This window comes from Bactrocera neohumeralis, chromosome 5, assembly GCF_024586455.1.
Source record: "Bactrocera neohumeralis isolate Rockhampton chromosome 5, APGP_CSIRO_Bneo_wtdbg2-racon-allhic-juicebox.fasta_v2, whole genome shotgun sequence".
NCBI classification, from domain to species: Eukaryota; Metazoa; Arthropoda; class Insecta; order Diptera; family Tephritidae; genus Bactrocera; species Bactrocera neohumeralis.
This window is the reverse complement of record NC_065922.1, coordinates 62333603-62822047: the sequence shown is the minus strand read 5'-3', so window position 1 is coordinate 62822047 and position 488445 is coordinate 62333603. Positions and strand designations below refer to the sequence as shown.

At 36.7% G+C, this 488445-nt stretch overlaps 20 protein-coding genes across 30 annotated transcripts; 2 read left to right on the top strand and 18 right to left on the bottom strand.

Moving 5' to 3' along the window:
- Positions 1–29744: 29744 nt before the first annotated feature.
- On the bottom strand, positions 29745–38928 carry LOC126759478 (general odorant-binding protein 19d-like). 3 transcript variants are annotated; one of them, XM_050474312.1, is made up of 5 exons: positions 38816–38928; positions 38628–38753; positions 38471–38562; positions 34735–34868; positions 29745–29928 (listed from the first exon to the last, which is right to left on the bottom strand). In XM_050474312.1, the coding sequence occupies exons 1-5, from the start codon at positions 38862–38864 to the stop codon at positions 29856–29858; spliced, it is 474 nt and encodes a 157-aa protein (XP_050330269.1). In that variant the 5' UTR covers positions 38865–38928; the 3' UTR covers positions 29745–29855. The 3 variants fall into 3 exon arrangements, with proteins under 3 accessions (XP_050330269.1, XP_050330268.1, XP_050330267.1); XM_050474311.1 differs by lacking the exon at positions 34735–34868 and adding an exon at positions 29978–30111; XM_050474310.1 differs by lacking the exon at positions 29745–29928 and adding an exon at positions 34512–34685.
- A 2437-nt stretch (positions 38929–41365) lies between these two features.
- Positions 41366–50672, bottom strand: LOC126759337 (uncharacterized). The gene is made up of 10 exons (XM_050474071.1): positions 50521–50672; positions 49131–49200; positions 48984–49072; positions 48786–48922; positions 48646–48721; positions 43039–43143; positions 42066–42129; positions 41917–42005; positions 41687–41823; positions 41366–41616 (listed from the first exon to the last, which is right to left on the bottom strand). Exons 1-10 carry the CDS (start codon positions 50575–50577, stop codon positions 41538–41540), a joined length of 903 nt encoding a protein of 300 aa, XP_050330028.1. The 5' UTR covers positions 50578–50672; the 3' UTR covers positions 41366–41537.
- A 12460-nt stretch (positions 50673–63132) lies between these two features.
- Positions 63133–66652, bottom strand: LOC126759458 (serine/threonine-protein phosphatase 4 catalytic subunit). Its single transcript, XM_050474282.1, has 3 exons — positions 66332–66652; positions 64894–65951; positions 63133–64318 (listed from the first exon to the last, which is right to left on the bottom strand). The coding sequence occupies exons 2-3, from the start codon at positions 65685–65687 to the stop codon at positions 64189–64191; spliced, it is 924 nt and encodes a 307-aa protein (XP_050330239.1). The 5' UTR covers positions 65688–65951; positions 66332–66652; the 3' UTR covers positions 63133–64188.
- A 1996-nt stretch (positions 66653–68648) lies between these two features.
- LOC126759436 (flotillin-2) lies at positions 68649–486652 on the top strand. Of its 9 annotated transcripts, none has more exons than XM_050474237.1 (8): positions 68649–68805; positions 69614–69691; positions 431348–431535; positions 432070–432102; positions 440736–440874; positions 481179–481746; positions 481811–481994; positions 482826–486652. In XM_050474237.1, the coding sequence occupies exons 2-8, from the start codon at positions 69643–69645 to the stop codon at positions 483003–483005; spliced, it is 1341 nt and encodes a 446-aa protein (XP_050330194.1). In that variant the 5' UTR covers positions 68649–68805; positions 69614–69642; the 3' UTR covers positions 483006–486652. The 9 variants fall into 9 exon arrangements, with proteins under 9 accessions (XP_050330194.1, XP_050330193.1, XP_050330196.1 ...); XM_050474236.1 differs by having other exon boundaries at positions 69471–69691; XM_050474239.1 differs by lacking the exon at positions 432070–432102 and having other exon boundaries at positions 69471–69691; positions 440766–440874.
- Positions 82077–84659, bottom strand: LOC126758055 (glucose dehydrogenase [FAD, quinone]-like). The gene is made up of 2 exons (XM_050472050.1): positions 84533–84659; positions 82077–84471 (listed from the first exon to the last, which is right to left on the bottom strand). Exons 1-2 carry the CDS (start codon positions 84657–84659, stop codon positions 82727–82729), a joined length of 1872 nt encoding a protein of 623 aa, XP_050328007.1. The 3' UTR covers positions 82077–82726.
- On the bottom strand, positions 90111–92269 carry LOC126759417 (glucose dehydrogenase [FAD, quinone]). The gene is made up of 2 exons (XM_050474205.1): positions 92018–92269; positions 90111–91955 (listed from the first exon to the last, which is right to left on the bottom strand). Exons 1-2 carry the CDS (start codon positions 92169–92171, stop codon positions 90235–90237), a joined length of 1875 nt encoding a protein of 624 aa, XP_050330162.1. The 5' UTR covers positions 92172–92269; the 3' UTR covers positions 90111–90234.
- Positions 119407–122848, bottom strand: LOC126759419 (glucose dehydrogenase [FAD, quinone]). The gene has a single exon (XM_050474207.1). It carries the CDS (start codon positions 121604–121606, stop codon positions 119744–119746), a length of 1863 nt encoding a protein of 620 aa, XP_050330164.1. The 5' UTR covers positions 121607–122848; the 3' UTR covers positions 119407–119743.
- On the bottom strand, positions 121780–124881 carry LOC126759422 (glucose dehydrogenase [FAD, quinone]-like). Its single transcript, XM_050474211.1, has 2 exons — positions 122835–124881; positions 121780–122769 (listed from the first exon to the last, which is right to left on the bottom strand). Exon 1 carries the CDS (start codon positions 124688–124690, stop codon positions 122849–122851), a length of 1842 nt encoding a protein of 613 aa, XP_050330168.1. The 5' UTR covers positions 124691–124881; the 3' UTR covers positions 121780–122769; positions 122835–122848.
- Positions 146061–186327, bottom strand: LOC126759413 (glucose dehydrogenase [FAD, quinone]). Its single transcript, XM_050474202.1, has 2 exons — positions 185951–186327; positions 146061–148421 (listed from the first exon to the last, which is right to left on the bottom strand). The coding sequence occupies exon 2, from the start codon at positions 148229–148231 to the stop codon at positions 146339–146341; it is 1893 nt and encodes a 630-aa protein (XP_050330159.1). The 5' UTR covers positions 148232–148421; positions 185951–186327; the 3' UTR covers positions 146061–146338.
- LOC126759421 (glucose dehydrogenase [FAD, quinone]-like) lies at positions 172648–174570 on the top strand. Its single transcript, XM_050474210.1, has 2 exons — positions 172648–172944; positions 173002–174570. The coding sequence occupies exons 1-2, from the start codon at positions 172648–172650 to the stop codon at positions 174568–174570; spliced, it is 1866 nt and encodes a 621-aa protein (XP_050330167.1).
- LOC126759496 (glucose dehydrogenase [FAD, quinone]) lies at positions 226591–228800 on the bottom strand. The gene is made up of 2 exons (XM_050474332.1): positions 228679–228800; positions 226591–228605 (listed from the first exon to the last, which is right to left on the bottom strand). The coding sequence occupies exons 1-2, from the start codon at positions 228793–228795 to the stop codon at positions 226881–226883; spliced, it is 1842 nt and encodes a 613-aa protein (XP_050330289.1). The 5' UTR covers positions 228796–228800; the 3' UTR covers positions 226591–226880.
- LOC126759463 (uncharacterized) lies at positions 228809–229673 on the bottom strand. The gene has a single exon (XM_050474289.1). It carries the CDS (start codon positions 229670–229672, stop codon positions 228809–228811), a length of 864 nt encoding a protein of 287 aa, XP_050330246.1. The 5' UTR covers position 229673.
- On the bottom strand, positions 284663–318326 carry LOC126758054 (glucose dehydrogenase [FAD, quinone]). Its single transcript, XM_050472049.1, has 3 exons — positions 317881–318326; positions 286102–286352; positions 284663–286035 (listed from the first exon to the last, which is right to left on the bottom strand). Exons 1-3 carry the CDS (start codon positions 318324–318326, stop codon positions 284663–284665), a joined length of 2070 nt encoding a protein of 689 aa, XP_050328006.1.
- LOC126759418 (glucose dehydrogenase [FAD, quinone]) lies at positions 344634–351786 on the bottom strand. The gene is made up of 4 exons (XM_050474206.1): positions 351578–351786; positions 346451–346584; positions 345699–346377; positions 344634–345631 (listed from the first exon to the last, which is right to left on the bottom strand). Exons 1-4 carry the CDS (start codon positions 351729–351731, stop codon positions 344736–344738), a joined length of 1863 nt encoding a protein of 620 aa, XP_050330163.1. The 5' UTR covers positions 351732–351786; the 3' UTR covers positions 344634–344735.
- On the bottom strand, positions 367613–369604 carry LOC126759420 (glucose dehydrogenase [FAD, quinone]-like). The gene is made up of 2 exons (XM_050474209.1): positions 369308–369604; positions 367613–369246 (listed from the first exon to the last, which is right to left on the bottom strand). Exons 1-2 carry the CDS (start codon positions 369602–369604, stop codon positions 367678–367680), a joined length of 1866 nt encoding a protein of 621 aa, XP_050330166.1. The 3' UTR covers positions 367613–367677.
- Positions 383554–384565, bottom strand: LOC126759489 (uncharacterized). The gene is made up of 2 exons (XM_050474324.1): positions 384277–384565; positions 383554–384208 (listed from the first exon to the last, which is right to left on the bottom strand). Exons 1-2 carry the CDS (start codon positions 384563–384565, stop codon positions 384102–384104), a joined length of 396 nt encoding a protein of 131 aa, XP_050330281.1. The 3' UTR covers positions 383554–384101.
- LOC126759412 (glucose dehydrogenase [FAD, quinone]) lies at positions 390888–393189 on the bottom strand. Its single transcript, XM_050474201.1, has 3 exons — positions 392339–393189; positions 391439–392281; positions 390888–391371 (listed from the first exon to the last, which is right to left on the bottom strand). Exons 1-3 carry the CDS (start codon positions 393014–393016, stop codon positions 390991–390993), a joined length of 1902 nt encoding a protein of 633 aa, XP_050330158.1. The 5' UTR covers positions 393017–393189; the 3' UTR covers positions 390888–390990.
- On the bottom strand, positions 397201–401183 carry LOC126759410 (glucose dehydrogenase [FAD, quinone]-like). Its single transcript, XM_050474194.1, has 3 exons — positions 401125–401183; positions 400669–401054; positions 397201–398893 (listed from the first exon to the last, which is right to left on the bottom strand). The coding sequence occupies exons 1-3, from the start codon at positions 401171–401173 to the stop codon at positions 397328–397330; spliced, it is 2001 nt and encodes a 666-aa protein (XP_050330151.1). The 5' UTR covers positions 401174–401183; the 3' UTR covers positions 397201–397327.
- Positions 408166–425355, bottom strand: LOC126759415 (glucose dehydrogenase [FAD, quinone]). Its single transcript, XM_050474204.1, has 3 exons — positions 425006–425355; positions 409884–410332; positions 408166–409820 (listed from the first exon to the last, which is right to left on the bottom strand). Exons 2-3 carry the CDS (start codon positions 410260–410262, stop codon positions 408322–408324), a joined length of 1878 nt encoding a protein of 625 aa, XP_050330161.1. The 5' UTR covers positions 410263–410332; positions 425006–425355; the 3' UTR covers positions 408166–408321.
- Positions 478528–479658, bottom strand: LOC126759487 (uncharacterized). The gene is made up of 2 exons (XM_050474322.1): positions 478980–479658; positions 478528–478920 (listed from the first exon to the last, which is right to left on the bottom strand). Exons 1-2 carry the CDS (start codon positions 479011–479013, stop codon positions 478568–478570), a joined length of 387 nt encoding a protein of 128 aa, XP_050330279.1. The 5' UTR covers positions 479014–479658; the 3' UTR covers positions 478528–478567.
- Positions 486653–488445: the final 1793 nt, after the last annotated feature.

Here is a 488445-nt window from a genome sequence, read left to right as displayed (position 1 = left end):
CAAATTGCAGAGATGGAGCCCGACTCACTGAAATTACTTGATTAAATGATGCACATATTTAGTTAATTCTGGAGTGAGGGCATCACAACAAAAAGATTCAGCGATGTAACATTTAAGTTCGTCGAGATGACAAGAAAGCCAGGACCCTTATTTTGATGTTCGAAATACTGGAAAAGTCGTTATTTACGGAATTATGATGAATTACTCGCTTGTATCGGTAAATATTTCTCTCAAATATACAATCTGCCCTTTTTTGAAAGAAAAGCTTGTTGACGTTGTTGGGTTCAAGTTGATAGTCATCGAAATCATCTAACAGTAGGCTCAGAAAACGTGCGGGGTCCGACCAAAAGGAAAGCGGGGTTAGATGAGTGCGGTTCGCTGGACATGCGAAGAGGTGGTTAGAGTCCTGCAAGGACTCATTGCATCCTGTGCTTATATTTTGTATGTCAGGGTCGATTCTGGATAAGTAGCAATTTTACCTGACCGGAACGAAGTAGCGCAAAGGTTTCTCTAGATTCACGGGACAACTCGAGCTGTTCGTCTGCAATGGGTGGTTGTTTGACTCCGAGTACGCCATTCACTAGGAGGGTGGCGGTTTATGTCTCCATCATCAATGGCGGTCAATGCATTTATATAGTTTGCTGCGTCCATAGTCTGGTCTGCGTAATGTTCGATATCGAGGACATACTCAAAAATAGATTTATTGATGCTCTTAGAATGTGTCTTCTCTTCAAGCAGATGACTGCAGGGATGTTTTCGCAGAGATTGCCTGGATATAAGTGCATTGTCTTCCTTAACCGAAAGCATGGAAGATGTTCGACAAGAGACATCCAGCTTCATCCTGTAATGACGGACTGCAGCATTCTGATACGTCTGAAGCTTTTCATCTGAGTTTCGTTGCATCCAGCCAAACCTTAGCGATACTGCTTAGTTGACGCCCGACCGGCCGATTGCCTTGTTCTTTCTCCAGCAGCCAGGTAGCGACTTGAGGATTCTATTGCGGTTCTGTACTTTGGCAATAATCGTGGTGTAGTAAGGAGTGAATGAGCACAGTCAGTCAAGTGTAACGCCTAAAATCTTAGGGTTGTTGACAGCCGAAATTTTAACGCCAGCGACTGTGATGTTAAGATCCATTCTGTACTCCTTGCAGAAAGAGCGGAGGGATAGCTGAGATAGAGAAAATCTTCAATAACAGCTCCCTTATAGTGCTTAATCAGTTTCACAGAATTATTCCTGAATAATAACTCATTCACTCATTTCAATTAAGAACTTACAAATATTATAAGTAAGCTAAAGCGGCTATTGCAGGTCTCATATGTAAAGCTTCCTTCTAATTTTAACCGACCTAAAAAAGTAAAAAATTTAATATTTCTCATCCACCACAAAGCTATTAGAAAAAACTTATTCAGCTTTTTTCTTCCGGAAATTTTATTCACCGATATCTCCTTTCAATAAATAGTCTAAAAGACAATCCAGTGCTATCTACTCTCTGCACTCGATGTCCGTATAAAGCCAAACACTCGCATTGAAAATGAAAGTGTTCGCAATACTTGAACTTGGATTGCGGGCGCTACACAATGTCGTTGCAGCATCTTCACAACCATTTCTTCCTACACAAAGAGATGGTATCACACGGGTTCAATTGAACAAGTTTTACTCAATACAAGCCGCCGCTGCTGCTTGTGGAGCTGAGGAGGATCCACAAACTGGAATGGCGTTTGGTTTTCTGTCTTTTTAGTGTGATATTCAACTTCATTTTATTGCAAAGTCAAAGATTTTTTAATGACATTGTTGTTGTTGTGGTCGTTGGAGTGCTTATCTTTTTGTAAATACTTTTTTTTACTGTTACTGAAACGAACATTTTACCTTGGAACCGTTGCTTCCGTGTCTTCATTTTCATTATGTAATATTTCAATTGGGCAAGTTGCAACGCATCATAAGCGTTAACGGCAAAAGCGAGAAGGGGCATGTGAATTCGCTGTGTAATCTAGCAACCGGTTCAGATGAAGAGGAAGCCTTTGGCTCGGTTGGTAGTAAAAAATGAAGAAGTTGTAATTTTTATTAGCAAGCAGCTGTTGCGCAGACATTGCGACTTGGATGCGAGTACGCGCGAATATATATATACAAACTTAGCATCGCCGATGGCCATGCATGCCTGATGCGCAGCGTGTTTGACGTCGACACGAAGTGTAACGCGTAGTTGGGCTGTGCCAAATTTACGACTTTCATTATGGTATTTGTCTTTCGGTTGTGTAAAATATAACGCGTCGCAAAGCATTTCATTCACGTTGCATGTGCCACTGATTACGTAGCGACGCATTGCTAGACATGAGGCATTTTCCACGACTCCCACACACCGGTAGCGGCATTGTTGTCAACGGGAATGCACTTAATACGAGTACTTAAATATATAGGGCGCAGAATTATCACACATTCAACATTAAGCCGATCACTTCTCATAAAAAAAAAATTGCTAAAAATCTGGTAAATCTGTAATATCTACTCGAGTGGGGTATAATTTCACAAAATCTTGCTAACACGAGTAAAATCTGAGAAATTATCAAAAATTTAAAATTTCATATCTACACTGCCGAAATATCAAGAAATAGTTTCATACAGTTTTTGGTATTTTATTGGCAATCTAACTATCTCGAATGGCTTCGTAACCAACTTAATATCAGTTTTCAGTACTAACTTCCGATCAGTTTGTCGGTATTCTTATTACAGGGTCACTCTAGAGCTCCGAAAACGACCTAAATATCACAGGTAAACAGTTAATATCACCGAGATCATAGAAACCACTACCAAAATATTGTGTAAGTGTTCATGTTAAGGTGAGTCCCGTCCAATTTTTAAAGACAGCTAAACCTACATTTAATTTACACTAAGCCTACAAGTTATCTATCAGTTAAATCACCGGATAATTACGCAACAGCGCTACCATATACATAGTTATAATAATACCCAACGATTACCCTCCTCCCGCCGAACCGACGCGAGGGGCGCAATCCGCGAGCGAGCGGAATTAGCCGAGTCACAAAAGGCAAGAGAGTTTTAAGCGTTGCGATCTTAAGCTGCTCAGCTACAGAAACAAAAATTTCAACAGCCGAAATTAAGAATTAGATTAAAGTTTATAATTTTTAAATGTTACTTGTTAAGAGTAGATAAAATAATTTTTTTAATGGTAAAGAGTGAGTCTGTTAGATCAAATGTGCTGGAATGAAAATTGAAATCATGACATATACGGCGGAATAGTTCGTTTAACTCAAAATTTGTTCGAGAAAATTTTAAAAGTAAGGGTCTAAACGGCCTGGTAGGGCGAGCGGGAACGTTAAAATTAATATCAGATAAGAGAGATGGGCTATAAACAGACTGACCCATTCATGAGTTTTACAAGAAATATTATCGTAGGGAGATGACGACTAGCGAGTGTCGGGAGATTTATAAGTTTTAAACGGTTAATATAAGGGGGAAGATTTAAACTGGAATCCCAATGCAAATGATTTAAGGCAAAAAGTAAAAATTGTTTTTGAACGGACTCTAACTTATCCGAATGAACTTGGTAACTAGGGTTCCAAACCACAGAAGCATACTCCAATATAGGCCTCACTAGAGATGTAAAAAGAATTTTTGTGGTAAGCGGATCTCTAAATTCTTTAGACCAACGTTTAACAAAACTAAGAGCGCCTTTAGCTTTGAGTTTGGGGTCCATAGTTACTCCCAGATCAACAAAACTGCATACTTGCTCCAACCTAAAGTTTTGTATTGCGTATGAGGTAGGGTCTACAGCTCTACGTGAAAAGCACATCGTTTTAAATTTTTTAAGGTTCAATGGCATGTCATTTCTATCACACCAAGAAACTAGGTTGTTTAAGTCTGTTTGCAACTGACATCTTTCGCTGTTTGAAGTATATGTTTTAAAAAGTTTTACATCGTCAGCATATAATAAAACTTTTGAAAACTAAGCAACAGATGATATGTCGTTAATAAATAACAAGAACAGAATTGGACCAAGATGGCTACCTTGAGGAACGCCTGAAGGAACATTGATTATGTCAAAAAAGGTAAAATATGATTAAATATGACTTGTTGAATTCTATTACTAAGATAAGAAGCAACCCATTTTAGAAATATTGGTTGAAAACCAAGAAGATCAAGTTTATTCAAAAGAATTGAATGGTTTACTTTATCAAAAGCTTTACTAAAATCTGTATATATAACATCAGTATTCTTATTCTCCCTAAAGCCCGCTAATACATGTGATACAAATTCAAGCAAATTAGTTATGGTATATTTCCCTTTACGAAAACCGTGCTGAGAACAAGAAATTAGTGGAGAGATCCGGAAGGTTATGTCGTCTGTTATAATTGCTTCAAAATATTTAGGTATTGCAGACAACTTTGCTATTCCCCTATAGTTTTCAATAGATGACCTAAATCCACTCTTATGCAAAGGAATTATAAATGACTTTTTCCATATGGATGGAAATAAGCCTTGCATAAGAGATGAGTTAAATAGTTTTGTTAGGGGTTGGTATATATATTTGGCACATTTCTTAAGAAAGCATGAGGGAATCATATCTGGGCCATAATTGAATGATTGTTCTAACATATTTAACTGATTTAAGACGTCTGTTTCGGAAATGGTAGGTGCATTAATGACAGAAATCGGACATAACTTGTGCTGATGCGGAACATTTTGTGGAGATTTTGGAGAGTAATTGGACCTAAAGAATTCAGCGAACATATTAGAAATGGTGTGATTGTCACTGGACATACTAGACTTATATTTCATAGCGGACGGAAAATTAGAAATCCTGCGTTGGAGTTGACGAAACCATAAAACAATTTTGGATTACGTATAATGTTATTTTTTACTTTATTTATATAATTACTATAACATATTTTGTTAAGTTCAGCAAATTGTCGACGCAATTTAGAATATTTTGAATAGTTAGCAACTAAACCAGTTTTTTTAAAAAATTTAAAAGCACGAGATTTTCTATTTTTTAATTTACATAATTCTTTCGAAAACCATAAATTAGAACCAATTTTTTGAGTAACAACACACTTCGGAACATATTTTTCAAATAAGTTTAAAATAGTTTCATTAAAGTGGGAAGCACTAAATTCAATATTGCCACTGTAATCTGGCAAAGTTACTTTAGAAAGTTCGTAATTTATCTTCTTAAAATTAGCTTTCGCAAAGTTGAACCGAAAACAAAGGTCTTGTGTATTATTATAAGCAAAGTTGGCTATGATTTCGATGTTAATTTCCAAAGCAGGATGATACGTGTCCTCTGGCCGAACTAAAGGATCACATCGGACAACAGAGAACATTGAAGCGTTATCGACGTTAACTAGATCTAAGAGCTTACCAAATTCGTTTGAAATTAAATTAATTTGGTTAAGACCCAACTCCGACATTTCATCTAAGAACTCGTTAAAACATGAACGAGTACTAATAGGGATGGTGTGATCATCAATAGATTTCCATGATACGCACGGTAAGTTGAAATCTCCCAAAACAATCATGGAATCAGTATCATTAACCATTGAGAAAACATTACTTATTAATGAAGCATGCTGCATATATACAGATATGTCAGAGTGAGGCGGTATATAAGACAATATTAAGTAGATATGGCCACTATTAGCGCAAATACGAATGCACTTAAATTCAATGAAGTCTGCATACGGAACATCGACTTCTTCAGATGGAATTGAAGAATGAACAGCAAACAAGACGCCACCTCCTTTTCTGTTCAGCCGGTCATATCTAAAGATTTCGAATTCGCTAAATTATGCTAAAGTTGATATGAGATTCTTACAATGGAATGGTTTTTTCATAGCCGTGACTTGATGCGGCGCGAATTACTCGTTATAAATGAAGGAGCAAGTAAGAAAGTAGTAATGCTAGATGTTTATTTTTTTTAGTAACTGAACGATATGTTGACAATATTCATTCATTTGGTATTTATCTGATGAGCTCTTTTGTACAGCGATATTAACCAATAAACAGCTCAGGACAATATTTCACTAGGTTTCTTTAGTTTAACTCAAGGAAGCCTATAGCGCTTTAGTAAATATAATGGTTTTGGTTTTCATGTCGTACCATCTTCGTACCTCTATATGGTCCGAATAAAAAAATCCGACTCTGTCAACAAGGCTTATTTATGCTTGCTTGTATATGCAAGTATTTAAAGTTACAAGTTTTCATGTCAGCTTGAACACGAATGGTGGTAGCGAAGCAAACACCAAATGCAAATTAAAATCAATTATGATCTTCGTCTGCTTGGGCTTGCACTGTGTATATTGGTAACGCAAAACTTATGTAGATAAATTCATATAATGCGCGGTTCAGATAATCTTTAGACACGTATACATACATACTATATATACTTAGCGTATGTCAGTAAGAGATGTAAGCGAAAATTATACACTTATATATCGAGAAAGTTAACAGACTACGTATGTATGTATGTATATATCGAAAAATCTTTCATTAAGATATATTTAATTTAATTAAGTTTTAAGGATTAAAAACGGTTTATTTCGATTTCCGGCAAGACCACGAGTCGTAATGGCGAAGAAAATATCTGCAACTTTGGTTATACGAGGGCTGCTATATATATTCTGGCCTAGGGCAACACTAAGTGTTGCCAGATGCAATCTGACATTTCCATTGGAAAGTTTGACATTTTTTAGCATAACATCACTCAGAACGTTTTGTCATTTAATCGTGAATTGTTTTATTTACAGGGAATTAAAAAATTCATCTCGGCCGAAAAATGGAATTAACTCGTGAACATTTTCGTGCGATCATTTTTCACAACTTTCGACGTGGATTATCACGACAAGAGTGCATCGATGAACTAAAATCTTTGTATGGCTATGAAGCACCATCCTATAGCACTGTGAAAAACTGGTACAACGAATTCAATCGTGGCCGACGCGCGCTCAAAGACGAATTCCGTGAAGGTCGTCCAAAAACAGCCGTTGTGCCAGAAAACATCGATGCCGTACGTGAACTGATAATGCAAGACCGTCATGTAACATACCTTCAGATAGAGGCATGCCTATGCATTTCTCCCACCAGCATACATTCGATATTGCATGAACACCTGGCCGTAAAAATGGTTTGTTCTCGTTGGATCCCGCACAATTTGACAATCGCTCAAAAAAAGGCTCGTGTGGATTGGTGTAAAGAAATGCTGAAAAAATACGATCGCGGTGCTTCAAAAGACGTTTATAAGATCGTCACAGGTGATGAATCATGGATCTATGCATATGAGCCCGAAACAAAACAGCAATCGACAAAAAAAAATAAAAATAAAAAAAAACCATTTTCGTTGATAAATATGCCTATTTACATTATTAGGCCAGAAATATATATAGCAACCTACGTAACACCTTTTTTTTACATAACCTCAAATGTTATGTGAAAATTCAAACATACAAGTTTTTGGGTTTTTTTTGTTTATCTAGTACAAAAAAAAATTCTTTCACGCAATTTAATGTAAGCCTACCTTCTTATGAACGGTGGACTGTATTTATTTTTATTTAATATATTAAAGAGGAAACATTATTTCGACTTAAAATCGAAAAACCCCTAAACTTTGAATAAAAAGTTCTCACGTCAAAATGTAAAACTTTTTTAAGAAGTTAACAGGCTTTATATTTTTTTAAATCGTTACTTTCTCATATATAAAAATATAAAAGATATATAAGTTATTACATTTGCAAAAAACCGAACAATAAAACTCCCAAAAAACCATAGGCAACTGTTTCTGTATAATTTATTAAGAGATGGTGGTAATAGACAACAAAGAGTGAGCTAGCTGGCTCAGTTGCTTATGTTAGTAATGTGCCCAAAAAATAAGGTGACATTGTATTTATTTTGAAAATTCTTTATTTATTCTTCCAAACCAATTTCATCCCCTTCAAAGTAATCGCCTCCCGATGCAATGCATTTATGCTAACGGATTTTCCAATCTTCGAAACACTGGTTGTAGTCACTTTCCGGGATGGCCTTCAGTTCCGTCTTCGCTGCGGCTTGAATCTCCTCTATCGTATAAAAACGGTGTCCCAAGAGCGGTCTTTTGAGCTTGGTGAACAGCCAGAAGTCGCACGGCGCCAGATCAGGTGAATACGGTGGTTGCGAAACGATTATGGGTCGAGTTTTTGCCGAAATGATCACGAATTACGAGGGCAGTATGGGATGGTGCATTATCGTGGTGTAAAAACCAAGAATTGTCTTTCCACAATTCCGGCCTTTTTAGGCGGATAGCGTTACGCAAACGACGCATAACGTTCAAATAATATTCCTTGTTGACTGTTTGACCGGTTGGAAGGAATTCATAATGCACAACAACACGATAATCGAAAAAACAGTCAACATGACCTTGATTTTTGAGCGACTTTGGCGCGATTTTTTTGGTCTCGGCTCTCTTTTGGCATAATATTCGCTCGATTGATCGGTAGTTTCGGGGTCGTAAGCATAGATCCAAGTCTCATCGCCAGTTATAATGCGTTTCATGACACCCTGGTAGTCGGAAAGCATCGTTTCACACACTTCAACGCGACGCCTTTTTTCCAAAAATTCAATGTTTTCGGTACCAGTCGAGATTTGACGCGCTTGAGGCCCAAAACATCCTTCAAAATGGTATTGGCTGAGCCTTTCGATATGCCAACTTCATCAGCAAGGTCTCTAATTGTTAATCGATGGTTTTTCAACACCAAATCTTTGATTTGTTGAACGTGAGCTTCGTCGGTTGAGGTTGATGGTCGCCCTGGACGCTCTTCGTCTTCGACACGTTCACGGCCGGCTTGGAACTCACTACACCACTTGTAAACATTTTTTTTAGACATAGCCTCATCACCAAAGGCTTTCTGCACCATCCTCAACGTATCCGCAGCAGAAAATTGATTCCGTAAACAAAATTTAATGCAAATTCTTTGCTCAACGAATTTCTTCATCGCAAAAAACGAAAAACTGACTTTTAGCAGCTCACAAACGACACGTATCTCAAACACTAATGAATACATATTTTGACATGAAATTTGACATAAATGTGACTGACAGTACTACCAACCTAAAAAAAAATAATTCTCCAAATCCTTCGACGCGCGCAGTTTAAATTCAAATGTCACCTTATTTTTTGGGCACAGTAGTATATATATAAATAATCAGAATAACGAGAAAAGTTGAAATCCGGGTGACTGTCTCTCTGTCCGTCCATCCGCGCAATGAAAGTTGCAGGTGTATATTTGTGCCTAAAATAGATACAATTGGACTAAAACTTTACTTGGTCCGCATATAACTAATATCAGGATTTTCGAATATCCGGCTGACTATGTGAGTACCTTAATAAAGCCCAGGGACAATTTTTTTAGTGTGTGGCATGATCACGGTTAATAGATAAAATTGGGTCGATATTACACCAATTTCCATATACTACATATAAGGATTTTCGTTTTTCTAACAAACTGTATGCGCGAATATGCCAGTCTTGTATGGTTGACGTTTGACATCTTAATGTATTTCCCTGGCTTTGATTATTGCAAGTTGCGAGAGTATAAAATATACTATTGCATCCAAACTTAGCGCTTTCTTACTTATTTTATTTAAAAAAATAAAGATGAGTATTTCATATATTTTTTGTTTTTGTGATAACCATAAAATTTTATTCAAACTGTTTTTAATGGGTAAACAAAAATGTAAAAACTACCTATGCGCTCCCAAAGCACGTGCTTTTAAACCTAAACATAGACTTAAATACTTATGTATATACGAGTATAAACATGCAAACATGCTCAAATATTTATGCATTCGATCCTCTCTCCTCACGATTCGAAAATTAGTTAACATTTACGATTTATTAAAAAATGATGTAACCGTATTAACATAGGAGTGCCGTTGCGTATAAATTTACACATTTTTGTGATAAAGAAATAGCAAGAAGCTACATACATACATATGTATGGTATATAACATTATTGATGTATATTAGTACACATGTATTAGATATCTGAATAATTTATATTAAAGAAATTTAAATTTTCTTTTACGCAAGTTTTTAAAATCGCATATTTATAAATGGACATATGTATATGGACTATTGGCACATCCGGACACGCGTTGCTGTGGCTATGGTATACAAAAAAAACTTTTATAATTAATAGACTATTCAATGCACTAAACATTTTATTAACAATATCGGCGAAAACGTTATTGCGGCTTAAGAATCCAAGGAAATGTATGTAATTGGGGTATAATTTTGAAAATATACAATTGACACAATTTGTATTAGAGCCGGTATCCAAAATAGACGGTAAACGTGGCACTGCTCACATTTAGGTAATAACCCAAAACTCGGCACCTGCTCAACTAATTTCAACCAATTAGGCACCTAATATTAACCTGACATGCATACATTATGACCGAAATACGACAAAAAACAGCGTGGACCCCACGTTTCTATTTAGACCTTTTATTTCTGGTATTTGGATCGGTCAATCCATAAGATTTATTATCGAAATTCGAAAAAAGTCCATTTCTGGCAATAGTATGTCTGCATACTAAAATAGCATTGAATTCGTATCAAAATTTCTCTTAGCTCCTATACATCATACAACGATTTACGAACTTCCAGCTGACTTTGCCCGCATATATCAATCAATATGTGACTTGTCTTAATGAAAAGCATAGAGCATTTTCTTTTAATAATGGTGCATCTTTGTGCCTAATAAAAGCGGTTGAAAGCTTCTCCTAACCGCCATAAACCTAATATCAGGATTTCAAAATATCCGGTTAACCGTTCCTAGGTATTGGTGATGGTATATGAGATAGAAAAAATATCGGTCAATTTGTAAGATATATTAGCAAAATTAACTGAGGGTATAACATTGGATGAACTATAGTTTAATGCCGAAAATATGTGAAAGTGGTCTTTGAATTACTTCAACGCCCATATTCTACCCATAATGATTTTCGTTATACGAGTACCATCAGATTTTGTGTCCTATACGTCGATCAGTTATATTACAAGTATATATTTTTGAAACTTATTGGAAATATATATAATATTTTGGAGGATGGAGTCATGTGTAGAAGTTCACGCAAGTGAGGAAAGTTCTCTGATCGCCATTCACTTGGGAGTGGCCAGAAACGATTCTTTTACTTATGACTCAAGCAGCTCACGACTTTCGGTCTTTGACCAAGTATCCTCTGGGTAGCCTAAGAACATCCGTTTGAAGGCGAGCTAACGTGAGAAGGCGAAACATCACCTACACAGGGTTGTGCGCTGGGTTTGGGACCCGCCACGTAAAAAAACACCCCCAATGAAAGGAAGCAACAAGTCTCGGATGAGAGACCCCCTTTTAATGACGACCATGGCAAACGAAATAAGGACTACGATTTAAGGGCATGCACCTGGAATGTCCGGTCCCTTAATTGGGAAGGTGCCGCTGCCCAGCTGGTTGATGCCTTCGTGAAAATAAAGGCTGACATCACCGCCGTCCAAGAAATGCGATGGACGGAACAAGGATAGAGACGAGTAGGTCCTTGTGGCATTTACTACAGTGGCCATATAAAGGAGCGCAAGTTTGGTGTGGGATTCGTGCTGGGAGAGAGACTCTGTCGCCGAATACTATCATTCACTCCGGTGAATGAACGTCTAGCCACAATCCGCATCAAAGTGAGGTTCTTCAACATATCGCTTATTGGCGCCCACGCCCCGACGGAATAGAAGGACGATGTGACCAAAGATGCCTTCTATGAGCTCTTGGAGCGCACCTATGAGAGCTGTCAAAATCGTGCTTGGCGACTTTAACGCCAGGGTGGGCAAAGAAAGTATCTTTGGCATTCCGGTTGGTAAATCCAGCCTCCACGACGAAACATCCCCAAATGGGTTGAGGCTGATCGACTTTGCCGGGGCCCGAAATATGGTTATCTGTAGTACTTGATTCCAGCACAAGAAAATACATCAATCTCCGGATCGAAAAGCCACCAACCAGATCGATCATGTTGTGCGCACGCTCCGAGATCCTAACATCGACTTGGACCACTATCTTGTTGCAGCCAAGATTCGCACCCGCCTCTACACGTCAACAAACACAAGGAAGGTTCAACGTCGAGAAGCTGCAACAGACAGCAGAACGATTTTCTACTCGGCTTGCACTCCTGCTCTCTAAGAGCACTCGTCAACAACTCGGCATAAGGAAACTGTGGGACGGCATTTCAAACTTCTTACGTACAGCTGCAACCGAAACCATTGGATTTCGGAAAATGCAAAAGAACAGCTGGTACGACGAGGAGTGCCGTGTCACAGCGGAGAGAAAACAGACTGCCTACCTCGCAACGTTACGATGGACCACAACACGTGCGGGATGGGATAGATACCGAGAGTTGAAGAGGGAAGCGAAACGCATTTGCAGACAGAAAATGAAAGAGGCCGAAATGCGTGATTATAAAGAGCTTGATAAGCTGGCCGACAGGTGTAATGCTCGAAAATCGGAACATACTCTTGTAGAACCCCTAAAGGTGATCAAGGTACCGATGCTCAGAGCATACAAATTATGGCGGGAACACTTCTCCAGCTGCTGAATGGCAGTGAACGGAGAAGCGAACCCGATTCGCCAATCGATTACGATGAAGCAGACGTTCCATTACTCGACCATTAAGAAGCTCGAATAGCCGCCTGAAGAGCAACAAAGCGGCGAGGGCCGATGGACTGCCGGCCGAGCTATTCAAACACGGCGGCGAAGAACTGATAAGGAGCATGCATCAGCTTCTTTGTAAAATATGGTCGGACGAAAGCATGACCAACGATTGGAATTTAAGTGTGCTACGCCCAATCCATAAAAAAGGTGACCCCACAATCTGCGCCAACTACCGTGGGATAAGCCTCCTCAACATCGCATATAAGGTTCTATCGAGCGTATTGTGTGAAAGATTAAAGCCCACCGTCAACAAACTGATTGGACCTTATCAGTGTGGCTTTAGACCTGGAAAATCAACAACCTACCAGATATTCACCATACGCCAAATCTTGGAAAAGACCTGTGAAAGAAGGATCGACACACACCACCTCTTCGTCGATTTCAAAGCTGCTTTCGACAGCACGAAAAGGAACTGCCTTTATGCCGCAATGTCTGAATTTGGTATCCCCGCAAAACTATTAAGGCTGTGTAAACTGACGTTGAGCAACACGAAAAGCTCTGTCAGGATCGGGAAGGACCTCTCCGAGCCGTTCGATACCAAATGAGGTTTCAGACAAGGCGACTCCCTATCGTGCGACTTCTTCAACCTGCTGCTGGAGAAAATACTTCGAGCTGCAGAACTTAATCGAGCAGGTACAATCTTTTATAAGAGTGTACAGTTGCTGGCGTATGCCGATGATATTGATATCATCGGCCTCAACACCCGCGCCGTTAGTTCGGCTTTCTCCAGACTGGACAAGGAAGCAATGCAAATGGGTCTGGCAGTGAACGGGGGCAAGACGAAATATCCAATTGGCGCCACGTAGCAAAAAGAAGAAACGACTGGCGCGGTTGTTAACTCGGCTATAATCGCGTAAGCGGTGTCTACGCCAATAAAGAAGAAGAGATTGGAAATATACTCTCGAGTATACTTGAGCAATATCAAAAATGCATATGTGCAAACAGCCCAGAGCTTTTCTGTCCCCAATATAGCATTTATAGTGGATTTCGATTATCCACCTCTCTTTAAACCGTTTAGATTGGTCAAGGTGTGTAAAATTTAATAATAATTGTGTTTAATGGTGTGGTTTAATGCTTAAAATGAATAGCATTGGTTCAGAACCTAGATTTCGTTCCAAAGTCTGCCACAAAATTCTTAAAAATTTGAACTACAAGATGCGTTCCAAAGTAAACAGGACTTAAAACAAAAACAGAAAAAAATGGCTTTTTCGGCAAAATCAATTTATTTTATTCAAAATATTCTACTTCTGCTTCAATACAGCTTTTTGCACGGTCCAAAAGCATGTCGAACGAGTGTTTTAGCTCGTTGGCCAGTATGCCGGTGCAAGCCTTTTGAATGGCCTCTACGTCTGCATAACGCTTTCTTTTCATGGGCAAATGCATTTTTCCGAAAAGGAAGAAGTCGCACGGTGCCATATCAGGTGAATACGGGGAGTGGTTAATGGTTAAAATGTGATTTTTGGTCAAATAATCGGTCACAAGCGTCGATCGATGAGAGCAATTTTTGGTCGTCAGTCATTTCAGTAAATGTTTTACCAATTTTAAAACAAAATTTAATGTTGGGTCTTTGTTCGAAGCTCATTTTCGCACCGATAACACAAACATACTGACACTTAAAACGCAATAACTTCACTTCCAATCAATGAAATGTCATGAAATTCTCACTGGACAATCGACAGAGATAGCAGTCGACATATAGATGGCGCCGCCAGGGAGCGTTAGATTCAAAAAGTCCCGTTTTATTTGGAAAACACCTTGTAGTTGTCTTCGATCAGATTTTTTCCACAGGCAAGTTCTGCTGGTAAAAATTTTCGCTTGCAATCAGCTACGCATTTAAATTAAATGTACCACTTTTGCCAATTACCTTAAATTACATATTTTCTATAAATGGTAATAATCGGTTCTTCAGATTTTATAAGAAATAACAAAGGGCTAACCCTAAATTCTGTCAATTTATATTTGTACATTCGCTTCGAAAAATTGCCAGTAATGACCAGTACATATTTAATAGATATTTCCTGACAAAGATTTCAAGTGGGCTGGACACACCACTGAATTGCGTAAAATAATTTGCCGTGCGAAAAGAAACCTGTCCGCGTGACTATTGACTGTGGCCGTGGCAAATGAAAATTTGGCGGACAAAATCGCATGGCTCTGATGCTTTACTTGTGTATGTATAAGTAACAAAGGCTAATGCAGCTAACAAAATAAAAGCACTGCCTACCTCACCACTGACTGAGTTACCAGCGTTCGCCGCTTATGGCGTCACCGTTGAGGCCGGTGCAACATCTGCAACGGCGCAGCAATGCAACTGGGCGTCAAAACCTGTTGGTGTAGCTTGTTACATAATTGCCAATAATAGTGAAGCTGTAACAGACACTATGGTGGCTGGAATCATACACTTTATATCACACACAAATACATACATGCTTACAAAAATACATAAATACAATACGTAGGTATAAGATTTGGTCTTCTCTCATGTATATCGCTTTTTACAGTACTCTTTTATGGATAATAACTTTGTAGAGCAACTTCACACGACCGTTATGTTATGTTTTTGATTTTTGGCGCGCAAAGTGTCGAACATGAATACATACATAACATACAAATCGACTACCAAAGTGAATGTTACAAGTGCAACCAATGTTGCAGTTAATATGTATGTGTGTAAATATGTACTGTAAACCCAGAAGATGCAGCATGGCATGAGCAACAACAAGCACTTTTCAACAGTTTCCATTTAATTGCTTATAATTTTTATGTCGAGCAACATTATTTTGACATTTTAATAAATATTTACAATTTTAGTTTACAAGTGTTCAGTATGAAGTGAAAGTTTTATGTGAGTTTACACCTGAGCATACAATTTATGTAGTGCTATAATAATTTTTGAACATTCACCAAATGCATTTTTTAATACTTCGATAGGAATACATAAATTGGTATGTTCATCTACTTTTGTACTTTAAATACAGTTACACTACAATGACTGAAAAGTATTCGGCCTGACCGAGAGATCGTCACAAGCAAATAATATCGACACTAATCTTAGACTAGTAGGTACGGTTATGTTAGGTTATACTGGTCAACAGTCACACCATACAAGGACCTATATTAATTAAGGGGGTATTCTGGTTTAGAAGCCTGAATTTTAGGTATTTTTTTTGACGCGATAAAAAAAAATCAAAAATTATTTTGACTATCCAGTTTTTTACATGCTTTTTATTGATATTCTAAGAATAAAAAACATAAATAATATAAAAAAAAATTAAATTTAAAAAAACTGCAGGTCCGCGAAGTAGAGACTAATGAAACAATGGCTCGTCTTGGTGTGCAGGTTATAAATCATTTCCGTGACCTAAAATTAAAATTTATGCGAAATCCGTGAAGAGGAAAAGTGTAGTTATCGCACTACGAAACGTTTTTGAAAAAAAAATTTTACAAAATGGTGGAAGTTAGAAAAAAAGGTTCCGTATTTTGCCTGTTTTTTGTGGTTCGAAATTTTTTGAAAAAAAAAATCCTTCGAAAGCTGTTCGTAGTGCGATACTATAATGTATAAGAAAGCTCTGTGTAAAATTTCATGCGAATCGGTTGAGTAGAACTTGAGATATCATGCACACCGTTTCTAGAGAAGTAGTTATGAGAAAAACGAGTTTAAAGTTTGAGAACTAGTCGCGTGCAGTCGGAGTCGGAGTCACAAAATGAGCTGTAACTCGGAAAATAATTTGAATTTAAAAAAATCCTCTTAGGAACATTTTCTTGAAGGGTTATGCTATAAAAATATGCAAAAAAAATCGATTTTTTTGTAATTTCTAAATCAGAATACCCCCTTATAGCTGAAGAACTCGTCATACTGGACTTCAACGCTTTTTACGAACTTTAAGAGCGCCTTGGTATCAAATTTTGATACTTCATCTAGTTGCATGAACTAGATATATAAGACGAGTTATAGATAGGGCTGAACAAAAGCGTATGAGATCAGAAAGCTCTTATAACTATCACTTTAATTGAGCGAATCTAGGCCATGACGTAGACACGAGAGTAAAGAGCTAATGCCAAAAATAAAAACGCTAAATTTTCTTTTCTTTTTTTAGAAGTTGTTCGAACTTTTCTCATATTTTGGTTATTGCCGTCATTAGAACCAGCGATACTCCAACCACTGGGACCAACCAGATGGGTCAACTGAAGCATACATTTTCTGGCGGTCCGCAAAGTAAGTATCCGTGACAGAGATCATCTGAAGAATGCGATTGATAAGTCAACAATTTGTAGTCTATCTCAATCGATGTGGCGCCGTTTATTCTCCGTTTCGATGTCGAATGGGTTCATAGTAGATACCTGTGACTGTTTTGGCTTTCTCAAGGTACCCTGAAAACGCCTCGTTCTTTTCTGAGCAGGTCTGACAATGAAATACACAAATACACATTTGGTGTGTCCCAGTGAATCCATGTTCCGACGAATGCAGAAACGCCTTCGGATTGCGGTTAAACAGAGTCACATACTGCTATGAAGTGATCTCATGGTTGCGCTTGTTATCCAGAATGAGCGAACGCCGCACCAATCATGCTGACAGCTTTCCCATGCAAAGTGTATTTTTATACCCTGAAAAGGGTTTATTAAGGTTTCCACGAAGTTTGCAATACCCAGAAGAAAACGTCGGAGACCCTATAACATATATAAATAAATTATCAGCATGATGAGCTGAGTGGATTTAGCCATGACCGTCTGTTTGTTAACGCGTTTACTTGTTTTTTTTTTTATTTTATAAGGTCATAGTTTTGTTACGAAAATGCTTTTTATTTAAAACTAAAAGAGTCAGATATAGGGTTATATATACCAAAGTGATCAGGGTGACGAGTAGAGTTGAAATCCANATGTCTGTCNGTCCGTCCGTGCAAGCTGTAACTNGTGTAAAAATTGAATGATGAAACTTGGTACACGTATTTCTTGGCTCCATAAGAAAGTTAAGTTTGAAGATGGGCAAAATCGGCCCAATGCCCACAAAATGGCGAAAACCGAAAACCTATAAAGTGTCATAACTAAGCCATAAATAAAGATATTAAAGTGAAATTTGGCACAAGGGATTGCATTAGGGAGGGGCATATTTTGACGTAATATTTTTGGAAAAGTGGGCGTGGCCCCGCCCCCTACTAAGTTTTTTGTACATATCTCGGAAACTACTACAGCTATGTAAACCAAACTCTACACAGTCGTTTCCTTCAGGCATTTCCATATACAGTTCAAAAATGGAAGAAATCGGATAATAACCACGCCCACCTCCCATACAAAGGTTATGTTCAAAATCACTAAAAGTGCGTTAACCGACTAACAAAAAACGTCAGAAACACTAAATTTTACGGAAGAAGTGGCAGAAGGAAGCTGCCACCAGGATTTTTTTTAAAAATTGAAAATGGGTGTGGCGTCGCCCACTTATGGACCAAAAACCATATCTCAGGAACTACTAATCTAATTAATTTTACAGCAAAATAAAAAATATGTAAATGACGGATAATGAAATCTCGATTATCACTTTATCATGCGAGAGTATAAAATGTTCGGTGACACCCGAACTTAGCCATTCCTTACTTGTTATTTTATAAGGTCATACTTATTTACGAAAATGCTTTTTATTTATTATTAATAAATGAAGTTGCATTTTTTTTGGTTTTATTTCTGTGGACAACCAAAAAGTCTGTCAAACTTAAAGCCACTAATAACGATTAAATTGGATACTACGTGAGACATAATTTATGTCGGTTAAATAACTTAAAGATAAATATATAACCCACTCAACGATGAATCGTTTCGTATCAAAACACTGGAATAGCAACGTTTTACAATGAAAATGTTGCTTTACATTATCTGACGACTTTAATAAACAAAGTTGCCGCATTTCGATTCTGCGAATTAAACGTTCTATGGACGTGTAGTCTCAGAAAAGTATGGAATTGACACATTTTGGCAAACCCTGACCTCTTTGAGTGGAGTGGAGTTATTTGAATATGAATAGATAGAGATATATCTAATTGGGAATCGCTAATACTTCGAAACCTCTATAACTTTATATATTTTGTTGAAATTCCCATGACCTCGTTCCTCGGAGATAGGAAAAGCAGCGAAGCAAGACGGATGTGTATGATATACTATATACACCTATATTTACTTATAAATATTATACCCTGAACAGGGTTTATTAAAGTTACTCTGATGTTTGTAACACCCAAAAGTTAACGCCGCAGACCCTATAAAGTATATATACGGGAACTAGTCCCTCAGTTTTCAGATATGGACCTCAAATTTGCACATGTTTTTCTCTCACCAAGAAGCTGTTCATTTGTCAGATCCACCTTCATCGGATAACGTAGTAAATAGCTGCCGTACGAAATGACCGATCGAACTCAAGCTCTTGTATGAAAAGTCTCTTATTTGACAAAGTATCTTCACGAAATTTAGCATTGATTATTATCTCAGAAATCGCTACAATCTCCGAACATATTGTTCAGAAGGCACTATAGCATACAGATGCCGTAATAAAATATCTTTTTATACCGTTTTATGCTATAAAAAATACACTTTTAAAGGTATTATAGCTTCGGTGCAACTGAAACTAACGTTTTTTCTTGTTTCTTAGAAAAACTACACGTGCGAGTCAAGTATTTGCAAAACATATTTTATTACATATTTACTTGCATTTGTAGTTCAGTAATGAAATTACAATAAATGCAAATTAACTGCAACAATCAATCACCGCCACTTTGTCTCATTTTGAAATTATGTTTATGTCAATTTATTGCATGTCTATGTGATTGTAATTAATTTGCTCACGTTTATAAAACAAATGTACGTATGAGTACACTTAGAAGTAATAAAATTTATATTATTGTGTAATTATTTCCATAGAAATTTTATGGCGAATATATACTGGTGCATATGTAGATATGTTCATAGAAATACAGGTAATTTACCTTTGTGATGAAAGTGTTTATTGTTTACCAGAAATGAAGCAACGTTTACGATTATAAAGCTACAGTGGGACAGATGACGAGTTCGACATAGTAAAATTTTAATTGAGACTATAAAAGTAAATTTGTTTATGATTTTTTTTATCTCCAGCAAAAAGCGATAAGAAATGATTTTGAATACTACGTATTGGATATTAAGGTGGAGGAAAAAATAAAATATTTCCTTAGAATAACTTGTAATTTTTTAAATGTTTTCATGTAATAAGACGATTAGGACTTGAAATACAACATGCGACTTCGTATAGAGTATCAGACGTGACAATCGATTATAAAGATATAGATACGCTGCATCCTCCTTTTCAGTAAGTAGTAACTGACTGTCAAAAAATTATTGTAAACGAATTTCCATTATAATAATATATTTAGGATGGAGTCATGTGTAGAAGTTCATGCAAGTGAGGAAAGTTCTCTGATCGCCATTCACTTGGGAGTGGCCAGAAACGATTCTTTTACATATGGCTCAAGCAGCTCACGACTTCCGATCTTTGACCAAGTATCCTCTGGGTAGCCTAAGAACATCCGTTTGAAGGCGAGCTAAAGTGAGAAGGCGAATCATCCCCTACATAGGGTTGTGCGCTGGGTTTGGGATCCGCCACGTAAAAAACACCCCAATGAAAGGAAACAACAATCCTCGATGAGTGACCCCAAACTCTACAAGTCACTCATAATTCCGGTCCTGCTATATGGTGCAGAGGCTTGGACGATGACAAAAACTGATGAGTTGACGTTGCGAGTTTTCGAGAGAAAAGTTCTGCGGAAGATTTATGGTCCTTTGCGCGTTGGCCACGGCGAATATCGCATTCGATGGAACGATGAGCTGTGTGAAATATATGACGACATTGACATAGTTCAGCGAATTAAAAGACAGCGGCTACGCTGGTTAGGTCATGTTGTCCGGATGGACGAAAACACTCCAGCTCTGAAAGTATTCGAGGCCGTACCCGCCGGGGGAAGCAAAGGAAGAGAAAGACCTCCACTCCGTTGAAAGGACCAGGTTGGAATCTCCAATTACTGGCGCCACGTAGCGAAAAGAAGAAACGACTGGCGCGCTGTTGTTAACTCGGCTATAATCGCGTAAGCGGTGTCTACGTCAATTAAGAAAAAGAAGATATGTGGGAAAAGGAAGTATTGGTCCGATTCAACCCATTTTTGACATACAGACTTACCATTATAAGAGAAGGATTATGCTTTAATTGCAGTTATATATATCACACATTGACCGACATTTTCGATCAAAAGTCAACTATAGGGTACCGGGGTCTAAATATTCGGTACCTAGGGGCTTGAACAGTTTTTATTGGATTTAAACAATTTTGATCTTAAGGTGGCACACACTAATTCGTGGAAAGTTTTATTCCTTTATATTAATTGCTTATTGACTTGTGTACTGGAAACTAAACGAATCAAGTGGAATTTAAAATTGTGCTATAGGGAAGTAGTACTAAATTTTGTCCAACCACGGACGTACAGACAGACAGATAGTCAACCAGATTTCACCTTTTCTCGTCATGCTGATCATTTATATATACATATATAATGGGTGATGTCAAAAAAAGTCTATGCCCAATCCATAAAAAAAGCGGTATTTTTATTGCCTCCTCAACATCGCATTTTTTTTTGTGTGAAATTGACCGTCAATGACTGATTTTTGGTGACTTCAAATGAAAATCAAAAACCGACCAGATATTCACCATGCGCCAAATCTTGGAAAAGACCCGTGAAAGGAGAATCGACACACACCACCTCTTCGTCGATTTCAAAGCTGCTTTCGACAGCACGAAAAGGAACTGCCTTTATGCCGCGATGTCTGCATTTGGCGCATCTTACGGCTGTGTAAACTGACGTTGAACAACCGAAAAGAACGAAAACGTTCGATACCAAACGAGGTTTCATCAAGGCGACTTCGTGCGCTGGTGGAAATGGCAGAACTAAACAGAGAAGGTCATCTTTTATAGTGTAAGCTGCTGGCGTATGCCGACGATATTTTCATCGGCCTCAACACCCGCGCCGTTAGTTCTGCTTTCTCTAGGCTGGACAAGGATGCATTTTAGTGCAAAACGAAATATCTTTATCAAACAAACAGTCGTCGCACTAGCTACAGTAAAATATGTTGTAGATTTTCTCTATTTATTTTAACACCACTAATAATGTGTTTGCAACGCAGGTTTAACTTGCCAACAGGAACTTCGGACTGAGTAGGCAATTGAAAAGTAAAGTCCCCCTCTCGACGAACAAAAACAAATCAATCATAAATCCCATCCTGTTAGTGCGCTTGACGATGACAGCAAGAGAGTTTCGAGTTTTCGAGAGAAAAGTTCTGCGAAAGATTTATAGTCCTTTGCGCATTGGCCACGGCGAATATCGCATTCGATGGAACGATGAGCTGTACGAGATATACGACGACATTGACATAGTTCAGGGAATTAAAAGACAGCGGCTACGCTGGCGCGAAAGTATTCGACGCAAACAAGCGAACTCCGTTGGAAGGACCAAGTGGAGAAGGACCTTTTTTGAATACCAATATACGCAGCGAAAAGAAGTATACTGGCGCGCTGTTGTTAACTCATAATCGCGTAAGCGGTGTCTACGCCAATTAAGAAGAAGAAGAAGAAGATACGTACAACCGCTAGGTGAACAAAACTATAATACTCTGTAGTAACTGGTGCAAAAGTACAAAAAGCTTAAAACAGGCGTTAGGCTATAAATTAATTTAAAAAAATGTTTGTGCCTTGAAGATTAGCAAGAAATATCAAATTCATTTAAAAGTCTATAGTTTCCGATATTTAAACATTACTAAAGATTTATGTGTTATATTAAGCTTTCGATAATCTGTATTCTCTTTGCTAAAGATAAAAAGTTAGATGATTCGATAAAGAAGTTCTTTATTAGAAAAGAAATCTTAAAATAATTCAAATAGATTTTGCAAATTTTGTAGAAGTCAAAAGTAAATGAAAGCATCTGAGATTTGTAAGTGCTGAAAGAGATATCAAGCTAACTTCTTCATTTAAAAGGCACAAACAAGAAAATATTATTCTTGTTCGTGTTGTGAGAAACATTTTCATAGCATAAATAATATTGAGCTTTGCCATTGTCTGTCTACAAACAACCACTTTTAAAGGAACAGGAATTGAGCTCAAGACCCACAAAAGCATTTAAGCTCAGCCATCTTCAACACCATAGCGCTCGTCAAATTTTAGAAATGATCCCTTCAAAATAAGATATTTCATTGGCCATATTCTTTGGCATGCAAACGACCCACTGTACGCTTAGCAATTTTATTGAAACGGGAACGTTTACTAAATCATACTAACAGTTAAATAAATTTCATTATATTCACATTAAATGTCCATCACTAGAAATTTATTTCAAATACTGCTATTGACCGACAAATATACATTTGTACACACCTACTTTTACACATTTGCTATTAACTTATAGCCAAGGGAAGAACCGCTTGTTATTTCCAATACTCGTTTTAAATGCGTATTACGAAACGTTTAAGAAGTATGGTAAATAGTTTGCTAATCGTTTTGATATTCATTGCACAAATCAAGAATATTCCTAGCTAGAACCTAGCCAAGTGTATAAAAAGCACTCATAAACGTTAGGTCAACCATTGCACTTGCAACTCTTGCAATATGAATTTCCAACTGCTCATCGGCTTCGTGCTGGCTTTACTCGCTGTGGCTTTTGGTAAATATATTTCATATATCGTTTAATACTTGATAATTCTTAAAAAATATTTATCTGCAGCCAATCCCAATCCTTTGCCAAATCCTGAACCTTATCCAGGAGGAGGTGGCGGTGGCGGCGGCGGCGGCGGCGGAGGTGGAGGTGGTGGCGGTGGTGGCAAGTGAGCAGCACAGCTCTCCACAAACTGTTAAGGATCTAAGCAAACTGTAAACCTGTATACGATAAATAAAAGTGAATTAAACGGTGAAACGTGAGTTCACTAGAATGAGAATCCTTAATTTGCTCTTATTGAAGAAGTTTAGTTTCGGTTAGGAAACTAAATATATAAAGGGTGATCCATTTCCAGGTTCCCTACTTTAAAAAAAAAAACACAGAAACTTCAAATTTAATGAGGAATGTTTATTATCATTCGAAATAACTTTATTTGGCATTTATTTTTTGAAGATTATCTCTTTGAAATGTTGGCCGCGGATACGTCCATCCGTTGAGTCCAATTTTCGATAACCGTTCGAGCATTTCGATTGGTAACTGGCGAATAATACGAGTGATGTTTTGTTCCAGAGGCCTGAATCGAAGCGGGGCTGTTCGCATAGACTTTAGACTTTACATATTCCCACAGGAAAAACTCTAACAGTGTGTTATCATACGACCTTGGTGGCCAATCTGCTCACCGAAGTGTTTACTCCATAAATTACTCGATTGATGTGATGTGTGGGATGTGGCGCTGACTTGTTGACAACAAATGTTGCCGAGATCACGAACTTTAATTTCAGTTATTAAATAGTCGGCGTCATCATTAACGATTACGTTCTCAAACGGCATCATTTTTGAAGAAATATGGAACACACCAAACCGTTCTTTTTTCTGGATGAAATGACAGCTCTTGATTCTCTTCGGATTGCTCTTCGTCACAAATGCGGCAATCTTGTTTGTTTACATACCCATTGAGTCGAAAACGGACCTCATCGCTGAACAAAATTTAGTTCGAAAACGTCGGATCTTCTTGGAACTTTTCAAGATCCCATAGAACGAAGCGGCTTCAGTTCTTACACATGCCGTATTTCGTACGCTTTCACTTTAAGATCAAAGTCCTTCCATACGTCAGTCCGAGTTGCTGCAAATGGCGCCGAATCGACTCTCCACGGTCTTCGTGTATATTCTCAGCTGCGGCTGCTATATTTTCTTCACTGCTTTAAACAAATGGTTTTTTCGGCAAAAATCAATTTATTTTAGTCAAAATAGTCTTACTCTGCTTCAATACAGCTTTTTGCACGGTCCAAAAGCATGTCGAACGAGTGTTTTAGCCAGTGCCAGTATGCCGGTGCAAGCCTTTTGAATGGCCTCTACGTCTGCATAATGCTTTCCTTTCATGGGCACGTCCTTCGAATGTTGGATTCTGAGAAATGTCATCAGTCAATTTGGGCGGAAGAAATTGTGCCCACACCTTTCGTAAGCCTAAATGTTCGGTCAAAATGCGATAACTCGATGCTTTGGAGATGTTCAATTTTATTTCCATGAATTTCAATGATGATTTCGGCTGATTTTTCATGAATTCACGCACGGTTTCGATGGAATTTCCGGTGATCACGGATTTTGATTGGCACACATGTTGATCGTCATTTACATATGTACGTATGTCCTCACGACCACTTTGAAAACGATGAAACCACTCATGCACTCTGCTACGGGGTAAGCAATCATCGTCATAAACTTGTTTCATCATAAAAGTTTTAGCAATTTTAAAACAAAATTTAATGTAGGCTCTTTGTTCGAAGCTCATTTTCGCACCGATAACACAAACATACTGACACTTAAAACGTAATAACTTCACTTCCAATCAATGAAATGTCATGATATTCTCGCTGGACAATCGATAAAGATAGCAGATTCTAACGCACCAGTCGACTAGCGCGCCACCAGAGGACACTAGATTAAAAAGTCCTGTTTACTTTGGAAAACACCTTGTAAATGCGACGTTAAAATTTGGTCCTTTCATTCTGAATTATTCTTGCTTTACAGGTTGAATTTAACATAATAAATATCAAGCGTACATCAATGTGAATACCGACACCGATTTTTGAATACAACTACCGATATTTGTTATTTTTTCGACTATAAAAGAAGGAAAACCTCATGCGACATCTGACTATTACATCGTTTACCATTTGAGATTAAACAATTCTTTAGCGTTCTTCTGTATTTGAGCGCAATACAAGTTCCAAATATGCGAATGGCTTGATCCCCACACTTTAGATTATCTGCTATTGCAGATTCTTTATCAAGAATACGCTTTGAGAAAATCAAACATGCTTTTCATATAAATTATAATACTCAACAGCCTGAACGTGGATCAAGTAATTACGACAAACTTTATAAAATACGTCTATTACTGAATACAATAAAGGAGAAAAACAACAAAATAGACCAGGAAGAACATCAAAGCATTGATGAACAAATGATTAAATATAAAGGGCACAACATTCTAAAACAATACCTTCCAATGAAGCCAATACATGAGGTTTTAAAATGTTTACAAGTGTCAGAAATCGTATACGACATTACTCTTTATATATGAGAAGGAACTTGTTCCTCTCTTCAACTGGCAATTTCATCAGGCATTGTATTATACTTATTTTTTGAAGCTGTAGAAAAAAAAAGAAGCACTCAAACATACCTAGATCAGCTATTGTTGAGTCTTATAACAAGCTCATGGGAGGCGTAGACCTGGCTGATATGTTGTCAGAGCCATATAAAATCAACCACCGCTCAAAAAATTGGTTTATGAGAATCGTATACCGGTGCCTTAACATAGCAGTAGTAAATAGTTGGATGCTGTTAAGATAGAAATACAAAGCCATTGACATTGTTAGATTTCCATCTGAGTATTGAAAACGAGTTCCAACACTCGTCTAATATTACACAAATCAATCAGCGGAAAAGAGATCGTCCATCAGCAATTGCTTCGACAATTCAGACAGCGTCTCCAGCATCATCTTCAATGCCAGACGTTTCATATACGTCATCATCAAAGCGATCGTACATTTCTGAACCGCCAAAATCCATGCACTTCGATCGAAAGGATCATTGGTTAGAATGGGGAGGAAAAGGAAGGTGCAGACTTTGTCAAACCGCTATTCCGAAATCCAAATGCTCAAAATGTAAGGTACACTTATGTAACAACCCCCAAAAAACTGTTTTGTTTCATATCTCTTCTTCTTCTTTACTGGCGTAGAAACCGCTTACGCGGTTATTGTCGAGTTAACAACAGCCTCCTTTTCATTGGGGGCGTTTTTTACGTGGCGAGTTCCAAATCCAACGCATCACCCTGTGGAGGGGAAGTTTCATATCTCAATCAGTTTGTTGACGGTGGGCTTCAATCTTTCACACAATACGCTGGATAGAACCTTATGTGCGATGTTGAGGAGACTAATCTCACGGTAGTTGGCGCAGATTGTGGGGTCACCTTTCTTATGGATTGGGCATAGCACACTTAAACTCCAATCGTTGGGCATGCTTTCGTCCGACCATATTTTACAAAGAAGCTGTTGCATGCTCCTTAACCGTGTTTGAATAGCTCGGCCGGCAATCCGTCGGCCCCTGCCGCTTTGTTGTTCTTCAGGCGGGCAATTGCTATTCGAACTTCTTCATGGTCGGGTAATGGAACGTCTGCTCCATCGTCATCGATTGGGAATCGGGTTCTCCTTCTGCTTGTGTTGTGCGTTCACTGCCATTCAGCAGGCTGGAGAAGTGTTCCCTCCATAATTTAAGTATGCTCTGGGCATCAGTGACTAGATCACCTTTGGGGGTTCTACAAGAGTATGCTCCGGTCTTGAAACCTTCTGTAAGCCGCCGTATTTTTTCGTAGAATTTTCGAGCATTACCCCTGTCGGCCAGCTTATCAAGCTCTTCGTACTCACGCATTTCGGCCTCTTCTTCTGTCTACAAATGCGTCTCGCTTCCCTCTTCAACTCTCGGTATCTATCCCATCCCGCACGTGTAGTGGTCGATCGTAACGTTGCGAGGTAGGCAGTCTGTTATCTCTCCGCTGCGATACGGCACTCCTCGTCGTACCAGCTGTTCTTTTGCACTTTCCGAAAACCAATGGTTTCGGTTGCAGCTGTACGTAAGGAGTTTGAAATGCTGTCCCACAGTTCCCTTATACCGAGTTGTTGACGAGTGCTCTCAGAGAGCAGGAGTGCAAGCCGAGTAGAAAATCGTTCGGCTGTCTGTTGTGATTGCAGCTTCTCGACGTCGAACCTTCCTTGTGTTTGGTGGCGTACATTTTTTGCTGCACAGAGGCGGGTGCGAGTCTTAGCTGCAACAAGATAGTGGTCCGAGTCGATGTTTAGACCTCGGAACGCACGCACATCTAAAACACTGGAGACGTGTCTTCCGTCTATCACAACATGGTCGATCTGGTTGGTAGTTTTTCGATCCGGACACAGCCAGGTAGCTTGATGAATCTTTTTATGCTGGAATCTAGTACTACAGATAACCATATTTCGGGCCCCGGCGAAGTCGATCAGCCTGGCGTTAAAGTCGCCAAGCACGATTTTGACATCGTGGCGGGGACAGCTCACATAAGTGTGCTCCAAGCACTCATAAAAGACATCTTTGGTCACATCGTCCTTCTCTTTCGTCGGGGCGTGGGCGCAAATCAGCGATATGTTGAAGAACCTCGCTTTGATGCGGATTGTGGCTAGACGTTCATTCACCGGAGTGAATGATAGTACTCGGCGACGGAGTCTCTCTCCCACCACGAATCCCACACCAAACTTGCGCTCCTTTATATGGTCACTGTAGTAAATGCCATAAGGACCTACTCGTCTCTGTCCTTGTACCGTCCATCGCATTTCTTGGACGGCGGTGATGTCAGCCTTTATTTTCCCGTGGACATCAACCAGCTGGGCAGCGGCACCTTCCCAATTCAGGGACCGGACATTCCAGGTGCATGCCCTAATATCATTGTCCTTATTTCGTTTGCCATGGTCGTCATCAAAAGGGGGGTTTCTCATCCGAGGCTGTTGGTAGTTTTTCATTGGGGTGAGCTTTTTACGTGGCGGGTCCCAAACCCAACGCACAACCCTATGGGGATGTTTCGCCTTCTCACTTTAGGTTGCCTTCGAACGGATGTTCTTAGGCTACCCAGAGGATACTTGGTCAAAGACCGGAAGTCGTGAGCTGCTTGAGTCATATGTAAAAGAATCGTTTCTGGCCACTCCCAAGTGAATGGCGATCAGAGAACTTTCCTCACTTGCGTGAACTTCTACACATGACTCCATCCTCCATGCCCATGTATATAAACGAAAAATCTTCTCAACTTTTGAGAAAACAATCTGAAATTTTGCAAACATTTTTTTTCTCACCAAGAAGCTGCTCATTTATGAAAATCACCAATTTCGGTTAACTTTTACATATGCACTTCTGGTGATACATTTTGAGGTATCTTCCCGAAATTTGGCCTTATTATTATACAAAACATTGTGTAAAGTGTAAAGATCTTTTACACCCTTTTATACTACAAGTAATACATCTGTGAAGGGTATTATACCGTAGTTAACGTTTTTTTTTTTATTTTTTAATAAGATTGTTTAAAAAATTAACGACATTTTTAAAACTGAACAAACTGTGCACTTAATTGCGTATCGATGACTAAAATTATTAAATTTTACAAACAGAAGTAAACATATTTTCTACAAAGTACATATATAGTAGACGTACATATGTATGTATTTATATATGTGGGTAAGTGCAAAAGCAGATCTTTTTAGGCACATGCATTGCAATATTTGTATGTAGTTGGTCAGCAACCTTTCAGACATGCAATGAAATGAAGGCGCATGCGTGAAAGCAGCCAAAGGTCAACCGCTTTTAACTGTGCAATCTTGTCGTACACTTCGAACAACTAGTGTTTTCCTCCTCACTAAACAATTACAATAAGTAGTCCAATCAAAACAGCTGGAGCGCGCGGATGCGTTTCTTGACAAGCACACATACAAATGTATTGTGATATTGCGCAGTGTATAAAAAATGCCATTGTGCATTTTCAAACTGACAATTCGTAAGTGATGTTTGGCGCCAACATGGAATCGCTAGAGCTGCTGCAGGCCATTTTGGAGTATAGCGCATGTGTATCGCTGCTGCTGGACGTAGTTGAAGAGCAGCGCTTGGAGGACTATTTAAAATTTATTAAGTATTTTATAGTGTGATGTAGAGTTTAAGCGCAAACCAAAGTTAATTAAGTAAAATAAAATTTTTGATCTACTGAAATTATGCGAAAAATTTTGAATAAATAAAATTCGAAGTGCAAGCATCGAAATATACAAGAAATGCGATTTATTTACACCTTTGAAAATTTCTTTAATATTTATAATTATATTGTACACATATTTAAAAGGCATCTTCAATTGTTGTTTTAAATATCGGTTATACCATCTGCTTGCAACTCTCGGAGCATACAGCTGGTTGCCACGAAAGCGCGCTCACAACTAAAATAAAAATATAAACTTAAAATTTTACAAAATTTACGTTTCATACTTATCTGTTTGCTTATCCGTTTCTCGCGAACATTTATGTAATACATCCAGTAGTGAGTCCTTTTTAATTTGAGGATGTATTATTTCAAATATTTGCAAAATGTTTTCCTCATCGATTGAGTTATCCATACTTAACTGAAGGTAATGTAAATAATAGAGGTATAAGTACATTTAAATGAAGTGTAGTGAAACATAGAGGTCTATAAAATCAAGGGGCGGAGACTTAACTAAAGATAATCCTTTAATATTTTTACTATTTTGTTCCTATAGCTACTTCGAATATCAAAGATTCAAATATTGAGTTCCAAATCGACTAACAGGAAAGAGAAATACTATTATGTATGAGCAAAAATTAGTAAGACTTTGTTCATAATTTTAAAATTATTACTTTATTCTTCAAAATCTATGTCGTTCCACACAAAGTAATCTACCTTGGCCCCAATACCCGTGTGGCAACGTTTTTTCCAATCCTCGAAACAGTTGTTAAAGTCAATTTCCGGAATAACCTTCAATGCGCGTAGTGATTCACATTTAAAGGTCTTCAATTTACTCAAAACAATTTCCCCGGAGCGTTCGTTTGAGTTTTCTGAATAGCCAGAAGTCACTCGTAGCTAAATCCGGCTAATGCGGGGGTTGCGACACGATATTGCCTGAAAATGTGGCGAAAAACTCCCGAAGAATCAATGCAGTATGCGACGGTGCATTATCGCGGCGCAAAAACTAAGAGTTGTAAACTTATAATTTCGGCCTCGTTTTACGAATAGATTCGCGCAAACGACGCATAACACTCAAATAATATTCATTGACATTGACATTGGCATTGACATTGCGGGTCGGAAGGAATTCGAAGTGCACCACTTCTCCATAACCAAAGAAAACCGTCATCATAACCAAATTTTCGACCTGCTTTTACATGGTTTTTTCGCTTTCGGCTCACCTTTGCCACGATATTAGGCCGATGGAGCGTCTGTTTCAGGGTCATAAACATAGATCCAAGACTCATCGCCAGTTATAATTCGTTTCATGACATCCTAGTGGTTGGAAAGCATTGTTTTGCAGACGTTAACGCGACGCTGTTTTTCGAAAAAATTAGTGTTTTTGGAATCAATCGTGCTTTCACTGGTTTTAGGTCCAAATGATCTTTCGAAATGGATCTTTCCAATATTCAAACAATGTCAGTAAAATCTGCGACTTCTAATCGTTAATTCTCAAGCACCAATTCCTATTTTTTAATGACGTGTTGTTCATCAGTTGAAGTTGATGGCCGTTTTCGACCCTCTTTGAATGATTTCTACCAAACAACAAGGCTTGCTCGCGAACAACAATTATCACCGAAGACATTCAGCACGCTTCGGCACCAGACATTTGATTCCGCACACAAAATTTAATGGAACTTCTTCGCTAAATAATTTCACTCATCGGAAAAATCGGCGAAAGCACTTTATGTACTTCAGAAAGATACTATACGCTAATGATTATTTTGATATGATATTTGTACGAAGTCTCAAAAAAAAGTTGCTAAATATTATTAAAGAAAAAAAACCATTAACGTCGACTGCACCGAAACTACATATAATACTATTTATAGTGGGCCGATCTGAGTAAAATGTACGGAAATTATAGCGATGCCTCAGATAGTAATCTGAGCCAAATTTTGTGACGATAGAAAAAATACAAAAGTTTTCATACAAGAGCTTGAAATCAGTCGTTCACTTTGTATGAAAGCTATATGATACAGTTGTCCGCTCTGAACTATTTCATCGATGATTGTAACGATGCCAATAATCCTTGTCGAATTTCGTGAGGATATGTCGGGAAATAAAAAAAAATTTTGCATGCAAGGTCTTGAGTTCGATCGATCAGTTTGCATGAGCTATATGCTATAGTTGTCTGATTTTGGAGGTTCCAATAAATGACCAGCTTTTTGGAGAGGAAATTACATATATACAATTTCATTTTTGTAGACACCGCTTACGCGATTATAGCCGAGTTAACAACAGCGCGCCAGTCGTTTCTTCTTTTCGCTACGTGGCGCCAATTGGATATTCCAAGCGAATCCAGGTCCTTCTCCATATGATCTTGGAGTGGAGGTCTTCCTCTTCTTCTTCTTCCCCCGGCGGGTACTGCGTCGAATACTTTCAGAGCTGGACTGTTTTCGTCCATCCGGACAACATGACCTAGCCCGCGTAGCCGCTGTCTTTTAATTCGCTGAACTATGTCAATGTCGTCGTATATCTCGTACAGCTCATCGTTCCATCGAATGCGATATTCGCCGTGGCCAATGCGCAAAGAACCATAAATCTTTCGCAGAACCTTTCTCTCGGAAACTCGTAACGTCGACACAGCGGTCATCGTCCAAGCCTCTGCACCATATAGCAGAAGGGGAATTATTGAATAGAGTTTGGTTTTTCTCTCTGGAGAGAACACTTTTCAATTGCCTACTCAGTCCGAAGTAGCACCTGTTGGCAAGAGCAATCCTGCGTTGGATTTCCAGGCTGACATTGTTGGTGTTAATACTGGTTCCTAAATAGACGAAATTATCTACAACTTCAAAGATGACTGTCAACAGTGACGTGAGAGCCAAGTCGTCTGCGAACTGTTTGTTTGATGATTGTATGGAGAAAGCAGTTCTAACGGCGCGGGTGGTGAGGCCGATGATATCAATATCATAGGCATACGCCAGCAGCTGTTCACTCTTATAAAAGATTGTATCTGCTCGATTAAGTTCTACAGCACGAGTAATTTTCTCCAGCAGCAGATTAAAAGAAGTCGCTACGCTGGCTAGGTCATCGTTGTCGAACGGCCGGATGGATCCTGACGGACTCTCTCAACGTCAGACACAGCCGTATTAGTTTTGCAGGGATACCAAATTCAGACATCGCGGCATAAAGGCAGCTCCTTTTCGTGCTGTCGAAAGCAGCGATATGTTGAAGAACCTCGCTTTGATGCGGATGTAGACGTTCATTCACCGGAGTGAATGATAGTACTCGGCGACGTAGTCTCTCTCACACCACGAATCCCACACCAACCTTGCGCTCCTTTATATGGCCACCGTAGTAAATGCCACAAGGACCTACTCGTCTCTGTTCTTGTACCGTCCATCGCATTTCTTGGACGGCGATGATGTCAGCCTTTATTTTCGCGTGGACATCAACCAGCTGGGCAGCGGCACCGCCAATTAGGGACCGGACAAGTGCATGCCCTAATATCATTGTCCTTATTTCGTTATAGCCAAGGTCATCATTTTTTGATCACACTATTTTTTATACCCTGAACACGGGTACCCTATGGGGATGTTTGCCTTCTACGAGGCTTCGACGGAAGGCTACCCAAACGGTCAAAGACCGTCGTGAGCTGCCATATGTAAAAAATATACATACATACATATGAATGGCGATTAGAACTTTCCTTACTTGTGTAAAGTCTACACATGACTCCATCCTCCATGCCCATGTATATACACGAAAAATCCCCTCAATTTTTGAGATAACAATCTGAAATTTTGCAAACATTTTTTTTCTCACCAAGAAGCTGCTCATTTGTAAAAATCACCAATTTCGGTTAACTTTTACATATGCACTTCCGGTGCTACCTTTTGAGGTATCTTCCCGACATTTGGCTTGATTATTATACAAGACATTGTGTAAAGTGTAAAGATCTTTTATGCTATAAGTAATACATCTGTGAAGGGTGTTATACCGTAGTTAGTGTTTTTTTTTTTTATTTTTTAATAAGATTGTTTAAAAAATTAACGACATTTTTAAAACTGAAGAAACTGTGCACTTAATTGCGTATCGATGACTAAAATTATTAAATTTTACAAACTCCGTTAAACGGAGTTGACGTAATTTGCACAGTACTATTTGACCTCACATGATAAATAACAGCATAATAAAAAACGAACCAGAAGTAAACATATTTTCTACAAAGTACATATATAGTAGACGTACATATGTATGTATTTATATATGTGGGTAAGTGCAAAAGCAGATCTTTTAAGGCACATGCATTGCAATATTTGTATGTAGTTGGTCAGCAACCTTTCAGACATGCAATGAAATGAAGGCGCATGCGTGAAAGCAGCCAAAGGTCAACCGCTTTTAACTGTGCAATCTTGTCGTACACTTCGAACAACTAGTGTTTTCCTCCTCACTAAACAATTACAATAAGTAGTCCAATCAAAACAGCTGGAGCGCGCGGATGCGTTTCTTGACAAGCACACATATGTATTGTGATATTGCGCAATGTATAAACAATGCCATTGTGCATTTTCAAACTGACAATTCGTAAGTGATGTTTGGCGCCAACATGGAATCGCTAGAGCTGCTGCAGGCCATTTTGGAGTATAGCACATGTGTATCGCTGCTGCTGGACGTAGTTGAAGAGCAGCGCTTGGAGGACTATTTAAAATTTATTAAGTATTTTATAGTGTGATGTAGAGTTTAAGCGCAAACCAAAGTTAATTAAGTAAAATAAAATTTTTGATCCACTGAAATTATGCGAAAAATTTTGAATAAATAAAATTCGAAGTGCAAGCATCGAAATATACAAGAAATGCGATTTATTTACACCATTGAAAATTTCTTGAATATTTATAATTATATTGTATATTTAAAAGGCATCTTCAATTGTTGTTTTAAATATCGGTTATACCATCTGCTTGCAACTCTCGGAGAATACAGCTGGTTGCCACGAAAGCGCGCTCACAACTAAAATAAAAATATAAACGCAAAATTTTACAAAATTTACGATTCATACTTATCTGTTTGCTTATCCGTTTCTCGCGAACATTTATGTAATACATCCAGTAGTGAGTCCTTTTTAATTTGAGGATGTATTATTTCAAATATTTGCAAAATGTTTTCCTCATCGATTGAGTTATCCATACTTAACTGAAGGTAATGTAAATAATAGAGGTATAAGTATATTTAAATGAAGTGTAGTGAAACATAGAGGTCTATAAAATCAAGAGGTGTAGACTTAACTAAAGATAAACCATTAATATTTTTACTATTTTGTTTCTATAGCTACTTCGAATATCAAAGATTCAAATATTGAGTTCCAAATCGACCAACAGGAAAGAGAAATACTACTATGAGCACAAATTAGTAAGACTTTGTTCATAATTTTAAAATTATTACTTTATTCTTCAAAATCTATGTCGTCCCACTCAAAGTAATCTACCTTGTCCCCAATACCCGTGTGGCAACGTTTTTTCCAATCCTCGAAACAGTTGTTAAAGTCAATTTCCGGAATAACCTTCAATGCGCGTAGTGATTCACATTTAAAGGTCTTCAATTTACTCAAAACGATTTCCCCGGAGCGTTCGTTTGAGTTTGCTGAATAGCCAGAAGTCACTCGTAGCTAAATCCGGCTAATGCGGGGGTTGCGACACGATATTGCCTGAAAATGTGGCGAAAAACTCCCGAAGAATCAATGCAGTATGCGACGGTGCATTATCGCGGCGCAAAAACTAAGAGTTGTAAACTTACTTATAATTTCGGCCTCGTTTTACGAATAGATTCGCGCAAACGACGCATAACACTCAAATAATATTCATTGACATTGACATTGGCATTGACATTGCGGGTCGGAAGGAAGTGCACCACTTCTCCATAACCAAAGAAAACCGTCATCATAACCAAATTTTCGACCTGCTTTGACATGGTTTTTTCGCTTTCGGCTCAACTTTGCCATGATATTAGGCCGATAGAGCGTCTGTTTCCGAGTCATAAACATAAATGCAAGACTCATCGCCAGTAATAATTCGTTTCATGACATCCTAGTGGTTGGAAAGCATTGTTTTACAGACGTTAACGCGACGCTGTTTTTCGAAAAAATTTAGTGATTTTGGAATCAATCGTGCTTTCACTTGTTTTAGGTCGAAATGATCTTTGGAAATGGATCTTTCCGATATTCAAACTATGTCAATAAAATCTCCGACTTTTAGTAGTCAAGTCAATTCTCAAGCACCAATTCCTATTTTTTATTGACGTGTTGTTCATCAGTTGAAGTTGATGGCCGTTTTTGACCCTCTTTGAATGATTTGTACCAATCAACAAGACTTGCTCGCGAACAACAATTATCACCGAAGACATTCAGCACGCTTCGGCACCAGACATTTGATTTCGCACACAAAATTTAATGGAACTTCTTCGCTAAATAATTTCACTCATCGGAAAAATCGGCGAAAGCACTAATGATTATTTTGATATGATATTTGTACGAAATTTCAAAAAAAAATGTAGCTAAATATTATTAAAGAAAAAAACCATTAACGTCGACTGCACCGAAACTATAATACTATTCACAGTCGGCCGATCTGAATAAAATGTACGGGGATTATAGCGATGCCTCAGATAGTAATCTGAACCAAATTTTGTGACGATAGAAGAAATACAAAAGTTTTCATACAAGGACTTGAAATCAGTCGTTCACTTTGTATGAAAGCTATATGATACAGTTGTCCGCTCTGAACTATTTCTTCGATGATTCTGACCTCAAGAGAGTGGTAAGAGGCAATCGCAGAATTTAGGCTGATTTTAAGGCAAACATATTATAAAAATGGTATTGAAAACAATTTCCAATCTGCAAAACGGCTCAACAAAGCAGAAATTTATTGTAATTTCCCTAATTACAAAGGAAAATATTTAAATCGTTTGCCAGAAGTTTTCTTTAACAATAAACTTATATTTCGATAATCTAGGTGGAATTTAGTGAAGATATGTCGGGAATTAAAAAAGTTTTGCATGCAAGGTCTTGAGTTCGATCAATCAGTTTCAGCAGGCGGTTCCGATAAATGACCAGCTTTTTGGTGAGGAAATTACATGTATACAATTTCATATCGATATCTCAAAAACTGAAGGTCTAGTTTGTTTATATACAGACAGATACACGGAAATCGTGCTCATTCGACTATCACACTGCTTTATATACGTATGTACTTGATAGGGTCTCCGATGTTTCCTTTTAGAATTTACAAGCATCAACACTCATTCGTTATACTCGTATCTTAAAAAAGCATTCCTCATACGTACTATTCAACTTAAGTCTTAAACAGTTTTTTTTATGAAGAATTTTTTACATTAACTTTTCTAATATGCGACTGCAGTATCGTTTGATCTCTATTTTGAAAAACACAAAAAAATATTTTGTTCTAATAGCGAGCTTCTGTTGGCAACTCACCAATGGGGAAAAGTCTTCCAATTTAATCCATTACTAACTCCGAGTCGATTAATAAGGTCAAAACTACAAACCTATCTTATCTGAGTTTGTAGTTTAGACAGATAAGATGAGAGCAGACATCACAAATACTCGTAAAAGGAGAAGTTGGACGAAGTATCTAGCTGATATACAAGGTCTTTCGCAAAAGAAACAGGACTCTTAAAAAAAAACAACAAAAAATTAATATTTTTCAAAAGTTATATTTTTTTATTCAAAGTAGTTTCCTTGTGCTTCGATACAGCGTTTAGTCCGGTCAATTAGCATTTCAAATGAGTGTTCAAGGTCATTTTTCGGAATGCTCTTGAGAATATCGGTCGTTGCCTTTAGGATAGCTGAAATGTCCTGAAACCAGTGTCCTTTCATGGGCAAATGAAGTTTTCCAAATAGGTAAAAATCACAGGGTGCCAGATCAGGTAAGTAGGGTGAGTGATTAATGGTTAATATGGAGTTTTTGTCAAAAAATCAGTGACAAGCGTCGACCGATGACACGGCGCATTATCGTGCAACAGGCGCCAGGACCCTGTCTCACGGTATTGTGGTCGAGCACGACGAATGCGTGACAAAGGACGCTTCATAACACCAAGGTAAAACACAGCATTAATCGTTTGGCCAGGTGGGACGAACTCTCGGTGTACAACACCCTCGAAATCGTAAAAACAACTCAGCATTGTCTTTATTTTTGACTTCTGAAGACAACCGACTTCTGATCGTCACAGAGGTCCTCACGACCTTCTTGGAATGGCTTAAACCACTCATGTACATTACTACGGGATAGGCACTGATCACCATAAACTTTTTTCATCATTTGAAATGTTTCAGTAAACGTTTTACCAAGTTTAAAACAAAATTTAATATTTGCTCTTTGCATTTTACGACCGATGACCAAAAGCTGCTGTCACTTTTTGATCGATAACATCGATTGTAGTTATCCAATTCTCTTAAAATTTTTACGAAATGTCAACAAGAGATCAAACTTTTTATTTCATATACCCACCAATAGGTGGCGCCACCAGAAACAGTTGTATTTAAAAAGTTCTGTTTCTTTTGCGACAAACCTTGTATAAGAGCCAATAAACCTTTCTGATTTCAGTTTAAAGAAACAAAAATATTGTTTTCTTCTCCAACCAGAATTTCTACTCAAAAGGTGAATTTTTCCACCATACTTTCTAAATTAACAATGATTTACTCCAGAAACCCGATTTTTTTACTGAACCTAGTCTAAGCGGTCTTCTACAACTAATAAAAAAAATTAAAAAATTGTTATACCCACCAAGCCATTTTTGCGCATAATACAGTATCGTAAACACTTCGCATTGTGAGATAAATTAGTGCGAGAACCCTTCACTATTTCATCAAAACTCTCTGTAAGATATTACAGAAAAATTCAACAACACGCTTGTCTATATTTTAAAGTATGGTTAAGTTACCATCGGTTATCTGCACTTTGACACTCTGAGCCGAATCCTCGTAGCAATCTTCAATCGCAGCCTCGGCCATAACACGAAGTGAACTATAATGTGGCGGTTCAGATTCAGCAGCAGCTATTGTTATTGCTATAAGTTCGTCGAAAATTAACTTCAAGAAACAAACTACTATTATGGTAATCAAAACCCACTGAATACTGAAGACACTGCTAAAATCGGTAGCACAATAAGAATTTCCATTATGTCTTCTAAATCCAACGAAGTGTTATAAACCAGAACTAAAATTCAACTGAAAAGCGAATATTATTTCATTTCAATGCAAAGTTATTCTGAAATATCACTTCTCCGCAAAGAATTTACATTTCATAGACTACGAATGGATGAGAACATATCTCACGCTGAATGAATATAATATATTACTCAAGTGAAGTTAGAAGCATTCCCACAATAAATTTTTGTGATTTGGCCCATTGAATTTAGTAAACATAGACGTATAGTATACCTTAGCAATGTTCGCATAAAAAACAATTCAATATTGATTGAGATATTTAAGTATAGAGACTACTGTGATATATTTGATTTGATACTACTAAAAGAGAACTTGGACACGAAGAATGGGTGAAATTGGACAAAAACTTACACCACTTTACAGATCTCAGGGTCTCCTATTTTACAATTTTTATGGATGTTTTAAGCAATCTAAATAAAATTGTTTATTATGGATACGCCGGTTGTAATTAAGGATTTGGCAACCCTAATGTAGTGGCAACTTTATCATAAAGTTTGACATTTTTGCTATTACACTTACTAAGAACGTTTTGACAAACGACTCCTACTTATGTTATTTACAGTAACTTTAAATATTCATTTTGTATCATTTACAAGTTTCAACGCGGATTAACTTAGTAACAGTGCATGGATGAACTTAATTCAACTTTTGACGATGAAGTTTTATCAAGAACTAGCGTTCATTGACTGTAAGCTGAATTTAATCGAGGTGCTATATGATTCCAAGACGTATTTCGTGAAGGTCGTCCAAAATCAGTTGTTGTTCCGTAAACTACCATATTGATGCAATGCGCAAACTGATATTGCAAGATCGTCATGTGACAAATCATGAGATTGAGACACCTACGGGCATGAACATTTGACTGTAAACAATTTAGTTCACGTTGGACCCCACCCAATTTCTCAAATCGGTCGAGAGAAATGTTAACAAAGTACGATAGCGTTGCTTCGAAAACCGTCTATATCATCCTAACAGGTGATGAATTGTGGACTTACGCGTATGAGCTCAAAAGTAAACAGCAGTCAACTGTATTGGTGTTTTCAGATGAGTCGAATCCAACAAAAGTTGTTCTTGCATATGACACTTCGAAACAAATAATTGCATGTTTTTTGAAAAAAACCAGACATATCGCAACCCTACCAATAGAACAACGCCGAACAGTGAATTCTGAGTGGTATACAACCATTTGTTTGCTAGTTTTCTTTCAATAAATCAGAAAAACTAACTGCCGAAGACGGCTTACTCTTCACCACGAAATGTTCGCTATTTCTACAGGGTTGTTTGTTAAACAATCTTTTCATAAGCAAACATACTAATACATACATACATGTATGTATAATATTTAATAATGTACTCTATTACAAAATATATTCGTGAGAAATAAAGGCTTTGTAGTCGAAAGTATTGAACTCGTGATAAAATCTCTGTGAAAGGAATTCAAGTATACTAATCAAGTGAAACTTAGGAACGTAACGGTACTTAATAAAAATACACTTGTATACAGTTTAATAACACAATTTTCGTTTAATTATCCCGACTGGTTGCGAGTTTTTAGTTTTCATTGGTAGTGTTCTTTACGTGGCGAAAATCCCATCGCACAACCTTCCTTCGGTGGAAGCAGAGGAAGAGGAAGACCTCAACTCCGTTGGAAAGACCAGGTGGAGAAGGACCTGGCTTCGCTTGGAATCGCCAATTGGCGCCACGTTGCGAAAGCAAGAAACGACTGGCGCGCTGTTGTTAACTCGGCTATAATCGCGTAAGCTGTTTCTACGCCAGTAAAGAAAAAGAAGGTTGCGAGTTTAAAAAATTTTTTCTCTTATAAGTATTTTCATTGGTATATAGTAGTCGTCTAATACATATAGTCAGTTTGAAATTGTATGGTCGACCCTATGATAGGTTCTTATATTCCATTGCGTGACATACAAATCTGGAAGTAATATTTATATAAGTATTTAATTATTGCTCTTTTAGTTTTCGTATTCCACAATTTCGTAGGAATTTTTCGATGCAGTTTTAGTTTTGAAACACGGTCGGGAGATCGTTGAAGACGTACCTCGCTGTGGACGACATTCGACCTCTTCAAATGATGAAAATCGTCAGAGAAGTGTTATAGAGATGACAAGAGAGCGAGGCTCGCGAGTCCGTTTGAATGATTTTGGTGCATATTTTGGGTATGAAATGCGTTTTTGCTCGACTCGTCCCGATAAAGCTGAAGAGTACACGTATAGCTCTCCTTGGACATGTTTGATCGTGCGAACTCCGATCCCACATTCATGGAGAGGATTAAAATTGCCGATGAGGCATGAGTTTATGAGTATTGACATATTTAGTACCAATGAAAAAGCTGAGAAAGCAGCTACACCATAAAAACTTGATATTTTTCTTAGGCGGTATCTGAAACAGATCAATTCTTGCTTCTAATCTAAAATTGGCATTATAGTACAACTCGCACTTCAAGCATTCTAGTATAATTATTTATTTACTAAAGCGTTACATATTTTTTACAATTTTAAAACAGAGAGTACAGAGAAACAGCTGAACTTAAAATATGGTTTATGAATAATAATTTTTAAGCCAAAATCGTCATCACGTATATCCAAGCTTGTCGTTCAATTGTAGCAAATTTAAACACGCCCCATTACAAAGCCAATTTCCTTTGCTTTGGCATGCATGCAGGAGCGATATTCCTCAGCTGCTTCACAACTGCAAATGTAAGATACCAATTCATTATTTACTATACAAATCTTCAAAATTATATGCATTAACCACTTACTGATCCTCGTTTACGTCAATGTCAGCACATGCGTCTAGAACTTCCACGCCCAAGGCATGTTGCTCCTCATTGCCGTTGGCGATAACTTCCAAAACCTCCATGGCTTTTTCTCTATCAAACTTACCATCACCATTCATCTTATGGAAATTGTAGCAAAAATCAATAATGATAATAATCAATGAAATGTATGTCATGATTTGTTGCATGTAATCAAAAAGAACTCAACTCACCACACCGAATCTTTTCATGACGCATGCACCCAGACATTTTTCCGTCATAGTCTCAGCTGCTTCGAACTTCAAAACCGACTCAACCTCATCTGTAATTTGTTTCGCAATAATAATTAAATCTTTTCGTTTAAACAGCGGATCTCATTTACCATCTGTTGCACCAACTTCTTCCTTACACTCATTTGCAACTGCTTTCGCCTCTTCGTAATTGCACTGTTTTGGAAGAAAAATGAATTATTCTTATATGCAAAGAAAATATAGCCATCTGCAAGCATTATTTGTTAAGAATTTTTCACATAATTTCCACTGGTGTCTAGTTAATAGCTTAATACGGGGACAGCTAAAGAATTTATACGAAGGGTTGATAAAAGATTAAGGAAAAGTGTCAACAGCAACCATCTTCACTTCGCTTTGTTTTGTGAAATCTATTTCACTTTTAATAATTTGAGCTTTACTGTTAGATCAAATGTCTTGAAACATTTATAGAGGGCTCCATTTTCCGTATGAAGAGATAGTTCTCTGACACGATGCAGCGGAAAGTGACGCTTGAAGCTTTCTGACTGATGCCTTTTTGATTCACTAACCTGAAGATTAGTAGACAGGGTACCTTGACAAACACCACAGAGAACTGATAACTCAGTCTAAGAATGCCGAGAAAGTGAACAGCACACACCAAAATAAAGTTCTCGACAGCGAGAGTAAAACAAGTGACTTAGACAAGCTTCACCGTGTTTGATGGTATTTAGCTGTATTTATTGAGCAAACTTTCTTCGTAATACGTTCTTATTGGTATATAATTGATTTTCCAAATGTTTTGGGTTTCGAATTTTTAGCAAAGTTCCTTTACTTTCGATCTGTTCTCTGAAATGTAGGACATTTTCTCTTTTCTGATATGTAGCACTGGCACTCACTCGTGTTTAATTATGTGTCTTATTGAACTTCTTTTGGAATATCCGCTTGAAAAAATGTCAAATATTATCTTTATTATCCCAGAAAGAATTTATAATGGGACAGTGGTATATGTAATAAAGACCTCTTTTCGCCGTTATGTTTTGAAAAACTCTCTTATGTGCTCTTCATTTTAAAATTTTGCCCAGTCTTTCAACTACACCTTTAATATACCTTAGCGTTTGATATAAGCGCTACACAAACAATCAAGCAAATATTAAGGAGCTTCATTTTTTTAATTAACCAAACGTTATTTTTAAAATAAGAAACTTCGACCGTTCAATCTGGGTGTCAACAATTCTAATATTGTCTTCTTCAGAGCGTTTGCTGTGCTTTTATATGCTATAAGTCATGTGAGGATCTTAGCAAAAAACTAAAAACTTATAAAAACTAATCAAAGTTGCGTGCAAACTAAAATTATTTTTACACATGTGAATAAATATGTTTTTGAGCAATTAAAATGACATTTGCCTTGCGAATTGGTTGCTCCAATCATTAACGTTTAACGAGTTGTGGGCAGCAAATCATTCAAGATTTTCACACAATAAAATAGCGATCAATTAAAGAAAGACAATTGACAATGCGAGTGCGATCGATTAAAGTTTTAAGGCTGGGAAATTATGGATCAAATGGATGTTTGTAATTACTGACAGCTGATAGATGTGAGTCAGCGTGGCCCTCATGGAATCTTAGTTTTTTAAAAAACATGAAACGAAATCGAAACCGATTGAAGTCAACTTATTAGATCTACTGGCAAATGAATGAAAATATCTCAAATACTATAGACGAACTCAAGGCAAACATTCACGTCGAAGTCAACAAAATTGTTTAGTATTATAAGCTTGTCTTGCTGAAGTACATAAAGTGCATTCGGCGATTTTCACGATGAGTGAAATTATTCAACAAAGAAGTTCCATTAAATTTTGTGTGCGAAATCAAATTCGTGGTGATGAAACATTCCGAAAGTTAAAAAAAAACCTTCGTTGAAAATTGTTTGTCGCGAACAAGTGTTTTTGATTGGTACAAATTATTCAAAGAGGGTCGAGAACACGTTGACGACGAACCACGTCCAGGACGACCATCATCATGAAGTGATAATCAACATGTAAATAAAATAAAGGAATCGGTGCTTAGAAATCGACGTTTAACAGTCAGAGACATCGTTGAAATATCAGAAAGATCACTGAAAACCATTTTGAAAGATCGTTTGGGCATAAGAAAAGTGAAAGCACAATTGATTCCAAAATCACCAAATTTTTTCGAAAATCAGCGTCGCGTTAACATCTGTTTAACAATGCTTTCCGACTATGATGAGTATTATTACTGACGATGAGCATTGGATCTATTCTTACGGCCCGGAAACAGATGATCAATCTTCCGAATATCGTTGCAAAGATGAGCTGAAGTCGAAAAAACCACCTCAAAACAGGTCAAAAATCAAGGTTATGTTGACATTTTTCTTGGGTTATCGAGGTGTAGTGCACTCCGAATTCCTTCCAACCGACCCAACTGTCAACAAGGAATACTATTTCAGTGCTATGCGCCGTTTGCGCGAATCTATTTGCAAAAAGAGGCCGCAATTATGGGTGGACAATTCTTGGGTTTTGCGCCGCGATAATTCACCGTCGCATACTGCATTGATTCTTTGTGAGTTTTACACCAAATTTTCAACCAATATCGTGCCGCAAGCACCGTATTCGCCTAATTTAGCTAGATGTGACTTCAGGTTATACAGAAAACTCAACGATTTCGAGAAAACCGTTTTCCGTCAATTGAAGACATTAAACGTGAATCGCTACGCACATTGAAGGCTATTCCGGAAATTGACTGTAACAACCGTTTCGAGGATGGGAAAAGCAATCGGGGCAATTACTTTAAGGGGGCGACTTAGATGTTCAAAAATAAATTAAGAATTTTAAAATTATGAAAAAAGTTTTATTATTATTTGCTCATAGTAGCATGTAAATTTGGCAGAAAAAGTCTGCGTACTAGTGCTATCCGCCCGCATAATAACGAGAAGTAAAAGTGTCGGAAAATTATAAGTTTGCTTGTGCAAGAAATAAGCTCTTCTGAAAGGAAAATAATGGTTAAATTTTAAGAACATTGAAAAACATGCTGTAAAATCGATAAAATTCTTGGAATAACAAATTTTTATAAAAAAACGGATGGCTCCTCTCTGAACTACCCATCGTCAAGAAACCGTCGACCGATAGTTGATATTATATTCTTATACAAGGTCTGTCGCAAAAGAAACAGGGCTGTTAAAAAAACAACAAAAAATTAATATTTTTCAAAAGTTATAATTTTTTATCCAAAGTAGTTTCCTTGTGCTTCGATACAGAGTTTAGCCCGGTCAAATAGCATTTCAAATGAGTGTTTAAGGTCATTTTTCGGAATACTCTCGAGAATATCGGTCGTCGCCTTTTGGATAGCTGAAATGTCCTGAAACCAGTGTCCTTTCATGGGCAAATGAAGTTTTCCAAATAGGTAAAAATCACAGGGTGCCAGTTCAGGTGAGTAGGGTGAGTGATTAATGGTTAATATGGAGTTTTTTGTCAAAAAATCAGTGACAAGCGTCGACCGATGACAGACACCAGGACCCTGCCTCACGGTATTGTGGTCGAGCACGATGAATGCGTGACAAAAGACGCTTCATAACACCAAGGTAAAACACAGCATTAATCGTTTGGCCAGGTGGGATGAACTCTCGGTGTACAATACCCTCGGAATCGTAAAAACAAATCAGCCCACTTATTTTTGACTTCTGAAACGAAGATCGTCACAGAGGTCTTCACGACCCTTAGAAATAAACCACTCCACATTACTACGGGATAACTGATCACCATAAACTTTTTTCATCATTTGAAATGTTTCAGTAAACGTTTTCCCAAGTTTAAAACAAAATTTAATATTTTCTTTTTGCATTTAACGACAAATGTCAACAAGAGATCAAACTTTTTATTTTTTTTATTTTATAGGTGGTGCCACCAGAAACAGTTATATTTAAAAAGTTCTGTTTCTTTTGCGACAGACCTTGTATATGTTAGAGCGTTTTAATCGCATAGAGGATGTTTAATTGTCCCTTCCTCTTCCACCTCCTGAGAGCTTCTCCAATAGTCGTTATGTATATGTCATTCCCAGTCTCATGGCAAGTCAACCAATTAGACAGTGACCGATTATTACTCCTACTTGAGTTCTTATATCATTTACCTACATACCTGGAAAGGGTAACAAAAAATTACAAACATCTCAGTCGCCCAATCCAGGACGGTCAAAATATTAGCACAAAGGCGCACAAATTAAGGAATTCATCTCTCTTGTCAATATGCAAAATCGTAATGCTTTCACGAAAGAGCATTCAAACAAACTCTGAGAGTTTAGTTTTTCTGATGAGCACAAGTGGAAGAATTGGTACTGGAAAGTGACTACTAAGGTCAACGTCCGGTGTGTTTAATGTGGGTACCTGTTGACGACAGCCTTACCCCACGGCGCTCAAAAGCACAGCGGATCAAATGATCAGCGCCCTGAGAATGCTAAGCATTTTCAGTACCAATTGGCAGTGTGGAATGGACACACTAACCACCTTGGTAGGGTTCGAGGCCTATCTAAAACCTCTTTCGTGCTTTGGGGTGGCGACCCGGTTGCAATGCAACTCCACATCGAACTGAAAAAGTCAGTTCTTCCCGCATTTGGGTTTTAACCACAACCACCATGATACTCCCCGAGGGGCCAGTCCGCATGAGCAGGTTCGAGTTACCTCTAAGGGCTCCTGCTCTCCGTGGTACCAGAATTAAGTCTCCGGTCAGACCTCGTAGCCAGGGGTTGGACCCCATACATACATCACATACACACACCAATCATACATAATCTAACCCTAATTCCCAGCTAACCGCCTTCGTCGCTTAAAGAATTCACGCGCAAACGACCCTAACTGTTCGGTATTCCGACTAGTGGAGATCACACCACTAACATAACATCAACGGAAATCCAATCATTCTGCAGCAATGAGCCACTCAAACGCCTTTTTAACCTGAATGCAACAGCACGCTGTATGACAATCAGGTCAAGAGAGGTGCACCTAATAAAACCTGCATCGCATCCGTTGAGACGGTGCGACATACAGGCAAACAAGCAAGCATCATACAACGCTGTATTGAGAGGAGTTTTTTGTGACCCCAAGACAGTCGTGGCTACCAGCCACCATACAGGGGCTCCATAACATAACCAGTAGCTTTAGTTACTCTACAATGTTTCCAAGCAGCTTCGAACACCACCATAATTTATCATCAAAGAAGTGCTGCACGCAGAGTGGTTTCGAATCGCTTCGATAGAAAACTCTAAACTGGTCTATTCCATGCAAAATCCAAAACAGATGTTTTAAAATGTAGGGTATATGCTACTTCCCATTAATTTTTAAGAAGTAAACCTTTATTCGATTTATATACCTTGTGCACAGACTTTTTGTAATGGAATTTCAAGTTGTTCGTTTTATAAAATAAACAAACATCTCTCGCATTTTATAAAAAAAAAATATATAAAAGCTTTTTTTTCAACAAGTATTTTACCTTGTAAACAGACTTTTCCTACCTAGTATAAATTACAAATATAATATTGCGGTTTGTTATTTCAAAGGTTTGCAAAGTTTACAAGTCGACAAGAAAGATGGCGCTAATAGAGCTTTTCAAACACTAAGACCCAAAGGAAGTGTGGAATAGTTCTTTATTTCATTACGATCCATACAATCTCGGATAAAAGTCCCACTATGTATAAAGCCGCTTGATCATTACCCGGCGTACCAAAATAAAAATATTCAACTCGAATGTTAAGTCTACACTTCTTATAGCCTAATCACAGTCACCCGAAACGCTATCGACTGGAATTCACAAGGCAGCCGACGAAAATATCGATTCGTACTAACATGGAGAAGGAATTCGGTCATCCAAATATACTCAAAAAAGTTGGAGTCAAATCAAGAGGCACAAGACCGAAATGGAAGGGTCTCCTCAAACTTACTTCGTTCTTGTGGCTGTTCTAATTATGATTGGTAGCGGCAAAAGACTTTTTCTCAAAAGGAATTGACTAAAGCAGGGCTACTCACGATATAGCTCATTTGACTCCCTGCAAAATCAATCGGCTCTGTTTGGCTGCGAAAAAAAAACATTTTACACAAACACACTATTTTTAAGAACAACACACAAAATGATCAGAGGAAGCAAATTAACTTGCGCTGGCGCCGTTTTACTATCGGTAGCTCGTTGAAAGTTTTTTTGAGAACTATGTATATATTGTAATATTTGTTGTCGTTTGCCTCCGGTAATAAATCTTGTGGACACACCTAGGCTAATATACCTTAGTTCATTGACACCAACACACACATTGACACGAAATTCATCAACTAATCTTTCCGAAATAACCAATCCGTTTCCGAATTCAGATATCTGATTTTAAACGCAAATTTTTGTTTGAAAAATATGTCATAAGGAAGAGCTCGGCTCCGACTTGTCTACCAGATATAGATAAAGTACTCGTACATATTTTTAATTTCCCGGCTTAGCCTCGTTATTTCAAGAAAATATTTCTAAAAAGGTTCATCAATTATAGTAGACGAAAGCTCTCTTCAAACTCACCACAAATTAATATTTACTTTTTCATTTGCATTTATATATTTATTCTTGTATTTACATATATCATATTCATTTTTTGTTTTCTCAACAAAAGCTACTCATTTTCTGTAATGTACGTATTTAAAGTACCTATCAGCTGGTCAGCAACAAATTAGACTTTAGGTAAAATCTTAATGCCTTTGGACTTCGCACTCTCGATAACGCATTGACGAAAAGCTTCAGCGTACTCACATCTGCAAATTGAGGCAACAATAAAATGCTTAAGTGGTCAAAAAGATTAATGGCATTGTCACATACTCATCGCTACTTTCCGGCGTGCTCTTGCATTCGTTATAAGTCTCCATGCTCAGCTTCTCAAAATCTGCATCGCCACCAGATACCTGCTTTATGTAAGCTATAGCTGCAGCTTCGACCACTTTGTTATTTTCATCCAACTATTCAAATACCAATATTTGATTTTTAAAGTTTCGAAAAATCTTCAAATTGCATACTCACAATGCCGATTTGTTTCATAGTGCAAGCATTAAGACACTTTCCTTTGTCATTAGCGGCGGGCTCATATTTGAACAATCGTGCTACATCGTCTGCAAGATTAATTTAAAATTAAAATATTTTATTTATTTTCATTGCTATGATGCCTACCATCACTTGCACCAACTTGCCCTTTACATTCTTCAGCGATTTTCTTAACTTTCTCCCCAAATTCATCTGCCTAAATTTTAAAAAGAATATTAATCATTTCCTAAAATTCATTGTCCAGAGATTTCAAATAAATAATTATAAGACCACAATTCGTAATACCATATATAGTAGCTCTGAGTGCTTACACTATAAGGTTTCGTTTGCCCCGTTACTTGAATTAGTACTAACCGTTGCGGTAACAGTCTAATTATGTTCCAAAAATTGTACTGATAGTTAATACGATGATAAATTAAAACTGTATTCTAACAAGTGATGAGTCTTAAAAACTACCTCAGAAAGTTTTAAGCGGAAGCTTTCAAGTCAGGAATACTCTTTAGCTTTAGGATTGTTTCTGGTGACGACCCAAGGTAGTCATTTTTTTCGTAGGTATTCACGAACTAAAGAGAGGCTACTTCTGTCCACAATGAGCTATTTCTGTTTTGGCATATTTATACTAAAAGAACACATTCCAACACCAAAAATATTTCTTTCCAAACTATCCGTATGTAGATATTTTGTCCGAAATTAGTTCTGATCGGAAAAACTGTAAAACAACGATTATCAAAGCTTTAATTCAGTGATTACAAATAAAATTGACGCAAAGAAATGCCCAGAGATCTGAGCTTTGCTTATTAAGCTTATAGAGTTTCAACAACCACATATGTATATGACGCATCTTATGATGTTTATTTGAAATCCGAAATAGTACTTATTATTTATGGGATTGGATCTAGGAAATTTGGTACAAATATTTGTTATTATAGAGGAAAAAGTAGCTGATAGATGTCCAAATTCAGTTCAAATAAGAGCCTTACTATGAGCCTCTTTGCCCACTAGATGTCTTATGATCAATCGGCATGAAATCTTGCGCATGAACCATGGTGACTCAGCGTTGGCCAAGCTCCCGCGAGGCTCAACTATCCAGTAGTAGAGCACACGAGGAGAGTGGAGCATCTACCTGTTCTCAACCTACTCATAGCAGAATCCGGTATGGCCTGATACACATACTAGTCTTAACACAAAGTGACTTGATGGTGTTATTGGTAACGAGGTTTGGCATTCCTTAACCAGCCTTGAACACAAGGTTAGTGAGCTCAAAGCCACTAACGCCGACCAGCTATACGAGTGGATAGTCACTTCACTTCTCTAAAGGAGGCTGCGCAGTAGCTGATAGATGCACGTCGATGTCGAAATTCAGTTCAAATTTCAAACTACAGAGCTGGACCTTTTTATAACCACTCGCGCTACTTTCAGGTTTTATTCCCACGCACTAATCTTAAAAATCAACACATAATTATCAAACATTTTTTTTGTCTTTTTTTTCTTTTTAATATGATCCCCTTTTCTGTACCTCACTAAAGGAGATAACTAAGCTGCAGATAGCCAGGAAGACTACGAAATACTTCATTTTAAACAATTTACACTTGAACTTTTACGAACGCGCAGGTAAAACCACTAGATTGGAACACGAAATGCCCTCTAAATTTATCTCACAGCGTCGTTGTACTTTTATATCAGCAGAAAACTTCGCATATCTTGCCGATAGCCCTCATATAGATTTTAGCTGTTTAATGCATTCAACTATTGATAAATGAATTTTAATGAGGGGATAATCGCGTTGAAAATAAAACATGGAATAGAATATACTATATAGTACATCAGTACAATTAAATACTTACACATTGTTTGGCATGTAAAAAGCTCACGAAGTGTAATGATTAAATTTTATACCCGTTAATTGTTCAAACTATTAAAACCTGATTATAGTTTTGCTTTGATTAAATTAAGTGTTCCGGTGTTATAAATATTTCTGAAATTCATCGCCAGTTTTTATGATAGTTTAATAATGAAGCTCGTAACGTTTTGCTTTTCTCTTTCTGTGAACCTCCTAGTTCTAATTAATAAACAATATAATTCTAATTAAATAAGTGAGCATCGAAATAATTTCATAGTAGTTAAAATTATTACTATAGCTGGAATCCAAACCTATGGGAGAGAAATTTTGTATTACAAAAAATTTTTTTACATACATATGTATATGTACATAGATACGAGAGATAAGAGTATTGAAAACGAAATGTGTCAAATCGATGGAAAATATTTACGGGAGTACAACTCTCTCGGGAAGAGCTTTTGGAGACTCGAAAAAATCCAAAAAGTGATATTATTTAAAAAGCGAAAAGTAAAGGTGAGTCTGACCATCAGCAAGGAGTTCAGTTTGGTAGAAACATTCGTTGTTATTTAAGGGGTTACATGGGTTTCCTCGGGCAAAATACGGCTTTTTTCAATAATTTTTTTTACATATAAAAAATGAAATATTTTAATGAATTTTTTTTTTATTTAAAAGACTCATATTTAATAAACAGTTTGTAAAATTAAAAAAAAAAATATCAAAAAGGCAGTCATTACCACGCCATTTCCGGCAGTCCCTCGGAAAAAAGGTGCATCCGCGTTGTCAGCAGAACTTCTTTCAGGATCATCTGAAATAAAAATAAAAAATACGTGTTTTAGTAAAGACAATAAACTAGGTATTGGACGAAGGGAAAAAAAGGAAAATTGGATTTTTGGCAGACAGAAAATTTCTCGACATTTTTTTTTTTAAATACATAGTTATAATTAAAAAAAAAAATCCTTCGTTCAAGACCTTGTAAATGATATCTCGAAGACCTGTATAAAATTTCATCAAGATCGGTTGAGTAGTTCGCGAGAAATCTTGACAACCGACTTCAAAAACACAGTTTCGAGAAAAATGCGTTTAAAGGCGGCGCACTTAGCCTAGCTAGCCTCTAGCGCACAAGTTCTGAAGACTGTATCTCCGAAACTATTACTCGGATCAACTTGAAATTTTAGGACAATATTCTGGAGATGTTATAGAATTTAATAAGACAAAAAAAATTTCGATTTTTTGAAACTGTGAAACCCATGTAACCCCTCAAATTAATTAACTGGGAGTAAATGATGGTTAGAAAAAGATTATATTCTAATAATTAAGGAGAACTTTTAAAAAGATTCAATATATTAAAAGAAGAACATCATGAGGTATCTTATGTAAATACAAAAAAGAATAAATATCTAATTATAATTATAAATCAAAAATGTAATTTATAAAAATTTTAAATTCTATAAGAAATTCGAAAAAGAACGATTTCGATTTCACATTAAGAAACAAATATTTTTTCTGTAGTGACTTAACCCCGATTTTTTTCTATCCAGGGTAGTATATAAAAGTGCTAATGACCTACTGGAAATCTGTTATGTATTTTATATCTATACTAGAGGACCCGTCCACGTTTTAGTGTGGCTGATACATAGGTAGGTGGTACTACTAATACCATCTATATGATATCTATTAGTTAGATTATGTCTATTATGGCATCAGTCTTTTGGGACGCACGTGGTATATTATTCATCGAATGATTACTGAGCCAGTTTTAATCCATTTCACTGTGTGTTTGGAGACACTTCTATTCTACTATTCCAAATATTTAGCAATTGTATTATTTTTTAGGAAGGATCAGTTTGAAATTGTACGCATATACTTCATCGTTCCCGTTTAAATATTGCACTGCTCTGTGCAATGCTTCGAAATGACTTCTGTATATCTCAAATTATAATAGACCTTTTTATCAACACTCCAATTATTGCGCTATATTTTTATGCTAGACATTGCATTTGGTTTGTTATATGCAAATGCTAATTGGTAATGACTTTAAGCTATTCCTGTAAAAAAGTTAGGTTAGGTCCGATGGCTGTGCAGTTCTTTGTGAAGCCATAAAAATTGAACTCCGGTATCCGATTTTATAAGTGCTGAAAGGTTATTGCGGACAATACAAATTTGCTTAAGGGATACACCCCCTAGTCTAGAAATTTGAAAAAATCGAAAAATTTTTTTTCCTCATAATTCGATAGTTTCGATATTCATTTCGATATTAAAATATCTTCCTAAAAGGATTTTTCAAAACTCAAATTATTTTCAAAGTTATAGCCATTTTAGTGACGTGGCAACTAGACCGGTTGAGCGAATATATTCGCGAATATATGTATGTATGTATATGCGAATATATATATCGTATAACGTAAAACTTTAAACGCGTTTTTCTCAAAACTCCTTTTTTTGATGTGGTAGCCACAATATCTCAAGTTCTAATCAGTCGATTTATTTGAAATTTGGCATGAATAATCCTTAAATATATCTCTATCACTAGAAGCAACAAAAAATAAAAATTTGAAATTTATAATATTTAAAAAAAAATCGACAAAATTGAAAAATTAGTGAAAAAATCAACCTTTTTTTTGAGTAGCCGCCATTTTATGAAAAAAATTTTTTTAGTTTTGCTGCTTCATGACATTGCGACATTCGTACTCATTAAGAATCTGTAATTGTTTTATTTTTCAGATGACGACAAGGGTAGAAATCATGGCGATGAGGACACGGCCTCTTTTTCCCCCTTTTCTTCAAGGACGCATAACCCCTTAAGGGCTTACTTTCTATTCCTATCAGCTCGGTGGGATATCTGAAAGTGTGAGCTCGGGGAACAACCAAGAAGGAAGTGTGAGATGTTTCCACCTCGTCTCGGAGGTTTAGTGAGCTCAAGGACAGTAACGTCGCTTAGATATCAAAGTGGTTAGTCACTTCTCTTAAGGAGGCTGCAATCCGGAGCAGTAAATCTACGGCTACCTTAATGGCAGCAGCCTGTGCTGGGTCGGTAGATAAATACCAGATGCATTATAAAGATTTAACGTTAAACGCCTATGTAACAAAAATGAATGTACAGACTTTCAACTCGACAATTACTTACTGTAATTACCCCAGCCCTTAGTGACCCAATTCTAATCCCACATACTATGTTTATAAACAATTAATAATTAATTATTTTTTAATTGGAACAGGAATTATATAATTTAATTATATTCAATATTAATATGCTTCATGTTATATTTACGAGGGGATATTTGTAAGTTCATGCAACACAAGGTAGGCACATTGTATACCTTTAGAAAGTGTCATACCGAGCAATCAGCACCAAGTAATTCCAGTCGAGTCATCTCAACCATTTTAGAAAACATATCATCTATTTATAACCAACATTAGTAAATGGTACTTTCTCTTTAAACCTCTTGAAATCGTACTTAAAGTTGGCTCACATTTGAAGCGATCCGATTGAGACACCTCCAAAACATGGTTTTTGAATGTTACAACAGCATTTTCTGGCGACGAAAATCGTTGACCACGCATTATTTTCTTGATGTGTGGGAATAAAAAGAAGTCATTGGGTGCCAAGTCAGGGCTGTACGGCGGATGACCCATCAATTCGACGTTTCGGCCGGTCAAAAAGGCGCTGGTTTGAGCCGATGTGTGAGAGCTCGCATTGTCATGGTGCACAATGATTCGTCTTCTCTTGTTCGTTTTTCGAATTTCTCTGAAGACTTCAGGCAAACAAATGGTGGTGTACCACTCAGAATTGACCATCCTACGTCGCTCAAGCGGAACAGTCACCACAAGACCAGTTTTGCCGAAGAAACAGAAGACCATTTGCTTCGAAGTGCTGCTTCCACGAACAACTTTCGTTGGAGTTGGCTCGTCTTGGAAGACCCACACGGTCGATTGCTGTTTTGTTTCGGGCTCATACGCATAGATCCATGATTCGTCACCTGTGACGATCTTATAAACGTCTTTTGAAGCACCGCGATCGTATTTTTCAGCATTTTTTACACCAATCCACGATTTTTTTTTGAGCGATTGTCAAATTGTGCGGGATCGAACGATAACAAATCTTTTTTACGGCCAGGTGTTCATGCAATATCGAATGTATGCTGGTGGGAGAAATGCATAGGCATGCCTCTATCTGAAGGTATGTTACATGACGGGCTTGCATTATCAGTTCACGTACGGCATCGATGTTTTCTGGCACAACGGCTGTTTTTGGACGACCTTCACGGAATTCGTCTTTGAGCGAGCGTCGGCCACGATTGAATTCGTTGTACCAGTTTTTCACAGTGCTATAGGATGGTGCTTCATAGTCATACAAAGATTTTAGTTCATCGATGCACTCTTGTCGTGATAATCCACGTCGAAAGTTGTGAAAATGATCGCACGAAAATGTTGACGAGTTAATTCAATTTTTTGGCCGAGATGAATTTTTTAATTCCCTGTAAATAAAACAATTCACGATTAAATGACAAAATGTTCTGAGTGATGTTATGCTAAAATGTGTCAAACTCTCCAATGGAAATGTCAGATTGCACCTGGCAACACTTAGTGTTGCCTAGGCCAGAAATATATATAGCAGCCTCCGTATATTAAGTATAGCAAGTTGTTCTATTTATAAAAAAAATACGAAGATGGAGACATGATACACGAACTTAATCATTTTTCTGACAAATGTGCTACAATAGAAGTTACAGGTTGAAATTTTCTTTTTCCATTTCTATCATTCAAAGTAGCCGGTGTATATGATGAGAGAGAAGAGTACAAGGCAGAGATTGTTAATGCCGACAACTACAAGACGCCACTAACTGCCTGACCAGAGTAGTATGATATCTTGAACTTGAAAACTTGCATCTACAACTAAACTGTTGTAGAAAAAGTGACACACTTATGATTAATTTTAAATATTGCTAATTACTTGAATATATTTTATTTAGATACATGTGCATAAATCTACCTACAATAATCGAATTGCATTAGCAACAAAGCTTTGAGTATCTTTATAAAATAACAAAACAAGAAAAAACTTCGGCTGCATCGAAGCTATAATTCCCTACAAGTTCAAGTTTTCCTTGTAAGAACTTGATTTTGATCAACCAGTTTGTCTGACACCCATATGCTAGAGCTGCCCGATCTGAACCATTTCTTCGGACATTGTAACGTTCCCACGAATAATAGACCCCATGCCAAATTTTGTAAAGACACATTAGGGATATTCTCTTGCTCTTGCAAGGTTGCAGATTGCAAAAATACTGTACCGAAATATACAAGAGCACGAGAGCACCCATTGCAGAATTTAGTGATATATGAACGGCTGATTCGGTCAATTTATTGTGAATGACTACTGTGATTTGGCGCACCTTCTGAATTCATTTTTAACAAAAAAACTGTAACAAATTTTTATAATTTAAATAGAAATAATAAAATCCATTTAAAACTTATCTTCCTCAACAATTTAACGACGTAATATGTCTTTATGTAAAATGGCAAAAAAAAGGAGCAACAATATATGACATTGCACGTAAAATGCATACTTAGGTTTTGGTCTGACATATTTTACAGCCATTTTCTGCGTGTGTTTGTTGTTGTGCCGGTGCACCAAGAGGAAATACATACATATATGCAATTCTTGCACCGTGCAAGGGTTTTGCAAGAGCAAGAGAATACCCCTATTGTCAATTAAAAACGTTTTCTATATGTTATGCTGTTCCGATATCGACGGTTTAACAAGCGAACAGCTTTTTTAGCGATAAAAGGACGTGTGAAAAAGTATCAATCGTCAAAATCGGTGCGAATCGGCTGTCTTGGCGATTGTACTTGTCGATTGTACTACACCTAGTTTCTCGAGCTGAAATCTCAGCGGTAAACCTCTAATAATATTGAGATTCCTTCGATTTTAAGTTGAAACTTTTTGTACACCATCCATATAGGCCGAAAGTAACTTTTGGTGTTCCATTAACTGAAATGACGATTTGAACGGAGTCGGATCATAGGGTGAGAGGTGCTAGATGAGAGCAACTCATTGGGCATGCAAAGAGGTAGTTGGATTCATGCGGAGACTCATTGTACGCAGGTCATATATTTTTTATGCCGACGTCAATTCTGGATAAGTAGGAGTTTAACCAGCTACAAAATCCAGAACAAAGTAGCGCAAGGGTCACTCTAGTTTTTCGGTGCAACTCAAGTCATGTTATGGTTGGTGGTTTAAGTCCAAGTATCACGCTTCCTGAGCCAGCCGTTAGGTGATTTCGTTGGCAACCAACTTGAACCTTACCACCTAAGCGGGTATTAGCTAACAGCAAATTGCGAGTTACCAAGGCGACCAATTTCCGTCAAAGTGATGAAAGTAATAGATGTGGAGGATGCCTGTTCCAAGGAACCAATATATTGATAACATTGTCAGCATCCTTAGTGGGAGACTCTTCTGCCGAGGATATCATATCTGAGGAAGGGGTATTAGACGAGTCGCCATGCAAAGATGTGGTTAAGGTCATGCGAAAGAATTGTTTGATTTGTCGAAATTAAGCTTGTACAAATACAAATTTAATCTGCAGCAATCCACACCAATTATGATAAAACTAGTTTATGACAGTTGAATTAATTAATTAAATTAGAACGACTCCGATCCAAGCCTCTGGAGACAGCTGAAGCTCTTGATCTGCATTTGATGATGATCCAGTTTAGTTTTAAATAAATTTCGCGTCTTTATTATTCTTCTGGCTTTATAATTCTTCTTGCTGAAGAAAGTAACTTTCACCAGAGGATAAATCTATTATATTCATCTACGAACGACCAGAGTTCAGTTCATGCAAAAATTCGCATCAATCGCCGTGGCAAAACTTAACCCTTTGTTGCATAGCCCTTTCAGACCTTCAATACAATAAGACAATTGCATATGTAAGACCCTTATGATTATGCCAATTTTAACGGTTCTCAACGATCTGGATTTTTTGTATCGTTTTTGTCAATTTAAAGTTCTGAAGTGTTCAAACTGTTGTCAAGAATGGAAAAAAAATTGAAATAAATTTTATGCAGTATTTTTAGTTTTGATGTTTTGCAAAAATGTGTATTGAAAAATATTAAATAAACTATATATTGTGAATTAAAAATTATAATTAAATATAAGTGTTTTGAACAAGTTTGAAAAAAGGAACACAATTGTGCGCTTCAAAATTGACTCGCATTTTCATTTGCACAATTGTGTCATTCCAGGTTCATTTCAATTTGAATTTGATGAGGACGTGCTTCAACTTCTCCAAATATTGAAAATTCCGATGCTGACTTTAAAATGATTTCAAATGATGATATGAACCACAAACTATGAGAGAAAATGGGCGGTTATCCGAGTCAGATTGCTTGGGATGAAGATCATTTTCAAAACGCCGCGTTTTTTCACGAATAAGTATCACTTATCTCAGCATGGATGTTCGTCAATGCTACTGTTGCGATATTAAAAATCTATATTGACTCCATATCATAATGGGTTGCCTAGCTTACCCCAGAGTCCGGATTTATTGGTCGGAAGGCTTCGGATTAGCAAAATAATAAAAACGCGATGACCAGATAATTCTTTACATTTAGAACAATCCATTTTGTTGATACTTACAGTTTCCGACAAAGAAACTGTTTAGATTTGGTTATAGATGCGTTAGATTCGATGCCAAGCACTAGCAACAGAAATTACGGAATATCTCGATTGATGAGCAAATGACATTTACAGGAAGGGCGTCCAGCGACGTTAAAATTAAACCGAGACCTGTAGGTCTTAAGAACCTTGTTGTTTGCGACTTCCAGAAGGGCTCGTCGTCGATTTAAAATATTCCAAAAGGAACTTTTTTGAACTGGCTTGGGCCTTGGCCTCTATTGTCATCAAATTGACAAAACATTTGCCGAAAGGGAGTTTTCTTATTTTGATAGGCACTTTACCAATTCCGTTTGGCTGAACTCGCATAAAGGCTACTTAGCTTTAAACCGATTGCCTGCGGAGGATGGATTTCCCATTAGACCGTAAATATGAATAGAGGAGACAGATAACAGTTTTTGCTTGAAAGGTAATGTATTGCGTTAAATGGCGCGATACAATTTTATTTTATAGTATCCACAGAATGAAAAGACCCAGTTGATGGTACAAAGGTGGTTAAAATAAAGTTAACACATTAATACCATGCCCTCAAATCGTGAAGCGTTACAACGCTAAAATGGGCGGAATCGGTCAATGGAACACTACAGAATTTTTATAAAAACGAAGAAATGGACTGTAAAAACAACTTTTCATTTGATTGACATAGCAGTATGCAATGCATGGAGAGAGTACAGAGCCCATGCACTAAAGACGGGCACGAAAAAGAATATTAAAGACCTATTTAATTTTAAATAGCTCGGCGAAATTATAAATTCATTGAAAGGCCTCATCCACCTGTTCCATTGCACATCAACAGCAGAGCCAGCTGCAAAAGAAAAGACCCTGATCCTCCGATTGATGTACGTACTGATCGGTATGATCACTGGCCAGAGCAATGGATGTGACAAACCACGGATATGCGTGAAAGAATGTACAAGCAGAACTAGAATAAAATGCTCCAAATACGATGTATTTCTCTGCCTAAGCAAAAATAAAAACTGTTTTCAGGAGTACCACACAAAAAAAATGATCGCTTTAAATCAATGTACTTGAATATTATTTTAAATATGAATTTTTGGAATTTTTCTTCGGATATTTTTTTTTTTTCTTATTTTTATTGCATTCCGGATGGAAGCGGCGTTAAAATCCGTAAACTTTAATTTCTCAGGTCTGAAAGGGATAGAATTGCATATGTACGAGAAGTTAACATTGCATAAACTTCTCGTCGATCTGGCAGCTACATCGTTTTTCAATTTATAGTTATATTTTCGCCAAAAGAAAATTGTACGTTATCACTATTCTCCTTTGGTAGAATTTCGCAAATATTGTTGAGCTTTTTGAGTATAAGGTAGTAAAGAGTAAATCTTTTGCTAAATTTTTTATTTTTGTGAATTATTGTGAATGTTTAATTATATATAATCCTTTCTCATTAGTTTAGAGAGTTTTTTTTGCCCAAATAACAAATTCGGTCTTCATCTGAACTAATTTTGCAAGGGTTATAATGTAGCATTGCATAAGTGCAATATCATGCATTTAAGAATAAATCGCAGAAATTTTTAAAGTTTGTTTTTGAGAAACGAAAATTAGTTGGTGAAATTTTAATTTGAATGAAAAAACGAAGAGTCCTATGTGAAATGTACAGGAACCAAAAAAAAAAAAAAATAGCGTTCCTTAGAGTTAAGCTACATGCCTGGATTTGAGGGAGGATTTTTGTTTGCAATCACTAACATTTGAGGGGTAAGAGTTGAAAAAAAAAATCAAAAAAAAAAAGCAAAAAAAAATTTTTAAGCACCCTAATACTTACGTATGGTAAGGGCGAAAAATGTGAAATTAATTTATGTTTCAACAAAGCATGAAATTGTTTCGAAAAATTACATATGTCAACTATTTGATCACACCTGGGTATCAGAAAAAGGTTTTTGCTTGCAACTTTTTTATTTGTAATGGCAATCCATTTTTATTTTATGTATATACAAAACAATTAAAAGAAATAAATTAAAATTAACACATTTGTTTTTCAAAAACTTGCTAGATTTTATAGAATTTTAAAAAATGTCTCCGCTGCACATTTCATCAATTGGTTGACATAAACGATTTTTTACTTAACATTTAATATGACCCCTTTTTGCTTTGATTACTGCCTTAATTCGTTTGGGCATGGACTCGACCACCTTCCTACAGAAATCTCCGTTAATATTTTGCCAGGAATTTTTAGCCTTCTGTCATAAATCGTCAAGATTCTGACACTCTCCTTGGGCATTAGAAATCGCACGCTTGACCTTAACCCAAGCATGTTCGATTGGGTTGAGGTCTGGCGATTGAGGGGGCCAGTCGAGTACTTCAAAACCGTTGTTTTGTAGCCAAGCTTTAGCTACACAGAAGTGTTTTCGGATCATTATCCTACTGGAAGATGCCATCCGACAGATTCTTGCCCCACACTTCCAGACTCTTGCACAAACCTTGTTGAAGGATATTGACATTATGGTTGGCATCCATTCGTCCGGCAACTCTAACGTACTCTCCTACCCCCTCCATCCTCATACACCCCCACATTATTACATTACCGCCTCCAAACTTGACCGTTGATTGAACAATACGGCTAGTCAAAGGTTCTCGGGGTTTCCTCCAAAACCATTGACGCCCATCTTTTCCCAGACGGTTTATTTTTGTCTCGTCGGACCATATGACTTGCATCCAGTCATTTTGGGTGTAGGTTTTAAATTTTTTCGCAAATTGGAGTCTCAATTTACGGTGTCGTTTTGTCAAGAGTGTTTTTTTTTATTTTGACACGTCCGTGGAATCCGTTTTTCCGCAATTTCTTCCTTATAGCTTCACTTGTTACATTTACTCCATTCCTATGGGAGAGATCACGTCTGATTTGGCCCGCATTCTTATGCACACCAAACTTTATCTGCCTAACAGTGCGCCTTTCCAGGGTGGTATTCAAAATTGGCTTTCGTCCAGGAGTGGTTTTTACGCATAAAGGGCTCATTGATTGTCTTATTTTTGAAATCACGCCTACAGAAACACCAAGGAGTCTTGCAATTTCTCTGTGTTGTGTTTAAATGAATAAGCCTTTTGATTTCGTTCATTTTTGTTGCACTCAGTTTTTTCATCTATAGTCAAGCCAAACTTTAGAAAATAACAAAGAAAAACAGTAAAAACGATTCCACAACTATTAATTAAAGAATCAAAAGAAATACTGAAATCTCAGAGCAATATTACGGCGATCAAAACCCTTTTACTTCACAAAGTCAACTAATTGATCACAGGCCTTTGTCTAACTGTCCTTGCATAGGCCTACTTAGTGAACTTATTCCTTATATTCAAAAGTTTACTGTATGTCCATTTTTATTCAATAAAATAAAGAGCATATCCGTTCAGTAAGTTACTTGTAAATTTATTAGATTTGCTGGATTTTTATTTTTTTTTTGTGTCGGAGGGGGAATCTTCCAAAAGATACTCCCTTAGACAGGCAGCATGCACGATTCATATTGCCCGCTAAAGATACACCTCTTTCGGGATCACGCCCAATTAGCATTATCTAACTTTACTGGACTTGCGTGGCAGTGCGCCTACGTACTAAATCCTTAACTCCGGCTGCGTTAGCTTGTATTTGGCCCTGCGGGACCACCGTTAGGTATTACTTCGTCTCAAGCTTCTTCGCTGTCGTTCTCTTATCCTGAGTTCATGGATCGCTATTGCGGCCCACTCTTTCAGGCGTCATCCTTTGATTTATTATTCCTTCGATGGTAGTTCTCTCCATTACGTATCTCGAACAGAAGATATGCTGGGCGTTTTCGTTGGCACTGCTGCAGAATGAACATTTTGTGTCATCGTCGTGGCCGAATCTGTACAGGTATTCCCTGAAACAGCCTTGGCCTGTCAAGAATTGCGTCAGATAAAAGTCTGTCTCCCACTGTTGTCTCTCAATCCAAGCTGATATGTTTTTAATGAGTCTGTGCGTCCATCTTCCCTTTTCTGCCGCGTTCCATTGCCTTTGCCACTCTTCGAGGCTAACCTGTCTCTCCTTTTTTCGCTCGTCAGCTGTTAGACGCCTATTCATAGCTTTAGATTTTAGGTAAGCTCTACGTAACTCTGAGGCCATTAGGTCCGGAGGCATAAGACCAAATATGATACTGGATACCGCTTCATGTGAGACCGTTCTGAATGCGCAGGCCACTCTGATGGCGCATAGCCTGGTCACTGCCTTTGCCTTATTGGCATTTGTTTTTTGGCGCAGTGCTTTTCCCCATATAGGGGCCGCATACATCAGTGTTGACTGACTTACTTTAGCTAGTAGGGCTCTCCTACTTTGACTAGGGCCACCAGTGTAAGCCATTATTGTTGACATTAGATTTGCTGCATGATATTGCATATATGCAATATTACGTATGTAAGTCTGTTGCTAGAAACACGGCAACCATGAAATTTTAAATTTTTATAACATTAAGAATGATTAAAAAAATTTTATTCTCACGAAAATTAAATCAAGTAACGAATATAAAAGTACGATCGCGATCCTTAATATGAGCTTGTTTGCATATCGCTTACACGACGCCAAAATGTCAACCAAATACAGTACTTGACAATTATGTAAATAGAAACAATATTTTTTATTTTAGTCCTTATGCTTATTTAAATTTATTTCATATAATTTTACGGCTTGCGTTTACTTTAGTTCATCGTGTTCACAATATAATAATCAACACTATAATTACAATCCTCGAGTCTTGATACATTTAATTGAAAAATATTGTGTTATTTACGGAACGTCGCCAGTTAGCATCATAAGAGTGTCACGCCACTGACAGGGCCGCAAGTTGTTTTCTGATAAATCACAAACTACACTGCGTCATTTGTAAGACTCATATAACAAAATTGTAAAATATTTCCTGCATTTATAGTTCTTTGTAATTTTGGTTTTGTTTTTGTGTGTTTTATTTGTACAAAACTACAATTTTTACACCAGATTTCACTTCTTTTATTTTTGGCGTCTCTGGCGCTGAATGGAAAAAACGCCTTTTCAGTAAAAAGTGAGACAAATTACGAGCTGTGGCAGTTACATATGACTAAATTTAGCTTCATCTCCTTGCACTACTCATGTGACGTAATTTCTCGATATTGTTCTTTCAATTTACAATACATTCAAGGTTTTACTTTCTATACGTTTTAATTCTTATTTAAAAAATGATATCGGTATATGAAATTACTATTATTATGGTACGACTTTCAGCAATACATATTTCAATATCATGGAACTTTGTATAAATTGCGCACAATTTGTTTATGTATGTATATACTACTGAGTAATCGGAAACATACACCGCTTTAACTAACCGTGGGCGCCAACGTTATTTTCGATTTGTTTGAAAACTTCGATACTCAAGCATAACACGGGCAGTAGGTTGAATTTGTTGTTTAAATGAATGCTCCAAAGGTAAGTGTGTGTTGACAAATAAAAGAGGATTTTTGTTCTAACATAGGAAGTACGCTCAAATAACTTAAAGTAAAATAGGCTAAGAGAAGTAAAAATACTAACAAAATGTTGCTAGTTGTTTTCTAAACAGGTCCGGAAATTTGATATTCCCTCCAGTGCAATATCGTATAAACGTTTCTCTGCATTAGTTAGTCCGCAAAATGTCAATTTGAGTTGATGTCCAGTAATTTGATCAGATTGCCAGTGCTTTTTAGAGGAAATAATCGGCTTGCGGTTTTTTAGATGGTATACCCCTGCTTTCTTGAGGCGCGGCTTCGAAAATGACGAAGTCTCGATGCAGGTACTCATTTAATTCCAAAATTGCTGCCACATTTCCACATCTGCAACATTAAATGTATAATTAACAAATGACTTAACACAATTTCACTTATCGTAGCTATAACAAGTTATGGTGTTAGGGGTTGTCAGAATTTTCGAAATATCGCTGTTTTTTCAAATGATCAACTATATTTTTTAAACTGTTTACCACTATAACAAGGTAATTTCAATGAAATTTATAAATCTTTTTTAACAAGAAAAATTAGTGGCTGATCGAAGAATTTTTTTAATATCGATCATTTTAAAACAAAAATAAAAAAATTGCTGAGGGCGCCATTTTGTTAATTAAAAAAAATAGATCAGGCACCAGATTGTTTAATAGCAAAATTAATTTTATTTTATCGGATTGATTTTAGATGAGTTACCAAAGAATAATTATGGTCACCGCAACTAGTTTAGGTTGGAACTGGTTGGTTGAAAATTTGATTTTTGTTTTCAAATTGGTAAAGTCATGTCAAAACCTATAATGGTGTGTTGTTATTACTTTTATAAAATACATCTGACAAAAGAAATGTTATTTAAAATTGTCATTTTTTTCCTGCCCCTGACAACACCTAACCCCTTGTATCTGACTTACCTATAACAGTAGTTCGGCGCCGACCAAACCGTTAGTACAGTCTCATTAAAATGCCATTTGAATCCTTCCATGACCAATTGATGGGCGCGGCAGATCATATCAATGTCGTTGGTGCGGTTAAATTGCGACACAACATCTGAACCAAATAAATAGCCAGCTCCTCGTGGTGACACGCCCCAACCCGTCTGATCTTCAGGGTCACTCCATAATAAATCACACATGGGTCCATCATGAGGTACCTCTTGCTTGCGATCAATCGTTCTTATTTGATCTAAATACTGTATTGAAGGCGACAGGCCACCATGCACGCAGAATATCTTTCCGTCAATGATAGCCGAAAGACTGAGATAGTCAAAGATTTCGGTACAATAGCGCCAAACAGCCGTCGATCCATATTTACGCAAACATTCGTCGTAGAATCCGTAAACTTGTGTGATTTGGCGTGATTCGTGGTTGCCACGTATCAATGTGATGCGATCTGGATAACGTACTTTAAGCGCTAATAACAGCAGAAATGTTTCGACACTATAGTAACCCCGGTCGACGAAATCTCCCATGAATAGATAATTCTTTTCGGGTACATCACCACCAACTTTAAATAATTCTTTAAGATCATAAAACTGTCCGTGAATATCACCACACACTGTGACTGGCGAATCAACACGCTGCACATTTCCCTCTTCAACGAGTATTTCGCGGGCCTTGGCACATAGTGCCTTTACTTCATTTTCTCTGATTATTTCACAGCGTTTCAGCTGCTCAATCTGGCGATCCAAATCGCTATAATCGGTCATACTGTTGCTGCTCGATGCTGAATATGAGAAATGTGTTGCTGTTGCAGGAGAGGAACTGGAACTACGGTTGTTGTTGTTACGACTGCTCAAGGCGGCTGAGGAGTCTGTCAAGTGTTGCGGAGTTTTGATGGTGATCTTGTGGCGTTTTTGTTGTAGCAAGTTCGAAAAATTGGAAGTGGTTAGGTATTGGTTGCGTTGGTTCTCAAAGTTGGGCAGTAATCATGTGTTCCAAAAGATATGCAGCTGCTCTTGGTTAAGCAACTTCTGTTAGAAACAATATTGTTAGTCATACACTAGGCACATAGAGACGTTAAGTGAAAGTTAAATGCATGTGTAACTAGAGTAAATAGTATAGAGAATGAATTTAAAACTGAATTCTTCACTTAATAATTTAACTAATTTTACGAATTACCAACTGCATTTAAGAAACATTAATGTAATGAACATTACCAAAAAATTTAAGAATACTTAGTTGTACGTCTCGTTGTTGCAATAACTTTTATTATAAAACCTAACAAACTTGTTATTAGCACAATTACAATGCACTAAACATTTAAACCACTTGGAGGTACTTACACCGACCTCGATAGCAGCATAAGTCCGTGAGCCCATTTGTGTTTTCTTAATTTACATTTACTACTTACCTCTTTTTGGTATATTTTGCAGCGGTTGTCTCACGTTTTATACCGATTTTCCTTGGTGGAACAAGATTAGTTGCACACAATCCTACAACCTCCACCCGAAACGGAAACAATGCAGCAAAATTTGACTGCTGCTCTTTAATGTTTTTTATACTTTTTATTATTTATTTATTACTTTATTATTGTAATTGTAATTAGAATGTGTTTAATATCAGTCCACAATCATGAAAATCACCGCGCTTGTTGGCTTCTTTCGCCAAACAAATGCTGCCAGATAATTCGTAGCTATAACAAGTTATGTGAATATTACAACTCTTTTTTGTTATATTAATATAACTACAAGTGTATACAAATGTTCGCTAATGAACAAATTTAATACCACGCAAATGCACCGCTAAAATTTACTGTTTTTGTTGAATTAGTGAGATATTGAGTCATAAAAGTATTAATAAAAGGAGATACGGTAACATTTAATTATTTCCTACCTTTGTTTTCGCATTTTTCGATATCGAATATCATACTATGATTTTAATGTTGCCAGACATATTTGGAAGAATAATTAGTGTGTAGCCAGTTAGTTAAGTAGCAAAACACCAACATTTATTGTTGGTGAATAATAAAATAAAAAGCTTCCATAACGCGGTAGCGACTTTCCTACAGATTATAAATCTTTTTAAAATTTTTGTTTTAGATCAAAATTGCGGCGGCAATCGTGGACATCGTAAAGGACCTTTTTTTAAGTGTCATTTCAACAATTTATTTAACTATTATACACCCAATATATAAACATAGAAAATCACTTTGTATTCGTCATGAATTTATTTATTTATGAAAAAACCGAACCAATTAATTAATTTAAACATGAAAAAAGAAATTGCGAAAATGAGTGATTTTTCGGAGGTTCACACTGAGACGATCCCTTAAACCTTTTGAAAATGTTTATTGCGTCAAAATATATTACTTAAATTGTATTTTATAGATACTCAGAATATTATTTGCATTTTGTTTTCTGAAACAACACAGACAGAAATTTATAGACGCATCAAAAAGCAAAATGGTTTTTTGGCTGTTACATACACAATTTTCCTTCACATTCTTTTAGACTTTTGCTTGGAGAGAAAATTTCGATGTATTCTTTTTTTTTACTTAAAGCGAAGCAAAATGTTGAGTAATGGCTAATCCAAGTAGAGCTTCTTCTTCGCTTCGTGTTAGAAGCTTGCTGTGACATAAAAGTTCGATTTAAGTTTTTGTTTTAGTAGGTTACCTACGAAGCAAAATACATCAAAGCGTAGCGAAATGTTGGGGAACTCTCATCTTTTTATGCTTTGGCAAGAAGTGGTCGCTGTTTTAGTAGGGAGAGTCACGGAAAGCAGGGAGTCATTTTGTCATAGCCTATGTTTTCTCCGTTTCGTTGTTAAAATATGAACTGTCACGAAAAACGAGGAAAATTTGATGTAAACTAGTCATTAGAATGAAAGAGTAATACCAAAATGTTAAGAAACCTGCTGATGGGACTGTTCGATTTCAGTTTGTCTGTTAACTGCTAAGAAAGATGTATTTTTTCATAAAGACTTACCAAGTTTTGTCGCCACAAGAGAAAACGGAGGAAATGTATGATTTCCAATAACTGAATTAACTAATTCGATCTGTGCTCTTTGACTACCAGTATTTTATCTAATCTAATTTTTAATTTTTAATTTATAAATCAGTTGTAGCAAGAAATCTATGATGTCGGCAAGAACATTAGAGACTTTTCATTCTTTTTATGCGGATTTATTTTAACTTTAATAATAGGTCACACAATTTTGTTCGGGAAATTGTTTTGTGGAAAGCTCTTACGCATCTACTTCCGTAGATAACCACGGCTAAGTGATTACGTGAGTGCATAGGACTCACTGATTACAAAGAACTGACTATAAATAAATGTATTGTATAAATTCTCAACTTAACCTAAGATTTCAGTCTAGATAATTTCTCACGTTATATTTCAAAGATTGATAGTAGACATTCAAATTCATTGTTCTTTTAAATTCGGGCAACCCACAAACAACTCGTTTCTAGTGGAATATAACAAATTTGTAATTCCATAAAAAACTTTGCATTATATGTAAATCAACGGGAAAATTAATGTCAAATAAATTTTTATTGAATTCAGTTTTCATATTAATTTTTTAAATACGCTTGCATTCTTCAAAAAGCAGAGAACTTCTAATAAAACTAGTGTGTAAAGTTGGCAGCCTGTTGTGTGGATTGTGTTCGATGACGTCATGGACGGAGCGGTTATTTTTCTCAGGCGCGCCATCCACAAACGCGCCTGTGTGAGTAGCAGTTGGTAGCAGTCGAGTGTTGAGATAGTACGGTCGTGTTTTACGTATATTTGTGTGCTGAGAGTGTCAATTGTTGGTTAAAAAGCAAAAGTAAAAAAAAAGTATCAAAATAGTTAAGAAAAAAGTGAACTTGTGAAAATAGCTGAAAAAGTAAGTGTTACCGGTTTATAAACTGAATGTGATAAGAAAATCGTGGGCGCTAGCAGAGCATCAAAAGAAAGAAGAATAAAAACAAAACAAACGCAAAGTGGTTGAAATTTCCGAATTCCAATTAGAATTTTTAAGGAAAATGTTTTTTCTCATTTCTTTCGCAAAATGAGTACTTTTATTTCTAATTTTACACAGATCAAATGAGCAAATGACTTTGATAATTAGTAGATACATATATAAAGCGTTAATTTGCAATTCTTAATTGAAATTTTGTGTGGCCATCAGTTAATATGTTCCAATTAATACATATTGCAAATGGCATGGCGTTTCAATGCATAGGATGACGTAGTTCTATATCATCGAACACCCAACACCCCACGTATTTGTTGTTCTTGTGTAGCGCTGCTGCCTGCGAAATATACATATGTATGTGTTTAATTTTTTAAGTGCCTCTGAGAATTTTTTATTAAATCAACTTAATGCGGTATTCTAAAGCGATATCTTGATATTGCATGTGTTAGTGCATTTTGACAAAAATACTTTTTTCTGTGTGCTTTTGTGCCAAAACAAATCAAATATAAATACGTATTAGTATGTAGATATTTTTATTATCCAGAATACATATTTTTTATTTTTACATTTCTTTTTTATAATTTTATGTTTAGGTTTCCCTTTTGTCCCACCGTATATAATCATTGTGAAATAGTGTCAGTGAATTAATAGAAAAGTATTTTTGTGCAATTTAATTAAAAAATTAAAGCGATCTTCAACTTAAAATACAATATAATTTCAATCTACCAACACCTAGAGAGAATCAATAATAAGGAATAAGCTAAGATGGGTAACATTCATACGACTGGACCAAATGAGGCGTTAATTGTTTCAGGTGAGTGCAGCAACATTCATATCATAATTCAACAAAGTATATAATAACACGAACTTACATATTGCGTTGCCTTTGGTGAATTGTTCTGAGATGATACCGGCTTTTTCGCTAGGATTACGTGTACAAAAGTTGCTTCTGTCTTAACGAAATGTACATATGTATGTAAATAATTATAACGTATATGCAATTAAAAAATAAAAAACGTGCCAGCAAACGGAAATGTGAAGCGCCGTCAGTCTGACAATACATGCACATATGTATAACAAAACGGATGGAGCCGGCTTTACTATACATACATACATATGTATATACATATGTATCTATGTATGTATGCATACATATGCACATGTATAATACTATGGTGCAGGTTCAATAATATTAATGCAAAAAAAATCAATAAAATGGCGCAAAACTTTTGTATTCATTTCTCATTTGCTGCTTACTTTATAACTTCAACCGTTTGGTCAATTCTAACACATTGTTACATATTAGGACGAATAAGAATTTAAAACAAATATTTATTTTATTTAATGTGTGTTAATTTAGTAGCAATAGTGAAGTGAAGTTTTACAAAACCACATTGCTAATGCGATAGTATCCGACTTTTGTGGTGAACCACAATTAATTCCTCGAATTAACGTTCGTCAGCATTTAAGATAAACACAACCCCGTTTTATTTGATATTTTTAGTTCCTAGGAATGTTTTGTAAACTGACGTTGGTTGCATGAGTTTTTATACTCTTGTAACATGTTGCTACAGATTATATTAGTTTTGTTCAACTAACAGTTGTACGTATCACTTAAAACCAATCGTTAGATATAGGGTTTTATATGCATACATACATATGTGTGTATATAAATAATCAGCATTATTCTTGTAATTTGCAAGAGTCTAAAAGTTCAATGGCACCCGAACTCACTTGTTGTTAATCCTTAAAAGCCTGATAACTCCGATTCATTCAAAATTTTGATTGTCGGTTTTTCTTAAAAATCATTATTTTAGATTTTTCAAAGGATTTTTATTGGTTGCACCTTTGGGGAACCACTAGGTGCTCATTTTAAGTACATAAGTATTTTTACAAAAATCCATATTTTATTGAAATTTTATTAAAATTATTATTCAACTGATAAAAAATACATTAGTTTGTATGGAATCCAGAAAACAAGTTTGCTGTGACGATTAACAGAGAGATATACATATGTATGTATCACATTCTGACTTTGCTCATATACATACATATGTATGTACATACATATGTTTGTGACATTATATGCGATAAAGTGTATAATTATTTCTTAGTTGAAACTTAGCCGGGGATTTTTCTATGAATTCTATGAATAATAAAAACTGTAAACAACTATAGTGAAACCTGCAAAATTTGACCCAATGGGGGGTCGCAGTTTAACAAATGCTAAGAACCCGCTAGCAAAACATACACATTCATATCTGTTTGTGCACAAGTTTTATAGCGTTTGACTATGATTTGTTAACCACTTAACGCCGCTTATCTTATCAGAGTACTAATTTATGTACAATGGTTGCGCGTTCTCTGTACGGTTATATCAATAAAACTATAAATAATCTATTGTATACTCAACAGCGTAATCCAGATCAGATTTCATTTGCACAAGGCTTAATTGCCACTTGTAATTTATTTCATGCTTATAATATTTATGATTTTTACTAATCAAGAAGTCAAGTCAACTCAATGCACTTGCATGCATACCATATGTTTTAAATACATATCTACGCAATTTTAGAGGCATGTGTGATTCATGCTTTGGTTTAAGGAAATATCTCGAAGTGATTTACTTAACGGCTGCAATTACATAAATATATACTATGAACCATATAAACGTAATTATATATATCTTCTTCTTCTTTATTGGCGTAGACATTACTTACGCGTTTGTAGCCGAGTTTATAACAGCGTGCCAATCGTTCTTCCTCTTCGCTGTTTGGCGCCAATTGGAGATTCCGTTTTTTTAGTTAAAATCATAACTTAGAACTTGGACAACGGAAAACAACTGGGAATTGAATTTTTGACAGACATTTCTACAAAAAAAAATTAAATTTTCGCGATATTTTTTTTTCAAATAGTTGTAATCGAAAAAAATCCTTCGTCGAAGTCTTTAAGAATTGTCTCTCAAAGAACTTTGTAAAATTTCATGAAGATCGATTGAGAAGTTCTCGAGAAATCTTGCTAACCGTATTCAAAAACACAATTTCGAGAAAAATGCATTTAAAGACTGAGCACTTAGCCTATCTAGTTTCGAGCGCACAAGTTGAGTTGGGGCTGATGAGACTGGGAGTCATGCTGCCTAGTGGAACTTTTTGGGATTTAAGACCTTGAAAGGCTCCATCTGTTGCATCTGTTACACCCAACAGGATGGTTATTGGATAGAGCCTTTTCATCCATCAATCAAGATGATATAGATCCGGCCGGCTGGTAGTAGGTTTGGTGAAGAAAATATTTATTTTTCGATTACCGATTCAAACCGAGTTAGATCTTTGAATTAACTGCCTTTGGCCGGATAAAATCCTGGTAAATTCCGGAAACCTAGAACTGGTTGCTGTGGGAATTGCTCAGCGGGGTCGTTTTCAATTGTGAGTAAACTGTTAATTTTAGGCACTCTTCCTTTCAATTACAGCTGAGAACCCATTGCTTCTTCTAGCAAAACGTGTTAGTACTAAATAATACTTCAATATTTTTAAAGCATTTCGTAAAGAATTTGTCAGAAAGTAAAAACGTAACTTAGAATCCGACTCTGTCAAAGACAAATTTAGCACTTTGCAACAGTTTGATACCAGGTCTATAAATACCACAAACTCGGAATGTAGTAGTTTTTGTGACAAACGTATCCTTTTTTACTTGGGAATAAATGTGTTCAGAATATACTCCAAAGAAAGTTTGGCTTGCAAAAGTCTCCTTTCGATTTTTTTAAGGTTATGTTTATTGCTACACTAAGTAATTACTATTTATTCGTAAATTCTTTCAATATTTTCAACAAAGTTATCAAAACACATTTCCATAAATAAATACCTAACGGTGCTTGTCAAAAGCAATGCCCTCTATTATAGTCTTCGGAAACTTACCTCCACATGTTAAAAGCAGAAAAGTGGCGAATAGGCTCAATGCCGCACGAATTTGCCAAGGTACAGCCATGAAATACTACAATAACAGCTACAAAGTTAGAAGGGTCATACGATTTTGTACATACAATAAGGACTCACAACAACACCACTCTATATAACAGTGCATTCACCTAAAACACGCCGGTGGCTGCAACTAACTAGCACACGACAACAGGGGTTGAAAAACTTTTGAAGTCAAGGAACGAAAGCGGAGGGTTCCTTCGCAGATAATGCAGCAAAAAATCACGCAGCCACAATAAGACAAAGACACAGAACAAGTGAGTGCGTTGCTTTCGAATATGATTTGCTATTTTGTAAACAAAAATACCCGATATTGTAAGGCGAAATATGAGTAACTTTCTCTGCAGGCCTATGGCGCCACAAACGTTGCTCGTCGTGGTTGTGCTTGCAGTGGGGTGGTTTGCTAATTTATTTTGTGGGTTGTCTGGCCTCCATGCGTTCGATGGCTAATGCAGATAATGCTCATCATGTCTGCTCATTATCAATATGCCTACTGTCTGGTGAGAAATATGAACTAAGTGGTATCCTCAACGTGGCTGTGTCGTAGATCAATATTACAATGCAAGGGTTGCGGAAGCTGCTTTGGTGAATTGCAAAGTCCTGTCTTTTTTAAGGAATATGATATCAATAACATGAGCTAATAATATTTATGAATGGAGTGAGGCTTCGAGTTGATGCTTTTGTGAAATTTAATACTCACGACAACTCCACTGTCAACTAACCGTTGACATCATTTATATTTTTGACAATTTTACCATTCATCTCCATGCAATATGTACAGACATATATGTATATATATATGTATACATATGTACATATGTTTAATTATATCTAAATTTGAAGTCATAATCATCGCTGCAGATATGATTGAAATACAAATTGTAAGGTATAGAGTCTGGAGCAAAACAAATGCAGATTGTAATCTGGTAATGCCGCAAATATTTTTAAAGTGCATTTAAGAAAACTAAAGCCCAGAGCATACTAAAATTATTGAGGGAACACTTACTTATAACATCAGGAGACGGTGATCCCGATCATGAAGTAGTTCGAATAGCAGTTAACCTTTTGAAGATGAACAAAGCGGCGGACATCGAGGGATTGCCGGCCGAGCAATTCAAATACGGCGGCGAAGAACTGATAAGGATCATGCATCAGCTTCTTTGTAGAATATGGTCGGACGAAAGCATGCGCGACGATTAAAATTTAAGTGTGCTCTGTTCAATCCACATAACGTCCCAGCAATCTGCGCCAACTACCGTGGGATAGGCCTCCTCAACACTAGGTTCTATAGAGGGTATTGTGTGAAATATTGACTTTCACCGTAAACAAACTGATTGGACTTTATCAGTGTGGCTTTAGGCCTAGAAAATTAACAATTAACAAAATATATACACCATGCGCCAAATCTTGGAAAAGTCGGATGAAAATACGATCGACACACACCACTTCTATGTCGATTTAAAAGCTGCTTTTTACAGCATAAAAAGGAGCTGCCTTTATGCCACTATATCTGAACTTGGTATCCCCGCAAAACTAATACGTCTGTGTAAACTGACGTTGACAATACCAAGAGCTTCGTCAGAACCTCTCCGAACCGTTCGATACCAACGAGGTTTCAGACAAGGCAACTCTATTGTGCGACTTCTTCAATCTACTGCTGGAGAAAATAATTCGAGCTGCAATGCTTAATATAGTCGCTACAATCTTCTATAAGAGTGTACAGCTGCTGACATACGCCGATGATATTGATATCATTGGCCTCAACATCCGTGCCGTTAGTTCTGCTCTCTTCAGACTGAGTAAGGAAACGAAGCAAATGGGTCTGGTAGTGAACGAGAGCAAGACGAAATATCTCCTGTTGTCGCACTCGCCACTTGACTCCCACGTCACTGTTGATCGACATTACAAGTTTTCGAGAGAAATGTTTTGCGGAATATTTATGGTTCTTTGTGCGTTGGCCACGGCGAATATCGTATATGATGGAACGATGAGCTTTATGAGATATACGAGGACATTGAAATAGTTCAGCGAATTAAAAGACAGACAGCACCTGCTCTGAAAGTATTCGACGCAGTAACCACCGGGGGAAGCAGAGGAATAGGAAGACCTCCACTCCGTTGGAAAGACCAACTTCGTTTGGAATCTAGAATTGGCGCCAAGCGAAGAACGACTTGCGCTGTTGTAAAATCGGCTGATCTTGCAAAGGGGTGGTTAGAGTAATCCGGGGACTTATTGCCCGCTTGACGTATGTTTGTTTTGCGCTTCAAATAGATGACTGCAGGGATTCGCAGCATACTTGGAGCGGAGTGCATTATGTTCCTTGACCGGAAGCATGCATGTAAGTGTTCAATAGGTGACATCCAGGCGACCATATCTGGGCAGCGTAGGTTTTGATCGGCCGATTGTTTTGCATGTTGCCAACAACGTTTCTTTGTCCTGTCCCGAAGAGCTGGCGGCTAAAGAATATGAGGATTTTGTTGTTGCTCTGTACTTTGCCAGCAATGGCGCGCACGTGAGAAGTGAAGGAGCACAGGCTGCCGAGTGTAACACCTAAAATCAGTCAACGCCATCGACTGTAATATTTAAATTTGTGGTTTTAGAGGAGAGAGTATCAAGCCCTTGGAACTATACGGATGATTAGAAAAGACTTTTCGAAGAAAGTTCATGGTTTCACCTCTTTGACGTAAATATAGACCAAACTGTGGGGCTGTGAGGTGATGGAAGTCTGCTAGACTTGGGAAATGATTGAACGACCTCGGGAGTAACAAGTTTTATTTTGTTTTCATAAGAACTATTACGGATGATCTACCTTTATATATTGGTCCAAACGGTTGATTTAGCACCGAAAAAAACTGTGGATCGAGAGTGTGGGAATTCTGCTAGTTCTAAAATGTTTACATTTCTTGAAAAGGGCCTTGCCTATTCCCTTAATAGGTTTAACAAACATATCTCCCAAACCATTTAAGCTATATGACGCAAATTTGCACAGGGAAAATCCTTCAAACAGCTCTTACGGCAGTCGGAATGAAATCGGAAGATAACCCGCCCACTCCTCGTATAACGGTTTTTGTTGAAAAACTACTTTAAAAGCAATACATCAGTAACTACACAAAAGAGCCTTATAGGAGCCGGTGTAAAATTGGACAATGGGCGTGGCTCCACCACTTTTAAGGAAGTCACATATCTCCGGACCTATCCGAGTATACAGAGTGACAACTTGCAAAATCGGAGTACAGCCACGCCCTCTTCCCCATATAACAGAAATTGACATGCCATTCGATTCCTTCACTTTTAAGTATAAAAGTTAAGCACTAAAGAATATATCACTCTTAAATTTTGAACAAATAGTGCCTTTCAGATATGCCACTTTAGGTCTAAAAATTGTCAAAATCGGACTATAACTTTTCAAGTTCCCCCTATACCTAACAGAAAGATTTTCGAAACTCCGGTTGACTTTGTACTGCATATTTCACCAATGCTTGAGTTATCTTAATAAAATTGAGTAGGCGTGTTTTTAAAATAACGATGTATCTTGTGTCTAAAATGGATAAAATCCGGTGAAAACTTACACTAGTCCCATACAACTAATATCAGTATTTTCAAATCTCCGATTGACTATACTCTTTATATAGTGCGGATGAAATGAAATTCAGACCTCATCTCTTTCTGTAATAAATGATAATGGCAAAAATAGATAAAGGTGGTTCAATGCTACCTCTTATCTCTCATATGCCTAATATAAGATTTTCAAACTTCGGATTAGATTTATGCCATATATATATCGGTCAATAATAATTATCCAAAACCCAATATACTTCCTTTAATGATTTTCGTTATTATAACAAACACTCTGCTGAATATGTCGATCAGTATATGAGTTAAATATTTATACCTGAGCAATGTTCGTTAGAGGAATCAAGCCTCTCTGCCCCCATATATCATATTTAATATTTTCTGACTTTAGGATTTTTAATGAAACTGAATGGACAAGTATCCTTGAAAATTATGTGGTTTACCACTAAATATGAATAGAATTGGTCTTAACCTCATATCCTTAATATAAAAAAACTTCAATTTTCTGGTTGAGGATATCCATATCAACGTTATGTTAAATTTAGCCTCTTCGTTGAGTTTATATCACACAACTCTCAATAAAATTAAGTTACTACAAGACTAAATTAATGAGATTCCGAATTTGATTGAATCAATTTATGATTTCACGAAGTTGAATTCTTTCGCAACATTTTTTATTATAAAGTTTTGCCCACATAGTAGGTTTTTCTCCAGCTTTGATCCTTGCAGATTGCAAGATCATAAAATCTTCTGCTACACCCGAATATAACCGGAAGGCTTGTTACTGCTTTACTTATAATTATTATTTCCTAATTTGCTGATTAGACCCTTGTGTATTTTTATACCCTGAACAGGGTATATTAAGTTTGTCACGAAGTTTGTAACACTCAGAAAGAAGGATCGGAGACCCTATAAAGTATATATATAAATGATCAGTCGAGCTGAGTCGATTTAGCCATGTCCGTCTGTCTGCCTGTATATATACGAACTAGTCCCTCAGTTTTTAAGATATCGTTTTGAAATTTTGCAAACGTCATTTTCTCTTCAAGAAGCTGCTCATTTGTCGGAACTGCCGATATCGGACCATTATAACATATAGCTGCCATACAAATTGAACGATCGGAATCAAGTTCTTGTATGGAAAACTTTCACATTTGACAAGATATATTCACGAAATTTGGTATAGATTATTTTTTAAGGCAACAATGTAATCTCCGAAGAAATTGTTCAGATCGGATTACTATAGCATATAGCTGCCATACAAACCGAACGATCGGAATCAAGGGCTTGTATGGAAAACGTTCGCATTTGACGTGGTATCTTCACGAAATTTGGCATGGATTACTGTTTAAGGTAATAATATAATCTCCAAAAAAATTGTTCAGAACGAATAACTATAGCATATAGCTTCCATACAAACTACACACATAGTTACTAAAAGAAATGCATCTTTGAAGGGCATATTAGCTTCGGTGCAGCCGAAGTTAACGTTTTTTCTTGTTTGTCGTCATTTTCATTTATAAGTCTGTCGCATTTTTTAAATAAATATCAAAGGTTTTGTATGGTGCAAGTATTTGCGACGTAATTAAATGTTTTGTCAAAACCGCCTCGGGCATTTATCCCTCTACAAAATCTTATACCTTTTAAACGCAGCCTTTTCATTCAGCAAACAAAAAAAAAAAACTATTATTCTCTGTAGCAAGATATTGCAAGGGTATACAAAATTGAGCTCAACTGAATTGAAAGTTTCTGATACGAGTACGCGCTGCTAGCTAATCCCTTGACAACAGCGCAAATCATCAATTCACTTTACAGCGCTGTTAAGCTTAGCATTTTCTAATATAACATTTATTATCGTTGTTACATAATGCTCTTAACATTGATACGCTGTGCATCTGCTTATAGTTATTTTATAATTGAGGTAAGTCGAATTTGTAGACGACCTTTGCGTAATCTTCGCACTTAAATAAACATAAATGTAAGCGTTGAATATTATTGTGCAAATTTAGAGCAGTTGTATGTATATTGCTTGGCTCCGTTTAGAGTTTTGATGTCTTTTTATCATTTGCTCTGATGTTTCTACTTGACTATTTACCATTAATGTAAATGAGTACATTTTTATTCACAAAGCCATTGTTTTAACCGCTCTAGTGTAATGCACTCTTAGACGATTATTAAACACAATAAGAAAATATTAAATATAATGAGATATCTAGGTAAACGATGATAATAAGAGGCTTGTTTTTTGTTTTTTTTTTTACAAGTGTGATCACTCACCTACACTACTACCTTATCGAAAACGAAGTATTGACAAGCCAAAAAGAGTGCTATGGTGAATTGACTTTTGAAAAACACTTGACAATATTCCAACCATCGCAGCCTACTTCGCCTAACACAAAAACAAAACAAATGGAGAGAAGCGAACGTTACTATAATCCAAAAATTTGTTCATCCTTAATTTTCTGAATTTTTTCGCTTAAAAACTACTTAGGCATTTTAAAGATAACATACAACATTATTTATATGGTCGAAAAAATTAAAATTGCTGTCCATTAAATTGTAAAAACTTTTGAATTTCCTTCAGAGTGAATTTTGCGGTCGCTAGGCTCTATTATAACGGCGGTTTGTCTATATTAAACACTCTGAATATCCCTATAACCCTCCACGCAAATTAGATTGAGGCTAAAATGAGATTAAAGGTTCTTTTTAAGATAGAATAATTCGAATTATTCGCCATAGACAGAAACAGGTATTTACTTGCTACAAGATCCGCAGTGTGACGTGGATCTATAAGAATCTCCCAGTCAAGCTCTTGTAGCTTCTGGTGAGTCACGACTGTGTATGCCCTGGCATTTTCTTGATGACACACAATTCTTCCCCTGTTCTGTTCTTATCCAAAGATAGCCGCTTCTAAGCGATTACTTACTTCAGACAGTACAATCAAGACTTGGTCTCCTCTTCTTGGTTATCCGCGCGTTCATGATATGCCAAAGGTTTTCTATGGAGTTTATATCAGGACTGTTCCCAGGCCAGTCCAGTGATAAACACCCAATTCTGCTAAGAAAAATTTTATCTGAAAAAAATTAAAATGTATATTATCCATGTCTTTGTTGAAATGAAATGTTTATAAGGTTATAAAATATAAAAAAATGTTACTTACCGATTTGGCTCGATAACATAACGCAGAATCATCCTGAAAATGTATGTTGTCCATATACTAGGAAATGCGCTCTTCCATTTAAGGGGGTATTCTGGTCTAGAAGCATGAATTTCAGGTAATTTTTAAAGTGTCGTAAAAAAAGGCAATTAATATTTTTACTATCCATTTTTTATTAGTTATTTATTAATTTTAGAAGAGTACAGAAAAAAATTAAAAACTAAAAAAAAGTAAAAAATTTCTTAAATTATGAGCTGGCGAAGTGGGGTGATTTCAACCCTCCTAGTTATCTGAAACCAAAAAAAAAATATTATTAATCTAGAATAATGTCGCAATGGCCGGAACTACGGAAAAGTGGGAAAAATTTTTTTTCACAAAATGGCGACTGCTTGAAAAAAAAAGTTTTTTTGGATCACTTTTTCTGACTATTTCGAATTTAAAAAAAAAATAAAAATAAAACTTTGGGAATGGGGCTAGTTCCAACCATAAACCTATAAAGAAGACTCTATAAAAATTTCAAGTAAATCGGTCCAGTAGAACCTGAGAAATCGTAGGTATCGTTCCGAAAAAGTCAGTTTTGAGAAAAACGCGTTTAAAGTTTCGCGTAAAGTCTTTTGTTCGATTAGTTCCGGCCGAACCAGTTTGGATGCCGGGTCAGAAAAATGCCTATATCTCCGAAAATAATTTGAATTTAGAAAAATCCTCTTGTACACATATTCTTGAATAGTTAAACTTTGAAAATATAAAAAAATGTCTATTTTTTTAAATTTCTGGACTAGAATACCATCTTAAGGGACCAGATTTTCCTGTAAGATCTGTTGGTATTTAATGGCGTTAACATTTACATGAATCAAGGTCAACTTTCCAACACCATGATAGGAAAAACATCCATTGATACACTCACTATTGAAACGTTCACCAACTATTCTGCCAACGTATGACATTCATTTTGGAATCATATGAAAATATGACTTTTTGTGTAGTTTCGCCCATTGAAGACGTTTTTGTCGCATTTTTACCGTTAATAGTGGCTTTTTGCCAGGTCAACAGGCAGTTAGTTCGGCTTCTTGGAGGCGACGTCGTATTGTTCGCGTACTGATTTCGGTTCCGTTTAATTCTTGAACTTCGCTTCTGATGCTTTTAGCTGTTTTACATCTGTTCTAATTTTGCAACAATTTGCACGCAGGGCTCATTGCACTACATCCACCATTAGCATAAAACGTAACAAAATGGATAATTTGCCAAAAAAGCGGTCGCCAGGACGAAAATGTCTTCTGTTTCAATCACTGAAACGCAAAATAATTAGGCGAATCGGGCAGGTGCATGTGATAATGCGGTAGAAATCAATAAACAGCTTCGAAAAAATGATCAGCTTAACGTTTGTGATGAAACAATTCGAAACGTCTTACGGGAAAATGACTTGAAGGGTCGTTCCAAGGTTAAGAAACCTCTTTCAACAAGCGCCCTAAAAAATTGAGGCTAAGTTTCGCAGCAAAGCACACAAATTTCGCAATCGAGGATTGAAAGAAAGTGATCTGGTGCGGAAAGGTGAACCACTATCGTTGAGACACGTAAGTCCAACACTTAAATGTTGTGGCGGTTCGTTGATGCTATGTGGTTGTTTGAATTGGAATAGGGTCGGAAAATATCACAGAATTCTAGGCGGAATGACCGCATCCATTTATATTCATATTTTGGATAAAAACCTCTTAGGAAGCTTGAGTCAATGGTAAACAAATTAAAGTTCTCGATTGGTCCACGCAGTCACCGGACCTCAACCCAATAGAACACCTTTGGACAGAACTCAAAACGCCCTTGGCAAGTAGTGATTCAGTTCTCCGAAACCTTGACGACCTTTGCCAATAAGTGACAGCGCACTGGAACAAAATCACAATAGAAGCCTGCTAGAAACTAATAAGCAGCATGCCTACCAGAATAAGAGCCGTTCTGCAAGCAAAGGGCGCCTATACGAAATATTGAGGTCAAACTCAAATTAATGATCGAATGGCTTTATCTTTGTGTTGTTTCACTTTTTGTTTGTTTCACTTTTTAAGGGGTCAGTAGGGTAATTTTTTTCAATTTTTTTTCTGCATTTTCTGTTTTCTTATACACTTAGAATTAATGTAGAAACCCACTTTACCATTGAACGGTTTTGAAAAAGTTCCAAAAATAATTATTGAGGGTATGTCAATTTTTCAACGTTTATGTTCATCTTTGTATGTATTTTTCAATACCTCGAAAATTTGTTTATACACTCCACGATATACCTCATGATATGTGAAAAGAGTTCTATTGTAAAATAAAAATTTCTATGAAAAAAAAATGTCAAAAAAACATGCCAGATTACCCTACTGACCCCTTAAATGAAATGCATATGCTTTGGTTTTTGAAAATTTTAACCTCCCCTTTTGTTAATAAAAAATATTTCGATTTGATTTCGGTTTTATTTTATCCTTTATCCTTGAATACATAGCATAGTTGCCTTACAAACTGACTGATCACAGTTCTTGTAAAGATTATTCGTGAAGGGTGTTATAGCTTTAGTGTAACCGAAGTTAACACTTTTTCTCGTTTATTTTTTGATGATGATATTCTTCAAAAAACAAAAAAAAAACGGTATGTACTCATAGACATACATATATTCGGTGTAATTAAAATGTTCTTAAATCTAGATACTACTCGAAACTTCTCTTAACAACAACTTAACATAGAATAATTTTAATGAACGTTTTTTGGTGAACTTAAGTTTTGTTCTCTCTGGATTTTGCAAAAACAAAATCTAATTACATTTCTTGCTTTGTACAAATTAATGAGCTAATTTAATTTTAATACATTATTTTTCATTACGAACCATTGTGGGTTCCTTTCACAATCTTCATTTGTCGACATTTGTCGGTTACTCACTCTTTGCAATTTTTTCCTTTTATGCGTGAATTTATTATTCTAAACATGAAAAAAAAACAGCAATTATTTGTCATAATAAAATTCTTACCGAACAGGTTATTTTCCATTCAACACCTCAAGTTGCTTTAAATATTAATTAAAACATACAAATGACTTTTAACACTTTATCTTCATCTTTCATTTCGTGCACCTTTATAAACTCATATTTGTCAAATCCCCAAACTGTTTTGCGCATTTGAACATCTCAGTTTTGCAACCAGAAATTAGCTTCCCACTCAGCGCGTATTAAATCTGCCGCCTTCTCGCCAATCATAAACGCCGGCGCATTCGTATGTGCCGTTGGCGGGAAGGGTATGATGCTCGTGTCCACGATGCGTAATTTTCGTATGCCATGCACCTTTAACTGCGGATCCACAACTGTAGTATCATCCGTTGGTGAACCCATGCGGCAGGTGGCCACCTGATGATGCAGCGTATATGACAAAGTGCGTATAGAACAACGCCAATAGTCGTCACTGCCAAAAAGGTAATTTTCACAACCGGGCACCGGTTTGTCATACAAACGCGCGCCAATACGCTTCATAGCCGGTGTTTCGCCTATGCGTATGGCGGCCTTGATACCTTCCAAAAGATGTTCGATATCTTCTTCGTTGGAAAAGTACTTCGGATCGATGATTGGCCACCTTAGGGGATCGCGATTGTGTAACCACAACCGTCCCACTGAACGCGGATGAAAGTCCATGATGAGCACGGTAAAATGTTCTTGGCGTGCGAGTTGTAGTGGCAAATAGAGTTGATCGTAAAGATCTTGACGTATGTTGCCGCCTTCCTTAAGTCCTGTACCATCGTCGGAAGCCATGCCACCTAATACTGTGATCAGCTCCACATCAGGCCAATCGGATGGTCTTTGTGAACTGGGTATTTTAACGAAAGCCAGACATTCCACACCGCCAATGCTTGAGAGACGCGTGTTTCGATCGCCGAATAAGAAGAAACGTTTGATATCGCTTAATGTAATGCTGGTCGGATATGTCGTTTGTCCGGTCGTGTTGGTAAGAAACACAGGACCTATGTGCGACATGTGATCATACATGCGCTTGCCTACAGGCAGTTCTTGTATCACGGGAATGCCAATAGCGTTTAGATTATCCGCAGGTCCTATGCCGGACAACATCAGAAGTTGCGGCGAGTTAAAGGCGCCCGCGGACAATATAACTTCCTTGTGCGCTTTGAAAATGTACTGTTTTTTCTGATGCAGAAACTCCACGCCATACGCCACCTTCGTCTGTGGATCCACGAGCACACGCAAAACCTGAGCGAAAGTAAAAATACTCAAATTCCGACGCACACGTCGCACTGGTCTGATGAAAGCACGATATGCGCTGTGTCGCCGTCCATTCTGTGTTGTCGCCTGCACATATGACACGCCCACTTGCGATTCGCCATTATAATCGGTGTATGGATGTCCGGCTTGTTGTGCACCACGCACAAAGGCGTGCGAAAACTGTGTGCGATAACCGACATCTTCAACATTCAATGGGCCCGAATGATTGTGGTAGGGCGACCATTCCAAGCCGGACAACTGTGCATTCTCCGATTTGAGAAAATACGGTAACACCTCGTCATATGACCAGCCTTTACTGCCTGCAGCTGCCCAGCCGTCATAATCGCGTCTGTTACCGCGATTATAGATCATATAATTGATGGAACTTGTGCCGCCCAAAATCTTGCCACGTGGCAATGCACACTCGTTGTTGTTCATGCCGAAGCAAGCGAGTTTCTGTGGAACCGATTTGTAGCCCCAATTTGAGTGTGTGCCTTGCAGAAAACCTGCCGTTATGGGAATACGATGTGCAATGTTCTCGACGCCGCCTGCCTCAAGTAAAACCACCGACCAGTTCGGATTCTCCGAGAGCCTGTTGGCTAGCGTGCAGCCAGCGGCGCCACCACCCACTATTATAAAGTCGTAAGCGGCATTGTGTTGGGGTGCTGTCAAATGAAAAAGGCGCAGTTTAATAAAACATGCATGAAAGCGTTGAAGACAACTTACTTGGCGTATTGAATTGTTCAATGACATTCGCGAGTCCCAATTGAAAAATGTTATCTAAAATCGTGTTGGCAGCCGTTGAGTTCAAGCACAGGGCAACAAAAGTCAGCGCTAAGCTTACAAATTCCATTGAAAATTACAAATCCAATTTTCTATTTTTTCTTTTATTTTTATATTATCAAAGTTTTGCGTTAATTGTGTAACGCTTGCTGTATAAACACGCTCGTCTGGCGCTTATTAACGTATGGGGTCAGCATTGCGAATCATCTTAATTTATAAGTTCATCAAGGAATCTGTCGCGCATGAGGTTAGCGTACGCAAACTTATTTGAATTAGCTTATAATGTTAGAATGTAATAAACAATGCTGCTAAACCAGTCAGCGCTGTTAACTAACATATGTACATAGGTTAATCCCGAACAGTACCTAATGCAGCGGCTCTTTTGACTGTTAACAGTTTGTTTACATTACACCGATCAGCTGTTCGGAGCGTGAGGAGGTGAGCGTAAAATAAAGACAGCGGGAGAGCGAGAGTGGGCAACCCGAAGACCATACAGCAAAGCAAATGTGTTAAAGTCTCGTGAGACCGGCTAAATTGCACTTGTTTACTATAACACAAATATGTAACAGCTGCAGACCTTGCCTACTCGCCTAGCTAGTACAAGTTTGTTGATCAACAATACGCCCAGTCTGCCGGCCAGTCTGTTTGTTTTGTTTACACCGTCAAGAAAACCTGTTCAAACACTTGCGCATTTAAATATTTTCTTCACACATCTTCATTTTTATTTACTTTTTGAGTATTTGTTTCCAGACATATATCGTTTTGCTTACAACTATTCATTAGCCCACTTTTCTCACTCATTTTTGGGTTGTTAAATATATAACGGTATATTTAATACTTTTCCAAACAACCGTTAGATACTTTTCTTAATACTCGTTGCGTTGAGCAGTATTCTATTCGATCTGATGCCATCGTTGATCAATCTTTTTTCGATTGATTTTGGTTTGATCTGTTTATGTGTACATAACTATGTATTAATCGGCCGAACTTAGACTGGCTGAGCAGATGGACTCTTCAAGCAAATGTCCTTTACCCGGTTATGAGTGGTAGCGCTGAATGGAATATTACTTAAATTCGATGGAGAAGTAGTGAAAGCAGTAGCATGTGCAGACGACGACATAGTATTGATGGTATCAGAAATCCACAAACCGTAAGATTATGGAAGGAGCCCAACGAAAGTTACACAAGTGACCGCGAATAACGAACTAGGTGCTAACCCTAGTAAGACGGAACTCATGATGTTCACGAATAAAACTAAAATACCTCAACTTCAACGTCCTAAACTTGGTGATACTAAAAGCTTTATATTGCGCATTACACGTACAAGATAATACTCAATTGGCACTAGGGCCTAAACCGAATATAGTCCACTATATATGGGCGTTATTATACCAATTCTTACGTGTGGAACATTTTTAGTGGTTAGGATTAAAGATACAATATGATATCAGAAAATTAAATGGAATACTGAGGACAGCCTGTGCAATGATAACCGAAGCTACAAAGCATCCACGTTTCATAGGGAAAGTGGCAGCATTTTCTGCTCTAAGAATTAAGGAAACAGTTGGTTGAAATGGGGAGAGTTATGGGCCTAGTGGTATTCTGAATCAGTTCAAAACAAAACTAATAAATCAGACTATCTCTTCTCAAGGTTAGATGTTACTTTCAGGTAAGAAGATCACCTAGAGGTAGATACTATCTCAATCTACATCGACGGGTCGGGCGTATACTGGGAAATCCTTGATATCCCTTGCTCGATCCGTCACCAAATTCTGCTATCATCTTCTAGACATGTGGTATAGAGGGTCTGTTTAGTTCCACTGATTAACTACGGGAGGCTTCAGATAGCTACCATATACGCGGCGGCACTGCTATGCCTGTTGTCGCCAAAGGTTAAGTAAAAAGTTGTCAAAAAATGTAGGAATGCCCTAAGCTCACTGGCTGATCAACTCCATTTGTTCATAATTTGGGCTCTAGGGCACAGGAACATTTTCGGCAACGAAAAAACAGACGAGTTGCCCAAGTCAAGAGTCTCTCTAGATGAATCCGACAGAAACATAATACCGTGTCCGCTAGGAACGATCAAAAGGGAGCTCAGTACATAATTTGATCAAATACCTATTTTGTTCTGAGGAAATCCGTAACCAAATGCGAGTTAGCGAAGCAGATATGATCAAAATATGACAAGGCAATAATTAAGGACTTATTAAATGGGTTCCGTGCAATACCTAGATAGGGGTGATGGAAGCCACTTGTCCAAGAGTAGGATTTTAAATTTTGTTATTGCCCTAACACTTGTTTCGAGCAATCTTCATGTCTAATCCTTCGTTGACAGCTGTGTAGGTGCTATTGGTAAAATATTGGAATTTTCACCGAAAAAGTATATTGGTGAAACCATACTTACATCCATAATGCTACAACACCAATAATGAGAGTAACTGTTAAATATGCGTTTTATTTTAATTGATTCAAAGTATTGGGTGAATGTTTTTCGTGTCTTTTGCCGGAAACTCTTCCATAACTTTAGTTTCAAGCATCGAAATCACGATACAATTACTGTAAATATAGTAACAGCGGATTTACCATCCGTTTGCGCGAGAAAAGCTTTAAGCTGCCTCTCCAAGGTAAAGCTGGTCACTTCGTCATTACAATTCCGAAAATGTTGCCAGTGACTCGGTTAACGACTCCATAATAATCTTTTAGTTGAACGCTTCATCACGAAAGAGGACCCTCAGCCAAACAACTAGTAAATATGTTCCCACAAAGTTATGTAAATCATGATGATACTATAATTTGTGATTGAATTCTTAATAGTCACGAATAATCCTTTGAAAGAAAAATCTGAATAGTTTTTATTCTAAAGACTTGATAGTTTTTAACTTAGATATTTACAATAACATAGTATACAGTAAAACACATAGACCTGGGACCTATCCAAATAAATTTAGAAAGGAAAGATAATTTCAGCTGTAATTTATTTGAGCAGCGCTCTGACATAGCTTGAATGAACGAATCAAAGACGACAAAATTGAGCTTTATTTTTATATAATATATTTTGTTGCTTTGATGTTTTATTTTTTATGAGAACTGTCCATCTAGTCCAAAAGGTCAAAGAATCAAGACCTTTAATTGCTTAGCAGTTTTCAAGCTAGTTAATGCAAATATTCCGCACTCATTAATGATCTTTCAAATGTTGACCGCGGCTACGTCTCAGATGGATCATCCGTTGAGCCCAATTTTCGATGACTCGTTCGAGCATTTCAACTAGTAACTGGCGAATGACACGCCCGATGTGAAATCCCCACAGAAGTCTAACGATATGATATCACACGATCTGGGTGGCCAGTCGACCAGCCTAAAACGTGTAATTATCTGCTCACCGAAGTGTTCTCTTAATAAATCCATTGATTGCTTATGATTCCACCGGCCCACAAACCACAACAAACTGTTATTTTTTCTGAATAAATTGGCAGCTCTTCAATCTCTTCAGGTTGCTCTGTGTCATTTTGGCTTGTTTACATACCTATTGAGCCAGAAATGGGCCTCATCGCTGAACAAAATTTGGCTCGAAATCGTCGGATCTTTTTTGAACTTCTCAAGAGCCCATCGAGCGAAGTGATGTCGCTTGGGAAGTCGAGCGGCTTCAGTTCTTGCACAAGCTGTATTTTGTACGCTTGCAATTTAAGATATCGACGTAAAATGCGTCAATGCTGCGAACGTCGCCGAATCGCCTCTCCACGGTCTTCGTGAACATTCTCAGCTACGGCTGCTATATTTTCTTCACTGTATGTTGGACGTGACCTAATCGATCGAGTATTATCCAATAATGAATGCTGGGTCTCAAGATGTGTGATGGTGTTGCGAATAGTAAATGCCCAGTAGGCCGATTATGTTGACCATAACATAATATTACGTGAATTTTCGTAATACAGTTGAACGATTTGTAAACATTGTTCAGGCGTAAGTCTCTCCATGATGAAAAGCCAAACAATACTGAACAAAAATAACATGACAGCTTCACAACTCACGCGTGATCTGTCAAAAAAGGCCATTGAAAAAAGTACCTCTACTTGAAACACCCTTTATGTTAACATTCTGAAATTCATACGTTATAGACCATGGTATTTTAAAGCAAAAAAAAATCAGAATGGGATGAAATTGCTTGGAAAATAAAGATAAAATATTAATAATCAAAGTAAAATATTTTACGGGCGATCTGAGATCCAGAAGAGGAGGGGAAGGAGTGGTTTATTTTTTAAGGGTAAAAACGGTATTTTCTATTTACAACTTATTCATATAACCTCAAAATATATGTAAATAATTAAAAGAACCAAGTTTTTTGTTTTATTTTTTCTTGCGCACAATATTTTTTCACGAACATATAGAACTTTCGTGTAAAAAATATATACAAAGTATATGTATGTACATTAGGGTGTTTTGTTTTTTTGAACTTTTAATTTTTTTTCAGTACCGTCACGAAATTTCCTTGGAAATACCCTAAAAAAAAATCCCTGAAAATTTTAGCCCTTAATATTAACATTAAGAACTGGACCAAGACCTGTAAAAATTTTCCATAGAAAATACACTAAAAACGTGAGTTTTGATCTTTAAATTCCTACAGATCAGAGGTATTTTATGGCATCGCTTTGACTTTAGACGCATATTTCTCAGAATTGTTCACTCTACAAAAGTGCCCAGTGCAACAAAGTCGTAACTCACACCGGCGAGGTAGTAACGGGCTCTAAACCCGATTTTTCCAAGAATTTCTCATTTTTTTGTATATATCTCGAAAATGACAGGAGCTATAGAAAAAATGTACATGACAAATTTGTTGGAAATTTTATTTGCTATAAAAAAGGTTCGAGGTCAAAAATCGCTATCCTTAATACTTTTCGAGATATTCAGCTTTTTAAGTAAGGCTGTATGCAATTTTCATAGATTTTTTAATACATACCATCTATAAAAATTTTTTTTAGGGTATTTCCAAGAAAATTTCGTGACGGGACTGAAAAAAATTAATAGTTAAAAAAAAACACCCTAATGCATATTACTATGGGAAATTCTCAAAATGCTCCTCAAGCATAGGAAATTAAATTTAATATTCCTTGCAATATATCTTTCTATTATTCCATCCATATAACTAATTGATTATTTCAATAATCTCTTATCAATTATACATCAACATAAATATACTATCACACTGTGTTCATTCAACTCTTTTGAGATTCTTTAGACGTTACAAATTCGATACAATTCTGACGTCAACCAACAAGCATCTTTGTCAAAATTGATCTAAATTGACCCTATATTTTTCTTCATATCCCCAGATAGGCACCTCATTAATTGTCACTTTAAAATAACTTCGGCTGAAGACAAATTAACAAATTTATGCGCACATGACCGTTAGCTGATGACGCCCAAAGGCACGATGCATAATTTCGAACTCGAATACCGGTTTTCATATATTTTATTCGCTATTAATATTTACATATCTAATTCACTAGAACACGTTTCGCTTTGTGCTTGTCCCCGCAAATTGGGTGACACTTAACCTAAATCTTATAAGAAGACTTCACGTCAATTAAAATTACAAATTATTATATGAGTTTATTAGCTAAGGCTCACTTTTACTTCTTCTCCGATATTCACTGCCAGTCGCCGCGTATCATATCGGCTGCTTTCTCTCCGATCATATACGACGCCGCGTTGGTGTGCGCCGTGGGCGGGAAAGGTATGATGCTGGTATCGACGACACGCAAATGCTTTATGCCGTGCACTTTCAACTCGGCATTGACAACAGTGCTGGGATCACTTTCGGGTCCCATTCTACATGTGGCCACTTGGTGATGCAGTGTGTAGGAGAGCGTGCGTATGGAACAGCGCCAGTAGTCGTCAGTGCCAAAGTTATGCTGTTCGCAGCCGGGTAACGGTATATCGTGTATGCGTGTGCCCAATGCTTGCATCGCTGGTGTTTGCGTAATGCGTATGGCCTCCTTAATACCCTCCAACATGAACTGTACATCATCCGCATTGCGGAAGTATTTAGGGTTTATGCGTGGCCACTCGAAAGGATTACGGTTGTGTAACCACATACGACCCACAGATTTCGGATGGAACTGCATGATAAGAAAACTGAAATGATCCTGTCCTGAGACTTGTAGTGGACGATAAACTTTGTCGTAGAGTTCGTCTTTGAAGTTTGCGCCCTGTTTGAGGGCAGTGCCTTGATCGGCGGCTAAGCTACCGGCTACTGTGATGATCTCCATATCAGGCATATCTACGGGTTCCTTAGAGCTGGGCACCTTGAAAAATGTGAGCGCCTCTACGCCGCCAATGGAAGATAGCATAGTGGTGGGATTGCCGAGCAGAAATGACTTTACCACGGTGGAATTGAGATGCGCTATGTTGAGCAGTTGTCTATCTGTATTGACCGTAAACGTGGGTCCAAAGTGACACATGTGATCATAGAGTAATTTACCCACCGGTAGTTCCTTCACTATGGGTACACCGATAGCTTTCAGATTGTCTGCGGGTCCTACGCCGGATAACATCAAAAGTTGTGGTGAGTTGAAGGCGCCTGCTGAGAGTATGACCTCTTTGCGTGCGCGCACCTTATAGTACTTATTGCGGTACATGAGTTCTACACCGGTCGCACGTTTTGTAACGGGATCTATTAACACACGCGTGACGCGCGTCATTGTCACAATATGTAGATTTTTTCTTTGATAACGTATCGGCTCAATGTAAGCGCGATATGCGCTATGACGTCTACCGCGCAGCGTATTGGCTTGCACATAGGACGCCCCTATTTGCGACTCACCATTGTAGTCTGTGCGTGGATGTCCAGCTTGCTGCGCGCCCTTCAAATAAGCATGCACTGCTGGTGTGCGATACTGCACATCCTCCACGCTCAGCGGTCCGGTATGATTGTGATATTGTGAGTCCTCCAAACCAGCCAGGTTTGCGGCTTCCGATTTAAGAAAGTACGGCAAGACTTCCGCATATGACCAACCTTTATTGCCTGCAGCAGCCCAACGATCAAAGTCGCGTTTATTGCCGCGATTGTAGATCATATAGTTGATGGAGCTGGTGCCGCCCAACACCTTGCCGCGCGGCAAGAAGCACTCATTGTTATTCATGCCAAAGCAGGCGCGTTTCTGCGGTGTCGACTTGTAGCCCCAATTGGAATGTGTGCCCTGCAGATACGCAGCGAGCACGGGCATCTGATGAAACATGCCCTCTACACCGCCCGCCTCGATCAAGTAAACCGTCCAGTTAGGATTTTCGGACAGACGATTGGCGAGCACACAACCAGCTGGCCCGGCGCCAACTATAATGAAGTCGTAGCTGGCATTTTGACGCGGCGCTGTGTGGAAAGAATTAATACATAAACAATTCTGCATTCTAGTTTAAGGCTAGGCGTCATACCGTCATTATAGAGCGTAGATAAAATTAGATTTTCCAAGCCGATGCCAAGCACTTGCTGTAAATGCTGTGTCTGCGAAGACTGCGCGCAACTCGATGCAACCAGCGCTGCCGCTAAAATTAAAAGCCTCAACAACCAATTGCAGAGCTCGTTCATTTTGCAATCTGTAAGTGCTAAATATTGTTACGCCGCACACGCGTTCTCAACCGTTAAAGTCTAAACTCTATTTGTGGCAAATTTGACACACGCGCTTCGAATTTTGAGTTATATTTTGACTTAAGTTTTACTCACTAAATATATGTACAACTTGTAACGTTTAAAAACTATTTGAGGCAAATCTGACACGCGCGCTTTGAATTTCGACTTAAATTTTCTATCCGTTCCTTAGCTTTATTATTACTTTATATATTCTCCAGTTCCGCATCCGCGTTCTGTTACGTCCAGCCAACTTGCCGTCTATGTTCGGACTGCGTGCGCCGCGTTACAACTGAGGCTTTTGAGATTCTTTCTTTTGCTCCGTTGTATTTGTAGCTTTATGCTTTGCTATTGTTTCCGTGCCATTTCTTCTGCATCTCTCTACAGTTCAATGCGTTTGCTTTGTAGTTCAACGCCCTAAACGCGAAATTCTTAATGTTGGCAACGAACGCGCACGCTCCCGTACTCCTCGAACGCACTTTTGGTAATAAAACCACCGTTGCTTGGTTCAAGTCGCGCTGGCCTTTCGCTTACATACGGCCAAGATCGTACACTGCATGCTGCGGTACGCACATGTACGCGTGTTTGTTGCCCTTAAGCAAACAAGTTATATTTTATATTTACATGCACACACAGGCAAACAAACATAATTAAAAAATCCAAAAGTCTTAACCATTCCATTTAATTTTTTGTGTTAATTCATGCCAACGTTATTTATTTACCGGTATAGTGGCAGCACAACACTACATACCGCATTTTTGTTGGCCTGTCCATCTAGCTGCTGATTGCCCACCTGTCCATCGTGGTCCAACGACGCGCCTTCCAAACCGGTTGTGCGATTTCTCATGGCTCGTAAACATGTGACAACCATCGATAGTTCATTTGATTACTTCTGTTTCTTCCACCCCCCGCTCGACTTGCAATGCTGCACTTGTTTGCTGGCGTTGTTTGTATGTAAAGCCAGTTGGTGCAGCTTTTGTTGTTTTTGACGCCGACCTACCATTTGTCCATGAAGTGATCTTGAATTTAAGAGTAATTTGCCGCCGCATTGTACTCGCACGAATGCGCATTGCAATTACGACAAGAAAAAACGTTAACTCCGGCTGCATCGAAACATCACAATATAAGAAGTTTCCATACAAGAACTTGAGTTTGATAGTTCAATTTGTGTGGCAGCATGAGTTTCGTGACACACTTAATATACCCTGTTCAGGGTATTAAAATGTATGTGTTTTAGTGTGTGGTGACAGTCAATGGTTTCGTTTGACAAACGCTTTATCAGGTCTTTTAGGAGCGTCTTATTGCTGACAATCTGACAGTCATCGCCGTAATTAATTTGCTGTATTATCAAATGATTGACAACATTGTGTGAACACTTCGAAGGTTAAACGCATGGGCTAAAAACAAAGGACTAGGAGTTAACCCGAACAAAACAGAACTGATGCTATTCATAAGCAGAATCAAAATACCTCATTTTCAACTTCCGGTACTAAACGGTACAACACTCACTCTATCCCCCACAGCAAAATACTTGGAGGTGGAGATTGACACCAAACTGTCCTGGAAGATAAATATAGAAAAAAGAATAAACAAAGCATACATGGCCTACTATACTTGTAAGAGAATTGTCAACAAGAATTGGGGCCTCAAACCAAGTATAATCATGTGGATGTATACAGCTGTCATAAGACCTATACTTACATATGGAGCTCTGGTATGGTGGCCAGCGCTAAACAAACAATACATCATAAAAAATTAAATGTAAGACAAACAATACATCCGACTGATAATGTGATCCTGCATCAATTACCAATGGACATTTTTATTCACAAAACAGCAGCTATTGCGGCGATAAGAATAAAAGAATTGGGAGGTTGGAATCAGCAAAACTACGGACATAGTGTAATCCTAAACAAGCTCACCATTAATAAATCAGACTACATTCTCCAAAAGCTGGATTTCAATAGACACTTCCAGGTGAGGATACCATCTAGACGAGAATGGAGAAGAGATTCAATAGGAGAGTCTGTACCGATGGGTCCAAAATGGACTGCGAAGTAGGCACGGTAGGTAGGTATTCTCCGCTGATCTAGGCATATCCCTCTCTATACGTCTACCGAACACGGCTAGCATCTTCCAAGCAGAAGTACTAGGCATAGAAAAAGCCTGCGAAGCTCTATTAGAAAACCACGGGAATATAAATAAAGCAACTATATTTACGGATAGCCAGGCGGTGCTCCTGGCCTTGTCTTCACCCATGACAAATTCCAGCGTAGTTAACAACTGTAAGAGAGCACTAAGCTCAATAAAAGACAAACTCCAACTAAACTTGATCTGAGTTCCCGGCCACAGGAACATTTTCGGTAACGAAAAAGCAGACGAGTTGGCAAAGGCAGGAGCTTTCCTCAACGAATCCGAGGCGGAGCTAATACCAAGCCCGCTAGGATCGATCAAAGGAGAGATCAATAGACAATTTCAACAAGTTGCAAATAACAGGTGGAAAAACATTACAAAATGCGTCATAACTAAACAATTATGGCCAACATATGACAGGAAAAGAATCAACGACTTACTAAATAGGTCAAGAAAAAGTATTCACAGAGTAACCACAACAGGGCACTGGCCATATGGGGAACACTCATCCAAAATGGGTATGCCCTACAATGACATCTGCCGTGGCTGCGGAGTAGCAGGGAACAAGGAAACAATCTTCCATTTTCTCTGCGAATGCCAGTTTTAGCACAGATCCGACACAAAACACTTGGAATCCATCAAGCACCAAACCTTGGATGGATTTCCACTAAAAGCATATCGGACATATGTAAGTACTTTCATCGAAACCTCAAAATGGTTTGAGAGAGGAAGTGAAACATAATAGCAGATACAGGAGGTTCTACGAGCAGTGTATCAAAATGACACATCAAGTGCTAATTGAGCCCGATAGGGCTGCACTCCTACCTACCATGTACATATCTAAACATAATTGGGACAAAAAAGCACCCGGAAATTGTAATTAAGTTCCCGGGTAAATGATATTTCAAACAAATGTATTTTTCTAAGTTGGTAGGGCTATTCTTAAATACTGCGTCAAATATGAGCACGATCTGTCAGCCAGTTTGTTTACAGCAGCTGCTTAAGTCGGCACAAAATATCGAAATCTTAAATTTTGTATTTGTAACCATATTTCGTGTGTGGAATCGTTGCGAGTGTTGGAAAAGGCTTACAGCGATTCAGTTTTATAAACTACACAAGCGTGCGAGTGGTACCTAGCCTTCAAAGACGAGAGATCGTTGAAAACATACCTCGTTCTGGACTACCTTCGACCTCTTCAACTAATGAAAATATTAAAAAGGTGTAATAGAGCGATGACAAGAGAGCTCGACATCTCTAGCGGATCCGTTCGAATGATTTTGGTGGATATTTTGGGTATGAAACGCGTTCTTGCTCGACTCGTCCCGATAAAGCTGAACTTTTTTCGAAAAGATTATCGTAAACAGGTCTCCTTGCAGATGCTTGATTGTGCGTATTCCGATCAAACATTCTTGGAGAGCATCACTGCCGATGAAACATGGGTTTATGAATTTTACATTCGAACAAGTCAACAATTATCGGAATGGAGGGAAAAAGCAAGCCGAAACCAAAAAAACCATGCCAAAGCCGCTCAAAAACCAAGGTGATGCTCATTGTTTTTTTCTATATTCGTGGTTTAGAGCATCATGGATTTGTTCCGGTCGATAAGGAGTTCAATTTTGCTGTATTGAGGGCTTTGCGTTGGAACATCTGTCGAAACCGGCCGGAATTGTCGAAGAACTATTATGGATTTTACATGATGATAATGCACCATCGCATCAAGCCACGATTGTGGCCGAATTTAAAGCCAAAAACGCAATGAATACAAACGATCAAGCACCGTATTCACCAGATTGGGCTCCGTGGGATTACTTTGAAGGCGACAAAATAAATATTGATGAGTAATTAAATAGTTTGCGTTTTACAACTAGTGCTTTTTTGTCACAATGTATTCGTATCAAAAATAATCGGAAAATACCCAGTATTCGTGTACATTTTTCAAAATATGTCTGGAATCAATAGTCAGAAAAAGTAAAATATTTAAAAATGTAAAGGGTGCTTTTTAACATAGAAATAAAATTTCGAATATATTAGCTTTTTAGTAATCATTTATTGGTTGAATCGATTTTCGTGTCTATAACTTCTGCGACTGCGCTTAATAAAAATACCGATCCAAATTTGTACACCTTTCTCCCATAGTCGCTTATTTCTCGATAATGGTCAGTCATAGCTGCTTTATCATCTGAGATCAATGAATTAATGTATGCAGCTCCTTAAAAAATAATATGTAGGAGCCAAATGAAATGAATAACCCCATTACTTGATATGACTCGGTCGCTAAAAGGGCATGATATGAAATGATGGCCTAAAGCAGAACTGTAATGTTATGCGCTGAATGCTTGGAACTCATAAAAACTAGTTTTGGTGTCTTATTAACATATTAAACTTATAATTTTAATTTTGACTTTTAAAAAAATGTTTAATGGGTTTAATCTCGGCTCTTTGCAAGGCAATTTTTCAAAGTGCGTATTATTATATATTTTTACGAACGTGTCAAAGTCTGAGAGAAAAGTTGGACATATAAGTTTATTATTGGGAACAGTCCATCATCTTTAGTTTCAGGTTCTCTATTTCTTCCCGACCATTGTAAGCTTTTTCATTAAATATCTGAGATTACGGTACTTAGGTTACCTTTCATATTTCGGGATTTGGTAGCCCTAGTATTGCGATCTGGCAACTCACAATTTTATCTTAAAGCTTGGCCTTTTTGATGGCTCCATCAATCGAGGTCGTAGCCCAAGACGGATTTCGTGGAGGTCGTCCAAAAGCAGTTGTGGTTCCAGGAAAATATCCGGAACATATAAAAATTTGTTCACTTAGTAACCCACACAATTTGTCAATCGCTCAAAAAAGGCTCATGTTGATTAGTTGGGAGAAATATTAAAAGAATACCATAGCGGTGCTTCCAAATACATCTATGAAATCGTGAGAGTTGATGAAACGTGGATTTACGCGTATGAGATCGAATGTAAAGGTCAGTCCACTGCATGTGTATTTCAAGATGAGCCGAATCCGAAAAGGAAAACCAACCCCGAAGATGGATTCTTCTTCACCACAAAATGCATCATTTAGTGTATTTACTACCCATTAGTGTTATGCCACCATGCAGAGTCATAGCAGTAAGTTTCATCTTTCCCTGGTTGGAGTGATTCTCACTGATCACTGATCAATAGTTGACGATAAAATTAAAAATGTGATCACAGTTGTGCAAGTTGCCTGAAAAAGGTGATATTATCATATCACTAGTTCAGAACTGTCTAATTTAGCGGGATCAGAAATAAAACACCTATGAAAATTAGTGATATGCGCTTTGGCTACTCTTAACTATAGGAGTATTTCGAATTGAACTCTGCTGAATGATCTATTCTATGGAAGAAAAGCAAACCCCTAACAACTAACCACTTTACAACTAATTTCGAAACTATTTTAAAATACTTCTCTTGTATAAGAATATATTTTGGAGAAAGGTTTACTGGTTTAAAAAAAAAATTATTTACGGGCAAAGGAATTTGAGGGAAATTTTAGTGATTCTTTGGTATTTCTCTAAGCAATTTCTTACAAAACGTTATCTCCTATTATATGCATATGTACGTATATATAAAAATTACATATATAACGTTTTGTTCGAGGTAAAATTCTAAACCACTGAACCGATTTTAGTAAAATTTAGCACGCTGTATTGAGTTTGATCCAACTTAAAAGATTATATCTAAATTGTGTTAAAAATAGAAAAACAAATCATAAATAAAAATATATATTTCTAAACAGAATATTCGTAGTTAAAACATTAATAATGTTGAGTAGATTGCCCAAAGAAACATTTTTCAATTCGTAAACGATATATGACTACATGACAACACTTCCAGTATTTCTCGAAAATTGCAATCGCACAAAATTTAGGGGAACACGCAAATAACTTTTAATTCATCTTATCGTTGATAAACCAAATTTATTTAATATTTTTTAATTTCTTTTGCAGGTACGTTTCCACTGTAAATTTCTTGAACTTAAACAATGAGGTGAGAAAATATTGCTAACTTGTGTGACCTTAACTCTTATCAAAATTAAGTAGATTACTTAAGAAAACTAAATACATATGAAAATTAAATACTGCAATATCGTATTAAACACGTCAGCACCTACTGTATACAATTATTTATAGATATTTATATATTACTTTTTGATAAACACATACATTTTGTATGAAGCATCTCAGAATTGCGAGGCAAATCAGAGAACGAAACTAAAAATGGAAGATGTTAAGGTTGAGAAAAATTTATGCAGATATTTCTCATCATAATATTTTATTGAAACATGTTTTTAACCTACATATATATTAAAACATGAAGAAAAAAGAAGAATGAAAAAATATCAAAAACATTAGAAATCTATCGCTACAATTAACGGTTAGCTATAGAATAAAATAGCACAAAATATAATTTATTTGAGGTTTATATCGCCACTTAAGGTTTATTGCACCTATAATCTAAAATCAGGTGCCCAGCTGTACAAAATCGTTTTCGAGATTTTCTTTTATTTAAAAAAATCGTTAAGATGGAACCCTGGTCCGTTGAGGTACCTAAAACTCCTATATAATTGATCATGAAACCCTCAACATTTGACAAAGCGCTTTGAGTCTATTTTTTGTTGAGACAGCAAATGTCAGTTTCGGCTATGTTCTGGTTCGCCTAAGGTAAGACTAAGGAGATGTTTCAATTTCAGGCTTGCTTGGATGGCTTGGGTCGTCGACCAACGCCTGATAAGCACACGCGAGATCCATTGATCCAAGGCTAGAACGCAACATTGCAATGAAGATCAGACTCGTTCCCATTCTGTTTAGCGACTTAGCGCTAGTATTGCAGTTCTGCTCTTGGTATGAAATAACACCTCCCTGGAAGAGGTAGCACTTCATAGAAGTACGTCTCCTCCCAGTTTATTGCAGTGGCTTCTGGCCGAAACAATCAGTAGGGTATAGCTTGATGATGAACTTATATTGGATTAAGTATACTCAAGTGCTGGATTACACAAACATAATTTCAATATATGGTATAGAAATTATGAAACCTATAGACTTATCGATATGTCATGCTCATAGAAGCTCTTGAGTTTCAGAAAAAATCACACTTCAAAAAAATCGAGTAAATCAGGTCGTGCTTATTCCTTCTACGTAGGTTGCCTTTTACATTGCGGGATACGAGAAAATAAAAACGAATTTTAAAAATCGAAAATCGCTTTTTGTATTTTAAAATATTCTCAATTAAGATTTATTTATATATTTTTGTGTTTGATTGCGTTATCGCTGAAATATGCGTTCTGAACGCATCAACCGCCTCTTCAGGTGTCGAAAAACGTTGACCTCTTAATTTATTTTTTACGGACGGAAAGAAGTCAATCGGGGCCAAATCAGGATTATATGGAGGATAACTAATCAAATAGATGATTTGAGTACTCAAAAATGCGGATGTTTCAGCCGCTGCGTGAGAAGTTTACATTGCCTTGGTGAAGAGTGTTAAGTCTTCGGCAGTTGGCTTTTCTGATTTCTGGAAAGACAACTGGCAAACAGATGGCTTCAGAATTTTCTGTGCTGCTTTTCTCTAGTGGTATGGTTTTAATATATCCAGTTGTTCTAAAAAAGAGGCAACTATTTGCTTTGAAATGCTTCGTGCGCCAACAACTTTTGTCAGATTCGGCTCATCTTGAAACACCCATACAGTCGACTGATCTTTACTTTCGGGCTCATAAAAGTAAATCCACATCTTATCATCTCTGACGATTTCACTGACGTCTTTGGAAGCACCGCTATCGTATTATTTTAGCATTTCTACCGACCAATCGACACAAGCCGTTTTTTGATTGACAAATTGTGTGGGATCCAACCTGAATAACTTTTGTTATGGTCAAACATCAATAGTTTCCGAAACAACTTATTTTGGATAACCTTCCTGAAAGTCGTCTTAGAGTGATCTACGACTTCGATTGAATTCACCATACCATTGTTAAACACTGGTCCTTGAAGGAGCTTCATCGTCAAAAATTAAGTTCTTTTATGCACTGTTCATTAGTTAATTCATGTCGAAAGTTGAAAAATAATCGCGCAAAAATGTTCGAAATTTAATTCCATTTTTTGGTCGAGCAGAATATTTTAAGTTACTATAAACAACACAACTAGCGCTCGTATGTCAAAACGTTCTGAGTATGCATACCAGCAAATTTGTCCAACTTTTCGATAAACTTATGAGTTTCCAGATTGAAACACTAATGTTGCCAAATCCCGAAGTGTGAAAGCAACCTGCGTATGTTTCAAAAATGTTTAAACAATACTTTATTATTATTATTTTTTTTTATAAAAAATTATTAATTTGTGTTTACGTTTTTATTTTGTTTGTATATTTATTTTTTTCGAATACTGTTTTTATTTATTATTAAAAAAAATTAATTAATTTGTTTTTATTTGTTTTTAAATTTAAATTAAAAAAAAAAAAACGTTTTATATGTTTGCATGAGCAGTGAAGGCTTCATTAACCGCTGTCACAGGCTTTTACCCGTTAACGAATCAATTCAACGCCGGTCTGTAATTACCGGTTAACGCCTTTTCGCCTAAATCTATGCCTCACCTTATAATTTTTACAGTTTTAATTCGTTTCACTTGTTTGTGCCAAAAAGAGGTGGAATTATAAATTATAGACTTCAGAAACAACATAAATATGTATGCTTATATATATATAAAAATGCAGCGCTGCATATTGGTGGTGCTGCAATGTTACTTTTGTATATGTAAATGTAAAGACTAAATAGAAAACATGTTACTGTACCACCACCGTGTTGAGCAACGAAATCAGAACATATTTGGAAATAAACCAGTATTCCGGTTTTAGTAAACCAACCCCTTGTACTGCCTATATTGCTTAGCGACACTGGACTTTAGGGTGAACATATTATATAATCCACTTTCTTCACTCTTTCTCATTTTTATTTTTTGTTTTGGTTCGTATTTTCCTCTACATATCTACTATTGTACAGGTTATTCAAATAGCCGCCGTCGTCATCGCCGTTGTTCCCATGACGCCAGCCACCACTTTCACTCGACATTAATCGCATGAAATTTATCCCCTTAGGTAATGCAATTCACGTAATCGCCTCACCACCCCACTCGGCGCACTGTGGTTGTGTTGCATTTTTCTGGCATTTGCACTTTGGTCACGGGAAAGCCATACGGGCATCCGCACGACTCGTTTGTTTGTTCACTCGTCTGCAAAAACAAAGTGAATTTTGTGGTGAAATTTTTATGTATTTTAAGGGTGCTTTTCTCGTGCATTACTTTTTTATTTTTGTGTTGAAAGCGGGCGCGAGTTGAAATGTTGCATATTAATTTTGTTGAAAGCTGCTTTTTATCTGTCCACTTGCGCGATAACATTCCAATTTTTCATTTTCATTTGCTTGAGTTTATGTCTATTTGATGAAAGTTAATTCAAAATTTGATGACAGAGTGAAAATCGATTTTTTCAGTGACCACAACAATACAAAAATATGTATATGTATATGTAAATATACATATGACCAAAGGTCATGGTGCAATTACACATTAATCTCAAAATAAATAAATCAATTAATTTTTGCCCATGTATAAACACTTCCGAAGCCGCGAAGCGAATAGAGATTTTGTGAAATAGTTAGCATAATTTTGGGCGCACGCATTTATGAATGCTTATAAAATTTATATATATATACATATATACATACTTAGGAATTAGGGTGACTCATATTTTTTTTAATTTCCATCGTGATTCAATTTTAAACCGTAATACCATGTTCAGACCGACACTTAATCACACGATTTCGGCTGTTGAGTGGTTTATCCCACTAATCTTATAAATTAATCAAGATTTCGCCATACAAAAATGACAGTTCAAAATCACTTCATCGGAGTGATTTGAAACTGATCCACGCTAAATCTCTCTGCGCGACTCTGATTTTGCGCCATCTACTTGGCAGCATTGGAAATCTATTACATTATCACAGCTGATTTAGACACTACAAAAAGGAAAAAATGTAAATAAACAAATTTTTATTAGAGCAATGAATCTAATTTCTGCTGAAAATCGACTTCCCAAATGAAGAAATGCGTCCATTATATCCATTATATGGAATATATTTAAAAGAATACGGCTTTTATTACAAAATACTATATGACAATGTTTTCTTTTGATAAATATTGAGCGATATAAATTCTTGAATGTCAAAAACAGCTGTTTTTAATCTTTTCAACGGCAGTAAGAACACTGTTGGGTTTTGAAATGCTTAAATGTAATCTAATCTTTTAAAACACATGGTATAAGGGCTTACTCCACTTTAAAGAATCGTAAAATTACAACTGTCAAGCGTCTAACGAAAAATTGTTTTTTTGTTTTATGAAACATTTTTTGAATTGATAACAACAATGTTTGGACAGGTTTGACCTTCGCCCAATTAGCCACTCAATTTTTGAAAATTTTAGAATAAGTTCAATTCTTTTCATCATAATGTACACTTTCCGGGGAATTTAGCCTCTAGCGGAATGCCAAGATATTTGGCTATATTGGCATACGGAATTATTCACATGAACTGGCTTGCCAGTGTTTAATTTTCTTTCTTAGTACAATAGACTATGGAGTTGACTGCATATTGCAGATTTTGATGATAAAGAAGGCTTTATTGTATACAGAAAGAGTCAAAAATACTTCCCTGTGGCACCTGTTTCAATTTCATTCAGTTTAGAGAATCCATTTTACGTGGGAAAATGTTGAGGTGATATATGTTTCTAGGACAGACAAGACAATCCTCACTAGACATACATAAATTTAGTTTTTGCATAAGGCAACTTGTCGACGGCCTGCGCAATGTCAAGGGAGCTATCTATTTGCTGTTATTCCATGAATTTGCTCCATTGTTTTGAATGTTTCAGAAACTGAACTATGGCGATAGAATTAATTTTTCATCAAAGATAGGTTTTAGCCTTTTTAGAACTTCGCTGGGTTTGCCAAAGCTGTGTCAGTCTCAGTTTGGCAAAAGCCGGAGGAGAAAGTGCCAAGATGATTCCATTTCGCCTGCTTCCCTATTGCACTGGCCAAGAGCCTTCGACAAAATATTTAGCTGCACCGCTTATGAACATATTGAACAGTGTCCAGCCAGAACACCTAAATAGCGGCGAGGATCTCTCACTTTCACTTTGGGCTAGAAGAATTCTCATAGTCGCTCAAGTTCTTGTTGTTGAACAGCGTTTACTGGATCTTCAGCGCTCAAATGCAAGAGGACATCGGAACATCCTAAAAAGTATATATGTATACGAGTATAAATAATCAGCGTGGCCGTCTGTATATACGCGTTGTTTTCTTTCCAATGAGTTGCTCATTGTTGGAACACTATATAAGTAGAATATATTGTGACAAAAAAGCACCCAGAAATCGTAGTTATATATTTTGCTAAGTTGGTAGGACTGTCTTTAATTACTAAGCCAAATATGAGCGCGATCTGTCAATCAGTTTGGGTATAGCAGCTGCTTAAGTCGGTACACCTCAGTAGTGCGTTGCGATTGTTACAACGGATAAAAATATCAAACAAAAAATTTATCTCAAATTTAATATTTCTAACCAAATTTGGTGCACGGAAGCATTGCGAATGTTAGAAAAGGCTTGCGACGATTCAGTTTTATCAAAAATACCTACAAATGGCACACAGATGGCCGAGAGATCGTTGCAGACATGCCTTGTTCTGGACGACTTTCGACCTCTTCAACTGATGAAAATATTAAAAAAGTGAAGGATGTGGTGCTTGAAAATCTAAGGCAAGTGTTAGAGAGATGGCAAGAGAGCTCGACATCTCTCGCGAGTCCGTTCGACTAATTTTGGTTAATATTTTAGGTATAAAACGCGTTCTAGCGCGATTCGTCCAAATAAAGATCAATTTTTTTTCAAAAAGGGTATCCTAAACGGGTCTCTTTGGACATGCTGCTTAGTCTCTTTGGACATGCTTCCGATCCTACATTCATGGAGAGTATTATAATTGCCTATGAGACATGGGTCTAAGAGTTTGACATTCAACCAAGTCAACAATCATCGGAATGGAGGGGAAAAAAAACAAAAAAAAAAAAAAACACGCCAAAGCCGCTTAAAAATCAAGGTGACCATACAAAATTATCCACCAGAATTAAGTTTTTGTATGTAAGGCTTTTTTATTTGACAAAATATTTTGACGAAATTTGCTTCTGTTAAGTCGAATGTGTTTTGTTCCGTTTTTTTACATTTTTTTATTTTTGTGCCTTAGTATATTCTTGAGTATGCATTGTTTACCAAAAAAAGAAAATTACCACCACGCCTTTTTCAAGCTTTTTATATATAAAATTGAAAAAATATCGAGTTTTGTTCTAGTTGGATGCGGATAGAAATTGGTGTTGGAGAGAAAAATATAAAGATTGAACTTCTAATTTTTTATGAAAGCTTAAAGCATAAAGTGGTTACCGACAACTAAAGAATTTCTTAATGCTCTGTAGCACCTTCTTGTAGTTTTTTACACTCTGATTGTAAATAAAATTAAAATACTCTTAACAGAATACCCTAATGCGCACTTGCATGGTTGGTTTCAAATACGCACATAAGTACATTCCTAATATACATACATATACAATAAAAAAAATTATTATGAATGATGAAACTCAAAGTTTTGTAGGAAATTTACTGCTCTATAAAAATGGTCTCTTATGATTTTTCGATTAAGTTAAGCGTTTACGAGATATTCATCGTCAAACATCAATGCATATTAAGGTGGATCAAAAAAAAAAATTTTTTTTTCGTTTGGTACTCTGAAAAATAGGTTCCTAGACACCTCTAAGAAAGCCTATAAGTTTCATCATTCATAATAATTTTTTTTCATTGAGTTATAAAATTCATAAGAAAAAAAAAATTTTCCCAAAAATAATCAAACTTTAACTGTTAATATCTTTTAAACGTTTGGGTTTACGAAAAAATCATAATAGACCTTTTTGTAGAGCATTCAATTTGCTACAAAATCTGGAGAGGCTTTCTTAGAGGTGTCTAGGAACCTGTTTTTCCGAGTACCAAACGAAAAAGAAATTTTTATACTCTCGCAACAATGTTGCTAAGGAGAGTATTATAGTTTTGTTCACATAACGGTTGTTTGTAAGTCCTTAAACTAAAAGAGTCAGATATAGGGTTATATATACCAAAGTGATCAGGGTGACGAGTAGAGTTGAAATCCGGATGTCTGTCTGTCCGTCCGTCCGTCCGTGCAAGCTGTAACTTGAGTAAAAAAATTGAGATATCATGATGAAACTTGGTACGCGTATTCCTTGGCTCCATAAGAAAGTTAAGTTCGAAGATGGGCAAAATCGGCCTACTGCCACGCCCACAAAATGGCCGAAACCGAAAACCTATAAAGTGTCATAACTAAGCCATAAATAAAGATATTAAAGTGGAATTTGGCACAAAGGATCGCATTAGGGAGGGGCATTTTTGGACGCATTTTTTTTGGAAAAGTGGGCGTGGCCCCGCCCCCTACTAAGTTTTTTGTACATATCTCGGAAACTACTATGGCTATGTCAACCAAACTCTACACAGTCGTTTTCTTCAGGCATTTCCATATACAGTTCAAAAATGGAAGAAATCGGATAATAACCACGCCCACTTCCCATACAAAGGTTATGTTGAAAATCACTAAAAGTGCGTTAACCGACTAACAAAAAACGTCATAAACACTAAATTTTACGGAAGAAATTGCAGAAGGAAGCTGCACCCAGGCTTTTTTTAAAAATTGAAAATGGGCGTGGCCTCGCCCACTTATGGGCCAAAAACCATATCTCAGGAACTACTCCACCGATTTCAATTAAATTCGGTATATAATATTTTCTTAACACCCTGATGACATGTACGAAATATGGGTGAAATCGGTTCACAAGCACGCCTTCTTCCAATATAACGCTATTTTGAATTCCATCTGATGCCTTTTCTGTATAATATATACATTAGGAACCAATGATGATAGCGGAATAAAACTTTACAAAAATACGGCATTTGAAAAATATGTAAATGACGTATAATGAAATCTCGATTATCACTTTATCATGCGAGAGTATAAAATGTTCGGTGACACCCGAACTTAGCCCTTCCTTACTTGTTTTTTTTGAATCACCCTAATATACAAATATGTGTTTGTAAGTTGTGTGCAACATTTATTTGAAGCCATCAAGTACAACTCCATTTCTATGAACTTCTACTAACTCCTTGTTTCTTTCTTCATAATATACTCTTTCCCTCCATCCATTTAAGGCTTGCACTTTTTGTACACATTTTGTTTTCCATCGCCTGCCACTTTAGAATGCACTGCATCAACTCTCCCACCTAGGCAACTCTCGAAATGCAGCGCACACAAACATGCGAACATACTGCATATATATAAACACACAAACTGTATATATATACATATATACATATACATAGAGATGTATGTGCAATTGTAAGCGATTCCTTAAGCGTTTCCTTTGTTTATTGAAATTTGTCGTACGCCTCGCTGTGGTTTTTAATTAACGATTTCCCATTTTCGACAAAAGTACCACTTGAACAAATGAATGTGTGGCTTCCTTTTTGCGCCAAATGAAGTCCTGTTTTGTTTGCATTAATTTCACAACTTGTTGGGCGTTGAATTCGTTGCGCATTGTTGGCTTGAAATGTATGTAAATGGCACGACATTTAAATGCTCACCGGGGAGTTGCATTGACAAATGACATTTGCGGCAAGGAGTATGGAGTAGCAGTTTAGTATGCCTATGCGTATGCATGTATGTATATGCATATGAGCATATATATGTATAAGGAGTTGGGATTCAATGCATTGAAAAGGCCTCTGAGCTGTCTGTAATAATATTCATTGATTATCATGTCACAATTTTGTAAATGTGATTCTTTTGAACATTCATAACAATAATATTAAGTAATGAAATTTTTTTACAAATATGGAAATATAGTAATTAACTTTTTTTGCACAACTTCAAATAAACATAAGAAGCTAGAATAGCCTTCACAAATGAAAAAGTTTCCATACAAGAAGTTTATTGAGATCTTTCAGTTTGTATGACAGCTAAATGATATAGTAGTGCGATCTGAAAATGTAGTCCTCAGTTATTGTAGCGCTGCTTTGGACAATATCTATGCAAAATATCGCGAAGATGTCTTGTCAAGTAAAAAAGTTTTCCTTACCAGAAGTTGTGTTGGTCGTTCAGTTTCCATGCTAGGCATATGCTATAGTGGTCCGATCTGGAAAATTTCTTCAGATAATGTAGCATATCTCAAAAACTGAAGGACTAGTTTGCGGCAAGCATAGACATGGCTTAATCAACTCAGTTCATCATACAATATATTTACAAGGTCTGTCGCAAAAGAAACAGGACTGTTAAAAAAAAAAAAAAAAAATTTATATTTTTCAAAAGTTATATTTTTTTATTCAAAGTAGTTTCCTTGTGCTTCGATACAGCGTTTAGCCCGGTCAATTAGCATTTCAAATGAGTGTTTAAGGTCATTTTTCGGAATGCTCTTGAGAATATCGGTCGTCGCCTTTTGGATAGCTGAAATGTCCTGAAACCAGTGTCCTTTTCATGGGCAAATGAAGTTTTCCAAATAGATAAAAATCACAGGGTGCCAGTTCAGGTGAGTAGGGTTAGTGATTAATGGTTAATATGGAGCTTTTTGTCAAAAAATCAGTGACAAGCGTCGACCGATGATACGGCGCATTATCGTGCAACAGGCGCCAGGACCCTGTCTCACGGTATTGTGGTCGAGCACGACGAATGCGTGACAAAAGACGCTTCATAACACCAAGGAGAAACACAGCATTAATCGTTTGGCCAGGTGGGACGAACTCTCGGTGTACAATACCCTCGGAATCGTAAAAACAAATCAGCATTGTCTTTATTTTTGACTTCTGAAGACGACCGACTTCTGATCGTCACAGAGGTCCTCACGACCTTCTTAGAATCGCTTAAACCACTCATGCACATTACTACGGGATAGGCACTGATCACCATAAACTTTTTTTATCATTTGAAATGTTTCAGTAAACGTTTTCCCAAGTTTGAAACAAAATTTAATATTTTCTCTTTGCATTTTACGACCGATGACCAAAAGCTGCTGTCACTTTTTGATCGATAACATCGATTGTAGTTATCCAATTGTCTTAAAATTTTTACGAAATGTCAACAAGAGATCAAACTTTTTATTTCATATACCCATCAATAGGTGGCGCCACCAGAAAGAGTTATATTTAAAAAGTTCTGTTTCTTTTGCGACAGACCTTTTATAACAAAAATTTAAAAAAGATAATTAATCTGCTGGAAAGTCGCTATCGCGCTATAGAAGGTTTTTTTTTCTATTTAAATTTGATAAAATAGCGGCAGTTTGAACAAAAAGTACCGAATCTGGCCCTGTGTTTCGACAGTTTTTCGTAAAAACATATGGGAAGATTTCAAAAAAAAGCTTCCATAGCGCCATAAAGAATGAAGTTAAAAATATTATCTGTTATTTGAACTAGATATCTTCAAAACTCTTACTTTGGAAGTGGAAACCGTTTTGAAGAACGATATTCTGAGTTGCAGTGTTCCCCAATCTGCTCCCATTCTACAAGAAACGCCATATCGACCGTAATAATTCGAATTTTGATTTCAAAATTTGAAAGAATGTTTATTACAGTAAATGTATACTATCCGATAATGCAACAAAAAAATATCGATTTTCGAAAATTTCACACTGAGACGATCCCTTAATACTGAAACTGTTCGTAGGTGTTTGGTGCAGAACAAATTATTGCCACAAGTCCACGAAAAGTACCGCTACTCAAAAAGAAACACGTGAGAGACCGCATACAATTTGCAAAAAAGCATGGCTCCTGGCCCGTGGCTAAATGACGAAACATATTGTGGTCAGACGAATCCAAAATTGAGTTATTTAGTAGTACAGGTTCCAGGCGAACTTTGTCCGGCGTCCCCCTAACTCAGAATATAATCCCCGTTTTACAACAAAACCCGCTAAACATAGCGGCGCCAAAATTATGGTATGAAATTTTTTTTCACATAGAGGTCCAATTCACTTAATTGAAGGCGTATGTCAAAATATTAGATGAGCTAATGTTACCATATGCTTCATGGAATATGCCACTGATATGGGTATATCAATGGGATAATGACCCTAAACATACCAGCAAGTGCGCAAAATAATCGTTAAGATTATGCGATGGCCTGCTCAGTCACCTGATCTCAACCCCCTAGAAAACATGTGAATCGATATCAAGAAAAGAGTAGCTGAAGAGAAACCAACCGATTCGCGAGATTAATGGCAGGTAGTGAAAGAGGCTTGGAAAGGAACAGCAATAAAACGTTCCATGTCTGGAACATACATATGTGTTGATGCTGTGTTAAAAAGCCGATGTTATTATACGGAATATTAATTATTTTATTATTCTGTGAAATTTTGGAATATAATTTTTATAAGTTAAAATTTTAGAACGGTATCGCATTACTTAAATACTCCCATTTTTATGTGGAAAAATTAAAAAAAAACATTTTTTTAATGAAAAATAAAATATTCGTTTTTCTCATGTGATCACTCCTATTTTTCTATTTATATTTTATTATAATAGGTTGTCAAAAAAGCCTTGCGGTATTTTCGCTAGTTGGCGCTGAAAGCGCGTAGTACTAGTTTTATTCGTCGCATCGGGTCATGCTATACCTTTTTGGAAAGCTCATTTCACGCGCTAACACGTGTTTGATTGATTGTCGTTTCTTTTAAGTCGTTCGTGAGTTATAGCGTCGCAAACATGGAGCAAAATAAAGAGAAAAGACGGCATATTTTACAGTACTACTACGATAAAGGCAGAAATGCATCTCAAGCCGCCAATAAAATTTGTGCAGTTTATGGACCCGATACAGTTTCCATTTCCACCGCACAACGATGGTTTCAACGTTTTCATTCTGGTGTAGAGGCGGTCGAAGATGCGTCACGCTCCGGAAGGCCTGTCGTCGAAAATTGCGATAAAATCGCTGAATTGGTCGAAAGAGACCGGCATAGTAGCAGCCGTAGCATCGGTCAAGAGCTGGGCATGAGTCATCAAAAATTCATTTCAATTTCAATAAAAAACAAAAATTCAATAAAAATACCGCAAGACTTTTTTGACAACCCATTATTATATTTTATGGAGTCTTCGACGTTTCCTTCTGGGTGTTACAAACTTTGGAGCAAACTTAATATGCCCTGCTCAGGGTTTGTTTATAGTTTGAGTGTCAACGTACATATGCATATACAACGTAGTTATAATAAATTTAACAAACCGTTGCATAGTTTTAGGCTTAAAATAATATTGAATTGCGTATAACAGTTTAACTTACATTTTCAAAGGTATATCTAACACTTTTTAGGTATAACATTTAAAGCACTTAATCACGTTATAGGTGTATTTGTATGCACAAACCCGTTATATAACGGTTTCGGTTTTTCAAAAGACCCTAACAATTGTATAAATGATTAAATTTTAACTATTTAAGAATATGTGGACAAGAGGATTTTTCAAATTCAAATCCAAACTGGTTCGGCCGGAACTAATCGAACAAAAGACGCGAAACTTTAAACGCGTTTTTCTCAAAATTTCTCAGGTTCTACTGGACCGATTTACTTGAAATTTTTATAAAGTCTTCTTTATAGGCTTGTCTATGGTTGGAACTAGCCCCATCCCCAAATTTTTATTTTTATTATTTTAAAAAAATTCGAAATAGTCAGAAAAAGTGATCCAAAAAAACTTTTTTTCAGGCAGTTGCCATTTTGTGAAAAAAAAATTTTCTCACTTTTCCGTAGTTCCGGCCATTGCGACATTATTCTAGATTAATAATCTTTTTTTTTTGGTTTCAGATAACTAGGAGGGTTGAAATCATGGTTATGGTCACGTGGAAATTTTTAGAGACCCCCCACTTCGTCAGCTCATAATTTTTGAAATTTTTTACTTTTTTTAGTTTTTAATTTTTTTCTGTACTCTTCTAAAATTAACAAATAACTAATAAAAAAAATGGATACTAAAAATATTAATTGCCTTTTTTTACGACACTTTAAAAATTACCTGAAATTCATGCTTCTAGACCAGAATACCCCCTTAAAAATAGTGGAAAATATTTTTTGTAGAGAGTTGAATTTAAAAAAGCTGGTAAGAAAACGATTTATTACTTCAAGGAGACTTAATAAAGCTTACACAACAAAATATTTTTGAAAAGTATTGCCACCTGCTAAAATTTTGTATTCACTTACTCCATTCAAATGCATAAAATAAATGTAAAATTGTAAGATGGGCATGAAATACACAAATAAAAAATAATGTGGCAGATTTTAAGGGTTTCCACCTGTTTACTCAAATTAAAAAATTCTAAAATAAAATACCGTAGGTATATATCACATTGTATGCATATAACAGATTTTGCTTTAGAGTTTTTAAAAATTAAAATTTGAAAATTCTAAAATTAAATTCCACAAGTACATATCTATATAGTATAGTACATGTATGAGACATTTTTTATTTAATACTTTCAATAGTTTTTGTAATTTGAATTCTTAATGTAATATCTTTAATGGTATTCAGTGTTTACGTCACACCCGCAGAAGCACAATTTTTATAGCGCTCAATATTTACTAATGAAGTAAGCAAAATTTATAGTAATCGATAACAAAGAAACTATCTTAGTAAAGCTCAAAAGTCAGTGAAGGAAAATTTAAATTCGGTAATCTTCGTTGCATGAGTCACTTCTTCCGATTGTAATAAATAATTCCGACAAGCATTCTTTGTAGAACAAGTGAATCAATAAATCTGCCAGACAACCGCGGCTGACACCAACTGGTTATTGCTAAACATAAGGGCCACTTGTTAGTCAAAGCAGTCTGATAGTTGTGCTATTTAATATTGACAGATATTGGGCCTTGCTTCTGCAACCTTCTTCCTATAAGTGATGAGTTTCTCTTGAAATATTTTTTTATGCTCTTAAAAAAGTCTTAATTTTATATTTGTTTTATTTATGGATTATGGATTTATATTTATGGATCTTGAAAAGCCTTTGTGTTTCGAACTCGTTGCTCGCCTAATAACGAACAAATACCAAAACTAGTTGAACTACAGCTTCTTTAAACAAGAAAGAAGTATGCGTTGATCGTTTATGTATATCTTTGCGCAATCGCTGAGCTTTTTTACACTTCCTTATAAATTGTTCAGAGTGTAGCTGCCAAATTAACTTAACAGTTCTTTAATACGAATCAGAAATTCATTTCCGCATGCGTAAATTGTTTGAAAAAACTTGTCCGATTGGCTTGAAATCATAATTACATACCACAAACAACAACAATAACAAGAACAAAAAAACAGTTTGTGATAATTTAACCAGGAGCAGATCACAACAACAGAATACGCCGTGAAAATGAGAAGAAAAGTAAAAAATAAACAAAACAATGTAAATATTTTTGACCAAAAAAGGGCGAAGCGGCGAAAAACCGAAAAGTAAAATGAAATGAAGCAATTAAATGGCAATAACACGAACGCTCGAATAATATTATTTCAAAGTCAATGTCATACGGTAAAGGAAAAAATTGTTTACCGCACACCTACACACGGCTGACCTGCACACACCGTACATACCAAGTTAAGCACTTAATTTATGCATCGTCTGCATGCAGTTGTGTGCCCGTATTGTTTGTGCAACAGATCGTGTCGAAGTGCCGGCGAAACTATTTCTTCAACTCAACTTGGACCTGCTTTTTTGTTTGTGCTGCACTACGCTCGCACGCTGTCGCATTAATATTCTATATACATACATATAACATCTTAAAGAGAGTTTTTTTTTAAATATATTTACAATAAATTTCCGCTTTTCGCTAATACGTGTGCTCAACAGCAAGTGTCAATTGACAATTTAATCATCTTTGAAATCATCAATTAATGTTAATATGTTAATTGATTTTCAACAGTTTGACAACCAGCGTAGTATAGAAACGTGTTTGAACAATGATAACAAAATGCAAGTCATTTGCCGGTATAGACGATGAGAAAGAAAAAGTCTAAAAAACAAGAAAAAAACGTTAACTTCGGTTGTACCGAAGCTAAATACCCTTCACAGGTGCATTTCTGTTAGTAACTATGCGTTCAGTTTGTATGGAAGCTATATGCTATATTGAGCCGATCTGCACAATTTCTTCCGATATTACATTTTTGCTTTAGAAAATAATCTATACCAAATTTCATGAATATATCTTGTCAAATGTGAAAGTTTTCCATACACGAACTTGATTCCGATCGTTCAGTTTTGGCAGCTATATGTTATAGTGCTCCGATATCGGCAATTCCGACAAATGAGCAGCTTCTTGAAGAGAAAATGACGTTTGCAAAATTTCAAAATGATTTCTTAAAATCTGAGGGACTAGTTCGTATATATACAGACAGACGGACAGACATGGCTAAATCGACTCAGCTCGACATACTGATCATTTATATATCGGGTGATTTTTTAAGAGCTTGATAACTTTTTTTTAAAAAAAACGCATAAAATTTGCAAAATCTCATCGGTTCTTTATTTGAAACGTTAGATTGGTTCATGACATTTACTTTTTGAAGATAATTTCATTTAAATGTTGACCGCGGCTGCGTCTTAGGTGGTCCATTCGGAAAGTCCAATTTTGGGCAACTTTTTCGAGCATTTCGGCCGGAATATTTTATCGACAAATTTTGTTCAGCGATGAGGCTCATTTCTGGTTGAATGGCTACGTAAATAAGCAAAATTGCCGCATTTTGGGTGAAGAGCAACCAGAAGCCGTTCAAGAACTGCCCATGCATCCCGAAAAATGCACTGTTTGGTGTGGTTTGTACGCTGGTGGAATCATTGGACCGTATTTTTTCAAACTGTTGGACGCAACGTTACGGTGAATGGCGATCGCTATCGTTCGATGCTAACAAACTTTTTGTTGCCAAAAATGGAAGAACTGAACTTGGTTGACATGTGGTTTCAACAAGATGGCGCTACATGCCACACAGCTCGCGATTCTATGGCCATTTTGAGGGAAAACTTCGGAGAACAATTCATCTCAAGAAATGGACCCGTAAGTTGGCCACCAAGATCATGCGATTTAACGCCTTTAGACTATTTTTTGTGGGGCTACGTCAAGTCTAAAGTCTACAGAAATAAGCCAGCATTTCCGAAGAAATTCGGGCTATTCCGGCCGAAATGCTCGAAAAAGTTGCCCAAAATTGGACTTTCCGAATGGACCACCTAAGACGCAGCCGCGGTCAACATTTAAATGAAATTATCTTCAAAAAGTAAATGTCATGAACCAATCTAACGTTTCAAATAAAGAACCGATGAGATTTTGCAAATTTTATGCGTTTTTTTTTTTAAAAAAGTTATCAAGCTCTTAAAAAATCACCCGATATATACTTTATAGGGTCTCCGACGCTTCCTTCTGGGTGTTACAAACTTATAACAACATATAAACAATATTTCTGGCCTAATAATGTAAATAGGCATATTTATCAACGAAAACGGTTTTTTTTTTTGTTTTTTTTTGTCGATTGCGGATAGATCCATGATTCGTCACCTGTGACGATCTTATAAACGTCTTTTGAAGCACCGCGATCGTATTTTTTCAGCATTTCTTTACACCAATCCACACGAGCCTTTTTTTGAGCGATTGTCAAATTGTGCGGGATCCAACGAGAACAAACCTTTTTAACGGCCAGGTGTTCATGCAATATCGAATGTATGCTGGTGGGAGAAATGCATAGGCATGCCTCTATCTGAAAGTATGTTACATGACGGTCTTGCATTATCAGTTCACATACGGCATCGATGTTTTCTGGCACAACGGTTGTTTTTGGACGACCTTCACGGAATTCGTCTTTGAGCGAGCGTCGGCCACGATTGAATTCGTTGTACCAGTTTTTCACAGTGCTATAGGATGGTGCTTCATAGCCATACAAAGATTTTAGTTCATCGATGCACTCTTGTCGTGATAATCCACGTCGAAAGTTGTGAAAAATGATCGCACGAAAATTTTCACGAGTTAATTCCATTTTTTGGCCGAGATGAATTTTTTAATTCCCTGTAAATAAAACAATTCACGATTAAATGACAAAACGTTCTGAGTGATGTTATGCTAAAAAATGTCAAACTTTCCAATGGAAATGTCAGATTGCACCTGGCAATACTTAGTGTTGCCCTAGGCCAGAATATATATAGCAGCCCTCGTAATAAGGAACTATTTTTCTAATGAAGATCATCAACATTTATTAAGTAATATTTGTATGCGTCTTTGATATGGCAACACCATTTTTTATTTAACAGTTACCATTTAGAAAATATGATAACTCAAATAACATCGTCATTATGTTAAATAATTGATAATTGGCGTAGAGCGATTATAGCCGAGTTAACAACAGCGCGCCAGTCGTTTATCTAATTGGATAAAGCGAACAGGTCCTTCTCCATTTTGATATCTATAATAATGAGTTAGTATCTATAAATATTGTATATGGCTTTTTATTTATATTTTTTCACACAATTTTAGAAAAATACTAATTTTGTAACAACTTTTTTAACCACTCTTTTAACTCTTTTAATAAGTAGTTATATTAACTTAATTAGATCTGTAGAATGAATAATTGTATCAATTATGAATTTATTAAAAAAAAATGGGTCGAGCAAAACATTGTTCAGAGGAGGAAAGATTGTGCGTTCAAAATTTTCAAGAAATGGGTCACGCGTAAAGGCAAATTGCAAACATATAGAATATGTCTCTAAAATTTGTATTTGATGCCTTAAAATTTCCGAAAAATGATTGAAAAACAGGCCGATCCCAAAAAAATTGCTGCGAAAGTCGATCGAAATATTGCAATATTGTCGATGCGCGGTCGGTTTAAGGCCTCTGCAGCCAATCAATAAGAATTATGTGCAACAATTTCTTCAAGAACAGTAAGAAGATAACTTGTGGAGAAAAATTGCTTTTGCAACTTGGTTCCGAAAGGTGACAATGCTGAGAAAACGGCATAGATGCAATCGTATTCAATTGGTAAACGACATATTAATTAGGGCTGAACTGAAACTGAAAATTCAAAAAAAAAAAAAAAAATGGTTCTACATCTCATGGTCTGAATTCAAAATTAATATGATAGGAAATGATAGTTGGGTGTGAGTCCGCAACCAAAAAAACAAAGCAATGTGCATCCGCTACACGACCAGGTTCTTCAAACCCCATGGCGACAATATAATGGTTTAGCATTGTTTCTCATATTGTGTTTCGGGACCTATTTTTTGGAAGCAAGAAAACAAGAAATATATGGCGGATACGTTAAAGTTTTAGATAAGGTCATACTCCCAAATGCTGAATGGAATTCGCCTTGCATTTTGGCAATTCCAACAAGCGAGCGATCCGAAATATGCTTCGGGTTTTGCAAAAAATGGTTTTCAGATCATGGTGTTAGGGTTATGGCTTGGCCAGAGCAATTAGCAGAACTGAATCCAATCAAAAACTTATAGGAAAATTGGTAAGGAAAATATTGCGTTAAACCGAAAATTAAGACAGAATTCTGCGAGAAGGTACAAAGGTCTGGTATTCTGTTCCACAGAACACTTTCGGTAGTTTAATTAGGTCTATGCCTAGAAGATGTGCATCTGTATTAGACGATAAAGAATACATAGTTCCCTTAAAAAAATATTTTTTTGTTTAATATAAACAAATTTGATTCTATTTTTTTTGTCCTTCGAATATTTGAAATATATTTTTTACCTTTCTTTTTGTAATATTTATGAATCGTTTTTTTCCAATATTTTTACTGCTATCAATAACACTTGATATGAAGTAAATACTGAAAATATAACTTAGTTGAATTTAAACCAAATTCATATTTTTTTTAGATCGGAAAATTAGTACCATGGATGATTCTATTTTATTGCCCGTAACTGTATACAATATTTTACTATAATTGATTTATAAATCAAGAAAGCAATATGTTTGTACAAAAAAGACTACCCGAAATACATTCCCATTTTTGTGAGTGAGTCGATTATTTTCTTCCTCACAACGAAATATTCAAAACAAGTGAGCATTGTGTTATCGGTGGCAGGGTTACCATAAACACTGTGTAGTTACGAATTAGTAATGTATAATCACCAGTTTTAAAATGCCAAGCTTTTGTGGGCTTTCCATTTATGATGCTTCACTTATTCTCTAAATCTGCCCTGTAATATCGGAACAAAGGTTACATTTTTTTGACAAGTTTATAAGTTCTTAGCAACTCAGAAAACTCTTATAGCGAGATGAAGCTCTCTAGGCAAGCGAAAAGCATTTTCATAGGGGAAGTGATACAAAATATGTTTTATGTGGTTCAAAAAACTCGAGGTTATTTAACATTTTGAAATTTATTTTTCTTCTTTCGAGTTTAGCATAAACTCTACTCTTAAACATATATTTTTTAAATTTGCATAAACACCACGTTTTTGGGCTTTATGCGCTTACAATTCCATTTGGAGAGGAAAAAATTTCAAACAGAATTTGTTCAAAAAGAAATATGACTGAGTCCTTAAAAACTTTCAAAATAGGCTCCTTCTGTGTCGTTGCAGCGCTGCCAGCGCGATTTTCAAGCATTGAAGGCGTCACGGAAGGCATTCTCCGGAATAACCTTGAGAGCCGAGGTGCATGCTGCTTGGGTCCCCTCTGTCGTCTCAAAAAAAAAAAGGAAGATTGCCTCTTTGTCTCGGGATCATACTCAAAGATCCATGACTCGTCACCTGTGATTACGTTATTCAAAAATTGGGGTCACTTTCACACATGTTCAAATTTTCTTGGCATACTTCCACTCGCCGCAATTTCTGGTCGTCAGTGAGCAATTTTGGGACCATTTTCGCGCACACCTTGCGCATGTTCAAATGCTCCGTCACAATATCCACAGAGTTTGATAAATTTAATATCTGGGCAATTAAACGAATACTTAGTCGACGATCTGAGTTCAAAACTTTGCGCACACGAGTCACATTGTCGGTGTTTGTTGAAGTCGCAGGTCTCCCAGCACGGTCTTCATCAGCGACCTCTTCCCGGGTCTCCAAAAAAGCCTAGTGCCACCGAAACACACCACTTTTTGCTAAAGCAACATTTGGGTTGATCATATCAAACGTCTTTGTCGTAGATTTGCCGAGTTTCACGCATAAATAAGTCGCGTACCTCTGCTCTAACGAACGCTGTATTTTCGGCTTGCATTTCGAAAATGTTTGACCCTCCAGGTGCTCAGAGACAACTGACCAGGCGCTCGTTCGTTAAACAGTCGTTGACCGCTCGCTCCTATTACTTTTCGGACAAACCCTGTAAACTACTAAATTAAACTCTTGAAATTCCATAAAACCCAAACATAATTAAAAAAATTGTTCGTGGCTCCTCGGCGCTAATTTGTAGCTAAATAAATTCCAAGCACTAAAATCACCCTGTATATATTGCCAAAAACTTGCGTATTTTTTTAATAAAATTCCACAAATATTTCATTTCTTAATTATTTATTTATGTTTTTTTGTAGTAATTTCCTTTGTACTGCAATTAATTTTGATACACTTGAAGTCGTTTTTATTGCCATCTACTACGTGACTCAGTACGTTTTTACGCATGCTCACTCACCCTATGCCTTTTTTTAAGTTTGACATTTTATGCGAACACCCTCGAAAAAACCCGTTCAGCAAAAATTGCGCATAAATTTACTACACAATTTCATAATCTTCAAATAAATTTTGGCGAGAAGCCGCAAAGCGAAAAGTGACAAAAATTCGTGGTCAATCGGCGAAACGCCGAAGTTGAATGAAAACCAATTTGCAGACGCGAAAACAAGTGAATGACCGAAATCTGATTTTCAAATCGAATTCGCTTCGAAAACTGACTCACAAAGCCGACGAATAGCAGCGTCGTTAATAATAATAGCACACGCCGAAGGCAACGGACAGACAGCAGTCAATGACAATGTTACAAACACAATCGACACATGCTTACAAACATATTTATTTACACTTTAAAACTTAAGTATTAATTTTCAGTGCACTGATTTTCCTATTTCACTAAAAGTAACTGTAAATATTTAGACTTAGAATGCTTCATTGATGCTCTACAGTAAACTAAATGTTTAAATTTGGAATTAACCTACTTGGCAACACATTTTCGCATACTTAAGACTAAAAACTTAATTAAACTTATTTATACTTAATGCTGGCTTAGACTTAGTACCACCCTGTCTTACAAGCTACTGTTGTCCCCTTTCTAAAGCTTGGCATATAAATACAGTTTATGTTCTACTTAAAAATACTTCAACAATCGCGCCGCGTCATTGCTTGAAGCCGTGATCCTCTTTGATCATATCCGCCGCCTTCTCGGCTATCATGAAGACCGGCCCGTTCGGATGTCCGGACATGATCTCTGGCATGATGCTCGCATCGGCCACACGTAGATTCTTAATGCCATAGACGCGCAGACGGGGATCCACCACAGCCGCCGGATCGGTTGCCGGACCCATTTTTGCTGTGCCTGAGTAGTGGTAGATGGTGAAAGTGAAATGGCGCACGTGACATTCCCAGTAGTCGCGTGTACCGAATTCGATACCCTTACATGTGGGTATTCTGCGATTCCATACTTTGGCGTTGATCTTCTTGAAGCCCGGATAGTTGATCAGACTGATCGCCTTCTGCACGCCACGCACAGAGATATCGACATCATAGGGATGCGCGTAGTAGTTTGAGTAGATAAGTGGATATTTCTGCGGATCGGTGCTTTTGAGCATGATGCGTCCCCGGCTCTTAGGACGCAATATCATGGGGAATATCATGAATGCATTGAGTTCTTTGTCTTCGATTTCCGCAAACATGGAATCGTAGATGATTTTTTTGAGACCAAAGGCACGCGATATGGCCGGATTGGAGGACATTGAGCCGCCTACCAAGAACAGTTCAATATCTGGCCAACCATCCTTCAGTTGTGGGTGGTCCAAGTCCCAGAAAGCCATAGCCTCACAGCCGCCGGGTGAACCGTAGGGACCCTCCTGACGATTAAAGCGATTCACCAGTGTCGGATCGGCGAAATCTTCAAAATGTAACGATGTTGCATTCGTGGTGAACGTTACCGCAGGCGCTGTGTGATCTTGCAGATTAAAGCCTACAGCCAAGTCCACAATCGGCTTAATGCCTACCTCACGCAAATGCTGCGCAGGTCCAACACCGGAGAGCATGAGCAGTTGCGGTGTGTTTATGGCGCCAGCACTAACGATCACCTCACGGCGCGCGAGTATTTTGTGCTCGCGTCCGTCGGTGCGCACCATTATGCCGTAAGCGGTTTTTGTAGTTGGATCGATGAGCACTTTTGTGACCAAAGCAAATTTCTTCACGTGCAAATTACGGCGTTTACCCTTGAGCGGATACAAATAGGCACGATTCGAACTCCAACGGGTTGAGTTGCGCGTGGTCGTATGCAAGTAATTGACACCATTTTGAATGTGTCCATTGTAATCGCGATGTTGCAAACCATCTTGCTGCACCGCCTCCAAAAAGGCTTCGGCAATCTTTGAACGCCAATTCACATATGACACTTTAACTGGACCGTTGCGTCCCACCAAATCCTCATCAGCATCTGGCACATTGGAGCCTTCATATTTCTTGAAATATGGCAACACATCACGCCAACCCCAGCCAACATTACCCAACTCTGCCCAGCGATCGTAGTCGCGTCGATTACCGCGCGTATACATCATATAGTTAAGCACAGACGAGCCGCCCATAACCTTGCCGCGCGGCCAATTGCAACGATTGTTGTTCATAGCTAAGCAAGCGTGATCCGAAGGTTGCGTGCGATACTTCCAATTCATTTCGCCCAGTTGCAAAAAATGTGCCACTATGGGCACATCCATTATAAGACTCTCTGGGCCGCCAGCTTCGAGCAGCAGCACCTTCCATTTTGGATTCTCTGACAAGCGCGCCGCTATTGCACAACCCGCTGTACCCGCGCCGACAACAATAAAATCATATTCCTTCTCCATTTGCAGGTTATTGTCGTAGTTTTCCAAATTTGCGTCTATCTGGCCGCGACGCAGAAAGTCAAAGGTCTCTAGTATTACATTGCGCTCCTGCGCCCAAGTAAAGGCGCACAGCAGGCATACTAGCACAGTTAGTAGCAAGCGTGGTTGCAGTAAGAAAAACATTTTCGCGCACACAATTTTATATTATTCAGATTTTATAGACAAATTTGAAAATCGCACATATTTTTGTATTGCGCTCCGAAAATTCGCTACACTTTTACGTCTGCGCGCATACAAAAGTCTCAAAGTTCTACAGTTCTTACTTCAATATTATTTTCCAATATTTTTTTTCTTAGTTTCAATGTTTTTATTTGCACTTTGCACTGATTTATATGTATTTTTCTAGGCAAATATAAGTGATTTCGTATGCCTTTTCAACAGTTTCTTAACGCTGCCACCGCGTTCTAGCCACTTGCTTATGTTTGGTGTTGTTAGAACCGCGCGCCCGTTGTCTGCCCCGTCTGCAGTTTAGCGTGTTCTCGGTAGCACGCGTCTTAACGCCGAGGAAACGTAACTTGGAATGCTTGCCGCTCGGCTGTTGTATGTGGTTTTAATGATCGTAGTGAATAGACGACGATAGTGCCTACTCTTCGGCAGTCAGCTTCTTCATCGATATGCTTGATAAGCACAAAAAGCAAAACTAAATAGTTCAATGCAAATAAGCGCCAACATCGAACAGGTTGTCCAACAGCTTCAACCTGAGCGTCGACGGCTAACACGTTAGCGCTGGCTTCGTCGTTGGTAATGACGCAAAGGTTTTTGTAGTGAATTAAGCTGCGCCAGCAGCGACAACGTTGTTGAACTTGCAAACTCATGCGCTTGTCGCTCCCTACGCTCGGCGCGCCGTAGCCACTGACATTGTGCACACATGCGCGCGCTTTGTGTATGTGCGCTGGTGTGTGCTTCTTCTGGTCTATGGAAAGTGTAGTGCAAATAGTCGATGATTTTCTAAGCGCTGTTGCGTGTAAAGCATGGCAAATTTTGTTCTTTTGCGTTTTCGCTTTCATGCCGTTGTGCCGTTGCTACCTGACGATGGACACGTTAAGCGCAACGCGCCATACACCGTGCGCTGTGGCGTTGCGCGGCAGTCGCCTATTTTAATTGGTTACTGAACTTGCGTTGCGCTTTTTTGACCTCGACAACAGAAATAATATGCGAGTGACAATGCTGAAGTGCTGAATTACTCTGAACACAATAGCGCGCTGGCTTAAACAATTAACGTTGCGATAACAGATCTTATAACTTAAAGTAAATTAATTTCCCTAACAACAGCACCTCTTAAATACCTGAGAAAAATTTGCTAATTACTCGTTAACTATGACCAAAGTTGTTTGCTTTTAATAGCACTTACAACGCCTCATGTCCTCAAATGTAGTTGTAGTCCTGCTTAATCATATCGGCTGCTTTCTCTGCTATCATGAACACAGGTCCATTGGGATGTCCCGCTATAATTTCCGGCATTATGCTGGCATCCACCACACGCAATTGGTTGACGCCATAGACGCGCAATCTTGGATCAACCACAGCCGTTGGATCCGTGACCGGTCCCATTTTCGCTGTGCCGGAGTAGTGATAGATGGTGAAAGTGAAATGTCGCACGTAGCACTCCCAGTAGGCGCGCGATTTATATGGCACTTTAGCACAACCGGGCATAACGCGCTCTAACATGCGCGCATTAATCGCCTTAAATGCAGGTTTTTCGATCAAACTAATTGTCTTTAGCACACCGCGCACTGCTATATCCAAATCGTCGGGATGCGCAAAGTAGTTTGCATACAAAAGCGGGTATTTGAAGGGATCATTGCTCTTAAGCAAGACTCGTCCACGGCTTTTGGGACGCAGTATCATGGGAAATATCATGAAACCGTCGCTCTTCACATTACCGAACATGGTGTTATAGATGTCCGGTTGTAAGCCAAAAGCGCGCAGCGTCGCCGGGTTCTCATCGAAAGAGCCGGCTAATTGAAACATTTCCAAATCCGGCCAACCATCCTCTAGCCACGGCTGCCCCAAATCCCAGAACGCGATCGCTTCAACAGCGCCGGGTAAGCCGAATACTCCCTTGCCATCTATGTATTTCATTATATTGCTAGTTTCGAAGTAATCTGTAGTTCTGATGGAGCTAACGTTAGCGGTGAACGAGACTGCTGGCGCAATATGATCCTGTAGATTGTAGCCGACGGCCAAATCTGCAATTGGCTTGATGCCTACGTCGCGCAAATGCTTCGCAGGTCCAATACCGGAGAGCATTAGCAGCTGTGGTGTGTTGATAGCGCCTGCACTTAGTATTACCTCGCGTCTTGCGCGCACCTGGTAGGATTGACCGCCAGTGCTTAGTATCACACCGTACGCGGTCTTTGTACGCGGTTCTATCAACACTTTAGTAACTAACGTATTCTTTTTCACATGCAAATTGGAACGTTTGCCTTTATGCGGATAAAGGTAGGCGCGATTAGAACTCCAGCGCATACCATTATGTATGGTGGCCTGTAAATAGGACACGCCGGTTTGTATGCGCCCATTGTAGTCACGGTACTTCAAGCCGTCTTCCTGTGCGGCTTGCACAAAAGCCGCTGAGATCTGCGAACGCCAGCCCGGGTAGCCGATTTTCACAGGTCCTTGACGCCCCACATAGTCACGTTCAGCGTTGGGTATTTCGGAGCCTTCGTATTTTCGAAAATATGGCAATACTTCGCGGTAGCTCCAACCCTCATTGCCCAGCGCTGCCCAGCGATCATAGTCGCGGCGATTGCCACGTGTGTACATCATGTAGTTGAGCACGGACGAGCCGCCCATAACTTTGCCGCGCGGCCAATTACAACGGCGATTGTTCATGGCCAGGCAATACTTATCCGACGGCTGCGTGCGATAGCCCCAATTTATTTCTGTGAGCTGTAGGAAATGCGCCAGAATTGGTATATCCATAGCCATATTTTCGGGGCCGCCAGCTTCGATCAGCAGCACCTTCCAAGCGGGATTTTCGGCCAAACGCGCCGCTAACGTACAACCCGCTGTGCCCGCACCGACGACGATAAAATCATACTCATTCAAGAGTTGTACATTATCATCCACATGTTCAATATTCAGATCATTTTGACCACGTCGCAAAAATTCGAATAAAGTTGTTATGATATTACCACGTTGCGCATGCGAGACGCGACTGAAAGTTGTGAGTAAAAGAACAATTAAAACTAGTCGCGTCCACATCGTAGCCTGCTTTTATTTTTCTATTGTTTGTGAAATTTATTAAATTCATTAAGCGCAATTTATATGGGTCACACAGCACCGTATATGCCATACACCGATTTTGATCATTCGTGTATGCAGCGCATACGCGTCTTGAAATGTTCTGTAAACCGTGTGTGGATCCGCCACTGTTCCGCGAAGTTCTGTGCCATCTAACCGGCCGGTGATTCCATATAAAGATTCTAATGTTATTAAGTTGATTAGAGTATCTGAGCAGAATCGAAAGCGCTTCAAAATACAGATGTACAATATTGTTGTAGGCATTTACCTATGTAAATATGCGGGTATGTATTGTCATGCTCATCGGGGAGAGCTCGTTTACTAGCGCTCTATCTTGTTACGGTTCATTGAACGTAATATTTATTCTCTTAACTTCCAGCGAATGTTTAATTGTGAAACATATAGCTTTTAAAATCTACATTTAGTAAAGGATTAGCTGGCACAGTGTTTTGAGATTGATAAATTCACACATAAGAAATAAATATTTTCTTAATGAAAATTGAAAAAAATAAAAATACGTTGACCTTTTTTGTATTATTTTAATTTAATTCCGAAAATAGTTGTATAGACATGGCGGCTCTTCGACTTTTCTCATTCTGTGGAGGTACTTTTTAAAGTATCCGTGACCGGTTAACAGCAGCGATGTGTAAAAGTCGAATTCTCCGAATTTACGGCTTGTCCATAAGCTTAGGTCTTTTATTACTCTGGCCGCCCATCTGCTGCGACGCTCTTTCTACCATCTTCGTTGCCATGTTGTTATTGTATCTTTCTATATTTGGTCTATTACGATCTTTTTATTTTCGGCTGCTTTCTTTACTCCCCCAGCTTTTTCCGTTCGAATGCCAGAAGGTCAATTTGGATATTACTGCCTATAACTAATATTGTTGATGGCACTCTGAGGCTTGCTGTGCGGTGCACTCTGGCCACTAACTGACGCCGGTTTTCCTTTTTTAGCACCTCTGCCCAGATCTCAGCTCCGTATAATGGGACGTAGATTGTCGTCCAGATTAACAGCTCTTTCTCTCCATGGTTGGAACCCCCTATGTTGGCTATGATTCTGCTAAATTGGGAGGTGGTTTTCGCTGCCTTTCCTGCGGCGTGCTGGATTTGTATCTAGAAGCTTAGTCTGGTGTCCAGTCTTACGCCTAGGTAGTCTACTACTTTATGTGTCCTAATAATATCCGTAGTAGGTTGCATACATATTATGAGCGGTATGTGCTGGAGGTTTTGCGAGTCGAGCCATGCTGATTTCCATATCATGAGCTAATTAAGCTTTCTTCGCGCTTGTTGATGTTCATACTAGTTTAAAAATTGACGAAATTATCTACGACTTGGAACTTATGACTGTCAACATTGACGTGGGAGCCACGTCGCGAGTGCGATGACTGTTTGTTTGATGATAGGAAATATTTCGTCTTGCCCTCGTTCACTACCAAGCACCTGAACCTGAAGCAAGCAGAACTAAAAGACAGCTGTTACGAGGGCTGCTATATATATTTCTGGCCTAATAATGAAAATAGGAATATTTATCAACGAAAATGGTTTTATTGTTTTTGAAAATATTCTCCAACAAGATTTATACACTTTTACATGCGCTCAAACCAATTTTCGAAGCACTTTTTCCACTCCGATTGAGACACCTCCAAAACATGGTTTTTGAATGCTTCAACAGCATCTTCTGGCGACGAAAATCGTTGACCACGCATTATTTTCTTGATGTGTGGGAATAAAAAGAAGTCATTGGGTGCCAAGTCAGGGGTGTACGGCGGATGACCCATCAATTCGACGTTTTGGCCGGTCAAAAAGGCGGTGGTTTGAGCCGATGTGTGAGAGCTCGCATTGTCATGGTGCACAATGATTCGTCTTCTCTTGTTCGTTTTTCGAATTTCTCCGAAGACTTCAGGCAAACAAATGGTGGTATACCACTCAGAATTGACCGTCCTACGTTGCTCAAGTGGAACAGTCGCCACATAACCAGTTTTGCCGAAGAAACAGGCCACCATTTGCTTCGAAGTGCTTCTTCCACGAACAACTTTTGTTGGATTTGGCTCGTCTTGGAAGACCCACACGGTCGATTGCTGTTTTGTTTCGGGCTCATACGCATAGATCCATGATTCGTCACCTGTGACGATCTTATAAACGTCTTTTGAAGCACCGCGATCGTATTTTTTCAGCATTTCTTTACACCAATCCACACAAGCCTTTTTTTGAGCGATTGTCAAATTGTGCGGGATCCAACGAGAACAAACCTTTTTTACGGCCAGGTGTTACATGACGGTCTTATCAGTTCACGTACGGCATCGATGTTTTCTGGCACAACGGCTGTTTTTGGACGACCTTCACGGAATTCGTCTTTGAGCGAGCGTCGGCCACGATTGAATTCGTTGTACCAGTTTTTCGCAGTGCTATAGGATGGTGCTTCATAGCCGTACAAAGATTTTAGTTCATCGATGCACTTGTCGTGATAATCCACGTCGAAAGTTGTGAAAAATGATCGCACGAAAATGTTCACGAGTTAATTCCATTTTTTGGCCGAGATAAATTTTTTAATTCCCTGTAAATAAAACAATTCACGATTAAATGACAAAACGTTCTGAGTGATGTTATGCTAAAATGTGTCAAACTCTCCAATGGAAATGTCAGATTGCACCTGGCAACACTTAGTGTTGCCTAGGCCAGAAATATACATATATAGCAGCCTCCGTATGGCCAATGATATCGATGTCGTCGGCGTACGCCAGCAGTTGTACACTCTTTTAGAAGATTATACCTTCTCTATTCAGATCTGCAGCTTTTCTTTTCTTCAGGAGTAGATTGAAAAAGTCGCACGATAGAAGATTACCTTGTTTGAAACCTCGTTTGCTATCGAACGGTTCAGGCAGGTGCTTGCCGATCCTGACGGAGCTTTTGGTACTGCTCAACGTCAGTTTACACAGCTGTATTAGTTTTGCGGGGATACGTCATAGTGGCAAAAAGAAAGCGCCTTTTCGTGCTGTTAAAAGCAGCTTTAAAAAAAAGGTAGTGTGTATCGATTTTTTTCACGTGTATTTTCCAAGATTTAGCGCGCGCATAGTGAATATCTGGTCAGTTGTTGACTTTTTCTACCTACTACCAAATCATAAAAAAAATGCTTCGATGAAGAGCTGTAACAAAAAGTCGTGAGGCCGGGAGAAAGAGAAATAGCAATTTATCAAAAATTATCACAATGTTCTATTAAAAATATAGCAAGTGTGTATTTTTCACAAAAACAAGCCAACAAAAAATATTATTAAAAATATATAGAATATATAAACTCAGAGTAAAAAACCCACACAGCCCCAAGTTTTCTTATCTTTCATTGTTAAAAGCATCTTTTAAGTATATTTTTTATAATATTTTCTTTTGTTTTTTTTATAATATTTTTCTTTATAATGTCCGCCTTTTATTATTATTTTTTTATTATATGTAAACCAATCATGTTATAATGCATAACTTTTCTGCAAGTTACGAGCTTTTGTTTTACAATTTTTTTGTTCAAATATTATGCCACTCTTAACCACTGTGCAGCAAGAAGAAAGTACTTACCTTTACCCCTGTTTGCTGTTTCAACACATTTATGTTACACTCTTTTTCTCTCGTTTACATGCTCTCAGCAAAAGCAAAAACACAAAATAATAACAATACCAACAACGAACGTTAGCTTTGTTTTGCTACTTTTGATTTCACGAGTGTCAATGTCATGGTCAGCACTCAGATCACCGCTAACGCTGCGGCAGCTGCCAGTTACTGCTTGTTGTTGCGGACGCTAGTGCGAGACGTGTTTTAGCAGCTTAAAAAGCATCCGCTTATTCGCTTAATTTGTATGCACAGCTTGATTAAAAATGTCTTATGTATTTGTGTGCTCGAGTGTTCGTAAATGTCAGCTTTCATTCTAAATCTAGTTTGATTTTTATATAAAAATTCTTACATTAAGGAGTGTTAAACCTGTCTATGCATAATTCGCGCAAAAGTTCTTACTGTTCGGACTTCTTAATGTGTTGGCCTTGAGCCTGGTGATTTTTCTTTGAGGAATCATTAACCATGTTGAGTGAATTCTTATATTTATCCAGATAGATTTATTTATGCATACATATTATCTTATTCACTTATTCCTTTTATCGCAATGTACATATCTGCCGTTGAGCACATTTGTCTGTCACATGTAGGATCTCATCGATCTTGCGACCAACCTAAAAACCATTTGGCCGTTCGCAATTTACCATTAACATTATCATAAAAGATAATTACTACGCAACGGACAGTCTACTGGCGACAAATTACGCAAATGGCTTCGCAAATATACATATAAGTAGGCATGCATACAGGGTGGGCCACTGTTACGTGAGTTTACAATCGGGACAGCGCTTGAGAGCGCTCATTAAGCATTACAAAAACGTGGACTGAAATTCATTTCATGTGCCATTTGTATGTTCGTGTTTAATTAGCGTTAGATGCGCCATTTTGGTACACTATCGTTAGTCCTTTAAGGGTTTCAATAGGTTCACAGGTTTCAAAAAATCGAATTTTTTATTGCCTTAATTAATTTCTAACACAACTCTAGAAAATTGTCCAAATTCAAGTTGATCCGTGTAATAGTTTCGACGATACAGCCTTGAGCACTTGCGGCTAGATCGGCTAAGTGCGCCCTCTTTAAATGCGTATTTCTCGAAACTGTGTTTTTGAAGTCGGTTGGCAAGATTTCTCGAGAACTACTCAATCGATCTTCATGAAAGTTTACACAGGTCTTTGAGATACAATTCTTAAAGAGTTGAACAAAGGATTTTTTTCTATTACAACTACAACTATTTGAAAAAAATGTCGCGAAATTTTCATTTTTTTTAATGTCTGCCAAAGATCCAATTTTCAGTTTTTTCCTACGTTCAAGTTCTAACTTAAGGTTTTAACTAAAACCCGTTTTTTCACTTTAGATGATCATGTAAGGTGTTATCCTGCGGACGCGGGCGAATCTTTTTTCCGACGGGTCACCGGAAATGACGTCGCAATGGCCGAGTTTAAAATATGTTTTTCCAAAAATTTCAGAATTTTTTGTTAATAGTGTATGTTTGTAACAATAAAAAATTGTAATAAAATATTTGATTTTTTATATGAGAAAAAATTGTTGAAAAAAGGCTATTTTTTACCTGAGGCAAACCATGTAACCCCTTAAATCTTTATATCGTTGTGTTCAAACCATTTGTGGCCGTCAATGAGACTATTTATCTTTATACATATATCCGTTATGCTTTTTGCATATAGACATTCAGGGTTTGGAACCTTGGAAGACCTGAATTCCAAGTTTTCTTAGTCGAGTTTGTGATAGAGCTGGGTAATCGAAAAAAGTGTAAAACTATTGCAAATATTGGTATAGGGTATTCCCATTTTTAACACATGTTCTTCAAATGACCAATGTCCCGTTATGGTAGCTGTAAGTCTGTAAATACTTTTCCTGAATTGGATAAGCCATTAATTTTTGTCTTGCCTTATTTTGGCCATAACTGCTTTGATATCTTGTATTTGGTTATAGATTTCCATTTGTTCTGAGCTATTGTATTGTTGAAATTGTGTATTGAGCTCGCTCTTGATTGTTCGTAGTAGGACGGCATTATCTCTGCCTCGGATACGTCTAAATAAGTTGTTCGTGTACACTTTAGACTGCGCTAACGCCTCAGTGTTTTCGTTGCCGAAAATGTTCCTATGAAAGGGAACCGAAATTATGGACAACTGGAGTTGATCTGCTGGTGAGCTTAAGCCTTTCCTACATTTTTTGACTACGTTAGAATCCTTTTTTGGCGATGAGTTGTTTAGTAGAACTCCACAGATCTTCTCTACGTCTAGCACATCCGCTTGGAAGATGACTCTCACCTCGGTATGTAAACATTGAAAGGAAAACCACCTTTCTTTAGGCTAAATTTTGACTATTTTTAGTATATGTGACCTGGTCTACGGAAAGGGGGCTTAGGTGTCAAAAAAAGGAGAACAATTAATGAGACTGACGAAACGAGTTGCTTATTTTTAACAGCTGTTTCCCAGAAAGCTAGTGTTCGCACGTTAGCTCCCTTTTCGTAGACCAGGTCACATATAACAGCAATCAAGTTGCTGGCTTTTTTGCCCTCATGAAAATTTTTACTGGTCTACTTTATTGAACAACTCGGGTAGTAAGCGATGATTTCGGCATAATTTTTCGCCTTGAGTTTATCAAGCACTCAAGCTGGTATATGGATTTTCAAATGATTTCACAAAAAGAAATCAGGAGATGGAGATCTGGAGATTTGAATGACCTGCAAGTGCCAGATCTATCAGGCGATAAATTATTTTTGTTGCAAAGAAAGGAGTTTGATTCGAATGCGGAATGGTTGGTGTCCAGAATCGTCCATACCATCTTACGCAACCACAATGAGCCAGTATCCATAGATATTAATTTCCACTCATTATTTCTTTTTGTTTTTGGATCATCAAATAGGCTTTCAGGGATTTCAAATCGATTTTCTGCCCAAAGCAAAAAATAGCCCAATGGTACAAAAAAATTATTAGCAAAAATCAGCAAGTAAAGGCTCACTAATTTGCTGCGATGCCTCTAAGTGATGCAATTCAAGATTAGAGTCGTCGACTCTGCCCAATTCAGCCGCTTTGTATAAGAAAAATATCTTCATGCTAGATAAATGAACATAAAAGCTGGGCACCCTGTACGTAGCTGGTAAATAAGGAAGATGGCATAAAGTAGAATATAAGGCACACGAATTCAGAGAACACGCCCAAATATCAATTATAACAGCTTAATTAAAGTTGAACCTGTGACATGACACAACAAAAATGCGTACAAACAACTAATGGAAATGAGAACGAAGCTCCAAATTAGATACATAAATTTGGTATAAAGTACATATACCTACATCTATATAAGTTTTATATTAATAAATGAGCTAAATTTACAACTTCTAAGAAATATGAGAAGTATTTTTATAGGCTTGATATTTGACTTTTGTTCTGGCTTAGCAAAATTAGAAGCTGATAATAAATAATATGTGGGGAAATCTACATATTCACTGACGTATCAAAGGGTGAAACAGGAAGAGGTGCGTGGTTTTTCTGTAAAATTAAGTTCTGCTAAGTCTGCAAATCCAAACGGAAAGCTTTCTGTTTATTTTACGAAATGTTGTTAATATGAAGCGGTATTTCCAGAAGCATACCCTCAGTTTCTTCCTCTTTTCGGGCTTCATTCATCGCATCAGATGCTGAGAAAGTTTCGCGGTTTCCACATTTCACATTTTCCCTAATTTTTTAACCGATTGCTGAAACACAATACGAAATCTAGCGAATATGAATGATGCTTAAACTTCAACTAAACCTTGCGGTGAATTTTCTAATTGTTTTGCTGCATGTCATTTGCGCGTCTTAATTACATAGGCCAGGCGTATAGCCCATGCAGTCCGACTGTTGGGCGAACGAAATAGTTGTTCGTGACCAACTTGCAGAATTTTGCAATTACAATAATCCGTCATACATGTGCATACAAATGTCAAAACAATGGCGAATTCTCAGTAGTCATTCTGTGATTTGACTAGCGGATGAAGCTTACAGGGTGCTCGCATATGTGTGCGTCAGCACCCACATAAATACAAATGCCCGTATGCAATTAAGTTTAATGCCACACAAAATTTCCTGCCCCCACTGGCTTGTGGTAGCACAGTGTGCACAATAATTATACATTTGCCGTTTCATTTACAATGACTTAGAGTAAACGACTATGTACGGACACTAATGTGCCACATGCATGCATGGAATTATTGATTAACTCAACGTTGAATGACAAGGAAATTTCGAAATAAAGCAGTCAAATACATAGTTTTTGCGTTCTGCTTCAGCACAGCTAGAATTAATATGCAAATTTCAGAACTATAAAGCAATATAGAAGACAGAATATCGTATAAAATATGCTTAAATATTTATCTTATTTGCTCATAATGTCAAAATGAAGTTTCGCATACAAATAAATATGTTGAGTGATGAAATATTTCCCATACTCCCTTAAAGTTTGAGTTTAGTGTATTGACATTCCATATTTGAGAAGCCTATGTAACTCAAATCTTTTCGAACTTAAAAGCATTACGAAAAAATTACACAAAATTAGTAATTTTTCTTTCCATAAAAGTCCCTACTAATATTATATTAGGTTGTCAAAAAAGTCTTGCGGTATTTTCGCTAGTTGGCGCTGAAAGCGCGTAGTTCTAGTTTTATTCATCGCATCGGGTCATGCTATACATTTTGGAAAGCTCATTTCACGCGCTAACACGTGTTTGGTTGATTGTCGTTTCTTTTAAGTCGTTCGTGAGTTATAGCGTCGCGAACATGGAGCAAAATAAAGAGAAAATATGGCATATTTTACAGTACTACTACGATAAAGGCAAAAATGCATCTCAAGCCGCCAATAAAATTTGTGCAGTTTATGGACCCGATACAGTTTCCATTTCCACCGCACAACCATGGTTTCAACGTTTTCGTTCTGGTGTAGAGGTGGTCGAAGATGCGCCACGCTCCGGAAGGCCTGTCGTCGAAAATTGCGATAAAATCGCTGAATTGGTCGAAAGAGACCGGCATAGAAGCAGCCGTAGCATCGGTCAAGAGCTGGGCATAAGTCATCAAAAATTCATTTCAATTTCAAAAAAAAAAAATTCAATAAAAATACCGCAAGACTTTTTTGACAATCCATTATTAGGGGCTCGGAACTTGCCTCAAAATGACACAATCTAATACATATGTACATATATACATTAGAGCTGGTCGAGCCCGGTTTTCGACCTATTTTCTCTTGGGCAAAGTTGTTCAAAATTATCCGCAGAATAAAGAAGAAGACGTAGTTTCCTAAACACGTGATTTTTAATTTTTTTGGCGCCTTGCAAATTCACCAGCTCTAATATATGTACATATACAAATAGTTTTCATATGCAAATGAGTTCAGCTGACAAATATGCAAATCCCAACTACAAAATTGATGTTTTATGAGGGTTTTTATTGGATCATAACTGTGTTGTCCATATTTTCCAAGCTTCATAAGTACGTAATTTTTGTTTTTGTTCTTGTTCCAATATAACTGTCATCAACAGCAATACATATGGCTGACACTCTCGCAATCAAACCCAGTAATCTTGAGTACCAGCTAATGGTAGTCATACAAGTGTAAATGTAAGACTATTAAGCCAGACGATTTTTAAGGAGTCCATTTATGAATGACTCCCCAACATTCCAACCGAAGTTGATGAACAAAGTGGACGTCCAAAAGAAGTTGTTATGGACGAAAATATTTAAAAGTTCAAAGTTTCAAGGTTTCAAGGTTTGGAGTTCTTTATTGGGTTTGTGATAGAGCTGGGAATTCACAGAAAGTGTTAAACTATTTCTTTATTCACTTCAAGTTTGCATCTGTGGGAAATATTGTGATAGGCTATTCCCAATATTCTCGTTATGGTAGCTGTAAGTATAATTTTGCCTGATGTCAATACTGTCCGCAGTTGATGAGGTGATGGAAGTTCTCTCTGACCGTGAGCGTAGAGAAGACTCCACCCTGCGAAATCCCTATTTAATTTTTCTTAACTCAATGTTCTGCCTTCGAAATGGTACAGATGATTGCCGACCGCTCAGATAGGTCATAGTCCACCCCTTCAGGGCTGGAGGGAGCGTGGATTATTCGATGTCCTCTAGTAGCTTGTATGATTGACTACGTCAAAGGCTTGGCCAAATCCAATGGTGCGTGTATCGTCCTCTCGCAGGGTGTTTTCTGATTTAGACCACGAACTATTTGGGTGTTTATGCCGTAAGTGTTGTGCACTTTTCGGAAGTCTGCTAGACTCAGGTGTTTAATGAACGTCGTTAGTAACAAGGCCTCAAGTGTCTCCAGTATTGGGGAAAGAAGAGTTATCGGACTATAAGACTCTCCATGGTTGCCAAATTTCCCAGGTTTCAGGAGCGGGACCACTCATCCGATTGGGTGTGTTAGCATTAACATATTGATTCCGTCTGTGGCAATGGTTTTGGATAAGAATGGCATCACTCAACTTCCTTATCGGTGAAAGTAAGTGGCTCGTAGTCTCTTGACATCTTGCACAGCACAGTTAAATTGAAGGGTGCAAATGTGAACCGTCGGCTAAAATAGCTCACGCACTTCTTTGCCTGCTTTTAGTTTTCAATATTTCAAAAAATTGTACTCTTACTTTTCAAAAAAATAAAATAACTTTTCAATTAGAGCGAATAGAATATAAACTGTTCCCTTTATTACTTCAACGCGTGTTTTCTCATAAAATATTTAAATACTAGCTTTTTACACGCGGCTTCGCCCGCAGTGGAGCCATTAAATAAGTATGAGAGATAAAGGGTAAGGGTATAATAATAGAAATGAGTCAATATGATAACTAAATTTTATTGCTTGGCTGAGATCAGCAATTTTTAAAAATTACTACAGACAATGAAGTTTCAACACCTTAAAATATGCCTCTTACCTTTCGTACCTGAAGAGGCGTTTCAGCTGCTCTCAAAACTCTTTGTCGCTCTGCTTGTTGTTGTCTTCTCAGCTCTGCGTGAGCCGAAGTTTCTAGATTTCGTGCAACTTTTGCGGCACGGGCCTGCGATGAATTTTTGATTTGAATTTGGCGATTTTTTGACAAATAATTTTTTTATCTTTCGTAAATTTTTTTTTTTAATATAAAAAACCCTATATTACTTGTAATACCTTCAAGAGTATACGTACAAAGTTTCATGATGATCGGTTAAGTAGTTTTTGCGTGAAAGCGTAACAAACAAACTTACATTCGCATTTAATGGGTTGTCAAAAAAGTCTTGCGGTATTTTCGCTAGTTGGCGCTGAAAGCGCGTGGTTCTAGTTTTTCCCAAATTTGCATATTCCAAACAATAAACATTTTTTTCTCATTTTTGTAAAACTGAAATTTGATAAAAAATTATTTTGGTAGTAAATTGCAAGCTCTATAAAAAAATCTTATTAAAAAAAATTTTTTGTTTTAAGTTTTCAGTCTGTTTTTATTCAAAAAATAAAAGTTGTTTAAAATGACATATGGATAATTATAATTTGGCGTTCTTCGTCAACGGCTTGGGTGATTTCTACAAGTGGCTTAGCATTACAACGATATTTTCTTGAATTCTTAGTCACGGCAGGCAGCATTGGTTGTATGCGTCAGCGCGCAATAGTCAAGGCAACAACTAACGGTGCCAAAAGCTGACATTAAAACTTGAAAATTAAGAATTTTTCGCTGGCTGCGAACGCCTGCGCGTCGTAAATTTGTCGTTCTGCAGGCAGGCAACGACCCAAAGCTCCAAATGTACGGTACATTAAGTTTTCGGTTAGTTGTTATTGAAAGTGTAAAACAATAAAAAAACATTAGCGAACCGCTTGTGCATTAAGAACATGCGCGTTGCTGAAAATTCGCAAAGAATTTTGTTGTGCAGATATTTTTGCCGACTGACTGCTATGTTGTTGGCTTTGACCGAGTTTTTAGCAATTTTCTGGTTGCAACGCTGACAGCGACAGCGCTAACAGTACGCGCCCCTGCTTGTAGTTTTTGTGCTTCGGTGTCTGCTTCTGGCTACCTGCATGCTGCTCGTGGTTTATTGGATTTTTTGTTGATTTTACCTTGCCTTAGCATGCCAACTTAACGTTTGGCTAAATTGTGACTATTTTTTTTTGGCATAAAGTTATTGACTCAGGTTGCAGGTACGAGCCGGTCGATTTTCGTGGTCGCTGAAATGAGTTTTATTATTAAATTAAAATTTTTGTGAGAATTTCATTCGCAAAGTCAACCTCTGCATCGATTGGCTAAATATAGGTGGTCCAAATCAATGAACTCCCGCAGAGCTTAACTTATCGAATCAAGATTTTTGAATGCTTTGTTCTTTTATCTTAATTGGAAGTATTACAAATTTTTTGGTAATTAGTGTTTAACAAACCGCGAGTCATTCTTATCTTACTAGCGTTTTCTTAGTATTGACGACTTTGAGCTTAAACACAATAATCATAAGAGTGTTTAACACCAAGCGTGCCGAATTGTGTATGCGCCTAAATACAGTAAATTTAGTTGTAGACAGATAATCAGGGTCGGTTTAGAACGGAAACTTGTTCTCAGTTGAAATATTAAAAAAAAATCAATAACCGTGGCAGTTGGGTTGCTGCACTCAGAAAAAAATAAAGAATAGAATTTCAAAATTTTGTCTTTTATTATATATTTTTTCGTAAACATGTTTTTTTTGAGAATTATCAAAATATTTTCTAATATCTGTTTTTACGAATTTTTTGATTTTTTTCTTGATTGCATTAAATATTTCATAAAGTTGTGTTTTTTGTGAGTTTTCAATTTTTTTAAATAGTATCCGTTTTTTGAAAATTTGTAAAATTTTATTTTAACTGCATTAAATATTTTTTAAAAATATCCATTTTTCAAGGATTTTCAAAATATTGTGTACTATTGGTTTTTTTTCAATTTTGAATTTTTTGATTTGACGGTATTAAGTATTGTTTTTAAAACATCTTTTTTTGAAGAATTTTCAAAATATGTCGAAATATTTGTTTTTTGATAAGTTTGAAATTGACGGTTTTAAATATTTGTTTTTGGGAAGTTTTATCCTTTTTTGAGAGTTTGAAAAATATATTGTAATATCTGTTATTTGAAAATTTTGAATCTGACTCTGCTATAAATTTTTTAAAAACACTGGTTTTTTGGAAATTTTTAAAAACATTCGTTTTTTGAAGAATTTTCATAATATTTTGTAATATTTGTTTATTGAAAATTTAATTTTTTTGTTTTGACGGTATTAAACATTGTTTTTAAAACATCCGTTTTTTTGAGAATTTCAACAATATATTGTACATAATATCCGTTATTTGAAAATTTTGAATTTGACTGTGTTAAATATTTTTTAAAAATACCGGTATATTTGAAATTTTCAATATTTTTTATAATATTTGTTGTTGAAAATTTTAAAATAAATACTTTATAAAATTGTTTTTTTTTTGAATTTTTAAAATATTTTGTAATATCCGTTTTTCGAAAATTTTGAATTGTTTACTTTCACACATTTGTTACTTTCACTGTATTAAAAACACCCGGGTTTTGAGAATTTTGGAGATATTTTGTAATATCTATTTTTGAATATTTTAAATTTTTTATGTTGAATATAAAATGATTTATAAAATAGTTTTTTTCTGAATTTTCAAAATTTGTTTACAGGGGTCTGTTTTATGAAATATTTATTTAATACCAGTTATTGTATGTTATTAGAATTTGCGCAGGGGTTTATAACACGTCTAGTATAGTCATGTTATTGGCAATATTAACCTTGTTATTTGGGTCATAATTATTTAAACGGATCATCTCACTTCGTACTTGACTACAAACCGTTTTAGGTTAAAATTTGTCCATTATGCTGCATTTGGTTTCATTTTAATGCCCTTCCGCAATTCTAGGAAGTTGTACAAAGCTTAATTAAAACTTGTAACACCAATGAAGTACCTTTTACTTAAATACTCTTTTAAGATTTGCTGTATCGCCAGTTTTTCATTACGTTCAAAATTTATTCGATAATGTTTATACTTAAATTGCGAGCCACTATCGTTTTGCTAGCGTTTTCTCAATATTTACGGCATTAAGCTGAAAATACAATAATTCTATAAGCAACTAACACCAAGCGAGTCTAATTTGGTGTCAGCCAGAATGCGTTTTAGTTGAAAACGCGTAATCAAGGCCAGTTTAGAACCAAAAACCTGTTCTCACAGTTAAAAGTGAATTGAAAATAATCAAAATTTGGTTGGAGTTGTAGCTGCCGAAAGTACAAATTGTTGATTGCATAACTTCAATCTTTTTTCATATTAAATTTTTGTTTTTAAAACTTTTGTAATTTTGCTATCATCATGACTTTCAATTTTGATTTTTTTAATCTATTTTTGAAATCGTTGACCAATTCTTTACGCTTTTGACAAATTGTTAATTTTATCGAGTTACTCTAAGCCTAAATTGTATTGTCTTAAATTCTCGTTTTATTTTCCTGAGCTTTGTTTTTGACTACAAAATAGCTTCAGATCGCAGATCGGACTACTAGTACTTATATGAAAAATTATTTTATTTGAAGAGATATTTTCACCAAATTTTGTTCAAATAAAGGCAAAAATATCTGAATTTTTTTTCAGATGGGGTGGAAATATATATACATATATATGCACTAATATGTCCCAAAAATAAGGTGACATTTGCATTTAAACTGCGCGCGTCGAGAATTTGGAGAATTGTTATTTTTTTAGGTTGGTAGTACTGTCAGTCACATTTATGTCAAATTTCATGTCAAAATATTCATTAGTGTTTGAGATACGTGTCGTTTTGTGAGCTGCTAAAAGTGAGTTTTTCGTTTTTTGCGATGTCGAAATTTGTTGAGCAAAGAATTTGCATTAAATTTTGTTTACGGAATCAATTTTCTGCTGCGGATACGTTGAGGATGGTGCAGAAAGCCTTTGGTGATGAGGCTATGTTTAAAAAAAATGTTTACAAGTGGTATAGTGAGTTCCAAGCCGGCCGTGAACGTGTCGAAGACGAAGAGCGTCCTGGGCGACCATCAACCCCAACCGACGAAGCTCACGTTCAACAAATCAAAGATTTGGTGTTAAAAAACCGTCGATTAACAATTAGAGACCTTGCTGATGAAGTTGGCATATCGAAAGGCTCAGCCAATACCATTTTGAAGGATGTTTTGAGCCTCAAGCGCGTCAAATCTCGACTGGTACCGAAAACATTGAATTTTTTGGAAAAAAAGGCGTCGCGTTGAAGTGTGTGAAACGATGCTTTCCGACAACCAGGGTGTCATGAAACGCATTTTAACTGGCGATGAGACTTGGATCTATGCTTACGACCCCGAAACAACCGATCAATCGAGCGAATATCGTGCCAAAAGAGAGCCGAGACCAAAAAAATCGCGCCAAAGTCGCTCAAAAATCAAGGTCATGTTGACTGTTTTCTTCGATTATCGTGGTGTTGTGCATTATGAATTCCTTCCAACCGGTCAAACAGTCAACAAGGAATATTATTTGAACGTTATGCGTCGTTTGCGTAACGCTATCCGCCTAAAAAGGCCGGAATTGTGGAAAGACAATTCTTGGTTTTTACACCACGATAATGCACCATCCCATACTGCCCTCGTAATTCGTGATCATTTTGCCAAAAACTCAACCCATATCGTTCCGCAACCACCGTATTCACCTGATCTGGCGCCGTGCGACTTCTGGCTGTTCACCAAGCTCAAAAGACCGCTCCGGGGACACCGTTTTTATACGATAGAGAAGATTCAAGCCGCAGCGAAGACGGAACTGAAGGCCATCCCGGAAAGTGACTACAACCAGTGTTTCGAAGATTGGAAAATCCGTTGGCATAAGTGCATTGCATCGGGAGGGGATTACTTTGAAGGGGATGAAATTGATTTGGAAGAATAAATAAAGAATTTTCAAAATAAATACAATGTCACCTTATATATATTCACAGCAGATATGTATATGATCGGTGTGACCAGCTGTCACGCTGCGAACTAGTTCCTTAGTTTCCAGGTTATCGCTCTCAAATATCGGGCATGTCTTTTTTTTACCCAAGAAACTGCTCATTTGTCAGAACCGCGGATGCCGAACCACTTTAGCATATACATAGCTGCCATATAAAACGAACGATCAGAATTATTTTATTTGAAAATATATTTTTTTTAAATTTGGCAAGATTTATTGTCCTGGCAAATTTTACAGATCGGATGTATGGCAAAATTTTTTATTTGACCAGATCTCTTCACGAAACTTGTGAGGAAAATATTTGAAGAACTCTAGTACTTATATAAAAAATTATTTTATTTGAAGAGATATTTTCACCAAATTTTGTTCAAATAAAGGCAAAAATATCTGGAGTTTTTTCAGATGGGGCCGAAATATAATTTTATATATTGAATATAGATCTATATACGAAACTTATGAGGAAAATATTTGAAGAAATTTGGCAGATCGGACTACTAGTACTTATATGAAAAATTATTTTATTTGAAGAGATATTTTCACCAAATTTTGTTCAAATAAAGGCAAAAATATCTGAATTTTTTTTCAGATGGGGCCGAAATATATATACTATATACATACTATGTGTATATATATATACCTATATATATGTATGTATATATAATTGTTGCTTAATACAATATAAATATATACAAGTATATGCTTTTATGCTACAAAATCATTTGTCGACGTTATTATGGCTTCGGTTTATCCGAAGTTAAGGTGTTTTCTTGTTTTTGTAATTTTCGTAAGCGGTATGCTCGGAATGCAATGACATTTCAAGTGTTTTATAATATTTAAAGTATTCATTACAAGATTTCTGCTTAATACAAATGGCAAAAAAAAAAAATCAAATAAAAAAGTAAAAAATGCAAGACGGTTCATTCACTTTAAATGCGTTGGCTTAACTTTGCGAACGAAAAATAAACAACTTCTTCAGTGGCCATTGAACGTATAACAAACTAAGTTGGGCAGCGAAGAAGGAAGTAAACAAAAATTAAAATAGAAACATTTTTTTTTTTTTAAATGACGGTAATTTTATATGATTTTTTTATTTAATTATTTTTTGTACTTTTTTTAATATAACTTTTAACTTCTTAGTTCAAATGCCGCTATTCTTCTGCATTCCGCGCAAGAAAAATGCAAGCAAACAAAACACTCACATACCAGGAAGTAGCTACCTACTCACAAATGTATGTGTTCAGTAGATGCTTAAGTGTGTTTGTTGTTTTTATCGGGCTTAAGTATCTAGCTGATTGCTGTAAATGGTGATTATAAGAATTTGTATCTATTTTTATGAATTTTTTTGTTGTCATTTATGAAAAATGAGTGTGACTTCAATAGAGTGATTATCTAGACAAACATTTCCTGTCTCAAGTGGCGTCTTACAATTCTCTATATGTAGATTTTGATTTCTTTTATAATATTTTATTTTATTTTGCTTTGCCTTTTTGCTTTAAAAGTGTTAAATACAAATGACTTGCTGAAGGCGGGTGTACTTAATGAACTGCCATTGTGGCTATTGTGGATTTCCCACCGAATCAAGCAACCGCATTAAATTCTATAAAACTGCTGAGCATTCAAGCGGCGATAAATTAAAATAATTACAAAACACTGCCTTGTTGCCAATTGTATTGTTGTATGTATTTAGGCTTATCTTTTTGACAACTCAAATCAAAGTCTGTTGTAAACAATTAAGATGTAAGTTTAAATCATAAGAATTCCAAATGCCGTAATTGTCATTCGTTGCAAATTTAAATACATGAATTACAAATAATCATAACGTGCTCGTAATGTCATGATGAAGTCATGAACTCTGCCTGATTACTTACTATGTGCTTTGTTATTCAGATAAGTAAGAGAATGAGATAAATACAAGCTAGGGGAGCTAAGAGAGGTGGAGAGTGAGAGTTTTGTAAACCATACAAAATAAACTTTGCCATTTACTCACGCTGCCAATCAAGTTATTCACTTCTTCCAAGAAAAAGTCGATGCACGATTGGTATCAACAAAAACACACTCAATTGCACACATTTATTTTAGTATTTGGATGGTATTTGGTGGAATTATTTTAAAATTTGAGTGCATACCAACAATCTAAGGACCACTCTCCGCCAACAGATAAACATTATGTCTGAATGCTTCTTCTTTATTTGCGTGGACACTGCTTACGCGGTTATAGCCGAGTTTACAACAGCGCGCCAATCGATTTTCCTTTTCTCTGTTTGGTGCCAATTGGAGATTCCAAGTGTAACCATGTCCTACTCCACCTGGTTTTTCCAATGGAGTGGAATAAAGCCTCTTCCTCCGATCGCCTGGCAGGTACTGCGTCGAATACTTTCAGAGCTGGAGTGTTTTTATACATTCGGACCCATCAGATGTTGTCATCGTCCAAGCCTCAGCACCATATAGCAGGACGGGAATAATGAGTGACTTTGTTCGTCGAATTTTACACCCTTATAGATGAAGGGTTAAGAAGCTCGAATTATTTTCTCAAGCAGTAGATTGAAGAAGTCACACGATAGCGAGTCGCCTCAGCTTACACAGTCGTATTTGTTTTGCGTGAATGCCAAATTCAGACATCACGGCATAAAGGCTTTGAAATCGATGAAGAGGTGGTGTGTGTCGGTCATCTTTTTACTGGTCTTTTCCAATGCTGAATATCTGGTCAGTTGTTGATTTTCCAGACTTAAAGCCGCACTGATAAGGTCCAATCAGTATATTGACGGTGGGCTTAAATCTTTCACACAATACGTACACCTTACCCTGTATAGAATTTATAACAGTCATTTCTATAATTCTCAACGAGAATTACAATTTTTTATAAATAAACGATCTTCCTTTGAAGCATCAGTCTTAAGCATAGCTAATTTTTCTAGTGAATATCCAGCAGAAAATATATTTTGATTTAATAGCTTTCAGACCTTTAATCATAGCTTTTTAAGTTAAAATAACCCTTGGCCATTTTCATACCAATTATTTAGTTATAACATATTTTAGAACACTATAGTATGCAACGCTACAAAATTAAGGTTAGATTAGGCTAAGATGTTGATCCTAACAGGAATCTCACTTGAACAGCTTAGGACACTGCTCAAAAACACCCATATAATAGAACATGAGATCCTTACAAATCGACAAATTTGTTGACACGGCTAATTTCCGTTTCGGTTATGTCTTCTGGTTCGCCGAAGGCTAGACTGCAGAGATGTTTCAATTTCAGGCAGAACAATGGAGTAGGAATTGCTTGGATGTTTCTACTTCACATTACTTCATACAACTTTGACAACCTACGTCCGACGAGACCAAACTTAGTCAATAAAAATGCATAATATTTCTGATTATAATATATTTTCTATCGTTTGTAAAATTAGATATTTGTTGACAAAATTATGAAAATATTGTATACTTTTTTCTTTTTCTATCGAACAGTTTTCCTATATTCCTATTTAAGAACCTGGTTCGTGTATTGAATAACTTCAATTGTAATAATTCTGTTATTCCTTCGTAACTACCAAAGCAATTTACGGGTGTCTTATATTATTTGCGATCGGAAATCGTAAAATACTTTTTCTCGAAGATAAAACATGTTTCCTAATATTCACGAAACTTTTCGCATTGAGGTAATTTCTTTCAATATATTTTATTGCATAAGCAAAAAGCAGGTATACAAATGTTATACTGCGCTAATTTATCAATAATTTTTTTTAGATCTCTCAGTTTAGCATGTCTGATTTTCAATATTTTACAAAAAGCTCACTTTAGTTTTCTTGACATAGTTGCTTATTGTTGCATAGTGTAATAATTGTAACTATTTGCAAACGAAATTGTTTATTGAGTAATTATTATAATTGCTTGAGCAACAGTTTAATATTACATTATACGATTCTTGAATTTAATAAATACTCGAACCATCAAATTGGGCGTAACATGCGTGAATTCACGGTCGCCCTTCAGATGTTCACCTCGATTTGTTTTAGTGAGAGTGGACTTTAGAGTTGTCAGAATTTATTAATCTTCGATTTGGATCAGCAAACAGCGAAAAGCTGCGAGTTTAATTTTTTACTTTGAAATCATCAAATACGCAGAATCTACCGCTTGAAAATGTAACAACTGATTTTCTTCACTCATATCATTTGCCTTTCGCCAACGCTGTGCTCCGACATAAACATTGACAATATACTGCTCATCATCATATTCACCATTATTTTCGTTACGACTTGTTAATTTTTCTCAATGTCTCAACCCTAACCGAACTAATCGCTTGACAGTCTTTCAGAAAATCTGAAATAATGATAGCATATTTCGACAAAGATTCAGAGAACATTCGATGGCTCCCTGACTTAAGCAAGTATTATTCATATCTGCTCTAAATTCACTGTTTATTTTCTCAAGATATGTGCCAATCGATCGATTTTGTTTGTTTAGATAGGTCGAAACTTTTTGACTAAGTTTATTTAAAAGCGGGGCTCCTTGCAGGGAGGCGCTGGAAATCTTCACACGAAGAATTTCGCAGTCCTCTCTTTTTGGGGAAGAACTATTTTATTTTCGAGCTCTCGAATCTGGAACTCCTGAAGAAGAGCGTTTGCTGCGAATTCCAGGACCAATAACGAAATCTACCTCTTCTTTGACGGATAAAAAGTTGAAATAGGAACAGGAGCGGGCTTCTGGTGACTTCAAACTACAAAATCATTACCACTCAGCCTTTCAAACCGAAGTTATTGGCATAACCGAAGGTGCCAAGTAGACTGCTGCCTTAACCAGCAAGTAAAAATTATACTCTTAGTAGGTAACTCCGTTAATATCATCTGGGTATTCAGCCATGTAGGAATAGAAGGAAGTAGGCTGCCTTTTCGGCCAAGTTGGCCCGCTCGGGTGTAACTAGCAATACAATTCCCTTAAGCTGTTCTAAACCATTCAACTTCTTCAAGCAATTAACCCTAGAATAACACATCAGGTATTGGAACACTAGCAACAGGCTAGGCATTAGGCATACCACAAAGTTACTTTGGGGTAATGTTGATGGTGGACAGCCCAAAAAACTTCCACTTCTTTAGATAAAGGGAACTCGGTAATATTGTAGGGGTTGTCACAGAGCACCTACGCTAAAAAACACACCTTCAGAAAATGGAAGGTTGAATGCGGGGGAATCAGAGTCCCTGCTGATGGAACATTAACTTTGCGAATACCGAGCTTTCAACCGGATGAGACGGGATCTAACTTACGAGACATTGGGATGATGGGGTGAAAAAAATCACGCTCTTTTTAATCAATCATTAGTGCAAGACTCACGTCGATCTTTCAACCTCTAACGACGATGCGGGTAATGTGAATATTACGAACACGATTAATGGTCTTCATATCCTAACGATTTGAGTGATTATTGTCTATTGAGCCGTTCAGTCGGTTCATACATCACCCTTAGTGTTACAGCATCAGCTGTGTCCTGATATAACCTCTATTAAAATAAATAAATTTTCCAAATAAAACAAATTTCCAAAAAGCATAACGTATTTTGTTTATTCAGTTTAACAATTATGTTTAATTTGTATGTAAAATTATGATTTTAAATAACTTAAAACGATATTTACATTATCATTATAATATAATTTGTATTGCGAATGGTGATGACGTAGTCGATAAATGTTTGCGAATAACATGAGTGCAGCAATAAATTACATGTAATGATGCACTATTAAATAAAGATAAATTATCATATAGTAATGATAAATGTGTGAAATGTAGGAAGAGCTTAGACAGCAAAAACTCTTAAAATAAAGATATATGACTCGAATGGAATTAGCAGTTCCTATGGAACTTAATTAAAGAACGTCTACAGTTAATTTATTTTGTATATGAGATGGTGTTTTGAAACACCATCCGCTCGATGGCACCGCTTACGGTATAAAGCTCACGTACGCCCCTGATTTATGATTGCCCACATGCACTGACGGCATAACAGCCAAAAGTTCCCAAAAAAGTTTCCCTTACTATTCACTTAACCATAGCTATGTCATAGTTGGCTAACTCTTTGGCGCAGCTGCGCGATATTCCGGATTTTTTAACCAATCCTCCTTGATGAGGTCAGCACCTTTCTCGCCTATCATAATGACCGGCGCATTGGTATTGCCGCTACTGATTGTCGGCATAATACTGGCATCGATTACACGCAGTCCACGCACGCCGTAAACACGTAACCGTGGATCGACCACCGCTTCCGGATCCCAAGCCGGTCCCATTTTGGCAGTGCCGCAAGGATGATAAATCGTCATAGAGATCGTACGCGCTTGGCACTCCAAGTACTCGTCCGAGTATATTTTGTATTTCTTGCAATTTGGCATTGGTCGTTGGTGTACGCGCGAACCAAACTGTTTAAAGACTTTGGCGTTTGCTACACGTAGCGCAATCTTTGCTCCTTCCACCAGAGTTTTGACATCGAAAGGATCATCGAAATAGTTAGCGTTAATAAGCGGATAGTGGAAAGGATTTGAGGAACTCAGACGCACCCAACCACGTGAGCGTGGACGCAACAGTAATGGCATGATCGTCCAGGTGTCTTTGTTGGCAATCGGTTTAAAAACTTCCTGGTAGAGTGACTCTTTAAGACCCAATACTTGTTTCACGCGTGCGCCATTGTCCGAATTAATGGAGGCCGGTGCCATATGAAATTGTATATCAGGCCAATCGATAGAGTTGTTCGAGTAAGGTGTGTGCACAAAGGCCAATCCCTCAACACCACCGAGCGTTGTCATTGGTCCACGTTCTCGCAGCACATACTGCATGGTGAGTGCCGTGGGATTGAAGCGATCTTGTATTATAGCAACAGGTTTGTCAACCAAAAACGAAAGACCACCCATACCAACGTGATCCTGCAGATTCTCGCCAACCGGCAAGTCCTGCAACACGCGTATGCCATGTTTCTCCAGATGCGCCTTTGGTCCAATGCCCGATAGCATCATTATCTGTGGTGTATTGATGGCACCAGCCGACAAAATGATCTCACGTCTGGCGCGTATGCGAAATACCTTGCCGTTCTTAACAAACTCCACAGTATGAGCGCGCATAGTGCTTGGCTCTATGATTACTTTGGTGACATGCGAGTTCATGGTGAGATGAAAATTCTTACGCAATCTAATTGGACGTAAGAAAGCCTTTGCCGTGCTGCAGCGCGAGCCACGACGAATAGTGCCCTGTGCAATCATAAAACCAGCCTGCTTCTCACCATTGATGTCACGATTCTCATAACCAATCTCGCGTCCCGCTTCCACGAAAGCGGCAACCAATGGTGAGTGCCAAGGTGATTCCTGCACCGTCATTAGACCACCGCGTCCATGATAAGGGTTGTTAGCTAGGTAGGGGTTACGATTATCTTCCGATTTCTTGAAGTAATGCAGCACATTACCATACCCCCAACCGGTGTTACCTAGCGATTCCCAATGATCATAGTCATGTCGATTACCACGCACATACAGCATATAGTTGAGCACACTCGAGCCGCCGAGCACCTTACCGCGCGGCCAATTGCACTGATTATTTTTCATGCCAAGGCAGGCTTTGTTCGATGGCTGTGTCTTATACTGCCAGTCAAGTTTGCTCAGCTGCAGGTAAGCGGCCAATGAGGGCACATCCGATATCTCATTTTCATCTGGACCCGCTTCGATGAGTAGCACCTTCCATTTACGCATTTCCGTGAGTCGATTGGCCACAACCGCTCCGGCCGAACCAGCGCCCACCACAATGAAATCATACTCGGGATACAGATTCAGTTGATCGATGGGTCGCGCCTCTGGATCGACGCTATCGTAACGGTAGTACGTAATGGCGGCGAGCAGTAACGGTATAAGCCAAAGGCCGGTGGTGACTACGCCGAACGTAGATTTTATCACAGTCGTTATGAAAAGTAGATTGAGTACCATTGTCTTTGGATATCGAATGCTGTGCAGTACTTTGATTTCGATGAGTTGATTTTATTGCTTTATTTGTTTTTGGCGTGTTGAGTAGTACTTTGAATAACTGTTATCACGCTATGAATCTTTGCAGCAACTTTTTCCGCTTGCTCATTGTAAAAGGTGCTGTGATGCCGACGATACGAAGTCCGACGGCGTTCTGTAAATACAAAAAAAAAAAAACAACAAATAAAGTTTTTATGCTTAAACAAATATAAAAAGCTCGTGAAATAATTATGCAAAACTTTAATGAATTATTTTGATTTATTAAATATTTACAATTATGGTTGTTTAAATAAATTAGCGGCATATTTATACGACTTTATTTGATATTTAGAAAATAGTTTGTAATTATTTTTATTTGCTTTCTTTCAGGTGAGCGAACATTAACTATTAAAAAGTGACTGCTCAGTGAGTTCGATATATAACTGTAAGTTTTATAAATCATTCAAATGAAAGTGGCTTGAATTTAATAATATTATTTAATAAGCATAATTAACGATAGTATTGTATATATTTTTAATGAGCACTGAGGCTGCACTGAAATTATAATACCCTTAACAGCTGCATTTTTATAGCATAAAGGTATAAAAATAGTTTTCTTGATTTTGATCGATCAGTTTAAATAACAGTTGTCTGAACAATTTATTCGGCGATAATAGCGATACCTTGAATAATAATCTATGCCGAATTTCGTGAAGATATCTCGTCAAACAAAAAAGAGTTCCATATAATCTTGATTCTGATCGTTCAGTTTGTATAACAGCTACATCTAATATATAAAATTCTCGTGTCACGGTGTACGTTATTGAACTCCTCTGAAACCGCTCGACCGATTTTCGTGAATCTTAGCGTGCATATCGGCTAGGATGGAGAATCGGGCAACATCTATTTTTCATCCTCCTAAATGTTAAGGGAAATTGGAAAATTCCCAAATAGTAACATCTTTCCATACAAATTTTTTTTTCAATTTTTGTTTGTTTTGTTTTTCAATATTTTTATTTGTCAAATATTTGAATCATTCAATTTCGGTCGCATGCTTTTTTTATTCCGGCTATTCAAAAGAAAAATTATTGATTAATTATTCAGTGAAAACGTTATGTTTCACATGAAGTGATCAATTACAGATTGAAATTTCTTACGAAGCCACGAAGAGGTCGCGCTAATATCGGTCGGCGTTCCTTTTGCCATCAACGTATGGCAGCCCAAGACACATGAACGACTACTCCCAGGATGCGATGACATACATGTGGAATTATGGAACGCGGTCAAACAGCAAGCGATCGTCAAGATGTCGCAGCACGACTTTTCAAACAACATCAGCGATGTTTGATGGACTTTATCTTGAAGCAACATATGGTACATATACATATGTATATGGTGCTGTTAGATGCTGGATGTATTCTGTTGAGTAGCAAAAAAAAGTTAGCCGCACGCACGCATTCTTCTTTGGATGGTGGATGGTGGTTACACCAGATCAAACTGATGAACTCATTTCTGCGGAACTTCCTGATGCAGAGAAAGATACAGTATTATACCAAATGGTGAAAACCAATATGGTTCATGGACCTTGCGGACACCACAATCCCACTTCGGGTTGTATGTCTGACAATAAATGCACGAAACACTATCCAAATGCTTTTCTTTCGGAAACTCAAACTTGAAATGATTGATATCCACTGTATAGGCGTCGCTCACCAGACGACAATGGCAAACCATTCAGCATTCAAGTTAGAAGAATGAATATTGAAGTTGACAACACATGGATCGTATCATATTCGCCATTATTGTGTAATTCACATTAAAAACTCATATCAATGTTGAGTATTGCAGTTTGGTGTAATCGATAAAATACCTTTCTAATTACGTAATCAAAGGAAGCAACATGGCGGTTATTGGTCTTGAACGATACGGTCGATACGTGAACTGCAATAAAGCGCTTTGTAGGATATTTACTTTTGCAATTCAAGAACGTTTTCCGACTGTTGTGCGTCTCGCAGTTAATTTGGAGAGTGTATTTCAACCCAGAGAATACAGTACAGCCAGTGGAAACACAGCCACCAACAAAATTAACATTAACGAGTTTTTTCTCAACTTTCGTCAGTGATCCGTTTGCGAGAAAATTGCTCTATTTGGAAATACCTTGACATTACACCTGGAATGCATCGTCAAAGAAATAGTTGCGCAGAAAGCAATTCCAACCAGTAGATTAACATCCAGGTGTGTTCTCAACTAATGCATTCGGACAAATTTACACAATCCACCCGATAAACGACGATTGTTTCTACCTTCGGTTGCTATTGATTAATGTACGCGGTTCAACTTTATTTGAGTCATTGAGTATTGTGAATGGTACGGTCTGTGCAAGTTTTGGAGAAGTAAGACAGCAATTACAATTGCTGGAACACATTAATCACTGGAATGAAAATGAAGTACGCACACTATTCGCTATAAACATTTAGACAAATCAGCCTTCAAATCCGCGTCTAAAAATTGGAAATGGATCAATTCCGGTGGTTCGATATCAATTCCATCTGTCGTTTATCAATTCACGAAAGATGAACTCATCACGAATGTTCGGACATTGGCCAAATTATTGTAACTATGATTCTTTAAGTGCACGCGCAATGTTAGCTGCCTGAAATACCGATGTTGTTCACTTAATCTAGAAGATTCAAAGTCATATTCCGGGAGACTTGCGGTCATACAAATCGATCGATTGTCTTGACAATGAAGACGACGCCGTGAATTATCCAGTGGAATTTTATCCAGTGCCACCGCATCATTTCTAGTTGGATCTGTCGTTATGTCTGCGCTATTGGAATTTCTAAACTCTTTGAGTTCTATCGATTTGCCCTTTCAGGACGCATTCCATTTCCAGTGAAAATTGCATTTGAGATGGACACAAGGATAGTCGCTAGAAGTGTGTGGCATAAATTTGGAAATGTTTTTCACAAGGCCGGACATACGTGGCGTGCTCACGAGTTGGAAAACCATCTTCTCAGTACATTTACGCACCGAAACAGAAACAAAAAAATATTGTTTGTCAAGCTTCGTTACATTGAAAAAATTTGGAAAAATCGAAAATAAATGATTTTCAAACAACATAAATTCCACTTTCTTTTCATTTCAAAACACATAATTTCAGGCAGGACAACGGCTGCCGGGTCAGCTAGTATACATATATGTATGTCATAGTGGTGATATCGGCCTAACATTTTATATCAGAAATGCTATCAAAAAGTGTTAGATCGCTATATGTAGGTTGCCTTTTATATTTCTGGTTTCAAGAACAAAAACAAATTTTAATAATCGAAAATCGCTTTATTGTTTTTCATAATATTCTTTATTACACTCTTGAATGCGTTTGCACCAATTTTCGAAGCTCTTTTGCCACTCCAAAACATGTCTCTTCAATGCATCAACCGCTTCTTCAGGTGCTGAAACACGTTGACCTACAGTGTATTTTTTACGAACGAGAATAAAAAGAAGACATTCGGTGCCAAGTCAGGACTATACGGAGGATGACTCATCAAATCGGTGTTTAAGTGCTCAAACATGCAGTTGTGTTTCAGTCGATGTCGAGCTATCATTGTCATGGTGAAGAGTGGTCAGTCATCGGCGGTTAGTTTTCCTGATTTCTTTAAAAAAAGTTTCATATCACTCAGAATTTAGTCTTCTGAGCTATTCCAGTGGTGTGGTTGGGACATGTCCAGTTTTTCCACAAAAGCAGGCAACCATTTACTTGGTAATGCTTCGTCTTCGAACAACTTTTATTGAAATCGGCTAATCTTAAAATACCCCTACAGTCGACTGCTGTTTACTTTCGTGCTCATACGCGTAAATCCAAGTTCCATCACCTGTCACGACGTTATAGACGTGTTTCGAAGCACCGCTATTGTATATCGTTAACATTTCTCTCGAACAATCGACAAGAGCCTTTTTGTTTTGAACGATTAACAAAGTGTGTGGAATCCAACGTGAACAAACGTTTTTTTTACGGCCAAATGTTCAACCAATAATGAATATACGCTTGTCTGAACAATGCCCATATTTGCCTCAATCTCACGATGTGACCTACATGACTATCCCGCAATACCAGTTTGCACACAGCATCAATAGTTTTCGGAATAACAACTGATTTTGGACGACCTTCCCAAGTGAGTGGAGTGGAGTGATCGACGACGTTACTAAAAGAAATGCACCTGTGAAGGGTATATTAGCTTCGGTGCAGCCGAAGTTAACGTTTTTCGTTTCCAACGGGTTTCAATCGATTGCTTTTTACATACTTTGACTGGCAGCACACTGTGCTCCGAACTAAAACGTGACAATTTGGAGAAAATGTTAGTGGCGGCTTTCTAAGCAAAAGCTAAATATTACCAGATTTTATGAGCACTTCAGGGATTTTTTGAAGTAAAAAATATGATGAATACATATTACAATCATCTCCAATCACGCTGAAATGACTGACGTAGACTTGAACCTGATCACTCAAATCTGATGACAATCAAGAAGAAGCCGAAAATAATCACGTTTTTGCGGTGTAAGCGATAATAAGTAGTTTATATTGCAATTCATATCATAAATCAATAAGACATCAACAGATTTGATGAGCACTTTAGGAATTTTTTAAGACGATGAAAGTAATCAATACATCATCGCTAGCTTCTCCCAAGCTCTAGGCACGTGCTGGTGATTAATATTTTGATTGATTTCGAAGAATTGTTGCGCCGAATATACAATTAATTGCAATTAATTTTGTTTTTACTGCCGCGAATTATACAGTTATTTTGCTCGACTGCATTGCTCAGAGAGCATTATCAATTGCAACAAATTAAAGACTACATAGTGTACTAGATAATTGGACGGCAGGTTACTGTCCGCGTAAGTGCCTAGTTTGAGGCTTAATTACTAGAAAATAGTAAGTAAAATATTAATAATGTTATTAGCTTGGCTTAAATGCTGTTTATGTAACCAAGAAGTGATATCACAAGCTTTAATGGCACAATTGGTTGAAAGCGTCAAAGTCTAGAAAATGTAATGCGTTATAATTAAAAAATAATAATAAAGGGTAATCCATTTCGAGGTTTCTTACTTTGTTAAAGAAAAAAAAATTAATAGGAATTTCTTGAAGATTATTTCTTTCAAATGCGGCTCAGATGGTCCATCCGTTGAATCCAATTTTCTATGACTCGTTTGAGCATTTCGACTGGTAACTGGTGAATGGCACGCTTGATGTTTTGCTTCGAGACCTGAATCGAAGCAGGATTGTCCGCATAGACTTTATGCCCACAAGAAAAAGTTTAACGGTGTAATATCGCACGATCTTGGTGGCCAATCAACCGGCCCAAAACGTGAAAGCATCTGCTTGCTGAAGTGTTCTCTCAATAAATCCATTTATTGATACAATGTGTAGGAAGTGGTGCCGCCTTGTTGAAACCAAATGTCGCCGAGATCACGAGCTTCAATTACAGGCATCAAATAGTCGGTTATCATAACGCGATAATGGTCGCCATTGATGGTTACGTTCTCACCGGCATCATTTTTGAAGAAATATAGAGCGATGATTCCACTGGCCCACAAACCACACCAAACCATTGTTTTTTCTGAATGAAAGGCTGCTCTTGGTCCCAAATACGGCAATTTTTTTGTTTACATACCCATTGAGCCAGAAATAAGCCTCATTGCTGAACAAAATTTGGTCCGAAAAGGTTGGATATTCTTGGAACTTTTTAAGAGCCCATAGAGCGAAGCGATATCGCTTGAGAAGGTCGAAGCTGTGTTTTGTACGCTTCAATTTAAGATCACTACATAAAATGCGCCAAGTTGCTCCATACGTTAGTCCGAATTGCTGCGAACGGCGCCGAATCGACTCTCCACGGTCTTCGTGTACACTCTCAGCTACGGCTGCTATATTTTCATCACTGGGTGCTGGCGGTGGTCTATTCGGTGGAATATTATCCAATAATAAATGCTGGGTCGCAAGATGGGTGAAGTTGTTGTGCATAGCATGCTCAGTAGGCCGATTTTGTTGACCATAAGTTGAGCGAAGTTCACGAAACACATTCTTTACAGAACGAGAATTTTCGTAAAGTTGAACGATTTGTAAACATTGTTCAGGAGTAAGTCTTTCCATGATAAAACGCCTAACAAATGATTTGTTAATAACAGTCTATTGAAGAAAGAACTTCTACTTGGATCACCCGTTATTATTAAATCAAAAATAGCTGTATCTTAACTACATTGAAATATCGTTTATTTGTTGAAAAGTGATAAGGCATTTTATAAACCCTGCACAGAGTATATTACCATAAGTTTGTCTCGTTGTGTAAAGGCCAGTGGGCAACGTCGGAGACCCTATATAATATTTACAGTTACGGACAATAAGATAGAATCAAAGGTGTTGCTTTGAAACAATGGCATAATTTTTTTGAAATTTTTCATTTACGTAGTAACTCGTTTGCACAATAACATATGCAATCATACGCACTTTTAGAACAGAGGAAAGGATAATATTGTCGAGTTTTACAGTTAACTGTAATTTAAAAAGTGTAAATAGCGTGCCTCGTGCTTAGTGACAAAATAATAGAAACAATAGCGAAATGGTTTCATAAACGAAAAATATTGAATTTAAAACGCGTAAAAAGTAGTTATATTAACTTAATTAGAACTGTGGAATGAATAATTGTATCAGTTATAAATTTATTAAAAAAAAGGGTCGAGCACATTGTTCAGAGGAGGAAAGATTGTGCGTCCGAAATTTGCAAGGAATTGGTCACGCGTAAAGGCAAATTGCAAACATATGAAATATGTCGTAAATATTTGTGTTTGATGCCTTAAAATTTCCGAAAAAAGGTTGAAAAAATAGGCAGACTACAAAAAAATGACTGCGCAAGTCGTTCGAAAGCCGTTTAAGGCCTCTGCAGCCATTCAATAAGAATTTTGTTCAAAAAACAGTAAGAAGACGACTTTTGAAGAAAAATTGTTTTGGCACATGGTCCCGAAAGGTGCCAATGCTGAGAAAACGGCATAGATGCAACCATATTCAGTTGGTAAAACGACACATTAATTAGGGCGGAGCTGAAAATTAAAAAAAAAATGGTTTCGACATTTTATGGTCTGAATGCAAAATTAATATGATAGGAAATGATAGTGGCACGTAAGCCGACGTCCAAAAAAAAAAAGAAATGTGCGTCCGTTACATGACCAAGTCCTTCAAACCCTGTGGGGGCAATACTCGTATAATGGATTAGGATTGTTTCTCATATTGTAATGCGGGACCTATTTTTTGGATACAAGAAAACATAGACCGCCATATATACGTTAAAGTTTTAGATAAGGTCATACTTCCATATGCTAAATACAATTCGCCTTGCATTTTGGCAATTCCAACAAGAGAGCGACCCGAAACATACTTCGGGTCTTGTAAAAAATGGGTTTCAGAGCATGGTGCTAGCGTTATGGCTTACCCAGAGTAATCGGCAGATCTAAATCTCATCAAAAACTTTTTAAACTTTTTGTTAAAGAAAGTATTGCAGCCCTTAAATCGAAAAATAAGGCAGAATTCTGAAAGAAAGTACAAAGGTCTGGTATTCCGTTCCACAGAACACTTTCGATAGCCTAATTAGGTTTATGCCTAGAAGATGTGCATCGGTATTAGGCGATTAAGAATATTCTAAAATGGACTAACAATTTTTCTATTAGTTCCCTTAAAAAAATATTTTTTTTTAATGTAAAAGATTTTGATTCTATTTTTTTGTCCTTCAAATTTTTGAAATATATTATTTACCTTTGTTTTTGTAATATTTATTATGAATTGTTTTTATACTCTCGCAACAAAGTTGCTTTATATATACCAAAGTGATCAGGGTGACGAGTAGAGTTGAAATCCGGATGTCTGTCTGTCCGTCCGTCCGTGCAAGCTGTAACTTGAGTGAAAATTGAGATATCATGATGAAACTTAAGTTCGAAGATGGGTAAAATCGGCCCACTGCCACGCCCACAAAATAAAAAATCGAAAACCGAAAACCTATAAAGTGTCATAACTAAGCCATAAATAAAGATATTAAAGTGAAATTTGGCACAAAGGATCGCATTAGGGAGGGGCATATTTGGACGCAATTGTTTTGGAAAAGTGGGCGCGGCCCCGCCCCCTACTAAGTTTTTTGTACATATCTCGGAAACTACTATACCTATGTCAACCAAACTCTATAGAGTCGTTTCCTTTAGGCATTTCCATATACAGTTCAAAAATGGAAGAAATCGGATAATAACCACGCCCACCTCCCATACAAAGTTTATGTTGAAAATCACTAAAAGTGCGTTAACTGACTAACAAAAAACGTCAGAAACACTAAATTTTACGGAAGAAATGGCAGAAGAAAGCTGCACCCAGGCTTTTTTTTAAATTGAAAATGGGCGTGGCGTCGCCCACTTATGAACCAAAAACCATATCTCAGGAACTACTCTACCGATTTCAATGAAATTCGGTATATAATATTTTCTTAACACCCTGATGACGTGTACGAAATATGGGTGAAATCGGTTCACAACCACGCCTTCTTCCAATATAAAGCTATTTTGAATTCCATCTGATGCCTTCTCAGTATAATATATACATTAGGAAATGAGAATACTAATTAATTTACAGCAAAATAAAAAAAATATGTAAATGACGGATAATGAAATCTCGATTATCACTTTACCATGCGAGAGTATAAAATGTTCAGTGACACCCGAACTTAGCCCTTCCTTACTTGTTTTCCAATATTTTTACTGCTACCAATAGCACTTGATATGAAGTACATAATAAAAATATAACTTAGTTGAACTTAAATCAAATTCATAATTTTTTTTAGAACGGAAAATTAGTACCATGGATGATTATATTTTATTTTCCGTATCTGTACATATAGTACATATATAAATAAGCCTGATCATCGATTTGGTCATGTACGGCTGTCCGTCTCTCTGAATATACGTAAACCAGTCCCTCAGTTGAATTTGAGATATCGCTCTGCAATTTTGCATACGTCTTTTTCCTCCGAAGAAACTGCTGCATTTACTGGAACCGCCGATATCGGACCAATGTAGCATAAAGCGGCCATACAAACTGAGCCATCAAAATTATGTTCTTATATTGAAATTCGGCATAGATTATTTTTCAAGGCAACTATACAATCTCTGAGTGGTTGGAAGTTTTTACTATCATTTTCAGTTTTAGCAACCAAAAATTAGAAGACAATTAGTTTACGGTTATTAAATAACAAACAAAAAAAAAACGATTTCTAGTGCAATATGCCAGTGTTTAGTTCTATAAACTGTTTGATTCTTTAATAATAACTATGTAAAAAGCATAAAAAGCGCAAAAAACAACGGTATATCATTGTTTACCTGGAAATAAACAAAAAGTGCATTTTTGGCGCTGTAAGACACTCTTTTGTTATATAAATACTTTTAACCAATATAAATCAAATTATATGAACTGTATTGTCAGAGCAGTATGTCACTGCGTCTTCAATGTATGCATGCTAAACACTATTCTGTTTTTACTGTTATTATTATTATTATTTTTTTTTTTTTTGCTTTTGTTGGCATTCGCTTTACACATGTTGCATGTCAAATGCCGTGCTAACAATAACTCTTTGATATTTAAAGCGACTTTTTGAAGACAACTCACTCATTGTTAGCCACGCATGCGCACTAAATTTAAATAAAATCAATTTAGCACATAATCGGAAGCGTTCGCCAATACCAAGTTCGTGGCTTGAGTCTTTTGTTTTTCAACAACGCGATTTTTAATTTATTTTCATGATTTTTTGCTTTACATTGCTGATAGTCATTGACCCAGTTACTGCCTAAAGAAGCTACACTTGACAAATAGGAAATCAAATACATAAATGAAAACCAAATCGAGAATATAAAGCCGTTAAGTAATAAAAAGTTGGAAAATGTATACATATGTATGTATGTATATATATAATATGTATGTTCTTGCATCTTTTGTTGGTTTTCTTTGCTTCTGTGTAGTCAACAATTACTTGACAATTCTGTTAAGCCCCAAGCTGCCACACTGTTTACTCAATGTAAATTTACATAGCGCAATTAGTGTTGTCTACTAATTATTTTGAGCATATTTCTTTGACTTTCGAGCGACAAGTCACACATATGTACATTCTTCTTCTTCTTAATTGGCGTAGAAACCGCTTAAGCGATTATAGCCGAGTTAACAACAGCGGCTGGTTGTAGCTCTTCACTGGGGGTGTTTTTTACGTGGCGGGTCCCAAACCCAGCGCACAACCCTTGTAGGGAATGTTTCGCCTTCTCACTTTAGCTCGCCTTCGAACGGATGTTCTTAGGCTACCCAGAGGATACTTGGTCAAAGACCGGAAGTAGTGAGCTGCTTGAGCCATGTTTAAAAGAATCGTTTCTGGCTACTCCCAAGTGAATGGCGATCAGAGAACTTTCCTCACTTGCGTGAACTTCTACACATGACTCCATCCTCCCATATGTACATTAGAGTGATTAAAAAAAAATTTTTTTTTTTTCGTTTCGTACTCGGAAAAATAGGTTCCTAGACACCTCTAAGAAAGCCTCCCCAAAAACCTTATTCATAATGATTTTTTTCATTGAGTTATAAAATTCATAAGAAATAAAAATTTTCCCAAAAATAATCAAACTTCAACCGTTAATATCTTTTAAACGTTTGGGTTTACGAAAAAATCATTATAGACCTTTTTGGTAGACCATTCAATTTCCTACAAAATCTAAGGAACAAGATATTTTTTCAAGTAGTTGGAAGCGAGATATAAATTTTTCTAACTGGTAATAAGAAAATATAGAAAACTGTATGTAGGAGGACCTTCCCGTTACATTTAAAAACTCATGTTTGTAGAGGCTTTCTTAGAGGTGTCTAGGAACCTATTTTTCCGAGTACGAAACGAAAAAACATTTTTTTTTTGAATTACTCTAATGTACATACATATATATGTACATAAATAAATAATTACTAATAATTTACTAAGATTTACTAGCCGTGCAAAGGAAATATATTTGCAGCAGCACACAGTTGCAGTCACGTAGCCGCCGTCAGTTTTCGCGGTGATTTGTGTAGAATTGCTTTTGAAATTTATTTCTTTTATTTGCTTTCGACTTTTTGTTGATATTAAATTAAGTTTGCTCATCGCTGGTCTGAAACGTTTTACTTGTTCGCGCTTGGTTATTGTTTGTGTGCGCCGCTTTGAAAACAGTTATTAGCGGTGACCAATCGAATTCGTTTCAATAACTGTATTTGACTAGTTTAATGCTTTTCTATATTCTGCATGCGTTCATAATTGCACACATACATACATACATAAGCGGTTATTTCAAGGAATTTCGCGTTAGAAATATCTAGAAAGACAATTTCGAGTATTTTGCTTATGTTTTAATTTTTGCCTTTGCTGAAAGTTAAATATTTTGTGTAAAAACGCAAACAAATTAGTAAAATTATAAGAACGCCATCGTTGGCCATGGTTGGCAAAGTAAGTAAGTACTTCGGAGTGTTCGCGCACCAACTGGATACGGTAGAGGGCATTCCTAGCTAACGAACGAGCAGCTGGTGAGTTGTCTCCGAGCATCTGAAGAGTCAGGATAAACATTTCGTGTTTCTGTGAGTGGTCCAAGCCGAAAATGCAGCGTTCGTTAGAGCAGAGGTACGCGATTAAATTCTGAGTGTTGTCTTTTTGAAGGGCCGCGAAGATGTCGCTGATAAAGACCGGAAAAATGAGCAAATCCAAAGTGAAAACGATGCTAATTTTTACTGCCTGCCTTTGACATCAAAGGCATCATTCACCATGAATTTGTTCCTCCTGGACAAACCGTCAATACCAAGTTTTGCGTGGAAGTCCTCAAAAGACTCAAACGAAGGGTTGATCGGGTCCGGCAAGAGATGGCAGCCGATTGGAAGTTGCACCACGACAACGCCCCGGCTGCTTCCGCAACGCCCTACAGCCCAGATGTGCCCTCCCCGGACCTTTTTTGTTGTTTCCTTGCCTGAAAAAGCCGATGAAAGGGGATCCAAGTAGCATGCACCTCGGCTCTCAAGCCTATTTCGGAGAATGCCTTCCGTGACGCCTGCAATGCTTGAAAATCGCGCTGGGAGCGCTGCATCGACGCAGAAGAAGCCTATTTTGAAAGTTTTTAAAGAATTGTAACGATTGGTTGAATAAATTTTTTTAAATCGACACAGTCCTATTAGTTTGCGGACAAACCCTGTATGTAATATTAAAGTGATATCTGAGTATAAAACAAGAAAAAACGTTAATTTCTGTTGCAGCAAAGCTAGAAAATCCTTCACAAATATAGATAATTTCACAAAACAACTTGCTTTCGATCGTTCAGTTTGTATGGCAGCTATGTGACATAGTAGTCCGTTCAGACAAATTTCTTCGGATATTCCAGCGCTCGCTTGAGCAATAATCCATGCCAAGTTTGGTGAAGTTATCTCGTCAAATAAAAAAGTTTTCCTTACAAGGGCTGGATTTTAATCTATTTATGTATGGCATCTATATGATATGAAGGTCCGATCTGAACAAGATCTTAGCAGGTAATACCATGCCAAATTTCGTGAAGATATAAATCTTAAAACATGCTTTTAAAAATCGTTACAATAAATAATAAAACAAGAAAAGAACCGTAATTAGAATCTTAAAGTACGAAATAAAGATGCCAAATGTTATTTCAAATATCTTGTGAAGATACATATAAGTTGTCACTCAATTAAATTTGAAAAATTATTATAACATGTTTTATAAAAATCGTTACATGTTGAACCCTTCTATCCCTATAAATAATAAAACAAGTATAATATATGCAGACATTTGACATTTCAAAAATCCTTTTGAATTTCTGCCTTTTCTTTTGATGAATTTTTGTCTAATCTTCTCTCACATTGTGCTTTCCAGCTTTCATTGAACTCACTTGATCGCGTTGCATCAGCACATTTTAATTTAATATTTTAATTTATTCTTAATGAAATGGTAATCATTGTTAATCATTTAAGTTATTCATAATTAAATAATAATTAGGTAATTAGTTGAGTGCTTAGCTCTTTCTCTCATTTCGCTGCTCTTCTATCATTTATTGTCATTTAAATGCTAATCATTGTCAATTATTACACCTTTATATGGTTCAAATTCGCTTTTCTTCTTGACAGTGTTGCATGGATCTGAGTCGATTTAGCAATGTTCATCTGATCCAGACTGTCTTTATATAAGCGAATTAGTCCCTCAGTTTTTGAGATATTTCCCTGAAATGTTGCACACGTTCTTTTCTCCCCAAAAAGTTACTCATTTGTCTGAACCGCCGAAATCGGAGGACTATAGTATATAGCTGTTATATTAACTGAACGATCGGCATCAAATGCTTGTATGGAAAACTTTTTCATGAAACGAGATATCTTAACCAGATTTAGCTTGGGTTATTGTGCAAGGCAACGCTGCAATCTCCATGGAAGTGGTTCAGTTTGAATAACCATAGCATATAGGTTAGGGTGATTAAAAAAAAAATTTTTTTTTTTCGTTTGGTACTCGGAAAAATAGGTTCCTAGACAACTCTAATAAAGCTTCTCCAAGCATGAGTTCTTAATTGTAACGGGAAGGTCCTCCTACATACAGTTTTCTATTTTTTCTTATTATCAGATAGAAAAATTTATATCTCGCTTCCAACTACTTGAAAAAATATCTTGTTCCTTAGATTTTGTAGGAAATTGAATGCTTTACAAAAAAGGTTTACTATGATTTTTTCGTAAACCCAAACGTTTAAAAGATATTAACAGTTAAAGTTTGATTATTTTTGGGAAATTTTTTTATTTTTTATGCATTTTATAACTCAATGAAAAAAATAATTTTAATGATGAAACTAGGTTTTTGGAGAGGCTTTCTTAGGGGGGCCTAGGAACCTATTTTTCCGAGTACCAAATGAAAAAAAAATTTTTTTTTTTTTTGAATTACCCTAATATTTGTGTTATACAAACTTACCGATCAAAATTAAGTTTTGTAAGGAATCTTTTATATTTATGAAGGGTATTTAAGGACTTCGGTGCAACCGATGTTAATGTTTTTTTTTTGTTTTTAATTTTGTTAGATATTTCTGTGACAAATGTTGCTTTATTGTTTAAGGAAAAACAATTATTACAAAAATAGTTGATAAACTGTTGATCTTAAGAAGACTTTTTTCCAGTTTGAAATATTTAAGCTGTGATTATTTTAATCGAGATAGTATTTTGAAAAAACAAGGTTTAGGGGTTTTCAATAAGATATGATTTAAAAAACACTCATTAATTGTTAAGGAATCCAAATGTTTTTTTATTTAATGCGAAAAACAATCGATACAATTAAGTTCTGAGTATAATATTATTCAAATGACCTCCACGACTTCTTTTGCGGGAGCGAATTCGATGAACCCAATTTTCGATTTTTTTTTCACTAAATCAAGTCGTATGTCATGAGTAGCGCGTACAACATTTACTTTTAAAGCTTGAAGAGTGTCTGGTATATTGCTAAAGACCAATGACTGCAAATAATCACACAAGCAGCAGTCTAATGGTGTTAAAACACAATTTCTTAGAGGTCATTCACAATATCTTGAAATAATCGAAACTGCAAACTTTTCTCGCAATAATTCGGTTGCTATACGTGCTGTGTTGCACGTAGCAGCATATGTTGTCAAGATCAACCTCTTCCAATTGCTACCATAAAAAGTTGGTTATCATCGATCTATACCGCTCTCCATTGACTTGCCTGAACGGCAGCAATATTTTCAATACTTCGAGCTGTTCTTTGTTTTAATGGCACTTATCGTACGTTTTTACATTTGTCTCATTGTTGTTGGATTACTTAGAAAAGTAAGTTAACGCAATTGCAATTCTCAACGCTTTGTTTTAAGTTCGTTATAACTTATAACTCTATGAGACTATATGAAACCCCTAAGAGTTGAGCATTGTAGTAGCGTAAACGCATTTTCTATGTAATCCAACAATAAATTTTTTAAACAAGTGTAAAAATTAATGAATTTATGATTTTACGATGCGTTATGACAATTTGTGAGTCCCCTATATGTATGTAATGGAATTTTCAGCAATTCGACGAATTGCCAGTAGAGCTGGACTGACGACCATAAAACGGCAAAAGCGCACGAAATGTTGCAATTGGAGAATGATTATTTTGGTAATAAAATTAAATAATTTGTAAACGTTGTTCAAGCGTACTCGTATATCTTTGAAATTAGAAACATTACTAAATACAAATGGCTTAAGCAACATTCAGCAATCATATCACCTTCATTGGAAAATCTGGCATAAAGAATATATGATTCCAAAATTACTAAAACCGAGAGTAAACAAAGAATATTAAATTTATTTTTGTAAATAAGCGACGCCCATGTATTCTTATGAACCCAACGTAATTATATGAAAATAAAAGCAACGAAAACATCTGCTCAAAATTTCTATTTCTCTGTCGTATGACTAGTTCTATAACATGTATTTTATGCATATATTAAAACTTATATAAATCTGATATTTGTGGCGTAGCTTTGTCTAATATCGTACTAAACGTTCTAAAACATGAAGAATGAATTCTATTGTATTTAAGCTCACCTTGAACTTGTGCTCATTTATTAAGTCGAAATATTTTTGCGTAAGAATCAAGTTTTCTGTTTCGATTAGCCAAGCGAAAAATTTCCAATATCTTTTATACCCCACACACCCCTTAAGTATGTGTTTATAAATGGCTTGTTTGGCAACAATGAATTGCTTAAAATTCACGCGTCTCAAGTTCAAATTAGTTGTATTAAGAGGCTGATTTATAAAAGTGTATTAGCCAGCGTTGGTTTGTGTGTTGATGTCGCTTAAGAATTAGCAGTCAAAACGAAAGAAAACAAATTTAGTGGTAAAAGGCCATATTATTCGGCTGCAGAAGTCGCCATTCGTGACAGCGTGATACTCGTATCGACAAATTAGCATTTTCATAGCTCTCGGTTAGTTGTGGTCGTGTGTGTGTATGTTGTGCTAAGCGGTGTTAACTTCCGTTTCCGTATAGCTGAAATCACTTGGCAAGGTCAATTGTGTTTATTTCTTCTTTTTACTGTTTAGTTAAAAAAAGTGTCAAAAATGCGTTGTGGTATTTGGCTATGATTTTTGTTATTTTTAATTTTAATTTTTTTACAGTTGTGTACGGTTATTTTCATTGCATAATTTGTTTTTAATATATTTCATAAATAATTAAATTAGCTTTTTTTTAAATTATTTATTTAATTAAATTATTAAAACTAATTATTAAATTATTTATTTAATTAAATTAGTTTTTCTGTAAATATTGTAATTTAGTGAGCTTGGAGTGTTACTACCATTCTGTGGGTCGCGGTTCAAATCCCCGAGCGAAGAAAACGAAATAAAAATGACATTGCACACCAGACGTTTTCTTGGTCAAAACTGAACTTGCAGGGTTGGTTATTTTGTGTAAATATATTATTTTCAAAAATAAAATAAAAAATAAAAATTTTTAAATTTATTTAAAATAATTAATTTGGTGCCATTTATTTCTGTTATTTATAATTTAAGGTTAAAATAATTGTTTTTATTAGTATACCGTTACTTAATTATATACTTCTGTTTTTAGGGTTAAATTCGTAATATTTTGATAGATACATATATATATACATATATATGGTATATATGTACATATATGTATATGCATATACATATAAGGTATATATGTACATATATTGAAATATATAATATTCACAATTTTCAAACCTAAAAATTCAATGCTGTATACATATACATATCGACACTTTGTATCTGCTCGCCTTAACTACATATGTATAATATCATTTATACTCATTATTTGCCTAACTTGAATGAAAATAACAAAAAATAAAAACAAAATTAAAAAAAAAATAAAAAAAAAAATAAAAAAAAATTTAAAAAAAAATTTAAAAAAAAAAAAAAAAAAAAAAAAAAAAAAAAAAAAAAAAATTCTTTAAAAAGTCTGTTTATAATTTGGTTTGCCTTTTTTGTTTTAATATATAATATCATTTATATGTTGCTCGAGAGTATAATTGTTTTTCTTTATCTAACTATGAATTAAAATATGGAGTTATATATATATATGTATGTAAAGGAGCAGGATGACAAGACGAGCTGAAATTCGAGTGACTGTCTGTCCGTCTGTGCAAGATGTAACTTGAGTAAAAATTGAGATATCCTGATGAAAGTTGGTACACATGTTCCTTGTTGCCCCGTCCACAAAACGTCATTGAAGGAAAACATATAAAATGCCATAAGATATAGGTAATTTGATATAGAGGATCCCAGTAGCACGCAGTACCTGTGGACTAAAAAGTTTGTAAAAGTGGGCGGTGCCCCGCCCTCTAACGGTACTGTTAAAAGCTATAAAAAGTGCTATAAATCAATAAAGAAAGAAAATCTCAAAATCTGCTCGACCGATTTCAACCAAATTCGTTACATGTCATTATTTTACGATTCTTATATCATATCAAAGTCAAGTTCGAGTATGAAAATGGGCGAAATCGGACTACAGCCACATATTTATCAGTCACTTTCGTTAAAGTAAGCTACCTTACGACCAAAAATTGTCCAAATCCAAGCTCCTAGGTACCGAATATGCTGACCCCAGTATCTACATATAGTTGACTTTTGACCGAAAATCTCGGTCCATGCATGGAATATGCAATTGCAATTCAGAAAGAATCTTTCCGTCTTGATAATCTCTGTGTATCAAAAATGGATTGAGTCGGGTCTATACTTCCCCGATCCCCCAAATGCCCAATATAAAGATTTTCGAACTTGCGGGTGACTATGCTGCATACATCGTTCAACATGTGAGTTATCTCAATGAAAATGAGAGAGCGTATTTTACTCATAACAGTGTATTTTAGTGCCGAAAATTAATAAAATTGAGCAAAAACTTGATCTAGCCCGTCATATAACTAATATCAGAATTTTCGAACATCCAGGCGACTTTACTCCATATGATTGGTGATTGTATGTGGGTGAGGTGTGAAACCCAGGGAACATTGTTTTAGTATGCGGCATGTTAATAGTATGTAGTGTTGCCAAAAATGGGTAAAATCGGTTTGATACTACCCAACTCTCATATACTATATGTACTACATATGAAGGTTTTAGGTTTTCTAACAAACCTTATGCCGAATATGTCGGTCAGTGTATGAGTTATGTAGATATATTTATACACACATATATTTATGTGCTTAGATTCCCATCCTCTAGTTTCCGTTTTGCACCTTAAGCAAGAGTAAAATGATCCTTTGCACTCGAACTTAGCCCTTCCCTACTTGCTTTACCCAAACATTCGAGCTTACAGTTACCACTCATGCAGTGTACACACCATTTTGATTTTGATATTATAATTTATAGCATTGCCAAAAATTAATTTTATTAGCAAAATCTGCATACTGGTTAATTTGTTTATAACAAAGTCAAGTTCAAGTATATTGTTTTACTGTGCCTACATACATAGACACTCATCAATGACAGCAAGAAATATTGGCTTGCTAATCGCTGCTGTTATTTCAAATTTATAAATTTAAATTGAAATTTATTTGCTTCACGGCGTAGCCGAGAGTATTTCTGCGTGACTCTTCTACAAAAAGTTCTGAGAGGTGTCATATATTCGCCAAGAGCCAGATCTTAAGATTACAATGTTAAATTAATCAAAGGGTCCGAAAATCGCTAATATTCAACTAGTTTTTCATATAATGGGAAATGACAAAAAAATCTCGAAATTTTTTTAATAAAGAAAAATTCTTATAAAAATTAAAGTGAAATATCAGTTGAAATTATTAAATATTAAATTAATAATTAAATATTTTATGATTTTTTAGCTAAAGCTAGTTAAGTCTTTGAAAATATTTTTTGTTTATTTTTTTAAGAAAAATATTTCAATTTTACTTAAGACGTATATAAAAAAATGTTTGAAAAAAGTCACCGAGCAACTTTTAATTTCATAGTTAGTCGCTAATAAAATTATTTGTAAAGGCTAAAAATGTTGTAACATTTTCGGAATTGTGGAAAAGTTTGCATATAATAATAAATAATTAACGAAAAACCAATTTGCAGTTTTTTATAGTCTTCTTAAATACGCATTTGTTGTTTATATGCATAATAATGTAACTAATGCAAATATTTTAAGCTCACTGCGATTTCTATTGACAAAATGCGCGTGAATAGACTAATTGAACTCATGTGCCTGAAAATATGCAATGTTTTTACCATCAATGAGGTAATTTTGTAAGCTTATGTATGTGTGGCATAGTTATAGGGGTTTAGTTGTTTTTGTATGGCTGTGGTGGATAAGTGTATATTCAACACTCAAGCAGTAAATATCAGCTTCTTGGGGAAATTGAATATTTTTTAAATTTTTAACATACAAGTAGATCGATGTAGTTTTAATAATGGGTTGTCAAAAAAGTCTTGCGGTATTTTTATTGATTTTTTTTTTATTGAAATTGAAATGAATTTTTGATGACTCATGCCCAGCTCTTGACCGATGCTACGGCTGCTACTATGCCGGTCTCTTTCGACCAATTCAGCGATTTTATCGCGATTTTCGACAACAGGCCTTCCGGAGCGTGGCGCATCTTCGACCACCTCTACACCAGAACGAAAACGTTGAAACCATGGTTGTGCGGTGGAAATGGAAACTGTATCGGGTCCATAAACTGCACAAATTTTATTGGCGGCTTGAGATGCATTTTTGCCTTTATCGTAGTAGTACTGTAAAATATGCCGTATTTTCTCTTTATTTTGCTCCATGTTTGCGCTATAACTCACGAACGACTTAAAAGAAACGACAATCAATCAAACACGTGTTAGCGCGTGAAATGAGCTTTCCAAAAAGGTATAGTATGAGCCGATGCGACGAATAAAACTAGAACTAGGCGCTACGCAACTAGCGAAAATACCGCAAGACTTTTTTGACAACCTAATATTTGCAACAGGCATCAAATGAAGGTATTAACTTCACAGACATTATTTCAATGCAGAATTATTAAAATAAAAAATTAGTAATTCACATACTAATAATATATTTACATAGGTATTTAACTAACAAATTATAAAGTAATATATCTTTTTTCCAGAAATAGAGAGAAAAAGTTTTGTTTTACTTCAAAATAAGGGTTCTTAAGCAAAGGTAGTCAAATGAAAGTCTAAACTTTGGTTTGGTTTAAAAACAAATTTAGTAATAGTACTCTCACTCTCTCTTTGTTCTGAATTACTGCACGAAAACGTTGTGGCATGCCTCGAACCAAATTTTCTAATATTTTCATTGGAATACTATGCCATTGACGCTTCATCTCTAAGAAAAATTATTGCAAGTTTGTAAAGCTGCAAATGACTGAGCTGGCCAGTTCAACTTTTCGATTAAGCTTTCTTCAAAAAAAGCGAATAGCCAAGCGAGATGTGCGTTTGGAGTCGTTATCTTGTTGGAAGATAAACGACCGGAAGTTAATTTTTTCCGCACTTATTGTCAAATATTCGCTAAGAATATCAACATATAAAGCACCCGACATTCGTCCATCGATTTTAACAAAACTACCTACACCAAATTTTGAGAAACAGTCCCAGCCATGAGAGAACCTCCTCCATACTTCACTGATGGTTGTATGCATTGTGGTTTTAAACGATAAGAAAGTTGACACTACATTTGCTTAAGTTTTTTTGAACTTCTTAGCTCTAATTTGGATGCATCGAACCAAATTACTTTGTCCCAAAATGCGGTTGGCATATTTAGATATTGTTTCGCAAACTCTATTATTTTTTCTCCTTTTGCTATGGAAATTAGCACAATGGCAATACTAATTTCTGTAGTAAATAAAATCCCATTTCTCAAAACAAGGTGGGGAGTTTACATACGAATTTTTATTACCCATAGTTCCGTTTAACGAACTCACGACTCAAGTTTTAGTGTTCAGGACTTCTTACAGGTTAAATTCCGGTTATAATAATAGAAAAATCCAAATCGCATCAGAATGGGAACGAGCAGATGTTTCCCTTTTTTTGCATTCGAGCGGTGGGGCTATGGGCGACTTCCATAACGTTGATCAGCAATCAGCACTTGTGGGTTTGCGAAAGCCGTCTGGCCCAGAGTGGAATATAAAAGGTCCATGGGATTACCAGCTCTTTGCTAGGTCCATATGGCCGTAAAGAGCGGATACTTTCTTATTGGCAGCCACGCGGAAAGGCTGCAGATTTTAGAGAACGTAACTTTTCAAAGTTGCAGGGAGGATGATGAGGTGGAAATATCGAGACATTTTCATCTCCATTGTACTGATTTCACCAGTTGCTTCAACTTATCTGGGTTGCTATACTTTCTATGAACCCGACGAATAGAAAGACATCGATTAATGCTTTTTTTACATTATATTATCACAAATCCCGCCATCGCGATTTTAATAAATTATAACCACCCAATTTAACCTTAATTTGCGATATTGAAGCATTTTTAAAAATTTTGGATAAAAAACAAGTTCGTTTGTAACTGAAGTTTTAGGGTTTGCATAAAAGACCATGAAGAGCTTTTTAACCAGACAAAGAGATTTACGTTAAAAGCGGTGGTCTGATAAACAGCATGACCTGGCGACCTCGCTTCAGATCATCTGCCCATAATTATCTCGATCGAGAAGCCTCTTGATTTTGCTTCTGTGAACAACCGCACATTCATTAACTTCAGCAAAGCTAATTGGGTCGGCTTCACAGAATTTGCTGAGAGCACCTTCAACGCTCTACCTATTCCTACGGACGTATGCGTTGGCGAGCGTCAATTCCGCAAGGTGTTCGCAGCAGCTACCGCTCGCTTCATCCCGGCTGGAAGAATAACGGAAATCCGCCCCAATTTCCCAGCCGAAGCAGCCGTTTTAGCTGACGAGCGCGACACCTTACGCCATGCCGATCCCGGGGATCCCCGAATAAGGGATCTCAATTTGGAGATTCGGCGTATGGTAAACCATCATAAGCGGACGAAATGCATAGAGCACCTGAAGTCCTGTAACCTCTCCACCGGTGTGAGTAAGCTTTGGGCTACTGTCAAAGCTTTGTCGAACCCGAAGAGACATGACGACCGAGTTGAAGTTCAATTTAATGGTCATGCCTCTTCGGACCCGAAGAAGTGCGAGCTATTTTAGCCGGCACATGCACCCTTCGACAAAGCTAAACGATGTGTTAACCGACGGCTGCACAAAATGCCAAACGATGGCGCGCCACATACTTTTACCGATGAGGAGGTTCAGGGTGTCATCAACAAGGCGAAATCCTCCAAATCCATTGGCCCTGATGGAATCAACATGCTAATGCTAAAGCATCTAGGCTCGACAGGAGTAAAATATCTCACCAAGGTCCTCAACCTGTCGCTGACCGCCCTTCAAATACAAGATGTGTGGAAAGTCGGAAGAGTGGTCCCACTACTGAAACCTGGGAAACCCGCCAACAAAGGGGAATCTTATCGACCGATAATTCTCCTCTCCCGTAAAGACACTTGAGGCCTTGTTACTCCCGACCTTTCACCACCTGAGCCTAGCCAGCCACCAGCATGGATTCGAAAAGTGCACAGCACCACCACTGCACTTAGCGTCATAAACAGTCAGATAGTTCGTGGCCTCAACCAGAAACCACCCTGCGAAAGAACGTTCCTCGTAGCGTTGGACCTGTCAAAACCTTTTGACATGGTCAACCACACAACGCTACCACAGCACATTGAAAAAACTATCTGAACGGTCGTCAGTCATCCGTACTATTTCGAGGTGAAACATCTAAACTGAGAAGAATTAAACAACCACCAGAGGGGGTTTCCATAACCTCGTACGCTGATGACTGCACGATATTGGCGTCGGGCAATGGAATCGATGGCATGTGTTCGAAGGTAAACAGCTACCTCTCCGACCTTTCTCGTTTCCTCACTGCACGGAACCTCACACTTTCCCCCACCAAATCCCCAGCGACCATATTTACGAGTTAGACGAAGGAATACAAACTTCAGCTTAATATTCGGTGGCGTCAAGAATCCGACTGTCAATAATCCTAAGATTTTAGATCTAAACAGTCTATGCTCCTTCTCTCCCCATACGACCGCGATTATCGCCAAGGTACAGAACCGCAATAAAATCCTCAAATCGAGCCGGCAGCACATGGGGAAAAGACAAAGAAACGTTGTTGGCAACATACAAGGCAATCGGCCGGCCCCTACGACACACCCATATGGTCGCCTGGATGCATGGCATGTAGATGAGGAAACAGACCTGTCAGAACACTGCACGCCGGACCACGATGGGATGCCTTTTGATATCTCCCATAGAACACCTCCACAGTGAGACGCATGATATGCACCCAGTTTGCATGCCCTACGAACCCTACTCATCTAACACCTTCCTCCCTCTGGTCCGACCCCGTCGAAACAGCACGTTTCTTGGACCTACCGTTAGATGACGTCGACGACAACACAAGTGACCCTTACCATGCTAACGGGGATTAGATATTCCGTTAAAACAACAACAACAACATTTACGTTAAAATAGTATTAATATTACATGGGATAAATAATGAAATATCATATTGGTGCAATCATTTTACTAGTCTTGAGACAGCAGTTATAGCTCCGATTGCAGCTGTCAACCATAAAAAAATTATCCACATTCCCAAAAGAAATTACAGTAGCTTTTATTATCGAGATAAACTGTAAAAATATTGAAGCATTAACAATTCTTCTTATTTTATTTTTGGCATTTAAGTGTATTTATTGCTAATAATTACTTGCATCAAAATAATTACATCCAAAGATCTGAACCCAATTGGAGATAAATGGTTTTAATGAATGTGCGCTACTTTTTTCAACTGCAATTCAACAAGCGTTGTCGTAGTGTAAAGTTTTGTGCAAAAAATATTAAAAATAAAATTAATTAATGTAAGTATGCAGGCTTTGACACAAATTTCATTAAAGCAATAACTTGAAAAACGGCAAATAAAAGCTTGCGCATGCGTATGTTATATAAAGCGAAACCCATGTGATGCGCTCCGCCAGTTTCCAAGCTAAATTGCCACGGGATAAAACGAAAATATCTAAAAAGTATTTGGATATAAGCGTAGGAAAATCATTTACGGATACAATTTTCACGCTTTGGCGCATTTAAACTGAATCATTTAAAGCCCTTGCACTGCGAGAAGAAGTTAGAAGTCTGAATGTGAGTGGGAAGATACGATTGATAACTTAATTAATAACGCTGCGACAGGTGCCGAAAATGTGCTATTTATAAATAAATAGCAAATACGAATTACTTTGCATATCAAGCGTCTGAGTAACACCAGCTCCGCAATGTCGCTGCCGCTGTTGGCAGCTCAGTGCGCCGCACAGAGCATTGGTCCCTTCAATACTATGGTCAGCGCGTTAATACAAGCGCTGCTCGCGGCCCAATGCGCTATCTCGCCGCCCGAGTTGTGGCCACCCGACTACGCTAATGTGTTGCTGGGCCGCACGGAGCCAGATGAGTATGATTTTGTGGTGGTTGGCGCAGGTTCGGCGGGTTCCGTAATAGCTAGTCGGTTGAGCGAGAATCCAGCGTGGAAAGTGTTGGTGTTGGAGGCCGGCGGCGACCCGCCGCAGGAATCTGAGGTGCGCATATAGAAAAATTAGAATAGAATAGCTCTCTTATTGACCACATTTTCATAGGTGCCCGGCATTTTTTTTTCATTAAAGCGTACAAATGCGACTTGGAATTATTTAACGGAGTATAGCGACAAGGCCTGCTGGGGTTTGGTTGATCGGCGCTGTTATTGGCCGCGCGGTAAAATGATTGGTGGTTCTGGTGGTGTTAATGGTATGCTTTATGTGCGTGGGCATCGCGGTGATTACGACAGCTGGGCTCGGGCCGGTAATACAGGTTGGGGTTGGAACGATGTGCTGCCGTATTTTGAACGTTCCGTGCAACCAGTGGGCAATAATACGCATCCACGGGGTTATGTAACACTCAATGCATTTCCAGTTAACGATCCGGATATAGAACAAATGATCTATGCAGGCACCGCAGAACTGGGCATACCACGTGTACACTTATTCACCGACGGCAGTGAGACCGGGTATTCCAACTTACCGGGTACGATAATGAATGGGCGTCGCATGAGTCCTGGCAAGGGACATCTGGCGAGTGTTGCTAAGCGCCCAAACTTGCGAGTGATTAAAAATGCACACGTGACCAAACTGAATTTCGACAAGAGTGGTAAAAATGTGCGCTCTGTTAGCTTCACTGTGCGAAATGAGAGAAAAATGAGCGTGAATGTTGGTAAGGAGCTGGTTTTGTCGGCGGGTGCAATTGAATCGCCAAAACTTTTAATGCTGTCTGGCGTTGGACCGGCAGCGCACTTGAAGACAATGCAGATACCACTCGTGCATGATTTGCCAATCGGTGATAATCTGTACGATCACGCACAGGTTGTGACTTTCTTAAAACTGAACGAAGGTGTAGCATATAAACTTACGCCTCAAGATAGCTTCGATAGCATTTATAATTACCTCATACATCGTAGCGGGCCACTAACATCACACGGTGCAGGTTCGCTCACCGGCTTCATCAATACGCTTAAGAACAGCCCTTATCCCGACGTAGAATTTCATCATTTCATTGTGCGTCGTGGTGATTTCGCTGCCCTAGAAATATTTCTCCACGGTCTTAGCATTAACGATTACTTTAAGGCACAAATACGCAGCGCTATTGAGGTTTCCGATATTTTGGGCATGTTTAATATACTCTCAACACCAAAATCCAGCGGAAATTTACGGCTGCGCAGCGCGGATTATAAGGATTCTCCAATATTAACACACAACTACTTCAATGATGCGGAAGATGTGGCCACGTTACTGCGCGCCATACGCTTCCAAGAGCAACTATTGAAGACCGCAGCCTATAGAGCAATGAATGCTAGCCTAGTACTGCCCACAATCGCTGAGTGCGACGCTTTTGGATTGCAGAGCGATGCCTATTGGCGTTGTTACATAAAATATTTCTCTGCCACCACCTATCATCTGTCGGGCACGGTGAAAATGGCGCCCGCAACCGATGGCACCAGCTGTGTGGATCCACGTTTAAGTCTACGCGGTGTGAACAATTTGCGTGTGGTCGATGCTAGCATAATGCCCAAAGTGCCCAGCGCAAATACAAATGCGGCTACGATTATGATTGCCGAAAAGGCAGCTGATTTCATACGGCAAGACTGGCGAGATGCGTGGCAGCCCGTCTACTAATCCCACATTATTATTTAAGCGACAGGCAAGCTGTGATCATACCATGCAAACGTTGCGAAAAAGGGAATAACGACCGTAGATAAATAACTTATATAATCTTTAATACCAGGACTATTAAATGACGAAATGAAAGTTAAGTTCTGGAAAAAGATACTTTGATTCATTTAAGTGAAACGTAGTTAAACATTACTTAGTCTAAAATACATATACTAGAAGAAAAGGGGTTTGAAAATTTTAGAAAAAGGCTGTAGATAGTTAGATAGTTTGGGAGGATATGCACCGCGACCATCGGTCTATTGTGCCCACTGATTCTTTCACATTGTTTCGTTCAGTCCTAAAGCTTAGAAAATTTAGGAGGTATGAAGTGTTGATGACAGACAGTCACTCGGAACTCAACTCGTTTCTTCATCCTGTTCATTTATCTTTATATATATAAATCTTCTGACCGTGTGTTTGTAATTGAACTGCTCCTAAACGGCTGGACCGATTTCGATGAAATTTTTTGTGTGTGTTCAAGGAGATTCGAGAATGGTTTAGACTCACAATTTGGTCCACTGGAAAATGTTTTTTAAATTAATTTTTCATTTGTAATTAATTGCTAATTTTGGAATGTTTGACCGATAGATTGCGCTACCATCGCAGTATCCAATATTCAAACCTTAAATTGGCGTAAACGTGCAATAAACAAAACGATGCCAAAGTAAAAGGCGACATCTGTAGACCAGTTTTCATAACGTGGACAGAGTTGTTCGTTCTTAAGTAATAAATTGGGTGTTTCAATACATCTATGGGTAGCTATAACATTTTTTTCATACCTGCTAACTATTTGAGGGGGTATCTTGACAGGCAATTTAAAATTGCAAAAGATCTGGCATAAAAAAATAGCGGCATAACTGAAGTGTTGATAAAAAGTTCTATTAAAATTTGAGATATACAGAAATCTTTTCGAAGCATTGCAAGACTGATGCCATAACCTTGCCAGCCGATTTTTTTGTTTTTCCACCGTTTCTTAATATGCAGTGCACCAGGCTGACAATCGATTGGACTCGATTGATTTCACTGATGCACAGCCCAAATTCAATAGTATTTTTACCCCAAAAACCAATTCTTTCTTAACGCACGAAATGCTTTTTGATTCATTTTTGTTGCTTCACCAAAAATGCGATTATTTCTTAACTAATACTTATAATCTAACTAATAGAAATCATATAGATGGTATTAGTAGTACTACCTATGTATCAGCCACAGTAAAACGTGGGCGGGTCCTCTAGTACTACTATAAGCAAAAAGTGGTAAGACTTTGTTCAGAATTTTATAATTCTTAATTTATTCTTCAACATCTATGGGCACAACAAAATCAAAGTAATGCCCTTGGCCGCAATAAACATGTGCTAAAGGTTTTTTCCAATCCTAGGAACAGTTGTTAAAGTCGATTTCCGAAATAGCTTTCAATACGCTTAGAAATCCACATTTAACGGCTTCTATGGACTCAAAATAGTTTCGCTGGAGGGGTCGTTTGAGCTTGGTGAATAGCAGAAGTCACACGGAGCTAAATCAAGTGAATACGATGGTTGCGATATTGGTTGAAAATTTGCGGAAAACCCACCATTATCGTGGTGCAAAAACCGAGAGTTGTGGGATCATAACTCCGGCCACCTTTTACGAAGAGCTTCGCTCAAATGACGCATAATACTCAAATATTATTTCTTGTTGACGTTAACGCCACACTGTAACTAACCAAAAACTTGGATATTTAAATTTTCGCATAAATTTCGAGGTTATGCGGTAAAGGAGTTAATTTTGATTATCTACAGCTTTGCCATAGGACACGTGGTTGTGCCAGAAATCAATCTAAATCTATACTGTGCCCAAAAATAAGGTGACATTGTATTTATTTTGAAAATTCTTTATTTATTCTTCCAAATCAATTTCATCCCCTTCAAAGTAATCCCCTCCCGATGCAATGCACTTATGCCAACGGATTTTCCAATCTTCGAAACACTGGTTGTAGTCACTTTCCGGAATGGCCTTCAGTTCCGTCTTCGCTGCGGCTTGAATCTCCTCTATCGTATAAAAACGGTGTCCCCGGAGCGGTCTTTTGAGCTTGGTGAACAGCCAGAAGTCGCACGGCGTCAGATCAGGTGAATACGGTGGTTGCGGAATGATATGGGTTGAGTTTTTGGCGAAATGATCACGAATTACGAGGGCAGTATGGGATGGTGCATTATCGTGGTGTAAAAACCAAGAATTGTCTTTCCACAATTCCGGCTTTTTTAGGCGTATAGCGTTACGCAAACGACGCATAACGTTCAAATATATTTAATAATAATAATATTCTTTGTTGACTGTTTGACCGGTTGGAAGGAATTCATAATGCACAACACCACGATAATCGAAGAAAACAGTCAACATGACCTTGATTTTTGAACGACTTTGGCGCGATTTTTTTGGTCTCGGCTCTCTTTTAGCACGATATTCGCTCGATTGATCGGTTGTTTCGGGGTCGTAAGCATAGATCCAAGTCTCATCGCCAGTTATAATGCGTTTCATGACACCCTGGTAGTCGAAAAGCATCGTTTCACACACTTCAACGCGACGCCTTTTTTCCAAAAAATTCAATGTTTTCGGTACCAGTCGAGATTTGACGCGCTTGAGGCCCAAAACATCCTTCAAAATGGTATTTGCTGAGCCTTTTGATTTGCCAGCTTCATCAGTAAGGTCACTAATTGTTAATCGACGGTTTTTTAACACCAAATCTTTGATTTGTTGAACGTGAGCTTCGTCGGTTGAGGTTGATGGTCGCCCTGGACGCTCTTCGTCTTCGACATCACCAAAGGCTTTCTGCACCATCCTCAACGTATCCGCAGCAGAAAATTGATTCCATAAACAAAATTTAATGCAAATTCTTTGCTCAACAAATTTCGACATCGCAAAAAACGAAAAACTCACTTTTAGCAGCACACAAAACGACACGTATCTCAAACACTAATGAATATTTTGACATGAAATTTGACATAAATGTGACTGACAGTACTACCAACCTAAAAAAAAATAATTCTCCAAATCCTTCGACGCGCGCAGTTTAAATTCAAATGTCACCTTATTTTTTGGGCACAGTATATACATATGTATATCAGCTAAGCTTATATCAAAGGTGTTGTGAACAAAAAAATTAACAGAAAAAGACCAGTGAAGCTTTTGAAAATGGCCAAAAGTGAAAGAAATTCATAGCAGGTTAAGACCCATTGAAAACGAAAAATAAAATGAAAAATTATTTACCGGCGAGTTGAGGTCTGGAAGAAGAAGGATGGAGGCGTGGCTAAAAACGCTGTATATATGTATATGTATATGTATCTATATATACATATATACATATTATTTGTATATATCGCATATGATGTTTGTGTTGCTGCTTCATATGTTTTGTAAGATTAGCTGGTATTTTTTGTAAGTAAGGTAAAAGGTATTGCTATACGGTGGTCGTTTCGTTTTTATTTCATTACATAACCTTTTTTCATTTAGTTTCAAGTTTACATTTTTGTTGTAATTATAGTAAAACCAAATAAATTTTGATTCGTTTGTTATTTTTCTTCAATTTTTTTTGTCTTAATTTTTATTTATTTTTTCTATGTTCTTAATTTTTATTTATTTTTATTATATTAATATTTGTATTTTTTTTTATGTATAAAAATAAAAAATTTTCCCAAAAATAAACAAACTTTAACTGTTAATATCTTTTAAACGTTTGGGTTTACGAAAAAATCATAATAGACCTTTTTTGTAGAGCATTCAATTTTCTACAAAATCTAAGGAACAAGATATTTTTTCAAGTAGTTGGAAGCGAGATATACATTTTTCTATCTGATAATAAGAAAAAATAGAAAACTGTTTGTAAGAGGATTGCTTCCCGTTACAATTAAAACCTTTTTTCATTTAGTTTCAGAGTTTACATTTTTGTTGTGATTATAGTAAAACCAAATAAATTTTGATTCATTTGTAATTTTCTTCAATTTTTTTTGTCTGCATTTTTATTTATTTTTTCTATATTCTTAAAAAAATTATTATTAATATTTGTATTTATTTTATTTTATATATATACATATATCTATATTTTTTTATTTTTATATTATATTCATTATTATTTTGTTTTTATTTTTATTTCACATTTTATATTTCATGTATTATATTATTTTTAAATAAATATCTGCTTAAATACTCCATTAAGTGGCATTTCGTTGTGTACATTCATGTAAACCACATGCCCCTAAACACTTGTAGCAATGAACCGGCTTTTTGACACACTTCCACTTATGAGTGCCACATTGACAATTAAAACAACAACAACTGTCATTGTAATGCATTGCGTGTCAATAACTTTGAGCAGTTTAGTGCTTCTTGTGTTTTCCCAGCGCTTTTTTGTGCTGCGCTCTTTCCCTCACTTTATTCCTCTCACTCTTTCCCTACCTGCCTCCATTCACTTTACCAAAATTCATCTCATTTTCGCTTTACACCAGTTTCTCTGCCTTACGTCTTCTACATCTTCCTTTTTTGTTTATAATTATGTTGGCTTATTGCCAAATTCCCGTTCGACCAATGCATTCCATTTCACTTTGCGAGCCAAGCCAAAATTGCCCTTTATTTAAATGGTTTATTTTAACGACTAACGGTTCATTTGGCTAAAATTTCGTAAATGTTTTTGTGATAACCGTTAACGTAATGTATTGAGCAATGCATTCCACTATTTTTAGGAGACAAAAGTTATGTTGAGCGACCTGTGAGCGCTGCTTTGTAGTTGGTGACAGCTGTCAAGCGTTCCAAAACGTGCCTCTGCCCCCCGCAACGCTAAGTAGCGCACAGTTATGTCATCAACAATCGACAGTGAAATGATTTTTATTTGTGCTTTTATTAGTATTCGTGCGTATGCGAGTATGCGTGTGTGTATGTGCGTATGCTTCACATATCTTTCTTCGCTGTTGTTTTGGTCAGTCTGTCAAGGTCGTTTTGGCCGTTCATTGGCGTGATGCGTATTTATTGTCATGTGTGTGGAGGTGTGTTCATTTGCGCATGTGTCACTGAATATGTAAATGTGTGTGTGACGCGTTTCGCGTGTCGCAAACACATTTCCATGTCCGTAAAGCTGGTGGTGTTCGATTACACTTGTAACTAGCCCATAAAGGCAAATGAAATGCAAATAAAATGAGAAATATAATTAAAATAAAATTGAGAGCATGTAAATGTAGTACCACACACCTTATTTTATTTGTCTCCTACTTGTTTCACGCTATTAATTAATTAGAAATATTAGATAAAAATTTAAATACGATTGCATATACATACATACATAAGCATTTCTATTGTGTAAATAGTTACTAATTAACTACTTTGGGACTAGTATTTACCACAAAACCAAATAGTCAGCCAACTGTCATTTTTCCATACCAGCAACTGATGTGTTTTACGTCTACAAGTGCTAGGCAATGTCAATAACGAGCTTTCGTTCTGACGTCTAGTCTCGTACTAGTTTCAAATTGATACATAGCTGTCTAGTTCAATTCACATATTAAAGAACATATTCAATTAGAATTTTGTTTCTTTCATGTCCTTAATGCAGTAATATTGGTTAGCCGATGTAAGAATGATCTACTGCTAAGCTAACTTTCAAAACATCAAACTGTTGTTTTCTATGCAGCTCGATTTTAGCCAAGAATTTCTAGTTACGAACTGGTACTTTTTCGACTAGTTAAACTTTAGTCAGCAATTTCTAGTGAAGAACTCATGCTTTTTGCTGATTGGTTCGCATGTGTACCCATAGAAGCACATATACCAAGCAAGGATTGACAGCACGGAAGCGTTCCTCGCAAAACAAGTACATAATCATTCAGTTGCATCCCTGAAAACTTGGACCAATGCATCGCAGTGGCTACTCCTGATTGCTGTTTCTCCGCTCGCATAGTGCAAAATCGATAAGCTAGCAATAGAGGGAATCCTTACTCCGCTCACATCGGAGTGGGAACGAGTTGGAGCTCCGTTGTCATCTTGCGTTCTAGCACTATGACTTTGTACATACATTGCGTGTGCTTAGCAGGCATTTGTCGACGACCAGCTTTTGCATGACTGCAAGATCCTTCTGGCATAAAGCAGAACGCATTGGTTCTACTGAACTACTCGGCCTTAGCAAAGGTCATCTTAACGCAATCGTATGGGTTTTGTAGGCAAGAAATAGTAAAACTTTTTAATTAAATTACAATCGAAAACTCATTCCTCGAAATATTTTTTTATGTTGGTATTACTGACAGTGACCTCTGCGTCAAATGTCAAAATCATCATTAGTATCTAGTGTACGCTTGTCTTTCTGAAGTATTTACAGGGAATTCTGCGATTTTTATAGTGAGTGAAATTATTCAATAAAGAAGTTCCATTAAAGTTTGTGTGAGTAATCAAAGTTGTGAAGCCGAAACGCTCAGATTGTAGGAAAAGGCCTTCGGTCAGAATTTTTTATTGCGAGTAAGTATTTTTGATTGGTAGAAATCATCCAAAGAGGGTCGAGAATGTGTTGACCATGAACAATGTCCAGGATGACCACATACAGCAATTGATGATCAACACGTCAATGAAATAAAGGAATTGGTGCTTGAGAATCGACGATTAACACTCAGAAATCTTACTGGGATCGTTGTAATATCGTAAGAATCTGTGAAAACTATTTCGAAAGAACATTTGGGCATATTCTTCGAAGAACAGCATCATGTTAAAGTCTGTGAAACAATGCTTTGACTATCAAGATGTTATAAAACTTATTATTATTGGCGAAGAGTCTTTGGTCTAAGCTTACGATCCAAAAACAGACGATAAATTGGCGGAATATCGTGAGCCGACGCCGAAAAACAACGCCAAACCAGGTAAAAATCAAAGTTATGTCGACAGTTTTCTTCGATTATCGAGGTGTGGTGTACTCCAAACTTCTTCTGACCAGTCAACAAGAAATACTATTTGAGCGTTGTGCGTCGTTTGGGCGAAAGTATTCAGAAAAAGAGGCCGGAATAATGGGCTGACAACCGTTGGTGTTTGCACCACGATTCTTCGTGAATTTTTCGCCAAATTTTCAAGCAATATTGTGCCGCAACCACCGTATTCGCCTGGTTTAGCTCCGTGCGACTTTCGGCTATACAGCTATATTGCTCCGGAGAAACCGTTTTGAGTCAATTGAAGGCATTAAACGTGAATCGCTACGCGCATTGAAGGCTATTCCAGTTCCAGTTCGCACCACTATATCATACAATTTCATACAAAATGCACGATCAAAAGCAAGTTCTTTTGAATAAAATTGTTTATTTCTGAAGGGTTGCACCGAAGTTAATGCTTCTTTTTGTTTCCCAATAAACTATAAACAAAGCATTATTATAATAAATAATTTGTGGTTATTAACCAGAAAATGACTCCTACTAAAAAGCAATATAAAGTCAAGTTCTAAGGAATTTATTTAATTTTTACAAATTACGGTTAATTAATTATTCGAAACAACCACTCTAGCGTTTCGAGTTTTAACGTTGAAAATTATTTTTTAAGGAAAAACCGAAATCACTGACTTCATATGGCACATTTTTGTTGTTCTTTGTCAAAATATGTTGCCATTTGGATATATTTAATTAAACAAAAACATATATGGCATATAATTGTCTATCATTATATGAAGATTTTATAAGTACATAATACAATCACATATATGTATGTATATCAGTTAAAATTACGCTCTACCAATGTGTTGAACAAAAACCATTTTTGTGGCAATTGAACAATCACAGATGCACAGCAAACAAATGTTTACTTTACACATGTGTGCTGTCCATTAAATGCGTAGGAAAGTAAATACATATGTATGTATACGTGTATACAGGTGATATACCACACATTCACTCAAATGTGCTTTGGTTGAACTAAGTGCCACCGACTGTCATGGCTTTTAACATTCAACTTGAACCCTCAATTGCCGAAGTCAATGGAAGGTAATCGGCAGCGCAGCAATTTTCTTGCGTCAGCACGTCATTGACATTTACCATACACTGGGTCACATGTACGACATGCAAAGGCATTTGCTGTGAGGCGATTTAAGTACAACAGCTGTTTTATTGCTCTAATTTAATTGTCATTGACTTGATTCATTATACCCAGAATAGGGTATATTGAGTTTGCCACAAAGTGTGTAACACCTGAAAGTAAACGTCGGAGACCTTATAAAGTATATACATACATATCTTTATATATATAAATCTTCTGACCGTGTGTTTGTAATTGAACTGCTCCTAAACGGCTGGACCGATTTTGATAAAATTTTTTGTGTGTGTTCAAGGAGATTCGAGAATGGTTTAGATTCACAATTTGGTCCACTGGAAAATGTTTTTTAAATTAATTTTTCATTTGTAATTAATTGCTAATTTTGGAATGTTTGACCGATAGATTGCGCTACCATCGCAGTATCCAATATGCAAACCTTAAATTGGCGTAAACATGCAATAAACGATGCCAAAGTAAAAGGCGACATCTGTAGACAAGTTTTCATAACGTGGACAGAGTTGTTCGTTCTTAAGTAATAAATTGGGTGATTCAATACATCTATGGGTAGCTATAACATTTTTTTCATACCTGCTAACTATTGGAGGGGGTATCTTGACAGGCAATTTAAAATTTCAAAAGATCTCGCATAAAAAAATAGCGGCATAACTGAAGTGTTGATAAAAAGGTCTATTAAAATTTGAGATATACAGAAATCTTTTCGAAGCATTGCAAGACTGATGCCATAACTTTGCCAGCCGATTTTTTTTGTCTTTCCACCGTTTCTTAATATGCAGTCCACCAGGCTGACAATCGATTGGACTCGATTGATTTCACTGATGCACAGCCCAAATTCAATAGTATTTTTACCCCAAAAACCAATTCTTTCTTAACGCACGAAATGCTTTTTGACTCATTTTTGTTGCCTCACCAAAAATGCGATTATTCCTTAACTAATATCAGCCAAAGTAAAACATGGGCGGGTCCTCTAGTATACATAGTATGTATAAGATCGGTGTGACGAGACTAGTCGATTTAGCTATATCCGTCTGTCTGTCCGTCTTTATGTATATACGCGAACTAGTTCCTGAGTTTTTGAGATAAGTTTTCTGAAATTTTGCACACGTCTTTTTCTAATCAAGAAGCTGTTCAAGTTCTTGTATGGAAAACTCTTTTATGTGACAAGGTATATTCACGAAATTCGGCATGGATTTTTTAGTTACAATGTATGTTTTTTGTTGTACAATGTATGTTCACGAAACTAATCCTGAATTTTTGTCTACGGCTGTGTTATAATATCTGTATTCACATCAGACCACCATATATGTAGCTTTCACACAAACTGAACGTTGAAAATCAAGTCCTTGTATAGAAAACTTTTTTATTTGACAAGGAAGATACGATTTTTGGCATGGATAATAGCCCAAACCAACGCTTTAATCTCCAAACAACCGATCAAAGTCATGAAAAATATCACACACTTTTGTGCTTTAATCTCGTGCAAGCTTTTCTCTTTTAGCCGTATTAAATGATATTTTAGAATATGTTTATTATGTATTTTTTGCAAAGAAACGAGGTAAATTTTTTTAGAAAATTTAACTGCAGCCATTTTTTTCTAACTTGCACAATCAAATATGTTTGATTTTTTTATAAAAAAAAAAAAACGCATAAAATTTGCAAAATTCATCGGTTCTAGGGGATTATTTGAAACTTTAAGAATTGACTTTTTGATTTAAATGTTGAAAGCTGTCACTTTTCAAAATCGGAAAGTCACCTTATTTTTTGGGCAATTTTACCTAATCCTGAAGTGGACATACTTTTTCTCTTTTACAAACTTTCTTTGAAAATGATATTTGTTTGGTGTTTTGTTTGGAATCATTGGACCGAAGAAAGATGCTTTTGCAATGGATTTAACAAACTTTTTGTTGCTTTAAATGGAAGAACAACTTGGTTGATCAAAGAATATGTTTATTGGCCATTTTATGCTTCGGAGAAAATTGCTCAAGAAATGGACCCGTAAGTGGCCATGATTTAAAGACTATTTTTTGTCTTTTAGTAAATTAAATGATATTTAAATATGTTTATTATGTATTTTTGCAAAAGGTACGAATGGACCACCTAAAATTTTTTAAAATTATTCAAAAATAAACTGCTCTATTTTTTTGCACAGTGGATTTTCTAACTTGCGCACCACTTTGCAATCAAATAAAACCATTCAAATTGCTGATTTTCTATGCACACAACACAAAGAAAAGCAAGTAGAAAGAAAAACTAGAAGAAAATTACCAAAATTTTTTTTGTTGGTGGAAAAAAGTAAAAAAAATCTCTCTTTCTCTTATCTCTTTCTCTCATTATTGTTCCATTTTTTTTGCGGTTTTGGATTTTTTTTCTAAAAGCACATTATTAGTTACGTTTGTTTGCATTCGCTGAAATTACAAATACATAATTTCCTTTCATTTTCACTTTACGACTGTTGGGTGATTAAGTTTTTCGCCGCTTGCTTTTGGCGCCATTCATTCGATGGCGTGTAATTTCAACAATCTATGCAAATTGGCGCAAATAAAGCGATATTACATGACAAATATGGCTATTATGCCGAACGATAGATCGCTGGAGCTGTGCTGGTCGAGGCATGTTTGTCGGTTAAGCCCGATTCAATGCAGGAATGTTTTGTTATAACTTAGTTGAGTATATACATATGTAAATATGCCTATTTGTGGTTGCATGTGTGTGAAATTGATTGCAAAATAGTTTGTTATTAAAGCAGAAAAATTACAAAAGCAAAATCTAGGCTTTGCTTGGATTTTTCGTGCTCCCATATTTACGTTTTAAGCGCTCAATAGTTGCGCTGAAAATGATACAAATATGCTAAGAAATGCAAAATAAAAGGAAATAATAATAGCACTAATCGATTTGTCTACAAAAAAATCTTAAAATTTGCACAACCATTACAAAATCTGTAAATTTTTTGTATTATTTGTCTTGTGGCAAGTTAATGTTGCACCCAAATATTGTCATTGCTGTGGGCTAACGCAGGCATGTCGAAAAGCCAAAACTAAAATTAACTACAGCAACAAAAAATGCCGCTTGCCACAACACCTAGGCATGCGAAATTTCGCGTGTCTATGGGAAAAATTACAAAATTGCACATTCATGGGAGTTTACCAGCATTTCTTACTTTTAATATATTTTGTTTAAATAATTTTTTTTTTTTTTCAAAACACAAGCCTAATTTTACCATGCAACGGCACACATACACATACACATAAATATTACCATAGATGACTTAGTTTGCGTTTATGTTAAGCCTAAATTAGCGCTGGTGACTTACCGATCGCGTTCGCAGTTGTTTTTGTTGATGTTGCTACAGTTGTCGCCGCTACTTCTTTGTTGTTTGTTTCGTTTAACACATTTATTGTTTATTTTCTTTTCGTTATTATCGCCGCACAGTGTACTTGCCAAGTTTTACAAGCAGAAAGAGGCAAATACAAGTAAGTCGCACAGCAAAACTCGTCCTGTCAAGCGCGTGTGTGTTTTTTTTTTGTTGTACAAACGAGTTCAACACCGAAGATGGCCGTTGAGCGAGAATTGTTGTATTGGTTTATGTAGGTCACACTTGCATATTTTTGCAGAATTTGCTTATGTTGTTGTTGTTTTTTGATTTATTTTCAGTTTTTAATATTTGCACTGTATTTTTTGTTATTATAAAAGCTGTGGAATTTCACTTTTGCAATATTTTGTTGCTTAAAGAACAGAATCATGTTGAAATATTTAAGAAAAAATAGCAAAAAAATAAACAAAATTGAAGGATGCTTAAGCACTTTCTTTTTTGAAAAATATTACTTTGCAAAACTTTTTACTTTTATAGCGCTAAATAACAGCTGTAAAATAAATTTTGCTATAATTATTATTATATTATTTATTATTATGACTTTACTATCATTATATTATTAATATTTATTCTCTGCATGGGGTATATTAAGGAATCGTCTCAGTGTGAAATTTTAGAGCAACACTATAGGAAACATTCTCTCAACGCGCTTTTTTCAGAATGGTGTTTTTTTAAAACGGTTTCCCTTTTCAAAGGAAGAGTTTGAAGATATCTAGTTCCAATTTGGAGAGAACATATTTAACGCCATTCGCTATCGCGCTTTGGAAACTTTTATTGTTTTTTTTTCCTCTTATTTTTTCTACGAAAAACTGTCGGAAAAAGGGGTCAAATTCGATACTTTTTCTTCACATCACCGCCATTTTGTCAAATTTCAAAAAAAAAAAAAAAAAAGAAACGAACAAAAAAAGCAAAAAGAGCTTCGATAGCGTGATACCGACTTTCCTACGGATTAATAATCTTTTGGAAATGTTTGTTTTGTTTGAAATTGCGGCCGAAATCGTGAACATCGTACAGGACCTTAAAGGAGCATAAAAAAAATCATTTTGTATTCCTAATGAATGTATTTATTTATAAAAAAATCGGACTGATTAGTTAATTTCGATGATTTTGCGGAGGGTTACACTGACACGTTCCCTTTAGTTTGCCACGAAGTTTGTACAGCCACACGGAAACGACGGCGACCCTTTAAAATATGCATATAAATGACCAGCGTGATGAGCTGCTGGATTTAGCCATGTCCATCTGTCTGTATATACGCGAACTAGTCCCTCGGTTTTGAAATATCAGCCTGAAATTTACCACACATCCTTTTCTCAGCAAGAAGAAACTGCTCATTTGTCGGAACCGTAGATATCAGACTACTATAGCATATAGCTGCCATAAAAACTGAACGATCGAAATAAAATGCTTGTATGGAAAATTTGACATGGATTATTGTCTAGAGCAATGTTGCAATCTCTATAAAAATTGTTCATTTCGGATCACTTTAAAGTTGTCATACACTCTGATTGATCGGAATCAGGTGCTTGTATGAAAGACTCTTTCATTTAAGGAGATATCTTTACGAAATTTGTCATGAACTTTTGACCAAAGCAACGGAGCAATCTCCGAAGAAATTGATCTCTTCGGATCACTATAGCATATAGTCGTCTTACAAACTGAACAATCGTAATCTGCTACTTGTATAGAAACTTTTACATTTGACGAGATATCTTCACGAAATTTGGCATGGGTTATTCTCTAAGGCTGTGGTAAAATCAACGAAGAAATTGTTTAGATCGGGTCAATGTGGCTTATAGCTTTCATACAAATTGAACGATCCGAATCATATCCCCATTTGGAAAACTCTTTTATTTGATGAGACATATTCACAAAATTTTACATAAATTATTGCCCAAGACAGTGGTACAATCTGCGTAGATCGGATCACCATAATTTTAATTTTAATTTTAATAATGAATAATTAATTTTTTTTAATCTTATTTTATCTTATTTTTATTTTTCTCTTTCATTGATTTTTTTGCTGTTAGTTGTTAAAATCATAATACTTTTATAATATCTTATTAAATTAATTTTTAATGGTTGATGGTTTTAATTTCATAATTATTTAATACATAGTTTATTTTTAAAATAATTGTTTTTTCTTTTTTATAATCAAGTTAATTTTAATTTTAATGTTTTTTTGTTTATTTAATAAATTATGTATATTTAGTTGGTTCACTTAGGTTTTACTTTGATAAACAATTTTTTTTTATAAATAATAATATGGTATTGAAATTTTTTAATTTAATTTTTTTATTTAAGTTTGTATTAACATTAGATAATTATATTTTTTTTGCTCATTTTTTGTATTTGTGTATATCTTTTATATTTTTTTTATTTACTTAATTTTAACGTGTTATTTATTAATTATAAAATTTATTTTTAAGGTTTTTAATATGTTTTGCATGCATTGTATGTATGTATGTATCTGAATTTTCGTCCACGTTCCACATTAATTTAAACGCTTTTTTTATTTTTAATTGTTTTTGTTTGCTCGTTGTAATTTTTAGTTTGATATTATTTTACAATGTTAATTAGTTTTTTTAATAATACGCCTATATTTATTAATATTATTATTTTACATATTTTCAAAATAAAAAATATTACAATTTATATTACAATAGTAACAAAATATTAGGTTGTCAAAAAAGTCTTGCGGTATTTTCGCTAGTTGGCGCTGAAAGCGAGTAGTTCTAGTTTTATTCATGGCATCGGGTCATGCTATACCTTTTTGGAAAGCTCATTTCACGCGCTGTGTTTGGTTGATTGTCGTTTCTTTTAAGTCGTTCGTGAGTTAAAGCGTCGCAAACATGGAGCAAAATAAAGAGAAAATACGGCATATAAAGGCAAAAATGCATCTCAAACCGCCAATAAAATTTGTGCAGTTTATGGACTCGATACAGTTTCCATTTCCACCGCACAACGATGGACAAGAACGTTTTCGTTCTGGTGTAGAGGTGGTCGAAGATGCGCCACGCTCCGAAAGGCCGTCGTCGAAAATTGCGATAAAATCGCTGAATTGGTCGAAAGAGACCGGCATAGTAGCAGCCGTAGCATCGGTCAAGAGCTGGGCATGAGTCATCAAAAATTCATTTCAATTTCAATAAAAAAAAAAAATCAATAAAAATACCGCAAGACTTTTTTGACAACCCATTAAATTTAATTTAATTTTTTACATATTATTATTTCTTTAGAGCTAAACTTTTATATACACGGAAATTATTTATTTTTATATAGTTTTTTTTATTTTGTGTATGTTAATTACTGCATATTATCATGAAATATAATACATTCTTTGTGTACATTTTATAATAAATTTGACTTTTTACTTTTATATTTCAAAATTTTTATATTATATATTCAAGAATCTAAGCTAAAAATTTTAGTAACTAAATTATGAAAGGTTAATGCCTTAGTAAAAGGTCATTTACATTCACTTCACTTCCAAAAACAAAAAAGTATTAAACACAGCTGTTTTTAGCGCACAAATTCCAATTAAGTACATACTTCAAAATCAGTTTATATATTAGTCAAACACTGCATCACATGCACAAATTTAAATTGTTAAACAACACAACTATAATTCTCCCACAAATCCTTAGCACTTACAGAAACTGTTACACAAATTGGCTGATGTTCACCGCTAAATCCGTTTTCGCTTGCGTAGCGTCGTCCGCGTTCAGACCAGCAACGCGCGCCTGTTCGTTACGAACTGTCTGCAGCGCGCAGCTTTAACGTTCCAACTTAGACTTAGACAGCTAAAGCCGCGCGTGTCGACAACAAACAGCTGATCGCGCATGCGCACCAGCGAACCTTCGCCTAAACAAAAGGTGTGCAATGGCAGACAGCAGCAAATGCATGCCGCTAAGCAACAGCGGTGTTTGTTCGATGGCGGCTCCCGCCGAAATTGCGCGTTGCCAACTTGTTTGAAGCATTGCATGCATAAAAGTGAATATGTGCTTATGTACATGTGTGTATGTTTGCAATATGTGTGTAGTGGTATACTGCTTGTTTGGCTTTTGGCATAGATAGTTTACAAAACACTACTGCTGCTTTGGCTTCGCTTCGCATGGCACACTGCTGCGGGAAAAAGCCGAAAGTGTGGAGAAAAATTGGAAAAATAGTGATTTGCGTTCAAAGTCTGCAAAATACTATTTGCTGGCGGAGTTGCGTGGAATTTGGCGACGGCATTTTTGCTTTGCGTTTCATGCACGCTGCCTCAGTCGTTGTTGTTGTTTTGAAATATTGCTTCATTTTTTTCAGTTGATCATTGACGACACGAAAATCGCGATCATATCGTTCGCTCTATACACACATATTCATATTGCATGCTTACAAACATTGTAAGTTGCTTTGTGTGATCCTATTGAGCAACTCGTTTCACTACATTCCGAACTAAATTCATTTCACGTGTTAGTAAATTATTATTTTTGCTGTGCTTTATTTACATACATACATTCCTGATGTACTTGGGTAATTATTGTTTTCGTTTGGATAAGTTTGAGCATTCTTTGAATAGTTTACGAAATAATAACTGTCTTCGATTCGCCATTTCTCTACTCGCTTCTGCTCTCTCGTCAATAAATAAAGCAATAGCAGAGTTATGGAGTTGAATTCGTGCAAGGGAGTATGCAGATACATCATTAAAGTGGTATAGCCGCTATCTTCAATGTAATCGAGTTTTTTTTTTTTTTTGAGTCTACACTTCTGAGATCGCTTTAAGGGGGTATTCTGGTCTAGAAGCATGAATTTCAGGTAATTTTTAAAGTGTCGTAAAAAAAGGCAATTAATATTTTTACCATCCATTTTTTTATTATTTATTTGTTAATATTAGAAGAGTACCGAAAAAAAATTAAAAACTGAAAAAAGTAAAAAAAATTTCAAAAATTATGAGCTGACGAAGTGGGGGGTCTCTAAAAATTTCCACGATGGAGGGCGTGGTTGTGAACCAATTTCACCCATATTTCGTACATGTTATCAGGATGTTAAGAAAATATTATATACCGAATTTCATTGAAATCGGTCAAGTAGTTCCTGGGATATGGTTTTTGGTCCACAAGTGGGCGACGCCACGCGCATTTTCAATTAAAAAAAAAAGCCTGGGTGTAGCTTCCTCCTGCCATTTCTTCCGTAAAATTTAGTGTTTCTGACGTTTTTTGTTAGTCGGTTAACGCACTTTTAGTGATTTTCAACATAACCTTTGTATGGGAGGTGGACGTGGTTATTATCCGATTTCTTCCATTTTAGAACTGTATATGGAAATGCCTGAAGAAAACGACTCTGTAGAGTTTGGTTGACATAACTATAGTAGTTTCCGAGATATGTACAAAAAACTTAGTAGGGGGCGGGGCCACACCCACTTTTCCAAAAAAATTACGTCCAAATATGCCCCTCTCTAACGCGATCCTTGGTGCCAAATTTCACTTTAATATCTTTATTTATGGCTTAGTTATGACACTTTATAGGTTTTCGGTTTCCGCCATTTTGTGGGCGTGGCAGTGGGCCGATTTTGCCCATCTTAGAACTTAACCTTCTTATGGAGCCAAGAAATACGTGTACCAAGTTTCATCATGATCTCTCAATTTTTACTCAAGTTACAGCACGGACGGACGGACGGACGGACGGACAGACAGACATCCGGATTTCAACTCTACTCGTCACCCTGATCACTTTGGTATATATAACCCTATATCTAACTCTTTTAGTTTTAGGACTTACAAACAACCGTTATGTGAACAAAACTATAATACTCTCCTTAGCAACTTTGTTGTGAGAGTATAAAAAAGATTATTCATCTAGAATAATGTCGCAATGGCCGGAACTACGGAAAAGTGGGAAAAAATTTTTTTTCACAAAATGGCGACTGCCTGAAAAAAAGTTTTTTTGGATTACTTTTTCTGACTGTTTCGAATTTTTTAAAAATAACAAAAATAAAAATTTGGGGATGTGGCTAGTTCCAACCATAGACAAGCCTATAAAGAAGACTCTATAAAAATTTCAAGTAAATCGGTCCAGTAGAACCTGAGAAATCGTGGGTATCGTTCCGAAAAAGTCAGTTTTGAGAAAAACGCGCTTAAAGTTTCGCGTAAAGTCTTTTGTTCGATTAGTTCCGGCCGAACCAGTTTGGGGGGTCAGAAAAATGCCTATATCTCCGAAAATAATTTGAATTTTGAAAAATCCTCTTGTACACATATTCTTGAATAGTTAAACTTTGAAAATATAAAAAAAATTTCGATTTTTTTAAATTTCTAGTCCTAGGGGGTATCCCTTAAGTCCCGGTATCGCTGGGTATGGATATACTTTCATTGGGACAGTTGCGTTGGAGACTTATTTCTATAGCAAATACTTCTGCTTGGAAAATTAGCGGAAAATGTCCCTTAAGTAAGTGTGGTACGCGGTCCTGTGACACCTTCACCAATGATTTCAGACGTTTTCGAACTTTCAGCCTCTTCACTTATTAGTTCTATCTCTTAGTGGTAGGTCAAACTTGGAGATACTCTATTCAGTCTTACCGCCCAGCGTAACTCTAAACTTCTTTGTGTGTGATCTTCTTGTGAAGTTTGGTATTTTACCACTTAGAAGAAGAGCCAGTGGTGTTTCATCACTTAAGGTCTTCATTTGTTGGACCTAAATTACTTTCCCGCTGCCATGTGAAGCATTGTATTATGCTGTTTGGTTGATTTCTTCTTGTCCGCCTGATAATCCTTGGCTTGCAGTTCCAAGAATAACCGGCCAGGCGAGTGTTTATCTTGTTTGCTTATGTGGAGAAAACAACAACACTGCTAATAAAATATAGTTACAATATTTTGACAGGTCCCAGAACAATATTAAGTAGAGTTGCCAATCCTATAAAAATTAACGTAGTATCCTCAGCTGAACAGCTGATTAAATGTTGAGCTCAATTGAGAACCAAAATACATATGAACAACATTATAAATCTTTTGCTACTTCAAAATTATAAAAAATCTCACGCTGAGCACTTTTACTGACATTCTACTCATAACAAAGAAGCAATGACACTAATTAGAGAGTAAAGTCTCCATTCATAACTCGGCGAGTTTCTTTGTTCACAATAAAACGGCAAGTCCAACAGGCAACTCGCATAGTCAACTGACAGATGTTTTTACGTAGCGTTAATATGTAATTAGCAAAATTAGCACTTGTAATAATTTTAAAATACGAACGTCGGCCACATTAAATTACCCACAAATACCAGCTGCAGCTGCGCGTCGTCGCTTTTCCAAAGAAAAATTGTTGAAGTTTTTTTATGTACTTTTCTTGGCATGAAAAACCCGCGCAACTGCAACGACCGACCTTTGATTACGTCACAGATTGTAGCTGTCGGCTACGAATAAACAGCATAACAAAGTCTGTAGTGTTTTGTCTCGCTATGTCGGTTATGTTTATGTACCGTTAGCTGTGCTAACGTAGCCAGATCGCCATAACCGCGAGTGACTACGATCAACTGCGAAATTTGTTTTATTCAAGTAAGTACTTTGGCATTTTTGAGATATTTTAAAGGAAATAAGACCGTCGCATAAACACAAGCAATCCACTTTGCCGTTTTTTGATTATTTTTAAAATTTTTGACATCGCAAATAATCAAGAGTCATCGTAGCCGAGGCACTTCCCTTAATTTCATAGAAAATAACATAGGAATACATAACGTATGTCAATATGGTATATACTCGTAACTACATATACATATATTCTCAAAATTAGCGAATCTCCCAGCTAGTCTTGCAAACGCAAACTCATCGAACGAAACCTATCCAATTTGACCCACTTTGGTCTCAAACAATGTTCGCTTTGTATGCGCATTAATTTACGAGCGTGTGGCTTTTCGCAACTTCGATTACTTTTCACGTACATACATATGTAAGTGAGTAGCACGGTTTTATGGCTTATAAATGCGTACGTGAATATGTTCAAGTAGTTGGGTGCAAACGCATCAAGTGCTGACTTTACTGGCGGCAAATTACTCAACGCATCCAAGAGATTGTTGTTGCTTGTTGAACTATCTAAGAGTAAATGAGCGTTTATTGACTTTAAATTTTAGTGCTTATAAAATTACATAACTACATAATTTGAAACCATACAGGAATGAAATTTTTTTTATTCTTGCAAATCGTTGAGACAGTCGAAATCGTCTTTTCCGGTAAAAGCTTTCAAGAGCGAATCGGTTTTTGTCTCACAAAATACATATATAGTGCACTAAAATCAAAGAAAATTGTCAACATAACCTTAATTTTTGATCGACTGTTCCGTGATATTTTCGGTCATGTTTCATCTTTTACAGGATATTCGCTGGATTGGTTGGTGGTTTCAGAGTTATACTGTGCCCAAAAAGTAAGGTGGCATTGTATTTATTTATTCTACCAAATCAATTTCATCCCCTTTAAAGTAATCCCCTCCCGATGCAATGCACTTATGCCAACGGATTTTCCAATCTTCGAAACACTGGTTGTAGTCACTTTCCGGGATGGCCTACAGTTCCGTCTTCGCTGCGGCTTGAATCTCCTCTATCGTATAAAAACGGTGTCCCCGGAGCGGTCTTTTGAGCTTGGTGAACAGCCAGAAGTCGCACGGCACCAGATCAGGTGAATACGGTGGTTGCGGAACGATATGCGTTGAGTTTTTGGCGAAATGATAACGAATTACGAGGGCAGTATGGGATGGTGCATTATCGTGGTGTAAAAACCAAGAATTGTCTTTCCACAATTCCGGCCTTTTTAGGCGGATAGCGTTACGCAAACGACGCATAACGTTCAAATAATATTCCTTGTTGACTGTTTGACCGATTGGAAGGAATTCATAATGCACAACACCACGATAATCGAAGAAAACAGTCAACATGACCTTAATTTGTTTGGTCTCGGCTCTCTTTTGGCACGTTATTCGCTCGATTGATCGGTTGTTTCGGGGTCGTAAGCATAGATCCAAGTCTCATCGCCAGTTATAATGCGTTTCATGACACCCTGGTAGTCGGAAAGCATCGTTTCACACACTTCAACGCGACGCCTTTTTTCAAAAAATTCAATGTTTTCGGTACCAGTCGAGATTTGACGCGTTTGAGGCTCAAAACATCCTTCAAAATGGTTTTGGCTGAGCCTTTCGATATGCCAACTTCATCAGCAAGGTGTCTAATTGTTAATCGACGGTTTTTCAACACCAAAACTTTGATTTGTTGAACGTGAGCTTCGTCGGTTGAGGTTGATGGTCGCCCTGGACGCTCTTCGTCTTCGACACGTTCACGGCCGGCTTGGAACTCACTATACCACTTGTAAACATTTTTTTTAGACATAGCCTCATCACCAAAGGCTTTCTGCACCATCCTCAACGTATCCGCAGCAGAAAATTGATTCCGTAAACAAAATTTAATGCAAATTTTTTGCTCAACAAATTTCGACATCGCAAAAAACGAAAAACTCACTTTTAGCAGCTCACAAAACGACGTATCTCAAACACTAATGAATATTTTGACATGAAATTTGACATAAATGTGACTGACAGTACTACCAACCTGAAAAAAAATAATTTCACCTTATTTTTTGGGCACAATGGTATGCGTAAGTTGAAGTGTCGTCTCCACAGTGTTTCACACATATCCACCCTTTTTTCCCAAATATTATTTTGGCACCGATCGAGACTTGACGCGTTTTAAACACAAAATATTCTTCAAAATGGTTTGGACTGAGCCCAGTGATATACCAATACTAACAGCGAGGTCTCCAATTTTGAATCGAAGGCTTTCAATCTTTAAATCTTTGATTTTTTGGACGTGGTCATCGTCCGTAGACGTTGATAGTCGTCCATAGAATGATTCGTCTTTAACCCTTTCTCGGCCCGTTTTAAACTCCTTGTATAATATTTAGTTATATATTTTTTCCATCACCAAAGGCCTTTCGCAACATTTTCAAAACTTACCTACCTTCCTGATCTCCTGGAGTTTTAATGACAGCTTGATCATACTTTTTGATCACAGTCAAATGGCCAAACTCTCGAGCCAAAACAATTAATAATATTAGTCCAGTAGGAGCGTATTTCTTACCGTAATTATATCTCTAGCTCATAAGTGATCTTCTAAATATTTTTTTCTTTTCCACTCTGTTTGTAATAATTTTCTGTACTCAGAACATCGACAAACATTTTCTTCTGAGATGCATCTCCACAAATCAGCCTTTCAGAAATTTGCTCTATACAAGACGTTCTTACTGCAAATCCAATCTTAATGACGCAGACTTCATTAATCCAACCAAGGTATACACTGAGAGTATCAATCAACTTCGTATGTATTCAGTATTTCAAATGGATGTTAGTTGGACTTGGTATTACGACTGATTCCTAGTCGGGAGATCATACTTAATAATTAGAAACCAGTATTTTGGACGCAAAAATATCGGCTACTAAACTCGACTGAACGATCATTTTCAAAACAGTATCAAGGTATTTTTGAGTATTTTTGAGACTATGAAGAGTGCGGTCGAGAACTCTATAATAATCTTAGAGGTAAATGTGTACCTATCGGTACACAAAGAATCCCGTTCCAATGACAGACGCGTAACCAGAAAGAACCCGGAATTTTATCAGACCCAAAACTGCAAAGCATAAGAGTTATATTAAAGGATGATTTTCCGATTATCCAAGAATGACATCCAAACCCCGCATGAGAACTTCGGTAGACATTTTTTCGCAGTTTCGGTGTTTTCCAAAATCTATTTATCTTGTGTACAAGAAATGCATAATCTTCATATGTTTTTACTCCTGGCTTTACGACATTGCACACAATGTAATTTCGTTGACATAACGGTAGACAACAACAACAACAAATATGCCTTGTATTAAGTACATAAACAAAGTGAAGAGAAGATCGTAAGAAAATCAAAGAAGAAAAATCAACAAAAGATGTTAAAACAAACAAAGAAGCCTGTGCGCACAGCGGGGTTGCGTACCTGTGCTGTCTACAGCATAAAGCCGGCAATAAAGTGCAACAGTCATAACATAAAGATGTAAATGGAAATTGAAAGTAAAAGTCACACACATACTTGTATTTACATAAATACACATGCTCATGAAGCATGCAAAATTAAGGCAAAAATCGCAAATATAGACTTGCTTTATTCGGTGGCAAAGAAGACCCAGCAGAGCTAACTCGAGTTACTCCATTGAAAATGCATACGTTATTAATTGTAATATGTGTATAACTGTGTTTTTATTTCATTAAATTATATGCTTCTGAGTTAGCTCTGTGTGAACAATAAAACCAGGTAGGTGGAGGGGTTAGTTGCTTGTATTTATACCCTGTACAGTGGGGTGATTCAAAAAAAAAATTTTTTTTTCGTTTGGTGCTCGGAAAAATAGGTTCCTAGAAACCTCAAGACACCTAGACACCTCTAAGAAAGCCTCTCCAAGCATGAGTTCTTAATTGTAACGGGAAGGTCCTCCTACATACAGTTACAGTTATGATTTTTTCGTAAACCCAACCGCTTAAAAGATATTAACAGTTAAAGTTTGATTATTTTTGGGAAAATTTTTTATTTCTTATGAATTTTATAACTCAATGAAAAAAAATTATTATGAATGATGAAACTCATAGTTTTGTAGGAAATTTACTGCTCTATAAAAATGGTCTCGTATGATTTTTCGATTAAGTTAAGCGTTTATGAGATATTCATCGTCAAACATCAATGCATATTAAGGTGGATCAAAAAAAATTTTTTTTTTTTTTCGTTTGCTACTCTGAAAAATAGGTTCCTAGACACCTCTAAGAAAGCCTAAATTTTGTATGCGGAATCATATTTCTGGTGCCGAAACGTTGAGAATGTTGGAAAAGGCCTTCGGTGATAATTGTTTGTCGGGAACAAATGTTTTTGATTGGTACAAATTATTCAAAGAAGGTCGCGAACGCGTTGACGACGAACGACGTCCAGGACGGCCATCGGCATCAACCGATGATCAACAGGTCAATAAGATAAAGGAATTGGTGCTTGAGAATCAACGATTAACAGTCAAAGATTTTACTGGCATCGTTAGAATATCGGAAGGATCAGTTAAAACCACTCCGAAAGATGATTTGGGCGTAAGAAAAGTGAAAGCACGATTGGTTCCAAAATCACAAATTTTTTTGTAAAAACAGCGTCACGAAAACGTTTGTGAAACAATGCTTTCCGACTACCAGGATGTGTCTTGGAACTATGCTTACGACCCGGAAACAGATATTCAATTATCCGAGTATCGTGAGCCGAAAAAACACGCCAAAACTGATCAAGGTTATGTTGACAGTTTTTTTCGATTATCGAGGTATGGTGCACTCCGAATACCTGCCGACTGACCAAACTGTCAACAAGGAACACTATTTGAGTGTTATGTGTCATTTGCGCAAAGCGATTCGTAAAAAGGTGCCGAAATTATGGGCTGAAAGCTATTGGTTTCTGCACCGTCGCATACTGCAATGATTTTCATCAAGACATTCGGAGAAACCATTTTTGAGTAAATTGAAAACTTTAACGTGGGCAACCACCTTGCATTGAATGCTGTTCTTCCGTTGACTTTAACTGTTTCAGAGGATCAGGAAAAACGTGGTACAAATTGTATTGAAAACCTTAACTTGAGGATTACTTTGAGGGGACGACATAGATTTTGAAAATTTATTCTTTCCCAAATTAAGAATTTTAAAATTATGAATGAAGTCTTGCTATTTTTTACTCATAGTTGTATAATGATGAGCTTGATTTAGCAATCTCGGTCTGTATGTCCGCATATACGGGAACTAGTCCATCACCTTTTCTCTTCACCGTCGATATCGGATTACTATAGCTTTTAACTTCTTATTTGACGAGATATCTTCGTGAAATTATCCACGGATTACTGTTAAAAGCAAGGCTGCAATCAACAAAACAAATGGGTCCGGCAGTGAACGAGGGCAAGACGAAATATCTCCTGTCATCAAACAAACAGTCGTCGCGCTCGCGACTTGGCTCTCACGTCACTGTTGAGAGTCATAACTTTGAAGTCGCAGATAATTTCGTCTATCTTGGAACCAGCGTAAACACCACCAACAATGTCAGCCTAGAAATCCAACGCAGGATAACTCTTGCCAACAGGTGCTACTTCGGACTGAGTAGGCAATTGAGAAGCAAAGTCCTCTCTCGATAAACAAAAACCAAACTCTATAAGTCACTCATAATTCCCGTCCTGCTGTATGGTGCAGAGTCTTGGACGATGTCAACAACGGATGAGTCGACGTTGCGAGTTTTCGAGAGAAAAGTTCTGCGAAAGATTTATGGTCCTTCGCGCGTTGGCCACGACGAATATCGCATTCGATGGAACGATGAGCTGTACGAGATATATGACGACATTGACATAGTTCAGCGAATTAAAAGACAGCGGCTACGCTGGCTAGGTCATGTTGTCCGGATGGACGAAAACACTCCAGCTCTGAAAGTATTCGACGCAGTACCCGCCGGGGGAAGCAGAGGAAGAGGAAGACCTCCACTCCGTTGGAAGGACCAGGTGGAGAAGGACCTGGCTTCGCTTGGAATATCCAATTGGCGCCACGTAGCGAAAAGAAGAAACGACTGGCGCGCTGTTGTTAACTCGGCTATAATCGCGTAAGCGGTGTCTACGCCAATTAAGAAGAAGAAGAAGTACTTCGAGGTAAATGAAACGAAATAATGTTTTTTCTTCTTTTTTAATATATTTTTATAATATAAATTATGCTTTCACTTAAGTTACTTTAATTAATGGCGTTAGTTTTTTATGTAAATATGAATATATTTAACGACTTCGCATCTCGGGCGGTCATTTAAAACCTAGCTCCGCCCTTGCTATTCGAAGTGCGCCGAAAATTGCTGCGTTCATGATTTTTACTTCGTTAATTTCTTTCAATAATTAAACGAAATGACATTTCAACTGTTTTCATCTTCAACACTTGTCACACTCAATTTAAAAGAAATGGCAGCTGAAAAAGCACGTGCAATTATTATTATTATTTCTTTACTTTTTATACATTATTTTTTTGTGGCTGATTAAGTTGCGCTGATGAAGCACTTAAATGATTGAACCTAATAGAAAGAAACATAAAAAGACGATCCGATAACTATTTAACTTTCAAAAGAAAAATAAAAACAACGTTAATTTCTCAACATGGAGTCCCTTTAGCTAGGTGGTACTTGTTTGAGCAGTTTTCCAATTTTCGAAATACGTTTTCTGGACGTCTACAAAGTAAAACGTGTTCGTTTTCTCTCTCTTCTTTCGATGTAGATCACTTCTTATGAATCCCAAAAAACTAAGCTTAGAATCCCTTTCCAACAGAATGGCCGGTTATCGCTCTGTTTGGAGCGTATTCGCCAGATTAATTCCTCTGCTGCGACAATTTCATAGTTAATTGTGTGATCCATGTTTTTTCATCTTGCGCTTAAACAGAGTTAAACACCAATGCGGAAAGGTTACTCTTACAGTACGGAATGAACCGGCGGGGCACCCATGCGCCGACAGTTTTCTGACGCCTGCTATTTAAAGCAGAATATGATCCACCAAGTCTTTTGGGATGTGCGCTTCTATAATAGCCATTTTCGGAGCCGTTAAACGTGTCACGTTAAAAGCCGACGTGACTTGTAACGCGTTAAAAAAAGTTTTGACATTCGCAACTGTTGATAAGTCGTTGATAATTTCGTCTATCTTGATCCAGTATCAACACCAAAAATAATGTTAGCATCGAAATCCAACGCAGAATAACTCTTGCCAACAGGTAAATTCCTCTCTCGACGAACAAAGTCCAAACTCTATAAGTCTCTCATTATTCTGCTTTTGCTATAGTTCTACAACTTTGCTTCCGCCGTTTTTTTTTTTTTTTTGTAAATTTAAGGCTTTATTGTATAAAAACGGTTACAAAAATGTTATTCAAAATATTTGGCCGTCGCTAGCTACTACTTTTGACCATCTTTCTGGCAGCATGCGTATTCCGTGACAAAAGAACTCCTCATCTTTCGAGTCGATCCAAGTATCAATCCAATTTTTGACTTCTTCATAAGAACTGAAGTGCTCGTTAGCTAGACCGTGTGCCATCGATCGGAACAAGTGGTAGTCAGATGGCGCAACGTCTGGAGAATACGGCGGTTGGGGTAAGATCTCCCATTTCAGCGTCTCCAAATATTTTTTGACCACCTTTGCGACGTGAGGCCGAGCATTGTCATGCTGGAGAATGACTTTATCGTGTCTTTCTTCGTACTGTAGCCGTTTTTCTTTTAGTGCTCGGCTCAAACGCATCAATTGCGTTCGGTATCGATCTCCTGTGATGGTTTCACTTGGCTTTAGCAGCTCATAATATATCACCCCCAGCTGGTCCCACCAAATGCAGAGCATGACCTTGGCGCCGTAAATGTTCGGTTTTGCCGTCGACGTGGTGGCATGTCCAGACTTTCCCTATGACTTCCTTCGCTTAGGATTATCGTAGTGGACCCATTTTTCGCCGCCAGTTACAATGCGATGAAAAATCCCTTTCGGTCGTGCCTTTGAAGCAGCTGTTCACATGCAAAGAAGCGCCGTTCGACATCTCTTGGCTTCAAGTCGTAAGTAACCCAGTTTCCTTGTTTCTGAATCATCCCCATGGCTTTGAGGCGTTTTGATACGGCTTGCTGTGTCACTTGCAACGATTCGGCCAATTCCTCTTGGGTTTGAAACGCATCTTGGTCGAGTAATGCTTCCAATTCAGCATCTTCGAAAATCTTCTCCCTTCCACCACCATGCCGGTCTTCGACTTCATAATCACCATTCTTAAAACGTTGAAACCATTCGCGACATGTTCTTTCACTTAGGACAGCCTCACCGTACGTATCCGAAAGCATTCGATGAGCCTCAGCCGCACTTTTCTTGGAATTAAAAAGAAAAGCAAAATTTCCCGCAAATGTCGAAGAATTCGGCTCAAAAAGTGACATTTTCAGTTGACAATAAGTTTAATGAGTTTGCAAATATTTTGTTGGGTTAATGTTGACACAAATGTCCAAGATCGATATAAAACGATTTAATCGACCAGTGCTTGACCCTAGAGACATCTATTGGAAAACGGCGGAAGCAAAGTTGTAGACCAATATATGGTGCAGAGGCAAGCAACGTGACCGAATCTGATGATTCGGCTTTACTAGTAATAGAAATATTCTGCGAAAGATTTATGGTCCTTTGCTCATTGGTAACGGCGAATACTGCAGTCGATGGAACGATTATACAATTGGCGCCAAACAGCGAAAAGAAAGAACGACTGGCGGGCTCGGCTTTAACCTCGTAAGCGGTGTCTACGCCAATAAAGAGGAGGATGTGTTAATAAAGCATTTTAAATAAAATGTCTTATTTTAATTCGATTTTCGGTATTAGAAGTCGAGAGTCTTAAAGTTTAGAAAATTATATATAAAAATAGTGAAATTAGCACTTTAAAACAAAAGAAACGAGAAATGTAGTCTTAATAAAAAGAAGGACTGGTATGGAAAGCTTTCAGGGTTTCCAACGATACCTGTGAGGTATTACTGTTACCTTATATCGTATAATATTTATGTTCTCCCTAGAAAGTTATAAACCCTGAACCCTTAAGGGGGTATTCTGTCTAGAAGCATGAATTTCAGGTAATTTTTAAAGTGTCGTAAAAAAAAGGCAATTAATATTTTTACTATCCATTTTTATTAGTTATTTGTTAATTTTAGAAGAGTACTGAAAAAAAGTAAAAAATTTCAAAAATTATGAGCTGACGAAGTGGGGGTCTCTAAAAATTTCCACTATACCATACCCATGATTTCAACCCTCCTAGTTATCTGAAACGAGAAAAAAAAATTATTAATCTAGAATAATGTCGAAATGGCCGGAACTACGGAAAAGTGGAAAATTTTTTTTTTCACAAAATGGCGACTGCCTGAAAAAAAGTTTTTTTGGATCACTTTTTCCAACTATTTCGAATTTTTTTGAAAATAATAAAAATAAAAATTTGGGGATGGGGCTAGTTCCAACCATAGACAAACCTATAAAGAAGACTCTATAAAAATTTCAAGTAAATCGGTCCAATAGAACCTTAGAAATCGTGGGTATCGTGCCGAAAAAGTCAGTTTTGAGAAAAACGCGTTTAAAGTTGCGCGTAAAGTCTTTTGTTCGATTAGTTCGGGCCGAACCAGTTTGGATGCCGGGTCAGAAAAATGCCTATATCTCCGAAAATAATTTGAGTTTTGAAAAATCCTCTTGTGTACATATTCTTGAATAGTTAAACTTTGAAAATATAAAAAAATAATTACGATTTTTTAATATTTCTAAACCAGAATACCTACCCCCTTAAGTTTTGCCACGAAATTTGTAACACTCAGGAAAAGGCTGTAAAATATATACATAAATGATCAGCGTGCCTAACTATATCAGTTGAGTTAGCAATGTCTGTCTGAATGCCTGTCCGTCTATATATACGCATAATACTCCCTCAGCTTTTGAGATATCGTTCTGAAATTGTGCAACCGTGCGTTTTTCCCCAAGAAACCGCTCCCGATATCGATTGATGAACGATCTAATTAAAGTTTTTATATGGATAACTATTTTATTCTACAAGATAGCTTCATAAAACTAACAAGATTATTGCCAATCTATAAATTATATTACGAGGCCTGCTATATATATTCTGGCCTAGGGCAACACTAAGTGTTGCCAGGTGCAATCTGCAATTTCCATTGGAAAGTTTGACATGTTTTAGCATAACATCACTCAGAACGTTTTGTCATTTAATCGTGAATTGTTTTAATTACAGGGAATTAAAAAATTCATCTCGGCCAAAAAATGGAATTAACTCGTGAACATTTTCGTGCGATCATTTTTCACAACTTTCGACGTGGATTATCACGACAAGAGTGCATCGATGAACTAAAATCTTTGTATGGCTATGAAGCACCATCCTATAGCACTGTGAAATACTGGTACAACGAATTCAATCGTGGCCGACGCTCGCTCAAAGACGAATTCCGTGAAGGTCGTCCAAAAACAGCCGTTGTGCCAGAAAACATCGATGCCGTACGTGAACTGATAATGCAAGACCGTCATGTAACATACCTTCAGATAGAGGTTTGCCTATGCATTTCTCCCACCAGCAGATATTCGATATTGCATGAACACCTGGCCGTAAAAAAGGTTTGTTCTCGTTGGATCCCGCACAATTTGACAATCGCTCAAAAAAAGGCTCGTGTAGATTGCTGTAAAGAAATGCTGAAAAAATACGATCGCGGTGCTTCAAAAGACGTTTATAAGATCGTCACAGGTGACGAATCATGGATCTATGCGTATGAGCCCGAAACAAAACAGCAATCGAAAAAAAAAAAAAAAAAAAAACAAAAAAAAAACATTTTCGTTGATAAATATGCCTATTTACATTATTAGGCCAGAAATATATATAGCAACCTACGTATTTGCGTGATTTGCATGAAATCTCTGAAAAGTAAATAGTTTATTGAAAGTAATGGTCAAACCAGAGTTCTCATATTCACACACTTTTATCATCTGATTGTAAATTTGCGTATGTTATAGTTAAAGCATAGTTAAAATGTCCATTACACCTAAGATTACACACCTTAAGCTGGCTTAACTACCCTCATTTGACATTTAGCACCTAAAGCGACCGCAACAACATTTGCTGTAACCCTTTTTATGCCGCTTCTTTATTGCCAACTGCCGCTAATGTAATTCACAGCGCTCAACAAGAAGCAAAGAGAAGAGCGTACACACGCGCACCTGACTTTTAAAGTAGTTTTGTTATGAAATCGAATTATATTACCAAAGGCCGCCGCTTGCAGCTTGCGTTTGCCATTGCAGTTACTGTATGACGAGTCGCCTCTTCTAATTCCCGTATACACATGTGTGTGCATGTTTGTGCATGCAGGTAAACATTTAAAACTGAATTTGAACGCATCTTACACACTCGACATCACGTCGGCGCACTTAACAAATCCCACAAACAATGCGCAACCTGTCCGGCATTTGTCAGCCACTATATTTGGTTTGTTTGTTTGTAAATCAGTGTTTTTTTATTTATTTCATTTCATTATGTTTTCATCGTTTATTTACTTTTTAGCTGTCTGTTTGCTTTTTCGCTTTTCGTTGGTTGTTGGTCAGTAACATTTGGCATTTCGCCCATTTTGGGCCACCGTGTCGCCGGCCATTAACTGCTGCTTAACACAAATGCTCGCACCTACAACAACACACATATGCTTATATGCTTGTGTTTTTGGTTATGGTGAATATGTGTCAAGGTTGTGTTAATAAAACCAAAGTGATTATGGCTAACTGCGCTTCAGGTGCCGATTTGTTATCGAATTTCGTAAGCGTTTTCCTAATGTGTCCGTCCATAATGGTTTTACGCTCGTGAAAATGCAATTAGCGCTGGGTCCGAGTGCCTGCAAGAATTCGAAGATCAATGTTATGAAAATATATTGCTTGTATGTTTACGAATTTCAAGGGGACACTAAACAAGTAAAAGCGGTCGATTATTTTATTTACTTCTAATTTTCATCATTGGTCATTTCAAGGTCGATTTCTCTTGCTTTCCGGTCTTTGTGGAGATTTTGTGTGACTTAAATTTACTTGTATATGTAATAATTGTTAATAATATAAAGATCCTTGCCTTCAATTTAAGTGCCCACCTAATATAATGTATATGTATATTTCTTCTTGAAGTTTCCAAAAGGTAAGTAGGTTATAGAAAGCCCGAACTTTTTGATTTGAAATCATTCATAAATAAAATTGTGTTTTATAGTAACTTAAGATATTCTTCTCGACCAAAAAATGGAATTAAAACTCTTACATTTTCGCGTTCCGGAAACTATTGATGCTATTGCAATGGTATTGCAAGATCCTCTGACCTATCGTGAGATTGAGGCAACTATGGTCATTAGTCGGCCTAGCAGCATACGTTCAATATGGCATGAACATTTGACTAAAAAATTTTGTTCATGTTGGATCCCACACAATTTGTCAATCGCTCAAAAAAGGCTAAATAGCGGTGCTTCGAAACACGCCTACGACATCATGACAGGTTTTTTTTTTATATATCATTTTTTTTTTTTGTCGATTGCTTTTTTGTTTCGTGCTCATACGCATAGATCCTGTGACGATCTAATAAACGTCTTTTGAAGCACCGCGATCGATCGACGCGCAGTTCTTTACACCAATCCACACGAGCCTTTTTTTGAGCGATTGTCAAATTGTGTGAGATCCAAAGAGAAAAAAACCTTTTTACGGCCAGGTGTTCATGCAATATCGAATGTATGCTGGTGGGAGAAATGTATGCTGGTGGGAGAAATGCATGCCTCTATCTGAAGGTATGTTACATGACGGTCTTGCATTATCAGTTCACGTACGGCATCGATGTTTTCTGGCACAACGGCTGTTTTTGGACGACCTTCACGGAATTCGTCTTTGAGCGAGCGTCGGCCACGATTGAATTCGTTGTACCAGTTTTTCACAGTGCTATGGGATGGTGCTTCATAGCCATACAAAGATTTTAGTTCATCGATGCACTCTTGTCGTGATAATCCACGTCGAAAGTTGTGAAAAATGATCGCACGAAAATGTTCACGAGTTAATTCCATTTTTTGGCCGAGATGCATTTTTTAATTCCCTGTAAATAAAACAATTCACTATTAAATGACAAAACGTTCTGAGTGATGTTATGCTAAAAAATGTCAAACTTTCCAATGGAAATGTCAGATTGCACCTGGAAACACTTAGTGTTGCCCTAGGCTAGAATATATATAGCAGAACTCGTATGAGCCCGTAAGTAAACAGCAATCTACTGTATGGGTGTTTGAAGATGAGCCAAATCCAACAAAAGTTGTTCACGCACGAAGCCCAAGTTTTTACATATTGTATGCTCTTGCTCCGCGGAAGAGCAAAGTACTAGAAGTAGGCTCTTCCTTTTATTTCGATCTTGTGCTAGTTTTTTGATATGAATCCAACTTTTTTGCGTCTTACATTATTCGATGTCCAAGTTTCTTCTTCCTTGTGGATTCTGGGCGAGAATGGTGCGGTGATCTCATCTCAGAACATGCCCCTGGTTTTTTTTTTAATTTCGACCCACAGGCGTGTTTGGTATTTTCGTGAGCACAACTTCGTGTTAGAGACGGAGCTAGTAGTAAATGCGGTAAATGGTGCGAAGGCATCGGTTAGTGAAATCTTAAAGCTTTTCGATGTCAGATGCTACGAGGTTCCATGGTTTGCAGTCGTATAGAAGTTTGGACTTATGTAACATTGGGGTTGAACATTTTTATTTGAGTACGCCGCGTAATAATCGAGTAGCTCCACAACTGAAAGTTTGCTTGAGCTTTTTTATACGATTGGTGAATTGAAATAGAACTTTGGAATATTTTTTGGGGTTGAATTAGATTTGTATTTCTACCGTTACAACTTAATTTACTAGACATAAGAATAACTAAGTTTTTCATATACAGTAAAAAACTTTTTGAGAAATATATTTGATCTGGAAAAAGTTTTTCTATCTCAACTGAACTAAGACTTCGAGAGAATTTGAGTTTCTAACGCCGGCATGTGTCGCCACCAGACAGTGACCAGTTTGTATTCCGATCATGTTCCTACAGTTTCTTCTATCGACAATGCATGGGTTTCCCCAACGTTGATCACGCAATCTCGTCTACTATTTCATTGCCCTCGATGCTTTGTAGCCTGGCGCCCAGTAGAAGTGAAGTTAATTGCTTAACTGCTTCATAATTTGAATAAAAAAAACCAAAAAGGTCCATCGATCGTGAAAAATGCTTCGTATATTACATATGTATAAAAATACGAGTATACATTTTCACAAATAAGTACCTATTATTATACATATTACCTATTATGCATACATATATGTATGTCTCTAGGGTCAAGCACTGGTCGATCAAATCGTTTTATATCGATCTTGGACATTTGTGTCAACATTAACCCAACAAAGTATTTGTAGAGATCTGTTAGCATCCCAAACTTATTGCCAACTGAAAATGTCACTTTTTGAGCCGAATTCTCGACATTTGCAGGAAATTTTGCTTTTCTTTTAAATTCCAAGAAAAGTGCGGCTGAGGCTCATCGAATGCTTTCGGATACGTACGGTGCGGCTGTCCTAAGTGAAAGAACATGTCGCGAATGGTTTCAACGTGTTAAGAATGGTGATTATGAAGTCGAAGACCGGCATGGTGGTCGAAGGGAGAAGATTTTAGAAGATGCTGAATTGGAAGCATTACTCGATCAAGATGCGTTTCAAACCCAATAGGAATTGGCCGAATCGTTGCAAGTGACACAGCAAGCCGTTAAAGCCATTGGGATGATTCAGAAACAAGAAAACTGGGTTCCTTACGACTTGAAACCAAGAGATGTCGAACGGCGTTTCTTTGCATGTGAACAGCTGCTTCAAAGGCACAACCGAAAGGGATTTTTACAGCGCATTGTGACTGGCGGCGAAAAATGGGTCCACTACGATAATTAAGCCCATCATGGGGAACTTAACTCTGCATTTGGTGGAGCCAGCTGGGGGTGATATATTATGAGCTGCTAAACCAAGTTTCATCAGGAGATGATATGAACGCAATTTTGATGAGTTTGAGCCGAGCACTAAAAGAAAAACGGCCACAGTACGAAGAAAGATACGATAAAGTCATTCTCCAGCATGAAAATGCTATGCCTCACGTCGCAAAGGTGGTCAAAAAATATTTGGAGACGCTGAAATATATAACCCTATATCTGACGTTGTGCCATCTGACTTTTGTTTTAGGACTTACAAACAACCAGTTTATGAAGAACAAAAACTGGATTGATACTTGGATCCTCGAAAGATAGCAACTTTGTTGCGACGGAATACGTATGCTGCCAAAAAGTTGGTCAAAAGTAGCCAGCGACGCCAATATTTTGAAAAATTTTTGTAACCGTCTTTATACAATATAAGAATATACATTTTCAAAAAAAAAAATTATATACATACACATATATCTATATATGTACATATCTAACTACACACACACACATGCGGATGTAACGGTACCCCAGTTATCAACTCCAATTATTGCGAAAACCAACAACTCTAATTAGATTTGATTCATCAAAGCAATACAAATCTTTTCACTGTGCCGATAAATCATAAAAATATAGCAGTGTAATGACATAACAAAAATTTGCAAGTCGTATTTTATCGTTGTTTAACCCGAGCATAACAAAATAAGTAAGCTCATGAAAAAGAGAGTAAAAAAGCATAGTGAAGGTTGGATAATATAGGAAATGTGATTTGTGTTATGATCGGTTTTCGAATGATAAAATTACCACGAAGTAGGGAACATACGAGTAAGAAAGCATAAAAAAGGAAAAATAGCGTATAGTATGGTATGTAGCTCAATATAGTTAGGAACGAACTGCCAAGTGTGTTTATGTAGAAAATTGAACTTTTAGATAAGGTAAGCCTACTTGAACCAGGACTTTGCGGCACTTAAAATTACTCAACACATCTGAACTTGGTTGTTATCCTAATTAATAAAATAGCAATAAGTATTGAATATGACAAGTAAGTAAACGATACTGAATCACTATAATTTCATTTCTTTTATGGATATATCCTGCTGTAATCCAATAAATAACTGGTATATTAAAAAGTCAAGTGGAGGAACGAAAGAATTCTTGAACTGAAAAACTATTTCGCAAAAAATTACCAACGATTTCCATTGCGAACAGGAAAAACTAAACTAGACTAGAGTTTGCAAAACAATATCTAAATATGCCAACCACATTTTGGGATGGAGTAATTTGGTCCGATGAATCAAAATTCGAGCTAAGGAGTTCAAAAAAAAAAAACGTAAACAATACATTCATGATTGAAGCATGCAGGAGCTCTTCTCATGGTTTGGGGCTGTTTCTCAAAGTTTGGTATAGGTAGTTTTGTTAAAATCGATGGACGAATGACGGGTGCTTCACATGTTGAGATTCTTACCGAATATTTGTATCTTCTAATAAGAGAACAACACCAAAGGCACATCTCGCCTGGCTACTCGCTGTTTTGAAAAAACCTTAAACGAAAAACTGAACTGGCCAGCTCGAGACACCGGCCTTAAATCCAACTGAGCATTTGTAATCAATTTTGGACTCCTATATACAAAAAAGCGTCCATAAAGACTTGCAATCATTTTTCTTAGATATGAAGCGCCATTGGGATAATATTCCAATGAAAATATTAGAAAATTTATTTCGAAGCATTCCCAAATGTCTTTGTAAAGTAGTTCAAAATAAAAGTGGGAATACTAAGTACTAACTTTGCTTTTAACCTAGACATTGGGCATGGGTCAATGCATATCAAGATCTTTTAAGAAATATTTTGTTTCTGTGAAGGGTATTATATATTCAGATTCTCCATGGCTCCCAGTAGTTCTCTCTGGTTTCGGTTGTTTTTCAATTGCTTTTAGTGGTTCTCTTTGGCTCTCACTTTTTCACCGTGGCTCTCCCTGATTCTCAGTTACCACCTATCTCTCCCTAGGGCCTAGACCTCATTAATTCTCCCTGGTTCTCTTTGTCTCTCCCTGGTTTTCATTGGCTGCCACTGGTTCTCGTTGGTCTTCAATGGTCCTCTTCAGCTCTCAGTCGTTCTCTTTGGCTCTTCTTGGTTTTTACTAGCACTACCTGGTTGCCATTGTTTCTCTCTACTTCTTCTCGATTAAAATCCAGATAAATATCACGATATAAAAAACACCTGTTTAAGCTGATGGCTTAACCGCTAGTGCTATATATATTAATTGTAATTAAATTACCTTTTTCAATTAAAAAAAAAAAAAAAACACCCGTGAAAACTATAATAGTTTCGGTTCTGCCGAAATTTCGGGTTTCTTTTTATATTATATTAATTGTTGCGTTATTTATTCTATTGAGTCATTTACTAAGTACATTCCTTTTTTTAGTGCACGATTTTGGTATTGACAAATTTATCATTTCAGCAAGCTCTCGAGTTGTTATTTGATGATTTGCGTCGACCAACGACTTTATTTTATTCGCATTTTCTTCGAGCGGCCATCCTCAAGATCGAAATTTTGTCATTAGCGTTCGGTCAACACCCATACCCATACCTATCACATAATTTTCGTCTTGCCTGGACATTTGAACGTTTTGATGGTAAAATATGCCGAAAATGCTTTGTTCCAATTTCGATAGGGCACAAAACAAAAACAATTCCGAAAAATTTGAGAAAACTGTCAACGAACAAGCCTTACTAAGTCAACTTTTATATAATATTATGTTTTATATTATATATTAATGTAAAGGCGTTAAGTGTGAAGTTGGCTACGAAATATTGGGTAGGCGATAAAGTATTTTCGTATTTTGTCTATAGATGTCGTCGCCGTCGTATATCCCCAGTGCTACCAATCAGTGAGTAGCATATAGTGTTGGAAAGGTGAGATTTTAAGCTTCATTTAATCAAAAATTAAATACGGGGAAGTTGAAAAAATGGTTTGAATCGGACCAATACTTCCCTCAGTACCCATATATCTATATAAAGTTAATCGAACTTCCGGGTCACTTTGTACCGCATATATCGGCCAATATGTGAGTTATCTCAATGAAAATGAGCTAGCGTATATTACTCATAACAGTGTATATTTGTGTGTAAAATAGATAAATTTGAGCGAAAACTTGACTTACCCGCGCTATAACTAATATCAGGATTTTCAAACATCTGACTGACTTTACTCTATACGGTTAATTTTTTAGTATGTGATATGTTAGCAGTATGTGGTATTGGGAAAAATAGATAAAATTTGGTCGATGCTATCCCAACTTCCGTATACTAATTTTCGTTTTTCTAACAAGCCTTATGTGTCTGTCAATATAGGAGTTATATATAGTATAGGTATACATTTTAGTATATAAAATGGCTTAAATTTCGATCCTCAGGTTGACGTTTTACACCATAAAATACCTTATTTTCCTTGATTTGATTCCTGACTTCCGTGATCAAATGTTTGAACTTAGTAATAGACCAGTTAGCCTCAAATCAGGTGATATTACTTTAAACATAATTTTTACTCTTAACCTCTTGCGGCATATTATGAATAACGATGAATTTGCGTCGTTAAGCTGGTCTAATAATATTGCAATTATGTCTGCCAATCATTTAAATAGAATTTGAAGCAATGTTGCCACTTTTCATTAACAAAAGCTGCGAATATTTTTACTTTTTAAATTTGTTGTTTTTTTTTTAAGAGTATTCTATTTCTTTATAAATGCTATTATAGGTAAAGCGCAAAATATTAAAAAACTCTGATCCATTCGTTTTGAAATGCAAACGTAAGCACATATTAAACGAAAAAAAAACTTAAAGGCTATTATAGTTTAGTTTTTTAATATTTTGGTTAGGACTAATGGACATCCATTGTCTTTTGAATTACATACATATTTGGAAAAAATTAGTTAAGCGATAATAATCAAAATTTGTACAGATATGAAAAGTCAATATAACTTTTAAAACAACGTTTAATACCCAATTTTTATTTATTTTTTATTTTGTATGATTTGAAATACAAAGTATTTTCCAGATGTTTCGCATCAATATTTAAAAAAAAATGTATTCACTAAAATCCTTTGAACAAATTATTACATACTATTTTTTTAAAAAAGATTGCAACTGTCCGTTATTTATTTTAACCATTAACTGCCAATAGCTTTCTAGGCCTGTAGGCAAACTAAATTTCAACTTGCACCATATTTTCCAACATCACATACATTTTACCCATTTATTGGTCAAGATTACAAGTTGTCGCCATTGGCACGCGTTTCTATTTCAGTAATCGGGTTCTGCATTATTTTCAACACCACATTACAAGCCATAAATAAAAAATCAAATATATTTACAGCCGAAAAGCGCTGAGCAAACATTACTTTAGTCAAACAACTGTCGCAAATCAAATTGCTTGATGTAATGTGTAAGTTGGTTTATTGATTAACGACGGACATACTGCACTCGATGACTCGAGTGTAAGCCAGAGCTAAAAAATCCAACAAATGAAATGAATAAGAGAGAGGGGAAAGATTGTTAATAATAACCCAGTGAAGAATATTGGTAATATGTACGGCTGAAGAAAAAATATAACTATTTTACAACAAAAATAATAAAAAATAGAGAAATCCAATAAAAATTGCTCAAACTAGACTACTAAAATAATTATATGATGGAAAGGGTAATTCTTTTACGAATGCTTAGGGTATTTTTTAGGAATAATTGTTGTTGTTTTTAGCGATAAAACTTTATTTTGACTTCGTTACTATTAATAGGTTGTCAAAAAAGTCTTGCGGTATTTTTATTGTTTTTTTTTTTTTTTTTTGAAATTGAAATGAATTTTTGATGACTCATGCCCAGCTCTTGACCGATGCTACGGCTGCTACTATGCCGGTCTCTTTCGACCAATTCAGCGATTTTATCGCAATTTTCGACAACAGGCCTTCCGGAGCGTGGCGCATCTTCGACCACCTCTACACCAGAACGAAAACGTTGAAACCATCGTTGTGCGGTGGAAATGGAAACTGTATCAGGTCCATAAACTGCACAAATTTTATTGGCGGCTTGAGATGCATTTTTGCCTTTATCGTAGTAGTATTGTAAAATATGTCGTATTTTCTCTTTATTTTGCTCCATGTTTGCGACGCTATAACTCACGACCGACAATCAATCAAACACGTGTTAGCGCGTGAAATGAGCTTTCCAAAAAGGTAAAGCATGACCCGATGCGACAAATAAAACTAGAACTACGCGCTTTCAGCGCCAACTAGCGAAAATACCTCAAGACTTTTTTGATAACCTAATATTTTTATGAGCAAAAATCATCGCAACCATTTCACCCCCTAGTGTATTACTTTAAACCGTACCAAATGCCACACAACATGCCAACTTACAAGGGTTACTGCTGATTATACACAAATTATTGAATTTATACTTCTATGAATTTCTTTACTTGGAAATAATAGATTTGATTCAAACTTCAAATACATTATAACAAAGAAATTATTTTATCTAAAATTCAATTAAATCTCCTATAAATGTTGTTTGATCTTATATTTGAGTAACCGGACCATGTTGGACTTCAACTGAAGGCCATTAATTGCAATAAAAATAGCTCTTTTCATTGTGTCCTACTTGCTTGAAGTTCTTTGCCGGAATGAGCGTAAAAAAGCGCCATCTCGCGCAACCTCTCTAATCGAATTCAATGATTGCGGCATTTCATTATGGAGTTACGTGTAGACAGAGACATGAAAAATGACAATTTTAAAGATTTTTTTTGCCAATAAAATATATTAGTAGTAAGCATAAATGGTGTATTAGTATTAATAACATTAGGATAAATATAAAATATTCTATTTTATGTGAGGTTGATTTCTTCTTTGGTCTATTTTGATTAAGGGAATCTCGGTTTGGATATTTAAGCTACGGGAACAGTATTACCTGTTAAGGGGAGGCGTATTTGGTAAAGAAGTTAGCTCCCGTGTATTTTTTGTGAGAAAATTTTGCCTTTTTGAGCCATATAATCAACTTTTCCGTTAAAAAGTTTCAAGTTTTTTGATCCGATGCTAATGGCGTTAAGCTTCGTACCACGTTGAGGTGAAATTTCGGCTATTTTTATACCCAGAACAGGTATATATATACTACTGTGCCCACTAAGGTGACATTTGAATTTAAACTGCGCGCGTCGAAGGATTTGGAGAATTATTTTTTTTAGGCTGGTAGTACTGTCAGTCACATTTATGTCGAATTTCATGTCAAAATATTCATTAGTGCTTGAGATACGTGTCGTTTTGTGAGCTGCTAAAAGTGAGTTTTTCGTTTTTTTGCGATGTCGAAATTCGTTGAGCAAAGAATTTGCATTAAATTTTGTTTACGGAATCAATTTTCTGCTGCGGATACGTTGAGGATGGTGCAGAAAGCCTTTGGTGATGAGGCTATGTTTAAAAAAAATGTTTAGAAGTGGTATAGTGAGTTCCAAGCCGGCCGTGAACGTGTCGAAGACGAAGAGCGTCCAGGGCGACCATCAACCTCAACCGACGAAGCTCACGTTCAACAAATCAAAGATTTGGTGTTGAAAAACCTTCGATTAACAATTAGAGACCTTGCTGATGAAGTTGGCATATCGAAAGGCTCAGCCAATACCATTTTGAAGGATGTTTTGGGCCTCAAGCGCGTCAAATCTCGACTGGTACCGAAAACATTGAATTTTTTGGAAAAAAGGCGTCGTGTTGAAGTGTGTGAAACGATGCTTTCCGACTACTAGGGTGTCAGGAAACGCATTATAACTGGCGATGAGACTTGGATCTATGCTTACGACCCCGAAACAACCGATCAATCGAGTGAATATCGTGCCAAAAGAGAGCCGAGACCAAAAAAATCGCGCCAAAGTCGCTCAAAAATCAAGGTCATGTTGACTGTTTTCTTCGATTATCGTGGTGTTGTGCATTATGAATACCTTCCAACCGGTCAAACAGTCAACAAGGAATATTATTTGAACGTTATGCGTCGTTTGCGTAACGCTATCCGCCTAAAAAGGCCGGAATTGTGGAAAGACATTAATTAATGCACCATCCCATACTGCCCTCGTAATTCGTGATCATTTCGCCAAAAACTCAACCCATATCGTTCCGCAACCACCGTATTCACCTGATCTGGCGCCGTGCGACTTCTGGCTGTTCACCAAGCTCAAAAGACCGCTCCGGGGCACCGTTTTTATACGATAGAGGAGATTCAAGCCGCAGCGAAGACGGAACTGAAGGCCATCCCGGAAAGTGACTACAACCAGTGTTTCGAAGATTGGAAAATCCGTTGGCATAAGTGCATTGCATCGGGTGGGGATTACTTTGAAGCGGATGAAATTGATTTGGAAGAATAAAAAAAGAATTTTCAAAACCTTATTTTTGGGCACAGTAGTATATAAATTTGCCACGAAGTTTGTAATACCCAAAAGGAAACGTCGGAGACCCCACAAAGTATATATACATATACCATAAATGATCAGCAAGACGAGCTAAGTCGACCTGTCTGTCTGTTCATCAGTTTGTATATAAGCGTACTAGTTCCTCAGTTTGTGAGATATCGATCTGAAATTTAACACAAGTTATTTCCTTCCCAAGAAACTGCGCATTTGTCGGAACCGCCGAAATACCACTATAGCATCTCATGCAAACTGATCGTCAAAATCGTGCTCTTGTATGGGAAACTTATTTATTATTTGTCGAAATATCTGCAAGAAATTTGGCATGAATTATTGTCCAAAGCAATGGTACAAACTCCAAACAAATTGTTTACATCAGAACAATTCAAAACCCAGTCTATATATGGAATATGCTTTTATTTGACGAAAAATCGTCTCGAAAGTTGGCACGGATTATTTTCTAAAGCAATGCAAAAGTTTCCGTAGAAACTGTTCAGTTCGGTCCACCATAGCATATAGCTACCATACAAACTTTTTTCTGTTTTACACTAATAAAATAAGATCTATAGTATACTTCTTTTATTTGTTAGATATTTTTCAATAATTTTATAACAATAAAATATTAATAAACATATAAAATGAAACCAATATCCATTCGGTAACCCACGTATTTTACCAAATGTTAGAGTTATACATATATATGTATGTATGTATGTATGTAAATAAATATGTACTTTCGCAAGTCCATGCGTGTGTGTGGTGGTGCTGCATTGAACCGGCTTTTCGCCGAGACAATACTTATGGATGCGTTGAAGTCAGCACCCGCAATCGGCTATCTGGGTCACAGAGCATACTTATACGAATTGGCGCGTTATTTTCGTCATGTCATTACATACTTACATGCATAGACACTTGGTTATTCAGCAGCTTTTCGTTGGCAGCCGCTATGGCTTCGTACCCCCCCATCGGCCGGTATTACGAATAATTTTGGTTTCGTTGGCTTTTGGTTATCTGCTGTCAATGTGGTATGTGAGCGTATGCACGTACGTAAATCTTCCATGCTACACATATACTATCTATGTGTGCGTGTGTGTTGCTGTTGTTGCAATCATTTGCTTAGCAGCTCACTGATTGCGCGACAATATGCATGATTATTGTTTGCATTGCGTATTGTTATAGTTGTTGGGTTTATTGTTGTTGTTGTTGTCATTACGCCGTTGTATCGCTTACATTGTGGAGTTAACGGCGATGCTGTGTTCATACACAGTTATTTGGTAGACGACAGATGTTGTCTTTTAATGACCCAAATTCCCAGGCAGCGGGATGTGCAGACAACAGGTAAAGCGACTTGTTCAGCAACAATGGCGTATGATGATATACTTATGTATGTAAGTGTATGTGGATTTCCTTTGTTTTGATTCTCAACATATTGACAACGCTTTACTTTGGTGCTTTCTGTTCCGTGATCTTCTTTTTCATCTTTTATACACAGTTCCCTGCACATTTCGATTACGTCAAATTCGCACACTTGTGTAGATACATATGTAAATAGACATGTGTGTGTATGTACTTATTAACATATACCGCTCTTTACAGTTTTTCCCAATTTTTTCCTGTCTCTTCATTAAAACTCAGCTAGTGCTCCGGCAGTTATTGATGTAACAATAAATCGTAAACATAAAAATATCATGTATCGTTCTGAAAAATAGTATAAAATTACATAAGCAAAGTGTAAATATAAAAATGAAAGCTTTTACTAAAAACTAAGCTTTTACTAAAAACCATATAAAATCATTGTGCTAAAAGTTACTAAAGATAACTGTAGTTAACATTTTATGCTACCTTAATTTAACTAAATTTTTAAAGCATAAAGCCAACTTTAATGCAAAGTTTTTCAGTGAAAAATAGTTGAAGGCTCCATTATTTCATTTTTCAAAAAGCGTTCAATGAAAATATTTTTCGAGAAGCTTTTAATATAAAAGATGGGCTCAATTTGTGAAATGCCCAAAAAATAAAGTGACATTGTATTTATTTTGAAAATTCTTTATTTATTATTCCAAATCAATTTCGTCCCCTTCAAAGTAATCCCCTCCCGATGCAATGCACTTATGCCAACGGATTTTCCAATCTTCGAAACACTGGTTGTAGTCACTTTCCGGGATGGCCTTCAGTTCCGTCTTCGCTGCGGCTTGAATCTCCTCTATCGTACAAAAACGGTGTCCCCGGAGCGGTCTTTTGAGCTTGGTGAACAGCCAGAAGTCGCACGGCGCCAGATCAGGTGAATACGGTGGTTGCGGAACGATATGGGTTGAGTTTTTGGCGAAATGATCACGAATTACGAGGGCAGTATGGGATGGTGCATTATCGTGGTATAAAAACCAAGAATTGTCTTTCCACAATTCCGGCCTTTTTAGGCGGATAGCGTTACGCAAACGACGCATAACGTTCAAATAATATCCCTTGTTGACTGTTTGACCGGTTGCAAGGAATTCATAATGCACAACACCACGATAATCGAAGAAAACAGTCAACATGACCTTGATTTTTGAGCGACTTTGGCGCGATTTTTTTGGTCTCGGCTCTCTTTTGGCACGATATTCGCTCGATTGATCGGTTGTTTCGGGGTCGTAAACATAGATCCAAGTCTCATCGCCAGTTATAATGCGTTTCATGACACCCTGGTAGTCGGAAAGCATCGTTTCACACACTTCAACACGACGCCTTTTTTCCAAAAAATTCAATGTTTTCGGTACCAGTCGAGATTTGACGCGCTTGAGGTCCAAAACATCCTTCAAAATGGTATTGGCTGAGCCTTTCGATATACCAACTTCATCAGCAAGGTCTCTAATTGTTAATCGACGGTTTTTCAACACCAAATCTTTGATTTGTTGAACGTGAGCTTCGTCGGTTGAGGTTGATGGTCGCCCTGGACGCTCTTCGTCTTCGACACGTTCGCGGCCGGCTTGGAACTCACTATACCACTTGTAAACATTTTTTTTAGACATAGCCTCATCACCAAAGGCTTTCTGCACCATCCTCAACGTATCCGCAGCAGAAAATTGATTCCGTAAACAAAATTCAATGCAAATTCTTTGCTCAACGAATTTCAGCATCGCAAAAAACGAAAAACTCACTTTTAGCAGCTCACAAAACGACACGTATCTCAAACACTAATGAATATTTTGACATGAAATTTGACATAAATGTGACTGATAGTACTACCAACCTAAAAAAAAATAATTCTTCAAATCCTTCGACGCGCGCAGTTCAAATTCAAATGTCACCTTATTTTTTGGGCACAGTAGTAAAGCTTTCACTAAAAGGGGTCGAATACCCCACTGTGCATGTTTTCAAAAACATTTCAATAAAAGCTCGAATCGATTTTGTGGAAAGCTACAATGCAAACATTTCACTAAGACATTGCTGAGAGCTCTATTTTTCAAGAAGTTATCAATGGAAAAGTACTAGATTTTATGGAAAGCTTCAATACAAGCTTTCAGTAAAAAGTCTAAAGTTTCATTATTTTTTAATAATCCTAAATTTTCAAGCTTCAAACGATTTTATGAAAAGCTTCAATGCAAAGCTTTTACTCAAATGGTTGAAAGCACAAAGTAATTTTTAAAATAAATATTTAATGCAAATGTAAAATGTAATGTATTTTGAAATCTATAGTGTGCAATTTTTCAAAAAGCTTTCATTGTAAAAAATTGAATCGATTTTATGAAAAGCTTCAATGCAAAGCTTTTACTAAAAATTAGCTGAAAGCGCCAAGTAATTTTCCAGGAAGCTTTCAATGTAAAATCTATGTAAAAAAATCAAGATAAACATCTTTTTCACCGTCAACGTTGAGCGAAATCCACCTCGAAGTGCCAATCAAATGGCTAAAGAACTGAAAATATCCGACCGCAGCATCCGACGCATATTGAAAAATGAACTCAAGGTCAAGCCATACAAGTTCCAAAAGTAAGACTTGAGAGAGCGAAGCAGCTGCTTCGCTTGGCCGAAAGCGGTCAAATTCCGAACATTGTATTTTCTGACGAAAAAATTTTTCCAATTGAGCAATTCGTAAACTCTCAAAACGATAGGGTTTACTTGACCGACCGTTCATACGAGAATCTAAGTCATCGGTTGGCCACCAGGAGGCAGCACCCGCCACAAATAATGGTTTGGGCTGCTGTCACCGCAGATGGGCGCTCTCCAATTGTTTTCATCGAGCCTGGCGTCAAAGTAAATGCGACATATTATCGGGAAAGTGTTCTGGAGGCTGCTTTGAAGCCGTGGGCAAACAAACATTTCGGTCGCAAACCATGGACGTTTCAATAAGACTCAGCACCGTCTCACAAAGCGCGAGTGAACCAAGAATGGCTGAAAAACAACGTTCAGAACTTCATTACGACCACACAATGGCTCTAGAATTCACCAGATGCGAATCCAATGGATTATTCTCTCTGGGCCATTTTGGAGAGCAAGGTCCGTAGTAAAAAATACACCAGTCTCGAGATGCTGAAGAAAGCCATTGTTCGTGAGTGGGCCAAAATACCGGCAAGTCACATTCGGGCAGCTTGCGATTCGTTTTTTGACCGTCTCAAGGCCATAGTTAAGGCAAAAGGTGCTCATATCGAGCAAAAGTTAATTGGTCCTGAATTTATGATTATTTTCACACATTTTGTACTTTAAAATAAATAAAAATAATTTTCCAAACCGAATTTATGGCTTTTTTAATTGGTTATACTTCGAGTGTCGGACCCTGTAGCTTCGGAGCAGCTGAAGTTTTTTTTTTTTTTTAATTTCACGGTTTTGTGTCTGAATACGATAGATCCAGTGTTTTGGCATGATGAATTATATATTTCGAACAGCACCAAAGCTAATCACTTTTTCCTCAAAGGGTTTACATTGTTACTACCAAATTTAAAATAAAAATTAATTATTTTACGGCTCGACCTATTTGACCACCTATCCATTAGTTTATTGTTTATGCATCTATTTCCTTTTACTGCCTCATTCTCCGCTCCTCGATACCACCATTACTTCCACAGACCTTCACCGTAAATTTAACAATTACCACTAACTATGCGCCCACCTACAATTGTTGGCGGCCGTAAATTGATAAATTCGGCCACTTCAATTTAGCGCAAATTTTCTGCTTAGTCCCTTGATGGGTGACTGAGTGTGCTGCACCATTTGAACCGGTAATAATATCATTAAATTCAATGCTTGATTGATTCGTGATTCATTAACTGGCGCGCAACCAATTATCCGGCAACGCTTTTAACTGCTTCAAAAGATGCCTGCGATCAGCTGTTCGCGCGCCGTTGCTTAACGGTCATTCAACGACTGCTATGACGTCTTCGCAGTTGCACTACTTCGTCTGTGGGCAGTGATCGGCCACGTTCAGCGCTGCAACGCGAGGTACTAAAGATGTTTGACTGATTTGCGCGTACGCTGGACTTAGTCCATAAGCGGCAGAAAATAGCTTGACTCTTGACTTCTACTTACATAAAATTGTTGACTGGCTGCAAAATGGGAGCCCAGCGAAATTTTGCGGAAGTGCATTACACGCGGTAGTTGGTAAAGTAGAGGAGGAGCACATTAAAATTAAATGCATCAAGTAAATTTTATGAGCACTTGTTTTTTGTTGTAAATATATTTATTTCTATAGATAAATGTTTTCTTGTTTAAATAAAATTTCTCTTTTCTTTGTATTTACAGGTAAGACTTCGAATCGCAACTTTTAAGAAATTCCGCCATCTTTGATGCCTTAATCGACGCGCCACTTAAAATTCGAACTACAACAAAATGTGTGAATTCCAGCCCCTTCCCTAGTTATTCAACGCTGCGAAAAAATTGTGAATATGTCATAACTTGACAGCGCGTACAACTGTCACATATGGGCGAGTCAAGGTGAATACGCTCGCAAAAGCGGGAGTAACGTGAGCAACACCTAATCGTTGACACCGTCGCCACACACGAATATTGTAGAGAATGAGGCGCGCTGCCGTCACGCTGCGAACACTAAAGCGTCTTAGCTAATTACCGTTATAGACTTATGACATGTGCTGAAAAGAAAACATTAAATGTCATATTCACTCTTCACTCATTGTTAGGCTAATGCACTCATCAACACTCATCACTGGAGCTTTAGGCATGTCCAAAGCTGCTCCTAATTGAATAAGCTATAAATTTGTATGTCACAAAGCTGCGATGTATGGTGGGTAAGAGGGTATTGCCATATTATTTACGTGCTTACGACAACGTTCGCCACTTAGTCAGTCGTGGGTTTGCGACCGTCGCTAAAATGCTGGGTGTCGCATTGCTGAAGGTGTGCATGACAGCAATGGCTGTAAGTAAGTCATACAACTTTGTTATTCAACACTTTCACTACACTTCCCTGAGAAAATACGCTGATGAAAGATGCAAATTTGAATTTTTAAAGTGTTTTTTATTCATTAGTACTATAAAGATATTAGTATTGTAGTATATGTTTTAAAAGTAAGGCTAGAAGTAGTTAGCAAAAGTAGGTAAAAAAGAAAAAAAGTACGGAGTTTAAAAATTTCAAAATTAGACTCCTAAGTGTATGTATATTATAACTACAGCACTGTCTTTTGCTAGCTTCTTTTAGTCATTGCCTACTTTTAGGCGTTATTGTTAGTTCATATATACACATTAAACCTTTAATATAAGAAATTAATTTGAAAAGAAGGCATAAAAACGCAAATTGTTACACTATTATAAAGATCAAAACAATATTTTTGTCATATTTTTCTGAAAATTGCATTATAGCATTTAATATAATTTTTTTCTGTAACTCTAAAACGTAGTCAATATTCAGATTTGCAGAAATTACATCACCTCTATTAGTTGAGAATATTATATTCTGTTTACGCTAATAAAGTTGTCAGTGTAATTCCAAGAACTTAATTTTTTATATCTTCAACGGACTGTATTAAGTTTGAGCTGCCATACAAACTGGCCGATCAAACTCAAGTCCTTGTATGGAAAACTTTTTTATTTGAAAAATTGTTGTCACAAAATTATACATGTATTATTATCCAAGGCATCGCTGCAATCTACGAAAAAATGTTTCAGATCGGACAACTATAGCATGTAGCTGACATACAAAGTGAACGCTCGGAATCAAGTCCTTGTAAGAAATATTTTGTATTTGTGAAGGATATTGTATTTTAACTTCGGTGTGGCCGATTGTATTGTTATATAGATTTTTTAATAAAAAAAAACAATAAGTTCAGATTAACACGTTAACATTAAATGTTTTAAAATTAAACTCACTAACTCGCTCACTAAAAGTTTACTTTTATAGATTAATAGCTTCGTTGGCTGCATGATCATGATGCTGCACATCAACATCCTCCAATTCAGGCACGAAAAACTCCTTAATCATGGCTCTATATAGTTCTCATTCAACCAAAAAGTGAGCTTCTTCGTTGAACAAAACTTCCTTGTGAAAATCGGAGTTAGTGGCCATGTTGTTTTGGGCCCATTCACCGAACATTCAACGCGTTTTCGCCGAGTAAGTCTTTTTATTATGAAAAGTAAGTCAAACTGAGTGCAAATTAAGTAACAGCTGTCAAAAAGCCTCCGAAAATCAACTGCCTGATTGTAAACCTTACTTACGTGTAAAAAAGACAATATATTACTTCCAAATTCAATATTTCTAAAGTCAATCACATATCAATGATCATAACGGGGGAGGCTGAAAAGTCCGTAGGCTAACATGGATATTTTTTTTGATAAAATATGATTTTATTATTCAATATACATTAGAGTGATAAAAAAAAAATTTTTTTTTCGTTTGGTACTCGGAAAAATAGGTTCCTAGACACCTCTCAGAAAGCCTCTCCAAACATGAGTTCTTAATTGTAACGGGAAGGTCCTCCTACATACAGTTTTCTATTTTTTCTTATTATCAGATAGAAAAATTTATATCTCGCTTCCAACTACTTGAAAAAATATATTGTTCCTTAGATTTTGTAGGAAATTTAATGCTCTACAAAAAAGGTCTATAATGATTTTTTCGTAAACCCAAACGTTTAAAAGATATTAACAGTTAAAGTTTGATTATTTTTGGGAAAATTTTTTATTTCTTATGAATTTTATAACTCAATGAAAAAAAATTATTATGAATATCGTGACACGTTCTTGTTGAAGCAATATTTTTTTCTTTTTCAATTAATGCCGTTTCTCGCGATTTCTTCCTTCTAATGCTCCAATTACCATATGTAATTGTGGGTGTTGATAGTTCTTCCTGTTTCAAGGTAGTGAATAAAAATTAAGCCATGCGCATCCCAAAATACAGTCGGCATAAACTTGCCCTCCGACTGTTGCATTTTTCCACGCTTTGGAGTGGGTTCGTCGTGTGCAGTCCACTCGGATGACTGTCGGTTAGACTTCGGAGTGAAATGATAGCGCCATGTTTCATCTATTGTCACATGTCGACGCAAAAATTCAGGATTATTATGCTTGAACAGCTCCAAACATTTCCCCGAATCATGAACCCGTCGTTGTTTTTATTCAAAAGTCAGCTCGCGCGGCACCCACTTTGCATGGAGCTTTCTCATAGCCAAATATTCGTGTATGGTATAGTGTACACGTTCAGTTGATATGTTTAGAGTGCCTGCTATCTCGAACAACTTTACTTTACGGTCATCCGAAAATATTATATTTTGGATCTTTTTTTACGTTTTTGTCGGTAACAGCCTTTTTAGGGCGTCCACTGCTTTCATCGTCTTCGATGCTCATTTCGCCTCATTCAAACTTAGCAAAGCACTTTTCAGCGGTGGACTTTCCTGCAGCAGAGTCCAAATATTATTGATCAATCCGAACCCAGACAACAACAGTAATTTTCCCTTAAAAAGCAGTGTTTTATTAACACATGAAATTTGTTTTAATCCATTTTTTTAAACCAACACAAGTTGCTTAACTCCAAATGCTAAATCTCATGAACTATAGTTCGTCAACTGTCAAATTTGTACTCGTATCTTTTAAAGGTTGAGGCTGACTAAAAATCATATGGATTTAATATTACACGGCACTCGTAGTGTAACCAATTAAAAAGCCTTAAATGCGGTTTGGAAAATTATTTTTATTTATTTTAAAGTACAAAATGTGTGAAAATAATCATAAATTAAGGACCAATTCAGTTTTGCTCGGTATTACTACCTTTTGCCTTAACTATGGCCTTGAGACGGTCAAAAAACGAATCGCAAGCTGCCCGAATGTGACTTGCCGGTATTTTGGCCCACTCACGGACAATGGCTTTCTTCAGCATCTCGAGACTGGTGTTTTTTTTACTTCGGACCTTGCTCTCCAAAATGGCCCAGAGAGAATAATCCATTGGATTCGCATCTGGTGAATTCGAGAGCCATTGTGTGGTCGTAATGAAGTTCGGAACGTTGCTTTTCAGCCATTCTTGGTTCACTCGTGCTTTACGACCGAAATGTTTGTTTGCCCACGGCTTCAAAGCAGCCTTCAGAACACTTTCCCGATAATATGTCGCATTTACTTTGACGCCAGGCTCAATGAAAACAATTGGAGAGCGCCCATCTGCGGTGACAGCGGCCCAAACCATTATTTGTGGCGGGTGCTGCCTCCTGGTGGCCAACCGATGACTTAGATTCTCGTATGAAGTCAAGTCAGTCAAGTCTTGTCAAGTAAACCGTATCGTTTTGAGAGTTTACGAATTGCCCAATTGGAAAACTTTTTTCCTCAGAAAACACAATGTTCGGAATTTGACCGCTTTCCGCCAAGCGAAGCAACTGCTTCGCTCTCTCAAGTCTTACTTGTTGCTGCTTCGGTGTGAGATCATGGGCCTTTGGAACTTGTAAGACTTGACCTTGAGCTCATTTTTCAATATGCGTCGGATGCTGCGGTCGGATATTTTCAGTTCTTTAGCCATTTGATTGGCACTTCGTCGTGGATTTCGCTCAAGTCGCTTCTTCACTGTCCGAACCATCTCATGTGACGTTGTGATTTGTAGTATATATCAGCCTACCAACTTTTCAGCCCATCTGTTAGTTGGTCTTTAATAATTAGACGTATGTGTTATCGTTCATGATTATCGGCAATGTGGCTAAAATTTAGAAGTGACATCTACAAAAACTCCATATAACTTTTAAGAACTATATAGTGTTTCTTCTTAAAACAGACTTCAATGTTGTGACAATGTAATTCTCTCATAAATAGTTTGATAGCCTGCGTTTGGATAAACTTCTAACAAGCTAAAGCGACTCTTCGACTAAGAAAAGATTATTTTTTCACTCCAAAAGGTCGGAAATGTATATATCAATATTTCGGCCGTATGAGTTATCTTTCACATTTCAATAACAACCAAAACAAGGTGGTTGTTGAGAGAAATTCGTTTTTTTCATTAGAAACTCTCTCACTTTTTTTTTTCTTCATTCCACTCATGTGGAACAAAACGCGCACATGCCCTGCTTAACCCAAACCTTCAGTTAAAATTCTTCAAATAATGGTTTTTCAAGTATTTACTTGTATATCTTATAATGATAATTTTATTTGTAAACTAAATAAATAAATATACAGCTATATTACACAAGTTGTTTTTTATATCTTACGCGCCTAAGCCTTAACAATATGGACGAGCCTAAGTAGGCAGCGATGAATTTACAACGAGCAGATCAATGATTATAAACAAGCAAAATTAAACGACAACAAATGATTTCACAAATTAAAATAGAAATTACAAAAATCACAATTTTTCTGTCGAAGCAAACGAATAAGTAAGTAAAACCAAAAATGTTAGAAAAATTGACTAGTCACATAGTTTGCAAAAGCATTAACGAAACACAAAATGGGACAACGAAAGGGTTAATTTGTAAAAAGCACTCATGGCTACATTCATGCTGAGTGGCTTAGCCATACTGCCGTGTCGGCCGCACACCCCAATCCTCCTTTATGAGGTCAGCCGCTTTTTCACCAATCATAATGACCGGCGCATTGGGATTGCCATTCATGATGGTTGGCATGATGCTGGCGTCCGCTACACGGATACCGGACACGCCATAAACACGCAAGCGTGGGTCTACGACAGCGGTGACATCCCAGCTGGGACCCATTTTACACGTACCCGCCGGATGGTATATGGTGAAAGTGAACTGTTTAATGGCACAGCCCCAGTAGGCGTCGGACATGAACTCATAGTGGCGACAGCCCGGTAATGGTATGTTGTGTGGTCGTGAACCGAAACGTTGAAAGGCTTGTGTGTTCGAGACATTTATGGCCAGTTTAATGCCTTCGACAAGCACATCAATGTCTTCCTGGTGAGCAAAATAGTTGGGTATCAGTTTGGGCTGCTGCAGCGGGTTGCGTGAGTTGAGGCGCACCCAGCCGGTGCTCTTTGGACGCAGTAGCAGCGGCAAGATAGACCAGGTCTCAGAGCTGTGTAGTGGTTTGTAGACGGTGTTATAGAAACCATCACGTAGATTTAAAATTTTTCGTATTTGTTCACCGCCGTCTGAATTTATGGAGCTGGGTAGAAAATGAAATTGTATGTCTGGCCAGTCAACTGACGGATCTTGGTATTTTGAATTGAGAAAGGCAACACCTTCCACACCGGAGAATGTCATGGGACCGCGCTCCCTCAAAATGTACTCCATAGCGACTGGTATAGTTTGAAAGCGTGAGCGTGTGACCGTGAGTGGCGCATCTACGACAAAGGTTAGGCCACCCAAACCGACATGATCTTGCAAGTTATCACCCACAGGTAAATCGGATATTACATTTATGCCATGTTCCTGCAGATGATCGGCCGGTCCGATGCCTGATAACATCAGCAGTTGTGGTGAGTTCAAAGCGCCGGCGGATAATATCACCTCACGTCGTACAAAAACTACGTTCTTTTGGCCTTTCTTTAAAAACTCTACACCAATGGCACGCTTGTTTTTATCGATGAGCACTTTGGTGGCGTGTGCGTGTAGCAGCACATCGAGATTCTTACGCAAACGCACGGGCCTTATAAAGGCCTTGCCAGTGCTGCAACGCGAACCTCTGCGTATGGTGCTCTGTGTCAGCATGAAACCGGTCTGCTGCTCTCCATTTATATCTCGCACCTCATAACCCATTTCCATGCCGGCTTGCAGAAAGGCGATGGAGAGCGGTGTGCGCCAAGGTGACTCTTGCACGGTTAGATAACCGCCAGTTTCGTGATATGCGGTTTTGGCTAGATAGGGATTGCGCACATCTTCGGATTTTAGAAAGTATTTAAGCACATTTTCATAGCCCCAACCGGGATTACCGAGTGCTTCCCAGTGATTGTAGTCATTTCTGGAACCGCGCACATAAACCATAGCGTTAAGCACACTGGAACCACCAAGCACTTTGCCACGCGGCCAAAAGCAGCGGTCGCCTTTCATCGCTTGGCAGTATTGACGCGTAGGCGAAGGTGTTGTCGTGTACTTCCAGTCTAAATCGGTGAGCTGTAGATAGCCAGCAAGCGCAGGTACATCTGATATCTCGGTCTCATCACCGCCAGCTTCCAACAATAAAACCGTCCAGTTACGTACTTCCGATAGGCGATTGGCTATGACTGCGCCAGCCGAACCGCCGCCAACAACTATGAAGTCATATTGGCGACGCGTCTATTGAGAGTGAGAAAGTGAAATATTATATGTTAGAATAGATTTCGGGGTACGTGAATGGGCGCTTACTCACCATTTGCGGCTCCTGCACTTTGTTCTCCGGATCGATACTTTGATAGCGATAGTAGTTCATGCCGATCGCTAACAGGGGAATCATTCCAAGCAAAGATGTCATTGTGCCAAACGCCATTTTTCAGTAATTGTCAAATCCACGGATTCTCCTTACACTTCTCACGCAGCTTCAAGTTGTTGCTGCTGATACTAAATCCTGTGCTCTGTGGTGCACTGGTTGACAGCGCGCTATCGCCCAAAATCTTCGGTTTGTAATTGCGTATGCCGCCCGGTTTAGCAGATTTGAAATGAGCGCGCGCCTTCTCGTCTTCCTCCAAAATATCTAGATAAGATTTTATATACAAATGCCTACAGAGATAGTTTTTCTTTTGATCGAGTGAGCTGCGCGATTGGTTGGATGAAGATGCCACAGAAGTGGAGCAGCCACAGGCGCTTGTGGAGCACAGCGAAGAAGAGGATGTAGCTGATGAAGACAAGAAGGAAGAGGCGCAATGGCAGGAGGCGTAGTAGATGCCACTATCGGTGCTCGAAGAACTTTTGCGCTTATATTGTGATGGTTTGCGCACGATGTTGTTATACGTTGGTTCACTGGATTTCGAATTTTGATATGTAGATGAGCTGCTATTGGTCGACGCGGAATTGCTGGTGCTAGTACTCTGATCGGTGGTACTGCTGATGAGACTGAGCTTCTTCGACGCTCGGAATTTCTCATAAGTTTGCTTATTCAGATTGTATTTCTGTCTTAGGCGATAGTGCTCGTCGTCGGTTGAGCTGGAAGAGGTCGTCGAGATGCTCGAGGAAGGTGCGTAGACGCTTTGGAATTCTTGTGAGTGTCTAGTGTATTTGCCGTTGGACGTTGTGAAATTAGTAGAAGGTTTGGGATTTTTTGTTGCGTCTTGTATCGGGTGTGGTTGAAGAGTTTGTGGTGCTTGTTGGTGTGTTTTGTGTCGACTAATAATGCTGCATTTCTTTTGCTGAGATATCTCCTGTCCCATATTTTATTTAGGTGGAATATAGGGAGCTACAATGAAAATAAAATAAATTTTGTTTAAACATATCGTAAAGTATGTAGATAAGGATTATTTCGTTTCGCATAAATAACTTTGAAATATGTTTTTTTTATATGGTGGCAACCTAAAATTTCATTAAGGTTTTAATTCTGGAACCCTCGTTTAGTCAACTAATAAAGTGCTTGTTTCTCCATTTCAAACTGGATGCCCCACATTTTACATTCAGTTCACCAGAGATTGACAAGTTTTAGCTGTTAATCTCTATTTAGCTGACCATGCCAGTTAGTCTTTCTTCTATGAATTCTTAGACAGAGAAGACATTTAAGCTTTTAGTTATTTAAGATCTGATAGCTCTTTTTGATCTCCTAAATTTTCAGTCCATTCCTTAAAAAATTATATTCTTATATCTACTTATCGATAGATTTTTGAAATACAGGTTCTATGAATTCTTCTCAAGGTCATCGACTTTGTTAACGGTGTTTCAGGTGGTCTTGAGTTAAAAACTTTTTGGAGTCTAAGGGCGTAACCTTGACAGAAAGATATCGCGAAGGCCAAATATTGAGGAGAGGTAAGGAAGTCCTTCTGGATATACGGTAAAGATCGGGGACGAAACTGTAATCAAACCAATACTGCTCTACGGTGTGTTCGTTTGGTTGAAGGCGCTCGAAAAAGCTAAACTTGCTATAAAGCTTGAACGGCAGGTGTATTGCTGAGAAGTGTACCTCAGGAATGCTGGGTATATGAAGGGGTCCGAACAAGAACACGTTGAAATTACCTCCTTCTTCATTTCCATTCCTAAAAACTTGGATTACTTCGCCACAAAAGCCACTCGTCAAATTTTTTTTTTAGGCTGCCGCACTACTGTAGTGTTTTTCTGGCAGAAGTGACTGCTATTAAGGTAGCCGTCCACTTGCTGCTCAGAAAAACAGCAAAGTGGCAATCTTAGCGTTGAACTCGAAAGCGGTGTACTCAAAGTTAGTCAAGGAATGTCTATCCTTACTAGATAAAGCATTACGCCACTTCATTATCAGACCCATTGGAGTGCCTAATCATAGCGGAATCCTGGAAATTACAGAGCCGATGAGGTAGGAAGTGGTGGAACGAGTTAGATCTCCGTTGTCTTTTTGCGTTCTAGAACTGGATCACCTCTCGTGTGCTTAGCAAGCTTTTTTCGATGACTAGTCTCTGCACTACTGCAAGATCCTTCTGACTTAGAGTATAACGTAGGAGATATACTGAGCTACTTGTCCTTAGCAAAGGTCATCTGGCTGTAAACGTAGGAGTTCTTTCTGTAAGGATAAAATTCTAGTAGGAATCAAATTGCCGATTGATGAATTGTATGAAAGAAGGTGATGTGGAAACATCCAGGCACTTTCTCCTTCTTGCTTTTGCCACTGAGGCTGGAGGCGTTTCAGTCATACCTTCGGCGAACCAGGAAAGATAGCATGGAGATTTCAAAAACATGCAACTAATTGTATTAAACTATCAAATAAATATTTGGTTAATTTACTTTAGAAACAGTTTGGCAAAGACGTCCCCTATTGAGTAATCTCAATTGACGGAGTTGACGCATATTGAATAACTTATTTCTTATATCTACGGAAATCAACCGTATAGGGTCCGAAATTCCTCAACCCTTATTGGTTTAATTTGGCAGTCGTGTAGAGAAATGCTGAGAAAGGATTCTTGAATGAAAAATTTAAGAAAAAATATTGGGTGTACCAGATTAATTCGAAATAAACTTTAAATAGTTGACAAAAATACTTCGCTTCAAGTACAAAGATTTTCGAAATGACCCATAACGGTTGTTCGAAACACCACTTACCTAAATATATAGATTTTTATAGATTAAAAACTACATCCATATTTTCCAAAACTAGCCACATTTGACTATTACCTATTTTAGACCTAAAGAGTATGAGCACTAGAAGGACATACAAAGGTTGCTATATATATTTCTAGCCTAATAATGTAAGTAGGCATATTTATCAACGAAAATGGTTTTTTTTATTTATTTTCATTTATTTTATTTTATTTTATATTTTTCATTTATTTTATTTATTTTTTTTTTTTTTTTTGTCGATTGCTGTTTTGTTGCGGGCTCATACGCATAGATCCATGATTCGTCACCTGTGACGATCTTATAAACGTCTTTTGAAGCACCGCGATCGTATTTTTTCAGCATTTCTTTACACCAATCCACACGAGCCTTTTTTTGAGCGATTGTCAAATTGTGCGGGATCCAACGAGAACAAACCTTTTTTTACGTTTTTTACGGCCAGGTGTTCATGCAATATCGAATGTATGCTGGTGGGAGAAATGCATAGGCATTATCAGTTCACGTACGGCATCGATGTTTCCTGACACAACGGCTGTTTTTGGACGACCTTCACGGAATTCGTCTTTGAGCGAACGTCGGCCACGATTGAATTCGTTGTACCAGTTTTTCAGAGTGCCATAGGATGGTGCTTCATAGCCATACAAAGATTTTAGTTCATCGATGCACCCTTGTCGTGATAATCCACGTCGAAAGTTGTGAAAAATGATCGCACGAAAATGTTCACGAGTTAATTCCATTTTTTGGCCGAGATGAATTTTTTAATTCCCTGTAAATAAAACAATTCACGAATAAATGACAAAACGTTCTGAGTGATGTTATGCTAAAAAATGTCAAACTTTCCAATGGAAATGTCAGATTGCACCTGGCAACACTTAGTGTTGCCCTAGGCTGTGCTCAAAATAATAGGAGTGCCCTTGAGAAAAATATTTAACCCAAAAAAATTATCATGTTAAAACATGAACGTCAAGCACTTTTCAAGAAATATTTCTAACGGTATTCCGCGAGTAAAACACAAAGCATAAACTTCAGCTGTTTACATTATTTCCAATGTTATGAGTTCAAATCTGTGTCGGTCACTGAATTGCGCTGTTCACAAAAATAGGAGTGTGAGCTACCAAGTGGTATAAAACATTTTTATTTAAACAAAATCTGTAAAAAAAACTAAAAAGTAAGTAGAAAAAAATAAAAACGATGGGATTTTTAAAGGATAAGTCATTTATTTTAATTAATGGGTGGAGGAAAACATCCCAGCGACAAAAATCGTGAAATCATTAAAAATCTTATAAAAAAACGGGAAAACTTATAAAGAAATTAAAGAAATACTCGGGTGCTCTGATCAAATGATATCAAATTCCCTGTCCTATAAAAATAAAGCCGAAACACGTGGACGAAAACGCAAAACTACTAAAGAAATCGATCGACGCATACTCCAGTCGTCTAAGAAAGATCCCAAAGCGTCGCCTAGAGAAATAAAAAAGCGCCTAGATCTTGATGTTAGTGACGTAACAGTTCGTAGACGTTTATTGGAATATAATTTAGTTGCGCGGAGTCCACGAAAAGTTCCATAGTTGACAAAGAAACATAATTAGAGCACGGCTCCAATTCGCCAAGGAACATGGCAACTGGCAACCGGAGAAATGGAGAAATATTTTGTGGACAGAGGAGTGTAAGGTAGTTTTATTTGGTGGCACAGGGTCTAGGCAGTATATCCGTCGTCCACCCAATACAGAATATAAACCGCAATACACTCTTGTGACCGTCAAACATGGTGGTGCATAGTGCGAAAGTTCCTCGTAGAACGACGTGGCACCAATCCATCAGATAAAAGAAACCATGGATCAGTACGTGTATGTGGCTGTATTGAAAAAATTATGCTGCCATAGGCCGAATGGAATATACCATTAAAGTGGTTATTTCAGCAAGATAACGACCCGAAACATACAAGTAAATTTGCAAAGGAATAGCTTCGGGTCAATAAAGTAGAGGTTATGTCGTGGCCTGCTCAGTCGCCTGACCTTAATTCCAAAAAAAAAACTTATGGGTAGATATTAAAAAAGTTGTTGCTGACCGTAGACCATCAAATGCAAGGGAATTATGGAGCACAGTCCACGAGGCATGGCAGCAAATCCCGATGAAAAGGTGTCGTGATCTGATCGATCCCATGTTCCGCAGATCTGCAGCAGTAATAAAAAAATGGCGGTTACTCTACTAAATATTAACTAAACTAACTTATATACTAGTGATAATTTCCATTCTTTTAATTTTTTTTTAGTTTTATTGCAGTTTTTGACGCACTCCTATTATTTTGAACACCGAATTTTTGAGGTTTTAATTTAAATAATTTATTTTTTTTCATTTATTGTGCATTACTAAAAATTTAAAGGTGCATAATAAGACTGCATAAAATGAACAATTCGTGGATAAAAGCTAAATTAATAAAACTCATGTTTTTGTTGAAAAACATAACTTTGTATTTTATGTTGTGATGTGCTCCTATTATTTTGAACACAACTGTATATGGCAGCCCTCGTACTGTTTAATGTTGCAAAAATGCACCTGCGAAGGGTATTATAGCTTCAGTGCAGCCGAAGTTAACGTTTTTTCATGTTTTGCTTATTTAAGAACCTTTCCAATTGAAAAAATTTCCAAAAGACAGTTTTTCTTTTCTTTTGCTTTGTTTCATTATTCGATTTTTGTGAAAATAAGTAATACAGTGTTTCTTAAAAATGTAGAATATATGGAATTTGTACAGTGTATGTGTACTGACAACAGTAGCCATACGCAATGCAAAGTCTTGTTATAGTAGCCAGAGCAAGTAGACCAGCAACTATATACTAGCAGCCTACAAAATAGCAGTGTAATATTAGGCTTACATATATTATAGAAATGCAGCACTCACTGCATAATAGTCAAAACGTAACTGTATGTTACTCATTAACAGCTTATGTAATCTGAGGAAAATCGTTTAACATATTAAGCCACTTGTGCTTTCTGCAACATTTGCAACAAATACAGATAAGTAGTTGTATCTATATTTCCGCAAATTCTCTATTTACATATCTGATTCGAATTTTTGTTAAATGCCAATCTTATTTTAATTGCGTGCAACAAGCCAACAAAAACAAAATTACCGCCAGCGCTGAAACAAAGACAAAAGTGCCGACTTCCCTAGACACCCGCTGAATACTCAATAAAAAATACAACAGATGCACGCCAACACGTTCGCGAAACTCCTGTGGAGTTTTCTTTTTATTTTTATTTTTATAATTTTATAATTTGTTTTTTTTTGTTTTGGTTTTTTACCCAACACCACAACAACATCGCATGCGTGAAATCAATTTGAATTTCATTAAAGCGCGCGAACGAGCGGCAAACTGGGCCTCTTATGCAATAGGCTAGGCAGCGAAATTATTGAAGACACCACGTTTCCTCATTAGAAACTCATAAACCAGAAATGGGCCAAGCAAGGTATATTTTTTTTCTCTTCGCTCATATGTATGTATGTGTTTGTGAGCAACTGCTGCGAGTTGACGTTGGTGGTTATTTGTCAACAGCGCGCAGCAGCAGCAGCAGCGAGTGTTGAATGAAATATAACAAAACTAGCATCATTTCACTAAGCTTATGTTAATTTCGGCAATCAGCGTTTTGCACTGCCTTTCAAGTAAACAATCAGTAGTTGTAAAATCATAAAAAAATGGTTAAAGAGGATCAACAACAGCAACAAAGAAAAATACAATAAACACAGCAATAATTGTCATTTGGTTGCTTGCGGCAATAGCCACACTAACGGTGCTAACAGCAGCGTTATCGATTGCCTCATTTGCACGCGTTATGAGCGCGCAGGCCACCGCCAACGTCAACTTCGCGCAGCGCTTGGTAAACAAAAGACTTAAGCAACGAACTTGTTGTAAACTGGCGTGCGCTGTGTGCGTGGTCTCATTTAGCGCGCTTTATTTTTTCTTTTCTACATGCACGCGCCCCAGCTGAAATTTCATTTTCATTGAGAAATATATTTGTCTTATTTTTATGCTCTCGCAACATTTTGCAACAGAGAGTATAATAGTTTTGTGCATCTAACGATGGTTTCTAACGCTTAAAAGTATTCGATATTGATATGGTTAGATATATATAAATGATCAGGATGACAATACAATTTGTATTCTGAGAAGCTATATATCCGTCCGTCTGTTTGTGCGATAACTTGTGTGAAAATTAAATTTACACACGAGTTGGTAGGAGTTACATAGGAGCCATTGTAAAGTTGAGAGCAATTTCGAAAAAAATTTTGCACAAATAGTGGCTTTTTCGAAACTGCTAACTTGTTAAGTCCCCCAGACACCGATTATGTGGAACCCTATACTTATAGCTGACCGTTTTCCAAACAATTAGTTCAATTCTGTGAGATTTATTATTGAAATGCGAAGAGAGCGTTTTCGTTTTTTGGGTAAAATCGGATCCATTCTTCCCTTACCCCCAGTATACCTAATAAAAAAAAGTCTTGCGGTATTTTTATTGAATTTTTTATTTTTTTATTGAAATTGAAATGAATTTTTGATGACTCATGCCCAACTCTTGCCCGATGCTACGGCGATTTTATCGCAATTTTCGACGACAGGCCTTCCGGAGCGTGGCGCATCTTCGACCACCTCTACACCAGAACGAAAACGTTGAAACCATCGTTGTGCGGTGGAAATGGAAACTGTATCGGGTCCATAAACTGCACAAATTTTATTGGTGGCTTGAGATGCATTTTTGCCTTTATCGTAGTAGTACTGTAAAATATGCCGTATTTTCTCTTTATTTTGCTCCATGTTTGCGACGCTATAACTCACGAACGACTTAAAAGAAACGACAATCAATCAAACACGTGTTAGCGCGTGAAATGAGCTTTCCAAAAAGGTATAGCATGACCCGATGCGACGAATAAAACTAGAACTACGGGCTTTCAGCGCCAACTAGCGAAAATACCGCAAGACTTTTTTGACAACCTATTAAAAAGAATTTCCGTTTGACTAATTATCGCATATATCGGTCAATAAGTAAGCATAGAAAACTTAAGAGAACTAACCGCATTAAAGATGTCGATCAGTGTACGAGTTATTTTTATAAAATAACCTCAATTTTGTATTATCGCCTGTATAAATGCGAACTACTCCCTAAGTTTTTTAGTTATCGATCTGAAATTTTGAACATGTTCATCTCTCCCCAAAAAGCTGCTCATTTGTAAGAACCTTCGATATTGAACGACTATAGGATATAGCTGCCATATAAACTGATCAACCACAAGTCCATGTATGGAAAACTTTTTTATTCAACGAAATATCTTCACGAAATTTGGCATATATTATTTTCAAAACAATTTTTGGCGAAATTGTTCAGATTGAACCACTATAGCATATAGTTGCCATACAAACTGACCTTTCAAAATCAAACTCTTTTATGAAAACTTTTGTATTTGTAACCAAACTTAATTTTTTTTTTCAGACCCGTACATAGCGCTTCCTTACCTGTTTAATATTATTTTTATAATTTCATAATTTTTTTACTTTTACTCATAAGAGATAAAATTTTATTTATGTACTGGATATTTATTTTGAACACTTTTTTATTTCAACATGCCGCTTGGGTACCGTTATTTTTATGTTTGTCAATTATTTTCTGTTTTATTGCGAAATTTCGCTGAGGGAGCACGTCTTTCAAGTTCACTGCCACAGCGTGTCCGTTCGTTTGTCCAGCTCGTTGACTGCTGGTTGTGCTCGAATTTCCTGTAGCCGTGTCTCCAAGCTGAGCGCACATGTTTACATACCTACTATGCGCATGTGTGCTATGCGCCTGCGCATGCGGAAGAGCGCGCTGTCAACAGCTCACTGCAATACCAAGATTACCAGCTAAATAATTTTACGTGTTGCATTTTCGCTTTTCGTTTTTCTTTCTCTTAAGCTTTGCAGTTTTCCACTATTTATTGCCGGTGTTGGGAAAATACGAATTAAATATTTATTTATATTGGCTGCTAACTCTTACTCTCGATCTTTACAACATTACAGCACGACAACTGTGTTGTAGCAAGTTACAAAATCGCATTGAAATTTCCTTTGTAAGGTGAAACATGCGAACGACATCTTTTGACGCAATCGCATCCGTAAATGGCTGGACGGACGCTCTTTTAGGCAAACTAAGTCACTTGCCCCAAACTGATTCAGCGTCAATGCGTTGCTTTAGTTTTCAATAGCATTATTGCATATCGAATTGCTATCGCTTAAGTGGAGTAGTCTTTGGTTGAGCGAAGCGCGTATTCATCTATTGAGCAGCTTTATTTTGTGCGCCATCAAACGCGGACTTGTCAAGTCTTTATACTCGTATGTGCATTCCAGTATTTTCTGATAATTTTGCAGTAGAGTTGAGTTGCCTTTTAAAAAGTTTGGAATTTAACACTATATATTTTCAATGTTTGCATAAGCCTGTTGAGAATTGCAAAAGTACCACATATGGAGTAAACACTTCTTGGCGAATAATCAATAAATATATCTGAGAAAAAAATGTTATAAGACCACAATACAGCTGAGACAGCAGTGAACGCCATAAATCAGCTGCTACCGATGAAAACTCCAAAAAAGATAAGACAAAAAGATTTTGGATGACCGTAAAGTGAAGCTGTTCGAGATAGCTGAGACTCTAAAGATATCAAAAGAACTTTTGGATATATTGTGAATGAATATTTTGGCGTGGGAAAGCTCTGTGCAGGGTGCTGAGCGAGTTCACGATCCCTTAAGGGGGTATTCTGGTCTAGAAATTTAAAAGAATCGATTTTTTTTTATATTTTCAAAGTTTAACTATTCAAGAATATGTGTACAAGAGGATTTTTCAAAATTCAAATTATTTTCGGAGATGTGGACATTTTTCTGACCCGGCATACAAACTGGTTCGGCCGGAACTAATCGAACAAAAGACTTTACGCGAAACTTTAAACGCGTTTTTCTCAAAACTGACTTTTTCGGAACGATACCCACGATTTCTCAGGTTCTACTGGACCGATTTACTTGAAATTTTTATAGAGTCTTCTTTATAGGCTTGTCTATGGTTGGAACTAGCCACATCCCCAAATTTTTATTTTTATTATTTTTTAAAAATTCGAAACAGTCAGAAAAAGTGACCCAAAAAAACTTTTTTTTTCAGGCAGTCGCCATTTTGTGAAAAAATTGTTTCCCACTTTTCCGTAGTTCCGGCCATTGCGACATTATTCTAGATTAATAACAATTTTTTTTTTGGTTTCAGATAACTAGAAGGGTTGAAATCATGGGTATGGTCACGTGGAAATTTTTAGAGACCCCCACTTCGTCAGCTCATAATTTTTGAAATTTTTTACTTTTTTTAGTTTTTAATTTTTTGCTGTACTCTTCTAAAATTAACAAATAACTAAAAAATCATCATTTTATACCGGAGTGCAATCGACAGTTTGTACTTTGAGGCTAAAGACAAATTATATAATAAAACTAGTATTGAAAATTGTGTCATCGCTATAATCTTTGTATCGTTCTCGAGGGTAACTATTGGGTAGTTGAAAAAATCTTTTCGGAGTTTGGCAATAGTTGTCGTTGCAGACGTATATCTCATCTCAGTGCTACCAATCACATTGTGTCATAGAGTGTTGGAAACGTTAAGCTTTACTTGACAAAAACAAAAATAATTCGGCGAAGTTGAAAAAAGTTACAGCTGTTCAAAAATGAGTAAAAATAATGAAGAAATTCGCTATATTTTGAAATTTTTGTATAAAAAAGGTAAGAATGCCACGCAAGTCACCAATGAAATTTGTGAAGTTTACGGAGACGATGCTGTATCAGTGCGTGTAGCACAACAATGGTTCGCTCGCTTCCGTTCTGGAAATTTCGATTTACACTGATGAAAGTTTTACACTGATGAAATAATGTTTCTAGCGGAAAAATGGCCAAAAGTGGTCGCCCAAAATGGTACATATTTGTTTATTTATTTATTAGCATAATTGTAAAAAAATAAAATGAAGTTTGATTAGAAATACGAAAAGACTTTTTCGACTACCGAATATATTGAATAATAAAAACAAATTTTATATTAAAAAATTTCTATGCTAGCCTTCGAAGTTATCAGTCCACCTGTTATGGACTACTATGAACTTGTTATTTATTCGTTTTTGAAGACTATATTAAGGGGTTATATACAGTTAGGATTTTCAAAAAATCGATTTTTTTGCGTTTTCTTAATATATATATATCTGAGTATACACACACAAAATTTCAAGTCGATCCGACGAATATTTTCGAAGTTATAGACACATTAGTGGAGGCGCGCCGACTACATATAAAGTGCTTTCAAAACTTTAAACTCGTTTTTCTCGAAACGGTGTTTTCAAAGTCGGTGAGCAAGATTTCTCAGAAACGGCTGAACCGATCGGTCTGAAATTTTTACACAAGCTTCTTAACTATATTTTTTAGTAAATATCGAAGGATTTCCCCATCCGATGAAAATTTCTTATTTTTATAAACAATTAAAGACCCGAATTTTGGTCGAAAATCGAACCTTTTGCTTTCAGTAGCCGCCATTTTGTCAAAAAACTTTTTCTTGCTAATTCCTTCGATCAATCACTAGATTATTTATTATGTTAATGAAATTTATTTGGTCTTTGCATTTTAGATAATCCAGTCCAGAGATATCGTGCTCACCGCAAGAGGCCTTTTTTTGCGGACTTCTGCAAAATTGGCAATATCAACGTTTCCGATAATTATTTTTGGCAATAAAAAATATGTGAATATAGTTTAAGGTTGTCATAATATACCTGCCAAGTTTCAAATCAATAAACCAAATAGTTTGCTTAGAAAAAATTCTTGAAAAATGCCTTTTTTTCGACCTCCTAACTGTATATAACCCCTTAATGCAAAAGCATTATCTGCTTTTTTGCCAGCCTAAAAATAATTTGAGGTAATTCTCAAACGTAATAGTCATTATTCTGTCATTCACCAGTGCTCTGCTTAACATAAAAATTGGTTTCTTTCCTTGGTCTAAAAAGTATTTTAAGATTTTTATGCTGTTAGACCAGTGCAAACTCCTTTGAAAATGGTAAAGAAGTTCATAGTAGGGTAAAACCTATTAGAAACAAGAGATCAGATAACAAAAATTAAAGGTAAAATAAATTACGGGCGATCTGAGGTCGCGAATAGGCAGTGGAGGGACGTGGTAGATCTTCTAATTTCCGGCAAATCTACGAGTCCTATAGAAAAAAGTTATATAGCAAAGTTGTAGTTAATGAAAAGATCTATAACTGCAGTTTCAGTAATATTTTCATGTGACCAAAAAATTTATATGAAAAAATGTGTCTACTGGTAATTATCTCGAAAGTATTCGAAAGAATATTTTTCCGAAGGCTTTTGCCGGTGTTGGAAGACAAACAGCTTATTCCGAATCATCAGTTAAGCTTTAGCAAATATCATGACACAATGGAACAATGTAACAGAACACTTTATAACTGATGTAACGGAACATAATAAACAAAACTCTACTGTGTTCCTTGCAAACCTTCCAGTGATCAACTGTGACTCCACAATGTCGACAGCCTATGCTGATGATACTGCACTGCTAGCAATAAATGGCATCTCTACCACTGCTTCCAGCAAGCTGCAGCTGCAATTAAATTCTCTAGAACTATGGCTCACCAAATGGTATACTGGCATCAACACCGAAAAGCCCCTACAAGTAGTATATACCCTCAAGCGCAAAAATTGTGCTCAAGTGGCTTTATATGGTCAGTTGTTACCAGTAAACACATGCGCAAAATATTTGGCATCACAATTGGTAAAAGGCGTTCTTGGAAAGATCATGTAAAGTTGTAAAGAACGCAACTAAGATTAAAGTTGGCGCAGCTATATTGGCGCCTTAGGCCAAGAACCCGCCTAAGTCTGAAGCATAAGACTCAGAAGTTTAATAACTTGAAAGCATTATGGATCTAAGGATTGTTTTTCCTATATACTAAAGTTTTAAGAATATAAAAAAACAAAAAAAAACTGGAGATCACAAAATTTATCAAAATAATGATTAAATATTTTTTCGCATTTTCTGCGAAAATTTAGATTATTATCCCAGGCAACAATGCAAACTCCAAAAAAATTGTTCATATCGCACCACTATGGCAAACTGAACGAAATCAAAAAAAAACTGTGAAGCTTCGTTTAACGTTTTTTCTTGTTTTATGTTGAAAAACAACTTGTCAACAACTAAGTATTTTTAATTTTTGTATTAAGCCATTTAGATAGTAGACTCGAGTTGATAATCAGTTTGCTTTCAATATTTTATGGTTGCCACTAATGCTTTCAGTAAATTTTTTTCACTGCACCGACGAAATCTGCAACTTTAATTGCGCACACAATTAACAGTTATCGCCACAAAACCAAATATTTCACTTCACAAATAAGAAAATCGCATAAACTTCAAGTGAATTCGCTTTTTATTAATATGAATTTAACGCACAGTTGAAAATTATAAGCGAGCATTAAGCGCATAAACAAGACACACACTCGAACTTCTTATCAAACAGTTATAAATCTTATTTTTAATTGAATTATTTTCAATGCATTTGATTATTATTTTTTATTACCCGAAATATTTTCGAAAAACTTGTGTACAATTTGTGTGAATTGCAATTTGCGCAAGCTTCAAACGCTTCGGGTTACGTATACGACCTGCACGCCAAAACGTCTCAATTGAAACTGAGCGCCGCTAACACCAACGATTGCCGCTGCAGTAGCAACAGCAAGTAAGCGGGTATTTAGCTGGCAAAGCCGCAGACAATGCGGCTGAAAAATGACCCAACGATTTGGACGTCGCAGCAGCTGACGTGCAAAGCTACGCCGCGTCGAAGAACCGATGTCTTCACATGAAAGCGCTGCAGGCAAGCAGCAGCAGCAACTGTCTATATCTTTGACAGGTTTTTTGCTTTTATTTCGCTGCTTTTATTTTATTTGCTACTTTGTTTGATCGCCGCGTGTGGCAGGCGCATTCGTTTAACGCCAAGTCGGCGACGACGCAGCGCATGCGCGGCCACCATATCGGCGCATAGTGTGTGATAATTGCTGCCACATACCATTTTTGCGTCTGTAGAGTCGTGTAGGCAATGTTGCCGCAACTTTGGCTGCCCACTCGTGACTTTTAGCCATGTTGTTGTGCGCCGCGGCACCTAGCGTTCGGCTACATACTCGTATATTTGTACTGAATTAATTACTTTGCTTGAGCTAAATTGTTATTTTTGCAATAAAATATATATTTGTTTAACGCATTGCAAATATCAAACGGAATCGAGGTTTTTTGCCACTCAACATCGTTGTTAAAGTTTCATTTCTAAGACAGCTCTTTAAGGTTACTCTTTTGTGTATAATATCGTTTGATTTTTAGACTGTTAAATTGCAACACTTCCGCTGTTGAGCAGGTGTTCGAGATTTGCGAATTTTGTAATCAAAATACAAGCCAAGCGTTGAGGTTAGGAAGCTGTGTTGTGAACTTGCTTAACATAAATTATGTCAGCATAAATCAGATTAATGCCGGAAAGTGAACCGAAGTGATGATATATAGCTAACGATTAACTTTACAGCCGCGTAGGTCACTTTAGCTGAGGAAGCTAAGTAACACTTAAGGGGGTATTCTGGTCTAGAAGCATGAATTTCAGGTAATTTTTAAAGTGTCGTAAAAAAAGGCAATTAATATTTTTACTATCCATTTTTTATTAGTTATTTCTTAATTTTAGAAGAGTGCAGAAAAAAATTAAAAACTAAAAAAAGTAAAAAATTTCAAAAATTATGAGCTGACGAAGTGGGGGGTCTTTAAAAATTTCCACGTGACCATACCCATGATTTCAACCCTCCTAGTTATCTGAAACCAAAAAAAAAAACAGATTATTAATCTAGAATAATGTCGCAGTGGCCGGAACTACGGAAAAGTGGGAAACAATTTTTTCACAAAATGGCGACTGCCTGAAAAAAAAAGTTTTTTTTGGATCACTTTTTCTGATTATTTCGAATTTTTTAAAAATAATAAAAATAAAATTTGGGGATGGGGCTAGTTCCAACCATAGACAAGCCTATAAAGAAGACTCTATAAAAATTTCAAGTAAATCGGTCCTGTAGAACCTGAGAAATCGTGGGTATCGTTCCGAAAAAGTCAGTTTTGAGAAAAACGCGTTTAAAGTTTCGCGTAAAGTCTTTTGTTCGATTAGTTCCGGCCGAACCAGTTTGAATGCCGGGTCAGAAAAATGCCTATATCTCCGAAAATAATTTGAATTTTGAAAAATTCTCTTGTACACATATTCTTGAATAGTCAAACTTTGAAAATGGAAAAAAATCGATTTTTTTAAATTTCTAGACCAGAATACCCCCTTAATAAAGATCGCCTTCGATACAGACACCGAGTTCTCTAAAGACAGTTGTGAATGCATTTCTACCAAAGATCTACCAAAATCTACTCTTAAAGTCCAGAAACCGTTCAGATACCACTAAAAAGTGCAAATATGGTTGATAAAGTCTTAGGTTCGGATTGAGTACGAGTTGCCTGCACTCATACTTGCCTTAGATCTTGGAAGATATTTGGTTCTTATCTAAGCAGTTATCTGCCAGATCACTAGTAAAACAATACTGACTTCGGATGAACATTTTTTGCCAGACGGATACTTGACATTTATCAAAACAGTTGTCTATCAGATAAACAAAGCTGACTTCGGACGGACATTTGTTATTTTAACTGTACCGTCATCAGAATGGATCCGAGTTCTTAAACCGCCGAAGACTTTCACTTAGATATGTTGTGCTAGATATGTTTTCAGCAACTACAATAGTTAAACCTAAATATTTTAAAGAATGAACCTATCTGAGCGAGAACTTTTTCTGAGTCATTTGGAACGTAGTTTCCTTTCTTAAAATGTATATAAATATATAAAAGAATTGGCTCGTCCAAGTGAAAAACCCAGCTGTCTTCCTTAAGGACAATATACAAGGTCTGTCGCAAAAGAAACAGGACTGTTAAAAAAAACAACAAAAAATTAATATTTTTCAAAAGTTATATTTTTTTATTCAAAGTAGTTTCCTTGTGCTTCGATACAGCGTTTAGCCAGGTCAATTAGCATTTCAAATGAGTGTTCAAGGTCATTTTTCGGAATACTCTTGAGAATATCGGTCGTCGCCTTTTGGATAGCTGAAATGTCCTGAAACCAGTGTCCTTTCATGGGCAAATGAAGTTTTCCAAATAGGTAAAAATCACAGGGTGCCATATGAGATGAGTAGGGTGAGTGATTAATGGTTAAAATGGAGTTTTTTGTCAAAAAATCAGTGACAAGCGTCGACCGATGACACGGCGCATTATCGTGCAACAGGCGCCAGGACCCTGCCTCACGGTATTGTGGTCGAGCACGACGAATGCGTGACAAAAGACGCTTCATAACACTAAGGTAAAACACAGCATTAATCGTTTGGCCAGGCGGAACGAACTCTCGGTGTACAATACCAACGGAATCGTAAAAATAAATCAGCATTGTCTTTATTTTTGACTTCTGAAGACGACCGACTTCTGATCGTTACAGAGGTCCTCACGACTTCTTGGAATCGCTTAAACCACTCATGCACATTACTACGGGATAGGCACTGATCACCATAAACTTTTTTCATCATTTGAAATGTTTCAGTAAACGTTTTCCCAAGTTTAAACAAAATTTAATATTTGCTCTTTACTCAAAACGTATTTTGCGGCCGATGACCAAAAGCTGCTGTCACTTTTTGATCGATAACATTGATTGTAGTTATCCAATTGTCTTAAAGTTTTTACGAAATGTCAACAAGAGATCAAACTTTTTATTTCATATACCCATCAATAGGTGGCGCCACCAGAAACAGTTATATTTAAAAAGTTCTGTTTCTTTTGCGACAGACCTTGTATGTATGTATAGTAAAAACCTATCTTCTGTTTACATTCGATCAGCGATAATGTATTAAATTTTCCCTTCTTTTAAGTCAGTATAAGTTTAGCAAGGCTCGATCTACTTTTCTTTAACACTTTTGATATCCTTTATTTACACTTTTTATAGACCTCAACCGCGGTGACCTTCAATGCTTTTAGAAAACTTCTTTATATGCATCCATCAAGCACAAATCAAAGTTGATAATAATTTTACAAAAGTTTTATAGAAGCGGTGCCAGAAAGCTCTTGTATAGAAGTCTACTAGGCTAATGTGTGTTTCTGGCCAAGCTCAGCTTTCGAGCTTATTAATTCTTTAAATTTTATACTCTTGTATGTGCTCTATATGTACTTCTCAACAAACGCTGAAAGTAAAATTAAATTCATTAGGTAAATTATATTTGCTTCAAATTGATCAAAATTTTTCGAAAATACAAAAAGTGTATATAAGACGATATCCAGTTTTACGAGCTGTAAAGCCGTGATGCTTAAAATTTCTTCGCACGAAACATCTCTATGGGTATTGAGAAGAGCAAAGTCATTCAATTAGTCTTCATTAGTCGCATTCCGCAAGTAAGTTTTCAGTCTGCAAAGATTCGCTAGAGTTGCAACGTTCTGCAGCTTTCGATGCACAGTTGCGTAGACATTTTTGTCACAAATATTTAGGAGTTCATAGAATGTTTTTGGCTCTTTCGCAACTAGTATCCTCGAGCAGATGATGATAAGTTGTTAAATGGTCTAGGACTGAAGGTCGTTCTTAGCATGACGTTTTGCGGACGAACGTGAAGGAAAGCAAGGAAGGTAAAAGGACTATTACCATAGTCGTCATCTTATCATCAGAATGACAATACTTCAAATACGAACAATGATCCCACTGTCATACAACTTTGGCTTTGACTTTGCGTCAGTTGCGGTTGCACTTATGTAAGCTAATTCATTAGATAGTATGCAGAAATGCAATGCGAGACACGCTTTTTGATACTTACGTGTACACGAGTATATAGCTTGTTTGTCAAAGCCCCTCAAATCCTACTTTGTATACGCCTTTGGCTGGGTTGAAAAATGCCACTCTAGAAAAGTTTATAGCCCTCAAAAATCCCAAAATCAGCTAAGTTGTATACTTCGCTGTTAATTTTATATCCTCAAGTTAGCCAGGAAGTTTATAAGACCCAGGGAAAACGTCAGAGACCCTAAAAAATATACACCATATACTATATAAATGATTAGGATGACGAGCTGAGTCGATTCAGCCATATCTATCTGCCTGTCCGTCTCTCTGTATATACGCAAACTGTACTCTAGTTTTTTGAGATATCAATCTAAAATTTTGCACACGCTCTTTTGCCGGTACAGCCAATATCAAAATTAATTTCCTTTATTAAAAAATTTTTTATTTGACATGATACTCGTATACTCACGAAATTTGACATGTACAGCTACCATACAAACTGAACGATCAAAATCAAGTTAATGTATTGAAACTTCTTTATTTGCGAAGGGTATTCTAACTTCTGTGCAACCGATGTCAAGGTTTTATTGGTATTATTTTATTCATTGATATTTTTTCTCTTAATCTTTATACATTATATAAATCTTCTGATCGTGTGTTTGTAATTGAACTGCTCCTAAACGGTTGTACCAATTTTGATGAAATTTTTTGTGTGTGTTTAAGGAGATTCGAGGATGGTTTAGATTCACAATTCGGTCCACTGGAAAATGTTTTTTTTTAAATTAATTTTTCATTTGTAATTAATTGCTAATTTTGGAATGTTTGACCGATAGATTGCGCTACCATCGTAGTATCCAATATTCAAACCTTAAATTGGCGTAAACGTGCAATAAACAAAACGATGCCAAAGTAAAAGGCGACATCTGTAGACAAGTTTTCATAATGTGGACAGAGTTGTTCGTTCTTAAGTAATAAATTGGGTGATTCAATACATCTATGGGTAGCTATATCTATATAAAAAAAAGATAGTTTATAACTTTTTATAACTCAAGAACGGCTAAACCGACTTTTTCGTCTTTCCACGCCTGAGAACCGGTTAATCATGTGCAGTCCACTAGAATGACATCGATTGGATTTCAGTGGCAAATGATGGAGTTATGTTTCTATTGTCACACACCGACGCAAAAATTTGGTTTTATTACGATTAAAGAGCACTCAAACACTTCTCAGACTCAGTTATTCGTTGTTTTTGTTGGATTATGAACTTGCGAGGCACCCACTTTGCACAGAGCTTTCGCCTCTTTAAGCTTAGCAAATTTCTTTTCATCGGTGGATTTCCCTGAGCCCAAATTCAACAGTATTTTCCCCCAAAAAGCAATGTTTTATTAACACTCGAAATGCCTTATGATCCATTTTTTTAAAAACTAACACAAGTTGCTTCATAAAAATGCTATATCTCATTAACTAATAGTTATAATCCAATAGAAATCATATAGATGGTAGTAGTAGTATCACCTATGTATCAGCCACAGTGAAGCGTGGACGGGTCCTCTAGTTCATTTATATTTCTTTATTTGCATGACAAAACGCCAAGCTGCCACCGGTTTGTTGAACTTCAACACCCTGAATACTATAAAATGAATGAAATGTCTATTGAAATTCACCTCCCCGCTTTGTGACAACTTACGCGCAGTTATGTCGTAAACATTTTGACGTTTCATCTCTAACAGCTATCCAGCTGTTTTTATAGTGATTCGTCGACATAAAATTTACTTAACGGTTTATTGTATATGCATTTCCAACAGCGTTTATGGCTGCACAGTTTTATTACTCGTTTGCATTTGTATGCAACAACAATTGCAATTATTTACAAAATCCACATTCATCTTATTCCCACGCCACTCATTTAATGAATTTTAAACTCATATTTTAATTTATGTTGTTTGTACTATTTGTATACATAGGTATATTAGTGGTAAATATAATGTCATGAAATTTTTATTGCATGCTATTTATGTGCCATGAGATTTCTATGTACTCATGTGATGGGAATTTAGTGGGAATTCATGCGAGATAATCCGAAAGTAAAGGAATTGAAAGTATTTCAGAAATATTTAAGCAAATATTTTTTTATATTTTATTTTAGCTCAAATTATTTGCTAGTAATAGTTACATGTTTTTAGTTTAAAAGACCCAGTAAAGGATCTTCGACGCAAAAACAAACCCTTAACCAGACCTCGTTATAAAGACAAGCAATGCATTTGCTTATTTTCACACATTACTTTCTTTAATGCATACTTGAGATGACTTTACCCTCTGAAGATTTAAAATCTCTTGGCAAATCTCATCTGGCTATAAGGTTACACTGATATGCCGAAATACAAGTACTTTTTTTCCATCATTTGCACTTTTAAAGATGGCGGTTGGAACTAGTCATCGTTGGTATTTGGGTCTGAAGGTCTTTTTCAACTAAATTCATGTCTTATATGCTCATATTTATATTAAATTTTATGAAGCGAACATTCCGGTATTTTCGACACAGTTTTCCATTTTAGCGAAACATAAATTAGAACATATGCGGTACTGCTTGGTTAAGTTGTTCTTCTCCTTTTTTATTGGTGTAGACACCGCTTACGCGGTTATAGCCGAGTTAACAACAGCGCCCGCCAGTCGTTTCATCTTTTCGCAGTTTGGCTCCAATTCGAGATACCAAGTGCAGCCAGGTCCTTTTTCACCTGATCTCTCAATTGGAGTGCAGGTCTTCCTCTTCCTCTGTCTCCACCGGCAGGTACTGAATCGAAAACCTTCAAAGCTGGAGTGTTTTCTTCCATCCGAACAATATGACCTAGCCAGCGCAGCCGCTGTCTCGCCCAACTGTGTCAATGTCGCCGTATACATATCTCCTACAGCTCATCATTCCCTCGACTGAGCTAATCGCCGTTGCCAATGCGCAAAGGACCATAAATCTTCCTCAAAACTTTTCTCTCGAATACACGTAACGCCGACTCATTAGATGTTGTCATCGTCCATGTCTCTGCATCGCGAGTGCCATAACTGTTTTTTTGAATTCAGAAATCTTGTGTCATCCTTGTTCACAACCAGACCCATACGCCTCGCTTCCTTATCGAGACTGGAGAAAGCAGAACTTATGGCGCAGTTGTTGAGGGCAATGATATCAATATCATCGGCGCATTGTATTTCTCCAGCAATAGATTGAAGAAGTCACACAATAAAGAGTCTCCTTGTCTGAAAACTCGCTTGGAATCGAACGGCTCATAGAGGTGCTTCTCGATCTCGGAGCTTTAGATTTATGTCAAAGCAATTTTTGAGTTTTTCTTCCATAAATTTGTAGTTTTATATTTATTAATGGTGTTTTTAAGTTTATTGTTATTAGAAAGAAGATTAGAATAAAACTGTATTAACACATTTTTCTAAAAAGTTTTTGTACTCTCACATCGAAGAAAACAAGGGGTGTATGTAGAATTTTGTCCGCCACTGTATTTATACCCTCGGAGACCCTAAAAATATATATTTATATATATAAATGATCAGCATGACGAGCTGAGATGATTTAGCCATGTCCGTCTGCAAGCTAATTCCTCAGTTTTTCTACCTAAGAAGGTATACATACTTGTATAACCACTAAAACATACAGCTGCCATACACACTGAACCATCGGAACCAACTGCTTGTATAGAAAACAATCTTCGCGAAATTTTGTATAAATTATTATCCATTAACATCTTGACCTTGTATGGAAAACTTTTTCATTTGACTGGTTATCTTCACGATTTTATTATCGATAAATATCTCCGAAGGAGGATGGAGTCATGTGTAGAAGTTCACGCAAGTGAGGAAAGTTCTCTGATCGCCATTCACTTGGGAGTGGCCAGAAACGATTCTTTTACACATGGCTCAAGCAGCTCACAACTTCCGGTCTTTGACCAAGTATCCTCTGGGTAGCCTAAGAACATCCGTTCGAAGGCGAGCTAATGTGAGAAGGCGGAACATCCCCTGCTTAGGGTTGTGCGCTGGGTTTGGGACCCGCCACGTAAAAAACACCCCCAATGAGAAGAAAGCGACAGCCTCGGAAGAGAACCCCCCTTTTGATGACGACCATGGCAAACGAAATAAGGACTACGAGATAAGGGCATGCACCTGGAATGTCCGGACCCTTAATTGGGAAGGTGCCGCTGCCCAGCTGGTTGATGTCCTCGCGAAAATAAAGGCTGACATCACCGCCGTCCAAGAAATGCGATGGACGGGACAAGGACAGAGAAGAGTAGGTCCTTGTGACATTTACTACAGTGGCCATATAAAGGAGCGCAAGTTTGGTGTTGGATTCGTGGTGGGAGAGAGACTCCGTCGCCGAGTACTATCATTCACTCCGGTGAATGAACGTCTAGCCACAATCCGCATCAAAGCGAGATTCTTCAACATATCGCTGATTTGCGCCCACGCCCCGACGGAAGAGAAGGACGATGTGACCAAAGATGCCTTCTATGAGCGCTTGGAGCGCGCTTATGAGAGCTGCCCCCGCCACGATGTCAAAATCGTGCTTGGCGACTTTAACGCCAGGGTGGGCAAAGAAGGTATATTTGGCACTACGGTCGGTAAATTCAGCCTCCACGACGAAACATCCCCAAATGGGTTGAGGCTGATCGACTTCGCCGGGGCCCGAAATATGGTTATCTGTGGTACTAGATTCCAGCACAAGAAGATACATCAAGCTACCTGGCAGTCTCCGGATCGAAAAGCCACCAACCAGATCGATCATGTTGTGATAGACGGAAGACACGTCTCCAGTGTTCTAGACGTGCGTACGCTCCGAGGTCCTAACATCGACTCGGATCACTATCTTGTTGCAGCCAAGATACGCACCCGCCTCTGTGCAGCAAAAAACGCACGTCAACAAACACAAGGAAGGTTCGACGTCGAGAAGCTGCAATCACAACAGACAGCCGAACGATTTTCTACTCGGCTTGCACTCCTGCTCTCTGAGAGCACTCGTCAACAACTCGGTATAAGGGAACTGTGGGACGGCATTTCAAATTCCTTACGTACAGCTGCAACCGAAACCATTGGTTTTCGGAAAGTGCAAAAGAACAGCTGGTACGACGAGGAGTGCGGTGTCGCAGCGGAGAGAAAACAGGCTGCCTACCTCGCAACGTTACGATCGACCACTACACGTTCGGGATGGGATAGATACCGAGAGTTGAAGGGGGAAGCGAGACGCATTTGTAGACAGAAGAAGAAAGAGGCCGAAATGCGTGAGTACGAAGAGCTTGATAAGCTGGCCGACAGGGGTAATGCTCGAAAATTCTACGAAAAAATGCGGCGGCTTACAGAAGGTTTCAAGACCGGAGCATACTCTTGTAGAACCCCCAAAGGTGATCTAGTCACCGATGCCCAGAGCATACTTAAATTATGGAGGGAACACTTCTCCAGCCTGCTGAATGGCAGTGAACGCACAACACCAGGAGAAGAAGAACCCGATTCCCCAATCGATGACGATGGAGCAGACGTTCCATTACCCGACCATGAAGAAGTTCGAATAGCAATTGCCCGCCTCAAAAACAACAAAGCGGCAGGGGCCGACGGACTACCGGCCGAGCTATTCAAACACGGCGGCGAAGAACTAATAGGGTGCATGCATCAGCTTCTTTGTAAAATATGGTCGGACGAAAGCATGCCCAACGATTAGAATTTAAGTGTGCTATGCCCAATCCATAAAAAAGGAAGGAAGGACAATCTGCGCCAACTACCGTGGGATTAGCCTCCTGAACATCGCATATAAGGTTCTATCGAACGTATTGTGTGAAAGATTAAAGCCCACCGTCAACAAACTGATTGGACCTTATCAGTGTGGCTTCAGACCTGGAAAATCAACAACCGACCAGATATTCACCATGCGCCAAATCTTGGAAAAGACCCGTGAAAGGAGAATCGACACACACCACCTCTTTGTCGATTTCAAAGCTGCTTTCGACAGCACGAAAAGGAGCTGCCTTTATGCCGCGATGTCTGAATTTGGTATCCCCGCAAAACTAATACGGCTGTGTAAGTTGACGCTGAGCAACACGAAAAGCTCCGTCAGGGTCGGGAAGGACCTCTCCGAGCCGTTCGATACCAAACGAGGTTTCAGACAAGGCGACTCCCTATCGTGTGACTTCTTCAACCTGCTTCTGGAGAAAATAGTTCGAGCTGCAGAACTAAACAGAGAAGGTACCATCTTCTATAAGAGTGTACAGCTGCTGGCGTATGCCGACGATATTGATATCATCGGCCTCAACACCCGCGCCGTTAGTTCTGCTTTCTCCAGGCTGGACAAGGAAGCACAGAAAATGGGTCTGGCAGTGAACGAGGGCAAAACGTAGCGAAAAGAAGAAACGACTGGCGCGCTGTTGTTAACTCGGCTATAATCGCGTAAGCGGTGTCTACGCCAATTAAGAAGAAGAAGAAGAAATATCTCCGAAGAAATTGTTCAGATCGGACCAATGGAGCATATAAGTAGCTATAGCTGCCACACAAAGTGACCGCTCATCGATACTTGTATGGAATATTTTGTATTTGTGAGGGGCATTTTATATCTTCGGTACAATCGAAGTTAACCTCTTATCTTTATATTTTTCTCAATGCCAAAAAATATGGCAACTCTAATTCAAATACTCTTTGTGTGCTTTTGCTCCGCCGCTCTCTTTCGGTTTTGAAGCCATACAACACTTGACATTATTTCGTTGACAACCTATGTTTGCCAGCCATTGTTATTATATTTAGCATACATTTATCTTTGTTGTTGGTATTTCATTATGCAACATCAAAATTCACCCAGACAATAATTGATGTCATAAAAGTAATAGACACTTCAATACATTTATTAATATTTTTCTGCCGAAAGCGAAGTATTTAGTGGAGATGAACTGTGTTTATTTATGTATGTGTGGCCGGCACGCCGTCAGACCCGACCTCTTGGGCGGTTATGCCGAGGCCATTATAATTTAACGTTTGCGTGGTCATAAAGAAATTTTATAGCAGAAAATAATGTTTTTATGAAAGTGTGATGCACGCGCAATTTACACTTTGCCGCACAAATAAGGTGCGATTTGAATACAAACAGGTAAATATGATTTGCGTCGAGTAGGCAATGCCGATAAAATATCTTAGAAAGCGAGACAAGCATTGTGTGTGGTGAATAATGCAGTAAATATTTGGAATGTTTGGTGTGTTGCGGCGCTAGAATGGTAATTAAATTTTGTATATATACAATTCCATTGTTTTTTTGAAAGTATATATCCTTTTGAAATTTTGCAAACGTCATTTTCTTTTCAAGAAGCTGCTCATTTGTCGGAACGGCCGATATCAGACCACTATAACATATACATAGCTGCCATATAAACTGAACGATCGGAATCAAGTTCTTGTATGGAAAACTTTCACATTTGACAATGCATCTTCACCAAATTTGGTTTAGATTATTTTCTAAGGCAACAATGTAATCTCCGAAAAAATTGTTGAGATCGGTTAACTATAGCATATAGCTGCCATACACACTGAACGATCGGAAAAAAGTTCTTGTATGGAAAACTTTTGCATTTGACAAGATATATTCACGAAATTTGGTATAGATTATTTTCTGAGGCAACAATGTAATCTCCGAAAAAATTGTTCAGATCGGTTAACTATAGCATATAGCTGCCATACAAATTGAACGATCGGAAAAAAGTTCTTGTATGGAAAACTTTTGCATTTGACAAGATATATTCACGAAATTTGGTATAGATTATTTTCTAAGGCAACAATGTAATCTCCGAAAAAATTGTTCAGATCGGTTAACTATAGCATATAGCTGCCATACAAACTGAACGATCGGAAAAAAGTTCTTGTACGGAAAACTTTTGCATTTGACAAGATATATTCACGAAATTTGGTACAGATTATTTTCTAAAGCAACAATGTAATCTCCGAAGAAATTGTTTAGATCGGTTAACTATAGCATATAGCTACCATACAAACTGAACGAACACATAGTTACTAAAAGAAATGCACCTGTGAAGGGTATATTAGCTTCGGTTCAGCCGAAGTTAACGTTTTTTCTTGTTTTTAATATATTTTTCACTTTTAGTCTTGATCAGGCTTGCAATGCAAAAAATATATGAAATATCAATTGGTAATTGGGCGCGCTTTCACCCACCCAAATCACGAACGACTCTTATGGCTTAGCTTTAATTGCCTGCACTTACTTCCCGTTAGCTGCATTTTGCATACAAAGCAACGGCTAAAGCAATGATTCACTCGACTGCCTGCAAGCATTGTCAAAACAGTGCGTAAACGAGTGCACTCCTTTGAGCAAAACTATGGGGTTGCCAGAGTTGCGTTAAATACGCTAAAGCTACTTAGTAAGTTATTTGCATTTAAATTAGCTGTTTAGTTACGTCAAATTATATCATTAAATGCACTCGCATTGTGCTTAAACGTGTTTGTGCAGTTACGCATGCGCGGCATTGCTCATAGATTGCATGTGTTTTGTATTGTTTTGCTAATAATTTCGCGCGAATTTCAACATTGTTCGGATATGCAATTGCACTTCCTCTGCATTTGTTGCTTAAATATATATATATATTCGTATAATTGTGTCTATATACTTACATTTATGTATATATGTAAGTGTGTCTTTGCGTACAGCTGGGAGAGGCGCTTGCAGTGCCGCAATGATAGTTTTGCACACCAACCGTCACACAATTGAATTTACATGCTGTAATACCAAAACAGATACGAGATATACCGTTACGCAAGTGCATTGAACTTGTCTCTGAAGACAAAGCGGAAGGAACAATGCGGTTGCTCGTGTTTTTTTCCTATGCAGATACGTCATATTGTGCTGGAGATTTCGGAAGAAAGATAGTATCTTCTTCAAACTCATATATATGTATGTTAGCTTTTGTTTCGCTTGCAGAATGAAGACTTTTTGATAATTTCTTGAGCGACAACAATTTTTAAATGATTTTTATAAATATCAGTTTATAATAAGGTAAAATTCCATCATTTTAATTCTCAATAAAGGATTTTAGTCAAGATTTATGGTATATTCAGTATTACTTAAATGGATTAGTATGGGCAAAATCGCAGAAAAATATTGTAGGAGCAAGCCCAAAATCCAAAAAGGTTTAAAATATTACAAGACAAATAGTGGAGTAGAAAGTGCGTCAAGTTCAGACCGCCCAACGGCAACTACTGCTTTGAGAGATACTAAAATAGTCAGAGAAATGAAGAAATACCCCACTGTTGTAGCACGATTTAATCAACATATCCTACAGATCAATGTTTCTAAGCGCACAATTCAACGGAGAATCGCAGTACACAAAAAAATTATAAAGTTTTTCATCAGCAAAAAGTGAAATGGCCAAAAAGTATTATCAAATGCCGCCAAGTTTTTGAAAAAGAGTAAGTAATATGAAGGGCAGAGAAAAAGTTTAGCGAAAGGATTATGAGAGACTGCAAAGTAGGTGCAGCCAAATTACCATACATAAACTGGTAGACAGTTGGTTGGTTGTAATTAACACTAAAAGTGGCAAAACTAAATAGAGAAGATGTACTTGGAAGGTAACCTTATAATATATAGCTTATACTACACCTCATTATGTGATCAGAAGAGAGGACTCAACTCAAAAACCAATCATACTTGAGAAAATAGTTTTCACATTTGGAAAAGAAACATGAAAAAATGTCTGAAAGCATAAATCATTGAACAAGATTTCGAAACAACGGAATTCTGAAATAAATCGGTTGCAGTCTGCTAATGTTAGTAATTTAATCTTGATCCAGTAAATATCCTCTTCTTCTTTAATTTAACTAATCACTTTGAATTCATATTTAAATACCATGTCAAAGGTTTTTTGCAGTCATTCAGTGCAGTCATATATCAAAAAATAAGGTGGCATTTGAATTTAAATTGCGCGCGTCGAAGGATTTGGAGAATTATTTTTTTTTAGGTTGGTAGTACTGTCAGTCACATTTATGTCAAATTCATGTCAAAATATTCATTAGTGTTTGAGATACGTGTCGTTTTGTGAGCTGCTAAAAGTGAGTTTTTCGTTTTTTGCGATGTCGAAAATTGTTGAGCAAAAAATTTGCATTCAATTTTGTTTACTGAATCAATTTTCTGCTGCGGATACGTTGAGGATGGTGCAGAAAGCCGGTTATGATGATCGTGTATGTCGAAAAAATGTTTACAAGTTTAAAGTAGTTCAAGCCGGCCGTGATGTCGATGACGAAAGCGTCCAGGGCGACCATCAATCTCAACCGCCGAAGCTCACGTTCAACAAATCAAAGATTTTTGGTGTTGAATCCGTCGATTAACAATTAGGATCGAATTGCTGATGAAAAATATCGAAAGCTCAGCCAATACCAAATAAGGATGTTTAAAAACAAGCGCGTCAAATCATCGACTGGTACCGAAAACGTAATTTTGGAAAAAAGGCGTCGCGTTGAAGTGCGTGAAACGATGCTTTTTTAGACTAAAGGGTGTCATGAAACGCATTATAACTGGCGAAGACTTGGAATTTGCTTCCGAGCGAAACAACCGATCAATGGGCGAATATCGTGAGAGAAAGACAGTTCCGAGACCAAAAAAATCGCCCCAAAGTCGCTCACAAATCAAGGTCATGTTGACTATTTTCTTCGATTATCGTGGTGCAAGCAGCTGAATTCCTTCCAACCGGTCAAACAGTCAATCCCATTGAGCATATTTGAACGTTATGCGTCGTTTGGTAAAAAAATTCGCCTAAAACAGCAAATAATTGGAAAGACAATTCTTGGTTTTTACACCATGATAATGCACCATCCCACTCGTGATCATTTCGCCAAAACCTCAACCCATATCGTTCCGCAACCACCGTTTTCACCTGATCTGGCGCCGTGCGAAGTATGCTCAAAAGACCGTTTGCGGGGATACCGTTTTTATACGATAGAGGAGATTCAAGCCGCAGCGAAGACGGAACAAAATATTCCGGAAACATGACTACAACCAGTCTTTTCTGGAAAATCGTTGGCATAAGTGCATTTATATTTTTGCCAATACTTTTTTGATATGAATATAACTCTTTTTCATTATTTTCTTAATAATTTCCTACTTGTATGAATATTTTATTTTTAATTTTTGTATATATGTATTAAAAAAACATTATTTAAACAAATATGTTTGTTTTTTGTTTGGTATGTTCAGTTAATTAAAAGTTATATTGAAGCAAAGTGGAAAAACTGAGGTGTGCCAAAACTTTTTTGATTCACTGTATATAAAAACCGACACTGTTGGGATTTATGAGACAGGGGTACGTATTTAAACCCACTACCGACGAGGGTTACAGTTTAATCCAATTAGGATGTCAGGATAATCATTTTGTCAAGCCGTATTCAAAGTGGTATTGTTACATTTCTACTTATGTTAGCCCAATGTGAGCGGCGTAAGGATGCTCTCTTTTGCTAGCTCATTAGTTTTGCAGTTTCTAGTGATTCCGTTATGACCAGTCATCCAAAAGAACTTGACGGAAAGCTCCTTTCAGAGGACACCCCCTCCGACCTTTTATACTAGCTTCGACCCATTCGTGAACAAGCTCATTGTGCCTCTTATCTCTTGACTTCTCCCCGTCCACATATCACTCATCTGTATGTGAGCTGAGAAACAGCCACCAGGAATATCCTCTGCGACGCAGTGGTACAAGTTTTCAGCAATGCAATTGAAGAAGGAGGGCATTTCAACATGCCGCTGTTAGGGCACCTTCATATACTAAGCTTCTCTGAACTAATCTAACAACAAAAATGACTTGAGGTGTGAATTAACATTCAAATATAAAATTAACAAAAAACTATTTACTTATTATTTAGTACACGCTCCGCTATTATTATTACGGTCCGTGATTTGACTGCGAAGCCTGGAAAAGATTGCCAATTTGTGAGAGATTTTGCTCGAACATTCTCACGATGGTTAAATCTGATGTAATCGGAACGGACACTGATCTATATCAGCCCAAAAACTTTGCTCATTGTTTCCTGATTTGGCAAAGTTAAGCTAGATGTACTAGTCATATGTTAGATTAGTCCAGTCCTCATTTTAGAGACCACACCAACTTACCTTCTTAATTCGAGCTAAAAGTATTGAGCAGCACCTCCGTCCATAGCTTTTGATTTTGCGCCAAAACAAGGTATTCACGTATGTATACAAACAAATATTTCAATATCACCACCTGCTTTGTCGCGCCGTTAAACGGTTTTTCCTTCCGTGTTGCGGTAACTCGCCGTTAAATTGAAACCGTTTAATGGTTGACAATTTCTATTTTTGGGATGCGCGCTTGTTAGGCCTACCACGATTTGGTCACGCACGCGACGCGCAAGCGACGTAACGCCGAATATTTTAGTATTTAAATTTGAGAGATTTCGCGAACACGCAAATTACTGTTAAATAAAGGGGTTTCGAAAGGAAGTAAAATGTTGCACGTGATATTCAAAAGTGATTTTGAGTTAAATTTACGAAATTTTTTTTTCGAATTATGTTGCCGAAACTTAAAAAGTTTCCGTTAGTTTGTTTTTTATGTTTACTTTGTGCGCAGAGCACTGTATTTTGTTGCTGTTGTTACTTTTTATGATCACTCGCACTACGCCTCTCTTTACGCTTATTCTCAATTAAAATTTTACGCTGTTTTTAAACTCAACATATATTCACTATATATCTTGTTTTTCTCGTTGTTTCTTATACTTATTTCGATTTATTTAGCACACGACACTTCTCTGTCTGCCTACAACGCCACCCGCGCGTGTTTACTTCTCGGCTGCACTTTGGCCAATGATCGGTAATTTCAAAACTCTTCTTTGGCTGCATTTCCTAAGCACTGCAGAGTCATCGTTACGGCCATCATCGACTCGTCCAACACGTAGCCAACAACCGACGCACTGGCGAAAGCTTTTCGCCTTCACTCACATACTTCAGCAGACGCTCCCACTCTCACTCTCACTTTCAATCCGTGTTTATGTTTTGCTTTGGCTCTTGCTGCTTTACATTGGCAATCATGAACTGGCCGGTGTTGGCTCACGTCTGCCAAGTACATACATACATACGTGTACTGGTATTCCGGTTTCTTCGTGTAGCTTTCGTGGTCAAAATGGAAAGGCCGATTTGGAATTTTCATTTTGAATTTGTATTTTTCGTTCAGGCACCAAATCAAGTTTAAAGTAAAACGAAATCCATACTTACGAAGTCGCATAGCTGGAATAGTTTTTTATTGATGTTTTGTTAGGGCAAAGCGATATGCGGAACTGAGGACAAGAGCAAATCAAAAATTGTGTGAGTTTTTTGGTTTCGGCAATTTTTAAATGGTCACTTAACTGTGTTTAATAAGCGTCTAAATGCTCGTGAACGCACTTCAACACCTGAATTATCAATTAGACCCTATCTAATTGTAGACCAAGTGCATAATAATTAATAAACCAGTGAAAAATAGAAAAAAAATATCTACAAATGCATCATAAGTAATAAAATTTTAATTTTATATTATAAAATAACAAACATTTTTCATAAAACTTAAACCGTTTTTAATCATGGTGTCTTTAAAACCATTTATGCGATTTCAACCTGGTTGGATCTCAAAAATTAGTGTATCAAATTTTTCTAACGATGTTGCTTTATCCTCAAAATCAATTCGAGTTTCATCTCAGCAGCACTGAGCGACCTGTTGATTGACTGTTAGAAGTAGTATTGTCCCTTATACCAAGTAGATAATAAAGAAGCTTAGATTGCTTTGACCACTAATCTAAAATTTCTACTCCTTTCCACAGTTCTTACTACTTTACATGAGACTAGTATTTCGTTGTAAAAATAATAAATTCTGTGAACCGACCTTTAAAAATGGATTTCAGCAGTTGGTGCCTTTGCAGGCTATACTTTCCTACAAAAGTATCGCTGCACTAAACATTTCTGATCAACTAGCAATTTTCTTTGATATCGTTTAACCTAAAAATAATTTAAAACGATAATATACATATACGAGTATGTAAAGTGCCGAACATGTGACACCTGCTCGAGACCCGATCACAAACGAACAGACCCTACAAAATACATATGTATATATAAATAGTCAGCATGACGAGCTGAGTCAATTTAGCTATTTCTGTCTGTATGTCTATAACGAACTAGTTCCTCAATTTTTGAGAATTAAACTGACATTTTGCACACATCCTTTTCTCTCCAAGAAGGTGTTGTTGGAGTCCCTGAAATCGAACCATATAGATAGAAATCAATGTTTTTTTTATTTGAGGAGATGCTACTGTGCCCAAAAAAGGTGACATTGTATTTATTTTGAAAATTCTTTATTTATTCTTCCAAATCAATTTCATCACCTTCAAAGTAATCCCCTCCCGATGCAATGCACCTATGCCAACGGATTTTCCAATCTTCGAAACACTGGTTGTAGTCACTTTCTGGGATGGCCTTCAGTTCCGTCTTCGCTGCGGCTTGAATCTCCTCTATCGTATAAAAACGGTGTCCCCGGAGCGGTCTTTTGAGCTTGGTGAACAGCCAGAAGTCGCACGGCGCCAGATCAGGTGAATACGGTGGTTGCGGAACGATATGGGTTGAGTTTTTGGCGAAATTATCACGAATTACGAGGGCAGTATGGGATGGTGCAATATCGTGGTGTAAAAACCAAGCATTGTCTTTCCACAATTCCGGCCTTTTTAGGCGGATAGCGTTACGCAAACGACGCATAACGTTCAAATAATATTCCTTGTTGACTGTTTGACCGGTTGGAAGGAATTCATAATGCACAACACCACGATAATCGAAGAAAACAGTCAACATGACCTTGATTTTTGAGCGACTTTGGCGCGATTTTTTTGGTCTCGGCTCTCTTTTGGCACGATATTCGCTCGATTGATCGGTTGTTTCGGGGTCGTAAGCATAGATCCAAGTCTCATCGCCAGTTATAATGCGTTTCATGACACCCTGGTTGTCGGAAAGCATCGTTTCACACACTTCAACGCGACGCCTTTTTTCCAAAAAATTCAATGTTTTCGGTACCAGTCGAGATTTGATGCGCTTGAGGCCCAAAACATCCTTCAAAATGGTATTGGCTGAGCCTTTTGATATGCCAACTTCATCAGCAAGGTCTCTAATTGTTAATCGACGGTTTTTCAACACCAAATCTTTGATTTGTTGAACGTGAGCTTCGTCGGTTGAGGTTGATGGTCGCCCTGGACGCTCTTCGTGTTCGACACGTTCACGGCCGGCTTGGAACTCACTATACCACTTGTAAACATTTTTTTGGACATAGCCTCATCATCAAAGGCTTTCTGCACCATCCTCAACGTATCCGCAGCAGAAAATTGATTCCGTAAACAAAATTTAATGCAAATTCTTTGCTCAACAAATTTCGACATCGCAAAAAACGAAAAACTCACTTCTAGCAGCTCCCAAAACGACACGTATCTCAAACACTAATGAATATTTTGACATGAAATTTGACATAAATGTGACTGACAGTACTACCAACCTAAAAACAAAAATAATTCTCCAAATCCTTCGACGCGCGCAGTTTAAATTCAAATGTCACCTTATTTTTTGGGCACAGTAGTATCTTCACAAAATTTGGCAAGGATTGATGTTCAAGGCAAGTGTAAAATGTCTGAAGAAACTTTCCGGTTCAGACCGCTATTTCATATGGCTTTTATAGAATGATTTTTTATTTGTGAATAGCATTCTATCTACGGTACAACCGAAGTTAACGTTTTTTCCTTGTTTTACTTATAAAATGGAAACGCTCTAGGTTCAAATTATATTTTCATCATTTGCAGCTACCAGAGCTATGTTTCAAAAATTTAAAATTCATTTTGTTTTGTTTTGCTTAAATGTACTGTGTGTGCATTTTCAGTTTTATTTCAATTTCGTTCACAATTGGTTTGAACACATATCTTTAAGTATAAGTTCAGATAAAGGGTGCTCTATTAAAAGGAAATACATTTTTTTACATAGCTATATTTTTATGTATTTTCGCTTAGAACAGCAATAGTTTTAGTGTGATATTCTTTCTCCAGTTACAACTAGTATAAAAATAGTTGCTTGGTCAATTTCGCACTATCCAAATGCTGGCTAATCGAAGGCAGCTATTTTGTCGTACTCGCACATTTACTGGATCACCCTGTGTGCTTCTGCAAATGCGTGCCTTTGCGGTTAACAAATATTATTTCACTTTCGTTGGCTAATCCACCTGCCCAGCTTCACAGCTAAGTCAAACAACACCAGTAACGAGTGGGCTAAATAAATACACTCAGCGCTGCGTGTGAAGAAACCGAACAAAACAGAAGCAGCAAAGCTGTAGTGTAAATTAATGACTCGATTTTTATTATTTTCATTTCTCACTCTCGTCTACATTATTATATTGCTTACCATTTACCATTGATTCCACTTTAAATTACTACCAGCTTACTCTAAAAATTTGCGAATTACTCAATTGCACCGATCCTAGTGACGACAGAAGTAACGAGCGCTAACGATTTCTTCATTTGTGGTGCTGGAGGGGCACTCTGCATCGGCTGAGAAGAGACTACGTGACTTTGTGGGCCATCGAATAAATAGATTTAAGTTAATGTTAATTTTCACTTGTTTAGGCACCGTTATTTAGCATAGTTGATCGTGAAAAACTTTTAATTTAGTTTATATATGAGTTGGCAAAGGTTACAATTCTTATCATTAGTCTCTCCTATTTAAATGGATTATATTAGGTTTCTCAATTTTTTTTGTTCTAGTTATACTAGAGAGAACTATAATTTTGCTCTCTTAACTATTATTACATATAAGTGCCAGATGGCAAATGGCCGCACTTAAACCATCATTAGGCCCATTGTGCACCCGGAGGCAACCAAATGAAGCCCTATCCAGCAACTCAGTGGATTTGGTAAAAAACCTTTTCCAACCTCTCACTTAATATCTCTTCAGTTGGAGCATTGAGAGCCATGTAACATATCTCGTCTCATCCTGCTGCAGGCTGGGCATTCTCATAAAAAATGTTCCAGCCTCTCATCATCCTTCGCGCATGCTCTGCATTCTACCGAATCCCCATTTCCAATTTTGTGAAGGTGGGAACTGAAAGGTAGGTGCCCTGTGGTAACTTCTACAATATTACTTTTTTGCCAATCAACACTACCCAAAGTAACTTTGTGTTATGCCCTGTGTTACTAGTGTTCCAAGGCCTGATTTGTTCTTCTGGAGTCCATTGCTTACAACAACCCTTGAAGGAGCTGAATAGTCTGGGCCAGCTTAGGGAATTGTGTTTTCACCTGCAGACCAGCTCGTCTACTTTTTCATTTCCTTATGACTGTGTAACCAGATGATATTTACCGAGCTACTTACTGAGAGTCTAGTTATTGCTTACGCAATGAGACATAGTATTAGCTCTACGGATAGCTTTAATTGGCGCTTGTGTATTCACTGGAAGGCTTATGAACTTGCTGGTTGGAACAGAAGCCCACTGGGTACCTGTTATGCGAACAATTTCGGCCAGAATGACTGAACTTTAGTCAGTTAGTTTGAAGAGAGCAGTGGCCCTTTTGCAGGAGTTACAGATTCATAGGGCTTTGGAACTCCTGCCCTAAATGTGTTTTGTCCAACTTAGTTTTTTTATCTAGATAATTGGGGATATTTGACGGGATTCGAGAGTACAATAGTTCTGCCACTATTAAGCACCAAATAACAAAAGAAAAGCTCATATATGTATAATCAATTAATTATTACAAATTATGACGTACTTTTAAAAATTTGAGAAGTGATTGATATTTCAGAAATATAACAATATCAGCCATTCCACCACAAGTTTCTTCCAAAATTTACCGAAGGCGCTCTATATCAACCCTGTGCGCGGCTTATAACACAGAATTATATTGACTTCTATTTTCTACAAATTAATTCTTCCCACATATATGGGCCTACATATGTATATCAAATATATTTAATCAATAAAACGAATTTACATCATCTGGTACATAATAATTTAAGTGGATGAAACAAACTACTTAATATTTAAACAGTTCGGTGTACTCAGAGACATGAAAAAATACAAATTTAAATATTTTTTTATTAAAGTAAAATCTTAGATTCTTGATTCATACGACTTGACTTGACAGATTTGAAAAAATATATATTATTGGTCTACAACTTTGCTTCCGCCGTTTTCCAATGGATGTCTCTAGGGTCAAGCACTGGTCGATTAAATCGTTTTATATCGATCTTGGACATTTGTGTCAACACTAACCCAACAAAATATTTGTAGAGATCTGTTTGCATCCAAAATTTATTCTCAACTGAAAATGTCACTTTTTGAGCCGGATTCTCGACATTTGCGGGAAATTTTTCTTTTCATTTTTAATTCCAAGAAAAGTGCGGCTGAGGCTCATCGAATGCTTTCGGATACGTACGGTGAGGCTGTCCTAAGTGAAAGAACATGTCGCGAATGGTTTCAACGTTTCAAGAATGGTGATTATGAAGTCGAAGACCGGCATAGTGGTGGAAGGGAGAAGATTTTCGAAGATGCTGAATTGGAAGCATTACTCGACCAAGATGCGTTTCAAACCCAAGAGGAATTGACCGAATCGTTGCAAGTGACACAGCAAGCCGTATCAAAACGCCTCAAAGCCATGGGGATGATTCAGAAACAAGAAAACTGGGTTCCTTACGACTTGAAACCAAGAGATGTCGAACGGCGCTTCTTTGCATGTGAACAGCTGCTTCAAAGGCACAACCGAAAGCGATTTTTACATCGCATTGTAACTGTGACGAAAAATTGGTCCGCTACGATAATCCTAAGCGAAGAAAGTCATGGGGAAAGCCTGGACATGGCTCCACGTCGACGGCAAAACCGAAGATTCACGGCGCCAAGGTCATGCTCTGCATTTGGTGGGACCAGCTGGGGGTGATATATTATGAGCTGCTAAAGCCAAGTGAAACCATCACAGGAGATCGATACCGAACGCAATTGATGCGTTTGAGCCGAGCACTAAAAGAAAAACGGCCACAGTACGAGGAAAGATACGATAAAGTCATTCTCTAGCATGACAATGCTCGGCCTCACGTCGCAAAGGTGCTCAAAAAATATTTGGAGACGCTGAAATGGGAGATCTTACCCCACCCGCCGCATTCTCCAGACGTTGCACCATCTGACTACCACTTGTTCCGATCGATGGCACACGGTCTAGCTGTGCTCGTTAGCAGTTCTTATGAAGAAGTCAAAAATTGGATTGATACTTGTATCAACTCGAAAGATGAGGAGTTCTTTTGCCACGGAATACGCATGCTGCCAAAAAGTTGGTCAAAAGTAGTAGCTAGCCACGGCCAATATTTTGAATAACATTTTTGTAACCGTTTTTATACAATAAAGCCTTAAATTTACAAAAAAAAAAGCGGCGGAAGCAAAGTTGTAATAATTTTGAAAGTAATGACTGTTTGTCTTGAGTCAGTTCCAAACGAAACTCCAATGCCAAAAAAATGTTTGTATTTTAATTCAGACTACACCTAACCCCCTTAGCAGCAGCTTCGATAAAGTGATTTTTGCAATATGTTTTTTGGTGAAAAGCTCCAGCTTTTGACGCTTCGTTTTTATTAGCTAATGTGTGTTACAATGCATTTCAGTTTATATTGAGTTCAACATAGTTTATTTTCAAAATTCAAACATATCTTTGCTTACACTGAATATACTTGTATTTAATGTTAGTGGTAATGGCCGAACACAAGTCAACAAAATAATCGCCAAAATAAAAATGTTGACATTTATGTGGTAAAAACATCAAATTCGAGCGTTAATCAGATTGTACGAACAACGCTAATTAGTGTTATATTTTAATAATGAATTTGGCGTAACTAATTTAAGCAAGTTTTTCACACATTTCACTAAATCACAAAGAAGCCAGTTTGTTACAGCGCCCAGGACTATAAATGATATCGGTGTTAAAAGTGGAAATTTACACTTGTTGCATGCATCAAACGTCTCTCGGTGCAACCTCCAAAACTCAGCGCAGACGCCCACTTGGCAACAAATTTGCATACGAGCCGTTATTTACTGGCTTTTCCACCCAATAAATAAATGATAAAAAGCATTATCCGTTGTCTGGCGGCGCTTCGACCGGCTGGCGTTTAAAAGTGCATTATGTTACTGATTTATCAACTTATTTTCATTTTTCATTCATATATTTGTATATATTTGCGTATGCTATTACTCTTGTTGCAGTGAACCATAACAAATCACGCAAATGAGACAAGTTTACTGTGTTACCGACATGATTTACAATATTAGTTTGTTAAGTCAGCTGATCGTTTTTTTTTTTTTTTGATACAACATCTACTAAACTTTGGATATTCTATTTCAACGATCATCAGATAATAAAATTTCATGATTGAAATAAGTTGCTTTGCAAAAGACGAAAATTGGCCTATGGGTCAAACCACGTCAAAAGGTCCATGAAAATTTTGAAAAATCTTCGATTTTGAAAATTAGCAATTCATTGGGAAGGGGACTCGACGCATACCCCGTGATATAAATATTTCGTAAAACTTCTTTTTTTTTGTTAAAGTTATTGAAGGTTGAAATTTAGAGCATGATGTATGCGCACTGCGCAACGATCGGTGATTTTTCGAAATTTTCGTGGACCACTTGACGTGGTTTGACCCCTATGCGTGTCTCTTGAGCTTACCAGACTAATTAATATAGCTTTATTTGTTGGCATCACATTGAACTTTTATTTTTTAACCGTCAAATCAGCGCATATCTACCACTTTAGGACATTAGGCACGTAAAGGAGGTTTTACAAAACTTTGATGGAATAAAAATGTATAACAATGCCCTTAGGTTAGGTTAGATGGCTGATCAGAGATCGCACGTGGACTAATGTAGTCCTTTGTGAAGCCATTGAAAAAAGAACTCCCGTGTTCGGACTTAAAGTGGCCCGTCAAGAGTCCCATCACTAATGAGAGGCTAGCCTTGCTGAGGGCAAAGAGATCACTAGATCTCCTGCGATCTATCTTGGGCCAAAAGGCTTTTGCGACCGCGCAGGTACTCGTACTAATGCTGGCCCAGCGCTGACCAAGCAGCCGCGAGGCCCTGCTATCCAGTAGTAGAACACAAGAGGATGCAGATGCACCGATACAACAATGCCCTTAAACCAAATGATTATTGAAAGAAAATTTTCAGCAAAAGTTAGGTGGAAGCTAATGGATTTTTTCTCTTAGTCCATTATAACCCTCGTATGATAAATACTGAAATCTTACTTTTTTATTCTTAATATTAGCCATCTTCGATTCGCCAAGCGTAGGAGAGTAACACCTGTAGTGCAACCATGTGTTAGCATGTCCTCTGACGTATGCACTACTATGCTTTCTTGGTAGAGAAATTCATCTTTCCGTATCAAAAACCTCTTGCTTTATGGTAACGGATGCCACGCACAATTTAATTCACTCAAAGTGAATTTGTGGTTTTGAGATTTCTGATCAGTATACGTTGATAAAATGCTATTCAATAATTTACTTCGGAAGAACTTTTGAAGATTATTAAAAAAAAGTATTCACTTAGCATCGCGGTCAACTCTTTAAATTGCCGTAAAAAATTGGAATTTGCGCCTAGAGACGAGGCAATAGTTGGCATGTTTCTTGGCTGTCGGCTCAGCTTCAGCTCTTTTGGGCTGAAATTCATAAGTTTCTTGAAATATGAAAAAGGGTTATAGCTTCAGATGGTACATGTTTTTCTTAATTAAACGTTAAAATTTTGAAAGAAAAACCACACGAATATTAAGAGTGATCCATCGAGGTTGACTACTTCCAAAAAAAACCACAGAAACTTCAAATGTAATGGGTAATTTTTATTATCATTCAAGAGAACATTCTTTGGCATTTATTTTTTGAAAATTATCTCTTTCAATTGTTGGCAGAGCCTTCGTGTCAGATGGTCCATCCGTTGATGCCAATTTGCGATGAGTCGTTCGAGCATTTCAACAGAACATGAATTTTCATAAACGTTGTTCAGGCGTAATTCTTTCCATAATAAAATGGCAAACAATACTAAACAAAAATGACATGACAGCTTGACACGACTCACGCGTGATTTGTCAAAATAAGGCTATTGACAAAAGTACAACTACTTGGATCACCCATTTTGTAGTTATATACCAATAACTATACGAGCAAACTCATTTATATGACATTTTTTGTATTATGATAGTAAGGGACGTGCGAATTATTCCTTTTAAGCCGATAGGTGGCACATTATGCTGATGTGTCGCCATTGTGAAACGAATGACCGATTTAATTTATTTATTTTTGGTGTTTAATATTGTTTATTATTATAGTGTGTGGGGACATAGAGTGGATGAAGGAGGATGGAGTCATGTGTAGTGATGATATTGATATCATCGGCCTCAACTCCCGTGCGTTAGTTCTGCTTTCTCCAGACTGGACAAGGAAGCAAAGCAAATGGGTCTGGCAGTGAACGAGGGCAAGACGAAATATCTCCTGTCATCAAACAAACAGTCGTCGCACTCGCGACACTGTTGACAGTCATAACTTTGAAGTTGTAGGTAGTTTCGTATATTTGGGAACCAGTCAGCCTGGAAATACAACGCAAGATAACGCTTGCCAACAAGTGCTACTTCGGACTGAGTAGGCAATTGAGAAGCAAAGTCCTCTCTCGACGAACAAAAGCCAAACTCTATAAGTCACTCAAAATTCCCGTCCTGCTATATGGTGCAGAGGCTTGGACGATGTTAACAACTGATGAGTTGACGTTGCGAGTTTTCGAGAGAAAAGTTCTGCGAAAGATGTATGGTCCTTTGCGTTTTGGCCACGGCGAATATCGCATTCGATGGAACGATGAGCTGTATGAGATATACAACGGCACTGACATAGTTCAGCGAATTAAAAGACAGCGGCTACGCTGGCTAAGTCATGTTGTCCGAATGGACGAAAACACTCCAGCTCTGAAAGGAAGAAGGGTACATAGAATATCTTTATAACTGACAGGTTGCACTGCTATGCTTTATAGTGTCAGGTATTGTCAGAGACATGAGAAGCAAACTAATTTTAAATAATTTTTATTTGGCAGTAAATTTTTTTATTTTTTAAAGTAAAAAAATCGAAATCGAACCCTTTGCTAATTGTCGCATAAAAAGAAAAGTATATGTCAGTTTTACTTCAATTTGCAGAGAATTTCTAAGGTATTATACTAAAAAAAATGCAAAAAGTTGATTTTTAAATTTTCTGATTTTAAGGTAGGGTTCAAAAAAATGGATTTTTTTTTTAGTTTGAAAGTACAATATCTTGAGAATATACTGTGAAAATTTCAGACAGAAATTCGAAACATTTCGGGAGTTATAACGAGTTTCCTAGACCGCCTCGGAGTCCTCTCTCTCGGAGTTGTTGAACTTTGAACGCGTTTTTCTCAAAACATTGTTTTTCTGGTCTTTTTTCCTACTGGACCGACTAAAATTTTAACAGGCTGTTCAACACATTTATAGTTCTCGTCGGTACTAACGATAATTTTTTTCACCCCTAACTTTTTATTTTACAACCCTTTCTTTGCTAAAATAAAAGCACTTTTTTTTCAAAGTCCGCCATTTTGTTATTTACCCTTGAAATTTAACTTTAGTAGTTCCGACCAAAATGACATGTCTATAGATTAAGAACAATCAAGAATATTTGATTTCAGATAACATCAAGAGCCAAAATCACCTGGGCCACCCACGTGCACTTTTTTTGAGGTTCCAACTTCGAGTGACAATAATAATAGTAATAAAGTATTAAATTTTTTCAAATAATTTTTTTTTTTATATTTTCAATATGCAAATAAAAACACTCTAAATATTCAAGATAATTCATTCTTATTTTCCTATAAAAAACCACCCTCCAAAGAAGTCATGAAAATAGGCATAAGTTACCAGACTACTACCTTAACCCTCTATGGCAATTTAGAATACTTGTATGTTTTAGTGTTGAACACCCTTATATCCTACATAATATTTGAACACAAAAAATATTACAGTTAAAATACAAATTACATTTACTAAAGCTTTTCTAACACAAGCTTATTAAACAGAAAAGTATACAATTATCCACCAAACAATTTAGCTTTAGTTTTAACCTTGAAAATATACTCAGTAAATGAAATATTAGTAATTTTCTTAATGTATGTGTTAATTAACTTGTGTTTATACGAAAAGACGCCTATTTCTTGCCAACGCCAAATTTTGAAATTCCAAAGCGCTTTTAACCATTTAAAGCACAGACAAATTGTGGCTACCGTGCACAGCACAAACTCACACAAACGCTCTGAAAATCGCGTTAAAAGTCGAAAACGAAAACATAAAATGCATTTAAAAATCGTAAAATTGACATTTGCGATTTTAATAACAATAATTTTGTGGGATACATCACTACCATTGCGACCGGTTTGACATAAACTAGTGTTTTTCTTATTGTTGTATGAAGACAAAACTATCAACGTCATTTCCGTCGTCTGGCAAATTGGAAAACTGCACTCGAACTCGTTACTCGTATGAATGGCTCACGTGTTATGTAAATTTGTTAGCTTCCAAAGCAGAGTTGCCAACGATTAATTTATTTGTACTTCTCAATGCCTTTAAGGTAAAAAGTTAGCCCAGCAACGTGCAAAAAGCTTAACTTTGGTGAATTATTGTAGAAGTATTGTTTATATTTATTAATATTTAAATTGTATTGTCGATTAACGATCCAATCTTCGGGATCATCTTTGCAGGCCCCTAAGGTGATTCTTGGACATCGTCCTTTTGAAACAAAATGAAAAACGACAACTTTTTTTTCAAATTATTTTATTCATTGGATCTGCTTTTTCTTAACGCCTGACAATAAGTTATAAAATCTGACATCTATTTAAAAACTAGACAGGCTCAGAATTATTGTTAAATAAAATGTTAAATATATTAAAAACAATTCAAGAAATATATTTTGTCGGTTAATGGTTGCCAGGTGCAATCGACATTTCTTCGAAAGTTTGGCATTTTCATAACATCACTCAGAACATTTTGTCATTTAATCGGTTTTATTTACAGGGAATAAAAATTCTTGGCCAAAAAATCGTTCTGAACATTTTGCGATCAAAATCACGACAAGAGTGCAAGACTGGTACAAAATTTGGCCGACTATTTTTTAAAAGACGAAACGACAACTTAATGAAAAGACCGTCTAACATTAGATGCCTATGCATTTACCAGCATACATTACTTGTAAAGAAATGTGTAAAGAAATCCTGAAAAATACGATCGCGGTTGGTTCAATTTCAAATCGAACGAATCATTCAATAAATAATAAAACATTAAAAAAATTATAAAAGAAATCATGTTTCATAGGCCAGAAAAATATATTCAAGATATATATATTATATGAAACATATATTAGTTGTTCTTCGGATAAGAGAGTATGCGGATACCTCATTAAAGTGGTACAGCATCCATCTCCAATGTTACCAAGTTTTCTTATGAATATTTTAGATCAGTTTTACTATTGTGATCAATGCACCAATTCTCAAAAGAAAATACAATTTGTTTCCTGTATTTCTAAAAATTAAGACTTCAAATTAATTCATAGAAAATAAAAGTAAAATGGCATCCCTGGTCTACGCATATGATAACAACATGTCATGTGCCAGCTGTTCGTATTGGTAGTTATCAATCATTTTTGCTTGCTCGTGACTTTGACACCGATATAACTGGTTGCAGCGACGATTGAAATTGTATACACTTGAGGTACTGCCATTAAAATTAAATAATCCTTGTATGACGTGACGAAGCCGTGCTTAATTGCGATAATAGGTGAAATTATGATAAGTTTAAACAGTTTAAAATCACATTCGATTTGCGAAGAACTCTTAATATGAAAACTATTTCAACAATTTAAACAAAAATTTAAAAAATTATTATTTTTAATTCGCTTTGATTCTTAGACCAAATTAAAAAAAATAAACTTGTGGTTTGTTGTGAATTCTATTTATTCCAAATAAAATGGCTTCATAATAAATTGTAATTCAATGTACCACGACTATTGATTCTGCAAAGGAGAAGTTAGGTAAGGAATTCTCAAACTTTCCCAAATTTTCCTTGCTCAGGGACCACTTTAACATTAGTACTAGGCCACAATAATCAATTTTAAACTTCAATTAAGAACTCAGTACCAAATTACGTAGAAAGAAAAAATAGTATTTTAGCATAAACTTCTGTAATTTTTCATTAATTTAATTTTTAAGCTTTAGTCCTTTTCAAGAATTCGCCTATTCTAGAATTAATATTGTTACTCAAAGCTACACGAAAATCATCACTGACTTTAAAATGATTCCTGGCCTTGTTTTTAAGAGGTTATATACACTTAGAAGGTCGAAAAAAGCTAATTTTTCTGAGAAAACTTTCAAATTTATTGATCCAAAAATTTGTACAAATATTTTATATTTGGAAAGGAACTACAGCTGATCTCCCAGAGCTACTCTCAAAAAACACCACTACTGACCACTATATCTCTGAAATAAAAAACAAACAGATTTCGTTAAAATAATGTTAAATCCAGTAATTAATTGAAGGAATAGCAAAATAATTTTTTTTTGACAAAATGGCGGTTCCGAAAAAAATATCGATTTTTGATCAAAATTTCGGACTTATATTGTTTAATCTTAATGTATATTAGGTTGTCAAATATTTCCCTTCCGCCTTTTTGTTTTCTGAATTTCGCGGCTATGTATAAAGCGTTACAGAGCTCTAGCAATACTACATATCTTTTGAAAGGTCTTGACATAACCTACAAAACGACGCTATACATAATTAGTTTGGATATTGCGTTCAACCGTTATAGACGTGTAAACACGGAGTTCACTAACGCCGAAATTCGCGCTATTTTAAAGTTTTCCTTCGTTAAAGGCAAATCCGCTAGAGAAACGTTCCGTGAGGTTAATGTTGTTTTGGAGGATGGCACTCTATCACTTCGAACTGTGGAGGAATGGTTTCGACGATTTAGAGCGGGTGAAAACGACACCATGGATAAGCCACCCGGCGGAAGACCTGTGACGACGAATACCGATCAAATCATGGAAAACATCGAGTTAGACCGTCATGTGGCATCTCGTGACATCGCACAGAAGATGGAAGTTAGTCACCAAACCATTTTAAACCATCTGCAGAAGGCTGGATACACAAAAAAGCTTGATGTTTGGGTGTCGCATGATTTGACGCAAAAAACTTCTGGACCAAATCAACGCCTGCGATATGCTGCTGAAACGGAACGAACTCGACCCATTTTTGAAGCGGATGGTGACTGGCGACGAAAAATGGATCACATACGACAATATCAAGCGAAAACGGTCGTGGTCGAAGGCCGGTAAATCGTCCCAAACAGTGGCCAAGCCGGGATTGACGGCCAGGAAGGTTTTGCTGTATGTTTGGCGGGATTGGAAGGGAATCATCCACTATGAGCTGCTCCCATATGGCCAGAGGGTTAATTCTACCATCTACTGCGAACAACTGGGCCGCTTGAAGCAGGCGATCGACCAGAAGCGTCCAGAATTGGCCAACAGGAAGGGAGTAGTGTTCCACCAGGACAACGCCAGACCACACACTTCGTTGATGACTCGTCAGAAGCTACGGGAGCTCTGATGGGAGGTTTTATCGCATCCACCATATAGCTCGGATATAGCGCCAAGTGATTACCACCTGTTGCTGTCCATGGCGAACGCCCTTGTTGGTGTAAAGTTGAACTCAAAAGAGGCTTGTGAAAAGCGGCTGTCCCAGTTCTTCGCAAATAAGGAGGGGGACTTCTACGAGGGGGATATTCTGAAGTTGCGGTCTATTTGGAAACAGATTAATGAACGAAACGGCGCATATTTGAACTAAATCCGATCACTGTAACACTTTTTATAGAGCATTGAATAAAGAGCAAAAAGGTGGAAGGGAGATATTTGACAACCTAATATATATTATTATTAAAGCGTTTACTCGAATTTTAGAATAAGAAAAGGCTTTCTTTACACCAAAGTGAAATCGATTCAAAAACATCCTTGCTGTTTCCGTCATATTGTACCTCAATGAGTTCTTCCTGTAACAATTCAAGCATTCCACTCTGGCGAGGCACCCAGACTGTCCCAGATCCAGACTCTCAGTGATAACTGCGCAAAGAAGATGTTACTAGGGGTAGGCTCAGCGATGCGGTGATCCAATTTATCAGGCATGCAATCGTGGTGCCATCCATAGGGTTGTACGTAGTAACACCACTAATGAGAGCGACTGGTTGAACTCGTTCTAGCTGTTTAGAGAATGTGGCTTTACAGAGCGCTATCCACCCTACAAAAACAACATAGAATAATATTCGTTAAGCCAAATTACAACTTTTGGTCAGAGACTCCAGCACTTCCCAATAGTTCTTCTACAACAATATAAGGCAAGAATGATAGGACTAAAATTACTACAGTTCTACCCAGTTACGGTTAAAGAAAATAGTTGAAAGGAGCAGAGTTTCTTGATTACAGTTATTATGGAAGTTTGTCAGTACAGTTAGTTTTTGACGTATTGATTTGAATTTTATCTATATAGTCCAGGCATTTTTAAGTAAGAATCTTGGAATTCGATTTGACCCATTTTATGTCTGTAAATACTTGTATATTATAAAGTTGTCTCAAAAACCTACATATGGTAGCGTATACCTTACTATAATGACTAGACTAATAATATATTAGATCTTATGAAATTCATTATGTGGAGGTTCAACTTTCAGAATATTTTAGAGTTGCATAAAGAAATCTGCCAAAACCAAAATATTTTTGACGGTTACGGGGGAATGCAGCACTGAAAAGGAAAGTTTTTTTTGAAAAATAATTTCAAATTGCGTTCTCTATGTAAGCTGATTAGTTTATTCAATACGCTGACCAGCTGAGACCACCGCGCATGCGTGCGGTTTGGCTTTATTCGACTAGCGCCTTATGGAACTTGTAAAACCTCAATTAAATGCAATGCAGCTAAAATTATGAATAATTGTTAGATAGATGTTTGTAATTCGGGCATAATTACAAAATATTATATCAATGCCGCTACGCGTACAACACGAATTGCACCGACACCCGCAACACACGGCTACAAACACGAGCTGCCTAGGCGGTCGCGTGTTTGCCATTTTGTTAACAACCGATTTGCAATTCATTACTTGGGTCTTGAAAGCCTTGCTGCAGCTACAAGAGGCGTGATTTTGGAAATCTCTTTGATATTTATGCAATTTAAGGTAGCGCATGCGCAATAAATATGGCAAGCAGCCGCATGTGAGTATGTGTGTGTTTGGAATTCGGCATGTAGCAGAGTGTGAAGTGCGCAGTCACACACATACGCATAATTACAGACTTCGTAGCTAATTAAGTGAGCGAGTGCGCGCCCGCGTTTATCATTTTAGGCGTCAGTGGCGATTGCTGACCGAAGCGCGTGGCAATGCAACGCACCGAAGCATTCCATTATTGCCAATTAATTATGTATAGTATGTATATAGTCGGACTCGTGCATACAACCATAAATTTCATTGCAAGGAAGAACCTATGCAGGAGTGGATGGCTGAAGATCGGTGTTTCAGAAAACATATTTTACCGCACTTTTAATGTTTATGCTCATGTAAGTGCGTGTTATTAACGAAACTTTTACAAATATACCACAATTAATATTTTCAAATAATTTACAAGCTACTGTAAACGCACTTCCTCAACGTATTAATATTCGCAATAGCAATAAGGATGGCAGAGCGGTATCAGGTAACCCAGATGAACATGTTGTTAGCATAAACTCTAACATAGTAGTAGCAGTTATCGGGTCCAGTCGTCCAAATCATTCAGTTCACAACTGGCGCGTTATGGTTTTGCTATCCAAATGATCTCACATAAGAATCAAATGAAGCTAATTTGCTATGATGGGGATTAAGGCCAGGTTCCTCCAAACAATTTTGAAAAAATCGATTTTTTTTTCATAAATTGCTTCTGTATACTCGTTGAAATAGTATAGAATTAGTCCCGGAGCTCAGCAAGACCGAGAAGCGGTATAAAAGAGTGAGGAGCGCTGCGGGAAATCCGGCCGCTCGAACGCCTTCGGTAGCGGCAGCTACTGCGTGCCTTTGGTTTGAGCTGACTTTTCTCCGAACAACGTTTTTTCGCATGAATGACACTCTCATTTCAAAACTATGGCACTTATCGATATGAACCAAACGGCATTTTACTCTTTGGATGTCTGGCTATGGCCTCAAGCAGAACCAGAAATATTCATTATTATTTAAAATGTTATAAACAACTGAAAGTGAAAAAAGGGTTAAAAAAAATTCAAAAGTCCGCCATTTTGTTTTTTTTTCATTGAAAATGTTTCATTCTGCTTGAAGCCATAGCTAATTCGATACAGAACACGAAACCGTTTTGCTTTTTGCTTTCAGATAATTCTTTTCCAAGAAATGATGTCATCCATCTACGAATCGGATGAGTGAGTTTCAGACCGCCATTCTGAAAAAAAAAAAAAAAAAATTTCAAGTAACTTCATACGTAGGTTGTTATATATATTTCTGGCCTAATATTGTAAATAGGCATATTTATCAACGAAAATGTTTTTTTATTTTTTTATTTTTTTTAATTTTTTTTTAATTTTTTTTTTTTTTTTTTTTTTTAATTTTTTTTTTTTTTTTTTTTTTTTTTTTTTTTTTTTTTTTATTTTTTTTTATTTTTATTTTTTTTTATTTTTTTTATTTTTTTTTTGTCGATTGCTGTTTTGTTTCGGGCTCATACGCATTGATCCCTGATTCGTCACCTGTGACGATCTTAGAAACGTCTTTTGAAGCACCGCGATCGTATTTTTTCAGCATTTCTTTACATCAATCCACACGAGCCTTTTTTTGAGCGATTGTCAAATTGTGCGGGATCCAACGAGAACAAACCTTTTTTACGGCCAGGTGCTCATGCAATATCGAATATATGCTGGTGGGTGAAATGCATAGGCATGCCTCTATCTGAAGGTATGTTACATGACGGTCTTGCATTATCAGTTCACGTACGGCATCGATGTTTTCTGGCACAACGGCTGTTTTTGGACGACCTTCACGGAATTCGTCTTTGAGCGAGCGTCGGCCACGATTGAATTCGTTGTACCAGTTTTTCAGAGTGCCATAGGATGGTGCTTCAAAGCCATACAAAGATTTTTAGTTCATCGATGCACTCTTGTCGTGATAATCCACGTCGAAAGTTGTGAAAAATGATCGCACGAAAATGTTCACGAGTTAATTCCATTTTTTGGCCGAGATGCATTTTTTAATTCCCTGTAAATAAAACAATTCACGATTAAATGACAAAACGTTCTGAGTGATGTTATGCTAAAACATGTCAAACTTTCCAATGGAAATGTCAGATTGCACCTGGCAACACTTAGTGTTGCCCTAGGCCAGAATATATATAGCAGCCCTCGTATATGTACTTTAATATGTAAAAAAAAATTGATTACTCAACATTTTTGTAATAAAAATAAAATGTATTGAAAAAAATTCCGTTTTTTAGAGGAACCTGGCCTTAATAGCGCAGCAACCGAGACGAACCCACGTATTTTTAGTATTTGTCGTGAACTGAACGAAGTGATGTACAAAAAAGTCTAACCCTCCGCTGATGACTCAAGAGTTTTTAGCACATGTTTCTTCATTTGTATTACACCACCTTTGTCGGTAACTTGACAGATATGACGAGGTCATATAAAGCAGTTACTGTAATAGCATTGACAGACGGCAGCGTTAAACCAGATTAATTGCATTTTTCGGGATTAATTCAGGAGTTACCACAGCTAACTCCGTTGCTGAATCCAAAAATAACTCTCAAAATTTTAGGGAGTTTGTGAAATTTTCGTTGGCAACATTGTTAAAAATGGCCAATTTTCATCTATTGTGAATGAAATACAAGCAACCCTTACAGCTGTTTATCAAATTCTCAATATAATATCAATAAAACTTCTATGTTATGATGCAGTTTTAAAAATAATGTGTTGATATTTTTTTGTAATAAAAAATGGTTTGGTAAAAATTGGTCGGCTAACAACCGTAATGTTTATCTTCTATCAATTTTTAGTGAAAATATTATAAAAAGGACAATGAGCTGTTTTCAGAGTTTCAAACTCGCATAGCTGCCGTCTGTCACCTACAAATTTGGATCTGATTAAGTGCGCAGTTAATCCGGATTAACGCTGCCGTCCGTCAAGGCTATAAGCAATGATTTCACCACAAAATATTAGCATTCAATTATATTTTGTTCAGAACAATGTACTGCTTGTTTTTGGTCGCTACTGTACCACTTACATATATATATTTCCGTTCTTTGACTTAAAGCTATTTATTTCAATCGATACTAATTTAATTTTTATTTATTTCCTTTACAGGTAAGCTTCACGCAAAACGCATTGAATACTTGTGGAGGTACTCGAGTAATTTGTTTCAATTATCAAACAAATGTAAGCAGATATTCACAATTACAAGAAAATTCAAAATTTGTTCGTATCGGCTCATATTTCTAGTCCAATAGCAAACCTAATTTGTGGCAATATGCTTAGCGAAGACATGCTCCAGCAAACATATTTACCTTCATCTTGTTTATCTTTCACCAAAGTGAGTTGAAATCGCAATTCCCCACAACAATGTATCAAACGGTGTTGGTAGTGGTTGCTGTACGCGCTAGAAGCCTTAACAGGGTGTTACAAATGTCTAATAAATGAGGAAAAACAAAGACAGAGTGTTTCCATAAGAACTAAAATTCAAAGTTAAAAAACATTTTGTAATGCGTGGAATGGTGAAATTTATTTTCTAATGATATATATGTACATACATATGTATATCTATGAAGTACCTAATTGAGTTCAATCGGTTGCTAACTAAATTCGTTTAATTTGATCACTCACAATCAAAGTAAATGTTTCAAACCGAATCGACACTACGCAATTTATTTTGTGCTTAAAGCATTTTTAAACAAAAAAATATTGTTTTATAATAGCCTTATTGTCATGCTTTATTTTTCGTTTAACGTTTAACTTTATTAAAAATGTATTTTTATGAATAGGTGGGAACACTCCTAAAATACTTACATTCTTAAAGGTGTTTATTATCTTATATATGTATATGTGTTTGACTTGTAGAATCAAACTGTTTGATTTGTATGATCAAACGTTAAAACTTAAATAAGATTCTTTAGATCCTTACCACTGGCGGGGGGAATGCAAAGACTTTTTTCAAGCTAAAAAAATCTTTCATTCTTGGCTTTTGGATTCAGTACTGCATCTTCCGCTGTCATACCTCCATCGTCAGCGACTTTAGTTGTCATGTCTTCATTTGGCTCTTCATCAGGCGGGTCAAGATCCATTGTTACATCTGTAACAAGATAACCAGCCCCCCTACTTCCTCCGAAGTGAGGACTCTCCCGGGCAATAAAACGCCTCTTAAAGTCTTCTCTTTCCGTAGGTGGTAAAATCCCTTGTTTAAAGTCATTATCCAAAATTTTAGCTCTCCAAGATTCCTTTTGTTCTTCTATTTTCTTCGTTTCTGCCAGGATGCATGCTTTTTGATCGTATTTAGTTGTCGACTTGTTGTCAGCTACCATTAAGTCGTGCTCTTCCGTTGTGTCTTCAATGCAATGCTTCTCAAAACGTATATCTTCTACGCGCAGCTTACCAAAGGTAATGTCTTCTACGCGTAGCTCATCTTTTCTATTTTTTAAATTGCTTTTTTGTTTCTTTAGCACTTTCAAAATGTGAGTGACATCCCAAGATAGATCTTCTATCTCAACATTAAAATATAAATTGTTGTAATAGATTGTCAATTCGTGCATATTTCTTTCCATATTGCTCCATAAATTCTTGAGATGGTTTTCGTAAAATTCGATTTCAGTTTGGTCTCCAGTATTTATATTTATTTTTGCCGCTGCAATTGTAGATCGAATTCTTTTTGGTCCTTTTTTCAATTGCCAGCTCTATGAGGTCTATCATTTTATCAGTTGGGCTATTGCTTCTAGCCTTTATGACCATCTCTTTGGAAGCTATTTCCTGTTTGAGCTCCTGAATTTGCTTCCTATTATCTTCAGCTCTCCTCCATATGTATAATCTAGATTTATTTCCTCAAATCTAATATCTTCTACGCGCAGCTTCTTCTCAAAAGTGATCCCTTCTTTGTAACATGTTCGCAGTGTTCGAAATTTTAACAATTTTTTTTTAATAAACTCTCTTCTTTAAAAAAGTCGTTGGAGGTAATTGTTTTGGTCGCCTGGTTGACCTTGCTGTGCCTCGATTCACAGCCGCTGAATATTTTTTTAAATTAAATAACAGTATTCACACAACGTTTAGTTTCGTACTAAAAGGGCTGATGTGATCATATAAATATGCGGGAATATGGACCCGCCTTACAATTTCTTTATTAATTTGCTTGTGTAAATAATAGGGCTTTTGTATTGCCTATATACATAAATATATAATAGGAATTTTACATACATATATTGCCTGTATTTTATCCATACATGTCTTACAATTTTGGCTCGAGCTACATATTCGGCTCGAAGGATCAAATGTTTCTCACTCGACATAACACTTATTTATTCCCCCCACCAGTGGTAAGGAATGACAAATCTTTGTTGAGTTTTAAACAATATGTATATATATAACGTTTTTTTTTATATCTTGGACAGGTTTTATTAAGTTTGCTATGAAGACAGATAAAATCCGCTTTACATTTGTTATCAAGTCTTCTGCCTCATTTTTGAAGTAATTGCGTCACTCTCTTGTGAAATATTCACTACAGTCACTGAAATTCCACTCTTTATTGCTAGCCATATTCGTATTTCTTCCGATTTCTGAAATGAACTAAAATCCTTCTTCTTCTTCCTAATTGGCGTAGACACAGCTTACGCGATTATATACGTGGCGCCAATTGGATATTCCAAGCGAAGCCAGGTCCTTCTCTACCTGGTCTTTCCAACGTAGTGGATGTATTCCTTTTCTTCTGCTTCCCCCGGCGGGTACTGCGCCGAATACTTTCAGAGCTGGAGTGTTTTCATCCATCAGGACAACATGACTTAGCCAGCGTAGCCGCTGTCGTTTAATTCGCTGAACTATGTCAATGTCGTCGTATATCTCGTACTATCGAATGCGATATTCGCCGTGACCAACTTGCAAAGGACCATAAATCTTTCGCAGAACCTTTTTCTTGAAAACATGCACCGTCGACTCATCAGTTGTTATCATCGTCCAAGCCTCTGCACCATATAGCAGGACGGGAATTATGAGCGACTTATAGAGTTTGGCTTTTTGTTCGTCGAGAGAGGACTTTACTTTTCAATTGCCTACTCAGTCGGAAGTAGTATCAATATCATCGGCTTACGCGAGCACTAAAATCATTCTATATTAAGAATTTCTGACAGTGCCTCTATCCTTAGCAAGTTTACACCAGTTGTACCAGGCCACTATGAACTTGATCCTTCCATTGGATGCGTGGGCGCCCTAGCACCTGTAGTCCATCCATGGGTTTCGAATCGAATAATATTTTTGCTGAAGTGTCAACATATGTACATGTTGAATTCTTATGCGCTTAATTATATGCATGTCGCTGTCGAGCTCATCCAGTTCGTGATTCCATCTTTTTCGATATTCCTCGCTCACGCGGACAGCTTCGAAAAACTTGTGAAGAACAGGTCTTTCTCATCTCGATACGTCATTATCATGTTTCTACGCTGATCAATAGGACTGGGATAATGAAAGACCTACTTCTCAATTGCCAATCGTTGCCAAAGTAACTCCTTTTAGCAAGAGTTATGCTACGCTTGACCTTCAGGCTTAAATTATTAGTGTAATTTTTCTTCTTCCTTCTTGTGCCAACGTCATTTTGCGGAATGAGTTTCGCGGGGATACCAAACTGAGAAGTGGCGTCGTATAGGCAGCTCCTGCCAGTGCTGTCGAAAGCGGCTTTGAAATCGTATCGATCTATTTGTGGAGGTACTCTCCAGCATTTGACGCATTGTGAAGTTTGTATAAGGATTTACGTAAAATCAGTTTATTTACAGTGGGCTGAAGGGGCTATACCAGTGTAACGCATGAACAATTAGGTGATTTTCGTGAATTTTTTTAAAGAAAGTGCTAGATTGAATGTGTCGAACTTCCTTGGACGTAACAAGGTATATTTTCGGCTATATTTTAAGATTTTTTTTTGCAAAAATATTGAAAAATAACGAAGTTATCTGACGTCTTCGATGGTCCCAAAAAAAAAAGTGCCCCAACTGCTGACATGATTCCGTCCGAATAATTTTAAAATATCAAAAATTAACAATATGGCGTAATTTTGAAAAAAAAAACGTTTTTTTTAGGTAGAAATGGTCGTTTTTTTAATGCCAAATGTATTCAACAATACTTAGTTTTAATTTGAAGTCCATCGGTTAATTTTTCGTTGAGTTATGATGTCAGCAATTTTGAAAAATGTCGTTTCGAGAAAAACGCGTTTAAAGTTTCACTTATACTATATATGTTTGTACCTGTGAACGGTCGCTCTTTAGAACGCTGGCATCTAAAAACTATTCAAGATACGACCTTGCCGATTTCGCAGGATATTTTTGGAAATATACAAGGTCTGTCGCAAAAGAAACAGAACTTTTTAAATATAACTGTTTCTGGTGGCGCCACCTATTGGTGGGTATATGAAATAAAAAGTTTGATCTCTTGTTGACATTTCGTAAAAATTTTAAGACAATTGGATAACTACAATCGATGTTATCGATCAAAAAGTGACAGCAGCTTTTGGTCATCGGTCGTAAAATGCAAAGAGCAAATATTAAATTTTTTTTTAAACTTGGGAAAACGTTTACTGAAACATTTCAAATGATGAAAAAAGTTTATGGTGATCAGTGCCTATCCCGTAGTAATGTGCATGAGTGGTTTAAGCGATTCCAAGAAGGTCGTGAGGACCTCCGTGACGATCAGAAGTCGGTCGTCTTCAGAAGTCAAAAATAAAGACAATGCTGATTTGTTTTTACGATTCCGAGGGTATTGTATGCCGAGAGTTCGTCCCATCTGGCCAAACGATTAATGCTGTGTTTTACCTTGGTGTTATGAAGCGTCTTTTGTCACGCATTCGTCGTGCTCGACCACAATACCGTGAGGCAGGGTCCTGGCGCCTGTTGCACGATAATGCGCCGTGTCATCGGTCGACGCTTGTCACTGATTTTTTGATAAAAAACTCCATATTAACCATTAATCACTCACCCTACTCACCTGATCTGGCACCCTGTGATTTTTACCTATTTGGAAAACTTCATTTGTCCATGAAAGGACACTGGTTTCAGGACATTTCAGCTATCCAAAAGGCGACGACCGATATTCTCAAGAGCATTCCGAAAAATGACCTTAAACACTCATTTGAAATGCTAATTGACCGGGCTAAACGCTGTATCGAAGCACAAGGAAACTACTTTGAATAAAAAAAAATATAACTTTTGAAAAATATTAATTTTTTGTTGCTTTTTTTAACAGTCCTGTTTCTTTTGCGACAGACCTTGTAAGCTATTGAAAAAGCAGAAAAACCATTTTTGAAAATGTGACACTAGTAACGTGACCCCTTAAGTCTTTCACACAATACTGTCGAAGGAGATTTTTACGCAAAGGCTGATCCCGCCATAAATAGCGCAGACCGCGGGATCTTCCTGCTTGGGAAGAGTGCTTACTTCTTACCTATACGACTTCTATATTATTCCAGAACGAAACAACGTTTGACAAATTTTAATTTATTTATTTATTAAATAACAAATCGTCAGTTATTAAATCAGAATTTAAGAGTTACCTAAAACTATCGGAACCGTGACTCGATATGTACAATGCAAAACATGGCTTATGAGATAATCTTTGTAAGTCCTCTGGCGTAATCTATACATAACAGTTAATACATATAAATTATACTTTAAGACTTGGCAGCACTGCGATGAAGCTGAAAGGAGTGTCTACTAAAAATTAATTTAAAAATACAGATATACTTTATAAATATAAATTATATTAATTAAAATTAATTAAAAAGTAACACTTATTAACTAACTGCTTGAAGTGCAACTTATGACCGTGAGCGGTATTTTGAGAGGCTTGATATGTATGATTTAATAGCTGTTAATGTCAAATGCTATTTCCTCTCTTTGCTAAACCGCTAGGAGCCCGTTGATTCGTCCTTTAACGTATTCTCCGCGACCTCCGTTACATTGCAAATGGGCTCCAAATCAGATCGCGCACGCTTCGTACGCCACTGCGTGCTGCTAAGCCACAGCTCCTTAATCATATCTGCGCCCTTCTCGGCGATCATAACCACCGGCGCATGTATGTTGCCGTTAGTGATGGTGGGCATAATGCTGGCATCAATTACACGCAGTCCCGGCACACCGTACACGCGCAATTGCGGATCGACCACCGCCCACGGATCGCTAGGTGGACCCATTTTAGCGGTGCCTGACATATGGTAGATAGTCATGGTGTATTGGCGTATGGCGCAGTCCCAATATTCGTCGGTAAACTGCGGCAAGTGCTTGCAGTTCGGCAAGGGTTTGCTCCAGAAGCGTGCGCCAAAACGTTTCAGAGCTTGGGTTTCGCCCATGGCTACCGCTGTTTTGACGCCTTCGCGCAGCACATTCACATCGTCCGGATGTGTGAGGTAGTTGTGATAGAGTAAAGGGTAGCGAAGCGGATTTTTGGATGCGAGTTTAATAAAGCCACGACTTTTGGGCCGCAACATCATGGGAAAGATGCCGAAAACATCACGGTCGTTCACTTCGCTGTATACCTCTTGGTAGAACTCGTCTGATAAACCATGCGCAGTTTTTACTTGCGAACCGCCATCCGACATGACCGATGCTGAGGTCATCATAAAGCTCATGTCAGGCCAGTCGTCGCTGGCATTGGCATATTTGGTATTAATGAAAGCTACTGCCTCCAAACCCACGCTAGATGTGAGCGGTCCATCCTCCGTGATGGCGTAACGCAACGCGGTATTAATGTTAACCATACGCTTCATCACAATGGAAATGGGGTAGTCGATAAGGAATGCAATGCCGCCGACAGCTATGTGATCCTGCAAATTCTGACCGACACCGGGTAGATGCTGCACCAGTGGTATGCCCACGCGTTGCAGTTCATCCGCTGGTCCGATACCCGACAGCATCATCAAATGAGGTGAGCTTATCGCGCCAGCCGAGAGTATAACCTCGCGTGTAGCATAGACTGTCTGTAGGCTTCCATCGCGTATGAACTGCACGCCGATGGCACGTTTGGTTTCTGGGTGCGTCAGCACCTTCGTAACGTGGGCATACATCGCCACGTCGAGGTTCTTGCGCAAACGCGCAGGGCGTAGAAAACTCTTAGAGGTGGAGGCACGCGAACCGCGTCGCATGTTGAACTGATAGAATGCGAAACCCGTTTGCTGCTCACCATTCACGTCCACAATATCATAGCCCATTTCCTCGCCGGCCTGTAGAAAGGCAGGCCCCAATGGCGTGTTGTAAGGTGAGTCTTGCACAGTCCAAAGACCACCTTGAAATTGAAAAAAAAAGTGTTAATATGAGCGCTGATATTATAGATTTTATGATTTTGACATGCCTGTGCCGTGGTAACGTTTATTGCGCGCCAAGTATGGATTACGTTGATCTTCCGATTTGCGGAAGTACGGCAATATATCTTCGTAGCTCCAACCGGGATTGCCAAACGATGCCCACTGATCGAAATCGCGCCGGTTTCCACGTATGTATAGCATAGTGTTGAGTACGGAACTGCCGCCAATGACTTTGCCACGCGTCCAACAGCAGCGGCGATCCTTCATCGCCTGACAGGCTGTATTCTGTGGTTGGGTGCTGGAAAAAGAAATAGAGGGCTTATTACTGATTGTAAAACCTTCAAAGACATTTTGAGTTAAGAACATACAGAGTGTGTAATGTCACACTTAAACTATTGAATTTTAAGTTTTTGTGCTGTGAAACGTGCAGGTGGCAACTCTGTAAAACATATATTTTTTTAATAAAGCTTGTCAAAATACCCTTATCTTTCATTTTTGATTGATTTTTCAAACTCATCAAAAAAGGCTAAAGTCGGAGAACGATTCAAAAAATGAGTGTCTGAGACGGACCGTGGTGTACAATCGACTAGCTGGTAAATCCAAGCAGAGTATCGTTAGGGGGTTCTACATCATGATCGTGCAAACGATAATCATATATGATGCGGTGGTTTCGGACTCAAAAGCCTCGCAGACTTCGGCAGGACTCCAAATATCGTAGCTGCAACAACTGGAATGCATCTGCATGTCGGATGCACTGCGCACTTGTCCGACGGCAGCACTTGAAGTCATGCTTGAGCTCATATCACTTCACCTAGTAGTCGGTCAGTTAGCCAAACATACTACAAATGACAACAGAAGGGCGTGGCAGATGTGAGTTAATCCCGTCCCAGCGGATAAAAGAGTTAAGTGGTGTAATACCATTGGCTCTTCTCCCAAGAGACAGCATTACCAAAAGGGTAAACTTCTCCAAGAAGTTCAAGGTTACCCTTAGCAGCAAGACAGAATGAAATGATCCACTTTAGAGCTACTGCTAGTACAATCAAGTGATACACAGACGGCTTGAAAACGTAGGAGGGAATTGGTGCAAGAGTCGCAGGACCACGCACCAAACTCTCCATACCTATGGGAAGCTTTCCGAGCATTTTTCAGGCAGAAGTTTTTGCCATAAGTCGGTGCATAGAGATAAACCTCCAACGCAACTCTCGCAACGAACTTGTAACCATACTTAGCTATAGTCAAGCGGCACTTAAAGCAATATCTGTCTATGACATCAAATCGCTACTGTTGCAAAAGTGTAAAGAACGGCTGACTAACCTAGCGGAACGTAACCAAGTGCACCTCATCTGAATCCCCGGTCACAAAGGTATAGCCAGGAATGAACTGGCTGATGAGCTCTCTCGCTCCGCACCATCCACTAACATGATTGGACCTGAACCCTTCATCGCGGTGGATCCCCATACCATAAAAAAGCTGCTCCGCAAGGAAGTAAAAGTAGGCAGAGTGAGGTATTAGCAATAACTCCAAGGCATGCGCCATGCCAAGTTGCTAATGGGGGGTTACAATCTCAACAGGTTTATATACTTTCAAATATTACAAACATTGTTAATGTTCCTTGATTTTTCTTTTAATTAATTAAAGACGAAAAAAATAGTAGTGGCTACGAAATTATTACCTGGATTAGCTATTGCAGTCATTCGGTTATTTTAATAGAATATTTCGTCAAACAATAAACACTTTCTAACAAATTAGAGAACTTCAATTTTTCTGGCTGCTAAGATTTCTTTCTCTGCTACTGTATACTTCTTCTTCTCCTTACTTACATAAACTCAAAGAATTATAATAAATGAAATCTTAATTTCTTCACAGTAGACACCTGTACCTGTACTGTGTCAAATATTCACTTATAAACAATTCATATTTTAAAACAGGTGGCAAGTCTGCAAAATAATATCTTTGTAATAAAGCTTAATGAAATATTTTGTGGGGGTGTATTTTTTAAATTAATTTTTTTTTTCAAATTAATTTTTTTTTCAAATTTATTTTTTTTTTCAAATTTATTTATTTTTTTCTTTTTTAAATTTTCACATTTTTTAGTTGTCACTGTTTTTTGTCGATGTCTATTTTGTTAATTTTATACATTTTTTTAATTATTTAATTATACATATATAATTAATTAAAAATAAATGACAACTCTAAGTATCTAAAAGCTACAAATATTGTCGAATCAAAATATAAACGCTCAACAAATTGCCCAAAAATCGTTTTAAAATTGCAGTCAATGAATACGTAATGACTCAATTTTCTCATGACCTTGGTAAATAACTGTAATCAGCACTTAATAGGTGCTCATTAAATGCATTAGTGTTTGTCTAAAGTAGTTAGTCGAGTTAACTGTCATTCAAAATACCTCCGAAGGCGCCGAAACGTCTATTTAAATCGTTTAACTGCTGTCTGCCTAAGCACCTATGAAATTGTGATCATCTCAAATTGTTAACGAAAATTTTTCAATGAAACTTGTGTTTGGGAAATGTGAAGAAATAATAGTAAAAAGGTTCGTGTTAGACCGACAACTTCGATAGCATTGTGCGTGCAACAAAATAGGAAGAAATTAAGTATAATAAAATGAACTTAAATGAAAGCTAACGGTCAGTATGCGAAGCGTTTCATGTACTTGTTGTTATTTTTTAGTTTTGAACGCATTAACGCAAAGTTTTTTGAAATGTTTCAAAAATTTTCGCCACTTGCTTGCGTGCAGTTAATAGCGACAGCTTTAGCAGTTATATTTTGATAAACTCTTTTCGTCTTTTTATTGTACATATTTTAGTTTACTATATTTTTTTTTCTTTTTTTTTTGAGTTGTGAATTTTTGTCCGAAACATGGCTCTAAAGCCAATATAGAATCAATTGAGGATCTTCTTAGGTTGATTTTGCCTCAATAAAGTATTATAGTTACCTAACACTTGTATTTGATTACGCACCTTTTGAGAGAATCAGAGGTATATTGTCAAGTTCTGTAGTGGCTGCTCATCTGAAATTTCTTAATCACGTATTTGGGTTGCACTATAGTGAGCATCGCCATTGAGACCTAAAAATACCCACTGTAAAAGGGGCTATTCAAGAAGTTATCTCTCTCGGTTGGAGACTTACTTCCGTACTTACGATCCAACTGTTGGACTTTAAATCTTTACGATTCAATTGATCTCACCTTCAATTTTGTGAAATATTTTTCCTTGAACTTTCCCATCATTATTTATAAATATTAATTTAGTTATTGCCATTTTCAAATAAAACAGTTTTTAACTGAAACTGAATATTAATCAACATACCAACGATATACTTACGTTGAATTCGTTAACTTTACTCTTCAACTTCAGCATGTGATATTTTCCTCAAATAGTACGAAATTTCGTAAGTTCACAATGCTCATAGAAAATATGACTAGCAGCAAAGAATCGAGATAGATATCTTTATATATATAAATCTTCTGACCGTGTGTTTGTAATTGAACTGCTCCTAAACGGCTTAACCGATTTTGATGAAATTTTTTGTGTGTGTTCAAGGAGATTCGAGAATGGTTTAGATTTACAATTTGGTCCACTGGAAAATGTTTTTTTTAAATTAATTTTTCATTTGTAATCAATTGCTAATTTTGGAATGTTTGACTGATAGATTGCGCTACCATCGCAGTATCCAATATTCAAACCTTAAATTGGCGTAAACGTGCAATAAACAAAACGATGCCAAAGTAAAAGGCGACATCTGTAGACAAGTTTTCATAATGTGGACAGAGTTGTTCGTTCTTAAGTAATAAATTGGGTGATTCAATACATCTATGGGTAGCTATAACATTTTTTTCATACCTGCTAACTATTGGAGAGGGGTATCTTGACAGGCAATTTAAAATCGCAAAAGATCTGGCATAAAAAAATAGCGGCATAACTGAAGTGTTGATAAAAAGTTCTATTAAAATTTGAGATATACAGAAATCTTTTCGAAGCATTGCAAGACTGATGCCATAACCTTGCCAGCCGATTTTTTTGTCTTTCCACCGTTTCTTAATATGCAGTCCACCAGGCTGACAATCGATTGGACTCGATTGATTTCACTGATGCACAGCCCAAATTCAATAGTATTTTTACCCCAAAAACCAATTCTTTCTTAACGCACGAAATGTTTTTTGATTCATTTTTGTTGCTTCACCAAAAATGCGATTATTCCTTAACTAATACTTATAATCTAACTAATAGAAATCATATAGATGGTATTAGTAGTACAACCTATGTATCAGCCACAGTAAAACGTGGGCGGGTCCTCTAGTTTTTTAATAAAAAGTTTGGTCAACACCTGCAGATTTTTAGCCGGCTTTGACCCTTGCTAATTGCAAGAGTATTAAGTGTTCAGTTACACGCGAACTTAGTCCTACCCTTGTCCTCCTTGTTGTTGCATAGTGTTATTGAATATGTGTTAAATGGTATAGTTTGTACCTCTGTGTTTTTTGTGAACTGCTTCAAAATTTGTTATATAATTAAGTCATTATCTAACAAACTATTATGTTCTTAGAAAAATCTAATCAAATCTTCTAACAATTGACCTACTTTCAATATTTTAAATGTTTTTGATGCAATTTAAAATTTAAAAAAGTGCAGCACCGACAATCTGGCAACTAGAATTTAAGATTTTAAATAAATGGATATCCACATATGTATGTATATGTTAGCCTATAATTAAACCGCATATTTCCGACAACTTACATTTAATATAATAATAGCTTTGATTTATTTATTTGGTGTCGATTATAACCGCTGGTACAAAAAATGCTGTCGCAACGAACCGGATATCAATAATGATACATATTTATGTGTCACAAATACTTATGCACACACATGTACATAAGTATATAAATATTTACGCAGTTGTAATGATGTTCATTGTGAAATGTTGAGACTTGCCGGGAACAACAAGCATGAAAATCTTGCGTTTTAATCGCCAACAACATTTAACGGTGCAGGCAGCGTTATCAATTTTGTTTTTAACAACTGAAGTGAACTGATTGTAGACTCACTGCATTATAATGAAAATATTATTTACACAATAGTTTATTTATGCCTTTTTTCGTAAGTTTAAAATCAATTAAGATAAAAAAAATACAACAATGCATAAACATACATGTATCTTTGCTTGTATTACACATGCTTCGGAGAAAACCCAACGCAGCATTCCCGTTTGCCGCGAAATTACATAATTGCTGTGCTCAGGCGGCTGCACAACAACAGCACGCTTACGACTGCGCGTCTGACTTGCCCATCAGCAGCGCTGTGTGGTTTTCGTTATTGTTGCCATTAACATTGAAAACTACTCAGCGGCACACTAGAGAGCCGGTAGCGCACGGACAGTCATTTTCGTACGCCGTTTTGGTATTTTGTGCGGCCCACATGCAGCGAGTTCGTTTCTTAAGTCTTTTGTGTACTCATTTCGTACAGTAGGGTTTTCTGCTGTGCTGTGGCGCTGGAAACGTGCTCGCCAATAGGTAGCTAAATTTACCCGTCTACTGCCAATCACTGAGAGGCAAATGCATTGAAAATAGTTGCTTTGGCTTTCTTTTGACACTTCTTTAATGTCCAGAGGGCAAATGATGAATGTGTCTATAACCTATTTTGGTGCGCTAGAATGACGATTGTTGACTTTGTTGAGTATGTCAGCCAGTCAAGCTTAAAGTTTTGTTTTGTTATTATATCGTTCAAGATAATTAAGTGTTGCCCACTTTTTGTTGCTACTACTTCCATATTGTCTTACAACATGCCATTCAAGTTAATAACACATTAAAGCTTTGAAATGTTGTCATTATGTAATATTTCTCTGAGTAATCCGCCTTTAACCAAGGTCGTTTTGAGCGGAGACTAAACACGTTAATTTGAGGCATGAAATGTGAAGAGAAAATGAATTGACATTTTTGCTTTGAATATATTAATATCGACAGATAATTAATTCATTATTTAAAAGTCGGAAGAATTTTCTAAAATTATTTTTTTCGAATCAAAGAATAATTTAAAGAAAAACAAATCGTTAACTTCAGTTGCATCGAAGCTGGAATACCCTTCATAAATGAAGAAGTTTCTATACCAGTTGTAGCGGAATAAAATGAGCGTTAAGATACAAGTGTAGGGAACATTTGTTGTGAACGAGCCTTCAACAAACTTATTCAATAACCTTACAGTCATTCAACAAACAACATCATATTTTTTCATTGTGTTGAAAGTGTCAAATTTTGTACCGAAAAGTGATGATTTGCGGAAAGCATTAATTTCTTGTTTGAAGAAAAGTGTTGTATACTCGCATCGAATGCTTGTCGAGGTATATGGTGGACATGCACTATCAAAAGCAACATGCAAAATATGGTTTCAACGGTTCAACGGAAATAATGGTTTTGAAGTGAGAAATGTGGAACTGGAAAGACCAACAAAGCGTTTGAATACGTCGAACTGCAAGCAATACTGGCTGAAGATGATACTTTGCAAATGGCAGCTATGTTAAATGTTGTACAACAAACAATTTCCGACTGTTTGTGAAAGCTATGAAAAAGATCGAAAAATGGGTACCACAGGAATTCAATAAAATACAAATGGAAAACCGAAGCATCACTTGTGAAATTTTGCTTGAAAGAAATAGTACGCAAATCAGTTTTGCATCGAGTTGTGACTGACGCTGAAAAATAGAATTATTTTAAGAATCCCAAATGAAGAAAATCATGGGTTAATGCCGGACAACCATCAACATCGACTGCAAAATCAGATCGATTCGGTAAGAAGGCAATGCTCTCTGTTTGGTTGGATCAGAAGGGTGTGGCTTATTATAAGCGTCTAAAACCTGGTGAAACTCTAAATACTAATCGATACAGGCAACAAATGATCAATTTGGACGATGCATGGATCGACCATAATAGACCAGAAGACACGGCAAAAATAATTTCGTTACACGACTGTGCACTTGCACAAAAATCAAAATTGGTTCAGGATACAATCAAAGTACCTGGCTGGGAGCTGCTACCCCACCCGCAGTATTCACAAGACTTGTCTCCTTCCGATTACCATTTTCAGAAATCGAAAATTGGCTGTCTGATTGGTTTGTTTCAAAAGACTAACATTTCTATTGGCATGGGATCCACAAATTGCCAGCAAGGTGGTCAAAACTTATAGAAAACAATGGTGAAAATAAAATAAAATAATTTACTTTCTCATCCAAAATTAGTATTTCATTTTCACAAAAAAAACGCTCATTTGCATATCGGTACACCTGGAGCAAGTACTTGATTTTAATTATACATTTTGTGTGTCAGCTATTTGTCAGTCTGTTCTGAAAAAATTTTAGCATTGCTTTGAAAAATAAATATGCTATCTTATCGTGAAGATATCTTGACAAACATAAAAGTTTTCATACAAGAACTCAATTTTGATCGTTCAGTTTGCGTGCAACTATATGCTATAGTAGTCCGATATTGAAAATTTCTTCAAACTAAAAAACTTTTTCCTACAAGCAGTTAGTTTTGATCTCCCATTTTGTATGGTAGCTATATGCTATAATAGTTCTATATCGGTTGTTTCGACAAATGAGTAAATTCTTGAGAAGAAAACGACGTCTGCAAAATTTCATAGCGGTATCGCAAAAACTGCTGGACTAGTTTGTGTATATATAAACATACGAAGTTAATGAGATATAGCATTTTTATGAAGCAACTTGTGTTTGTTTATAAAAAATGGATCATAAAGCATTTCGTTTGTTAATAAAACATAGCTTTTTGGCGGAAAATACTGTTGAATTTGGACTCAGGGAAATCTACCGATGAAAACATATTTGCTTAGTTTAAAAATGCGAAAGCTCTGTGCAATGTGGGTGCCTCGCAAGTTCATAATCCTACAAAAAAACGTATTAACTGATTCTGAGAAATGTTTGAGTGCTTTTTAATCGTAATAAAATCGAATTTTTGCGTCGGTGTGTGACAATAGAAACATAGCTCCATCATTTCCCACTGAAGTCCACTCGACAGTCATTCTAGTGGACTGCAGATGATGAACCGGTTCTCAGGCGTGGAAAGACAAAAAAGTCGGCTGGAAAGGTTATGACATCAATCGTTTGGGATGCACGTGCTATAAAACATACTGATATCGACTGATTACTGTATCCTATGTCCTTACCCTGGTTCTAAGCTACCTCCCCACCAATATTCAGTCAAATCAATTCAGCCGTTCTTGAGTTATAAATGGTGTAACTAACACAACTTTCTTTTTATATATATAGATTTTTAAACTCTCGAACGTTTTCTTCAGGGTGTTACAGATTTCGTGGCAAACCTAAAATTCCTTGTTCAGGGTATAAAATATTTTAGCCAGCGTAATAATTTTAATGATATATGTATATATTTTAGTATGTCCATATCTTTATATATATAAATCTTCTGACCGTGTGTTTGTAATTGAACTGCTCCTAAACGGCTGGACCGATTTTGATGAAATTTTTTGTGTGTGTTCAAGGAGATTCGAGAATGGTTTAGATTCACAATTTGGTCCACTGGAAAATGTTTTTTTAAATTAATTTTTCATTTGTAATTAATTGCTAATTTTGGAATGTTTGACCGATAGATTGCGCTACCATCGCAGTATCCAATATTCAAACCTTAAATTGGCGTAAACATGCAATAAACAAAACGATGCCAAAGTAAAAGGCGACATCTATAGACAAGTTTTCATAACGTGGACAGAGTTGTTCGTTCTTAAGTAATAAATTGGGTGATTCAATACATCTATGGGTAGCTATAACATTTTTTTCATACCTGCTAACTATTGGAGGGGTATCTTGACAGGCAATTTAAAATTGCAAAAGATCTGGCATAAAAAATAGCGGCATAACTGAAGCGTTGATAAAAAGGTCTATTAAAATTTGAGATATACAGAAATCTTTTCGAAGCATTGCAAGACTGATGCCATAACCTTGCCAGCCGACTTTTTTTTTGTCTTTCCACCGTTTCTTAATATGCAGTCCACCAGGCTGACAATCGATTGGACTCGATTGATTTCACTGATGCACAGCCCAAATTCAATAGTATTTTTACCCTAAAAACCAATTCTTTCTTAACGCACGAAATGCTTTTTGATTCATTTTTGTTGCTTCACCAAAAATGCGATTATTCCTTAACTAATACTTATAATCTGACTAATAGAAATCATATAGATGGTATTAGTAGTACTACCTATGTATCAGCCACAGTAAAACGTGGGCGGGTCCTCTAGTGTATATATAAATATATAGCGCTCAAAGAACCATATTCGTAAAAACGGCTGCAACCAAATATTACAACAAATACAATATTTCATTGCCTCGTAAAAATTCTTAACAACAGTAATTTTTTTATAATAAAATCAGCATGCGCTATCTTTGATTTCGCCATGTAAAAGTTGATAAAATTAACATTTACTAAGCGATTGGGTTTAGGCTTGTTTTCAAAGGCCCAATTCAATGTTTGCAGAATTACACATTAACTAAAAAGATGTCGCACAAAATATATATTTTCTCTAGTACAATTATTTCTTGTTTATTTTATTTTCAATATTTAGTTCATTTGTCTTTTTTGACAAATATTTCCACATTATAAATATCAGATTGTGTTGTGTTACAACTGATAGTCACGCACAGTTCCAGCGGCGACTGTTTCCATGGCTTATTTCCTAGCCATAATTACAAATTTGTCAACAAACTCTTACGAATTTGGGAAATGTGTAACATTTCGCTTTGGTAAAATAACTCATACATGTTAAAATCAAAATGGAAAAGTCGGTGTGACGAGCAAATGATATTACATTTGCGTAACACCCTGTAGGAAATGCACCAGTCTGAAGCTAGTTGCGCCCTGTTTCACCAAGCGTGCATTGCCAGCAAAATGAAGACTTCTATATATCTTCTACACATTAAAAGGGAGTTTTATGTTTGCATATTTATACTTAAGAAAACACTAAATTTTTTGTTCGAGAAAAATCTTATAAATGCTACGGTTAGCGATTCCATTGAGAAAATATAAAATATATGTTATTCATTTCAAATTGCTCTAATTTCATGCTCAAATTGATTAATTAAGACTTAAATTGAGTGCAACTAACATTTAAAAAAAGTCTATATTTGTCAGATGCAAAAATACATTTTACATTTCATCAGAGTCCATAACTTAGAGATAACTGTAGAACAGTAAAAATATCTTATTAAATTCTGCCATATGCTCTGACATCTGACATAATTGAATACTATTTTACAACTGAAGAAAACACTAGTCAGAAAAGACTCGACGTAAAGTCCTCAAGACAATATGGTACTAGTAGTATTCCAAATAAGTTTCCACTAGACTGTAGAGAGTTAGACTTTATTTTCTTAAAGTTAAGCTTCAAAAAATGTTTTCAAGTGGCTTTTTCTTCTCCCTAGAAAGGAATGGGAAAGAGTTAAGAAAGGACAACTGGCCAATATTGGACTAACTCTTCTTTTAAAAGTCGACTATGCATATTCCGTTCGGAATTATTAAATGAGTATTGAAATGTTTTCCGCAACAACAAGGATAACAGCAATTTTATATACCGCTGAGATTTGTTCCAAGTATGGTAAAACGAAAATACTGCAACTACTAAATAAATTAACGGAACTATACATATGTATAAAACCCTTTGCCATCATATATAAGTAACTCTTTGACGAGAATGAATAAAAAAAATTAATTTATTTTGCTTTCTTTGGAATGCCTAACCCAACACGACAATAAATAAAAGTATTCAACTTGAAACAAAAACGAGTTCACACGACATGCGCCTTGCCGTACTTCAGTCTCCACAATCGAAGAGTCGTTAGCCGTCCGATTATTATATTATATTTGATTAATCCATAAGAGCCTATGTTCGAAGACGCACACGGAATAATGTTCTTCGAAAAACAACTGGTTTTGGACGAAAATCCCGAAATTTGTTTTAGAGTGATCTACAACCTCACACACATAAGAGGCAACCTAAGTAACATTCTATTTTACGATAAACCTGCAATGGGTTCCAGACCATAGCGATTTTCCTGCTAACTGGGAAGTAGATGAACGAGCCATTCTAAAATTACTCTGCGTAAGAGAGGGAAGTTATATTGTCACTGGTTACTTGTACCTGTATATATTTAATCATCAAACATATGGACCGCACATGCTGACTATTCAAAAGGAATGACATAAGAACTCTAGTGAGCGCGCTAACAAGACCTGTCTAATTACCAGATATCCCAGCAGACTATTAATCCGATACAATGACAATTGTAAAAGCTGTCAAAAGGTAGCAGAAAACAGACTATAAAATATCTTTATTTGTGTTTTTTAACGGTGTTTGCTCAGACAAAACTTTTGTATTAATGAACTTCATCAAGAGCACAGTGTGGTTCAGAGAGGCAAAGTAGAGTGAAGGGATTTCAGTCCCGCTGGTTTCACAATGAACCTATCAGAGACCTAGGTGCGTCAGCAGACATCTGCTCTACCTAACTGTACCTTAGTGAAAGTGTGAATTTCTGGCAACAGTTTTATTGCACTTTCGAAAATGAACTATTTATCATTTTGTCAACTCAGTGTATGCACTTTTGTATGAAATATTAGCATTGGAAAAAATAACGGTAAATATAACATAAAAATGTAAAATGTTGCAAGTGCTTGCTTATTACCTGAATATTATGACACTTTTAGGTATACTTCATATTTATATTTGCGCTTAATAGTTGTATGTGGCAATAGACCCACTATGTAATAAGTCAGCAGGTGAAAAGTGTGAAATGTCACACTAAACTCATTAGTTTTTATTTTTATTTTGCAAATGAATTATTGTAATAAATTATTTCAAATTCAGGAGGACAAATGGTACATACATACATACATATGTACATATATTTAACTAATAAATTAAAACAAGTTTCTGCAATTAAATTTTGTTGTTTTCGTTGCCCCAGAGAGCAATGCGATTTGTCTTTTGTTGGAGCATAACATTTATCATCCACGCTCTCATTATGTCCGGCTTCATGATGGCGCCTAACGATATTTTATTCCCTGAACAGGGTATAATAAGTTTGCTACAATGTTTGTAACACCAAAAAGTAAACATCGGAGACATTTAAATTGTTATGCGCTGCAAAAGAAACATAACTTTTTAAATATAACTGCTTCTTGTGGCGCCACCTATTGGTTTTGATCTCTTGTTGACATTTCGTAAAAATTTTAAGACAATTGGATAACTACAATCGATGTTATCGATCAAAAAGTGACAGCGGCTTTTGGTCATCGGTCGTAAAATGCATTTTGAACAAAGAGCAAATATTAAATTTTGTTTTAAACTTGGGAAAACGTTTACTGAAACATTTCAAATGATGAAAAAAGTTTATGGTGATCAGTGCCTATCCCGTAGTAATGTGCCTGAGTGGTTTAAGCGATTGCAAGAAAGTCGTGAGGACCTATCGTGACGATCGGAAGTCGGTCGTCTTCAGTAGTCAAAAATAAAGACAATGCTGACGTTTTGTTTTTTTACGATTATACTTGAGTAGTGCAGTAGTGTATGGAGTTATAGTATTAGATATACACATATATAAGAAGAATAATGTTAAAAAACAACCATATTTTTGTGATCACTCAGTAGCGAATTATACGAGAAGAGCTTATGAAAATTCAATACGTGTTTATCATAAGGATTTATCAAGTTTAAAATTTTATTTTGTTGATTTTTGTACCTTATTACACGTCATTAACCAAACCTACGAACAGAAGCAGAATTTTCCGTTCAATGGTTTATCAATGTGGTTTGTTTTGTATCCATTTATATATATGTATATATATATATAAATCTTCTGACCGTGTGTTTGTAGTGGAACTGCTCCAAAACGGCTGGACCGATTTTGATGAAATTTTTTGTGTGTGTTCAAGGAGATTCGAGAATGGTTTGGATCACAATTTGGTCCACTGGAAAATGTTTTTATAAAGTAATTTTTCATTTTTAATCAATTGTTAATTTTGGAATGTTTGACCGATAGATTGCGCTACCATCGCAGTATCCAATATTCAAACCTTAAGTTGGCGTAAACGTGCAATAAACAAAACGATGCCAAAGTAAAAGGCGACATCTGTAGACAAGTTTTCATAACGTGGACAGAGTTGTTCGTTCTTAAGTAATAAATTGGGTGATTCAATACATCTATGGGTAGCTATAACCTTTTTTTCATACCTGCTAACTATTGGACGGGGTATCTTGGCAGGCAATTTAAAATTGCAAAAGATCTGGCATAAAAAATAGCGGCATAACTGAAGTGTTGATAAAAAGGTCTATTAAAATTTGAGATATACAGAAATCTTTTCGAAGCATTGCAAGACTGATGCCATAACCTTGCCAGCCGATTTTTTTGTCTTTCCACGCTGGAGAACCGTTTCTTAATATGCGTCCACCAGGCTGACAATCACATTTCACTGATGCACAGCCCAAATTCAATAGTATTTTTACCCCAAAAACCAATTCTTTCTTAACGCACAAAAAGCTTTTTGATTCATTTTTGTTAATTCATCAAAAATGCGATTATTCCTTAACTAATACTTTTAATCTAACTAATAGAAATCATATAGATGGTATTAGTAGTACTACTTATGTATCAGCCACATTAAACATGGGCGGGTCCTCTAGTATATATTTATACTATATATATATATCATTTCCGTTATGAGGGCCCAGAGATCACTTGATTGATATTGCATATTATGTCCCGGTTTTTGTACTGAAACTATCCTTTTTTGACAGAGAGCAGCTGCTCAACATAAATAATGTAATTTCTTATTGTTAATTTCCATGCTGGTAATTTTAAGAAATGTCAATATCTTCGTATTTGACTACTGTGAATTTCTTTATGTGGCAGTATATGGAAAGTTAAGTCAGCAAGTCACTGACCAACAATAAACTTAAGATAAGTATTTAGTCATAACATTCCATTCGGGATTTAGTTGTTTGTACACTTGAAATTACCATTTGTGTGTCAAGTTCATGGCAAACCGTATGCTTGCCTTGTCAAACATATGTTTAGGAAGGAAGGATCTATGTAGAACTCCTAGTTTAAACTTTCAGACCTTGGAAGTGTGATGTCAAAAGTTTTCCACGGGCCGCCTGCTAAGGATAATCTGCTTGAGAGATGGGTTTTGGTTGATCGTATAAGTCAATTGTAGGGTTTGATGAGTTTGGTAGCCAAATTTCAGGAACTAGTCAGCGAAAAATATATTGTCATATATTTAACTATCTCGTGACTCAAATGTTTTATAATATACTAATGACTATTTTTTAAACAAAAATGCATGCGGTGGAGGAAATGTAGCTTTTTGCCTATACCTAGGTGAAAGTAAGCAGATATTTGGCAGCAAGTTGTGTCATCAGATTCCTTGACCTTATCTACTTATGCTTATGTATTGATGGAAGCTTAATTTGATTAATTTAGTTTTCTGTAAATCCGAACATCTGAGAGAATTACTTTAGTCAGGTATTTATCATTTGTTTCGCTGGATAACAACTTGAGGGTTGAAAAAAGCTTGCTTACTTCGGAAAGCTAATTTTTTTTTAACCGATACACTCATACATATCTATGCACTACTGTGGTGGAAAAGTAAGGTGAATGGATTATCGTGATGTGGTGTCTTATTATTTAGGATATGGGATTTACATGAAGCTATTCGTCTGAAACGGGATTATGGGTAAAGAAGTCTTGGGTTTTTGCGATATTTTTGCCGAAAACTCCATCGGAACTCCGCCGTATTCGGCTGATCTGGCTCAGTGCGACTTCTGGCTATTCAGCAAAATCATAAGGCCAATGCGGAAATGCTATTATGACACGGTTGATTATTTAAAAGCCCAAACGAAGAAGGTCTTGATGGCTATGCCGGAAGAAGCCTATTCCGACTGCGCCAAAAACTGGAAAAAGCGTGAAAAAAGTGCCTCTTATCAGACGGGGATGAAATTGATTGGGAGGCATAACGAACTTACGTTTTATTAACAAATTCCACCGATCTCTTGAGCACAGTCGTATGTAGCAATTGAGTTAAAAAAAAGGTATTAATAATAAATAATTTCGCAAGAGAGTCTGCTTATAGTGAGTGTGTTGGCCAATATTTTAACTATAATTACATCACAAGGAGGCAATGCACTAACGAGGAGAGGTCACAATTTACTGTTAACAATAACCTCAGAGTTGTTAAACAGGAATTGTGAAAGGCAGGAAGTACAGAAAAGACATAAAATATTAGCAAACCGTTAAAGTTGCGCCCAAATCATGAACTTTTTGGAGAAAAAACTGAAGGGAAATTGTATTATGCTTTAGAAACAGCAGCTTTTATAACGGAAATAAGTACCGTCAGTAAAGTTTATTATAAAATTCGGCAATAAGATGTTAAATGACAATAAAACAAAGAGTAACCAGCGCCACACCACACTTGGACAGACACAAGTGCCTGGCAAGTGAGCGGCAGAGTTATAGAGTAGGCCTAAGCAACAGCGGGGCCATTTAAAACATTGAAAGCAGCGAAAGTTCCTTTGTTTACTTTTGGCAAGTTGGCGTTAAAAATAAGAAATTCAAAATAAGTATGAAATTAAATATATATATGTGTATATAAGATCGCGGAAACAAATATATTTGAGTAGCTTGCCCATTGGCGGGACCCTCAACCGCTTCAAGTGTAGAAATGACCATATTTTCATTAATTTACGGCATATAATTTATAGGTGCTGCTTTTAACCATGCCTTGTTGTTTTTGTGCCGCTGTGTTTGTTGTTGACACGACATGTGATGGTAAGCACTGTTTGTGCTCCCAAGTGCTTGCGCAGCGAAATGACAAGTGATGTTAAATATTTGTCTAAACAAAAGAGGTGACCGCCGCGAATAGAAACTTCAAATAAGACGCAAAATATTACGAAAAATTTCGAACCACACTCATGCTTAGATGCATGTACGTGTAAGTTAACGGTAATTAAGCAGGTTTGGAGTAATGAGCATACGTAAGTTTTCAATTGTTTCTGGGGGGAATAACGCAAGGTAAATAGATAAATGCGCGCTTAAAATCCATGATATACGAAGCTGAATATTTTTATACCCTTAATAGGGTTTGTTAAATTTGTCATGATGTTTTTAACCGCAAACAAGAAAAAACGTTAACTTCGGCTGCACAGAACCTAATATATCCTTTGTATGGAAGCTATATGCTATAATAATCAAATCTGAACAATTTTTTCGGAGATTATATTGTTACCTGAAGTGGTAATCTCTGTCAAATTTCGTGAAGATACCACGTCACATGCGAAAGTTTCCATACAAGCCCTTGAGTCCGATCGTTCGGTTTGTATGACAGCTATATGCTACAGTGAGCCGATCTGAACAATTTCTTCCGATATTACATTATTTCTATGAACAATTACTCCTACCAAATTTCGTGAAGATATGTCGTCAAATGAGATCAAAAGCATTTGATTTCGACCATTGTTTTATGGAAGCTATTTTGATGTTTGTGAAATTACATTGGCTTTGAAATAACATATACCAAATTTCGTGAATATATCATGTCAAATGTGAAAGTTTTCCATACAAGCCCTTGATTACAATCGTTCAGTTTGTATGGCAGCTATATGTTATAGTTGTCCGATATCGGCAGTTCCGACAAATGAGCAGCTTTTTGAAGAGAAAATGACGTCTGCGAAATTTCAAAACGATATCTTAAAAACTGAGGGACTAGTTCGTATATATACAGACAGACGGACAGACGGATGGACAGACAGACAGACGAACATGGCTAAATCGAATCAGCTCAACACGTTGATCATTTATATATATATGTACTTTATAGGGTCACCGCCGATTCCTTCTGGGTGTTACAAACTTCGTGACAAACTTAATATACAGGGGTATTCAGGGTATAAAAACATCGGGTACTCTATAAAATATATACTTACATAAATGATCAGCATGAGGAGCTGAGTCCATTTAGCCGTATATTCGCAAACTAGTCCCTTAGTGCTTGAGATATATCAACCTGAAATTTTGCACACGCTCTTTTTTCACCAAGAAGCTGCTGATTGGTCGGAACCGGCAAATCGGATCACAATAACAAATAGCTGCCATACAAACTGACCGACCAAAATCAAGTTCTTGTTTGGAATATTTTGTGTTTGTGAAGGACATATATGTAGCTTCGGTACCGCCTTGCTTTTTATGTTACTGCTAGCAATTTCGAATATTTTTGATGTTCAGTGGGTTGCCATATTCTCCTAAGGCTAAATTTCGAAATAGAAATTGAAAATTTTCACTTGTGCCTTAGGGGGTTATTTACAGTTAGAAGGACAATGAAAAAAGAATTTGCCACATTTTTTCTGAGAAAATTTTCATATGTGTGACCTGGTCTACGAAAAGGGAGCTAACGTGCGAAAACTAGTTTTCTGGGAAAAGCTGTTAAAAATAATCGTCAGTTTCTCGTTATCTCATTAATTGTTCTCCTTTTTTTTGACACCTAAGCCCCCTTTCTGTAGACCAGGTCACATACATATATTGATCCAAAAATTTTACACATATCGTAGTTTTTAACTGTATTTCAAGACTTAGGTTTGGTAAAAATATTTATTTGGAAATGATCCACAGCTGAACTCCGGGAGCTTCTCTCAAAAAAGACATTTTGCGGTGACCACTATATCTCTGAACTGGATCCTATGAATTTCGTTAAAGTAATGATAAATCCAGTAATTAATCAAAGGAACAAGCAAAATAAAATTGTTTGACAAAATGGCGTTTTTTCCAAAAAAATCCATTTTGACCAATTTTCAGCCTGAAATTGTTTATAAAAAAAATATCGATCGGTGAGAAAAAATCTTCGATTAATTACGTTAAGAAGCTCGTGTTAAAATTTGAGACTAATCGGTTTAGCCGTTTTCGAGTAATGTTAGTCAGCAACTTTGAAAACACCATTTCAAGAAAAACGCGTTTAAGCACTCTCAAACGTCTTTTTTGCATGCAACTTCGAAATTTTCACCGGAACGATATAAAATTTTCTGTGTCTATTCTTAAGTATATGTACATTAAGAAAAAAAAATCGATTTTTGGAAAATTCTAACTACATATATATAACCCCTTAAGCGTTAGGTCAGCCTTTTCGAAGCCAGGAAACCCTTAATGTTGGGTCGTATATCATCAAAGCACCTTCAGCCTTTCATTAATATGCTTAGTTAGTTTTTCTAATTCACTGTGTTATTTACAGTATTTCAGCCTTAAGGGGGGAACCTGGTTTAGAGGCTTCAAAAAATCGTTTTTTTGAAAATTTTTTTGGGAAGGAAAGAAATAAGTGATTAAAGCAAAACTTCTAGGATTTATAGTTATATATTTAAACATCATTCACAAATTTTTTTGGATATGAAATCTTTGATATTCCGCCTTTGGGAAGCAATTGCCCGATGCATCTCGCATGTGCATTTGTCGGACGGCGGCCAGGATGCAGGTCGCAATTTCTATCGGAAACAAAAAATTCAAAGAGATTCATATTTTTTAATAATTTATCTTCTAGTTAAACTAAAAAAAATCGAAAAAAAGTGTAAAATTTTAGAAATTTTTTAAAAATTGAAAAAAGTGGTTTTTGACCAAAAAAATTTTACTTTATGTTGTTTAAAAATATGTTCAAACTTGACCAATGCCATACGACGTTTAGTTTTTTCGATCCTGCCCGCCAATTAAGAAAAATCGTAAAAATGAATTTTTGAAGCTTCTAAATCAGGCTGCCCCCTTAATCGCGGAATCCATCTGTTTCCAAACAACTTTGACATTTTGCATTCGGTAAGATTTTCTACCAATTATCGATTGGTCCATATGTGGTTAAAACTTAAAAGTAAAGAGTAACGAGCCCTGCCAGGTGATATAAATTCGAGACATGTAATAATCCGAAGCGAAAGACATAAAAGTAAAATCCCTTGATAATCCATAAGAACGATTTGCTTGTTGAAACCTCCTTTAAAAAACAGTGTTCTTCAGACCTGACGAGATTAAAATACACTTAATCAAGAAAAGAAGAATTTCCAGACAAAATTAAACTGTATTTTCGAAAGGGTCATATATTTTGTTGACAAACTATACTGTGCCGGCAAAATACGAATATGTGTGGGTTGGCAAGGTGGGCTATTGCGCATGGCAATTCGAAATTCGTGTTTATATATTATATATTATATCGTGTCGATTTTCTTTCTATAAAATCGCATATGCTGACAATTTTCTACGAATCATTCTAAATAACTTTGTTTAAACCGGTTTTGAGCCAGCGATTTTTAAAGCGAAGTTTAGTCTTTAGGAATTATAAAAATGTTTTCATAATTTTCGTCAAAAATTGCAAACATCAATATTCTAAATGGCTTCTGAGGCACATAAATAGCACAATCTGAAAAGGGTTTACAAAAAGGTACAAGACTTTATAAAAATTGTTTAAAAATAACATAAAATTGCTCACTTCGTTAGTATTTTGTACTATATCCATCTGTCACATGTTCGCTGCATGGTCTCCACCAGGTTTTGATATCGTTCCTTTGGGATTGAGTACCAAGTCTTCTCAATTCCAGCCCATAAATTATCAAAATTTTTGAATGTTTTATTTGCTATTTTGGTCTTATCATCATAATATATATTTTCTATTGGATTCAGATCCGGGCTTTGCGCAGACCAATCCAATATTCTAATTTCTTTCAATGGCCAGCCAATGCTTTACCACCTTTGCGGTCTGCTTCGGATCATTGTCTTGCTTAAATGTCCAGTTTATGTGCATGAATACAAATACAGTTCGTTCTATATTATTTTCCAGTATATCCAAATACTGAAAACGGTCCATTTTACCATTTATTCGAACAATTAGCCCTACGCAATGACATAAAAACGCACCCCAGACCATCATACTTCTGCCGGGCTTAAAGGTTTTTGACCTTGTGGTCAACATACAAATTCTTTTCCATCTGAACCCATCCTATTTATCTTGGTTTCGTCGCTCCAATGCACGTTACTCCAAAATTGTGCTGGTTTGTCTCTGTAGACCTTTGCCAATTCCAGTCGAATTTTGATGTTTCATTTTGGCAAAAGTGGTTTCTTTCTGCTTATTCGTCCAAAAAGTTGAGCTTCATTGAGTTGTCTTCCTACAAGCTTTCTGGACACGTTCAGATTACATTCGCCTAAATTTCGATCATAATTTCTCTGGCTGACTTAAAAGGATCGGCTTTGCTCTTCCGTGCTATGGTTTTCTCAAGAGTAATATTGGTTTTACGTGGTCTTTGGTTTAATGGCATATTTTTTTGACACAAGAAGAAGATCATTATACATACCATTTTTCGAGAGCAATGCATTATTTCAGCAATTTCGGCTGGAGCTTATCGTTTTTTGCTCATATCCCACATAAACCCTCTCTTTTTCGGCGTGCAATGTTTTCCCCTTTCCCATTTTAATGAAATATCGATGAAATAATTGTTGTATGCAATTTTCATAGCTTTTTTCATACATACCATCTATAAAAATTCTTTAAAGCCTTACTTAAAAAGCCGAATATCTCGAGAAGTATTAATGATAGCGATTTTGACCTCGAACATTTTTTATAGCAAATAAAATTTCCTACAAATTTGTCACGTACGTTTTTTCTATAGCTCTTGTCATTTACGAGATATATACAAAAAAATGTGAATTTCTTGGAAAAATCGAGTTTAGAGCCCCGTATTACCTCGCCGGTGTGAGTTACGACTTTGTTGCACTGGGCACTTTTGTAGAGTGAACAATTCTGAGAAATATGCGTCTAAAGTCAAAGTGATGCCATAAAATACCTCTGATCTGTAGGAATTTAAAGATAAAAAATCACGATTGTAGTGTATTTTCTATGGAAAATTTTTATAGGCCTTGGTCCAGTTCTTCATATCAATACATATTAATGGCTAACATTTTCAGGGACTGAAAAAATTTTCAACTAAAAAAAATAGTATATTTGCAAAATAACGTAACAACATTTTCGAAAATTTTTGTAACGGGACTGAAAAAAAATATATTAGCGCTCTGGAAATGTTGGACATATGTAATATTATGTATGCAATTTGAAGTAGTGATTCGTAATCAATAAGATACTCAATTCCAATTTTTTTGATGATACGTTATTTTGCATTTCAGGTGACGATATATAGTATATATCTTCAAAGCAGCCAAAAGTCACTTTCACCTTTATTTTTCACTTGCTTTAAGAGCATTTACATTTATTTTGTGCAACAAATCGATTCAACAAAAATATTTCGATATATTGTATAAGCTTATAAAACAGAAAAACCTAATATTATATATGTATATGGACCGATTTTAGCGCGAAAAATTTCTAAAAATCGCGCGCAAATGATATTAAATAAAAACTACTACTCTCGATATGTTTTCATCCTCAAAACTGCGCGGTTGAAACATGCGGTCAGCCACCACAAATGCAAAAACAAACATGTATTTATGACTGCAAACAGGCCACCACACGCTTGCAACACATCCACCGCAACTGGGAAAAGTCAACTTAACCGTCAAACTGCTGGCATACTGTTTGATTGGCAAATATGTCAATTGTTGCTGTAACAACAACACACTTGTTTGGAAATAAAAGTATATAAAATACTACATACTACATACACACATACTAATATACGTTTGTGCATCGAAAGTGTATATCAAAGCGGCTTTTCATCGCAGTCGCTTGCTTCAGCTTTATAAACAGGTGACCCAGTTTTCTCTTTCAGCTAAATTACGGTCGATTGATTAAAGTTGCTTGTGGGTTTGGTATTATATATATTTATTAAATTATATTGAAATAAATATTTTAGTAAAATAATATTTTTTTTATATTATTAAATAATTTATAAAAGGATAATTGTAGCTTTTCCATATTTTTGGGAAATATTTTTTTTTTTAAATAAATAATTTCCAAAAGGATAATTGTAGTTTTTCCATATTTTTTGGAAATATTTTTTTTTTATTCTTATGTGTCTGCTTTAAATTAATAATTATAATTTTTTATATTTTATTTTATAAATAATTTTTTTTATTTAATATGAATATTTTGTATTAATTACTTTATTTTTATTATCAATTTAAAAATTTATTTGATTTATTGTTGATATTTTGAATTATTATTATTTAATTACTTTCTATTGAAATTAATTTTATTAACTATGTTTTTTTATTTAATTTGCATATTTTTTATTAATATTTTTTTGTTAATTTAAATTTATTTTCAGTATTTTTATAATAACTTAAATTATAATTTATTTTTTTATGTTTTTATAGTATTTTTAAAAATTCAATATATTTTTTTGATTTATTGTTGATATTTTTAATTTTTATATTATTATTGTGTTCTTATTGAAATTTAATCAGTTTTTTTTATTAATTTTTTATAATATATTTCTTTTTTACTTTGAATTTAGAATTTTTTTATTTTTCAAGTGTATTATTTTACAAATTTTTGTGCTTTTTTATAATATTATTATTTATTTTCAGTATTTTTGTATTATTTTTTTTATAATTATTATTTATTTTGTAATTTAATTAAAGTATATTTTTAGTAGTATTTTAATACTTTCAATTTAGATTCAATATATATTTTTTTTAGAATTTTCAGTTTTTGAATTTCATTTAGATTTTTATCATTATTATTGTGTTTTTACTTTCAATTTATTTTCAGTTTTTTTATCATTGATTTTTTATTTTAATATAAATCTCTTTTATTACTTTGAATTTAATTTAATTTTTTTATAATATAAACAAGTGTATTATTTTCGGCAAATTTTTGTGCTTTATTTATAATTCTTCTATTATTATTATATCTTCAGTATTATAATTGTATTGCTTTGCATCCTTATGCTAATGACCTAATACCCGGGTGCCCACCACGATGTATTCTAGTGAATAACATCAAAACAAAATAATATTTCATTTTAAGCTGCAGAATCGGAAATTAAACTTCGGCTATCTTCCGATAAGCAACCCGGTGCCCTGATCTCACAGTAGTAAGCATAGAAACTGAACTGAAAATGGCTTAAAAAATACTACAATTAACTTTTGTTATATATTATATACTGTTAATTATAACATTTAAGGGGGGAGCCTGCTTTAGAGGCTTCAAAAAATCAATTTTTTTGAGAATTTTTTTGGGAGGGAAATAAATAAGTGATTCAAGCGAAATTTCTAGGGCTTATAGTTATATATATTTAAACATCATTTACAAATTTTTGGGATACGAAATTTTTAATATTCTGCCTTTGAGAAGCAATTGCCCGATGCATCTTGCATGTGCCTATGTCGAACGACGAGCAGGCTGCAGGTCGCAATTTTTATTGAAAACAAAAAATTCAAAGAGATTCATATTTTTTAATAATTTATCTTCTAGTTAAACTAAAAAAAAATTCCAAAAAAAAGTGTAAAATTTTAGAATTTTTTTAAAAATTGAAAAAAAAAGTGGTTTTTGACCAAAAAAATTTACTTTATGTTGTTTAAAAATATGTTCAAACTTGACTTTTCTTAGTTTTTTTTAGTTTAAATAGACGATAATTTAATGCCAAAAAACTTTGCCCCAATTCCATACGACATTTAGTTTTTTTTCTATCCTGCCCGCCAATTAAGCAAAATCCTAAAAATGAAAAACCGAGAAATCGCGCGTCAAAGTTTTCACTTTCTGCCCAATCGCTCATATATCTGCTAGACGCTCGGTCACTATTTTCCTTCTAGCTTCGAAAATATTTCGAATTCCCATCTAAAACTTTGAGGACATATTCTTAGATTATTTTTAAAGAGATTTAAGCAAAAACAAAAAAATCGATTTTTTGAAGCTTCTAAAGCAGGCTCCTCAAGGCATTGTGCAGTATTCACGTATCGCAAGATCCTTTGACTTTTTTCCTTCCAGCTTTGAACCACTGAACTAGACGCGGCGCAAAAGTTCTACTGGATGGCCCAAAATATTCTCTACGGCAATCTTCGTAAAAGCAAGTTTCTTCACGCAATTTATGCAAAAATTTACGACAGTCTTTAGTTTTTCTGATTATTATTTTTATAATACAAGTATATTAGATATGATGCTGGTGAATAAATGACTAGCATATTGAAGAACATTGCCATTGGCCATCTCGAAGACGTTGACGTTTGTATCTTCGAACCATTTGATCCTTAGTATGAACGCCAGTTTCATATTTCTTTTATTTTATTTTAATTTTCCTGTAGAGCTTGTTTTTAAATCGTAATCTATTCTCATTTACAGATATCATTATGCGTTACATATTTATTTAATTTTTTGTTTTTTTATTTTTTTTTTTTTTTTTTTTTTTTTTTTTTTTTTTTTTTTTTTTTTTTTTTTTTTTTTTTTTTTTTTTTTTTTTTTTTGTTTTTTTATTTTTTTTATTTCTTTTTTTTTTGTTTATATATGTCGTTAACTCATTCCTTCTTTATTTTGTTTTTCTTTTATGTATGTTTTTATTATTTGCATTTATTTCTTACTGAAATAAGTTTATATCATATTGCTTTTTTTTGTTTTTTTTGTGTTCGGTTTCATAATGTCGATTTGCCTCTTCGCACTTCATTGTATTTACACCACCCCTCACCTTCATTCCTCACTGTCATGGTTTTACCTAGGCATTTATTGACATTGTCGTCATTGATGCGTCACGATCAACCGAGCTCTGTTGTAATTAACAGTAATGGCATGACAATCTACATGTTTGCTTACGCTTTGTCTATATACAATTGCTTCTTATTTGACGAGATAAGCAAAGAAGTGCAATCAATAGTGGAAACCGAAGACTTAAGCAGCGAACTTCAAGTGTGGATTTATGAAAAACTAAAGCTCAAGAGACCGCAACAGAAATATGTAAACAATGATTTGCTGCTAGTAATAACGAAGTGGCTTTCGAGTAATTAACACTTGATTCGGCTCTCGTAATCCAAAATCACCTTGAGTTTTCAACGCATTTCACACATGAATGCAATTAGATCGGCAACATATAATAACGGCAATCGCAGTAACCAAATTGTGGTGAATTTTACGAAATTTTTCAATATAAACCAACAATCAAGCAACAATGCATTGCAACAACAACGTTTTCGTATCACAATGTTTTGCCTCAAGATAAACAAGTGGTTTGAACGATAACAGTAATGCGGTAAGCCAAGAGTTTAAGAAACTTCCCAACCACAAAGTAGCAGTTGGATGTTATGAACACAACAAAAACAACCATAGCATAATTTCTACACATGAAGCAACAAAGCGGTAGCCATTCAAAAGCCGGTTGAACAAGATCTCTTCTGCAATCATATGAATGATTACGAAAAAACACACGCCTCAACAAAAGAGCGCGCTAATTATAGGAGAGCGAGAGAATGCGCACATTGTAGTAAATACTTACTCACATTTTGTATGTGTAATACAAAAACTAAACAAAAAACCTTTGCGGAATGCCCAGAGTTTTTTTTTGGCTATGTCACGCATGCGCATGCGTTCAGCTTGGCGCCGGTGAGCGGAAATTACCAATTTGCTAATCATAAATTATAATAAGTGTCATAAATGCAAATAAACGTAATAAAATGAGAAATTAAGCAAATAAAGTTTATCCTACAAAAATATGTTACAAAGAAATTAATAGAAAATTACAAAAAAATTTAGACGTATTCCATATAAATATAATCATAATAGACGCATAGAAATAAACTAAATTATTAAGTATTAAAAACAAAAAAAATTTAATAAATTAATAGAAAAGTAATTTTATAAAAATAAAAAATTAATAATAAATTTAAGCCAAAAAATTGTAATGACAAAAATAAAAAATAAATTAATAATAAAAGCAATATATTAATTATAAAAAAAAATTGTAAATGACAAAAATATTTTGAACATTTAAAATTAAAAAAAAAAAAAATAATAATAAATAGATAATTAGGGTAGTCGAAAAAGTCTTTTCGTATTTTGTCAGTAAATTGTCAATAGATTGCGGTCGTATATCACCAGTGCTGCCAAACACATTGTGTCATATCATATAGCGTTAGAAAGGTAAGGCTTTGAGCTTCATTAAACCAAATACATGAAATTCGGGGAAGTTGAAAAAAAGTTACAACTGTTCAAAAATGAGTGAAAATAATGAAGAAGAAGAATGCCACCAATGAAATTTGTGAAGTTTACGGAGGCGATGCTGTATCAGTTCATTTAGCCAACAATGGTTCGCTCGCTTCCGTTCTGAAAATTTCGATGTGAAAGCTCTGGTCGACCTATCGTTGAAAAAGTCCATGAAATTATGGAAAATATTGACCAGACCGTCACATAAGCAGCCATGACATCGCTAAGGAACTTAACATTCATCATCAAACGGCTTTGAACCATTTATAAAAGGCTGGCTGCAAAAGAAGCTCGATGTCTGGGTAACACATGAATTGTCTGTTAAGTAATGAATCGAATTAACATCTGCGATTATTTGCTGAAACGAATTGAAATCGAACCATTTCTGAAGCGAATGGTAATAGGAGACGAAAAGTGGATGTAATGTGCCAAAAGGATCATAGTCCAAGCGTGATGCAGCTCAAAAAATGATCGTACAGCCAGGATTGACGCCTCGAAAGGTTATGCTGAGTGTTTGGTGGGGTTGGAGAGGAATCATCCACTATGAGTTGCTCTAGCCTGGTCGAACGATTGATTCTACATTTTACAACTGATGAGATTGAAGCAAGCAATTGAAAAAATGGTCAGAAATGATCAACAGAAAGGGCTTCGTCTTCCATCAGGACAACGCTGTCTGATGCATCCACCTTATAGCCCTGACCTTGCACCATCGGACTACCATTTGTTTCGGTCAATGCAGAACTCCCATAATGAAGTAAGGTTGGCTTCAAGAGAAGCCTGTGTAAATTACTTGTCGCAGTTTTTCGCCCAGAAACCAGAAAAGTTTTACACTGATGGAATAATGTCTCTAGTGAAGAAATGGCGTAAAGTGGTCGACTAAAATGGTACATATTTGGCTTATTAAAGTTCGTTATCAATATCAAAAAAAATGAAGTTTGATTAGAAATACGAAAAGACTACCATAATTTAACAAATTAAGATAAAATAATACTCTAACAGCAAATTGTAAAAAAAAAATTAAATGGAAATATCAAAATAATAATTAATGGAAATACATATACGTAAGTATGTGTGTATGTGCAACAGCTGCCAACAAATAATATGTCATTATTAATAGGTCAAGAGCGAAACAATAATGCTAGGCAACCAAAATAACTCTGGAGACCAGTTTGGTGGGAAAAATAAAAAAAAATCACGTAAAAAAAGATAAGGAAAGTTGTAAATAGAAATATTTGTGGGTCACTATAAATCAAGTCCGCATTTGCCTTGCATATAATACCCACAGTGGGCTCAAGCCTTATAACAAACACTATTTTGAATAATTTGAGTTAAACCAAATCTTTATATATATAAATCATCTGACCGTGTGTTTGTAATTGAACTGCTTCTAAACGGCTTAACCGATTTTGATGAAATTTTTTGTGTGTGTTCAAGGAGATTCGAGAATGGTTTAGATTTACAATTTGGTTCACTGGAAAATGTTTTTTTAAATTAATTTTTCATTTGTAATTAATTGCTAATTTTGGAATGTTTGACCGATAGATTGCGCTACCATCGCAGTATCCAATATGCAAACCTTAAATTGGCGTAAACGTGCAATAAACAAAACGATGCCAAAGTAAAAGGCGACATCTGTAGACAAGTTTTCAAAACGTGGACAGAGTTATTCGTTCTTAAGTAATAAATTGGGTGATTCAATACATCTATGGGTAGCCATAACATTTTTTTTCATACCTGCTAACTATTGGAGGGGGTATCTTGACAGGCAATTTAACATTGCAAAAGATCTGGCATAAAAAATAGCGGCATAACTGAAGTGTTGATAAAAAGGTCTATTAAAATTTGAGATATACAGAAATCTTTTCGAAGCATTGCAAGACTGATGCCATAACCTTGCCAGCCGACTTTTTTTTTGTCTTTCCACCGTTTCTTAATATGTAGTCCACCAGACTGACAATCGATTGGACTCGATTGATTTCACTGATGCACAGCCCAAATTCAATAGTATTTTTACCCCAAAAACCAATTCTTTCTTAACGCACGAAATGCTTTCTGATTCATTTTTGTTGCTTCACCAAAAATGCGATTATTCCTTAACTAATACTTATAATCTGACTAATAGAAATCATATAGATGGTATTGGTAGTACTACCTATGTATCAGTCACGTGCGCGGGTCCTCTAGTGTCTTGTAATAATTTTCAACAAATTTAAAATTTTTGTTGTTGTTATTTGTATTTATATTGTTATTGTCATTTGTGATTTCTGACTTATTGTAGGCATTTGGGTGGAATTAGCATATATATTAATCGAAAACAGGCGTATTTTACTGTGTTAAGATTAGTTTCTCAAGTTTTTGCGTCATGAGTAGTTCAAGAAGACGTTGTTTAAATAAACCAGATCATTTTTACTACATATGCGGGAAATATGTGTTTAAAAATTGTAGAAAAGTTATATCAGAGTTGTTGAAAAATACCTATTTTGAGTATTTTGGGGTGCTCTTGGATAAAAATAAGAATTCTTGAGCTCCCAATTGTGTTTGTAAATCTTGTGTGGAATATTAAAGATTATGGAAAAGTGGTAAAAGAAGTGCTTCTAAATTTGGAACAACAATTATTTGGCGAGAACCGCGAAATCATCTCGTAGACTGTTATTTTTGTACTGTGAACATAAACGGTTTAAACACTAAAAATCGAGCTAAATGGCAGTACCCAAGTACTAGTTGTGTGCAACGTCCAGTGCAGCGTTCATCTAACTCTTCTGAGCCTAAAAATACAACTGAACCGTTAGAGCAAGACATTGAAGGACCACGCTCATCACAAAATGATGCTGTTTTTGAAGGTATGTCTAATGAGCCAAAACGCTTTTCCCAAAATGAGTTGAATGATCTTGTAAGAGATTTAAATCTTTCTAAACAAGCTTCAGAATTGTTAGCATCAAGACTAAAAGAAAAAAAATTTGCTATCCTCAGATACTAAAATAAGTTTCTATCGTGAAAGAGATGCAGAATTACGGCGTTATTTTTCTGTAGAAAACGGCATTACCTTTTGTTCAGATATCAAAAACTTGTTGATAAAAATGGGCTTGAAGCGATACGAACCAAACGACTGGCGTTTATTCATTGACAGCTCAAAACGTAGCCTTAAATGTATTCTATTACATAATGGAAACAAATCCGCTGGGATACCTATTGCCCACAGTACAAAGTTAAAGGAGGAATATTGTAACATTTCGCTAGTCTTGAACAAAGTAAAATACAATGACCATGATTGGCAAATTTGTGTCGATTTAAAAATGGTCAACAAAGTGGTTATACCAAGTTTCCCTGTTTTATATGTCTTTGGGACAGTAGAGTTAAACAAGAGCATTGGGTGAGAAAAAACTGGCCCTTGAGAGAAAAAATGGAGCCTGGAAAACACAATATAGTCCACAATTCATTAGTAGCTCGTAACAAAATTATGCTTCCACCATCACTACATATAAAACTGGGCATCATAAAACAGTTTATAAAATCACTAGATAAAGATGGGAACTGCTTTTCTTTCATTTGACAATAATTTCCTCAGCTCACTATGGAAAAGATTAAAGCCGGAATTTTTGATGGCCCCCAAATTAGACAACTTACGACACATACTCAATTTAGAAATTCTATGACTGAGTCAGAACTAAAGGCTTGGACAGCATTCGTATCTGTGATGCAGAATTTTCTCGGAAATAAAAAATCTGAAAATTATATTGAACTTGTAGAAGACCTTCTGCTACAAATAAAAAATATGGGATGCAATATGAGTATAAAACTCCACTTCTTCCATAGTCACCTAGAGAGGTTTCCGGAAAATTTAGGAGATATGTGCGAAGAGCAGGAGAGCGTATGCATCAAGACTTAAGCGTCATGGAAGAGCGCCATCAGGGTTTCTGGGATACAAATATGATGTCTGACTATTGTTGGTCTCTAATGCGTCATTTTCCAAAGTCTACACATCGGAGCAGAGCTTTAAAACGAAGTTTTTTAGAATTTAATGATTAATTATTTTTCTTAATAAATACATGTTTTTTCTGTGTAATACCTACATGGCTGAAACTCTGAAACTAGAGCTGATAAAAATATTTAAATTATATTTTTGGAATTAGCATATTATATGTAGTCAGCAACAGCTAAAATTTCTTCGGCAACAAATGTACTGTAAACTAGTGTAACTTAGGCCAATGTTCCACAGTAATGTGAAGAAAGTTTGGCAAGGCATTATTAAATTTTTATCTAATTCTAAGTAACTCGCTCTGTACAATCTACAATTAGCGCTCTTCCTTTACTAAACTAAATCTTAAACATATTTTTTTTAACAAATATAATCTTCAAGTCATTGTGAGTTTACATATTTTGTTGACCAACTTTCGTTTTGTTTTGTCATCTTCACACTGATCTTTTATTTTATAATGCTGATTGGTTTTTATGGTAAAGTGCTCAATTTGTGCTGCATAAAAATTAATATAAATAACAACAAAAACAACATCATCATTTGCCGCGTTAGTGTCACTTTAGACGCCTGCTGTCTTTTTTCTATCTTTCTTTATCTCGTCTGGCTTTGCGCTCGTGTACGAAGCGTCAGCGAGAAATGTGCCGTTTGCGCAGCTTAACTTTTTATGTCTGCTAGATAGCGAGAGTGAAAATAAAAAAAAAATCCAACTCAGGCGTAATATTTTCTCTGCTTGCTTTTACTTTCAATTCAATTATCATAAGGAAAAAATAGCTGATTGCTTTTAAATGGCATTTCGTGCGAGATGATAATTTCAAAATATTACGTTGTTCAATTTGTTGAATATAAGTATAAAATATTTTTTTAATCAGTTAAGAAATATGATACAAAACTTTTATTATATGCTAATTAATGAAACAATTTTTTTAATACTTTGCAACGCGTTTGTCGTAAATTTTCTTCAAAAATATGCCTAATGCGTTTACAGATTTACGTTAAAAATTGACTGAAATTATTTCTACTGAATTTGATACGATATGATATAATTGATATATTTTCCGGAATAAAAACGGCTTTGTTATTTTTCAAGTACTTGAATTGGATCGGCCAGTTTGTATGGCAGCTACATATATACCAAAGTGGTTCGATCTGAACAAATTTCTTGGATATTGGAGCAATGCCTTAAATAATAATTTACGCCGAATCTCGTGAAGAAACGTCGTAAAAAAAGTGTTCCATACAAGGACTTGAGATCGGTCAGTTTGTGTGGCAACTACATGCTACAGTTGTCCGATCTGAACAACATTGCTGAGTATTATAGCATTGCCTTAGAGCTCGTAAACTAAGAAATGTTTCCATATCTTTGTATGATCGGTCAGTTTGTATGGCAGTCAGATGCTATAGTTGCCCGATCTGTTGTGATTCTATGTAGAAGGCTCATCAGTTTTGTTTTAAGAATACGCTATTCATAATAAACCAAATGTTTAACTAGAAACTAGTTGGTATACAAATTCTAACCAACACAACACACCATCTTATTAGGAAAAATCATCTTTATAAGTGGTTTAAATTATACTTTACACTTGATACAGGTTTCTTCACACTTAATTTTTTCTTTTCATTCTCGACCGTTTATTTAATTTCTAACTACTCTTGACTAACACTTACCGATATTTCCAGTCCAGTTTGCTTTTATGCAAGTACAAAGACAGCAGCGGCACATCCGAGATCTCTGTTTCCTGACCGCCCGCTTCGAGCAGCAAAATGCGCCAATGCGGCACTTCGGAGAGCCGCGAAGCTAACACACAACCTGCCGAACCGCCACCCACAATGATGAAATCATAGGCCAATGAGACCGCAGGCACATTGAACGGACGATTTTCCGGATCGAAAAGATCGTAATTGTAGTAGGCAATGGCGGCTATCAAAAACGGCAGAATGGCCAGTTTACTGACACCAATAATGGTGGTGGCGATTTTGATAGCACCTGCAATAGCTATACCCAACTTGGAGGCGCCCACTGCAGCGGCGCCAGCAGTGACGGCGGCTTTTGAGCCCGCGCTTGCCTTGAATATGGCACCGGCAGCGGCGCCAAGACCAAGACCAAGCACCATTTTCTATATTTTGCGTTCAGGGATTATGGCTAAATATTTTACTATAATTATCACAAAATCTTGTTGTTGTAGTTGTTGTGATTTAGGGGGTTTTAAAAGCAGATATACACGTTCTGCGCCTTGTAGCGTCACTCATGCACTTACACGCTTTTGGCTTCTTAGCAATATGCACACTTTCTTTGCATTTTTTACTTTCAATTTATTTTCACTGCATATATGTGCATTGTTTTTGTTGTGACGCGCGGTAAGTGATATTGGAATTTACTTTGTACACAAGCTTAAAACATTTTCGTCACGTTGGCGCGTTTAAGGCATTTCTCCTGCGCAAGCCACTTCGTTTGTTACGGTTGTGTTGGCGCAAGCGCCCACTACAATTTAACCGTTAATTTGTTAACAACAATCGAAATGCTTTGAGTCGTGCAATGCGCAGCCACAAATGTCCCGTGTCGCACGTCCAATTCAATTCTTCACTTCACTTACACAAACAACACTTTTTTTCTTTTTCTGCGCATAGAAATTTCTTCTTAAATCTACCGTTGCACCGTTAAACACGTCTGCAGTGGCGCACTGCCGTTTTGCTTCTGTGTCGTCGAATCTCTTGTGCCTGGTGCACAAGTGTCGGTCATGCATGGTAACTCACTGCGCGGGCTTAAATGCCTAACAAACATATTGCCTGGCTTATTAACTTGGCTTAGCGCTCAGCGCTCCGGTATGCTTGTAGTGTCTGTGCGCGTGCGCAATGCGCTCACTCTCGCATTGGCTCCCAGCCGGTTTGGCGTTGCAACGAAACGGTTCAAGTGCGCAAAACCGTTTGGCGCTCATTTATTGCTACGTTGCTGTGTTGATTAACTTAAGGGTTGATACTCAAGGGTGTGCAATAAATAGTGACAAATTATATTTCTTTGTATGCGCAACTCAATTGTATGTTTGATTTAATTCTATTTTTGTAATAATGACCATTAACGAGTTGTTTGTTAAGACAGGGGCGGATCCAGAAATAGTTTTTGAGAGGAGAAATAAACATTTACTTGAAACATGAAGATTATTATATTAAATATAGTAGTCTTCATACAGTTTAGTATCATAGTGGAGTAATTTCTAATCGAATAATCGAAAATATCAAATCCTAGTAAATTGAAAAAAAAAATAAAAAAACACATTTTAAATCGTAGACGTGCGGTTGACATACTTTTTGTCTTTTGACTTTTGCTTCGGTCCCTAATGACACTGCCAGTGATCAAGTTCACTTTTTTCTTTGCATCTATCTATCAAGATTTTCCATTTCTTTGGTTTTCGAAGCACATACTTTTTCTGCAAGCAGCAAACTCAGTTAATCCAGCCAATACTTCTCTAGAAAAGCGCGCCTTCAAATCTTTGCCGATTGTATCCAAAAGAGGAATGTACACTGAGACCATGTATCGATTCTTTCTGAAGAATCGCGCTAAGTGACAGAGTTAGAGATAGAATATCACTTAGAAAAAATCCCAAATATAAATTGAAATTTGCACGGCTGCGAGTAACGTTGTTTCCCTATTTTTTCAGTTACTAATTTTTCTTTGTTGGAAAACTTAGTGGATAAACCGCGGAGAATGTATCAATCGAACCTATCACAGATGGAGCTGAATGCAGCATCTAACGGGTTTTTTTAATGGGAACGCTACAAAATTAGAACAATAGGGACAGCAAACGACGCCATATTTTCCCCGCTCTTTTGAAATTTCTCTTCTATAAGGTTTGCCATTTTACCATGGAAAATATATGATCCAACAACGAGTTGAAAGTATTAAAATTTGCTACCGAAATTCGGAGTTAATGGCCTCAACTTTAAGAGCGCTATGTCCAAATTATAGTCATCATAATCATCCTGTCAGATCAACAATTGAACGTCTAGTGGAAAAACTTGAATCCGCAGGCACAGTACAAAATGTTCACGTGCCAGTGAGACAAAAAAATGCCCGTAGTATCGAGAACATTGCTGCAGCTAGCGCATCCATTAATGAACACCGAATCAGTCTTTCACACGTCGTAGTGTTGGGGACGTTGTTGTATTCTGCAAGATCAAATTGACGCAAGAACCCTGCTCAAATTCTGACAAACTTGAAAATTAGCAAATCCTGGGAAATATGGCTATTTTACCTTCCATTATACTGAACCGGGTTACTGTGGGAAGTTCATGACCCTGGTTTTAGCGCGAATCCAGATCCTCAGCCAAATGATCTGACAAGGAGGGTTATCTGTTCCTGACACCCTCTTGTGAGACCAATCCGTTCACAGGCTCGTTGCTCAAGGTGATGTCAAGCACCTCTCTCCTGCTTATTGTAATGAATGTGGGTTCACACCACACATTCTCTATATCATATATTATTTGTACTCTAAAAGAGACTCACCTCGTGCCTTGCAGTACGTACTGTCCCATTCCATGTGATGGGCGTTCGCATCACATCCAATGATTAGGGGCAGCATGTGTTTCCTGCAGTACCTTACCAGTTTATCCACAACCTGCTCCTGGGAAATATGCTGATAAAATCTACGACGAAGCTATAGTTTGATGCCTTAAATAGTCTCTGGCTTTGCCACCAGATCCTCAGGAACTCCGGAAATGATAAAAGAAGTCAATATTGTTCCAAATGTTATACATTAAAACCTTTTCATAAGGAGATGCCCTCCGCAAGATACCACGGAGCGAAAGCCTGAAAATCATCGTTTGGTTTTGTATTCATTGTGTTTTTGACCTTGGTGGTGCTCAACATATTCATCAGCGGACTCGTGAGCAGCCGATTTCATCTCTCTAACACTTGCGAGACGATTTTCAAAGCATTTGAGGGCACTTTTTTAAGAATTTCATGTGTTGAAGGTTCCAAAACGAATGCATTTTAATCATCCTCTCTGGTCTAACTTCCTAAAACAACGCCCGCTACTAGCTCTCTGGCGAAGAGCGTCAAGGAAGCTAAACTTCCGCTTAACTCTTTGACCCCCCTTATCTGCAGCTGCGCTGATTACTTTTCCCTTATCGTTTTCCGTGGTCGTTGTCCTTGGTTGTTGCCTTATTGGTTTGTTTGTGTTGGTTTTTGAGTTTTTGTTGTCACACATCATTCCTTCTTTACGACCCTTGGCTCAAGTTTTTTTCGAAATTTTTATGGTCTTTACTTGATTCTTGCAAGGGAACAGCGCTCGAATTATCTAGCTGAAAATAAAAATATTAAACGTGTAAAAGCCTCTTGAATCTCGAAAACGGTAAGTTTCCACATCACTTGTCAAAATTTTTTTTATTCGGCACCGGTACGTGGGAAGACAATGTGTGTAATTTAAAAATGAATGCACCTGCTAAAAACCTCCTGGCTGTTTAAAGTGAAAAAATCATCCAAAAGACGGATTCTTTTATCAGTAACTGGATTAGGAGTGAACTAAGCTCGCATCTTGGTCGTCGCACACTACAATTTTTAGCAGCTTCCTATGTCGTAAAAGGCCTCCTTGAAAGAAAAAATCATTTTCAGAAACCATCGCTTTGACGGTTGGAAGATGCCGAAAATGGGTGACGTTAAAGAAAAAACACCTTTGCTTAGGCCCTACCAAATGGTGAAAGTGATCAGCACACATAAAGATTTGCCTGATTTATAAAGAAAATTGCACATCAAAATTTTGAGTAAATCGAGTTTAACATCATAAAGAGCCTTAACTAGTCACAGCCTTTACCCCGCTTACGCTAAAAAATTAAAAAAAACGACGAAACATTGAAAATCCTTTGACAAATTTACTATTAATATAGGAAAAAAAAGGTTAAAATTGGAACTGGAAAAAGAAAATAAGTTAGAAATAGAAAAACTTAAATCGGCAAGTGAGGAGCGAATTAAAATAAATGTACAACTTTTTTAAACCTTTATATAGTACTGTTAAATAAAACCGCTTGTTAATATTATATGTGTCTTTTATTTTAGATATATTAGTTGCAAACACGATTTTAAGCATTCAAATCTTGTATTAGCGATAGCAAGGTGAGCCGTTTTGATTCACCCTCGTTAGTAGGTAAAGTTTAGTAGTTTGATTCATCAGTTTCCTTTAATGACTATACATGTTTTCGGGAAAAATATGCTTCTGGGTCTTTAGTATGTTTCTCAGCTAATTTTATTTCCGTGACGTCAACATGGCCAACACTTGTGGAAGCTCATGGAGTGTTTCAGCCACTAAAACTCTGCGCTCTGCTGCATCTGGCCAGTACATAAACTTATCTTTTAGCTTCAGAATTGCACAAAATGCTCTATTGGTTATGACCTACTTACATATGTTATCAAGAAATATAAGATCAAGCATAGCTGCACAATTTAATGGAAAACTCACATTTATTACTCCTCCGTCGCTAACTCCAAACAAACTTGCGATTTTTGAAATTGTTGTTCCTTCCCCACTTGAACCCAGTCTATAAAGTATAATTAAATCTTGCATTTGTACGGGAAATTGCTTGCACGAATGCGGGCCAATGAACACTTCATCATATTTTAGAAGGCGCATTCCAAAGTAAACAGGACTTCAAAAAACGACAGAACAAATGGTTTTTTCGGCAAAATCAATTTATTTTATTCAAAATAGTCGCCTTCTGCTTCAATACAGCTTTTTGCACGGTCCAAAAGCATGTCGAACGAGTGTTTTAGCTCGTTGGCCGGTATGCCGGTGCAAGCCTTTTGAATGGCCTCTACGTCTGCATAACGCTGTCCTTTCATGGGCAAATGCATTTTTCCGAAAAGCAAGAAGTCGCACGGTGCCATATCAGGTGAATACGGGGAGTGGTTAATGGATAAAATGTGATTTTTGGTCAAATAATTGTCCTTCGAATTTTGATTCTGAGCAATTTTTGGTCGTAAGTCAATTTGTGCGGAACAAACCGTGCACACACCTTTCGTAAGCCCAAATGTTCGGTCAAAATGCGATAAATCGATGTTTTGCAGATGTTTAATTCTATTTTGGTGAATTTCAATGATGATTTCGGCTGATTTTTGATGAATTCACGCACAGTTCTGGTGGAATTGCCGGTGATCACGGATTTTGATTGGCGCACATGTTGATCGTCATTTATGTCTTCACGACCACTTTGAAAACGTTGAAACCACTCGTGCACTCTGCTACGGTATAGGCAATCATCGCCATAAACTTGTTTCATCAGTTGAAACGTTTCGGTGAAAGTTTTACCAAATTTAAAACAAAATTTAATGTTGGCTCTTTGTTCGAAGCTCATTTTCGCACCGATAACACAAACATACTGACACTTAAAATGCAATAACTTCACTTCCAATCAATGAAATGTCATGAAATTCTCACTGGACAATCGATAGAGATAGCAGATTCTAACACACCAGTCGACATATATGTAGATGGCGCCACCAGGGGCGTGTTTACTTTGGAACGCACCTTGTATTAGTTTAATAATAACATCAAACGTATTTCGACCCGCATAATTTGTCTAAACCTGTTTTCATCCAAATGCGGCAAAACGTTTATTAAAAATTTATTCGATTTTGGAACAGAATGATGAACAAAAGGGTACCCATATCTAAAATATTTAGAAGCTTCAATGGCAAGAGCAAAGTCTTCCTTAATTTCGTCTTTTTTTGTATTGGTCATCTCTAATAAGGTGATATGATTTTAGTATTGAACACTCAAAGCAAAAGTTATTATATTATCGTCATTTTTTCCAAATAGCTCCAACATTAATAAATCATTTAAAAGGACTTTTTCCCAAAATTTGAGAAATTTCACTTTTTAGCTTACTCTCTAGATCTATGATTTTGACAACTAAACAGCTGATAAAAAGCATTTCGTGTAACGCAGTGCGTAAATGTATAAATATATGAGTTTGGTAAACTTATTCGCTTAAGATAGTAGTCTGGTAACTTGGCTTCAAAAAATCGAAAATTTTTTTTACTTAATTTGAAAGTACAATGTCTTAATAATATACGAAGTGACCATAAAAAATTTCAGACAGAAATTCGAAAACTTCAACATCGGGAGTTATCGAGCCTTTCCTGGAGCGGACGGAGTCCTCTCTATAAAGTTTGGTTTTGAACGTTAAACGCGTTTTTCTTAAAAGCATTGTTTTTCTGGTCGGCCCGGGTCCTAACTTTCTTTCTACTGAACCGATCTACACATTTATAGTTCTCGTCGGAACTAACGAGAATTTTTTTCACCCCTAACTTTTTATTTTACATCCCTTTCTCTGCTAAAATAAAAAGGACTTTTTTTCAAAGTCCGCCATTTTGTTATTTACCCTTGAAATTTAACTTCATTAGTTCCGACCAGAATGACGTGTCTATAGATTAAGAATAATCAAAAATATTTGATTTCAGATAACAAGAAGAGCCAAAATCACCCGGGCCGCCCACGTGCATTTTTTTTCGAGGTTTTAACTGGCGAGTGACAATAATAATAGGGGGATGTATTCACTTTTTTCAAACGGATGTTTTTTTTTATATTTTCAATACGAGTCATAAATAAAAACACTCTAAATATTCAAGATAATTTATTTTTATTTTCCAATAAAAAACACACTCCAAAGAAGCCATGAAAATAGGCATAAGTTACCAGACTACTACCTTAAACGAATACCATTAATGTCTGACGCCTGCATTAAAGCTCAAACGCTCATATATGGATCATATCCATAACATTCCTTATGATGTGATAATGGCGGTTTACGTCGTGTCTTCATTTGATAACCTTTATGAATTGTTTTCTTTCACACTCTCTTCACTTTTTCGTCGTTAAACAATTTTCACACATTCCACTTTCCAGATTTATTTCAATAACAATTCAAATGCTCAACTTTACTATGCAAAAACAAGATTTATTTGCCCAATTGCATATGTAGCAAATCTTTGTATTACATCCCATGCAAATAGTCACGTAAGCTAGTACAAAACTACAGTAACACAGTAAAAAATTAAATAACAAGTAAGATTTGCCCTCAAATGGCCCATTAGGTCAGGCGAATTGTGTAAACTATTTATGAGTGCTTCATACCAACAGTTAAACTCCAAGACTCCACATATGTATGTATGTAAGCTCTCTGCTAATAGTTTTGTGTGTCTTCATTATTTACTTTTAGTAATTACATTAATTAAATTAAGCGCGGCGTGTGATTTAATATAAACCAAACTGAGAAGGTCGAAGATTTAATCACGTTTTTTACGCTTTTTGCCAAAGTAATTTCAAGAGTTGATTTTGACCGAAAATAGTTTGATTACAGGGTTGCCAGTTTTGAAAGGCGAGCATTATGAAATACAGTATCATAAACTGTTTGATAACTGTAAGATTTGCTGTAGTTAGACAAGTCATTCTATAAGTTCGTTATAAAGCTAAAAATTAAGTTAATGTAGAGCTTATTAACATTTGAAGATACAATATTAATATAACATTATAAGATAACCTCTCCTACATTTTTAATTTTTATCATTAAGGTAATGATAATTACGAAGACTAAGTTTCAGTTATTATAAGATTTCCGCATTTTTGTTGTAATATAAAATATCTACATTCGATAAAGTTGTTGCATATATCTGTCTAATAGCACTTGGTATTAAAATATATAATAATGCCAAAAATGTACTTGACCCTGCAAAAAATGCCGAAAGTGTTGAACTGTTCGTTATTGCTCGGACCTGTCTATTGATAGGTGGGTGGTTTTGCACCCAAACCCGTTTAATTGACTTTACTATACCCATCAGAAGTAGTCGCCAAAGCTTTTTTTTTAATTTTCTCCGCAGCTGTTAATACATTACACAAAAAAACAAACTTTTTTTTTACAAAAGTTCATTCTCTAATCAAATCAGCAAGTAATCAATTGAAAGTAAATGAACTACAAGATCAGCTATTTTGATTCTTAACCCAAGGTACCCTTTCGCTCTGTGCAACTTAGCGAAAGCTGTGCCTACATACAAGGTCTGTCGCAAAAGAAACAGGATTGTTAAAAAAAAAACAACAAAAAATTAATATTTTTCAAAAGTTATATTTTTTATTCAAAGTAGTTTCCTTGTGCTTCGATACAGCGTTTAGCCCGGTCAATTAGCATTTCAAATGAGTGTTTAAGGTCATTTTCGGAATGCTCTTGAGAATATCGGTCGTCGCCTTTTGGATAGCTGAAATGTCCTGAAACCAGTGTCCTTTCATGGGCAAATGAAGTTTTCCAAATAGGTAAAATCACAGGGTGCCAGATCAGGTGAGTAGGGTGAGTGATTAATGGTTAATATGGAGTTTTTTGTCAAAAAATCAGTGACAAGCGTCGACCGATGACACGGCGCATTATCGTGCAACAGGCGCCAGGACCCTGCCTCACGGTATTGTGGTCGAGCACGACGAATGCGTGACAAAAGACGCTTCATAACACCAAGGTAAAACACAGCATTAATCATTTGGCCAGGTGGGACGAACTCTCGGTGTACAACACACTCGAAATCGTAAAAACAAATCAGCATTGTCTATATTTTTGATTTCTGAAGACGACCGACTTCTGATCGTCACAGAGGTCCTCACGACCTTCTTGGAATCGCTTAAACCACTCATGCACATTACTACGGGATAGGCACTGATCACCATAAACTTTTTTCATCATTTGAAATGTTTCAGTAAACCTTTTCCCAAGTTTAAAACAAAATTTAATATTTGCTCTTTGCATTTTACGGCCGATGACCAAAAGCTGCTGTCACTTTTTGATCGATAACATCGATTGTAGTTATCCAATTGTCTTAAAATTTTTACGAAATGTCAACAAGAGATCAAACTTTTTATTTCATATACCCACCAATAGGTGGCGCCACCAGAAACAGTTATATTTAAAAAGTTCTGTTTCTTTTGCGACAGACCTTGTATTTTGCCTAGATTTTTATTCCCTGAATAAATAGAAAACGTCGGGGAACCTATAAAGTATATATAAATATAATTTTTCCTTTGCGCGATCAATTCCCACAAAAAGATTTTTATTTTTTTTTAAATTAACACATGTTTATGTAACTGTGACCACTGACGCGTACAATTCGGTCAGTTTTTATACTATTGCAACATGTTGCTACAGAGTATAATAGTTTCGTTCACCTAAAGCTTGTATGTATCACCTAAAATTAATCGAAATAAATATAAAGTTATATACAGTAGCGGACAGTGAAATCCGGACAACTAAAAAATGATAGTTTTTCCTTAATATTTTAGTGGAATGTTTAAATTATTTATTTTAAAACGATAATATATATTAAATACATTAGTATTAAGCGAAAAATAGTCAGTGCAGTCGATTGCACTTATAAAATATTTTTAAAAACATTATTTTTAAGATTTTGTCAAACCTCCTTTGCTTTTTATAACGGCTTTTATACGCGCGGGCATTGAATTTATGAGGTTTTTTATTGTGCCTGCTCCAATACCGTTATACCACGTTTCTTCGAGAATTCCATTCAACTCTGCTAAATTCTTTGGTCTCTTCTGTGCTACCTGAGCCTTCATTATAAACCAAAGGTTCTCAATGGGATTTAGGTCCGGACTGTTACCTGACCACTCCAAAGTCGACACCCCGTTTTTTGATAAATAATTCTTCACCTTAAAGAAAGAAAAAAGGATAAGTATTAAATTTGTAATTAAAATTATAGCAATAAACTCTAGTTGGCAGGGCGCAGAATCATCCTGAAAAATAAGAACATCCGCTCTTGAAAAGTGGTTTTCCATTGAAGGTATAACATTTGTTTCAAGTATCTCCTGATACTTAGTCCCATTGACGGTTCCTTCTATTAAGGCTAGTTGCCCAAGGCCATAGTAGGAAAAGCAACCCCAGACCATTCGGCTGCCTCCCTGTTCAGTGCTTTGAACACATTCGTCCTTGAACCGCTCACCAGTTCTCCTTCTCACTTAGGACATACCGTTGCTGCAGAAAAGGTTAAATTTGGACTCATCTGAGCAGATTACATTTCGCCAATCAAGTTGAATTCAATTTTGATGTTTTTTTTGCTCATCTCAAACGGTTTTGACGCATTTTTGAGGTTAAAAGTGTTTTTTTGGCGGCGCGACGAGCGTTCAAACCAATCTCTTGAAGCCTTCGACGAACAGTTCTTGCGCTAACTTCCGTACCAGCATCTTCAAATAACTCTACTTTAATGTCCTCAGCGGTTTTGAAGCGATCTCTCAAGCTGATGCGTTCTATAACCCGATCTTCTCTAGAACTTGTCTTCTTCTTTGCTTCAGAGCCAGTTTTTGTCTTAAGAGACCTGGTTTTATCGAAATTTTTTAGAAATTCTCCGATGGAAGACTTGCTCTATCACTCATTTCCCCGATGGTCAGATTTTCTTTACACAAAATCAAAATATTACTTTTTTGCAATTCGGACATTTTCTTTAAATTTGGCATATTTAAGCTTTAACGAAGGTCGAGCACGAAATAAACTTTGAAACTATTGAAAAAAACTAAAAGTTGTTATAAAATGAAAGAAGAAAACTTTCCGCGAAAAATTACACTTGTCGATTACAATCGTGCTTTAAATACAAAACGACGGGTTGTCCGGATTTCACTGTCCGCTACTGTATATATAATTGATCAGGATGACTGGGCGAGTTGAAATCCGGCTGAATATCTGTTCATCCGTCCGTCCGTCGGTCCGTTCGACCACCCAAGCTGTAACTTGAGTAAAAATTGAGATATCTTGATGAAACTTTGTACACATGTTAGCAAAAAATTAAGGCGGAGTTCGTAGATGGGCGTAATCGGACCACTACCACGCCCACTAACCGCCATTAATGGAAAACCTCTACAAGAACGTGACTAAGCACTAAATTAAGATATAGAGTTGTAATTTGGCACGGGGGAATGCAGTGGGAAGGTCCAAACTATGGACTTAAAATTTTGGAGGGGATGGCCTCGAAATTTTTTGAACAAATGCTTATATTTCAACGCCGATGTCAACGATGTGTAGATCTGTTCCAAAAAGTACGTGTTATCTCCGCTTCTCTGTATCTAAACAATGAACAAGATGTTGCTTGGTCTAAAAAAGTATGCGAATACATATTTTGTCCTACGCTGATGATGTGAGGCTTTCGATCAGAGGAAAATTCCCAAATACCCTGTCTAACCTTATGCAGAAAATATAAGTAAAATGACAAAACGATAGGGCGAAAATAAAGCACTACCAAGACAGCGCTGGTATTCTTCACTATAAAACATAGAATTCCAGAAGTTGACCCGTCACTATAAACGGTATGTGGTTATGGGAATTACATTTAAAATACCAATTACAAATTATTGTTTTTTGATTTGCGTAAATAACTTATTATATCTTATTATATATTGTTAAATTAATGTCCGTAACACTCGTTATCATAACGAATATATAATATCACTTATTTACCTGCTTTATAAACTAACTCATTGTGAGTATGATATAATATATAGCATTATTATATAATTTCTGACTGTTGGAAAATCAGTTCACTGTCTCCATCTGCTGCGGCACATACGTTGAAATGGAAAGAAAATCAAGAGAAACGAGGAAATTAAAAAGAGAAATGAGTTGAAGGTCAAACTTGTAAAATCAAATGAAAAAAAATTTAAACTACAAAAATATTACATAACTAGATATATAGTATGTAAGCTACTGCGTGTGCCATATGAATACAGGCCAGGCGAAAAGCAAGTTTCTAGCAAAAACTGAGATGTCTACTCATTCACAGTTGCGAAGTAGGTAGTTACGCAGCCTGCGTTTTACTCCAAATTCATGTTCAGATGCGTGAAAGTAACCGCGTTTTCATCTTCCCAATAATAATAACACGCAATTAATTGTTGGCATTGTTTGCAAACTGCATCGAGTACGATGTGTGCTCTTACATTTGTTCAACATTTAATTAAACGACATGTACTACATGCTCCTCTGCGCTAAACGTTCATCCACACAACAAAACCACGCATGCGCGCACTTCAATATTAAATTGTAGGAGCTACGCTGCCTCAAGCACATTTCATCTTTTTGGTCATAGTGGTAGAAAACAAATTGCACAAGTACAGATATTAAATTAAACTACTCCTGGTAGTTATGTAAGTGTGCAAATAACTCGCAAAAAATACATAAAATAAAAAGTTTAGTCTCATAAAACTGTTTTATTAAAAATTCTTCCCTCATATTAATAATGCAACTTTAATTAATTTTAAATAAAAACAAGAAAAATCGTTAACTTCGGCTGCACCGAAGCTAATATACCCTTCACAGGTGCATTTCTTTTACTAACTATGTGTTCAGTTTATATGGCAGCTATATGCTATAGTTAACCGATCTGAACAATTTTTTCGGAAATTACATTGTTGCCTCAGAAAATAATCTATACCAAATTTCGTGAATATATCTTGTCAAATGCAAAAGTTTTCCATACAAGAACTTTTTTACGATCGTTCAGTTTGTATGGCAGCTATATGCAATAGTTAAACGATCTAAACAGTTTCCTCAGTGACTACATTGTATACTTAGATAGTAATCTCTACCAAATTTCGTGAATATATCTTGTCAAATGCAAAAGTTTCCCATACAAGAATTTTTTCCGATCGTTCAATTGTTGGCAGCTATATGTATAGTTAACCGATCTAAACAATTTTTTCGAAGACTACATTGTTGTTTTAGAAAATAATCTATACCAAATTTGGTGAAGATACATTGTCAAATGTGAAAGTTTTCCATACAAGAACTTGATTACGATCGTTCAGTTTGTAGAGCAGCTATATGTCTTGAAGAGAAAATGACCTTTGCAAAATTTCAAAACGATATCTTAAAAACTGAGGCACTAGTTCGTGTATATACAAACAGACGGACAGACAGACGGACATGGCTAAATCGACTCAGCTCAACATACTAATCATTTATATATATACTTTATAGGGTCTCCGACGCTTCCCTCTGGGTGTAACAAACTTCGTGACAAACTTTATATACCCTGTTCAGGGTATAATAATATGAAAGCTATCCCAATATTTGCTGCCCATGGTTCATAAGCTTTTGAATATTTTTTGTCGAGCTATGTAAGTATGTATATTAGAGGAATATTATTTTCATTGGCGCTGTTTTTGGTTAACAAACCTAGCACACCCTGGAGAGGTATGTTTCGCCTTCTCACTTCAGCTCGCCTTTAAACGGTTTTTTTTTTGTCTACCCAGAAAATACTTGGTCCAAAAGTCCCCTTTTAAGTGTCTACTGCGTACACCGTCTTCGGTACTCATTTCACTACGTCTAAACTTAGCATACCAATCCCTGATGGTTTGTTTTCCTGGGGCAGTATCCGGAAACTCATCATCAAACCAAGTTTTTGCTTCAACTCTATTTTTCCCCTTCAAAAAGCACTACCCAAAATTCCTTTTTATTGATTTTTTTCAGAATAACAAAATTTGCTTCACTCAAAATGATATGATGATGATTCACAAACTAATGATCCGACAGCTGTCAAATTTATACACGCGCCTTGTGAACGTTTTGGCTAACTAAAAATCATATGGATTTAATTCTAGTAGCGCCATCTATGTGTCAGGTCGTAGACTTTTCAATAGACCTGTAAATTGACAATGAACTATAACGTATAACTTGGAGAACAATAAGCATTATAGACAACCTTACCATCCAATAAAAAAAATGTTTCTTCCTGATGCCCAAATGACAATTAACTTTACTTTTTGGTCCCAGTAGTAATACATTTCAATAGCGCAAATGATATTCGTAGTTCTCTTATATAAACTATTCTCAATCCCAGAATAAGATATTTAGTTTCGTCAAGTTCATGATTTTTGAGTTAGCAACGTTAATCAAAGCGTGTGTTAATTTCTTATATAAGTGGTTTGGATGACTGAAAAGTCTTAATGAGTACACAACTCCAACAGACATATTAATGTCGGCCTAAAAGTTTGTAAACAAAATTAATTTCCTCATTAGGTAACGGATATTTACGCATATTGCTTTTGGTTGTACTTCTCTCAAAGTAATCACTAAATACTTCAAATAACTGTAAAAAAAACTAACAATTTCTCTTTTTTTCTTTTTTCAGGTGAGCTTTTAAAACTGTGTCATCACAACACGGTCGACTTCGTCGTAGATACAAAATAGTGATTGGATTCGGCAAAGTAAAGTGTTTCTCGTTTACCCTTCACTCTAATTTGCGGATGTGAACACACATAAAATCAAAGGAAATACATACAAATGCGAGTAAATTGGAACATATATATATGTATGTAGTTGTTTATCACCCGAAGGCGTCAGTAAAAGGCAAATAATATGCGATAACGGCTTAACGATCATTTAACGGTGCACATGAATACTTTTAAAATTTCCTTGCGTTGTATTTGCTTAGTTTAATGAATATTTCAAGAACATTGTTGCTAAACTTCAAGTCGAATGGAGCAACATTGACTTGAAGTTACGAGTATTTTTATACCAGTCCTATGAACTTTTTACATCAGTTTTTATAATGTTCAGTACTTTAAATCCTTTTCCCCATAACTCAAGTTTTCAAAGTCGGCGCCCTTCATAAGTCAAAACTACTGCACCTTCCCATTGATTTTTTTCGCAAATCGCTACTGTCATTTTCCGCAGTCATTTCGATCTATCTCATTTGGCAGGCGTCAGACACAGCCGCCACAAGACTGATCAGTGTACATTTCAATATGTTCCTACAGTCTCTGCTATTAAGAGTGAGCAGGAACGCTCTTAGCGTATTCGATGCAGTACCCACCGGGGGTAGCAGAGTAAGAGGAAGATCTCTACTCCATTGGAAAGACCAGGTGGCTACACTTGGAATCTCCCGTTGGCGACAAACAGCGAAAAGAAAGAGCGACTGGCGCGCTGTTGTAAATTCGATTATAACCGCATAAGCGGTGTCTACGCTAATAAAGAAGAAGATCCGTTGTGTATTTTTGGTCTAACGCATTGCACATGACTTTTGCAATTTTTAATCCCGAGAGTTCATGCCATCGAATTCTAACCTTTCGTGTGAAGCCCTTGTCCAGAACATGTAAAAACAATGCATAAATTTAGCAATGTCGGTCACGATATCGGATGACCACCATAAACCGCCCTTGGCAATCTCGTCCACTATCTCATTATCATCAATTATCAATATGACCTAGCATCCAGTAGAAGTGAAGTCGTTTGTTTCTGGCGCCACTCTCCACTGATGCCCTGCTTCCCAATACACATCTGGTCGATATGCCCAAAGAGGCCACTGCTGCTTGGCTATCTACGTAGTTGTTAACCCTGGATTTGTCTTACTGATTCTTTTGTGGCCAGCACGGCGGCTTCCCCAATAGCAAAGATCTCTGCTTGAAATATACTGTATTGCTCTGGCTGCTTGAAATTCTTATGCCTAACTCTAGACAGCATATCTCCGCATCAACTGCGGCCTCCGTTTTCGAGCCATCCGTATTAACTTATTATGTATCGCGCGCAACTAACATGCCTTTTTGCCAATGATCTTTTTCTCTTTTTATTCTAAACATTCTATTCTTGAAAAGTAATATCTTGTAGAAGGTGCTTGCCAAACCCATTATCTACCACTATGTTCGGAGTTTCCATTCTTAGATTCTCCTACACCCATTTCCGATTTTAAAATGCAGTTTTCAGTAAAACAGTTGGCAGGTTTAGTAACAGTTCAACAGTTGTCTTTTCATATAAGGCATTGCTGTACTTTTTCACTCTTTCTTCCAGAGCAGTTTGATGTCCAAGACTACCCCAAGGTAATTGGTGCGGTCCTTGAGAGAGACCATTTGTCAAAAGCCCATTTATCGAAAGCCTTCATGGAGGATTTTGTATTTTCTTGTGAACTCCAGCATACCAATTTTCTGCCTATTTAAACCCAGACACACTTGCGATGCCCAATTCTGAAGTGTTTTGAAAGTGAAGTTCCATTCTGCTTTTATCCTTCCAGAGATCTAAAACACAAAAAACAAGAAGATTCTTCATTAGTAAGGATGTCGCTATCGGGTTGACCATTTTCAAAAAAAAAAAAATGCCGTCGACTTAAAAATTTTTTTTTTAACCGATTTTTTCGACTTTTTCGTATTTTTTAAAAATACTTCAAATCAAAATTTTTGGAAATCTAAGGCAGAGACGATAGAGCATTGTATAAAGAAGATATATACCAAATTTCAAAGAAATCGGTTCAGTAGAACTTGAGATATCATGTCAACCACCTCAAAAAAGTAGTTTCGAGAAAAATGCGTTTAAAGTTTAGGAGACAGTTCTAGTGAACACAGACGCCACGTCACAAAATCGGCTGTATCTCCGAAAATAAGTCGAATTTTAAAAATCCTGCCAAGGTCATATTTTTGAAAGTCTAAACTTTCAAAATATGCGAAAAAAATCGATTTTTTCAAAATCCTAGACCAGAATACCCCCTTAATGTTGTATAGGAGGATCAACACCTACGGGCTCGATACTATTCAGAATAGAATGTAGATACTGTAGAAATATTGTTGAATGCTCCAGAATGTCCAGGAAAACTCAAAAAGTGAGTACTTATATTCATATACTGATCTACCTTTCGCATGTGCGTGTTTTAAAAAGCAATAAAGAAAACAGTTATTTATTTGCCCGTTTCTTAACCTTCTTCTCTCTCTCTCTCTTCGGAAGAGTTCAAGTACTTTATGTACTCATACATGAAAATTTTGCGGAATCAGACACTGCAAGCATCGCTAACAACTATAACAATTTTTATTTTATTTTATAGATCTAAGCGATAAATTCGTGCTACCCAAACGGTGATCAACGCACTATTTGATCTCCAACTGAGCCACCCAATTTCATTTGTAAATGCTAATGCGTGTAATTGAAAACAGATTTGGCAAACAAAGGGTGCGCAAGCGCAAATCAACAGCAATTACAATGTGTGTACTTAACGAAATGCCGGCTTCTGCGACTTTGCTCTCATCGGTGTCTTTTTGTTGCTTGAATTGCCGAATTGATTTTCTTCACTTGTTTGTTTTCCGCTCTGTCTTCCTGTTAGTTTATTTGTTAATACAATTTCTCTACGCTTGATTGTTGTTGTCTGTGTATTTGGTCTTTATGCCAGCCGAAAATTATATATATATAAACAACAACAAATACTCTTAGACAATTATATTTCATTTTTATGTGCATAGTTTGTTCGAATTTGCACTTGAAGCGCCCGAAATTTGGTAATAGTGAAAGTGTCCAAATTATTTCGCTATTGCGCATGCGAGTATGCGGGTTGGCGGACACGTGATAATGAATGACACTCGAATGTTGTTAAACAGATTTACATTCGACTTTTTTAAAATTAGATTTACTAATTGTTTTTTTTCATGTCTCAAAGTTGGAGCAGTATTCAAGCAATACCGCCGATTTTATTAATTAATTGTCTGCAAAATTATAAGAATCTTAAGAATTGTATTTATTATATTATATATAGAGTTGTATATTTTTAAATAATAAGTCTAAGTTTGCTTTTATAAGGTTTATTTATACGACATTAAATTATGTATGTTGTCAAAAAAGTCTTGCGGTATTTTCGCTAGTTGGCGCTGAAAGTGCGTAGTTCTAGTTTTATTCGTCGCATCGGGTCACGCTATACCTTTTTTGAAAGCTCATTTCACGCGCTAACACGTGTTTGATTGATTGTCGTTTCTTTTAAGTCGTTCGTGAGTTATAGCGTCGCAAACATGGAGCAAAATAAAGAGAAAATACGGCATATTTTACAGTATTACTACGATAAAGGCAAAAATGCATCTCAAGCCGCCAATAAAATTTGTGCAGTTTATGGACCCGATACAGTTGCCATTTCCACCGCACAACGATGGTTTCAACGTTTTCGTTCTGTTGTAGAGGTGGTCGAAGATGCGCCACGCTCCGAACGGCCTGTCGTCGAAAATTGCGATAAAATCGCTGAATTGGTCGAAAGAGACCGGCATAGTAGCAGCCAAAGCATCGGTCAAGAGCTGGGCATGAGTCATCAAAAATTCATTTCAATTTCAATAAAAAAAAAATTCAATAAAAATACCGCAAGACTTTTTTGACAACCCATTATCTCAAATCAAGAAGATGCCAGGCCACTATCACCCCCACTTTAAGAGCAACCTTTGAATAGTAGTGGGGTCGTTAGTTCTGCCACCATGCATTGTTTAGTCATTAACTAGACCGCTCATTTTCGTTTACTAGTCCAATTTGTATTCTCTCTTCCAAGACTTGTGAAATTTTCTATCAATTTCAGTTCTTTCAAACTACTGACTTCAATGTATTGAAGGATCTGTGACAGTTGATTATGTTGTGGCCGATCTAAACCGACTTATTTGCATTGTCCTCCATACCCGAATAATCATATTCATCACCACGTTTGGCTTTCCTCTTAATTAATTTGAAATTATTTTAGTACTTATACAGCATTGCCTTATATGCATGTAGGTAAGGCAGCCGAGAGAAAAACCGTTCGCAGGGCTGAAAAGACGGGCCCCTCCCTACAGAACTGTTTCTAATACGTAATAAATTTTATTAACTAGCTTCCCACTTACTACTTGAAGGCTGTTGAATAATAATACAACTTAGTGTTTTACGCTTTCTACTCGATATTGGGTGGAACAAATTTCTTTTATACTATTTTGAAATTCAATAATGTATAAATCGGTTCATACATAAACTTTTGGTTATTTTTTTTAAATTATACGTAGGTTGTCTTTTATATTTAGGGATTTGGCAACCTTAGTATTGCAATCTGATAATTGCCAACTGTATCGTAAAGCCTGACATACTTTATGTTATACATTTACAGTAACTTTAAATATTCAGCTCGGGCAAAAAAATGAAATTAAATCGTGAACATTTACGCGAGACTACAAGTATGTTTTACATTCTTTGACATAAATTAATAGTCCAGTCATTATAGTAAGTTCACCTCGGAATTCGATATACCCATTTATATGTCTGGGTATTTCGAAATCCGAGATTCTTACCTAATTTAAGCTTAAATGACTGGACTATAACTCAGCAACAGTACATTGATGAACTTAATTGAAATTTTGACTTTGAAACTCCATCAAAGCCCAGTGTTCATCGATGGTGTGGTGAATTCAATCGGTGTCGTAGACCACACCAAGACGGATTTCGTGAAGGTCGTTCAAAATCAGTTCTTGCTCCGGAAACTATTGATGCTGTGCGCATACCGTTATTACAAGATCGTCTTATGAGCTATCGTGAGATTGAGACAACTATGGGCATTAGTGGGACTAGCAGACATTCAATATTCCAAGAACATTTGACAGTAAAAAAAATTTATTGAAAAAAAACGCTCGTGTCGATTGGACGAGAGAAATATTAACGATATACGATAGCGATGCTTCGGAACACGTCTGTGACATCATATAAAGTGATGAGTGATGGATTTACGCCTGAAAATAAGCAGTAGTTATGGGTGTGAAGAAGATGGGTGTTTCAAAATAAACCGCATCCAACAAAAACAAATCAATCAAATGATGCCTGTTTTTTTTAGAAAAACTGAAGACGGATCACTTTTCACCAAAATAATGCGAGCTCTCAAACATTAACTAAAACAATTTCATTTTTGAGCACTGAAAACATCGATTTGAAGAGTCATGCTCTGTATAGTTCTTACTTGGCACTTGAAGAGGTGCTTAGGTCAGTAGCATCGCATTCAAATATCTATTCATCGATGTAACGCATTTTTCAATAAGAGCGCTGCAAAAGAAAATAAAAACGATTGTTATTGCAATGAAATTCTTTATTCCTGTGAAAGTACATTCGATGCGATTATGCATGGAATTCGATTTCGTTTGCATGACCATCACCAGTACGCTTGCAGAAGTCCAGCAATACTGCTGCAATTTGATATTCGTACGAAGTTTGTCAATCGTCGTTGGCTTGTTGACCATAGACTTGACGTACCCCACAGAAAATAGTCTAACCGCGCAAATCGCACGACCGAGGCGGTCGTCAATTTGCTGGACCATTTCGTGAAATAACACTTGCACCAAACTTGGTTTTCAATAAATCAATTGTGACATTCGCTGTGTGGTTTGTGGCGCCGTTCTGTTGGAACCACATATTGTCCAAGTCCACATCATCGAATTCGGGCCAAAAATATTCGGCTATCATTGAGCGGTAGCGATTCCCATTCACAGTAACATGCCGGTCTTGATCATCACGAAAGAAGTATGGCCCAATGACACCACCGGCCAAACCGTAATTTTTTCGTAATGCAATGGTGACTCATGGAGTACGTGCGAATATATTTTCACAGGAGTAAAGAATTTTATTGATATCCCAAACCGTTTCTGTTGTATTAAAAAAAGGTGCGTGGAGTCCCTACGCGTGGATGAAGTTATACTTCTTAGTGATATTCCAAGAAATGCATATCATTTTGTATGAAAGAAAACTAGAAAACTTAAATTCACATTTTATAAATTTATTATAATTTATTATCTCCCCAAGCATGCCTTTGCCAACAAATCGTCTTTTCGCGACGATGGCAAAATCTAAAAATCATAAATTGCACAACTTTCTGGTGCTTCTCGCAAAAATCTGCGTCGATATGTATTCACGATCATACGTATACATACATGCATATGTATTTACGCATGTTTGTAGGCGAAGCTGCTACTGCGGCAAGGGGTGACAATCGGTGGCCATTACTTAACTTATGCCATAGAAATTCTATTGCTACGAATATGGAAATGACAACGAAATAATGCAAATATGCATATTTCATTAATTTCTTTGAAGAAATGAATGATCCTGAGAAGTATAGTCTTAACTTTTCAACGGCCAACGCAGAGCATTTCAACCAAAAGGAATTCATTCATTAAAATCACCATTCAGAAGTCGAAACATCATTCCTAATATGCCACAAGACAAAATTAGAAATGAACTTCTTAAACCTCACGCCGTCAGATAAAACGATATACCTCGTCATCGCGGGTCGATTTCCAAAAAATGGACCAACGTAGGGTATTTCAACAAAAGGGCACATAAAATAGTTGAGAATTCGCAGAAATGAAAGACAAAGGAAAGAAAAAGCAGTATAACTTCAATAATGAACAAGCATACAAACATACATATGCGCAGCAGCAGCAAGGAAAGAGGTAACAATCGGCGATCCATTGTATATTTCTTTCATGCATAACCAAACCATAATTAGAACAACGCAATACAAGTGTCAATGGTGGTCTAGGTGGTAAACGCTTCAAAAGTTACGACGAGCACGTAGGTACGTAGGTTCGAATCCCAACAGAAATTTTTAATTGAATATGTCACCAACCAAAAATTGAAACATTGTTCTACAAAAACAACAACAGCATAAGCATGGCAACATTGTGTTGTTGGTAGAAAAGCCGAGCTGTGCCGAAAGAAACGAACAAACGATCGCCGATTGTCACCGCTTCGCTTGCTGCTCGAACATCTTCGCAGACAAGGTTGCGTAGATTCATATTGAGCAAGGTTGCGCAACCTGAATCTATCGCAACCTTTTCCGAACTCGTATAAGAAGTATAACTTCAAAAAAATTTTGTAGTGCTTTTATTATAAATTTTGCTCCCTATCGGTCTACTTTTGTAGCACCCCTATTGAAAACCCGTTAATTAATGGAAAAGGGTTCATTCAATTTCTTCATGTAGGTCCTTTCCGTTTTTTTCTTGATGATGATAACATCGCCTCGAGAATCTCTAAATTCTCTACAACAAGTTTGCATTCATTATAAATTGCTTTACACTGGCCGCGCAGAAATTGCAAGAAGGCCTTCTATATTTCTAACTTCTATGGTGGCATTGAAGAACCAAGTCTTTTTTTTCATTGAGTGACTTAAGGTTTTTGAACTAAGGTTGTGTTTTTTAACTTATTTCAAAGCGTGTGTCAATCCGGAAAGACTTTTCGCAAAAGGCTGACGACATCGATTCTGTTCGACCACCTTGTATTAGAAAGACAATGAAGTGAATTGGGTATTTTGGATATCGGAATTCCCCAGCGTTGTGTGCTTGAAGACAACATCCAGCCAAATTTAATACGAAAAAACGGGCCCCTTCGAGTACTCCGGGGCCGGGGAAAAACACAATGGTTAACCTTTGATTTTACGATTATAATTTTATATTTTCGTTAATTTTTGATTTAAATGTACTATACTATTGTAATTTTTTTAAACAACACTCGTAACTGTTCTTATATTTATAATTTACATACATATAAGCTTGCTAACCAAATATGAAGCTCGGCTATATACGAGTATTTTGATAGCCAATGTATCGTTTGTTAAAAGCTTTACTGACAGCTCAGGCGCAAACCATTTTGGTTTTTAATTCGGTGGCTTTCAAACCATAACATGTTGAACACTTGAATGGAGATGTAATTTGAATGAAATAATCGACATTTGCAGATGCAAATTAATTATGAACAAAAATCAGTAAATTTGCTTTGGTTAAAACAAGATAAATCAAGATAAACAAGTTAAAACCTCTTCGGTAGCTGTTCAAATTAGAAGCCAAATCACTTGTACTCAGATTGCATATGTACATATGTATATGTATATTATAGTATGTATATGTGTGTATTCCACTTAACTGCATATTCGCTTAGGTGCATTAACCACTTGCATGAACATTTTCACCAAAATATATTTCGTAACAGTGATTGAAAATTTGTAAATGTACTTATTCAGGGTTTATGAGTTTCATCGAGCAGAAATCGGCTTATTTTCTATAATTTTTGTTTCATATAAAAGTTTAAATATTTTATTCAAACTTTTTATTTTTCTAAGCACTCATATTTTACAAAGACTTTTGTGAAATTTTCATAGGAGAATATACAAAACTCGGCCATTACGACGTCACTTGCGGCAGTCGTTTCAGAAAACGGTGGCTCCGTCTTGGCAATAGAACTTCCAACAGCATCATTTGAACTAAAAGCAAAAATTACATATTTTAACTAAAACCACAACCTAGGTTTTGGACGAAGGATAAAATAAATAAGTGAAAACTGTCTTTTTGGCGGACATTTTTCTAAATATCAATTTTTCCAATAAGAGTGATATTAAATCTTTCAAAAACAAAAAAAAAAACACCTATTGTTAAGAAAATTCAAATGTTTTTTTTATTTAATAGCACATTATTGACTTGTAATGCTTGAATAAAGTCTAGTTTATTTCTAAAAACCAATGGCATCAAATGACCACACAAGAAGTAGTCTAATGGTGTTAAATCACAATTTCGTGGTGGCCATTCAGTGTCACAATTTCTAGAAATAATCGAATCTCCCAAGTTTTCTTATAATAATTCGGTTGTTGCACGCGCTGTGTGGCACGTAGCTCAATCTTGTTGGAACCAAATGTTGTCAAGATCAACTTCTTCCAATTGCGGCTATAAAAAATTGGTTATCACCGCTCTATACTCTTTCGCTTTCCATTGACAGTAACGGTGTCACCTGCTTTATTTGGAAAGAAGTACGCACCGATAATACCACCAGTCCAAATGCCACATCAAACTGTGAATTTAGGTGAAAGTAATTGTTGTTCATGAATAATTTGTGGATTTTCTTCCCACCAGAATCGACAATTTTGTTTATTTATTGCACCACTCAGATGAGAGTGAGCCTCATCGGAGAAGTTAATTTTCATAAAAAAATCGTTTTCATTTTCAAGTTACTCCAAAGCAAAATCAGCAAATTCAAGACGTCTCGCTTCCAACTACTTGAAAAAATATCTTGTTCCTTAGATTTTGTAGGAAATTTACTGCTCTATAAAAATGGTCTCATATGATTTTTCGATTAAGTTAAGCGTTTACGAGATATTCATCGTCAAACATCAATGCATATTAAGGTGGATCAAAAAAGAAAATTTTTTTTTTCGTTTGATACTCTGAAAAATAGGTTCCTAGACATCTCTAAAAAGCCTATAAGTTTCATCATTCATAATAATTTTTTTTCATTCAGTTATAAAATTCATAAGAAATAAAAAACTTTCCCAAAAATAATAACTGTTAATATCTTTTAAACGTTTGGGTTTACGAAAAAATCATAATACGACGGCTGCTATATATACATATTTCTAGCCTAATAATGAAAATAGGAATATTTATGAACGAAAATGGTTTTATTGTTTTTCAAAATATTCTCCATCAAGATTTATACACTTTTGCATGCGCTCAAACCAATTTTCGAAGCACTTTTTCCACTCCGATTGAGACACCTCCAAAACATGGTTTTTGGGTGCTTCAACAGCATCTTCTGGCGACGAAAATCGTTGACCACGCATTATTTTCTTGATGTGTGGGAATAAAAAGAAGTCATTGGGTGCCAAGTCAGTGCTGTACGGCGGATGACCCATCAATTCGACCGGTTAAAAAGGCGCTGGTTTGAGCCGATGTGTGAGAGCTCGCATTGTCATGGTGCACAATAATTCGTCTTCTCTTGTTCGTTTTTCGAATTTCTCCGAAGACTTCAGGCAAACAAATGGTGGTGTACCACTCAGAATTGACCGTCCTACGTTGCTCAACCGGAACAGTCGCCACATGACCAGTTTTGCCGAAGAAACAGGCGACCATTTGCTTCGAAGTGCTTCTTCCACGAGACAACTTGCGTTGGATTTGGCACGTCTTGGGAGACCCGCACGGTCGATTGCTGTTTTGTTTCGGGCTCATACGCATAGATCTATGATTCGTCACCTGTGACGATCTTATAAACGTCTTTTGAAGCACCGCGATCGTAGTTTTTCAGCATTTCTTTACACCAATCCACACGAGCCTTTTTTTGAGCGATTGTCAAATTGTGCGGGATCCAACGAGAACAAACCTTTTTTACAGCCAGGTGTTCATGCAATATCGAATGTATGCTGGTAGGAGAAATGCATAGGCATGCCTCTATCTGAAGGTATGTTACATGACGGTCTTGCATTATCAGTTCACGTACGGCATCGATGTTTTCTGGCACAACGACTGTTTTTGGACGACCTTCACGGAATTCGTCTTTGAGCGAGCGTCGGCCACGATTAAATTCGTTGTACCAGTTTTCACAGTGCCATAGGATGGTGCTTCATAGCCATACAAAGATTTTAGTTCATCGATGCACTCTTGCCGTGATAATCCACGTCGAAATTTGTGAAAATGATCGCACGAAAATGTTGACGAGTTAATTCAATTTTTTGGCCGAGATGAATTTTTTAATTCCCTGTAAATAAAACAATTCACGATTAAATGACAAAACGTTCTGAGTGATGTTATGCTAAAAAATGTCAAACTTTCCAATGGAAATGTCAGATTGCACCTGGCAACACTTAGTGTTGCCTAGGCCAGAAATATATATAACAGCCTCCGTGGACCTTTTTTGTAGAGCATTCAATTTACTACAAAATCTAAGGAACAAGATATTTTTTCAAGTAGTTGGAAGCAAGATATAAATTTTTCTATCCGATAATAAGAAAAAATAGAAAACTGTATGTAGGAGGACCTTCCCGTTACAATTAAAAACTCATGTTTGGAGAGGCTTTCTTAGAGATGTCTAGAAACCTATTTTTCCGAGTACCAAACGAAAAAAAATTTTTTTTGAATCACTCTAATAATCATGCATATTAATCTATGACACAGCAGCTAAAGTCGATATAAAACTTTATTTACCTTATTAGACATTTATTTTCTTTTACTATTTTGTGTAGGCAGTAAAGTATTTTGGTCACTGATAATGTTTTGAACTTTGATATCTTCGTATCCCTTTTGGAATTAAAAGCAACATACTTCAATCATCAAACATTTCCGTTTTAAATATTTTTATTATAAGAGCTTAAAGTTCTACCTCCAAGCTCGACGTTGTCCTTAACTAAAATAAAATTCGTATGTCGACAGTTCTGGGAACACTCAATTCCTGAAATAGTATAAGCATTTCAGTGTCTTGCGTACTGAAAACCGCAATAACAAGAACGTTTTGAGATTTTCCTTTCTTCCATTTCTCTGCTTATTTTATCACCTTCTTTCATTATTATATTATATTAGCGCTTTGAGGTCTTTAGAATGTGCTATCAGTTTACGCCACCCTTGTTTCATATTATCAGTTCATAGAAACATAAATATAGTATTTCATAAAGACAATAAGTGTGTCGATATGTGGCAGAAATTCGAGTGTTCTATAAAACGTCATTACCGGTTCAAATAAAAGTATATCTCTGAAAAGGGGATTTTTGAAACTTGTTTGTGAAAAAATTCCTTATCGGACCAACATCTCCAACTGGCTTTAAACTGCAATTATTATGTCATGTCAGCATGTCATCAATCTTAATGATGCAGGTATCTTGAAATGCGTTATCTTAAGTAGAGAGTTAAGTAATAATTACTTTATTTAACAAAAATGTTTACGGCATACAAACAAACATAAAAAAAATAATCTTAACAGATAAGAAATATACTAAATCGCACCATTAGGACTCATTACAACTCAGTGTGTTTTTCCGTCCAGTCTTCTTTGATCATGTCGGCAGCCTTCTCGCCAATCATAATTATGGCCGCATTCGTATTAGCGGCCACGATGTCTGGCATAATACTGGCGTCGACCACGCGCAAACCCTTAGCACCATGCACACGGAGGCGCCAGTCCACCACCGCTGTGGCATCTCCCTCAGCACCCATTTTTGCCGTGCCCACTGGATGATAGACTGTTGTGGTCATGTGATTAATATAGCAACGCCAATATTCATCCGATTGGTAGACGAACTTGTTGCAAGCATCCAAATCGATTTTATGTAGCGCAGTTTCGCGCTTCTTGAAAGCTTCGGTCTCTGGTAGTTTGGAGTAGATGTTCAATGCGCGTATATATGTATGGACGTCGCGCTCATCGGACATGTAATTTGGATAGATTTTCGGTTTGTCCAAATAGTCGGCACTGCGCAGTTCCAGATGACCCACTGAGTAAGGTTTCAAGTGCAACAAATATGTGATGTAGGTGTTGGTGAATTCATTAGCTGCAAGTATAGACTTCGCTACGCGCTCATTGAATCCTGTCGCAGCTACATAACCTTTAAGTTCCGGACTTTGCATTAAACTGAAGAAGTTTGTGGTTTGAATATCGGGGTTGGGACCATGCAATGAAGTAGTATTAATGAAACCGGTCAGCGCTGTGGCTTCATGATGCAGCAGCTTGCTGTAACGCCCCATCAATAAATTGTACATGGCGTCGACGAGCTCTTCATCAGTTGGTTTGCGTGCAACGGACTTGTCAATTTGGAAAACCACCGGCAAACTGGCGTGATCCTTAAGATTTTGACCTACCGGCAAATCCAAAAGTACCGGTATACCTAATTGCTTCAAGTGCTCTTTGGGTCCAACACCTGTAAGAAATACAAATGAAGTTTTTATACTTCCAACTTGCCGCCGTTATTATATTTTACGATTCACCTGAAAGCATTAGTATTTGTGGTGTGCCGATCGAGCCAGCAGACAGCACTACTTCCTTCTTAGCCCTTGCAACATGCTCTGTCGTTCCGTTTAGGACAAAAGTTACGCCGGTTGCACGCAAATGTTCATCAAAGTTGACGCGTTTAACGTGCGCATACCGCACGACATGTAGATTTTTACGATCTTTCGGTAAATGTGAATGTGCCGTCGTTATGCGACGTCCGCCATCTTGTGTGCCCAAAATATCAATCTGACCCACCCAAGAGCCCTCGGTAAAAGCCGGCGAACTGCCGTAACCCATTTCCGCCATACCCTCACGTATCGTACTACGGAACTCGTTGTCCGACACATAACGGTTCAAGCCCATGGGTCCACCTTTACCGAAATCACCCTCTTTGAAGTCAGCGCTGGTTGAGCGTAAATCTTCCGCTTTGCGGAAATATGGCAAGACATCATCATAGCCCCAAGTTGGATTGCCACGATTGCGCCAGTCGTCGAAATCAGCGCGCGTGCCGCGCGCATAAATCATCGCATTCATGCCGTTAGTGCCGCCAAGCATCTTTCCACGCGGCCAATGACATTTGCCGCCCTCCATCGCCATGCAGGACTTGCCATTCGGTTCCGCATGATACTGCCAATCCCAGTTCGTGAACTGCGTGGTAATATGCCAGCCAACAAACTGTAATCAAACACAAATAAGTATCTATGCAAGCCGAGGTTGAGACCATTTTAATATTAATATTGTAAATTACCTCCGTTTCAATGGGAGGATCGCCACCCGCCTCTAGCAAAAGCACCTTCCAGTTAGGGTTTTCACTAAGTCTGCCGGCAACAACCGCGCCTGCGGAGCCTGAACCCACCACAATGAAGTCATAATCATCAAGACCTGCATGAAAGGGCGTATACTGTAATAAGTAGTCGAAAGTTCACAGCTATTTTAATGAGTTTATGTCTTAAATGACTTTCAAGTTCAGCGCAGAGGTTATCATTTGTTTTTGTTATAGTATTTTCAATAATAAATTATTTTGCTGTTTACTTGTGCAACTATTGTCGGTCTTTATCTCAGCTAATTAAGATTTTAGTTAGTATAAAAAGTAAGATTACTGCTACTTTCTTATCTATACTAGGTGTACAGAACATTGCATATAAAAATATGTAGCAACCATTCGAACAAAGTAGTCCACATATTTATAAATACTTATTCTTTTGTTGGAGAGTTCGAATCAACACAAATACAAATATTTCCTTCACGGGGTTCGGAATACCCCACATGTCGTTCAGCACTAAATCTTAAAAGAATTTGAAGAAGAAAGTAAGTAAGGTATGATAGTCTAAAGACTCCTAGATGTCTTTACATAGATGTATGATAGTCTAAAGACTCCTAGATGTCTTTACACACCCAGACGTCTTTAGACTATCAGTAGTCTAAAACTTCAAGAATTCGTATTATCAATATTGCGGAAATTCATCATAGTCTGATAAAATTTCTCTCTTCATCTGAGTATCATAGCCACAAATCTTAGATTGTACACATAACAGAGTAACTTGAGAGTGGGCAGAAATTCTAAAAAAATTCAAATGCACCACAATTGTGTTATATATTCATATAGTGGATTGTTTTTCAGAGGGAGTTGGATCCATATATGGAGATGGGTCCATATATCTGACTAATTTCCAAGTTGTAAACTGTCCTGTTGGTAATGAATGATGGAAAAAAGCACACAAGACGTTTAATCTTTGCAGATACATTTGCTATTATAATAATTTGCAAAGTGGGTGCCTCGCAAGTTCATAATCCAACAAAAACAACGAATAACTGATTCTGAGAAGTGTTTGAGTGCTCTTTAATCGTAATAAAACCGAATAAAACCGCATCGGTGTGGGACAATAGAAACACGACTCCATCATTTCACACTGGAGTCCAATCGACAGACATTATAGTGGACTGCATATGATGAACCGGTCTTCAAGCGTGGGAAGACGAAAAAGTTGGCTGGTAAGGTTAAGACATCAGTCTTTTAGGATGCATGTGGTATATTATTCACTGAGCCAGTTATAATACATTGCACTGTGTATTTGGTAGCAGTTCTAATCTACTATTCCAAATACTTAGCAATTGTATTATTTTTGAGGAAGAATCAGTTTGAAATTGTACGCATATAGTACTTCATCGGTTCCGTTTAAACATTGCTCGTTGAAGAGCTCCGATAATAAACGCGTCCGATCGCTGTTAAATTCAAAGTGCTAAAGGGAGAACCGCGGCCTCCGACACGCTATTCATAGGCATGCTCCCGCCGCCCCGGGCGGCCGGTACCGCCGCAAACGTTACGTCCCGCAATTTTTAAATCTGTAATATCTTCAAAAATATTAATTTAAATCATATGCTGTAAAGGACCATGTTCATCTATATTAAATCAACAATGTAGGTATTTAATTGGATAAGGATTAATGCTGTATTGGTTAAAATTGATTCTAAAATTTGCCATAATTTGTCGTAAACGGTAACAGACAAAAAAATTGTATTGTGGGATATCTACAAGAGATAGACATAACTGTGAATGTGCTCAAAAAATAAGGTGACATTTGAATTTAAACTGCGCGCGTCGAAGGATTTGGAGAATTATTTTTTTTTTAGGTTGGTAGTACTGTCAGTCACATTTATGTCAAATTTCATGTCAAAATATTCATTAGTGTTTGAGATACGTTTCGTTTTGTGAGCTGTTAAAAGTGAGTTTTCGTGGTTTGCGATGTCGAAATTTGTTGAGCAAAGAATTTGCATTAAATTTTGTTTACGGAATCAATTTTCTGCTGCGGATACGTTGAAGATGGTGCAAAAAGACTTTGGTGGTGAGGCTATGTCTAAAAAAAATGTTTACAAGTGGTATAGTGAGTTCCAAGCCGGCCGTGAACGTGTCGAAAACGAAGAGCGTCCAGGGCGACCATCAACCTCAATCGACGAAGCTCACGTTCAACAAATCAAAGATTTGGTGTTGAAAAACCATCGATTAACAATTAGAGACCTTGCTGATGAAGTTGGCATATCGAAAGGCTCAGCCAATACCATTTTGAAGGATGTTTTGGGCCTCAAGCGCGTCAAATCTCGACTGGTACCGAAAACATTGAATTTTTTGGAAAAAAGGCGTCGCGTTGAAGTGTGTGAAACGATGCTTTCCGACTACCAGGGTGTCATGAAACGCATTATAACTGGCGACGAGACATGGATCTATGCTTACGACAATCGAGCGAATATCGTGCCAAAAGAGAGCCGAGACCAAAAAAATCGCGCCAAAGTCGCTCAAAAATCAAGGTCATGTTGACTGTTTTCTTCGATTATCGTGGTGTTGTGCATTATGAATTCCTTCCAACCGGTCAAACAGTCAACAAGGAATATTATTTGAACGTTATGCGTCGTTTGCGTAACGCTATCCGCCTAAAAAGGTCGGAATTGTGGAAAGACAATTCTTCGTTTTTACACCACCATAATGTACCATCCCATACTGCCCTCGTAATTCGTGATCATTTCGCCAAAAACTCAACCCATATCGTTCCGCAACCACCGTATTCACCTGATCTGGCGCCGTGCGACTTCTGGCTGTTCACCAAGCTCAAAAGACCGCTCCGGGGACACCGTTTTTATACGATAGAGGAGATTCAAGCCGCAGCGAAGACGGAACTGAAGGCCATCCCGGAAAGTGACTACAACCAGTGTCTCGAAGATTGGAAAATCCGTTGGCATAAGTGCATTGCTTCGGGAGGGGATTACTTTGAAGGGGATGAAATTGATTTGGAAGAATAAATAAAGAATTTTCAAAATAAATACAATGCCACCTAATTTTTTGGGCACAGTTTTTTTTAGATCTTTTCAATGTGTTCAACACTTTATTTTCGGATAACAACCACTCCTACTTCCCATATAGCACAATTTTAAATTCCACTAGATTCGTTCAGTTTCCAGCACATAAATCAAGAAGCAATTATTATAGCGGGTAACAACTTTGCACGAACAATGTCTTTAGTGTGTGCCACCTTATGACCAAAAATAGTTTAAATCCAATAAAAAACTGTTTAAGTCCCTAGGTACCGAATATTTAGACCCCGGTACTTATAGTTGACTTTTGATTGAAAATGTCAGTCACTGCGTGTATATACATATATGTATAACTGAAAATTTGATTCTTGCAAGTTGCAAGAGTATAAAATGTTCGGTTGCACCCGAACTTATCCCTTCTATATTTGTTTTAGATAAGTTTATTTGTTTATTCCCTTACTTTTGCCTTAATATTGACAAATTTTTTAAAATGACCAGATTTATGTTCGTTGAAATCTCTAAAAAATGTAAATATTTATAAGGAAATTTTTCTCAGAAATTGCAAAAAAGAAGCCCTACCCTTCTCTGAATGAATGAAAACTACTTTCAATATATGTATATTGAATATTCTCACATAAACATTTTCACCATCCTTTTTAATCTGACAATGTTTTGCGTAAAGCCTTTCGCACTCTGACTTATCTTGCACACTGCGATTTATTCGATTTATAGCTGGGCTTACTTTGTTGGCATTGATTACAAGCTGTCAATATTATCACACATAGTTGAGCATATATAACTATGCATTATATATAAATAAATTAATATGCAAATAGGTATATTGCATTTCCTCATGGGAGAATATTTACAATGGAAAGTATTAGGAAAAACAAGCCGTAATGACGCATTTTTTGCAATATATTAGCAAACTACGTGCCATAATGCAAACACATTCATAAACAAAGTTTTTATAAAAAAAATAGTTATATTTACTAGAACAAGAAAGAAGGAAGTATAATGCGTTTTAGAAATAAAGCACTTGATTTCGATCGTTCAGACAAACAATATATGTAGCCAAATTGCCTCAGCTCGATTTTACAGGATCTCCGACGTTTACTTGTGGATCATACAAGCTTCATGTTACCCTGTTCAGGATAAGAAAAACCGATAAACTTTGACGTTACAAGATCTCTTATTGAAGACTAAATCTGTACAGTATGTACGAGTATTCCTAAAGGCTTTCGGAGAGGTTGTTTTTGTGCGAATTAATTCGTTTACTTTTTTCAGAAATACTTATGTAACTTCATAGAATTTTTTAATGCTCATTTTTTGTTGGTGTTTCTTTATAGGCTTTTCTACTCCAAACTATTTAATTCCAAATTTGAAGCACAACTTTAGCCGAACTATCCGCAGCCAGAATTGTTTTGTTTTTCTCTTTCGTCGAAACTATTTATAATATATCTCTAATATAAGCTCTGAATCCCTTAACTTCTTTACTCTTTGAGAGGTTTCTACTTATTTGTGCTTTAGTGGAAAAAGGCCTTTTTTTAGGCTCTCCATTTCCACCAGCTTTTCTTTTTTCGAAATCAAATAATTTCGTACAAATTTCTGCTCTTTTATTAATGGTATGCTTTCTACTTAAGGCCTCTAAGTGATCTCTATCTTCTCTATCTAATACAAAACTTAGTCACTTCAAAATGAAAGCTTATTACCATGACTTCATAATTTCTTAGTATCTAAACCAATTTTTTTCATGTTTATGTTCTTATAACATTTACTTTATCACAAGTATTTGCACGAAGCGTTGTAAATTTCTTCCCTAAAACCTCAAGGATATTTGCTAATATACATTTCAATGTTAATCATCAAATAATTCGCCAAGAACGGAAATTTTTCAGTAATTATGAGTTCATGTGTTACACTAACAACCGTTTCTTATTTTCGTCGCACAAGTTTGCGAATTTTTTTGTTCTCACAAGTACTCTACCACTCTTCAACTCCTTTAAGCTATTTGTGCACTTTTTCAATTTTTACCTGACCGGAATATTCAGTTTTTAAAACAGCTACTCACCTTCTCTCTCAATGCGCGCGCCATAATCCTCTGGCCATCGATTGTGATCACTTAATCCACAAAATTTCGCTATCAAAGTCTGTAACAGCAAAGTCATTAGGGTATTCGCAGGTCCTGCCGACCGCGCAGCACATTCTGTGCTCAGGAACTCCATTGCTAAACCGTGTGACCACTACGCCGGCTGTTTTGCGACTAACTGTTAGAATGTGTCGGACTTAAGTCGCAGTATTTTTTGCATTAGGCGTTTAAGATGCCGCGCGAAGTACATAACGATGAAATAGTTAAATGAAAAATTTGCATTTTTATAGTCTTGCAAAAAGTTGCTACAGAGTATTATAGTTTTGTTCACCTAACGGTTGTATCTATAACCCAAAACTAAACGAGATAGATTTAGGGTTATAAATATATATATAAATGATCAGTATGACGAGAAAAGTTAAAATCCGGTTGACTGTCTGTCTGTCGAGTTCGTAGATGGGCATAATCGAACCACTGCCACGCCCACAAATCGCCATTAACCGAAAACATATAAAGTGCCATAACTAAGAACTAAATTAAGATATAAAATTTTAATTTGGCATAGGGCATCACAGTAGCAAGGGGCACCTGTGGGTAAACAATTTTTAAAAGGTGGGCGTGGCCACGCCTCTAACAAGTTTAATGTATATATCTCCTAAACTACTTAAGCTACAAAAACCAAATTTGCGTGGCACCGCCCAGTTTTTCCCATCTCTCGGGACCCGACTAACCGATTTCGACTAAATTTAGTACGTATCATTCTTAGAACATTCCTAAGTTGCAGTGTGAAAATAGCCAAAATCGGACTACAACCGCGCCTACTTCCCATCTAACACAATTTAAAATTCCATTTGATTTATTCACTTTACAGTACACAAATCAAGAAGTAATACAACGGAATAAAATTTGGCAGTAATAATTCCCTTAAAGTATGGCATCTTTTGACCAAAAATTGTCCAAATCCTACCAAAACTGTTCAAGACCCTAGATACCGAATATGTGGACCCCAGTATCTATAGTTGACTTTTGACCGAAAATATCGGTCAATGTGTGAAATATAGAATATAAATTCAGGGATAATCCTTCTCTGACAATGGTATGTCTGCATGTCAAAAATTGGTCGAATCGGGGCAATATGTCCCTGAGCCTCCATATACCTAGTATAAAAATTTTCGAACTTCCAGGTGACTTTATGCTAAATAATGGGTTGTCAAAAAAGTCTTGCGGTATTTTTATTGGATTTTTTTTTTTTTTTATTGAAATTGAAATGAATTTTTGATGACTCATGCCCAGCTCTTGACCGATGCTACGGCTGCTACTATGCCGGTCTCTTTCTACCAATTCAACGATTTTATCTTCTTCTTTTTTGTAAGAAATCTTATACCGAATTTGTCGGCCAGTGTATGAGTTATATAGAGTACTATATACATATGTATGTAGTATATATACAATTTCTTAGGTTCCGATCCTCTCCTCTATTTGACGTTTTACATCTTAAGGTATTTCCATGGCTTCAATTCTTGCAAGTTGCAAGAGTATAAAATGTTCCGTTGCACCCGAACTTAGCCCTTCCTTACTTGTTATAAATAGTCCACACCCCTCTATCGCTAAGCAACGTCAGCGCATCCATGTAGTGCATGCTAACTTTTGTTTTGAATTTTTTGTTCTCAACAGTGAGAACTATTAAGTGATTAAATGCTCTGTGGCTTTACCACACCGGTAGCTGTAGAATCTAGAGTGTTTGATAAGGTGCTCTCAAGCATGCATAGATAGACTTATTATAGACATTATTACAGACATGTATATAAGTATGTATTTATGTTATGCTTTCACACTTGACAGCTCAGGTAAACATTTAAGAGCACACACTTGATAGTACCAGTGCTGATAAGTGGTGCTCATGGGCAACTTTTGTTTTCATTTTTCATTATAGTGTGTATGCATGCGTGCATATGGCGCTACCCTGTAGGAATCATGATTCGGTTTAATATTTATATTTGTTTAAGTTATTATTAGGAGGGATACCACATGCCACATGATATTGGCACCACAGCTACTTCGGATAAAAAAAGAGTGTGTAGGCTTCTAAATAGAGCTGTTATCGAATAAAAGTTGGTGAGAATTTTTTATATTTTTTTTATTATTACTAGTACTTTTTTAATGTTTAAGACAAAGAAGTTGCTCAGTTTTGAATTTTTTCATGATAATGCTATTTTCTTCGAGTTTAAAAACATTGAAAGGAGTGGTTAAAAAATGCCAAGTGATATAAACTTAGGTAGGTAGCTGGAGGTGACCCATTGTGATGCCACCGGGACTATTATTCCCTCACTTTATTGTCTCCTCGCTGAACCGCTGCTGTTGAAGTATGTACATAAGTACAGGAAGTATCGTTTTTGCAACCTCTGAAATGTTGTCCAGAAACCCTTTAACCTCAACGTTTTTCCAGCAAACCAACGGATTGATACTTTCTCATATATACGAGGGCTGCTATATATATTTCTGGCCTAATAATGAAAATAGGAATATTTATCAACGAAAATGGTTTTATTGTTTTTCAAAATATTCTCCATCAAGATTTATACACTTTTGCATGCGCTCAAACCAATTTTCGAAGCACTTTTTCCACTCCGATTGAGACACCTCCAAAACATGGTTTTTGAATGCTTCAACAGCATCTTCTGGCGACGAAAATCGTTGACCACGCATTATTTTCTTGATGTGTGGGAATAAAAAGAAGTCATTGGGTGCCAAGTCAGGGCTGTACGGCGGATGACCCATCAATTCGACCGGTTAAAAAGGCGCTGGTTTGAGCCGATGTGTGAGAGCTCGCATTGTCATGGTGCACAATGATTCGTCTTCTCTTGTTCGTTTTTCGAATTTCTCCGAAGACTTCAGGCAAACAAATGGTGGTGTACCACTCAGAATTGACCGTCCTATGTTGCTCAAGCGGAACAGTCGCCACATGACCAGTTTTGCCGAAGAAACAGGCGACCATTTGCTTCGAAGTGCTTCTTCCACGAACAACTTTCGTTGGATTTGGCTCGTCTTGGAAGACCCACACGGTCGATTGCTGTTTTGTTTCGGGCTCATACGCATAGATCCATGATTCGTCACCTGTGATGATCTTATAAACGTCTTTTGAAGCACCGCGATCGTATTTTTTCAGCATTTCTTTACACCAATCCACACGAGCCTTTTTTGGAGCGATTGTCAAATTGTGCGGGATCCAACGAGAACAAACCTTTTTTACGGCCAGGTGTTCATGCAATATCGAATGTATGCTGGTGGGAGAAATGCATAGGCATGCCTCTATCTGAAGGTATGTTACATGACGGTCTTGCATTATCAGTTCACGTACGGCATCGATGTTTTCTGGCACAACGGCTGTTTTTGGACGACCATCACGGAATTAGTCTTTGAGCGAGCGTCGGCCACGATTGAATTCGTTGTACCAGTTTTTCACAGTGCTATAGGATGGTGCTTCATAGCCATACAAAGATTTTAGTTCATCGATGCACTCTTGTCGTGATAATCCACGTCGAAAGTTGTGAAAAATGATCGCACGAAAATGTTCACGAGTTAATTCCATTTTTTGGCCGAGAATTTTTTAATTCCCTGTAAATAAAACAATTCACGATTAAATGACAAAACGTTCTGAGTGATGTTATGCTAGAAAATGTCAAACTTTCCAATGGAAATGTCAGATTGCACCTGGCAACACTTAGTGTTGCCTAGGCCAGAAATATATATAGCAGCCTCCGTATGAGGTTTTTTTAAACTATGAAGACACTCGTTTCCTTCTTTCCAAATTTTTCCTGTGGGGAAAGAATGACATTGCTTATCTACGGAAACATATGTATGTCTACACGCGTATATGAAAATGGTAGTTAATTCATGCTAAGCGATCATAGCGGCGCTATCTCAATTAGATCGATATAATTTTGAATTATTGCACATACAGCGATAAAGGGGAGCCAGAGAGTGATAGAAGAAAATAATAATATTTGCTGATCGTTATGCGAAATTCTAATCTAAAATTCATACGTGTTGACATATGTACAAATGCATTTTATGGCACGTTGTGTATCATACATAATACATGGTGGGTATTACTCTACAAGCTTACATATGTATATATAAGTCATATTAATATGTATACATGTTGTTGCACGAGCGATTTGTTATCATTTGTATACCTGGTTAACCGGTCGCATACTTAATATTTCTGTACTTTTCCATTTGGAATACAGTTAGTCAACGTATTGATCGAAAATGTATTGAACTGGAACCAGTTATGAACCGAAAATCCGATGTTTTCTGCTATTTGCCTAAACCATACCATACCGAACTACTTGAATTAGAAAGAAAATTATTAAATAAATAATCATATTGACGAGCTGAGTAGACGAGAATTAGTTCCTCGGTTATTGAGATGTTGACCTGAAATTTTGCATAAAATGCTGCTCATTTGTAGCCACCGACGATATTGGACAACTATTGTATATATGTATATAGCTGTCATACAAACTGTCCGATCAAAGTCGAGTCATTGTATACAAAACTTTTTTTATCTGACAAGGAATCTTCGCGAAATTTGGTATATTTCTCAGAATACGCTACAATATCTATTCAGTAAATAACTGTTATACAAACTGGCCGACCAAAATCAAGAAAAAATATCTTTTCATACACTTTTATGCTATATTTTCATTTTTTCAAATGTACTGCCGTTATGGTTTTCACTAGACACGATAACGACACAGTGAGTTTATCTCTGCGTTCTAACTTTTAAGTCGAAAAATCAGAGAAAAAAAGTATTTTGTTAAATCAATCCCATAAGTTTTTTTATCTATTTTTCAAAAAAGTCTTGTATTTGTATTTTTTTTTTATGAAATTGAAATGAATTTTTGATGACTCATACCCAGCTCTTGACCGATGCTACGGCTGCTACTATGCCGGTCTCTTTCGACCAATTCTGCGATTTTATCGCAATTTTCGACAACAGGCCTTCCGGAGCGTGGCGCATCTGCGACCACCTCTACACCAGAACCAAAACGTTGAAACCATCGTTGTGCGGTGGAAATGGAAACTGTATCGGGTCCATAAACCACAGAAATTTTATTGGCGGCTTGAGATGCATGTTTGCCTTTATCGTAGTAGTACTGTAAAATATGCCGTATTTTCTCTTTATTTTGCTCCATGTTTGCGAAGCTATAACTCACGAACGACTTAAAAGAAACGACAATCAATCAAACACGTGTTAGCGCGTGAAATGAGCTTTCCAAAAAGATATAGCATGACCCGATGCGACGAATAAAACTAGAAGTACGCGCTTTCTGCGCCAACTAGCGAAAATACCGCAAGACTTTTTTGACAATAATTACAATGCAATGTTTCTAATTTTATAATGAAGTAAATACACCTATAAGAAAGATAAACAGTGAAATGTGATATGGAGAGTTTGGGACTATTTCCAAGCAATTGGGCTTAAAACAAACCTCATTCTTAGCTGACTATACCTTTTTATTGCTTTCCTTTATCGTTTTGAATATTATTTCGTTCTATGTGTTTCCGTAACTTTTACTCCAAGCCGTTATACTCATAATTTATCGAAATACCCTGAGGTAGGCTGGGAGGAGTTTGAAAAGCCGTCCCACAGTTCGCTTATACCGAGTTGCTGATGAGTATTCTCAGAGAGCGGGAGTGCAGGTCGAGTAGAAAACTGTTTCGCTGTCGGCTGTGATAGTAGCTTCTCGACGTCTTGCGTTCCCTGTTAATGTAGACGGGAGTGCTTTGCTGTACAGAGGCGGGCGCGTATCTTCGCTACACATAATAGTGGACCGAGTCGATGTTAGGTCCTCGGAGCGTGCGCATGACAAATACACTGGAGACATGTCGCACGTCTATCACAACATGATCGATCTCGATTCGAACTCTTCGATCCGGAGACAACCAAGTAACTTAATGAACTTTCTTGAGCTGGAATCTAGTATAACCATATATCGGGCTCCTACAAAGTCAGTCAACCTCAACCCATTCGAAGAGGTTTCGGCATGTGGGCTGAGTTTTGCGACTGTTGTACCAAACATGTCTTCTGTGCCCAACTTGGTGTTAAAATCGCCAAGCACAATTTTTACACAACTCATACACCGAAGTGAATGCAAGAATTCGACGACTGAGTCTTTCTCTCACCACGAATCACGGATAAATGTCACAAAGACCTGCGTAGACGAGTCCTTGTTCATCAACCAGCTGAGCTTCGGCACCTTCCCAATTTAGGGAACGGACATTCAGTTGCATGCCCTTAAATTATAGCCCTTATTACGTTTGCTGTGGGCGTCATCAAAATGGGATCTTTCATCCGAGGCTGTTTCTTTTTCATTGAGTGTTTTTTCTACATGACGAACCCTAAATCCTGCGCACAACCTCGCTAGGCGAGTAATAAAGAGTTTTATACACATTTATAAAGAGACCCGCTTGCTTCAAGGCCGACGCCCGCTCGCAGCCGCACCTCTGGTGAACAGACGGTGACTTCAGCGAAGCCATAAACCGAATATGTCGGAGTGGGAGTTGAGTACAGCCCTAAGACTGTAACTGCTTACCCAGAAACATGATTATACCCAAAAATTTTATACTGCCAAATATTTGGAACGTTCCCCCAAGGGATTACGGGAATATATATTTATATAAATATTTGGAACATCGTATCAAAGTCGGAATTAAAAATAAATAAAAATTCGCAACCCTGTTGAGAACTATGATCGGCGCCATCAAACTATTATAATATTGTTAAACTCGCTCACTCATCGTCTTATAGTTATTAAACTCTATAGAATGCCCTGACTGTCTATAAATATAAGTTAAGAATTGAATTTTTTTCACCTTAATTTTATTAAGTCATTATAATAAAAAATAATTAAGCATTATTTTGAAATATTTAAGTTGTTGCTGATATGTCAGCTCACACCTCTCACTGAGTTTTTCGTTTGCTTGTTATTGACGTAGTTATGCAATCACGCTGAACTTTGACGCGCTTATCAATTGCATTTTATTGCTCTCAAACAATAACTTTCACATTCATATTCATGTGTTTAAACAAAAAATATCTTTTATATATGTATTATATTGTATTAGTGCGCAATACTTCGTTAATTGTGCATTCACCAGAAAAAGTAGGAACCGTGCTAAAGAGGAGAGGTGGACTACTAACTTTCGAAGTAAATGTTGAAAATATAGTTGAAGTACCTCATTATACAAGGAGCGTTCCAAAGTAAAACAGAACAAATGGTTTTTTCGGCAAAATCAATTTATTTTATTCAAAATAATCTCCTTCTGCTTCAATACAGCTTTTAGCACGGTCCAAACGCATGTTGAACGAGTGTTTTAGCTCGTTGGCCGATATGGCTGCGTGTATACCGGTGCAAGCCTTTTCAATGGCCTCTACGTCTGCATAACGCTTTCCTTTCATGGGCAAATGCATTTTTCCGAAAAGGAAGAAGTCGCACGGTGCCATATCAGGTGAATACGGCGAGTGGTTAATGGTTAAAATGTGATTTTTGGTCAAATAATCGTCCTTCGAATGTTGGATTCTGAGTAATTTTTGGTCGTCAGTCAATTTGTGCGGAACAAACCGTGCACACACCTTTCGTAAGCCTAAATGTTCGGTCAAAATGCGATAAATCGATGTTATGGAGATGTTCAATTCCTTTTCCTTGAATTTCAATGATGATTTCAGCTGATTTTTGAATTCAGGCACAGTTTCGATGGAATTTCCGGTGATCACGGATTTTGAGTGGCCCACATGTTGATCGTCATTTATGTCCTCACGACCATTTTGAAAACGTTGAAACCACTCGTGTACTCTGCTACGGGATAGACAATCATCGCCATAAACTTATTTCATTAATTGAAACGTTTCGGTAAAAGTTTTACCAATTTTAAAACAAAACTTAATGTTGGCTCTTTGCTCGAAGCTCTTTGTTCGAAGCTCATTTTCGCACCGATAACAAAAACATACTGACACTTAAAACGCAATAACTTCACTTCAGTCGACATAAAAATGGCGCCATCAGGGGGCACTAGATTCAAAAAGTCCTGTTTACTTTGGAACGCTCCGTGTACAAATTGAAAACAAACAAGGAAGGACTAATTTCGACTTAAACCGCACTTTTTAAACTCTTGCAGCTTGCAAGTATCTAAGCCGGCTAAATACCTTCAGGTGTTGGCAAAACCTTATTTATGAAAAATGTTACGAAAGAATTCAACCTTCATTAATCGACAAAGTCGAAATGGTATATCAATCAAATTTGGTATTTAATTGAGTTCCAACGTAGTTCATAGACGCAATTAGTTTTATGACTATATTTTACTTCCGGTCAGCGAACATTATATTAAAATCAACCCTTAATAAGCCATATCTGACATAAACTTCACCGAAGAGGCTAAATTTATTATACTGACCAGATGAAAAAACGCCAGACAAAGGATCGAAACTCATTATTTTAGGGATATGAGGTGTGGACCAAGGTCTAATAACCAATTCCAATCATATAAAACGCTAAACCAAATTATTTTCAAGAAAGCTTGTCTACTTAATTTTACCAAAACATCAGTTTAAGGAAATATTGGAAACACGGAAATTACTATATAGAATATATTGGAAATGATGATATTAGTTATACGTATGCTAATATAAAAAAATATTTTAATTAAATAAAGGAATTATTGATCCGATTCAACCCGTTTTTGACATACAGGCATAATACTATCAGAAAAGGATTCTCACCGAACTTCTATAATATGTCTTATAGCTTAAGCTATACTTTCAATAAAAAGTTCCCAATAGGAACTAGGTTCTATACATTTGGTATCTGGAGGCTGGAGTCGTTTTGAACCCACTTGAACAATTTTGGGTCATAAGGTGGCACACCTCAAGGCACTATTCGTTTTATCTGGATAATTGATTAGTTCTCGATTTGTAAACTGGGAAGTGACAGAATCAGATGGAATTTAAAACTGTTTAATAAGGAAAGGAGACCTGTTTTTTGTTCTTATTTCGCATATTTTCGCACTGTAATGTGGGAATTTCAGGATCTATCTAGTAAAATCGGTCGAGTAGGACTCGAGATATGGGTTTTTGTTTAAGTGTGGCTGGTGCCACACCCATCTACAGTATCGGACTACTTGTGGTGCCAAAGCACCAAGTTTTATTAAGATATCATAATTTTTACTCAAGTTTTTCGACCATCGAAAATCAAGAAGCTTTGCTGCTGACCATTTCCCATTGTAGACTGTTTTAATTTGCATAATATGGACTCCAACATTTTTAATTTACGTGCAAGCGCAAGAAATTAAGATTAAGCTTTTTCAATATTTAAAAGCAGAGAGAAATGTTTACATGACAGTTTTCAGCTTTCGCATTTCCGAGAAAAGTATCACTTTTATTAAAGCCATGCTACTTTTTTCTGTTTTATTCAACTTTAAATTAAAAACCTCATCCGTCAGATATTGAAGGAATGCACCTCTTTGTTCATAGGTTTTGGATTTTACTTCAGAGTAAACTTCACTTAAATATATGTATGTACCTATGCCCATATGTATGCGCAATTTTTTGTAGAAGGGTTTCTCGGCGGACCAGTGTAGTTTAAAAGTAAAATGTAGTACTGGTACTAACCTAGGTTAATCTAATCTAAATAGTCATAAAAACGTCAGGTATGCTAGGACTTAATGGAAAATTCCAAACAATCTCACGAACTAAACTAATCTTATCACTGTTTACAAAAAAAAAATATATGTATATAGATATACAAGGTCTGTCGCAACAGAAACAGGACTGTTAAAAAAAAAAAAACAAAAAATTAATATTTTTCAAAAGTTATATTTTTTTTATTCAAAGTAGTTTCCTTGTGCTTCGATACAGCGTTTAGCCCGGTCAATTAGCATTTCAAATGAGTATTTAAGGTCATTTTTCGGAATGCTCTTGAGAATATCGGTCGTCGCCTTTTGGATAGCTGAAATGTCCTGAAACCAGTGTCCTTTCATGGGCAAATGAAGTTTTCCAAATAGGTAAAAATCACAGGGTGCAAGATCAGGTGAGTAGGGTGAGTGATTAATGGTTAATATGGAGTTTTTTGTCACCGATGACACGGCGCATTATCGTGCAACAAGCGCCAGGACCCTGCCTCACGGTATTGTGGTCGAGCACGACGAATGCGTGACAAAAGACGCTTCATAACACCAAGGTAAAACACAGCATTAATCGTTTGGCCAGGTGGGACGAACTCTCGGTGTACAATACCCTCGGAATCGTAAAAACAAATCAGCATTGTCTTTTTTTTTGACTTCTGAAGACGACCGACTTCCGATCGTCACAGAGGTCCTCACGATCTTCTTGGAATCGAACAAACTTAAACCACTCATGCGATGAATGGAGTCTTTGGTGATATTTAACTCCATTTCCATGTAACGCAAAGAAGATTTTGGTTCATTCCTAATAAATTCCTGCACTTTATCAATATTGTTTTGGGTAATCACTGATTTTTTTTTCATCATTTGGAATGTTTCAGATAACCATAAACTTTTTTCATCATTTGGAATGTTTCGGTAAACGTTTTCCCAAGTTTAAAACAAAATTTAATATTTGCTCTTTGTTCAAAATGCATTTTACGACCGATGACCAAAAGCTGCTGTCACTTTTTGATCGATAACATCGATTGTAGTTATCCAATTGTGTTAAAATTTTTACGAAATGTCAACAGGAGATCAAACTTTTTATTTCATATACCCACCAATAGGTGGCGCCACCAGAAACAGTTATATTTAAAAAGTTCTGTTTCTTTTGCGACAGACCTTGTATATAATATATACATATACGTTGCTCTGCATGATATTTTAAGGTATTAGGATATTAAACAAATTATTTAATCACAAATAATAAATCAATTTCCTTATTCTTTAATGCGAAATAACTTCAATTTTTTGGAATCAATAGGTGAGCCAATATTTAATCGCAAGTTATGTGGTGGCATTCGTAGGTTAATCCAGCGACTTCAAAAAATTCAACAGAATATTTGACTGCTTCATCAGGATCGGTAACAATATCGTTCGATTTGAACAATTTCTCATTGCCGGACAATAACCGTTGTATTTAAAAGCGTGAATATCAATATTTTTTGCAGCTAAAACAGCTCGTTCACGAACCCACGCATGCTTATTATAAATCAAAAACAATTATATGAAGCATTAATGCCGTATAGCCAAATTAATTTAGTACATTAAGATTATAATTGAGAAACCAGTTTTTGCCTTCCGCACAGCTGACTGCTCGATTAAAGATAAGCCTGTAATTGTTCAAGTAACTCCTGTGCGAAATTAATCAACACTTGTGAACATTGTATAGAAAATTTTTAAAAATATTACTTCAATTACACACTAAATTTGCACTAATTACAACCTAATATACACATTAGGGTGTTTTTTTTTGAATTATTAATTTTTTTCAGTCCCGTCACGAAATTTCCTTGGAAATACCCCAAAAAAAAATTCCCTGAAAATTTGCCCTTTAATATTAACATTAAGGACTGGACCAAGGCCTGTAAAAATTTTCCATTGAAAATACACTACGATCGTGATTTTCTGTCTTTAAATTCCTACAGATCAGAGGTATTTTATGGCATCGCTTTGACTTTAGACGCATGTTTCTCAGAATTGTTCACTCTACAAAAGTACCCCGGGCAACAAAGTCGAAACTCACACCGGCGAGGTAGTACAGGGCTCTAAACCTGATTTTTCCATGAAATTCGCATTTTTTTGTATATATCTCGTAAATGACAAGAGCTATAGAAAAAATGTACATGCCAAACTTGTAGGAAATTTTATTTGCTATAAAACAGTTTCGAGGTCAAAATCGCTATCTTTAATACTTCTCGAGATATTCAGCTTTTTAATTATTTTTATAATACAAATATGCGAAGTTTTAATTATTATGCTGAACAAGAGGCTTTTGCTTGGTAGCGAGGCTGCGTTGCAGGTATAAACCATTTTTAAATTATCTTTTTTCTTTCTAACAAAATTCTAAACTTTAAAAATATTCATGCAGATTATTTCTCTACTCTATTTTTCAGTTTGTACAATTTGGTAACAAAATGTTTTGCTTCACAGCAGCCTCAAACTCATTTTACTACATTTTAGGGTTCTGTTGAGCTTCATTTTTGTCAAATCGCTACACCTAATTCGTATTTACAGTGCGCGTCATATTGAAATTTACGTAAATTATCTAATTATCTGTGCGTTTAACACAAATGTAACGAGAAATCCATATGAAGTACCAAATCTGTACGAACGGGACGTTAAAAAATGTAAACAAAGAGAGACATGTTTCACTTGGTATTGTACATTTTGCTCGAACCTTTCAGACTCGCCCTTATCAGTGTGTTGCACAGTGTGTAGATAAATTTTGAATAACATTATCTGTTACTACTAAGTAATGAATTTTTTTTTTTAATTTTCGCTCGTAAGTCGGTTAAAAATGAACAACTTTTGAATTTTTTTCTACAACCTTATTGGATTACCGTCAAAGTGGTTCAGGCCATTTCTCATTTCATGCAACGGTTTAGTCAGCTATAGCGAAGAGACAAAAAGCCAACTTATTTTTATATATAAGAAGATGTATATCTGTGAAATTTGTTTTTGTGTTTTCATTGCAAATAATATAAATAAATTTATTTAGCGGGAATAAATTAGCATATTCTTTATATCGTCGATCATTTAATTCAACTCCAAACTCAAGTAGCTCAAAGAGATTTGTTTTATTGCCAACGATTGCTAGTGCCCATACTTCTAAAGGCTTCTTTTAAGGATTCTCCAAGCATTCTGCATTCTTAATCGTGGAAAGTGACTTTTCCCCATTTATCACACACCAGTTTTGTCGTTTTTGTAAAAATAATTATTCATTCTTTTGCGTTGATGTTGTCGCCTTCATAAGTCAATAGTCCACAATCGATAATACGACCTGCTTGCACTTCTTCTAATCTACGAAGCACTTCTCAAACTCGATATTTGGGAAAGCCTTCAGTTATTTCAGTGATTTCATCCATGTACCGACTTGAAGTGAATTTTTACGAAATAAACAACTATATTTTGAATGGACAACTACTGTCAATCTGTGAAATTTATGCTTAGTTTCAACGTTTACACTTCACTCAACTCTTTCTTAATTTTATTTATTTACTAAATAATGCCTAGGAAAGTTCATTTATTTAGTTTTAACTTCAATCTAGCTTACACCAATAGCATAAGATAGTTTAACCGATAAATGTATGTAATGAAAGCAGTGGCGTAGCTACAACTTCGGGCGCCCGGGGCCAAGGATGTTTTGCCGCCCCCTTTATCTACCTACAAGTTTCATGAGGTGGTTGGAACAAAAGTGAATTTTTACAAAATATCTTCGATATTAAGTATATAAAATTTAGGAACTAGAAGTCAAAGCCAAAAATAAGTGTGAACAGTGGGGTGTTACTATTATCAAGAGAATTCGGAAGAAGCGAAATATGTCTGGGGAAATATCTGAAGATGCTGGTTTGAATTCAGAAGAAGAAATGCGTCGCTGTATGATCGAAATTCTGGATAAGCTATCAATGGAAATATCCACCCGTTTCACAAATTTGGAAAAGCTTAATGACCGTTTTGTTTTTCTTTGGGATTTTGAACAAATTATAGAACTAACCAGAGACTCATACAACGACAAACTCGTCGAAATTAATGAAAAATGCCAGCAACTTGCCGAATCCTATCCAGATGACTTGGATAACGAAGATTTATACAGTGACATCCAAGACGTCCTACTTTTATTAAAGAGAGCGAAGAAAAACGAAGAACAAATTGGATTTTCGCCAGAAAAAGTTTTATTATACATTTCTTCAATGGGACTGGAAGCCTACAAGACGTTAGCGACAGCTTTAAGAATACTACTCACTATACCTGTATCAGTTGCATTTTGTGAAAGATCTTTTAGCAAACTTAAATTGATCAAATCTTACTTGAGATCGACCATGAGTCAGAGTAGACTGTCCAATCTTGCGATTCTCTCAATAGAATGTGAAACTGCTTCAACTTTAAATTACAATGATATGATATGTGATTTTGCAGCGACCAAAGCTAGAAAAGTGCCTCCGTTCAATCACTATTTTTAAGAAAGATATAAGACAAATTCAAAGACTGAAGAGTATTCGAGTAAAAATTAATATTTTTCATTGGTATTCAGATTATTACATTGTGAGTGTACAACTCTTTATCTTTTGTAATAAATTTTGTAAAAAAATTAGTTGAAATTTTTTTTCTGAATATTAAAAAACAGCGAAGATCGTTTTGCCGCCCCCAAGACGTTGTGCCCGGGGCGACGGCCCCCTTCAAAATAGGAGAATAATCTCATCTATCCAATTTCAATAAAGATGCAATACCGGAGACAATAAATTTTGATTTCAAATTCAGCGTTGCTTTGGGAAATTGATTACAGATAGAGAGAGAAATAAAACCACACAGGTGTTAGGAGTGATATACCATTTTCCAAGCAGAACTATTCGCCATCGCACAGAGGTTAATCGAATGACTATAAGTCAGTCTGTAGTAATTTGCAGTAGCAGCCAAGCTGCACTGGTAGCAAGATTATCATGCACAATCAAATCGCACTTGATATGTGAATGTGTCTACAGTAGGCAAACGAAAATCTTCTAATTTATTGGTGTAAGCGGTGTCTACGCGGCTATAGCCGAGTTTTCAACAGCGCGCTTTCTTCTTTTTCGCTGCTTGGCGCCAATTTGAGATTCCAAGCCTAGCCAGTTCCTTCTGCATCTGGTCTTTTCAACGGAGTAGAAATCTTCCTCTTCCACTGCTTTCGCCGCCGGGTACTGCGTCGAATACTTTCAGAGCTGGCGCGTTTTCGTGCCTTCGGACGACGTGTAGGCGGACAAAATAAGGTTCCGCTATTTTGGATTTGTTGACATAGAGATATTGAAGAAAATAGCAGACAAACGTGCGAACTTGCCCACGAGAGAAACATGAGGAAAAGAAAATAAGAAAGAGGTAATGATATACAACACCAAAAGATTAAAAAATATTATTAAGTAACAGAACTTTTTACAGTACATTGCAGACTACGCAAACATTCCACAGAAGTGCTAATGGGTGGTTACAGCCTCAGCCGGTTTAAAAACGTAATCAACCTCCCAAGCAACAAATTGTAAGCTCAAGAAGCACTTATTTAACATGGGCTTAATATATTCCGCAAACTGCCGGTACTGCGACATGGTGTCGGAAACTCCCGAATACCTGGTGATAGAATCGAATACCTGGTGATAGAATGCACAGGATTTAGGCCCTTGGATCCATGTTTCTTAATAGTGATCAGATCGCCTTAATATCATTTAGCCGTATATTGGAATCCATCAATGTTCTGGGGCTATGGGAGTCTTTGTGACTTAGGGGAGTGCACAATAGACCTTAAGTCTCAAACCTCATTTATTATCTATTTATGCAAAGTTTAGGGATGAGCTTTGACGAAACTTGTCGCTTCTGTAAGCTGTGTGGAAAAGCGCACATACTTATTGTTAGAATGGGATGCTGAGGCTAAAAGTAGGCTGCCGCCTCGAGGAGTCATGCAGCCTCAGAAAAGTCACATTAAATACATCAACCCTTCAAACCTCCTAAATTTTCCAAGGGCTGTAGGATTAAACGAAAACCTATGAAAGAATCAGAGGTCACAATACACCGATGGCCGCGCTGCGTACCCTCCCAATCTAAATTTTTCAAACACTTTTTCTTATAGTAAATATATTTTAGACTTAGTAGTGCTTAACTACGTTTCACTTAAATCCATCAAATTATCTTTTTTGTAAAACTCAACTTTCATTTCGTCATTTATTAAATAGATCTGATATTACACATATTTTTCTCCCGAAAAAGATTATATAACATCATTTAGAGTAATGCTTTGTATGCCTTGCTTTATCTACGGTCTTCATTCTCTTTTTCTCAACGTTTATATGGTGTGTTCACATCTCACCTGTTATTTAAATAAAAATACGGGATTAGTAGAAGGGCTGCCACACATCAAGCCAATCCTGTCGAATGAAGTCGGCTGCCTTTTCGGCAATCATAATCGTAGCCGCATTTGTATTTGCGCTGGGCACTTTGGGCATTATGCTAGCATCGACCACACGCAAATTGTTCACACCGCGTAGACTTAAACGTGGATCCACACAGCTGGTGTCATCGGTTGCGGGCGCCATTTTCACCGTGCCCGACTGATGATAGGTGGTGGAAGAGAAATATTTTATGTAACAACGCCAATAAGCATCGCTCTGCAAGCCAAAAGCGTCGCACTCAGCGATTGTGGGCAGTACTAGGCTAGCATTCATTGCTCTATAGGCTGCGGTCTTCAATAGTTGCTCTTGGAAGCGTATGGCGCGCAGTAACGTGGCCACATCTTCCGCATCATTGAAGTAGTTGTGTGTTAATATTGGAGAATCCTTGTAATCCGCGCTGCGCAGCCGTAAATTTCCGCTGGATTTTGGTGTTGAGAGTATATTAAACATGCCCAAAATATCGGAAAGCTCAATAGCGCTGCGTATTTGTGCCTTAAAGTAATCGTTGATGCTAAGACCGTGGAGAAATATTTCCAGGCCAGCGAAATCGCCACGACGCACAATGAAATGATGAAATTCTACGTCAGGATAAGGGCTATTCTTAAGCGTGTTGACGAAACCGGTGAGTGAGGCTGTGCCGTGTGATGTTAGCGGTCCGCTACGATGTATGAGATAATTGTATGTGCTATCGAAGCTATCTTGAGGCGTAAGTTTATATGCTAGACCTTCGTTCAGTTTTAAGAAAGTCACAACCTGCGCGTGATCATTCAGATTATCACCGATTGGCAAATCATGCACAAGTGGTATCTGCATTGTCTTCAAGTGCGCTGCCGGTCCAACGCCAGACAGCATTAAAAGTTTTGGCGATTCAATTGCACCCGCCGACAAAACCAGCTCCTTACCAACACTCACGCGCATTTTTCTCTCATTTCGCACAGTGAAGCTAACGGAGCGTACATTTCTACCACTCTTGTCGAAATTCAGTTTGGTCACGTGTGCATTTTTAATCACTTGCAAGTTTGGGCGCTTAGCAACACTCGCCAAATGCCCCTTGCTTGGACTCATGCGACGCCCATTCATTATTGTACCCGGTAAGTTGGAGTATCCGGTCTCACTGCCGTCGGTGAATAAGTGTACACGTGGTATGCCCAGTTCTGCGGTGCCTGCATAGATCATTTGTTCTATATCCGGATCGTTGACTGGAAATGCACTGAGTGTTACATAACCCCGCGGATGCGTATCATTACCTAATGGGTGCACGGAACGTTCAAAATACGGCAGCACATCGTTCCAACCCCAACCTGTATTACCGGCCTGAGCCCAGCTGTCGTAATCACCGCGATGCCCACGCACATATAGCATACCATTAACACCACCCGAACCACCAATCATTTTACCACGCGGCCAATAACAGCGCCGATCAACCAAACCCCAGCAGGCCTTGTTGCTATACTCAGTCAAGTAATTCCAAGTGACATTTGTGTGCTCCAAAGAAAATAAAACGCCGGGCACCTATGTATGAGAATGTGGGCGATAAGAGAGCTGTTCTATTCTAATTTTTGTATATGCGCACCTCAGATTCTTGCGGCGGATCACCGCCTGCCTCCAACACCAACACTTTCCACGCTGGATTCTCGCTTAACCGACTGGCTATTACTGAACCCGCCGAACCTGCGCCAACCACCACAAAATCATACTCATCTGCCTGAGTGCGTCCCAGCAATGCATTCGCGTAGTCCGGTGGCCACAACTCGGGTGGCGAGATAGCGCATTGGGCCGCGAGCAGCGCTTGTATTAACGCGCTGACCATAGTATTGAAGGGACCAATGCTCTGTGCGGCGCACTGAGCTTCCAACAGCGGCAGCGGCATCCTTCGCTAGCAGCCGGTTTTACTAAGACGATTGATATGCAAAGTAATTCGTAATAATGATTTATAAATAGCACTTCTGAGACACTTGTTGCTGCGTAATTAATTAAGTTATCAACCGTATCTTCCCACTCACATTGACCCGAAGACTACTGAGGGGCACCGCAGTGCAACGGCCTTAAATGATGCTGTTTAAACACGCTAAAGCGTGAAAATTGTATACGTAAATGAGTTTCTTATGCTTGTTTTCAAAAACTCTTAGATATTTTCCTTTTATCCAGCGGCAATTTAGCTTGGAAACTGGCGGAGCGCATCACAGGCGTTTCGCTTTATATAACAGACCCGTGCGCAAGCTTTTAATTGCCCTTTTTCATGTCATTGCTTTAATAATGCAATTTGTGTCAATGCCTGCTTACTTACATTAATTAATTTTCTTTTTAAGATTTTTTGCACAAAACTTTACACTGAAACAATGCTTGTTGAGTTGCAGTTGAAAAAAGGAGCGCACATTCATTAAAACCATTTATCTCCAATTGCCTTCAGATCTTTGTATGTAAGTCTTTTGGGGTTATTATTAGTAATAAATACACTTAAGTGCTAAAAATAAAAAAGAAGCATTGTTGATGTTTCAATATTATTAGAGTTTCTCTCGATAACGAAAGCTACTGAAAATTTTTTTAGATACATATGTGAGTAATTATTTTTATGGGTGAGAAGATCTCCGCGGTTAGTGCCGCTGAAATTGTCCTCTTTTGTTTTCAAGTTAGGTAGTACACTAATAGAAAAAAAGGCCAGATTTCCAAAACATTTTTTTTGGAAATCTCTTCGAGAATATCGGTCGTCGCCTTTTGGATAGCTGAAATGTCCTGAAACCAGTGTCCTTTCATGGGCAAATGAAGTTTTCCAAATAGATAAAAATCACAGGGTGCCAGATCAGGTGAGTAGGTGAGTGATTAATGGTTAATATGGAGCTTTTTGTCAAAAAATCAGTGACAAGCGTCGACCGATGACACGGCGCATTATCGTGCAATAGGCGCCAGGACCCTGCCTCACGGTATTGTGATCCAGCACGACGAATGCGTGACAAAAGACACTTCATAAGACCAAGGTAAAACACAGCATTAATCGTTTGGCCAGGTGGGACGAACTCTCGGTGTACAATACCCTCGGAATCGTAAAAACAAATCAGCATTGCCTTTATTTTTGACTTCTGAAGACGACTTTTTATCGCTGATGCCTCGTCGGAATGCTTCCATTCGGCACTTTGACGTTTGGTTTCGGGATTATATTGCAAGCACCACGTTTCATCACCAGTCACAATGGAATATTTGTAGTTTATGTCCTTTCTCGACTCCTTAATCAAATCCTTACAATGTTGTATTCGTAGCAATTTTTGCTCTTCGGTCAATTTGTGCGGAACAAACTTGGAGCACACCTTCCGTAGACCCAATTTATCTATCAAAATGCGATGAATGGAGTCTTTGGTGATATTTAACACCATTTCCATGTAACGCAAAGAAGATTTCGGCTCATTCTTAATAAATTCCTGCACTTTTTCAATATTGTTTTGGGTAATCACTGATTTTGGCCGGCCCGACTTCTAATCGTCACAGAGGTCTTCACGACCTTCTTGGAATCGCTTAAACCACTCATGCACATTACTACGGGATAGGCACTGATCACCATAAACTTTTTTCATCATTTGAAATGTTTCAGTAAACGTTTTCCCAAGTTTAAAACAAAATTTAATATTTGCTCTTTGCATTTTACGACCGATGACCAAAAGCTGCTGTCACTTTTTGATCGATAACATCGATTGTAGTTATCCAATGGTCTTAAAATTTTTACGAAAAATCAACAAGAGATCAAACTTTTTATTTCATATACCCACCAATAGGTGGCGCCACCAGAAACAGTTATATTTAAAAAGTTCTGTTTCTTTTGCGACAGACCTTGTATGTCATAATATATACACTAGTCCGAATTCACTACCATTGGGATGGAGGACTATCTGATACTATTATGCAAAAGTAGCAGTAATCGACTATCGTATCTAAATTCCCCATCTTGCTTTTAGAAATGCGGTTTTGTGCTAATATCCGTCGATGACACAATAATTGTTGTGAACAGTGAAGTCGCGCAGTGAATTCAACGTCGTTTTTTGGTTACGACACTCACCTAAAAAACGTAAACCACGGAGGATAACGTAACAAAAGTGCACAGTCTTGAACTGGTAGACCTTAGATTAAAGCCCGCGATATGGTTGAGCTAATAGACAAGTAAATGACAGGATCGCAGAAAATGTTTTTGGAGAAACTCAACAACTTACTTACCTTCTGTATAAGTCTTCGAACATGACCAGAATTTTTCGATTGAAAGTATTACGTTTCAAAAAGGCCAGAAGAAGCAACGGTGAAATAAATGAGAGCTAATATAGAAAAACTTTTGTGTTCATAAACAACAGAAACAGACTCCTTTCCAAACAATTATTCAAAACCAAAATCATAAGTATGTTTATATGTAGACACAGTATCCTATTAGAGCTTTAACAGTGCCATATATGCTTCTCTACTGAGTCCTCTTCCACCCAATCTTCTCGAATGAAATCTACTGCCTTTTCAGCTATCATTTTGGTAGCGGCATTTATGTTGGCACTTGGAATCTGTGGTATTATGCTGGTTGACAAGTAGTAGAGGAGAAATACTTCATATAGCAACGCCAGTAATCATCGCTTTGAGGTTCATGGGTATCACATTCATTAGAGTGGCATTCATTGCCCTATAGGCTGAAGTCTTCAACAGTTGCTCTTGGAAACGCATAGCCCGAAGTAAGGTGTTCATGTCTTCAGGTTCGCTGAAATAGTTTGGAGTCAATTTAGGCGTTTCCCTGTAATCGGTACTGCGCACACTGCACAGATAATTTTTTTAAGGTTATCTAATTGTCGAAATCGGAGCATCATATTTCATAACTTTAGACATAACCCAGGTAACGAATAGGTGGAGCACAGTGTCTGTAGCTGACTTTTTACCAAAAATACCGTTCAATCTGTGAAGTCAGCATAAAGAGTCTTCCAACAAAAACGACGTGTTCTTAAAATCAACTAAAAATCTTGGCGGCCATTTCATTGGGCCATTTATCGAAATTAACGAGTAGCTGAACTTTGAATACAATGTGTCCATGTTTAGACGTGAAACATCGTCTTGTTGAAAAGAGAGATCGTTCTCGTCGATTTCATCAAATTCCAGGAAAAAAAGTTGGACAACATTGTGTAATAACGCTCTCTATTAATAATAACATGTAATTTATTCTTCAAAATCTATGTCGTCCCCTTCAAAGTAATCCCCCTTGACCCAAATACACTTGTGGCAACGTTTTTCCAATCCTCGAAAGAGTTGTTAAAGTCAATTATCGGCATTGCCTTCAATGCGCGTAGCGATAGTGGTCATTTGAGTTTGCTGAATAGACAGAAATCACACGGAGCTAAATTTGGCGAATGAGGTACACGGTGGCTTAAAATTTGGCGAAAAACTCACGAAGAATCAATGCTGTATGCTACGGTGCATTATCGTGGTGCAGAAACCAATAGTTGTGGCCCCATAATTCCGAGCTCTTTTTCGAATAGCTTGTTGACAGTTTGGCTGGTCGAAAGGAATTCGGATTGCACCGCACGAGGAAGAAAACTGTCAGCATAACTGTGCAAATATCTTTGAATACTAAAATACGTTTCATTATATCCTGGTAATCGGAAAGCATGGTTTCGCAGACATTAACGCGACGCTATTTTTCGAAAAAATTTAGTGATTTTGGAACCTATCGTGCTTTCAGTTTTCTTAGGCTCAAATGATCTTTCAAAATGGTTTTCACTTATCCTTCCGATATTCTAACATTGGCAGTAAGATCTCAGACTTTTAATCGTCGATTCTCAAGCACCATTTCCTTTATTTTATTGACGTGTTGATCATCAGTTGATGTTGATAGCCGTCCTGGACGTGGTTCGTCGTCAACGCGTTCTTGAGCCTCTTTGAATAATTTCAGAAACACTTGCTCGCGACAAACGTAAAAATCGCCGAAAGCACTTTATGTACTTCAGAAAGACAAACGTATACTAAACACAAATGATTATTTTTATGTGACATTTGGCAGAGATCTCATTGGCAGTCATACCAACCTCGAAAAAGGTACTTCGACGAACGTTGTTTAGCTCGAAATTTAAATTAAAAGGTCTTACTATTTTTTTGCATACAGTATTATAAGGACTGTACCGAAAAGAAACTGCACACTTTCAATTCAATATTTCTCACGAAGTAGCCGTTTGATCACATTGCGGTAAGTACCGTTAGAAAGCGTGATCAGTTCTGCTTCTATTGCTTTTTTCTTTCTCCGTAATTTGTTATATCATTTTTGCGATGGGTCGAATCAAAGAGCACGTGCATAAGCAATTTGGGCACAATTACTGCACTGAAAAAAGCATTTCATACAGAAAGCTTGCCAGTGTAAAAATCTGAAACCTGAAGGCAAAAGTGGGCGATCCAAATCTTGAAACAAAGTTGTTGGCCTTAATAAACCAAAACAAATCAATATCTGTGCGTGAATCGGCAAAAAGAACTTTAAACCAGGGGCCCTATTCTGTAACTCGATTCAAAAAAAATTTACTCGAATTCGGATTTTTTATATTCTGTAACTCGATTTTCGCATTTTCAAGCCAATTTTCGAATAAATTATTCCTTAGCTTTTGAGTTGTAGAAAGCAAAAACGAAAATTGTACTCGTACGTATTTATTCTGGCACAGGGTGGTACAACTTTCGCATAATTATAAAGTAGATCCGAATTTCGAATAGAATACATTTCCGAATCGAGATACAGAATTGGGCCACAGTGCTACTATGATTCAAAGAGTGAAGCAACGGAATAACTAAAAAACTTATAAAAAAACAAAAGATTCCCAAAAAAAGTCAACGACAAATAAAAATAGGGAAAACAAGACTACGGAAGTTGTACGAACGTTTGCTAAAAGATTCTGTTGAGTGTGTTATAATGGACGATGAAACATATGTATGTAAAAATGGACTCAAGAACATTACCAGGTCCCCATTTCTAGTATATAAAACAAAAAGATGGTACAGTCAGTGTCAATAATTGAAATAGAAAAATTTGGCGAGAAAATACTCATCTGGCAGGCTATTTGCTCTTGCGGCCTTAAGGCCACTCCATTTTTCACAAAGGGTACTACATATATCGGCCGACAATTATAAGAAGGACTGTCTAAACCGTCGCCTAATACCATTTTATAAGAAACACATCGTGTCAACAATATTTTGGCTCGATTTAGCCACAGTGCACTACGCTCATTCTACTTTGGCTTTGTTGAAGGATAACAATGTCAATTTTGTTAAAAAAGAGGAGAACTCTCCAAACGCTCCAGAATTTCGCCCGATTGAGAAGTATTTGGCAATTGTCAAACGGAATTTGAAAAAGTATCATCGAATTACCGAAAACGTCAACGAATTAAAAAAAAAAGTGGCTTAAAGTAAGTCGAACCGTTACAAAAAAAGGTGTGCAGAATTTAATGAAGGGAATTAAAGGAAAAATTCGGCATAAATTAAGAGAAAATTCTCTTTACTAGTTTTAATCAAAAGTGGATAAAAACTCTTCTAATTGTTATTAAAAACAGTTACAAGCAAAAACTAATAAAATCAGTTAAGTTACAAATAAAAAATTGTGTGCAGTTTCTTTTCGGTACAGTCCTTATGTACGTCAATATCTCCCATATCTTAAAGAATTTAAGATATCATCTTTATCTAATAACTAGGTGTCATTGCCCTGCACCTCTCATATACCTAATGTAAGGATTTTAAAACATGGTATAAAACCATATGCATATATCGGTCAATCTATGAGATATCTTAATGAAACTCGGAGATCATCTGTTTCTGTTAATAATATGCTTAAAGGGTATAGGGCTACTAGATTTTCTGCTAGCACCAATATACAGAATATATACATCTGACTTTAAACCATTTATTTGCTTTAATAAAATTAAGCGCATATCATAACCATAATGTGGTCTGGCACTGAATATGAGTGAAATCGGTTCAGGCTTTGATCTAAAATTTAGATATCATGATTTCAGATTTGGCTTGGCTTTTTCCGTTATATTAATTTTAGCCTCTTTGGTTGAATTTTCTTATATCATATACGGACACGAAGTAAAATGTAGTAATGAGACTACATATAGCTAATAATATAGAAATTTGATTTTATTCTATTCGTTTTCTTCGACTAGTCACAACTACTTTCACAATTTTTTCTAGATTGGCGCAGCCATTTTTAATGTTTGTATGAAATTTGACAGCCATATGTCAACTAGTGTGTGTTTTATGATATAATTAGTAAACATAGTCCTTATTTTAAGAGACCAGCAACGGTTTCCTAACATACATAAATAAAAAATCATAGTAATCAAAACGAACTCAAGGTTTTCAACGTAACTTATCGCACTACAGCCAACTTAAATACAGGATATTTACATACAATAACAACAAATACTTCAAAATCTGTAAGTAAAAATGCAAAACAAAGCTTTACTGAACTTTACTAGTACCAGAAATAGTCCTCTACTGAGTCCTCTTCCAACCAATCTTCTCGAATGAAATCAACTGCCTTTTCAGCTATCATTATGGTAGCGGCATTTATGTTGGCGCTGGGAATCTGTGGTATGATGCTGGCATCGGTTACGCGCACATTACCACAACCGTCTAAAAGCAAACGTGAATTCACACAACTCGTCTCATCCGTTTCGGGTGCCATTTTTACCGTACCAGATACGTGATAAGTAGTAGAGGAGAAATACTTCATATAGCAACGCCAGTAATCATCGCTTTGAGGTTCCTGAGTATCACATTCATCTATGGGCGGAAGTAGTAGAGTGGCATTCATTGCCCTATAGGCTGAAGTCTTCAACAGTTGCTCTTGGAAACGCATAGCACGCAGTAAGGTATTCATATCTTCAGGTTCGCTGAAATAGTTTGGTGTCAGCTTAGGCGGATCCTTGTAATCGGTGCTGCGCAGACGTATCTGTCCCTTGGACTTTGGATGGGAGAGTATATTGAGCATGATCAAAATGTCAGCAGTTTCTAACGCCTTGAGTAGTGTGTTTTTGAAAACGTCGTTAAAATCCGGGCCATTTAGGAAAAGCTGTAGTTCAGCAAAATTACCACGTCTATAAAAATAGTGGTGGACTGATATATCTGGATACGGACTATTTTTCAGCGTATTTACGAAACCTGTTAGCGAGGCGCTGCCCTGAGCGCTTAACGGGCCTTTCCGATAAATGAGATAATTAAAAGTGCTATTTAAGGAATCTTCCTTTGTCCACGCACTCGATTTGTTCTCATTTAATTTTAAGAAAGTCAAAATATGAACATGATCTTGCAGATTATCACCGATGGGCAAATCATGTATAAGCGTTATATTCAAGTCAGCCAAATGTTTTGCTGGTCCGACACCAGACAACATCAACAGCTTTGGTGAATCTATTGCACCCGCCGACAACACCAACTCCTTGCTAACGTTAACTTTCAGTTTGTATTTATCTTGCAGTATGAAGCTCACTGAGTGTACATTTTTGCCGGTCTCATCGAAATTTAGTTTCGTCACGTGCGCATTTTTAATCACTTGCAAGTTGGGTCGGTTTGCAACTTGAGCGAGATGTCCCTTTCCGGTGCTCGTGCGACGTCCATTCCGCGTATTGCCCGGTATGTTGGAATACCCGGTCTCACTGCCTTCGGTGAATACGTGAACACGGGGTAAGCCCAACTCTGCACTACCTGCATAGATCATTTGTTCTAACTCCGGATCGGTGACTGGAAAAGTATTGACTGTTACATAACCCTGGGGATGTTTGTCACTACCCACTTCGTGTACGGAACGTTCAAAGTACGGTAACACATCGTCCCAACCCCAGCCTGCATTGCCAGCTCGAGCCCAACGGTCGTAATCACGGCGGTTGCCACGCACATAAAGCATGGCATTAATAGCACCTGTGCCGCCAATCATTTTACCGCGTGGCAAATAGCAACGCCGATCAACAAATCCCCAGCAGGCATTGTCGCTATACTCAGTCAAATAATTCCAAGTATAATTTGTATGCTGCAAGGCTAAGGAAAAGTTTGGCACCTGTAGAAATGCGAGAATTGGTATGAGAATTGCTTAATTCTAATAAGTTGACATCCACCCACAAACCTCTGACTCTTGTGGCGGATCACCACCTGCCTCCAACACCAAAACTTTCCAGTTTGGATTCTCGCTCAGCCGACTGGCCATCACTGAACCCGCTGTGCCCGCACCTACCACCACAAAATCATACGTGTCCAAACCATGTTCCAATGCATGAACTGCGTAGTCTTTTGGCCACAGCTCGGGCGATGAGATTTCACACTGTGCGACCAGCAGAGCCTGGATTAGCGTGGTCACCACGTTGTTGAAAGTGCCGACGCTTTGTGCAGCGCATTGGTTGCTAAGTGGATTTGACATTGTGATGAGATAACTCTGAAAAAGTAGTGTGTGCTCATCACTTCCTTTAAATATAACATCCTTTTACCTTTACCCTTTAGTATAATATCTATATTTTATATGCAGTGAATCGGGGATTATATTGGTCCTTGTTGTAAATTGCTTTCGTAGCGCCTGTCTCAGGAATTGATTTGTTAAACTTGCCACAGTATTAAGTACTGACTGAGCTGATCATAAGAACCATATTTTTATAATAGTGATTAGAGTAAGTGCGCTTCTCATGCTTGTTTCAATGCAAATTAATGCATTTGGTAATAATATTGTTAACATTTTATTGATAATTATGCGTATAACTGACTGGCGATGAATAGAGAAGGCGTAGACATTAACATAAGTTCTACAATTATGATCTAAGAACGGTGAACTTCAATGGTGTTTTCAGCGAATGCTGCCTAAAGGTCACAGCATCTCATTAGAATTATGTAATTGAGGAGAACGCAACACGCAATACAAAAATACAACTCATAATAATAATAATTACCAGGTTGTTCAATAAGTTTTGTCGTTTGATAAGAAAAACAGAATAGAACAACAAAATTCATTATACATATGTGGTGTTTTGGAGATGGCTGTGGTATCGGCCCGATTTTATCTATTTTTGCATTACATACATAGCACTAATAAAGTATTTCCTCAGAGTCATTAAGGTTTCTCACATATATTCACCCATCATATGGAGTACAATCACCCGGATGTTGTATGTTTGTTATATCGCGGCTGGATTAAACCGTCGCCATTTTTATCCATTTTAAGTACAAAAATACACTGTTACCAGTAAAACACGCTCTCTCATTTTCAGTGAGATAACTCACATATTGGCCAATATATGTATGTATGTGGTATAAAGTTACCTGAAATTTCAAAAATCGTTGTATTAGGTATATCATAGTAATCAAAAGTAGCTTGTCTAGTTTCAAAGTTTACAACGTAACTTACCCTTCGAAATTTTCTTGAAATGAGAATAGAGGTGGCGTGATTTTAGATAAAACGCTGATGGCATTACAGCTGTTTTAAAAACATCTCTCTCTTTCTTACTACGTCCAGGGGCACGGCCAAGAATTATTGGTACCGAAATGGAGAGAAAAATCCAAAGTGAAATAGATAAGCCACGGATATTTTGAGCTAAAGAATTGTGTTACGTTTCCTAGAATTTATAAATAAAAATATACTTTAACAGCCAGCAAAAATATGCAGAAATGCAGGCTTTGCCAGCTCGAATTATACTTCCAAGTATACTTTGTATGCTCCATTGCAAATAAAAAGTTTGGCAACTGTAAAAGTGCGTACAATACAAGGTGCTTTCCAAAGTAAACAGGACTTAAAAAAACAGAAAAAATGTTTTTTCGGCAAAATCAATTTATTTTATTCAAAATAGTCTCCTTCTGCTTCAGTACAGCTTTTTGCACGGTCCAAACGCATGTCGAACGAGTTTTTCAGTTTTTTGGCCGATATGGCCACCAGTATGCCGGTGCAAGCCGTTTGAATGGCCTCTTCGTCTGCATAATGCTTTCCTTTCATTCGCACGGTGCCATCTCAGGTGAATACGGGAAGTGGTTAATGGTTAAAATGTGATTTTTTGTCAAATAATCGGTCACAAGCGTCGATCGAATGTTGGATTTTGAGCAATTTTTGGTCGTCAGTCAATTTGTGCGGAACAAACCGTGCACACACCTTTCGTAAGCCCAAATGTGCGGTCTAAATGCAATAAATCGATGTTTTGGAGATGTTCAATTCCTTTTCAATGAATTTCAATGATGATTTCGGCTGATTTTTGATGAATTCTCGCACAGTTTCGGTGGAATTGCCGGTGATCACCGATTTTGATTGGCGCACATGTTGATCGTCATTTTTATGTCCTCACGACCACTTTGAAAACGTTGAAACCACTCGTGCACTATGCTACGGAATAGGCAAACATCGCCATAAACTTGTTTCATCAATTGAAACGTTTCCGTAAAAGTTGTACCAATTTTAAAACAAAATTTAATGTTGGCTCTTTGTTCGAAGCTCATTTTCGCACCGATAACACAAACATACTGTCACTTAAAACGCAATAACTTCACTTGCAATCAATGAAATGTCATGAAATTCTCACTGGACAATCGATAAAGATAGCAGATTCTAACGCACCAGACATATAGATGGCGCCACCAGGGTGCGCTAGATTCAAAAAGTCCTGTTTACTTTTGAAAGCACCTTGTCAAGGAGCCGTTTTATTCTATTTAGTTGACATGCCCACCTCAGATTCTTGTGGCGGATCACCACCTGCCTCCTACACCAAAACTTTGCAGTTTGGATTCTCGCTCAGCTGACTGGCCATCACTGAACCCGCTGAGCCCGCACCTACCACCACAAAATCATACGTGTCCAAACCATGTTCCAACACCTGAACTGCGTAGTCTTTTGGCCACAGCTCGGGCGATGACATTTCACACTGTGCGACCAACAGAGCCCGAACATTATGATGAATTAACTCTGAAAAAGTAATGTGTGCTCATCACTGCTTTCATATATAATATATATTTCATATATATTTAATGTAATATCTATATTTTATATGAAATGAATCGGGGACTTTATTGATTCTTGTTGATAATTGCTTTTGTAGCTTTTACTGAAAATTTTATGTGTTAAACCTGCAACAGTTCAATGAAATACTAACTGAAACCATTCTTTTATTATCCATTATCTAAGGCAGTAAAAATTTGATTTTTCACGATTTTTTCAATGCAAATTAGCGCATTTAGCGTTAATATCGCTGATATTTCATTGATAATTGCGTATGACTAACACACGTTGAATAAAAAAAAGATGTTTCCAGCAAATACTGTCTAAAAGCGTGTTAAGTATTAAATTTTGAAACTGATGAACATACTACACGCAATAAAGAAATACAACTCATATCAACTATTGTATAAGATACTTGTACAAAACCCACCCCGTGAAAAATGGAAAGTCAAACTGACAACTTTGATCAGCTGATTTTTCGCGGCCAGTTAACGATAATTTATGAACATCTGCTTCGTTTTCTATTCGTTTCCCAGATAAGGGTGATTCTGGAATTTTATGTGATTTTCATTTCAGATTATACTCGAAGATTTGAAAGTTTTTGTCGAGAAGTTAAGAGGCTATACCAGTGTGACGCATGAAAAATTAGGCGATTTTCGTGAATTTTTTTCAAAGAAAGTACTAGATTGAATATTTCGACGTTCTGTGGACGTAATAAAGTATATTTTTAGCTATATTAAAAAAATTTTTTTCACAAAAATATTGAAAAATAACGAAGTTATGTGCTGTCTGCGGAAGTGCCGAAAAAAAGTACCTCAACTGCTGGCATGATTCCGGTCGAATAGGTAGCTGAAACACAAAAAATTCAGAATGTTTATTAAACTTAAACATGTTTTCTATACAACGAACTACGATCTTTGAAAAATATCAAAAATTGCGTAATTTTGAAAAAAAATCGTTTTCTTTTACGAAAAAATGGTCGTTTTTTTTAGTGCCAAATTTTTATTGTATTATTTGATTATAAATTGACTTTTTCTTGGCTTTTATTTTCGGATAATTTCGTATAGTTCTAGTAATGGTGAACACCGCAAAGTGTTTTTTCTTAAGCCGTTCTGGGAGAAAAAATTAATCTGAAAAAATTATCTTAGATTCTCAAAAGTATGCTTAATAATATACAAAAAGTCCAAATAAAATTACTCAAACCATGTTTAAGAAATAAATTCGCAAAAAAGTCATTTCTATTCTCTTAAAAACCTTACCGCCCCCTCCCCCCCTAAAGCTTGTTTTGAAAATTTCATTGAACTTTGAAGGCGACAAAAGTGATGAATAATTAAATAATTTGCGTTTTATTTACAATTTCCGGTACTTTTTTGTTAAACTTGCTTGTGAAGGGTTTTTAGCTTCTATGCAAACGGAGCTAACGTTTTTTCTTGTCTTTTTTTTTATAAAAAAAGTGGAATGGTTGACAATGTTGAGAATAAAATTAGTTGACAAATATTATCATATACTTTATACTATTAGGTCTACGACTTTGCTTCCGCCGTTTTCCAATGGATGTCTCTAGGGTCAAGCACTGGTCGATTAAATCGTTTTATATCGATCTTGGACATTTGTGTCAACATTAACCCAACAAAATATTTGTAGAGATCTGTTTGCATCCCAAACTTATTCTCAACTGAAAATGTCACTTTTTGAGCCGAATTCTCCACATTTGCTTTTAATTCCAAGAAAAGTGCGGCTGAGGCTCATCGAATGCTTTCGGATACGTACGGTGAGGCTGTCCTAAGTGAAAGAACATGTCGCGAGTGGTTTCAACGTTTTAAGAATGGTGATTATGAAGTCGAAGACCGGCATGGTGGTGGAAGGGAGAAGATTTTCGAAGATGCTGAATTGGAAGCATTACTCGATCAAGATGCGTTTCAAACCCGAGAGGAATTGACCGAATCGTTGCAAGTGACACAGCAAGCCATATCAAAATGCCTCAAAGCCATGGAAATGATTCAGAAACAAGGAAACTGGGTTCCTTACGACCAAGAGATGTCGAACGGCGCTTCTTTGCATGTGAACACCTGTTTCAAAGGCATAACCGAAAGGGATTTTTACATCGCATTGTAACTAGTGGCGATAAATGGGTCCACTACGATAATCCTAAGCGAAGAAAGTCATGGGGAAAGCCTGGAAATGCCTCCACGTCGACGGCAAAACTGAACATTCACGGCGCCAGGGTCATGCTCTGCATTTGGTGGAACCAGCTTGGGGTGATATATTATGAGCTGCTAAAGCCAAGTGAAACCATCACAAGAGGTCGATACCGAACGCAATTGATACGTTTGAGCCAAGCACTAAAAGAAAAACGGCCACAGTACGAGGAAAGACACGATAAAGTCATTCTCCAGCATGACAATGCTCGGCCTCACGTCGCAAAGGTGGTCAAAAAATCTTTGGAGACGCTGAAATGGGAGATCTTACCCTACCCGCCGTATTCTCCAGACGTTGCGTCATCTGACTACCACTTGTTCCGATCGATGGCACACGGTCTAGCTAACGAGCACTTCAGTTCTTATGAAGAAGTCAAAAATTGGATTGATACTTGGATCGACTTGAAAGATGAGGAGTTCTTTCTTCACGGTATACGCATGCTTCCAGAAAGATGGTCAAAAGTAGTAGCTAGCGACGGCCAATATTTTGAATAACATTTTTGTAACCGTTTTTATACAATAAAGCCTTAAATTTACAAAAAAAAACGGAAGCAGAAGCAAAGTTGTAGACCAATATATTTTCCATAAACACCCTACTTAGAATACATATGTGTACATATTGCAATAAAATATTGATACCTTTTTTATATATATTTATTTTTATATATCGCACCAATCATGGCGTTAGTTATTCGTCATCTGACAAATGCAGCTCTATGTATATTTTCCACATTTATTCGGAATTTTTTTCAGCATAAGCAGAAGTACCATGGTATCCTATGTAAATAATTATGTGCGATTATAAGGTAGAAAATGCCAATTAAAGTATGCTCACTTTTATTTTACTAAAAAAAACTTCAAGGCTGTCATGGCAACCGCACAATTATGGATTTTGTGCTATGAAGTCAGAATAATTGAAACAATCACACTTTCAAGCAAATTATTCGCACAAAACGGCATTCACCTGTTGTAATATACAATTAATTAACCGCGTTCAGGTACAAAAAATCAATTTCAACTGATTCACAATTGCGCGCCGCACTTAAGTTTAGCTATAGAATATGAAAAAATGCGTTGCATTGAATTGGCGCGCATAGTTAGTGCAACTTCTGAAGGCAAGTAATAATTATGTTATTCGCATAGTTGCTGCATAATAATAATAATAAGAATATTTGATTTTTAATTCATTATTTGTTAATTCTGCTATTGTTTGTGCGGTCGACTCAACGTCGCCGCAAATAGCTATTCAGGCGTATGCGTTGTTGTGGTCCAGGCGCCTGCGCATTGCCTGCTGCGGCCACCAAATTGTTGCGCTGCAGCAAGTTCAGACCTATGAAAAACGGTTAAAATGCATTTCAAACCACTTCAAGTATTAAGTCTGCGTTTGAGCGCACTCACCCTCCACTACCACATCGGGCGCCTGCAGCTGTTGCGCCGTCGCATCGCCAATCGTCAAACCACCCAAACCTGCACTGCTTGAGAAATCGCCTAAATTGAAATTGAACCCACCGCCCATACTTGCAGTGCTGTCCGCTTCGTTGGGCAAGTCATTGGGTAGTTCGGCAACGCGTATGATGAACTGATCACGTTGACCCTGCGCACTCACGACCGTTACGAGCAACATCCAGCCAAGCATTAAGTAGCAAAGCATGCGCTTAGAGTACAAACTGTTTGCTAACGGCGACATTCTCGTTATACATTCGACTGACTACTGATCGCGCAAGTGCTTCATTCTTTATACGAGTATTATTTGCGATGTTGTGCGGTGTGTGACGCTCGGCGATTAAATGTAAACGCTCAAATACACTTGCATGCTGTGTTATGTGCAAATATTTATTAACATAATACGTACTCGTTTAAGGCTATGCTTGCTCAAAACTTGCACCTGCAACATGTCACTCAGGCACTGGTGGCGTACACTATTTAGCGCATGCGCAACGACTCACCAACAACATACTCCTTTGTAACATATGCTCTCAAATTGTGTAACAAATGCCCAGACGGAAACTATTTCATTTACACTCAGGAGCTTTGTGTGAGGCTCTGAATAGATCAATTGAGTTGCAACTTCATAAGATTATGGCTCAATTTCGATATTCTGTGGTCCTAGTATGTTTATATAGCTCTTGAAAGAGTATAGGGAGACTCAAAGTAGATCGTTTGAGCTGCAACTTGATAACATTGTGACTCAATTTTGACATTCTGTGGTCCTAGACAACCTAAACAGCTATTGAAGGAGTTGCAAAATCATTCAAATATATACATACATATGTACTTGTAAATGTGAAATGAGAGTATACTAGCAAGTTTGTTTGTGTTTTAGATCGGACTCACTCAATATGAACGGCGTTTCTAGAATCAGCTTTTAAAAAGAAAAATTTCTTCAGTGTTATAGTTTTGCCTTGGAAAATAATCTCTGCCAAATTTCGTAAAGACATCTCGATACAAGAACTTAATATTGATTGTTCAGTTTGGGTTATTTTTTTTTTTGCGCTTTCTGAGCACATTTACCATAGTCATTTATAAATTTTTAATACCGTAAAAAATAAGGGATTTTCACAACCATAAGACTTACTCACCTTTAAAAAAAAAAAAAACTGATTTTTTTCTTTGCCGATATTTGGTCAATAGAAGGAGAAAAAATAAATATTTATTAATTAAAACAAGTCAGAAAGGGTTAAGTTCGAGTGGAACCGAACATTTTATACTCTTTCAACTTACAACAAGCAAAGCCAAGATAATACGTTAAGGTGTAAAACGACAACAAGAGGATCTGAATCTAAGAATTTTATATACACACTAGAGGATCCGCCCACGTTTTACTGTGGCAGATACATAGGTAGTACTACTATTATCATCTATATGATTTCTATTAGTTAGTTTATAAGTATTAGTTAAGGAATAATCGCATTTTTGGTGAAGCAAAAAAAAAATGAATCAAAAAGCATTTCGTGCGTTAAGAAAGAATTGGTTTTTGGGGTAAAAATACTATTGAATTGGGCTGTGCATCAGTGAAATCATTCGAATCCAATCGATTGTCAGCCTGGTGGACTGCATATTAAGAAACGGTGGAAAGACAAAAAAAATCGGCTGGCAAGGTTATGGCATCAGTCTTGCAATGCTTCGAAAAGATTTCTGTATATCTCAAATTTTAATAGACCTTTTTATCAACACTTCAGTTATGCCGCTATTTTTTTATGCCAATAGTTAGCAGATATGAAAAAAATGTTATAGCTACCCATAGATGTATTGAATCACCCAATTTATTACTTAAGAACGAACAACTCTGTCCACGTTATGAAAACTTGTCTACAGATGTCGCCTTTTACTTTGGCATCGCTTTGTTTATTGCACATTTACGCCAATTTAAGGTTTGAATATTGGATACTGCGATGGTAGCGCAATCTATCGGTCAAACATTCCAAAATTAGCAATTAATTACAAATGAAAAATTAATTTAAAAAAAAAAACAATTTCCAGTGGACCAAATTGTGAATTTAAACCATTCTCGAATCTCCTTGAACAGACACAAAAAATTTCATCGAAATCGGTCAAGCCGTTTAGGAGCAGTTCAATTACAAACACACGGCCAGAAAATTTATATATATCTATAAAGATACTCTATACAACTCATACGCTGGCCGACAAATTTCAAGTTTTCGCCCAATTGTATCTATTTTAGGCACTAGGATATACTGTTATGAGGAAAACATGTTCTGTAATTTTCATTGAGATAACTTAAATATTGGTCGGTATATCCAGCATAAAGTCACCTGGAGGTTCGAAAATCTTTATATTAGATATATGCGGACTCAGGGAAGTATATACCCGGTTCAAGACATTTTTGATACACAGAATTGCTATTGTCAGAACAGGATACCCTCTGAAATTTAATTGTATGTCTCACACTATGCTCGATATTTTCAGTCAAAAGTCAACTATAGATACGGAGGTCCACATATTCGATACGAAGGGGGTTGAACAGTTTTGGTGGGACTTGGACAGTTTTTGTTCACAAGATGGCATACTTTAAAAGAATTATTGCTGGAAAAGTTTATCCCGTTATACTAATTACTTCGTTATTTGTGTACTGGAAAGTGAAAGAATCAAGTGGAATTTTAAATTGTGTTATATGGGGAAGTAGGCGTGATTGTAGTTCACAATATAATATAGGAATGTGAGAAGAATGCTACGTACTAAATTTAGTCGATATCGGTCGGTATAGGAGAAGCCCATTATCCAACTTTCAAACCGGCTCTCAAAAAGCCCTCCCATACCATCTCGGTGGTAAAATTTAATGTTTCTGGCGAAATTAGTTATTGAGTTACTGCGCTTTTAGTAGTTTTTAACAGTACCGTTATATGGGGAGCGACCGTTTCGATTTCATCCATTTTAACACTGTCGGTAGAAGTTCTCATAATATTCGCGCTTAGCATATTTAGTTGTTGTAGCTTAAGCGGTTTTGGAGATATATACTATACATTAAACTTATTAAAAAACGGGGCCACGCCGCCTTTTTCAAAATTTTTTACCCACAGCTGCCCCTTGCTACTGCGATTCCCTGTACCAAATTACAGTTTTATATCTTAATTTAGTGCTTAATTATGGCACTTTATATGTTTTCGGTTAATGGCGATTGGTGGGCCCATCTACGAACTTGTAATTTTTTTTTGTCCTGAGGAACCTGTGTACCATGTTTCATTAAGATATCTCATGTTTTACTCAAGTTCCAGCTTGCACGACAAACAGACAGTCACCCCGATTTCAACTTTTCTCGTCATCCTGATCATTTATATACATATATAGTATATAAGGGTATATCTATCTCGTTTAGTTAGGTGAACAGTTCTATATAATACACTGTACAACAGGTTACAAGAGTATGTTTGGGACATAAGAAAGTAAGTTTACACCAAATTTCGTGAAAACAAAAATGTTTTTGATATTTTTATACAAGATAAGGAGAAAACTTATGCGAAGTTGTCAGAAAAAAATTTAGGTTATGTGAAAAAAATCTGTAGTCGAAATTTATAGATCATTACCTACAAATTTACCATATAACTTTTTTCCATAGTACTCGTAGTTTTGTCGGAAATCGAAATAATCCATTCTTAACCCTTAAAAATTGAACCACGCTCCTCCCTCTTCTTTTCCCGACCTCAGATTGCACATGAATAATTTTTCTCGGGCGTGTTATTTTTTCTTTCTTTCGTTTCCGATGGGTTTCAGCATACTACGAGTATATGTTTCTTTAATTTTTATCTTTTTCAAAGGCTTTTGCACTAGTCTATTGGGTTTCACAAAAATTACATAAAAACTTCTGTCTGAGCAACTAAAGTTGAAATGATTTTGTGGGTCAAACATTCGGTTTTGAAACTGAGGAAACTGAGGAAACTTCTTCATAAATAATATTAGAAATGTGTTTATATGGGAGATTACCAAATACTTGCTCGCAAATTCGGCACAACCCTGTTTACATAAGTATGTATAGTATTAGCATTTTAAGCGTTATAATCTGCTACCTGCTGTTTGACGACTTACAGTGAGTCACAGTGAAATAGAGCCACATAATATTGGTATCGGAAACTTAACATTTAACACTAAAACCCAACTGCTATTAAAAAAAACTTTTTTTATTCTTTTATCATCTGAATTTTCATTTGTAGTAATTCAATGTGCATCTAAACAGCGCCTATTTTGAGTATAAACAAATTTATTAAAGCTAAAAATGCTCACAGTAAAAGGGAGCTACATATACTTATTAAAAATAACATAAATAAAACAAATAAAAATCTTCTTCGATCCCCAGTTTTTCAACACTCGGGTTGTTGTTTTGACGTGAAATGTTTATATAAACGAATTTGTTCATTGTGGCTGGAATATGATGTAGATCTCCAGTATCACCACCTGCCATACAGTTTTTCTGATGGATATTTGGTTTGTTTCGAGATATCTGCCCATTAAAACAGTGCTTCCTGAAGACTATATAGGACAGTTTTGTAGCACTAAAATCTGGATTTGTTTTGTTTCTCGCACGATAAATACTTATAAACGCTTTTCTTTTGCTCGTTTTCTGTCTGTTGCAATTCTTTCTTCTCTAACAAAATGGTGAATTATGTGCTGCACGGTTTCCCGACTTTTATTAACATATTCATCTATATCCCTTTGAGATTTACCGTCTTGGTACAGTTCAATCATTCGCTGTCTAATTTCCACACTTGTTTGTCAACCCATCTTCACCAATTTTTTCCAAAAAACAATTAATGCATAAACAAGATTTTTGCAAAAAGGCATATACTTTAAAAATAAAATTACCGCTATTTCAACAAACACAAAGTTACGTAGCTGACTTTGTGACGCACATTTACGTACTTGTTGTCTTTTTTGAAGACTACAACAGCAACAATTCACAGTTATACCATGTTCAGACCGACAGTTAATCACACGATTTCGGCTGTTGAGCAGTCTATCGCACTAATCTTATAAATTTATCAAGATTGCGCCATACAAAAATGACAGTTCAAAATCACTTCATCGGAGTGATTTGAAACTGATCCACGCTAAATCTCTCTGTGCGACTCTGATTTTGCGCCATCTACTTGGCAGTATTGGAAATCTATTACATTATCACGGCTGATTTAGACACTACAAAAAGGAAAAAAATGTAAACAAACAAATTTTTATTAGAGCAATGAATCTAATTTCTGCTGAAAATCGACTTCCCAAATGAAAAAATGCGTCCATTATTTCCATTATATGGAATATATTTAAAAGAATACGGCTTTTATTACAAAATACTATATGACAATGTTTGCTTTTGATAAATGAAGGCAAAAACAGTTGTTTTTAATCTTTTCAAAGGCAGTAAGAAAACTAAGTAATCTAATCATTTAAATTTTTGGTCTGAACATGGTATTAGATAGAACAAATAGGCCTGCCTTACAAACCAAAAAATAAAAAGTGCCACAAAGGTGTGAAGTTAACAATTCGAGGATATATTTTTTTTTAGAGGTTTCTCACTTTCACTGTGACTCGCTGTATATAAGTACATGCATGTTTTCTCTCTCTCTCTCTTTATTTCTCTAACTTAACTGTTCTGCAATTTAATAGAATTTCTACAGGAATAGATTAATGGCTTCCAAAAGACTTCTCATTGTACAACGAGTGTTTAATTTTTCCTATATACATAGGTATATTTCAAAAATAAATACATAATAGGTTGTCAAAAAAGTCTTGCGGTATTTTCGCTAGTTGGCGCTGAAAGCGCGTAGTTCTAGTTTTATTCGTCGTATCGGGTCATGCTATACCTTTTTGGAAAGCTCATTTCACGCGCTAACACGTGTTTGATTGATTGTCGTTTCTTTTAAGTCGTTCGTGAGTTATAGCGTCGCAAACATGGAGCAAAACAAAGAGAAAATACGGCATATTTTACAGTACTACTATGATAAAGGCAAAAATGCATCTCAAGCCGCCAATAAAATTTGTGCAGTTTATGCACCCGATACAGTTTCCATTTCCACCGCACAACGATGGTTTCAACGTTTTTGTTCTGGTGTAGAGGTGGTCGAAGATGTGCCACGCTCCGGAAGGCCTGTCCTCGAAAATTGCGATAAAATCGCTGAATTGGTCGAAAGAGAGACCGGCGTAGTAGCAGCCGTAGCATCGGTCAAGAACTGGGCATGAGTCATCAAAAATTCATTTCAATTTCAATAAAAAAAAAAAATCAATAAAAATACCGCAAGACTTTTTTGACAACCCATTATGTTTAATTACATCAAGACAGTAGTCGTCCAGTGTAACTAAATAGCAAAATCGACATATTTGCTTGAATTAAAGTGGGTCAGCGCTCGAGAAAGGAACAAAAACGGCTAGTAAGCAATTTTACGATAAAAAAACAAAAACAATTTACACGTTCAATAAAGTCATCTAAAAAGCTAATTATTCAACGTAATCGTGTTTTTTTTTTATACGTAAAATATTTAAAATATAAAAACGCAATCTCGTATTATATTTTGTTTTAACTCCAAATCTTACAACAAATTTATAATGAAATTCGAATAAATTAAATTATTTAAAAATATAAAAACTAAAAAATTTGAATATTCGTTTCATTTACTGCCCACCTCCATAACGGAGCCAGTCCTCTTTAATCATATCCGCGGCCTTTTCGGCGATCATTATCGTCGGCGTATTCGTATTGCCCGTCGGTATGGTCGGCATAATACTAGCATCGATCACACGCAAACCACGCACGCCATAAACGCGCAAACGTGGATCCACTACCGCAAAAGGATCGTCGTACACGCCCATTTTACAAGTGCCCACCGGATGGTAAATTGTCTGTGAGTAGAAACGGGCAATGCATTCCCAAAAAGCGTCACTCAGGTACTCCACTTCGGGGCAATTGCGCCATTCGAAAATGTTCAGCGTGGCATTGAGTCGCCGCATGATGGCGGTTTGTGTTAAGCTGTGCGCAAATTTTACGCCTTCCACCTGTGGTGAAATATTTAAAAGGTCGCACTCAATCATATGTATTGTTAGTGTATGATTCTGAACTTACCAGTACTGCCATATCCAACGGATGGTCGAAATAATTAGCATAGATACGTGGATGCACACGCGGATCACTTGATCTTAACTCGAGACGGCCGCGACTCTTGGGCCGCATTAATAAGATTGTCAATGTGAAGGCATCCTTGTAAATCATGTGTTCAAAAATATTTTCGTAATTAGCAAAAGATATTCCACTACCACGTCTGCCAATCAGGCCACCGTCAGCGCCATAACCGTAACTGCCCATAAAGATTTGTATGTCAGGCCAATCCAGTTTGGGGTCCTGATATTTGGTGCTCGTGAAACCCATAACTTCGCTGATGGGCATGGCATAGAAAAATCCATCGGCATGATGTAGAAAGGAGTCCACCGACCGTGCATTCAACATTTCCGGCACTATAAACGAAAGGCGATGCCCCGTAACGCTGTTGTCAACGAGATACTGTGTTCCTGCAGTAGATATATGATCTTGTAAATTGATACCAACGCCAGGCAAATGCTGTATAACTGGTATGCCATGTTGAATTAGTTGTCGCTCCGGCCCGATACCCGAAGTCATCAGCAATTGTGGGCTGGCTATGGCGCCAGCTGAGAGTATAACTTCCCGACGTGCGCTAACCTTATGCATGAAGCCTAAATGCTCAAAGTGTACACCACGCGCCACTTTCGACTCCTTATCGACGACTATGCGATTGACAAAAGCGCGCAGCACTATATCGAGGTTCGGACGTTTCCAAGCTGCCCTTATATATGCTTTATTCGCACTACAACGTAGTCCATCGCGGATGGTGCCATGCGGCACAGCGAAGCCGGTTTGACTGCGCCCATTGAAGTCGTTAAATGGATTGAGCTGAAAAATAGAAAATTAGTCAAACAGTTATGATAAATATTTATAGCAACAACACACCAAGTTCAGCTCCGTGGCTGCTTCCATGAAGATGTCCACTAACGGAGATGGAAACCTATAATTTTCAATTGTAACCGGTCCACCGAAACCGTGATAGAAACGATCGTTCTCGAAGCCTGGCACGCGCATATCCTCCATTTTTCTAAAATAATGCAAAATGCTGTCATAATTCCAACCAACATTACCCAATTCCGCCCAGTGATCGTAGTCACGTCTATTACCGCGTATATGCATCATTGCATTTATTGAGCTGCAGCCGCCTAATAATTTGCCGCGCGGCCAGAAGCAACTCTGTCCTTGCATGGCGAGGCAGTAGCGATCGGATGGCTCTGTGCGATAACCCCAATCAAATGGAGTGCGCTGGAATACTGGATACAACATTGGCAATTCCGATATCATGGGTTCATCACCGCCGGCTTCCAGCAGTAACACACTCCAGTTACGCACCTCCGACAAACGCGATGCGAGCACACAACCTGCCGAACCGCCACCGATAATAACAAAGTCATACGAGTCACGTAAATTCAAAATATTCGTTGCGCGCAGTCGGTTATCCTCGTCAACTATGTCCGGTCGGTAAATATTTATGCCATCGATGAGCATGATAATTATTGTCGCGCTTGGTAGAGCCGTGAGCACGAAGCGCCACAGCGTTACAAGACCAGCTCCACCCAACATTTCACAAAACTGACAGCAGCGGGAAGACTTCTTTTTGTTGGTTGTTAAATTTCACGCGCACTCAACTGTTTCGAACCGTTCTCAAAATTTCACTGTGATTGCAAATAGACTAGGCCATTAAGCTTGGTGTTATGCTTCTTCGGCAGACGGTGCTTTGTTGACCCAAAAATCACAATTTGCTGCGCTAGCAGAATTCTTCCAATAAAGAGACAAAATAATAAAAACGAAACATAAGTATAATCGACCAAAACTGCTCAAAAGTTTGAGCTTTATAGAAACTATGAGGCCTAAAATCAAAAGGCTGAGTTAAAGTTTTAAATACTCATTTAAGTTTTGGGTTCAATGTTCTCCTTTCATAATGCTTATTGCTCTTGGTACATACATGTGTATGATATACAATATAAGTATGTACATATGTATATTCATATAACAAGCAAGATATACTTACTTAATAAAATACCACTAATCCAGAGGTCTTTCGACGATGGCTTGAATATGAACTCATGACTTTCTTTAACAGAAATATAGTCTTTATTCAGGGGTGCTGTGGAATCCAAGACAGAATTGTTTAGCTGTCAGAATTGCAAACCAATTCTGATTTTCATTGGTGTCACAGAATCTGATTGGATTTTCGTCTTTTCGAACATATGCAAAACCAATATTCGGATCAGCTGTGTACTAATGTGACAAAACTTGCAAATGAATACATTTGGAAGCAATCCTATTAAAGTTTTTAATGAGTTCGGAATTAAAGAAAGATTTTAAGAGATAACATTTATGGAATGAATAAAGACGCATTTGGGTGTTAAATTACATTTATTACGTTTTTTAAATCTAATATCTTTAAATATCCGTATTTTTTTTCCAAAAACTCAATAATTAAGACATTTCGTGTTTTATACTTAAAAGGTCTGTCGCAAAAGAAACAGAACATTTTAAATATAACTGTTTCTGGTGGCGCCACCTATTGGAGGGTATATGAAATTAAAGGCTTGATCTCTTGTTGACATTTCGTAAAAACTTTAAGACAATTGGATAACTACAATCGATGTTATCGATCAAAAAGTGACAGCAGCTTTTGGTCATCGGTCGTAAAATGCATTTTGAACAAAGAGCAAATATTAAATTTTGTTTTAAACTTGGGAAAACGTTTACTGAAACATTTCAAATGATGAAAAAAGTTTATGGTGATCAGTGCCTATCCCGTAGTAATGTGCATGAGTGGTTTAAGCGATTCTAAGAAGGTCGTGAGGACCGCTGTGACGATCAGAAGTCGGTCGTCTTCAGAAGTCAAAAATAAAGACAATGCTGATTTGTTTTTACGATTCCGAGGGTATTGTACACCGAGAGTTCGTCCCACCTGGCCAAACGATTAATGCTGTGTTTTACCTTGGTGTTATGAAGCGTCTTTTGTCACGCATTCGTCGTGCTCGAACACAATACCGTGAGGCAGGGTCTTGGTGTCTGTGGCACGATAATGCGCCGTGTCATTGGTTGACGCTTGTCACTAATTTTTTGACAAAAAACTCCATATTAACCATTAATCACTCATCCCTACTCACCTGATCTGGCACCCTGTGAGTTTTACCTATTTGGAAAACTTCATTTTCCCATGAAAGGACACTGGTTTCAGGACATTTCAGCTATCCAAAAGGCGACGACCGATATTCTCAAGAGCATTCCGAAAAATGACCTTAAACACTCATTTGAAATGCGAATTGACCGGGCTAAACGCTGTATCGAAGCACAACGAAACTACTTTGAATAAAAAAATATAAGTTTTGAAAAATATTAATTTTTTGTTGTTTTTTTTAACAGTCCTGTTTCTTTTGCGACAAACCTTGTATGTTTTCTCTATAGAAATAAAGGTAAATTAATTCGAAATAATAAAATGACTTGATTTCTTAGCTTACATTTCAAATCTGTGAGCGACTATCTTCTTGCTTTGTTTCTGATAGCAAAACCGATAAAATTGGTTTCCGTGACACCCAAAACCGATACAAATTCTGTTTCGAATATCAAACCAATAATATCTGAATTCATGACACCTACTACATTTTTTGATCGGTTTCAATTCTGATTCCGACAACTATCAGATTCCACAACACCCCTGATTATGACAGCAGTGAAAAACTAGAAAGTTTGATCACTTGGACCCTGGAGTTTAGTCTATAGCAAAGTGTTTACTTGTAGAGGTAGAACAATTTTAGCCGACTATAAATCCGTGTTCATTTCGTTTACTTAAACCAACTGTGGTGGGAACGGTGTCATAACAAATAATAAGATAAGCTTTAGTTTAGCCTCAGTTACGACTATTCGACTAATTATGGAAAGATAAAAACGGATAAGTACTACAACTACTATATACAACTTTTCCTCCAGCTTTTCAGATAGCCACTTAATTTAATAAATTAACAAATGATTCGCTTTGGCCAAATTGCTAATTGACTTCATCAAGTGACTGTTCGAAACGCCTGTTATATTATATTTGAACAATTAGATATACCAAGCAGACTACCTAAACAGGTGTTCAAATAAATTGTGAATAATTTATAATGTTAATGCATTAGTTATAAGTCTTTCAACAAGCAATTATCGCATAAATTGGATTTTATTTTATAATTCCTTTATTCGTTCTTAAAATAAATACAAACTTAATATGAAACTAACATTTTCCTTTTCTTTTTTCTTCTATTCTAGGTGAGCTAATCTATGCAATAATCAACATTTATGTCATTATGACTCACACCACTCGGTACTATATTCCGATTATTATTCATTATTTCCTCGTCAGTAAGGTACGTCTCGGACTTTCTTTGGATGTGTTTTAAATCAACGTAACAAGTATGCAAATAATGCGATTGTCATACTGAAAAAGAGATTTAAACTGTATCTTCAACAAAAAAGCTCAAAAACATGCCTTTTTTCGACGAAAAATCACTCAACGTTTAGATGTACATTGTTTACTTGAAAAATTGGCTCACACTGTTAACGGTTTGAGAAACTGAACTCAACTGAAAAGTGCCCGGCCTGACACATAGATGGCGCTACTAGAATTAAATGCACATGATTTTTAGTTAACCTTAAACTTCAAAAGGCGCACGTATAAATTTGACAGCTGTCGGATCTTTAGTTTGTGAATTATATCTATTTAAGTGCAAAAACTTTCTTTATTGTGAAAAAATGGATAAAAATGAATTTCGCGTGTTAATAGAGCGTTGTGTTTTGTGAGAAAAATACTGTTGAAGCCAAGGTTTGGTTCGATTAACATTATTTTGACTCTGAGCCAGGGAAATCAACCGTTGAAAAGTAGTTTGCTAACTTTGAACGAACCGAAATGAGCACCGAGGACGCTCGAAGGCAGTGGGCGCTCTAAAGAGGTTGTTACCGACGAAAACATCAAAAAAGTCCACAAAATAATTTCGGATGAACTTCAATTGAAGTTGTTCGACATAGCAGGCACTCTAATGATATCAACTGACCACGTACATCATATCATTCACAAATATTTGGGCATGAGAAAGCTCTGCGCAAAGCGGGTGCCGCGTGAGCTCAGATTTGACGAAAAACAACGACCAGTTAATGACTCGATGCCGTGTTTGAAATGTTGAAGCGTAATAAACACGAGTTTTTGCGTCGATATGTGACAATGGGTGAAACATAGCTCCATCATTTCACTCCGAAGTCCAATCGACAGCTATCCGAGTGTACTGCCCACGTTAAGCCCGGTACCAAGCTTGGAATAACGCAACAGTCGGCTGGCAAAGTTATGGCGTTTGTATTTTGGGTTGCGCCTAGAATAATTTTTATTGACTACCTTGAAAAAGAAAGGACCGTTAGCAGGGACTATAATATATAGCGTCACTGGACCGCTTGATGGACGCAATGCACCGCGACACGAGTCAGTGAAAACGTTGGTAAAAATACATGTATTGGGAACTCGAATTGGTTTCGCATCTACCGTATTCTCCAGATCTGGTCCCAGCGACTATTTCCCGTACTCAGATCTCAAAAGAATGCTCGTTGGAAAGAAATTTTCGTCGAATGAAGAGCTGATCGTTTTGAAGCAAACGACAAATCGTACTACAAAAATGGTATCGAAAAGTTGGAGGGTCACTATAATCACTGTATCGCATTTGAGAGCAATTATGTAGAATAAAAACAAAAGAATTTTGCCAATTTAACGATAGTGCATACAGTTATTTATATATATATTTTTCAAAAATAAATATGTATATGTAATTGAATAAATTAGTACTAAGACATGGCTTACGTTTCGAAAGCAAGTATATACACCAGTAAGGAGAACAATCACGTTAGTTCCTCCTGCCAGTCATCCTCAATCATCACAGCTGCTTTTTCGGCAATTAGCGTTGTTGGCCCATTCGTATTGCCGCTTGTTATTTCTGGCATTATGCTCGCATCAACCAGACGCAAGCCGTTCACGCCGCGCACACGTAGACGCTGATCTACTACAGCGTGCGAATCGGTGTCTGCGCCCATGCGGCACGTGCCCACCGGATGCCAAGCACCGATATACAAGTATTTTATGTAACACAACCAATAGTCATCTGAATCGTACGGCAGCCGATCGCATTCCTCAATGGGCACATGCAACAGCTCTAAACCATAGTTTCTAAACGCCGCAGTGGTGCACATGCGCTGCACGAAGCGCACATTTCTTAGCAATGTGCGCTGATCAGCGGGCTCGCTGGCATAGTTGTTGTATATGAGCGGCGGCGCTTGCGGATCGGCCGAGCGGAGACGCACTTTGCCTCTCGAAAGCGGACGTAGTAACGATCCATAGATTTGTAAGAGGCTTTTATTGCCGGCCGCGCGTGAAATTCCAGCGACTATTTCATCGCGAAGCTGCAGAAATTTGAAGCTGTCGGCAGTACCCGCCGGTACAATCGTGTGCGACACCAAATGCAGATCGGGATACTGACTGCTGCTGCTCGCATTGGTGTTAATGAAACCCATAATGCTGATACTGGCTGCAAGTGGACCCGTTTGGCGCAAAAAATAATCTGCAACGCTTTGTGGTTCGCCCATACTGCGTGGCAGGTTAATTTCGCGCCCAAACCTGAGTATCAAAGGCAGCATGCCGTGATCATGTAGATTATTGCCTACAGGCAAATTTGCGATTTGTTTTATGCCCAGCGCCTTCAAATGCTCACTTGGCCCAATGCCCGATTGTAACAGTAATTTTGGCGAATTTATGGCGCCTGCCGCAAGAAGCACCTCGCTCACAGCGGCAACTTTTAAGCGATGGCGATTTCGTAAGATGAATTCAACGCCCACAGCGCGACTGTGGTCTGAAGAAAAGAGTATTTTCGTAACCATTGCCCTTTTAATGACATGTAGATTAGGTCGGCTACGTGATACTTGCCCCAAATAAGTTTTCGCAACGCTCATGCGCCTTCCCTTTTCTATATTCGCGGGTATTGCGTCTGTATAACCAACGATAGTGCCATCTGATAAATCGGATATATAGCGCAACTTTAGCTCGCTGCTAGCATTGAGCACAAGTTGCGCTAGTTCTTTGTGCTCCTCCAGCTGGTCGAACTGGTTCAGTACTACGGTACCAACCGGTTTATCGACGACTTCGTGCTGCGAGGCTTTCAGCGCTTTTTCATACAAAAATTTCATTTCCTCCCACGACCACTTATCGCAACCCAATAGACGCCATCGATCGAAATCCTCTTTATTACCAAGCAAAAAAATACTTCCACTCATAGAGCTTGAGCCACCTATCATTTTACCACGCGGCCAATAACAGCGACGCTGCTGCATGCCTTGACAACAGTTCGGATTCGGTTCACCAAAGTCAGTCCAGGTATAGGGGCTGTGATGTAGCGTAGAACTCAGTGTGAAGATCTGAAAAGATTAAAGGAAATGTTAGACAGCAAGAAGGTTTGTATCGCAAACGAACAAGGGGGTACTTGGATAATCCGTTCAATTGGGGCGTTCTATGGTCTAAATAATATTCATAGAATTGTATATAATATTGTGAACAACAGTTAACCGGGTTGTTTTGCCGGAAATCTTTATTTTTCCTTAGCAGAGAATTTTAGCATTTTTAATGCTTATACTAATATTCGACGCTGTACCCGCCGGGGGTAGCAGAGGAAGAGGAAGACCTCCACTCCGTTGGAAGGACCAGGTGGAGAAGGACCTGGCTACGCTTGGAATATCCAATTGGCGCCACGTAGCGAAAAGAAGAAACGACTGGCGCGCTGTTGTTAACTCGGCTATAATCGCGTAAGCGGTGTCTACGCCAATTAAGAAGAAGACTAAATGGAGAATTGACAGCAATCTGATAAACTATTATAAGTATTTATGGCTTTTGATTAAGGAGTAGCATTTATATATGATCCACAGAGGATAAAAGATTTGGTCCGTACGGCCTCTACTGAATGAGCTTTTCTATCTTACGCTCCGAGCTATACCTCTGGATTCCAGTGCTTAAATTTGGGTCCACTTAATTTGAAAGACAAAGGGTAATTAAGCGTTTTTAAGTATTCCTCAAGTTGTAGTGAATTATCTCAAAAATCGAGAATGCTAAATGCTGTCGGAATAACGTTTAGTAAGAACACTTATATCTTCAGTTGCCTGTTTGTATCCAGGTAGAGTAGACTGATTATCTCTCAATTTTGCAAAATTGAAATTTATTGAAGTGCAGTGCTTAATGTAGTCGTTCTGCATACAACTATCCGTTACCGATATAAAAATTCGTATATACATATGTACGAGGGCTGCTATATATATTCTGGCCTAGGGCAACACTAAGTGTTGCCAGGTGCAATCTGACATTTCCATTGGAAAGTTTGACATTTTTTACGTTTTGTCATTTAATCGTGAATTGTTTTATTTACAGGGAATTAAAAAATTCATCTCGGCCAAAAAATGGAATTAACTCGTGAACATTTTCGTGCGATCATTTTTCACAACTTTCGATGTGGATTATCACGACAAGAGTGCATCGATGAACTAAAATCTTTGTATGTCTATGAAGCACCATCCTACAGCACTGTGAAAAATTGGTACAACGAATTCAATCGTGGCCGACGCTCGCTCAAAGACGAATTCCGTGAAGGTCGTCCAAAAACAGCCGTTGTGCCAGAAAACATCGATGCCGTACGTGAACTGATAATGCAAGACCGTCATGTAGCATACCTTCAGATAGAGGCATGCCTATGCATTTCTCCCACCAGCATACATTCGATATTGCATGAACACCTGGCCGTAAAAATGGTTTGTTCTCGTTGGATCCGCACAATTTGACAATCGCTCAACAAAAGGCTCGTGTGGATTGGTGTAAAGAAATGCTGAAAAAATACGATCGCGGTGCTTCAAAAGACGTTTATAAGATCGTCACAGGTGACGAATCATGGATCTATGCGTATGAGCCCGAAACAAAACCGCAATCGAAAAAAAAAAAAAAAAAAAAACATTTTCGTTGATAAATATGCCTATTTACATTTATTAGGCCAGAAATATATATAGCAACCTACCTACTAATCATTATTCATTCTTTTGGTTGAGCACTGCACTTATGAATCATGGCTTCCCAATTGGCTTTCAATACTGAAAAGTCCCAAAAGAAATGCAACAGTAGCTTTCGGCACCTCATAGAGAAACTAAAAACTCACCTCAGATTCTATAGGCGGATCTTCGCCCGCCTCCAGCAGCAGCACTTTGATACGCGGGTTTTCGGTTAAACGACTGGCAACCACCGAACCAGCCGTACCGGCGCCCACAATGACGAAATCATACTTCCCCAGACCTTCTCTCAGCGCTTCGTCAGCAAAATCAGCAGGCCATTGGCTAGCATTTGTCAACTCACACTTTGCTGTATTTATTGCGGCGAAAAGATTGCTGACAAGAGCCTCAGCGCTGCCAACAGACGAGGCCGCGCAGCTGGCGTGCGCCGCAGTGTCATTAGCTGCTGTCAAAGGCTTGCTAGCGTCGCTGATTACGTTCGCGAGCGTTGTGCCGCTGATCACTGCAATCACAACGAGCGTCAGGGCAACTGTTGCTGTGGAAGAGGAAAAGCCTTAGAAATAAAATACAATTTTACGTTATATGTATAATTCTATTTTGTTTACCCCAAATGAAAAACCTGAATTTCGTGCACGTCAAGTAGCTATTGAACATCGCAGTGTGATTATCGAGGGCGCTGAACTGCTACTAAAAAGCTTACCTTTTTCAGCGCGAAATTGAAAGTGTGTGAAATGCATTCAATCTTAAATTTAAATTATATTATATGTGTTTACTTTTATCTCGGTATTTTATGACAATTGTGATAACAATAATACCCTTAATTTTTATACTCTTGCAACATGTTGCTACAGAGTATAATGGCTTTGTTCACCTAACGGTTGTATGTATCACCTAAAACTAAGCGAGATAGATATAGGGTTATACGAGTATATACAAATATAAATGATCAGGATGACGAGACGATTTTAAATCCGAGTGACTGTCTGTCTGTCCGTCCGCCCGTACAAGCTGTAACTTGAGGTCTAGGATTTTAAAAAAATCGTTTTTTTTTGCATATTTTGAAAGTTTAGATTTTCGAAAATATGACCTTGGCAGGATTTTTCAATATTCCACTTATTTTCGGAGATACAGCCGATTTTGTGACGTGGCGTCCATGTTTACTAGAATTGTCTCCTAAACTTTAAACGCGTTTTTCTCGAAGCTACTTTTTTTGAGGTGATTGACATAATATCTCAAGTTCTACTGAACCGATTCCTTTGAAATTTGGTATATATCTTCTTTATACAATGCTCTATCGTGTCTGCCTTGGATTTCCAAAAATTTTGATTTGAAGTATTTTTAAAAAATTCGAAAAGGTCGAAAAAATCGGGTAAAAAAAATTTTTTTTTTCAAGTCGACGCCATTTTGTTATTATTTTTTTTTTTTGAAAATAGTCAACCCGATAACGACATCCTTACTAATGAAGAATCTTCTTGTTTTTTGTGTTAGATCTCTCTTTTTTGTGTTTTAGATCTCTACAAGGGTTGAAATCACGTCAACCAGGACGCACCGTTTTTTTTGAAGCCCCCACTCCACCGGCCCGTATCTCGAAGAATTTTGGTTTTTTTTTTCTTGCAATTTTTTTTTTATATTATTAAAATGTCAATACAAAACATATAAAAAAATGGATAGTAAAAATGTTTTTCATTTTTTTTATCTTAGTTTAAACAAGAAAAAACGTTAACTTCGGCTGCACCGAAGCTAATATACCCTTCACAGATTACATTGGTGCCTTAGAAAATAATTTATACCAAATTTCGTAAATATATCTTGTCAAATGCAAAAGTTTTCCATACCAGCATTTGATTCCGATCATTCCGTTTGTATGGCAGCTATATGCTATAGTAAGCCGATCTGAACAATTTCTTCCGATATTACATTATTTTTACAAACAATAACTCATACCAAATTTGGTGAAGATACATTGTCAAATGTGAAAGTTTTCCATACAAGAACTTGATTCCGATCGTTCAGTTTGTATGGTAGCTATATGTTATAGTTAACCGATCTGACCAATTTCTTCGGAGATTACATTGTTGCCTTAGAGAATAATTTATACCAAATTTGGTGAAGATACATTGTCAAATGTGAAAGTTTCAAAAGGATATCTTAAAAACTGAGGGACTAGTTCGTATATATACAGACAGACGGACGGACAGACGGACAGACAGACAGACGGACATGGCTAAATCGACTCAGCTCAACATACTGATCATTTATATATATACTTTATGGGGTCTCCGACGCTTCCTTCTGGGTGTTACAAACTTCGTGACAAACTTAATATACCCTGTTCAGGGTATAAAAATGCGTGAAACTTGGCACACATGTTCCTTGACAACAATGCCAGGCGGAGTTATCCAAGATACCCGTCTAGGCACTAATGGCGACCAAAGGGAGACACGTTTGCACTGCTTAGCTGTTTTTGGGGACTGCCGCAACCCTAGTAAGACTATCTAGACGATTTACGCCTCTAAATAACTTGCTACTCCGTAGATACTTGAGAACTCCCGGAAAATAGATTTATTGAATTGCATTTTAGTAAAATGAGCAAACACCGCATGGATTTTAGGCTGTAAAATAAACTACAAAATTATATAGTCCGCCCTGAGCAAAGGGCACCTGACCCGCTCTCTAATAGGTTTAATGTACATACTTATATCTCAAACTGTTCAAGCCAAAATAGCGAAAATCTCTAAATCTTATAAGAAGTCCTATCGATAGTCTCCCCATATAACGGTACTGTTAAACACTGCGATAAATCAATAATAAATACGCCAGAGACATAAAATTTTACACTCGAGATGGCATGACAGGAGTCAAAAGGAGCTGCGGTAAAAACTTAACCCTTTTAGGTGAAATCACGTATCGCGGGACCGATTGTTTTGATATTCCTATGTAACGTTGCGAAAATGGGCGAAATCGGACTGCAGCCAATATAACAGGATAAACATGTTTTACTCTAAACGGTGTATTTTTGTGTACATTTTATTAGCATGTCCTCTTGTTCCTCTTGTTTTGCACATTAAAGTATTTCCCTGCTTTGATTCCAGCCAGTTTCAAGAGTATAAATATTGCACTCGAAGTTAGCGTTTCCTTACTACTTTTATTTGTTTTCGTCGCAATTCTCCACTTTGTTTTTAAACAGATTAAAGCTCAGTAAGTCTGTAAGACACATGCACATACATACATATGTATACCTATATATACATTGTTGTTGCTTTTTAACGTGCTGAATAACAGTACATCTTTGTTTCGTGAGTGCATTCGCATTATACCACTCGTATTATATTTTATAGCACATATTGTAGTGAGTAAAAGCTGCTCGTTTATATTTGGTTAAGGCAGTTTTCAAAATTTAAATATTATCTCGCAGTGTGTTGTTGGTAACATATTTCCAGCATTCCAGTTCAACAGTTAACGAACTTAAGTAAACAAAATAAATTCACCACTTCATGCTCAGCGTTTATTAAGAGAGAGAGAGAGAGAGAGAGAGAGAGAGAGCAAGTAAATTGGAAATGATGGCCATGGTTGTCAACTTTTAAATTTCAAAAAGCATCAAAACTTAAAAAACGACGTCTTTTGATAAAAATAAGTATTATTTCTTATGTCTATCAAACATATTTTAAATAGCTTACAGTTAACAAAATTAAAAAAAACATGCATGTAACATGCAAATCATATATTTGAATAAGAAAATATGTAAACTTCTCTTCACAGAAGCCATACCCTAGTGAATATAGATGAACTTTTTATGGTTCAATGCAGCGTAAAAGATCTTTTTGACATAAATGTTTGAACAAGGACAACGATACAATTTTGGGGCAAATTTTTCAGATTGGACCACTAAAACATTTACTGGCATTCAAAGTGATCGATCGAAATCAAGCTAAAGTAGCTATACAAAATCTGTCGCAAAAGAAACAGAACTTTTTAAATATAACTGTTTCTGGTGGCGCCACCTATTGGTGGGTATATGAAATAAAAAGTTTGATCTCTTGTTGACATTTCGTAAAAATTTTAAGACAATTGGATAACTACAATCGATGTCATCGATCAAAAAGTGACAGCAGCTTTTGGTCATCGGTCGTAAAATGCATTTTGAACAAAGAGCAAATATCAAATTTTGTTTTAAACTTGGGAAAACGTTTACTGAAACATTTCAAATGATGAAACAAGTTTATGGTGAACAGTGCCTATCCCGTAGTAATGTGCATGAGTGGTTTAAGCGATTCCAAGAAGGTCGTGAGGACCTCTGTGACGATCAGAAGTCGGGCCGGCCAAAATCAGTGATTACCCAAAACAATATTGAAAAAGTGCAGGAATTTTTTAAGAATGAGCCGAAATCTTCTTTGCGTTACATGGAAATGGAGTTAGATATCACCAAAGACTCCATTCATCGCATTTTGATAGATAAATTGGGTCTACGGAAAGCCGTACCGTGAGACAGGGTCCTGGCGCCTGTTGCACGATAATGCGCCGTGTCATCGGTCGACGCTTGTCACTGATTTTTTTGACAAAAAACTCCATACTAACCATTAATCACTCACCCTACTCACCTGATCTGGCACCCTGTGATTTTTACCTATTTGGAAAACTTCATTTGCCCATGAAAGGACACTGGTTTCAGGACATTTCAGCTATCCAAAAGGCGACGACCGATATTCTCAAGAGCATTCCGAAAAATGACCTTAAACACTCATTTGAAATGCTAATTGATCGGGCTAAACGCTGTATCGAAGCACAAGGAAACTACTTTGAATAAAAAAATATAACTTTTGAAAAATATTAATTTTTTGTTGTTTTTTTTAACAGTCCTGTTTCTTTTGCGACAGACCTTGTACTTCATGGTTTCAAATTTAGGTTCATTCGGGTAACGTAAACTCAATTTTTCTGGAAATGGTAGGAAAGCTGTCAGGAGCGTTGTGTCGCTGATCAATGCAATCATCACGATTGTTGATGCAACCGTTGCTGTGGAAGAGAAAGTATTTTAGAAGAAATATAATTCACCATTATGTGAAAATTTTCTTTCTTTGCCCGAACGAAAAAGGGTTGCGTGAGCGCGGAACAGCTGTGTAAGATATCGAACTTAACTTGTCGCGCAAGCTGTGATTCTACTACAAATATTAGATTTTCAGCTCGATTTTTAAAGTCAGTGGAATGCGTTAAACTCGAATATTTAATTTACAGAATTTACCTTTATTATAGCAATGGTTATAACAATGAAACCTTCAATCTTTACTTTGTCTTTAAACAGATTACGGTTGTCAGGTTGTAAGCTATTTTTATTTTGATTATTTGGTCACTGTATTCATATTCTCATTATAAAATATATATTAATATTAATCCATAGTTCCAATATTTTTTCCACTTGTTTTTGTGAGTAAAAGCTGCCAGCTTCATTTGTATTTGTTTGAAGCTGCTTTCAAAATTTAAATGTTTATTCGCTCTGTGCTGTTGAAACTTCCAGCATTTCATTGCACAGTTAACGAACTTTTTACGTAATAAACTCACCACTTCAAGCTCAGCGCGTATTGAAAGAGCGAGAGCGCATGAATCGGAAATGCCAACGCATAACAGTGGTTGTCAACCTGTGATACGAAAACCTAGTGATTGTCAAAAACTACAAGGTGTGTTCCAAAGCAAACAGGACTTAAAAAAAAAACAGAACAAATGTTTTTTTCGCAAAATCAATTTATTTTATTCAAAATAGTCTCCTTCTGTTTCAATACAGCTCTTTGCACGGTCCAAAAGCATGTCGAACGAGTGTTTTAGCTCGTTGGCCGATATGGCCGCCAGTATGCCGGTGCAAGTCTTTTGAATGGCCTCTACGTCTGCATAACGCTTTCCTTTCATGGGCAAATGCATTTTTCCGAAAAGGAAGAAGTCGCACAGTGCCATGTCAGGTGAATACGGGGAGTGGTTAATGGTTAAAATGTGATTTTTGGTCAAATAACCGTCCTTCGAATGTCGGATTCTGAGCAATTTTTGGTCGTCAGTCAAATTGTGCGGAACAAAGGCCTTTCGTAAGCCCAACTGTTCGGTCAAAATGCGATAAATCGATGTTATGGAGATGTTTAATTCCATTTTCATGAATTTCAGTGATGATTTCGGCTGATTTTTGATGAATTCAGGCACACTTTCAATGGAATTTCCGGTGATCACGGATTTTGATTGGCGCACATGTTAATCGTCATTTATGTCCTCACGACCACTTTGAAAACGTTGAAACCACTCGTGCACTCTGCTACGGTATAGGGCCATAAACTTGTTTCATCAGTTGAAACGTTTCGGTGAAAGTTTTACCAATTTTAAAACAAAATTTAATGTTGGTTCTTTGTTCGAAGCTCATTTTCGCACCAATAACACAAACATACTGACACTTAAAACGCAATAACTTCACTTCCAATCAATGAAATGTCATGAAATTCTCACTGAACAATCAATAAAGATAGCAGATTCTAAGGCACCAGTCGACATATAGATGACGTCACCAGGAGGCGCTAGATTCAATAAGTCCTTTTTACTTTGGAACTCACCTTGTATTATGAGTAAATATAGGATTATTCGTTGTGAGTTGTGGTAAATATATTATAAAAATATTTAAATGTTATATGTTTTTTTTTGCTCAAAACGATTTGAACTTCAAACATTAATTTCAAAATGCCTATAAGTATTGAATATTGAGGATATTTTTACTTTGCTAGAATTCGAAATTTCCTCAATTGATACCATTCACGCAATACAGCTGCAGATATTAAATTTTGAAAATCTTTTAACAAGGGTTCTTCGCTGCTTGAAATTTCCGAGCTTAATATTTCTTGCAAAAAATTTCAAACGTTGGCGGAAATCAATCTTACAGCCGAAATTTTTAGAACTGATGACAGCAATAATAGATAATCGCTTTCGCTTAGTAATTTTAGACCAAAACTCGCTAATTATTATTTTTACTTATTTTGAAGCTCTTAGGATCTGAAATATAACAATTTTATCATACAGGCAGAGCGAGAACAATACCTTCGCATTAACTTATTCAAAAATTATTGTTTAAAAAAAATAAATATGTCACAAGCTCTGAAAAAGATGAGTAATCAACAAAGAATCTTTCCTATACTGATTTTAGGTGGATTTTGATATAAATGATTTTCGCAAATATTTCACTAAAATAGTGTCCAGTAAAAGCCCTGAAGTTAGACCATGAACTATTGTGTTCTTACAAATCGGAATCCTGAAATATGTAAAATTTTTAACAATGTAAATAAAAAGAGTTTTCAACGTTCTAATTTCGAAAAAGGCTCCCGTTTCCGTTGGGATCTATTCATCAATAAATATAATTGAACTGTTAAAATTCAGACCCATTTTAAACTCTGATTTCAATGCCCTAACCATTTAACTTAAATTTTTCAATAATATATAGATATATTTATTTTTATAATGAACTTTCCTAATCATTTGGAGTGGTTGATAGGGCGCATTGATCAATTTTGTGGAAGCCTGCTATGAAAATTGCTTTTTAACTATGGTTTAAAAATTATATATTTTTTCGATCTTACACACATTACAAATAATATTTTGTATAATTTAAAAATTCGTATTTCCACTTAATTTCTATTTACATGACACATAAACTTTGCTGTTTTGGATTAAATACAGAAAAATAAATAAATAACAAAATTGCTAAGTTTTTCCATGCATAAAACTGAAGAAAGCATATACCCCACCTAGCAGCGTAGACCCCAACCCAACCGCCGCAAACCGCATAACTAGATTATCGTGTTCTTTATCCAGAACTCCTTGATCATGTCTGAACCCTTCTCCGCGATCATTATCACCGGTGCATTTGTATTAGCGCTCACCAACTTGGGCATAATACTCGCGTCTATCACACGCAGGCCGCGTATGCCATACACACGTAATTGCGGATCGACCACCGCTTCGGGATCCCAATAGGGACCCATTTTGCATGTGCCCACCGGATGATAGATCGTCACGGTGTAATGACGTATCATACACTCCCAGTAGGGATCGGTGAACATCTGCAGATGCTGACAGCCAGGCCATTTGATAGATGAGATGCGTGAGCCGAAGCGTTGCATAGCTTTCGTGCGAGAAAGCGCTACAGCGATCTTGGCGCCCTCAATCAGTGTCTTTGTATCGAGTTCGTCACTTAAATAGTTCGGGTAAATATACGGATAATCGAATGGATTATTGCTGCGCAACTTAATCGAGCCAATACTACGAGGACGCAACAACATCGGTATTATGCTCCAGGCATCGCGATTGTTAATCTTCTCGAACACTGCTCGATAGAAGGCATCTGTAAGTCCATGTGCTTTGCGCAATTGAGAACCGCCATCGGAATTCGTAGAGCCGGAAACAAAATGAAATTCAATATCGGGCCAATCGAGCGAAGTATTCGCATATTTTGTATTCACGAAAGCGAGACCCTCAACGCCGCCAAGTATGGTGAGTGGACCTTGTCCGAAAACAGCGTACTGCAGCACTGTCGACATGGAGTGGAAGCGACTCTCCACAATAGAAACCGGTTGATTAACCAGAAACGTGAGACCGCCTAAGCCAATGTGATCTTGCATATTCTCGCCAACGTTGAGCTCTTTGATAACCGGTATACGATGTTTAGCCAGCTCTTTACGTGGTCCAATGCCGGATAACATCAATAATTGTGGCGAATTGACCGAGCCACCCGAGAGAATGACCTCTTTTGTCGCGCGTATACGATATATGCGTTGATTCTTTACAAATTCAACACCGAAAGCCAATTTCGTCACTGGGTCGATCATTATACGTGTAACATGCGAGTGCATAGATATGTGCAGATTAGGACGCAAACGGGCCGGCCGCAGAAAAGCTTTCGCGCTGCTGCAGCGACTACCACGTCGCGTTGTGCCTTGCGCGATCATAAACCCGGCTTGTTTCTCGCCATTCAGATCGCGGTTATCGTAGCCCATTTCAACTCCCGCTTCAACGAAGCTTGCCGCTAACGGTGTGTGATAAGGCGCCTCACCGACTGTCAGATAGCCGCCAGTGGAGTGATAAGGTGTACTGGATAAATATGGGTTTGTGTTATCCTCAGATTTTTTGAAATAGTACAAAGCATCGCGATAACCCCAACCCGGATTGCCGGCGGCCTCCCAATTATCATAGTCGATTTTACTGCCACGTAAATACAACATATAGTTTAGCACACTGGAGCCGCCGAGCACCTTACCGCGCGGCCAGTTACAACGTCCATTGTTCATGGCTTTAAAAGAAAAACTATGTCATTACTTCCATAAAAAACAAAAAGTTACATTCACATGCTCACCCAAACAGAATTTGCCTGACGGTTCCGTTTTATATTTCCAATCCATTTTGCTCAACTGTAGATAGCCCGCCATGAGTGGCACATCCGATATTTCAGTCTCATCGCCGCCAGCCTCCAACAACAGGACATTCCAATTTTCCACCTCTGTCAGTCGATTAGCCACAACTGCACCCGCTGACCCCGCCCCTATCACTATAAAATCATATCGTTCTAATATGTCATCGGTGGACAAATCTTCTGCCCGAGATTCTGGATCCATAATCTCTTCGTACTGAAAGTAGGCAATAGCGGCCACCAACATCGGTATAAACCAGCTATTGCTGGTAGCGGCTGTCACTGCGCCACCTATCGCCGTGGCTGCGCCCACAATTGCGCTCATTTTGGGTGAATTAGAAGGAAACTACTTTTTTGGTGTAAATTATTCTTCCCAAGAGCATCGGCGAAGTTAACTGCAAAAAGTAAAAGCAAAATTATATGAAAACGCATAAATGTCATAGTTTAAATGAAGACTGGAACATTATGAATAAATTAATTTTCTTATTAAAATGGACTTTGTAAACTTACTATTCATGCTTTAATAAATTCAGAAGTGCGTCCTCACTACATATTTGCACTATTTAGTTTCATCGCCTATAACTTCAATAACTCCTTTACGATGTCAAGTTCGTGAGATTTTTATCTCTATAACGCAAGGTTTATCAATCTTGTATTTTCTAATTCGTGTTTCATGGATAGTTTCTGCAAGCTCGAAAAATAGCTATTGAGATAAACTTGGGTACAAAGGAATACCGGGCAACGAAGTTCCTGATGATATTGCGAAAAGTGCCATCCGTCAAGTATAGGAAAAACATAAGTCATAACCCAATGAAATTTCCGAAAGGAACGAACGGGTCAGGGTGAGTTCGAATGCCCTAAGGCGCAGGATCGCCAAGATGATTTGTACGAAAAACACGCATGACTTTTACTTTTTACTCATACGATCTCGAAAGTACTGCAGGACGGCTATTAGCCTATTGGCAGGTCACACAACCTAGTGGCATCACGTGCCAGCCGGTAATGATGATACCTTCAGAACGTGCAGGACGCTGGGCATGGGAGAGATGCTGGAATACCTCCTATGATTTTGTCTAGCTTTACCTAGAAGTCCTCTTAGACAGCTAGGAACTTCTCGGCTCAACGGATTAAATGAAGTAACAAAGTTAGACATCTAATAATCATATCAGTATAATCTAAATAGATTTATGATCACTCAGTACAATATTTATATAGTGGGATTATTATTATGTTTCTAGAATGACTGGGTCAACTCGTTCAAATATATTGCGTACCGTAATACCTGTAAAAAACTAAAGGTTGCCAGTAAAAATAAAAAAGTGCTGCTATGATTTGATAATAATCACGTACAGTACTGTATTTAAAAAAATAAAAGCTGGTGCTTTTTATATATATAATAAAGGGTGATCCATTTCCCTACTTCTTTTTTTTTTAAAGAAATACAGAAACTTCAAATTTAATGTTGAATGTTTATTATAATTCGAAAGAACATTCTTTTACATTTATTTTTTTGAAGATTATCTCTTCCAAATGTTGGTCGCGCCTACGGCTCAAGTGGTCCATCCGTTGAGTCCAATTTTAGATGACTCCTTCTAGCATTTCGACTGATAATTGGAGAATGACAGGCTTGAACCGAAGCAGGACCTTAGACTTCACATATCCCTACAGGAAAAAGTTTGACGGTGTGATATCACACGATCTTGATGGCCAATCGACCGGCCCAAAACGTGAAATTATCTGCACGCCAAAGTGTTCTCTCAAAAAATCTATTTATTGATGCGATGTCTGGGAAATGGCGCCGTCTTGTGGAAATCAAAGCTTGTCGTGATCACGAGCTTCAATTCCAGACATCAAATAGTCGGTTATCATGGCGCGATAGCGGTCGCCATTGTCGTTTACGTTCTCACTGGCATCATTGTTGGATAAACACGCACCAAACCGTGGTTTTTTTCTGAATGAAATGGCAGATATTAAATCTCTTAAGGTTGCTCTTCGTCCTAAATGGGCAATTTTGCTTGCTCGCATACCCATTGAGCCAAAAATGGGCCTTATCGCTGAATAAAATTTGGCTCGAAAACTTCGGATCTTCTTGGAACTTAGAGAGCCCATAGAGTGGCGAGATGTCACTTAGAAAGGTCGAACGGCTTCAGTTCTTGCAGTAACTGTATTCTGTACGCTTTGAATTTAGGATCTCGGCGTAAAATGGCCAAGTCGCTCCATATGTCAGTCCAAGTTGCTGCGAACGGCGCCGAATCGACTCTCCACGGTCTTGGTATACACCCTCAGCTACGGCTGCTACTATATTTTCTTCACTGCGTGCTGGACTTTGTCTATTCGGTCGACTGTTATACAATAATAAATACTGGGTCTACAGATGGTGATGGGTTTGCGAATAGTAGGCCGATTATGTCATAAAGCGAGGCGCGAACATATTCTTCAGAACGTCAATTTTTAAAGTTGAACTATTTGTAAACGTTATTCAGGCATAAGTCAAAACAAAACTCAAATATTTTATGCCTATTGAAAAAAGAACCTCTGCTTGGATCAAACATCAGAAAAGCGAAAGAATTGTAGTTTGAAATATACTTGCTTCGTTATTTCAAATTTTAAACCGAAGCGTTGAATCGAAAAATGCACTATCCAGGCTGAATAAAACGTGGGCTAACCGCGAAGAGCATTCTGACTTTTTTTTGTTTTTTACTTTCTATAATTAAATACATTCGAAATTCATGAGAATATCAAAAGAATGTGGTTTGTTCTGCTAATACCAATTTCAGATACTTTGTTGGATTTGTTATGGTCATAGAAAATAGTCAAATGTATACCTAAATTATTAGTTAACGAAGTAAGGTTGGACAATACACTACCGAATTGCTTTGTGAATTTTAAATACATACATTCAATACGTATATACAATCAAATTTCGTAATAGTTCATGATACATGTACACGTATTGCGTGCACAACTCCCTGGGTGCACACCTGCACAAAGAAATTTACTGCGAGTCAGATATCAAGCGCAGCTTTAATTTCTTTCGATTTCATTTGCCAATTGCAGCTCCACGAATTTTCATTTAACGATCCGATCAATACGAACAATGGTGTTAAAGTCCAAAATACTGAGAAGCTCAAAAATATAAATTTATACATATACATACATACATATAAACTAAAGCCAAATTTTGAAAAACACCGCATTGAAATCGAAATGCGAAGGTTTGCGTGCAATATCGGCCACCTTGCCAAGACTCGTCAGTTAATTGCTATGCGCATAGTGTCCGCGATGACTGCGTGCTCCCAAAATGCTTCCGCGAAGAGGGCAAATAACTACCTATATATTAGTATATATGTGCATATAGATATAATTATACTCGTAAAGGAGGCCGATGGAGGCCGACATAAAATTTGGCAAGCAGAAAATGGGTAAAAATGCTTCTGTAGGGTATAGCTATTTGGGTGTTTTGTTTATAGCATACATACTACTGTGCCCAAAAAATAAGGTGACATTGTATTTATTTTAAAAATTCTTTATTTATTCTTTCAAATCAATTTCATCCCCTTGAAAGTAATCCCCTCCCGATGCAATGCACTTATGCCAACGGATTTTCCAATCTTCGAAACACTGGTTGTAGTCACTTTCCGGGATGGCCTTCAGTTCCGTCTTCGCTGCGGCTTGAATCTACTCTATCATATAAAAACGGTGTCCCCGGAGCGGTCTTTTGAGCTTGGTGAACAGCCAGAAGTCGCACGGCGCCAGATCAGGTGAATACGGTGGTTGCGGAACGATATGGGTTGAGTTTTTGGCGAAATGATCACGAATTACGAGGGCTGTATGGGATGGTGCATTATCGTGGTGTAAAAACCAACAATTGTCTTTCCACAATTCCGGCCTTTTTGGGCGGATAGCGTTACGCAAACGACGCATAACGTTCAAATAATATTCCTTGTTGGCTGTTTGACCGGTTGGAAGGAATTCATAATGCACAACACCACGATAATCGAAGAGAACAGTCAACATGACCTTGATTTTTGAGCGACTTTGGCGCGATTTTTTTGGTCTCGGCTCTCTTTTGGCACGATATTCGCTCGATTGATCGGTTGTTTCGGGGTCGTAAGCATAGATCCAAGTCTCATCGCCAGTTATAATGCGTTTCATGACACCTTGGTAGTCGGAAAGCATCGTTTCACACACTTCAACGCGACGCCTTTTTTTTCCAAAAAATTCAATGTTTTCGGTACCAGTCGAGATTTGACGCGCTTGAGGCCCAAAACATCCTTCAAAATGGTATTGGCTGAGCCTTTCGATATGCCAACTTCATCAGCAAGGTCTCTAATTGTTAATCGACGGTTTTTCAACACCAAATCTTTGATTTGTTGAACGTGCGCTTCGTCGGTTGAGGTTGATGGTCGCCCTGGACGCTCTTCGTCTTCGACACGTTCACGGCCGGCTTGGAACTCACTATACCACTTGTAAACATTTTTTTTAGACATAGCCTCATCACCAAAGGCTTTCTGCACCATCCTCAATGTATCCGCAGCAGAAAATTGATTCCGTAAACAAAATTTAATGCAAATTCTTTGCTCAACAAATTTCGACATCGCAAAAAACGAAAAACTCACTTTTAGCAGCTCACAAAACGACACTTGTCTCAAACACTAATGCATATTTTGACATGAAATTTGACATAAATGTGACTGACAGTACTACCAACTTAAAAAAAAATAATTCTCCAAATCCTTCGACGCGCGCAGTTTAAATTCAAATCACCTTATTTTTTGGGCACAGTAGTATATACAAGCGTAAATGTTTTTGAATGGAGGGGGGCTGTAACACTCTTTTTGTGTCATGTTGCAGGTGTTTAATTAATAAAATAATTTGAATTAGAAATACAGTGCAATACAGCTGCACCTGGATGTGCAATTAAGTTTCTCCTCCTTTGTACCTTGACCATTGTATATTAAGTTTGCCATAAAGTTTGTAATACTAAGAAGGAAACGTTGTAGATATACATAAATAATCATTGAGACGAGCTGAGTTGATTTAGATATGTCTGACTGTTCGTCCGTCCGTCTCTCTGCATATACGCGAACAAGTCGCTGAGTTTCTGAGATATCGAGCTGAAATTTTGCACAGATTCTTTTCTCCTCAAGAAGCTACCTGGAACCACCGAAATCAAACCACTATAACAATCTAAAACTTACCGATCCGAAACAGGTTAGATCTCCGACAGCACAGCCCTTGGACAGATAAAATCCAGGCCAATTCATCACATCTGACAATTCTCTCACCATAGTCCGACCCCGTCGAAACAGCACAGAATGACCTCAATGACTTAACTTATCGCGATATCTTCAAGATATCCGGCTTATATTATTTCCTGAGACAATATTGCAATCTCCGAAGAAATTGTTCAGATCCGAATTCTTTAACAACATTGTTTAAGGCCAATCTTAGGTATTTAAGAGACACGTTCTTGAACTTCTACTCGTTGCCAACCAACGAATACCACATAAGATACATCGAAAAGCTCTTTCAAAAGTATTTAATTTATCGCTTCTAATTTTTTCGAATTGCAGTTTGCAATTTGACAGGCACAATTTATGGAGCATAAAGTAAAATGAACTTCATTACGTGAAAACACTAGAAACCTTCAATTTGCCACTAATGGGAACTTCAAAGCATTTGCTGTACCAATGTTACCACAATATTTCAATCTATCACTTCCAAATTTTTGTAATAAACCAGAAATAAAACTTCAACCGCAATAATTTCTAAGAGATCCACTAGATATAGACTAGGGATATTCAGTCTCTAGTTCATTTAACTCTCTTTGACTCTACACAGCGTGTATTAACCGGTACCGGTACCGGTTCAACAAAAACCTAATTTTCATATGGGTGATATTCAAAATGAAAGGTGCTAGTGTTGGCGTTAACCCCGAAGTCCCGTTCACGAGACGCAGGTCCCTGCCCGGTCTCAGGAACCTCACATTAGGAGTGAGAGTGATAGAGATGACCAATAAGGTCAAATACCTTGGTCTCACGCTAGACTCCACTTTGCGTTGGAATCAGCACTGACCTTGGTCAAAGCAACAAAATGAAATGGTGTGCAATCGGCTGGCGGGTAAGTCTGGGGTTGTAAAAGGATTGTTAGGTGGGAATGATTGCGTCCGATAATCACGTACGGGGCGGTAGCCGATAGCGTCGCAGACCTCGGTAGGAATTAAATTAAGCGGCAGCCTGTGTCTGCATGACGGGCGCAATGCGCACCTGCCCAACGGCAGCTATGGAGGCCCTGCTTGAACTCACACCGCTGCACTTGGTTATCGGCCAAGTAGCCAAGAGGCAAAGGAAAGGTAATCTCGTCCCAGAGGATGGAAAAGATTAGCGGCAATATACCAATCGCTCTCCTCCCGAAGGACATCACTACCAAAACGGTTAACTTCACTAAGAAGTTTAAGGTCACCCTCGGAAGCTGGAACAATACCTTGAACTGCTGCTGAGGAACAGCACTTTGAGGTGGTACACCGACGGCTCAAAAATGTCGGAGGGAATTGGTGCAGGGATCGCGGGTCCACGCACCAAGCTCTCTACATATACCTATGGGGGAGTTTCCGAGCATTTTCCAGGCGGAAGTCTTTGCCATAAGTCGGTGCATAGATATAAACCTCCATCGCAACTATCGCAATGAGATAGCCATAAGCGATACGGCATAAAAGCGATCCTACGAGATCAAGTCGCTGCTAGTGCAGGAGTGCAGAAAAAGGCTGAACAGCCTTGCGGAAAGAAACCAGGTGCACCTAATTTGGGTGCCAGGTCACAAAGGAATAGCCGGTAACGAACTGACAGACGAGCTCGCTCGCTCCGCAGCCTCCACCAAAATAGTTGGTCCTGAACCCTTTACAGGGGTGGGTCCCATACCATAAAGGAGCTACTTCGCAAAGAAGAAGTGTGCAGAGAGAAGTATTGGCAACAAACTTGGCATGCGGCATGCCAGGTTGCTAATGGGAGGGTACAACATGAGCAGGTTCAAAGTTGTAATCAACCTCCCCAGGAATAAGCTTAGGCTCTTGGTCGCATTTTATACTGGCCACTGCAAGTTAAATAGGCATTTATATAACATGGGCCTATCTTCTTGCACTTCTTGCACTACACCTGCTGATCGACTGCACAGCAGTCTGCAGACGCAGGATTAAGGCCCTCGGATCCATGTTTCCGGACAGGAATTGCATCGACTCATTAGCACCCAGTAAAATTTTGGAATTCATCGACGTGCTGGGGCTAAGTGAGTCCATGTGATCTAGGAGAGGACACAATAGACCAAAGGTCGCGGTGCATTCCTCATAAATAAATCTAATCTAACCCCGAATATCAGTTAGTCGCTTTGAATAACTGGCTTTGGATATTGGTTAGAAATATAGTTTTGAATGAAAGAACGAAATCGTTGTAAGTTTCATGAATATTTTTGTCGATTGACAAATATATTTCGTAAAAAGCAAAATATTTTCAAATTCCGGTCGTACTTTCTGTGAGCGTAGTAAGGCTTGACATATCATCCACTCTTTCAGCAACTACAGTTTCATATAATCCCGTAAATCTAACTTTGTTCAGTTTTGGTTGTTTTCTTTGAATAGTCCACCATTCTCCATCTGACACATCTTATAAGAAAGTGAAAATGTATGTGCGAGTGTGTATATTTTACCAAGTTTCACTTTTCAATAGTGTCTCAAAGGAAGTAGTTGAAGACAAAAACAGTAAATCTGGAACGCAGAAGTGTATGAAAAGTCAACAAAAAATGTTAAGCGCAAATAAAGTTGAAACCAAACAAAGAAAAATAACTGAAAATGGGTTAATTATATGCAAATAAATAGCGTGCCAAAAAGACCTTGCTTAAAAGAGTCAAATCAAAGTAAAGCAATGGCACCTATTGGTACGAGTAAAACGTAGGAACTTAGCTTTGAACCGAAATTTTATATGAAAACAAGCAAAAACAACTTTACAAACAAAGACCATACAAGAACTAGACTTTGATAGTTCTCTTTGTATGAAAGATGTATGCTATAGTGGTCCGATCAGAAATATTTTCTCAGATCTTTTAGCGGTGTCTTTGTCATTAATACAAGAACTTAATTTTGATAGCACAATTTGTATGGCAGCTATATGCTATAGTTGTTCGATATCTGTGGTTCCGAAAAATTAGCATCTCTTTAGGGGAAAAAGAACGTGTACAAAATTTCAGCGCAATATCTCAAAAACTGAGGGACTGGTTCGCGTATATAAAAACAGACGGACACACGAACATGGCTAAAACAACTAAGGGTATAATTATATGTGAACATAAATGCGATTTTTTATCAAGCTTTTTACAACTTTTTCTTTTTTCTTAAATCGACAAAATTTTTCGTGTTAAAATAAAATTTTACCGCCATCATAATTATGTAATTAACACTAATACTTCCGTTTATCTGGCGGACAATGCACCCAAACAAATGACGCGTAAAGATTTGTTACGTTATACTTGCTCTCGCACTTAACACATTCACATATAAACGGGTATATGGACAAAAATTAGGGGTATGACTTTTAAATTTAAAAAATAATAAAATATGGAAAAGTAAAAATGTTTACTTGTTTGGAAGAATGTATATTAAAAATATAAATATTGGGTTTTTTTTTTTTGAACTATCAATTTTTTCAATCCCGTCACGAAATTTCCTTGGAAATACCCTAAAAAAAATATTTCTCAGAATTGTTGCAAATTACTTAAAAAGCCGAATATCTCGAGAAGTATTAATGATAGCGATTTTGACCTCCAACCTTTTTTATAGCAAATAAAATTTCCTACAAATTTGTCGTGTACATTTTTTCTACAGCTCCTGTCATTTACGAGATATATACAAAAAAATGCGAAATTCTTGGAAAAATCGGGTTTAGAGCCCCGTACTACCTCGCCGGTCTAAGCTACGACTTTTGTAGAATGAATAATTCTGAGACGGGACTGAAAAAAATTAATAGTTAAAAAAAAAACAAAACACCCTAATAAATATATACAAATATTACACATATATTAAATCATCAATAAATAACTATGAGAAGAGCTAAAAAGTTAAACTAGTTATATATGTATGCACGTAAATATTTAAATATATATACTGATAATATATAATATCAACAAAACCGAAATAAATTATGTTTTACAGCAGTTATATTACACTATACAAGCTGAATATAAAATAAGTTTGAAAAACATGAAAATGTATCCTGTTTTCAGCTCTGCTCAAATAAGTATATTTCTTGCTTTACAATATGAAAATTTACATATTGCAAAATTAAAAAAAAATGTATAAAAGTAATTTGGGATAAAAACTAGTTTCACTAATATAGTTTTTTTCGATTTAGAGCACAAGGTAGTTTTTTTATCAAATTTATCTTCAATTGATTGCGGACTACTAAATGCCAGGTTTCATAAATGGGTATTTTTTCGAAGAACCTGAACATCCGAAAAAATAGTCGTGTAAAATTAGTTTTTGTTTAAAATGTTTTCTGCTATCTTATTATTTTTTTTTAGGTTGGTAGTACTGTCAGTCACATTTATGCCAAATTTCATGTCAAAATATTCATTAGTGTTTGAGATACGTGTCGTTTTGTGAGCTGCTAAAAGTGAGTTTTTCGTTTTTTGCGATGTCGAAATTTGTTGAGCAAAGAATTTGCATTAAATTTTGTTTACGGAATCAATTTTCTGCTGCGGATACGTTGAGGATGGTGCAGAAAGCCTTTGGTGATGAGGCTATGTCTAAAAAAAAATGTTTACAAGTGGTATAGTGAGTTCCAAGCCGGCCGTGAACGTGTCGAAGACGAAGAGCGTCCAGGGCGACCATCAACCTCAACCGACGAAGCTCACGTTCAACAAATCAAAGATTTGGTGTTGAAAAACCGTCGATTAACAATTAGAGATCTTGCTGATGAAGTTGGCATATCGAAAGGCTCAGCAAATACCATTTTGAAGGATGTTTTGGGCCTCAAGCGCGTCAAATCTCGACTGGTACCGAAAACATTGAATTTTTTGGAAAAAAGGCGTCGCGTTGAAGTGTGTGAAACGATGCTTTCCGACTACCAGGGTGTCATGAAACGCATTATAACTGGCGATGAGACTTGGATCTATGCTTACGACCCCGAAACAACCGATCAATCGAGCGAATATCGTGCCAAAAGAGAGCCGAGACCAAACAAATCGCGCCAAAGTCGCTCAAAAATCAAGGTCATGTTGACTGTTTTCTTCGATTATCGTGGTGTTGTGCATTATGAATTCCTTCCAACCGGTCAAACAGTCAACAAGGAATATTATTTGAACGTTATGCGTCGTTTGCGTAACGCTATCCGCCTAAAAAGGCCGGAATTGTGGAAAGACAATTCTTGGTTTTTACACCACGATAATGCACCATCCCATACTGCCCTCGTAATTCGTGATCATTTCGCCAAAAACTCAACCCATATCGTTCCGCAACCACCGTATTCACCTGATCTGGCGCCGTGCGACTTCTGGCTGTTCACCAAGCTCAAAAGACCGCTCCGGGGACACCGTTTTTATACGATAGAGGAGATTCAAGCCGCAGCGAAGACGGAACTGAAGGCCATCCCGGAAAGTGACTACAACCAGTGTTTCGTGATTGGGAAATCCGTTGGCATAAGTGCATTGCATCGGGAGGGGATTACTTTGAAGGGCATGAAATTGATTTGGAAGAATAAATAAAGAATTTTCAAAATAAATACAATGTCACCTTATTTTTTGGGCACAGTAGTATATCGGAAAATAAAATATTTGGTTTGAATCCTGTATTTTTAGTAAAAACACCTCTATTTGACAGCACATACAATCGAAATAAAATAAAAACGTGCTTATAATTATTCACAAATTAGTCACTCTTATTATCATAATAAGCGCACAAGATAGTAAAGCTTTCAAACATATGATATCGGAACATTATAATAGGAGAGGCTTACAACTTCTATAATAATTTGCCAAAACTTTAAATTGTAAATCTTTTTTTTTAACAATTATGGTACTTTCAGCTACCAATTTAAAAATATCAATTAAAAATTTAAAAAAATCAATATCGAAACTTAAAACAAAATTCAAAATTAAAACAAATCAATATCGAAATTTAAAACAAAATTCAAAATTAAAACAAATCAATATCGAAATTTAAAAATATCAAACATATTTTGATTTGATGAAAATGATTTCCATGATGATTGATGACCGAAAATTATTTGATTCAAACGCATTGCTGTTCGAAATTAGTAAAAATTTAGTTCAAAATCATCAACACAGCAGAACTTTATATAGTATAACAAATTTAATATAAAACTGATTTTCGTTCTGTGATTATTTACTAAAATTTTTAAATTTTTTTAATAAAAAAATACTTTTTATGCAAGTCATACCCCTATATATGTAGCGCAGGTGAATTAATATCTGAAAGTGAAATTTAGCGCAATTTCGACGAATGAATAAAATTGATTCACAACAAGAGCAAATAACACAAATTGATCTAAGCAAATGTGAGAGCTTTTATGTGTGGTAGTATTTGTCTACGTTTGTACATATGCTTGCATTGCTGTGCATACATATGTACATATTAGTTACTTAAGTAACGGCATACAATATGCAACATTGCAATCTCTCTAGTTTTCTCTTCATTTCATTATTAATTTCTCTGCCTTTCTTACACATTTCGCGTCTTGCTGTCATTTCCACTTGCTTTAAACATTCATTTTGACGTTTTACTTTGTTGCAAAATATGCTGCATTTGCTTGCAGCACAGGCAAACAAACAATATAACTGGTTTCCACATTTCCAAACACTTCAACTCTTATTTCTAACTCGTGTTTTGTTTTTATCGGTGCTTCTGTTTGGCTTTGTATGAGCAACGTACCGTTGTTGGATTATCTCGACTGCACACAATAACCAACCAACCAGCTGTCATGCGAATAGCGGCTGTGCTACCGTGAAGCTACAACAAACTAGTAAGTAGCGAGTCAAGTTCAAGGCTCCATCTCCCCCGCTGTGTAGTAACTGTAAATTAACTGTAATTTTACAGAAACAACAATACAATTTTGTTGCATCAATGGGTGGTGCGACCCAATTAAAGCTCTTTCTTGCCACATTTTTCCAAATAAAAAAAGATAATTGAAAACTGGTGTCACTTTAAGAATTTTAAACGAAACAAGTAAGGAAGCGCTATGTTCGTGTGCAACCAAACATTTTATACTCTTGCAACTTGTAAAAAACGAAGCCAGGGAAATACTTTAAGGTGTAAAACCAAAGTCAGCCGGATGTTCGAAAATCCTGATATTGGCTATATCGGGGGTAAGTCAAGTTTTCGCTCAATTTTATCTATTTTAGGCACAAAGATACACAAGTAAAATCTTTATATTATGTATATGGGGGCTTCATTACTTCACTGGTCCGATTCAACCCATTATTTGATATACAGACATTACATTATAAGAGATGGATTATCCTCAATTTCAGTTATGTACATATGTATGTCACACATTGATTGACATTTTCGATAAGAAGTCAACTTAGGTACCGATGTCTAAATATTCGCTACCTAAAGGCTTGAACAGTTTTTATTGTAAAGTGTACGGTACCACGCCCATCCAATTTTGCCACCGGCTCTCATAAAGCTCTCTCATATTATCTCGGTGGTAAAATTTAGTGTCTCTGGCGTATTTAATTATTGATTTATCGCGCTTTTAGTAGTTTTTAACAGTACCGTTATATGGGGAGTGAGCGGGGTTATCCTCCGATTTCATCCATTCTACACTGTCGGCAGAAGTTCTTTTAATATTTTTACTCGGCAAATTTGGTTGTTGTAGCTAAAGTGGCTTAGGAGATATGTACATTAAACTTGTTAGAGGGCGGGGTCACGCCCACTTTTTCAAAAAAAAATCGCACAGGTGCCCCTTGCGATCCCCTGTACCAAATTACAGCTTTATATCGTAATTTAGTGCTTCGTTATGGCACTTTATATGTTTTCGGTTAATGACGATTTGTGGGCGTGGCAGTAGTCCGATTACTCCCATCTACGAACTCGAAATTTTTTTTGTACTAAAGAACCTGCATACTTAGTTTCATTAAGGGGGGTTAGGGTTTTTCACTTTCGAAAAATCGATTTTTTTTGTCTTATCTTATTGTTTAACATTTCAAGAATATGTCCTTAAAATTTTAAGTCGATAGAAGTAACATTCTTAAAGTTATCGTCTTATTAGTATCCTGGCCTTTAACGCTCTAACTCTAACAGCTGAGGGCGGTCGGGATGGAAGTGCAGCTTTAGGCGTGTTTTTCTCAAAACTACTTTTTCAAAGTCCGTGTTCACTGTCATTTCAAAACTACTTGATCGATTCATTTCAAACTTTGAACATACTTTTAACATATAAAATGCCTCCCCCAACGTTTATTAAATTTTTTTTTTCATTAAGGGTGTTTTTCACACACAAAATGGCGGATTTTTTAGTGGAAAATAACAGTTCACACTTTAGATGGCCGCCAAAAAATTTTGAATGCAAAAAAAAAATATCAGAGAACGTTGGGGGGGAAGATTTGATTATAGTTTAACTAATTTTTCTTTATTTTTTATTTTCGCATAATTCCCAGCCGAGTTATGTTGAACACCGCAAAGGCCTTTTTTCTCAAGACGTTCTGGGGAAAGCACTGTTACCGGCTTATGCCTCAATATTTCTGCATGAAAAAATTACCTTACATTGTCAAAAGTGTGCCTTATAATGTACAAAAGGTCCGAATAAAATTACTCAATCCAGATTTGAGAAATAAATTCACAAAAACAGTATTTTTTTTACCTTGAAACCAATAGCAGCATGCACAGTTTCTATTGGGATAGACTACGCTGCACGAATCAACGATTTTTTGACACTTTCTGTGCGTTCTTCGACAGGCCATATTCTGATGGCCTGATGGAGATTTAATGGCTTCAAATTTGGACTTCCAGACGGCTATTCTCTAGTTTTGAAAGCAGGAATACTACTTTTAAGCCACTGCTGTGTGGTTTTTGTGTGGTGTTCTGGGTCAAAATCTTTCTGGAAGATACCATTCTCTCCATTGAAAAAAGAATTGCTTTACTCCATGACCACGCCTTCTAAAACATCCCGTTAGTACACTTTTGCCAGAGTTTTATCTCATTTTTCACAGAAGTGAAAAAGCTGAACGTCTTTATAGGAGACTCTATACCAAACCATTACAGCAGCTGGATGGCGACCACGTTGAACGCTTGGAATAACAGCTATTGCGTTTTTGAGTAGATCTTATCATGTTGCTTATTAAAACCTTCTTCAATAATGGCATTTTTTCATTTATAAAATGGTAACTTTTATGGTAGTTTAGCGCGTGCCGTTGAACATATTTCCATCTGTTGAGCCTAATTTACTTCAAGGGGTTATCAAAAGACGACCAGTTGACCAATTATGAATGAGTAACACTGCACATAAATTATAATAGAAATAACGGTACTTTTTTCTGGTCATTTGTAACAGAATTTATGTCAATACCAAGTCCACGCTACTGACCCTAAAACACAAAATGTCTGCTAAAAATTTTAGAACTTATAAGTACAATTAACAGGTGGGCTGTAAAGAAGTAATTTTGTGAGTTAACAATGCATGTTTTTTGGACGAAAAAAATTCTGTTGAAGCCAAGACTCGACTTGATGATCATTAGTCATACTCTGCACCAGAAAAATCAACCGGTGAGAAGTGGTTTATTGAGTTTAAGCCCGAGGAAATAAGCACCTTGGACGATGCACGCAGTGAACGCTCCAAAGAAAAGCCTCTTTCACATATCGAGTGAAGAGAACTTCATGTAATCATGAAGCGCTCAGGCATGCTGAACGACAATAGTATTTTGCTTTCATTTGGTTATTTATTTCTTTTAAGTATATTTTATGAGCATTTTATACTTTATTACACTACACCTCTGAGTTTCTATATTTTAGATTCTCTACACTTTTTGTTATCATTTTACCATAACTACAGTAGACAGGTACTTACACTTCCGATCTTTTCGTTCGTTGAACTGTTTCAAAAGTAACTCTTGGCTGTCTTATTTTTTGTTATTACGCTTTTAGCTGCAATGAGTAGTTCTAGTTGTGAGCTGCTTTCAGAAACCTCTCACTTATAAAGACACAAGCGTAGTTAACACTTTAAACCACAAATCTACTATAATATTCTGCTTACTTTTTTGGAACAAATAAACTTAAATGAAATAAATCGCTTGATTTGTATTGCTTTTCGCCTTTAACAAAGCCACCACATATCTTGTGCACTTTCTTTTCTGCTGCGCATTCGCTGTACTATGCCTTTCGCTTCGAGCATTTACAATTCACAACACAGGTCTTTCTAGGCCGCTTGACGCATGCGCGACGACTGCTGGTACGTTCGCTAAGTTCATACCTTCATTGCCACCAAAGCTACCTTTTCTTTCCAATTTCTCTTTACACATTCTTTCTTAACAACGTAAGTACACAACGACCAAATAAAGCCGAGCTTAGAGGCGAAATGAGCAGCAAAGAAGTCACTCTTCAGTCTTAGCAATTTTTCCGCCGGCGCTCTCTGTCATTTTTCGGTTAATTTATTTAAGCGCTTGTCCAACTTTGACGCTTTCTTAGAAAAACTGACATTCGTTCAAATTATTTAATTATCAAGTCTGAAATTTCCTAATCATGCCAGTAATTGCCCAATCATTTGTGAGCCTACTCGTGATAACCATTTTTCGACTACTCATACGAGTACACACTTCCTCCGTTATGAATTTCAACACTTTTGCCTTCATATCAGATCTTTCACAATTTACTATTTTTCTATGCATAAATAACGAGCGCCACCCGACGTGGTGGCGCGCACGTATAGTATGTTTGCAGGTCGTGTGCGAAGAGCCACAAATTTGGTTTTGCGTTTTTCATCGCTTTCTCCATCAATCATAATCACGTTCTTTCATATCCATTTCTGTTTTCATTGTCCATTATTGTTGAACGTCTGCTTGATCATGACATTTGGTTTACAATTGTCAAGTGTCGATAGTTGAAAAATTTTATCAGTGTCCACAAGTGGCTCGCATTTGTGCTGAGTGACTGTCATACGCTCTCAATCGAATTGTGCTCTGCTTAAATGAAATTTTCTATTTCGCAACTTGAAGAAATACTGGTTACTCTGAGTTGATTGCTTTTACAGAACCTTTTCGTTGCCAAATAAATATTTCTTAATTATTTCGAAAATTACAACGACTTACATAAGTTCAAAAGAGAGACTTGTTTGTTAGTTTATTACTTAGATAGTCTGTAAAAAATGTTAGGTACAAAACACTTCATAAAAAATGTTAGAAAACTATTAATCACAGCCATATATAGCGAATTATTTTCGATATAGTGAGGTAAATCACAGATATCTTACTTTAATTTTAGTTAAACGATTTCGGCTGATGAATGGATTATCCGATATAACCGATAAAATTAATTCGAGATCACATAATCGAAGTAAGCGAATTAAAAATTATCGATCAATTCTCATTTGCGATTTGTAAATGATAAATATTAAAATTTAAGATAACACAACTAACGGCAGTGGGAACACTGATGGGTTATGAAAAAAACATTTTAGTTAAATATGATGAAGTATGATAACCGATAAAATTAATGAGTACATAATAGTAATCAATTTAAAATTAAGTCGATTAATAATTTTTTAAAATTAATGATATTTTTTTCGATATAGTCAAGCAAACTGCAGACCTCGTATTAATTGTAACTAAAGACAGCAAAATAGTTCCATATTAGAATTATCCTGATCATAAGCATTTCGTGTGAAATGTGATAAGTAGGCGTGGTTAGAGCCGATTTTATGCTTTAAAAAGAGCTTCAAAAGATTGTCGATGTTGTTTGAGCCTTTTGAACTTGAGTTTCACCCAAAATAGCGGCATTTCTCTCTTATTATACGTACGTATTGTAATAAAAAATGTACTAAATTTAATGTGTGATTGAAACTATAATATCGTACTTGTTGAAGGATTAGAAAATTGATATGTAATATATGATAATAACTACATAATAAATTCAATAATCAACAGCATTTCAAAAATAATAGATAAATCCGGGTCTATTGATTAATTTCGTAATCTATGTTTGAAAAAACGATAAATTGGCATATTTATCGATTAATTTTTCGTCAATTTTTCCATTTTTATTATAAATGTTTTTCTATGAGTACTTTCTCCTCGGGAGAATAAATTTGCCATCAATGAATAATTTTCAACTACTTTGTCTATAACAAATTACAGTTTCTACAGCCTATGAGTCCATTGTATTATAGTAGACGCTCGGAAATTAGAACCACTTTGTTTTTGGGGTAGTTCTAATTTCCGAAATGTTCTAATTTCTGGACGGTTTTTTTTTAACGTAAATAATAAAACTAAGAGTCAAGCCACTTCCAGAAACTATATAAAAACATTTTTTTATTTTTTTCTTATTTTATTTAAAGACATAACAATTCAGTCCATTACATAACAATTATGAAAAAAAAAACAACTTAAAATTTCAGAAATTAATTAAAAATTCAGGATAAGGGCTCAGTTCAAAATTAATTTTTGTTTGACACATAAAAAGTAATATTTGTTTGTGTTTTTTTGTTTCTTTAAATCCGATATAACAATATCGTTGCGGAGGGCTAAAAGATTGACCTTGTGCTTACTGGAAGACAATTCACTTTTGTTGCACCAATTTATTAAATTGTTAACGCTTTCAATAGCTATAGCATTTGAAATAATTGATGTGTCATCAACAACGTCATCTTCACTGCTATCAGAAAACTCAGCACCGCTACTTAGGTCATAACCAGTTCCGTCTTCAAACTCATCTTCATTCCATTTCTCGATGTCATCAATACACATGAAACTGTTTGTATCAATTTATGCTAAAAGAGTTTGATTTATTTGGAGAGCTTCATTGCAGTCCTCATTTTTGTTTAACAACTTTGACCAAGAATTCCTCATCACTGTTTGCGCTATCTCATCCCAAGCTTGTTTCAGAAATATTATTGCCTTTCGGATGGAATGGGATTTCAACAGACTATTCAGTGCACCACCTTCAGCTATTATTTCAGCAAGTAACTTACTTCTGTAAACAAGTTTTGTTAACTTTTTGGGATTTTGATCCATTGGTTGCACAGCTGCTGTCACATTTGGCGGCAAGAAATATGCAACTATGTTGCCTTCTTTGCTCTGAAGGTGCTCAATTGGTGCATGCGCTGAGCCGTTATCAATAAGCAAAAGAGCCTTCGGAGGCAAGTTATTTTTTTGAGAAAACTGGATGACCTGTAAACAGAAAAATATTTTAAAATTGAAGAAATTAAAAGCAAAATTATTTTCTCTTACTCCATTAATAAATATCTTGTGAAACCAATCATGAAAGATCCGAGACGTCATCCAATCACTTTTGGAAAAGTTGTAATGAAGTGGATTATTAAAACCTTTGAAGCTCCTGGGATTTTTGGCTTTTCCAATAACTAAGGGCACTAATTTGTGAGAGCTATCAGCATTTGAATCAAGTAAAATTGAAATTCGTTCTTTTTGAATTTTGTATCCAGGCGCACTTTTTTCACAAGCAGAGGCATATGTTTTATCTGGTAGGCAACGATAAAGTAATCCGGTTTCGTCCACATTATATAATTGCGACTCCTTTAACTCCATCTCAGTGACTTTTGCATGGAATCTGTGAGTAAATGAAGTGATCGAGGCAATATCACTAGAAAGAATCTCGCCACCAATTTTTAAAAAACGAATGCCGTGTCGCTTTTTAAATTTAGTAAACTTTCCATCGCTTGCTCGGAATGCATTTTTATTTTTATCGGGGTATTCTTCACCAAAAATTTGTTTAGCTTTTTTCTTTAATATTGTTCCTGTCAATGTACACTTCCTTTCGCGTTGTTTTAAAAACCACTCATAAAGACGACTTTCCATTTTCGGATATTCGGCACTATGCGCAGTTTTATTTGATGCTTCTTGATAAGTGTTGGAAACAGCATTTAATATATGTAGATGATCTATTTGACTTGATATAGCTGATGGCAGATTTGCTCACATTGAAATCTAGCGCTAGACGATTCCCTTGAACTCCTTTGTCCAGCTTTTCCAATATCTTTACTTTGGTTTCTAAAGATAAAGTGGTTTTTTTACGCATATTTGACATTTTTAGTAAGTTATTTTTAGTTTTCGGTAGAGTCTAGCAAAATATGTCCACGTGTATCAAATTTCACATAGGAATGACAAAAACGCCAAAAATATGGCAAAACAAAAACTAAAAAGGAATTAAATATATAACTTGGGGATTCCCCTTTCTATTTTACCTTTGTTCAGTGAAATAAAAACCATGAATGGGAATTCCCTTGTGTTAAAAATAAAAAAAAAATAAACTCTCAGAAATTAGAACCTCAAGTTCTAATTTCAGGGCGTTCAATGCAACAAAAAATGGGAATTCCCTTGTGTTTAAAATTAAAAAAAAAAAAATCGCTCAGAAATTAGAACTTCAAGTTCTAATTTCAGAGCGTCCAATGCATTACAAACTCTGATTCTAATTTCTGGATGTTCTAATTTCTGAGAGTTCTAATTTGTGAGCGTCTACTGTATTTGTTTATTGGAAAAAAAACCATAAGTTGTCATATTTATCGATTAATTTTTTCCGATGAGTACTTTCTTGTTGAGTGAGTAAATTTCTAATTTATAAGGTGCTTTCGAAAGTAAACAGGACTTTTTAAATCTAGCGCACCCTGGTGGCGCCATCTATAGTCGACTGGTGCGTTAGAATCTGCTTCTTATCGATTGTCCAGTGAGAATTTCATGACATTTCATTGATTGCAAGTGAAGTTATTGCGTTTTAAGTGTCAGTATGTTTGTGTTCTCGGTACAAAAATGAGCTTCGAAAATAAAGGGTTTCAACGTTTTCAAAGTGGTCGTGAAGACATAAATGACGATCAGCATGTGGGCCAAACAAAATCCGTGATCACCGGAAATTTCATCGAAACTGTGCGTGAATTCATCAAAAATCAGCCAAAATCATCATTGAAATTCATGGAAATGGAATTGAACATCTCCAAAACATCGATTTATTGCATTTTGACCGAACATTTGGGCTTACGAAAGGTGTGTGCACGGTTTGTTCCGCACAAATTGACTGGCGACCAAAAATTGCTCAAAATCCAACATTCGAAGGACATCATGTGACCGATTATTTGACCAAAAATCACATTTTAACCATTAACCACTCCCCGTGTTCACCTTATATGGCACTGTGCGAATTTTTCCTTTTCGGAATAATGCATTTGTGAAAGGAAAGCGTTATGCAGACGTAGAGGCCATTCATAAGGCTTGCACCGGCATACTGGCGGCCATATCGGCCAAAAAACTGAAAAACTCGTTCGACATGCGTTTGGACCGTGCAAAAAGCTGTATTGAAGCAGAAGGCGACTATTTTGAATAAAATAAATTGATTTTGCCGAAAAAACCATTTGTTCTGTTTTTCTTAAGCCCTGTTTACTTTGGAAAGCACATTGTATTGTACGCACTTTTACAGGTGCCAAACCTTTTATTTGCAATGGAGCATACAAATTATACTTGGAAGTATAATTCAAGCTGGCAATGCAGGCTATTTTCTGCATATTTTCTTGCTGGCTGTTAAAGTATATTTTTATTTATAAATTCTAGGAAACGTAACACAATTCTTTAGCTCAAAATATCCGTGGCTTATCTATTTCACTTTGGATTTTTCTCTCCATTTCGGTACCAATAATTCTTGGCCGTGCCCCTGGACGTAGTAAGAAACAGAGAGATGTTTCTAAAACAGCTGTAATGCCATCAGCGTTTTATCTAAAATCACGCCACCTCTATTCTCATTTCAAGAAAATTTCGAACGGTAAGTTACGTTGAAAACTTTGAAACTAGACAAGCTACTTTTGATTACTATGATACACCTAATACAACGATTTTCGAAATTTCAGGTAACTTTATACCACATATGTACATATATTGGCCAATATGTGAGTTATCTCAATGAAAATGAGAGAGCGTGTTTTACTGGTAACAGTGTATTTTTGTGCTTAAAATGAATAAAAATGGCGACAGCTTAATCTAGCCACCATATAACAAACATATAACAATTTTTTAAGCCCTGTTTACTTTGGAAATCTCCTTGTATATATATGTACACATTTAGCAATGCATATCGAGTTGCTTGAAATCATTAACTTTGAATATTTAAGTTATATTTAAGTTAGTTAAGTTTTCCAAATTTATTATAATTTATCGATAACAAAATACAATTGCTATACTAACAAATTTTCTCCCCGCAGGTGGTTGCTGTGGTTCCACCAAAAAGCGCACTATTGTCGGTGGTTGGGCATGGGCCTGGTGGCTGGTGACAGACGTGCAACGCCTGTCGCTCGAGGTGATGACACTCAATCCCATGTGCGAGAATGTCGAGACGGCACAGGGTGTGCCATTAACTGTAACCGGTGTCGCTCAGTGCAAAATCATGAAGGTATGTTGAAGAAATATCACGCATCGCTCGCTCTAATTTGCCAACAACAATTCGAATATGCTTCGAAGCAAGATAAGAATTATATTAATTTACATGATTTCACTTTAATATTATTTTTGTATAATTTGTTAAAGATATGTAGCGCTTTTTAGCTTAGATTTCCGATTTGGTAAATGAAATTGAACTTGTTTTGATTTACCGTTAAGCTGAGAACTTAGTGAAATAATTACTTTATACATATATAATGTTTTCTCTAGTCGTCTGCTGGGTATTATATAACTGAGAGGCTTGGTACAGAGAACGGCATGCTAGAATTAATCTAAACATATGCATATCTTCTAAGTATCGTAAATTATCAAAAATGAGCGTGTATTAATTTTCTTACGAATTTATTTACTTTAGCTAAAAACACATATTTGTGTATATTTAATAAAATATTATTAATTTATCCCGTATTTTATTAATAAATTCTTCTTCATTATTATTTGTACAACAACAATAAAATATAATGATTAAAAATTTAAATCTATGTAGCGTAAAAAGCCTAGAAAAAATAGAAATTACAAAGTAAGTTGAAATTTTTTTATTTAATTTTCTATTTAATATACATATTTATTAAATGTTTCAGTAAATTTACGGTTCATTGTGTCTCACTCACGCAAGTCTAAATTTTCTCATCATGATTCGTACTTTGTTAAATTACTGTACTAGTTACTAAGTATAGCTAACTATGCTTTTGCTTAGAAGTTGATGAGTTGAAGTGTGATGGCTATAAATCCTATTTTAATTTTATATTTATTTAAATTTTTATTATTATTATTAAAATTATATTATTATTACTACTATCATTTACTTTTTGTGTGTATTTTTCAAAAGTCGTCACAATGAAATCATTTTCTAAAAAAATAAAATAATAGTAGGACTGATATTGTTTAAAGCTTAATAATTGCTTTTTTCTAAACTGTTCCTCTATCGTGTACACAGTAGTGGTCAAATCAAAGTTACCATTAGCTAATTTTTTTTATATTTCTTCCAAATGAGAAATCGAAAAATGCCTTTCGCGTCATCATACAAGGTCTGTCGCAAAAGAAGCAGGACTGTTAAAAAAAACAACAAAAAATTAATATTTTTCAAAAGTTATATTTTTTTATTCAAAGTAGTTTCCTTGTGCTTCGATACAGCGTTTAGCCCGGTCAATTAGCATTTCAAATGAGTGTTCAAGGTCATTTTTCGGAATGCTCTTGAGAATATCGTTCGTCGCCTTTTGGATAGCTGAAATGTCCTGAAACCAGTGTCCTTTCATGGGCAAATGAAGTTTTCCAAATAGGTAAAAATCACAGGGTGCCAGATCAGGTGAGTAGGTTGAGTGATTAATGGTTAGTATGGAGTTTTTTGTCAAAAAATCAGTGACAAGCGTCGACCGATGACACGGCGCATTATCGTGCAACAGGCGCCAGGACCCTGTCTCACGGTATTGTGGTCGAGCACGACGAATGCGTGACAAAAGACGCTTCATAACACCAAGGTAAAACACAGCATTAATCGTTTGGCCAGGTGGGACGAACTCTCGGTGTACAATACCCTCGGAATCGTAAAAACAAATCAGCATTGTCTTTATTTTTGACTTCTGAAGACGACCGACTTCTGATCGTCACAGAGGTCCTCACGACCTTCTTGGAATCGCTTAAACCACTCATGCACATTACTGCGGGATAGGCACTGATCACCATAAACTTTTTTCATCATTTGAAATGTTTCAGTAAACGTTTTCCCAAGTTTAAAACAAAATTTAATATTTGCTCTTTGTTCAAAATGTATTTTACGACCTTGGTTATCGGTCATCAAGCTGCTGTCACTTTTTGATCGATAACATCGATTGTAGTTATCCAATTGTCTTAAAATTTTTACGAAATGTCAACAAGAGATCAAACTTTTTATTTCATATACCCACTAATAGGTGGCGTCACTAGAAACAGTTATATTTAAAAAGTTATGTTTCTTTTGCGACAGACCTTGTATGTTGTCACAGCAATGGTATGCTTCCACATTTCTTCTGACTGGCGTACCATATCTCGCGGCTTGAGACTTACCTTCATTACCTGCAACCAGTTCTCGATTTTTTAACCGTACAACATTTTCAATCTAATTTTTCACGTTCTTCCAGTTTTTCTAATTTTGAAGCCTGAAAGTTGTCCGCATTGAGGGGGCCGACCAAAGTGTGCAGTCTATTTCGCCCTGTTGCATTTGAAAAACGTGTGATCAGCGTCGTCCTCACTGCGTCGTTGTCTATACATGACGGCTTTGAAGAATATTCCCGCTGAACTACTCTTTTATATTTTTAATGTACATGTGATATGACCTCCCTGCTCCCAACGAGCACGCCATCGCTCCAAAGCTTTCATTCATTCTTTCCTTGTTCCTTGTTTCCTCAACATTCCACATTTTCTTTCTTTCGAATACTGGTAAGTCGTTGGACGTCTTTTATTCTTCCTCAATGGGGTTTTCTGGTCTAGACATCTATATTTTATACATTTTTCGAACTATGAGGAAAAGTTAAAAACATTTTTACCATCCAGTTTTTAAAGACGTCGCTAACGGGTTGGCCTTTGCTAAAGAAAAACAAATTCAGAAAATGGCATCGACTTGAAAAAAAATTTACTCCATTTTTTGAGATGCAGAGATAAAGAGGTGTATAACAAAGATTTTTATCAAAGATCAAAGGAATCAGATAAGTTGAACTAAAGATATCATGTCACCACATCAAAAAAAGTAGTTTCGAGAAAAGAATTTTTGAAAATTCGTCTTCTGTTAAACCAGTCCAATTGCCACGACACTAAAACGGCTATAATTTCGAAATTAATTTGAATTTGAAAAATATTTTTAGGGTGATATTTTTATATATCTTAAATATCGAATTATGAACTTATGCCCAGTAGATAAGCCTGGTGTCAAAGCTTACAGTAACTGATAATCGTTTGTGTTTTTAGAGTCTCTGTTATAGTCCTCATATCTACTATAATCGGAATATGTTTTTTTGCTAACAATATCAGCTCGGTTTTTTCAGTAGCTAGTTTTATGTCTCATGCTTCAAACCACATTTTTGCTCTAATAATCTAGTCTGAGTTTATTGCATCCTCTGTACGCTTCTTCCACACTCATCATGACATTCTGATTTGATACTTATTTTCACCAAGTAGGTAGGTAAGAGTGCCGCCCCTACGGACGGCACTTTGACCAACGTAACGTAAGACTTTTAAATGTTACTATCTTGTTTCAACATTGCGTTCAAATCATGTGGTGCCCTCAATGAAACCACTTATATCCGTTATGATTTTCTAGAGACAGTTCGGGATAGAGCTGCGCACTCACGGTAGAAGTGTAGAACCGTTTATTTATATCCTTCGAGTTTGCTGCGACAAATTTGGCTAGAAGACATTCTCATTTTTAACGCATGTTCTGCAAATTACCTGTCTCGTTATGGTAACTGTAAGCCTGTATATGTACTTTTCCTGTACCTGGTTAATGAGTCTTTAATTTTTGTCTTGTCATATTTTGAGCTTATCTGCTTTGCTTCTTGCATTTAGTTTCCTAATCGTTCTCAACAAGCACTCTATCATTTCTGCCTCGAATTTATATAGAGAGGCTCCTTGGCGAACTCGTCTGCTTTTTCTGTGCCGAAAATGTTTCTGCGACCGGGAACCGTATTTCTGAACAATTGAAGTTGACCTGCTAGTGAGCTTAAAGCCTTCCTACATTCCTGGCATTAATGTTTGGTAGCTTTACTCTTTAATTCGCTTGAATATTTATTTTCCAGTTCAATTTTCGAAACCAGTAGATATATTGCTGTCGGAACAGAGAAATTGTTGTACCACTAAGTGAGGGAAGATGAAATTGGGGTATTTTAGTTTTATTCGTGAATATCATCAGTTATAACAATATTATTTTATAAAAAGTTTATATTTATTGGTAGCATTTCCCTGGCCGCTACTTTATGTACATGTTTATGTATTGCTATTCATCAAGGCAAAGTGTGCCTAAAATTGTATAAAGCGCCGAGAATGCTCAGTATTATACCATTATAATGTCATTAAATCTTTCATTGTTATGATCCAAAAGTTGATTTATTTTTCTTTTTCAATGTAAGTCGTATAGCTTTTTGGTAAGTTATATAAATTAGATCTTTCATACCATTATAAAATATTTCTAGAACTTCACTATCAGAGTCTCCAACAATGAAGTAAATAAGGTCAAAGTAATTTCGAATTTTCGAACTAAGATCAGCTGTTCCGCTTTATTAGGGTACACATTTGAACTGAAAAGTAGCTTGGAACTTTCCCATATCTTTCTCAAAGTACATTTTTCTAATATCAATCTCATCTTCTGAAAAAATCAACTACTGTGCCCAAAAAATAAGGTGACATTGTATTTATTTTGAAAATTCTTTATTTATTCTTCCAAATCAATTTCATCCCCTTCAAAGTAATCCCCTCCCGATGCAATGCACTTATGCCAACGGATTTTCCAATCTTCGAAACACTGGTTGTAGTCACTTTCCGGGATGGCCTACAGTTCCGTCTTCGCTGCGGCTTGAATCTCCTCTATCGTATAAAAACGGTGTCCCCGAAGCGGTCTTTTGAGCTTGGTGAACAGCCAGAAGTCGCACGGCGCCAGATCAGGTGAATACGGTGGTTGCGGAACGATATGGGTTGAGTTTTTGGCGAAATGATCACGAATTACGAGGGCAGTATGGGATGGTGCATTATTGTGGTGTAAAAACCAAGAATTTTCTTTCCACAATTCCGGTCTTTTTGGGCGGATAGCGTTACGCAAACGACGCATAACGTTCAAATAATATTCCTTGTTGACTGTTTGACCGGTTGGAAGGAATTCATAATGCACAACACCACGATAATCGAAGAAAACAGTCAATATGACCTTGATTTTTGAGCGACTTTGGCGCGATTTTTTTGGTCTCGGCTCTCTTTTGGCACGATATTCGCTCGATTGATCGGTTGTTTCGGGGTCGTAAGCTTAGATCCAAGTCTCATCGCCAGTTATAATGCGTTTCATGACACCCTGGTAGTCGGAAAGCATCGTTTCACACACTTCAACGCGACGCCTTTTTTCCAAAAAATTCAATGTTTTCGGTACCAGTCGAGATTTGACGCGCTTGAGGCCCAAAACATCCTTCAAAATGGTATTGGCTGAGCCTTTCGATATGCCAACTTCATCAGCAAGGTCTCTAATTGTTAATCGACGGTTTTTCAACACCAAACCTTTGATTTGTTGAACGTGAGCTTCGTCGGTTGAGGTTGATGGTCGCCCTGAACGCTCTTCGTCTTCGACACGTTCACGGCCGGCTTGGAACTCACCATACCACTTGTAAACATTTTTTTTTAGACATAGCCTCATCACCAAAGGCTTTCTGCACCATCCTCAACGTATCCGCAGCAGAAAATTGATTCCGTAAACAAAATTTAATGCAAATTCTTTGCTCAACAAATTTCGACATCGCAAAAAACGAAAAACTCACTTTTAGCAGCTCACAAAACGACACGTGTCTCAAACAATAATGAATATTTTGACATGAAATTTGACATAAATGTGACTGACAGTACTACCAATCTAAAAAAAAAAATAATTCTCCAAATCCTTCGACGCGCGCAGTTTAAATGCAAATGTCACCTTATTACACACAGTACTATTTGGATTTAAGAACCAGTAAATCACAAATTTTGAAATGTTGATAGGCAACATAAATGTTAACGGTTTTCTTGATCACAGAATAAGTAAATTTCTAAAATTAGTTACCATAAATGAACAGTCCTGCCAATAAACGGATTTCATATATATATTATTGCAGTATATATTTTATTTCAACTTTAATATTTTTTAGATTAAACATTTGTTTCTCATACTACTTTATTTAAAAGTCCAAGTTATTTAATATAATATTTTGTTTATCACTAAATATTTATTTTATATTTAAATTAATTACTTAATCTGTTTTGCGTTAAATAAATACACATTCCAAGTAAAGAGTTTTTACTTTAATTTTATTTATATTTTTAATTTTCATATCGGTAAATGAGCGTTGGAGTGTTATGATTTCCAAGTATAAAGCAAATGAGCGCTAATGAAAATTCAATTGATTAAGGTATGTCTATTTTCTTTTCTTTTCAATTTTATTTTTATTCTAATAATTTATTTTGAACATAATATATTATGTATATATATATATATGTGTGTTTTCTGATTCATGCAGCTTTAAAACTTTAATGTGAAAGTGGAAGGAAACGTTTTTTGTTTTTGTTATCCTTGCGTGCTCTGTATGTATTTGTGCACATTTTTGTATTAAAATGTTGTAAATTATGCTGAGATCATCGCATAAACATTTTCACATTCATAATGCATTATTTTATTACTTAATCTTAAAGAAGAAAAAGAAGAAAATTGAAGGAACCATAAGATTACGCTCATACAAAATTATTTCGTGCACAGAGCGCCATTTCAAAGTTCAACATTTCGGTATATTAAAAAGCCGCTGTTATTTTAGCGCTGCCTGTAGAAGAATATGGTATGGTGGATAATTTTTCAAATGCTTCCGCTTCACATCCAAGTTAGCTTACACAATTTCAATACAAAATAATGACATAAATTTAACGTTGTTTCACATAGCTAAATCGATTTTTATGTAAACCTATCCCGTCTGGGAAATTGAACAAAAATCGGAGTATGAAACTTGTGTGTTTGAAGATTTACAATTTTGCTTAGAACAAAACAAAATCCGCCTACTGCGCTGAATTCCACTACTATAGGGCTCAATTTGTGCTTTAAGCTCAAATTTAAAAATCTCTAAGTCATAGTTCAACTCTTTCAAGTTTATGGCGAGAGATCAAACGAAAAACTACCATTCAGTAGGGGAAGGCGAATGCCCACATAACAGACCCCACAAAACAATTTTTAAACAAAACCTTTGATTTTAAGGGCATACCAACGACTTATTAAATGAATCTTTAGAAAATTTATTAAACAAACCGGACAAAGAAACTAGAAAAATTATTCAAACGAATACATAATTACTTAATAAAAAGAAAACACTTTATTTTCGGAAGCTATAATACCCTTCACAGGTGCATTTCTAATAGCAAAAGAAGGTATAAAAAGATAACGGTTGATCTAAGTAGAGGTACTTTTTTTCAAAAGCCTTTTTAGAGTATATCACGTGAGTCGTGTCGAGCTGTCATGTTACTTTTGTTCAGTATTCTTTGGTACTTCGTCTGAACAACGTTTACAAAACATACAACTTTATTCACGTTTTGTAAAAAAAAGTGTTTCGAGCGTTTTGCTCAACTTATGGTCAACATAATCGGTCTACTAAGTGGACTATTCGCAACAGCATCACCCATCTTGAGGCCCAAAATTAATTATTGGATAATATTCGACCGAATAGTCCACGTCTAGCACGCGGTGCAGAAAATAAAAATAGCAGCCGTAGCTGAGAGTGTGCAAGAACATGGATCGGCGCCGTTCGCAGCAATTCGCACCAAATTATGGAACGACTTGGCGTATTTTATGTCGAGATCTCAAGTTCAAAGCGTACAAAATACAGCTAATGCAAGAACTGAGGCCGCTCGAACTTCCAAAGCGACATCGGTTATTTCATGGCATACAGGTAGTCGGAAAGCATTGTGTCACAGACGTTAACACGACGTTGTTTTTCGAAAAAATTTCGTGATTTTGGAACCAATCGTGGTTTCACTTTTTTCTTAGTCCCAAATGATCTTTCAAAATGGTTTTCTTTGATCCTGCCGTTATTCCAACGATGCCAGTAAGATCTCTGACCTGTTAATCGTCGATTTTCCAGCACCAATTCCTTTATTTTATCGACGTGTTGATCTTCAGTTGATGTTGATGACCGTCCTGGTCGTGTTTCATCTTCAAAGCGTTCTCGATGCTCTTTGAAAAATTTATACCAATCAACACTTGTTCGCGACAAAACATTATACACGAAGGCCAATACTAAACACTAATGATTATTTTGATGTGACATTTTGTCACTGACATTATTTTGATGTGACATTTAGCACAAATGTCACTGACAGTCATACCAACCTAAAAAAATATTCGACAAAATTAAATTAAAAAGTCTGACTATCTTATGCTCACAGTTCCATTGGGTGTACCATTCTACATTTTTTTATATGTGTCCAACGGTTTTCTATAGGATTGAGGACAGCAGATTGAATTGAGCAATACCATTGTAGCAGAACCGGCCAACGCCTCTGTATTAGAGGAGCGTTTTACACTTCTTCCCTACATAGAAAATAATTTACAACTAATCAGTCCAAAGAATATTCGTCTTTAAAACCTCGTGCCACGCGATTTTTTAATGCGCGAACCTAAGGAGGGCTAAATTTCAAACATCCCGAATCTCTTTAGCAAACATTGCGCACTGGTCGCTGAGCATTGCAAACATGCTATGTCTAAGCAAGTGAAGTGTTCTATTCATATGCTTCTATATACATATGTATGTATTTGCTGTTAGGTTGCTTGCCGCCAACTGCATCGAAAATGATTGGCAATCTCATCTGCATTTGTAAAAATCCAAATCACATTTAATATAATTCATATAAATCTATGTATTGTTGTTATTGTATGTAAAAATGGTAACAATAAATTGTTATTGTTGTCATTTATGACGAAATGACTGTGTTTCACTCTTTTTTATATATCCATCCATAAAGTTCATTTGTAAAAGTCTCATTGCGTCGTTCAATTGGTGCTTCTCATTTACAAAAAATTACTCACATTTGTCATTCGATACTAAAATTGTTACGTAATCAATCAAATTTTATGTATTTATAGTTCTATATTAATCTTATAGTAATAAATTGTTGTATAGTAATTTGTTGTTTTACTTTTAAAATTACCGTTGTTCAGCTTTTAAATGTTCCTTTCTTTTTTCTTCTCTCTCTTTTGCTGTTACCAACAAAATTATAATCAAAAATAAAAAAAAAAAAACAAAAAACAAAACAAAACGTATTCAACCATCAAAAAACTTCATCATAAACCACCACCAACCAACAAAACCAACAACAAATACCAATCAATCAAACAACCAAAAACCAACCAACACCCTTACTCATCCACATATCTCCTTTCAACATCAACAACAACAACATTCTGCCTGCGCGCAGATGATGAACGTGTATTATTTTCACCATCAGGCTGACGAATTATTGGGCACCGCCAGCGAACAGTTTCTGGGCAAGAGCGTTAAGGAGATCAAGCAGACGATATTGCAAACATTGGAGGGACATTTGCGTGCCATTCTCGGTGAGTTTACATTAAACAATTCTTATTTTGAAAATAACACGTAACGATAACGGTACATACTCATATATCAAAAAGTGTTGATTATTCTCTCATTTTCATAAATTTTTAAAAGCCAAATTTATGTGGATAATAGTACTCGAAATTGATACTTTCAATAAATATTGCTAACGATACGTACTTATATTAGAAAAAGTTTGCATATAGAGGGTGATCCATTTCGAGATTCCCTACTTTTTTAAAGAAAAAACACATAAACTTAAAATTTAATGGGGAATGTTTATTATCATTCGAAAGAACATTCTTTGGCATTTATTTTTTGAAGATTATCCCTTTCAAATGTTGGTCGCGGCTACGTCTCAAATTCCACGACTTGTTGGAGCATTTCGACTGGTAACTGGCGAATGACACGGGTGATGTTTTGCTCCAAGACCTTAATCCGCTTAGACTTTAGACTTTACATATCCCCACAGGAAAAATACAAGTGTCGCCGAGATCGCAAGCTTCAATTTCAGGCATCAAATAGGCGCTTATCAAGGCGCGATAACTGTTGCCATTGAGGGTTATGGTCTCACCGGCTTCATTTTTTTTAGAAATATGGATCGATGATTCCAACGGCTCTCAAACCACACCAAACCCTTGTTTTTTCTGAATGATATGGCAGCTCTTGAATCACTTCAGGTTGCTCTTCGTCCAAAATGCTTGTTTATCTACCTATTGGAGCCAGAAATGGAACTCATCAGATCTTCTTGGAACTTTTCAAACAGTCAAAGAGCGATGTGAAGTCCCTTAGGAAGGCTTCAGTTATAATGAATGCCCAGTTTCAATATGGGTGATGGTGTTGGGAATAGTACGCTCAGTAGACTGATTTTGTTGACGGAGCGAAAATGAGCTTCGAGCAAAGAGCCAACATTAAATTTTTTTTTGGTAAAACTTTTACCGAAATGTTTCAATTGATGAAACAAGTTTATGGCGATAATTGCCTATCCCCTAGCAGAGTGCACAAGTGGTTTCAACATGTTCAAAGTGGTCGTGAGGACATAAATAACGATCAACATGTGGGCCAATCAAAATCCGGAAATCACCGGAAATTCCATCGAAACTGTGCCTGAATTCATCAAAAATCAGCCGAAATCATCATTGAAATTGGAAATGGAATTGAACATCCCCAAAACATCGTTTTATCGCATTTGGTGCGCCGTATTCGACGTGTTCGGCCCGAATATCGCGAAGATGAATGTTGGCGTTTGTGGCACGATAATGCGCCGTCTCATCGATCGACGCTTGTGACCGATTATTTGACCAAAAATCACATTTTAACCATTAACCACTCCCCGTATTCACCTTATATGGCACCGTGCGACTTCTTCCTTTTCAGAAAAATGCATTTGCCCATGAAAGGAAAGCGTTATGCAGACGTAGAGGCCATTCAAGAGGCTTGCACCGGCATACTCGCGGCAATACCAGCCAACGAGCTAAAACACTCGTTCGACATGCTTTTGGATCGTGCAAAAAGTTGTATTGAAGCAGAAGCAGACTATTTTCAATAAAATAAATTGATTTTGCCGAAAAAAAAAACATTTGTTCTGTTTTTTTTTAAGTCCTGTTTACTTTTGGAACAAACCTTGTATGTTTTACAAATGTCATCCATAAAAATATGTTTGGAATATTTAAATTATAACAGACAATACATAAATTTGCGAAGAAAGTTATATCGAAAATGGATGAAGACAACAAAAGAACCCCAAATTTCACCGCTAGCGAGTCGGGCGCACCTATTGGAACGGGTGGAAATCCCAATCCGATTCCATATTTTTTCACAAAAAATAATTTCTTATTATTCTTCTTTTGACAAATAACAAATTCAAAACAATTCAAAACAAAAATCAGCTGTTACTTCAGCACTACTTAAGTCTCCCATTTTCAGTACATAAGCATAACTTAAGTATTAACTGTAAAACACTATTTTCCGGTTTTATCTCAAGCACAAATTAAGTATGGACTGTAAAACCGGGCATAAGTAACTTATCGAAGGTATCGAAGAACTTTTCCCCTCATCAATTGAACTCGTATTTTCATGTAATTTTAAAAGAAAAATTGGAGGCAAACAAAAAGTTCTCGGAAAGTGTACCATCAAGAAATATGGAATGCAATATATTTGAATAGTGAGACCAATTTTATATACCCTTAATACATCGACGGTCATTTTGATGGACTGTAAGTTAAGGCTTACCACTGTAGGGCAGCCCGCTTTAAGTAACTTATCGAAGGTATAAAAAAAAAAGAACATCGGTTCTTTTTTGAAACGTTAGATTGGTTCCCCATTTCATCAATTAAACTGGTATTTTAAAAAGCCGTTCAAGAAAAATGCATCCGAAACACTGTTTGGTGTGTAATTTCCCCAAAAAAAAAAAATTAGAGGCAAACAAAAAGTTCTCGAAAAGTGTACCATCAGGAAATATGGAATGCAATATATTTGAATAGTGAGACCAATTTTATATACCCTTTATTAATCGACGGTTATTTTGATGCTTCAATTAAGTACATTTCTTGCTTTTCCGTTCCCTTTTTATATACTTGAAACTAATATTTTTGAACCCTACCAACAAATCCTCGGCAATTATAAAGAAACTAAAACGCGATTTCTCGGTTTTTCATTTTTATGATTTTTTTTTAATTGACGGGCAGGATAAAAAAAACTAAACGTCGTATGGAATTGGGGCAAAGTTTATTATCTTTGGCATTAAATTATCTTCTATTTAAGGGGGTACTCTCATGTGAACGCATTTACCACTTTTTAGGAATTTTTTTTTTATGCGACAACAAAATTCAATCATTTTAATTTTTTAATATATTTTTATTTGTATTTTGAAATGTACAAAAAAATTTTTTTTTTCGTTTTTTACATTTTTAATATATATTTTTTTTTTAAATCAAAGTAGTCCCCAACAAAAAAAGTAGTTCACTGGTCATGGTGATAGCGGCTGTTCATGTTATTATTCAGTAGTTCTGCGGCTATCGTCCCTACCAAAGATAATCAATTTCATTAAAACAAAAAATGTCGAAGATCAAAAAAGTCACGAAAATATTGTTTTTTTCGATAAAAATCGTTTAAAAAAAATATGAAAATATTTTCGAAAATAAGCAATTCTGATAGGGAAGTCAACTATAAATAAGTAGAAGAACATATGTAAATTTTATGACAATCGGTAGAATACTTTTTTTTATGACCATGACAGAATTAAATGATGATTCGAGAAAAATGCGTTTAGAAACGTAGCAGCTGCAGACTTGTCATGGCGCCTGGTAGACAGTCGCTTACGACACGTCGGCGAATATGAACTGTAACTTATCAAATACTATGAATTTCGGTCTGAATTTTTCACAGCATGTTTTCAATAGATTTTACTGTCAAAATATAAAAAAAAAATCGATTTTTCGAAGTGATTACATGAGAATACCCCCTTAAACTAAAAAAAGTAAGAAAAGTCAAGGTTGAACATATTTTTAACAACAAAAAGTAAAATTTTTTTGGTCAAAAAGCACTTTTTTTCAATTTTAAACAAAATTTTTTAAATTTTAAACTTTTTTGGAATTTTCTTAGTTTGACTAGAAGATAAAGAAGATTATTAACAAATATGAATATCTTTGAATATCTTGTTTCCGGTAGAAATTGCGACCTGCATCCTGCCCGCCGTCCGAAAAATGCACATGCGAGATGCATCGGGCAATTGCTTCCCAAAGGCAGAATATCAAAGATTTCGTGTCCAAAAAATTTGTGAAAGATGTTGAAATATATAACTATAAACCCTAGCAATTTCGCTTGAATCAATTATTTCTTTCCCACCCAAAAGCCGATGTGCTGCCCAGAATGTTTACACTTGCCCCACTCACATCAGAATGGGACCGAGTTGGATACTGGCCTCAAGACTCAAAGCGCTTTGTCGATTTATGAGGGTATTATGAGCGATTGTTTAGGCGTTTTAGGTACCATAATAAACCGGCGTTCTAAGCTGTTCAAGTTAGCTATCTATTCGACATCATAGTCTAACCTAAACGTATTAACAATTTCCGTGTTCCCCTAGAACTCAGCGTAAATACAGAAGAGTTCAACTTTGAAAAGCCGCTTCATTTAACAATTTTAGAGTCTTGTAGTATGTAAGTCATTATTTTTTACTTTCCGCAAAATGACGTGCAGACGCAACATCACTTATACTTTTGACGACAAATTCTCTTTCATCAACCAAGTTAGGCTTCATTCATCATATTTGTTACGAGATCGTTGACCCTCGAAGATTCCATCACTAGTCAGGCTTTTTAGACCAGACAAGTGATTATTACGTAAAGATCAGGTCTTATAAAACTGGATTAAAATAATAGCCTCACAAAAAACGAATCACAAAAATAACTGTAGTTTCATTTTTTTTATAAGGATTGTTTAATGTTTTTACCATATTCTTACATATTTGTACTCATAAGCTACACGTACTAACGGTAATAACAAAATCAAACATGAGTTTTTCTATGCGTTCCAAAAGTAAATTAAAACTTCAGAAGACATTTAAATGAAATGCCGCAAAATGTCTGGTAGCGCTAAGAAACTATTTATTAGCGCTTACTAATGCAGCGGGATTGACCAATATTCATACAAGTAGGATAACCACCTACCTAAGTGTGAGCAGAGAAGACGGAGGTGGAGACGACTGTACAGATATAACAGATACATACTGCGAATAAGGACACTCGAGTTGAAGAGCCACACACCATAAGTAAATGGGTAACATTAAAAGAAACAAAACGGGCGATAAAAGCGTGGAGGTCATACATGTAATTCGAGTGTTAGGTGATATGAATATGCATTGGTATACGTACAAGACGATGAAAAAATTGCGAAGAATAAAAGTAGAAAGGGCGCACAGTCAATGAAGGAAGGCAAAGTTAGAAAAGACTGAATATAAGTACTTTTATTATTTTTTCCTTGCTTGTTCTCGTGTTATTGCACGAGCAACCCAAAGCGATTTCATGCTATCCAGGCGAATGAACCAAGTCTTCCCGCAAGACAATGGAATTTAATTACAATGCTAAGATTTGATTTGAGCAGCGCTGGCATACAATAATGGCGCTAGAGAACGGGAGCGAAAAGGAATTTAGCTAAATGGACAAGTGCTTGAGGAAAGTAAATGAGTTCAGAAGTATTTAATTTCCTTAATAATAAGGTTTTATTTTTAGTGCCACACATTTAAATGACAAGGGAATGGAATGTAGAAGATTTATAATGGTTGTCAAAAAAGTTTTGCGGTATTTTTATTGAATTTTTTTTTTTTTAATGAAATTGAAATGAATTTTTGATGACTCATGCCCAGCTCTTGACCGATGCTACGGCTGCTACTATGCCGGTCTCTTTCGACCAATTCAGCGATTTTATCGCAATTTTCGACGACAGGCCTTCCGGAGCGTGGCGCATCTTCGACCACCTCTACACCAGAACGAAAACGTTGAAACCATCGTTGTTGGAAACTGTATCGGGTCCATAAACTGCACAAATTTTATTGGCGGCTTGAGATGCATTTTTGCCTTTATCGTAGTAGTACTGTAAAATATGCCGTATTTTCTCTTTATTTTGCTCCATGTTTGCGACGCTATAACTCACGAACGACTTACAAGAAGCGACAATCAATCAAACACGCCTTAGCGCGTGAAATGAGCTTTCCAAAAAGGTATAGCATGACCCGATGCGACGAATAAAACTAGAACTACGCGATTTCAGCGCCATCTAGCGAAAATACCGCAAGACTTTTTTGACAACCTATTATTAGTCATAATATAAGATTTGAAGCCGCTACGATGTCTCTTAATTTTGAGAAAGCTTAGGAAGAAAACTCTTACATTGACCAATATATAAGATGGAAAGACAAAGGAATGTTTGTAAATCCACATACTTGATATATGGGGACTAGTGAAAATATTGCCTCGATTTTATCCATTTTATTTGAGGGCTTGAATAGGCTTGTTTGGATGTGGACAAGTTTTGGACACAAGCTGAGACACTTCAAAAGAATTATTGCAAAGTTTTATCTGGTTATATCAATTGCTTATTGCTACGTGTTGAAAGTGAAAGAATCAAGTGGAATTTAAAATTGTGCTATATCAAAAGCAGGCGCGGTTTTAGTCCGATTTCGCCCATTTTTGCACTGTCATATAGGAATATGAGAAGAATACCACGTACTAAATGTAGTCGAAATCGGTCGGTCAGATCCCGAAATGTATGATTTCAGGGCTGTGTCACGCCCATCGTCCATTTTTACCGTGCTTCCATAAACCATCTCAGGTGTAAAATTTGATGTCCCTGTCGTCCATTTTTATCGCACTTTTAGTACTTTTTAACAGTAACGGTATTTTTATATGCGGAGTGAGCGGGGTTATCTTCTGATTTCAACAATTTTTTCAGTATCGGTAGGAGTGCTTAAGAGATTTAGCTATTGTGGCTCAGTCAGGTCCTCCTCCACCTAGTCTTTCCAACGGAGTGGAGGTCTTTCTCTGCCTCTGTTTCCCCCCTGCGGGTACTGGGTCGAATACTCTCAGAACTGGAGTGTTTTCATTCCATTTGGCGTAGCCGCTGTCTCTTAATTCGCTGAACTATGCTATTGTCGTCGTATATCTCGTACAGCTCATTGTTCCGTCGACTGCGGTTTTCGTCCTTGCCAATGCGCAAAGGACCATAAATTTTTCGCAGAAACTTTCCCTCAAAAACTCGTTACGCCGATTCATCGGCTGTTGTCATCGTCCATGCCTCTGCGCCATATAGCTGGGGGTGATGAGTGACTTGTAGAGTTTGGTCTTTGTTCGTCGAGTTTGTTCTGAATTGCCTACTCAGTCCGAAGTAGCACCCGTTGACAAAAGTTATTCTGCGTTGAATTTCGAGGCTGACGTTGTTGTTAGTGTTACTGCTGGTTCCAAGATAGACGAAATTATCTACGATTTCGAAGTTATGACTGTCAACATTGACGTAGGAGCCAAGTGGCGAATGCGAAGACTGTTTGTTGGCTAACAGGAGATATTTCAACTTGTCCTCGTTCCTTGCCAGACCCATTTACTTGGTTTCCTTATTCACTACGGAGAAAGCAAAACTAACGGCGCGGTTGTTGAGGCCAATGAAATCAATATCATTGGCGTATGCCAGCAGCTGTTCGTATAGAAGAACAATGCCAAACAGCGAAAAGGAAGAAAGACTGGTGCGCTGTTGTAAACTCGGCTATAACCGCGTAAGCTGTGTCTACGCCAATAGAGAAGAAAATACAGACCGTATCATGCTATACATAGCTAAAAGTTTCCGGAAGTGACCTTTACATTAACCGTTTGCTATAAATTTCAGCCATAAATGTCCTTAAAGAACATAAGTACCTTTGTGTATCCAAAAGGTGATTAGTTTTATTGTCAAGTCATTGACGTACATTAATAAATAAATTGTTGGAAATTTTGTTTTGTGTCTTCTCGTTGTGCTACGATAAGTCTAATAGAATAGTATCGATTGAAAAGTAAACATGACGATGACGCCAACTCACATGTCACAAGCTAGACAAATTGTTGTGTACATAGGGATAAGGAAAGTATAAGGTCGCGACCATTACTTACAATGTAACTCGTAGGACGATATAAATAGTTTATATATTCTATATTTATACTATTCTAAACTCGCGTAACTTTTATGGAACCCTTTTAATATTTCCATTAATGAAAAAATTTATAAAAAATCGGTTGAAGTTTGATTATTTGTGTTATTCTATCTTATTTTTCTTAGAATATATGTACATATTTCAAAACATAAATATTTATTATATTTTATATGAGAACTGTACCCTTACTGTTACTTTGTTTGTTATTTGTAAATACCTATATATACTATATTATCATCATTTATAATGCTTTTAGAAGTTTATAATTTATACACCTACAAAACAACAAAACAAAAATCAATGTCATATATAAATCTAACCGGCGGCACCCTTAAGAAAAACTGCTATTGATTTTCTTCATTGCTTAAGGAAGGAGTAGGTCACCAGTGTGCTAAGTTGTCACTGAATAACAGAATGACAATGCTAGTTATTGTGGTAACTCGCCAGGTGTGCATGATATAATTACTGACTAGCTGACATTTAACCGCGGTTAGGTAAACTAAAGCTTTTCTAGGGTATTCATTAGAAGGTTGTTAGTAATCCTCCAAAATAATCGAGTTAAATACAGATAGATATGCATAAATGTATGTATATAAATGATCAGGATGACTAGACGAGTTGAATTCCAAGTGACTGTATGAACGTCCGTATGGGACTCTGTCTGTCGATGCAAGCGATAACTTGCGTACTGATTTAAAAATTGAATTGAATAGAAATTAGTTGAAACAGTTTCAAAAAGTGGGCCACTAATATGTACAAAGTGCAAATCTCACAAACCACTAAAGTTAAATCAAACCTAAAGTTAAATCAACAAAACTTGATAAGCATTAATAAATGCTTCTAGCTCCTTCCCATACACTCTGAATAATGAGTGAAATCAGATGATAACCACGCCCACTTATTAAAAGTACGACTACTTACTAATATTAACACTTCGGAAACACTAAATTTCACATCCAACAAAATACGAAAGGGATTCGTTGAAAAAACGTAACGTAACGTGGGTAACGCCCACTTTTAGATGAAATTTCATATCTCAGGAACTGCTCGATCAAATTCAACAAAATCTTGCATACTTTCCGAATTTTTTAGTTGAAAAGTTTTACATTGAAAACAGAATTTTATTTTAAAAATTAGATTTTCAATCCAATGTTGGGATTAAACATTATTTTTATGAGTTTAAAAATTTTAAATTTAATTCTTAATTTGAATAAAGTAACCAAACGCGAAAGTTTTTTTCTTTCTTAAAATTCTTAAATTTTATGCTCTAGATTAAAATTTTTTATTTTTTGTGGAATTGAATTTGTTATTTTTGATTTAATTTGTTCAATGGCTTTTAATAAGATGTCTTGTAAATTTACTATCAATTTCCTCAAAAACCGTATTGTGAGAATTTAGGAACTTCAGAATTTGCTTGGCTTCTAGTTCCTAAATTTTATATACTACTTAATATCGAAGATATTTTGTAAAAATTCACTTTTGTTCGAACCACCTCATGAAACTTGTAGGTAGGTAGATAAAAGGGGCGGCAGAACATCCTTGGCCCCGGGCGCCCGAAGTTGTAGCTACGCCACTGTTAAGACATTGAAACAACAATGGCTGAAGTCGGATAATAAATTTCCAAGCCCTCCGATACCGAATACCACAAGTCCTAAGTCCGACTTTATACCGTAAATACAGGTCTATGTTTGAGATATAACGGGTGATCCAATTTTCTCAATAGCCTTTTTTTGACAGATCACGTCAGATCATTTCGTCAGTTAAAGACTTTCGCCTGAACAACGTTGACAAATCGTTCAACTTTATTACGAAAATTCAGGTTCTTATAGTCAACATAATTGGCGTCTTGAGACCCAGTATTGGATAATATTCGACCGAATCGTTAACGTCCAGCACGCAGGGACAAAAATATAGCAAACGTAGTTGAGAGTGTAAACGAAGACCAAGGAATGACTTGACGAGATCTTAAATTGAAAGCGTACAAAATACAACTTGTGCAAGAACTGATGCCACTTGACCTTGCCAAGCCACATTGCTTCGCCTATGTGTTCTTGAAAAGTTCCAAGAAGATCCGACGTTTTCGAGCAAAATTTTGTTTAGGGATGAGGCGCATTTCTGGCTCATTGGTTATGTAAACATGCAAAATGCCGCATTTGCGATATTTGCGACAGAGAGCAACCTGTAGATATTCAAGAGCTGCCATTTCATACAGAAAAAAAAACGGTTTGGTGGGAGTGGGCCGGTGGAATTATCGGTCCATATTTCTTGAAAAATGAAGCCGATGAGAACATAACCCTCAATGGCAACCGTTATCGCGCCTTGATAACCCACTTTTTGATGCCTAAAATTGAAGCTCGTGATCTCAGCGACATTTGGTTTTAACAAGACGGCGCCACTTCCCACACATCGCATCAATGAATGGATTTATTTAAAGAACACACGGTGATCAGACACAGATTCTGTCAAGAAAGTATCGGAAATTCTTCATTTCCCCCTCTCATCTCCGCTTATATGGAAGACAGGTAAATTTTTTTTCTGGGTTGGTATAACTGTCCTTAATTATGATGCCAAAAATTAGCGCGATCTGTCAACCAGTGTGTTTACAGCAGCTGTTTATGTCAGTCGACCTCAGTAGTGTTTGTCGAATTTTACAAAATTTTTTAACCTGTTTGTGTTAAATTTTGGCCAAACACTCAACAAATCTCATTGAACAAGTACCGAATCTCCCTGTTTTAGCTCCATCTGACTTTTACCTTTCTTCACACTGAACTATCCACTTCGGGGAACACGCTTCGACTCAATTGAAGACATCAACACAATTTCGACGCGAGAGTTGAAGGCCATCCCGGATAGTGCCTATAACAAAATGTTTTGACGATTATGAGAAGCGTTGGCACGTGGGCATCGCTTCAAATTGATGTCACTTTGAAGGCGATAAAATAAATTTGTATGATGATTGAAAAATGTTCGTTTTATTTTTAAATTCCCGATATAGAAATTTCACGTTTTGGGTCAGTCGATTGACCACCAAGATCGTGTGATATTACGTTATATTTTTCCTGAGGAGATATGTAAAGTCTAAGATCTATACTCGATAAATCGATTGCTCGAAGGAGTCATCGAACGGGTGAACCATCTGAAGCATAGCCGCGGCCAATATTTGAAGAAGATAATCTTCAAATAATAAATGTCAAAGGATTTACAATTACAATAAGCATTCCCCATTAACTTTGACTTTGTTTTTGTTTTTAAGTAGGGAACGTCGAAATGGATCACTCTTTATATCAAACTGCAATATGTTGACTAAGTCTAAGTTTGACATTATGCCGGAAATATCTATCAATGTTTGAGATATATTAATAAAATCAGGGATAATACTTTCATTATATAATAGGTATCGTATCGTGTATGTATCGAAAATAGGTAAAATCGGGTCAATAGTTTTTTGTATAATGTGATTATAATCGAACATAAGACTCTCCAGTTACTTTCAAACAGTGCGATATTTTAATGAAGTTTAATGTTTTTTTAACCTGAACTGTGGCTGAACCTTTAGCTGAAGAATTTTACTACAATTTGCTGAATATGAATAAAATCAATCTAAACTGAAACCGCTAATATAAACATATTTGCACATGCACTTACTTTTTCCTCTTATACTCAATATTTTAAATTTAATCACTTTGGAGGATGGATCTCAATAGAAGATATCTCAGTTAAATTAAACAAAAAGTTGCGTTAGTAAGATTAATTTTAATAAAAGTAACCATATCGGACTAAGTGATTATAGGACCTATAACTTCGGTTAAATATCAAATATGATTATAATCCTTTCACGCTTTCCTCGAATAATAAATACAATATTTAACTCTTTCGTCACATTTTTAGATATAAAGTTTCGCCAATACCTGAAAATATTCCCACGGCTTTGACTTTTGAAAATTGTGAGAGTATTAAATGTTCGGCAACACCCGAACCGAGTTTTCCCTAATTGCAAATATTTGATATGAATGACGGCTAGACATATAATACAACTTTGAAAACGGTTTTGGAATACATTAGAGTAGTATTGTTTCTCCATGAAGTTGGTTCGGGTGGTTCAATTTTGAAACTCTTTCTTTCTTTCTCTTAAAACATTAGCATTCTGATATGGCATATTCAAAGGACCTCAGCCAACATTGCTCAAAATTCTGTTCTTTAGCTGTAACTGCCAAAAGAACATTCAAGAATTCATTTCTTTTTCTTCTTAATTGGCGTAAACACCGCTTACGCGATTATAGCCGAGTTAACAACAGCGCGCCAGTCGTTTGTTCTTTTCGCAACGTGGCGCCAATTGGATATTCCAAGCGTAGCCAGGTCTTTCTCCACCTGGTCCTTCCAACGGAGTGGAGGTCTTCCACTTCCTCTGCTTCCCCCGGCGGGTACTGCGTCGAATTCCTGGAGTGTTTTCATCCATTCGGACAACATGACCTAGCCAGGGTAGCCGCTGTCTTTTAATTCGCTGAACTATGTCAATGTCGTCATATATCTCGTACATCTCATCGTTTCATCGAATGCGATATTCGCCGTGGCCAACGCGCAAAGGACCGTAAATCTTTCGCAGAACTTTTCTCTCGAAAACTCGCAACGTCGACTCATCAGTTGTTGTCATCGTCCAAGCCTCTGCACCATATAGCAGGACGGGAATTATGAGTGACTTATAAAGTTTGGTTTTTGTTCGTCGAGAGAGGACTTTACTTCTCAATTGCCTATTCAGTCCGAAGTAGCACCTGTTGGCAAGAGTTCGTTTAGTTTTCATTGGTACTGTTTTTTACGTGGCGGGTCCCAAACCCAGCGCACAACCTATGTAGGGAATATTTCGCCTTCTCACTTTAGCTCGCCTTCAAACGGATGTTCTTAGGCTACCCAGAGGATACTTGGTCAAAGACCGGAAGTCGTGAGCTGTTTGAGTCATATGTAAAAGAATCGTTTCTGGCCACTCCCAAGTGAATGGCGATCAGAGAACTTTCCTCACTTGCGTGAACTTCTACACATGACTCCATCCTCCATCCAAGAATTCATTTAGGCTTTAATTTTTTCACTGAGGCGCAATGTACATAGTGTTTTTGCAAATTTTACTTACGAAGATCGTGCTTCCATTTATCTGTAGGTATTCAATTAAAGCTAAAAGACGTATTTTCTTCAGTCTTAATTGATCACGTTTAATAACCCCAAACTGAATAGTGTTGTTGACCAAAAATGCACACTGTTAGTTAAATTTTTTATATTTTTATTATTGTGACCTCGCTACTCAATTCGAATAAAACAAAACTTAGTTCATAAAGAGACTCGTAAAAATATTTACTGATTGCTCCCGGTAATAGTTACATATTATCATCATCAGAATCGCAGACAATTTGTTCACAAACCAAAAGATACGAGACAGTACAACGATGGAAATTACTTTATCATTGCCAGCGGTTGTGAGGTTAGCAGCTGGAGGGATTGTAATTGAGTACATCTGCGTTTGACCGTGACCGCCGCCGCGTTTATTGCTCTCTCTACACTATTATTGTTGATTAAATAGAATATAGAAAAAATGAGGAAGTGAAAACAGAAACGTTTGATATTCTTTAGTCTCGTTTCTGTGTATTTTCCATTTTAAAGCATTGGGGTTGTCGAGATAAAGTCTCTGATTACATTTAACTAGTAATAACTTTTACAGCGCATTGAAGTCTGCACATAATTAGTACACAATAGGTAATTTTTGTAAATTTCCTACAACAATTTTATCATGAATGCTCCATAGCACTCCTGAGCACCGCCTTAAATACTGTCTATAACTCATTCACTAATTTAGTTAACGCACTACAAGTAGTTTTCAGCATAACCTTTTATTTTACCTACTTTTTAAAATTTTAAACCGCAAATCCTTCTCTTTATTAACTGTACCGATAGTTTAGGTTAGTTTGGTAGGCCAATAAGCCACACATAGACCAGTTTTAGTCCTTTACGAGACCAGATGGAGTTCAGTTGATAGGTCAACGAGGAGCAGTCATCCTTTAGGATACCTGCGTTTGACGCAAATTTTAACAGACTATGTGGCCTCACTATCGATACCTCCTCCAGTGTATCATAGCATGGAAATCCCAGAAGCTTTCAGCATAGTCTTGTCAATGCGGGCAAGTGCACAAGAGATGCTCCAATGTTTCCCTAGTGCCTTGCTCTAGACATTTCTTGCAGTCTCAGCGATCTGTTAGCACCATTCTGCGCGCGTGTGTCGCCACCATACAGTGACCAGTGACCTTCTATCGAGTGCCAATAGGAATTTTGTCTACCGTTTTGCACACAATTTTTGCAGTTTTACACCCAGGTAGCTCGTTCTATCGTGTTTTGATTTTCTTTACCGTGCTACGGATATTAGCCGTACACCATTCTTGGCAATCTCGTCCACTATTTCATCAACTTTGCTTCCGCCGTTTTTTTTTTTTTGTAAATTTAAGGCGTTATTGTATAAAAACGGTTACAAAAATGTTATTCAAAATATTGGCCGTCGCTGACTACTACTTTTGACCATCTTTCTGGCAGCATGCGTATTCCGTGACGAAAGAACTCGTCATCTTTCGAGTCGATCCAAGTATCAATCCAATTTTTGACTTCTTCATAAGAACTGAAGTGCTCGTTAGCTAGACCGTGTGCCATCGATCGGAACAAGTGGTAGTCAGATGGCGCAACGTCTGGAGAATACGGCGGGTGGGGTAAGATCTCCCATTTCAGCGTCCCCAAATATTTTTTGACCACCTTTGCGACGTGAGGCCGAGCATTGTCATGCTTCAGAATGACTTTATCGTGTCTTTCCTCGTACTGTGGCCGTTTTTCTTTTAGTGCTCGGCTCAAACGCATCAATTGCGTTCGGTATCGATCTCCTGTGATGGTTTCACTTGGCTTTAGCAGCTCATAATATATCACCCCAGCTGGTCCCACCAAATGCAGAGCATGACCTTGGCGCCGTGAATGTTCGGTTTTGCGTCGACGTGGAGGCATGTCCAGGCTTTCCCCATGACTTTCTTCGCTTAGGATTATCGTAGTGGACCCATTTTTCGTCGCCAGTTACAATGCGATGTAAAAATCCCTTTCGGTTGTGTCTTTGAAGCAGCTGTTACCATGCAAAGAAGCGCTGTTCGACATCTCTTGGTTTCAAGTCGTAAGGAACCCAGTTTTCTTGTTTCTGAATCATCTCCATGGTTTTTAGGCGTTCTGATACGGCTTGCTGTGTCACTTGCAACGATTCGGCCAATTCCTCTTGGGTTTGAAACGCATCTTGGTCGAGTAATGCTTCCAATTCAGCATCTTCGAAAATCTTCTCCCTTCCACCACCATGCCGGTCTTCGACTTCATAATCACCATTCTTAAAACGTTGAAACCATTCGCGACATGTTCTTTCACTTAGGACAGCCTCACCGTACGTATCCGAAAGCATTCGATGAGCCTCAGCCGCACTTTGCTTGGAATTAAAAAAGAAAAGCAAAATTTCCCGCAAATGTCGAGAATTCGGCTCAAAAAGTGACATTTTCAGTTGAGAATAAGTTTGGGATGCAAACAGATCTCTACAAATATTTTGTTGGGTTAGTGTTGACACAAATGTCCAAGATCGATATAAAACGATTTAATCGACCAGTGCTTGACCCTAGAGACATCTGTTGGAAAACGACGGAAGCAAAGTTGTGTAATATGCGAACTGGCACCAAGTAGAAGTGAACTTGTTTGAATTTGTTTTGAAATATACTTCAGTGGTCCGGTAACTTGAGAGGCTGTCTTATGCCTAACTCTGGTGACAATATATTCCACTAACTCCATCCTCTATTTTCGAACCAACCGTATAAATGTTTGCAGTGTTGCGCGCAGCTAACATACCTTAACGTCAACCATACTTTTCTATGTTTACTTTGAACCTTTTTTCCCAATTGAAAAGTTGGATTTTGCTGCGCAGTTATTAGCGAAAAGATTTATAGGGGCAGGTTTAGTACCAGTTCAAGAGCCGCCGTTGGAATTTTGTTCTTAAAGCTCCCGTTACGCCTGTCCACCATACCACTGCACCGTAGAGCAAAATTGGTCTTACAATAGCCTTCCCCACTCTTTCTACCACATTGTGCTTCCTCAGCAGTTTGCTGTCCAAGACTACCCAAGGTACTTGTTGCGGTCCTGGAGAAAGACTTGTATCCGATTTATCGAAGGGAACCTGTACCGTATAACAATTTATATTTGGAGCTTGGTCATTACACTTTCGATTAACGGTATTTTGTGGGCATGGAAATGATCCTATTACACTCATTTGCAATACAAACCTCTCTTGAGAACCAAAGAATGCTATACCTAGTTTTATTACGATATCTCAATTTTTACTCAAGCTATCGCTTTCACGGACGGACAGACAACAGTCACCCGGTTTTCGTCTCGTCAGTCTGATCATTTATACATATATGTACATACCTATATGTATATCACTACATCTATCTCGATTAGTTTTAGGTGTTACTAAAACTCTTTGTTGCAACATGTTGCGTGAGTATAAAAATTGTTGATTCTTAAGGCTACTGCCCGACAGCTCTACGTGACGTATGCGCAACCTCAAACAAAGTATTCCTTGTACCAAAAGCTTAGTACATACATACATATGTATGGATTACAAGAACGCAAATTCTGAAAAACATAAATAAGAATGTTTTTGAACAGGCATTCACTCTGCTGCGCCAACCAAGAAATATGTGAGCTTAAAAGGCAAAATGTGGGCTGAACCGCAATTTTATTGCACACCATTAACCTCTAGATGAACGCCACAGCATACACCACTATCAACCAGCATCAACAACAAACAGAATAACAGCATCCTTCACGAAGGGACCACAACTTGTACACCCTGAAAAGAAAGCTACAGGCAAAGAAAGAGATTCTTTATTGCAGCTCATTTGCCTGCAGCTGCGAAAGGAAACAATGAAAGAATAGTGGAGAAATAGTGACGTTAAATACAACTGCGAAAATCCTAATGCAAATACATACATACATGTGTGTACATGCTTATACAGGTATATGCGCGTGTGTATGCATTTGAAGTGCGCCATCGTTTGCGCTCGTTATTAGCTAAAGCGCATCATTTTCATATACATATCTATATGATATCATTACACACAGCTGTACTCGCATACTTGCGGCAACTATTGGAAGAATCGTATAAAATCGTATATTGTTGACGGTACACAAAAGCTGTCTCCTGAACAAAAAACTATTCTCTTACAAAGTATGCACATAAACTAGTTCATAAAGCTTTTCACTTGAATTATAAGCCCTGCTTAGTGAGTAGAATATCTGTTTTAGCGGCAGACCATACCCCACTAACGCCACTAGGTTTATTTTTAAAGCGAACACACATTTTGTTTAGTCAGCGCTTCGTGCTTTGCCAACGGCAACATGTTGCAAGCGCCACCCGCAATGTTTAGCGACATTTCCCACAGTGTTTTTAGTATTTGAATGAATAAAACCATACAAAAACAAATTCAATTGATGTAATATATGTGTGTACGGGTATGTAAACAAAATTCACTTGCTGACGACAATAACCAGCACACAGCTGATTAGCAATGAACCGTACACTGCAATGTTGCTGACATTTGCGCGCCGTTTTCAGTCTGCGGTTTACATTTGGCGTTAGAAGACGTGGTTTGTTTTGTCCCGTGCGCGTTATTTCCCTCCAATTCGTTACAAACGTGTTCGCCATTCTTAAATTAGAGTACTATAGGAATTTAAATATTGTTTTGTTTGGAATAACGAGGCAAATACGGAAGTTGTGTGACAAAATAAATGAATTAAAATAAAACATATACACACAAGTATGTGCAGATCTATGAAAAATAGTTGAATTATTTACTCACTATTGATTTAATAAGCGACCTTCTGTGTGTTGTCATATTTGTCGGGAAGTGTGGGCTAAAAGTTTTCTGCTGCAAATGAAATATTAAAAAATTGTTTATATAATTATAAAAGTTTACTTTTATAAGGTAACAAACATGATAAAGTAATTATAACTGAAGAAATTAATGAAAACGCGTAAAAATACGAATACATTTTTTTATATAAAAACTGGCAATGCAATATTAAAACAAGTAAGGGTGGGCTAAGTTCGGGTGCGACCGAACATTTTATACTCTTGCAACTTGCAAGAATCAAAGCCAGGGAAATACTGCTAGGAACGATAAAGGATTATATAAAAAGGTTCACACAAAAGTTCAAGTAAAACGGTTGTATAGAACTTGAGATAATGCCGGTACCGTGTGGAAAAACGTAGTTTCGAGAAAAACGCGTATAAAAAAGTTCGATACGGCCAAACCTTGCTAGGTACTGCGTCACTAAAGTAAATGTAGCTCTTAAAATAATTATAATTTTTAAAAATCCTATAGAGGATATGTTCTTAAGGGTCTAAACTTTAAATATATGTATGAAAAAAATCGAATTTTTCAAAATTCTAGGGTATAATACCCCCTTAAATAGTTACAATAATTGCTTCTTGATTTGTGTACTGGAAACTGAACGAATCAAGTGAAATTTAAAATTGTGTTATATAGGAAGTAGGCGTGTTTGTAGTCCGATTTCGCCCACACTGTGTAAGAGTGCCATGTGCTAAATTTAATCGAAATCGGTTCTTCAGGTCCCGAGATATGTGATTTCACTAAAAAGTGGACGGTACCAGGCTCATCGTTCAATTTTCACACCGCCTCCCATAGAGCTCTCTCATATCATCTCGATGGTAAAATTTAATGTCTCTAGCAGTAGTTTTTAACAGTACCGTTATATGGGGAGTGAGCGGGGTTATTCTCCGATTTCATCCATTTTCACCTGTCGGTACAAGTTCTTATAAGATTTGTACTTGGCAAATTTAATTGTTGTAGCTTAAGTGGTTTAGGAGATATGCACATTAAACTTGTTAGACGGCGGGGCCACATCCACTTTTTCAAAAAGATTTCACACAGGTGCCCCTTGCTACTGCGATCCTCTGTACCAAATTACAGCTTTCTATCGTAATCTGTGCCCAAAAAATAAGGTGACATTTGAATTTAAACTGCGCGCGTCGAAGGATTTGAAGAATTATTTTTTTTTAGGTTGGTAGTACTGTCAGTCACATTTATGTCAAATTTAATGTCAAAATATTCATTAGTGTTTGAGATACGTGTCGTTTTGTGAGCTGCTAAAAGTGAGTTTTTCGTTTTTTGCGATGTCGAAATTTGTTGAGCAAAGAATTTGCATTAAATTTTGTTTACGGAATCAGTTTTCTGCTGCGGATACGTTGAGGATGGTGCAGAAAGCCTTTAGTGATGAGGCTATGTCTAAAAAAACTGTTTACAAGTGGTATAGTGAGTTCCAAGCCGGCCGTGAACGTGTCGAAGACGAAGAGCGTCCAGGGCGACCATCAACCTCAACCGACGAAGCCTCACGTTCAACGAATCAAAGATTTGGTGTTATAAAACCGTCGATTAACAATTAAGATCTTGCTGATGAAGTTGGCATATAGAAGGGCTCAGCCAATACCATTTTGAAGGATGTTTTGGGCCTCAAGCGCGTCAAATCTCGACTGGTACCGAAAACATTGAATTTTTTGGAAAAAAGGCGTCGCGTTGAAGTGTGTGAAACGATGCTTTCCGCCCACCAGGGTGTCATGAAACGCATTATAACTGGCGATGAGACTTGGATCTATGCTTACGACCCCGAAACAACCGATCAATCGAGCGAATATCGTGCCAAAAGAGAGCCGAGACCAAAAAAATCGCGCCAAAGTCGCTCAAAAATCAAGGTCATGTTGACTGTTTTCTTCGATTATCGTGGTGTTGTGCATTATGAATTCCTTCCAACCGGTCAAGCAGTCAACAAGGAATATTATTTGAACGTTATGCGTCGTTTGCGTAACGCTATCCGCCTAAAAAGGCCGGAATTGTGGAAAGACAATTTTTGGTTTTTACACCACGATAATGCACCATCCCATACTGCCCTCGTAATTCGTGATCATTTCGCCAAAAACTCAACCCATATCGTTCCGCAACCACCGTATTCACCTGATCTGGCGCCGTGCGACTTCTGGCTGTGCACCAAGCTCAAAAGACCGCTTCGGGGACACCGTTTTTATACGATAGAGGAGATTCAAGCCGCAGCGAAGACGGAACTGAAGACCATCCCGGAAAGTGACTACAACCAGTGTTTCGAAGATTGGAAAATCCGTTGGCATAAGTGCATTGCATCGGGAGGGGATTACTTTGAAGGGGATGAAATTGATTTGGAAGAATAAATAAAGAATTTTCAAAATAAATACAATGTCACCTTATTTTTTGGCACAAAGTAAGTGCTTAGTTATGGCACTTTATATATTTTCGATTAACGTAAATGTAAATTTATGTATTTGAAACATTTTCCAAGCTTATGATCAGTTCGTATTCTTCAAACTGAATTTATCTACTGATAGATCTCTCTTGTTAAACTAAAAATAATTAATAATAAGTGTAATATATGCAAATTGTGATATTGTAAGCTTGTAAAGTAAATATCGCAAACCATAATCATTTTTTCAACGTTATATATATGTACATATACATACATATGTAGTATAATTGTTTTCTCAACGCTGTCTCACATTTTTTTCGTTGATTGACAGTAGAGTATAACCATTTTCTTTCGTCATCTGACTAATGATCTAATCACCATTGTAAAAACAAAATAATCATAATACTTTTATAATTGATTCAGTCATTTGTGTCAAAGAAATAAATAAATCTAACTATTAAAGCTAGCATCTAGAGTGTAAACAATCTTTTACATAGCGGTATATGATAAATCTGGATTTTCACTTATAGTAAAAAAGTATTAATAATTGAGATTCGGAAATCTATGTAAGTTTTGTGTGTATGTGTTCACATTCATTTTGTCACATTAAATATTCTGTGACAAGGCATGTGAAAAAATAATTACATAGGTAATCAATATGCTAATATTAACAATTGCCACCCGTAAGGCTTATCACTCCTGAAATCTCAATTAATGCCATTTGAAATGCATAAAGTATTTGTATGCTTTTGATCAGTTGGTATACAAGTTAAAATATAATTTTCGCTTTCAAGACTTTGAATTCACTTTGGAATTCAATCAATAAATTACCACTACGTCTCGCCTTCTGCTAAATACCGCACGTTGCATTCTCGTGTTTTTAGTTGCGGGTGTATTACTTGTCTCCATTAGTTTGCAATTTATGTATGCAAATTTTTAAAATAATTTCAAGGCGTGTCGCATTTTTCACGCATCAAGTCATTTGGTCAGTTATACTCCCAGATTTTTTTCTTGTAATGCATTTGGGTTAATTTTAATAAACAAAACAAGAAAAAAAGTTAACTTCGGCTGCACCGAAGCTAATATACCCTTCACATGTGCATTTCTTTTAGTAGCTATGTGTTCAGTTTATATGGCAGCTATATGCTATAGTTAACCGATCTGAACAATTTTTTCGGAGATTACATTGTTGCCTTAGAAAATAATCTATACCAAATTTCGTGAATATATCTTGTCAAATGCAAAAGTTTTCCATACAAGAACTTTTTTCCGATCGTTCAGTTTGTATGGAAGCTATATGCTATAGTTAACCGATTTAAACAATTTCTTGGGAGATTACATTGTTGCCTTAGAAAATAACCTGTGCCAACTTTTGTGAAGATATACATTGTCAAATGTGAAAGCTTTCCATACAAGCTTTTTTTTTGGCAGCTAAATCGACTCAGCTCAACATACTGATCATTTATATACATATGTATATACTTTATAGGGTCTCGGACGCTTTCTTCTGGGTGTTACAAACTTCGTGACAAACTTAATATACCCTGTTCAGGGTATAAAAAGTAATCCACTATAATAAATTAAGTAAAGAAAAATGTAGCCGATAAATATAATGATTTGGAAACTTAATATCAAAGCAATTTAAGCAAAAGTTCGGGAATGTCCATTAAAAAAAATAATGTTTTTTCATTTAATTGATAATATATTATATTTCATTAGATTTATAAGCCAAATAACTGTAGTTTATGCCAACGAATTCTCGAAATATCGTGTAATAAATTCGTAACGTTTTAAAGAAAAACAATTTTCCACTTTGGAGAACTATTACTATGAGTAAAAAATATTAAGATCTTGCTCTTAATTTTAACATTCAAAATGTATGTCGCCCTCCTCAAAGTAATCCACTTGGCCCCAGCATCAGAAATTTGATTCCGCACACAAAATTTAATTGAACTTCTTTGTTGAATAATTTCACTCATCGTTAAATTGCCGATCACTTTATGTACTTCAGAAAGACAAGCGTATACTAAACACTAACGATTATTTTAATGTAAAATTTGGCACAGATGTCACTGACAGTCATATGTCATAATATGTTGTTCCTTTGGCAGGGGCGATAGACAATAATCCGTGCGAATTTCGAAAAAACTCACAGATGGACATGGCTAAATCGTAACACTCTCAGCATGTACTCGCAAAGCCAATACACTGTGTACAATAACGGCCATGCTTGCATCTAACTACTTAATTAAAAATTATTAGACGTGTAAGTAACATTCCCACAAAAATATCGGATATTTTTAATTGGATGTAAAAACGCAAAATCGCATGTCTTATACTCATGCAAAAATATAAATGCATCTCTGTACTATGTATATTTACATGCAAATGTAAATATAGATATATAATATATTACGCTGATGCGCTATTTTGAATCAAATCTATTTATACTGCTTAGGGAAATTCCATTTTACTATACTTATCATCATAAAATTTTAGCAATTAATAAACTTGATTGAAATGTATATTGCTTTGCAATTTTGTTATTTTGTCTTAACACAACAACTAAAAAGGCAAAAATAAATATGAAAACTGTAATTTTCTGTATTTGAGGGCAGGAACAATTTCGATCTACTGTGACTATGTTTAGTTCAGAATTGCTTAAGCTATACTAAGTTTCTGTTTACATCTTCATTAGTGCTAAAGTTTTCTTTCTATTGAATCGTAAAAGTGGCTGACGAATGTCAGAATGACGTTCTATGGGAGAGTGGCGTAGTTTAAGATATTATGCGAAGCGAAGGTAACGAAAATGGCAAGGATCAAATTTGATTCAAATCTGTGAAGTATTTTGTTGGACATGAAATGCTTTCTAATGAAAGGCGAATGAGGAACAACGCTCTCTAACGCTTTTAACAGTTCCGCATGTAAAAAAGTCAAAGTTGGAAGTCTCCATGGCAAAGTTAGCGAAATTCTCTGAAAAATTTCGATTTGCTAATAATAAACAGCAAATTCAAAAAACCAGTGACTCTAAACAGCACATCAAAGCGAAAGAAATGTCACACACTAATACACACATCCTAACATAGAAACCTTGCTTTGGCGTTTGCGGAAAAATAATAAAAATAAAAATAATAAATTTGAAATTTGAAAAGTTATAAGAGCGATAAAGGAAAAGTTATATAATGGGGTGTCAAAAAAGTCTTGCGGTATTTTTTATTGAATTTGTTTTTTTTTTGAAATTGAAATGAATTTTTGATGACTCATGCCCAGCTCTTGACCGATGCTACGGCTGCTATTATGCCGGTCTCTTTCGACCAATTCAGCGATTTTATCGCAATTTTCGACGACAGGCCTTCCGGAGCGTGGCGCATCTTCGACCACCTCTACACCAAAACGAAAACGTTGAAACCATAGTTGTGCGGTGGAAATGGAAACTGTATCGGGTGCATAAACTGCACAAATTTTATTGGCGGCTTGAGATGCATTTTTGCCTTTATCGAAGTAGTACTGTAAAATATGCCGTATTTTCTCTTTATTTTGCTCAATGTTTGCGACGCTATAACTCACGACACAATCAATCAAACACGTGTTCGCGCGTGAAATGAGCTTTCCAAAAAGGTATAGCATGACCTGATGCGCCGAATAAAACTAGAACTACGCGCTTTCAGCGCAAACTAACCATTATATAAGACCCAAACCAAAGTTAAAAGTTCGACAACTTTGAAAATTATCTTTCAAATCAGTTGTCGCAATAAACAAATGGTTTTAAAATTTATGGACCATTTGGTGGTTTTTATGGTCAACGATCTATGCTTATCAAACATTCTTTCAATTGAAAATCTATCAGCGGGCTTTAGGCGACGAAGCCGGTTATGTTGGTACGTTGGGTGCATTTATTATTTCGGACTTGACAACCCTATTGTTTCAATCTGGCAACTCACAACTTTATTGCAGATTTTAGCATTTGTTTACATTAACTTAAATCCAAAATCAGTTGTTGTTCCGGAAGCAATTGATGCTGTGCATACATTCAATATTGCATGAACATTTGACTGAATTTTGATTTGTATTTGACAATTGGTCGATATAAATCTTACAAAAATACGATAGCGGTGCTTCGAAACACGTCTAGTACATCCGAAAGGGGATGAATCGTGGATTTACGCGTGTGAACCCGAAAGTAAACAGCAGTCGACTGTATGGGTTTTTACCGAATATACCCGCGGTAAGGCATGCCTGTCGTAAGAGGCGACTAAAATCCTGGCCACCAGTCCAGGGCTGTATGGAGGCTCAACTGGTCGTAGTTTCGGCTACAAGGTCAATACCAAAGACTTTAACCTGGTACCACGGGAAGCAGTAGCCCCTGGAGTTCGCTCCATTCTGCTCATTGGGTTTGGTACTTTGTGGAGATTCGTGGTGGCTGTGGTTAAAACCCAAATCGCGGGAAGAACTGACTTTGTCAGTCGAATGTGCAGTTGCATTGCAACCGGGTGCCGGACCCAAAGTACGGCAGAGGTTTTAGATGGGCCTCGAGCCCTACCAAGGTGGTTAGTGTGTCCTTACCGCACTGCCAATTGGTACTGAAAATCCTTACCCATTTTTCAGGGCGCTGATCGACGCATTGTATTGATCCGTTGTGCTTTTGAGCACCGTGGAGTTAAGCTTTACATAAGCAGGATCCCACGTAAAACACAATTGACAGTTGTATGGGTTTGGCCCTTTCTGGAGATTCGTGGTGGCTGTGGTTAAAACCCAAATGCGGGAAGAACTGTTCTCGTCAGTCGAATGTGGAGTTGCATTGCAACCGGGTGTCGGACCCAAAGCATGGCAGAGGTTTAAGATGGGCCTCGAACCCTACCAAGGTGGTTAGTGTGCCCATTCCACACTGCCAATTGGTACTGAAAATGCTTAGCATTCTCAGGGCGCTGATCAGCGCATTGTATTGATCCGTTGTGCTTTTGAGCACCGTGGAGTTAAGCTGTCGACAGCAGGATCCCACGTTAAACACACCGGATGTTGTATGAGGGCTTCTAGATGATCCGAACAAAAGTTGTTCGCACACTAAGCACTTTCAAGCAAGATCTTAATGGAGCATATTTTGAAAAGCAATACAACTATTTTTGATTATTAATATAAGTATGCATTCTCTAATCCCAGAATATAAAATGCAACAGTCGTAAATGTAATACAAAATAGGGCAACCAGGATGGGATAATTTTCTCAAAAGTATGAGCGAAGGTTATAGGACCGAAATTCTATTCAAACACTATAAACCATACAACTTAGATACTGGTAATGTTATGGTGTATATCTTACTGTCGATGTCTTACCAGCTTTAAAAGTTTCCAAACAACTGAATGATTTCAAAAATTGTTTTCGCGGCTTGTCCAAGAATAACTTATTATAAAATTAATTTAAAAAAGTAAAAGTAAAAGTATTATTAAAGTCTCCTCAAGATTTTCAAAATATTAAGTCAAACGTGAATCATGATTAATTTTCAGAGCAACTGTATTTATTGACCTGAAATTTCGCACATTTCTTTCCGGAACCACCCATATTGGACTACTGCTGCCATACAAACTGAACGATTAAAATCATGTCCTTGTATAGAAAACCTTTTTATTTGACAAGATATATTCACAAAATTGGGCATGGAACATTGTCCAAGGCAACAACACAATATCCAAAAAAAAAAATTGTTCAGATCGGGCCTCTACAGCATATAGCAAGACAGCTTGTAAGGAAACTTAAATCTGTGAACTGTATACATATGTAAAATTTTTCTTTCTCTTGTATTATTATTATCCTACCTTTTTTCCCATTCTAATCTCAATCTCTCGTGCTTAGATTTATTTTTTTTTGTTTTGTGCTGGTGCAATTCCTTAGTTATTATGAAAATTGCGTCGCACATGCTATTTTTAATAACAACAAGTAAGGAAGGGCTAAGTTAGGGTGTCACCGAACATTTTATACTCTCGCATCATAAAGTGATAATCGAGATTTCATTATCCGTCATTTACATAAGTATGTATTTTTCAAATACCGTATTTTTGTAAAGTTTTATTCCGCTATCATCATTGGTTCCTAATGTACTATATATTATACAGAGAAGGCATCAGATGGAATTCAAAATAGCGTTATATTGGAAGAAGCCGTGTTGTGAACCGATTTCACCCATATTTCGTACATGTCATCAGGGTGTTAAGAAAATAGTACATACCGAAATTCATTGAAATCGGTCGAGTAGTTCCTGAGATATGATTTTTGGTCCATAAGTGGGCGACGCCACGCCCATTTTCAATTTTTAAGAAAAGCCTGGGTGCAGCTTCCTTCTGCAATTTCTTCCGTAAAATTTAGTGTTTCTGACGTTTTTTGTTAGTCGGTTAACGCACTTTTAGTGATTTTCAACATAAACTTTGTATAGGAGGTGGGCGTGGTTATTATCCGATTTCTTCCATTTTTGAACTGTATATGGAAATGCCTGAAGGAAACGACTCTATAGAGTTTGGTTGACATAGCTATAGTAGTTTCCGAGATATGTACAAAAAACTTTGTAGGGGCGGGGCCACGCCCACTTTTCCAAAAAAATTCCGTCCAAATATGCCCCTCCCTAATGCGATCCTTTGTGCCAAATTTCACTTTAATATCTTTATTTAAGGCTTAGTTATGACACTTTATAGGTTTTCGGTTTTCGCCATTTTGTGGGCGTGGCAGTGGGCCGATTTTGCCCATCTTCGAACTTAACCTTCTTATGGAGCCAAGAAATACGTGTATTATCATGATATCTCAATTTTTACTCAAGTTACAGCTTGCACGGACGGACAGACGGACGGAGAGACAGACATCCGGATTTCTACTCTACTCGTCACCCTGATCACTTTGGTATATATAAAACTATATCTGACTCTTTTAGTTTTAGGACTTACAAACAACCGTTATGTGAACAAAACTATAATACTCTCCTTAGCAACTTTGTTGCGAGAGTATAAAAATAGTTGGCTTCTGTAATTATTTGTGTGAGAAGCTTTAGAAACTTCCAAAACTTGGCGCACATACTTAGATGCTTAGCAATGATGTGCGCGCACTACGAATGTTCTAATAAAGTGCAATATTGAAGTACGTAGCATGTAACGAGAAACATATGTATGCATGTATATGTGTGTATATGCAATTATGCGGACATAGTAATTTAATTTTTTGTAACCATAAAATGATATTTGAAATGATGCAGACGTCCGACTCCAAGGATTATATTTGAAATAATTTTATACATTCCTTTACTCACATGAAACCCTTGACCTATAAAGGATTTAATGTTCTTGCTACAGTGAGCGCCCATGGCGCATGAGCAATAAAAGTTAGTGCCGGTTGCTATTGTGGTTGCCATAAAGTTGAATGGAGTAAACTATTAATTACACTTCATACACGTGCGCATAACTGCGCATAAGTTAATTTTCCATCAAATTGACAAGTCAGTCGAGCAAAATTAAATGCGAGTGTCATTGTCTGATAAGTCTGTGATTTATGCGAACGCGCTTTTGAATGTGTTCGAAAAGTTTTGTGGTTGTTGTGGTATTATGCTGACAGTGGCTATTATTTTTTTATTTCTGAGTTCCACAAAGTAATTAAGTCATTTGCGTTCAATTAATTTTAGATTCTGAATTCAAAAATATAAAATTTCACTGACAGCTTTTGCTGTGACGCTTATAATACAGTACAGCAAAAACTAAAGAGAATTTAATGGGCGGACTAAAAAAAGGCGTAACGATTTAAGGAAAACACATTTTGTGGTAAGATTATATTTTATTACTAAATATGGCAGTAGTCATACGATAGACTGACTATCGATAAAATTGTAGTAAGAAATTGTCTTTACTCTAAAATACGTCTCAGCCTCTGTGATTACGCTTCATTGTGAGTGAGTTAACATTGCAAAACAGCACTTCAATCATTTACTTGAAGTTGTTTATCTGTCTGTATATATACGAACTAGTCCCTCAGTTTTTAAAATATCGTTTTGAAATTTTGCAAACGTCAATGTAATTTTCGAAAAAATCGCATGGAAAACTTCCTCATTTAACGATATATCTTCACGAAATTTGGTATGAGTTATTGTTCATAGAAATAATGTAATATCGGAAGAAATTGTTTAGGTCGGCGCACTATAGCATATAGCTGTCATACAAACCGAACGATCGGACTCAAGGGCTTGTATGGAAAACTTTCGCATTTTGGTATCTTCACGAAATTTGACATGGATTACTGCTTAAGGTAATAACATAATCTCCGAAAAAATTATTCAGATCGGATTGCTATAGCATATGGCTTCCATACAAACTGAACACATAGTTACTAAAAGAAATGCACCTGTGAAGGGTATATTAGCTTCGGTGCAGCCGAAGTTAACGTTTTTTCTTGTTTCATTTTCATTTAACTATATATACATACATACAGGGTTTGTCCGGAAAGTAATAGGACTGAGTCGATTTAAAAAAATTATTCACACAATCGTTACAATTCTTTAAAAACTTTCAAAATAGGCTCCTTCTGCGTCGATGCAGCGCTGTTAGCGCGATTTCCAAGCATTGAAGGCGTCACGGAAGGCATTCTCCGGAGTAGCCTTGAGAGCCGAAGTGCATGCTGCTTGAATCACCTCTGTCGTCTCAAAATGCTTGCCTTTCATCGGCCTTTTCAGGCAAGGAAACAAAAAAGTCCATGGGGCCACATCTGGGCTGTAGGGCGGCTGCGGTTGGGATGCCGGCCTTGGTTTGGTAGCCGTTCACAAGAAAGGCGGTGTGAGCCGGGACGTTGTCGTGGTGCAACTTCCAATTGGCTGCAATGTCTTGTCCTCCGAAGTACAGTCGCGGCGAAAGAGAATCAGTCCTATTACTTTCCGCACAAACCCTGTATTTGTAGTAAAAGTTTTATTTAAGAATAGATTGAAGTAAAACTTATGCCATATTACAATAAAAAAGATGTTTTTTAATAAACTTTTCTTTTATTATTTTGAAGTCGATAATCTTTTTTAAGGATCATCAGTAACCTCATCCTGTGTTAATACCATCAACTTTGATATTTTTCTTCAATCACTTTTAGATTTTGTTTGTTGTTGTAACGGTTATCTAGTCCCCGTTAGTGTGGATGTTATCGAGGCCATCCAACGGTAGGTACAGGAAACGTGCTGTTTTGACGGGGTCACACCATAGGGAGAAGAGTGTCAGATGTGTAGGGTTAGAATTAGAATCATGCGGGCACATATACATACATATTTGATATGTCGGGGTCGATTCTGCATAAGTAGGAATTTAACCTGCTACAGTTCCCAGAAGGAAGCTGCGCAAGGATCACTTTCGATTCTCGCGAAACTCGAGCCCGTAGTTTACAATGGGTTGTGGTTTGACTCCAAGTACGCCATTCACTGAGAGGGAGCCGGTAAAGGTGTTTATGTCTCCACTGTGAATGACGCTAAATGTATGTCTGAAGTTAGTTGCATCCGAAGTCTGGTCGGCGTATTGTCTTATGTCGACGACGTAGTTGAAGAAAGACCTCCTGATGCTCCTCGCATGCGGTTCCGCTTCAAGCAGGTGACTGCAAGAATGATTTCTACCAAAACACCTCAGCAGAAAATGCTTAGCTGGGAGCACACAGGCCTTCTTCTTCTTCTTCTTCTTCGTCACAGGCCTTACTGTGTAGATATTCAATAGAAGACATCAAGTGACATCCCGTTATAGTCGGGTGTGCAGTGTTCCGGCATAGAGTCTGAAAATGTGTACATATTTTGCATGATTCCTTCATAATTTGATACATTATGGTTACCTTGGAAATTAACGACTATCAAGACAAAACTTTATCACGATTCACTTTCTAGAATAGTCATAACTATGATAAAATCTGTATCCTTAATTATTGTGTATCAAACTTCCTACTTTTTTATACTAAACTTCGAAATTTTTCTGCAAATATAATTAAAACAATATCCTTAATTTTGAGAAAATAACTTTGGTACACTGTACCGATTGCTTGGAATTTGACGCCATCATCATCATTGTTTCTGTGGAGGTGGAGATAATTTTTGAAACGAAAGAAAAATTTTCATTAAGTTAAACAAAACATTTTGTGGACTATAAGTCTCGATATCTGCATTTTTGATTTTTATTAAAACCTTTCGCAGTACTTTTCGCATATTTAATCTGATCATTACTGGAGGAAAGTACTAAAGTTTAGTACTAACAAGTCGACAATTAATAAAAATATAAGATATCCAATAATCATAAAAACAGGAGCATATTCAACACTTTCATAACATATCCTGCAGCATTTTTTTGTATTGTAGAACTGTATTATTTTTTCATTCAGCATCCTATAAAGGTTCCCTAAAATTGTCATTCAATAATAAGAGATAAATGTGTATGTAGCTTTTCAAATTTTCAGTCAGTACTATTATTTTTGTCTCTTCAATTGGAGTCTTTCAAGAACGTGCTCAAAGTGAGAAATTTCAACAAATTACCTACACAGACTCCAAAAAATTGTTTTATACATATACTTGAAGGACACCTTAACCAATACTAGCCGAAGTGCCAATAATTTTACCGACACCAGTATCAAAATTATACTACGAATTACCACATGCAAATCTAAGCCAGACATTGTTGAAAACCAATATGTTACAGCACGTTCGCCTTACCGTCATACCGACGGTAAGCAATACCAATACGAACATACTTACACTAAAACAATCACTGTAAGATTTGTAAAGTTGTTTCGCACACCACTCAAGGGCGCCAATTGCCATCTAGTTATATCTTATCAGTTTCCGCAGAAGTTCGGAAGTTGGTGAAAGGCACATGCAGGAACATAATTTGCGCACACGTATGTAAATGTGTAATATGTATGTATTTGTTTGTAAATAAACAACACGACAACTCAGTTAAACTGCGAGGTGTTTTCTCAACCGCTGATGTGAATGAAACATTTTATGTGTCAAATTAAATTTTAACAACACTCACACGCATGTAATAATTCCGCTTTTCCGATGGGCGCCAAACAGTGGCGTAGCCTGAATTTCAAGTAGGGGGAAAATTACAAAATAAATATTTTCTGCGAACGAATGAGGGGAAAACAAATAAAATGTAATAACGAAAATAATAAAAATAATCTTTTGAAAACATGTTTGAAATACACTCGCATCCATGCCAGAATGTATTACGTAATGCAACAGAGTCCACACCAAATACTAATCGTGCACAAAAATGCAATTGCAATGAGAAATACAGGACAACATTTATAAATATTTTTATAGAGGTCCCAAGTAATTTCCACTTTTCGAGTGAACACCAGCATTGAAGGCGTCACGGAAGGCATTCTCCGTAATAGCCTTGAGACACGAGCTGCATGCTGCTTGGATCGCCTCTGTCGACTCAAAATGCTTGCCTTTCATTGGTCTTTTCAGGCAAAAAAACAAAAAAAGTCCAGGGAGCCACATCTGGGCTGTAAAGCGGCTGCGGAAGCGTTGGGATGCCGGATTTGGTTAGGTAGCTGTTCACAAGAAAGACGTTGTCAGCCGGGGCGTTGTCTTGATGCAACTTCCAATCGGCTGCGATGTCCTGTCGGTCCCGATTGACCCTTCATTTGAGTCTCTTGAGGACTTCCACGTAAAACTTGGCGTTGACGGTTTGTCCAGGAGCAACAAATTCATGGTGGACGATGCCTTTGATGTCAAAAAAGACAATGAATAAACACTTTGGATTTGCTCTTTCATCAGCGCCCTCTTCTGGCGCTCCCAAAAGGTCTGGTGCCACCGAAACACACCACTTCTTACTAAAGCAATAGCCTGCTTAATCTTATCAAACGTCTCGCTTGCAGATTTACCGAGTTTCACACAGAATTTCTACAGAATCCAGTCCGGGCACTCTCCGAAGTACAGTCGCAGCGGAAGAAAATCAGTCCTATAACTTTCCGGACAAACCCTGTATAGACAATAAATTATTATTATATACTAATGTGCCCAAAAAATAAGGTGATATTGTATTTATTTTGAAAATTCTTTATTTATTCTTCCAAATCAATTTCATCCCCTTCTAAGTAAGTGGGCTAAAATAAAGTAAGACTTTTCAATTGAAATTTCGCGCGAAAATCCCTTTGTCGAAATTTTTTCCTGGTTGGTATGACTGTTAGCGACATCTGTGCCAAATGTCAAATAATAATTAGTGCTTAGAATACGCTTGTCTTTCTGAAGCACATAAAGCGCATTCAGCGATTTTTACGATGATTGAAATTATTCGACAAGGGAAGCTTCTTTAAACTTTGTGCGCGGAATCAAATTTCTGGTGCCGAAACGTTCAGAATGTTGGAAAAGGCCTTCGATGATTATTGTTTGTCGCGAGCAAGTGTTTTTGTTTGGTACCAATTATTCGAAAAAGAAAAAGTTCTCGATGAACGTGTTGACGACGAACTACGTCCAGGACGGCCATCAACATCAACACATAAAATAAAGGAATCGGTACTCAAACGACCGCTTCGTTTTGAGTCAATTGAAGACTATAAAAGTTAATCGCTACTCGCATTGAAGGCTATTCCGGAAATTGCTTTAACCATTGTTTCAAGGATTGAAAACAAGTGTATTGGGGCCAAGAGAGATTACTTTGAGGGGGATGACAATAAATTTTGAAGAATAAAATAAGAATTTCAAAATTATGAAGAAAGTCTTACGGACTCATAGTAATACGTGATTTGACAAATTACCCACTGATATCGCAATTAATTTGTGCGCGGTTCTTAAGGGGGTATTCTACTCTAGAAGCATGAATTTCAGGTAATTTTTAAAATGTCGTAAAAAAAAGACAATTCATATTTTTACTATCCATTTTTTATGGTGTTTTTATTGATATCTTAAGAATACAGAAAAAAAAATTTACAAAAACATATTAAAAATTAAAATAATTAGAGGGGGGGAGAGACAGGTGTAAAAAAAATGGCGCATCCTGGTGACATTGATCCTGACTCTCCTGGTGGTCTGAAAAAAAAAAAATCAAAAGAAATTCTTAATCAGTAAGGATGCTGTTATAGTCCCTATTTCAGGGAACACGAAAATTTTTTTTTTGAAAAATGACGACTGCCTGAAAATAAAAATCATTTTTTACGCTTTTTTTTTAAATTCCTGATTTTTTTTTGAATATTAAAAACAAAAATTTTGACACGATGATGGTAGGAACAATAAAGGATTATATAAAGAAGGTCCACACAAAATTTCAAGTAAATCGGTTGTATAGAACTTGAGATAATGCCGGTACCGTGTGGAAAAAAGTAGTTTCGAGAAAAACGCGTTTAAAAAATTCGATACGGCCGAACCGGGCTAGGTACTGCGTCACTAAAGTAACTGTAGCTCTTAAAATAATTTTAATTTTTAAAAATCCTTTGGAGGATATGTTCTTAAGGGTCTAAACTTGAAATATATGAAAAAAAATCGAATTTTTCAAAATTCTAGAGTAGAATACCCCCTTAATGGTACTTCCTTGTTTTGCTTGCCATCTGTTCAGTAGACCATGAACTTTCAGTGCTGCCAAAGAAAACGACGAAGATATAGGCTCTCTCAACAAGCAAAGAGAGGAGTTTCGGATCATTTTATTCATGATAAAATGACAAACCAAACTCTGTACAAGTCAAATAACAGCTGTCAAAAAGGCCAATTCCGAAAAATTTTGCCTCACACGTCTAAAAAAGCACCCATTATTTTCTTCATGTAATGCTCATAATAACAAATTGTCTTGATATACAAAACTTATGTATATGTACTATATTTTACTCCATCCAAAATCGTCACAGAGATAGTTGCGTTATCTCCAAAGGCAAAATATTTTAAAGTAGTAAATTAGTATTATATTTTTATCACAATTCCTAATCGTACGTACCGCAATCTGACGTCACTGTCTAATCAATGAAACTCAATGAACCGCAATTAGCGTATAATTTCTGCAAGTTCGCCACAAACTTATCACTGTGTAGATTTTCAGCTTTTCAGAATTATTATTAGGGTGGTGAAATGTTGTATGCGTTGCAAAGGGTAGTTAGTTATAAATAACAATTTTTCTCTCATTCTTTGATTCTGCTAGGACTTGCGGTAATGTTTATAGATAACCCTATTCTTTACTATTGTAAAATTTTATTGTTATTAAAAAAAATGGTGTTTAAAGACATTATTAATTGATAATGGGCAGATCAATTAGGAGTTGCATTCCTTAAACTATTCCATTCCAACTGTCCCAATTGTATAAGGAAGAAGTAAGACAAATTATTTGCCTTGTAAACTCACGGAAAAAGCATTTTCGGTAAAAAAAAATTCTAAATAATTTTCCGTAGTAATATAATATAACCAAGATCACCCTATTAAACGCTCATCACTCACCGTTGGGAGTCAATTGATTTATACTCGTATAAGCGTTGTGAACAAAGTGTAAATTTTTAATTCAGACGAGTTCGAGATTCGTCACTGCTGCGACACCCGATGATAAGTGAGGAAAAGCGAAAATAGTCGGTGTTTGAACTCGAAGAAGATTTGCTAAATTTTTATAAATTATTTTGTGCAATAATTATTAATAAGTTTTGTGTTTGGAAAAGTTACATTACATTGTTAAAAGTGTTGATCCAAAATAACAACGACAACAAAACCACACCAAACTGTGCAATGACTTTTCTGTTGATGGGAGTGCTGAAACTTTCGCTGATTATTGGCGGTACATATTTTGTTGTGTCCAGGTAATTGAGTATACCTTAAGCATATATTTTAATATCTAGTAATAAATATTACTATTACAACAATTAAAAACATTTTTTTTTTAATTTAACTGTATTTTGAAATCTGATTTTATGTTGATGAACTCCTAGAAAACATAATAGTAATGGAAAAGCCAACGAGACTTTATCCATATAAATTGAAATTTTATCAAGTGTTATTTTTTGGGTTTAAGGGGTATTCTGGTCTAGAAGCATGAATTTCAGGTAATTTTTAAAGTGTCGTAAAAAAAGGCAATTAATATTTTTACTATCCTTTTTTTTATTAGTTATTTGTTAATTTTAGAAGAGTACAGAAAAAAATTAAAAACTAAAAAAAAGTAAAAAATTTCAAAAATTATGAGCTGACGAAGTGGGGGTCTCTAAAAATTTCCACGTGACCATACCCATGATTTCAACCCTCCTAATTATCTGAAACCAAAAAAAAAAGATTATTAATCTAGAATAATGTCGCAATGGCCGGAACTACGGAAAAGTGGGAAACATTTTTTTCACAAAATGGCGACTGCCTGAAAAAAAAAAAAAGTTTATTTTGGATCACGTTTTGAGATATGTTTTCTGACTATTTCGAATTCGGTTTCCGCCATTTTGTGGGCGTGGCAGTTGGCCGATTTAAAATATGGAGCCAAGAAAATAAAAAAATAAAAATTTGGAGATGGGGCTAGTTCCAACCATAAGCAAGCCTATAAAGAAGACTCTATAAATATATAATACATCTAAATTTCAAGTAAATCGGTCCATTAGAACCTGAGAAATCGTGGGTATCGTTCCGAAAAAGTCAGGTTTGGGAAAAACGCGTTTAAAGTTTAGGAGACAATTCTAGTGAACATGGACGCCACGTCACAAAATCGGCTGTATCTCCGAAAATAAGTCGAATTTTGAAAAATCCTTCCAAGGACATATTTTTGAAAGTCTAAACTTTCAAGATATGCAAAAAAAAATCGAATTTTTCAAAATCCTAGACAAGAATACCCCCTTAATAGCTACATACATAAGAAAAATGCAGAATTTGTTGAGCGAACAATTGTGAAGAGACTCGCCACGCTAGCAAAATCAAGAAAAACTTACTGTGTGGCGTGATTCAAATAACACATAATTAATTAATGATATAGGTAAATGTTGTCAACATTTGTCTTAGAGTTAACTGTTTCCCACAGCTTTAAAAGCTAACGGAATATGTTCAGAAGAGGGCTCTTTTTTTGCCCAACCCAAACCGGTCCTCGTCTGAACAATATGTTAGACAACTTTTCTGGAGCAAGGTGAAATCAATTTTCTATATTCATAAAGAAAAAACGACTAACCAGAAACTGACATTCATCATGGTATTAGGAAAATAAGATCGGCATCCGAAAGAGTGTTGCAAAATTGGACTGATAGTATATCATATACCATGAATTAAAAAACCTAAACATTAACTTGAGTTTTCAACATAAAAATCTATCCAAAATTCGGTGGAGTGATCGAATTTTTGGTGAAATGTTCCTTTATAGCTATGATCCATATTCGGATAGTCGTAACTTTTGATTTTATTCAGTTTATCGAGTAGAAACTCGTTTGTTCAGATAATTAGAAAGTTTATCATTTCTGTTTAATCATTAAATTTGACCCGCGTAGCATTGCTAAGTATTAAAAGATTTTAGCTGTCTATATTTTATAACCCAGCCTTCTATACTTCACTGTAAACCGTCTACAGCCAATTAGTGTAATTATCCACTATGTTGCCAATTTTCTGTTACACTTTCAATGTTTCTGTCTAACCTGATGTATTTCTTAGTTATTTTACTTCAAATGTTCTAAACTCATCTAATTAAATTAAGATAAAAGTTGGTTTTTGACTAGAAGAAAAAATTTTCAGAGAAGAATGAATTTTGCTTGTAAATAATCATTATGAAGTTTGTAATTTTAGTACAATATTCAGTTATATAATAATTAAATTTTAATATACATGGTTCAGTAAAATTAATCAACTTTTTAAGAACTCAGTAGCATTCTTTACAAACTAGTATAGGCTAACAGTACTCCCTAAAAAACTGTAATACATTTTTATCTTCCCAAATTTTCTAAATTCTCATTTTTACCCGACACCAAAAACCCGTTTTTCCTTACTTATAATTAAGTTCTATATTAAAAGGAACCTGCACCGTATTAAAAACATATTTATATTAATTACAATACAATTGCAATTTGTTGTCCTGGTCCATTTTTAGGCTTATTCAAGTGTGCGAACCTTTTACGTAGTTCTTCCACCGCACGCTGGAACTCTTCCACGCTGTCTGCAACTTGGTTCGTATTATGCTGGGAATTTTCTTGAGACTGAAACCCCTCGTCCCTATTCTTGTCCTCTCCTGCGTCATCGGCATCCGTACTAGTAGTGGATGATTGAATTGATTCATTGCGCTTGGCCTCTCCAAGCAGAACTTGACGGCGATACTGCGCAAAATCTGTAAAACCTTGATTCATGGAATTCAAAGGACGTGAAGCCGTTGAATATAGACCACCAGAAGGCAATGAAACCAAAGGCAAAGATTGCGTAGTAGGCGATTGAAGGCCTGTATTAAATGTAGCAAATGAAGCTGCGCTCGGTGTTGGCGAAACATTTATGCCGCCGCGTACACTATTCACCGGTATAAATTCACCATTCGCACCAACGACTATTAACGTATTCGGTGGATACTGAACGTTATTGCCGCCGTTCGAAATTGGCCGAGAAGTAGTGGATAAAAGGCTTGACAGTCTATTGGGATTGATTGGATTCGGTGTTGTCACCAAAATCAGATTTTCTGCCATTAACCCTTGCAAATCTTGTAAATCGCCTTGAAAAATGCGAAAACCTCCGCCACCACCACCTGGTTGGAATATAAAGTTTATTGATCAAAAAATAGTAAGCGCTAAAATAATTATTTACCGCCTCCGCCTCCAAATGCTCCTCCACCGCCACCACCTCCTCCTCCGCCAGCGCCTCCACCTCCCCCTCCTCCGGTACCATTACCACCACCACCGCCACCTCCTCCACCTCCCCCACCACCTGCTCCAATAAAACCGAAACCTCCACCGAAGTTTTGTGGCAAAAAAGGACAGCCGCATATGCCAGGTGGTCCTGGCGGTCCCGGAGGGCCGCGTGCATGAGGATAATATGATGACGTACCGTAGCCAGGCTCTCCTCTGGGACCAGGCGGCCCCATAGGTCCTGGCGCTCCGGGTTCACAGGCACATTTCATCAGCGATGCTCTGGTGCCCGTCCACACTGAAACTACGACAAATTTGGTAACCAGCAAAAGATCTTAGTTTTGTTTTTAAGATGTCACTTACTGAAAATTGTAGCCAAGAGGCCACTGCACTTCATTCTAAACTTTATATTTTTTCCAAATAAAATTATAAAAGAGATGTTATCTCGTTCGAGTTTCAGTTGACTATGAGAGACAAACTACATTCGTTCACTATTTATATACAAGTGCTGAACGAGAATTTTACCGTATAATAATGCCAGTCCGTTACTAGAAATAAAAAATAAAATTAAAATGCCGTTGAATGAGCTGCTCGTAAAGAAATATGTTTTCACTCATTCAGAACTTTCAACTATCGAATACTGAAATTTCAGTCTTTAAGAACTTGTCGCCGAAAGCCGTTACCTTAAACGCACTCAATCCGTTATTTTATAATAAAAAAAAGTTAACCACGCTGAGATGTGCGACACTTCGATCGATACTAACCTTTCTATAATGTCAATTATTGGTACAACAAAGCACCAAAGAACATTATGAATACTGCAGCGCTCATCCATTAGTGAATGAAGCATAAATGCATTGAATTGATGCACAATGCAATAAGAAGAGCAGCTTCTTCGAGTTTCAAGCATACCTTACATATGGACAATCAGTGGTGAAGAAGAATACCTTTTTGGAGGTCAAATGAACTATTGTAATGAGTAAGATTTTAGCTTCTTTGTTTTGATGTCCGGTGCTTTAAAAGATATTCGGCTATTGTGTCTAACGAAGATATTACTCTGAACCCTGTTTGGCGCCACTTTTTTATTTTTTTATAAGACCTTAAATCGCCAATGACGCATTGAAGGTTAGTTTTCAACTTGGTTTTCTATGTCAGCATTATTTATTGACTTGTGACCGCAGAAAAAGTAGTTTAAGGGGCAAAATGTTTAAATAGTCAATGAATATGCTCACTTCTTGTCTCCACGATTTTTAATTATTAAAAATTGTAAATGTGTTTACTTTGAAACTCTATGAAATTCAATAATATTTTTTAATTGAAATATATGTGAAAAAGTTAAGGATTTTAGTTAAAAAGGGTGTTGTTTTAGACATGTTGTTTTAGAAAAGAAATAAAACGTATATAATAATGTTGTGGCCAAGAATTGAACTTTATTGTTATTGGGTTTGACATTATATTTTATAATTATTATAATTATTTCATAAATTCCAGCCGAAAGGTCCAATTTTTGACAACTTCTATTATTCAAGAGTTGAATTTTGTAAGCCCTCAAACCCAAATCCTTTTGCAAAATCTTCCACAAAGTGGATGGGCACAGCTTCAATTTTTGCATTTTTGCATTCGATGACAGATGGATTCATTCGAGCCTTCTTCGATATTCTGCTCCACTTCAGCAATAACGTTTTCGCTGCGCACTGCATGCAATCTCTGAGAATGCACACTATCCACTAGAGTAATCATGTGGCGATTTTCGGTTGCTCAAATTATCGACTCTGCGATCAATTATGTCGACCGAAACAAGAGTGCGCGAACGGAACCATTATTTTGTAAGAAATTTTAACGATTTGTAAAAGTTGTTCCAGAGTAAATTTGTTTATTATGAAATGGCAAACCACAGCAGTATAAATCAAGTAACAGCTGTCAAAATGTCAACATCGAAAAAAAGAATTATCTCATTGAAAACCACACGTCTAAAAAAACACCCCATGGTTCCTCAAAATTTAAGATGTTTTCGTATAATCTGGTTTCAAAGTTATGTTTGAATCGATATTCATTCATTTAATTATGTGAAGTAGAACTGATCTCGGAAAAATTTCAGATGGAAATTTAAACAAATAAATGTATATACAATGTATCATCTTTCATAATAATTTTTTTTCATTGAGCTATAAAATTCATAAGAAATAAAAAAATTTCAAAAAATTAATAAAACTTTTGCTGTTAATATCTTTTAAACGTTTGGGTTTCCGAAAAAGTCATAGTAGACCTTTTTTGCAGAGCATTCAATTTCCTACAAAATCTAGGAACAAGATATTTTTTCAAGTAGTTGGAAGTGAGATATAAATTTTTCTATCTGATAATAAGAAAAAATAGAAAACTGTATGTAGGAGGACCTAAAAAATAATATTTTCTGTCATAAAATACTAAAGCTCTATTTTGGTTTAACTCTTGAAAAGGTCCTTTGCTTTAATGATATTATAATCATGAACATTTAAGTCGCCCGGAAATTTTAGAATAACTGCTTTTGTTTTAACAATTTGATATTTCCTTGTTCAATTACAGGAACGCTTACAGTAGAAGAGGTTTACAAAGATCGCGACCAATTCGCTGCGCTGGTACGCGAGGTAGCCGCACCTGATGTCGGCCGCATGGGCATTGAAATACTCTCATTCACCATCAAGGATGTCTACGATGATGTGCAATATTTGGCATCGTTGGGCAAGGCGCAAACGGCGAGCGTGAAGCGTGACGCTGATGCGGGTGTGGCCGAAGCCAATCGAGATGCCGGCATACGCGAAGCTGAATGTGAGAAGAGCGCCATGGATGTGAAATATTCCACGGACACCAAAATCGAGGATAACTCGCGTATGTATAAATTGCAAAAGGCCAACTTTGATCAGGAGATCAATACAGCGAAAGCTGAATCGCAACTGGCTTACGAATTGCAAGCAGCAAAGATACGACAGAGAATACGTAACGAAGAAATACAAATCGAAGTTGTCGAACGTCGCAAGCAAATCGAAATCGAAGCGCAAGAAGTGCAGCGGAAGGAGCGCGAACTAATGGCTACCGTTAAACTGCCAGCCGAAGCGGAGTCACATCGTGTGCAGACAATAGCGCAGGGTAAACAGTAAGTGTCATAATACTCCGAGTGTAACGCTTTTAATGAAATATTCTTCGTGTTTCCTTCGCAGGTGTCAGACAATTGAGGCGGCACGCGCAGATGCCGAAAAGATACGTAAAATTGGTTCAGCCGAAGCTCATGCCATTGAGCTTGTCGGCAAAGCAGAGGCGGAACGTATGCGTATGAAGGCACATGTCTACAAACAGTATGGCGACGCTGCCATCATGAATATTGTGCTCGAATCTCTGCCTAAGGTGAGTAATACTGTACAGTTAGTTTCAAATACCATCTAAACAAATTTTACTGGACTCATCCTTCTATGCTAGTTTTACTATCGAAAGACATTTTTGGATTGAAATTTTATAGCTTGCTTGCTATAGCATGCTTCTAGTAGATTTATTGCCCTAAAAGATAAATAATTCTAATAGCATTTTGAGATCGTAAAAATTTGTGAGCAAGAAATTGCCCTCACTATCATTGGATTAAAGAATTCAAAGACGCACTCAACATCTTTTATAAATCGAATATACACATTTTGCTTGTTGCTTTGACCTACGTTTCAAAAAGATGCTTCTCAATGAGACACATCTCACTCCACACCGAGAACCAACTAGGGATATACAGAGGATAGTTGCCATAGTTGAATTGCTTTCAATACAAATATCAGTTTATTTGTAAAAATCAAATATTTGTAGCGCTTTCTCCGAACAAATTGCTTAGGCCGAGCTACTATAGCATATAGCTGCCATACAAGCTGAGCGCTCAAAATTAAGCCTTTGATGAAGAACATTTTTGTTTGACAAGAAGTCTTCCCACTACAGTACTGAGTAAAAAAGGAAACTAAATAAATTAAAATTTTTGTTTGACAAGATGTCTTCCCTGAATTTGGCAGGGATTATTGCAAAGCAATACTAAAATCTTCGAACACATTTTTGAGTTCGGACCACTATAGCATAGCATATAGCTGCGATACAAACTGCACGACAAAAATCAAGCTCTTCTATGTAAAATATTTTATTTGTGCAGAGCATTATAGCTTCGATGCAAACAAAGTTAACTTTTTTTCTTGTTTTTTTTTTTTATAGATCGCTGCCGAAGTAGCTGCCCCACTCGCCAAGACCGATGAGATCGTACTCATTGGCGGCAACGATAACATAACCAACGATGTTACACGCCTAGTAGCACAATTGCCACCGTCCATTAATGCAATCACCGGCGTCGATTTGTCGAAAGTATTATCCAAAATACCCGGAGCCAAGGCGTGAAATTCAATGCAACACTCAAGCATGCAAACGCCTCAAGATGCCCGAACGATGATGTTGATGACATAAAGATGAAAACGTTAAATGGAACAAGTTGGAAAATGATAACCGAAACACAAAACAAAAGAAATATTATGATATAATAATAAATGACACAAATTATGACGAAAAATGGAGAAGAAGAAAGTGCTAAACATAAACGAATTATAAAATAAAATGAAAATTATACAAACACAATTACAAAAACAACAAAAGGAAAGCTAAATTTTAGCACGATGTTCAGAAATCAATAAGGAAAAGTAACAGTTCAATCTAAGCAAAGATAAATATTAAAAACGAAAGGAAAATAAAAAATTGGATAAAAGAGTAAAAAATATACACAAAACTAAAAGCGAACTCTGGCTTAAGCGTCTATTTTGCATTGAATTAGTAATCTAAATATACTCGCCTCCTTAATATAAATGTACAACACACTTTTATACAAGCAAGCATATACAATCTTACATAGTATCTTTATATGTACATATGTATATTTAAAAAGTATTTAAATTATTTAGAAAAACGTTCTAGACACAAACGTAACTACAATAAAGTTTCTACAAATGTTCGCAAATTTCCTTTATAACTACAGTACTGCGTAAAAAGGGAAACTAAATAAATTAAAATTAGTTTTTACAAAACTGACTGGTAAAAAAATATGTGTATATCTATATAACTCTCTTCCGTTTCATAGCCGCATACAAGCATTGTAAATGAACTATATTCTTGTCTCAGTGTCTCCCAATCAAAAGAAATATGAACATAAAATACTTATGTATAGCAACTTTCTCAATTAAAAGCATTCAAAGTTAACAATATACTCTTTGTAATTTAGTTTTGTATGTGTAACTTTTGAATTAACAATAATGAAAAAAGTGTTTGACTTAGCAAAAGTAAAAAAATATATATGACAACACTTGAAGCCAGTTCTGAACAATTAACTGCTGCCATTTTCAAAATTGTTAATATATTCTCGATTTACATTACACTATGTATAACTTTTTAAAATTTTTCAAATTTACAATTAAATAAAATAATAATTAAAATAAAATAATAAATTAAAAAGTTGTTGTATTAGCAGGTGTTTAGCTTGATATTTTATATAGTACATAAACACTGCAGATATAGTACATAGTCTTCTGAAAGTTCACTCGAAGCATATGTTTATAGATATTTGGAAAAAAATACAGGAAAGCAGCAGCTCTGCAATGAATATGCGTTTCAGAACATCACATTTATTATAAGTCTATACTTTATCAAAATAATTTAATGATACGTTTTCTTTTACAGTTTACGCTGCTTAAACTTGTGTCATGAAATCGATAGCTCAATTTCATAAACTCGTAAGCTATTAATTACAAAATAAACTGTGTAGACGCAGACTTCTCCACCGAATTGAACAGTGCAATAGTAAAATGTTCACTTAGTAAGAAAAAATAGTGCTTATTTGGACAACCAATCAAATTAAAAGATAAGTTATATGAGTTTATATTAATACACTTTCGGTACCATTTTGCAGTTAATAACGCTAGAACAAAAACGTCAAACCGATTGTATTCTGGATCTGTCTATTAAAAGCAAATAAATGTTCCTTGAAAAATCATACAAGTTGTTTGTAGGCATTACACAAAAATGCTCAATAACGGAATTCAGTTTAACATTTAAGCTTTAGCTACAAATTTACAAAATCAGTTCGCAAAGCAATTTATTACATTTAGAACGCATCAAATTCGAAAAAATTAAGTGAGCTGTCCTGCTGACACTGTCTGTTCAATACGCCATGCAATAGTTGAAATAATAATTTAGAAAAATATGATATCTTTTTCCATTTCGTTGACTTATATTTTTAACTAAACGTGAAGCAAACAAAAAATACGTATTTTGAGCAACAAACTTGCATTATTGTTTTTTTTAATTATGAAGTTCGAATACTCAGTTTATCAGTGTTCAATAAAGTGGAGAAAACTGTGCAATATTTGTGAGTTTATAATTGAACTTAACTAAATTAAGTGACCCTCAATTAGTTTTTCCAATATAGAAAAATGTGTTCCACTTATATTCACTGTATTAGCACTCGATTACGTTATCGATTTCCCATAAAACTTGATAAAAATACCACAATTTTCCTCAACACAGCATGCATTTACAACATTTCTTTACTTCTTAGTAATGTTTAAGGCTAAAAATATTATTTAAACCCTAAAACATAACTAATTTATGTTACAACTTTTATAGTAGAAACCCTTAAAATTTGCCAGTCTTTATATGTATGTGCTCAATTTGGAAAGTTTTGCATACAATTTTGCAAGCGAAATTTTTTCCCCTTTTCAATTTCTTTACATGTTACTACCGCACAATCCAAAGGCATATGTATGTAGTTATGGTATATAGTATACAGTAGGCAAATATCTGTGTATTTTTGACCGAACAACTTTTTTGATTCTGGTACATATAATTTCAAGGATTTGCATATTAATTTAATTTACCAAAAATTATAATAATTAATGACAGATAGAACTTGAGGGAATTACTCACTCAAGTTAAATTGTTTTGCCAAATTTTCACAGTCACGTACAATTGTGTAAGGGCTTAAGTAAGAGTATAGTATGTATAGTATGTGCATGTTAGACATATCGTTTCGAAAATTGGTTTTTATCGAAAATATTTTACATTAAATTTAGTTGAAAATAACGAAATATCATTTGCCATATCAAATCGAGTCTTGGGAATTTATTACGATTGTTGATTTCTATAAATTAAAAAAATATATAAATATGTACTGTTAATTTTTGTTATTATTATTAAAGTTTGTTTGTTCCGTATATGTTATTACGTAAATATTTAAAAAAAAAACTATACATTTACTAGGAATACTAGGCATATTCTTCTTCTTTTTATTTGTTGCTTTGAGTTCACAAACACAATAACACGAGTGTATACATATACACAGATTATATACTATGGTTTATCGCAAAATAAATAAAGTAAACATCGTATATAAGTATATAACAAATATTTCTTAACTGTACCATATTTTATTGAAATTACTGCAAATTTCTTCAAAATTATTTTATTTATCTACATCAAACAATCAAACACAGATTCGAGTGTATACTAAGCCTAAGGAACAAAACTACAACAATTTTAGAGCATTTAAATTGTCTATCTGATAAACTATTGATTTTTGTAAGTATTTACATTTTGAAAATTTATTTAGTTTAAAAAAATTGCAAATTAAAATGATGATAAATATAATGTTTACTCAACTTCAGCGTAAATAATAAGTAAAGTGCTTTACAGTTATGCAGGCACGCCATGTAAACGTCACACAAATACTGCGAAGCATTTTCCAATTCATGCAAAATATGTTGGAATACACACACTCAATAATGTTCAATCGGAAATACAAAATATTTACTTATGCAAACATACATATGTATGTATATTTATAAAGCATTAGCCCCAGTCAACAATTGTAAAAGAACAAAATGGCTGAAATATACATAAAAAGAGTTTAGATTGTAATATATAATATTTTGTAAAAACCATACACCTTGAATGAAGATTTAAATAAATTGTACTTTTGTGTATTGATAATAAAATTAACGCAATTTATTTGTTTTCATTTTTATTGTTTTGTTTTAACATTTATTTATTCCATCGTCTTCTTAAAGAGTTTTTAAGTCATGAAAAAATAGCCCCGGGCGCAACGTCTTGGGGGCGGCAAAACGATCTTCGCTGTTTTTTAATATTCAGAAAAATACTTCAACATTTTTTTTTACAAAATTTATTATAAAAGATAAAGAGTTGTACACTCACAATGTAATAATCTGAATAACAATGAAAAATATTAATTTTTACTCGAATACTCTTCAGTCTTTGAATTTGTCTTACATCTTTTGGCTTATATACTATCTTTCTTAAAAATAGTGATAGAACTTTAAGATCCACTTTTCTAGCTTTGATCGCTGCAAAATCACACATCATATCATTGTAATTTAAAGTTGAAGCAATTTCACATTCTATTGAGAGAATCGCAAGATTGGACAATCTACTCTGACTCATGGTCGATCTCAAGTAAGATTTGATCAATTTAAGTTTGCTAAAAGATCTTTCACTAGATGCAACTGATACATGTATAGTGGGTAGTATTCTTAAAGCTGTCGCTAACGTATTGTAGGCTTCCAGTCCCATTGAAGAAATGTATAATAAAACTTTTTCTGGCGAAAATCCAATTTGTTCTTCGTTTTTCTTCGCTCTCTTTAATAAAAGTAGGACGTAGATGTCTTGTAAATTTACTATCAATTTCCTCAAAAACCGTATTGTGAGAATTTTGGAACTTCAGAATTTGCGTGGCTTCTAGTTCCTAAATTTTATATACTTAATATCGAAGATATTTTGTAAAAATTCACTTTTGTGAACCACTTGATGAAACTTGTAGGTAAGTAGATAAAGGGGCGGCAGAACATCCTTGGCGAAGTTGTAGCTACGCCACTGACTGTCATGTTACTTTTGTTCGACATTTCTTGGCATTTCATCATGGACAGACTTACGCCTGGACAACGTTTACAAATCGTTCAACTACGAATAATCACGTTCTGTAAAGAATGTGTTTCGCGCGCTTCGCTCAACTTATGGTCAACATAATCGGGCCACTGAGCGTACTATTTGCAACACCATCACCCATCTTGAGACCCAGCATTATATCTGACAACGACTCCAAGGTGGAGTACGGAATTACTTCATTTCCAATATGTAAGGGGATATATAATGTGGTACGTAGCACTTTTGTTAGTGAAGTTTATATGGATAGACTTCAACTCGTAAAGTAATGTACCATTTCGGTGTACATTCTACAATTTGATTTAGTGAAGATAGCATTCTGTGCGACGACTCAACTTCATTTTTGCCGGTCGTAATGATGTAGGTATAATCTACAAATGTGGCTATTGCGCAGTTTGGCGGCTCAGACATGTCGCTAGTAAAAATGTATAAGAGTGGTCCCAGGACACTTCCTTGGGGTACACCTGTTTTTATCGGCTGTAACGTAGTTTATGATTGTCCCTGCTTGATTCTGAAGTAGCGGTTGTTTAGGTAAGAGTCGAACTAGTTGAGTTAGGTAAGATACTGTGGAAAGAGAAGTCTTAATTTATGAAGTAAGCTACGGTACCATCCTCTATCGAACGCCTGGAATGTGTCAAGAAAAACAGCTGTGCCATTGTGCTTTTTTTCCATCGCATCTTCGATCATTCTCGTTATTCGATCCGCTTTTTCTTTGTCGCTTTTGGCCCAGGAACCGTTTGGCTATCTGAGCGGTGTATTCGACAATATTGGTTTTCTAACATTTTTTACAGCTTTCTCAATATAATTAGAAATGTCTTAGATATTTGTCGAGTGATGAAAA

Bases quoted from the DNA above. Each gene is read 5' to 3' on its own strand.
- LOC126759478 (XM_050474312.1), bottom strand. From the start codon at position 38,864: ATGGAAATTCTTATTGTGCTACCGATTTTAGCAGTGTCTTCAGTATTC. The intron at 38,754-38,815 runs GTGGGTTTTGAT...ACGAACTTATAG, and splicing joins AGCAGTGTCTTCAGTATTCA to CAATAACAATAGCTGCTGCT. The intron at 29,929-34,734 runs GTATGAATCGTA...TTTTTATTTTAG, and splicing joins ACGGATAAGCAAACAGATAA to TTGTGAGCGCGCTTTCGTGG.
- LOC126759337 (XM_050474071.1), bottom strand. From the start codon at position 50,577: ATGAAGTATTTCGTAGTCTTCCTGGCTATCTGCAGCTTAGTTATCTCC. The intron at 48,722-48,785 runs GTATGTGACAAT...CTCAATTTGCAG, and splicing joins ACGCCGGAAAGTAGCGATGA to ATGTGAGTACGCTGAAGCTT. The intron at 42,006-42,065 runs GTAAATGAGATC...AACAAATTACAG, and splicing joins AGAAGTTGGTGCAACAGATG to ATGAGGTTGAGTCGGTTTTG.
- LOC126759458 (XM_050474282.1), bottom strand. From the start codon at position 65,687: ATGACCGATTATAGCGATTTGGATCGCCAGATTGAGCAGCTGAAACGC. The intron at 64,319-64,893 runs GTAAGTCAGATA...TTAATGTTGCAG, and splicing joins GCGCCGAACTACTGTTATAG to ATGTGGAAATGTGGCAGCAA.
- LOC126759436 (XM_050474237.1), top strand. From the start codon at position 69,643: ATGGGTAACATTCATACGACTGGACCAAATGAGGCGTTAATTGTTTCA. The intron at 431,536-432,069 runs GTATGTTGAAGA...AAATCTATGTAG, and splicing joins CTCAGTGCAAAATCATGAAG to CGTAAAAAGCCTAGAAAAAA. The intron at 432,103-440,735 runs GTAAGTTGAAAT...GCCTGCGCGCAG, and splicing joins GAAAAAATAGAAATTACAAA to ATGATGAACGTGTATTATTT.
- LOC126758055 (XM_050472050.1), bottom strand. From the start codon at position 84,659: ATGGAATTTGTAAGCTTAGCGCTGACTTTTGTTGCCCTGTGCTTGAAC. The intron at 84,472-84,532 runs GTAAGTTGTCTT...TTCATTTGACAG, and splicing joins TGAACAATTCAATACGCCAA to CACCCCAACACAATGCCGCT.
- LOC126759417 (XM_050474205.1), bottom strand. From the start codon at position 92,171: ATGAACGAGCTCTGCAATTGGTTGTTGAGGCTTTTAATTTTAGCGGCA. The intron at 91,956-92,017 runs GTATGACGCCTA...CTTTCCACACAG, and splicing joins ATCTACGCTCTATAATGACG to CGCCGCGTCAAAATGCCAGC.
- LOC126759419 (XM_050474207.1), bottom strand. From the start codon at position 121,606: ATGTTTTTCTTACTGCAACCACGCTTGCTACTAACTGTGCTAGTATGC.
- LOC126759422 (XM_050474211.1), bottom strand. From the start codon at position 124,690: ATGTGGACGCGACTAGTTTTAATTGTTCTTTTACTCACAACTTTCAGT.
- LOC126759413 (XM_050474202.1), bottom strand. From the start codon at position 148,231: ATGGTACTCAATCTACTTTTCATAACGACTGTGATAAAATCTACGTTC.
- LOC126759421 (XM_050474210.1), top strand. From the start codon at position 172,648: ATGTCGCTGCCGCTGTTGGCAGCTCAGTGCGCCGCACAGAGCATTGGT. The intron at 172,945-173,001 runs GTGCGCATATAG...ACATTTTCATAG, and splicing joins ACCCGCCGCAGGAATCTGAG to GTGCCCGGCATTTTTTTTTC.
- LOC126759496 (XM_050474332.1), bottom strand. From the start codon at position 228,795: ATGGCGTTTGGCACAATGACATCTTTGCTTGGAATGATTCCCCTGTTA. The intron at 228,606-228,678 runs GTGAGTAAGCGC...CACTCTCAATAG, and splicing joins AAGTGCAGGAGCCGCAAATG to ACGCGTCGCCAATATGACTT.
- LOC126759463 (XM_050474289.1), bottom strand. From the start codon at position 229,672: ATGGGACAGGAGATATCTCAGCAAAAGAAATGCAGCATTATTAGTCGA.
- LOC126758054 (XM_050472049.1), bottom strand. From the start codon at position 318,326: ATGGTGCTTGGTCTTGGTCTTGGCGCCGCTGCCGGTGCCATATTCAAG. The intron at 286,353-317,880 runs GTAAGTGTTAGT...TTCTTTTTCCAG, and splicing joins AAACTGGACTGGAAATATCG to CACCCAACCACAGAATACAG. The intron at 286,036-286,101 runs GCATGTCAAAAT...TTCAATTTCAAG, and splicing joins TAAACGTTACCACGGCACAG to GTGGTCTTTGGACTGTGCAA.
- LOC126759418 (XM_050474206.1), bottom strand. From the start codon at position 351,731: ATGGAGTTCCTGAGCACAGAATGTGCTGCGCGGTCGGCAGGACCTGCG. The intron at 346,585-351,577 runs GTGAGTAGCTGT...CCTTTCATGCAG, and splicing joins CGCGCGCATTGAGAGAGAAG to GTCTTGATGATTATGACTTC. The intron at 346,378-346,450 runs GTAATTTACAAT...GTTTGATTACAG, and splicing joins ATCCTCCCATTGAAACGGAG to TTTGTTGGCTGGCATATTAC.
- LOC126759420 (XM_050474209.1), bottom strand. From the start codon at position 369,604: ATGCCGCTGCCGCTGTTGGAAGCTCAGTGCGCCGCACAGAGCATTGGT. The intron at 369,247-369,307 runs GTGCGCATATAC...TCTCATACATAG, and splicing joins ATCCGCCGCAAGAATCTGAG to GTGCCCGGCGTTTTATTTTC.
- LOC126759489 (XM_050474324.1), bottom strand. From the start codon at position 384,565: ATGTCGCCGTTAGCAAACAGTTTGTACTCTAAGCGCATGCTTTGCTAC. The intron at 384,209-384,276 runs GTGAGTGCGCTC...CGTTTTTCATAG, and splicing joins GCCCGATGTGGTAGTGGAGG to GTCTGAACTTGCTGCAGCGC.
- LOC126759412 (XM_050474201.1), bottom strand. From the start codon at position 393,016: ATGTTGGGTGGAGCTGGTCTTGTAACGCTGTGGCGCTTCGTGCTCACG. The intron at 392,282-392,338 runs GTGTGTTGTTGC...TCTATTTTTCAG, and splicing joins CAGCCACGGAGCTGAACTTG to CTCAATCCATTTAACGACTT. The intron at 391,372-391,438 runs GTAAGTTCAGAA...ATTTCACCACAG, and splicing joins CGTTGGATATGGCAGTACTG to GTGGAAGGCGTAAAATTTGC.
- LOC126759410 (XM_050474194.1), bottom strand. From the start codon at position 401,173: ATGTTCAATAGCTACTTGACGTGCACGAAATTCAGGTTTTTCATTTGG. The intron at 401,055-401,124 runs GTAAACAAAATA...CCTCTTCCACAG, and splicing joins ATTCAGGTTTTTCATTTGGG to CAACAGTTGCCCTGACGCTC. The intron at 398,894-400,668 runs GTGAGTTTTTAG...TAATCTTTTCAG, and splicing joins ATCCGCCTATAGAATCTGAG to ATCTTCACACTGAGTTCTAC.
- LOC126759415 (XM_050474204.1), bottom strand. From the start codon at position 410,262: ATGAGCGCAATTGTGGGCGCAGCCACGGCGATAGGTGGCGCAGTGACA. The intron at 409,821-409,883 runs GTGAGCATGTGA...TTTCTTTTAAAG, and splicing joins GTCAGGCAAATTCTGTTTGG to CCATGAACAATGGACGTTGT.
- LOC126759487 (XM_050474322.1), bottom strand. From the start codon at position 479,013: ATGAAGTGCAGTGGCCTCTTGGCTACAATTTTCA. The intron at 478,921-478,979 runs GTAAGTGACATC...AATTTGTCGTAG, and splicing joins CCTCTTGGCTACAATTTTCA to TTTCAGTGTGGACGGGCACC.